The sequence below is a fragment of the Malaclemys terrapin genome, chromosome 11, assembly GCF_027887155.1.
Source record: "Malaclemys terrapin pileata isolate rMalTer1 chromosome 11, rMalTer1.hap1, whole genome shotgun sequence".
Classification (NCBI taxonomy): Eukaryota; Metazoa; Chordata; order Testudines; family Emydidae; genus Malaclemys; species Malaclemys terrapin.
In genome coordinates this window covers 4,179,916-4,756,631 of record NC_071515.1, presented here as the reverse complement: position 1 = coordinate 4,756,631, position 576,716 = coordinate 4,179,916, and the positions used below count along the sequence as shown (strand labels likewise).

General features: G+C 45.5%; 6 protein-coding genes and 1 long non-coding RNA gene across 53 annotated transcripts; 5 read left to right on the top strand and 2 right to left on the bottom strand.

The window, feature by feature from the left end:
- Positions 1-30,671: 30,671 nt before the first annotated feature.
- Positions 30,672-115,924, top strand: MLPH (melanophilin). 5 transcript variants are annotated; one of them, XM_054044117.1, is made up of 18 exons: positions 30,687-30,705; positions 30,798-30,857; positions 47,635-47,770; positions 59,973-60,194; positions 61,760-61,896; positions 67,999-68,037; positions 69,592-69,686; positions 72,011-72,139; positions 74,366-74,567; positions 76,923-77,086; positions 86,039-86,122; positions 88,881-89,069; positions 101,207-101,362; positions 102,109-102,201; positions 105,908-106,000; positions 107,690-107,747; positions 111,590-111,687; positions 112,508-115,924. In XM_054044117.1, the coding sequence occupies exons 3-18, from the start codon at positions 47,661-47,663 to the stop codon at positions 112,532-112,534; spliced, it is 1,896 nt and encodes a 631-aa protein (XP_053900092.1). In that variant the 5' UTR covers positions 30,687-30,705; positions 30,798-30,857; positions 47,635-47,660; the 3' UTR covers positions 112,535-115,924. The 5 variants fall into 5 exon arrangements, with proteins under 5 accessions (XP_053900095.1, XP_053900094.1, XP_053900096.1 ...); XM_054044118.1 differs by lacking the exons at positions 30,687-30,705; positions 30,798-30,857 and adding an exon at positions 30,954-31,053; XM_054044120.1 differs by lacking the exon at positions 72,011-72,139 and having other exon boundaries at positions 30,672-30,857.
- A 14,218-nt stretch (positions 115,925-130,142) lies between these two features.
- On the top strand, positions 130,143-133,928 carry PRLH (prolactin releasing hormone). The gene is made up of 2 exons (XM_054043245.1): positions 130,143-130,250; positions 133,493-133,928. The coding sequence occupies exons 1-2, from the start codon at positions 130,151-130,153 to the stop codon at positions 133,654-133,656; spliced, it is 264 nt and encodes an 87-aa protein (XP_053899220.1). The 5' UTR covers positions 130,143-130,150; the 3' UTR covers positions 133,657-133,928.
- A 5,732-nt stretch (positions 133,929-139,660) lies between these two features.
- Positions 139,661-233,122, bottom strand: RAB17 (RAB17, member RAS oncogene family). Of its 3 annotated transcripts, none has more exons than XM_054043460.1 (7): positions 233,048-233,122; positions 165,684-165,819; positions 154,222-154,384; positions 150,575-150,726; positions 149,211-149,336; positions 144,243-144,336; positions 139,661-140,113 (listed from the first exon to the last, which is right to left on the bottom strand). In XM_054043460.1, the coding sequence occupies exons 2-7, from the start codon at positions 165,693-165,695 to the stop codon at positions 139,992-139,994; spliced, it is 669 nt and encodes a 222-aa protein (XP_053899435.1). In that variant the 5' UTR covers positions 165,696-165,819; positions 233,048-233,122; the 3' UTR covers positions 139,661-139,991. The 3 variants fall into 3 exon arrangements, with proteins under 3 accessions (XP_053899435.1, XP_053899434.1, XP_053899433.1); XM_054043459.1 differs by lacking the exon at positions 233,048-233,122 and adding an exon at positions 221,168-221,217; XM_054043458.1 differs by lacking the exon at positions 233,048-233,122 and adding an exon at positions 165,978-166,180.
- On the top strand, positions 200,186-393,301 carry LRRFIP1 (LRR binding FLII interacting protein 1). Of its 41 annotated transcripts, XM_054043454.1 has the most exons (27): positions 200,186-200,334; positions 297,078-297,164; positions 311,387-311,404; positions 315,470-315,517; positions 318,443-318,487; positions 319,007-319,057; positions 323,128-323,160; positions 325,854-325,898; positions 329,766-329,822; positions 333,639-333,701; positions 337,150-337,230; positions 339,001-339,045; positions 340,140-340,205; positions 345,794-345,871; positions 361,361-361,393; positions 362,996-363,121; positions 364,548-364,619; positions 367,973-368,143; positions 369,145-369,237; positions 369,907-369,999; positions 371,163-371,255; positions 371,680-371,821; positions 382,475-382,521; positions 384,459-384,576; positions 385,148-385,227; positions 387,022-387,126; positions 390,195-393,301. In XM_054043454.1, exons 1-27 carry the CDS (start codon positions 200,245-200,247, stop codon positions 390,303-390,305), a joined length of 2,091 nt encoding a protein of 696 aa, XP_053899429.1. In that variant the 5' UTR covers positions 200,186-200,244; the 3' UTR covers positions 390,306-393,301. The 41 variants fall into 41 exon arrangements, with proteins under 41 accessions (XP_053899429.1, XP_053899431.1, XP_053899389.1 ...); XM_054043456.1 differs by lacking the exon at positions 339,001-339,045; XM_054043414.1 differs by lacking the exons at positions 382,475-382,521; positions 384,459-384,576; positions 385,148-385,227; positions 387,022-387,126; positions 390,195-393,301 and adding an exon at positions 373,918-377,781.
- A 5,701-nt stretch (positions 393,302-399,002) lies between these two features.
- Positions 399,003-423,763, top strand: RBM44 (RNA binding motif protein 44). Its single transcript, XM_054044730.1, is given in 15 exon segments — positions 399,003-399,122; positions 399,124-399,178; positions 402,791-404,451; positions 404,584-404,642; positions 405,100-405,276; positions 407,328-407,514; positions 407,605-407,630; positions 412,847-412,937; positions 413,320-413,419; positions 416,118-416,252; positions 419,695-419,780; positions 419,884-419,957; positions 420,370-420,766; positions 421,630-421,775; positions 422,092-423,763. Coding segments are annotated over 15 exon segments (3,456 nt in total). The 3' UTR covers positions 422,234-423,763.
- A 78-nt stretch (positions 423,764-423,841) lies between these two features.
- On the bottom strand, positions 423,842-432,420 carry LOC128845751 (uncharacterized). The gene is made up of 3 exons (XR_008446718.1): positions 432,338-432,420; positions 428,201-428,313; positions 423,842-426,218 (listed from the first exon to the last, which is right to left on the bottom strand). It is a non-coding gene; the product is annotated as an uncharacterized LOC128845751 (long non-coding RNA).
- RAMP1 (receptor activity modifying protein 1) lies at positions 431,972-571,401 on the top strand. The gene is made up of 3 exons (XM_054044731.1): positions 431,972-432,533; positions 499,102-499,240; positions 570,612-571,401. The coding sequence occupies exons 1-3, from the start codon at positions 432,482-432,484 to the stop codon at positions 570,865-570,867; spliced, it is 447 nt and encodes a 148-aa protein (XP_053900706.1). The 5' UTR covers positions 431,972-432,481; the 3' UTR covers positions 570,868-571,401.
- The last annotated feature ends 5,315 nt before the right edge of the window (positions 571,402-576,716 follow it).

Sequence of the window (576,716 nt, the reverse complement as noted above, 5' to 3'; positions counted from 1 at the left end):
ATAGATGAACCAGAACCCACCTCCGCTTGGTCCCTGCACCAGGCTGTGCACTGGCACAGGGATCATTAGGCTGCAAGTCACTCCTAGAGCCCCAACCAGGCAATGCAACCAAGGTCCGTATAGGAGAGTAAATGATGTTTCTCACAAGTAAAAGAACTTGCCCTCTTTGCCTGCTCTTGTGTGTTCCTTGCCCAGTGGGAGGAATCCGCACCATCCACTGCACACACCGCCACCGTGCAAGGTGCAGAACCGGCCTGAGGCGCAGTCTCCTTATTGCTGCTCCTGGGGTAGTGCAGGGCAGTGTAGCGGGACGGTCACCCCGCTCCAGCTCAAGAAGGGTTAAAAGCCAGCCCTGGGAGAGGGCTGGGGCTGCGAGACAAGGCTGGGCTGATTGGGAAGGCAGCCACAGCTGCCAATCAGGCCACAACAGGCCCTATAAAAGGCCAGTGAGCCAAGAACTGGCAGAGTCTCTCTCTCACTCTTGAGAGAGAAGGGCCTTGCTGCTTGGGAGCTGAGCAAGGTGCCTGAGTGGAACAGGGCTGGGGAATGGCTGAAGAAGCTGAGGAGCTCCAGCCTGGAGAACTGCAGGCCTTGCTAAAGGATGGGAAAGGTACTGGGGCTGCAGAGGGCTGCCCAGAGATAGGCAAAGGCAGCAGGCCCTAACCCCTTGCCAATGATGAGTGGCCATTACACTGCAGTCTGCCCCAGTGAGTGGGGGCTAGATGATGACTGGCAGTAGCCACTGAGGCAAGGTGGGGTTAGAGGGTGAGGGGGGGGTTCCCCTGGGTGGGGAGACCTGGATTGCAATGGACCTTCTGCTTCCTACAAAGAGCTTATGCTACCTCTGGGGAGGGGGTGTGCAGGAGCACCTGCCAGTATTCTGTTCTTCTCCTCAGGGAAGGGTGCATGCTAGCCCGTGAAAGAGGGAAGTATGACCTCCCTTCTGAACTAGGCCAGCTTATCTGGCTGGTGTGTGGGTTGGGTGCCCTCTCCCCTCCCTGAGGAACTAGCCTCAATCACTCCAGCTTTCATCTGCCCATCAGTGCCTGGGTTCCTGCTCGAGGGGGCAAGCAGGCCCTCTGTGTCATATGGTACCCTCATATGGGATCAACCACAATCTGGCCCTGGTCTTTAAATGGCTATAACACATATAAATGTTGTCCTTAGAGCACTGCAGGATGTTCACTGAGAGCCAAAACTTGACCCTACCAGCATTAGGGTTGCCAGGCATCCAGTTTTTGACTGAAACGCCCTGTTGAAAAGGGACCCTGGCAGCTCCAGTTGGCACTGCTGACTGGGCTGTTAAAAGTCCGGTTGGGGAAGGGGGGCAGGGCTAAGGCAGGTTTCCTGCCTGCCCTAGCTTCCCGTGTCTTCTGGAAGCGGCCACCCTTGACTCATGGGCAGCCAGGTTCCATTGGCTGGGAACCACAGGCATTGGGAGCTGCAGGGGCGGCACCTGCGGGCATGAGGGCAGCATGCGGAGCCTCCCTGGCCACCCATGCACTTAGAAGCTGTAGGGACCTGGCGAACTCTTCCTGCGGACGGCTTCCCCCTCCCGCACCACAGCCCAGAGTCCCCTCCCACACCCAAACTCCCTCCCAGAGCCTGCACCCTGCCCACACCCCAACCCCCTGCCTCAGCCCCCTCCTGCACCACAAACCTCTCATCCCCGGCCCCAACCCAGAGCCTGCACCCCAAGCCCAGAGCCCTCTCCTGCACCCCAAGCCCCTCACCCTCAGCCCCACCCCAGAGCTCACTCCTCCAGCTGAAGCCCTCAGCCCCCCTGCACCCTAACCTCCTGCCCCAGCCCCCTCCTGTACCCCAAACCCCTCATCCCCACCCCAGAGCCCACACCTCCAGCCAGAGCCCAAACCCCATGGTCCCAGTGCGGAGCCCCCTCCTTCATCCCAAACCCCTCATTTCCAGTCCCACCCCAGAGCCCACATCCCCAGCTGGTGCTGGGTTAGCACCCTAACCAGCATCAGTGGCAAAACCCCCGTGACTCAGATGAAATTGTGCTTTGAGCATGAGTGTGCAACGACACGGATGGATCTGAAAACCAACAAGACTACCGGCTATATATAAAGAAGATCGCCTATCCCAGAACCATCTCCTCTTCTTAGACCATCTCCGCCGTGCAGACATAACCTGGCTACTTACAGCTCTGATTTCCCCTCTGCCTTTCAGTGTCCCTCATTTTAATGCTCCTGCAGTAGCTCGATAGGATAAAGGGGCTCCAGCAGACTGAATAAGAATCTATCTTTCTAGGATGAACACCAAGTTGCCAGGTCTTTAACCATACCTAACTGCCAGCCCTGCAACTCGCAACAGATTTTTTTCATTTATAATTGAGGGGTTTGGTTTCTATTTCTTGTCCCACACATTGCAATTAATCCATGTACTCTAAATTTCCTTCTAGCCATCTAAGACCTCTGGCAACGGCAAGTTTTATTCCTTAATCCATCTGATTTATTGTTCTCTTGAATTAGAGAATTCCAGTCAGCTGTGTTCTCTGGTGACTTGTGTTTCTGCTTTCATATATGCTCATGGAGCTACTATAAGGTGGGTGTATAACTAGTTGGAAAACCATTCCCAGAGAGTATTTATCACAGTCATTCTGTAAGGGTATAATGAGTGGGGTCCTGCAGGGATCAGTTCTGGGTCCGGTTCTGTTCAATATCTTCATCAGTGATTTACCTAATGGTATAGAGAGTAGACTTATAAAGTTTGCAGATGATACCAAGCTGGGAGGGGTTGCAAGTGCTTTGGAGGATAGGATTAAAATTCAAAATGATCTGGACAAACTGGAGAAATGGTCTGAAGTAAAAGGATTAAATTAAATAAAGACAAATGCTAAATACTCCTCTACCCTGATATAATGCGGCCTGATATAACACGAATTTGGATAGAATGGTAAAGCAGTGCTCCGGGGGGGAGGAAGGGGCTGCGCGCTCCAGCAGATCAAAGCAAGATCGATATAACGTGGTTTCACCTATAACGCGGTAAGATTTTTTTTTTTTTTTTTTGTCTCCCAAGGACAGTGTTATATTGGGGTAGAGGTGTACTCCTCTTAGGAAGGAACAGCTGGAGTATTGTGTCCAGTTCTGGGTGCCACCTTTCAGGAAAGATGTGAACAAATTGGAGAAAGTCCAGGCAAGAGCAACAAAGATGATTAAAAGTCTAGACAACATAACCTCTGAGGAAAGATTGAAAAAATGGGTTTGTTTAGTCTGGAGAAAAGAGAACTGAGGGGGGACATGATAACAGGCTTCAAGTACATAAAAGATTGTTAGAAAGAGGAGGGTGAAAAATTGTTCTCAACCTCTGAGGATAGGACAAGAAGCAATGGGCTTAAATTGTAACAGAGGAGGTTTAGGTTGGACATTAAGAAAAACTTTCTATCAGAGTGGTTAAGCACTGGAACAAATTGCCTAGGGAGGTTGTGGAATCTCCGTCATTGGAGGTTTTTAATAACAGGTTAGACAAGCACCTGTCAGGAATGGTCTAGTTATTATTTAGCCCTGCCTTGAGTGCAGGGGACTGGACTAGATGACATATTAAGGTCCCTGCCAGTCCTACATGTCTATGATTCTATGCCAAGTGTGACTTAAATAGTGTTTATGGGTTTCATTTTCCCCCTATCTTCTCAGTGTGGGAATGTCCTTTGTTCTTGGAAGTAGGATTTAATGCATGTTACACTGTGATTCCTGCCATAACAAGATGGCATGACTAAACTGTCTTCCAAGTTCTTCTTAGAGTGCGAGCAAATGGTCAGTCATGGGAAGATATGCTGTTCTAACTTAGCCAGACAATGAAAGGTTCTTGGAGAAAGAACTGTCTGAGCAATAGTAGTGTTTGCTCTCTGCCTTGGGCTCTGATTAGAGTCCATTCTTCAGGTGCCATTCTTTACTGGCTATCCTGGAGCTAGGTATTGGTGTGGGCTGAGATCCTTGAAACAAGGGATTGACTATGAGTTGTCTGGTTATCTTATTTCAGGAGTAGTATAAATAAAGCAAGTGAAACTTAGAATGTAGCCAGTCTGCATGTCTCCTCCTCCAGAGAGCATGGCACCAGAGATCTGCTATTGCTTGGCAGATGGACAGTGGTGTCATCACACTGGAACAGTGGTGTCAAAAGACCCAACGATATCTCTTAATTCTTAGCATCAAAAACCATCATCCTCCCAAACATCTTGTAGTCCAGGCATAAGGGAAATGCTCTTTTATTAGCAGAATTCCAGCAATCTGCTTCACACTCACTCTGAGTATGCACTAACTCCACCTACTACCGATATTGCATGAAAGGCTCAAGTCAAAAACAGCATCTTCAGACATTGTGACAGAAGCACTCATCAACCTGACTCTGGTCAGATTGTGAACTGACTGAGTTGCACATTTCAGGCTGCTGTAACGAGATCCTGTCAAATGTGTCCCTTAAATGCCGTCCTTTCGCCATCTCCCATCCACCCCTATCTCCAGGGCACTTCATATTAAGTTAGGGGAATAACTGATTTTTCATTTTGGTGGCAATTCTGAAAAATCAAAGTTTTTTGAATCAGGTCAAACTGTACGTGAAAAATTTCAGAACTTCTGGTGAATCAAAAATCTGTTTGGGGTCTGTTGCAGAGCAAGGATTTGAGCCTGGGTCACCCATCTTCGGTGAGGGCCCTATCAGCTGGGCTAAAAGTTATGGTGGCAAATGAGGGCAGCAACAGATCCACCATCACCACTTCCTCATCCTCTGGCTCTCTTGTGAATGGCCGAACCTACCCATGTCAAATGTTCAAATAGCTCCGGGTTGACCGAAACTGCATTTTTGGCAAACTATTCACCTGAAAAATGTTCAGAAGCCCACAATTCAAAAGCATCCGTTTTCTGGCCTTTTTTGAAGTTAAATAACATCCAAGGAGTTTAGGCATCTGACAGAAAAGCAATATATCGCTTCAGTAACTTGGTTCCAAAAGAGAAACTACTGGCTATATCCGTTCCTTTCAGCCAGCAGGAACGTGCAATAACGTTCAAAGTACAGTATGTACCCTGCTCTCACAGCAGCATGTTCTCTCCAACTGTCCTCTTAATGTTTCATTTGATCTATATATTCAAGGAACATGCCACTAATGTCCTCCTAACTATGCGCTATAGAAATACAAATCTCTGCAGAAAACATCTGGTCAAATAGCTTAGCCAAGCATCCCACTAAAACTCCCTGTATAAAATAGCTGTAACAAGCTAACACAGTGGAAATATATTCTATATGAAATAAGCACCCACTGAGGCGTCTAGCTGTGATGCACTTGGCAGAGGATTTTTAAATGCTCTTTTTAGCTCTTTAGGAAGTTTTAAGAGGCTTACAAATCATCGCCATGTAAATATCAGACACATGATAATCATTACTACAGTGAGCTTATTTTTGTTGTTGTTTAGAGAAACATTAGGCAGTAATATAATAATCAAATCTCTCTATGTAACAGTGTTCCCTTATTAAAGTGAGCCTCTTTACAACACCCAGGATGTGGTCTTTCTGGTGATTTCTATGAAATTGAGTGAACATAAGAATGGCCATACTGGGTTAGACCAAAGGTCCATCCAACCCAGTATCCTGTCTACCGACAGTGGCCAATGCCAGGTGCCCCAGAGGGAGTGAACCTAACAGGCAATGATCAAGTGATCTCTCTCCTGCCATCCATCTCCACCCTCTGACAAACAGAGGCCAGGGACACCATTCCTTACCCATCCTGGCTAACAGCCATCAATGGACTTAACCTCCATGAATGTATCTAGTTCTCTTTTAAACCCTGTTATAGTCCTAGCCTTCACAACCTCCTCAGGCAAGGAGTTCCACAGCTTGACTGTGCGCTGTGTGAAGAAGAACTTCCTTTTGTTTTAAACCCGGTGCCCATTAATTTCATTTGGTGGCCCCTAGTTCTTATATTATGGGAACAAGCAAATAACTTTTCCTTATTTACTTTCTCCACACCACTCATGATTTTATATACCTTCATCATATCCCCCCTTAGTCTCCTCTTTTCCAAGCTGAAAAGTCCTAGCCTCTTTAATCTCTCCTCATATGGGACCTGTTCCAAACCCCTAATCATTTTAGTTGCCCTTTTCTGAACTTTTTCTAATGCCAGTATATCTTTTTTGAGATGAGGAGACCACATCTGTACACAGTATTCAAGATGTGGGCATACCATGGATTTATATAAGGGTAATAAGATATTCTCCATCTTATTCTCTATCCCTCTTTGAATGATTCCTAACATCCTGTTTGCTTTTTTGATTGCCGCTGCACACTGCGTGGACGTCTTCAGAGAACTATGACTCCAAGATGTCTTTCCTGATTAGTTGTAGCTAAATTAGTTAGTGAAACTGACTACTCGTTTTTATCAAACCAGGTGTCAAACATTAATATTCTAAAACATTGGACGGGTGTGTCAGCTGTAAAATGCATTTCCTGAGTTCAGGAGGTAGGCAAGTGGTTAAAGTGTTGGGCTCTTCTCTCCTCTATAGACATACAAAGTAACAGCCACAAAAATAATCCTTGTAACGCTCATTCGTTCTTGTTCTCCCACCCTCTGCTCTTCCGCAACCCATCACCCTAATTATCTGAACCTTCCCACCCCTGAAACGTCTACCTGTGTAAGCCATGGCCACTTGATGTGGTGCTCTGTCCCCCTCTAGTGATGGCTGGGCCTGAGACATTGAGGAGCTTGCCTACAGCCTGCGGTTGTAGACATGCCTGGGGTTCGATCCCCACTGCCGACAACCCACCCAAGGGGGCTACACCTGTGAGATTTCTGCTCTTTGAGTTCCCAGACAACTGTGTTCCTTTCATGCAGTGCTTCCCCTGATCATGCTGTGCTATGCCCAGAACCCACGGGTATGTGAGCTACATGATCCGCACTCCCCTAATGCAGAGATGTTTAGGTCACTGCCCATGGGTGTTTTATAGTCTCCAAGCCATTTGGCGTCCCCAAGGACAGCACCTCTACTATACCCCATAGAACTAAAACTGAACAGTCAAACTAGCGAAACAACCGGGCTGTGATAGCGACACAAACCAAGCAGCATTTCAAACCAGAAAAATACAGAATAAAGGGAAACCTTGAAAGGAAACCATTGCCGTCGTAAATCGGCTGAGCAGGAACTGGCAGCTAATAAAATTACTGAATCAAAACTGTAGGTAGTGCAAATGGACTTCAGCAGAGCTACGCAGAGTTATGTCAGCAGAGGAATCCATTTCCATAGCCTTCTAATGATGGAACAATTCTCCCCTAGCTTTTATGGTGAAGGCTTCGGCCATGACTTATGAGGAGAGGCTGAGAGAACTGGGATTGTTTAGTCTCCAGAAGAGAAGAATGAGGGGGGATTTGATAGCAGCCTTCAACTACCTGAAGGGGGGTTCCAAAGAGGATGGAGCTCGGCTGTTCTCAGTGGTGGCAGATGACAGAACAAGGAGCAATGGTCTCAAGTTGCAGTGGGGGAGGTCCAGGTTGGATATCAGGAAACACTATTTCACTAGGAGGGTGGTGAAACACTGGAATGCGTTACCTAGGGAGGTGGTGGAGTCTCCTTCCTTGGAGGTTTTTAAGGCCCGGCTTGACAAAGCCCTGGCTGGGATGATTTAGCTGGGAATTGGTCCTGCTTTGAGCAGGGGGTTGGACTAGATGACCTCTTGAGGTCCCTTCCAACTCTGATATTCTATGATTCTATGATGACTACTGATTTTTGGATGCCCATCTTGAAACCCCTTTTAAAGGGGCCTGACCTTCAGAAAGAGTTGAACACCCACTTTCAGAACAGAAGGTCTCTTTGAGGTGTCTCAATATTTGGCATCCAGAATTCCCAGTTTTTCGTGTGTGTGTGTGTGTGTATACACACACACACACCTTGGCATATACAGCTGTATCAAAGTATACGTTTAGAGAACCAAACGGACTGTGGTACCTACATTTCTGATGCTTATTATAAAGCATCAAGAGCTTTTTGTCTGTGACAAAATGTTAAAACGGATTTAAGATTATGTGTGTATATCGGTAATTTTAGATAAAATACATCCATGAGGTAATTATCTCAAAACTGAGTGTTACAAACCAAGGAAATTCAGAGCATATGGTTAAAGCTAATGTCTGGATATCTTTGAAAGCACTCAAAGAACTTTAACCCTGTAGGGAGACCATGCGATAACCATAAGATGGTGATTTTTTGTTGCAGACTAAACTGATAGATTGAGGGAGGGTATTTCCTCCTCTTAGTGTGTATTATTTGTATTACTGTAGTGCCTAGGAGCCCAGTCTATGGACTAGGACACGACAGTGCTAGGTGCTGTACAAACACAGAATGAAAAGACAGCCTACACCTCAGAGCGCTTACAAGCTAAGTATAGGACAAAAGACAACAGATGGAGACAGATCAGCAAGTACCAGGAAACTGAGATGATATTGATCAGCATAATAGGCTGTGGTATCGTGCACCAGCGGCCTACCCATACAACGTTTTTTGGAGCCATCACACAGAGGAGAGTTTGAAGGAGGATAATGTGGTGGTGTTTGCAGATCTTTGAGGAAGTCCTTGCAAGTGTGAGGGGCAGCATGGGAAAAAGCACAAAGGGGCCTGTTTGGAAATGTAACTAGTGGGTGATGGAGGCTGGCACATGGGCTGATCGGACGAGGGAGCTGACATCTTGATAACAAATGAGAGATAATTGGTAGGATGGGAAGAGGCTTTGAAAGGCCTTGACAGTGAAGACAAACAGCTTATCTTTGATGTGATGGAGAAGGGGAAGCCAGTGGAGAGATGTCATCTATGTCTCTCAACCTTTGGGATTCTAGGCCCTGCATAGTATTGTGCCCTACCCCCATCCTGTAGTATATCTAACAATTAGGGCTGTCGAGCGATTAAAAAAATTAATCACAATTAATAGCACTGTTAAACAATAATAGAACACCATTTATTTAAATATTTGTGGATGTTTTCTACATTTTCAAATATATGATTTCAATTACAACACAGAATACAAAGTGTACAGTGCTCACTTTATTTTTGATTACAAGTATTTGCACTGTAAAAAAACAAAAGAAATAGTATATTTCAATTCACTTAATACAAGTACTGTAGTGCAATCTCTTTATCATGAAAGTTGAACTTACAAATGTAGAATTATGTACAAAAAAACTGCATTCAAAAATAAAACAAAGTAAAATTGTAGAGTCTGCAAGTCCACTCAGGCCTACCTCTTATTCAGCCAATCACTCAGACAAGCAAGTTTGTTTACATTTGCAGCAGATAATGCTGCCTGCTTCTTGTTTACAATGTCACTTGAAAGTGAGAACAGAGGTTTTCATGGCACTGTTGTAGCTGGTGTCGCAAGATATTTATGTGCCAGATGCGCTAAAGATTCATATGTCCCTTCATGCTTCAACCACCATTCCAGAGGACGTGTCCATGATGATGACGGGTTCTGCTTGATAACAAACCAAAGCAATGCGGACCAATTCATGTTCATTTTCATCATCTGAGTCAGATCTCACCAGCAGAAGGTTGATTTTCTTTTCTGGTGGTTCGGGTTCTGTAGTTTCCGCATCGGAGTGTTGCTCTTTTAAGACATCTAAAAGCATGCTCCACACCTCGTCCCTCTCAGATTTTGGAAGGCACTTCAGATTCTTAAACCTTGGGTTGGTTAGAAATCTCACATTGGTACCTTCTCTACGTTTTGTGAAATCTACAGTGAAAGTGTTCTTAAAATGAACATGTGCTGGGTCATCATCCGAGACTACTATAACATGAAATATATGGCAGAATGCAGGTAAAACAGAGCAGAGGACATACAATTCTCCCCAAAGGAGTTCAGTCACAAATTTAATTAACGCATTATTTTTTTAACGAGCATCATTAGCATGGAAGCATGTCCTCTGGAATGGTGGCTGAAGCATGAAGGGCCACACGACTGTTTAGCATGTCTAGCACGTAAACACCTTGCAATGCCAGCTACAAAAGTGCCATGCATATATCATCCATCTACCTAGTACATTGATTAAATTTACCAGTCTCTATTTTCTGACACCTATCACTAGCTATCACAGTCATTGTTGTGACCAGTAGTTTCACAATATGCTCTGTTACAGTTTCAATGGGTGTGATCTTGGCCATTTTCACCCTCTGCTCCCTCTAAATATCCCATGTTAATTCATAGCCAAAATTCTAGCCATGCATTTGAACACCAGCCTACCCATCATAGTACAGGAAGATACAGTGGAGTTACTGCCAAGAACAGCATTTTTGCGCTTAATCCAGTTATCAGACATACCAGCTGTTGTTTTGTCAGATGAGACATGGGAAGGGGCTGGGTGACCCCGTCTAGGAGTAGTGCTTGGACAGTTTAGGTTCTGGCCCAACATTTCTGAGCTGTGCAGTTCTCCTTGCCCATTGCTGTTGACTCCATGAGCTTTCTTCACCAACTCTCCTGCCTTGAGAAGGAAAGGCTTGCCTGCCCCGCCACACCTCTGCACGTGAAGCTCAGAGTCTACCTCTAAATCTGGACAACCACTGAGAATCCACAGGAGTTTAACGCCATCTCTGCTGAGGCCCTGTGCCTCCACACCTGCTGCAGCTGGGGTGGGCCCCGCTCCCTGGCCGCACACTTCACTGGAGCCGTACTGCTGGAGGAACCCCCTACTGTCCCCGCCTCTGCTATCCTTGGGGGACCCCAGGTAGAGGAGCGCCTTAGAAAAGAGGAGTGTAAAATGGGGGCACAGCCATCTCTGCACCATCATCTCCACCAGCTCTGGCATAGGAGGCTGGGCGTGGGCACGGCCAGGGAAAGGGGACATAGCTGGAGCACAGCTATATCGAGCAATCCCCTGCTGGTGTAGCAACCTCTGAAGCTTGTTACACACCCCTGCAACTTAGAGCAGCCCTAAGGCTGCTCTTCATTGTGATGAGTAATGAACCAAAGGATCCAGCCCTATTGCCCACTCTCAGCCCCCATGGTGTTACTTCTCTGTACCTGTTTCCTGCACGGTGTGGGTCCTGCTTTGGTGTTTCTCACACACTCAGAAACGGACATTGGTTTCAACAGGAGGCTTGTTGTATGCGGAATGCCATATCAGATCCCCGGATACCTTACGCAGATTTAAAAAGGCATCCTTGTCTTAAAGGGATATGTTTGTGCACATTTCAAGAAGCGCTGGGCTCCCCTGAGCTCATCTAACTAAATTAATCTCCTCAACTGTAAAAAGAGAGACCAGGACACTTCACCCTGGGAGAAGCAAACGCAGACTGGCTTTCACTAACATAGTTTGCAAACAGTTTATATTTTTCTTCTTTAGCAACCGAGGCAACGAGGAAGGGGAAAGGCAAACACCCAATCGCTCCCAAGGGAATGGGAACGCCTTCCAAAAGGTATGTTTAAAAAAAAAAAAAAAAAAGGAATCTTTAAAAGTTATGTTTGCTGCTTTTCCATGGGTTGACTTTCTGGCTGGGAAAATGGCCTGTTGACAGTCCCTGGCACGAGAATTGCATGGAACAGTTTTCTAGAGGAGCAGCACAACGTGTGACCCCAAAAAAGCTCCAGAATTTTTGTTTTGCCCAACCCACGCCCATTCAGGTAATAGGCTCTGAAAGTCCTGCTTCCAGAGGGCTGGAAAACCCCGGCACCACCACCCCCTTTGTCCTGCTTGATGAGTAATTGCTGCTTCGATAGAGACAGAGCCAAAAGCTAGCCAGTAGTCTTTTTTTTTTTCTTCCCTGCCCTCATCACCCCAAAAAAATTCCTCCCATTCACAGGCTCATTCAATTGAGATCTCTTGTGGCTTAATTCACAGCCCCGGAGCACCCACAGAGTCGTCCCCTATGACAAGCCCAGAGAAAGTTTGTCTACACATGGAGCTTTTAATAAATGAGTGCTTTGTTCCAGTTTAGCTTAATCCACTGGTTAAAGCTACATCCAAACCAGGCACTCGTTTAAAACAAAAACAACAGTTTGGGGTCAATCAAAATATGTTGGACTTTGACTTTATTTTGTAGATTTTTCTATAACTCTTACTATAACGAAAGCAATTTTTGAAACAGTCATTTCAAAACATTCCATTGTCATCAGGTCAAAACATTCGTTTGACTTTAACCAAAAGCTTTACTTTGATTTTTTTTTTAATAGAAGTTTATCTAAACTGGCACTTTCCAATGGAAAACTGTTCTGCTGGAGAACTTTGGACCAACTCTATCTCTCAACCGAAAACAAATAAAAATAGATGACTTCATTAGGCATCCAGTGCTCCAACCAAACCCGCAGGCTAGGAGTGTTTCATCTTGATAGTTCTAGAGTAGATAAAAATTCATTCTCACTGCCAGTCTCAAAACCAGGAGATGACAAGTGGGAGAGTAACAAACTACAGATCTACAAACTACAGGAAGGAAAGATTGATGCTGGTCTTAGGCCAGGTCTACAGCACAAGGTTTTAATGCCATAAATACATTGGTCAGGGGTGTGAAAACATAGCTCTGCTGGCAAAACACCCCGGGGGGACACAGCCGTGCCAAGAGAGTGCTTCTGCTGGCATAGCGAATGTCGTTCGGGGTGGTGGGGTTACTATGCTGACAGAAAAATGCTTTCTGTCATCATGAGCTGGGTCTTCATGAGGATATTCTGCTGGCACAGCTACACCGGTATCGCCGTATCAACAGGGCCTGCATAGCGTAGACCAGCCCTGAGTCTGGTGGAACTGAAAGGAAGGTAACAAGGATGCAGTTTGGAAGCAGAAGTATTAGAATTACTTTTGGTTCCTGTTATGCCTATTGACTGTAACACTTTCCTATGAGTGGGTGACTATTATGCTGTGATTAGCGTGGTGGCAATATGTTTCTATCCATCTTGATTCACACCTCAATCCATGCCAAGCCATGTTAGCTGAAAACCATTGCTTCCACGATGCTTGAAAGAGGCATGTCCCCTCCAGCACTGTGACTTTGAACATATGCTCCTCTGAACTTTGTGATGAAAAAGGGAAGATAACGCTCTGTCACATCTGCAGCTGGCATAATGTTCAGCCTTCGCAAACTTCAAAATCACCCTAGTTTCTTTCACAATAGCTTCTCGAGAGGTTAAGGGGCTGGCTGAAGGAGACTGACTTTAAACAAATGACCCTAGTTCAGAGCAGCTGTCTCAAAGAATGTGTCGGACAGCTGTTTCCCATTGCTCTCCAGTTGTTGGGAATCTAGCATTACTCCTTCCTTCTCCACATTCTTTGAGACAGCCTCCCTTCTGCTGGGGGTTACACAACTTGTAATCAATGAAATGTCATCTTTCTGGCTTCTCTTCCCTCTGCTATTGGTTTGGCAAGAGGCTTCCTTTCCTGAAACTGAGCTGACCCTTATCTGTAGGGCCTTACCAAATTCACAATCCATTTTGGTCAATTTTCATGGTCATAGGATTTTTTTAAATCACAAATTTTGTGATTTCAGCTATTTAAATGTTGTCATTGTAGGGGTCCTGACCCAAAAAGGAGTTGTAGGAGTGTCACAAGGTTATTGTAGGGGGGGTTGCGGTATTGCTACCCTTACTTCTGCGCTGCTGCTGGCGGGGTGCTGCCTTCAGAGCTGGGCACTCGGCCAATAGCCACCACTCTCTGGCCGCCCAGCTCTGAAGGCAGCCCAGAAGTAAAGTTGGCAATACCACAACCCCCCCTAAAATAACCGTGTGGACCCCCCCCCGGCAACTCCCTTTTGGGTCAGGACCCCCAGTTTGAGAAATGCTGGTCTTCCCAGTGAAATCTGTATAGTATAGGGTAAAAGCGCACACACAGAAGACCAGATTTAACGGGGGGAGACCAGATTTCATGGTCTGTGACACAGTTTTCATGGCTGTGAATTTGGCAGGGCCCTACTTATCTGACTTTGATAGAGTGGCTACAATGAAATCCTTGTTGCCAGGCAGTGGTTGTCTCATCTTGGTAGAATACACCTAAGGAGACTCAAAGGAGAGCAGTGGAAAGTGGGGGGCAATATATGACCATCTGCTTTGACAAGCTCAGCACTAATGTTAAAGGCCCAACCTGGGTGCATCCATATTTCAGGGCAGTTCGTCAGCTGGAGTAAATCAATGTAGATCCATTGACCTAACTCCACTGAAGGTCAGTCTACACCAGCTAAGGATCTAGCCCTTTTTCATCAGGATTTATGCTGCTGGGGGGGAGGGGTTTAGTAGAACATAAGCCATGTGACGCTTCCCCAAATTCGTCATATGGAGTATTGAGCCTTCTGTCAATATTCAGCTTCTGGGATAAGAGATAGTTTCAGACACTGCTGGTAACATCATCCATTCGTTGAGGGATGACCCTGGCCAACTGGTTCCGGTTATTTTTCTCTGACGGCAGTGGAGCAGTGCATACTGGGATCAATAGTCTCCACAAGACTCTCTTGCTTCCTGTGGACTACTTGCTCCATTTCCTCTCACTCTTCACCTCCGGCACCCACTGAAGCCTAGATCCCCCCTTTAATCCTCCCTTCATGGCAGCCAGTCCTCTCAAACACCTCGCTCAGTCGTTCCCAAAAAGCCACTATAGAGATATTGAGCTCCTCTTATTCTGCCCCTGTGGCTCCCAATGCCTCCCTCCAGCGCCTCCCCACTCCTTCACACAACACTGCATTTTCCCTCCGTCTAGCTTCTCTCTAGAGTGACATCTTCGTGCTCCCTTGGGAAAACATGAGAGGTAGAGCTGGTTTGGAAAATGAGCTCTTTTTGCTGCAAGACTCAAATGAAATTTTGTCTACATTTTTTTCCACGGGCAAGGTCAAGTTTTCAGCAAAAAATCAAAAACTTAAATACTGAAGCTGAAAACCTCCATTTAGAAGGAGATGTTGCTGTGGTGACTTATGGGAGATGACTCATGCCCCCATTCTCCTCTGTGGACCAGGCTCTCTGATCAGACCACATCTCCCATAATCAGGGCCGACGAGAGGGGGGGGGAAGCTGATACAAATTACCGGGGCCCGGCGGTAGAGAGGGGGGCCGGGGCCCAGCTTCCCTCCCCGCCCCCTCGTCGGCCCTGTTTAGCTGGTCCGCCATTGCTGGGGGGCCCAAACCCGCTCTCAGCGGCCCTGCCCATAATTCACTACATTCTTACTTCATAAGGGGGGTGGGGGTTGCATCATGGGAGATGTGGGCTGGTAGGGGAGATCAGCCCACAAAGGAGAATGGGGTACATGAGGAAAACAAACTATAATTCCCATGAGGCACCACCACATCACTTCCAAATAAAAATATGCAGAGTTGCAGGATTTCTTTAACAAGCAATGAAATCAAAGGGCGATTTTATTAGCCTCTTCCTTGAGGTGCAAGAAATCCTAAAGCTCTCCCTTTCTTAACTAAGATCTCATGCTCAGAAACATACTTCTGACTGGAGCTGGGCAAATAACTGACTTATTTTTTCTCGGTTTGCTAACAATTCCAAAAAAACAAATGTTTTGGATCAAAACACCCATTTAGGTAGGCCCAAAACGAATTTTTATGTTTCCATTTCCAGCTTTTGAATGTTTCCATTTTTTAATACAACTGAAGGAAATTTCCAGGCAAAGTCACTTCAGATTAAGAACCATGGAAACTTTTTTTTGTGGGGATCACTAACAATTTAGCAAAAATGGACATGCATTTGCAAAATGTTTGTGCTGCTGAAGCTGCAGGGTTGGGGGTTTTTTGGCCAAGAAGTGGGGTTTTGGCCAAAAAAATGTCACTCACCTCTATGGGAGATCTGATCACCTGGGGCTCACCAAAAGCCAAGGGAATACAACTCATGAGCGCGACGGTATAGAATATATCTAGGGATTAGCAGGAAAAGGGTTAACTTTTTCTCCCTGAGGAGCAAAAAGAGCACAGCTGCATGTCCTCAGCGTAGGACTTGTCTGGGGAGCTATCCATAAGGGCAAGGGCTGTAGTGATTTATGTCTTTCCAGGACACCACAGGAGTCCAAAGCCCACTAACAGCTCCCACTGACTTCACTGGGCTTTGCATCAGGCACTGGAAGAGGCTTTGTTCCAGAGACTGCAGCAGGGTCTTCAGTGGGAGTTGAGGAAAATGCTAGCTGGGGAAATTCTGGGATTTTGGCTGGTGATCTGTCTGGTTCTATTGAGCAACCTGGCCTTGCTGGGTTTTTTAAACATCTTAACCCCTTCCTGTGAGGGGGAAAAACTTTTCCCTGCTTCGATTGGGGTCTAGAAACTCAGTAACGCTGAGCTGGGGCACTGAGAGAATCTGTGCTCTGCTCTCTGCCTCTGGTAAGGTCCTCTGTAAATCTGTTAAAACACCCTTCGTTATATTTTTTAACATAGCTGCAGGACTGATGGGACTTTTTAGGGGAATCAAAGTCTTTCATGAATCAGTTCAGAAAGACCAGGTGGGTGAGGTGATATCTTTTGTTGGACCAACTTCTGTTGGTGAGAGAGAGACAAGCTTTCAAGCTTACACAGAGCTCTGACCCTGCAAACAACGAATCCATCGCTCATTCGGCTAGGTTAACCTTGGCTGCTGTGTGGCTCTAGGCCTGTAGTTAGGGCTAACATCCACCAGGTGGCACAAGACAACCAGTCCTATCCAATCTCACAGGCATCCTGGGGACAGAAGGCAGCTGGGAAAAGGGGGCTCTGTTGGGTTAAATGATTACAAGGTGTACAGGGCCGTTTTACCCCTAAAGTTTACTTGCCATTTGTCTGGTGGGTGGTACTGTAACCTGACAACGGGAATACTAAATACTCATGACATTGCAGTTACCAGGTAGCAAGGTTTAAATGAATCCCCCTCTCTTTCAAGCTTCCCCCTGTATTTTTGGTGCGTTGCGTAAGGATTCTGCTATACCCTTGGCATATGGCCCTTGGAAAACTGGGAACTCCAAGTTCCCCCAATGAATCAAGGCATCGCTTTAAAAATGGGTCTGCCCCTTGACACCCCCCCACACACACACACACACATCTTTCCCTCTCTCACTCCCCCTCCTCCCTCGCCCCCCCGGTTTATCTCTGGCACATTATCATCCTATCTAATCACTTGCTCATCTTTTGAGTCACTCATGTTGCAAGCTGCAGCTTTATTTCCTGTGAAGCCCCAGAAGTACCTCCAGAGCACTCGCTTCTCCCTGTTCTCGCTGCTCACCATCCTTGTGTGGCAGACAACAGTCCTCTGGCCAAGGAGCGTCTGGAGCCATCCCTGTGTGGCAGACAACAGTCCTCTGGCCAAGGAGCGTCTGGAGCCATCCCTGTGTGGCAGACAACAGTCCTCTGGCCAAGGAGCGTCTGGAGCCATCCCTGCGTGGCAGACAACAGTCCTCTGGCCAAGGAGCGTCTGGAGCCAGCCTTCTGGTGTCCTATCAGCGCAGCTCCTGACTCAGAGGGGGTCACTGCTGGACAATACTGGGCACTTCTCCCCTCCTGCCCTTGATTCTGCTCCACGCCAGGTCCAGCCAGCTGGCAACTTGGATTTAAATAATTATTATATGACATTTCATGGGTGGGATTTTTCAAATCCCACTTACAACCCAATCAGCGTCAAGTGCCTACTTGCTTAGAGCTCCTTTGAATCTCAGCCTACATCTTCAAATCATTGTCCCAGTGTATTAATCAATGCTCGTAACATGCCAGCAAACTAGTGTGAGCCCCATTTTATAGACGGGGGAGAGACACAGTGAGGCCAAATAGAGACGGGGCAGAGCAAGATTAGAACTGAAAATGCCCAGCTCCCAGGTTGGTTTTCAGCCCCCTAGCCCCTCTGCAGAGCAATGAAAGATTAACTATCAAATGGCCGCAGTCCACTGATAACTGTCGCTAGCCTGGCACATGATACAAACAGATTGATAAGCAGATGGTTTATCAGAGCCTCTATTTTACTCGAGCAAGATTTAACAGCTCTGCAATCTACCAGCAGCTTCCTGGCTCAAATATGGCACAGACATGCTTCACGGTATCTCAGTGAACATCCCTTTGTGGTGCAATGTTAGACTCTCAGTCCAATGTGGCAAAGTTGGCAAACTCTCGTTGGCTGCCCACGTGAATAGGTTGCCAACATTCCAATGTTTAAAAACTGGACACTACAGGCCCCCCTGTCACTCACGCCTGACACCCTCATCTCCCGTCGCTCACTCCGCCCTTCCCCGGGACTCACATGCGGCCTGCAAAGCTGGGCTGCGAGGAGCTGACGCGGAGACTGCCTGCCTGCCCAATCAGGGCACAGTGGGGCAGAGGGGGGGCATCAGTCCCCAAAGCCAGGGCCCCAGGAGGCTGAGAAGGTGGGATACGCTGTCACAGGCAGCGAGCCCAGCCTCCGACCCCGCTACTCAAATGCCACAGGATCCCTCCTGGGCGGTGCTGCTACCTACCTCTCCACCGGAGCCGGGAGCCCATTCCTCAGATCAAGCTTCTCTCCATCCACCAAGCTCCTCCAGCAGCTGCTCTTCCTGTCCTCCCAGTGGCAGAAGCCAATTGCGGTTGCTGTGGTAACTGGACATTTGGTGTCCAGTCAGCAGTACTGACCGGACACTGCACAGGTCCCCTTTCGACTGGACTTTCCAGTCAAAAACCAGACACCTGGCAACCCTACATGTGAATAAAGTTATTTGCCTTCATGTTGGAAGAATTAAGGCCCTTCCCTCCTTTGTCTTCAGCCTCTAATTTTGAGGAAAACTGTTTTTTATATCTGCCCCTGTGGGGCAGCTAGAGTGTCTCAGATGGGAAACGGCAGGACCAGCGATAGATTTGGACACAGACAAAGGCGAGTTGCTGACACCCACCCTGGACGTGGGGGAAAGTGAAGAGGAAGAATGAGGGCATATGCTGGGATCTAAGCGGGGCTCCGAGAAGGAGGGGGATGGAGAAAGAAAGGAATCTGCAACCTGCACAGTGCTGTGACGTGACCAGTCATGAGTAGGGCTCTACCAAATTCACGGTCCATTTTGGTCAATTTCATGGTCCCAGGATTTAAAAAATTATAAATTTTATGATTTCAGCTATTTAAATCTGAAATTTCACGGTGTTGTAATTGTAGAGGTCCGGACCCAAAAAGGAGTTTTGGGGGGGCCACAAGATTATTGTAGGAGGGTACGGTACTGCTACCCTTACTTCTGCGCTGCTGCTGGCAGTGCTGCCTTCAGAGCTGGGTGCCCGGCCAACAGCCGCCGCTCTCCAGCCACCCAGCTCTGAAGTCAGCACAGAAGCGAGAGTGGCAATGCCCTAAATTAACCTTGTGACACCCCTCCCCCCGCAAATCCCTTTTGGGTCAGGACCCTCAATTTGAGAAACACTGGTCTCCCCAGTGAAATCTGTATAGCAGTGGTCCCCAATGTGGTGCCCGTGGGTGCCATGGCACCTGCCAGGGCATCTATGTGCACCTGCCTACTGACAAGGGAGTGTTCCACCGCCGAGGACAAGCAGCCGCCAAAACGCCGCCGAGAAGCGGCAACATCAAGAAGCGTCGCTTAGCAGCATTTCGGCGGCGACGCCTCTTGATGACGCTGCTTCTCGGCGGCATTTCAGCGGCGACGCTTCTTGGCGTTGCCGCTTTTCGGCGACATTTCGGTGGCTGCTTGTTCAGCGGCCACAGTCCTCGGTGGCATTTCAGTGGCTAGTCGTCCGGCGCCCGCCACACGGAAAGGTTGGGAACCACTGCTGTATAGCATAGGGTGAAAGCACACAAAGCCCAGATTTCACGGTCCGTGACGCGTTTTTCATGGCCGTGAATTTGGCAGGGTCCTAGTCATGAGCCACTCACTTGGCTTTTCCGGGGTAGCTGTGTAGCTTATTCATCAGAACCCCAAGGGGCAGATTCTCTACCCCACTAGAGCTCTGCCCAGATGCACCATCAGGGAGCCAGTTGTGAGCCTGTCTGATTCCGGTGCAAGTTTAAAGCTGCAGGGGAGCGATAGATGTAGCAGAGCTCTGTTCCAGCATGCACACTTCCTGCCCTGGCGTGCCCGCGATGGGCACAGGAGGAGGCAGACGTGTCCCCTCCCTTCCCGCTGGGGGGAAGTTCTGCAGTGCAAAAGGCTGGATTGTCCAGCCTGCTAAGTCTCTACGGAGTGGTAGAAATCCAGCTAGAACTGCAGCCTCCTTAGCCATCAGCACCCTTCGGTGCATGGCTCTGGAGTCAGATGGAATTAGACACAGGTGCAGGCTAGAACACCAGTGTACCTTGTATATTGCTTCCAGGCTCCCGAGGGCAGTAGGAACACAGCAGGCAGCTTGTGTCCTAAATAACCCAGGCTGGGCAGCAGACCCAGAAAAAGTGACCCATTAGCTGCTGGTTCACTATGCAGCACAACGCTTGCATTTACCATAAAAGGGGCCAGATCCTCAGCTAGTGTCAGTAGGCATAGCTCACTGATGTCAGCGGAGCATTGCCAGCCTATGCCAAGCGAGGGCCTGGCCCAGGCTGGCCATAAACGGGCATTACGCTATGAACTGGATTGAGCAACGGCCCACATTGGGACTATCTACAGATGAGATGGGACTAGAGCAGGGAGATACAGTAGCTGGAGCGCTCTTACTTCTGCTTATTCCTGGGCAGCCCTTTGGGATGTCACACACTAGAGCGACGGCTGGACCCGGGACCGTTAACCCCTGTCCCTCCTTGACACAATGCCGGATATTCCCTGATTCTGACTCTTTACTCGTTAGCCAGAAATGGACTAACTCGTTGCCCAGCTCGTTCTGCTGGAGCTGGAGTATGAGAGAGAGTTGCTCAATCAGTGTTAAGCAAGAAGCGCCAGGTACGTGAATTGAGAGAAGGAGAGCATCTACCGAGGCTATTTCCTTTGCCTTCTCCACGCACTGAGTGTGCCAACATCCCCAGCCGCTCTCAGTCTGTGCTCTAGACACGTGCTCCCTTCCCCATTCCAGTAGGTCCGGGGGAAAGCTGCTCCTGTCGGCCAAACATCCAAAAGGAAATAATGCCTCTTGTTCGGTGCAGTTTCAAAGAGCAGCAAGCCAAATGGAAACTCATTAGAGACCAGATCAATAGGCAGCTCCCCACACGTGTAGGGACACAAGTTAGACTCTCCTTACATGACCTTGCTGGGAGCAGTTTCACGGCTGTGCTGTGTCATGTCGTGGGCATTATTCCATTGCCAATTGCATGTAGCTGCACTTGCTCCACCTCTCTGCACCTTGCATCTTTATTTCTCCACGTCCTAGGTCATAAGAACATAAGAACATAAAAATGTCCATACTGGGTCAGACCAAAGGTCCATCTAGCCCAGTATCCTGTCTACTGACAGTGGCCAATGCCAGGTGCCCCAGAGGGAGTGAACCTAACAGGTAATGATCAAGTGATCTCTCTCCTGCCATCCATCTCCATCCTCTGACAAACAGAGTCTAGGGACACCATTCCTTACCCATCCTGGCTAATAGCCATTAATGGACTTAACCTCCATGAATTTATCCAGTTCTCTTTTAAACCCTGTTATAGTCCTAGCCTTCACGACCTCCTCAAGCAAGGAGTTCCACAGGTTGATTGTGCGCTGTGTGAAGAAGAACATCCTTTTATTTGTTTTAAACCTGCTGCCCATTAATTTCATTTGGTGGCCCCTAGTTCTTATAGTATGGGAACAAGTAAATAACTTTTCCTTATTCACTTTCTCCACATCACTCATGATTTTATATACCTCTATCGTATCCCCCCTTAGTCTCCTCTTTTCCAAGCTGAAAAATCCTAGCCTCTTTAATCTCTCCTCATATGGGACCCGTTCCAAACCCCTAATCATTTTAGTTGTCCTTCTCTGACCCTTTTCTAAGCCAGTATATCTTTTTTGAGATGAGGTCCTATTCACAAGCACCAAGGCAACCCGGCAGCTGCATTGCTGTCCCAGTAAATCCACAGAAGCCAATGGCATGTCTCTGAGCCTACCCTAACTAAAGGTATATCTACACTTGAAATGCTACAGAGGCAAACTGGAGCTGCACTGCTGTAGTGTAGACCCTACCTATGTTGGCAGGAAGTGGTCTCCCATCAGCGTAGGTAATCCACCTCCTTGAAAGGCAGTAGCTAGGGCAATGGAAGAATTCTTCCGTCCATCTAGCACAGGGGAGAGGTTGGCATAGCAACGTCTCTCAAGGGTGTGGGGTTTGTGGAGATGTAGCTATGCTGGTGAAAGTTCCCAATGCAGACCAGCCCTAAGAGAGACCAAATTCATTGTGCTGACTTGAAGGTATATATTGTCCCCAAATGTGAAATAGTTGTGGGTGAGGACAAAGTCACGAAGTTCAGCCACCAGGTTAGCTGTGACATTATCGGGGATACCGCATTTACTCCAATCCCTCAGACAGAGACAAGCACCTACAAGATCTCTATCAAGCATTCTTCAAACTACAATACCCACCTGCTGAAGTGAAAAAACAGATTGACAGAGCCAGACGAGTACCCAGAAGTCACCTCCTACAAGACAGGCCCAACAAAGAAAATAACAGAACACCACTAGCTGTCACCTTCAGCCCCCAACTAAAACCTCTCCAGCGCATCATCAGAGATCTACAACCTATCCTGAAAGATGATCCTTTACTCTCACAGATCTTGGGAGACAGACCTGTCCTCGCTTACAGACAACCCCTCAACCTAAAGCAAATACTCACCAGCAACCACACATCACTGAACAAAAACACTGACCCAGGAACCTATCCTTGTAACAAAGCCCGATGCCAACTCTGTCCACATGTCTATTCAAGTGACATCATCATAGGACCTAATCACATCAGCCATACCATCAGGGGCTCATTCACCTGCACATCTACCAATATGATATATGCCATCATGTACCAGCAATGCCCCTCTGCCATGTACATTGGCCAAACCGGACAGTCTCTACGCAAAAGAATTAATGGACACAAATCTGACATCAGGAATCATAATACTCAAAAACCAGTGGGAGAACACTTTAACCTGTCTGGTCATTCAGTGACAGACCTGCGGGTGGCTATCTTACAACAGAAAAACTTCAAAAACAGACTCCAACGAGAGACTGCTGAGCTGGAATTGATATGCAAACTAGATACAATCAATTTAGGATTAAATAAGGACTGGGAATGGCTGAGCCATTACAAACATTGAATCTATCTCCCCTTGTAAGTATTCTCACACTTCTTATCAAACTGTCTGTACTGGGCTAGCTTGATTATCACTTCAAAAGTTCTTTTTTTTTTCCACTTACTTAATTGGCCTCTCAGAGTTGATAAGACAACTCCCACCTGTTCATGCTGTCTGTATGTGTGTATAGATATCTCCTCAATATATGTTCCATTCTATGCATCCGAAGAAGTGGGCTGTAGCCCACGAAAGCTTATGCTCTAATAAATTCGTTAGTCTCTAAGGCGCCACAAGTACTCCTGTTCTTTTTGAGAATAAAGATTGCTTGTGCAACTTTACTTCAGAGCTTCTGCACTACGATAGTCTTTAATTACAGGTTTTAGAGCGGTAGGCGTGTTAGTCTGTATCAGCAAAAAGAATAAGGAGTACTTATGGCACCTTAGAGACTAACACATTTATTTGGGCATAAGCTTTTCCGGGCTAAAACCCACTTCATCCGATGCATGGAGTGGAAAATACAGTAGGAAGATCTATATACACAGAGAACATGACAAAATAGGGGTTGCCATACCAACTCTAACGAGACAAATCAGTTAAGGTGGGCTATTATCAGGAGGAAAAAAACTTTTGTAGTGATAATCAGGATGGCCCATTGCAAAGAGTTGACAAGAAGGAGTGAGTAACAGTAGGGGGAAAATGACATGGGGACATAGTTTTTAGTTTCAGAGTAACAGCCGTGTTAGTCTGTATCCGCAAAAAGAAGAACAGGAGTACTTGTGGCACCTTAGAGACTAACAAATTTATTAGAGCATAAGCTTTCGTGGACAGTGGGCTGTAGTCCACGAAAGCTTATGCTCTAATAAATTTGTTAGTCTCTAAGGTGCCACAAGTACTCCTGTTCTAGTTTTTAGTTTGTGTAATGACCCATCCACTCCCAATCTTTATTCAAGCCTAATTTATGTGTGTGCAGTTTGCAAATTAATTCCAGTTCTGCAGTTCCTAAACATTACACAAACTAAAAACTATTTCCCCATGGAAGTCACGACCATTTTTACCACTGATTTCAGTGGGAGCAGGAGCTGGCTCTAGACTCGTTATATAACAGTGCACAGTTCTTTGTTCATCTGTTCATTACACCCTTTGTTCCTTGATGCTGATTAGTTTTTCTCTTTAATTGTGCTAGAGGGTGGGGGAGGGATGCTGCTATGGAAGTAACAACCAAGACTTTTTCACTGGGTACGTCTGCGGTTGTTCTCCAGTGAACATTGCACAGGGTTATAACAAGTGGGGAGTGGTCTCAGGGTCCTGTCTATAACACTCTGGATCACGGTTCCCCTGCCTACCCATCTTCAGGCATCTCTCAGACTATAACTGGCATTGTTTTTAACTGCAAAACCGTGGAAAGAAAAGCTGGTCAGGTGATGTCTCCCAGCTCCGTAATGAATAGGCCTAGGGCTCTTTTCCAATTCGAACATAACAGTTGTTACTGTTTCTGCTTACATAATAATCTAGAACCAAGAGGAGTGTGATCAGATGAGTCATGATTTGAATCAGAAATGTGAAATAACCATGGCCCTGAGAAGGGCAGGAAAACTTGCTCTTTCTAATTCAGTGACCTAAAATATCCAGCTGGTTATTGTATCTTAGCATGGAATCGGCTGTGTAGGCTTTTGATGTAATACCCTGCATCTTGAGAAATGCAAAATTCACAAACTCTCATCCCCGCTGGAGACTAAGGCTATGTCTAGACTGCAGGCAGGCTGTAATTGCAATACATGTGGACACAGATCCAAGATAGCTAGCTAGGAGGAGCACTGAAACCATGGCTTCACTGTGGACCAGTCTGAGGGGGTATCTACCACCCATCTTCACTGCTGTTGATGCTCACACTAGCAAGATCAGTAGCAGGGCAGCTACTTGAACCATTGTCTAGCCCAGGCTCTGAGGAACTAGTTCCACCGTGCCATCCAGTAACCTGCTAACAGCTGCCACAATAGAAGCTGAACTCTGAGAGAGGGCTCCAGTCCTGGGATCCGATTGGTGCAATGCTGGGGGTCCTGATTGGTTCCCAGCTTTTGTTTAAATCAAGCCCAGGAACAGGAAGTTGTCCTTTCAATTCGGTTTCCCCTGGTTTGGATTGTCTCTTTTGCATTACACCTGCTCCTACTGTCTCCCTCCTGACTCCATGGTTTGCCCTCTGGCCTGTCTCAGACTCTGACCTCCTGGTATGTGATCTGGCCTGACTCCGGCTCTGGCCACTAGGGTGAGACCACCCACGTATTGGGTGACACTTGGATGTGTCTATTGGTGCTGTAATCACACCTCGGACTGCAGTGCAGAAAGAGACCGTCACCCAAGACTTCATTTCGTGCACATAAAGTGGATAGTCTCGGTTGGGCTACACGCAGGGGAGAGGGTTTGTTGGATTGGGGCCAGAGCCTACAACTCTCCTGTCCTTCTGTGCAGTGTAACCACTTTGGATTGTAAAGGGCTAGATCCTTGGTTCTGGTCTCAGGAAGGAGGATGTGAAGGCAACGCTGCCCAAAAGAGTGCTAGCAGCCCTGGGTCTACACCTCGTTTCCTAGCCATGCCCCCTGCCCTGTGCATGCCGCTGGGGCTCCTCCAAGGGTTCTCTAAGATGGCTTGAAGGCTGCTTTGTGCTGCTGGAGCAGAAGAGCTATGGGGGGGGCTAGGATCTGGCCCTGAGTCATGGCGGCAGTGGTCTAAATCAGGTCTGTAATAGAAAGATAAAAGGAAAAATCTGCCCCTAAATCTATAGCATTGCTTTGGTGTAAGTGAGAGAGCATTTGGCATATACTACTAGTAAGATTTCTTGGCCAGTTCCCCTATGAAGACCTAAAATAGTCCCAAGTGCTGCTTTTTTAAGATGCGATTAACTTTTAATTCCAATTCTAATATCAGTTAAGGAGGAATCCAACCTGTGGGACACAAGCCAGATCTAACCTCACTCATGCTAGTAACCTGGGCAAAATCTTCAATTTGCACCTCTCTAGGTCCTTGCATCTAGGCTATGTCCAAATCTTGCTGGTTCTGTCTGAGTGAGATCTGTAAGCTACGGCCTTTCCGACCCACCCACACAGCCAACGCTCTCTCGCCCGAGCTCTCACCTCCTGGCTCAGTTACTGAAAGACCACTTTGCTCTGGGCTTGACAAGTGCCCAGTCTTGCCCTGCTCCTGTCCATTCAGACTGCTGCTGCGAAGTTCATTCTCCTAGACCTTCGCATGGACCATGTCACCGTCTTTGTATCCCTCCACTGGCTCCTCCTTCTGTATCACATCAAACATACGCTGCCTTTCATCACTTTCAAGGCCCTTCGCCCCACCCTACCCCTTCTCTGTCATTCAGTAGCAAGGGGCTGACTCCTCCTCCGATGGGTCCATGGTGCCAGCCTCCATCCCCCACTTGTTAAATCTTCAAACAGGTACCTTCATCCTCTCTCCCGTGCTGCCTCATATGTGGGGTTGAGACCCCCATAAACAGCTGCAACAAAGCTCCTTCCCTCAAAACTCCCCTTTCCTGTAGTGCCTATAAATCCTTTGACAGGGGTTAGGTGGCTGGTGCGGTGTGACCCCTGCCAACCAGCGATACTGTCTCATTGTTCTCCTCTGCCTGTCTCCATCTGTTATCTCTTCTGCTTTGGGGCAGGGACCGTCCTCTTGTTCTGGGTTTGTACAGCGCCTAGCACAATGCAGGCCTGGTCCATGACTCGGGCTCCTAGGCACTACTACATATTCTGCTGCTTATAGAACGGCTTAATTCTCCTGCCGGGGAGAGGATGAGAGAACAAACACGTGGCAGATGTTAGAGATATTGCTTAAGCACGACTGGAAGATGCTCGGATACTACAGAGAGGAGCCTAGCATAAGAACCTATACTGAACAAATAGCATCAACCCACTCTTTTAAGGCAGATCTCTGATACAGTCAGGGGCAGTCTCCTCTATGGCGTCTGGGGGGACAGGGAAACTAAGACATTTCTCAGGTTGCATGTTCCTAAGGTACTTACATGGCCCTATCACCACAGTATCAGAGCACCGCATAACCTTTAATGCAGTTATCCTCAGAACACTCCCACTAAACTCCTGTGCTCTAGGTGGGGGGAACAGGATGCCTGGGCCATAAAAGGGGATTACACGCAGGTCTACTGAGTACCTGCCAAGCACCCTAACCACTGAGCCATCCTTCCTCTACCTCTCCGAGTAGCTGCACGCCTATTGCTCTTCGGGATGGAGAGGGGCCAACTCAGTGTTCCACAGAATGAAATGGAAAAGGGCCCTTCCTTGCCTCGTGCTCACCCGGCGGGTGTCCAGCAGCTCTCCCTCGTCCGACTCCTGCCCCAGCGTCCAAGGCAGCGAGATCACTCAGGTGGCACCTAAAGGCACTGCCTGCCGCCAGACCCTGAAAGTGTGGCTCTCCTAGGCTAGCCACCGTCACCAGCGCAGACAGCCCCTGGGCCCTGATCTAGTTTAATCACACAAGAAACCGCGGTGGCAGCCTCCTAGATAAGAGCCTTGAGAACTGAGCACAAGCCTTTAACCAGTGGCCAATGGTGGCCTCAGAAAGTGAATCGTTAACCAGAGCAGGAGCTGAAGGGGACCCGCACGGCGCTCTCTATGAAACACATGGAGGGCCCGATTCAGCTCCCCCGCTAAGTGGTCCCTTCCCTCGCCCTGGTTTCTGTAGCGTTGCCAGTGGAGTAAGGAACCATTCACTGTAAGCGAGGCAGAGCTGAGCCGATGGGCTGGATCCCTACCCCCTGGCTGTTTGGCTGCTCTCCTCTTTGAGCCAGGGAGCGGGAGGAGCCTTGGCTTCAGCCGCCTTTCTTGCTGGCCTGGTGTATAAGGGGGATAGAGCTGCTTTCCCGCGCCCTCCGAGCAAGGAGGTGAGCACTGTGACCCCTGTGCGAGGTCCGCTCACTCAGTCACAATCTAGCCAGGGTGACCAGATAGCAACTGTGAAAAAAACAGGACAGGGGGTAGGGGGTAATAGGTGCCTATATAAGAAAAAGTCCCCCAAAACAGGACTGTGCCTATAAAAACGGGACATCTGGTCACCCTAAATCTAGCCCTCTCTGAACAGCTGTGTGTATCCCCTGTGAGAAGCTGATGGGAGGCCTGCATGGTAAATGACAGGCTAGGTGCCTTTGTTTGTACTGTGTGTAGCTTTCCAGGATTATAGTGGGGTGTTACCAGGTACTTCTCAGCTTCAATACTGACAGCCAAATCTGGCTGTGTGCCGGCCCGGCCACCTCCCGTTGGAGCCCCCTGAGTGTGAGCTGGTGACATGCCCCAACTGAGACAGGCCTGAGCTCAGATCTGGACTTTGTCAGAGTTTGGAGGTGTTTTCATACAGGCCGATTCCCAGTCCCTCAAGTGGCTACCTGGAGTGCAGGGGTACTAGGAAAGGAGCAAAAAGAACAGCAAAAAGGCACCTTAGAGACTAACAAATGTATTTGGGCATAAGCTTTCGTGGGCTAAAACCCACTTCATCGGATGTGGAAAGGAAAGGAGCGTTAACATGCACAATGCTTGTAACGCACCCTCCACCTTTCAGACACTAATGGGCAGGTGATGCAAACTTCACCTAGCTAATAGCGCTTAGTTTGAAGCTCCCCTGCAGATCTTCCATGTACACAATTCCACTGAATTCATTACACCCCTGGGGCATTTTGTTTGCAGAGGGCCATTAAACAGAACCTTTCCAAGCAAGAAAATGCAAGGCAAGGCAATTCACTCTGAGTTCCGTTCAGTCCAGTCCAGCCACTGTTCCTTCGGGCAGGGAGGAGATCAGGTTAAGCTGATAGTGTAATACACCCAAATCCAAAAGATATATACATCCAATGATCCAAGCCTAGTGAAGTCAATAGAAAGATTGCTGTTAATGCAATGGGCGCTGGATGAGACCCAAGTCTTCCCCATCCTTGGAAAGGAACAGTCGTGTGAACAGGGGCAAGATATCTGTCTCCCCTCACCATGCTGCTGGAAAGCAAAGGTTTGTTCATCCTTTTCAGCACACAGATTTTTGTTTACTATCAAGGTGAGGGCTTAACCTGGTGAGTAAGTCACTGGGTTGGAGCTCCCTGCTCTGCCACTGACTTCCTGTGTGACCTTGGGCAAGTCATTTGAGTTCTCTGTGCCTCCATTCCTGCGCTGTAAAATGGAAATCCTTGTCTACCTAGCCCTCAATCCTGCAGTCAGCTCTGAGTAGGCATACCTCTACAGCCAGACCACCCCTTTGGGGAAACTAAGGCAGGGAGACTTGCCTGTGGCCACACACAAGTCACCAGACTGGAATTTGGGATTGCCTGACTCCGAATTATGCTTGCTCCACCGGACTACGTTGCCTCTCAGAGTTCTTGGGAGTGGAATTTGCTCCAAGCCAGAGTTCCCTTTTCTTGATCACGTGTATCGTCATCTACAGGCGTCGTTTATATTTTCCTAAATCTAATGGCGTTATGCCCTATGCTAGAAGGAAAGAATCTATGCTCAGGAGAACAAAAGGCTTGCTGTACTGGCTGGTGGCAGCAGGCAATGTGCAAACTTCCTCACCCATCTTGCTCCATAGAACCAGTATGATTTGTGATGGTCACTGCCAGTTGTGTGCTGAAGTGGTCTTGCAGAGAGGTGTCCTGGGCACCCCCCGCTGAGACCACCAAACTCAACTCCCCGGTCTGATCACCACTGGATTTCAACCCAGTCTCAAGAAACAAAAACCGGAGTGTGTTAACCTGCCTGCATCACCATGGCCCCAGTTTTGATGATGATTTATGATGAACTCATGCCGCAAAAATAAAATCAGTAAGCCAATGGAAATATATAGGATCACCCCCCAGATCGCCACAATCTAATCCCATATTGATTTCAGCATCTGAAAGTCTCCATTAATTATCGTGCACCAGTAGGCAAAATATCGCATGCTGCAGACTCAACTCTATTCAATATTTCCCAAGCTTGGGACAAATTTAGTTTTAAAAAATGGAGACAGAACTAACCCATGCTTATTTCTCTCGCAATAAGCCCCAGCATGATGCAGATACCACTACACACAGTCACTTTAACTTGATTTTTTTTTTTCCTCCAAAGCCTAAAGACCTTGGATTTTCTGTGTGTGAGTGATGCTGGGGTTTTGTTTTGGTTTTTGTTGTTGTTGTTTGGCTGGTTGGTTTTTTTGTATGTTCCTTTATATTTTTCTTCTCTTATGCAATCACCTGCTTTCAAGTCACAAGATTTCCAAGACTGAAAACCCTGGGTCTTTTCTCAGCTCGTTCAAAATTGGCAAATATTTCCCTTTCCCTTGGGGTTTTTGAATTTTATTTTTTGGAAAGGCATTCCAACTTTGCCAATAGGATAGTGTCTGTTATTTGAAGTGCCTGGGCCAAATTCCTCTCTGGTGTAACTTCAACAGAGTTACACCAGGGTTGCATTTGGCCCCCTATTTCCTGTCTATTCCCCTTACACTTTATTGCAATCTCCGAAGAGTGGCTCCTCCTGGGAAACTGACTTGGGGGGGGAGGGGAGTCCTGTGGGCAGGGTCCCCCCAGCTCAGCGCGTCTCTGCAGCGGCGGCTGCAGCTGCTTTGCTCGGAGGAAGTTGACTCTGAAGCACTAATCGGCCCATGTGATCGCCGTGCACCGAGTAGGTGGTTGGTTCTGTGGTTCTGCCCAGCCCCAGGGCAGAGGATGGGAATCCAGCATGTGACAGAAACATATTTTTACTCCACCCCCTAGGACTGGATTGCCACCGAGCCAGACAGGGAGATCAAAGCATCGGCTGCAGCTCTTCACAAGGTAAAGTGCAACTTCCCCTTCTCATGATCGGTTCTGAGGGGGTTCAACCGGGGATCTGGTCGGAAAGGGACTGAGGGTGCCTATTGCTAATCAATACGGTTCTTAAGCTGAGAGTTTCCCTGCCCTGTAGCAATCACCAGCACTGCCCTGCTGCTGCAATTGATAGGGCAAGTGAAGGATGTTGACAGCAGCAAAGGTAAGAATGGTGTCTGGAGAGAGGAGGGAGAGAAATACCTGTTTTATTTTGGGAGGGGTGGTGCTCAAAGCAAGTAAACTTTCCAGAAAGAAAGAGAGCTACATTCTGGATTAACCTGTAAAGCAGAGAGGCTAAACTTTGTCCAGAAGTACAGTCCAGTTATCGCAGCCCTGCCTGGAACGTACCCCAAAGTCCTATGCTAGTTTAATCAGCAGGAAAGAACAGTGGAAACCGGTGTATGCTCCCCTGACATTGAACGCCCTTCGAGCAGGCCTCGGAAATTATGTCGCTCTTCAATATTACGGCAGATACCCAGCCTGAGGCTGCAAAATGCCAATTTAAAGTGTGTTCGTTAAATTTCACATGCACTCCATGTCATCCACGTGTAGGGTGACCAGATGTCCCGATTTTATAGGGACTGTCCTGATATTTGGGGTTTTTTCTTATATAGGCTCCTATTACCCCCCACCCCGTCCCGATTTTTTACACTTGCTGTCTGGTCACCCTGTCCGCGTGGCTGGAGGCGCCCTTCTTTAGCTGAACTTTCAGAAGAGCCTGCTGTGGGAAGCAGGGCAGTTTCCTCTGACTGAATCTCCATGCTCCCATGGGTTTAAGACATAGCCTTGCTTCCCTATCAATGGAGGAATTGTCCACGTACTGGATGGCCTATTGATTTCAGCTGAAGCTGTGTGGGTAAATCTAGTGCAATCTCTGAAAATGTACGGATCATTACTTTGTGCGTGTGTGGTAATTTCATTTGCAATGCAGTATTAATTATTAATAGATCTTCATGGAAGCTTATAAACCATTCCTAGAATCTAGAATAGATCTAGAATCCATTCAAGATATAATCCTGCCTACTTTTGCCTCCACACTCCTGTTGACTTTAATAGAGCCACAAGGTGTGCATGATGTAGGGGATCGTGCCCCAACGGGTTAATTTTTAGCATCATGTAAGCAGAATAAACGGGGCAACTCCCATTATTGTTAACAGAGTGGCTATCTAATCTGCCCCATGTAGGGCTGACCCCTATAAAACCACTGGGGCAGTGGGAAGTAACTTTCTTTGAAGTCTCTCAATCTCTTAGTTTTTATCGTTTCAAACGAAACCTACTCCTGGCCCTTGTCTAGAGGGGAGCTTAGTTTCATTTTTGGAGATCAACAATTGTTGAATTTACAGGATGCCACTTAATGGATCCTAGCAGATGCGGGGTGCCCGCAAATCCTGCTGTCTTCATTGGCAACCGAGGGCACATAGAAGGCACCTCGCACCATGCCAGACTGGGCCCTTCCTTTACCTTCTATCTGTCTTTTGCTACTGAGTCTTTAAATGGAGAACCATTCCCAACCATCCAGCGAGGGAACAACGCTGTTGCTTCCAAGCACGGATATTTTTATTGATCCTGTGGTTCTTAAGTACAGCACGCCGCAGACTGGTAATGATTTGCAAATATTAACACATTCCTAAAGGGGAGGGCGTGAATGTGGGGGAGGAGGGTGTGTGAGAGAGTAGATATTATTTAAAATAGTTCTGAGTACATATTGATGACGTCTACTTGACACCCTGCCAGTGTCCTGTGATTTCCAGAGAACAATTCTTCTGCCTCAAAAGTCTTTAAAAGAACAATGAAGGTCTGAAGCCATTTCGCCTGTGCCGTGTCTTCCTCCTTCACTTTTTGTCACCCCATCAGTTATTCCCTCCCCCCCCTCGTTTATAATTTTATAAAAACATGCATGGTTAAGAAGAACTATTACCTAGAAATTATGTTCTGTGAACCTTGATCATTATATACTTTTTAAAACAACTCTTTACATAATTCTCCCAAAATTATAAAAGGCCCCACTCCTCGGCAAGGCTTATGAAAGCAAAACAATTGTGGGGTTTTCAGGCCTTCCTATTTTAAAGCTTTGCTGAGCCAAAAAGGTACAATTACTGTTCAGATTTCAAACCACCAGATTCTGGAATAAAATGTCCAAACATGGAGTTATTCCAGAATAGCTATTTCACTTTAAATGTATACCTGACCTTATTCTGGAATAATTTTCCTGTATGAACAAGCCCATGTGTTTGAGTTTTAAACCCAGTATAGCTGATTTTATCATGTAAATGCTAACAGACACTACAGTATATGTTCAGCTATTACCATATAACGAAACTATGATATTCTAGAGTTTTAATGATTCAAAACGCTGCAGTTTTACAGTAATGCTGCTTACTTTTCTTGTTTTTTTAATTTAATCATTAGGTCCAATAAGCATTAGTTTCTTCTCTTAGGGGAAGACATGTTGGAAAAGATTTTGTTTCACTCAAACCAACTTTAAGGCAATGATATTAGGCTTTCCTTGATTGCACCTGCTTCTTCCAGAAACTGTTGGGTACTCTCCCAAAGAGGTTTCATTTCCAGAATTGCTGACCTCCCACATTGAAGCTAATGGGAGCTCAGCACGTCTGAGAATCGGGCACGTATTATCTTATCCTTGTGCGAGTCTAATCTTAATGTACGTATTCCAGAAGACTTAAGTACATAACTGAATTAGTTACTGTACGTTAGATCAAAGACTAGCATGTGAATGGCACACAGACAGCTGAGGAGTTGAAGTATTTATCTTATCACCTGTGTATTGATTTCCTTTCCATAATCGGAGGTTAGAAATGAAGCATTCTTTAGACGCTATATCGCTGCATCTTCCAAAGCCCAAATGCAGGATGTAATGTGTGTCAAAGACAAAAATGAAGAATATAAAAAAATTGCCATGTGGGACGTTTAACAAGTCTGGGGGATTCCTCCCTTTAGTGTAGCCAACTCTTTCTGCAGGCTCAGCTTCATAGGTCTTTATTTCTGATACAAATCATTTTCAGTAATTTAAGCAAGAGGACACCAAAACTGTGTGAAACAGAAGTAAGTTGGGGCCTAACATGAGTGACGCCTCCTGAAAGCAAATACATTTAAGAGGTGCACTAACCATGAGAATTTCTAGCCAAAATATCTCATGCGTCTAGGGTACGTCTACACTACCCGACGGATCGGCGGGTAGCGATCGATCTATCGGGGATCGATTTATCGCATGTAGTGTAGACGTGATAAATAGATCCCCGATCGCTCTCCCGTCGACTGCTGAACTCCAGCTCGGCGAGAGGCGGAAGCAAAGTCGACGGGGGAGCCGCGGCGTGCTGAGAGGACACGAAGTAAGTAATTTAAATTCGATCTAAGATACGTCAACTTCAGCTACGCTATTCTCGTAGCTGAAGTTGCGTATCTTAGATCGATTCTCCCCTCTCCCTCCCTCCCCCCCCAGTGTAGACCAGGCCTAAGATCCAATGCTCATGTCTTTAAAGGGACACTGTCAGGTTAAAAAAAAAAATAATTGCACCTGTGCTGCTAATAATACTTTAGGATGTAAATTCAGGAAAGAATTTAAGCACATGCTTAACTTTAAGCACATGCTTATGTGCTGTGCTGGATAGAAATGCTTTCTTGAATCAGGACGTCGATTATTAAAGGGAGTGATTTTTTTTTTTTAAACAAATTCACTGTCCACTACTTTAAAATATTGGAATTTACTTTTTTAATTTCTCTCAACTGAGACAATAGCGGGAAAGCTGCTAGGCAATTTCACACATCCCAGCCCCGGTTGTCGGTTTCCTAGCAGTTTCCTTTTGTTGTGGGGCTTGGGTTACAGTGCTGCAGGGAACCGATTGAATGCAAACACAAACTATTTTCATGGAAATGATTTAAAAACCGATACATTAAAAATCAGTATGAATGGGAAAGTTCTCTTTTTAAAAAGAAGCTTAATTCATTTGTACCCCTTTGATCAGGGCTATGGTTTTCTATAGTTGAAGATTTTCTTTTCTAGCTGTAAATAGCTTTTCAGTAAATACAGTCACTATTGGCCTCAACTTGGGCAAACCTCTGTCTATTCAAGATAGTTGTATGGCTCCCCGTTATTGTAGCATCTGAGCACCTTGCCGTCTTTCATATATTCACCCTCACAACACCCCTGTGAGGTAGGAAGGTGTTGTTCCTACGTTACAGATGGGGAATTAGAGCACAGAAGGTATGTTTACACAGCCCGCAGCAGTGGGACTCCCAGCTGGGTCAGCAGACTCAGGCTCACAGGGCTGGCGCTACTGCACTAAAACTAGCTGTGTAGACAGCACTTTGAGGTTGTGCTTTGGGCTCTGAAGGCCACTTCCCTCCCCAGGCTTCAGAGACCCCTGAGCTCCAGTCCGAGCTGCAACATCTACTTTTAGTGCCTCGGCGTGAGCATGAGTGTGTTGACCCGGGCTCAAAGGCCTCTGAGAAGGGGGGGTTGACACAGCACGTGCACCCCCATACTGTCTGGGCTTGAAAGTAAATTCACATGTTCCAGCAGGTTAGCCTAATGTTATTTCACATGCCGCCTTTGGGGCAGATCTAAGGCTGGTGTAAATTCTAGCTCTGTTAACCATTTGCACCAACTAAGGATTTGCCCTACAATCTACCATTCAGCCGAGAGGGTGCGTCTTCAATTCAGTGTGTCCCATATGCGCTGATTCCACAGAGCACTTAAGCATGAGCTGAACTTCTAAGCACTTGAGCAATCCTATTGTGGGACCATTCCAGGCTTAACATTAAGCACTGGCTTAGGTTCACTGCTGAATCGAGACCATAATGCCGGGTAGCAAAGAGGTTGCTCTAGTGAAAATCAAATCCACAAGCCGTCTTGCACCAGTGAGAGCAGAGGCTACTTGAGTCCCCACTGAGAGTTTTCATCTCACCCACCCTGCAGATCCCCCCCAGGACTGGAAGGCAGCACAACCAGCGGACCAACATTCTGCGACAAGGAATGTGTCCTTTCCTCCAGCTGGTTGAAATAGCAAGAGGAAAGAAGCAACCAAAATGTGCCTTATTAAACTCAAGCGGCTTAATTATAGCTGGGAATTCAGCTGCCCGGGTCTTCCTCTTCCCTGTTTGCTCCACTCTTTAGGGTCTTTGCCCCAAGAATAGATGTTTTCTTGTCTGTGTGCAGGGCACACGGCACAGCTATGTGTGGTAAGATTGCATGCACATGTTCTGGCAACAACCTTCCTCTAATTTCACTGAGTGCCCTCTGATCTTGTGTCATGGGGCTTACATCCTGGAGGTGGATTAACCCCTTCTTACCCCTTCGCCCTGGCCACAGTCAGTATCACAAATGTCTGAAAAGGGGAAAAGCCAAGTGAATTCTTGCTTTGTTTCCTCATAGGGATCATGAAGTATAAAATTGATCCTTCATGACACCCAGCTTCAGGTTCTTCACTCTAGTGTCTTCCACAGATAGAATCCATCTGTTCTCGCCTCTCCCAACTAGTACATCAAGCTTCCAGATGTGGCATGATCAGCTTTGAGGCCAGAATCTCCTCTCACTTACACCTGTTTTACACCAATTTAACTCCCTTGGCTTCAGTGGATTTTCCTGATTTTCACCTGTGCACACTGGAGGAGAATCTGGCCCTTTCCCTTGTTGGAGTAGGGGATTTTGGAACACTGTTATTGTTAAGGGTCAGCTCCTTGGGGAACCACAGCGAACCTGGGGCTTCACTCCTAATTTATCAGTTCTGTTTTTATGGTGGTGCACAAAAACCTTGAACCCAGTGTAAACCAATGCAGTGATAACTGCCTGAGTCTGCAGACAACCTGAAATAATTGCTCCAATGTGTGAGCTGCCCCATATATCTCAGCAGAGCATTACATCTGAGAACTAACCCTAACCATTTAAATGTTAGTATAGTTAACTGTGACCCTGCTGGGACACTTCAGCAGCAACATCCAGCTAATGTCCTTTCCCTACAATACCAGGGTAACTCACACATCTGCAAGTGCTCGAGGAACCAACTAGGGTCCGTGCTTCTCTTGACCTGCTGCTGACAAACAGGGAAGAATTGGCAGGGGAAATAGAAGTGGGTGGCAACCTGGGCAGCACTGATCATGAGATGGTCGAGTTCAGGATCCTGACAAAAGGAAGAAAGGAGAGCAGCAGAATACGGACCCTGGATTCAGAAAAGCAGACTTTGACTCCCTCAGGGAACTGATTGGCTAGGATCCCCTGGGAGGCTAATATGAGGGGGAAAGGAATCCAGGAGAGCTGGCTGTATTTTAAAGAAGCCTTATTGAGGGCGCAGGAACAAACCATCCTGATGTGCAGAAAGAATAGCAAATATGGCAGGTGACCAGCTTGGCTTAACAGAGAAATCTTTGGTGAGCTTAAACACAAAAAGGAAGCTTACAAGAGGTGGAAACTTGGTCAGATGACTAGGGAAAAGTATAAAAATATTGCTTGAGCTTGCAGTGGTGTAATCAAGAAGGCCAAACCACAATTGGAGTTGCAGCTAGCAAGGGATGTGAAGGGTAATAAGAAGGGTTTCTACAGGTATGTTAGCAACAAGAAGAAGGTCAGGGAAAGTGTGGGACCCTTACTGAATGGGGGAGGCAACCTAGTGACAGATGATGTGGAAAAAGCTGAAGTACTCAATGCCTTTTTTGCCGTGGTCTTCACAGACAAGGTCAGCTCCCAGACTGCTGCATTGGGCAGCACAGTATGGGGAGGATGTGAGCAGCCCTGAGTGGTGAAAGAACAGATTAAGGACTATTTAGAAAAGCTGGACATACCGAAGTCCATGGGGCCAGAGACAATGCATCCAAGGGTGCTGCGGGAGTTGGCTGATGTGATTGCAGAGCCATTGGCCGTTATCTGTGAAAACTTGTGGCAATCAAGGGAGGTCCCGGACAATTGGAAAAAGGGAAATATTGCACCCATTTTTAAAAAGGGAAGAAGGAGAATCTGGGGAACTACAGACCGGTCAGCCTCACCTCAGTCCTTGAAAAAATAATGGAACAGGTCTTCAAAGAATCAATTTTGAAGCACTTGGAGGAGAGGAAGGTGATCAGGAACAGTCAACATGGATTCACCAAGGGCAAGTCATGCCTGACCAACCTGATTGCCTTCTATGATGAGATAACTGGCTCTATGAATATGGGGAAAGTGGTGGACATGATACATCTTGACATTAGCAAAACTTTTGATACGGTCTCCCACAGTATTCTTGCCAGCAAGTTAAAAAAGTATGGATTGGATGAATGGACTATAAAGTGTATAGAAAGCTGGCTAGATTGTCGGGCTCAACGGTTAGTGATCAACGGCTCGATGTCTAGTTGGCAGCCAGTATCAAGCAGAGCGCTCCATGGGTCAGTCCTGGGGCTGGTTTTGTTCAACATCTTCATTAATGATGTGGCTGAGGGTGCAATTCATCCCATCATCAAGTTCGTGGATGACGCTAAGCTGTGGGGAGAGGTAGATATGCTAGAGTGACCTAGACAAACTGGAGGATTGAGCTAAAAGAAATCTGATGAGGTTCAACAAGGACAAGTGCAGAGTCCTGCACTTAGGAAGGAAGAATCCCATGCACTGCTACAGGCTGGGGACCGACTGGTTAAGCAGCAGTTCTGCAGAAAAGGACCTGGGGATTACAGTGGATGAGAAGCTGGAGATGAGTCAGCAGTGTGTCCTTGTTGCCAGGAAGGCTAACGGCATATTGGGCTGCATTAGTAGGAACATTGCCAGCAGATGGAGGGAAGTGATTATTCCCCTCTATTCAGCACTGATGAGGCCACATCTGTAGTATTGTGTCCAGTTTTGGGCCCCCCACTACAGAACGGATGTGGACAAATTGGAGAGAATCCAGCAGAGGGCAACGAAAATTATTAGTTGGCTGGGGAACATGACTTACGAGGAGAGGCTGAGGGAACTGGGCTTATTTAGTCTGCAGAAAAGAAGAGTGAGAGGGGACTTGATAGCAACCTTCAACTACCTGAAGGGGGGTTCCAAAGAGGATGGAGCTCGGCTGTTCTCAGTGGTGGCAGATGACAGAACAAGAAGCAGTGGTCTCAAGTTGCAGTGGGGGAGGTTTAGGTTGGATATTAGGAAAAACTATTTCACTAGGAGGGTGGTGAAGCACTGGAATGGGTTACCTTTAGAGGTTTTGAAGGCCTGGCTTGACAAAGCCCTGCCTGGGATGATTTAGTTGGGGTTGGTCCTGCTTTGAGCAGGGAGTTGGACTAAAACTTGATTCTATGATTCTTAAGTATTAAAAATCCCAAGGGCTTCCTCCTTAGCTCCTGAAACATCTAGCTTCCCCCATGACAATTTCTACAGTGCAGTTATCATTAGAAAAACCTGCAGTATGTTGAAATCCTGAAAATGTGGGCCCAGCACAAATGGAATTGATAGCAAAAGAATAACACTGGGACTACCATAATGAACATATTATTTATTGTCATGGCTCATTTAAATGCAAGTGAGTTGAATTAAGCTGCCACAGAGTTTCCAGTTTATGATATCAGAGAGCCACTGGGGTTGTACCATAGACCATTTGAGTAGAAGTAGGATTGATTGGATGAAGCTAAGACATTCTGGCTGAATATCTGGGAAAAGCTTCCGCCATTAAGATGTCTGAGGCTGTGGAATAATCTCCGAAGGCCCAATGGCTCCTTGGCCCAATGGCTCCTTGGCTCTCTGGTGCAATCGATTTGTAAAGCGTTGGGAATGTGCGGTAGGAAGCACTCCTGCACTGGCAGTAGGGTAATTTACTACTAGGTCCCATCTCTGACTTCTGTGATTCTATGAAATGCTTTTACTCCAGACCCCACACAACAGCATTTCATGCCCAAAACTTGTTGGACTAAATTCATCCCGGGTGTAACTCCACTAAGTCAGTATCGTTAAAATCAGTGATGAATTTGCCTGTTGATTCTCAGCCATGTCTCCTGGAATGTGGTTGGCATTCATGCATTGTTCCCACTGGCCAGTTTAAGCCAAGCCATTCAATGCTTTATGTTCCTATCCATTACTGCTTAGCTGTAATAGGAATATTTAAGTCATTAAACACCTGTGCGTGCTGTATGCTTGAACTCATGTCAGATAGGAAAGGAATTAACTTGTGTTTGTTTAGCTACTGTTTACTTTGCACATTTCCATTAATTTTTATTGGTTTACAGTGCAGCTGGCTTCGCTAAGTATTAAACATCTGCACAGAGGCAGGTACAATAGCGTCTTGTTTCTGTATATTTTCATGCATTCAATTTAACCCATTCCAACAGTACCAAAAAATAAAAGCAAGTGTTCCTCTTTACTAATGGAATTCCCAAGGCAGTACATCAGATTCACACTGTTTATAACAGAGATCAAAATTTAACTCCCCTGAGAAACAAGCTATGTTTCTCAGGGCAAAAGTCCTATCTTCCTGACACAGGGCCAGATTCTACTATCCTTTCTCACACCTTTACGCCAGGGTTCCTCCCACTGATTTCAGTGGGACTGCTACCTCTGGAGTAAGCCACTACTCAACATGAGGAAAGGGATGGGATTCTGCCCCTTGATTCTCAAACCGAAAAACCTTGTAACTGTATTCCTAAGGGTCAGATTGTTCTCCCATTAAATAGCATCTGACTCCTGTTGAAGTCAGTGGAACTTCGTGTGAGTAGAATCTGGTCCTAGTTAAAGACACACCAAAAGCAGAGTAAGAACGTCTGAATCTGGCTCATAATAGTTTAAAAAATGGTATGTGAATAATAAATACATGGCATGGCATCACTGCATCAATCAGCAGCAATGCTCCTGTGATTTTAGCGTTATTGTCATCTAAGTATTCCTAAAACCATCAGTCAGTTGCTTTGATATCAAGCAGATTAGAAAATCACTGAGAGCCCACCCATAGAAGTACGGGGCTGTAAACTGGTCTACCTTCATTGCGTGTTGTAGTATGGGCGGGAGACAGCAGCCAGGCAGAGCTTTGAGTCCATCCACCTCGTCCCCAATGCGCCAGCCAGCACAGCCAGGCTTACCCAGAGAGGCAAGGAAGCTGCACCAGGTATAGGGCTGTAGTGCATGGTTTACTTCTCCCATGAAGCAAGGGAGAATCATGACTGAGCCACAGTTTGGGTCCTGGTCCCCGCCTGGAGCAGTGCAGCAATGCACAACTTTTCCTTCAAAGCTAGCGGTAAAGCCACAATGTAGCCCCTTAACAGTCTTCCTCCTCCTTTAAATCCCAATCTTTATAAAATCCTAAAAATAATCTCACTAGTTTCCAATCTAGGCTGTGTCTAGTATATCCATTTATCCATCTGAATGTCCACTGTCAATCATACACACTGCTGTCAAATCCGGAAAACACGCCTTTACAAATTACAGCCTACGCTGAGGGTTAGCAGATCGTCAGTTCCCAGTAGAAACTGCTAAACAAAGCTTCCTTTTCTAATTCCCAGTGGCCATCAATTTCTAACCCTCATTAATGTCGTGACGATGCTTGCTCCAGCAATTGATCAAAGACAAATGAGAGCCCTTTCTCCTTAGCATAAAGTTATAACTGTGATAAGATTTGCCTTAAACGCTATCCAAAATGAGATTGGACCATTAAATAAAAGTTGCAATAGTAATACGTAAAACCGTAGGATGCCTGGTGTAGATCCGATTTGCAGTTAGAGCTGTTTGAACTTGTTTTCGCCCAGCGTGCTGTGTACTGGATGTCGTTGCAATGTTCTGAAGGGATGCAAAGTGCAAACGATAGGAGCGCGGTAGAAAACTACGAACGGGTGAAGGGGAAAAATGGGATTATAGACCTGAGACATCTTATGACTCTGTGCCTGTTCCAAAGAGCGAACAACAGCCAGTGAGCTTGCCTTTGACATGAGTGGAGGCTTCCTCGGGGTTGGCAGGGAGGGCTTTCTGCCTGCCGTGTTTGGATACTGTGCAATCTCTCCACCCTGCAGTGAATTGGATTCTTTGTGTTAGTTTTGCTTGCCTTCTTCTAGCTCAGAGACGGGCATGAGCTGCAAAACCCAGATCTCAATTTCAGCACCACCAGGACCTCTTGCTTCTCCCCAGCCACTTGCGGGAATTTGCCACCGTTCTGAGTGCATAGGCCATTAGGGAGTCTTGCGTTCTGGTGGCCTGGTGAGGAAACACAGACTTACAGCACCGGTTCACAGCTGGTATAAGTCAGCATAGCTCTGTGTAAATCCCTGGAATTGCACTGATTTACATCAGCGGAAGATCTGGCCCATAATATCGAAGAGACTAGCTGATGGATACATCGAGAGACACCAGATTTTTGAATTAACATGGGCGACCTGATTTTCAGAAAGTCAGGTCTGGGGAAATGTGCATGATAGAGTTGAGCAAATAATTGATTTTTCAGTTCAGGGGCCAAACCAAAACATCTTTAAAAAATATATATATTGTTCAGTTTGAACCAAAAGTCAATTCTTTTGGTTTTTCTCACCAGAATGGAAAAATTGGGGGGGGGGGAATTGTTTGTGATTGAACAAAATGTTTTGTTTGACCCTGTGGCAGGGTGTACCAGGGCCTTTGAAGCCCCCTGCTGGAGGCCCTGTGGTCCTACCACACCACGCCGCAGAAAAGGAGCAGTGAAGGTGAGTCCTCCAGGCCTGTCTAGAAAGGCTGCAGGGAAGCAGCCAATCAGAGCCCAGCAGGCTCTATTAAAAGACCCTGCAGGGACTAAGCAGGTCAGTTGCTGGCTGGGACCAGAAGAGGAAAGGAGGACTGGAAGGCTGTGAAATTCCACAGGTAAAGAGGCCTGGGAGAGAGAGAACCCTGAGGTAAGGGTGAAGAGCAAGGGGCTCTGTGGGAAGTGGCCCAGGGAATAGGAGCAGCACATGGCTGCTATTTGTAAGTTCTGTGGGTTGGAACCCAGAGTAGTGGGTGGGCCCCATTCCCTCCCCTCCCTCCAACTGGAAAAGTTTCCAAAGCCCCAAGAAGGGGACAAGTTTAATTTAGAAGCCCCAGCACAGGGCTAGAATTTAAAGGCATAGGCAGTCCTGGGGTCACTGCTCTGTACCCAGGCAGGGACAGACTTAAAGCTAGTCCAGAAAGGGCTGAGAACTGAGCCCAGAGAAATGTCTGCAAACCTTAGCAAGGGGACAGGGAGTTCATGCACATTGACTGGGTGTGACTTGGCCAGAGGGCTGAGCCACTGAAGACCCACCTGACGAGGGCAACAGCTGACAGGGGACACTGCCAAGAGAGAGCAGGTTTGAGTCCACCCAAAAGGGGGCACTCACGAGAGGTGAGTGGCCCCTGTCACACACCCACAAGTATTTTTTTTTTTCCCTGATTTTTCATTTTGGGTTATTTTCAAGTATTTGTCACTTTTTTTTTTTTAAGTTCCACTAAATTCACTGTTTCAAAATGAAAAGTTGAAACATTCCATTTGGAACTGGCCAAACTGAATCCGTGCAACTTCTGGCTCAAACAAACAAGAAAAAACTCAAGAACTGTTCACCAAATTTGACCTGGATTTGCCACTTGTGTTCTGAAAAACTTCACCCAACTGCAGTGCAAAATGCATGTATACTTAGTACTAAGCAGGGGTTCAAGGGTGTGTGTGTGTATGTGGGGGTGGGGGGGAATGCAGCTAAAAGCAGAGAGGGGCTCCCCCTTTTCTGCCTGGCTTGAGTTAGCAGCACTCTCACATAGCACCTCATCCTTCATTGCTGTCACAACGAGAGCTCTCATTCCTATTTCATTCCTCTCATTCCTGTTGAACTATCTCTAAGGCTGCTTAAGTTATTACACTGAGGACATGGAGAACTGAAATCTCCATTGCAGTGCATTAGTTTTGCTGGGAGTATGAAGGCGAAGGCAGGCTTAGTGGTGCGTGCTGCTTTTTCCATATGCAAGTTCTGCAGCGGCGCTTGCAAGTCAGATAATTGCATTGATACCCAGCCAGTGATGGCCTGACTTGTATGCACAAGTGTCTGATTTCTGTGCACCGTTGTGGGAACCCTGTGTGCAAAATAGACATGCAATTGCACACCTCGCTTTGTGTGCAGCCTTGGGCTCCCGTTCTTCTGAAAATCAAGCTGTCAGTTTAGTTTGAGAAGCCTGGTGGTTCTTGGGCTTGGTCTACATGGAAAACTTGCACCGCCATACCTATGTCAGGCGTGAAGAAATCCAAACCCCTGACCAATATAGCTATCAGCTGAGATGGCAAAAAAAAGCCTTATATAAACTGATTTTACAGGAGTGTTGTCATTCTGAATCCTCAGCTGGTGTAACTGGCTTATCCTTCCATGGCTCTCCATCGATGTTCATGAGATGGAGATCAAGTCCCTGTGACTCCTCCATGGTCACCGGATACATAAAACATCTGCTAACTCAAGTTAATGAGTTTTGCGCATTTTATTCATACATTTGTAAGAGGGAAAGGAATGAGGAAATCAGCTGATGGTCATGTTGATTTCATTTTCTTTCTTAAAATAGGAGGTTATGTTTGTGGCTGTCATGCTGGTGAATGCTCTTGTGTAAAGCTGCAAAAGTCCATGAACAAACATTAAAAAATCAACTTCAGCTAGTACGTGCTATTCACTAGCAGGCGATAGTTTTCCCATTTGATTTCTGAGAAAGGTTCATATTTAAAAGCGGCGGCAGCTTGTTTACTAGAACTGTATCAAAGGGGGGGGGAAGGATAGCTCAGTGGTTTGAGCATTGGCCTGCTAAACCCAGGGTTGTGAGTTCAATCCTTGAGGGGGCCACTCTAGGGATCTGGGGCAAAATCAGTACTTTGTCCTGCTAGTGAAGGCAGGGGGCTGGACTTAATGACCTTTTGGGGTCCCTTCCAGTTCTATAAGATAGGTATATCTCCATATATTAAGATTTTTATTTATTTGTTTGTTTTTGGCTCCTGAATTCTCGTTCAAATGTCATTTTCATGTGATGCTGCCGTGTCTGACCTCTGTGTGGGCACATTGCTGACAAAAATAATCTGAAAACCGCAATATTGAGGCCCCGCTAATAACTGTAAAACCAGGACTGACTGTTAGACCAACTCTGCTGCTGTCTCAGTTCAGCAGACCACTTGAGCATGTTGGCTGTTCCATTGACATCGATTCCAGTGAGTCTACTCCAGTTCTTAAAGTGAAGCCTTGTGCTTATATTCCTGGCTGAACTGGTGAAGTCAATGAGAGTTCTACTGATTTCAGTGGAATGAGAATCGGGCAAATGCTGAATGCTTAGTGTTCGGCTCTTGGGCTTAGTGGTACCTTCCTTCATAAGCGATCCCATTGATGTCCTTGGTGAGAGGGGCCACTCGGTAAATGGGGGTGGCAGAATCTGACCCTATGCCATTGAGACACATTCACAGACCTTTTCAGACAAGACTCCATGTTGTAAAATAAGGAGTGATCCTCTTCCTGCTGAAGTTAGTAGGGAGCATGGCCGTTTATTTGAATAGCAACAAAAGTAAGACCAGGATGTCAAACTTTTCATCCTTGTAGTGCAAGCAATTGGTCATAGATGCCAATTTTAAACAAATCATTGCATTCTGCTTGAAATTATAGTTTCTATATAGTGAAAATTGACACTCCCCATTTGATCTTTTGCCCAGTGGGACTAAAAGTTGTGACTGTCTTGTCAACAAAATATTTCCTTACTTGTCTGAGCAGCATATGTGCTGTTGTGTTTGTGAAGGGACTGGAAACAGGCATGTAGATACTCAGTACAGTATGAATAGTTAGAATGTATTTTTTTTTCTTCTCATTAATGAATTCAGAACAGGAGCAAACCCATGCTTGAGAGGTCCTGGGATAATTGCAGCAAAAGCCCTTAGACAGGCTCTTGTTGGGATGCTAATTGTCATCTATTGACCTGCTGTTTGGATTCATTGGTGCAAAGCCACTCTCAAATCTGCTTACATCATTTGCTGATAAATGCATTGCTCACTTCTGCCACTTAACTAATTGTTCTTATTGGGCTCCCAACTCAGCTGGACGAGCTAGAAATAGATTCCCAACTTCAAACGAAAAGCATGTGCTCACCTCAGATATTGACTTCTCCTAAAAACTCCGGTTCTACACAAAATTCATTTGAATTTGGATTCAGCTCGTCTAAAGTCCTTTTCAGGCCCAAATCTGGTTGATGTTAGTCCATCTGTTGCCCCCAAATGAATTGGTAGACTGAATTACTCTTCCTCTTGCCTGGCAGATGAAATACAGTAGCTAACTAGCTGTGTCAAGGAATTTCCGGCCTGGACTGTAGGAGACTATCTGAAAAGGAGGTGACATGGGCATAACTCATTTTGGGTGATGGCCTATATTGAGAGCATGGTTTCAGCAGATAGAACTTCTCATCCTGGCAGAATTTTGTACCTCTTTAGTGTGTCTTCCTCTTGCCTTAAATACCTGGGGGGGGGAGGGGGGGGAAGCGGGGAAGCATGTAAAGTAATCTTTCTTCCTACAAAGGAAGAAAACTGATTCCTTTGGATACCCAGAGTACTTTCTCAAGGAGAGAGCCCCACTCGGTGATAGAGAAATGTTTTATTAAGTGAATGAGAATCAAGGGGGATAATTAGGCCTGTTGTGGCAATCAGATTATTTTAGGTGTTGGCCTGCACCCTGTGGCTTGTACTGTGTATTAGGGCTCTTGTTAATAACCACTAGAGATTTAAACCTTCTGCCTTTCAGTGATCACATGCATGCAACAAAACCAGACTTGTCTTTTAAGTTATGGTGGTGACATTGGTGAATTCATGGTGACAATATTCATCTTACGATGACCCTGCTAAATAAGTTGCAACCAAAATATGCTTGGCTTCCGTACAAAGCTGGGACCAAATCAGATGAGAGAAACAAGCCAACGAACTGGAAGAGGGGGAAGCTGTTCTGTGACAGTTGAGTATAGTACGTGTTTGTAGAGTGCTTACATCAGGACAAAGTTGGCACCCTCTCTTAGGGGCAGCAACACCCTTGTCCACGGATGTTCGGGTCAGGCTAAAGACCGGGGAGCTGTAGTTGACATCAGTTTGACAGGCAAAACCTCTCCCAGCAGGGAGACACCAGCAGGCAGGGACCACATCCAGGACCACATGGCCTGAGGGCTGGTTGGCTTGATACCCATTCGCCTTGCGGTTTAGTGTAGAAAATAAGGAAAGGAGAGGCAAGAAGTTGACAAAAGCCACCCTGCTCCCCTGGGAGTCCAGGTGGAGGACATTTTTTTCATCCTATAGCTGCCATGGCAAGCAGAGAAGAGTCTAGAAGTCCTGTCACCCCAACCCCTCACAAACATCAGGCCTTGACTTGTTTGGGAAATGTTTAAGATTTGTATAGTTCAGGTACACTTTGTAAACAACCTGTTTAATAAGCATTTTACTCTCCAAATGAAGGCCTCAATTGCATCAAGTTCTCTCAGTATGACTCCGGGCAAAGGGATCGAGCCTTCCCCTAATTCCAAGGAAGCTGTCCATAGGCCTTAGACCATTACAGTGTCGCTCTCTGAAGGCAAGCTGTGTCAGCAAGTGATTTTCATTGCCACAACCGGCCACCCATTGTACACAACGTCACCTCACATACCAAACCATTGGAATGAACCAGCTCATACGGATGTTGACAGAGGTGGAGTAAGTTCCTTCCCTCTGTCAATATGAAATACCTCTCAGGAGATGCATGAGCATGTGCCTTGTCTGACAAAGAACATGACAATGTCTCTTTGAATGTAGACTGGCTCTTATATAACCATACTGACTTATTTCTTATTGCTCTCATTGTTTAGCTCCCCTGACCCAACTGCTTGCCAAGATGGGAAGGAAACTGGATCTTTCCAAGCTAACGGATGAAGAGGCCAAGCACGTTTGGGAGGTGGTCCAACGGGACTTTGATCTGCGGAAGAAAGAGGAAGAAAGATTGGAGTGAGTACATGCTTTAAGCACACTTCAAGGCTTTGATGACTCACAGAAGGAAATAACAGGGTCAGATCCCTGAGGTCGCTTTTAACATGAGAACAGACAAAGCCAACAGTTTGAAAATCTAGGCAAGAAAAAATAGTTTGGGCAAAGCCAATAGGAGAAAGGAGCAGCCCATTTCATTAACCTAGTAGTCCACTGCATTTGGTTATAGTCTGAAGGGGAGGCTCCAGCTACGCAGCTGGTGCAAATCAACATAGCTCCATCAGGATCAATCACTGATTTTAAATCAGTGGAGCTACACCAATTTTTGCCAGCTAAGTATCTGACCAGAAGTCCAGTACGCTCACCCCAGAAATGTCATGGGCCAAAGCCTGGTTTCAAAGAGGCCCGGCTTTCAGTGTATGGAACAAAGTACGGAATTGGGCTCCATGGCTGGCAATAAAACTTAACAACGGCAGAGTAAATTCAAATACCTGCGTGGTTCTCGTGTGTGGGCAGTTAGCAAAAGAGCTGGCTAAAAATAGGTCAACATTTATAACATTTTGATCTCTTCTTCATTAAAATTGGAACTTTGGCACCTAATTTGGATGAAATTTCTAATCTGAGATTTTGCCCAGCTGTGTTCTATAGTATGTATTATTCATCTCAATCCTGAAAAATGTATGGTGGGAAAGTTCACTGGACTAGCTTTGAACAGCAGAAATGTCCAGTTCTGGTTTGAACAGAGGGGTGACAGAATACTTAGTTTTATGTGAACTAGTTATTGCATCCTCTGTGTGATGCTGAACTTCTGCTGACCTTGTTGGCACTGAACTGGTGAGCCAGCAGAGGAGATTGAAACTGACAAATCACTATCCTCTGACGTGCTCTGGGGGTAGGAAGCTCATTGATTTCGGTCCTTTGGCTCAAAAGAATGGAATAAGGAGTGACAGTCTCATGCCTATATGCACATAGTATATGCATGAGCCACCCTGGTTTGTATGTGGTGGGTGTCCCAGCAAAAAACCTGGGACCAAATGCAGTCTTCGCGTAATTAGATACATCTGTGGTGGCTTTAAAAAGGAGTTGTATTGACTTAAGCTGAATTTGGTCCTTTGTGGCAACCTGCTGGGGTTTTTAGTTTCTCTTTGACAAAGGGGATGTTTTAAAACAGAAAAAATAATAATCCCTAACAGTAATGGGAGTCTCCAGAACCAGCATCAGAGCATCTTACCCATGGCCACTGAAGGGTCCCCATTACCAGCAGCTTTCTCTGGACAGTGTCTAGTCTCTGAATAGACTTCAGAGCACCTGCGCTCTTGCAGATCAGGAAGTAAAGTCCAGTGTTTCAGGCACTAGCCTAGGACTTTAGAGACCTGAGTTCAGTTCCCGGCGCTGGCACGGACTTCTTGTATGCCCACGGGCAAGTCTCTGTCTCTGTGCCTCTCTTTCCCGCCTGTACAGTGGGGATAATTGCACTGCCTGGTCTCTCAGGAGTGTTGGGAGGGTAAATGCACTAAAGATATTGATGCACCAAGAGCAGACCCCCTTCTAACCCAATGCACCAACAGCAGTAAATAGCAAATGGGCAGGAACAATGCGCCCCCCACACACACCTGAAATGAGCTCAGATTCACAAAACGTGTGGAGTTTGAATAGGGAAATGCTATGTGCGTGGGAGGCAGAGATTGTTACTCTGAATTATTTTTTTTATTTTTCCCCTACAAGATCCTCTATGCGTTACGTGGTCCCAAAGCCTGTGCCATGTTAATCATGCAGCTTGGCAAGCGACGACAAGGGCATTAAAGTAACATAGTTACCTGGAAAGAGACAGCAAAGACTAATTCCATCCTGGGGAGGGAATTGTTTATACTGTACACTGAGGTAAGAGAGCAGAGCAGCTCCACCATGAATCATAACTGTGGGTGACTTCCTGGAGATTCCATTTGCATTGACTCCTTTATAGTGTCTATAACCATAAAACATGTTCCTGTGCCCACGGTGAGCTGACTTCCCGGCAGTTCAGGAGGGCCAGGGAGGAGTGAATTTATAGTGCTCATGGCAACCGGGAACAACTAACGCCTGCTAGACGCTGACATACCTTCAAGTTTCCCTGCAGCTCTGCCAACGGGTCTCCCTCCGGACCGACAAACTCCCAGTGAGCCTCTCCTGAGCAGAAATGGCCAATTACGCTGCTGGACAAACTTGATCTTGCTATGCCAGGCCCTTTAAATAGTCCCTTTAAATGCTTCGAGTCAGTGAGTTTGATTCAGTGTGGCAGGGAGCAGCGTTTTTTCTTTCTGGTCACTGGTCCTGAAAACATTTTTGTACCAATTCACCAGCTAAACAAAAGTCTCTCCCATGTGATTTCAAAAGAAGCTACCTTGCCAAATGCTAAGGCTAGACAGGAATGTTTTAGATCACTTGATGGCTGGGAGCACAAGCTTGCAGGGCCTAGAAACCAGTTGGTTTCTATCACTAACATTGTGGGTGTTTTTGTTTTTTTATCAGTTCCTCCTTTTTTACCCTGTTCCACAATGTAAGACCTACAAGGATCAGCCAATGCAATGAACCCTTTATGCTGCCTGGTCACCAGGGGGGTGAGACCAGGAGATTGAGTGTGTTTTGAGTGCTGGCAGGTAGGGACAAGGCACCTGCCAGGGCTACAAATGAATGCTTTATACTCAAGCACACCGCTCCTTTCTGCCTCTGGTTTAAGGTTGGGCCTTACAGTGAAGTTCTTACCACTACCATCTTTCTTTGCTTCACATTAATTCCATCCTGGCTCACACAAACAAGCTAATTTGTCCTCCATAGTCAGCACTGAGTTGCTGGAGACTTGTCTACATGTGGTCCCTACAAAATCGCCCGGCCTGCCTGTGGTTGTTCATAGTTGTGGACCAGGCCCCACTGATGTAGAAGGTACCAGGCAATCCTGCAGAATGGGCACTTGATGGGGTGTATAAACGCTATCCTGCCACAGCCACAAAGGGGTTAAAAGAAACAGTAGCTACCTCCTCAACTGTGGCTGATTGGCAGACCAGCACTCGCTGGGTTAAGAGCCTGCAGACCAGAACGGGGGGGGGGGGGGGGCAGGGAATCTGAGCAGTGGGGGGGGCGGGGGCTTTGCATCAAATGCAAGGAAGCAGCTGGAACCCCCAGAGACGAAGCTCTGAAATAAGTCACTCTGCAAAAGCAGCTGGAGGCCCCTGAAGGTAGGAGGTGGCCCAGGGACTCAGCAGTGAGTCTGAGAGATCAGACCTTAGCTGCTCCATATGGGGTCCCTGGACTGGAACCCTTGCCAGCCACCAGCAGAAGGGCGGTAAAAGCCCTGCAGATGCAAGGGGAGAAGGACCATTGAGTCCAGGGTGGGCTGCAGACCTGCCAGGTCATTAGACTGTTTTGTTTGTTGAACTCTCCTACCACCGAAGAGGTGGGGACTGTAAGTGACCTGGCTGGAGGGCCGAGTAATGAGAAGGGGCAAGTCACCCCAGGCTTGGAGGGCCTGTCAGTGGGGGAGACCCCAGAATCAAGAGGCTGCTGCGCCTGGCCATGAGGGGATGTACCAGCCACTGCCTGACCTTTCCACAGGGGGAGAGCCCTCCAGATCTGCTTAGCTGGCCCTGGAGCCTGGCTGGCTTGTATAAGTCCCGGGGGCTCCGTGCTGAGCTGTGGGGGTCACAAGGGCTAGATTGTGCCTTGAGGCATAGCCCTGATTGGAATGGAGCATGTAAGATGCATCACCCTAGATCTAGCACCACAAGCCACTGCACTTCAGAGACACCCCTCTGAGGCACAATCCCTACTTCTCCCTTGCTGGGGCTGAGGGGTTGTAATTTGCTGTTGGCCTGTACCAGCGGCAGATAAGGACAGCAATGCACTAGCCGCGCTGTGCTGGCTGGTGCATGGTGTGTCTTGAGCAGGAGCCAAGGCTTTGTCCATCCCTGCCCATCCACGCTGGCTGGGGAACATCCAAAGTTCCTCCCCTACCCACCCCCCTGCTTAGGTTTGTAAGTGCTTTACCATGAGTGCCTAGGTCCTAGGTCCATGCACCCCGTTCTGGGGTACAGCAGTAATTCTCCTTCCTCCGTGCAGACTTGTAGCCCAAGTGACAGTCTAGCCCTTGGCCATTTACAGTGCGTGGAGCTGGCTTCAGCCCACAGATGTTGTACCGCAGTGGTGAAGAACCTGCTATCTGAACGGCAGAGGTGTTCGCGTGTATGGATGCGGAGCAGGGAGACGGCTCGCTCCGGCCACGCTCGGAGGGGCAGCTCGAATGGTGCGGTGTTGAAAATGTTCTGTTGGATTCCATTGAACAGGCTGCATGCCATAAAGGTTTCACAGGAACTCTGCTATGTCCATTATTACTAAGGTTCATAATGTGGGCTAGGCTGGTCTAAGCCACAGATCTGACAGGCTGTAGAAATGGGCAGAACCAAGGGAGGGGTTGACTTTGGATATTTTTCAGAACCTCCTCGCGCAGGTTTTGGTTTTGCAAAGTGAAACCCCAACCCGAGGGGTGTTTTGGATCCAAACTAGAGCATAAGAAAAGGAGCCTGTTTGTCCGACGTGCAGGTGCTTTGGATAAATAGTGCTGGGGCGTTTTGCCCGTTTATAATACAGAGCTCCGGTTTAAGTCAACACCGCCACCCTGGCATCCGCGTGATCAGAATCAGTTCCTAGCAGTGCAGTGAAGTGTAGGGTGAGTTATGTAAAGAGCTACACAAAAGAAGCCATTTGCAGCGCACAATAAACCTGACTGGTTCCACCGAATCCATCAACGGAGCTACATGCCCCTGAGCACAAACGTCTGTTAACTATTTACATATACACACAGCACGCTCCTAACAAGCCCAGCTCAAATAACTGCCCCCGCCTGGGTTGGAAGCACTTGGCCTCTAACTTACAGTGGACTTGATGCCTGCCCGTCTCCTAGCATGTTGCACACGCTGGTGTGTAGGAGTGAGGGTGACCAGATGTCCTGATTTTTATAGGGACAGTCCTGATATATTGGGATTTTTTTTCTTATAGAGGCTCCTATTACCCCCCCCCCCCCCCATCCCCTGTCCTGATTGTTCACACTTGCTGTCTGGTCACTCTAGTAGGAGTGTGCCCACACAACCGTGTGCAGCACCGCTTACAACAAAGGGGGAAGTGGTGTGACAGGTGTTATTGCTGGAGTAAGTTCACCATTTTCTCTCACCATCAGTGCCTCCTTCCCCACAGACCTGTCTGTGATAGCCTTACCCCTAACTGGAGAGACAGTAGCATCTTCTCCAGGGACCTCCCACCCCTCTCTCTGCTAGCCTGCCCCCAATGGGATGGCTACAGATGTTCTTGCAGGCTGGAGAGCCTCCTCTGTCCGTGACCGTCATGCTCCTCTGCCGATCTGTCAACATCACCCTGGGGCCCAAGAGGGGGAAACACCACGATGTGCCCGAGCACCACAGAAAGCGTGCACAAAGGATTCCAGAAACTGCTCCAGAACCGCTGCACCATCCACTGTCTCTCTATTTATTTATTTTTAATGCCCTACAGAGAGGAATCCTTGGCAGAGTCCAGAGTGGTCCTTTTTATTAGTCAATATTCTTCATAGAAGCTTTCATTTTTAGCACCATGTCTTGGCTGTAGAGCAGCAGCAGAGTATTAAAGTAGCACCAAGCAAGATCAGGGGGCTCTGTTGTGTGTACAGAACACATGGTAAGTGACTGTCCCTGCCCTAAAGAGCTTACACTCGAAATAGACAGCCCCAGGGTGGGAAGAAGGGAGTGGTGTTGTTCCCATTTTACAGATGGGGAAAGTGAGGCACGGAGAAACCAAATGACTTTTCCAAGGTCACTAAAGGCATATCTACATTGCAATTAAAAAAAACTGCAGCACCAAGACTCAGCGCTGGGGTCAGCTGATTTAGGCTCACAGGGCTACAACTTGCAGTGGAGATGTTTGGGTTTAGGCCGGAACCCGGGTTCTGAGACCTGGTGGGATCTCAGAGCCCAGGCTCCAGCCTGAGCCAGAACACCTACAGTGCAGTTTTTATCCTCCCAGCCCAAGCCCCACATACCTCAGTGAGATGACCCGGGCCAGCCATGGCTGTGCTATGGGTCTTTTAGCAGTGTAGACGTACCCACAGGCAGTGTGTGGTAGAGTTAGGAATTGAACCCACGTCTTCTGAGTCAGTTCAGTGCCTTCTCTTTCAGAGCTGGGTGACATTTTTCAATCCAAACTTTAGGCAAAAAATGCAGATTTGGTGATACCAAACCACTTTGCCAATGGGAGTCCATTTGCCAAATAGTTTCAGTTTAAAAAAAAAAAAAATCCCAAATAATTAAAACATTTTGTTTGAACATTTTTCAAAAGGAAATGTGTTGATTTTTTTTTTTTCAAAATGAGTTTTTGGGGTTAATTTTCTAAAAATAAAATTAAAGGAAATGTCAAGAATGTTAAGGGCTCAAAATCTAAAGGTTTCATTGAACCTGACATTTTTTCAGTTTTGCTTAATTTTTTTAAACAGTTTTTTCTCCTGATTTTTTTTTTGTTGTTGTAATTCACAATGCACCAAAAACTCCATTATTCACCCAGCTTTCATGCTCATCCATATATAGCAAAATCCCAATCTCCCTCACTACTATTCCCCTGAATGAGCAGTTTTTCTCAGCTAAAGTGTGTGTGTGTGTGTGTGTGTGTGTGTGTGACTGGATCAGAATCTCGACTCACCATTGCTGCAAATCCAGATAACTCTCAAGATTTCAAAGGAAATGCTTCAGCTGTACAGACCCTTGATTGTGTTGTTTAGATTTTCAAACTGACTATGAATGTTGTCCTCTCGGTCTTATGTTACCTTGAGTTGGTTGCTCAGTTCATTCATGCCAGTTACGTAGTTTAATTTAACATCAGGTCATTTTACGAGAAGAAAGCTATATAACTGCAGACCTCGATCATTAGCGACTGCAGGGGACAGATTCTGATCTCCATTACTACCTGGGTAAATTCAGAGTAGCTCCCTTGAGGTGAATGGGATTGCCCGGCTTTGTGCCAGTGTTAATCAGGCCCATAGATTCTATCCTGCATTCTCATAAGAACGGCCATACTGGGTCAGACCAAATGTCCATCCTGCCCAGTATCCGGTCTACCGACAGTGGCCAATGCCAGGTACCCCAGAGGGAATGAACCTAACAGGTAATGATCGAGTGATCTCTCTCCTGCCATCCATCTCCAGCCTCTGTCAAACAGGTTAGGGACACCATGCCTTACCCATCCTGGCTAATAGCCATCAATGGACTTAACCACCATGAATTTATCTAGTTCTCTTTTAAACCCTGTTATAGTCCTAGCCTTCACAACCTCCTTAGGCAAGAAGTTCCACAGCTTGATTGTGCGCTGTGTGAAGAAGAACTTCCTTTTATTTGTTTTAAACCAGCTGCCTATTAATTTCATTTGGTGGCCTCTAGTTCTTATATTATGGGAACAAGTAAATAACTTTTCCTTATCCACTTTCTCCACATCACTCATGATTTTATATACCTCTATCATATCTCCCCTTAGTCTCCTCTTTTCTAAGCTGAAGAGTCCAAGTCTCTTTCATCTCTCCTCATATGGGACCCATTCCAAACCCCTAATCATTTTAGTTGCCTTTCTCTGAACCTTTTCTAATGCTAGCATATCTTTTTTTGAGATGAAGAGACCACATCTGTATGCAATATTCAAGATGTGGCCGTACCATGGATTTATATAAGGGCAATAAGATATTCTCCGTCTTATTCTCTATCCTTTTTTGAATGATTCCTAACATCCTGTTTGCTTTTTTAACTGTCGCCGCACACTGCGTGGACGTCTTCAGGGAACTGATTAGTTGTAGCTAAATTAGCCCCCATCATATTGTATGTATAGTTGGAGTTATTTTTTCCAATATGCATTACTTTACATTTATCCACATTACATTTCATTTGCCATTTTGTTGCCCAATCGCTTAGTTTTGTGAGAACTTTTTGGAGTTCTTCACAGTCTGCTTTGGTCTTAACTAGCTTGAGCAGTTTAGTATAGTCTGCAAACTTTGCCACCTCACTGTTTACCCCTTTCTCCAGATCATTTATGAATAAGTTGAATAGGACTGGTCCTAGGACTGACCCTTGGGGAACATCATTAGTTACCCCTCTCCATTCTGAGCCTCTCTGGAAGCACAGCCTGGGAAGATGGGGGCAAAGGTGTTCGGAGGAAAGTCTGAAGACAGCAGGGAATGGTTTGCTCTTTGGTGTAGCCTAGAGCAGCCCAGCTACTGTTCTCGTTTATGCCCAGGCTGGAACAGGCTCAAGGGAACCATTTGCAATCCAGAATAGCTAGATCTCACCCCGCCCTCCCAGCTGCCATCCCCTCGGTGGTGTTCTATACCGGGGAGTGGTATGCCAGCCCTACGCCGCCCAGCAAACCATCCCTCTGCAACAGGTATTCCACCACGGGATATCCGGCTGTTTTCTGGAATGCCACTGTGGGTTTGGACCTCAATCTGCTAGAGGCTTTCCCGGTAATTCCATAACAGCCCATGCCAGCCACACCTTCGCTTACTCATTCTACAGCGAATTTAGTAACAAAAGAGCTGGCTGCGATCCCAACTATTGAAAAGAATAAACAAAGCCATGTGGTTCCTCTGGGTTTTAAATTGGTTCAGCTGAGACCTGTTATCTCCTTGGCAGGGGTAGGGAGGAACTGGCAGGCTTTGAAAACAGGAAAAACTGGTCTAGTGAAAGTTTTCTGACCTTCGAGTACACAGAGGGAAAGTTCAGCGGGCACAGCACAGAGCGAACATTATTAGTTAATGTTTCTATTGGGGTATTACGTAGGTTGGGCCCCCTTGCGCTAGGTGCTGGACAAACATAAAAAAGGACAATCCTTACTCCAAAGAGCAATTCTCAGAATGCAGGAGGAGGGCTGCCTGGGGGGCACAGTTTGTAGCTACGTAGCCAGAGACTCCTATTCCGCTTAGCCTGCTGAGTTCTTTTATTCCATAACCCAAACGGCCAATCGGAGCACACACATACCTGCTGCTCTTCGGCTGGGATTAAGAATGAGGGTCTGTCTTGGGCACCGACATCCCTGCCAAAAACCGCCTTTGGAAAGGGCTAAAAACCAGCCCTCTTTCCGAAAGCAGTTTTTAGAAAGTTGTTTGTAAAGCCGGAGCCCTCGATTTGTGTCATAACCACAGGTAAATGTGCTGCTTAACAGAGACACCGTGGAGAGAGATTTGGTTTCCTAAATATAAAGGGGTTGGGCCTGAGTCGCCTCTCACGCTGATTTTCCTCCTGTGCCAGCTAGCATCAAATAGCATAGCTCCCCCAAAGTCAGTGTGTAACTGGGAGCCGGATTTGGTCCCTTGACAGCAACTTCTTTATGAAAGCGTTTTGCTCCCAGAAGCCGCGAAAGCCAGGGCTTTCCCGAATAAGCAAGCGAGACTGGGAATTCAATTATGTAGACAAAAGGTGGCTGCTGGGGTACTTCTATAAGTCATCCTCAGTGATGAACAACTTATTGCTACTGTAAACATCTCCTGGCCGGAAGCGCCAATGGAAATGCATGGAGCAGGCTCACACTGGGCCAGATTCACAGCTGATATAAACCGGCATAGCTCCATTCAAGTAAATGGAGCGGTGCTGATTTACAGAATCTGGCCCCAGGTGACACTTAGTACCCATCCTCCTGGAAAATCTTATGCACAGGCTTCTGATGGGAGAATTCCCACAGATCCTGCCCTGCGTGCTTCCTCAGGCACAGGGCCGGCTCCAGGCACCAGCGAATGAAGCAGGTGCTTGGGGTGGCCAACGGAAAGGGGCGGCACGTCCGGGTCTTCGGCGGTGGGTCCCTCAGTCTCTCTCGGAGCGAAGGGCCCGCCGCCGAATTGCCGCCGAGGAACGAAGTAGTGTGGTTGAGCTGCCGCCGAAGTGCCGCCGATCGCGGCTTTTTTATTTTCTTTTTCTTTTTTTTCCCCGCTTTGCTACTTGGGGCGGCACAACCCTGGGATCTTCCCGTCCATTCCACTACCACCCAATATTGAAAAATGTTCATGAAATTGAATGGTGTCTTCTTTTCTTACGAACTGGCTTTGTTGACCTGGCATTTTAACCTTCCTGTTAGTGGGTCAGGTTGACACCCATTTATTAACCCCTTGATAAAAGCACTGCAATGATGTACAGCTAGTGTGGCTACCCTGGACGCAGCTAAAACTTGTGAGAACAGCTGAGCTTTCTAGTCCATGTGGAACAGCCCTGTTAACTGTGTTCAGGAAGGGACGGCTTTCCAGCCCTGCCTAGATGGAAAACAAGCCTTCAAGGACCCTTCCTACAAATCAAACATTACGCTTCTTAATCATAACCCAAAAGGCAAACAAGCTGTGGTATGTACTAGCTAACGCACTGCGCTGAGAACAAATAGAAATCCTTCAGGGATTGCCGCAGATCCTCCATTAGGACACTGTTCTTGCTCAGCTGATTTGGAATGTGTGTTTTAGCCAACCCTGACTGCTGCTTGAAATGCAGGCTACACGGAGCACTTCCTGCGTTGAGGAGTGCCAGTTGTCCAGACCGGGTAGCATATCCTAAAAGCCAATTAAATGTTTGCCTCACAATAGACTTTCTGCTAACTAAGTTCCAGCCAAGATTGCTTTCCGAGTGCGCTCTGTATTAGACAGCCGTTCACGGGATTGTCATGAACGCTCACGTGGTTGCTTTCTTCATAACTGACACACGCTGTTCTGAGACCTTTCTACCTTTTTTAAACTGTAGTTGTTTCATGGATTTTAGTACTGCAGGACTGTGGAATGGGCCCCAAAACTGCAAGAACTGATAGTGAAATCTTGGTTCCCTACCATGTTCATTGTAAATAGAGCACTTTCTAGTGAAAACATATGTATTCAAACAGCTCCTCTTCTTCTAGGTAACGGGTCTGTACTGATGATGTCCAAAACCCCAATTCACAGCCAAACTCCTATGAAAATAACCTACTCGTGTAGCTCCTAAGGGGCAGTGGGGAGAATTGAAAAGCAGAAACAAATTATGATTATTTTATTATTGTGTATATTATCTGTATAATCATCGTGCCTAGATTCCCTATTCATGAACCAGGACCCCATTGTCCTAGGTGCTCTATAGATCGCCAACAAAAAGTCCCCAAAGACTTACAATCTGCATATAAGACGAGACCACAGATGGTAGAGACAGATCTGGGAGTACAAGTAAACAACAACGAGGCAATAGTGATCAACACATTTAGGCTGTGGTCTAGAGTTATTGGGCCAGATCCTCAGTGTAAGCGTCATTGAAGTTCTAAGCATCTGCTCCTGCGGCTTTTAATTCCACAGTGGAACCTAAGCCCAACAGGTCTGTTTTGTGGTTTTGGAGTCAGTCAAAATCTTGTGAGAACAGCTGATCTACGGAGGTTTTTACTGTTTACAACCAAAATCTTCCAGGGCTACCTGGCAGAATTTCAGCAAAGCTGAACCATACAGCCCGTTTGGCCTTGAACCCAAGCCCTAGCCTAAATCTAATCTGGATCTAGATCCAAACACTGTCTCTTTGGCCCAGCTGTGCTGTTTTCTAATACTTGTTTCATTAGTGATAACAGAGCAGAGTTTCAACAAGCCATGGGGCTTGGAAAATACTAGTCGAGAGTGATTTATAAATGTCATGGAGCTTGTCATGGGGAAGGATGCAGAGCTAAATGAAATTATATTTGGTCAAAGTCACACAGGATAAACAAATCCATTAATGGATTCCATGCTTGGATACACTGATGAAAATCCAGAGTGTCACCACTGCTTTCAGTGGTGTACAGTAGAAAGGTAGTATAGCCTAATGGATAGAGCACTACACTAGGATTCTGGAGACCTGGGTTCTTTCTATTCCTGGCTCTTCCACTGGCCTGCTGGGTGACTTGGGGTAAGTCACCTGTCTCCCGGTATGCCTCAGTTTCCCCATCTGTAAAATGAGGATAACAATTCTGACCCCCTTTGTAAAGCACTTTGAGTTCTGCAGATTAAAAGTGCTGTGTGATAGCAGGGGATGATCACTCCAGATTTACAGCAACGTAATTCAGAGCAGAGCCGGGGTTGGTGTGCTTAATGATTACTGTTGAGTCAGCTGGTCTCCCAGCTGAGAGTCCTCAGGGCTGCTTCCAGACTCAACCCATGGAGCGTAGCCATGTCTGTTCCTCGTTTCCTGACATCCGTGTCTGGCTTTTATAGGGACCTGAAATGCAAGATTGAAAAAGAGGGCACCAAGAGGGAGCTCTTGTCCAACCAGTCCCACCTCAACGAGACCCACTGCGTCCACTGCCTGCAGCCCTTCAAGTTCCTGGTGAACAGCAAGCGCCAGTGCTTGGACTGCCACTTCTATACCTGCAAGAACTGCAGCCGCTACCACAAAAAGGAGCAAGCCTGGATCTGCGACCCTTGCCGCTTGTCCAGGTAGAAGGACAGGGAGCAGCAGCCCTGCGGACAAAGGGGTTTCACAATGGAATGGGGCTGGAGATGAGAGGCAGAGTGGCCTAGGGGGCGTGTCCTAAGCAAGACAGGAGATCTAGGTTCTATTTCCGACTTTGCCATTAGCCTATTGGCTGGTCGTCATCACTCTGTGCCTCAGTTTCCCCATCTGTACAATGGGGTTCATAATACTGTGAAGTGTTTTGAAATCTACATATGAATGATGCTCCATAGGAGCTAGGCACTATTATTATGAGTAACACCAAAGGTTAGGCAAAATAAAGCCATGGTCAAGGACCACAAAGGATCTCACGTGCAAGTTCCCACTCCAAAGAGTTTTGATGTTGTAGTTGCTGGGCAGTGCCTGTTATTTTCAGGTCACTTTCCTGGGCCCCCGCTACACCTTCTGGGTGTCTAGTAGCAGAGAGCACAGCCTTGCAGTGACCCACTGCCGCTCTCGGCACCTTTCCCCCTGTGGGGGAGAGAACAGGGGTAATGATCCCTCGGGCAGCCCTGGGCCGCGTTCTGACCTAAAGATGGGCTCGGGAACTCTCACTGCCATATTGGCAAAGAAAAGGGGTGAGGAGTCATTCGAGTGCAGCACAGACAGCTCTGTTAGGCCTTAAAGGGTCTGGCCGGAGTTGGACGCTGAACAGGACCTCTCTGCCCCAGGAGGAGATGGTGCCACATCCCTGTCTCTTCCCCTCCCCCTCGTCTGGAGCAACATGCCCCTCTTCTCCCAGGGTGCAGGGAGGGAATGAACCTTGCACTCCCCAGGCGTAGGGACTCGGATGGTGATGTCCTTGCCTGAGATGCACTATACAAGGACGCTCCTTGTAGTCTCAGCACACAGTCTGAAACCGGAGGCGCTTCTGTCTGGGGGCAGCTGAGTGGAAGGGATTGTCACCCTGGGCGTGGGCTCTCGGAAGCAGTGTCAGTGCTCTGGGCCCGAGCATAGAATGGGCCCCTTCGTGATCTTGTCTTCTGGAACAGGCTGTCAGACCCTTCCGCTGCACACAGCCAGCGTTTCCATTGATGACGAGTCAGAGAGAGGTTAGACCATTAGCGTTGGGGGAGCAAATAGTGGCCAAAAGCCAAAACAACTCCAGACACCCGCACATTTGTACTGGAGGCAGGGGGCCTTTTTATTAAGGTTGAAACTCCAGGTAACATACCACCCCCCTGAAAGCATGGCACCTTAACTAGTGTGAAAATCCCTTTTGCGGTTACACTTATATGTTGTGGATTCTCCAGAGAGATGGGGACATAAAGAGACATCTGAGGCTCCAGGTCCAATATTGTTTACTGGCTCTAAGTGGAAAGAAGGATATGTATGTGTGTGGATGGTAGAACAGTAGGGAAATAAACCGAACATCTTGCCTCTCTCTGTGTCTTCCATTGGGGCCCAATCCAACACCCACTAAACTAAAGTCAGCGAGAGTCCTTCCATTGACTTGGGTGGATCGGATCAGACATTGACCAATGAAAGCACGACCACTCTGGCTCGTGTCTATAAGTTACCGCCTCTCTCTCTCTTTCTCTTTGAGCAGGATTGTGAAGATTGGCTCCCTGGAGTGGTATTATGAACACGTGAGATCCCGTTTCAAGCGGTTTGGAAGTGCTAAAGTGATGCGGTCTCTCTACGGCAGGCTACAGCATGGGCAGAAAATGAATCCAACGTTGCTAGGTATGGCAAAGGGCTGCGCTCCTTTTGATCTGCCTCGCATGCTTATTTAACTAATGCTTGAGCAACTGTAACAGACACACCTGGGTGTGGTGTTCTGTCCCATCTAGTGGCACCGAGACCGCTTAGAGAGAGAGAAAATAAATCTGCTCTACAGCCTTAGCTAAGAGCCATGTAGTACTTAGCTCATGCAGTAGAGGCTCATGTATTTAGCTCCAGAGGTCCCAGGTTCAATCCTGCCCTCTGATGACCACGGTCTGTTGGTGTTACATGACCCTTTGAAGATATACAATGCAGATACATAAGAATGGCCATACTGGTCAGACCAATGGCCTATCTAGCCCAATACCCTTTCTTCCAACACTGGCTGGTGCCAGATGCTTCAGAGGCAATACACAGAACAGGGCAATTATTGAATATCATCTAGTCCTAGTACCTGGCAGTCAGAGGCTTACATGCTAGTAATAGTACTTATCATAATATAATACCAATTAATGCTAAGTTATTGGTAAATTTTGCTGTTAATAAATGAGACAAAGATTCAGTTAATTAGGATTCACTTAAGTATCTGCTCTGCCACAGATTTCCTGAGTAACCTCTGGCAAGTCTTTTAATCTTTCTGTGCTTCAGTTCACCAGCTTCAAAATTTGGATTGTCTCAAATGGGGACTCAAACTGACTAGGTAAAATGTATCCCTGGTGTAACTCCATTGATACCAGGAATGAATGTGGACGTACGTGTGTGTGTGTGTGTGTGTGTGTGTATGTATATATATGCTGTGCATCTATATACAAAAAATATACAAATATGGTGCTTTTATATCTGTATTCGCACTGTTGTTTAAAATATCTCTAAGCTTGTAAGTGAGGGCCAGATTCCAGCCTCTTTGCACTGCCAAAGCAGCACGCAGGGACACTAAAACTGCCCTACAAGGGCAGCTGAGAATTCTCCTAGGTTGGAACAGCTGCGATAGCTGTCTCCTCCATAGGCAGCGAGTTATATGGGACCGTGGTGCCTGTGCTCCACCAATATTCAGGAATGTGGGCCCAGCCTCACCAATGTTTGGGCTTATTTTTTCAAAGCTGTCCTGTCCATAGGATGGACTGGGGCAACCGCTCCAGGCCCCACGCTTTGGGGGGCCCCGCACTTCAGGGGGATGGCCTTGGGGGTTAGCAGGGGTCCAGCATTAGCAGCAGCAAACGACCCAGCCCCAGCCCACCCTGCTCTGCTACGCCCCGCCCCACCTTTTCCTGCCTCTTCTCCTCCCCGCCCCCACTCCACACCTTCCCCCACGTCCCGCCTCTTTCCGGCTTCCTCCCACTCCCCCAAGTGACACCGGGCGCCGGCAGGGAGGAGCGGGGCGGGCTGGGGCCGGGTCACTCACTGCTGGTGGTGCCAGCCCCCCACTAGCCCCGCAGGCCGCCCTGGACCCCGCGTCCCTCTGAAGGACTGGACCCCTCAAAGCGCAGGACCTGAGGCGATTCCCCCGGTCTATCCTATGGACGGGACAGCTCTGCTTGGACCTGTTCTGGGCACCACCAAAAATTATACAAACCTAGTGCCCGTGGTCTCCTCTGAACCCGAGACAGAGATGTGTTGGGGGCAGGGCTGGAGTGCACTGTGATTTGGCGAGCCCGGTCAGTGTAGTGACCCCGAGGGGCTTATTTCAAGCCAATGGAAGCTAAAGCAGCCCTCAGGTCATTCAGACTCGCTCTAGTTTGGCTCCCAACCAGTTACAGGGACGGGGTTTGAATTCACCTCCCCCCCCGTCCCAATCTCCTCTGTGCCATGCTCTGCTCCAGAGCAGCAGAGGAGTTAGTCCTGAACCAACGTTTACGCTTCCTAATACAAAGCAAACCGAGGAGCACGGCTGCTTTTAAATAATGGACGACAGCCGAGCGAGGGCACTTTACACGAGTTGAAGAGCTGGCCCTTTATCGCAGCGGTTTCTCCTCCACCCCTGTTTTCTGCACACTGATAAATGTTTGGTTTATGCATCCGAAGAAGTGGGCTGTAGTCCACGAAAGCTTATGCTCTAATAAATTTGTTAGTCTCTAAGGTGCCACAAGTACTCCTGCTCTTTTTGATAAATGTTTGTATACTGACTTGCCAGTAGATGGCAGTGTTGGACAGCTTTAAAGACTGACATCACTGTTGCCAAAGCCTTTGGAACAGGTCTTTGTTCAGGGAAAGCCCCTGGCGGGCTGGGCTGGTTTGTTTACCTACAGTATCCACAGGTTCGGCCAATCGCGGCTCCCACTAGCCACGGTTCGCCGCTCCAGGCCAATGGGGGCTGCAGGAAGCAGCGCGGGCCGCGGGATGCGCTGGCCGCCCTTCCCGCAACCCCCATTGGCCTGGAGCGGCGAACCACGGCCAGTGGGAGCCGCGATCGGCCGAACCTGTGGACGCGGCAGGTAAACAAACCGGCCCGGCCCGCCAGGGGCTTTCCCTGAACAAGCGGTGGCCCAAGTTTGAGAACCACGGGTCTATGGTGAGATCAGGGGTGGGGGAATTCTTTTCCCACTGTGAGGTCCCAGCAAATAGTTTGCACTAATGCCATAGGTGTACATTGATTAAGCCTAAATATCCTTATTCTTTTCCCAAATCCACTAGTTCATAGAAATACAATCAGAAGCCCATGGTGTAGATCGTATTTAGTATGAAATTTAAATGATTGCTGGATCTAATTTGCACATTTCTCCGCAGTATACTGAAAGAGTAAAGAGCATTGAGGTGTTTAGCTTAAAACAAAACAAAGGGAATACTGAAATAAGAATGAAGGATAATAATTTGCTTAGTCTTTTTTCATCACAGAAGGGCTAGTAATTTTTTATCAATTAAAAAATACAGGTAAATTGGAAGGCTCCCTTCACGGAGTTAATCTTATAATAACTAGCATTTACTACGGGCAATGTGATAGAATATGATTTATGATTTGTGCAGCACCCTGTCCTCCACCTGAGTCCTAGATTCTGCAGGGAATTTAACTTTAAGTACGTGTGTTTAGCCCCATTGAAACTTAACGTTTGGCATTTGCTTAATTATATTGGTCACTCGGGGTCTTAATTAGTTGTTAATGTCATCCTAATGCCGTGCTTGGCCATGCAGTCCAATACAACCCATCCCATATATTTATCTGCCCTCCTTTCCATCCCTGCATCCCTTGAAAAACATTTGTTAGTCTCTAAGGTATGCTCTAATAAATTTGTTAGTCTCTAAGGTGCCACAAGTACTCCTGTTCTTCTTTTTGCGGATACAGACTAACACGGCTGTTACTCTGAAACTTGTCATGGGGAAATGGATGAGCCTTGCAGCATGTCAGGAGCTTCAGAAGCCCTCAGACCAAGTGGGGAAGTGAATTGGACAGCCGAGGACTGTGCCTTAAGTGCTCTGCCGCCACCAGCCAGCTGTGGATGGCCTGGTTAGCTCTGTCTCATGCCTTGGCTCCTTGCAATTGCACACGCATCACACGGTCTTTCAGTCAAGGCCCAAACCATTCCGAGCTTCGCTGGCCTCCAGCGCCTGCAGCCTCACGGTGAAATCACTTTGCAGGCAGCACTGATCAGGGCACAGGTGTTGTGGGCTCACTGAGTGGAGTGTTGCTTTACAAGCAAGCAGCCACTTTCTGCCCCAGCTGCAGTTTCTCGGTGGTGGTAAGGCAGAGCCTTGTGTAGAGCATGGTATTGTAACCCAGCCCGGAGGTGGCAAGGGCAGCGATAACTGTGGCATGGGCAGCAGCCGAAAGAAAAGGACACAATGGTATAAGAACGGCCCTACTGGGTCAGACCAAAGGTCAATCTAGCCCAGTATCCTGTCTTCCGACAGTAGCCAATGCCAGGTACCCAAGAGGGAATGAACACAACAGGGAATCATCAAGTGATCCATCCCCTGTCGCTCATTCCCAGCTTCTGGCAAACAGAGGCTAGGGACAACTTTCCTGCCCATCCTGGCTAATAGCCATTGATGGACCTATCCTCCGTGAATTTATCTAGTTCTCTTTGTTATGATCTTGGCCTTCACAATATCCTTGGGCAAGGAGTTCCACAGGTTGATTGTGTGTTATGTGAAGAAATACTTCCTTTTGTTTTAAACCTATTGCCTATTAATTTCATTTGGTGACCCCTAGCTCATGTCTTATGAGTAAATAACACTTCCTTATTTATTTTCTCCACAGCAATCATGATTTTATAGACTCTATCATATCCACACTTACTTGTCTCTTTTCCAAGCTGAAAAGTCAGTCTTACTAATCTCTCCTCACATGGAAGCTGTTCCATACCCCTAATCATTTTTGTTGCCCTTTTCTGAAACTTTTCCTATTCCAATATATCTTTTTTGAGATGGGGCAACTACATCTGCACACAGGGTCGGCTCCAGGCACCAGTTTACCAAGCAGGTGCTTGGGGCGGCCACACCAGAGAGGGGCGGCACGTCCGGCTCTTCGGCGGCAATTCAGCAGTGGGTCCCTCACTCCCGCTCGGAGCGAAGGACCTCCTGCCGAAGTGCCGCAGATCGTGATTGCGGCTTGTTTGTTTGTTTGTTTTTTGTTTTGCGGGGGGGGCTGCTTGGGGCGGCAAAAACCCTGGAGCCGGCCCTGTCTGTACACAGTATTCAAGATGTGGGCATATCATGGATTTACATAGCGGCAACGTGATATTTTCTGTCCTATTTTCTATCCCCTTCTTAATTATTCCCAGCATTCTGTTTGCTTTTTTGACTGCCGCTGCACATGGAGTGGATGTTTTCAGAGAACTATCCACAATGACTCCAAGATCTTTCTTAAGTGGTAATAGCTAATTTAGACCCCATCATTTTATATGTATAGTTGGGATTATGCTTTCCAATATGCATTACTTTGCATTTATCAACATTGAATTTCATCTACCATTTTGTTGCCCAGTCACCCAGCATTCTTAGCAACCACTAACTGGCCAGCTGGCCAACGACGCCCCCTAGCTGTGAGCCTAGTAATAAATGGCAAGCATACTCCGCAGTCAAGCAATATATCCTCTTGGTCACTTCCATCTGTTACTTCCCTTTGGTTTAAGCATTCTTGTTCTTTTCCTGGCTGAGTCTCTGCTTGGATATTAGGAAAAACTTTTTCACTAGGAGGGTGGTGAAGCACTGGAACGGGTTACCTAGGGAGGTGGTGGAATCTCCTTCTTTAGAGGTTTTTAAGGTCAGGCTTGACAAAGCTCTGGCTGGGATGATTTAGTTGGGGATTGGTCCTGCTTTGAGCAGGGGGTTGGACTAGATGACCTCCTGAGGTCCCTTCCAACCTGATATTCTATGATTCTAGCTGTCCCTCATGCGTGCCCCACTGTGTGTTAGGTGCTGGCTAAGTTACTGAGCACCCTGAACCAGCTGGCTTAGGTGGGTGTCATGCATATTATAGTCCATGCCTACTTGCTCTGGCTGGCTCCATAGACATGCTGGACAGGAAGGGATGATGGAATGCAGCCTGGTGAAACTTGGCATGAGCAGAAGAGCAGCGATCCAACTATGCCCTCTCTGAGCTCTTGGGAGGAAGTAGCAGAGCCACTCAAGTGATCCCATATGTGCCTCAGGAGTACCTGCAGACGTGGTGCCACATTCATGCCTGCTGTCCTGGATTGTGACCCAGATCCCATTGAAATCAGTGAGAGTCTTTCCATGGATTCCACTGGGAGGTGACTCAGTCCCGTGAAGATGATGAATGAATCCCAGTGGAATAGGACCTTTGCCTTACGTTATCCTAAGGCCTGACACTGAGAAGTGCCGATCACGCACAACTACCTAGTCAGGCTATTAAATAAGGTAACAAAACCAACTGCATGTTCGTGGCAGGACAGCACTGGGCACATGTTGGTGCCGAATACATGAAGTGTGAACTAGCTGCACTAAGACTCTTTGTGACTCTAGAGCACATGGAAAAATCTCATTCATTCTGAGTCTAGTTGTGACTCCAAACTCACGGTTCAGTTTTTTAAATTTGCTTTACTGGTTGTGCCCTGAGAACTCTAGAGACCAGACTCCAGCTCCTGCTAAGCTTGGTTCTGGAAGTTGCTTTGTGTAACATACCCGTAGAAAGTGTTTATTTTTCCCCTCAATTTTTCTTGTACTTAGGTCTTCATGGCAGAGTTTACAGCTTGCCAGACATCAACAGTAAGTCAATTTTTTTTTAATGCTGTTTAAAGGGAATTGTAGCAGTGGGCTGGTCTGATCGCTCAGTGTAGTACTAATTGAGGTCCCCAAATCTTCTGCTTCCCGGGTCCTCTTGGTTCCTGTAAGCCCAGCCTGTTGTTGTATCCTTCAGAACAATGGATATCAGGAGGGGCATTGGAAAATTGGAATCTCCATAATGTTGATCCTTTTTCACTCTAACAAATTCCTGCCTGTTCTGAGACTTCTGTTTTTCAGATTTAAGCTCTGATTGAGCACTGCTCTTAATCACAGGAGTACCTTTCTGAATCTGGGCCTTCATAATGTCATAACTGGGGGTTCTTGCCAGTGATAATCAAAACTTCTCCCATTCCTATGAATGGGCATTTTGTCCATCTCGGGTTTGGCTAAAGGGCTCTCTGAGAATGTTCCTGTTTGGGGTTGTGAATTATCTCTGCTTTCAAAAGCAGTATTGACTCCCATTGAGATCAATGGAGCTACTCCTTATAGTAGTATCAGGTCTGGAAATCAAGGGTTGTGATCCATTAATATAGAAGGATGAAGAGGTCTGGATTTTCTCTTGATTGTCTCTGCCATAAGGGGGCAGGTGAGAATCGGGAGCAAACCTATATTGGGCTGGAGTTAGAGGTAAGAATAAGCAAATCTAAACTGAACTGATGTGATTTACACTTTAGAGTCTAGTTTAGACTCAGTGAGGTTCTCTCAGACTCACCAATCTCCTGTCATGTAATTTAACCATCACCTCTGAATTTGGCCTAGTGAATCCATGTTGGTGTATCTTATACATCAGAGAGCTGGAAGATGGGTCTGCAGCAGGAAAAGCAACTAGTGATAGGATATAAGTTTTTATAAGAAGATAAGGGTTGTGAACCACGGCCAAGTACACCACTGTCATCAAGACACATCACATCTGGGACCATCAGCTCCAGGAACGCTGGCCTATATCTCTAAAGGAGACTTCCTTTTGCTGTAGTAGGGTGACAGAGCGTATATTCCTTGGATCAGCCACTAGAGGGAGACATGATCACACACTAAGGCAGTGTGTTCAGAAAGCAGGGGCCCATGAGCACCTCTTGAGGCCAATGACTCCAATAGGAGCAGGAGCTGGCCCCAAGAGGCGTTATAAGAGGAACACCAGTATGGGTCCATCGGGTTGCCATCTCCGAGACACATTGGCTTCCCCACCCACCAGCACCACCAACAAAAAGGGTCCCAGTGCCGACCATGGCTAACGGTTACTGAAATGTTCTAGAGAACCATTGTATATACACACATGCACACACAACATAACACAATAAATGTATTTTTATATGAAACTGTCCCAAGTAGAAAAAAACAACCAATTAAATCTTTTCACCAGCAGCTGTGGCAGTAAGAAAACCAGCCAAGTGGCAACCCAAGGGTAGCCAACAGACTGTGTTCCTTCAGCCACGCGATGGCTGGGATGCTTCAGCCAGCCACTCTGAAATCTCACCCCTGAGTGGTATGGGGCTGCCAAGCCCTTGATGCACACAGTTTTCTTGTGCTCCCTCCCAGGTGAGTGCCAGCTGCGTGCCAGCGGCGGGGTGCGCAGTGACAGCGATGATGAAGAGGACCTCGTGGATGGCGCCGAAGCTGAGCACTATACTAGGGTGAGCATTTACCTCTGTGGACGTGCCATGCCTCGTTCCGCGTGCTTCCGTGTGGACTGTGCTCTTCCCCGCTCTGGGCTTTCTTAGCTGGTGGGGGGGCTTTCTCTGCAGCACTCCGCAGGGGTTTCCGTTGCCTTGGTTTTCTGATACAAACCTATCTGCCTCTGTCGCCAATGTAAATTCTGTAAAGAAAGTGCTGGACTCCCGCCCTCTGGAAATCAGGCCCCTTTGTGGTGTCAAGGTCCCAGAAATTGATGCTCCCAAAATCACTAGCCCCTTTTGACCAGGTTTCTTTCCCCCTGATTAATATGAGCATCCTGGTTCTCTCAGAGTGACACACTGTGACGGGGTGGGAGGGGGCCCGTCCAGTGCAGGGTGAGTGCACCCCATCCCTCAATCCGCCTCCTGCCTCTAGGCAGTGAGGCCTAAGGGTTCAAGTCTACTGACTGGCTCTTGCTATAGGGCTGTAAGGCCTAGCAGTCAGTCACTAGCAATGCCCTGACTCCCAGAGCAGTGAGGCCTAGCGGCAGAGTCAATACCCATAGCCTGACTCCCAGGGCAGTTAAATTTAGTGGCCAGAGTCAATAGGGTTGGGCCGCCTCCCAAAGGTGCGGCAGCCAGGGTAGGAAGACCTGGGCCCTCCCTGCTCCACTGGGTCTCAACCCAGGGCCCTGGTAGTGGCAAGTGGGCTCGCCACTTAGCAGGGATCCGCCAGAACCATGCTGACTGCTGTAGGAACAATGGCTAGTCCCTCCCTGGGCTACTTCCTACCGTGACTTCTGCAGTCCTGAGCTAGACGTCTTTGGGATCGCCGGACTCCTCGGGTTGTGCTGAGCCCAGGGGCTCTGACCTCCAAGTGGCACCCTCAGGTACCCGGGCATCTGCGTGAGTCTCGGTGTCTCCAGCTCCCACAGTCCGGGGCTTCTGCAGCTCCCGGGCTGGAGCCTGCAGCATATGCCCTTCCTCTCCGGCGACTAGACCAGACTGAACGGGGCTGCTCCTTCTTATACTGGTGCTACACCGTGAGCATGCCCAGTTTGGACAGGGGGGCGTGGCTTCCTCCTCCCACAGTGAGGCGTTAACCCTTCCCCGTCCAGTGCAGGGTGAGTGCACCCTGTCACACACACCAACCACCTTTTTCTAAATAGGAAGGAACAGTGTGGCCTAGAGGGCAGAGCACTAGACTGAGACCTGGGTTCTAGTCCTGGGCCTGCTGGGTGACCTGCTGCAGGTCACTTTGGCCCTCTGTGCCTCATTTTCCCTCTTTGTAAAATGGGGATAATAATATTGACCCTCCTTTATACAGCACTTTTCAGATGAAAAGCCTTACGTGTGAGCTAGGTGTTGTTAAATAGATTCTAAGTGTCACATTTCATTTTCTGCCTTGTCATGCTATAGGTCAGCCTCTTAGCCAACTTCATTACCACATCCATTTGTTACATCATTGGCATTATCTGGGGAGGTAATTGTTTTTCTTTCAGTTGGTCTCCTGGAAATGCAGTCACTTCATTTCAATCTAACCTATTAAAGATACATGCTATCCTTCCCCAGAACTATGTCTACACTACGGGGGCACAGCTGTAAGGTCTCCTATGTAGCCACTCTATGCCTGCGGGAGAGAGCTCTCACATCAGCATAATTAAACTCCCCCATCCCCATGAGTGTCAGCAGCAGAGCATCTCCCTCCAACATAGCGCTGTTCATACCGGTGCTTCTGTTGGTGAAACTTATGGTGGTCAAGGGTGTGTTTTTTCACACCGCTGATGGCCAAAAGTTTTACCGACAAAAGTGTAGACATAGTCTTAGTTTGGTAAAGTCTCTCTTAAGGGGACATAAGCATCAGACAGTGAAGTGTAACATTCCACACAGGCCAAATAAATTTGATCTAATTGCAAAGCTGCAAGGGGCATTTTAAGGAGCGGAGGTGGCAGTGCCTCCTAGCTGTGGCTATCTCTGAATGATTCCCTGGCTGAAAAGGGGGACGCCTGTTTGAGGATTCCACAGCAGCTGTTGGAATTCTCTGTGAAATTTGAGCCAAGCTCACTTCCCCATAACTCCTCAATGAACCTCCAGTTGAGTTTCTCCTCCACAGCCCAGAATACTGATAGGTCAGTAGAGCTGCATGGCAGAAAGAGAGAGCAACATTCGAACAATTAGGCAAACCAGTAATGTCAGATCTGTAGCCAGTAGAGAAGAAAAAGACACAACCAGAAACATAGGTGGAGATAGATAGTTATGGGCTGAAAGAGTCATCAGACCCCTTTTTAAAGACCAGTTGTGTTTACCCTGAATTTTGCTTTCTTGCACTTTCTATGCTTTCTAAGATGCGCAAGACAAAGCGCCTGCTGTCTGTTCATCCTTTTGATTTTGAACTGGACTCTGAATATTCCGCTCAATCACGCCGTCAATCTGTGCAGCTTTCTCAAACTCCGGTCAACCAGGATGGCCACCAGGTACTGGGGAGGTGGTTGGGGACTGCTGTTCTCTCATTCCTTGCTCCCTTCCTTTCTTCTCTTCCGCGGTTCAGCTGCTTGGAGTTTCCAAGGGTATGATGTTGATTAGCTTCCCCCCCTTGCTTTGTTTTCTGCCACATAGACCTTACTCCTGAAGGCCATGAATCAGAATGAGGATAGTGAATTGGAGTGAGGACTGGTGAGCTAGGATGGCAGGAGATTCGGAAAAGATCGTGTCCTCTGGTCTCATTTTCTTCTGGGTTTCATTACTTGTTTTTAAATTGGCCCCTGAAGAAATCAGATAAAGCCCTGTTTCTTTGCAATCCCACATGAACATGGGCTCAGTTCATTTCTAGCCTCAATGGTCAGGGATAAAGATGGCTTCTTGTGGTTCCAGCCAGCTGCTCTCGCTGGAGATGGAGAGCAAGGCAGGTTGGGAATTGTAGTCCTTGTATCCACAATTGTAGCACTGGGTTCTGTCACAGCCAGCTGAGGAAAGGAGTGGGAAATATGAAGAGAGCTGAGGTGCTTCTTTAAGCAGGAGAGGCATGCAACCAACCCACATCTGTTTTGTCTGTAATTTTGTTCCTGTGTTTACATTGAGGCAAGCCCCTCTGGGGAGGAGCTGAGGCCATCTAAAAAAACTGATCCATAAAGTCCTGACAGGCAACGCTGTTCTTATTGTTTGCAAAACTCCTTGGCCAGTCACAGCAAGCCACATGGAGACTGACCTTCTGAAAAATAGAGGGAATTGTATGGGTAGCGGAAGATTTCCCAAACCTGAAAAACAACAATTTTGCATAATTATTGCATAACAGTTGTGCAGAAGAGTGCAAAACCAGCTTCACTTCTTCCAGTCATCAGTGCTGTTACCAGCTATTGCAAACTGAGAGACGTTAGTACCGTAGAACCTCAGAGTTACAAACACCACCGTTACAAACAGACCAGGCAACCACACACCTCATTTGGAACTGGAAGTATGCATTCAGACAGCAGCAGAGACCAACCAAAAAAAAGGAAATACAGTGCAATACTGCCTTAAACACAAACTACTAAAAAAATAAAGGGAAAGTAGCATTTTTCTTCTGCATAGTAAAGTTCCAAAGCTGTATTAAGTCAATGTTCAGTTGTAAACTTTTGAAAGAACAACCATAATGTTTTGCTCAGAGTTATGAACGTTCCAGAATTACGAACAACCTCCATTCCCGAGGTGTCCCTAACGCTGAGGTTCTACTGTGCCTAGATTGAACAACAAACCCAATGACTGTGAAAGTCACACCTCAACGTAGCATATACAACATAAGAGATTCTTCTTCCTTCCTCAGACCTGAAGAAGAGCTCTGCATAGCTCTAAAGGTTTATCTCCCACCAATAGAAGTTGGTCCAAAAGAGATATTACCTCACCACCTTGTCTCTGTCATAAAAGATTCATGTATTCTACTTGATGCACAAAAAAGCAGCATCTCTTGCTTGATGTCCAAAAGGCAGACAGAGTTTTCCTGAAATGTTTCAAACTGACTTGCATACAGGCTAGTGATGTGCAAACCTCCAAAGTAAGGAGGATTGGTTCAATTTGAACAAGAGCACAGATGTTTGGATGCTGATTTTAGCCTTAATTCACAACGTCCAGACTTCATGGAGTTGCAGGACTGGATAATCCATTCTTGCTTCTGGTTAAGTCAGAAATACCAAGTTGCCTTTTTTTGTTTTTTTTGTTGTTGTTATTTCTGGTATCTCATCACTTAAAACCCTTCTCCTGGGTAGAACCAGGAAGTGGTGAGAAATGTAACAATAACTTTTTATTTTAAAAGTCAAACAAACCTTGGAGTTTTCAAACTCCAATATAAGTTTGATAAAGCTTTTGGGGCAAAGCATATAGGATGGTTCTAGCCTGTCTTTGTGAAGGACACTGTGCTTGTAGCCTATGAGAAAAAGATCTCTCTTTAAGAACCATCTGCATATAACCAGGGTATGGGGAGACACATTATTGTTTAATTAGTAAAAGGACTTGACATTTTAAAAACATAGACACATGGGCTGAGATTTTTCCAGGCTGCTTAGGGGATTGTGATGCCCGATTCCAATTAAAACTATTAACAGTGGGGTGTACAAATCCCTTAGGGAAGGCTAAAAAATAACCTGCAAATATTTTGCTCGAAAGTGGGTTATGGGGAAAGGGAACACACTGCTCATTTATAGGTACTGACCCATGTCCTCTCTTCTCAGTCATTCCCGGACTTCCCAGATGCCGGTGAGGACACCTCCCGGAAGGAGACAATGATCGCTGAAGCAGACCTGGCTGCAGTGTTCCACCAGATCCTTCAGGAGCAGGGGCAACATATGACCCCTCCAGAGCAGGAGTTTAGCACCGAGGTCCGGCTGACAGTGAACTCACGAAGGAAGAGCCTGGAAAGGAATCCCAAACCTGGTAGGCTACACTGACCAGTGTCATCCTGTCCCATTAGAGGAGAAGCAGCTGGGCTGGCAGTTCTAACAGAATGGAAACGTTAATAGTTCCAGGCTCTGAAAAAATAACTAAACTACTAAACCACAGAGGGCCTGGCTTTCATAGCTAGGTGCATAACCATACATCTGATTTGCATATGCAAATCAGCTTATGCAGCTAGCTGGTCATTTGGGCATGAGCAACTGATCACCCTGACTCCAAAGCAAGGAATGCCACCTACCGAATCACCAGCCTCACTCCCTACGCACTCTGGGCTGTGCTAGGAGGTTTCTCAGGCCTACCTTGCTTAGCATGTCAGATGAAATCGAAAGCCAAAGTTGCCTTGCTTCAGGCCTGAGCGCGGCCACATTTTAACTTGCTCAGCCAGATCCCCGTCTGGTGTAAATCATCCTGGTTCTAATGAAGTCAGTGGAGCACTGCTGAGCTACACCAGATGAGGATTTGGCCACCATGGCAAAGCAGTGGCTCGATTGCTTATGGCATGACGACAGCTTTTGTCCTCATTTTCAAGCTGTGCACCAAACGTAGTCATTTGTCATGCTTAAATCTGGTTGGGGAGATTTCCCTGGCTCTGGAGCCCTGTGCAATCAAACCCTCTCCTGAGGGGATCAGGAGTTTATGGATACTATAAGTACTCTAGCGAATGACATTACAGAAAACAAATTCTTCTGTCACTAATGTGCTTTCTCCTACCAGGGTAACAAAGCAAAATGTGCACGGTGCATAGCTTAAACGTGGGTCATCCTAAAATATAATCTCCCCTGTGTTTTTTTTCCCCGTGTTGGCTGGATTTATTAACACCCAGGTGACTGTGAGCACTGTGATTAGCCAAGCTAGAGGTAAATAAAATGGAGGTACTATATAGACTAAAAATAACACTCTGGAACTGACTTAAAAAGCATTTAGAAAGGCTTTTATTCATTTCTCCCAGGTTTGAGGCTTGATCCAAAGCCACTGAAATCAATGGGAAAATTCCCTTTGACTTCATTGGTTTTCGGATTAGGTTTTCTGAGCTCAGCTCCCAAGGCTAGTGAAAATGTAGACTCTTTACTGTCTGGTGGGTGAAATCCTTTGTCCACCCAGGGCTGTGGTTATTCACACTTCCCTGCCCTGCCCCGACATCTTGTTCTGGAGACGTCGCCTGTGGGGATAGTTTCAGTCCTTGGTCTTGTTACTGAGCCTGCCAGCAACGGTGCCAGTTGGGCAAGTGGGTCTTGGGATGTGGACCTGTCTCCATCAGGAACCAGGCTGAGACCAATGGATGTCACATAGATGAGGGAAGTAGCCACTAGATAGAGCTCAGACAGCAGCTAACTGGGCTGGATTTGAACCCGTGAATATAGCAGTGAAAAGTTCCCTAGCCCATTGTCAATCCGCTGTAGTCCAGCCTCCTTCCTGAAGTCCTGTAAGATGCCTTTCACTGTGTGATAATACTTTCCCCCTATAAAGCACCTTTTGGGTGAGGGTCTCTTAACTGAGTCTTGCAAAAACCCTCAGAGGGACAATTCCTAGTTTAACTGACTGGAAAGCAGAGGCACAGAGCGGTACTGTACATACACGTAGCAAGAGACGGTTCCTGTGTGCTCTGATCATTAGACCACGCCCCCTCCAGTGTGGCATAGAAATTGTAATGTCAATCCTTTTGTTCTGGGCACTCGAATTATTTTAAACTGGGTTTCAAGCCCCGCTGATGTATCTGCGCTCTTAAATGTTACCTCTGGATAACAACCCTTCCTTTAGCCCCGATGAAACAGTTGTCTTTCCACGCCTACATGATGCAGTTCACTGAAAGTACGGGATTTCTGACACACTCCTTGAATGAGCTCAGGCGTGTTATTATCTAAGCGTTTCATGGCTTCCTCTTTGCTGGCGTGAAAAGCCCTCTAACTTTGCTATCTGAAAGCTTGGCGTGGTGCGTATAGGACACTATGGTTATTCTAGCGGAGGATGCGTTTGCTTTTGCTTTGAATAAGCTGTTGCTGTTAGAGTATCCACTGCCACGGTTTGGAAAGGGAAGAGCTTGACAGCTCTTCTAATGAGGCATCGTGGTGTGATTTATTTAGCAGGTGTGTGAGCATCTGGTCTGAGGGACTGATATAAAGTCCACTGAAGTCAGTGGGAGTCTTTCCACTGATTTCCCTGGGCTTTGGCCTGGTCCCTGGTGTTCTGTAAAGCTATTTAGTGATTTTTCCTAATATTGTTGCTGTTTCCTTTTTCACCTCTCCTTGCCCATCCTTCCGCGGGCTTTTCCTGAAACCTAAGATGATAATCCCTGCCCTGAGCCTCCAGTGACTCGAACCCGTTCTGTCCCCAAAGGCAGCCCATGGACCGAGCGGCACCGACCCCAGTACTCAGCGGATATGGACACCTCGGATGAGGACGTAAAGGGAGCCCAGAAGATACCTGTCTACCAGCCCCATCATGTGAAACGCCGAAACAGAGCCTCCTCCCAGGAGAATATAAACCACTCTGGAAATCAGGTAACAAAGAGATTTTAAACCATTCCCAGTAACTCGTATGATCTGTTCCATGGCTGAGACTCTGCAACCTGAGTCACCTTTGAAACAGAATGGTTCAGGCAGATGGGTCTCATAAATGGTGGCTCCCGTGCAGTGCAATACTAATCTTCTGCAGAGCTGGACTAGCCGCTCTGATGGACAGTGAGAGGGCAGAGAGAGCACACTGTATGCAATCAATTAAGCAACTCCGACTGCCTGTAAAACCAAGGGATCAGTACAGCTGCACAGGGGCACTCCAGCCACACCCACTCCTCCCACCCACAAGCCCCATGCTAGGGGCCAAGAACGGTGTGGCCTGGAATAGATATACCAGATCCACACTGACCAGAGAGTCCACCACTGCAGCAAGAATCCCCAGGAGGCTGGCTACGTTGGTTTTGCAGCCGCTTTGCATTGCCAGAGTAGGAAAAGGAGCTGTAACTTTGGCTATGTCTACACTACCACAGTAAGTCGACCTAAGCTACGACCTAAGTGAATAATGTAGCTGGAGTTGACGTACCTAAGGTCGAGTTACTGCGGGGTCTACACCACGGGGGATCGACGGGAGAAAATCTTCCATCGACTTACTTTACACTTCTCGTCGGGGGTAGAGTACAGGGATCGACTGGAGAGCGGTCTGCAGTTGATTTGGTAGGTCTTTACTAGACCGGCTAAATCGACCGCTGGCGAATCAATCTCAGAGCGTCGATCCTGGCTCTAGTGTAGACCTGCCCAGAGTCTAGGATCTGTCTTTTAAGTGTTTTCCTGGTACCATTTTATGGCTGGCTGGCACCTAACTATTCCTATCCCATGCCACATTGTGGGCCACGTTCTGCTCTCAGATCCAGAAAGGCAGCGGGTTGATTCCACTGCGGGTTGCACCGGTGTAACCAGATGTGGCTCTGGAAGTGCACCTTTAAAGCTATCAATGCTCCTGAGTTACGTGCCTGGGCGGAGAGAGACCAGATCCTTCTGTCTCTGTCTCCTTTTTTACACGGAACATCGCTGTGCCTATCATCATTTCCCCACTCCATCCTCTTCACTGCCACGTTTTTTTTCATTTAGCAAGAGGAAACTGAGTTCTACTTCATGCTCCATTTAGCTGTAATAAATAGCCCACCCTGTTCCATTTATTGTATAAGCGGCCTGTAGTTTCCTATGCACCTGAAAAGGGCTTTACTCACATGAATGGACCGGTGCTTTAGGAGCAAATGAAGCCTTGGAGTGGAATAGCTGCTCATCTTTGTCATCCTCTTCTTCTTTTGTAGCTCTTGGAGTGTTCCAATGGCAGTCGGAAACGGTCACTCTGACTTGTCACATACCTTTGATCAGTGATACCAAGGGGAAAAGCTGCAAATGTTGCTTATTTTTGGGTGAGGGGAAGGGAGTTAGATTCCTTCCCCCCCCCCCCCCGCCCCGCATTGAAGGTTTTAAACAGATTACAAAACTGCAGGCTGATTCAGGAGAAAACCTTGCTCATCCGCTAAACAAAAGCGTGCATTGGTGTTTGAACAAGCAAATGTGCAGTTAACATACAGGCCAATTTCCAAGCTACATTTACAAGAAGTGGACGTGTCTGTGTTTTGTGCACATCCTAAAGACCAGTTGCACTCAATGGGAGTCTAGGGGTGGGCAACAAATGTGCAATCTGACTCGAGGAGCGTTAAAGCTGAGGCTTACATGTTGAAAGCTAGTTTTAATCAATACTGTGCTTTCCCTCCTCTTCCTCAATTCCGTCAATGCATATCGTCATTAGTGACTGTCCTTCATTTTACATTAAATGATAAAACATGAATCGGATATATGTAGCCACAAGCAATGAACACAGTACGTTACCATGGGCAAGTAGGGCCAAATTCCGCTTTCATATACAGCCACGCTGGCTTATTGACTTCAAAACAATACTCGGATCAGTGTGACAGTTTATTGAAAAAGGACAGATTTAAACCTAAAAGAGAAAAACCACACATTTACTACAAAATAGCTTTGCTGGAAATGACTAGAAAATGTGAATTATAATAATCCCTAGCTCCTTCTCTAGCACTTTTCATCAGCAGATCTCAAAACAGCTTTGCAAAAAGAGAGCCGGATCCTGATCCCCATTTTACATATGGGAAACTGAGGCACAAAGGGACTTGCCCAAAGGGTCACCCAGCAGATCAGTGGCAAAGCTGGGAATAGCACCCAGGTGTCCTGAGTTCCAGCCACGTGATTTATTTACTAGGCCACACTGCTTCCCCGTAACGAAGCAAATTCTGGGGTCCAACCCACAGCATCGGTTTTTAGGTAGAGTTCGCCAAGACACTCTGACAAAACTTGCAACTTTGGCAAATATCTTCATAAAAATTGCTACAAATTTCAATGGGAGAAAAGATCTGATAATTTCAGCAACAGTTTTCAAAGAAATTACATCCTGTTTTTCAACCAGCTCTACTCTTAAGGGGAAAAATTACCTGCTTGAATACGCCTTTCTGTTTTTTAGAGGAAGAATTGTTCAACCAAATATTATTTTCAGGCCAAAAAGCCTCTGAGGGAAAATGGGAACAACCGGTTTTCATACTGGAGAACAAATGGGCTAGCCTGAAAAAGCGGTAAGATGGTATCGCAAAGCTCACCCCAGATCACCACTGACACAGCTCTCCAGGGCAGCCTTTCAGCCAAAGGAGTTTAACTTGTCTGCCTCTAGCAGTCGGGAGATCTAGCAATATAATGCCCATCAATAAGAGGCGCACAGCTAAGCCTTGCAACATTGTCCCAACGTTTATCCATAACGCCCTAGTCTAACTGCTCTGATGATAACATAGAGTGGCCAACTTTCTAATGTCTGAAAACTGGATGCCCCTGCCTCACCTCTTGCCCCTGAGGCCCTGCCCCGCCTCTTCCCTAAGGCCCCGCCCCTCCCGCTCACTCCTCTCCCTCCATTGCTTGCTGCTTTCCCCCCTCAACTCCAGCGCGAGGAGCCCCAAGGGACTTGCAAACCCCAGCTCCAGCAGGCTGGCTGCGAGTGCAGGTCAGAAGAGCGCTGCGGCCATTCAGGAGCAGCCAGGCAGCCCTGCTGGCAAGATAGGACGCAGCCCCCCCTCCTCCCCCCGCCTCTCTTTGTGCTAACTGCCCTGCAGCCCCCTTTCCTACCCTCTCGAGCCCTCCCCGCCCTGGAGCTGCCTGAGAGTGCAGCCAGGGGACGCGCCGGCTGGCGGGGCAGCTCATGTTCCTTCCCTCCGGGGGAACATTCTGTGTCTGCTGAGAGCCCTTACCCCACTTGCAAGGGGTCCCCACACTCTGTCTTCTGCCACAGCCCCACAAGCCATGCTCTGCAAAGGGGCTGCCTGCGGCCCGAGCTGGTGCATACGTGCTGCTGCGGGAGCCGCCCCTTCAGGGCCGGGCAACAGGCTGCCACTACCCCCCCTGCCTGCAGTAACCAGACTTTTAGTGTCCGGTCAGTACATCTTACCGAACACTGCCAGGTTCCCTTCTCAACTGGACTTTCCGGTCAAAAACGGGACACCTGGCAACCCTGAGCCCACAGTAATGATGACTCCTTTGCAGATAATTGGGTTGATCCTACAAAGTTGATCCTACTTAGTCCTACCATGAGTGCAGGGGACTGGACTAGATGACCTCTCAAGGGCCCTTCCAGTTCTGTGATTCTATGAAACACCATCATAAAGTATTGCCAGCCCCAAGTGTTCAAAAAATCATAAAATCGGTGAGTTCAAGGCTAGAAGGAACCACCTCACCTCCTTTATAGCACAGACCCAAGAATGTAACCAGTTACTTACCTCTGTATTGAACCTCATAACTTGTGTCTGACTAAAGCATTGTTTCTTGAACGGGATCCAGTCTTAATCTGAGATCTTCAAGAGATGGAGAATCCACAATTTTCTTTGGGTAGTTTGTTCCAGAGGTCAATCGCCCTCACTGGTAAAATAAACCACAACAGAACTGTGCCTTATTGTAGTCAGAAGTCGGCCCCAAAATCATGACAAAAATCATGAGATTCTTAATAAAAGTTGGGGTAGAGGATTCCTACTAGTCCTCTCGTTTTTTGAGTCTTTGAGGGCAGGAACTCTTTTTCAGGCTTTTTCTGCATCCCGGAGGACTAAAAACTTACTTTAAAACAAATTTAACATAGAGATTCTCACATAATCACCAGAATCCAGGAGCTGGGGCTTTAAGGAAAAACATTAGCGATCATGAGACTTGTGAAAAGATTATGAGAGTTGGCAACAATGGAATCATGGATAAACATAGTTGGTCCCTGTTTTGGGCCCAGTCCTTCCCCTGTTGAAATTGGTGCTAACACTCCCAGTGGCTTCAGGAAGAATAGAAACCACCATTGTAATTTATTTTTATAACAGAATATTTACTGCTTCTCCATAGTTTCCCTCCAAAAGTTCTCCTAGTCCCATGTGTTTCAATGGAGTTGTGTGTTCCTGGTTTTCTCCTCAAATGTCTTTCTTCATATCTTTCGAATGTTGGCACAACTTAGGGCTGGTCCAAACCCCCAGGAAGACAGTGAGTATTGGATCAGGTCCGAAGTGAACAGAATGCATAATGGATGAACCGGTCTTCTGGGATACTTGTATGTAGAATACCCTTGTTGCCTGTTCCCAATACAGGGAAGAGAGTTGATAGCATGTGCAAATGCCAACTGAAAGTAAAGCAAACAAGAAACTTAGGGGGTCTCTGAATTAACCAAACCCCCAGTTTCTGGAAGTCTCCTGAATCTTCACAGGATAATTGAGGTTTTGGCGGCTGATCCCCAGCTGGTGTAAACTGTCCTAGCTCCGTTGAAGTCACCAGCTGAGGAGCTGTCTTCTACTGTCTAGTTTGTGTTTTAAAAAAAACTTTTGTGCTGAGCACTTGTCTGCCAGCCCTCGTCATGCAGCCAATACAGCAACATTACAGCTCCTAATGGAGATTTATGGAGGACGCGCCAGCCGGATTCTAACTGGCGCTGCATATAGTAGGTTCTAATAAATTGGGCAGAGCCTAAGGACTAATCTGATTGTACCTTCAACTTGCCTGCCTGAGTCTTTGCAGTTTTACAGCGTGGCTCTGTGTAACCGTATTACCGCTGAAATCACTCAGTAGACCCACTAGAGCGCTTGGGGCTGAAATGTGCTCTCTTACTCTCCTGTAACCTCCTGCTCTACGTGGGGTGGGGTGGCTGTAACCGTGGGCACAATCTGGGCCCTTGGGAGGGTTTGGTTCTCGGGAAGAGAGTGCATCTGTGCGGACCTAGCGGCTAGCTAAGTCTGACTTCGTGTTGTGGCTAGCTTGTACTAAAACTTTCAGAGCTTGGACAAACAGTCTCTGGTATCCCCAAGGAGCCCTTCATTGACATTGTAGTGGGGCGGCTGCCCCACTCCTGCAAAAAAGGGGTTAAAAGCAGCCATGGGAGAGGGCTGCGGCTGAGAAAAAGCCTAGGTTGATTGGGGAACCAGCCACAGCTGAGGCCACGCCCCAATCGGGCCATAGCAGGCCCTATAAAAGGGCTGCTAGCCAGGAAAACAGAGTCTCTCTCTAGCTGTTGAGAGAGAATGGCCTGGCTGCCTGGGAGCTGAGCAGGGCTGGGGGAAGGCTAGAGGAGCTGGGGAGCTCCAGCCTGGAAAACCCCCAGGCTGCGGGCCTTGCTAAAGGCCGGGAATGGTATTGGCGTTGCAGAGGTGCAGCCCAGGGCAGGCAAAGGCAGCAGGTCCAAACCTCCCTTGCCAGTGATGAGTGGTTGACAGATTGCAGTCCGCCTCAGTGAGCGGGGGCTAGATGGTGACTGGCAGTAGCCACTGAAGCGAGGTGGGGATAGAGGGTTGGGGGTTCCCCTGGGAGGGGAGACTCAAAGTGTGGGGACACTGCCAGGGGGCAGCACCCCAAGACAAAGAGGCACCGGGGTCCGGGAGGGACACAGGGGCCAGTGGCAGGCGAGACACAGGGCGCTCTGAGCTGGAAGAGCTAATTCCCAGGGTGGCCAGCAGGAGGCGCCGCAGCGGTGAGTCGTCGCCCTGCCACAGGCATTATAGATTTATATATGGGTTCTTTGTGATCTGACCTTTCTAACCCAATGTATTGCCTCATCAAGGCAGCACTACCACTTGGATTGGTAACATCAGGTCGTGCGGCTTTGCCCTCTCTTCTGGACTCCCTTCTCAAAGCGGATCGTCAAGCTGTAGCCTTATGTAGAGTGATGAGTTACTTTAATTACCCACCCCAAGGTGAGGGCTTACACCTACTCTAACCTGTGAGAGTTCAGCCGCCAGATCAACTACAGTACAGAGGTTATCAATGGAAGGGGAACCCAATGTCGCGTAACAGAGATTAACGGGTACTCTTCCTTCAATGATTGCTATTCTTAACCAACCAAACAACAATACACACACTGGAGTCTGGTAAAGGAGAGAGAGTACAATATGGAACGTCTAGCTTTTGCCCGACACATACCATCCTTTGCGGAAAAAACAAGATTTAGTCATCATCCTCACCACCCCTATCATCTTCCTCACCAGTGGTCACCATCATGGTATCTCCCAAGGCAGGCAGGCCAGGATACAGCTTTTACAATGACGCCCATTGACATTCGCGTGTGTTTATGAAAGTTTTATCCCTGTTTCTTTATTTGAACTTCCACACCCCAGTACTTTTGGGGTGCCCCATTTCCAAAAGGCTAGCTTGTTAGTTCCCCTTGACGTCACTTCATCACAATAGTCACAGGCAAGTTACCTTAGGGACTTTTTAACATTTCGTCCCAGCTACTAAGAGTCGTCTTGTGATGTCTACTGAGCTCTCATAGACATTATTATCCAAACTCAGCAGTTATTTTCAAAACATCGGCATATCACAAACATTGACACAAGCTTAGCAGGTTTACTATTAATTTACTTACGCTAACTTATCTTTATAATATAGCAAATTTCTCCTAAGGCCTAATTTGGCTAAGCTAAATATTTTAGCCTGTAGGTTTCTTGCATTTCAGCTTTAAACCTTAAGCTATCTTTTACCTATCACCTATCAGGTACGTCTCTTATATCCATCTCTTTTAATGGATTAATTTATTAGTGACACAGCTGCAAGCCTGCTTATTGCCCCTGGTGTGATGTAAGCGCTGGTCACATCAGACCCAACAGTGTTTACTGAGACTTCACTTTAGAAATGATTGGATTACTGCCTCTCTGTGGGTTTAATGCTACTAAAGGTGCTTTCTATTAAGGATGATAATTACAGTACTCTCTCTGAAGGACCCATTTTTTTACATTCATCTACTGAGCTTACTTTATTCTTTTAAATAGACGCAGCCACTCCAAGTTCTTGTGAGGATCTAATTAATCATCTATTAACAAATACAAAAGCGACATGAAAAGAAAGAAGGAAGTGTTAAAAACACACACACATTTCTGTTTCTTGTTTCATGTACTGGCCATTCAACTTTTAATGGGATGCATCTGATGAGAACAGGTTATGACGTGGAGAAGATTGTCATTTCCATTTAGAACACGTTTTCATCATTTTTTTTTTCCTACCTAAAAAAAAGGCTTTTAGAAGGAAATGTAATTATTTAATGAAAGCATTGGTTTCCTTTGAAATGTTCCTTTTTTTTTTTTTTTTTTTTTTTTTTTGATTAAATCAACTTTTTCATTTTGGCCTTTGAAAATCAAAAAAGTATTTGTCTTTGATTTTCAATTTTTGAGTTTTCTGTCTTCTCTTCTCCACTGGACAGACCAGCCAAAAATAAATAAATAAAACAGAAAAACGTTTGGGTTTTGAAAACCAAAAATGAACATTTTTCATTTAATTGAAAAATCAGAAAATTTCAAAGGAAACACTTCTTTGTGTGGTTTTCCATTCAAAAAGTGTCATGGCAAATAGTTACCTTCTTTCAAGCATTTCCGTTGGTGTATTAGAGAGAGGCTGATGTGGTGCTAGCCGGCTGAAAGGTTTATCAATGGGAAGTGGAACCTTGGCCAGACTTTAATCTGACCCAGTGTGTTAATGAACATGAAATGATTTTCTTTCTGACACCGTTCACTGGCCCAGGGGCAATAACAATGGAAAGGCTCAGGGAACACTGGCAACACAATGGAGTGCCCGATGTCCTGACTGCAAACCCTGCATCAGGCAAACTGCCCTCCCTCCCTGTCCTCTCTCTGATATTGGCATTTCCAGTCCAAGTTTGCCATGAAGATTCAGGTGGAACAAATCCAAGGGCATTTGAAAGGCATATTATTTTTCCTACCTCATTCTACACTAAGCCCCTTGACTTGTACTCTTGAGTAGATAGATCTATGCCAATAACTGGTGTTTTGGTTCACTGGCAATTTTCTGGAAACTCAGGGGGAGACAATAGTTTTAGGCCAACCCGAAAACAACTTTTTAAAAAAAAAAATGTCAAAATGAGAAGCTGAAAGAAGAATTCATTTCAGGTTGAACAAAACGTTGAGTTCAACCCAAAATGAAAAGTTGGGGGTTGATTTGAAGCGGGGTGTTGTTTTTTTAACAGTTTAAATCGTTTAGATAAAATGGAAATTTAGAACTGGAAGACATTTCAAACTGAAAAATCACACCGAGCATGTCAAAACAAAACGTTTCAATTTTTGCTAAAATATTTTTTTCTAGTTGACTGAAACAAGATGATGAAATTGACATGAATTTGTGAAATGTTTCAGTCAACCCGAATCTGCATTTTTCATCCCCAAAAAAATTTTAGCTGAAAAATTTGGCCAGCTCTACTCTGGATTCCCTTAGGCCCTTTTGAAAAGCGCAACCATTGTCTTTCTCTTAGTGATCTGTTCTGCATTTCATGCTTAGCCAAGGGCACCGGTGGTGGGCTGTGTTCTCTGCCATATTCTCCATTCTGTTGATTAGATCTGCCCTGGACTGTATTCTGGTGCTGGTGGTGGGGCCTGTTCTATATTGTCTTCCTTTCTCTCTCCTCTCCTGTAGATATTTGAACTCAACAAACGCATGTCAGCTATTGAGCGCATGCTGAACCGTCTGGAGGAAAGAATCCTGGTGCACTCAGAAGAGGTAACAGTGCCGAGTTGGGGGGCTATGCACCACAGGCGAAAGCATTTCCTTTCGCAGTCTCCTCAAACGCCTTTGAAGCAGCTTGCGTTGCATCGTCAGGAGACGTGGCTCCCAGTTACATAGGCAGTAGACAAGAAATCTGCTGTACAACTCAGCACTTGGGGAGGAGAGGTGCTTCTGTTGACAGAAGGTATAGTGCTGCCGGCTGCATCAGCAAGTATGTTTGCACTGCAATCAGGAGTGTTACATTGCTTACAGCCTGGGTACATATACCCAGGTTCCAGGCAGGCTTGTAGGGAGGTAGCTGTGCCACCAACCATTCTGCTGCGCCCATTCTAGCTTGATTAAAGCCATCTCCTGCTATTCTGCTCTCACATCTCCCGATTGCAGTGTAGACACACCCCGTAAGTCAGGGTGCTGCATGCCACAGAAGTGGTGGCTAAAAGGACAGGGATGAAGTAGTTTGCTTAAATCCTGGGCTGTTGATTGCACCAATAGACAGACTAACATATAACCCAGCTCCCCAAGGCGCTTAGTTCTGTCCCTTCCCAAATGTACACCAGCACCTGCCACAAGCTTCAGTCTCTCTGCAGCTTCCTGAAAGAGGAACAGAACTTTCTGCCCAGGAGGGCACAGCATTGGCTGGTGAGTGTGCATCTTTCCATTGATAGAAAGGTCCTGGAGCTGCATCGAAGGCTAATATGATTTTCAAATGGCAGATGATTCCTCTTTTTAACCATTTATTTTAACCTTTTAGACTCTTGTCATTTTTCAGCTTGTGAGCCTCATCGAAAAACTGAATGTAATGGAAAATGAATGGTTATTAAACGTGCGAGTGGTGTTCTGACAGGTGCTCGAATGAGCTCCACTTCAGTCCTTTCTCTGCACGAACAAGACTGTTTTATTTATACTGATCTAAGGAATGTTCCTATATGTTTGTTAATGCTTCCAGAATGGATGAGAACTCTGGGGTTACGACACAGGAATCAATAGCTACATTAAATGTAATAATCAGTGTGTTGTGAGTAGCAGATTCTAATTGAGAAGGACATTTGTCTTTTCCATGTTATTGCCCTTGTTCGATGGCCATCAAGGAAGATCAATTTAATTTTAAATTCTTTTGTGACATTGAATCAGCTGGTATATCGGTAGGTCACTTAGTGCTAATTTGAGTTTCCAGTTGTAGAATATTTATGCACTTTGCTTCCTTTACGTGGGATCGTGCAGTTAATTGATATGATATTTGATAGCTCAGTAGAAGGGACAAAACCAATTTTGAAGATTCATGCAGGTCTGGCTTGAATGCAGAGTAATTTCTCCCTGGTTAAAATTAAAGATGGGTTCAAGCTGAAAAGTTTGGTGCTTGCTCCAGATCCAAACATCATCAAAATTTAGGGGTGTTTCCAAGATTTAAATGCACTGCCTGTCTAGAGCAAAGAAAATTACTTACCATTTTTCAACTAGCTCTGCTGGGTTGGTCTTTTGATTTTTGTTTTTCCTTGGTTGAAAATTTTGATTTTTTTTTTTTTTTTCAGCACAAATTTGAATACCAAAATATTTTGGTCAAAAACTGAAATATTTTGATTTGGTTGGAAATGCTGCCAGAGTGCCTCATGGGAGTTGTAGTTTGTGTTCCTCATGCTCCTATTCTCCTCGCTAGGCCAGGCTCCCCGGTCAGACTGATCTCCCATGATGCACCACACTCTTCCCTTTTGCAGAAGGGAAGAAGTGCATCATGGGAGCCTGTGGCCATGCTGCATCTAGTGACAGCATCGTATTTCAGCATTTGGGTTTCAGCCAAAATATGTTTTTTTACAAAAAAATCAAAATCTTCTGCAGGAAGCAGAGACTTTTTTGCAAAAAAAATGTTGTTTAGTCAAAAACTCCATTTTCTGTCAAAAGGTTTGATGGCAAATTTTCAACCAGCCTTATTTATTCAGAGGTCAGTTCTTTAGGACAGGCTGCTCTAAGTGACTAGGCTGGTGCCTGTCCAGCTCAGGCTCTGATAGCACTGTGTGCTTCTTAGCTTGATCTGAGAATCCAGGCTAACTTATTGTAGGATACAACCTGCTGCTTGTGTGCTCCAGCTTGTATTTGTTATGTGAGAGATGGCCTTAAACTGCATGAAGATAGTTGGCCCCTGAGTCATCAGGGTTGGAAGGGACCTCAGAAGATCATCTAGTCCAACCCCCTGCTCAAAGCAGGATCAATCCCCAGACAGGTTTTTACCCCAATTCCCTAAATGGCACCCTCAAGAATTGAACTCACAACCCTGGGTTTAGCAGGCCAATGCTCAAACCACTGAGCTATCCCTCCCCCCCTCCATACTGCACGTGAAATCTGACATGGAGTCATACTACCCGTGGAATCTCATGGAGGTCCGTGGGCTGGAAGACTCCAGGGTCTAGTTGTTTGAGAAGATGAGTGGTAGATGCTAAGTGGTGATTAGATAACCCACCTCCATGGAGTGTGGCTCTCTCTCCCGCGCTAGTGGTTGGATCACATCAATATTTATGAGTCTGTACAGCCATCTCGTAGAGGCGTATTTTTTTAGAACCAGAGGTCCTGGGTTTGAATTCTGCTGCCGACACTCCACCCAAGAGCATTGCATGACATTTGAGCAAATAAATGACTGAATAAACCTTCTCTTTTATCCTTTTGCTAGCATAGACATGTCCCGGGAAGTCTTAAAATACCAACAACATTCAAATTGCGTGAACACCAACAGACTGAGAATTGCTTGCTTTTCTACCTCTAGTCTCCGGCCCCTGAGTCCCACACCGATGCAGATGTGGAAGAGGAGGAATTGAAGAGGAAGCTGGAAGAGTTAGCCAGCAACATCAGCGACAAAGGAGTTTCGTCTGAGGAAGACGAGGAAAAGAAGAAGGGTGAACCAAAACCCGAAATGAGCTCCCCCAGGAGTGACCCACCCAGTGATGCTCAGAAGGTAGCCTGCTTCCTACCCTCTAAAACTCAATACCATTCTCCATGTTTCCATTTATGTTACTACTCTTCCCTCTGCTCTTAACATCCTATAACTGCACCACAGTCCAGTAACTATTGGCTGTTCCTATGCCCCATCTTGGACCCTCCATGTTGGCACCTAAGATCTTTGCCTTTTCACCCTGGTTGGATGCTTACACTGGGGACTAGAGCAGTTGTTCTCAATCTATACCATACTGGGACGCGCACACCCACGACTTCCCTCTCCCATTTAGCAATAAGGGAAGTGCAAGGTGAGAACCCATGACTTCGGGTGGTTCATAAACCAACCCACAAATCCCCTAGCCTGCATTTCAGACAAACCATTCTCATAACTGAAGCCAGGAAACTACCTGCATTTTTCCCCTCCTTACGTCTAATCGGACACCAAAGAGGGTGCGCACTTTCTACTCAACAGAGACATTTGTCTGGGCTGCTGAGAAGAGCAAACGCTTTACTAAAGTTCTAGTGGAGAGGGTACAAAGCCCTCCCTGCTTCTTTTGGGGGGGGAATGTAGTGAGGTATAATGGTGAAATCCTGCCCCCGCCTTTGATGCAGAAGAGGGGTGAAAATATGAAAGATTTGCTCACCATTTTGTGTGCGCACGTGGTGGGGAACCTCAGTTCATTGGTGGCCTCTTCCCATGATGTTCTGCAGCATCAGGGATCGTGGCTTGGGAAGGGGGAGCTGCTCTCCCCAGCAGCAGCCACTCATGCAAACCCGGGGTGGGGGTCCCTGTGTAAGATAATGCCAGCACTCTGCCTTGCCAAGGGGGGCTGGGCATCAGGGAGGTGATGTGGCTGTAAGGGCTGGGGAGCAGGGTCTGGTAGGAGGTCTGCCTCAGTAATAGCTGTCAGGCGCTCTGTAAACACGCAGTGCTAAGTCAGGGAAGTGCCGGAGATGGGGCTAGAACTCAGGAGCGACAGTCAGCTGGGCCTGTGCTAACCCGCTGGGCTCAGGGTACGCCTGCCCAGCCAAAAAAGAAAACAACCCACAGCAGCGAGTCTCAGAGCCCGGGTCAACTGACTCGGGCTCGCGCTGTGGGGCTAAAAAGAGCAATGAAGGCCTCCCGCTCGGGCTGGAGCCTGGGCGCTGAAAACTGGTGATGGGAGAGGGTCTCGGAGCCCAGACTCCAGCTTGCACAGGGACGTGTTTTCTGCTCAGTCGACCTGGGCTCTGAGACTTGCTGCTGTGGGGCTAAAAAGAGCAATGAAGGCCTCCCGCTCGGGCTGGAGCCCGGGCACTGAAAACTGGTGATGGGAGAGGGTCTCGGAGCCCAGACTCCAGCTTGCACAGGGACGTGTTTTCTGCTCCGGTTAGCCCCACAGTGCGAGTCTCAATCAGTCGACCCGGGCTCTGAGACTCGCTGCTGTGGGGTGGTTTTTTGAACTGTAGATGTCTCCTGAGCAGCCTCCGGGGACATAGCCCCACTTCTCCCGTCCCCTCCTCCTGGAGCAGCCCTTCCCAGAGTCCCAAGCAGATTTTGCCACCAGACTGCAAAAGGGAGCAGGGCGACCGGCACGTTTGGCGTCTCTTGCTGCGTTGTGTCCTGCGCTGCCAGGGAAAGAACTGGAGCCCCGGACACGGATCGTGCCATCTCGGTGGGGACACTCAGTGTTACTGGGAGCAAATCCAGGCCCCTCCGTGGTGGCGCGGCCGCTCCTAAAGCAGAGGTTCATCTGGGCAATCGGGCTGGATGCGGGGATCCTGTGTGCGACAGCCCTGCTCCATATCTGCTTCCTGAAGGGCTGGTGGCTGGGCAGGACCTGAGGACCTGCTGCTGAGTAGATCCTCCAGTCTTCAGGGAGGCCTGCTTTTCAGGGAGGCCTGCCTAGACTATTCTAGCTATTAGCCCTCATAGGGAAGTACCCAGCGTCCAGCCCACCCTGCACTGGGCTCAGGCTCCCGTGTTGGCCTGGCAGTGTATGTGGCACAAAGGTACATCAGTGATGAAAAGCCCCAGACAGGTTTTGCAATAAATCCTTCCTTGTCCTTTGTGCTGTATTGAACTTTCATGTACTGGAATCACTTTTTCACACCTAGAAAGTAGCTGTTTCCATTCAGTACGTGAGCCAGGGCAGTGCAGAGCCGCTCACTGGCTTAACCCACCAGAGACAGGCCTGCTCTGCAGGAGGAGGGTCATTCACTTGGTGTTCTTATTAAGCTGAAAAGCCCCGGCAGACAGAGGCGTTCGGCGCTGTTAATACTCTCGAACCTCTTTTCTCAGTCCCTTCTCAAAGAGATGAGCTCACAGGTCTTTTTTATCCCTAAATTGTATGACTCAGTCGGTCTGTATTGACAACTTTGGTGATGAGTGGTTGATGGCAAGCCATAAAGGATGGGAAGTGAGTCAAATATTAATTAAAGGAAGAAAGGGCTGGTGCCTCGTGTATCCTGCAGGCCTCGCACAAGTTGTTCTTTCCTTCTGAGGTGTTCCATTAGAACAAAGCGGAGAGGTCAGCATTCCTTTGGGTTTTAATGGCTCCTCTGTCCGGCTCTCCGTGTTGTTGTTGTTGTGCACTTTGACACGTCTCCTTTTAATGAGCAGCTTCACTATCAAAGGAGCGAGGCTGGACTATGTTGCACGTAACTGCTTGTGCAAAGCAGCTTTCATCTGCGTGATCGGAGAGTCTTTTATTTCTCCATGAGGCCTTTTTCTCTTTGTTCATCTGAATCCGGCAAGAAGACACTTGGCTGCGGAGATGTAAATGACTCAGCCGTGGCGAGTGGCTGTACGGGGTGCCTGAGCTGAGTTTGTGTGTGCGCGTGCTGGGAGAAGATCTGTCTCCCAGCCCGGGGCTGAAGTTAAATTCTAGGGACAACCGGCATTTCACATGCACTCCTTGGGTTACAACTTGCTGTTCTCTTCTCCACAATCCCCCAGCAATATGCTGAACGGCTCTTTGCCAGAAAACTACTTAACAGAGTCCCACATTCTCTCTTCAGGGATCAGGTTGCACCTCCCAGATTCTCATGGTGCATCTGCACTGGCCCGGGTCCATTTGCATAAATAAGAGCAACTTTGGGTCTGCTCTAACTTTGTCAACTGGCTACGATCTCATAAGACCAAACACCAATCATGAATTGGCAAAAGCAGGCGCATCCCAGCCCCAACATACCCCCTGCACTTGGGAGTAAGGAGGGGGGGCAGTTGGGATAGAAGCTACCTGAGAGCTCCCCTTTGCAAAGGAATTCTCAGGTGGCTCGGTCAGACCAGATTCCAGGGGCACAAAGTGGCTAGGACAGAGAGAATCTGGCTATAGAGTAGAATTTGGCTCCATGCTTAGAGTCAAGGTATCCCAGGAAGCTTTGCAGTACTGCTTGGTCAACAATCAGGGCAATAGCAGATACAGAGCCTGTGCTTTTTATTCCCCGACGTTCATTACAGATATTTAGAAAATGCTTCTTGTTAGAAAACTCTGTGTCCAAGAACAAACGTGATCTCAAGCTGCACCATTTGGATCTGGACTCAAAACACCCCAAAATCTAGATGGGTCTCAGTCACGGTTTTGATTCAATCCATGTTAAAGACAACGGGGCCACTTGCAAAATTCCGATCCAGGTTTGCATGTCCAATACCCCCAAAGATTGGATCTGGGTTTTTTATTCAACTCCATGTCTGCTCAGGAAAAGCCTCACAAAAGGAAGGAACTGTCATAAAAACACACTCCTTTTTCTGTGAAAAGCAACTTGGAAAAGACAGATTTCTGTTTCCACCCACAGGTACACCACAAAATATCAAATGGACAGAGTTAGCCACCTCCTTGCTAAATGATGTGCCAGGAACCATGTTTGTCTTGGGTGCGACCCTGTAAGCACCCTTGTTAGTTTCTGCCCATGGTGTTCATATTGCGTCTATCACCATGGTATCTAGGAAGTTATCAGTAGGGAGTAGTATGGTGTCTTTCTTTTTACTGTTTTTAAGTGTATCAAAATACAGGGCTGACTAGCTTGATCCAGAAACAGGTGGGCGCGGAACAAGCTTTATCATCCAGCTCGGACAATACTCCTCAGAAGGGTTGCTCCTAGGTTTTGGCGGTGCTGAAGTAATATGCCTTTTCCTGTCCCCACAGAATCTGGACAGTATTGATATCCAGGATCAGATCCACGGTACCATGAAGCCATATGTTGCAATTAGATGCTAAGCACTCTCTCTGTGCAGCATTAGAACGGGCCAGTTAGTAAGATCAGCACTACCCTAGGATACAGACAGGACGACGCAGGGAAAGAGGCAGAAAAAGGAACATTTTCTGCAGCTTGTCAAGGCTGCCCACCAAGAGCAGCTGTGGCCTGATAAATCAGGTGTGTGTAGCATCAAGGAACACAGCTGGGCTACAGGACGGGAAGGGAGCATTCAGCCCTGGGAACTCGTCCGGGAAATAACAGCCACCCGCTTCCCTGGGCTGCCTGTTGAGAAGCAGATGTCTCAAATGGAAAGTAGAGGCAAGATAAGTAAACAGCCTGATGCAAGTGTCAGCTTCCTGGGGTGGCCGGGAAGGGGCCGCAGCAGCGGCACGAATTTCATGGGTTATGCAAGTAATGAAGGCTTTTCTTCTTAGGCCACACAAGGAAGAGAGGCAAAGCATTGGGACTTGCCTCTAAAGCTGGGCCACAACCATCTCTGTTATGAATGATTTGTATTCCAGTAGCTGCCTGAGATCGGGGCCCGTTGTGCTAGGTGCTGGACAGGCACGTAGTGAGAGAAAATCCCAGCCTCAAAGACTGTACAGGCTGAATAGATCAGCCAGCAAGGCAGGATTATCCCCATTTTACAGATGGGGAAACTGAAGCAGAGAGAGGGCTGAGCGGGATTTTCAAAAGCACTTCGGATGGGTCTAACTCTGCTCCCTTCAACTCCCGCCCTAAACACTTCACCCAGGGAGTCTGTGGCAGAGCTCGCCATTGACCCCCAGCTCTCCTGAGTCCCAGCCCACTGCCTTATCCAAATGCCCATCCTTCCTCTTGGCTGTTGTCTGTTTTAGTGACAGGCCTGCCCACCAAAATACGCAAGGCCCAGCAGTTAATCCAACCCAGCGTTTTCCAAACCAGCGCCGGACAGCTGGCAGTGCCAACCAAGCTATTTGGAATGAAGCTCCACCCAGGACCCAGACCTGTGTTTGCCGGCCTTCGAGGCCCTGCACCTGCTGCAGGGAGGTGTGAGTGCCAGAGTGGGAAGTATATACAATATTGCTGCCACGTGCCCTTCCTCAGGGTTTCTGCCTGGGGGGGTAGTTTTAAAATCCATTGGCGGCTCCATAGGAGACCAGCCATTGAAGGCAGCTGGGTGGATGTGCTGATCGGCCACTTGGACACACCCCCTTCCTAGCCAGCACCACCCACTTCTGGGGGCTGTGCGGGAAGAGCAGGTTTTCTGCCCGCTTTGTGTAGCCGCTCACAGCCGCCTCCATTGGCAGGCTGCCCGCTGCGGGCCGTGCCCCTGGACAGGGGTATGTCTGATCCAAAGCACCTCCCGTGCAAAGCCTCACTAGAGAGAGAGAAGAGCAGCCAGACGCATTGTAGTCAGGTTAAAGACTGCCCAGTAATGATGGCCCAGGTCCTCCCAGTCACCGCTCACCCCAAAGCACTGTGTGCATTTGTCCCGTCTCTCTAATTGTTCTGTCTAGAGAGGTGCAGCATCTGCAGGGTGTTTGGATCTTGGGTTGGTTTGGTCCCTTACGTATACAAGGGTCAGCTTGACGTTTCCAACCTGCGGCGTTCAGGGATGGGCTTTCGCTCGGATACACCACAGCGTTTCCTTTAAGAATTTGCCCTGTATTGATTTAACCGTGGCCAGCCCGGGAGGTCACTTTCCTTCTCTTGGGTGGAATCTGGGAACGTTCTCGGATGGATCCTTACAGTGCGGAACAACGTGCCGCCAGTAAACATTTGAAACGGGCTTCTAGGCTTCTACTTCTTCTTCACGTTGCATCCCCAGAGTTTAAAGAAGCCTTACTGTCTTCGTGTACGTTGCTCTGTCAACGCCTAACACAATGGGCCTCCGTCCGTGACTGGGACTCCTAAATGCAATAATAATAATAACCCCTTGTGAGAGGAGACGATGAAAGAAAGGGAATGGCAAGTCTGCTTCTCCTGCTCTCTTTTTTTAGTCTTCACCACCACAGTTCTCTGGAACCCCCCCAAAACCATTTGGAAAGTCCTGTTTCCCTTGCTCCCAGAGCTATGTTAGCAGCAGTGCGCCCCACTGGCACCTGAGTGGACGAGGACTTCCCCGTTTCACGACCCTAACTCAGCTGCTGCGTTTCCCACCATTGACCTCTCGTGTAAGTGTTTGTAGACTGGGTGGCTGGGCTAGGCCGGCCCCAGTGGAATGAGCAGCTCTCAGTGGCTGTTTCTGCCTTTCCAAAATGAGGGAGTGGTGTGAGGAAAGGGAAACCGCTGGGGAAGGGCTGTGGCTGTGATCAGAAAGCTGATTCAACAGCTTCCCTTTGGTTCAACAGCCACCAAAGCCCTGAACCAAATTCTGCTCGGTTGCGTTTGTCTAACTGGGCTGAATGGCTTTGAGTGTTTCCAACTGCAGTGGTGGTGGGGGGGGGATTGCGTGAAGATTGTGTACCACAGCAAGCAAAACAAATAGCCTTATTATTTGCGGAATGCAGCACCTAGAAATCCCAGCTCAGATTGAAGTCCCTTGGTGCGAGGTGCTGTACAAATACCCTGCCAGGGCATGAGCTGCCCTCTTGCAGCGTGCTCCTGGAGCCTGTAGTTATGTGCAGGCTGGTGGCTAATGGGATCGCGTCGCTGGCGTTCTGAGACGGTTCCTTTGTCCCAGCTGTACTCGACGAAGTCTGATCTGAGATCGAAGCACTCCATAAGAGCCACTTCCATCTCCGGCTGAGAGCCCTCGAGGAACAATGGGAGCCCTTTAATTACAGCTCCTCATCCTCGGCCACCCCTTCTCCCTCGTTTGGGCTGTCATGTGTGCGCATACGTGCTCACGTCCCTTTTTTCTCTGGCTGCGTGTGGTGTTCACAGAGGTCATCAGTTCTGGTTTTGTGAGACACCACAGCCCCGGCGCTGAGAGCCAGGCAGGACTCCTTGAGTGGAGAGGGCCTGGGTGAGGATGCTTCTCCCCTCCCTGCAGGGCGGAAAGACGGGAAGGAGGGGGGCGAAGCCTGTCGAAAACTTGAAGAAATCGTACGGCTTCCTGCTGTTCATCGGCAGGGCTCACGCGGAGTGTGCGGGGCACAGCAAAATGCCCGGGGGGGCTACAGCCCCTTGCTCTAGAGGCATAAGAGTTAAAACAAAGATTTTAAACCGAGAGTCGGGACCCCAGGGGCCTTGAGAATCAGATGTCAGGGGAATCGCTCCCCACCCCCAGCACACTCCGAGTCTTAGATTTCCCCCCAGAAGTACTGCCCAGTCCTCTCCTGGATGGTACAAATTCATATGAAGCCCATTATTGCTTTAATAGAACGACTACCACCCCAAATGGAGTTTTCCAGACACTTCAGTTCAAACACACTGGATCTGATCAAACAATAAGAAAAAGTTTATTAACGACGAAGATAGAGATGTTAAGTGAGTACACGTCATGAGGCATAACTGTCAGAAATGGTTACATGAAAAATAAAGGTTAAACACAGCTGGTGCCTAACTTAACAAACTATGTGAAATTCAAAGAGAGGTTTTCTCACCCCATGCTCTCAGCAGTCTTACTGACTGAACTTCTTAGGTCAGGACCCCTTCTCCAGTTCAGTGCTGCTTCCTTTGGGACTTCTGGTGCAGTGAATCGATGAAGAGAGAGCGGAGGGGGTGCCTTGGGGTGTTTTTTCCCTCTTTTTAAAATGTCAGTCCCCCTTTTGGAAAACATTTCCGGCTGAGATTCAGAAGACAGAGTCTATAGGGAAGGATGTTCCCTGCTGCTTTTTCCTCACCTGTTGGAGCATCTTTTGTTTCCTTTCCTGCTTGATGACTCTGTTTACTGCTTAGATGCAAATTAAGCAGACCCCCCATTCCTTTGTTTGAGACAGGTCTGTTTGCCAGCCTCAGTTTGGAAGATGTGTTAAGAACACCATACAGTGGAATCTTCTAACTTCACATACAATGTTGTCGCATGTATTTTATCAGGACAATAGTGACCAGCAAATTGAGTTTTCAAATGATATCTCTCAAGGCGTACTTTGTACAAAGATTATTACGCTAGTGTATAGGGTGTGGACACAGGTACATTCTATCACACTGGCCCACTGCCTCCAACCAATATTGTAGCCCCTTGTGCATGTTTTACTAAGTTGTCCATTCTCTCACTGGGAGGAGAGGTTCCTTCGGGAGAATAGCAGGTTGATGAGGAGTGAGTGATGATTGTACAGGAGCCCGGGGACGTTGAGAAAGGGCATAGAGGTCAGAGAAAGGCAGAGTCTGTTCTCCATTTTAATATGTTATAACTAGACAATGAGACGCTTAAAAGGTCTTAAAGCATGTGCAGCATCAGCTCCTCTGGTGTGTCAGCAGCACTCTATGGCTTCCTGAGCCAACCTCAGGAGAATGACCCAGCGTAGCCGATTCCTGGGCTGGAATGGAACCACCATAGCTGTTCCTACACTCCCCCTCCAGCCAGTGCCGGGGGAAAGAGCACATTGACCCCGGCAATCCCCAGCTGTCAGAACAGCTCTTACGCCATCTTTGCTCCACCACCCCTAAGCTGCCCCAAGAACTTCTCAGCTGCAACTGAGGATCTGGCCCACTGTTTTAGATGGGGAGAATCTCCCTGTCATGGCCCTCAGCCATCTACTACTTCATATCCTACCCAAGTGTAACTAACACACACACACACACACACACACACTTCCGCTGGGTGTGCCCAGGCCCTCAGGAGAGGAGCCCAGCTTTGATGTGGTGGCACAAGTCTCCTCTCCTGTGGCCATTTTACACCATCTCCGTTTAACTATTAGTCACTCGATCGATTCTATGGTAGCGGGAAAGTCTGGATTAAAATGTCATTCCTTCACCCCTTACCAAGTGTGCTGTTGGGTGGATATCGCTGACGTTATACTTGTAAGGGCCTAATCCAAAGCCTTTTGGAGTCAACTTGTCTTTCCATGAACTACACCGGGTTTGGATCAATGTGTAGTAAAGGTTGAAGAGGGCTCATGGAGTACGTTATGTTCAGGTTCTATCCAATTTCTCATAATGCGGTGTGTCAGTGGAGTGGGAGAATGTTTTTATGAATAGGAATAGAGTGATCGGTCTGTTGCTAGGTTTATGCAAGTGTAGGTAGAGCTGGTAAGTTTGTATTTTCACTATTGTGTAGCATCTCCCATGCAGTGTTTTGTAGTAAGTAATGCTGTGTAGTATTGTTATAGTGTATTGGGAATGGATCACTTGACTGGGAGTGTAACTGTTAAACCTCCAAGTCATTTCTTTGAGTAGATAGTGTTGGACGCTTTAGTGGGCAAAGTGAGGTCTGGGTTGGTGGATTTTGCTTTTGAGTTTGGGAATAGTTTTTATACTGTGTGTTTCATTCACTCATCAGAGAGTTTAGTCATAAAAATACAGCCACAAAAGGCAAAACTTTCTCAGAAATACCACAGTGCTGCTGGTTTCTGAATGAAATGCTACATCCCAGTGACCCTTCACATCAGCTTCCATCTTTGAATTCCTCCCCACAAAGAGGGAATCTAGCCATGGACTTTAGGTGCCTTCTAAAACCATTGGGGGCTCGTACTCACCTCAGCGAGGTTGTTCACAAGCAACAGGAAGGGGGTGGAACCAGATCACAGAGGTGGGAGCTGCCCACTCCAGAGAAATACTGCCACTCTGGGGGAGTCATTTCCCCTCTCCCGTCTCCGTCCCCTGGATGTTCTGAGCATTAATTAGTGTTTGTAAAGTAACTTCTCGGAGTGGTTTTTAATTGTCCACCAACAGATTGTAATGGTCAGTGACACACTGAAACGATTTACGAAATAGCTGGGGCGGATAATTGCAGTTAGTTAGAAATACACAACACTCTGATGTTTCGGGTTTCATTGGACACCTTGGGCACATGGCAAGTTTCTCTTCCCTGGTTGGATTCTTAGTACTTGAATTTATTTTACCCTGTAGTAGGTGCCTCCCAGTGCAAGGCCTCCTGCCTTGGAGAGTGAACTCTCTGACTTCACACATTACACAGCACAGGGACAGCAAGCCAGGGAGCCATGGATGGGGGAGGAGAGACTATTTGCAGTAATAAGATGATGGGATCATTCAGCAAAGCGTGTGAGCGGTACGCTGGCACTCTTACTTTAACAGGGCTATTTTGCATATTAGTTATTAATGTCTCGTACAATCAAACATTGACTCAGTCCTTGTGGGTATCAAGGTAGTAGTGGCACTTCTGTTCAACATAACACTTAGAATCAAGTGTTCGATGTGTGTATTCATCAGTACGAACGTACTATGTTCTTCTGTTTTTACGTTCTCATGACGCTAGGCGCTGTACGTTATTTATTAGGTGTATTACAATGGTGCCTGGGAACCCCAGGTATGGTTACAGTTTTGTCATGGAAATTGTGAATTTGAATAAAATCATTGACATCTTGGAAACCGCTATAAAAACCCATTTGATTAGGCTCCCCAACCAAGTGGCATTGCAACCTAGCGCACGAGGTCACAGCACCATTCAGCTTTGGCCCGGCAGCACCTCCATAAATGGAGACTGAGGAGCAGCTGGGCCAAACCTAAGTGGCGTGGCGACCCTGTGTGCCAGGTTGGAACACCCAGAGCAGGAAGCAGGGCCCGGCCCTCCAGGACAGGAACCGCCACTATGGGGTAAGTGTCAAGTAGGTTTGCTCTCCAACCCCTCCCCCCCATGGCCCTTACCTTCCAGACACCCACACCCACACACACATGTGTATGTTGATGTAGAGAAAACCACATTATTTGGTGACTTTCCGTGATTGTTTCCAGCACCTCTGCCGTGAAATTTACCAGCAATTTTCCATGTCAATATCATAGCCTTAAGCAGGACCCCCTCTGTGCCAGGCACTGTCCTGTATTTATTAGGTGTGTTACAATAGGGCCAAGCAGCCCTAATCAGGGACAGGGCTGTCATTGTGCCAGGCGCTGTACAAACACTGACCAAAAAGACAGTGTCTGCCCCAAGAAGCTTAGACCAAAAAAAAGGGCTCTGAATACAACTATTTTGTACGTTGGTTGTACTGGATCTATAACAATACCAAAAGCTACAACAATGAAATGATGTACGATACATTTTCATGAAAATCTCTCAAAATCAAGTAACCCAATCTTTTTTTTTTTAGAATTTGATGGGAATCATCAAGTATACGCGTTTTTCAATAAATCGAAAATGTAGTGGTAATCAAATGGTGTATTAGGATGGGTAATAATGTTTCTTTAACCCTTTTATCTAGAAAGAAACATTTACACATATCTTCAAATAGACCCCAGTCAGCATGTGAATGCTACACCTTGTTGGCAGGCACATGGAGGAATCCCTACCCAAAAATGTATTTTCAGAACATAAGGATGCTATAGATAGGGACTGGTGAGTTAATTTTGCCTCCAGCTCCCAGAGTGTAGCATCTCTACACCGCACAGAGCTCTTCGCCTCCTGTCTTCTGTGTCTGGATCTGCTGGTCACAACCTGGCAGTGTTGTTCGCTCTCTCTTCTCCTTGCAAACATGCTAGAGCAGGACACAGCAGCCTGCGCTTGTTTCTAAGTGCCTACCTCCTAGTCTCGATGCACGACATGAGGATCCTTGCTCAGACGCTGACGCCACACATTCAGGTCGTGGCGTTTTGTCCTGGTATTTCACAAGGAGCTTTGACGGCTTCGCCATAGCGATAATTGCTTTTAAAAAAGAGCAAAGGGGAGGAAATGGCCCAGTCACTTAGAGGAAGGAAGCCCTGCAGGAGTCCAAAGGTACAGACTGTTCAGCGAAACAGAAGTTTGCAGTTCTACGGCGCTGATCTCGCCAGTCATGGAGACCATCTGGGGCTGAGTCCATGGTAACCTGAGGACTGTCTAACTAGGCATAAGACATTCTAACCCCCCTGTGTCAACGCAGCGGGGGTTAGAATGGGAAGACGGCAGAACAGACGATGCCTGATTGCGAGGTGAGTCACACGAGGGCTTTTTTTCAGGTCTGCGCGACTGCTGGGAAGACATCCGGGCTGAACCAAACCCCGAGGGACCTAGAGGAACGTGCGCGGCACAGCGGGACCACAGACTCCGAGCTGTCAGAGCTGGAGGACAAAGTGGCATCAGCGGCCGTGCAGATGCAGCGTGCCGAGAGCGAGGTAATAGCTCAGTTATACAAAGTGGGTGAGCCAGCGAGGTCAGGCTGGTTCTTGCATTGTTATTTATTAGTGCCTAGGGGCTGTAGTCTCAGACCAGACCCCCAGCTGTGCTAGGCACTGTACAAACACAGCGCTGGGCAACGACTAAATGCTTCATCATTTACTCAGTAAGAAAATAAACTCTGAATGAACGTTTCCTTTACACTGCCATATTGATGGTAGTGTTCACAGCCGTACGCACATTACGCACGGTGTATATCACTGGCAGCAGGGCACAATTTGCCGAGGGCCCCCAAACCGAGTGGTAGCGCACCCTGCACGTGGGGAATACAGTGCCACTCAGGTTTGGCCTGTCTGGAGGGGTGGGCAGGCCAAACCTGACTGACGCCGCGACCCCCATTCTCTAGGTCACAACACCAATCAAATTTGGCCCATCTGCCCTTCTGTCTCCATCTATGGAGGGGCGGCTGGGCCAGACCTGAGTGGCGCTGCAATGCCATGCACTATGTTGCAACACCCAGGGCGGAGGGGGACAGGAACCACTGCTGCAGAATAAGTGCAGGGCGGGCTCACTCTCCAACCCAGTGGGGGCTGAGCGTGGCATGGACCTGGCGGGCGAGGCACTGGGGCCGGTGGCTGCAGTGGAGGTGGCGCCAGAGGCATTGGTGGTGGTTGATATCTGCCCAGCTCCCGTGGTCGTTCCTGGGGGCGCACCTGGGGGAAGTTATGTGCATTTTTTCTCTTAGGTTTCCGATATAGAGTCTCGAATAGCAGCCCTGAGTGCTGCTGGGCTGACGGTGAAACCAGTGGAAAAGCCAAAGAAGAAATACAGCACACAGGTGAGTGTGTCTGCCTGCAGAGGGCGTCCCCAGCATTCAGGTGTGCATGGGATACAGGGGTTCTCAAACTTTGGTACGGGTGACCCCTTTCACGTAGCAAGCCTCTGAGTGCGACCCCCCTTACAAATTAAAAACACTCTTTTATATATTTAACACCATTATAAATGCTGGAGGCAAAGCGGGGTTTGGGGTGGAGATTGACAGTGCACGACCCCCCATGTAATAACCATGTGACCCCCTGAGGGGTCCTGACCCCCAGTTTGAGAACCCCTGTGTTAAAGCCAGAAGGGACGGTTATGATCATCTGGTCTGACCGCCTGAATAGCCCAGGACTAAAAGCCTCCCCTGCCAGTTCCTGAATCAGGCCCTTAACCCAAGTGCTATTCTACATACGGTATAAACAAAACCGCTCTGGGATAACCGTCCCTAGCTCTTTTACAGCACTTGCCATCAGCATATCTCAAAGTGCTCTGCAGAGGCGGGCAGTAGCATTATCCCCCTCTCTCACATGGGGAAACTGAGGCACAGAGAGGGGAAGTGACTTGCCCAAGGTTACCCAGCAGGCCTGGGAATAGAAGTCAGGTCTCCTGAGTCCCACTCCAGTGCTCTAGACACTGCACATATATTTACATATTTACATGCCCCTTGCCCTCTGTTCATAAGGAACTCGTTTACTGCACGCTGTCGTCTCCTCCTTTATAAGAAAGAAATCCCACCCATCTGTCACAGGAAATCTTCAGTTTTCCCCATTCATTTTAGACATGAGAGCCTCGTCTGCAGCAACCGCTGCCATGTCAGCGCACCACCCCTTAAAACTGGGACACGAGAGCTTTCCCACCTTCTTAGGATCAGTCAGCCAAGGGGAGCTGAGATCCATATTGTAAAAGGGGATTTTATCTCCTGGCTGTTGTTATTGGAATTGTGGCGGTGCTTAGAGGTCCCAGGGCACCACGGGGCTAGGCACTGTACACACACACAGTAGCAGACCAGCCCTGCCCCTAAAACCACACTGTGACACTCCCCCAGAGTAGCCAGGGTTGGGAGGTACCACGTGCCCTTAGTGGGAAACAACCTTGTCTATGCCTGAAACCAACAGCCTCTGGCAACACAAGCACGGCCTGCCGGGCCTTTGCAGGCCTCGCTGTCTCTGTGCAGGTTAGCAATGGGCACACACCAACCCCTCTGTAGTGCCCCACCTCTGCTCCACTGAATTCTCACAACACTCCCAAAGGAACAGCACATACCCCTGTGCAGGATGGAACTTGGCATCACCACAGCTGTTAGCTCACTCCCAGTCTCTCTGTCTATGGTGAAAACAAGGATATGTTTATTATCAAAGAACAGAGATTCAAGTGAGAGTGGGAAAGGATATTGGAAACAAGTGGTTAAATATAAAACAAAATCATAATGTGCTTTCTGGAGCCAAACGTAACTAACAAGGTATTCCCCTACCTCCTCCAAGAAAGCAAACTTACCCAAGTACTTTCCCTAGTGTTTTCAGCTGGTTTGGTTGACATCCCTTCTCATAGGCTCAAGCCTGCTGATAAGTTAGGGTTACCATTCGTCCGGATTCCCCCGGACATGTCCGGATTTTTGAACTAAAAATAGCGTCCGGGGGGAATTTGTTAATGTCCGGACTTTCCCCCCTCCCCCATGCAGAGCACGCATGGCTAACAGGGCAGCCGGATGGTGCCACTTACATGTGGCTCCGACAGCGAGAGAGAGTCCCTTCTCCACTCCCCCCTCCTCTCCCTGCAGCATAGCTCACTCCCTCCCTCCCTGCATTCGCCTCCGGCAGTCTGGAGCTCCTCCCGCACTGCTGCTTAGCGTGCCGGAGAACGGCTCAGACAGTTCCTGAGCAAGCTCCCAGAGAGACCTTAGGCGAACCGAAGGCCAACGACAAGGGAGCCAGGGGGTCGGAGAAGGGGCAGGGAGGTTCTGGAGGGAGCAGTCAAGAGACGGGGGGGGGGGGTCGGGAGTTCGGGGGGGGCTTTCTGGGAGGTGTGTAGAGAAGGTTTTGGGCAGTCAGGGTACAGGTAGGGGGTAGGGTCCTGGGGGGCAGTTTGGGGGGGGGGTCTTAGGAGGAGGCAGTTAGGGGACAAGGCACAGGGAGGCTTAGGTAGGGGGTGGAGTCCTGGGGGGCAGTTAGGAGCAGGGGTCCCAGGAGGGGGCAGTCAGGGGACAAGTAGCGGGGGGGGGTTGGGAGTTCTGGGGGGGGCTGTCAGGGGGCAGGAGTGGGGAGAGGGATCGGAGCAGTCAATGGGACAGGGAGCAGAGGGGTTTAGATGGGTCGGGAGTTCTGGGAGGGGGTGTCAGGGGGTGGGGAGTGGTTGGATGGGGCATGGGAGTCCCAGGGGTCTGTCTGGGGGTGGGGGTGTGGATAAGGGTTGGAGCAGTCAGGGCACAGGTAGGGGGTAGGGTCCTAGGTGGCCAGTTAGGATGGGGGGAGGGTCTCAGGAGGGGGCAGTCAGGGGACAAGAGGCAGGGAGGCTTAGGTAGGGGGTGAAGTCTTGGGGGGGGCAGTTAGGGGCAGGGGTCCCAGGAGGGGGCAGTCAGGGGACAAGGAGCGGGGGGGAGGGTTGGGGGTTCTGAGGGGGGCGGGGAAGTGGGTGGGGCAGGGGCGGGGCCAGGGCAGGACAGGTGCGGAGCTAGGGCGGGGCTCCTCCCGTCCTCTTTTTTGCTTGCTGAAATATGGTAACCCTAGATAAGTTGTCCTCACAAACTGAAGGAATGCACAGAATTTCGTATGTACCTCAGATATGGTTTCCGAAGTTCAGTGTCTTGTCCCTGAACAGAAAAACTCTTGCTGTTTTCCTCTTCCTGTGAATTTCCTTTCTATGAAGATTCCACAAGCTTCATTAGCATTCGGCTCAGGCTTGTGAGTGGAGGCCCAGTGTGAACCAAACAAGACTTAATTTACATGTAAACAGACCGATAAATGTTTCTTGTCTGAAAGAAAACCTGCTTTTCACCAGTCCTTAGACCTTAAGAACATAATTTTCAGTGTAGGTTCGTAACTCTTTCCACAACACACGCACACGCATTTCACAACAACACTGATGACCGGTGTGACACCGGCTTTCTGTAGACATCTCACATGACACTCTTTGATGAACCAGAATGTAAATGCCAGACCCCGGAGATTCCTGTAACCCTTATGCACTCTGCCAGTTGACGCAAGAGCTCACGGGACATCCTTCCAATCTAAACAGACAAGATTGGGGTGGGGAGGAATAGCTTAGGGGCCTGCTAAACCCAGGGTTGTGAGTTCAATCCTTGAGGGAGCCATTTAGGGATCTGGGGCAAAAATCTGTTTGGGGATTGGTCCTGCTTTGAGCAGGGGGTTAGACTAGATGACCTCCTGAGGTCCCTTCCAACCCTGATATTTTATGACAGTCAAACATTGGGAGGGGAAATAAAGAGGTGATGTGACTTGCCCAAAGTTACCTCGGTTAGTAGCAGGGCTGGGCCTAGTACCCAGTGCTCTACCCACGGGATCAGCTATTCACTCAATGCCACTCTTTGAGCCATCAGTTAATGTAACTCATAGCTCCCTTGATATCACCACGGTGAATGAGCTGGCATGGAGAACCAGCGCTGCAAATGTCCCAACTGCTGTGGTCAGCCCACTGGACAGCTGTGCCTCTCGCTTGTCCTATGGCACTGAAGAAGTCATAGAAATCTTTTACATGTCTCCTGTCCCAAGCTGTTTATGCTCCAGCCTCCCAGGAACGCAGGTAGCAGCCCAGGAGATCAAAGTACGGACTCTTCAGAGATGGCATTGCCAGATGACTTCAAAGTAAGTACATAGATGTCTCCTGGCTGTCAGTGAGGTGATTAAAACAAACCAGAGAAACCTTGGGTAGTCTGGAGCGATTGTGATTCACTACCCTTTGAAGAGACATCAAGTAGCCTGTGTGAATTGGGCTTGGGGGATTCAGCCAATTCCTAACGGACACATATCCACGTCACAGATGTATCACCATCCATAATGGGTAGCTGCTGTTGGCAGACTCGGCAGAAAGGCCAGTAATGGGCATGGGAACTGCACTGTTCTCTCCTACATAAAGGGCCCTGGAGCAGGGTGGCTTGCCTTGGGCTGGACCAAGCCAACCCTGATAACGGGATGAGCCCCGCCTGAAGGGAACCAGGGAATTTCCTGCAGAAGATGACTGCAGTGAGGCGGAAGCTCTGGGGGCTGTAGTGAGACTGCAGGCCCCGAGACCAGGGGAATGATTGCAGCTAGGAAGGGCTTGGCATAGCTTGCTAAGGCAGGAAGGGCTCTGACCAGGCCGGGGCATTTGGGCTGTACCCCGTTGAGGGGTGTTGAGTTCTGAGCTTTGAGTTAATAAATCAGACCCCTAGGAAGGCTGTTGTGGTTTGACTGGGAAAACCCTGCATGGAGTTTATTTGGGGATCCAAGAGGGGAAACAGAGGAGGGGCCGCATGCAGGGCCGTTCTGAGGCCACCAGGTGGTGTTATGAGGTAGCCACTGGTCCACCGACTCAAATTACCCCGTGTCAGCAAAACATGGCTGAATCGGAGAAGACTTAAGCAGACGCGTAAATGCTTTGTTGACTTGGGGCTAAAGCGATTACTCCGGCTCAGGGCTGAGGCATGACGGCATAGCCACTTAGGGAAGTTTGCACAGGTGCTAGCTGTTCGGTAGCTAGAGGGTCCCTCTGACTATCAGGCCACAAATCTGTCACCTGTTACGAATGCTGCGTGATTTTCATTCTGAATGTGCAATAATATCTCGTCGCCCTCTGGAGAATGCAGACTTCTGTATGGTGGCCAGCCTCCCAACCATTCACCTTGAGGTTAACAAAGTGCTGTCTAAGGCTAGGTCTACACTACCCGCCTGAATCGGCGGGTAGAAATCGATCTCTCAGGGATCGGGACGCGACAATCGATCCCCGAATCGATGTTCTTACTCCACCAGCAGAGGTGGGAGTAAGCGTCGTCGACGGGGAGCCGCGGAGGTCGATTTTGCCGCCGTCCTCACAGCGGGGTGAGTCGGCTGCGATAGGTCGAATTCAGCTACGCTATTCACGTAGCTGAATTCGCGTATCTTAAATCGACCCCCCCCTCCCCCGTAGTGAAGACCTGCCCTAAGGTACAGCTTCCCAGCACTAGAATTAGTTCCAGGAGGGCTGTCAGGATTTCTCTGGTCAAATAGAGTTCTGCATTTGGGAAGAATTAAACAATGATCTTTGCTTTGCTTTTCCCCTTGTGTGTCTCCCCCGCACCTGCCTGCCGTGTACTCTTGGTACAGTCAGCTAGTAAACACAGTGTTCCCACGGTACACGCTTAGCTGACTGATTCTGACCGGGATGGACATGTGAAGGCGTGTTGGAGACTGGTATCTTTCCTAAACCCAGACAGAGAGCCTAGCTTTAAGGCTATCCCATGCCCCCCTCACACAGCGCTTTGAGAGAAAGGAAACAGTCCCAGAGATTAACGACGACTCCTCTCCTTTCTCTTCTAGGTAATGTCTATGCCACAGGTGTTAAGGAGAAAATTCAACAGTTCCCTTGAAATTGCCGGTAAGGCTTGTGTTCTCTGCTTGTGTCTGAGGAAAGGGTGGGGGTATTGTCGGACCCTGTGGGACTCATGTCCCACACTGTGGGGGCTGGAAGTCACATCTGTCCGGCCTCCAGCCATGGTTTTCAACCAGGGAGCTGGTCTGGCAAGTGCAGGGGAGTGGGATTTTAGAACTAGGCCTGCGGGATCCAGGAAAGGAAGTAGAGTCCGCTGGCCAGATTGAGGCAAAAGGCTAAAAATCTTCCTGGCCCCCTCCCAGCAGAGAACAGAATTCTGTACTCTCCACTCCCCTAAGGCAATACAGATCACCAGCATTCCCCCTCTTCCTCACGTCTACGGTATTTGCCTCTCCCCTGTTGGGTTTTTCCTCGATGTGAGCGTCTTTGCAGTCCCCGGACCGTCACCATTCTGACCTCTTCTCCAGGGGCAGGAGCCCAGCTACGCTACAGCTGCTAGAAGTGTCTCAGAGAAGACAAAGACCCGAAAGCTAGCCGCCATGGCCAGGCGAAGGGAAGGTCTCTGGATATGTTAGGCCCTGGCCGCTGTCAGCAAGAGCCCTTAGGAAATGATTTTTCCACTTCTCTCTTATCTTGAATCATAAGCTTGCAGGCGGGATTGAAGAAAGAGCTGCTCTCCTTCTAGATAAGTGCTGAGCAGGGGAAGGAGTGGCGAGGAAAGGGAAAAGCAATCATTGAATACAGAGAATGAATTTACCATCCCTCTCCCTCCCCCCCCCCATTAAAAGCGAATTGCAAGGCACGTTTCCTGGTCTGAATCTCACAGGGAGCGAGGTCCCTTCTCTCTGTTGGTGAGGAGGGGTCATCGGCTCTTCCCCTGAAAGGGCAGCTAGATAACTGGGGTGCTGCGCTCCGGGCATGCAGAGAGAGCGATGGGGCAATCCACTGACGTCAGGGCAGGAGGCTAATCCCCCAGGCGCCCCCACAGGGGAGCGGAATGACTCTGTATCTCCTCGCCACTCTCCCCACAGGTCAACAACGTGCAAGGGAGAATGCAGATAGAGGAAATTGGAACGAGGCGAGAGCGAATGGGAGATTATGTAGAGGTTCAAAAAGCTGCCTCGTTAAGCCCGGCGTTTCTGGGTCCGTAGGGATGTCAGGAGTTCAGAGGGGGACTTGCTGGTGCCAAGGACATTTCCATTACACAGTGTACCATGCAGTCCCCCTCAATGCAGCGGGCTAACTAACAGGAGTTTATACTTTGCCCCCGTATGCCGCAGTGGAGACCAATAGGCCGGTCTGTGCCTCGCTGCGGCAAGAACCCCTGTAGCTGGGGTTTCGGATGCAGCCATGTACCACAAAAACGGGCCACGCTCAGCGTGGCTGTAAGTGGGCCCAACTCTTTGGAAATCAGCCAAGTGGCATCTGCTTATTCCAAGGGGGATTTTGGCCCATTGTGTCCCTTTACCAAGGAATTGAAGTGATTAACCTGCTATTGGGAGCCTCCATGCCCAACATGGGGCCAGATCCTGGACCGTGCTAAGGCTTCGGTGGTGCAGAGAGTCACTGAAGGTGACCGAACTGTGCAGCAGAGAATTCCTCCCAGCTCCTCCAGTGTAGGCAGGCATAACAGGGCTGGGTTGGGGACATGCCTGGAATGCACCATGATCTCTAGGCAGTGTAATGGCAGAGACGGGCTGAGCTGTTCTCAGGGGAGACAAAAAGCTCTTGTAAGGCTCCCTTTGCCGCTCCTCCCCACAGCTCCAGCACACCCAAGGACTTTCCTATCAGAAAGGTGTTTGCAAGGTCTGCCAAGAGCAGAACCACGCGAGAACCAGAGAGCCCACCAGCTGCTCTGCTCTGAGTGCAGGAAGGGAGAATTGCAGATGATACCCCGGCTTTGTGGGATGCTTTAAGCGTAGGAACCCGAGTCCGTGTTTCGGTGGTACTGCGGTTAATATGCAGAATGTTATATTTTGTCTTTCTCCGTCGCTAAGAACCTCCCAGCAAATAGATTTTAAAAGAAAAACGCTTGATCGTTTAAAATTCAGTGCACAGTCAGGATCAGAACAGCCGCGTTTCCTCCTGGATATCCCTTTTGAAGCCTGTCTTATTTGACAGAAACAAGTCTGTATCTCCGGCCCCGCTCCAGTGCCAGTGTAGCTGCTGAAGAACAGGCTGCATTCCATTCCGCTCCTATATCCGCTACATCCTCAGCTACTTTCTAGTTCCAGCCCCTTTCTGGTTAATGACGAGGCATGAGGCCGAGGGGCCTCGGCTCAATATTTAGCCAGCGGGTTGAGCTGGCAGTGCAGACCTTGCCTGATCTTGTGAACTGAGTAGATTTGCTGTGGGATCATTGCAGGAGAGTAAAGGCAGCCCTGCTTTCAAAGAGCAGCCATTGCTCTGACCAGAGTGATCCCGTAAAGACCTTGTGTAAGCAGAACCCAGCTGTAGCGGGTACCTGAGCCTTTGTTCTTTTGGGCAGAGGGCTCCTGGAAGCACAGCGCAAAAGATGCACCCCAGGGAGTGGATGGGCAAAGCTGGCACACAAGGGGCTTAAAACCAGCTTATTTCTGGGCCGCTGCAGGGATCTGCTCTAAGCTCCAGCAGCCTCCCAAGGGCTGCCTAAGAGCTGTTCACAGCCCAGAATGGCCCTAGCAGCTAATCCGCTCCCCATCCAGCCCAATACCTCTCCTACGGCCACCAGCCCCGACACGCACCTCCGCAGGGCCTCTGAGGGAGGAGCAGTGGAGAGCCACTTACAGTGCCCGGTGCTGTTCCTCTGCCAGGCGAATTCTCCTTCCCCATCTGCGGTGCTCGGGTGGCCAGTATGTGCACCTCCCACTGGTGCTGGTGGAGGATGGCTCCCAAGGAACCACAGCCCTGCCCCAGCACAACCCCCCCATGCCAGCTGAGGATCCCTCTGCTAGGAGAATCCCCAGCTGCTGCCTTGCAACAGTCCCATCTGTGCTGCAGGGGGCATGAGAGGGACAGAGGATCTGGCCCCTTGTATTTCTAATGCACCTGCCATGGTACCTAGGTGCCCTGGTGTCTACTCTGAACAGCAGCAGTGGAGGTGACTGGACTAATTTGAGCACAAATCAAGAGTTGCTGTTATTTCTCTGACTATCTCACTGAGTTTGATCAGGTCCCACCACAGTCATGGGACCAGGTCAAAAGAGAAGCCACTGGCGTAAAGGCGACACAGATGCAAAGTCAAGGAGAACCAGGCCTTTAGCTGGGAGTTATATTTCCACATGCAGACAGTACAGTCCAGCTGTAAGACAGCCACATGGTGCTCTCACCTGCACCCTGAACACCCCTTGTCTATGCTGGCCAAGAACCTGTTCTGAGAAATTATCAAGCCACTTCCAGCGTAGCTGGACACGCTACTGTAATAGATTCTGTGAAGCTGCCTCTCAAAGGGTCTCCAAGGTGGATTCCTACCGTTTCCCTGAACGGGAAGAAGGGGGACGTATAAATATAAATCAGGAGTCACTGATAGAATAATGAGTACGCAGAGGCGAGCAGCTGGTTGAATTGTTCAGACACATTCAGGAAATGTAGATACTGAATTATGAATGGAAATAACAGTGGTTCAGTGAGTAATTGACACCTCTGACTGAGGTGGAATATGACCTGGCTCACGCTCTGTTCACCTCGAATATGAAGGGTCTAATTCTCTTCTGGTTTACAGTAGTGTAAATCGGGAGTAACTCACTGATTACACACCCATGTAAAACTGCTGTGAGTCAGAGGAGACTTAGGCCCAGAGCAGAGCAAGGAAGCTATTTCAAAAGATCCAGGTGCATTTCTTGTCACCCAGGCGTGATCTTAGATCAACACCACCAACGTACGCTATTTTATCTTTTATTTTTGTAAAGACAGCGACGAATCCTTTGATCGAAACTCCATTTACCGAGGCTCTTTGACACAGAGGAACCCCAACGGGAAGAACAGGAAAGCAGATCGCATCTTCGCGGTAACTTTCCAGACTCTCACTTATTGACCCGACACGTGATTGGAGGGGTTTCATTCAACCTGCAGGGGCAGGAAACCGATTAGAGCTGCCAGTCTCTGGTCTGGCTCAGCTCAGTGCAGCACCTGAGTGTGGGGGGGAGGAGTATGCAAAGAGGCCATTCCTGCAGCTGTGGGTCCGGTCCTGCTCCTTAGTGCTAGATGCCCCCCCACACACTGGGGGTTGAAAGGAGCGGAGGGTTGCTTAGAGTTCTTGCTGATCGGCCATACGGGGTCTGGGCATTTTGCTACATCAATAAATTAACACAGAAGTCTTAGCAAACTGTATTTCACCCCTCTAATGTTGGTCAAGACATTCCTGGTGCCTCCATGGGGCTCCACTGCTGAAACCTCTGAGACACCAATGGTGCCCAGAGACCAGCAACCACTCCTCTGTGGTGTGGTTCAGCCTGCCCACCCTTAGCCAGTGTGCGGTCACTGGAGCCTGCTAGGCAAGAAATGGAGCTGTTGAGTGCAGAGCTGATCGCAAGGCATCTGACTAGGTCAGCAGGCATGCACGAGACTATGACATGGGCATGATGAAAGGAGGCAGTTGGATCTTCCAGGGGTACGTCTCCCCAGGGAGCCATGCTGGTGGCTTCATCTGCTCTAGAAGGGGCAGCGAGGGCAGCCCACGGCGAGTTCAGATTGCAGGAGGAGAGGCACGCAGCTTGGTGGGAGAAGGGAAACGGGAAGCAAACAGCGCGAGTCCCGGGGTGAATGAGATTCGTATGTTCGATCCTGTAGCCCTGAGGTTTTCAGTTCAGTGTCTTGGTGCCTTGCAGAAGCCTGTGATGACCCATCGACCCTGAAGAAGATGGAGCCTCCCGACACTGCAATTTTACTAACAGTGCCCGGCCTCAGCTCAGAGCTTCACCTTTATTTCCCTCAACACATTCTCCAAAGGGCTGGACAGAGAGGAGGAGGCAGTCCCGTGGGACAGGGAAATCCTGCCGAGTTTTGCTGACAGAGCTCCGGCTCCACCTCGCTACTCAAGCAACCAAGTCCCAATAAGAATCTTGCTGCCTGTTCCTGACAGGGATTTCCAGCCCACCGTGTCTGGCAAAGCAGCCCCAGCTGTCACACCACACACCCACTAGGTCTCTTCCGCAAGTCTCCATTGTTGTGAAACTAGGGCATCTGTCTGCATTTGAAAGCAGCGTTGTCAAGGCTGGTAGCTGTGAGAGTTAACTCAGGGGGCCAGATACATGCTGGGGGAGATTTAGGTTGGATATTAGGAAAAACTATTTCACTAGGAGGGTGGTGAAGAACTGGAATGGGTTACCTAGGGAGGTGGAGGAATCTCCTTCCTTAGAGGTTTTTAAGGTCAGGCTTGACAAAGCCCTGGCTGGGATGATTTAATTGGGGATTGGTCCTGCTTTGAGCAGGGGGTTGGACCAGATGCCCTCCTGAGGTCCCTTCCAACCCTGATATTCTATGATTCTATGATAATTCTGGTGGCGTCAGTGGAGTGAGTTGCTTTCCTCTTGGGTTGGTGTAGAGAAGTCAGTGGTTGGACCCATCAGTATTCAAGAGTTTGCAGTGGATTTAAAGTGCCCGCTCCCCACTGCCTCGAATGGGGGTCACATGGCTAAAACCCAGCCCAACACTTTAAAAATGTGCTGCTAGACGTTTGCAAAGATCACTCCACAGTTGTCCAAGTTCTGTCCATTCACCCCTCTCCCCCCATGGGCAGGAGTGAGGGAAGCTTCCTAAAAGAGGGTTGGAGGCCACCTCAGTATTTTAAAATAACATTTAGTTTAAGAATGATCCATGTGAATCCTCGTGTGAGTAACATGTCATTGCATTAGGCTTCGGTCATGAGCGGAGGCAGGGAACCTCTGGAGATACGTCTTGCAGTCACCTAACATGGTAATTGCAATAGCAGTTGGCAGGACCCAGAGTTACCACGTCACAGGAAATTCTGTGCTTTTGGGCATTTTTTCCTTTCTGAAATGGAACGGAAACAAAATATTTTATCTCCAGTGAAACCAAATTCCAAAAAAAGTTTGGGGGTCAATCAAAACATTTCATTTCAATAAAACTGAAACATTTCATTCCCATTTCAATCTCAAAACTTTCAAATGTTTTTAGATAAAAAAAATTTTTTGGAAAAGTCATCTTGAACTGAAAAATGAAAATGTTCTAGTCCCAATATGTCAAAATTGGATGTTTCAACCTTATTAAGATGCTTCTTGGGATGTGGAGAAAATTCATCAAAATCGACATGTTTTTCAAAACATTCTAATTTGACAAAATTTGCATTTTGGTGGGTGGGTGGGGGTCAAATTTTGATGAAAGATTTCCAACTAGCTGTAGTGACCAACTAATGGTATTTGTATCCTCAACCTACTGTTCTTATACTCTTGGACATGCTAGTTGAAATGAACCAATGTGGCTTCTCTGCGGCTACTGCCTCATTTTTAGTATAATTCATACAGAAGCTACTTAAAGTCTCAGATTCCCTTCGTGACCCTTTAGAAGTCATTTCCATTCTCACTAGTATAGTCCAAGCTGAGATCTTGAGTTCTCTTTAAGTTGGCATAAGGCTAGGCTGTTCCGAGAAATAAGTAGAGCCGACTGTAAATAATTATCTCTATGTTAGAAACCAACTTCTAGCCACAACCATGTCATCACAGCACCCTGAAAAAAAATTAAATGACCAATTGTATATGTCTCACCACTGAGCTGACATCAAGCATAACCCAGTGACCCAGATCCTCAGTTGGTGTAAGGCAACTCAATTGAAGTCAATAGAATGATGCAGATTTAAACCAGCGACTTGGTGTTTTTTAAAGCCACAGTACAGTACTACCTTGACTATAAACACATCCTCTGCTATGTGCAGTGTGACGGGTTGGATCACAGAAACCCCCTTGGGAACTGCCAACTGATGTGCCAAGACTTCTGCCCCTGCTTTCCCTGCCAGCCTGGGACTCCAGCACCCTGTCTTGTTGAGCCAGACACGCCAGTCTGCTCCAACACAGACCCAGGGTCTGAACCACCTGCCCCAAAGCTGCAGAGTTAACTGAAAGCAGCTTACAGAAGTGTTCCTGTCTTTAACACTCAGATACCCAACTCCCAGCGGGGTCCAAACCCCAAATAAATCCGTTTTACCCTGTATAAAACTTATACTCATAAATTGTTTGCCCTCTATAACACTGATAGATATGCACAGCTGTTTCCTCGCCCCCCAGGTATTAATGCATACTCTGGGTTAATTAATAAGTAAAAAATTATTTTATTAAATACAGAAAGTAGGATTTAAGTAGTTCCAAGTAGTAACAGACGGAACAAAGTGAATTACCAAGTAAAATAAAATAGAACACGCAAGTCTATGACTAAGAAAACTGAATACAAATAAAACCTCACCAGTTCCAGTAAGCTTCCTTTTACAGACTAGTCTCCTAGTCTGGGTCCAGCAATCACTCACACCCCCTGTAGTTACTGTCCTTTGTTCCAGTCTCTTTCAGGTATCCTTGGGGGTGGAGAGGGTATCTCTTTAGCCAGCTGAAGACAAAATGGAGGGTTCTCCCAGGGGTTTAAGTAGACTATCTCTTGTGGGTGGAGACTCTCTCCTATGCAAAGTCCAGCTCCAAGATGGAGTTTTGGAGTCACATGGGCAAGTCACATGTCCCTGCATGACTCAGTTTTTACAGGCAGCAGCCATGGCTTACCTGCTAGTCCTCATCTAGACTTCTTATGTGGATTGGAGCCTCCCAAGATCCATTGTCTCTTAAGTGCTTCTTGACTGGGCACTTAATTTGCACATTCCTTTCTCAAGAAGCTGACCAAATGCTTTACAAAGGCTACTTAGAAATCAAGCAAGTATACAGCCAATATTCCTAACTTCAAGTACAAAAATGATACATGCATACAAATAGGATGAATGTATTCAGTAGATCATAACCTTTACATAGATACGTTACATGGCATATGTAGCATAAACATATTCCAGTTACATCATATATACGTTCATAAGAGTATTCCCATGAAGCCTTATGGGGTACACCATCACACGCAGTTCCACCTTTAGTTCAGTACCAGTCTATCAGAATCTCATGAACCTTGGCAATGTAAAATAAGGCATTATTCAGACTCTAGCTTTCAGACCATTTTTATTTATCTACTTTAATCCTCCTCTGTCTCTATATATCTGTACATATGTTAAATCTTACAATAAAGCCGATTTTGTGTTAGGAGATTCTAGCACCCCATTTTGCGTCTGTTTTCCTCCCTCTTGATCTTGGCAGAATTGTCTGCCTCTCCGCTGACTTTCCTCACTTAACCAGTCAGTGCAACTGCATCGTATTTGCAAAATGCAATTGTTAAAGTACAGGAAATGAAGCTGTGGCATTGAAACAGAGGATTGGCGGTAGGGGGTGGGAAATACATTCATTAACCTGGCATGGATCACACGCCTGTGTTTTCACACTCATTCAGGAGCTACAGAGGAGACTTGTCAAACAATGCCCAATATCGTACATGCCCTATTGGCTGCGTTTTGTTGTTTGGGTCCTGTGCTGTTGTGTTTTAAGCACAGGAGCTACAAATGGGATTGATGCATAAAAGGAAATAGGAACAGGAGAAATTCTTTATAACAACCCTCCCGCCCACCCCAACAAAAAAAGGTTTTATTTATTGGCGCATTAAGTCCTTTGCTCATTTGAATGGCCACACCTCTGCAAAGACCAAACAAATCACATTCCGATGCTGTGATCTAATGAGGGCTCATGCAATTTGCAAGCAGGCAGGTTTCATCGTGAATTCCGTCAGCTGAGCTGGTGAACTGTTCAAAACGGCAAGCTGTAAAGTTGAAAAACATTAAAGGATTCCTTGATACACAAACCAGAAGGGATGTGGTTTATTTTTTCTTTAACAACTGCCTTACAAATGGCGGGATACAACGGCTGATTTATGTAGCTTAACTACAGTTATACAGTAATTTCCATGAGAAACATCCTCGCCTCTGAACGCTACAGTGCGCCTTCAATTCTGGAACAGGACAAGCGCTTCCATAAAGTAACATTTCCTCTTCAAGGCTCTGTTGGCGGGAATATCCCACCCGCTATGAGTAATGACTAGTTTAGCAGTATCTGTGTCTGTTGCCACTGTAGCCAAGACCTTCAGCTTTTCCAGCTGAGCAAAGCATATACTAAGGTTTTGCCCTGATTCCAGGCTTCAGTGTAGCTGGTCTAATACAGTCGCGTTGTAGACAGGGTAAATGGTGTCTTGAACTGGTGTCGCTAATCTCTGCATGAAACCAGGATAAGCTACACTGGTGACAATTAGCAACATTACCTTGCTTACACTGGGGTTTTGCAATGGTGCCTGGAAACAAGACAGCTCTCTCAGTGTAGAGCAGTGGTTCTTAACCCACAGCCCACTCAGCACACAGCTGTGGCCCATGTGACCAGGGCCGGCTCCAAGCACCAGCCGACCAAGCACATGCTTGGGGCGGCACCTTGTAGCGGGCGGCCAATCTTGGAGTGGCGGGCGGTGCTCGGGTTTTTGTTTGTTTGTTTTGTTTCGGCGGGGCAGCGCTCGGGGGTATTTTATTTATTTATTTATTTGGTTCGGCGTGGCAGCGCTTGGGGGGGGTTGTTTTTGGTTCGGCGGGACAACGCTCAGGGGTATTTTATTTATTTATTTGGTTCGGCGTGGCAGCGCTCGGGGGGGTTGTTTTTGGTTCGTCGCGGCGGCGCTGGGGGGGTTGTTGTTTTGGTTCAGCGCAGCGGTGCTGGGGGGGGTTATTGTTTTTGGTTCAGCGGGACAGCGGTGCTGGGGGGGGTTGTTTTTGGTTCAGCGGGACAGCGCTCAGGGGGGGTTGATTTTGGTTTGGCGGGGCAGCGCTCGGGGGGGTTGTTTTTGGTTCGGTGGGGCAGCGCTCGGGGGGGTTGTTTTTGGTTCGGCGGGGCAGCGCTCGGGGGGGGTGTTTTTGGTTCGGCGGGGCAGCGCTCGGGGGGGTGTTTTTGGTTCGGCGGGGCAGCGCTCGGGGGGGGTTGTTTTTGGTTCAGCGGGGCAGCGCTCGGGGGGGGTGTTTTTGGTTCGGTGCGGCAGCGCTCGGGGGGTTGGTTCGGTGAGGCAGCACTGGGGGGGGTTGTTTTTGGTTCAGTGGGGCGGCACTCGGGGAGGGTTGGTTCGGCGGGGCGGCGCTCGGGGGGGTGTTGTTTTTGGTTCAGCGCGGCAGTGCTTCAGGGGGGTGTTGTTCTTGGTTCGGCAGGGCGACGCTCGGGGGGGTGTTCTTGGTTCAGCAGCGCGGCGCTCGGGGGGGTTGTTTTTGGTTCGGTATGGCGGCGCTCAGGGGGGTGTTCTTGGTTCAGCAGCGCGGCGCTCAGGGGGGGTTGTTTTTGGTTCGGTATGGCGGCACTCGGGGGGGTTGGTTCGGTGAGGCGGCGCTCGGGGGGGTTGTTTTTGGTTCGGCAGCGCAGCGCTCGGGGGGGTTGGTTTTGGTTCGGCGGGGCGGCGCTGGGTTTTTTTGTTTGTTCGGCAGGGCGGCGCTGGGCAGGGGTTACGGCGGGGCGTTTTTGTGTTTTTTTTGCTTGGGGTGGTAAAAAAGTTAGAGCCGTCCCTGCGTGTGACATCCTCAAAGCCATTCCGGTAGTGTATATCTTATGTGGATGTGGCCACGTAACACAGAGAGCTGCATGTGTGGCTCACAGTGGTAAACAGGCTGAAAACCACTGGTGGAGAGGGAGCCATAGAGAAGATGCAATCAAGCTGCAGGGGGGATTCAGGATCCAGGTGCCTAGCATCTTTAATAGCTCTTAGGCATGGATGTCAGTCGTGTCCATATTGACTGTTACCGTACCAGAATATCCAGGGTTATTATGAAATAAAAGGAATTGCTCCTTGGAAATTGATACTCTCACCACTGGAGCTTATACAGTTGCACTTAGTATTGGGCAAATAACTGACTTTTTGGTTCACAGGCAGTTTTGCACACACACACACACACAAAATCAGCAAACCAAACAGAAAAAAAAAAATCATTTAGGGTCAGTGGAAAATTATGTGCAACCCAAAATAAAAGGTTTTGTTTCCATATTGCACTTTTTCTACATTTAAAAATGTTTCTAAAGAAAAGTGAAGGAAAATTCAAAATGAAAAAGTCATTTTGAATTGAAAAATCAAAACATTTCCTTTTGAAAAAAGTGAAATGAAATGTTTTTGATTTTTGTGGAATTTTATTTTTTTTCCCTTGTCCGAAACAAGTTGGCTAAATCAATGCAACTTCACAAAATGTTTAGTTTAACCTGCATCTGCAGTTTGTGCTGAAAAAGAAAATTTTCAGATGAAGAATGTCACCTAATTCTACTTGACCTATAGCGCTCTTCATCATAAGCACAGTCTATTTGCTGGGTTCTAACCCCACCACAAGGAATGGAGGAATAAGGCCTGCAGCATTGCCAACCCAAAACATTCAAAAATCCTGAGTCAGGTCCTCCAAAAATCATAAGATTGGCTTAAAAAAATCACAAGATTCTTTAAAAATCAACTTGGCCAGGGGCTTGGGGGTGGGGGTTGCCTTCCCCTTCTGACCCTTTAGGGCTACACTTACATTTTCAAGGTTTTCCCCACAACCACAAGGGTGACAAACAAAAAGTGAAAGCTGAGAGTCTCAGGCAATCACTGGATTCCAGCAGCTGAAGCTTTAAGAACAAAGCCAAATACTGCGATTCTCATGACAAAATCGTGAGAGTTGGCAATGCTGGGCCTGAGATCATTATTGCAGACAGCAGGACTGGCCTCGTTGGCAGGAGCAATTTTAACTACTTGGACATACTTTGATACTAAGTAGGACCCGCTGTTTATGTTTATAACATGTCTCCATTTCTTATTAATTGCCCAAACGTCTTCTCATTGTCTCTCTTGCCGAAGACAGATTTCCAAAGGAGGTCAATATCATTTCATTCTGTCCCTCCACTTCATGTACTAGCAGGCCTCCTTCTCTAGCATTTTTTCCCCTTGTTGGCTAGAGAGATTCACTTACTCAGCCAGTAGGTCTAACAGATCTTGATTAAGGAGAACCACGCAGTAAGCGGCGATCAGTTACTCACAAGTGGGTAGCTCATCAAGATGATTTCGTCACACTTGCCTCCAGTACCAGACAATACAGCTTCAGCTTCCGTTTGTTTCACAAATTTATTGTTAGTTTTTCTTAGACATTTCTCATTTCCATGTAGGGTGACCAGACAGCAAGTGTGAAAAATTGGGACAGGGGGTTGGGGGTAATAGGCGCTTATATAAGACAAAGCCCCAAATATTGGGACTGTCCCTATAAAATCGGGACATCTAGTCGCCTTATTTCCATGTTAACTCCCTGCCCAGGTTTGGGGTTCGTTCAAATCAGTTGCTTCTAGCTTTGTAGCTACTTTATCTTTTATTGGGGGGGAATACGCTGTTCACTGTGATGGGGTCTACAGGCCCCTCACTGATCCAGTATTGGACTAGGGGTGCCCTGCCCCTCAACAGGTGCATAGCCTGCTCCCAGTGGAGGAAGAGTTTAAAAGGACACTGATAGCCCAGGGGAAGGAGCTGCATGTGGCACCAGGCAACAAGGCTGGTGCTGAGAGCTTTGCCAGGAGCGGCAACAGCTTTGGGAGGGTTTCTCCAGGAGCAGGGACTTGGATTCCTCCCCACCCCCGCCCCTTTGAGAGATGAAAGCCTGCGAGAGATGGACTGACCGAACTGGACACAGAGACGGAGGGAAGTCTGCTAAGCCAGCGACGGTGCCCCAAACTGAGGAGCTCCAGATGGGTAGGAGTTGACAAAACTTGGGGCTGGTCGGTAACTGAACTGGACTCTTTGAGAGACCCTCAGGGAGCTGGGCTGACACCCAATAGAGTGGATGGGCCTGGGCTTAGGTTTGGGATGTCTGAACTGTAATGCCGACAAGCCTGTAAAGAAATTGACACTGACACAAACGCCGAATATAGAAGCACCAAGTGGGATTTACACTACGGTAGCTTAATTCAGCAACCACATGCAGACCCTTACCAGTGTGCTCCTTCTGGAATGCGTCTGCACAATATACATTCCCTGATGAGGTCCAACTCCTTACGTAGGAAATAATGGCCCCTATGGGGAAAAGATTAGCGTATTTCCAAGCTATCTGATTTGTCCAAATGAAGAAAATATTAGAATCCCAAGATAAAATAAGCACCCTCCTGAGTCATGAAAATCCCTTTCTTGATTTGATAAAAATTAACATAATGGGTTATGGGGAGGGGAAAATGCCCTGGCTTTGTCCAGGGCTGGCTTTGTCTGTGACATCAGCACTAAGGCAAGGCATAAAACAGGCAAACGGGGGCTCTTTGGCTCACAGAGTCCAATCATTGGAGGAAGGAAGAAGCATCACACTCCAGAACTACTGCTTGACACACAGTAAGTACTTTAGCAGGTCTGTGTGCCATCCACACACACACGGCTGAGACGAAGGCATCCTGGTGAAAGCAGAGGGAGAGCAAAATAAGCCAGAGGTAAACTGGAAGGGGTTTGAACTGCACCTTTATTGAATCCACTGGTTTTTCCCTCCATTCTTTGTTTGCTTGTGTGATGTGTTATCTTGGGGACGCAGCTACGGTGTTTTCATGCAGTGACCCTTGTGTGCTGTGGAAATGTGCTTGTTAGCATGGTTGAAGTTTTTAGTGTGTGTGTTTCTGCCCACGAATGTCTGTGTACTATCCATCCATGTGAGCAGTGTTTAAACATTCAGCAAACAGTATTTCCCATAAAGTGCTCTTTGCTGAAAGTACATAAAGTGTGCACTGAAAGGCAAGTGTCCATACACAGTCTGAGCCTTTGAGCTTGTATCAAAAATGGCTTCTAATTCTGTTTTCCCGTTACTGAACTATAACCACTACAATGTTGCTTTGCATGGCAAAACAGGTATTTTATGTCGATTCAGTTTAGAGCTTCAGAATTTTCAAAAGGCCTGCAAAGTAAAACTGACTCTGTATGAGTCTGCAGCCGATGCTAAGAACGTCTTAAACAATACCTCTCATCCCTTCTAGGTTGTATATGCTCCATTTTATCTCCTGAATTCCAGGTGGCAGAAGAAAACAACGCTGGGCATGTTAGGCGTCTAGCCTGTGCATTTATACTCAAATATTAACCTCATTGTTTAAGGCCCGTGAAACATCTTGTAAAACCCAATTGGAAAAAAAAGTGGGGAAGCCAGAAAAGAGTAAAATGATGTATTCAGTTTGGATCTTATTATCACCCGCAAGGGTGGTGATTGTGCATGAAGTTATGCACCAGCCGCTGTGTGCACTCACTTTTAAAAACTGTGCCCTGTGTGTCTTAGGTCATACCTGCTTCCTTCACTGACCCAGTTTTTGCATGAAGTTCCCACTGCAGACTGAGCCAGCTCTGGAAAAGCAAGGTGGATTCTCTTCTGTCTGTTGCATCAGCGGCAGAATTGCCAAATTCTGGACATCCTGATGGCAGAATCTTTATTGCTGATGTAAAAAGCCCTTTGATTTTCAGAGCCTGGCTTGGATTTTCAGGTCTAGCACTTTGCAGGGGGAAATGGCCTTTTGATTTAACTGAGCGCTCTGCTCAAGCTATAACAGCCACAGGTGGCATCAATGTCATTAAGAGGTCAAATATATGACACTTGAGCATCCCAGGAGATGTAGGAACTAGAAATGGGCTGGGTGGGAATGCTGTTCTTCCACGGATACTCAGAGTTACCACCTAAACATCTGCACGTTAACTGGTGTCCCTGGGCTATGTCCTGCAGCAGTGGGGTGTGGACTGCCCAAAAGTCTGTCTTTGTACTGAATGGGGCAATGGACAAATGCAGCAGAACCAGCAGCCGGATCCAACTCTCATTCATAGTGCATCGGCTCCAGTGGCGGTCTTTTCAAAGTCCATCCTCCGCTTGAATGGTGAGGGCGCTGCAGTGAGAGCCTGCCAGTTGCACGGAGAAGCACTGGTGAGGAGTTTTGACTCCCATGCCCGGTATGTTCGGCTGCATGGATGCCGTCACTTTAAACGAGAACGTAAGACGCACGCTGTAAATTGTGCCATAAGGGGTGTGAAGGAGCCTCAGTGCTCAGAGTCCGTCTCTCCCAAGGTGCCAGAATACATCTGTTATATGTAGCACCGAATTTCACATTGTAAAATTGAGTGCACACAGCTGCGGTGCATAACTTCATGTACAATTATCGCCGCATGCAGGAGAGAAACCGGGAGGGCTAAAAAGGAGGCGATAAATGGTGATACAGCCCAGGGGGAAAGAACAGGTGTGGGTGGACAGAAGGTTCTCTAAAGATTAGCCCATTTCCTTCCATTTGCTGCTATAAGGTTCAAACTCAGCAGCCTGCTAGTGGCACTGTAACTGCAATCAGCTGCCCTTTCTGTTAAGAGATTTCCAAACAGATTCACTTCGTTTCTACCTGGAATCTCAGGGTGATTCCCGGCAAGGGGAAGGGCTATGTGACTTTGTCAGAGTAAATCATGCTAACAGATTGAAACCACGCACCAGCTCTGTGGTGGGAGGCGTCGGAGTAAACGCAAATCCAGTCTAGGGCTCGCCATCCATTGATGGCTCGGCCAGTTACAGGTATGAGAGTCAGGGCTTATGCGGCTCTGTCACGGGACTGATTCGGCTCTCCCAAAGGGGTGTTCCTGCAGCTCATAGGAATTAATGGTTCGCGATTCAGAGAAATAAGGAGGTGGCAACTAAGGGCCAGTCTAAACTAGAAAATTAGAACAACCCAGCTCCTGTTGCTCCGGGGTGTGAAAAATTCACACCCTTCTGCGGTGTAGTTAAGCTGACCTAAGTTCCCATGTAGGTTGCTGGAACCACCTAGCTACTGCCTCTCAGGGAGGTGGATTAACTACACTGATGGGAGAATCTCTCCTGTCAGCATAGGTAGTGTCTACACCAAAGCGCTACAGCGGTGCAACTGTGCTGCTGTAACATTTCAAGTGTAGACAAGTCCTAAGGCACCTGACTGGTGCTACAGGGGATACATGGTCATAGACAGTCATAGACCTGGGCTTGTGGACTTGGTGTGTCCAAGCTTGCACTTGAGTGTCTACGTTGCGTCGTAAATCTAAGCGTCCAGTTGCTGGACCTGGGTCTCACAACCATGTAACATGTCCAGAGTGCATTACACAGACCTTCTTTCTGACTCGGGTTTGTGGCGTGAGCTGCATTCACACTGCAAAGTGCCCGGACTTGGACCTGGATCTCAGCAGGTCACAGGCTCTGACCTCCCTCTAGTTGGGTCCTAGGACCCAGGTCCTGAGTGCTTGCGGACCCAAGTCAGACTGATTTGTCTGCAGATGGAAGGGGGTTTGGGCTGAAACCCGAGTCAGTGCCCGGGCTTGATGTGCAGTGTAGCCACATCATGTAAATCCATAGGCCAAATCCATACCTTCTCTGCAGACAGACACTGGGGCCAGTTTCCCCAGTAAGCTCCATCTGCTTTGCATCACTGAAGCATCTGTAAGCCTGTTTCGCTGGCCATTTAAACAGGCTTTCGGCTGCTTGCAGCACAAAGCAACAGGAATGTACTGGTGATTCTGGCCTCCCATACCAAAAGGTACTGAAAGGGTTAATACTTCTAGCCCTTTATTAAGGCACCTGAAACCATTCTTAGGGTGCCCGCTCAGGGCTTGAACCAAAGCCTGCTGACCTCAATGGGAAGACTCCCAGTGGGCTTTGGGCTAGGCCCTAGAGCTGCAGTGTCAGAAGTAGAGGTGCAGGAAGAGTCAGTTTGACAGTTGCCTTCAGTGTCACTGGGAACTGCGTGGCTCCTTCCCCATGCACAGCTTTCAATAGGTAGCCGTCCTCCCAGAACACCTTAATGGCATAATCCATTTACATGGATTTAATAGCATAGTTCAGAACAATAGTTTGTGAGTATACAGTGCCTCCCATCATCCAAGGATCTCAACGTGCTTAAACATTCATTAAGACTCAGAACATGACGTCAGGAAGTATTGTTCTGCCTATTTTACAGACAGGAAAGTAAGGACTAAAGAGAGTAAGGGACTGGCAAGGGTCAGTGATAGAACCAAATGCAGAAATTTACCAGTTCTGTGCCCCAGCCCAATGGTCTCGCCACTAGCCCACCCAGCTTCAAGTTCTGCTTGCCTTATTCATGCAAGTGGGCTCATTGGGCCAGATCTTGGATCCCCTACATCCTTCCCTATATTTTTCTAACCATTGCTTCATTAAATGACAGCCTCCCCCACACCCGAGTTTCCTTTTTATTAACATCAATAAGAAATGGCTTCCCAAATGCCCTCTCTAACGTGAAAGGGAAAGAATTAACAAGGTATTAGGACTTTCCACTGAGACTGTACATTACAATGGACACTTAAACTTGTGTTGACTCCTCATACAGCCAGATTACTTGGTCATTTATTTCCTAGGATGAAGACATATGTCTATTTCTGAACCACTTCAGTGTTTTAAGCAGGTCAGTAACTTGGATAGAAAATAACAATGAACAGAAGAAATAGACCAGAAAGCAATTCTTTTCTTACAATATCTTATTTTCATTCACCAAGGACTATACAAAAAGGAATAGCATTCAGAGCTTGTCAGGAATGTTTTTTACTCGGTGTTTTTCATCAGAACATGCTGACTTCTCAAAAACCAAACTGTATCATGCAAAAGGATCTGTTTTGATTAATTTCTTGACTTGACTTTTTTTTTTGAAAATGTTCAAAATGTTTCATTTTAACGTTTTTTGAAATGAAAAGTTCTGATTCCGAAACAACTTTTCATTTCACAATTTCAGCTAGCAATAGTTCAAAAAAATAAGGGTCAAACTGAATAAAACACTTTGAAATGATCAAAGTGAAACATTTGGAGTGGCCCAAACTGATTTTTTTTTTTTTTCCCCAAATTTTCAGTTCAGGAAATTTTTGAGATTTTGACTTCTCATCCTGAGTCAGGATGGGGGGGAAATTTAAAAGATTGAAATACTTTTATGGAATGGGGAAAACATTTTGTTCCCACTTCCAAGAACCATGGCCAGAGGGGCAGGAGTTTCCCCCTTGCTCCTTGAGGGGAAGGCAGAAAAATAAACTGCGGTGGGCGTGAGAACGATGACAGGAGTATTTTATTTATAGACAAAGCACTTTGTTGGTGCTTCCTAAATATTACAGGAGTTGGGTAGGTGAGGTTGTGGGGCCTGCGTTGTGCAGGAGGTCAGACTAGATGATCGTGCTGGTCCCTTCTGGCCTTAAAGTCTATGAGTCTACACCCATTGGGAACTGACAGTCAGCTTAGGACAGTATACTGGCTGCAGTTGTTCCCTGACTTCAAGCTTTTCCAGGTAGCACAGCAGGAGATGGACAGAGAGGGAGAGTTGTGCTTTGATCCTTAAGATCTTGAGATGCCTCTAGCTGTGCTCAGAGAAGGTATCTTGGATTCTTTATGTGCCCATGGCCCTCAATCAGATCACAGACCCTTTGTGGCAAACACACAGTAAAGACAGCTCGGTCTGAGGTCCTGACCCTGGCTACGCAACGCCATGGTGAACTCACTGCAGCTCCACACAGATGCAGGGTTCTGGACACACACAGCTGCTTGTAGGGTAAGGGCCCAAGTTACAAGACACACCCAGACAAAGTCAAAAGCAATCGAGCAAGCGTAGCAAACAATGTGAGGGAATGAGGTGATGGGACAACAGATAAGGTGACCAAAGGGTGCATAGCGGATGAATATACACCGTAGATGGGTCTGAGTCATCTTACAAGTTCAAATAAATTATGAGATGCAAACAAATGCACAAAATACTCTGTGCGATCCCCACTGTCCATTACTGAGCCATTAGCAGTTGTCACCTCCAATAGACTTCGTGACACACAAGTAGGCCGTGAGGAGGAGGAGGCCTGGGGTGGCAGTTCTGAGGGCTAGTTGGGACAGGAGCTCTCTGCACTGGGGAAGCATGGGAGAAGTGGACAGACAGGCCAACAAGGTAGCCATCGTCGGCAGACTGGAGGCAGCAGACCTAGACAAAAAGAAGCGCAGGTAAGGAGCCGAGCCGTGAAAGACATTAACAGTGAGAACAAGACGTTTAACCGACTGCAGGGAAGCAGGGTGATGTGGCCATAGCTAGAAGGTCAGAAGACAATCCCAGCCGTCGGACGGGAGGGGCTTGATCTGGCTGTCGGGGAGGCCAGGATAGGAGGTTGCAGGATCGAGGCCAGAGATGACGAGGGCTCAGAGAGTTTTTATGGTCCTTGGTGCCTTCAAAGCACGTAGCTTTTGGTGCAGGGCTCAGTCATCTCCAGGGCAGAGTACTCTCAAAACTCTGGGCCCAGGGCATTCACTCCCACAAACACCCCTGATGGAGGGAGCAAATGCCATGGATCTCCCCAGTGGCCGCACTGCCAGGATTTCCAAAGCCAGCAGCTACTCCGCAGCTTTACGGATGGATGGGCAGCAAAAACTTATTAGCCCTGGCTGTGTTACATCTCGGCCATGAGCAATGCAAATGGATGGGACAATGCTGGCCTGCCCCTACCCCAGCCAGTTCCTCGGACCCATGTCACAGATGCAGTTACCAGTTCAAGACATTGGTGCATGTGTCACTCTGGCGGTACGGCTTGCAGCCCTTTCACTGTCCTTATCTGCATGGTAGTGTTGCTGCCGCGCAAGCGCCCCCTTCTGGCCAGGGATGCCTCTGCCGTGTCTTGCCTCTAGCAGCCCCTTATGCGTCCCTTAAGCACTCTAGAGAGTCCTGTACCCAAAGCCGCCAGTTCTCAGCCCCCTGGCTCCTTTGTTTGCCCTCCTGCTCCTGCTCCTTCCTCCCTCTCAACCAGCCACACACCTGCCGCATTCTGCTGCCGCTTATATTAAATCACCTGCATCCACTCAGGCGAGGCTCCTCTTGTACTCAGGCCTGGCTTAGCCCCAGACTCTCGAACCCAGGCAAGCCGCCCTGTTACATGCCCACAGAGGAGGTGCTTGTGTGTGCACCAGTGTGTGGTTTCACGGGTAAGTTTAGGTCTCAGGTTTAGTTACAGCTCCAAAAAGGCAACTACTCACTCACTGCTTACAGTGTTGCCAACTCCCGAGATTTTTTTATCATGGGACTTGCAATATTTCATGTTTTTCTTAAAGCCCCAGTTTTTGGAATCCAGAGATCGCACGAGTGTCTTGGCTTTCATCAAAAATAGTTTTTCACCCTACTGGCTGAGGAGAAAAGCTTGAAAATATAACCCAAGTGCATTGTAACAGCTCAGAAACCAGACCGGTAAATAAAAAGAAATGTGTGTATATATAATATATATTATGATCATGATCTCATGATCTGAGGGGACCTGACTCATGACTTTTGAATAACTAAGGTGTGGTTGACAATGCGGATCATGCATCCGTTCCCACTGGTGCTGGTCAAAACACTTTCAAGGGAACCTTTTTTCCATTGGAAAATGCAGTTTTGTCAAAGTCCAGCTGTTTTGCGGGAATGTATCAATTCTGACAACACTTTTGATGCATAAAAAATCAAAATGAATCATTTTGACTTTCTTGTTTCATTTCGATAGAGTCAAAACACAACATTTTGAATCTCCTCATTTTGATTCGTTTAGTTTTGACTTTTATATTAAACCAGGGGTCGGCAACCTATCAGAAGTGGTATGCCAAGTCTTCATTTATTCACTTTAAGGTTTCACGTGCCGGTAATACATGTTAACGTTTTTTAGACAGTGTCTCTCTCTAAGTCTATAATATATAACTAAACTATTGTTGTATGTAAAGTAAACAAGGTTTTCAAAATGTTTAAGAAGCTTCATTTAAAATTAAATTAAAATGCTGATCTTACGCCGCCAGCCTGCTCAGCCCGCTTCCAGCCTGGGGTTCTGTTCACCTAGGCCTGCAGCGGGCTGAGCAGGGCATGTGGCCGGGATGCTGGCTGGCAAAGGACCGGCAGCTAGGACCCCAGACCTGGGGGGGGGTTCAGGGATCAGGGCAGAGGGTGCAGGACAGAAGGCTGGGTGTGGGGGGGGGGTTCAGAAGTCAGGGCAGAGGGCAATGGGGATGTGGGGGGTTCAGGGCAGAAGGCCAGGGGTGTGGGGGGATTCAGGGGTCAGGGCAGAAGGCCAGGGGTGTGGGGGGTTCAGGGGTAAGGGCAGAGGGCTGGGTGTTGGGGCGACTTGAGGTCAGGGCAGAGGGCTGGGGTGGGTGTGGAGGTGCAGGGCAGAAGGCTGGGTGTGGGGGGGGTTCAGGGCAGACGGCTGGGGTGTGTGTGGAGGTGCAGGGCAGACGGCTGGGTGTGGGGGGGGTTCAGGGCAGACGGCTGGGGTGTGTGTGGAGGTGCAGGGCAGAAGGCTGGGTGTGGGGGGGGGTTCAGGGCAGAAGGCTGGGGGGGTGTGGAGGTGGAGGGCAGAGGGCTGGGTGTGGGGGGGGTTCAGGGCAGAAGGCTGGGGGGGGTGTGGAGGTGCAGGGCAGAGGGCTGGGTGTGGGGGGGGTTCAGGGCAGAAGGCTGGGGGGGGTGTGGAGGTGCAGGGCAGAAGGCTGGGTGTGGGGGGATTCAGGGCAGAGGGCTGGGGGTATGTGGAGGTGCAGGGCAGAAGGCTGGATGTGGGGGGGTTCAGGGCAGAGGGCTGGGGTGCTCGGCTCGTGGGGTGCTCCCAGCCCCTTCCCCCAGGCTCTGTCCCTACCTCTCTCTGCCTGCTGTACGGAGCAGCGAGCACGCTGCCGCTTGGCTCTGCTCCGCTCCCCCTGCCCCTCGCAAGGGCCATCACCGGCAGGGAGAGGGAGAGGGAGGGGGAGGAGGAGGGGCCAGAACGCACCAAGCTTCTGCATCCTGCCCCCGCAGGGGGAGCGGTGGGCGGGGGGCTGAGTGGGGCGGGGGGCCAGGACCCCCCCCCCCCCACCGCTCTCTCCTGCGGGCGCAGGAGGCAGAAGCTTGTTCCTGCGGCAGCCAAGCTTCCCTCCTCCCCCGCTTCTTCCCCCAGCGTGGTGCTTTCCGGCAACTCCGCCCCGCCTCTCCTCCTCTCACCGGGCAGGCAGCGTGCCACTCAAAATCGGCTCGCGTGCCATGTTTGGCTCGCGTGCTGTAGGTTGCCGACCCCTGTATTAAACCATTCATTTTAATGTATTTAAGATTGATTATTTAATAGTGTGCATTGTTTGGACATTAACTAAACATAACATTTTGATGGTTCCAAATTTTAAAAAATCTTGGAATTTTTTATTTTGCGGGAAATTTCAGCTTTGCAGTCCGATTTGGAACAAAACCCCATTTCAAAACGTTGGCATTTCCATGGACCGGGCCGTCCCGTTTCCCAGGAGGAGCTGTAATTCCTGTTATTCAGTGGGTGTCTCTCCGCCCACCCCCACCCAAGATGACTGTCTGATTAACTCCCCTGGTCTCTGTTTCTGCAGGCTGGGCTCACTCCTTGCTACATTCCGGCACCAGCCACAAGCCTTGGGGGAGCTGAAGGGAATGAAACTGCTGGCTGCCTGCTTCATGTACCTGCTGCTCACCTGTCTGGCTCTGCCCAAAGCCGAATGCCGACTCCACGAGCGATCCATGGAAATCAGGAGTAAGTCCCTGTAACTGCAGCAGCCAGGCCAGCTCCTTAGCTGGTGCAGACTGGCACAGAGCCACCCTGTAGCGGGGTGGTCACCCGCTCCTGCCCTGAGGGGTTTAAAACAGGCCAGGAGAGGGCCCTGGCTGGGGGCAAGCAGCTCCCAGGCTGAGTGGGGAAGCAGGCACAGCTGCAGCCACGCCCCAAACAGACCTCAGCTAGCCCTTATAAGAGGGCTGTGAGCAGGGCCACCCAGAGGATTCAGGGGGCTTGGGGAAAAGCAATATCGGGGGCCCCTTCCCTAAAAAAAAAGTTGCAATACTATAGAATACTATATTCTCGTGCGGGCCCCTGCAGGGCCCGGGGCCTGGGACAAATTGCCCCACTTGCCCCCCCGCTCTGGGCAGCCCTGGCTGTGAGCCAGAGGTTGAGAGAGCGTCTCCTCTAGCTGTGGAGGGAGATGGGCCTGGCTGCTGGGGACCGTACCAGGGTACCTGAGGTGGAGCAGCGCTGGGGAAAGGCGAGAGGAGCTCCTGCCTGGCAACTCCCCAGGCTGCCGGCCTTGTGCAAGGCCAAACAGGTACTGGGGTTGCAGGGGGCAGACCAAGGGTAGGCAGCAGGTCAAAACCCACCTTGCCTGTGATGAGTGGCTTGTCCACTGCGGTCTGCCCCAGTGAGCGGGGGCTAGATAGTGACTGGCAGTAACCCACGACTGAGGTGAGGTGGGGATAGTGGGTGGGGATTCCCCTGGGTGGGGAGACCCAGAAACTGTGGGGGTACTGCCAGGGGCAGCCCCCAAGAGAAAGGCGCACCGGGGTCTGAGAGGGACAAGGGGGCCCAGCGAAAGGCGAGACACCGGCCGACAGAGGGCCCTCCGGAGGCTGGAAAGCTAATTCCCTGGACGACCAGCGGGAGGCACTGCGGCGGTGAGTCTCGCACCATTACACACCCCAAATGGCTATGCTGCCCCCCACCCCTGTTATCTCTGCCCTCCCCCAGATAATTGGATCCAGCACAGAAGAGCCTAGAAGGTAGGTGACGGTATCGGTGGGTGGCATGGTAGGGTCAGAGGCTTCTCCTGTCTCTCACCTGTGGTAGCCTGTGTTCAGAGCCTGGTTTAATCACAGGGTGGAGAGTCTCCAAAGCGTCCACATCCTGGCAAGAGCAAGGCCTTGAACGGCCGCGTAGTGCCGAGTGTGCGTATGAAGCCTGCCCGCACTCAGAGCAGCTCAAGCCGCTTTGGCAGTGCCAGCATAGACACGGCTCTGCCTCCTCCCCAGGGCCAGCTCCAGGCAGCAGCTTAACAAGCAGGTGCTTGGGGCGGCCAAGGGAGAGGGGCGGCACCTGCGGCAATTCGGGGGCGGCAGGTCTCTCACTCCCTCTGGGAGCGAAGGACCTGCCGCTGAACTGCCGCCGCCGATCGCGGCTTTTTTTTTTTTTTTTTCCAATTGCCGCCACCGATTGCGATCGCGGCTTTTTTTTTTTTTTTTTGGCTTGGGGCGGCAGAAATGCTGGAGCCGGCCCTGCTCCTCCCGGCTCCCTTTGGGATGGTCCCTGTACCTCCCCGGGCACAGTGACCGCAGCTGGGCGTGGTCCTGGCTTGGAAGAAGCCGGGTCCCCTTGCACACATGCACACGCCTGTGTAAGGACCTGTCCCAACCTGACCCCGAACACGTGGAGTTGTTCAAATGCAGCAAAAGTTTTTGAAAAGGCCTTTGGGTTAAGGCTTGCCAGCGTGTGCTCAGTTCTGTGTAGTAGCGCCCTCTGCCTGTAAACGTGCAACATTACAGCTTACTAGAAGGCTGCAGCGTGAGATGACTGAGCTTTCTGTCCTTTTATTATCTAAGCTTTGTTCTTGTCCCTCCAAAATCCCCCACTCCCTCCCCATAGCTTCCCCCTCCTGCCTCTGCATTTTCCCTCTCATCTTCTGCAACCCAATCCATCCCCCCCAAGCCACTCCGCTCTGGCTCAGTCCAGGAGCTGGACTTCAAAACGGTCCTTTAGACGGGCTTTAGACACTCTAAAACAATTCCTTACATCTTTTAACCCCCTTCCTCCCACCCACCCCAAAGGCCGTTCTCCCCAGCAAGGCCTACAAAGCAGGCAGAGTTTCCTGGCCCAGCCGCCTTGCAGGTACAATGAGCCAGGAAAACGCTAGAGGAACTTTCCGGACAGCAGAACTTAAAAACGTGCAGCTTTTAATCAGCCTGGCCAGAAAATCTCTTCCTATCACATGTGTTACGGCAACACCCAGTGGCACCCAACGTGATCAGGACCACGCAGTGCTAAGCGCCAGGCACACCCCTGGCAATAACACACAGCCCTTCCCTAACGAGTTTGCAATATAAACACACAAGAGACAGGGGCGGTGACTTGCTCAAGGCCACAGGCAGGGTTAGAACCCAGCTCTCCTGACTCCCCAGCCCACCTGAATTAGATTGGGCCAGTGGAATTGCCTGGTGCTCTTGTGGTGGGGCAGCCTATAAACACACCATGCTGCCGGCAGTCTCAGGATGACGGGGGGCCCACGTGCTCACAGAATGTAGTAGCACAAAAGCCCATGTTCTATCTGCCGCGAGGACGCACAGGTCACATGTCAGCAAGTGAGTCACTGCAGAGCAAGAGAACTAAGCACATGGGCCAGATCTTCAGCGGCTGTGGTTCAGCGGAGCCCCATTGATTTCAAAGGATCTGCTCCAAGCCGAGAATGTGGCCCTTGGTTCCCGTCACCCCGGCAAGGCCCTGTTTGCGCTGCGTGGCTCAGGGTGCCTGCTGTTGGTTTTTAGCTGTGGTTGTGAAAGGGGCTGGACGGCAGTCCCCGGAGAATCAAGTCCTGTGCTTCTCCACAGGCCCAGCACAACGGGAGCCAGACAGGGGAAGAGGGTTGCACCCCATTCCCAGCTCCCTGTGTCACCCAGTCCCTCCTCTGTTTGGCTACCCCCTTCCCTCCTTCATTACTGTGCAAAAGACATTGCCATTTTAAAATAAGCAAAGGCCACACTACCTGCTCACCACAGGCAATGACAAGGCAGGTGCAACCCACTGGCAAGTGTATGTTACAGGTCTGGGCCTGAGCCACAGAGGATATGAGCGATCACAGCCTATAGCTACGGAGCTTTAACTCCAGCTGGTCCAGTCCATGATTTTAGCTTTGGAAGTCCCTCCTTCTCAATCCCAAGAAGGTGGCTGTGACACATGCTCAGGAGAATTAGTCCTCAGCCTCACGTTCTAAATACTTCCTGGCCTTTGCCTTCTAGACCCTGATATCGACCCTTCCTGGTACACGGGGCGTGGGATCAGACCCGTGGGACGGTTTGGCCGGAGGAGAGCTGTCGTGGGGAGCTCCCAGAAGTCGGGCTATGGACACAGGCAAGCTTGCCTCCCTCTAGAAGAAAGCAGTGAATCCATTCAAGATGAATGAAATGGCTAAGACAAAGAAAGAATTTGAATGATGATAAGAAAAGACCCTTCTCCTCTCTTCCTTCCACATCCCAGCCTCTCTTCTAGGCAAATGAAAATGTTTGGTCTCATTTCAATGTATCTTTGTGGCTATAAATGATAGAAACCAAAGAGCAGTTGATAACTCCAGTATTTTTGCAGACAATTTCCCTCTTGCCTGTTTTTTCTTTTTCTCTCCCCTGTTCCCCATTTGTCCCCCATCTCTGGCTTTTGCTCGCAATCTAAGATGATTTGTGCCAGAAAATTGCTGGGGGAAAGAAATACAACTTCCCATGTTAATTATCTTCCTAGAACATGGGCTCTTTTATACAAACCAAAATAATAATAAAAAAATTGAGAAACCAAGCCCGGCACGTGTCTGCTGTGACTTGAAATGAATCAGACTTGTCTCAACTCTCCCGGGCAGTAGGATCTTTAGACCGAGTGGCATTACTTTCCCCTGAGATTGCGTCTCTTTTCCTGAACAATTTCTCTTCCACACAATAAAGTCTTTTGACCTATCACCGGGCAGAGGCCCCAGCCTTTTAGTCTGGATTCTGAATCCATCTGAAAAGAGGTGGAATATATAGGGTTACCATACGTCCGGATTTTCCCGGACATGTCCGGCTTTTGGGGGCTCAAATCCCCGTCCGGGGGGAAATCCCCAAAAGCCGGGCATGTCTGGGAAAATCGGGAGGGCTCGGTGGTGCTCGGCCAGGCCGGCGGTGCGGGGCCGGGGGCATGGTGCCGGGCCGGGAACCAGGGTCACAGTGCCGGGCTGGGCGCGGGGCCGGAGGGAGAGCCGGGGGCGCGGTGCCGGGCCGGGAGCCAGTCAGCCGGGCCGGCGGGGAGCCGGTCAGCCGGGCCGGCGGGGAGCCGAGCCCGCGAGGAGCCGGTCAGCCGGGTCGGCGGGGAGCCGGGCCGGCGGGGAGCCCGGTCAGCCGGGCCGGCGGGGAGCCGGGCCCGCGGGGAGCCCGGTCAGCCGGGGAGCCGAGCCCGCGGGGAGCCGGGCCGCCGGGGAGCTGGGGGGTGCGCCGGGCCGCCGGGGGCCGGCAGTGCTGGGCGGGCCGGGGGTGGTCGGCCGGGGGCCGGGGCCGGCACCCCAGGGCCCGAGCCGACCCAGGCTGGAGCCGCCGGGGGGCCAGCCTGGGCCGCGCCTCCTCCCCCCCACATCCCCCTTACCTGCTTCAGGCTTCCCGCGAATTAAATGTTCGCGGGAAGCAGGGGAGGGGGCGGAGACTTTGGGGAGGGGGCGGGGTTGGGGTGGGGGTGTGGGCGGGGCTGGGGGCGGGGCCAGGGGCCGTGGAGTGTCCTCCATTTGGAGGCACAGAATATGGTAACCCTAGGAATATAGCTGATCCTACTCCCCTGACCAATGTGTCATGCCAGCAGGAGTAATACACTGGTGAATCAAGATGACCATTCCAGCAGGCCGCACACGGCTGGCTTTGCAGCAGTCCAGATGGCAGACATCTTGCCATTGTGCATCTGTGCAGTCCCACCCACATCCTAGGACAACAAACACACACTTACTGCTCTGCTGAGACCTGAGCCGGCATCTGTTGGTGAAAATCGGCATAGCGCCATTGGCTTCCCTGGGGCTACAAGCGCCTCTGGAAAAGGGTGATACAAGTCACACACCACATTTGGCAGCGGGAACAATAAGCAGCCGCTAGCACCGAATCAGAAATTAGGGTTGCCAGGTGGTTGGTTTTTGACTGAAAAGTCCGGTCGTAAAGGGAACCTGGAAGTGTCCGATCAGCTGTACGGACTGGACAGTAATAGCCTGGTTACTGCAGGCCGGGGGGTAGTGGCAGCCTGTTGCCCAGCCCTGAAGTGGTGGCTCCCGCGGCAGCAAACATGCATCAGCTCGGGCCGCAAGCGGCCCCTTTGCAGAGCATGGCTTGTGGGGCTGTGGCAGGAGACAGAGTGCGGGGACTCATGGCGAGTGGGGTAAGGGCTCTCAGTAGGCATAGAATGTTCCCCGGGCGGGAAGGAACACGAGCTGCCCCGCCAGCCGGCGCGTCCCCTGGCTGCACTCTCAGGCAGCTCTGGGGCAGAGAGGGCTTGTGCGGGCGAGGAAGGGGGCTGCTGGGCAGGCAGTGCAGAAGGAGGCAGGAGGCTGCTCTGTCCTCTGGGTGAAGCAGGTAGGAGGGGGAGCAACAGGCCTCTGCTTCTAATGACCATGGAGAGCCCCACCGCGCAGCCCGCAGGGAAATGGAAGCCCAGGGGGAAAGCACAGCCCTGAGGTCCTGCGGCATAAACAGCCGCTGCTGGGGAAAGCAGCATCTACAACATAATTAGGGGCCCGATTCTCCTTTCTCAACCCGGTGTAATTCAGGAGTCACTCCACTGAAGCAGGTGGGGGAAATTCTCCACCTCCAAAATAGGAATAGGAACTCATTGAATATCAGGGTTGGAAGGGACCTCAGGAGGTCATCTAGTCCAACCCCCTGCTCAAAGCAGGGCCAATCCCCAGACAGATTTTTGCCCCAGATCCCAAAATGGCCTCCTCAAGGATTGAGCTCACAACCCTGCATTGAGTAGGCCAGTGCTCAAACCACTGAGCTATCCAAGTGATACACAGCCTTGCACACAGTGAGGCTGTTGGGCATGAAGCAAATGGAGTGACAGCACAGGGTCTGAGAAGGGTTATGGGGTGTTGCACTCTGCAGCGGTGGGTCGGTGCTGGGGTGAATGTGCCCCACGCTCAATCAGGTAGGAACAGGGTTAATTTTCTGCAAAGGGAGCCAGGCCCCAGAGGCCCCGTTCAGCCTGCCAATTAGAGGCAGCCAGCTTCCACCTGGGCTTAGCAGGGCAGGTATTTAAGCAGGAAGAGGAAGTAGTCTAGGAGGTCCTAAGAGGAAAGCCTCTTAGACAAACACCTGGATTCTCTGAGTGTCCTAGAGCCCAGCCAGTGATCTGCTCCTGCTAGAGGGTGGCCTATCTCCTGAGGACCCTTTCAGATAAGCCTCTAAATTCCCTTTTGGTTTTGAGCTGCCTGGGATGTCGGTTAGGGTTACCATATTTTGAGCCTCCAAAAGGAGGACACTCCACGGGGCCCTGGCCCCGCCCACGCCCCCACATCCCAACTCCACCCCTTCCCCAAACTCCCCGCCCCAACTCCGCCCCTCCCCTGCTTCCCGCGAACATTTGATTCGCAGGAAGCCTGAAGCAGGCCGAGCACCTCCGGCCCGCCCAGCACTGCCGGTCCCCGCACCGCCGGCCCGGCCCCCGGGCCCCCGGCCCGGCACCGCACCGCCGGCCCGGCCCCCGAGCCCCCGGCCCGGCACCGCACCACCGGCCCCCGAACCCCCGGCTCAGCACCGCACCGCCGGCCCGGCCCCCGGCTCAGCACCCCACCGCCGGCCCGGCCCCCAAGCCCCCGGCTCGGCGCTGCCGGCCCAGCCCCCGGCCCAGCACCACCGGCCCCGCATGTCCCGATTTTCCCGGACATGTCCGGCTTTTTGGGATTTCCCCCCGGACGGGGATTTGGAGCCCAAAAAGCCGGACATGTCCGGGAAAATCCGGACGTATGGTAACCCTAATGTCGGTGATGGATTCTGCCTGACAGCAAGGGCTGATTCACTTCCCAGAGCCAGATCAGTGCATAGGCAAACTATAGACCAGGCCTAAGGCTTCAGCTCCTGGGGTCCCACTTCTGACCCTCCTGGCTGCAGGGGAGTGGGTGGAAAGTGTGAACTGAGACTAACCAATGTGGCAATGTCTGCCTGGGGTCTGGCCCACCCTTGGAAGGATTTGCCCCCATGGATTATTCCAGATTCTCCCCACCACCGCAGGGGAAACAAGCTGTCCCAGTAAAAGTGCAGTTCTGCTGTGGGTTCTTGTATGTCCAGGCTTGGTGCAGGCCCAGGTGTGTTACACAGGGGTCACACCCCCGATCCAGCCATGCTGGCAGAAGGCCGTAGTGTAGACTTGGCTCCAGCCAGTAGATGGCCAGAAACAACCACCCTGAGAGGTGTGAACTGCCCCATGGCTCTAAATGTGTCTTCACAACAAAACCCATCGCAAGGGCGGCTAATATGCCACCCAAGCAGGAGGGGAAGAGAGCAGCGTGCTTAGCCCACCATCAAATCACATACACGCTGGCTCCTTGGGAAAATACACCGGGGGCTCCTGATGGTCCTGGATGTGTCACAACCAGGCATAAGCCTGCACACTGCTAGTAGCTGCCCTGGCCTCAACACAGGTGACGGGAGTTCTCCTTTCTCCATGTGGTGCTAAGTGCACTTGTCTGTAGTACTTGAGTTCATGTCTGATGCTAATAGCAAGGTGGCCCACCTTGCTGTATCTCAACAGATACCAGTGATGGCCTCTGAATTCATTTCACCCTGACATAGGCAAGCAAGCTGGGAAGTTTTCCGTACTCTCTGTCTAGAGGAGACGCTCGTATACATTTGGCCCCTTTGCAAAGCAATGAAGCTCAAAACCAGCTGCGAGATGCAGCACCTCAGTGTGGGAGTGCTGCCGTTTGTCAGTAACTAAGTGTGGTACACCCACCACCATGGAAGCAAAGTTACTAGGTTCAGCCCCGGCTGAGTCAATGTGGCATACTTCAGCCATGGAAATCTGTAACGGTGCCGCCCGGGCTGAGTCTGTCTGGTGTGGGACGATGTACATAAGCAACAGCACGAGTTTAGAGGTGAGATCATAAGACGGGTCGTAAGCATGTGAGTACAGGAGGATGACTTCACCCTCCTGAAATAGCAGAGAGTGGCTGGTGTCTGCTACAACTGCAATGAAATTAGCCACTGCACTTTCCAAATGTGGTTTTATTGAACCAATTCACTGAGTCTTGAGCACTGGTTATAGCAAATGCCCTGTAGACCCTCAGCTGTGATCCATTCCAGGGGTCTTTTCTCAATGCATGTGCAGTCCTTCTATCAACAGCTCATACTGGCTTTATCTTGCAGTGTTGGCTTCAGTGTAAATACTGTAGTTCAGGTGGTAAAACAGCTTCAGTTAAAGTCCGTTTTCACAAGCTCATGATTCTGTGCCTTTTCAGATCAAGCTTTCCATGCTTGGTCGCCACTGGTAAAAAATTCAGTAAACCTGAGTAAAGTCCCTTCAGCTGTTTTGTGCTCCTCAGACATAGGAGAATCCACGTGGCCTCCCCACATTAAAACTACCGCCTCTCTTCAGAGGGACAATTCACAAGTAGATGATCTTTGAATCTTGACATGCCCTTAGCATTGAGGCATCTGTGATCAGTTCACAGTGCTGAAATTAACAAGGTTAGATAGGTTAGTAAACTGCTTACCTGAGAAGCGCAAGACAAAATTTGATTTTCGCGTAGTCTACAACAGAAAAAGGTTGCTGGGGTAGCGTCCTGGCAAACCCTTCTTGTGTAGACGCAGCACTACTGTGCCAGCTGGAGTTTCTAGTGTGAACCTGCCTGAGTCGTCAGGTCTGATGTTCTTATTTACACCAGCATAACTCCACTCACTTTAGTGTTGCAACTGTGTAAGGTTGGGGAGAATCAGGCCCTGATATATTTCTTGATTAAATCTATACTACTGCAGTACTGCCAATCCCAGGTACTCAAATGAGAAATCAGCCCCCACCTCCCCCCAAAAAATTCATGAGATTTTTAAATAATGTTTTTGTTTCCTTATTTACAATCTGGTTTCTGGACCTCCAGGGTGTGCTTGTTTCGTGTTCTCAGTTTTCTCCACAACCATGAGGGCCAGAAAGTGTTAGTTTTGGAGTTGTTGTGTGGTGTTGTTTTTTTTAAAAGTTTCCCACGTGATCACTTGACTCCAGGAGCTGGGGCTTTAAGAAACTCCCCAAAAATCACAAGACTCATGACAAAATCATGAGTTCTTACAGCAATATTAAACTTGATCTGCATATTCTGGCTATTCCATGTCTTGCGTTTAATGACTGGGTGACCTTAATGTTAACAGCCTCTATAAAAGTTTTATAGAATTTGCAAAGGTGAAGGGGGGGGAAGAGAGAGACTACTCCTCCTTTTTGCTGTTTTTATTTGTGAAGATACTTTACACTGTATTCTTGTATAATGCTAACACTGAACAAACACAAGCGAGAAGAGGCTTGCAGTGCTTTTCAGGTCCCTTGCACTCGGCAAGATCTCCTCTCGTACAATTCTTCAATCGAACACTGACAATAATAATAATAAAAAAAGCAATAATCACAGTCTGACACACAAGCTGCCCCCTAGAACCATGCTGCCTTGGCAAAAACAGCACTTCACACAATACATAGGGCCAGCATTCCTTCCCTCCCCCAAAATAAACACGCACTCGATGGCAACACTAGGTCAGTCTGCCACTTCCTTTAGTTCACGCAACACTTCTTAGTCTGATTGCTTGTCTCTTGCAGATCCACGCGTGACTTCTTCCAGGGCTGAGGCCGCAGGGCTGGTTCCTTCTGTTGTTCCTGTTTCAATAACGCGTGAGCTGTGAAGAAACTCAGAATAAGAAATTCTCGGTCCTTCTCTGCTGAGCTGTTGTAACATTTTGTGCTACATACTCAGACCTTGCTCTGACCTTGTTAGGGCAACTTTCCAGCCGCTAATGGAGCAGCTAGGGGTTCCCCTGCTGTGTCCCCCTCCCATCAGCAGTGGGCTGGGGTGTGGCCGGAGCACCCCAATCCCCAACCAGCAGAATGGTTCCTGGTGGTCAAACTTAGAGCAGCCCCAGGGCTGTTTCAATTTATGCCAAGGACTGACCCACAACAAGCAACAGAGAGCAGAAAAGGAGCCTTAGAGCCACTTTCTCCTTCCCTCATGTGCTATTTGGCGAGGCCTGGGGATCTGTCCCTTTATATTTATTAAGATTAAAAATATCTAAATATGAGCAACAGGGGATGGATCACTTGATGTTTACCTGTTCTGTTCATTCCCTCTGGGACATCTGGCAGTGGCCACTGTCAGAAGACAGGATACTGGGCTAGCTGGACCTTTGGTCTGACCCGGTACGGCCGTCCTTATGTTCTTATTTATAATGTTGATGGATTTAAGTTAAGTTTACATTTTAACTTTATTCACTTCATATTTTTTTACCTTGAGACCCAGATGTTCCTTGGCCTAGGACTCCTGCACTTACTATTTAACCAACTTCCATTCACAATTTTCCTCATGCTCCTTCATTCTTTCTGGATAATGGTTCCTCCCTCAGGACTCTCCCATACACCTCTTCATTCCCCGTCCTAGACATCTACAGATTCCACTGCACCTGCATCATGGACATCCCCCTAAAAACATCGCAGTACAGCAAATGTTGTATTGCACCAAGTTGTCTGTAGGAAATCCCATTATAAAATAGAATGGTGATGATGTGCAAATCACATCTCTGTAAGCTTTAGTGAAATTCTTTTTAAAAGGAACTAGAAGTAGGAGACCCTAACTTGAAATTGGCATAAGATGGGTGCTAGGTAGGATATTAGGAAAAACTTTTTCACTAGGAGGGTGGTGAAGCACTGGAATGGGTTACCTAGGGAGGTGGTGGAATCTCCTTCCTTAGAGGTTTTTAAGGTCAGGCTTGATTTAGTTGGTGCTGGTCCTGCTTTGAGCAGGGGGTTGGACTAGATGACCTCCTGAGGTCCCTTCCAACCCTGATATTCTATGATAGGTGTCTCATGAATTGCCACTATCAAACTGCTAGCATGCTTAAGGAGCAAGAATATCTATTGGGTAGTAAATGCTTATTGGTTCATGATATGTTGTAGGTGGAATCTGTTGCTGCAGTTGTATCCTATTATTCTAGAGCTTTCTCCAAATGGTCTCATTAATAGGAACAAACACGAGCAGACTCTAGTGCCATCTCACTGATTGCCAAGGTAACGCAGTTTGCCATATGGGCACTAGTGCAGGGTCAAGCTGGCGGCATACCCCACGTTTGAATCCCCACATGGTAATACAGGGTCAGCTGGCTAACATCTGTGGGGTAAGCTACGCATCAGAGGCCCAGGAGGCTAAGTAGGATGGGTGGGACAGAGCCCCAGGGGTCCAGGCCTGCATGCGGGGAAGCAACGGCTCGCCAGAAGAGTCTACAAATGTCTGGCTCTGGTTAGCCTCCCATGAAACCAGCGTCCTTGGTGGCTTGGCAGTAGTCAGCATTCATGTGAAGGGAGGACTGACAGCTTGGGATTCTCTCTAGGCATAACTGGTTCTTGAGAGGGGGCTGGATGTCTCTGTCCTCTGAAGAAAGAAGAAACCTCAAAGACTCTCTGGGCCAGTCCAATCGAGCGAGGCTGACTCAGTCTAGCTGAGCCTCTGGGTCTGTTTCCTAGCCCAGTGGTTCTCAACCAGGGGTGTGCAGGGGTCTTCCGGGGGTACATCAACTCATCTAGATATTTGCCTAGGTGTACAACAGGCTACATTAAAAAGCAGTAGCAAAGTCAGTACAAACTAAAATTTCCTACAGACAATGACTTGTTTATACTACTCCATAAACTATACACTGAAATGTAAGTACAATATTTATATTCTAATTGAGTATGGTAAAAATGAGAAAGTCAGCCATTTTTCAGTAATAGTGTAGCTGCGACACGTCTGTATGTTTGTCTGATTTTGTAAGCAAGTAGTTTTTAAGTGAGGTAAAACTTGGGGTATGCAAGACAAATCAAGCTCCTGAAAGGGGTACAGTACTCTGGAAAGGTTGAAAGCCACTGTCCTAGCTGGTTCGAGGGCTTTATTCTACACCCTAAGGAAGAAGGATCCAGGGATCCTGTTTTCCAGCCTGGGAGAGGCCTCTGATCTCTGGCCTGAGGGATGAAAGAAACATGGCTTGTTTTGTTTGGGGATCATAACTGGGGCCAAGGGGAATGGGTCTCGGAGAGAAGAGATCCTCTTGCAGTGACAGTGAGGAACCTGGGGAGTGGGGAGAAATTCCCACTTTCCCATTGCTAGGGCCAGTGACTGGTGTTCCAAAGGGCGGGGGAACCTCCTCCCCGTTCAGCGCTCAGCAGGTTCCACCCTCACCCCGGCGGCAAAGGCAGAACCTCTCCAGAAGTTTGCTTGTCTCAGAAGTTGCGGGGGGGGGAGTGGGAGGCAGCCTGTCTGTGTTTGGAATGGGGAAGCCACTGCTCTGGATCTGTCTCGCTCACTCTTGGCAGCTGTCAGGCTTGACAGGCCAGAGTGTACCCAGTCACCACTTGTCTATGCCTAGAGGCAATGCACTGCTGCATTCGCAGTGAAGACTTCCCGGTTCCTGGACCTCTTCAGGTCAAGTAACTCAATCCTAATTGCCCCCGAGCAACTGGGAGGAGAGAAGCAGTGCCGTGCTATAGCTCACAAGGCAAAGAGCTGGCACAGACCTCAGCATCTCTCTAGTGCTGTTACCTGCACAGCGGCTTCTCTAGGGTTACCATTCGTCCGGATTTACCCGGACATGTCCTCCTTTTTGTGCTAAAAATAGCGTCCGGGGGGAATTTGTAAAGCACTCACAATGTCCGGGATTTCCCCCCTCCCCCGGAGCGGCTGGGAGGGCTGCAGGGAAGTCCCGGGCTGGACTCCGGAGCAGCTGGAGAGGAGCTCCGCCCTGCATTCTGAGCAAGTGTCTCAGCACAAAGTGCAGCCCTCCCCTTTTGCAACTGGGAGCGGTTACTGCCATGCAGCGTAGCAAAACGGGAGCGAGAGCACTTTGTGCTGATACAAGGGCAGCTCTCTCCTGCAACCCGGTCCGGGCCAGGGACCGGGTTTTGTTGTGCAGGGCCAGGGACCGGGTTTTGTTGTGCTGGGGAGCTCAGCCACGTGTCCGGCTCGCACAGAGCCCAACACCCTGTTCTGAGCAGCAGGGTAAGGGGGGTAGGACAAGGGGCAGGGAGGTTCTGGAGGGGGCAGTCAAGAAACGGGGGGGGGCTTTTTGGGGGGAGTGGAGAAAGTTTTGGGCAGTCAGGGTACAGGTAGGGGGTAGGGTCCTGGTGGGCAGTTGGGGGGGGGTCTTAGGAGGGGGCAGTTAGGGGACAAGGAACAGGGGGGTAGGGGGCTGGGAGTTCTGGGGGGGAGCTGTCAGGGGGCAGGAGTGGGGAGAGGGATCGGAGCAGTCAGGGGACAGGGAGCAGAAGGGTTTAGATGGGTTGGGAGTTCTGGGGGGGGCTGTCAGGGGGCAGGAGTGCGGAGAGGGATCGGAGCAGTCAGGGGACAGGGAGCAGAGGGGTTTAGATGGGTTGGGAGTTCTGGGGGGGGCTGTCAGGGGGCAGGAGTGCGGAGAGGGATCGGAGCAGTCAGGGGACAGGGAGCAGAGGGGTTTAGATGGGTTGGGAGTTCTGGGGGGGGGCTGTCAGGGGGTGGGGAGTGGTTGGATGGGGCGTGGGAGTCCCAGGGGTCTGTCTGGGGGTGGGGGTGTGGATAAAGGTTGGGGCAGTCAGGGGACAAGAGGCAGGGAGGCTTAGATAGTCCTGGGGGGCAGTTAGGGGCAGGGGTCCCAGGAGGGGGTAGTCAGGGGACAAGGAACGGGGGGAGGGTTGGGAGGTCAGGGGGGGCGGGAAGTGGGAGGGGCAGGGGCGGGGCTAGGGCGGGGCTTCTCCCGTCCTCTTTTTTGCTCGCTGAAATATGGTAACCCTAGCTTCTCACTTGGAACTTACCTATGGCCATAAACACCTCGGTCACTTGGTGGTTGGATTTTGCCGATGTTTCCATGTAGATTAAGCTTTTGCTCTTTGCAAACTCCTCCGCCTCCTAGTTGGGGGGGCAGGGGAGGGGAACACGACAAAAACAGGGTTATTTCAAAGTAGACTTCGGTGTGTTCTGCACTGTAATCACATCCAGCTTGGTAAATGTCCCTCTGTAACCATCCTGGAAGGTGGTGGAAATGAGGGCTCCATTTACAAGGTATTGGATCTTGTCCTTAGGCCTGACAGGGAGACACGGCTCTGGAACAAATCTCTAAGCTGGGTGCTGCAAACTGCCTTAGGGCCTCGTACCCCCGTCGTTAGCTCCAGCACTTGCGCTGTCAGACTAATGATGTACCAGGGAGCCTTAAGGCTTAGAACTCATCTGCATGGTGCGTTAGTCTGCACTGCAGGGGGGTGGCTTGTGCGTGCTGCAGTGACACACACTAGGGAACTCTCCGTGCATGCCAGCAGGTCCTTATGGGCCAGTTGGTGCACAACACACAAGTGCACCCTAGACCTTGCACCCCGCTCGTGCAAACAAGCTCTTAATTTACACTGACTTTTGTTCCCCACCTTTCTGAAGGGGGGGTGTCCGGTGACAGAGCCACCGGTGCATTCCAGCAGATTCTGCTGCAAAGCCTGACGCTTTCCATTTCCCCCGCTCACGCTCCTTCTGTTCCATTCACGCGGCTGCAGCCGAACTGTTTAGGCCACGCTTGTTTTCTCTATTGCACAGCTCAAGGCATTGCGGCAGCTCTCTGACTGGACTGCGTTAAAACTCACTGGCTCCCCGGGTTTTGATGCACTAGCCTTGCAGATGGCTTGGTTTGTACTGGACATACTCAGAGTGAGATCTTGGCCAACGTGGGGGGGAGGGGTGAGGAGAAAGGAGTCAACACATTAATACTACAGGGTCAAAGCAGGAGCGTAACTGCAACCATACATGTACTAACAGGCTATCCTGGGCTAAGATTTAAAGCCCACAAGCCAGGAAGTTGGCAGATAAGGCTACTGCTCTCAGCCTTCCTGCCCCCTTCTCGCCCTACTCCCGTCTCTGCTAGAGCTGCTCAGGGATTCTTTGTCAACGGATTGCTATTGGAAAATGCTGGTGTGGCAAAACAGAAATGTGTTTTGTGGAAACGTGTGTGTTTGGCTTAAACTTTCCTCAAGAAGGTTCTTCAAGTCCAGGCTGGCGGTTCTGGTGAGAACTCACCCCTCCCGCCCACCCCAAACCCCAGCCCAGACTAGCCAACAGCCCTGTGTGTAGAGCAGGGGTCGGCAACGTTTGGCACGCGGCTCGCCAGGGTAAGCACCATGGCGGGCTGGGCCAGTTTATTTACCTGCTGATGCGGCAGGTTCGGCCGATCGCGGCCCCCACTGGCCGCGGTTCGCCGTCCCAAGCCAATGGGGGTGGCGGGAAGCAGCGGCCAGCACATTCCTCGCCCGCGCCGCTTCTCGCCGCCTCCATTGGCCCGGGACGGCGAACCGCGGCGAGTGGGGGCCGCGATCGGCCGAACCTGCCACGTCAGCAGGTAAATAAACTGGCCTGGCCCACCAGGGTGCTTACCCTGGTGAGCCGCGTGCCAAACGTTGCCAACCCCTGGTGTAGAGCAATCACTTGGGGCGTGGGAGGCCCAGGTTTGAATCCCTGCTCTGCCTGGTGCCTCTATTTCTCACACAATGGAAGTCTTGTTTTCCAGCCAGCCCTAATCCTCACCATCTTGATCAGAACCCTGGAGGAGAGGCATCACAACAGCCTTCGATTGCATGATCAACTGACACTAGGCAAGGGCACGTGCTATTGAGCAAGTGTCCAGCTGACACACAGCCTGCGGTTATAGCTATGTTTCACACTTGGTATGTCTTCACAGCAGCTAACTCAGGTGACTGGCACCCAAGTTGGCCTAGCCTGGCTGTGAGCAGCCACATGGCAACTCCTTCCCCAAATTATTGTGTCCCCACTGGTGCTGCGTGCTCCCGTGTGTGTTGCTCTGGCTTCTGGAGGCATAGGGGGGAGGAATAGCTCAGTGGTTTGCGTATTGGCCTGCTATGCCCAGGTTTGTGAGTTCAATCCTTGAGGGGGCCATTTAGGGATCTGGGGCAAAAATCTGTCTGGGGATTGGTCCTGCTTTGAGCAGGGGGTTGGACTAGATGACCTCCTGAGGTCCCTTCCAACCCTGATATTCTATAGCCCGTGGTTCTGTCTGCTGCAGTACACTGAATCACTCTGATTCTTTCCCAGGGGATTGTGGGAGAACTCCACTCTCCTTCTGGGTGCGCTGGAGGCCTATCAGCACTGGAATGGTTTATTCTGCACCCTCACTGCAAAGTGGGTGGGTTTTTTGTGGATGGGTGGGGGGTTAACTGCACTGAAGACCTACCCATGTTTGACACAAAGGCCCACTAGTGGTTCGTTGCTCTGTGTCAGCGACTCTTGTCAGGCTTGACGTACTCATCGGTGCGGTGAGTGATACTTAATTAAAAGGTGATGTGTAATATGTCATTTGAAATCTAACATCACAGTCACTGTGAAATGTTTGTAACAACTCTGTAGCTGAAGTCACAGATATTCCCAGGGCTGGCCTTACCATGAGGCAAACTGAGGTGGCCACCTCAGGTGCCAGACTGGGGCGGGGCGCCACTAGGACCTAGAGTGTAGGAAAGCGTGTCTGCTGCTGGTGCATATGTATTGTCTCTGCTCTAGATGCACAGAGATGGTGGAGTGCTGGGCTGGAGGAAGGAGACATAACAGAGACATAACAGAGAGACATAACAGGCAGGCAGGAGAAAAGGTGAGAGGAAATAACAGAAAGGAGCAGGAGCTGCAGGGAGGGAGAGAGAGGAGGAGGAGCCTCTTATGTACCTCTCTAGCACCCCCAGGAGCCTGGACTGATGAACCCCAGCTTCTCAGGGAGTTTCCTGTTGCTTCCCTGAACCCACTTGAGGAGAACAGGCAGTCAACTGAAGTAGTTAGTCCCTTAAGACACTGATATCTTCCCTCACTCAGGCCCTGCTACCAGCTTGCTTATTTGTCCCCTTCAACTGAGTGTTGAGAGCCACTATAGCTGGCACAGAACATCAGTCATGAGTGAAAGAAGAAAATGCCCCTCTGGGGCAGCATTCAGAAAAAGAAAGAAAGCAAAGGAAGCTTTTCTATCTAAGCAGGAAGGAGCTCTCCTGAGATACATAGACACAGATGTTCACGGTGAGCCTTCCGGCCCCAGTGAGGATGGGAGTGGTGAGGAGATGCCTGATCTTCCGGTTAGTCAGAGTGCAGGTGACCTGGCAGCTACTGCAGCATCCATATCTCCATCTCAAAGGGATGTAACCAGGCACATTCCTGAAGAAAAGTGTAGATCAGAGAAGAGTGTGGTGGAGGCACAAGAAACAGCTGCTGCTGAGTTTAGTTCCTTAAGTCTAGATGATCCAGGACTGTGGACCCACTTGAGCAGTAGCCTGAGGGACTTCCTTGTACTGCATGGGCCACAGCAAGTGAAAAACTTCATGTTCCCCAAAGACAATGAAAATAGAAATTTCCATCCAACACATTTCTGGCGTGAAGTCCCCAATGGTGACAAAGTGAAGAGGCCATGGCTTATGTACTCAAAAACCCAGAATTCTCCATACTGTTTTTGTTGCAAATTTTTCCAGTCTAATGTTCTAGACACATTGGGTTCTACAGGAACAAAGGACTGGAAAAATCTGGCTAGAAATCTGGCATGCCATGAGAAGGCAGCAAATCACCAGAGAGCATTCCATAGGTGGAAAGAGCTTGAGATGAGACTAATGTTAAAGACCACCATAGATGATCAGCATCAAGAGAAGATTGCATCAGAGTCTCTTTACTGGCAAAATGTTCTGAAAAGGCTCATTGCCATTGTGAGAAGGCTTGCTACCCAAAACCAAGCACTGAGTGGCACTTCAGATCAGCTGTATGTGCCAAACAATGGAACTTCCTTAAAATTGTGGAGCTGATGGCTGAGTTTGATGCTGTACTCCAGGAGCATCTAAGAAGAGTCACCACCCAAGAAACGTACACACACCACTACCTTGGAAAAACAATTCAAAATGAGATCATACCGTTACTGGCAACAAAAGTCAAACAGAAGATTGTGGCAGATCTGAAGTCAGCAAGATATTACTGTTATTCTGGACTGCCCACCAAACATCAGGTATACAGAACAAATGACTTTAATGGTGCGTTTTGAAACAACAGCAGAACCTAGTGAAAATGTCCCTGCAATGGTGACTGTCAGAGAGCATTTTCTAGAATTTATTGACCATTGATGATACTACAGGAGCTGGTATGATAAATGTGCTTCTTAAAAAGCTGGAAGATACGGGAATTGCGATAGCTGACATGAGAGGTCAGGGCTACGATAATGGTGCCAACATAAGAGGAAAGAACAGAAGAGTGCAGACACGGATCCGAGAGTTAAACCCTCGAGCTTTTTTTGTCCCGTGCAGTTCTCAGTCATTGAACTTGGTGGTCAGTGATGCAGCATCAGCTTCTAGTGCGGCTTCTGAATTTTTTAATGTAATTCAAATCATCTATGTATTTTTCTCTGCATCAACTCATCAATGGCAAATTTTGAAGCAACATCTGGGAACATCCTCTCTGACACTGAAACCACCCTATGCACACTCTGAACCCTCTGAACAAACCCACCATAGCTCAGGAAAGTCTCTAAGATCCAAGAAAGTTAGCAGCTGAAACAGAGGGCAAAATGGGATTTATGACCTCTAACATCCCTGACACCCAGTAGGGTCTTGCTATATTGCTCACTGCTAGGAGAATCGCGTTCACCTAAACATTTACTTATGAACTGTTCAGTGTGAAAGCCTGAAGTGCTGTACTTGGTGCACACACGCTGCCATGGTGTTTTGAAAAAGATAATCTGCCAAGTGCTGAGATCTTACTGCAGTGATGCCACTTACCTCAAAGGTGACTTCCCGCTCAGCAGCAAGATCTGTCTTATTGCCGACTAAAACAATCACGAGCTCATCGGGAAGAAATTCCTTCTCTAATTCCCTCAACCATAGCTTTGCTCTCGCAAAAGTTCCCTGGAAAGGTGAGAGACACACACAGACAATAAACTGACAGATACCCAGGAGCTGTCACGTGGCCCAAAGGAGATTGGCAAGTGAGGGCTAAAAATTGTAGAAACAAATGGGTTATGTGCTTGTCACAGGTAGTGATGCTAGGAGGAACCAGCTCTAAATGTACTTCCTTCCCCAAAGCCAAGGAGGATGACTTCTCCTCCATCACTCATGACCCAATCACCATGGAACTCCAGTCGATCATAGACCCAGCTTACAGGTGATGGGATGAGGTGATTGGGCTCTTTCGTGATGGAGCAAGGATTCTTAAAAGCTTGGTCTACCTCTTCCGTAAAGTTCTGTTACTGTGAGATGTTACTCTTCAGCAGCCTATGGTCTCCTCCTTCTGTAACTACCATGGCAGTAATACAGGCATATGGCCCTCGGTGTTGCGGTTCCTGTGTGTTGCGTGTTACCAGTGAAAGGGAAAAGACATGCATAACATAGGGGGAGATCATGCAACATGTCCCCCTGGAACAGTCCATCAGAAACAGACATTAGTGTAAGCCAACTAACAGATGCGTTTAATCTTACACTCACTCCCAGCTCCCTAGACTTTAAGGATGATATAGTGAAATGCCAACAGACCCCAGTTGTTGGCAGGTGGGATTGAACCTGGGGCCTCTGGAGCTTAGTGCATGAGCCTTTACCGCATGAGCTAAAAGCCAACTGGGTCTTAGCTAAGGGTGTAGAGCAGACTCATTTTATCTCTCGATGTGGTCTTGGTGCCACTAGATGGGACAGAACGCCACTCCCAGAAGGTGTGTGGGTTACATGAGGGTAGGGGAACAAAGAGCACTTAGTGATGCTCCCCCATTACCTACTTGGCTGTTGGGGTGGATTGGGCTGGGAGGTAGGGGTAGATAGAGAAATCTTGGGTTTTAGGGGGAAAGCATGAGCATTTATTGTCCACTGTAAGTGAAATGTCTGTACCAGTTCCTTGCATGTCTTCAACCATCTTTACCAGAAGATGAAGGATACGCCTGCCCATGACGTGTAGCCCTTACGTGATATGTGTGCTGGAAAAAGTAGTCTTGGTTGAAATGTTTGGAGATGTATTGGGAAGCTACCCTACACTAGAACGATTGCAGCATACCAGCCGCGTGGCTCCATTGTCAAGATTCAGTCTGGATATTTTAGAAAGTTAAAGGCAAACCCTTCTGGAGGAGAGAGGCGGAAGAACAAGCCATCGCTGAGCTTACCTTTCTGGCAATGTCATATACAAGAAGGGCAGCGTTAGCCTCCCTGTAATAAAGATGGCAAACGCTATGGTACTTCTCTTGTCCTGCAGTGTCCCAAATCTCAAGCTTAATCGTGGCAGTCTCTAAACATACCAGCTGGGTGAAGAAAGAACCTGGAAGCAACAGAGATGGGACAGCTCATTGAGAAAGCCATAGCATGCACCTTAATTAGATGTTAACCTTTATCTCGGTAACCTGTGTGAAAGATGGGTGTCAAGATTCAGTTGGAAAGGGTTGGGGGGGATGAGAGAGAGAATTAAAACACCCCCTTCCCCACCAAAAGCAATGTAACAAACATGCTGGTGAACTGGTATTACCCAATAACAGCTCTGTACTACACCAATGCACTGCAGCATGGTATAGTTGGGAGATGTGGGGGGGGGGGGGGAGAAAAATGAGAACAATGGTTTTTGCTCAATCCATCAATATTAGTGGCATTAGCAAACTTTGGTTTTGCAGCTGTCTAGCTGGAGGAAATGTGATGGCAGGGTAGGAATTAGAGTCTGGAGTTCCAATTCAGCTGTACGGTGCCTGGCCTCTGTTGAGTACTGCTGGAACAGAAATATTGCAATCTCCCCGACACTGATTTGTATGACCTTGGGCAAGTCACTTAAGGCTCAAGTGGGCCCTTAAGCACAGCCCTGATTATACATAAGCAGCGCTATCGCCGGAGTAGCCTCAGATGCTTCTGAGCTACAACTGCTTTTTCTTGCTCTTAGCCCATGCCGGCAAACTTGCCCCACTCCCAAACTGGCAGGGCTATGCTGGCCAGTGGGCGGGGATGGCACCAAGGCCATCCGTGCTCGCCCTCTACCTGCTCTAGGGAAGTGACAGGTGCACACCTGGCCCAGAGGAGTAAAGGTGGGGGGAGAAGCCTTTGCTCTCCCATGCTTCCCCAGGCAAATGTGTGGGCCAAGTCCCAGTCTAGCCCTTAACCTTTCTGTCTCAGCTTGCCCAGATGGAAAATGGGTCTAATTAAAATCCACCTCCCTGGAGTGCTGTGAAAGCCAGCAAATGTCTGCAAAATGTTTGAAGATCCTTGGGCTGAAAATGCTATAGCAGGTCAAATGTGTGGATGTGCAGAGTAGGTAGGCATCTGTTAAGGGCCAGATTGTCTAACAAATACATGGGCTTGAGGTAGAGGGGGCAGTACAGAGCCAAAGCTCTCCGGAGAGCCCTGGGAGGGACAGAAGCCTTCTCTGAGTGCCAAGCAATGTAGGCAAATGATACCCCACTCCTTGGTATAGGCACTGTGACTGCCTGGTTTGTGTGGAAGTGTGGGAGACCCCTTGGGCTCTCCATCCCCACTCGCCTGGCAAAGGTCAGGATCCTTCTTTAAAACAGGAAGAAACGTGTCTTTCTGCCTATTTCTGACATAAAGACCCAGAGACAGATCCTTGTAAACTGGCCTTACCTCCATTGACGTCAACATAGAACAGATGGGGATCAATCCCATGAACATCAACGGCCTCTCTACCTCATACCAGGGTCTGTGAGCTTGCAAAACTTCCTAAAGAGACTTAACTGACCTTGTGTTGACATCTCCAATAAAAACTAAAGCCGCGTTTTCCATCAGTGTTGCCTACTGAGATGAATCTTTTTGCATCTGATGATGGGAGCGTGTAGCAGAACTGGGTGAATAACGGTGGTTTGGTTTTGTTGGTGGCAATTTTGAAAAGTCAAAAAAAAAATTTGTTGCAAGTCCAACACCACATGAAATGTTTCAAAGATTTTGACTCTATGTCGAGAGAAATTTTATTCTGGGTCAAATGAAACATTTATTTCAACTTTGACCATTCTAAATAATTTTTTTAAAATAAGACTAAAGGAATTTTTGAAAGTCATTTCACGCCAAAAAAATGAAACATTGTGATACTTTTTTTTCAGGTTGTGTTTGTTTTGTTTTTAAACAAACAATTTAGTGAAACTACCATGAAGTCACAAGGCAGGTGAGATAAGATCTTATCTTGGACCAACCTCTGTTGGGGGAAGGGACACACTTCCATGCTACACAGAGCTCTTCTTCAGGTCTGAGGAAGGAACCAGAGTGTTACAGCTATGAACTCTGTAAAGCTCAAAAGCTTGTCTCCTCTAGGGTGACCAGACAGCAAGTGGAAGGTAACAGGCACCCAAATATGGGGACTGTCCCTATAAAATCAGGACATCTGGTCACCCTAGTCCTCTCCACCAACAGAAATTGGTCCAATAAAACACCTATCTTGTCTCCTCAATATTTTGGGACCAACATGGCTCCATTAACACTGTTACCATGAACTCCTAAAATGTGGTGGTGTCACTGGATCTGCAGGTTTTTCAGAAAAAATCTTCAGTTGAAATTGCACCTAGTTCTAGTGTGAGTAGGCTTCTGTTTAAACACCAGGAAAATTATGTCAAAGGCAGGTATGCTGATAACATTGGAGAGGCTAGGTGGGGTGCTTCGACTAGACTGATTGGAGCGATATAATGAGCAGAGCTGCTGGGAGTCTGGGAAGATAGCCTTTTCAATGTCATCTGTTGGAGGCCTTGTTGTCATACGTCCTCTGTCACAAACCGGGCAGAACAGAGCGTTACGTCTGTTTTTCTGACACCCAGGAATTATACAAGGGGTGGTTCCAACCAAACCCCCTTAGATCCGACTCTGAAGCGCAGTTCCCAGGATTCCAGGGTGCGCCTGTGTCCATTTCTGCAGCGAGAGTAAGAACTTGGTGCCATTGCGCAGTGAGCGCTGTGAATGGGACTGGCACAAATCCATAGATAACACAGTGCGATTGGTAGTATTTTTGTGGGGGCAGTTGGGAGATCCGGGGCTGGGAGGAAAGCGCAGAGAGAACGCAGAGGGGAAAATCTATAACATTTAATAGTACATGGTAAGCTCTCTTTTCTCTTGGGTTACTCAGAACTGCAGGTCTAGACCAAAACTCTCTGCTGACATGACCTATTTAAATGCAATGAACCACTAGATGTCACTCTAACTCCACAATGAATACAGCTGTGTGTAAATTTGTTAGTCTCTAAGGTGCCACAAGTACTCCTGTTCTTTTAGCTGTGTTGCTGTTTCCCTGTTCATGATTTCTTGGTCCCTGTCTCCAATCTACCCCAGTGGAGAAATGTGGCCTAATCCTCCCTGACATTGAACTCAAAAGGCCCTTTGCCACTGGTGTCAGTGGAGCAGTAGATGCTCAGGCCTGACTTTTTTCAGAAGAGCTTCTGAGGTGGGTGCCTTAAGATCCATCTATAAAGAGCAGCATCAGAAGAGGCCCAGCTTTTAAAATGGGCACATTAGCCTGCACAGCTTGCGCAACCTTCACCAGACTTTTCCATGTCTCACAGTTGTCAAGCTGAGAAACCAAACTAACCACGCACTCACTGGCTGTAGCGTTGGGGGTCTGTTAGGTCACGTTCCATTAGCCGCCAGGGAGCTCCAACTGGAGCCCCTAAGCCCCTGCCTCCTGAGTGACGTCCTGCTGCTTCTCTTCTGGGCCTGACAGCAAACTTCTTGCAGGCGTAGCTCCACTGACTTCAGCAGAGATACTCCTGCTATAAGGGAGATGCAGATCAGGCCCTTTATGTTGCACCAAAGGATTAGTTCATTGCTGCCACTCACTTACATCCCATAGTGGGCACGGATTCCCTGAAGTCATTTTTCACATAGCGGAAGGCTATGCTTGACTTTCCCACGGCCGTGCTCCCCAGCAGAACCACCTTGTAGATGTAGGATTGCTCCGTGGAAGGCCCCGCCCCCACATGCTGCGTTCTTCTCGGGGCCGTATTCTGCAAAGAAGAGAAAACCCTGTTCAAAAGGCACTGGCAAGGAGCTCCAGGGCCCTCCGATGATTAGCTGCGTACATGCTAAAGAGTTAGGCCCCGGGCCTCGATTTCCCACTCAGCATAGCGGGAGACGTGGCTCCAGTTTAATCCTTCCTGCACCCCTGTTCCAATCGGTCAAGCTCAACATACTTAAAAGAATCGTAATGGGAGTCTAACCCTATGGGTACATGTACAGTAAGGGGGGGCTGTACCGGCATAGCTCCGTCACTGTATAGGCCAGTATAACGCAGTGGTATAGACACAGCCAACACCAACAGAAAGGGGGTTTTCCTTTAGTGTAGGACACCGCTTCCCCGAATGACAGGCGCTTCAGCGATGGAAGCATTCTTCTGTCAACATAGCCGCATCCACCGTGCGGGTTAAGTTGGCAAGGCAATGTCAGGCAGGAGTGTGGCCAACCACAAGGCAACGTGCTGACCTAAGTTAGGTGTAGACCAAGTCTAATCCATAGAATCATCAACCGCCTGAGCTGCTGTGGCCACAGTCACAATGTCAGGTGGCCCCTGGTAGCAGCACTGTGAACGCCATAGTCCCTATCCCAAATACTATTCATAGCGCTCCAACCTGTTTCCCCCCAATACCTGACCTCCAGAGACAGCTCTTCCGTCAATACACTGGCTTGGGCTCTTCACACAAACTTGATACAGGTGGTCCCAAAACTTCCATCGCTAGGCTCACAAGTGGCAGTCCAGATGCACAGCCATGAATCAGTCGGACTTTTTCCTCACCAAAAAACCTCACTGGCCCTATACTTGTGGTTCTCAGGAGTCTCAAAGGCCAGGTGAAGCTGGCTATGGTGGGAGGCTGGGGGGGGAAAAACCATCAGTGGCTGAACTTTTAACCCTAGCAAATAGCTTGTCTTGAAGTCGGTTTCTAGTGCTTGGTGTTATGAAGATGGGCCACATTTTCAAGGCTATATTCAGCCTTAGCGATAGTTTAAAAAAATAAGGGGACCTATGTCCATGGTTTCACAGGCCCCCAACTCCAGCTGTAGTAATGACAGAGGCAGATCCATGAACCCCTAAAGACAAGCAACCCATGAAAACAAACGCCTATCAGAGACAGTGATTTTTTTTTTAAATGGCTCCTTTTTGTAAACTCTGATTGTCAAATCCCTGTATCTTCGCTCCTTCATATATATCTGCCTTTGTAGAGTGATTTGAGATCCTTGGATAAAAGACTCTTTATCACAGCTGAGTAATTGTTACAGGGAGGAGCTCACTTTGAAGATGGCTGATCCTAGACACAGAGCTAGGTTCCACCTGTAGCTGACAACCTGCCCACACAAACATCAGAATTGTGTGCCCCGATCTTTTGCCCATTTACACCTCCTCCCATGGGTAACTGTGGGGCTCAGCGACAAAGCCCCGGGTTGTATAAGCCATTATCAAGTTTTAGATGCATTTAGAAGCAGCCTGCGCGGCTCCCAAAATGAAAGATTTCATCTTCCTAGACAGAGAGTGATTAAAGCAGATCAAAAGAAAAGGCGTTCACCAAATAGACTCATAGACTCTAAGGTCAGAAGGGACCATTATGATCATCTAGTCTGACCTCCCGCATGATGCGGGACACAAAAGCTGACCCACCCACTCCTGGAAGAATTCTCTCCCTTGACTCAGCTGTTGAAGTCCCCAAATCATGATTTAAAGACTTCAAATCGCTGAGAATCCTCCAGCAAGCGACCCCTGCCCCATGCTGCGGAGGAAGGCGAAAAACCTCCAGGGCCTCTGCCAATCTACCCTGGAGGAAAATTCCTTCCTGACCCCAAATATGGCGATCAGCTGAACCCCGAGCATGCAGGCAAGATTCTCTAGCCAGACCCTCTGGAAAAAGTTCTCTGTAGTAACTTTTAATATCCCATCATTGACCATTGTTACTAATTACCAGCGATGACACATTGACTAAAATCTATTGACTAAAATCACTTTATCCCATCAAACCATCCCCTCCATAAACTTATCAAGCTTTATCTTAAAGCCAGAGAGGTCTTTCGCCCCCACTGTTTCCCTCGGAAGGCTCTTCCAAAACTTCACCCCTCTGATGGTTAGAAGTGCTGGGCTGACAGACATCTGTCAGGTGGTGAGGCAGTTTTCCTTGTGTCATCCTGTGGAGATGGAGAATGGATGCAGAGAAGGGAAATGAGGAAAAGTGAATCTGAAAGCGATCTCAAGCCAGCCAAACTCTGCACCAGGAAGTAAAAAGAAGCAAAACTTCACAGCGACATCTCCGTCCTGAGCAAATGTAAGAAACAAAACACCATCCCCAGAAGTCTCGCCAGCTAGAATCTTCTGACCACGTGCAACTCTCCAACATGACGCCCCACTTTGTAGGGGCATTTCCTGGGGTTCCCCCTTCTCTCTCCCTCAATCATTATTCAGACTACACCAGACGGGAGAGTCTTTGACATAAAAAGAGACTGGACACTGGAAAGCTGTTAGCGTCTTCCTCTGAGCGTTTCTGAAATGCCCGATGAATTCTCCTATAATGCAGGAAATTGCAAGACAACACTGAATAGAAACTTTATGCAAAAATGTTGTGAATTGCAGCTGTTGAATAGAACTTGCCAGTGGTGAGTTGTCTTAAGAAATCCATAAACATGCATCAAATCCAATGAATTTGCTCCCCTTTCAATCAGCCATGAATGTAAAACACAACCACCTCAGAGAGCAGCACTGCATTAACAACGTAAAATGCCACGTAGACCCAGACTCCATTATCCCCTCACCTATACCTGATACAGGACACCAGTGCATATCTCCACAGGAACATAACCACACAGTATGGGACCACTGGTCCGTCTAGAATAGCAGCCTGTCTCCAACAGTAGTCACTGCTAGTTGCTCCAAAGGGGGTGACCATGACCTAACTTTCCCATAGGGGAGGTTTCTTCCAAATCTAATCCAGTTTATGGACTAAATCATGAGTTTCTCGCCATCTAAATTATTTTAACCCGATCACATCTCTAAAGACACACCTCCTCGTGTCTCCTTGGCACGAGACTTTCCATAAAGCAGTTTCTGTTTTCATCCTTTTCCCTTAATTGGCTACACTCTTCTTTCTCCTTTACCCGTCTAGGGCCACTTCCTCGCTCTTTCCGTGTTTATCCCTCTGATTTATTTATTGCTCCCTTCCTCCATCTAAGCTGCCTCCTCTCCCGCATCCGTTTAGGTTTTTGTAAGGGTGCCCATCACCATGGTATCTGAGCACCTTGCACAAAGCCACGCTTAGCTCTTACACGGCACTCACTCCACAGACCTCAAATCCTTTACAAAGGCGTTATCATAACCCAGCTGGAGCAACGGAGGGGAAGTGACTGGTTCTGTGTCACGCAGCAGCTCAGAGCCAGCCAGCAATAGAACCTAGGTCTCCTGACTCCCAGGCCTGATCCACTGGACCACACAGTCTACTCCGTTAGCTTTCTCTTCCGTTCCCCCCTCTGTCCAAGGTCATCTTGAGCAACCCCGGTTGTTCACCTGGAGCCAGCCCAGATCTGCTAAACCTTAGGCCCTAGACTCAGGTTTAGGGGGATTTCTTAGGCCCTCAGGAATCATAGGACTCTTGATGGTGCAGCAGCTGTGGATACCAAAGCCATGATGAGGTTTTCTTTCCCATTTCCCTGAGAGACAGTAGGAGACTCCAGGCTGGGATACCGCTGTTCCACGTTCTGGCTAGGAACCCCAGAAACTTTCCATCTAGGTATAAGGAGCTCTTATTCCCCCTGTCTGGCAAGTCTTCACTTCCTCAGCCAGGACACAAGGAAAGGAAGCTGGGCTGCCCCAAGGCAGGAGGGAAAGGACAAGAAGGTCTCCTGCTTTTTGCAAAGCAAATGGTCCTGCTATCCCTGCTGTTCTCCCTAGTTCTAACCCTTGGCACCAAATACTTTGCGGGTAGTGATTGCTTTAGAAGGCTGAAAAGGCACACGTGTCCTTTCAAAGCACATCATCCCTCACTGAGAACTCTCTCCAGTTCCTTCTGGCTTGACACTTCCTATGCTTGGTATTGTCCTAAAGGTTTGTGTAAGATGCATGTGGGTCTCTTGTGTTTTCACCCTGCCCCTTTGGAAAGCTTGACCAAGAGCCACGCAGCCATGTTTTAATTAGATGAGTGAGGGTACATCTACACTACAGGGGGGAGTCGATTTAAGATACGCAAATTCAGCTACATGAATAGCGTAGCTGAATTCGACGTATCGCAGCCGACTTACCCCGTTGTGAGGACGGCGGCAAAATCGACTTCTGCGGCTTTCTGTTGGCGGCGCTTACTACCACCTCCGCTGGTGGAGTAAGAGCGCCGATTCGGGGATCGATTGTCGCGTCCCAACGGGACGCGATAAATCGATCCCCGAGAGGTCGATTTCTACCCGCCGATTCAGGCGGGTAGTATAGACCTAGCCTGAGACTACGAGGAGGGACATGGCTTTCAATTCTCTAAGTATTTTGGTAACTCCAGAAAAATGATGTATTTATTCCCCTAGCACCTCTAGCGTGCAAGGCTCTTCAGCTGGGTAAAAAGGCACCATCCCCTACAAGTCAAGGTTTCTGATTTTAGGTTTTAACCAACAAACACCAATGAAATTGGTGTTTATCCAACAAACACCACAAAAACACTCCGTTTCTGTTGACTTCACCTCTTTCCCAGTGTGGTTTGTTTATGTAGGCAAAATGGCCCTGTTTGTGGACTGTATCTAAGGGCTTATCTACACGGAGCAGTAATGCAGGCTCTGGGGGTATGATTTCTAAAGCGTGCCTTAATTGATCTGTGTAGACCCTGCTGGTGCACACTAAAAATTCCCTAGTGGGGTTTAACATAGTGCTGTTTGAAACAGTACTTCATTAAAGCACACTAGGGAACAAACGCACTAAATGGTAACCCAGGAGTTTAATAACAAGGATACAAAGGTTAACCTAACATGCACGTCATCTTTTATACACATGATAAAAATGAAAGTACAGTAGAACCTCATAGTTACCAATAACCTCCATTCCGGAGGCGTTTGTAAGTCTGAACAAAACGTTATGTTTGTTCTTTCAAAAGTTTACAACTGAACATTGATTTAATACAGCTTTGAAACTTTATTATGCAGAAGAAAAATGCTGCTTTCTCTTTATTTTTTTTTTGGTAGTTTATGTTTAACACAGTACTGTACTGTATTTGCTTTTTTCTTTTCTCTGCTGCTGCCTGATTGCATACTTCCGGTTGCAAAGGAGGTGTGTGGTTGACTGGTCAGTTCATAATTCTGGTGTTTTGTAACTCTGAGGTTCTATTGTAGGTCCTATTCGGACAAGAATTTTGGGAAGTACCTGAAAAAATCTTCCCATGACAGTATCAAAGAACGCCTTGGAAAAACCCTGCTTTGAGGACATGTACATGGACCTCAGATTTCTAAAATTAACCCTGAAAACCAGAAGCCCTGAAGATAGGGGGGGAGGGATAGCTCAGTGGTTTGAGCATTGGCCTGCTAAACCCAGGGTTGTGAGTTCAATCCTTGAGGGGGCCACTTGGGAATCTGGGGCAAAATCAGTACTTGGTCCTGCTAGTGAAGGCAGGGGGCTGGACTTGATGACCTTTCAAGGTCCCTTCCAGTTCTAGGAGATGGGATATCTCTATTATTATTTATTAAGATAAACCAAAATCAGGTACTGGGGGGAGTACAGCATGCAAGCCAAAATAACTGAGGAAATGCTTGAATATATTTTTGATGATTAACACTTAATTAGTGGTTTGTTTTGAAAGTACTGAGCGTTCCCTAGGGTGTGTTTAAAAATACATAAAATCCAATTGGGGAGGGAGGGGGAAATGTAATTGCATGTGAAATTATCTTCATGCAAAATCACTCCTGCCTGCATAGTCCAAGTGCACAATCATGCAAGAACACGCACAGCTTCTGTCATATAACCACATTCTTAAGTCTTCACAGGATCAGGGCCCGTGATTATAACTGCAGTTACAGGTTTGTTATACTTGTGTCGGCACTTGGGTTTTTGTCTAAATGCCTTGGAATCAAAGCCATTTCTCCCAGCCTACCTGATTAAGAACCCCAGCGTTCGATCCTCAGTTGGTGTAAACTGACATAACCCTAGTCATCTCAGTGGAGCTACAATTATTTTTGGCAGCTGGGGATCTTGCCCCAACATGTATAACTGACATCAAAACCACTCACACTCACACCTACCTCAAGCGGCAACACATCTAGCAGCATAGATGGTTTCACTATGCAGTAATGTGCCTTGCATAACTCTCTCACAACACCTATCAAAGGGGTAGCCGTGTTAGTCTGAGTCCCTCTGTTGCTCTCTCACAACAAACAGTCAACCTGTGGAACTTGTTGCCATTGAATGTTGTGAAGGCCAAAAGCATAATTGGTTTATGAATTAGATAAGTTCATGGAGGATAGGTCCATCAATGGGTATCCTCCAAAATGGTGAGGGATGCAGCCCCATGCTCTGGGTGTCCCTAACCCTCTGACTGCCAGAAGCTGTGGGACGGGATGACGAGGACGGATCACCCGAAATCGCCCTGTTCTGTTCATTCCATCTGATGCATCTGGCGGTGGCCACGGTCAGAGACAGGATACTGGGCTAGGTGGATGGCTATTCTTATGGGCCCATTTTTGACCCCAAAATCTCTTCTTCCAGTTAGGCAAAATGTGCCACTGCAGCTAAAGCACCAAGTCAAGAGTATCTGCCTCGGAAGCAGCTTAACTGAGTCTGATTTTTAATCTGGCTCCATTCTATTTTTCTCATTGTCCTATTTATTATAAAATAATAAATGCAAAACTTTTGTTAGTGAGATATTACACTAAACCGCAGAGGCAGGACTAACTTGTCAATAGAGCTGGAAGGAAAATCTTTCCGGAAGGAAAGTAGTTTTTCAAACAATACAGTACATCGGCGGGAAATGTTTATATTGTTTGAAATGTTTTGCCAAAACAGAGGAAAAGTGGATTTATTTTAAATGGAAAAACTTCTGACTTCCAGGCTTTTTCCTTCCTTTCTTTTCCCCTTTCCATTCCCTCTCCCTCTCTGTAGAAAAGAAAAAGGGAATGGAGGCAATGGGGAGAGAGGATTTTTTTTTTTCCTGATTCAATGAAAAATCATATTTCTGAGAAAATTCTGGGGGTTTTTCTCTTGAAAATTTTCACTGAAAATTTACCTTCCCTCCCATCCAACCCTGCTTATTAATATTACCCACTCAGGCTTGGATACCATATGGGGTGGGGAGGATGAAAGTGCCTCCCAGGAGGAGTTTATAGGGCTGTCCTTCTATAGAGACGCCCACCATCTCTTGGAGTGGTAGATGAGATCACTTAAGTTAGAGCCACTATTCGAGGTGGCCAGCAGGGGGTATGTAGCCAAGAGGTAAGGGGGGTGGGGGGACGGAAACACAGACAGTCATGAATTTACCCAGAGTCCGGTGGCCTGGTCTCTGTGTGGAACAAGCACCGAAGGGATGAGTCTGGTGCCCCATGCACTCTGCCTCTTCCACTCTTGGTCACCCAATTTGGGCAGAGCTGGGTCCTTTGCTAGTGCTAGCACCTTGCACTTCCTGAATTCCCTCACTGTTCCCATCCCCAGGAGGAGGATCCAATGTGGACATGGTCTCTGGGCCCTCACTTCCCCATTAGTGGTCAGCGTGGGGAAGGGGACAGACTGAACCTAGCGCGATTGTGGACGCAGGCTAGGCAGGTGGCTCCTTGCTTACTGTCACGGAAGAGTTTATTAAATCTATGGGTTGTGCTTGCACACAGCTTTGTCCAGCTGGAGCCAGGCTTGTATTATCATCCCTTGTTCTCGCCACCCTGCTATTCTGTTTCTTTCTGTGCTAAATGACTGGGGTTTAAGCTCGGGTGGAGCAGAATTAATAACACCTGGCTCTTACATAGAGCTCTCATCAGTAGATCTCCAAGCACTTTACAAAGGAGTATCATTATCCCCACTTTACAGATGGGGAAACTGAGGCACGGGGGGGACGTGATTTGCCCAGGGTCATGCTACAGCCCAGCGGAATAGAACCCAGCAGCCAAGCTGGCCCAGGTGTCCTGAGTCCCACCACTGGGTTCTGTCCACTAGGCCAATTAAGAGTTGACTAAAGATCAGGGAATAATGCACCCCCCAAAAATGTCTGGCCATTTTCTTATGGAAATTACAGTAGGGGTTAAGCTTACTAGCACCAGGTAACGTGCTGAATATTTTAAAGGCCCCCTTCTAAGAGAGAGATGGGGGATGTAAATACTACTGTTCACGTTCCAAGGCATGAGAGACGGCTCCTGCCTCCTGGTTTTCTGTATGTATTTCTCATCCTTTGTTTTACCTGAATTGCAGAAGTATTCCCCTCCCCCTCTCCCTCCCTCTCCCCCCTCCTTTCCCCCGCACTCTGACAGGAGCACTTCTGAAGAGCGGGAGAACCAAACACCAGCCCACCTGACAGCCGAGCAGGGAAACTCTGACAATACTCTGGTTCCAGTGTGACAAGGCATCTGAGAGGAAAACACTAAACAACAAAGCTACCCCTGCTACCTCTCATTACTTAAGCTACACTGAGGCCATGTCCACATTAGAAAACTTGCACCGGTCTGACTAAAATCAATCTGGTTACCTCACAGGAAACCCAAATTTCAATGCGTTTGAACTCATTTAAATATGGAGATATACTTACCTCATAGAACTGGAAGGGACCTTGAAAGGTCTTCGAGTCCAGCCCCCTACCTTCACTAGCAGGACCAAGTACTGATTTTTGCCCCAGATCCCTAAGTGGCCCCCTCAAGGATTGAACTCTCAACCCTGGGTTTAGCAGGCCAATGCTCAAGCCCCATGCAGAATGATTTTTCACTATACTAGCTGCACTAATGCAGCAAGTTTTCTAATACAGACAAACGCCTGAAAGGAAAGAGGGGTTAGATGCCAGGAGAAACTACAGAGCTGCCTCAGGCTTTACAGAAAGTCTCTGCAACTGGTTAGCTCACTAATTTAGGGAGAAGGGTAGGGAAAAGTGGCAGTGTTGGGGGAACTGTCCCTGAACCAGCAAGCCCCCCAAGCAGAAGAAAAGGGGCTGCCCGGTGATTGCTGAGATGAGACGCGTGGACAGATCCCATAAGGAAGCAAGCCGAGACCATGGCCGGACTGAAGCCAGGCTGAGCAGGCTCAGAGACTAGGGAGAAAAGGTGGTCCACTGATGACCCCATCGTCCACTGCACAATCCTTTGTGTTAACAATAGTGACTTGGATTTTTTTCTGACACTCGCCTGCAGCTTGGACTCAGCTAAACCCTTAGCCCTGAGGCTGCTGTCATTTGATTCCTGTTAGAGAAATCCGCCTGCCTGCACACTGAAGTTAAGAGGATTAATTCATAGGTTTGCAGGCTTAAGGCTAGAAGAGACTCTTAGATCCTATCACAGGCCATTAAACCTCACCCACTTACCACTGTACAGAACCCAGTAACTTGGGCTGGACCAACCCCACACTACTCTTTCTGGGTGCTTGTCTTAAATTCGATCACCATTGATCTGATCATTCAATTCCTGAAGGAACAGACTATTCAAGCCACCAAGCAGGGATGCGGCAGCTTGAACAGTCTGAACAAGTGTTTTACGGCTTTTGCGGAAAGCCTGTGAGAAATGGAGTGGTCGGCTACCCTGGAATGCAATGTGGTGAGTGGTGGTTTCAACCACTTCACAGTAGTGATGGGAGGGGGTTGCGGGGAGGGGAAGGTTTTTACTGCTGAGGTGGTAATGATAAAAGAGAATTTGATTTTTATCTACTCGGAGAGTTGGCTCTTTTGTCTTTAAAGAACACCAGTCAAAATGGGCTCTTGTGATGACACGGTCTCTGCACGGTTTCTTTAAGATGCCGTTTCATTTAATAGCCCCTTTGTACCTATGGCCAAGCCTTTGAAAATAAGAGCCTAAAGTTAAACTTCTAAAGTCTGTCTTTAGGCACCTGCCTGACTTTTGAAAGCGCTGAGCACCCAGCTGCTCCCATGTTTGCTCCGCACTGTAGAAATCCAGGCCCCTGCATTTAGCTGCCTCAGTATAGGCGTGGGAGGCTAATTTTAGGTGCCTATTTTTGAACATTTTAGCTGAGGTGGTTTAGGTCATCTTTAGGGTTCAGCGAGAGTTTAAAATGAACTGGCAGGGAGGTGCCTAACTCTCCTGGACTTTCCCTGGGAGTCAGGCACCTATCTGCCATTGGTGCCTTTGGAAATCTTCCTCCTTAAACTACAGGGACAGACGTCTCATAGGAAGTGCTGAAGCTGATGCTGAGTATACACAAATGGTCATTGCTAACGCTTACTTTTACCTAAAGATCAGCTTGGGATCTGAGGGTCTAAATGAGAAGGGGACATTTCAAGGCTTAAAGACATTCCTGGATGGTATTGTACCAATGTAGGGCCCGATCCATTCTCATCAAAGCCACTGGAAGTAGGACTGGCCCCTGATTCTTGAAAGAAAATGTCTAACCCAAATGAGAGAGTCCTGTGGCACCTTATAGACTAACAGAAGTATTGGAGCATAAGCTTTCATGGGTGAATACGCATGCATCTGATGAAGTGGGTATTCACCCACGAAAGCTCATGCTCCAATACTTCTGTTAGTCTATAAGGTGCCACAGGACTCTTTGTCGCTTTTTACAGATCCAGACTAACACAGCTCCCCCTCTGATACTTAACCCAAATGAGTTATAGAAATAGTCTCACTTTATTGCGGGATTATCTTGGGAGTCCTGAGGTCTGAGTCTCATTCTGATAAAACCTTCCCCATCATTCTTTGAAGCCCTGCTGGGAGGGGCAAGGCCTCCCGCCTTCCTCCCCACCCCGGACACCCAAACTCTCTCAACTCTGGGAAGCTGAAAGGAGGAAGCTGCCTTTCTCCACGGTAAACCCAGCTCCTGGTCAAGCAGCGCTTTGGGGCTCAATGAAGTTCTTTGCTTCTTTCAACCCTAGGGTCCTTGAGACAGGGCCCGGGTCTCCTCTGTGCAGTGCTCTGCACTCAACTCACACTAGGCAATAAATAATCCAAAAGAGCTTTCCCCTGAAATTAACCAAAGATGCACTGCCATCTCAGTCAAGTGCAGTGACGGCCCATTACACACACCTTGACCTGCAGTGCCCACATTGCTAACATACCCAAAGGTGCTTTAAAAATGAAATGGGTGCAAGTACATCACCTTCTCAGCCTGCTGCAGGTTAGGTTTCCCCATCCCCCCACCTTCTGCTCTTGCAAGGTATTGATAGAGGAAGAACTCACCTTTTTAAACATTGCTTTTCTTCTAGGGGGGTGGGGGGCCGTCTTCAATCCATTGAACGTTTGAAACAATGCTGGCTGGGAAGCAGCGGTAGCAGCAGGGCTGGGCAAGTGCTCAAGCAAGTTAAATCCAGGCAAACTAGAAAGTAAAAAGCACACCTCTTGAAACTCCCCACGGAGAGCCAGGTACTTTCACAAGCACATCAACACACAAACACAACAGTGCTTGGTAAAGTTTAAGGTCCACTGATTCAGCAGCTAGTTGATTTGCCTTTAAGAATGCAGAGCTATAAAAACCTGTAATCAAGGTGAGTTGTGATTTGAGTGGAGCTGGCCTCTGTTCCGAAGGGCGGGGCCCGGCGCATGCCTGTGAAATGCTGAGGAGAGTGATTCTGCTGGCCTGGGTTTCCTTCCTTTCTACAGTTTCATAATTCTACTCCTTTCTGACTTTCTGCTAGGTCCTGCAAGCCTTGTGTCCGCCCCTTGATTTCTTGTTTCCATTGTGATTCGCGATCATGTAACATCCTGCTTATACAAAAGAATGACTCACTAGTTTGGAGGCAGCAGCCCTGGGAATTCAGGAAGTTGTTAATATTCCTAAAAATCTCCATGCCTGATCTTTGGACCTGCTGAGCTGTGCTCAGTGCAAGGTGGGGGAGGGGGAAGTGTTCCATTCTCAGCTTCAGAAATGATGGAACAGGCCCCTTAGGGAGCACGAACAAGGTCAGCTCCCAGACTGCTGCACTGGGCAGCAGAGTATGGGGAGGAGGTGACCAGCCCTTTGTGGAGAAAGAAGTGGTTCGGGACTATTTAGAAAAACTGGACGTGCACAAATCCATGGGGCCGGATGCGCTGCATCCAAGGGTGCTAAAGGAGTTGGCGGATGAGATTGCAGAGCCATTAGCCATTATTTTTGAAAACTCATGGCGATTGGGGGAAGTCCCGGATGACTGGAAAAAGGCTAATGTAGTGCCCATCTTTAAAAAAGGGAAGAAGGAAGATCCGGGGAACTACAGGCCAGTCAGCCTAACCTCAATCCCTGGAAAAATCATGGAGCAGGTCCTCAAGGGATCAATTATGAAACACTTAGAGGAGAGAAAAGTGATCAGGAACAGTCAGCATGGATTCACCAAGGGGAAGTCGTGTCTGACTAACCTAATTGCCTTCTATGATGAGATAACTGGCTCTGTGGATGAGGGGAAAGCAGTGGATGTGTTATTCCTTGACTTTAGCAAAGCTTTTGATACGGTCTCCCACAGTATTCTTGCCACCAAGTTAAAGAAGAATGGGCTGGATGAATGGACTGTAAGGTGGATAGAAAGCTGGCTAGATCGTCAGGCTCAACGGGTAGTGATCAATGGCTCCATGTCTAGTTGGCAGCCGGTTTCAAGCGGAGTGCCTCAAGGGTCAGTCCTGGGGCTGGTTTTGTTTAATATCTTTATTAATGATTTGGAGGATGATGTGGACTGCACTCTCAGCAAGTTTGCAGATGACACTAAACTAGGAGGCGTGGTAGATACACTAGAGGGTAGGGATCGGATACAGAGGGACCTAGACAAATTAGAGAATTGGGCCAAAAAAAACCTGATGAGGTTCAACAAGGACAAGTTCAGAGTCCTGCACTTAGGACGGAAGAATCCCATGCACTGCTACAGACTAGGGACCAAATGGCTAGGTAGCAGTTCTGCAGAAAAGGACCTAGGGGTCACAGTGGACAAGAAGCTGGATATGAGTCAACAGTGTGCTCTTGTTGCCAAGAAGGCTAACGGCATTTTGGGCTGTATAAGTAGGAGCATTGCCAGCAGATCGAGGAACGTGATCGTTCCCCTTTATTCGACATTGGTGAGGCCTCATCTGGAATACTGTGTCCAGTTTTGGTCCCCACACTACAAGAAGGATGTGGAAAAATTGGAAAGAGTCCAGCGGAGGGCAACAAAAATGATTAGGGGTCTGGAGCACATGACTTTTGAGGAGAGGCTGAGGGAACTGGGATTGTTTAGTCTCCAGAAGAGAAGAATGAGGGGGGATTTGATAGCAGCCTTCAACTACCTGAAGGGGGGTTCCAAAGAGGATGGAGCTCGGCTGTTCTCAGTGGTGGCAGATGACAGAACAAGGAGCAGTGGTCTCAAGTTGCAGTGGGGGAGGTCCAGGTTGGATATTAGGAAACACTATTTCACTAGGAGGGTGGTGAAGCACTGGAATGCGTTACCTAGGGAGGTGGTGGAGTCTCCTTCCTTGGAGGTTTTTAAGGCCCGGCTTGACAAAGCCCTGGCTGGGATGATTTAGTTGAGAATTGGTCCTGCTTTGAGCAGGGGGTTGGACTAGATGACCTCTTGAGGTCCCTTCCAACTCTGATATTCTATGACTACAGAACCCAAGATCACCTGTATTCTCGCCACCCTGAGCATAGGTGCTGGAACTAGGGACGTGGGGAGTGCAGCAGCACCCCCTGGCTTGAAGTGGTTTCCATTATATACAGGGCTTACAATTTGGTTCAATGGCTCTCAGCACCTCCACTATGCAAATTGTTCCAGCACCTCTGCCCCTGGGAGGGCCAGGAATGGGTGAGGTTAGGTGTTACTTCTCATCTGTGCATCGATGCTCTGTTCATGCCCTTGTGCCAGGAGATGTTCTGGCCAATATGCAGAGCAATTCCAATTTGCAGGGATCTATTTTCTGCTTGCTACGTGGTTGTGAATTGCAAATCCACTCTCTTTGCAAAGAACCAGAGAGGGTGGAACGGAGGTGGAGACAGACTCTAAGACTTGGATTTTCTTGCTTCCTTTTTAATTAAAGGAATGACTAGTTGCTCCAGGCCACTGAAGCCTGCTTGTTCATAGAGAAAGAAGGCTCTTGTCTCTCTCAGGGAGCCTAATATAGCAATAGTGAGGAAACCACTGCCCATTAATGTAATGGCATATCCTGCATCGAGACTGAGAAGAGACAGCAAGGATTGCAGCTGGTGTAAACAAGCATCTGTCAGTGTGGACAACGCTTGCAATTTTAGCACAAGTCTCATGATGACGTTCGGTGTCTTTGCCTTCAAGCCTCACCTCTCGGAATCGTGTAATAACATGATAATCTGATTGGTTTTGTTTTTAAGCAAGTTTCTAGCCCTTGTGGTTATGGAGAAAAATTTGAAAACATGAGCCTTAAAAGCTGGAGAAAAAAACAATTAAAAGCTCGACATTTTAAAGCCAATCTTGTGATTTTGGGGGCCTGATTCGTTGGATCTCTGTTATAGCCAAAGAAATGCACAGTAATGCCATTGTGGGTGCTGAGGAGTTACACCAATGTCATTCAGAGCTGGTCTGTATACCAACTTTCACCAATATAACTAAATCTGTTTCCTATAACTGAGTGGGTTATTTTGGCACCAATCATTCCATGGCCACTCTTATTTCTGAATCAAAGTGACTCATTTTTACCAACTTAGCTAAAGCGATTTAGCTCTTTTTTTTTCTTTTTTCTTTTATTTTCTGAAACGAGTGTGTCTACACACAGTTTGGTACCAAAATAACTGAACTGGCTCCAATTATTATTGTTTTGGTGTGAATCTGTGTGTAGATGGGCCCTGAGAGCTGACTCTGACCCCTCTGCATAGAAGAGGTACCACTGGAGGCAATGAAAGCACTACACTTCCAAGTGGAAACTACATGGTGGGTGCACTGTGGCATTTTCAGAGCACTCGGGCTTTCAGTTCTGACCATCAGTTTCAGGACTTAAAGATGTCACATCCCCTCTCCTTCTCTTCCCCCTCCTCTCCCCCCCCCGCCCCACCTGCATCAACAGGAGGGGGAACTTGATGGGGCCAGCAGTGAAAGGAGGACAGTCCTTTAATAGCAAGAGAGTGGGAGCCTGGAGCGCTGGGCCTGGTGCAGGACCTGAAGCCTGAACCATAGGCTGTGAACCAAAGTTCACAGGGGGGAGGGATAGCTCAGTGGTTTGAGCATTGGCCTGCTAAACCCAGGGTTGTGAGTTCAATCCTTGAGGGGGCCATTTAGGGATCGGGGGCAAAATCAGTACTTGGTCCTGCTAGTGAAGGCAGGGGGCTGGACTCGATGACCTTTCAAGGTCCCTTCCAGTTCTAGGAGATGGGATATCTCCAAAAAAAAAAAAAAATTAAAGCGGATACTCACAAGTTCACTGTCTGGTACGTGAACTTGGCAAAGTTGCTGCCAGTGTTGTTAAAACACAGGCACTCCTAAGAAGTACTAGGCACTAGATATTTACGTAAGTACATTCCAGAAGGCTAGTACAGATATATAGACAATATAGTACAAGATAAGGCGATTTGAGAGAACAATGAAAGGACGTGTTTTGTCTGAGATATCAGGAACAAGGGGAGGTAACAAACAGATGTCATGAAAGTTGTTTAGCCCGGTTGTTTGTCTCGGTCTATAAATGTTGGGGTATCCCAGCCTAACCCTTTGTGTGGCGGAGGGGACAGCAGAGATTCCTGCTGCTAATTGAGCTGCTCCTTCTCCTGTTAATGGACTTGTGCAAGTCATTAGCATTGTGCCTTGAGGGCAATAAACCTGGTCGAGTGCCTTTGTCACTGAACCATGCCTGTGGTCTTTCTCTAGGAGTAACATCAAGGTCTGCTGAATGAGCAGGCTGTGCTCTCTGCTAGTGCTGATCACACCGGAGCACCCAGGAGAGGAGCACTGAGCGGCTGTAACAGCTTAGCAGCCTTGACACCATGCACAGCAACATTATTCCACCTTCTAGAAGTCCCTGTGGCAAAGGAGGGAGACACTCACCAAGTCATAATAGGTAGAGCCTCCCCCTGGGAGTCTCTGGCACCCATTGGCCGACTGGGGGACTGATTGGCCAGCATTCCCCACCTCCCAGGATTTAACTCTGAGCGGGGGCCATATGGAGTCTCTTTCGGCTCCGTTCCAGCAGCCATCGGACCCACACAAATGAGGAGTGGGAACCTCACCTGACAGATGCTGCAGGTCTAGCTGATTTGCCTCTGTAGGGTCAGGAAGGAACTTTTTCTCCCATGGGCCCACTGGCAAAGGACTAGGGAGTTTCTTCCCTTCCTCACAGCCCCTTCAAGCCACAGTGGGGTAAGTAGGAATGTACCTAGTACCATAGGCACCGACTCTGTGGGTGTTCCGGGGCTGGAGCACCCACAGGGAAAATTGGTGAGCACCCACCTGCAGCTTCCCCCCTCCGCTCCCCCACCCCAGCCTGCCTCCACTCCACCTCCGCCTCCTCCCCTGAGCACGCCACCGTGTCCTGCTTCTCACTCCCTCCCTCCCAGTGCTTGCGCCACAAAACAGCTGTTTCACGCAGCAAGCCTGGGGGGAGGGGGGAGGAAATGCGGCACACTTGGGGGAGGAGGCGGGGCCGAGGTGGTGATTTGGGGAGGGGTGGAGTTAGGGCGGGGACTTTGGGGCAGGGGTGGAGTTGGGGCGGGAGGCGGGGCCAGGAGTGCGAGCAGCCACTGGCGCAGAAAAAAGTTGACGCCTGTGCCCACTACCTAACTGAGGTACCGGAATGGAGTTGTTTCTTTGTCGCACCTTGTGGCTGGTTTCCAGTGTGGTCAAGAGAAACCAATGAACGGTTCCCAGAGATAAAAGGCCTGGGATTTTGGTGAGTGGGCCTTGGGTTCGAGTGATAGGGTGAGACCTTGTGACCTTTGTAGGCCATGGTCAGACCTTGTGTCCCTTGCAAGCCGAGGTCCCCACCCTGCTGCACCCTCTGTCCCCCTCGGGGTGGAGGGGAGGGTGCTAGGACACAGAGAGAGCTGAGTTCTGGGGAGTAGGCTGAGGAGAGCCCGTATAACCCATCATGTGGGGTAGGAAGGAGCCCTGTAACCCTGGCACTAGTTATGGTGATAGGAGTTATATGATAGGAGCACTGGAACCCCCAAACTCCCCTATTATTTTCCAGGTTAGTATTGTCTAGTGATAGGCCTAAACCAAACTATAGTGGAGTTTGGTATTTGAATTTCACAGCTGGTTTTTATCTGACAGCTCTCATACTTCAGGGGCAGGAGGTCCTGATATCCAGATTTGGATCCAAAACCAAATTTTGGCAGGGATGGTGTAGGAACATACTGCTTGCTGCAACTCGTACTCACCCTGTGAGGAGGCTGATTTAGCACCATAAAGCATGGGTGCTTGCACAACATTTATGCCAGCCATATTTTGTCATTTTTTGCCAAATTGTATAAGAAATCTTGCAAGAATGAATGTGAGAGAGAAGGCGGAGAGGGAGCCTTTGTTCTCCCATAATGCAATAACAAGGGGATATTCAGTGAAAACTGACGGTAGCAAATTCAAAACCAATAAAAGGAAACGTTTTTCCCATTCCATGTGTCATTAGACACTGGAACTCATTGCCCCATGATGCTGCGGAGGCCAAGGATTTAGTAAGATTCAAAGAGGGATAGAATATAACAAGAATCTCCAGTTATAACAGTTAATGCAAACAAAGCTTTGAATGAGATGCTTCAGGTTTTAAACCATTCTGTAACCTATGGTATAGAATAAGACCTTCCTGGGACCAGATTATAACACAGCTGCCTATTTTGGGGTTCTTGCACTTCCTCTGAGATGTCTGGAGCTAGCCACTGTCAGAGACACGATATTGGACTGAATGATCCAGTTTGGCAATCCCTATGTTCCTAGAACAGATTGATTCCTGGTACTTGATGTTTCTGATTGGGTCAGATATGAGATGATGCTAGAGATGATGCAGCTTTCTGCAGAGTGGTGCTCCAACCAGCGATTCCATAACTCCGACCCCCACCGCCTAGGTAAGACCTGGGAGTCACCTAATTAGAAGTGATATGAGCAAGCACTCGAAGAAGGAAGAACGATTACTCACCTTCTCGTAACTGTTGTTCTTCGAGATGTGTTGCTCATATCCATTCCAAACCTACCTGCCTTCCCCTCTGTCAGAGTAGCCAGCAAGAAGGAACTGAGGAGATGCCAGGTCGGCAGGGTCATATATAGATCGCTATGGAGGCCCCACTCCAGGGAGCTCCACAGCTGACCCGACGGGTGCAGCTAGGGGAAAAACTTTCAGATGACAGTGCACGCGGCGCACGCACACCTAATTGGAATGGATACGAACAACACCTCTCGAAGAACAACAGTTACAAGAAGGCAAGTAACCGTTCTATCCAAGCTGAACAAGACTTGGAGTCTTCATTATGTGCAGCAATTTGACGTGTTTCAGAACAGGGGCTTGAAAGTCTCAGGTGATAAGAAGAATCATCCTTTGAGAAGAATTTCCACCTGTGTTGGGGCGGGGGGAGGGGACCCTGTGTAGAATGCTACCAATCTTTACTGAAGTAGATATGAAATGCATCTCCACAATCCAGGTAGCTTAAAAGGCACATGGGACAGTTAATTGGAAAGAGAGCCTGGGGGAAAATATCTCCTTAATTTAAAAGATGAGGCAACTGTTTTAGAACCAGGTGCAAAGCATATATACCCGCTACCTCTAAGAGATGGCATCCCTCCCCCTCCACGGGAATCCAAGCTGCCCAAAAGGAAGGGAGCTCAGATGGTCTAATATATCTGTCCCGTCTACTATTTGTGCCCTTGGTGTCGTGTTCAGGTGGTGACATTGTCAGATCATTGTCTCCATTTTGAAATTATAGGGACAACCTACTATATTTGCGACTGAGAAAGGGACAGACTGTGCCATTAAAGCACTGTCCAGTACAGAGTATGGAGGGACATCACCTTGCCCTCAGAGAGTCATACAGAGTGCAATATCTCTCTCTTGGCAGGGGTAGCAATAGCATCAGGGCCGGCTCCAGACACCAGCCAACCAAGCACGTGCTTGGGGCGGCACCTTGTAAGGGGCGGCCAATCTTGGGGTGGCGCGCAGGGTGTATTTATTTTTTATTTTGGGGGGGTTTGGCAGGGCAGCGATCAAGGGTTTTTGTTGTTGTTGTTTTTGTTTCGGTGGCATGGCGTGGCGCGGCGCTCGGGGGGGTGTTTCGGCGGGGCGGCACTCGGGGAGGGTGTTTCAGTGGGGCGGCGCTCTTTTTTTTTCTTGCTTGGGGCGGCAAAAAAGTTAGAGACGGCCCTGAATAGCATGCTTGTTGCATCACTTCTTAAGAGATGTGCAGTGCCGAGAAGGATCCAGGACCCCACCTCCTCTCCACCCCTCCGGGTGCGGCTTGTGCCCCAAAGGGTTGTTAGCAGGGACCGCAATTATGGCCCTGTCTGTTACTAGAAAAAAAGGCAAATAGCCTTTAATGGGGCATTAGACTTTTAACTCTTCAAAAGTTTCAGCGTGCTCATGTAAAGCCATTTCTTTGTAGCTGTTGGACAAAATGTCACTCCACACTTAGCAGCTGCTTAAGACCCTGATATTTGCATAGCAGTTTCATCTCTGTATCTGTCTTTACGGCTAGAGAATACCTTTCAAATATTAGCAAAAAGAACAGGAGTACTTGTGGCACCTTAGAGACTAACAAATTTATTAGAGCATAAGCTTTCGTGGACTACAGCCCACTTCTGCTACTCTGAAACCTTTCAAATATTAGTGTCGTCACACCCTTTAAACCAGAGGTGGGCAAACTATGGCCCGTGGGACTGTCCTGCCCTGCCCCCGAGCTTCTGCCCTGGGAGGCTAGCCCCCGGCCCCTTCCCCGCTGTTCCTCCTCCCCTGCAGCCTCAGCTCGCTCGCCCCGCTGCCAGCGCAATGCTCTGGGTGGCGGGGCTGTGAGCTCCTGGGGCAGCGCAGCTGCAGAGCCCGGCCTGAGCCAGTTTCTGAGCTGCATGGTGGTGGCGGCAGCAGAGGCATGGCTGGCTCCAGCCGGGCGGCTCGGCTGTAGCACCACCAGCCACTGGTGCTCCAGGCAACGCGGTAAGGGAGCATGGAGCAGGGGGGTTGGATAGAGGGCAGGGGAGTTCAGGGTGGTGGTCGGGGGTGGGGGTGTGGATAGGGATCGGGGCAGTTGGGGCTCAGCTACTGTAAAGCGTCGTAACTCCTTTGAAGTGAGTGGAGCTGTGCCAATTTACATCAGCTGAGAACCGGTACGCTCTCTTCACCTCGTCATTTAGGCCCAGCCCCTCAAAGGTAGGCTCCTCGTCTTTAAAGTGCCACAGGACTCTTTGTTGCTAACTACAGGAAGCTTCTAATAGCTACAATGCCAATCAACACGAGTTCATGGAAAATAGATCCTCTCAAACGAACTTGATATCTTTTTATCTCGTCAGATTACAAGTTGGTTGATAAAAGTAATAGTGTTGATGTAACATAGCTGTTGCAACACTGTCTTGTTGCGGTCACGTTGAAGCCTTCTGTAAGGCGTTTGACTTGGTCCTGCATGACATTTTGACTAAAAAACTAGAACGATATAAAATGTACATGGCACACATTAAATGGATTAAAAACTGGCAAATCGATAGGTCTCCAAATGAAATCGTCATGGAATGGGTGGTCCCTCAGGGATCAGTTCTTAGCTCTATGCTATTTAACTTTTTTTTTTTTTTTTTAATTAATGACCTGGAAGAAAACATAAAATCATCACTGAAAGTTTGCAGATGACCCAAAAACGGGGGAATAGTAAGTAATGAAGAGGACAGGTCACTGATTCAGAGCAATCTGGATCGCTGTGTAAGCTGGATGCAAGCAAACAATATGCATTTTTAATACGGCTAAATGGAAATGTATACAGCTAGGACCAGAGAATAGAGGCCATACTATAGGATGGGGGACTCTATCCTGGGAAGCAGTGACTCTGCAAAAGATTTAGGGGTTGTGGTACATAATCAGCTGACCATGAGCCCCAGTGTGACACTGTCAAAATAGGCAAATGCAATAAACGGGAATCTTGAGTAGGAGTAGAGGGGTTATTTTACCTCTCTTTGGCACCGGTGCGACCGCTGCTGGAATACCATTTTCAGTTCTGGTGTCCACAATTCAAGAAGGATGTTGATAAATTGGAGAGGGTTCAGAGAAGACCCCTGAGAATGTTTAAAGGATTAGAAAACATGCGCTACAGTGATAGATTCAAGGCGCTCCATCTATTTATCCGAACAAAGAGACGGTTATGTGGTGACTTGATTACAGTCTGTAAGTATCTACACGGGGAACAACTATTTTAAACAATGGGCTCTTCAATCGAGCAGAGAAAGGTAAAACATGATCTAAGGGATGGAAGTTGAAGTTAGACAAATTCAAACTGGAAATAAGGTATAAAAATGAGAGTAATTAATCATTGGAACAATTTACCAGGGGATGAGGTGGATTTTCCATCACTGACCATTTTTAAATCAAGATTGGATTATGTTTCGAAAAGATCTGCTGTGGGAATTATTTTGGGGCAGTTCTCTGGCCTGTGTGTAATGCAAGATGTTAGACTAAAAAGACAATGGTCCCTGCTGGCCTTGGAATCTATGGGTACGACTGTACTACCCGCTGGATCGGCAGGTAGTGTTCGATGTATCAGGGATCGATTTATCGCATCTCATCTGGATGCGATAAATCGATCCGCTAATCGACGTCCGTACTCCACCTCGGCAGGAGGAGTAAGTGAAGTCGACGCGGGAGCCGTGACAGTCGACTTGCTGCCGTGAGGACGGCTAGGTACGTTGAACTAAGATACTTTGACTTCAGCTACGCAAATAGCATGGCTGAAGTTGTGTATCTTAGTTCGAACACACACCCCCGCCCCCCGCTAGTGTAGCCCAGGCCTAAGATTCTATGAAGTCATGAGCCTAAACATCTTTGAGGATCTGAGCTTTAGAGGTCACAGTCATCCAGGTGCCACTAGAGGGCACTATTTAACAAGTATATCAGACCACAAAAAGTCTCGCATTGAATTTTGTGTCTCGAGAGCCGACAGCCGGACAAATATAGCAGCCGAGGCACCGGACAGACACGTCCTAGCGGCGCATTTTACAGGAAAAGCTGCTTAACGTTCACATACTTGGCCTCAGAGTAGCTGTGAACTTTTAGCAGTTCAGTCCCACCCATCTGTGTCGTATCCGCCCCTGAACAAATTAGATCTGAGACTTTTCTTTGTAGACTTAGCCCTTTTCATCACAGGATCTCAAAGCACTTTGCCAAGTGTTCTGCTTAACAATGGTGATTGCATTTTCTCATGTGTGCTGCTAAACAGCATTGCAATGTTAGGATGAAACTGTTTTACAGGGTATTTGGGGCCCAGTCCTGTATTTCTTGAACATCCAAATCTCTCTCTCTCTTAAAGGGGAGTTTTGGGTGCTCACATGCAGAATCAAACCCTTTACGGGAGCCAGCGTCACAGGCCAGGTATACACTAGGAATCCTTTGCCACTATCAGCAAAGAATTCCTAGTGGGGTTGTAGCTATGCCGGCAAAACTCTGCTTTTACCTATATAGCTTGTTTCTCTTGAGGGGGCTGAAATAAACTTTGTTGGCGAAAGTGCAATACGCCAATTGAATCTACATTAGGGGCTTTTGCCAGCACAGCTATGTCACCTGGGATCATGACTTCACATACCCCTGACTGACACAGCTAAGCTGGCAAAAACTTGTCAGGGGAGCTGGCCATAGGCACCAACTCCGTAGATGCTCCGGGGCTGGAGCACCCACGGAAAAAAATTGGTGGGTGCTCAGCACCCACCTGGCAGCGCCCCGTGGCCCCACCCCGCCCTCCACTCTAGCTCGCCTCCGCCTCCTCCGCGAGCGCACCGCCGCGTCCTGCTTCTTCCCCCTCCCTCCCAGCGCTTGCGCTGCAAAACAGCTGATTCATGGGAGGGAGGAGGAGGGGAAATGTGGCACGCTGGGGGAAGAGGCAGGTATTTGGGGAAGGGATCCAATAGGGGCAAGGAAGGGACAGAGTTGGGGATGGGGTTGGAATGGGGGCGGGGTCAGGGGCGGGGAAAGGGGCGGGGGCGGGGGTGTGGGCATCCACCAGCGCTGGAGAAAGTTGGCATCTATGGAGCTGGCCATCAGGAGAGTTAGAGGTGAGACTTTCTGGTGCAGAGGTCTGAGCCGAGGGTCTTAGAGTCCATCTGTAGTTCTTCCCTTTGTTTTTTGTTTACCTTCACCATTTTTAAAATTCTTCCCCCATCACAGGATGGCAATTGGATGGAAAAAATGTTTACTTCTAATGTATATGGACGTCTGGAAACCTATTGAAAGGTCAAAATAAATGACTAGATTATAAAAGCCTTTCTCCTACTGCAGGAACCTATTCCCAATAATCTCCTCGTATCCCTGGTACTTCTGCTGGTTTGCTGGGTGACCTTGGGCAAGTCACTTTGCTGCCCCAGGTCTCAGTTTCCCCATCTGTAAAATGGTACTAATGATATTGACCTTCCATTGTTAAGTGCTTTGAAATCTATCAGTGAAAAAGTGTTAGATATGTATTACTCTGGTGTTCAGTCTATTTGGCAATAGGACACTGGACTGGGACTTTGGAGATCTGGCTTTCATTCTGGGTTCCACCCCAATTTGGCTTTTGGGTCTGTGTGACTTTGGGAGAGTCACCTCACCTGTTTGCACTTCTATTTCCCCTCCCTCCCTCTGTCTATCTACATAGTAGTCTCTTTGGGGCAGGGACTGCCTCTTCCTATGTGTATGTACGGTGCCCGGCCCAGTAGAGCCTCTACTGTTACTGTAACACATAGTAATGAGAATGGTTGGAATTCTTAGCTGTTTGTAGCCAGACTTTCTGACGTTTAGGCTTTGAAAAGCTGAGCGTGTGACATTGTTTTTGGAGTGTTAGCTGGATTCCATGGAAACACGCTGTCAGCCGTAGTCTCTCTTAGCTAGCTTTTTGTTTATGAATTAGATTTTAGCTTCAATAACCACACCCGGCTGAGCACTGTTTATGCTACTTACTTGACCAAGTATGAGCTTCTGGGTTCAGGCACAAACTCATTGTGCTAGTTCAAACAGGAACAGGTTATGTTGACCGCACTGCTGGGTTTGGACTCTCCCAACTCCGAGCGATACCCTTATGTACTAGCTGCATCTTAGCTGCCCAGATTCACACTGGAGCACTTTCACCCGATTGCATCTAACTTGGGAAGTTTCCATGGCCCGAAGAGGAAGGGTGTTTTCCTCAGATAACCCAAAGGCCATCCAGAAGCTGCCTTGATCACGCTGCTGGCTTGGTGGCGCAGTGAGGTAGAGGTGGGCTGAGCCAGCGTTCCAGAGTCTTTGCATGTGGTCGCTGTAACCCCTGCCACCGAGAAGGTAGAAGTTTCAGAAGCAGGGGCCAGATCCCTGAGGCTCACCAAGCGAACTGGGGATCCTTGCTCTCCTTCCCCCCTTGCAGGCTCTGGAGGGTTTAAAATTCATGGGCCTGTGACCAGCTGAGTGGCCAGGCCAGCATCAGGGAGAGCACACAGGGAGTCAGTCCTCCATGATCAAGGAACAGGAGAGCAGTAGGCTGCTGCCAAGGTGGGGCTGAGCAGGGCTGTACTTCCCCTGTCAACACCAAATCTCTGCCTGCTCCACCCACTGCGCTGGCCTGGAAACCCAGCCAGCTGCAACCCAGCGCCTTACCTCATGCCCCCCTGATAACCTCATCACGCCACCCCAGGGGGACGCATCCCACAGTTGGAAAACCAGTGCTCTAAAGTATCCGATACTGGCTGCTATCCAGCATAGACTAGCAGAGTAGGCAGATCACTGCTCGGCTCTGATAGGGCAATTCCTACTTTCCTGCAGCCGTAGGTTTCACACTGCTCAGAGGGCTGTGTTGGCAACTTGCCAGGAGCTCAGGGACTGCATCTAGTTTATATAAAATGCCCCAGGCTGTAGCCACTCCCATCTTTAATGTGATGCTACCTACATATCCCAGCATGCCCTGCTCCATCTTCTCCAATCTTTTGCTTGGAATGAGAGGCAACTTTACATGTAGAGATCTTCATGAACCACGCCTCTGTTTCTCAGGAATTAGGGCCTTGTGGTCTATATTTTACTCAAGGGCTACTTCAAAGGGAGAGGATTGGTTCCATGGCAAAACTTGGAAACAAAGTAAAACATTCCCTTCTCTGGTGTGGATCATGTGTATCCAAGTTCTATTTCCAGCTGAAATTGTCAAGGATTTGGAAGCCATAGTCTCCAGAAATGTTGTCAATTACCATCTAAATGTGCAAAACAACCTAGTGCGCAAACAGATTTGCTTTTTTTTTTTTAATGGTAGCAAGAGTCTGAAATGACAGCTAAGCAGCTAACAGTATCTGATGTGGATTTGGAAAGCTATCCCATGTGCTAAAGCAGGTTTTCAAAAGTCCTGCCCCAAAAGCTAGCGGTGAGGCATGATATGTTGCAGGGGCTAACAGTGAGAACGTTTTGTGATGGGTTCTGTATCTCTGTCATGCTTTTCACTGGGCGAACAGCCACCTTGACTCTCCTGTTTCTTCCAGGGGGGCACTGAAAGCCAGGCTCTGGTGTTTGAGCCAGTTAACCTCATCCCTGCAGACAGAAGGTGTTACAGAGGCTCTGTAAGAGATCATAGGCATAGAAGCAGTCTCGTTAGCTGCAGGAGCTGGAGTAATCTTGGTTTATCCAACCCAAGGCTATAGGAGTGATAACCTAGTCGTTTTATAACACAGAAGGTGGAATGAGTCATCCACTGCCAGTCAAGTAGGTAGGAATGAAGATACCTCAGGGAGAAACCATCCTCTGCTCTATTTATTACCTACAGCAACTTTATAATTGAAAAAAATATTACAAATTATTTTGGGGAGTTTTTAATTAGTTGCAATCCGCCATTAATGTGTCTCCTCCTTTGGGGTGATGCAGCACCAGCGCTAGTGGCTGCATAAAAAGAGGTCCTCGTGGATAAAGCTGTCCTTCTGTCCCCTCCAATTGCCCTTATTCACTGCCGCCATTCCTGTTCCGTACAAAAGCTGCCATAGCCATGAATCTGGGCTGGGCAGCGAATGGGCTGTAGGATTCTCGCTGCATTTGCTGAAGAAGGGAACAAAGCAATTGCCAGTCTGGATCAGACCAATGATCCACCTAGTCCAGCATCTTGTAGCCAGTACCACCTGCTGCTTTAGGGAACGATGCAAGAAAGCCTGCTGTAAGCAGCAGGGGGGTAACCTGCCCCCAGGAAAAACGTCCTCACAATTCTGAGGTTTGTAGTGAATGAGTCAAGGGGCAGCAGGAAGAGAAAGGATGGGCTTGTGGATATAAGGCAGTTCTACCTCTGAATCTTCTACAGGTTTCCTGTGTGATGCAGAGCAAGTCACTTAAAAATGTTCACAGGTGGCCACTATGCCGTGTTCTTCATTTTCTGCCCAATTTGAGATGTGTAGGGCCTGCTTGTCAGGAGTGCTTAGCACTCACCAGTGCAATTGAAGTCAATGGGAGCTGTGTCCACACAGCACCTCTGAAAACCAACCCTAGGTGTCCCAGCTTGGGCACCCAACAACTGAAGCACCCCAAATTAGTAAGCATTTCAGTCATTTTTCACCTTAATGTCTCAATTCCCCATCCACATGACTGGAATATTGGTATAGAAGGGTACAGCTTGCTCAGGAAGGACAGACGGGGAAAAAAGGTAGGAGTGTTGTCTTATATATTAAAAATGTATACACTTGGACTCAGGCTGAGATGGAAATAGGAGACAGACTTGTTGAAAATCTCTGGGTAAGGCTAAAAGGGGGAAAAAACAAGGGCGATGTCATGGCAGGGATCTACTACAGACCACCTAATCAGGAAGAAGAGGTGGATGAGGCTTTTTTTAAATAACTAACAAAATCATCCAAAGCACAGAACGTGGTGGTGATGGAAGACTTCAACTACCCAAACATCTGCTGGGAAAATAACACAGCAGGGCACAGATTATCCAATAAGTTCTTGGAATGTATTGAAGACCTTTTTTTTCATTTCAGAAGGTGGAGAAAGCTTCTAGGAGAGAGGATGTCCTAGATTTTGACAAATAGAGAGGAACTGGCTGAGAATTTGAAAGTGAAAGGCAGCTTGGGTGAAAGAGATTATAAAATGACAGAGTTCATGGTTCTAAGGAATGGTAGGAGGGAAAACAGCACAATAAAGATAATGGATTTCAAGAAGGCAGACTTTAGCAAACTCAGGGAGGTGGTAAGTAAGATCCCATGGGAAGCAAGTCTAAGGGGAAAAACAGTTCAAGAGAGTGGGCAGTTTTTCAAAGAAACATTATTAAGGGCACAAGAGGAAACTATCCCACTGCGTAGGAAAGATGGAAAGTATGTCAAGGGACCATCCTGGTTTAACCAGGAGAACTTCAATGATCTAAAAATCAAAAAAGAGTCCTACAAAAAGTGGAAACTAGGTCAAATTAGAAAGGATGAATATAAACAAACACAAGTAGGTAGGGATGAAATTAGAAAGGCCAAGGCACAAAACGAGATTAAACTAGCTAGAGACATAAAGGGTAACAAGAAAACAAATACCTTAGAAGCAAGAGGAAGACCAAGGACAGGGTAGGCCCATTACTCAATGGGGAGGGAGGGAGAAAACAATAACAGAAAATGTGGAAATAGCAGAAGTGCTAAATGACTTTTATTTCACTTTGCACCAAAAAGGTTAGCAGTGACTGGAGGTCTAACATAGTGAATGCCAGTGAAAATAAGGTAGGATCAGAGGCTAAAATAGGGAGAGATCAAGCTAAAAATTATTTAAACAAGTTAGATGTCTTCAAGTCACCAAGGCCTGATGAAATACATCGTAGAATACTCAAGGACCTGACTGAGGAGATCTCTGAGCCATTAGTGATTATCTTCAAAAAGTCATGGATAGGGCTCTCAAGCGATTAAAAAAATTTATCATGATTAATTGCACTGTTAAACAACAATAGAATATCATTTATTTAAATATTTGTGGATGTTTTCTACGTTTTCAAATATATTGATTTCAATTACAACACAGAATACAAAGTGTACAGTGCTCACTTTCTATTCATTTTTAATACAAATATTTGCACTGTAAAAAACAAAAGAAATAGTATATTTCAATTCACCTAATACAAGTGCTGTGGTGCAATCTCTTTATCATGAAAGTTGAACTTACAAATGTTCAATTATGTACAAAAAAATAACTGCATTCAAAAATAAAACACTGTCAAACTTTAGAGCCTACAAGTCCACTCAGTACTACTTCAGCCAAACACTCAGACAAACAAGTTTGGTTACATTTCCAGGAGATAATACTGCCCACTTCTTGTTTACAACGTCACCTGAAAGTGAGAACAGGCGTTCGCATGGACTGTTGTAACTGGCATCACAAGATAGTTACGTGCCAGATGCGCTAAAGATTCATATGTCCCTTCATGCTTCAACCACCATTCCAGAGGACATGCTTCCATGCTGATGATGGGTTCTGGTCGATAACAATCCAAAGCAGAGCGGACCAATGCATGTTCATTTTCATCATCTGAGTCAGATGCCACCAGGTTGATTTTTGGTGGTTGTTCGGGTTCTGTAGTTTCTGCATCAGAGTGTTGCTCTTTTAAGACTTCTGAAAGCATGCTCCACAACTCGTCCCTCTCAGATTTTGGAAGGCACTTCAGATTCTTAAACCTTGGGTCTAGGTGCTGTAGCTATTTTTAGAAATCTCACATTGGTACCTTTGCGTTTTGTCAAATCTGCAGTGACAGTATTTGTAAATCAAACATGCTGGGTCATCATCCGAGACTGCTATAACATGAAATATATGGCAGAACGTGGGTAAAACAGAGCAGGGGACATACAATTCTCCCCCAAGGAGTTCAGTCACAAATTTAATTAACGCACTATTTTTGTAATGAACATCATCAGTATGAAAGCATGTCCTGTGGAATGGTGGCTGAAGCATGAAGGGAAATACGAATGTTTAGCATATCTGGCACGTAAATACCTTGCAACGCCAGCTACCAAAGTGCCATGCGAATGCCTGTTCTCACTTTCAGGTGACATTGTAAATAAGAAGCAGGCAGCATTATCTCCCGTAAATATAAACAAACTTGTTTGTCTTAGTGATTGGCTGAACAAGAAGTAGGACTGAGTGGACTTGTAAGCCCTAAAGTTTTACATTGTTTTGTTTTTGAGTGCAGTTATGTAACCAAAAACAAACTACATTTGTAAGTTACACTTTCAAGATAGAGATTGCACTTTAGTACTTGTATGAGGTGAATTGAAAAATAATATTTTGTTCATCATTTTTACAGTGCAAATATTTGTAATAAAAAATAATATAAAGTGAGCACTGTACAGTTTGTATTCTGTGTTATAATAGAAATCAATATATTTGAAAATGTAGAAAAACATTCAAAAATATTTAATACATTTCAGTTGGTATTCTATTGTTTAACAGTGCGATTAAACGCAATTGATTTTTTTTTTATCACAGATAATTTTTTGAGTTAATCGCGTGAGTTAACTGCGATTAATTGATAGCCCTAATCATGGAAGATGTGAGAGATTCCCAGAGGACTGGAAAAGGGCAAATATAGTGCTAATCTATAGAAAGGGGAATAAGGACAACCAGGAGCATCACAAACCAGTCAGCTTAACTGGCCGCCGGGGAGAGCGGAGCCCTGGCCGGGTTCTCTGGCCGCCGGGGAGAGTGGAGCCCCAGCCGGGCTCTCCACCCTCCTCCCGGCGCTCTGGCCGCCGGGGAGAGCGGAGCCGCTCTGGCCGCCAGGGAGAGCGGAGCCCTGGCCTGGGCTCTCTGGCCACCGGGGAGAGTGGAGCCCTGGCCAGGTTCTCTGGCCGCCGGGGAGAGCGGAGCCCCAGCCGGGCTCGCCACCCTCCCCCCGGCGATCTGGCCGCCGGGGAGAGCGGAGCCCCGGCTGGGCTTTCCACCCTCCTCCCGGCGATCTGGCCGCTGGGGAGAGCGGATCCCCGGCCGGTCGGGGAGAGCAGGCCCGCGGCCGGGCTCGGCGCCCTCCCCTGCTGCACTCCCCGGCGGCGGGAGGCTTTTTTTCCTAGGGTGGCAAAAAAGCCAGAGCCGGCCCTGCCACTCCGGGAAGAGGCTAGAACGTCGGGGGGGAGGGCGGGTAGAGGGGCTGTGTGTTGCTGTTGCTTGAGGCAGCCACCCCAGCAGCTCCAATTGGCCAGAAACGGGGAACCGCGGCCAATGGGAGCTGCTGAAGGCGCTGCCTGAAGCAACATCAACACACAGCCCCCCCGCCCCCCCTTCTCCACGTTCCAGCCTCTTCCCGGAGCAGCGCGGGGCAGGGCAGACAGACAGGCAGGCAGGGAGCCTGCCCCGCCCCCCGGTAGGTGCTGGACCAGATCCTGCCCCCGAACTCCTCCTGCAGCCGAACCCCCTGCCCTGAGCCCCCTGCCTCACCCCGCACCCCTCCTGCATCCTAACCCACTGCCCTGAGCCCCATGCCGCACCCCTCCTGCACCCCGACCCCCTGCTGTACCCTGCACCCCTCCTGCCCCCTGACCCCCTGCCTCACCACACGCCCCTCCTGCACCCCTACCCGCTGCCGCACCCCTCCTGCACCCCAACCCCCTGCCCTGAACCCCCTGCCTCACCCCACACCTCTCCTGCACCCCTGCCCTGAGCCCCATGCTGCACCCCGACCCCCTGCCCTGAGCCCCCTGCCTCACCCCACACCCACTGCCCTGAGCCCCATGCCGCACCCCTCCTGCACCCCGACCCCCTGCTGTACCCTGCACCCCTCCTGCACCTTGACCCCCTGCCCTGAACCCCCTGCCTCACCACATGCCCCTCCTGCATCCCAACCCACTGCCCTGAACCCCTGCCTCACCCCTCCTGCACCTCTACCCCCTGCCCTGAGCCCCCTGCCGCACCCCTCCTGCACCCCTACCCCCTGCCCTGAGCCCCCTGCCGCACCCCTCCTGCACCCCTACCCCCTGCCCAACCCCTGCCCTGAACCCCCTGCCTCACCCTTCCTGCACCTCTATCCCCTGCCCTGAGCCCCCTGCCGCACCCCTCCTGCACCCCTACCCCTGCCCTGAGCCCCTTTCCTCACCCCGCACCCACTGTCCTGAGCCCCATGCTGCACCTCTCCTGTACCCTGACTCCCTGCTGTACCCTGTACCCCTCCTGCACCTTGACCCCCTGCCTCACAACACGCCCCTCCTGCATCCCAACCCACTGCCCTGAGCCCCATGCGGCACCCCTCCTGCACCCCTACCCCCTGCCCTGAGCCCCCTGCCGCACCCTGCACCCCTCTTGCATCCCAACCCCCTGCCCTGAGCCCCCGCCGCACCCTGCACCCTGACCCCCTGCTGTACCCCTCACCCCTCCTGCACCCCACACCCCAACTCCCTGCCCTGAGCCCTCGCCAGACCCCACACCTCTCCTGCACCCCCTGGGGGCAGGGAGGGGGCAGAGTTGGGGTGGGGATTTCGGGGAAGGGGTTGGAATGGGGGCAGGGAAGAGGTGGGAAGAGGCAGGGCAGGGGTGGGGCCTCGTAGAAGGGGTGGAGTGGGGGCGGGGCCGAGGGCGGCGGGAGTGGGAGGTGTCAGTAATGCAGCCCTCGGGCCAATGTACTAGTCCTCATGCGGCCCTCATGGTCATTTGAGTTTGAGACCCCTGGTCTAGACTCTAGATAATACTTTTAGTCCTGCCATGAGTGCAGGGGACTGGACTAGATGACCTCTTGGGGTCCCTTCCAGTCCTACGATTCCTTTTGTGATCTGTAAAGTGCCAATAGTACTTCCCTGCAGGGATGTATGGAAGATAAACTCCCTGATGTTTGAGAAATGCAGATACTAAAGTGATTAGTGTCACAGAAAAGCCCAAAAGAAAATGAAGAGGGCTGTATTCTTTCAGGGTTTCTGTGGGTGCAGTAAATAAGGCATGGGATGACAAGTGCAAAGAGGAACATTAAACGGATGTGTCATTCCCTGAGCACCAGCCCTCCTGTGCGTGGAACACAGCAGGGATCCTGTGGATAAAAAGGTGATCATATATCTAAAAACTGTATCAACTGCATGGGCAACCTTAATTTTAGTGTTTCTTAACTTCCAAGAGCTTTACTTTTCAATGTTTATTTTGTTAACATTTTTCTCTATGTAACTTTCTAGCTTAAGAAGAAACATGCAACTATACTCAACTGCTACACCAGTCATCGACATTATTTGAACTCAGAAGTTTTAGCACAGATGTCTACCACTTGAGCTAGACAAGCAACTACATGAGCTGGCAAAAGCAGAAGGTTGTTTTCCTTTGTGGACTAGCCACTATAGAGACAAGAGAAGACATGCTGTGTACTGAAACAATGGGGGGTTGCCCCTTTTACAGGCATCAGAGCCAAGGACATAAACTGGTAGATTCTTTCCGAGAGGCAGTATGGCTGAAACTGGAGGTCTCTCCTCTTAGGGCAAGTCTACACTACAGCCGGGATTGACTCTCTGAAATATCCACCAGCAGTCGATTTAGCGGGTCTAGTAAAGACCAGCCAAATCAACGGCAGATCGCTCCTGTCAACTCCTGTACTCAACCCCGACAAGAAGAGTAAGGTAAGTCGATGGGAGAAAATCTCCCATCGACCCCCCGTGGTGTAAACCTCGCGGTAACTCAACCTTAGGTACATTGAGTCCTGCTACATTATTCACGCAGCTGGAGTTGCGTAGTGTAGTGTAGACATGGCCTTAGAGAGTGGGGCTCTCTTCCCACAAGGGATGTTATGAATCTTTTCATTTACTGCTGTAAAATTGGGGAAGTGGATACTTGCCTCCCACATACAAAGAGCTTGATATCAAGGCTTATGAAGTGCAAAGAATGATTAGCAATGGCCAGTAATAGAGGTGAGTCTACAACTCTTGATCTCCTGGCTTCCAGCCAAGTGAATTTCCTTTAGGGCACAGGATATTTTGTTGGGGGGGAACCTAACACGGCAAAACTACCTATTTTTCACTTTCTTGCATTTTTAGAAATAGTTGAACTGTTGCTGGGTTTTTTGTTTTTTGTTTGTTTGTTTTTGATCAATCCACGGCCGAGACAAAGCACGGAAAACTTCAGCTGAAATGGTTAAAGTTTGGCAGGTTTTCTAAATCCTTTTATGGCCCTCCTTCCTGTAGAATCTGAGCATCTCACAATCATGAATGGATTTTATCCTCCCTCCCAGCACTGCTGTGAGGTAGGGAAGTATTATCCCTGGCTCCGGTTCATAGGCCAGTTGGAAGAGCTGCATTGTAAGCAAGGACTTTTTAAAGCAACAAACTGAAACTTCCCCGATTGAAATCCTGTTTATTTGCAGGGGGAGAAGAGGACACGAGGAGAGAGCCTGGTTTCTGCAGCTGCCTGCAGTGCTGTGGCGAGCTGAGAAGAATCACTAGGCAGGAATCCTCATTGCACCGCGGAGCATTACAGGACTCTCTTGTGCACTCAGCACTGCAGTCAGGGGCTGCTACTTGGCAGGCCAGTACAAGCTTATCTGCCTGTTGCTACAGCTGCTTTTGGATTGGCTTAATTTTGACTATTTCAAACACTCTGGGCTTTGCGCCTGTTAGTTATTAGATCAGGTCCAGAGAGAGACTCTATTATTGAATCAGTCACACTTTAGGCCTTGAGTCACACCGCAGCAGCAAGCAGAGTGACCGTTAACAAACAGCAGGTAGGCTCCCACTTCCGCTTGGGGACGGAGAGCAAGTGCAGTTGCTGCTTGGGCTGGAACCTCAGTATGTTGTTAGCTCTGCTCTGTAGAGCTGCAGGGACAGCTATAATGCCATCATTCTGACAGCCGCAGCAAGCCCAGAGAGAGCCGCGGCACGCGAGACATCCAGGCACTAGGCTCAGGGCTTGGAGTGTCTCTGCTGTTTGGGAGAGCCGCTCCACCAATCCTTTGTGTGCAGAGCTGCCCTAAGAGGACAGCTGTGGGATCCCTTGGTGAGGCAAGAGCTGGTTTTATGCAACTTGCTCTGTGGCTGTCGCCGGGGGCCTAAGAAGCATGCTGGAGTGGAAGGGTGTGGAGCCAGAGTGCCAGAAGACCTAAAGCTTATTGGAAGGGGCCTTCCCCTGGTCTCAGTAGCAATATTGAAAGGGATCTTTTCTCAGAATTTAGGACTGACAATTTCAATATCTACAGAATTTAGGCTATGCCCCCAGGGCGAGCGAGGGGACGAGGTGGTGGAGAAGAACAAGTGGGATTGGGCCCTCGGTGGGAAGAGGCAGGGCCTTGGGGGGATGAGGGGTGGTGCAAGGACAAAGGCTTGGGGGGGGGGAAGGGATGGTATGGGGGGGGCACGGTTTGGGTGCAGGTGCCCCACCCACTTTTAGGAAGCTTCCACCCCCCCCCGGTCCCAAGCCATTCTTATAGCCCCTCCTCTGAGCAGCTATACAAAGGGAGGGAAGCTAGAGTTGTTAATCCCTTGTTTACTGGAGGCTTTTAGGGTTACCATATTTAGTGCCTACGAAAGGAGGACACTCCACGGGGCCCCGGACCCGCCCCCAGCCCCGCCCACGCCCACGCCCCAACTCCGCCCCCTCCCCTGCTTCCCGCGAACATTTGATTTGCAGGAAGCCTGAAGCAGGTAAGAGGGGGTGTGGGGGGAGGAGGCGCGGCCCAGGCTGGCCCCCCCGGCGTTTCCAGCCTGGGTCGGCTCGGGCCCTGGGGTGCTGGCCCCGGCCCGCCCAGCACTGCCGGTCCCCGGCCCGGCCCCCGGGCCCCCGGCCGAGCATCCCCGGCCCCCGGCACCGCACCGCCGGTCCCCAGCCCGGCCCTTGGCACCGCACCGCTGTCCCGTCCCCCGGCACCGCCGGCCCATCCCCCGAGTCCCCTGGCCCGGCCCGGCCCAGCCTGGCACCGCCGGCCCGGCCCCGGAGCCCCCGGCCCGGCCCAGCACCGCTCCGCCGGCCCGTCCCGGCCCCCGAGCCCCCGAGCCCCCGGCCCGGCCCGGCACTGCACCGCCGGCCTGGCCCCCAAGCACCCGCACGGCCGGCCCCGCATGTCCCGATTTTCCCGGACATGTCCGGCTTTTTGGGATTTCCCCCCGGACGGGGATTTGGAGCCCAAAAAGCCGGACATGTCCGGGAAAATCCGGACGTATGGTAACCCTAGAGGCTTTGCCAATTACAGCCTTTGGTGACTAGCCACTGGTGTAGCTGCAAAGCGTTCATGTAGACAGGCAAAGCAGCCATTTCTAGCGGTAGAGCTTATTGACGTTTCCAACAGGAGCAGGCCACGCTGATGTAAACAGCGGCTTTTGGCTTTGCCAGGCTACGCAAGGGGTTTGCATGGGTGCAGCTACCCTGGTGCCGAGCCACCGACAGCTGTTATCTGGACAAATCCCCAAGGCCTTGGTACTGCAGTGCCCTGAGCCCTGCCATGACATCTTTGCCCCAAACACAGCAAGAGCATCTGAAGGGATTTTTTCTCCCTCGGGATTACCGGCTGGAGAGGCTATCTTGATCCTAGGAGGAGAGGTAGCGAAGTACTTTTGCCCTCTGGTGGAAAAATCAGGTCTTCCCACCACCATTAGTAGTGAAAAGGAAGTAGAGCACAAATATCCATGGTCCTTATATGACCCCATTACCTTGATAGCTGAGCACTTCACAATCTGTATTGGATTTAACCTCCCAAGACCCCTCGAAGGCAGATCTCCTATTATGTGAGATGCAGAGAGGTATAAGTATGTCTACACTGCAAAAGATGGTGTAATTATAGCATGGGAATGCCTACTCCCACTAGCTTTCATCTAGCTAGCATGGGTGACAGTAATAGTGAACACATGGTGGCACAGACCCCAGTGCAGGCCCACTGGAGACCCTGGGTTATGTGCACGTTACTAGCCTGCACTGAGATCCATGTGACCACATCTTCGCTACTATACCGACCCATGATACAATTACACCTTAATGTGCACTGCAGATTGTACCCTAAGCAACTTGCATAGGAAGTTTCTGGGAGGGCAGCAATGAACCCATAGCTTCAGGGTCCTAGGCAAAGGCCCAAGCCAGCAGCCCACCCTTCCTCATGCGCTGGAAACTGAAAGAAATGTAACCGTGTAGCTGCTCTGCACTCTGCCGTGAACATGGAGACAAAACATCAGCTTTATTATGCAAAATAAACTCTATTTAACACCTTAGCTGCAGCAATTTAAACAGCTGATTGCTTGTTCTGATTAAGCCAGAGTGAGATTTTACAAGATATGCTGTAAGAGTAGTGCAGCGGAAACATGATGTTGCTGGGGTGTAACGGGCTACTTGCACATAGGATATTGAAAAGCAAGCTGCAAACTGTTAGCCCATGATACTCTTCAAAGTGTACTTTGAAACTGGCACGGGACACTTAGTCTTGGCTGGGTGTCATTGTTCACCATTATGACTATTCTAATACAAAAGGAATCTTGGTTCCATTTTGCTTGTTTTTAAAAAGTGTCAAGTATCATAAGAAATGCAGATATTTCTGTATTTAATTTTCATTTAGGGTCCAGTCTATTTTATAGTGTAGCCAAAACTGAATAATGTACATCTGACTCATTATTTGATATTTAGTTGGGCAGGTTCCGTATGCAGTGTTTTGAATGAGATGGTTTACATTTGGCCAGCCCCTTTCTATTCTGGACAGATGCAGTGAGTAACTTGAATTCTGGCTGCACTCGCCCAATGGCTACTACTGCAAAGGTGCTTTTATAAAAATAAAGCACCTTGCAATTCTGCTCCCAATAGCAGCTTTTCTGGTACATACCTATAGGGTTACCATACGTCCGGATTTTCCCGGACATGTCCGGCTTTTGGGGGCTCAAATCCCCGTCCGGGGGGAAATCCCCAAAAGCCGGGCATGTCCGGGAAAATCGGGAGGGAGGGCTGGGCCGGGGTCGCGGGGCCGGGGTCGCGGTGCCGGGCCGGGGTCCAGGGGCGCAGTGCCGGGCCGGGAGCCGGGCCGGGGCCGCGGGGTCGGGCCGCCGAGGGGGTGCGCTGGGCCGCGGGGCCGGGAGCCGGGCCGCCGGGGGGGTGCGCTGGGCCGCGGGGCCGGGAGCCGGGGGGTCGGGCCGGGAGCCGAGCCGCCGGGGGGGTGCGCTGGGCCGCGGGGCCGGGAGCCGGGGGGTCGGGCCGGGAGCCGGGCCGCCGGGGGGGTGCGCTGGGCCGCGGGGCCGGGAGCCGGGGGGTCGGGCCGGGAGCCGGGCCGCCGGGGGGGTGCGCTGGGCCGTGGGGCCGGGAGCCGGGGGGTCGGGCCGGGAGCCGGGCCGCCGGGGGGGTGCGCTGGGCCGCGGGGTCGGGAGCCGGGGGGTGCGCTGGGCCGCCGGGGCCGGGAGCCGGGGGGGTGCGCTGGGCCGCCGGGGGCCGGCCGGCAGTGCTGGGCGGGCCGGGGGTGGTCGGCCGGGGGCCAGGGCCGGCACCCCAGGGCCCGAGCCGACCCAGGCTGGAGCCGCCGGGGGGGCCAGCCTGGGCCGCACCTCCTCCCCCCACACCCCCTTACCTGCCCAGGCTTCCCGCGAATTAAATGTTCGCGGGAAGCAGGGGAGGGGGCGGAGACTTTGGGGAGGGGCGGAGTTGGGGGGGGGGAGGGGGCGGGGCTGGGGGCGGGGCCAGGGCCCCGTGGAGTGCCCTCCTTTTGGAGGCACAAAATATGGTAACCCTAATACCTATGACTACCCTTAGCCTGAATATGAGCTTAAATCCTTATCTAGGGATATCAGCCACCAGGGCAAACTGCACCAGTGCAAATTACACTGTCCATTTAAATCATATCTACATCAGGGGGTTGCAATGATGCCGTTATGACTTTTGTTTTTGCTGGTGGGTGCTCCTCTCTGCCCCCTACCCCTGTGTGAGCGGCAGGCGGAGCACAGCTGGGGCCGGGCGGGAGAGAGGCTGAGTGGGGGCAGGGCCTCGGGGCGGAGTGCAGGTGGAGCAAAGGATGGGGCCATGGTCTGTGGTCCACAAAAGATTAATCTGGCCTTGCCAGTGCAGAGCACACCCTAGTTTCTCCCTGGAGTCGGTGCCTATGAGTGTAGCTATACTGGTAGTTGAAATCCCTGTGCAAATAAGGCATTGTCCACGGTCCTTGGCCAAAATTTGTCAGATGATCAGTGCAGAGTTGAGGATAAGGGCCTACTGGACAAATTTATGGGGGCAATCATGGCATTCAGCAAAGACTTCAGGAAGGTGGGTTTGAGAGCCTGAGTTGCTGGTGAATCTGATGAGAGCCAGTGGGGGAAGATGATGTGCATTAGCTGGAGATGCAGACTTTTAACTGCTGGAGGGTGGAGGCTGCAGTTCCATAACCAAAAAACTGGGCCAAAGTAACACCTCTTCTCTCTACAGGGAGGTCACACACCCTTACTTTGTTCCCAACCCAAAAAGCCTGTTTATTCTGGGTTTTGTGGGGCATCAGAGTAGATTTCACCCCAAGTGCCATTCTCAGAACATAGCATGTTTATTTCAATGTGCAGTCATGTCAATAAAATGAGGAATATGGGTACATCAGAGCTGCCTGCATTTCAGTCTCCCCTAGCAAAATGATCAATTAGGTTTCTTTTAAAAACAAACATAAGCAATTTAATTGACACAACATTGATCCAATGCTATGGTTGAGAATGAAACAGAAATGGAAAAGCTACGGTTGTCACAGTAATTGTAATTCAGCCACATGGCATACGGACAGAAGTGTACGTCAGCACCTTACGGGAGACATTTGACACCTAGCAGAATTTGGTAATAAATTCTCAGCCTTATTATTTGGCGATGAGAGGGTTTATTTTGGATAACTCCACCAACTACTAAAATAGAATCTCTGTCCAGACAATAGAGACAGCCAGGCACAAAGTAAAAATAACCACTGTGATTTCATTTATATAAAAAGAAACAAAGATGAAAGAGCTTCTGAAGAAGGGTAACTGCTTGAAATTGCTTAAGAGGCCTGCCTCTCTTCTCTTTCCATGGCAATTTGTGTCAGTGGGTTCCATTATCCAGCTCTCCTTCAGTGAATAGAAATCAATGTGCCCTTTCCACATACAGCCAGGAGACTGTCTTTTGGAGGTGCTGAAATATTAATTAAACTGTTTGGCACATCTCTGGACAGCAGATCCCATAATCATTGTACATTCAAAGCTCCCAGATAAACCTCTGGAAGTTATACCTGTACAAGGAATGCAGGGTCTGACTCAACACAGACAATCTGAATAACACTGTGGGTAGTGTGGCGTGGCACTTTCTGATTTTAGCACATGCCTGAGCTATAATTTTCAACTGCCCTTGTGTTTTAAACATTCTGCCTTCCCTTTCTTAGGGTTGTATTTGTTTCTATGGGAGAGTTTAGACCTTGAAAAACTTCTATTTTAGTTCACAAATAAAATGTTTATCCCAATCTTGTTAAAAAGCAATGTTCCTTTGTATCAGAAAACCACTAAATAATCTGGCACAATTGGCAGGGGAGGTCTGCAGGATTGGAATACTAAAGTCATAGCAACTCATGACTGAAGTTAATTGATATAGCTGTGTTTGAAACATATTCATTAGAAGGAGGGAGGTCATACCAGCCTTGTACTCTGGAAAACTAGTTTCAAATTATAGCATAAAGTGGGTCATAAAAGAAATTAAATTTGCCGCTTTTATCTGAATCCCATGGGGATATATGTACACATTACAAAACCGCTGCACAATTTAACACATTTGTGGTCCATGCTCATGGGAGGCTCAGAACTCAAAGAGAAGGTCAGACTTAAGGTATCCTGGTAGAGCTGTATTGGGAATTCCAGAGAACACTTGCTCCTTGTGAATGCTAATTAATCCTTCACCTTTATGAGAAGACAACTGGCACAAATGTTTCAAACATGATTTTTTTATCCAACACTTCAAGTGTAGTCCAGGGAATCTATTACACTTGATAATGGATAGTTTCACTTCATATGAAAATTCACTTGGTATCCATGAAGAAAGGATTCCACGGGGTTTGGGAAGTGGGGTAAGGTAGAGGGAGAGAGGAGAAAGGGACTAAGAAGACAGGAACAGAGGCAGTGCAGGGATGCTGCCTATAGCACTGTGCCTTGAAAACCAACTGAATTTCTATAGGAGCCCAATGGCAGCACCTGCTGCCAGGAGAGATGGAGGGGCAGTGGAGCAACAAATGTGGAGGAAGAGCAGTCCCTGCAGACAACTCCAGCATACACTAGTGTGGGTGTCCCTTTCCCCATGGATTCTATGGGGTTGGGAGGCTTCTCCAGCCCCTTTTCCTTGAGGGGATGATTTCCAGGAAGCTTCACAAGATTAGCTCCCTGGCATTTTCCTGCCTCTCTTGCCACTCCTATGTGTTTCCTGAGCAGGAAGGGGTGATCTGACTCTCAGGCTACGTCTACACTACCTGCCTGAATCGGCGGGTAGAAATCGATCTCTTGGAGATTGAATTATCGCGTCTCGGCGGGACGCAACATTCAATCCCTGAATCGACGCTTGTACTCCTCCAGCAGAGGTAGGAGTAAGCGCCGTCGATGGGGGAGCTGCGGAGGTCGATTTGCTGCTGTCCTCACAGCGGGGTAAGTCGGCTCCGATACGTAGAATTCAGCTTCACTATTCACGTAGCTGAATTTGCGTATCTTAAATCGACCCTCTCCCCCCCCATAGTGAGAACATAGCCTCAGAGAGGTGATGAGCACCTGCAACTCCCACTGAAATCAATAGGTGTTTCAGACAGACCGTGTCCTATAGGATAGGGTCTGGCAATCTTAACATTCTCTCTATATTGTTCAACTCAAAATTTCTCTCTTTTTCATCTGTATTTTATCCTAATAGATGGAATATTGCTGGATTAGCAACAACAACAATAAGAATGTTCCTTGCTGGCTGGCTGTTAGATCTGACATTTCAAGGCAGGGTATATTCTTGTATAAGTAAATTAAATAAATAAAATATATTCTCATTTAAAAATTCATAGAAAAGTGTCTGCTGCAAGGAAATTGATCATTGTTAGGTGGAGAAAAGTTGCCTTCAGAGCCTGAAGGAACAATCTTTTTTCTACCACCACTAATGGGGTATTTGTTTTGGAGGCTGAATAGGAAGGGAGGAATGAAAAGAGCGGTGAGCTGGAAGTTGGTTGGAATATGGGGGGCGCTGGGAAGGCAGGAGGATTAAGTGACTTGACCAGAGCCAGAGAGGGAGTCGGTGTCAGAGCCTGGATCAGGCGGCCAGGCACCAATGATGTGTACCCGCAAATCCAGCTGAAGTTGTGCAAAATTTATTCAGATTAACCCATTAAATTATAGGCTGGGTTGCTAGCACGGTCTATTACTAAGCTTGCCCAACACTTCCCATTATGAGACCATTTTCATTTGCTTATAACTTTCCTCAATTGGGCTGAAATTTCCTTTGCTGAGTGTTTACCTCAAACAGATGTTTTCTGGAAAATTACAGTCAAAATGGTGCAGCCATTTCCAAGAATGAGGCTAGAGGAAAATATGTTGTTTTGCCCATGATAAAAAAATCCTGGTGACGTTTACTTTGAGGAGCTTCAGTGCCTCCATGCTCGGAACAGAGACGTAACATTTGGTAGAGAGCTGGCGGCCTTTGTGTCAGGGATATGCCTTTTGCTGTCCACAAGGCCAAGTTGTAAGATTTTGAAAAAGTGCAGCTTGCACATGTTCAGTAGAGATTTTGCAACTAAATTCCCTGAAAACTCCATCGGCAGTGGCCTGGGGCTGGGCAGGACTTTCCCTGCAATAGCAGATCTGGACTGCTCCGGGCCAGGCCACACATCAGAACTGTCTCTCCTCTGCACCCAATGACTCCCCAGCTATTACCTAGGCAGTATGGAAGAGGAAGCCGCTTCATTTGAATGCAAAAAAGGCTAGAGCTGGGCCTGGGGTCAGGGGTAGTGGACTGGAACAAGGAACCTGGTGGGGACACCAGGACTGGACACTGGCAGTGGAGGGGTTAGAACAGGGGTCGGCAACCTTTCAGAAGTGGTGTGCCGACTCTTCATTTATTCACTCTGATTTAAGGTTTCGCGTGCTGGTAACACATTTTAACGTTTTTAGAAGGTCTCTTTCTATAAGTCTATAATATATAACTAAACTATTGTTGTATATAAAGTAAATAAGGTTTTTAAAATGTTTAAGAAGCTTCATTTAAAATTAAATTAAAATGCAGAGCCCCCCAGACCGGTGGCCAGGACCCGGGCAGTGTGAGTGCCACTGAAAATCATCTCGCGTGCCGCAGGTTGCCTACCCCTGGGTTAGAAACTAGGAGTGGGAGTTGGGGAGCGGGTGACTCTGGGATGAGAGCTGTGGGGAAATGTGGGAGAGGAGAGGACTGGGAGCCAGTGGCAGGGGTGGGGGAAAACTAAGGGTACGTCTTCACTTACCGGAGGGTCCGGCGGCAGGCAATCGATGTTCTGGGATCGATTTATCGCGTCTGGTTAAGACGCGATAAATCGATCCCGGATTGATCCCGGAAGTGCTCGCCGTCGACGCCGGTACTCCAGCTCGGCGAGAGGAGTACGCGGCATCGACGGGGGAGCCTTCCTGCCGCGTCTGGACCCGCGGTAAGTTCGGACTAAGGTACTTCGAATTCAGCTACGTTATTAACATAGCTGAATTTGTGTACCTTAGTCCGAAGTGGGGGCTTAGTGGGGACCAGGCCTAAGGTTGAATGAGGAACTGCTCTGTATGGGAAAGGAGAACTGGGAACCAACAGGGTGGGGACAAGGTGTGTGGGGAAGACAGAGATCTGGAAGGATGAATGAGGTTGGGGAGAGAACTGGGTGAGACTGGTTTGGTAGAGAGACAGATTAAGAACTGAGGCAGGGGCCCACTGACATTGCCCAAGAAGCCTGGTGAGGGAGAGTGGTTGTGGGAGCCAGTGGGGATGGGGAATGTGGGTGAGGGGTGAGAGGGGTATGAGTGGAGCTCTGGAAACTGAAGAGACAGATTGGATGAGAAGCTGGTTGTAGGGAAACTGGGACTGGCTGAGCAAGGAGACTGAGATGGGGAGTCCAAAGAGGTGAGACTTGCTGGACAAGGAGATGGGGATTGGGCTGAGGAGTTTGAGGAGTGGAGACTGGGTCTGGGTAGGCAAGGATAATGGCACTGGGATGCAGAAATAGTTGGAGGGGACAGGACAGAAGTGGTCGATCAGTTGAACGGAATGCGCAGAAGAATCTGTGCCCAGTAGACACACTCCCTTCCACAGCCTGGAATGGAACCCAAGATTTCTGAATCTCACCATTCCTCTGCTATCAACAAATATCTATGAAACCGCCTTGGACAGTCTCCCATCCCCCTCTGATGCTGGTCCACACAGAAGATGACAACCAAGTATTGGTACCTGTTATTCTGTTAAGTGGCAGAGTTCTGTGTTGTGGATCTAAAAGCTCCAACCATGGTGATGACTCATAGGTGTCAATATGATACCACATGATGACATTTTTGGGAGGGGTCCAGTTCTTTTTAAACCCAGGAAATGACACACAACAAATTATGTTAAAACAAAATTATTAAGGTTGCAAAGTCAAACTCTCAGGAGTTAGAAAATGCCCACATTAAGGTTGCACTGGCAACCTTAATTTGTCTCTCTTGCCTTATAATACAGTCTTTAATTATGTGATCACATACTATTGTTTCTACAAGACCCCTGCTTCATTCGATGAACAGGAAGAGCCTTCCTCAAAGCCCCTCCCCACCTCCCAGCCCATCTCCCCAAAGAGCCTCCCTACCTCATTACCCCTCCCCACCCATCTCCCCATAGCCTCTCTCTACCCCATCCCACCCTGCTAGGGTGACCAGACGTCCCCATTTTATAGGGACAGTCCCAATATTTGGGTTTTTTTCTTATATAGGCATGACACCTTATATAACCCGCCACCCCCTGTCCCAATTTTTCACACTTTTGATCTGGTCACCTTACACCCTGCCAATCACCCCAACCCCCTCCCCACTCTGCAACCCCTCCCAATCCCACCCATCTCCCCACAGATCCCCCCATCCATCTCATCACAGCCCCCCCAAGCCCCTCCCCACTCCACAGCCCCTCCCAATCCCACCGATCTCCCCACAGACCCATCCATCTCATCACAGCCCTCCAAGCCTCTCCCCACTCCACAGCCCCTCCCAATCCCACCCATCTCCCCACAGATCCCCCCATCCATCTCATCACAGCCCCCCCAAGCCCCTCCCCACTCCACAGCCCCTCCCAATCCCACCCATCTCCCCACAGATCCCCCCATCCATCTCATCACAGCCCCCCCAAGCCCCTCCCCACTCCACAGCCCCTCCCAATCCCACCCATCTCCCCACAGACCCACCCCATCCATCTCATCACCGCCCCCAAGCCCCTCCCCACTCCACAGCCCCTCCCAATCCCACCGATCTCCCCACAGACCCATCCATCTCATCACAGCCCTCCAAGCCTCTCCCCACTCCACAGCCCCTCCCAATCCCACCCATCTCCCCACAGATCCCCCCATCCATCTCATCACTGCCCCCCTAAGCCCCTCCCCACTCCACAGCCCCTCCCAATCCCACCCATCTCCCCACAGATCCCCCCATCCATCTCATCACAGCCCCCCTAAGCCCCTCCCCACTCCACAGCCCCTCCCAATCCCACCCATCTCCCCACAGATCCCCCCATCCATCTCATCACTGCCCCCCTAAGCCCCTCCCCACTCCACAGCCCCTCCCAATCCCACCCATCTCCCCACAGATCCCCCCATCCATCTCATCACAGCCCCCCCAAGCCCCTCCCCACTCCACAGCCCCTCCCAATCCCACCCATCTCCCCACAGATCCCCCCATCCATCTCATCACTGCCCCCCTAAGCCCCTCCCCGCTCCACAGCCCCTCCCAATCCCACCCATCTCCCCACAGATCCCCCCATCCATCTCATCACCGCCCCCCTAAGCCCCTCCCCACTCCACAGCCCCTCCCAATCCCACCCATCTCCCCACAGATCCCCCCATCCATCTCATCACCGCCCCCCCAAGCCCCTCCCCACTCCACAGCCCCTCCCAATCCCACCCATCTCCCCACAGACCCCCCCATCCATCTCATCACTGCCCCCCCAAGCCCCTCCCCGCTCCACAGCCCCTCCCAATCCCACCCATCTCCCCACAGATCCCCCCATCCATCTCATCACAGCCCCCCTAAGCCCCTCCCCACTCCACAGCCCCTCCCAATCCCACCCATCTCCCCACAGATCCCCCCATCCATCTCATCACTGCCCCCCTAAGCCCCTCCCCACTCCACAGCCCCTCCCAATCCCACCCATCTCCCCACAGATCCCCCCATCCATCTCATCACCGCCCCCCTAAGCCCCTCCCCACTCCACAGCCCCTCCCAATCCCACCCATCTCCCCACAGATCCCCCCATCCATCTCATCACCGCCCCCCCAAGCCCCTCCCCACTCCACAGCCCCTCCCAATCCCACCCATCTCCCCACAGACCCCCCCATCCATCTCATCACTGCCCCCCCAAGCCCCTCCCCGCTCCACAGCCCCTCCCTACAGCACCCCGCCCATTGCCGCAAAGCCCCGCCCCCTGCCCCGCCCCACCCAGGCCTCCTCAGCCCCTCCCATCTCCCCTCTTCTCTCCTCGCTCCGCCCCGCCCTCTCCCCACGCCCCCCCTCTCGTGCTGGGCCGTTGAGCCCCGCCCCCGTGACGTGCTGTGCGTAGCCGCCGGCGGGCGCGGGGCGGTAGCGGCAGCGGCAGCGGCAGCTCGTGCCGGAGCGGGGCGCGCGGTAGGGGTTCGTGGCGCGCGGCAATGGGGACGCAGGGGGCCGGGCGGAAGCGGCTCCCCAACCGGGAGCGGCTGACGGCGGAGGACGATGCGCTCAACCAGATCGCCCGGGAGGTGAGGAGCGGGCCGGGCTCGGGGCTGCCCGTCGGTCCGGCCGCCCCGACACGGGACGGAAAGGGGCGGGGCTGGGGCTGGGGTCTCGGAGACACGCGGGGGCTGGGGGCCCTGCGGGACACACTGCGGGGGACAGTGATAACGGGGAGGTCCCGGGGGACACTGGGGGGGGGTGATCGGGGGACACTGGGGGGGTGATTGGGGGACACACTGGGGGGTGATCGGGGGACACAGTGGGGTGGGGGGAGGAAGGGAGGACAAGGGGGGCTGGAGGGGGATAGGGACAAGGACGGGGGGAGGGAGGTGACCATGGAGCCTGGGGGCTGGAGATGAAATGGGGGGGAGGGTCTCGGGGGACACAGTGGGGTGGGGGGGAGGGAGGACGAGGGGGATAGGGACGAGGGGAGGGAGGTGGCCGTGGAGTCTGGGGGCTGGAGGTGAAATGGTGGGGGGTCGCGGGGGACACAGTGCGGGGAGGAAGGTAGGACAAGGGGTGTTGGGGGATAGGGATGGGGGGTGGGGAGAGTGGACAAGGGGTGTGGGGGATAGGGACAGGGATGGGGGGTAGGGAGGTGGCTATGGAGCCTGGGGGCTGGAGGTGACATGGGGGGGAGGGCGGCGGGGGACACAGTGGGGGGAGGATAAGGGAGGTTGGGGAGGTAGGGACAGGGATGGGGGGAGGAAGGGAGGACAAGGGGTGTTGGGGGATAGGGACAGGGATGGGGGGTAGGGAGGTGGCTATGGAGCCTGGGGGCTGGAGGTGACATGGGGGGGAGGGCGGCGGGGGACACAGTGGGGGGAGGATAAGGGAGGTTGGGGAGGTAGGGACAGGGATGGGGGGAGGAAGGGAGGACAAGGGGTGTTGGGGGATAGGGACAGGGATGGGGGGTAGGGAGGTGGCTATGGAGCCTGGGGGCTGGAGGTGACATGGGGGGGAGGGCCGCGGGGGACACAGTGGGGGGAGGATAAGGGAGGTTGGGGAGGTAGGGACAGGGATGGGGGGAGGATAAGGGAGGATAAGGGGGGGCTGGGAGGTAGGGACAGGGATGGGGGGAGGGAGGTGGCCTGGAGCCTGGGGGCTGGAGGTGAAATAGGGGGGGTGCAGGCAGGACGGGTGGTGAAGGGCGGAGCTGTGTGTTGCCTTGGGAGTTCCAGGGCATCAGGGAGGACCTGGGTGTGTAATAAATTCCTGTCCTTCGGGGACGGGTTGCGGCTGGTGTGGGGAGGAGCCGCTGCTTGTCACTCGCTGCTGCTTTACTGAAAGTGACCGTAGGTGCCCAGTTGTCAGAACAGTCTGCTCCTGCTGTCAGGTGCCTTTGCCTCCCCTGTCCCAGCTGCGCGCTGCTTCTGCACTGCTGGGCCAAGTGGGTGTATCTACACACTGCCCGCTGTGAGCGTGGTCACTGGGAGAGGGTGCAGAGCCCGTCTCTCCCTCTTCCCCTAATAATAAAATCCTCAGTTTTCAATAGCACACTATTTCCAGACTTTTGTTGGCTTACTGCTCAGTATGAATTATTTTATCCTGCTTTATGAGGAGAAATGTTACAATGTAAAGGAAGGAATGTAACCTCCCCTCCCATGTGATCGGCTTTTGCATGGGGTTTTCATGCTACTTTAACCTATTGAGTTTCATCCAAGGCTGGTTTAATATGGGGGGAGGAGGGGAATGATCGGGTCTCAGGCCTACACTGTGGCGGGAACCCTGACATGTCTGTCCAGTGGAATGATGCACTATGTTTTGCTTGTACTGTAAAATTACAAGTTTTTACTGGCATAAAGGAAATGCCTTGGCGATATGATTCAGAGGAAAGTGGAGGAAACTTTCCAATTATTGTGGATTTTGTCAGTGAAATGAGCGGTGAAGATGGATAATATACACTTCTAGCTCTTGCAAGAAATACTTCTTGAATATCTGTGAGACTCAATCATATTTTTTGATTCTTTTTATCATGGGAATTCTGTGTTCAGGTTTTGTGGGCATAATATTTGGCTAACATATATTAAATAAGTATGTATTTAAATTGACCCATTTAATTATACTTCATTACTTATCCCATACCCTTGAAAGTTTAAGCTAGGATGCGATGCTGGGCACTTGTGCATAGTTTTCCCTTTTTCCAGTGGCTTTAATTGTTATTTCTGTAATTAAGATTTTTCTGTTCCACGTGATCAAAATTTTAAAACTCAGTATATTGGAACGAACATAAAACCAGGTGTTAGTAGTAGTTTACATCTCAGGACATGCCTTCTGCCCTGATAAACTCTATTTTATGCATTACAGAGGAATGTGAATTGAGAGCATTTATCTGGTTGAATGCAGTTGGGAACCAATGTAGAGTGGCCCCTTATCAGTTAGTGTTATAAGAGGGAGCTTTATAATAAAGGTGGAGTACCGCCTGTATGCTAAAATCCCTGCATTGCTACCCTATGCCATTCCATTTGTCTTAAAAGCTTGCATAAACTTGTGTTATTTGTTTCCCCTCAGCTAGGAGACACCCACATGTAATTACAAGGCTTCAGATAAAAAGCAATGTCTATGCCAGAGATTCTGTGGTAAAGAGTAACAAACATTATTTAACTGGTATTTTTTTCTCTCTTAATGATATGCTGCGTATATAAGTAAACATTTTTAGGGCAGTCTCTATTATAGGCACTAACCCAACTGCAGCAAAGGGCAAAATTTTGGGTAGTGAACTTTGCCAGTTGAAAGGAGGTGATTTTCTTTTTCAGGCTCTGTTTGACCCTTCTGTGATGAAAAATGTCTTAAAGACATAACATTGGGTATTATATTAATTTGCACTATAGACAGCTTCATATGGGATTTAAGAGTCAAGAAGTCTGAGGCTTGTAGGTTGGCTTGACTTAAACATTAAGGGCTAGATCCTGCAAGGTCCTGAGTCCCCACAGTTACCCCTGACTTAAGTGAGAGCTTAGAGTTCTCAGCACCTTAGAGCAGTGATTCTTAGAGACCTTTCCAGACTACTGTACCCCTTTTTGAGTCTGTTTTATCTTGCATACCCCAAGTTTCACCTCACTTAAACTACTTGCTTACACAATCAGACATAAAAATACAGACATGTCACTGTGCACTATTACTGAAAAAATGCTTACGTTCTCATTTTTACGACATAATTATAAAATAAATCGTGACCCTCAGGTTGAGAAACACTGATATAATCTATACAGCAGTATCAACAAGTCATTGTCTGTATGAAATGTTAGTTTGGACTGACTTTGCTAGCACTTTTCATGTAGCCTGTTGTAAAACTAGGCAACTATCTAGATAAGTTGGACCTACAGCCTGGAAGACCTCTGCGTACCCTCAGAGGTACACAACCCCCTGGTTGAGAACCAGTGCCTCAGCGGATGAAGCCCTAAACATCCAATGACCAAATTTTACATAAAGAAGATAGATAAGATTCTGATTGGCTGCTAGGATGGAGTACAATTATATTGTCCACCCTTCTCTTGATTAGAAATAGGGGTGTACAGAGTGAGAACAGCAAGCAGGAATAAGATTTTGGAAGGCCACAGGCACCCCATACATACAAGTTATGTATTTGCTCACAACGGTTATTTATTTGTATTGGCCGGAGATATCCTGACTCTTTGGAATCTGAATTTCTTTTCTGTATTCAGTGCATTCCACGGGTTGCTTCTTGATAGCATTCCAAGGTGTAAGTTAAGTGCACTTCCATAGAACAACATAGTAATATTTTATACATGTACAGTTGTTATTAATTCCCTAGCTTTGCAAAATTGTATCATGAGGGATTAGAGACATAATAATTCTTGCAAAGTTGTCTGCTTTAGGAATAGACCTGATATCAAAGTGCAAATTTATAAAATGTAAAACAGAAAAGTTACATTAACATCAAGGGTGTTGATCCATTTATGATCTTGGAGCACCACTTAAGCCTACAGTATTTTAAAATGTTTATGTATAGGAGAAACATTACTTAGTGCCAACAAGTACTGAAGTCATTCTCTGTTCTTATTGCTTAGGGCTAGCAAAACTGCTGGTATGCTTACAGATTGTGAGGTCACCATTAATGACTGAGAACAAGAAAATTCAGGCCCTTATTTTTTCTTTTTTGAGCTACATAAAAATGTGAGAACATAGGTAAATAGGAAAGGTACAAAGTACAGAATTAAGAAATAAGGTTTAGACAGTATAAGTATGCAGCTAATTTTCAGATTTATGAAATAATTTATTCTACAGCAATGTATTCATAACAGTGGCTCTAGTTATATGAACGCTTAATGTTTTTCATGGATTCTACAGTTTAAAATAGGTATCTAACATAGCCTCTGTGCATGTATTTGTGTCAACAAGCAGCTAAACAAATATCATCAACATTCTAAGTGTAAACAATTTATAGTGCATATCAATATTATGAGCTCTTTGGAGGAGAAGAAAATTGGTAATAAAGGCCTTGATCTTGTGCTTACTGAAGCTGATGGCAAAAGCTCGCATTGACTGTAATGATGCAAGATCAAGGTCATAGGTGCTGGTTCTGCATGATATTAAGCGTGTGTCTGACTTCAAGCATTTGAGTAGTCTCACTGAATTCAGTGGATTATTTGTGATTAAATTTAAGTGCATCATCATGTTTAAGGAATTTGCTGCATCGGGTTCTTATGTGTTAAAATGCCTTTAAAAAAAAGTTGACACTTATTCCCAGTTGTGCTTGACATAGCCTATATAGTATTGTAGTGAGCAGATTTCATTTACAATAGGACAGTCTTCCATGTCTTTGCTTTCTTTTACATGTTCCTGTCCTAGTTTCAGCTTTACCCGGAAAGTTGTATATTGCTTCCGTATCCCAAAGGCAAACAGTAAGTGTGATTCCTATGTTATCTGAAATTTAGCTGGATAAAGGACAGATCCATTCAACTGAAATTCTTTAATCACATTTATCTCCCATCTTTTCCCCTGGGCTATAGGATTGAGATCTGGAAAGTTGAGTTTTCTCATATTATTTTAACTGCCAGTTTCAATCTTGTGAGTTGGATAGTGTAACTGTGATAATTCTTTATTGTTATTGCCTTGTTTCCCACTCAAGGGTAGAGTGAATACATTTGTTATGCAGTATTTGGGTTTTTAGTCTTCTATTTCTGTTCTATAGAGGTTTTTACCACGTTTGTCACATTGGTATCTGAATGCATTTTGGAGTGTGACTAACATCTGTCTAAAACTTCTGGGATCAATTTGTCCAAAAATTTTGTAGCATCCTCTTGTTTCCATCATAGTGAGGATAGCTAGAAAAAAGCTGGTGTTAAGATGGGTGACAGTATTCATGCCAGTTGTTCCAACCTCTCTTCAGTCACTCCTTGATATTTTGGCAGAGTTCTGAGACATTTATGGTTTCTGGTGTGGGTTTTCTCTTTTTTTTTCAGTCTGTGTTTCAAGTCCACACGTTTTTCTATTTCCTTCAACCATCATCCCTTGCCATGGAAGCTTGTAAATTATACAGTAGATTCTAGTAAGTTATTTTGTCATGTTCAAATTGTGTATAGGTAGACTAGTGGCCATATCAGTCCTTGGTCATGTAGATATCATTCTTGTGATCCTGAGGCCCTGTGAGTCAAACTCAGAATTTATGCACTTTGTTCTTTGAATTCTTTCTTTCTTTCCAATATAGAGTTCTATCTACTTTGAATCTTCTCAGGTACTGTCTCAAGATTACAGCTGTAACACTTCAAAAATCAACAGTTCTTCTCCCCATATTAGTTGCTTTTGCAGAAGGAATCTGACTTTGTGCAGAGTTAGATGCATTTCAAGTGTCAGGCAGTGTAAACCTCCAAAATGGGAAATGTTGTACTGTTTTTGGTAAATTTGAAGACACTAACTCCTTTTCCTAGTATAAACTTATCTAAAATGCAGGTGAAAACTGAAAGAAGCAGTCTGTGAACGAGGGTAGTTGAAGCATGGTGTTTCTCACCTCTACAGGATATGAGAGAGCAGTTTTAGGAGGAAGCAACTATGAACCAATGAAAGGAAATTGTATAATTGAAGCAAATTGTAATGACCGCTTTTTATGTACTCAGTATTGACACTTCGTTCTCTGGAGTGGTCTCTGCGCTGGGACTTTTTAGCTGTTTTCTCACCATTGATTTAGCTCTGATGGAAGCACTAGCATAGACACACTGCAGACATTTTTACCACCAGGTTGTTTATGGTGGTAAGAATGTTTGCAGACTGTCTACAGTAACATTTCCAACAGTGTGAGAATAGTTTAATGATATTTTGCATTTTCCCTCTCACTCTTTCTTCTGCACTGTAGCTCTGGCTAAACTGATAACATTAATCAGATGTAACTTTTTTGCTACTAATTAATTTGGGAATTAAATGAATGGCAGACTTGTAAATATATTTACAAATGAACTCCCAAGGTTAAAAAATTATATGCTACTCTGAATTTCTAATACACAGAAAGATGTCTTCCACTGAGGATTTTATTGTGTATATACTTACCTTTCCGTCACCAAAACTGTTTCTCTTTGATTGTGACAGTGCTTAAGGGTGAGAGGAAAGGGGATCAATGACAGGCTTCTCTTTCAAATTCTGTGATGATGCTAGCAGATGCTTTCAAATTCTGTGATGATGCTAGCAGATTATTCTGTGTTTAGGTCAATGAAGACTGTTAGACTGTATTATTCCCTTCCAGGAATACGTGCCAGCAGTGTTAGTAAAATCTGTCAATTCAGTAATCCATGAGTACTGTGCCAATCTGGGCAGAAGTACTAATGCATGCACAATGGAATCCTGTGTCAGAGCTTTAACACTAAGACAGTCGCTTGTCAAGGCATACCCTACATTATGACGTGGTATCTACATTTTTGTGGGGCCTGGTTGTGGTTTCCCTGTACAGTGCGGATGGGACTGACAATTTGGTGAACCACAGGCAGCACTCTTTCTTCAGGTATACTTTTCTCTTGCTGACTTCCCATCTGTGCTGTTTTTATTAGCTGTTAATAATGTTTAATTGAGATAGCGGAGTCCAGTAAATGTAGCAAGGAAATTCATGTCAGCTGCATAAATGAAGTAGTTCTGCTACAGGCATATATCTATATTAATATTGTTTATTTGCTTAAGTTAGGTGCACAAGACCATAAATTGCTATTTTTATTAGATCTAGAAAAGTCAGTTATACATCACAATGCTGGCATTTTGTATGCAAACTTTGATACTCCTAAAAATCAATACTGGGTTTCATTATCTATGTGCTGGAAAACTTGTCCTCATTTCTGTTTTTTTTCCCCAAGTGACCATTAAAAAGAACCCTTTGTCTATAAAATTGAAGAGGGTAGTAATTAGGTCCGGGAAAACTTTTTAAGTCACTTTCTTTCTGTTGAAGTTGGTACAATGTTATGAGAATCTTTTCAAATCTCAAATTTACAGTATTTATTATATTTAGTTGACTAATTGTCAAGGACACCGTCAACTTGTTTTTGCATGTGGCTTTAAAAAGGAAAAAATTATCAATTTTGGTGAAATGAAATCAATTTTAATTTCAGTGAGTTTGGGTTTAAACGTTCCTTTGCATCATTTGCAGTCCAAAAATTGTGGTACTGTGCTAGTGCATGGGAAGCACAATGTGTGGCTCACTAGAAATAACTACAAATTAAAGTGAAACTGACTAGACAGTCTTCATTGTTCAAACTGAGTGAGGTACATACAAAATATTAAAATAATCCTAAATCGCGAAAAGATGTAACTTCTCTTTATGATAAGTTGTGGTATATGTATGTAGATGGAGACTTTTTTTTTAAATATGACTTGGGTTTTGAATGATCTTTAGTAAGACATTGGGGAGGACTGAGGGGATTAACCAGCAGGGGGTTTTGTTACATTTTATTTTGTTTGTTACTGTTTTGATCGCATGTTGATGTTACCCACTTAGGTCCTGATATTGGAAATCATGGAGCACCACTCCAAGTGAAGTCAACTTCTTAACTAAGCAAATATATTTATTTTAATCTGATAGATTCCTTTCAAGAACTCTGAAGATCCAAACATTTGAAGTTCCATTTGTTCCAGTTCGAAATTTCATTGTTTTTTCTAATGTGTCCTCTGCTTGCTTATTTCTCATGCGTTATGTCTGATCAGGGGGCAGATGATAAATGATTTCCTGTAAAATTATTATACAGAAAATTGGGTGATCTGCCAATGGAAGGTGGGCATCAGCACCCAGTGTTTATTCTCAAGACTGAGCGCATCCTATCAATGCTTTGTAAACCAGCATGGTTAAATCCAATTTCAGTAAATCAGTTCCAATAAATCAAAATTCATACCTGCCTACAGTGTACTTCATATCTTCATTGCAAGATTCTGATTAGTCAGTTTCCTTTTTCAAAACCCAGCCTTTTTAATGACAGTTGGTTTCATGGCTGAACTGGGAGCCTAGATTCAAGGGTTGTATTCTTGGGCAAGTCACTTAACCTCTCTGTGACACTGACCCAGTTGCAAAATGGGTACTGTAATACTTCTTGCAAGGTTGTTGAGGCTTCATTAGTGTGTGTAAAGTGCTTTGAGCTCTCAGTATCCCGACAACTTGTTTTAGGTGTGAACTGTTGTCCATAATATATAATTCAGAACATTCAGTGAGTTTGGAGGAAAGAAACTCTTTATTCATACATACAGAAGGATAAATAATTTAAGAGAGAGAAATAGGGCAAATCAGACAGTTCTCTATAATGACACTGACTCCAAAGTAGTAGTTGTGTGTCTTGTTAGATGGCCAGGAAGTCGTTTTGGTTAATATTTGGCAGTAAGAGGTGCATCAGGCTTCTGGAAACCTGACATTCTATAGAGTGCTATATAAATATTTTATCCACTCTGTCTGCCAGCTACAGCCATTATAGAACCAGTTGTTGGTTAGTATTTCATTAGTATTTGTGAGCAGTTTATACTATACCTAACAAAACTATTTATAGATTTACAACTTAGTGTAATTTTGACTCTTTATCACATTGCCCACTAACTTTCTGGCAGTTTTAGCATAACCTATGCCTAGAGTGCATTTTGGGCATCATAGCACAACATTTATCAGAGAGAAAGCAGATCTGGCTTGCTAGAGTAAAGCAGAACATTATGGAAGCTACTAGAGCCCATGTAGGCCTGATCCTGAACCCATTCAACCCAGTCATCAGCGACTTCGATGCAAAGATTAGGCCCATAAAGAGGAAGCTGTAGTTGCCAGTAGGATAGTGAGAAGTGTTCCAATTACTAAAAGGTTAGTAGTTCATGGAGGAAAGTTGCTCTAATTCTTTTATGATCTTCCCATCTCTTCTAAGGTATTGTACTTATATAGCCAATGAGCAGCATTGATTTTAGAGGTCACTTCCCATTAGGGTGACCAGACAGCAAGTGTGAAAAATCGGGGCGGGGGTAGGGGGTAATAGGATCCTGTATAAGAAAGACCCAAAAATCGGGACTGGCCCTTTAAAATCGGGACACCTGGTCACCCTACTTCCCATCCTCTTTCAGAGGAAATGGTCAGGCAAAGCATTGGGTAGTTTTGGAATCAAGACAAAACCCTGAAATCCGTATAATCAGAATGAAATGGATGGTCTTCTAAACCATAATCCACCTAACAACATGCATATTGCTTCTTCAAATAATTGGTTATCTGTTTTGGGTATACTTCTGGCCTGAATCCTGCTCAGCTGTTCCATGACTGGCTGAGGAAACAGCTGTTTTGAAATCCTGGATCCTACTGCAGTCAAGCAAGAGACTTGTGTAAGAATTGAAAGTACATAGAAATCCATGTCTGATCCCAGGTGGTGTTTATCTGCAGGACTCCATGTTTATTCTTAAACTTCTGTCTATCCTACCTTAGAGAAGCAATGTTCTGAATTGGTTGTTTGATAAAATTGGGAGTCAGAGGAGTGCTTTCAAAGTGGTCGTTAGATGACCTAACCACCAGAACAAAGATCAAATGCCTTTCACAGCAGGCCTGCAACAAGAAAAGAAACATTTGTCCTTACTGGGGTACAGTCAGGTCACCATGCCCACAGCAGCAGGCTGCCAGGCGCACAATACGTCAATCTAGATGGACTCAGTAACCAAAGCTTAAAATAGCTGCTCTGAAATGCCAGCTGTTCCCTCACTTCTGCACTTAAACCACCTTTGAGGGGAAGATGAACCTTACTCCTCACCTATGATAAAAGAGGAAAATATTACCCTCAACAGTCATGAGATAACTTTAATGCTGTCAGCACTTGCATTTACAAATCTAGCTTAGGAGGTGAAAGAATGGGATAGTTGTACTGGCATTCCAGCTTGGAAGCTCTACATATTTCTGACTTCATCTGATGCATTTAAATATCTGACTCAAGTCCATAGGCATGAATGGCTCATTTTAGTCTTGACAGATACAAAAGAATCATGTTTAAAGTTGGATGTTGGTCACGTTGTCATAGTGATAAGGGGAGGGTGCTTTATAAAAGTAATTCACAAGTTTTTCCTCTCAGGAGGTTGGTTTGCTTTTGCTCTTGCCTTAAAAAGTGTAGGACAAAGGAGATGCAGGATTCTTCTGACTAAAAATAATGCGTACGTATTCTAGAATGTAAGTACTAAATCAGGACAAATGGAACACTTGAAAATAATTGTCACAGTTGAATTGCAAGACTGAAGCCTGAGCAATATCGGCGGCTACTTCAGTGCATTATTATAATCCCGATTTATTGAAATGTGGGAATAGGGAACATCAGTGTTAATATAACGGCCAATATTGATAGTATTGCAAGGAATTCAAAGAAAGAAACACTAAATGGTGGGATGACGTTAAGAAAACTTAACATGTTTTGTATGGCAAAATGAAATTAACTATGGGCATTTGAAAGATGTAAATTTCTAGGAGAAGATGAATTAGTGGCCAAGACAGTGTTAGAAGCAAGTGGATGAAATTATGCAGGGGAAAGCATGAGATGTCAGCAAAAAACATTTGTCGGACTGTTTTCCAAACATGTTGTGAAAGCTCTGTTAGTCAAAACTAGACAGACTGGTCAAAAAGCAGAAGTACATAGTATAGGAAACAATCCTGCATTGGCAGGAGAATGGACTAGATGACCTAACCACTGAGATTGTCTGACATCATTGTCAGCCAGTCAGAGAACTCAGTTTCCAGAATTCAGTTCCAAAGCCATTTCACAAATGTGATTGGATGCATTTTAAAATCATTGTCTTCGAAAAGTTATTAAATAAACACACTTAGGCTAGCAGTGTGTTGGAAATGCAAATGATTGACACACATGTGACCGGAAATTAAGCACAACTTGGAGAGTACTACTACTTGGCTTGATGGGACACATGGTGAGTAGGAGTTGGTGCAACAAAAATGTGACCTCAAGGGTTAGTTGGTGTTTTCCTTCTGTTACATGCAGCAGGAGGATAACTAACTACTATAGAGGAAAGGAAGAGCTAGAATGATAGTTACTAAAATTGCTGGGAATACCAGGACTTAATTGTCCTGGAAAGTGATGGCCCCTCAACAACCAATACTTTCTTGCTAGTTGTCAGTGTTTATCTCTTGTTGGCTTAAATGGTGTTCTCAGATACATGTCGAGCCACAAACACATTTGATCAACAGTAAGCATTTGGACTGTCACTCTCCTTTGTAACATTGCTTTCAACCCAAAATTGTCATGTGCACAACGCAGCTGTACTGTTTTATAGTGGACATTCTATATCAGAAGGTGCAAGTCAGGGTTATGTTGGAACTTGTATTTCTGTTTTCAGATTCTCATAACTTTTGGAAAATTTAATCTTTTTCTTAAACCAGAAGTAATTATCATGGAAAACTTGAGCAAAATTGGAAGTTTTGATTCTGAGTTATGGAAAGATGAAAAACTATTTTGTTTTAAAGACCGTTTGCTTACAACTCAAATGGCTGAACTTTATGGTCTGAAATATTTAGAATAGTTAGTCTGACTTTTTGTTACCAAAAGTCACCTCTAAAATTCAGCTATTAGTATAGGTGGTAGTAACTTGTGCTAATTTGGGGAGTTAACAATACTATTTACTATCTTAGCTAATTGCTGCATAAAAAGTTATTGCAGTAGAACTTCCAGGTGTTTCTTCACACAATGCAGAGTCAGCCTGTGGAACTCTTTGCCATAGATTCATAGATTCATAGATTATAGGACTGGAAGGGACCTCGAGAGGTCATCGAGTCCAGTCCCCTGCCCGCATGGCAGGACCAAATACTGTCTAGACCATCCCTGATAGACATTTATCTAACCTACTCTTAAATATCTCCAGAGACGGAGATTCCACAACCTCCCTAGGCAATTTGTTCCAGTGTTTAACCACCCTGACAGTTAGGAACTTTTTCCTAATGTCCAACCTAGACCTCCCTTGCTGCAGTTTAAACCCATTGTTTCTGGTTCTATCCTTAGAGGCTAAGGTGAACAAGTTCTCTCCCTCCTCCTTATGACACCCTATTAGATACCTGAAAACTGCTATCATGTCCCCTCTGTCTTCTCTTTTCCAAACTAAACAAACCCAGTTCTTTCAGCCTTCCGTCATAGGTCATGTTCTCAAGACCTTTAATCATTCTTGTTGCTCTTCTTTGGACCCTTTCCAATTTCTCCACATCTTTTTTAAAATGCGGCGCCCAGAACTGGACACAATACTCCAGCTGAGGCCTAACCAGAGCAGAGTAGAGCGGAAGAAGGACTTCTCGTGTCTTGCTCACAACACACCTGTTAATGCATCCCAGAATCATGTTTGCTTTTTTGCAACAGCATCACACTGTTGACTCATATTTAGCTTGTGGTCCACTATAACCCCTAGATCCCTTTCTGCCGTACTCCTTCCTAGACAGTCTTTTCCCATTCTGTATGTGTGAAATTGATTTTTCCTTCCTAAGTGGAGCACTTTGCATTTGTCTTTGTTAAACTTCATCCTGTTTACCTCAGCCCATTTCTCCAATTTGTCCAGATCATTTTGAATTATGACCCTGTCCTCCAAAGTAGTTGCAATCCCTCCCAGTTTGGTATCATCCGCAAACTTAATAAGCGTACTTTCTATGCCAATATCTAAGTCGTTGATGAAGATATTGAACAGAGCCGGTCCCAAAACAGACCCCTGCGGAACCCCACTCGTTACGCCTTTCCAGCAGGATTGGGAACCATTAATAACAACTCTCTGAGTACGGTTATCCAGCCAGTTATGCACCCACCTTATAGTAGCCCCATCTAATTTGTATTTGCCTAGTTTATCGATAAGAATATCATGCGAGACCGTATCAAATGCCTTACTAAAGTCTAGGTATACCACATCCACCGCTTCACCCTTATCCACAAGGCTCGTTATCCTATCAAAGAAAGCTATCAGATTGGTTTGACATGATTTGTTCTTCACAAATCCATGCTGGCTGTTCCCTATCACCTTACCACCTTCCAAGTGTTTGCAGATGATTTCCTTAATTACTTGCTCCATTATCTTCCCTGGCACAGAAGTTAAACTAACTGGTCTGTAGTTACCTGGGTTGTTTTTATTTCCCTTTTTATAGATGGGCACTATATTTGCCCTTTTCCAGTCTTCTGGAATCTCTCCTGTCTCCCATGACTTTCCAAAGATAATAGCTAGAGGCTCAGATACCTCCTCTATTAGCTCCTTGAGTATTCTAGGATGCATTTCATCAGGCCCGGGTGACTTGCAGGCATCTAACTTTTCTAAGTGATTTTTAACTTGTTCTTTTTTTATTTTATCCGCTAAACCTACCCCCTTCCCATTAGCATTCACTATGTTAGGCATTCCTTCAGACTTCTCGGTGAAGACCGAAACAAAGAAGTCATTAAGCATCTCTGCCATTTCCAAGTTTCCTGTTACTGTTTCTCCCTCTTCACTAAGCAGTGGGCCTACCCTGTCTTTGGTCTTCCTCTTGCTTCTAATGTATTGATAAAAAGTCTTCTTGTTTCCTTTTATTCCCGTAGCTAGTTTGAGCTCATTTTGTGCCTTTGCCTTTCTAATCTTGCCCCTGCATTCCTGTGTTGTTTGCCTATATTCATCCTTTGTAATCTGTCCTAGTTTCCATTTTTTATATGACTCCTTTTTATTTTTTAGATCGTGCAAGATCTCGTGGTTAAGCCAAGGTGGTCTTTTGCCACATTTTCTATCTTTCCTAACCAGCGGAATAGCTTGCTTTTGGGCCCTTAATAGCGTCCCTTTGAAAAACTGCCAACTCTCCTCAGTTGTTTTTCCCCTCAGTCTTGATTCCCATGGGACCTTACCCATCAGCTCTCTGAGCTTCCCAAAATCTGCCTTCCTGAAATCCATTGTCTCTATTTTGCTGTTCTCCCTTCTACCCTTCCTTAGAATTGCAAACTCTATGATTTCATGATCACTTTCACCCAGGCTGCCTTCTACTTTCACATTCTCAACGAGTTCCTCCCTATTTGTTAAAATCAAGTCTAGAACAGCTTCCCCCCTAGTAGCTTTTTCAACCTTCTGAAATAAAAAGTTGTCTCCAATGCAGTCCAAGAATTTGTTGGATAGTCTGTGCCCGGTTGTGTTATTTTTCCCAACATATATCCGGATAGTTGAAGTCCCCCATCACCACCAAATCTTGGGCTTTGGATGATTTTGTTAGTTGCTTGAAAAAAGCCTCATCCACCTCTTCCACCTGGTTAGGTGGCCTGTAGTAGACTCCTAGCATGACATCTCCCTTGTTTTTTGCCCCTTTAAGCCTAACCCAGAGACTCTCAACACTTCCGTCTCCTATGTCCATCTCTACCTGAGTCCAAGTGTGTACATTTTTAATATATAAGGCAACACCTCCTCCCTTTTTCCCCTGTCTATCCTTCCTGAGCAAGCTGTACCCATCCACACCAACATTCCAATCATGTGTATTATCCCACCAAGTTTCAGTGATGCCAACAATGTCATAGTTGTATTTATTTATTAGCACTTCCAGTTCTTCCTGCTTATTCCCCATACTTCTCGCATTTGTATATAGGCATCTAAGATACTGGTTTGATCTTTCCTCCCAGTTTTGTCCTGACTCTCCTTTCTCTCTGCCAATATAGCCCACACTCCCTCTCGTTTCCGACCCATCTCCCCGGTCTCCATGTTCCCCACTTACCTGTGGGCTTTGCTCACCTGTCCCCGTCGAACCTAGTTTAAAGCCCACCTCACTAGGTTAGCCAGTCTGTGTCCGAATAGGGTCTTTCCTCTCCTCGAAAGGTGAACGCCATCTCTGCCTAGCAGTCCTTCCTCGAATAGCATCCCGTGGTCTAGGAAGCCAAAGCCCTCCTGGCGACACCATCTTCGCAGCCAGGCATTCACCTCCATGATGCATCTGTCTCTGCCTGGGCCCCTACCTTTGACAGGAAGAATTGAAGAGAATACCACCTGCGCTCCAAACTCCTTCACCCGTACTCCCAGAGCCCTGTAGTCACTCTTGATCCGCTCAATGTCACACCGCGCAGTATCATTTGTGCCCACATGGATGAGTAGCATGGGGTAGTAGTCAGAGGGCTGGATAATCCTCGACAATGCCTCCGTAACGTCTCGGATACGGGCCCCCGGCAGGCAGCATACCTCCCGAGATGAGATGTCAGGGCGACAGATGGGCGCCTCCGTCCCCCTCAGCAGAGAGTCTCCGACCACCACTACCCTACGTTTCCTATTCGCAGTGGTGGCAGCAGACTTTCCAGCCTTAGGGGTACGAGGCTTCTCCTCCTTTACTGTAGGGAGTGATTCCTTCTTTCCTGTGTCAAGAACAGCATAACGGTTACCTATAACCACGGCAGGAGGGTTCGGAGCAAGGGTGGAGCACTGCCTGCTGCCAGAAGTAACCAGCTGCCAGTGTCCACCCTGAGCCATCTCCTCCTCCACCAGTGGTGTATCAGCAGTCCTGCGTACTGGGACAGCTACCTCAGCTGTCTCCACATGGACACTGTCGAGGAATTGCTCATGGATACGGATGCTCCTCAACCTAGCCACCTCCTCCTGTAGCTCTCCCACCTGCTGCCTGAGAGATTCCACCAGCAGGCACCTCTCACATTGGATGGTCCCCTCAGCCTGGATATCAGTAAGTGGAAATTGCAAGTTACAGTCTTTGCAAAACCACACCAGGATCTGGGTAGAGGCATCCATGCTTAGGCACTCTGTCTGGCTACAGGCACAGGTGGAGGAGACAGTAGCAGTGCTGGCACAGGTGTTGCGGGTCTTCCTAACCATCGTAAGGCTCCCTCTGTCAAACTCCCGTCTGCAGCCCCCTGTCAGCTGAAAGGGTTGTTTAAGCGAAAAGTTATGAATGTAGTTGCTTTATAGGTATTAAGGGGAATCAAGGGAAAACAGATGGAACCGGCAAGGGACCCTCGCCCCCTTCCTGCTCCCCTTCCAAACTCCCTTGCGAAACTCCCTGTTAGCAGCCCCTGGTCGCTTGTGCGCTGCTTTATAAAGCCCTGGCCTGTATGAATGCCCCGCCCACTGATAAAGGCTCAGCCACTTACCAGAGACTTCTAGCTTTCAAACCTTCCAACTGCCAGCCACAGCACACGGTCCTTCAAACAACCAAAACAAACAAACAGACTGACAAACACAAGCTCAGCTCACAGCAAGTAACCCTCAAACACAAACAAACACACACTACAGACAGTCACTTACCCCAAAAGGGTGCTGTATTGCTCCTCCTTCACCTGGAGAACTCCCTTGCGAAACTCCCTGTTAGCAGCCCCTGTTCGCAAAAAATATATAATATTTTATATAATATATAATATTAATATAAAATATTAATACCATGGGATGTTGTGAAGGATAAAAGTGTAACTGGCTTCAAAAGTTGGGTAAGTCCATGGAGGATAGGTCCATCCGTGTCTCGTAAACAGTATGATCAAGGACGCAGCCCATGCTCTGGGTTTCTGGCTCTGATTTCCAGAAGCTGGGATTAGATGAGAGGGGATAGATGCCCTGTTCTCTTCATTCCTTCTGAAGGGCCTGCCATTGGCCACTGTCAGAAATCAGGATACTGGGCTAAATGGATCATTGGTCTGACCTCTTGAGGCTGAAGTGTAGTCTACCATTATGATTCTTTGGGTGCAATTTAAGAGAGGATTGACCTATTTAATCACTTCTGTTTACTGCTGCTATGCATCTGAGGGGAGTCGTCAACATTTCATGCTCTGTGGTATTAAATACTGTGGTGAGATCCAATAAAATAAATGGTTGTCATCCAGAATCTGTGCCATGTTGTCCACTCATTTTCTACCACTTTTAACTTCTTGTTCCCTTCCCCCACTGCTAATCCCTTGTTCCTCCAGTGAATACCACTGTATGTCTAGAACTGAGACCTACACTTTCTTCAGTGTTGCAGTTTTTATTGTCTTGTAACAATACCTTCGGTAGAATGTTAACCTACTTCCAGTGTTCTAAGGTGCTTTCCTGGCTGCTGTGCAGTTTCTCTGAGTAAATATTTAGCATTTTATTTTTGTATTGTATGTTTCTGCACAAGAAATCAGAGCCTCTTGCTTAACCAAAATTACCAAGTGCATTGCCACTTGTGTTTCTGTTCCTTGATACTTAGCAATTAGATAGGGCAGTGCTCATTGTCATTGGGAATACAAAAACAGTGGTTAAATGTTAGAGCCACCAATTATGTTTCTTTTGTGCTGTCATAACGTTTGCGTTGCATGTAAATTAGAGTAAATTACCTTGCCTAAATGTAATTCATTGCCAAATGAATGAGCTAGTGGCTATAAACACAAATTACTTTTGGTTTCCTCAAAAATCTGTTCTCATTAAATCAAAGATTACCCTCTGAAATGTATTTGCATATAAACATGTTTTAGGTAAATGTAGATTCTGTAAGGAAGTGCAAGTACATGTCACTATTTTATTGAAATTGAGCTTTATGTAAAGGCTTCTTGTTAATGTATTTTATTAGGTTAGTTAGTTTTGTAGCTAACTTGTGTTTTTTGTACTTGTTGAAATTAAAATATGTGGTGGTATTATCTCTAAAGTGGAAAGTTTTTCTGCAGATGCTTTGCAGAGAATTCTTGCTGTCACTTGGCTGCCTTAAACTGTTACACGCTGTCTATATAATCCCTGAACTCTAAGGGCTATGATTCCTTTCCTCCCACAAATACTCTGGCCATTATTAAATTTTCAGTGACCTTTCCCATCTCCAATATTTGATTCCAATTAAGCATTTTGTATTTGATTTTTGCTTTCCTCCTCTGTTTCCACTTTGTCCTCTTTACAACCCAAAATTTTCTTAGGATCCCAATCCCTACCTAAATTTGTATATTTATACCTAGGAGAGTCTCTCTCTTCCATCCATCTTTGCCAGTGTTGTCCACTAGGCAGTATCAAAGTACTAGTGTATTATGCATCTGACGAAGTGGGTATTCACCCACGAAAACTTATACGTCTGTTAGTCTATAAGGTGCCACAGGGCTCTTTGTTGCTTTTTACAGATCCAGACTAACATGGCCACCCCTCTGATACTTAGCATATTATGTGGGCTAAAAGTTGACTGAAGTTTTTGAACTCAGGTCAGATAGATTTCAGGTATTCCCACTTGAGTCTTCTAATTATGGAACATTTATCAGCTATGTACCAAGACAGCAGGGGAGCAGAGAGAATCTTATGTTTCACACAACAGAATTCCAAAGCTTTTTTCTTGTCAATCTTCAGCATAACTTTTTAACTATTTACACCGTCATGAAGCACTTCTTCATGTTAGCTGCCCCTTTAAAATAATGCATTGTAAACAAACATACCTTAAGTACATTACAAATACCTTTGAGCCTTCAGCAGAAATCTAATTGACTTGTCACGGTGCATGTCTTTGAACAGTGAGAATAATGAAGTCACTTGCACATTTGTCTTTAGTCACTATCACTTCGAGGTCTCAGCGCTTCAGTGTTTGGGTTGCACGTGCTTCAGGGAAAAGTTGATTCAAATTGTTTTGGTTAAGAGCAACTGAATTCTTTCTTTTGGTCTTAGGTTTCAGAAAATGTAAGTTCTGGCCCAAATTTGAATGGTCCCTTTAAATCTATTGCGCTGTATTATTTTGTGTCTCCTTTTTTATTTTCAATAGAATACCAGTTATCGTTTATGAAACCTGTGGATGTGACCAGGCCTGGATTTCTTTGCTTTGTTGAGTGCATTGATCAGCACTGAAGAGGTTAAATGCTGCTAAATGTGCTGAACCAACTTCTGTTGAAAATTGGAATGGGCTTTTGGGACGTTTTTGTGACGCCCACAGGTCACATTTAGCCCATTGTGTATTAAATATGAAATTAATTCCATCCTGAAGTAGAATGAATACATTGAATCAATGAAGTGACCTAACCTTTATGTGAACTGTGAAGGAACCTAGGGACTCTAGGAAATACCATGGTAATGTATGGAAGCTAATGAATAATCTTGGTATCCGTAGGAAACGGCAGTATTGTAACTGTTCTCATGGTTTTTGCAGCAATATTTGTTTTGGCATATTCATAAACGTAATGATTCTGCTAAAAAGTACCAGTCAGTATGTCAGGACAAAGGGAAAATGGTTCTTTGCTTGTTGGGGCTATATGGTGCTCTCAGAACAAATGAACTACAGTTGTAAATTTAAGTTTGAGAATGTGTTCATTGTCCAGAGGGAGGATCGCTGGCTGCATAGAGCCTCTTATTGACTAATCAGTCTACCAACTTAGCATATAAAAGATCAAGTGGGATAATACTGGAAGTACAGTTTCTCTTTAAGTAGTTCGAGGGGGTGCTGAATGCTGTTAAACTGACATCCGTCACCTTACCCACGTGTACTTCAGGGGATCCTTGCAAATGGCAAGGGCTACTGAGAATGGACACACACACCTGAAAGTGTGGCCACAAATACTAATTCTGTCTTCGAGACAACGTGTGGCAGTAATGGAAAAGTGGGAATGCAATAGCCTCACCTTCCTTCCTTCCCCTTCTTAATGGTCAATTCTGGAGCAACACTTTCCCAGGGCTCAAAACTGGCTGTTTAAAACCCAGGCCTGACACCTCTGCTTACAGGACCTTCTGTCCAGAGTTATGATCCTGTGAAACAAATATAAACCTGTACCAATTCAGCAAACAAATAGTACCACACAAACTGACAGCCTGAGTCCTCGGAGTACCTTGTACCTACTGACCCATAAATCTTTCCAGTATCCATGCCAACCAACTGCTGAAACAAGCAAAGTCCCAAGGAGTCTTGGCAAATTAACTTCACCATTCTTTAAAGTCCATAAGAGCCTGTGCAGTTGCTTTGACCCCGACGAGGTCCACACTAGTCAAAGTTCACGTGTATCAGCACTGCACTAACTCACACGATTGCTTTAGTCCACATGATGCAGACCATGGAACTTACCTGCATTCGTGTTCTGTGAAACCCAAAACAGAACCTTCAAATCACAAATTATTTCCCTATGCCAGTAACCACAGAGACCGCGGAGGGAGGGTGGAATTTTGTAGTATAAGGTGAAGTAGAGAGAGGGCCTTTTCTGCCTTGCCTGGTGATTTTATTAAGTACATTGTGCCTCAGCCTGCTAATGCAGGAGCCTGTTGCAGGCACCTGGATAACCCAGTGAGAGCTCCCCTCATAACAGAGCTGGTTCATTGGCTGACTGGCATCACAGGGCAACCCAAGAGGTATGGCCTGCTCGCTAGGTCCCACCCTGAGAAGGCCATTGTACCTAAAGATTTGCTCCCCCCCTCCCCCCTCCCGACACTTCCTTATGTAAAAACAGTGGTCATGCATCAGTCCCTTTGTACCTTAAGTCTACAGGAGTTATAAACTTCTGAACCTTTTATAACACTTTTCACATAGAGTTGACATACTTAAAAAATGCAACCAACCTGAAAATATTTGATTTTTGGAGGTAGTTCAGCATTATATGATGAGACTTTTTCAAAGTTGTTCCGGAAGTCTTACCATTTGATGTCACTGGGAACAGAGAGGCCATTGCTAAGCACTTATGATAATCCCTGTATTTGTATATATTCATGTGTACAGAAATACCTCTTCAAATGGTAAAAACTACTACTAAGAAGGACCATTGTAAGATGTGTGGGGGAGGGAGCTACGTTAGGAATGCTGTTACGCTACATGAAAAAACAATGGCAGCAGTCAAGATTTTCTAATTCGGTGCACTTATTGGGATATGTAGTGCTTTTTATTTCTAGATTGCTAGTCCAAATCAATCCCAGGTTGCCTTTTTTAGGCTTGACAAGGGCATGCGGCTGAAATGTACTCAAGGTATACCCCAATCATCTTCTAATGCCCATAAACAAAATGAGGGATCAGCTCTTCGTTCTAAACGACCTGCTCCTCCTATCAGATTAATAATCACTGTTGCCAAATCTGAGTGAACAACCTCACAATCAATTAGGGTGGATACAGTTGATATGTCACAAACCCTGGACTGTAGGATCAATTGATGAACTGAGCAAGACAAAGAGGCCAATTAGAAAAGGGCTCTTTTGTATGTGCTTGCAGTGTAATGAATTTTATAAATTGGAAGAATATGGCAAAGGTCCAAGGGACACTACTACAATCTACAGTAAATGGACACTGTCATCTTTTCCCGAAGAACTAAAATAAATAGTTCTAGTTTTTGTATATCTGAGACAGAACAGATTTTTTTTAAACTGAGCTCATTTCTCAGCTAGGGTTAAAACCTAAAGAACTCTTTTGGAAAGGAGATAGATCAGTTAATCCATGGAAGCTCAGTCCCAGTTTGGATACTGTAATCCTATCCCACCCCCACACAAAAGCTGTCCAATCATTTCTTAAGCAACTCTGGGTTTTGGCCTTAACGGTCTGAGCTGTTGGGTTATTCGGTGCTGTTTGAGTCACTGCAAGATGACCTCTTGACATAGACTGCTAATTACGGTATCTATCTTTCTAATGTCTCGTCTTGTAATGAATAGAACCTCTACGATAAGAAAAATGCCAGAGTGAGAATGGGTTGTGGAGCAGTACTCATCAATTGTAGTCCTCATCTACTAACCAGGTAGGCTTCTACCCTGTAGGTCAGAAGTTGTTAATCAATGGATTTAATGTGACACAAATACCAAGGAACTTATCTTTTTTTTAAATCAAAATAAATATTTTTGATATGTGACTGTTTAAATTAAGATTCCTAAATAAATATTTAAGTTGAGTTTGTGCTAAATGCCAGTGAACTTGTTTTAATATACAGTGTAATGCAGGTCTATAAATATTAGGTGTTCAACATGCTGTATTTGTTGTAGAGCTATATGTATTACTTGTCATAGTTATAGTAACAGCAGAGCTCAATTTAGCCAATACTTGCTTAAACTGCCAGTTTGCCTCTGGATATTGACACCTTTGCAGTCTCAGTGGGGTTTTTACTGATTTTTAATAACCTTTTGGAAAGATCATAACTTAGTGAACAGATTTCAGTATATAATTCAAATGTTTGGGAGTTTTCTAAATTCCTGGGCCTTTGCCAGTAGACTTTAGATTTTATTTAACAGGCTCAAGTCCATTGGGAATAATGGAAGATCTTCATGATGAATGAAAAGGGCAGCCCTTTCCATTCACAAGGAGACTTGTACAGTTTCAAAGCCTGGGCAAAGAGTGGACAGTGATCTTTTAAAAATGTGTTTATATGCTAATTTACACCCAATGGCATCCTTGCCCATTGGAAGTATAAAAATAGGAGGAGGGGATGAAAAGGACAACATATGGGATAGTTCCCTTCTGTATGCTGTAGAAGATTTTTTCCAGACTACTTTTGTTCCAAATACCCTTTAATTAAGGTACTGCACCTCTGAACTCCACAATGTAAGTGCGATGAGTGTGCCTGAATACTTCACTGTTTACAGCTTTTTGTATTTGGTGTTTTGGAAGGAAACTTAATGTGTTTTATATTCAGCAAAGTCAATGTCCAGTACTCAAATGCTTTCAAAAATCATACCTCAGTCTGAAAAATAGCCAGCTGGTACTCTGCTCAACGATGCATGTTTAGAAAAACATACTGTGCCCATCATACTTGTGGAAGGATATTTAATGTAGCATCTCTCTAAATCGACTCATCAGGATTGTTAAACTTGGAAACCTATTGTTTCTGTTTACACTTGCGCTAAGGTCAGGAAGGCATTTATTTTCAGTTTTGTGCTTTTTTTTTATCTGAAAAGATCTAGTCTTCCAAGTCTTGTTGCTGGAAAGGTGTAGAACTTTTCTTACAAAGAATGAAACTGTTCTGGATGTAAAATGACAAAATGCTTTCAGCCATCCATATAAATTGTAAGTGTAGTGTAAACAAGTATTTAAAGTTGTCTTGACAAAACGTTCTCTCAAATGTGATATGTAAACATTTGTGTTTGCTTTATATTCTCCTAACAACTGCATAGAGGGTGTTCTTGTGGTGCTAAGAGCTTACTGCCACTTCCTATCATTTAATATTAAGGAACCCAAAGTTATATACAATACACAAAATTATAATCTCTTGTATAGAAGAGTAGGGAAAAAAATCCTTAAGAGCAGAAATATTACCAATAGGTCATAAGCTACAATAGATAACATATACACATTTAAGTCCACGGTGTAGTTTAATAGATGTCAGTGTTACGGAATTAAGATTTCTATCTCTGCTAGTCCTTGATTTCACTATGTATCTCCTTTATTTTTTATTTTATTTTGATTATTTAAGCAATTATATAGCTTAATTTACATTTATTGATATTCTTAATGTTTAATTTTTATATTATGTTAGAATATGGTGAATGATGTTTGTATTCTACTCTATTAATTGAATTTTAATTTCCATCCAAAGCACAAAAAGAGTATTTTAATTTTTTTATTCAGTAGACCTACCTTAAATGTGCTGGAAATGGCTGAAAAGTTTTTTGCATTTCAAACTGATTTATTAAACAAAGAAAGTATGATATGTTCTTTAGTTAGCAGATAGAACTGATTGTGGGCTTCAGGTCCTTCAAGGTTTTTAGAACAAATAGATCCCATCCTCTGAGACCTTGGTTTTTATTAATAGGTGAAAAAAGGGAAAATAAACTTTCCTGCTTTGCCAACTCCTATTGGTTTCTTAACTTTGAATCAACTGGTCGTTGAACTGACCTTGTTAAATAAATGAAAATGAAGAAAATATTCTCTCTGCACCTGCAGAAGAAGCGACTGCTGTCAAATGCTGGTTTAGCACTTCAGGCGTCTATCATTCAGTGGTCTGACTTTCTTTAAAACTTGGCAGAAAACTTATACTGCTTAATATTATTTTTTATCTTTCATTAAAATTATTTTAATAGATTAAGACGTTTAGATCTTAACATAAGTTAATTTTAAATAGGTTTATTTTTTTTAAAGATACCTTCATTTAATTTAAATAAAAAAGTGGATTTACATAATAATGTACCGTATTTTCCGGCGTATAAGACGACTGGGCGTATAAGACGACCCCCAACTTTTCCAGTTAAAATATAGAGTTTGGGATATACTCGCCGTATAAGACTACCCCTCTTCCAACGCACACCAAAAAAAATTAAAAAAACATCAGATTTGATTTCAATATGGTAATTTTAATTCAAATGCTTATGACATGCAGGTACTTAGCAGGAAAACTGTCACTTATAAACATAAGGCTGTTTGTCATCAAACATGTAAACATAAAACAGTGCAAGTGGATTAAACTTTTCCTAATTCACTCTAAAGCTGAAAGGAAGGATAAGACAATAAACCCATGGGAGCTGCCATGCTGTTTGTTTTCTAAGCGGTCAACCAAACTGGAACTGATGATGATAGGAGGAAGATAACAAACAAGAGAGAGAGAGCAAGTGCCGGGCAAGTCCCTGGCGAGTTAGCAACGCCCATCATAACTGCAAGCTACGGTATTTTTACAGGTTTTGCTGGCGTGACAGTTTCCCTTTAAAAGCCTTCAAAATCCTCCTGTTCGTCATCTGATATCATAAGTACATCAATGACATCTTGTGATACATTTGTAAGGCAGTCATCGTATGGATAGAATTCCGTATCAGATGGTGTGGTCTCAGCTTCGGCTTCCTCTTCATCTTGCCACAAGTAGTCGTCCCCCATACCATCTAATGAATTTGATATGCCACACTTCTTGAAAGACTTGATTACTGTTTCCGCATCAATATCATTCCAGGCTTTTATGACAAACTTGCACAAAACATCCAACTGTGGAGCACGGATGTTTCCTCCTTTTGTGAATGACTTTTCGCCGCTAACCATCCATTCATTCCACTGTTCTTGAATGCGATCTTTAAATGGCTTGTTTAGGCACACATCCAGTGGCTGTACCAACGATGTCAATCCTGCAGGAATAACTGCCGCATCTGTGTTTAGTCTTGCAAGTATTTGCTTGGTGCTGGGAGTTAAATGAGCCCTGAACATATCCCACACCAGTAGACTACATTTTTGAATAAGTCCACCTGGTCGCCTGCTCCATACATTATCAAGCCATAGCTTTACCCCTTCTTCATCCATCCAGCCTTTTTCATTCACATGTACAAAACAACCAACAGGGAACTTGAATTTCGGCATTGTTTTTCTTTTAAAAATAATCATTGGTCTCAGTTTGGCGCCATCAGCTGTGCATCCTAGTACCACTGTAAAACTGGACTTCTCATGTCCTGTTGTTTTAATTAAAATTGTTTTTTCACCTTTTTGATGGACAGTTTTATTTCCAACCATATCAAAATTCATTGGAGTTTCATCCATATTTCCAATACTACTTAACGCATAGCCATGTTTAGTGCGCTGTTGTATTACGTATCGATGGAAACTATTTACTTTGCTATCAAGATCTGCAGGTAATTTTGGGGCAATTTTCATCTTTTGCCTCAGTACCATATTATGCCTTCCCATGAATCTAGTACACCAGGATACAGTGGCCTTAAATCTGTTGCTGTGATCTGGGTTAGATTTGGCCCACTGAAGTGCAAACAAATGTATTTTATTTCGTGTCACTACATAACCGTTTTGGCGATGCTCATTCACCATGTCTGCTACATGTTTTTCGAGTTCTGGCCAATGTGGAGTGCCTCTTCTTAATGCACACTTACCCCTTGGCATACTCTTTAATGCTTTTTCATTTGCTTTCCAGTCCCGAACCATCTTTTCTGTTACTCCATATTGTCTTGCAGCAGCGCAGTTATTATGTTCCATGGCAAAGTTTACAACTTTAAGTTTGAAACTGGCTTCATATTTCTTTCTTCTTGCTGGTGGAGCCATGATGGGGTTTTGACTGTTGGACATTTGTATACTGTACTGTATGTACTGGTGCTATACTGTATGAACAGGTACAGATACTGGTGCTGTACTGTATGTGGTACCCAGTATACAACAACCAGCCAATCACGGCAAGCGATTGGCTGGTTGTTGTATACAAAGCCTGCTTGGATTGGTCAGCTCTCCCTGCCTGCCCAGCCCTCCCTGTCTCCAAGACTATCAGAGCGGTAGCGCAAACACGCCTCTTTCACCCGTCTGGCCCGCCCTTGTATCCTATTACCTCCTTCTCTGCCTCTCAGATCTCGCACATGCGCGCCTGCGCCGCTTCACTGCAGTCCTCAGGAGCGAGATCTGAGAGGCAGAGAAGGAGGTACGGTAATAGGATACAAGGGCGGGCCAGACAGGTGAAAGAGGCGTGTTTTTCTGGGCACAGCGCCGCTCTAGCTCTTTTTTCCATACCCCGGGCGTCCCGGACGCCTGCAGCTTGCTCCGCCCTTCACTTACACCTTCCCGGTGAGGCGCCCCCTCACCTCGTCATCGGGCGGGGATGCGGCCGCGGCCGTTTTTGAGCTCCCACCACCATATGCGGCGACCGCAGATTTTCCAGTCTGGCTCGGAAGTTTCAGCACCCGCCCTATAAGACGACCCCCGACTTTTGAGAAGATTTTCCTGGGTTAAAAAGTAGTCTTATACGCCAGAAAATACAGTATTTTAATGAAAAATCCAATTCCATTCTGTCATGTTAGAAAATCATTACCAGAGGTTCTAGTTTAGGGTATGAATGAAAATCTTGGCAGTGCCCTCACCTGTTCCTGCAGTTGTTGGATGTCAGACTACCCACTTGTTTTGCCTGGTGCCTCCACATTTGACAGTACCGATTCTCTCTTCATGGAGCCTTTTTTCCCCTTATTTTCATGTAACTCATACTTCTCTTGAGTGCCTGCATTACAGAATGTTCTTAAGTTCAGCAGATAATCAGTTTCTGATAAGTTTTTTTTGTATCCCAGTACTTAGAGAAATACAAAAATGGCCAGACCCTGTTTTATGCGATTGGTCTGATGTTTTCTCTACCATAATTAGCACTCTTGTTGGCAATTTCAGTAGAGAAGCCAAGGATGGAATGGAAATGGAGTGAACTTTCTTTACTCGGAGGGGATTTAGGTTTGAAGAAATACATTGGCAGAGTGCCATTTGGAATTCTGCACTTCCTGGGCTGTGAACTACCATCTTTCACAACCACACCATTCATTCAAAAATTTAAAAATGAAAAATGATCATGTAGCCTTTTTCTAAAAAAAGACCAGTAAGTGATGTTGTCTTTTCTTGTGTAATGGTGAACTTGTTCAGAATATTTAAATAACCTTTAAGAGTAATGAATGTGGATTTCTAACAGCTTTTTGGGTCTGATGCCATTAAGAAGCAAAATAAGTAAAGGACCACGAGCCTATACCATACTATCGCAGTCAGTTAACAGCTGGTACACTACTTTGTGTGTAGTTAAGGCTTAAGCAGTATGTGGTACAGGACAGTAAATGTTTTGTTTAAGCATTCCTGTGTCTCATCACTTATTAATAAATATTTTCAGCACTTTTGTTAGATGAAATAGGGAAGCAATTATCCCCATGTTGCAGATGGGGGGACTAGGGCACACAAGTGTTTTGCCCAGGGTCTCAGAGCATTTGTAGCAGAACTGGGAGGGTAGCCCAGGTCTTCTGAATCTTTAGTCACTGGTTTAACTGCACAACCATCCTCCGTCACGGTTCTCATTTTCCTCTGCAACTGGAGATTGAAAGGTGAAACAGCTGCCTGCTTTAAGAAATTTTTGGCGATTTCTGTGGTTTAGCTAAACCGTGTGCCATATAGGGCTGAACTTCCTGCTAGAACGGTTCTCTTTCTGCCTCTCTAGTTGATTCATACTTGAGGTCAGATGACTTAGAAGTTAACTCTTCACAATAAAAAAAAATAGAATTTCTTATTTCATGATAGATGGTTCACGCTAGCAAGGGGATTGTAAACTTAAAAAATGGGAAACGAAAGCTGAAAATCTTACTTGATCACTTGTCTTCAGGAGCTGGGGCTTTAAGGAAAAGATAAAATGTTGAGAACACTAATGTTCCTAAAAGTGAGGACTAATAGCACTGGCCATCATTCAGACATAGTTCAGTCAAGATTTGTGCAAGCTTCTCTGCCACCTATCCCCTGCCTCAGCTCTGCCCTAATAGTGTCTTCTGGTTATAGTTCACTTTTGCTAAACTATATGGTAAATTAGTGGTGTGGACTATTAGGTTCTAGGAGGAGACCACCAAACTATTTTCTAGTTGTTACCTATGGTACAATTTGGATGTGTTTCTTCACAGGTGATAGGCTAGTGCATTAATCCACACAATTTCTCTGGGGTTTTCATTCCTTCACCTTCATCTGAGGTTTCCTAAGTTAACTAGAAAATAAATGACCAACCAGTCATATAAGGGAGAAGGTCACAGTGGTAAAATGTATTGCTATTATCCTTCATATAATGAACTATTAAACTGATCTGAAATTTCTTTGCAATGATTATAAATGACTATGGAAATGGTACAAATATCCTCTTAAGGACAGAGTCAGAACTAGAACATTTTACCTACCACAAATGTAAAAAACCCAACCAACCAAAAACCCCTAAATGTTAGACTACATTGTATTCATTCTTGGATGTTTCAGACACTTGATTAAATTTTTTTTTTTTTCCTTTTGGAGTTGCTGTTGCACACATTGTCAAGGGAGGAGAATTATGCTTTGATCAAAACTATAGTTTCTAACAGCTGAAGAAAAAATGCCAAATGACGTTCAAATGTCTATGGAAATCGAGGGGAATTTACCTAAAAGGTTTAGAAATAGATTAGTCCTTTTGACACACTGCACTTTATCTACCAACATTCCATTGGCTTATTTCTGAGCAAGCTGCAGGATTTGCTGGCACCAGTGGCTTGCAGGTCAGAGCTAAACCTGATCTTTCAGGGTTGTTCTTCTAGAGCTGTGAGTAGAACTGCTACTCTTTGAGAGCAGAAACTGAATGAAGTGGGTTAGCCATTTTCAACAATTTAGTATGAATAATTGTTAAAAAGAATGGACTTTGGAGCTGCGCTCTGAGAGCATAAATTCACAGAATGAGTAGGGCCCTACCAATTTCACGGCCAATGAAACCATGTTACGGACTGTAAAATAAGTCCTTCCCCATGAAATCTGATCTCCCTGAAATCAGCTGGGCTGGAGAGGGACAGGACTTGTCCTTCCCCATTGGAGGGAGATCAGACCCACCTCCACAGGTAGCGCAGAAGTGAGGATGTCACCCTCACTTCTGCGCTGCAGCAGCCCCAGAGCTGGGCTCCAGGCTGCTGCCCCCCATGGCTCCAGCCCAGGCTCAGGGCACCCGGGCTGGGGGCTGCTGCCTGCCGATGCCCTCAGTTCCTGCCGCAGATGTAAACATCTGAAATTGTGAAACTGACCGAAGTGAACCGTGAGTTTGGTAGGGCCCTAACAATGAGCTGATGCTTAAAGGGATATGATCTGCTCATGAGTGCCCTCTGCAGGAATGGCCTCCTTCCCATCTTATTAACACTAATTGATCCTTTACAAGCCACAAACTACTGAATTACAGAAAGGTAAAGTTTAAATTTTGGTAATGGCAAACAATAAGAAACTGTATTATTTATTAATTGTCCTGCAGTAACATTGTGATATTTTAACAAGATGTGAAAGAGGAACTGGCAGCTTCTTGGCAAAGACTGAACTTATCTTTATTGATATTTCCTGCCTGTGAGAGTTGATTTAAATTGCTCATTTATCTACTCCATTCAAAAATTTAATAATTGACAGGGTTAGTATTATGAAAACTTTTTTCATACAGTAGGTGGTGGGAATTTTAGGAAAGTTTTTTATCAAATTTATGGAATGCAAAAAAGAGTAGCGAAAGTAATTGGTGTATTTATTGACTAAGTTTGTACCTTTTATATAAATTCTTAATCCTGACCCTAGCTCCACAGTGTCCTTATGCATAACTAGTCTTCTTGTCAAAACCTCAGCAGGATTGGAAAGCCTCAAGCTATTTAAAAATTACTAAGCTTTGTTTTGTTACATTGGTTTCTGGAAAAGTAAGGTTTGGTAATTACTTACATTGATTTGGGTGAGGCCTTTACATTTAATAAGCAGTAAGACCCTGCCTATGGGACTACCTTTACACATTAGACAGCAGGATGGGGCAATACAGATCAAGTTATGTTCTCTGCAAGAACTTCTAGTGATCTACAGGGAGACATGTGAATGGCTTTTTCTAAAATTAAACCAACCTTCCATTTAACCCCCCTTTCTCCTCCCCCTGCATATGTACAGTCTTCTTTAGTCAGACTCAAAATCACATGGACAAGCAGAAAATCCTCCCCTTCCCTCTCCTAAAAGATTTTATCACAGCAGGACTGGCTAATTCTAACATTTTCCTCAAAGAGAATTTGGGTTCTTGAGATAGTCATGACAGAATTAGAGGGAAATTTTACATATCCTCTAAACCTGACATTTTCTACTGTACACTTGGAAGGCATATCCTATCTCCTAGAACTGGAAGGGACCTTGAAAGGTCATTGAGTCCAGCCCCCTGCCTTCACTAGCAGGACCAAGTACTGATTTTGCCCCAGATCCCTAAGTGGCCCCCTCAAGGATTGAACTCACAACCCTGGGTTTAGCAGGCCAATGCTCAAACCACTGAGCTATCCCTCCCCCCTGAAGTCATTCTGTGGCTTTGAGGTGGACAAATATGGAAGGCTTCCGTTACATGCTGTAGCTATGAGAGTTATTCAGAGATGGCTGAGCTGTTCGACAGCTGCAGTCCTTGGCTATCCTGAGAACTGTTTGTGTTTTGGCCTATAACTTATTTTAATGAACAGTTAATTTGCTGAATGTAGTGCAGTACACAACAGATGAGTCCCTGTTCCAAAAGCATCTGCAGCATAGTTCAGACTACACATGCTGTATGACCAAAGTCCAGTATCAAAATGTACCTATTTCTATCTTGATATTACCAGTGGAAATACTTTAGAAACTGTTTGTAGAGGAAGGATGTGAATGAAAAAGATGGTGCATGAAGTGTTGTTCTCCCTCTTATAATGCAGCAGTCTCTTGCAAAGTGGTTGGCCCCTGCATGAAGGTGGATCTCAGTGTTTGTGAAATTTGTGTTTTTGTAGTTTAGCCTGTCAGATGTTGGGCTCCTCCTTCTCACTTGCTCTGACAGAGAGGGTGATAACTAATCACCATCCAGGATTTCTCTGCAGTCTAGAGTTTGCTGTTCTGAGTCTCCAGTTTCAATTCCTATCTCACTCGGAGCATATGGGAGGGTGACCTCTAAGGCTGGTTCTTGCACCATTTGTGCCTTGACCAGAGAAGGCTAATGGGAAAAGGGGACACAGTGTTCAGGAAGCGAACACTAATTGGACTGATTTCAATAGCAGTTTTCAGAAGGAGCCCTAAGCATTTTTCCTGCTTTCATTGGCCTTGTCGTGTCTTAAAAAATTGTCGTGTTTAGGCTAGACTTACCTAGGTCATGTTAGCTAAGCCAAACCTAAATTTGATTGGTCCCCTAATGCAGATGCAGTGTTAACTTCATTCAATTTTATCTGATCATGTTGGAGCCTGGCCAAGAACGAGGTATGACATATAGCACTCAAAGCAGTCGTAACTGGTCTGGAAAGAGACTGTGCTGTGGAGAATGTGGCCTGCTTATCTGCTTATTCCTGTGTTTGTAGGAGAATAAATCTAGATATTTGGCATACTGTACCAAAAATAAGACTTATAAATATCACAGCAAATGGAAAAATAACTTCCAAATTAGATTAAAACAAACATTTGTTCAAGCTTAGACACTGAGTCAGGACCTCTTAAATTAGTAACTGTTCTGGGTCTCCAAAATATCCGAATTTTAGATAAAGTTAAAAAGATGGAAGCTGGTCCAGTATGTTTGTACTTTTATCAGCTGCTGTTTCTCAGCCAAACTGCTGAAGAAATATTTCTTCAGAAATCCTATTCAGTAACAAGGTGCATGCAAAGTTGGTATTTTAGATGGTATATTTTTAGGCATCTTTTGTTTATATTCCTCTCACCCCTTCTTAGACTGCAGCTTTGACATCTGCTGCTTTGAAACAAAGGATGCTTAGCTTAATCTAACATTGTCGTTTAAACCTAAATGCATAGGTTATAGTTACCTGAATAGCTTTAATAAACTTAAAATGATACTGTGCAAGAGACTGGATGGCTCAGGGATTGGTAATGGGATATGCAAGCTTTCACCTCTACCTCACTAGTATGAATCAAGTCCGACTAGTAGTGACTTAGTCATCACCACATGGTTATTCAATGGCCTGTGAGGAATGAATTGGTTTCTATTAGATCAGTGTCTACATCAGGAATGAAATGCTATTACAGTTGGCCCCCTTTGATAGTTGCAGGGAGGTCAAGAACTGCGAAGATATGGAGAATGAACTAACCTTTTAAACTTGGGGATGGTCCCTTTTGGTTCCTTCAAGTTACAGTTGAAGTTTATTTGTGGAGCAGTGGATAGATCTTGCACTTCCACTCCCCATGCTCTGTGTTCTATGGGTGTCAGGGCTGTCAGTGGGTATATCTACAAAAATCCCATGGCACAAGCCTCAGTCAGCTGATTTCAGCCTTTCTGGGCTTGGGCTGCGAGGCTAAAAATAGATGTTTGGGCTGGAGCCTAGGCCACAGGGAGACATGTGAATGGCTTTTTCTAAAATTAAGCCATCCTTCCATTTAACCCCTCTTGCTCCTCTCCCTGTATATGCACAGTCTTCTTTAGCCAAACTCAAAATCACATGGACAAGACCCACCCCCTTCACAGTGCCTCTGAGCTGGGCCCCAGGATCAGCCCAAACATCTACAAAGCAGTTTAATAGCCCTGCAAGCCTTAGTTGGCTGAAGTGGGCCATCCATGGCCATGCTGCAGGGCTCTTATCAGCATGTAGATGTAACCAGTGATTCTTGGGCACTACATCGGGGACTGGCCTTCACCTTTTTGGGCAGGCCTGTGAACCAATTTTTTGCCATGTCCTGTACCCACATTACTGTGGGTCTGATGTCACATTACTATCTGCCATCCAGCCACTATCCACAGAGTTGATCTTAAGAATTTGGGCCAATTTTAAATTAGGAATTTAAACCTAGAATAAAAGAAAAATTAATTCTCAGTTTATTGGTGGTAGAGCAAAAAGTATATATGTGCCTTGGTCAAGAATTTCTTTATTCATTGTTATATTAAAACAAGTGAGTTATTTCTCTTTTAGTAGATGACTGATTCCTCAAAATACAGGATGTGTAAAATTGTTAAATTAAACTACAGTAAACACGATTGGGGCCCTACTGTCGGGAGAGTCCACTGTCGATTGCCTTGTAGAGGTGAGGAGGCGTATATAGCAAAGAATCAAAACAGAACAGTCTGAAAATCCATTCAGATCCGTGTGTGTGTTAGTACTGAATTTAGTCAGATTTTTTTAAAATAGTCTGGAAGCCCCTACTGCAAAGGCAGTAATAATAATAATAATAATTAATGGAGATATCCCATCTCCTAGAACTGGAAGGGACCTTGAAAGGTCATCAAGTCCAGCCCCCTGCCTTCACTAGCATGACCAAGTACTGATTTTGCCCCAGACCCCCAAGTGGCCCCCTCAAGGATTGAACTCACAACCCTGGGTTTAGCAGGCCAATGTTCAAACCACTGAGCTATCCCCCCCCCCCCCCAAGTCTGACTTGGAGAGTTGCTATTATTCTCATACACCAATGAAAAGCTTTAAGACATGTTCCCTGGCTCTGCAGCTCGGAATGGAAGCCGTGGGACTGTCTTTCAAATGAAATCAAGTATGCATGAAGAGCTTAGCCTGCATGGATTATGCTGTGCAGGACTGATCTTCTTCCGCTGCTCCATGTCAGTCACAGATCTTTATCTGGTCCTTAAGTAGGTGCTGCTGGTTGGCTTCATTTAGTACATGAGCGCTGATAAAACATGTGAGCCAGTTTTTTTCCCTAGCTATAAGCAGCAATAATTTTGAAAAGCTTTAAATATTCTACTGTAGTCTGTGAGCAAATCAGCTAGTGTCAGGCTGTTAAAAATGTGGGGAGGGGCTGTTAACACTGGGTTAAACAAAATGCTGTCTGTGGAGGTCAGACTGAAAAAAAGGGTTGTGGAGTTGACTGTACAGTGTGCTGGCATTTCTGGCTTGTGGATTACCAGAGGTGGTTAGTCTTTAGTCTGTGTCAGTTCTTTAACATTAATAAGCATAAAAAGGCTCACCCCCCAATCAAAAGAAGCAAAGTACATGAATAAGAGAATGTCACTGGGGTTTTGGAAACAGTACTTCTGAAGAAATGGATAAAGATTTTTCCATGCTTTAAAAAAATCTGGCTTTTTAAAACTCCTTTATAACCTATAAATAGTAGAAACAAGAAGCACTGCACTTAATGTTTCCTTGTTGTGTATTTAAAAACAAGAATGTGGAGAAAGACAGTGGGTCTGCACTAGCTGAGTTTTCTTTAAATGTATAAAAATGCCCTTGATAAAGACTTTCCTTAGTTTGATGCTAGTGGCTTCATCTGTTTTGAAATAGGATCTTAGAATAAATTGAAAAGCTGCCCATTTACGTGTAATGACACCTTCCATATACCTGTGCTTTAATGAAGTTTACTACAGGAAGAACAGGAGTATTTGTGGCACCTTAGAGACTAACAAATTTATTTGAGCATAAGCTTTTGTGGGCTACTACAGGGATATTGTTTACGGGTAACACTTTCAAAAGTGACCAAATCCCATTTTTCAAAAGTGACATAAGCAGTTAGGAGCTTAACTCTCATTGAAAGTTATGGGATTCAGGAACCTGTCACTCTTGAAAATGATACTTAAGCTTCAAATCACTTAGGCACTTTTTAGTATTTTACCAGATATCCTTACAATTTCAACAGCAGCAACATTGTCAGGATTTATTTTCTTTTTTACAATAATGAAAATATATAACTTTAAAATATGCTCAATTAGAGCACTAGACCTTTCTTTACTGGTACCACTATGCCTTGCATATGCTTACCTAAAGTTCAGGTATTCATCAGTAGCACTGTCATTTACCTTAGTGTCCATCAAGCATAATTCAGTTTCATGGAAAGATTCCCATTCAGGGCAAATCTCTGTACAAGACCAGGAAGCTAGAACAGTGCTTTGCATTCACAGACTTGTTTCTTAGGACGTTATTGAAGAGTTGTAAAAATGCAGATGGAACAGACCTGTTAGGTCATCTGATCCATTGGTTCTTAGATTGGTCAGCAGAACATGGTCTGTTGATCTTTATAGATCTGGATAGTCTCATGATGCTGGCTCTTATTTCCAGCTGCCAAATTGCATTGACATTTAAAAATACATGACTTTCTTAATCTGACTTTACCATATACTCCTCCCACTTCTGCCGTTTAAAAAAATAGAGCCCCCCACAACCCTCACTTATCTAGCTCTCATTTTCTGCAAAATCAGCTGGTAGCCTATTTTCTCAGCTGCTACTGCAGGCCTCCATAGAAATCTGACTATTAGCACCTATACCACAAATGCCGTTAGGGGAGTTAAAATAATGAAATTAATTACCCTTATACGGTGTTAAGAGCAAAATTCTGTTGAGGCAGAAATCTAGTGCATTGTACCGCAATTTTTTTTGTTTCTCAGTGTACACATTGAAACATGAGCACATTGGAGTTATACTAATCAAATATGGGAAGAATTCATAACACTTCATGTAATAGGCTTAATGAACACTTCATGAATGTGACAGACTGAAAGAGAAACAGTTTTTCTTATGTACAGATGGAGTACTGACAATCCTACGAGCTGCAAAGATCTTGTATAATTATTTTTAACATTTGTTCATTGAAACAAATATGCAAGAAGTTTAAGAGTGTGGTTATATCTAGCCGGACTTTGGCTCCATGCTGCACACGCTTTATCAAATGAGCAGTCTGACTTCAATGAGACTGCTCATCTGATTCATATCACTGGGGTGTTTTGAAGGTAAATTCATTAATGTTTATAAAGAATTGAAATACTCTGATGGGAGCACCATAGAAAAGCCCAGAAGGAAGTTAATCATTCTGTGTTCAGTACAGAGTTTGGATAGTGTGCAGTAAATAATGCCTGGGGCCACTCATTGAATGATGAGGATAAAACAAACCATTCAGCAAGTATTTCCTAACTTTTGAATGCTTGACTTTGCAACCTTAACATTCTTTTAACGTAGCTTTTTGGGTGTAATTTATTTAAATTTATTAGTGGTGCCCAAATGCTTTTGTCGGGATTGAGGCTGCATTGTGCTGTACAAATGTGGAAAGAGACTGGTTGTGTATCAGACAACTTACAATCTAATTGAACAATCTTGTCCGTCTCAGAAGTGCCCCCCCAAAGATGTTGTACAATGGTTGTATTCTTAGGTGGGCCATCAGACTTAAATACCTACCTAATTTTCCTCCAGATGACCCCATATCCTTGGGTAAATAGAATATTTTTTATAAATCAGGGAACATCTGCCAACATTTCTCAAATCTTAAATTTTTCCCTGGTGGCTTACATTAAGCCTAAAAAGAACAGGAGTACTTGTGGCACCTTAGAGACTAACAAATTTATTAGAGCATAAGCTTTCGTGGACTACAGCCCACTTCTTCGGATGCATACAGAGTCGAATAAATATTGAGGGGACACACACACACACACACACACACACACACACACACACACACACACACACACACACACACACAGCATAAACAGGTGGGAGTTGTCTTACCAATTCTGAGAGACCAATTAAGTAAGAGGAAAAAAAACTTTTGAAGTGATAATCAAGATAGCCCAGTACAGACCTGCGGGTGGCTATATTACAACAGAAAAACTTCAAAAACAGACTCCAACGAGAGACTGCTGAGCTGGAATTGATATGCAAACTAGACACAATCAACAAAGGATTGAATAAGGACTGGGAATGGCTGAGCCATTACAAACATTGAATCTATCTCCCCTTGTAAGTATTCTCACACTTCTTATCAAACTGTCTGTACTGGGCTAGCTTGATTATCACTTCAAAAGTTTTTTTTCTCTTACTTAATTGGTCTCTCAGAATTGGTAAGACAACTCCCACCTGTTCATGCTCTCTGTATGTGTGTATATATATGTCCTCAATATTTATTCCACTCTGTATGCATCTGAAGAAGTGGGCTGTAGTCCACGAAAGCTTATGCTCTAATAAATTTGTTAGTCTCTAAGGTGCCACAAATACTCCTGTTCTTTTTGCGGATACAGACTAACACGGCTGCTACTCTGAAACCTGTCATTAAGCCTAAAGGTGCACACCTTAAAAAAATACCCCTTGACCATCTATAGGATGTTAGAAGTAAAATAAGCCAAGGCAGATGTCCTCACAACTCTGTATTGAAAATTACAAGCAGCAGTGCCTAATCTTTCAGCAGGCTACTTGGTAGCACTCTGGAAGCTTTACTTTAGTGTGGATATGCTAACAAAGCCAACGTTTTGGACCCCTATGCTGTCTCTTACCTCATCAACGTGGTATTTCCTAGTAGTGATTGGAGATAGCAAGACTTCCTTTAGAACGATAGGAGCTTGTAGATAGAGATTTACTCTTGTACGTTCCACTCATAGGTCCTATGGCTAGATCAAGTCTTATCTTAACATCGTAAGAGAGTGATATTACCTGATGTAAGGAGGACACTTGTTTGTTAATTTTGTATACACTTTTTTTTTTAAAGCACCTATCCATGTGCTCTGGGCACCCTTGACAGCTTAAAAATACAACAAAATTTAATATCCAATAACTAAACTGTGGTAGTACAATTCAATATTATTGAACATAGACTAGAAAGGACAAGGTCTCTCAAAATGTACAACACCCATCCACATAAGTGTCACAGGCAATAAAGTTTCAAAAATCTTTTGTTATTAGATGGTTAAAATTCTTCTAGGGAGTTGGGAGCGGGGGGGGGGGGGGGGGAAGAGAGGGAAAGGGAGTAAAGAAGAGCTAAAGTATCAAACCTCCTCAGTCAATGTCAGCCCAACAGGCCAGGGTGGTCTCCATGTTTTAGAGAAAAATCTCAATCATTCTATGAAAACATTTGCAAAGTGATTACCTAGTTGTCCATCTAAATCACTCAGGCCTTGGCTACACTTGCAGCTGTACAGCGCTGTGAGGTAAACCTGTCTTCATACAGCTGAGTAGGGAAAGCGCTGCAGTCTGTCCACACTGACAGCTGACAGCACAGTGGCGTGGCCACACTTGCAACATTTGCAGCTGTGTTGGGAGCGGTGCATTATGGGCAGCTATCCCAGCATTCATGTGGCTGCAACGTGCTTTTCAAAACGGGGGAGGAGGGAGTGCAGTGTGACAGGGAGTGTGGGGGGAGAGAGAGTGCTTTTTGGAGCATGTCAGCTCTCTATTTTGCAAGTTCCGAACTCCCGGCCCCCTCTTCACTCACTCACTCAAAGCAAACAGCAAACTGTTTGCTTTTTCTCTGTGGTACGAGCTTTGAAACCGGCACTTCTGCATTCCTGCAGCCGGTCACAACAATGGAAGGGATTGGCCACTTGACAAGGTGATCAGTACAGCGCTGCAAGTTGATTCCTGGTACACACTCACAGGGGAGAGTCGTAGCCACTCCGCTGTATCTCTTATGCTTCTCGGGGAGGTGGAGTACCTGCAGCGGTGTACCCAGGGAGATACAGCGCTGTACGGCCTTGCCACTGTGGACAGGGAGTGAGTTACAGCATTGGGGAAGGCTTTACAGTGCTGTAACTAGCAAGTGTAGCCAAGGCCTCAGTTACACCTATGCAGTGTTGTTGGTTACGGGATATTAGAGAGGTAAGGTGGATGAGGTACTATCTTTTATTAGACCAACTTCTGTTGGTGAGAGACAAGCTTTCAAGCTTACACAGAGCTCTTTTTCAGGTCTGAGAAACTTAGTATCGCAACTAAGTACAAGGTGGAACAGATTGTTTAGCATAATAATGCTAATGTTGTTCTGACAGGGTCTGGTGCCACTTAGGCCTGGTCTACACTGGGGAGGCAGGGGGGATCAACCTAAGATATGCAACTTCAGCTACGAGAATAGTGTAGCTGAAGTCAATGTATCTTAGGTCGACTTACCTTGCATCCTCACTGCGTGGGGTCGACTGCCGCCACTTCCCCTGTCAATTCCGCTTCCGCCTCTCGCCGCGGTGGAGTACAGGAGTTGACGGCATAGTGATCGCGGATCGATTTATGCGATAAATCGATCTCAGATCGATCATTACCCGCCGATCCGGCGGGTAGTGTAGACATACCCTTCGAATTGGTGGGTCCTGGTCTGTGTGGAGCTTGCTTCTGATGATGAGTTTGGAGGGGCTGGGTGGGATTGTTTGAGGGCCAGAAGAGGATCTGTGGCTTATTACAACAATCTATACCTTATTAACACCCCCTGCTCCCACTTCTTCCACCCCCCTTTCCTTTCTCCCTATGACTGGAGGGATGTTAATGGGCCACTTCACTGTGAAATATGTAACTACTTATGCTAAACAGTCTATTCCACCTTATGTTTAGCTATGACACTCTGAGAACATTTCACAGACCTGAAGAAAAGCTCCATGGAAAAGCTGGAAAGCTTGTCTCTCACCTGCAGAAGTTGGTTCAGTAAAATATATTACCTCACCCACATTGTTTTTGTATTACATATACAATTTTTAGGTGCTCTAAATGGGACCGAACGGATTTGGTAACCTTCAGCAAACGCTTTGCAGGTAATGGGCCCACATAATGTAAAAGAGTGCATTTTCTTCATGTGTCTAGCCCTGTTTAATAAATAGGTTCACTGGGGCTGGTGTTGTGAGGAATTGGTTATTTCAAGCCCTGAAGTATTTCTGTGCACACTTTGCAGTGATTAAACACTTTAACCTCTATGAAACTTTAATAATATAAAACCTGTCTGATATAGAAAGGGAGTGGTGCTGGTGGTGGTTCTTGGAGGTCAGCACTGAGCTTAAAATGTATAGTTTCTCATATCAACATAGCCACTACCCCTTACTGTGCTGATCTCTGTGTAGTAGAAGTCAATGGCCAGTACTCTCTTTTCCCTCTTATTTTTTTTACTTCTCTCCCTGCTCCCTCACCCTCATGTTGTGGTGGTAGTTAAACATGACATTATCCACATTGTCACGAGGGACTGTCACAGCATTAATGTGATGAGGCGCAGCAAATTTAGTCCCCCCCCCCCCCCCCCGGTCACTTGCGAGACTAGTGGGGTGAATACAGCCTTAGCTCTGTTGTTCACAAATCATGGGGCCAGACTGGGTAAGGGACAAGGAGAAATGACAGGCAATCTTATCTCTAGTAGAGAAGTTACGGAATTTTATCTGAGAATAAGCAAATCCCAGTCTCCTCTCATGGTATATAAGATGGAGACAGTAGGGAGTCCAGCTCACATATCTTTAATACAAAAGACTTTTCTATCCATTTTGGATCTCTTGGGGGAAGAGAGGCACTTTGTGAGCATGTCCTTGCCATCTGTCTCCTGTCACTCATTTCCCTCTAGTTAAGAATGGAACTGTTCATTGTTCCCCAGAGGCCTAAAAGGGCAAATGGCAGTCTACTTTCCAACCTTTTACATGAATCTGTCTTAATGCAATCTGTGATCAGTTAAGATCTGAACGTACGCTCAGGGTACAGAATGTGAAAATTTGGTTATGGTGCAGATTGCACAGCTGTAGTAGAATCCTTTGCAGAATGTGCTCCTTCTGCACTTGAAAGACTTAAGCCTCAATTGTGCAACTGGATCTCTGCATACTGACCTCTGCACCCATGCGAAGCCCCATTAATCCCTTGCATACATCCAGTTGCAAAATTGAGGTCATCGCTTGTTTTTGTTCGGTTTTTGTTTGCACTCTCCTTTTTCAATGAAAATTGAGGGATATGGCAGACTCATTCCTGACAAAATTGAAAGGAAAATCCTCTGTTGGCTACCTGCTAGTAGTGAAGGATGACAATTTGGAGTTGATGCGTTTGTTAGGAGAATATGAAAGTTAAGAACATGAATTTTTATGTGGAATGTGACACAATATTGTGGCACAAATGTATCAGACTGGGATTTGTCTACAGTGTATCCACAAAGCTTGCTGTAAGAGCAATAGCTGCACAGGGGGGCATTATGTAGTTTGTTTCCATTTTCATTGTTCTGTGCTGAAGCAGCAACTCTTGGCTTTTTGATATCTCAGGATTAATATGCAGCGGGATGCTTGGTGTTGTCTAACATCAGCGTAAGAAGCAGCGTAGCCAGTGTGTTGGCGTAAGAGGCCAGGTAGCCAGTGCCTTGGCATAACATTTTGGAATGGATGTGGGCCGTAGCAGACTGAGGCAAATGTGGTTTAGTCTCCTAAAAGCAATCATGGCCTGGTGTCTCATTTGCAGGTTTTCACATAAGCAATACTCAGTTTTAAAATTAAACAAACTGCATTTATACAATGAGCATAAGATAAGGCAGGAGCAGAGAATCCAGTCCTTCAAACAAACATCATATAGTATCTAGTTCTGCTCAGCAAATTCTGTGTTAATATTTGGTTTCATATACACAAACACCAAAATACAATTTACCAGTACTGTTTACTTTCTCTGTCAGGACACATTTGAACTCTTGTTCTAGCGTGTCAAAGCTCAACAAGAATATTCTCAAAAACCTCTTCCCCTTTGCAGTCTCTTTTGCTTAGCACAGGGTAATTGGCTTCAGCCAAGTCGGGGTATGTTTCCACATGACTTGATTCCTCAGCTGTTATGGAAATAGAGACAGACACCTGCTAGAACTCTCCGATTCAAGGATAAAGTGCCAGATGTTAGTAGGGAATTGTATACTGTCCTCTCACAAGGATCTTTATGGAAATGCATCTGACACTAGGGAGGCAGTGTGATCTAGCTGATAAAGCAATGGACTGGGACTCAGGAGACATGGGTCTTATTCCTGGCTCTACCTCTGACCTGCTATGACCTTGGGCAAAGCGTTTTCGTTCTGTGCCTCTCTTTCCCCTCCTTTCCTTTGTTTATCTTGTCTGTTTAGATTGTAAAGTTTTAAGGCCAGGGACACACACTCATTATGGGTCCAGAACTCAGTCGGTCTCTGGATGCCACCGTAATATAAACAATACATAATTTATGGAAAAGCCAGGTAAATGCAGAGTGTTACACAGAACTGGGTATTCCTGTTCAGTATTCTTTATAAAGAGGGCATGTATTGCATCAACTCATGAAATGTTTTTAATTGGGACTAGATTGTTTGAATTTCAGATCGTATAAATCTTTCGCCTTTTACTTTAGTTTTTCTCGAAGGGTATAGGTCCTCATTGGGAAACAAAAAAACAATTTGTCCTCCTTTACAGTGCAGATTACTTCTCAACTATGAGACACCTGTCAGTGAAGGGAATGACCTGAAAGTGTAGTTATGATGAACAGATTAAATGATCTCATGCTTCATTGTGGTGACTGATTTACAGAAAGGGACAAAAGGATCAGGGGAACATTTCTTACTTAAAACCAAATGCACTTGTTTGTTGAAGCACAAAAATAAGAGTTAGAATGTGGTGTTTAGTTTCCTTGTTAAAATTGCCTCAGTGGTAGTAATGGAAAGACACATGGACCACAAAAATCTAGCACCATATTTTTAATTTCAAAGCCATCTAACCCACCTTCAGTAGGTATTCAGTCTGTAAATTCAGGGCTCCTATGCATTGTCTTACTCTTGAGTAATTATCCATACTATAACAAAATTTAATTTGTAGTTTTGTCACATCTAGGCGCAACAATCATGGATCAAGATCCCATCGTGTTAAGTGCTGTACAAATAGAACAAAAACAATCCCTGCCCCAAAGAGTGTGCTGTCTACTCTAAGTACGAGACAAGTCCCAACAAATGGATACAGATTGACTGACGGGGGAGTACACGAAAACAGTGAGACAATATTGGTCAGTATGATAAGTTGGGATGTCAGCACACTAGTAGCCTAACCGGTGCCCGTTTTTTTGTTGGCTTTGTGGCAGTGCAGAGTTAGTTTTGTGCATGGGAGCGCGTCCCAAGCTTACGAGGCACTCTGGGAGAAACTACAAAGGTTCTTGTTTGAGAAATAGACCTGTAATACTTTAGTTCACTACTTTGGCAGTAGTGCCAACGCTGGGACTTTTCAGAGAAATTAAGTTCCTGAATCCCATTGGCTTTCAGTCAGAACCCAACTCTCCATTTTCCAAGGAACCTAAATTGGATTTATTTTCCTCTCTTGCTACAGATAACTGATGAAAGGCTTGGTGAATTTTCCGCTAATTATTTCTTAGTTCAGTGGCATGTTTCTTTGTCCTATTGCACACAGTGACAACACTTCCTGGATTTGTTCTTGCTTACATACAGTAGAACCTCAGAGTTCCGGACACCTCAGGAATGGAGGCTGTTTGTAACTCTGAACAGTATCTTCACCTCCTACCTGTAAGTAGCTGCCCCGCGCATGGGGGCAGGAGCAGGCAGCTGGTTCTAGTTCCCTGGCTGCAAGGATGAGTGAGGCTCCCTGGGGCACTGCGGCATCAGTGGGCATGTGGGGTACGCTGTGGCCCTTTAAAACTGAGCCGCTTCTCCTGAGCACAGCATGCCAGCAGCAGCTCAGGCTCTAGCACCGGCAGCTCATGCTCTAGGCCAGGCTCTGGCCGCAAGAGCAGCAGTTCCCGCTCCAGCGCTGGCAGCTTCCTTGCAGCATCAGCAGCTCGGGCTGTGGCAGTTTCTTTCCTGGGCTTGGACTGAGCTCGTCACCTCCTGGCTGAGGAGAGGGAGGGCAGGGGATGAAAACAGTGCCCGCGGCTTACAGGAAAGTGGCACAGACCCCAGCGCTGCTCCTGCTCTGCCTGCTTGTGCTGGCAGTTGGGGGTTCACAGTTGTGCCTGCGAACATCAGCGTCTTCACCTCCTCGCTGTAAGTGGCTGCCCCGCGCATGAGGGTGGCGGTGGGGACAGGCAACCCAGATGTGTCTGTCTTGAAGTTGCAATACAGACACAGTACAGTATTTGCTTTTCTCCCCCGTCTCTGCTGCTGCCTGATAGCCTACTTCCGGTTCCACGTGGTGTCCGGTTGACGGGTCAGTCCATAACTCTGGTGTTCTTATCTTTGAGATTCTACTGTATTTTGTTGTGGGAATTTTTACACACTACCATCCGTGGTAAACAGTAGCAGGAACCACCAAGGGTTTATCAACAAAGTGGAAACATTATGTCCTGGAAGATACAGACTTTGTTGGGTTCATTAATCGCTATGGGCAAGTGTTACTCTACCTGGCATATTTCTCTGTCTCTCTCTGTATATATAATACATATCTATATATACACACACAGTGTGCATGGTTTTAATCTGTGAATTGATGTAGGACAATACAATGGTTTGTTGCTAGGCTGACTGCCAAATGCTCTGTTGGAAAGAAACTGTTGTGTGGTGAATGGAAAGTAGTGGAGACTGAAGTCAATTTCTCAGTGACCAATGTGTTGTGAACACTCTATTGGAAACAGCAAGTATTCTCAGCTGTTTTGGGGCCTGTGAGGTTTCCAAGTAACATCCTGAAAAATTCAGAGCTTTCAGAGGCAGTGAGGAAACCTTACTAGCTAGTTCATGGACAGCCTAAGAGGAGAATTCTGTTGTTCAGCTGGGACAGCCAAACTCGGGTCTGGGCAAGCAGAATTTACTTATCACTTGACAAGCTGTTGTCTTGCACTTCAAAATCAATTAAAATGCCCTAACATTCAGTGCAAACAGGACTTCTTATTGAACACCAATAGAAAAACTGCTTCTTTATTTAGAGAGGCAGTTTGGCCTAGTGCATAGAGCACTGGACTGGGATTTGGGAGACATCGATTCTGTTCCTTGCTCTGCCACCTGCTGGTTATTGCTTCTCCTTGCGCCTCTTTTTCCCCATCTTGAAAATATGAATAATGATACTGACCTCCTTTATGAAGTACTTTGAGATCTGTAACCCAAGATCTCTTTCCATCTATGATGAAAAGTGCTATAAAATAGGAATTTAGTGTCTTGTTGTACAGTGGCAGTGCTTGTTAAATAATAATGGATATCCTGTTGAAGAGGTTGAAAATAAAAATTGGCCTCTTGCCCTAGTTTTTATGTAAATATCATAGCTCCACTCAGCAATTGGGCCACCTGTTGTACACTGGAAAAATCTTGTTGGGGTTGCTCAAGGAAACTGAGGCCAGCTTTCCCTTAGTCGTGGATCACATGCCTGTCAGTGTACATAGGATTGTTAAGTGCAGGTCACATCAGCTTGTCACTGAAGCAGGTATATCGAACAACATACATTCAATGTAACTCACTAGGCTTTGGGGTTTTTAATACTACCTGGCTTTAAAAAGGGGGATCTGTTTCTCTGACAACTAAACAGGTACTTGACAGTCATTGGAATATTTTTCTTGTTTGCACGAGGATACTATTGTGAATGGGCTAACGTTGTCAGTGTCATGTCATGCTGAAGAAAACATTTTTCCTCTTTTTTTGGTTTGTGTTCTTGGTCTCTGCATGTGATCAGTATAGTTCTAGAGTGTCTGGCTAACTTTCACAGTGAGACTCCTGATTGTTGTACCAGCATGCTCAAGTGAGGTTTGTGAATGGAGAGAGACTTGCCTGTTGTTCAAATAGGTACAGAACAGCTATTTTCATTAGTGTAGACATTTGTATAGTGTTTCCCTGGAATGTTAACTGTATTTTTTTTTTAATTAACCCACTAAGAATTTTTCTGTGAACAGCATGGAGAAAAGGTAACAAGACAGGAATTTTGCAGGTTTTAGAAACACTGATGTTTGTCATTCATGCAGAAGAGTCCAAGTGGTAATTGTAGCCACACACACTGTGGCTTCTTGGGCTACATCTAATGGTAATGACATGTTAAAGAACTCCTGTATTCCCATGCATAGCATTCCCTTTACCTGATTAGCCAGTTCCCTGAACAGTTATTTTTCAGGTATCATGTATAGTATTTTTTAAATGTTGTCATGGCTCAGTGTGAACATAACTTACTTTAGCAACCACATGCATGTCCGTCCCAACTCACATATTGACTTGAGGTTCTAATAGACTGCCTCTGTGAACATGCTGTTTATGTATGGGGAAATGGATGCATTCTGTCAGCTTAGACTGTTCAGCACCAATTGCATTAGTGCTTCTGGAAACTCTCTGGGGCTTGATTTGTGACTGTTTGCCCTTTTTAAAGGGGAAAAATTAGCACTGTCCTCCACAGGTCTGCAACTGTGATTAAACCGTGGCTTTTCTTAAATTGTTTTATGCTCACTGGCTTTCTAGTTTTCAGCCAACATAAGTTTCTAGTGCAAGTGACCTTACAGTTTTTGTTTGCTTTATGAATATTGTAGAGTGATTAAAATCTTGTAATTGGGAAAATTCTGAATTTTTCCTTGATGTGTATATTTAACTTGGACAAGACTTTCAAGGTTCTTTTTTTCAAACTGCCCAGAGACCTTCAGGGTTGGCTACAGGTTGTGGTTTTAAATTGGCTTTCCAAAAGGCAGTTAATATAATCCATGACAATGTGTTTATTACTATAATTATGCAGATTTATTTTCAACTATTATAAAAAGAGTAGAGTGAGGTTTAAACAGTTTATTTGCAATATCTCCACACACCTTAGTGAAGTGACAAGTTTATCTCTTTCATTAGCACTTGCTTTTGGTGCAGCAGTGTAAACTCTGAAGTGGATTTGCACGTGCTATTTGATTTAGACCCAACATAAATAACTACTTTAAAACTTTATTTTTTTCTGTTCTAACCTTACACCCACTATAATGCAATATAGAGCATATACCAAGCTGAGTGCATTTAATATATTGACCAAACATTCAGCGCTACTTTAATTTCTCTTTACCTATGTAACGTAACTACTGTTAATAAACTCTTCACAGGATCAGGGTCCTAGATTGTTTCACTTTTCTGATTCACCTGATTTATTTTATGCCTGATCCTTTCCAGCATGGGGGGAGGGATAGCTCAGTGGTTTGAGCGTTGGCCTGCTAAACCCAGGGTTGTGAGTTCAATCCTTGAGGGGGCCACTTAGGGATCTGGGGCAAAATCAGTACTTGGTCCTGCTAGTGAAGGCAGGGGGCTGGACTCAATGACCTTTCAAGGTCCCTTCCAGTTCTAGGAGATAGGATATCTCCATTTATTTATTTATTTTTATTTAGCAGCTGTCTCGCTGAACCCTCAGCTCAGGTGGGGGTGGGGGGAAATGACATTATTGCCATGCATTTCCTGGATATAAGATTGAGACTTGGAAGCCAAAGGCCTTGCTTACCGTTTGGCAACTTTTTCATCGTGTATGTGTGTGTATTATGATACAGACTTTCATACAAGCTTTTAAATTCTTACTCACGTCAGCTCTTATGTCACAAGTAAATGTGTATTTGGGTAGGGTTTTTTTACAAAATATATTTAGCAGTATTTAAATTTTCAAGAGATTATGGAAGGATAGTGACTTCATTAAAGGGTAGAAGAACACTGTTCCCTCCTGTGAATGTAGTGTCATAATTAGCCGAGTAGGCTTATCATTCATATCCTCTACATCCATTTTATTTTGGAATCAAATTTGACATTGGTTTGGCAAATGTAGGTTTTAACAGACCTCCGTCCTGTACTATGGTGTGATAAGCTGCCATTTGACACCATACAGCAACACTTCACAGCAGTTCCAAACTGCATATCCTAATGAAACTGCAGGGGAAGATTAGGCAGAATGTAATTATCTCATTTGGAGTTTGGTGAAGATATTGTACAGGAACTAGAAAACTTGCAGAAAGTGCTTGGAAATTTTCAGTGACCTCAAGCAAGCAAGCAAACACTTGTTCTCATCTGAGGGACAGCACCTTTGGTAGCATGGTATATCAGTCAAGTACCATGCCAGCTCGCTGGTTCTTTTTCTTTATCAGAGGGAGGCATGCCACCCACTACATTGTCATTGCTTCTGACAGCACACAATGTCCTTTGAGAGTCTCATTCAAATTTTCAGTTAACTCAACCCTGCTTCATTTATGAGATCTGACTGCAGAGGGTGATATGTCTGTAAGCATAACTAGAACGTCAAGAAAAGTGATCTTGAAATATTTTATGATCATTAGGAGACATTACTAACTATACTTAAATGTAAAATAATAAATTTGTATAACAATTGTGTCTCACGGATCTCTTTACTTGTGCCCTAGAAGCCCTGCTCTGGGTTTAGCCACGGCTTTTCTTGTAACTTTGGTAACTATTGATGTGAGGGGAAGGTATCATCTAATTGTCTTTGTGTTTAGAAGGTGGAGCCTCTGTAGGCTCATGAAAAATGTAGCCTCAAACTGTTTACCTTTTAAAAGCTGCTGGTTCCTTTTTACTGCCTTGGCTTCCAGTAGTGCTTCATCTATAGCAAAACCACTTCAAAAATTTAGTTCTGCAGCATGCAGTACAACGGAGGAGTTTTATTGTTCTTTAATGCATATGTTAAGATCAATTAGTATGTGGGGAGGGGACATTGTTGTTCTCAGGGGAATTGGGAGAAATATATTCAAGTGCATATAAGTATTACTGCATATAAAATACATTTATGCATCAGTCTCTCTGGCTTGCAAGAGATCAGAAATAGAGTTTAGAGATATCTGAATGTTAAAATCTGACTAGTTTAATGGAGACCAGCTTGGATGAACCAAACTCACTAGTTGCTTGGTGATTTTTAAACTTGTTTTGTGCCCACAAAGAAGGAAAGTTTAAGCTCTAGGAAGTGAGGGAAGTAACAGAAGTGTCTGTGTGGGGTGAGAGCCCAGACATCCATTTTAAAAGAACTGCTAAGAGATTAATGATAAGGTGGTCTGTGGGCTTAAACATAGACTTAAGGCTTCTACGCTCTCACTTCTTGGCTGGGTGCAGGGCATAACTGCTGGCTGGATGCCACGGTGTAGCCTCCATGTTTCTTTGATCTGCATCTGAAGCATACATCAGTGGCGTTCCTGGAATTATCCAGCAGGGGGTATGGTTGTAGCTGGCATCTACCATCTCCAGGGCTGAGTAATCTGAAGAATTCTCCTATGCATAGTTTCCTGCCACTTTATTTCTCTTTTATCATTTTAAAAATCATAAACCTTCTTTCCTCTCTGTGTAACACTGCCTCTGACAGACCTTAGGAATTATAAAGAAAATATCTAAATTGTAGTGAAAGAAAATAAAATTTGGGGAGCTGTTAAGCTTTTAAAATCTAATATGCTGCATGTAGAATTTTCAGTCTTGCAGTGTTTGCTGTTAACAGCTATTATAGCTTAACAAGCATCTGAAATCCAGTTTCTGGGGTGCGGGTAGAAGGCAGTAAAAGCCAGTCTGGTACAGGTGGTCCTGGCTGTCCAGGGCTCCTAAGAGTCCAATTGATTCTGTATATTTTCCTGTGCAGTTGATTTTATGTGCAAAGGGTTGATGTCTCACCCGAAAGGTGTCATTGTAGTCAGTGAAGCAGAGAGATTTTAAAAAGACTCAGTACTTCTTTTGTTAGTCTGGAAGCATTAACTTCAGTGGTGTCACCCATCATGGCATGGCGGGGGTGGGGGAGGGACTGAATCTTGTCAAACATGAGATAGAGTTCATCATCGGTCCAGTATTTTCTCTGTAGCCTCATAATGAAACGATCAGCCAAATCTCAGCAGGTGTTAACAATTTCTGGTTTGCTGAGAGCTTGTACTTCAGTCAGACCTTCTCTGATTGCAATGCTGAAACCTTCTGCTGGCATAAGGTATTGATCAAGTCAGTAGGTGCTGACTTAAAAAGACTATTCAAGATGTGCATTCACTTGCTTTTCACCTGGCACACAAGCATTGTTCCGTCTCATTTGAACATCAGTCAAGGTGCCCTGGATAACTTTTACTTTTCAGTGTCTCAGCTGAGATCTGGACATGACCAAAAGGCAAGCAAACCGTGACCTGTCTGCAGTTAGGTCTGTAATAGTCCCTACTATCTTTAGTCTGATTTTCTTCTTTGCATTCAAGCATAGCTTTAGTCTATTTTTGATTGGGAGCCCATAGATTGACAGAGGTTTTGAAGGCTTCATACAAGTAATGACCCAAAGTAGCCATTTGATTGACATCTTTAGCTATCTCATCACTGAAGACTGCTTTCATCAAGATATTAAAGACTCTGGGTCATCATACGCAAATGGGTTGCCAATTAAAGTAATCTCATCCTGTAGGTTTGGAATTGCTCCTTCTTGGCCTTTGACAGCACCTAAGGAATCTAGATGGTGCTTGGTTACTTCTGGAGAAGTCATCCCAACCATGCTTGATGTTTTGTTTGAAATTCGATGGAGTTCTTGGGTTGTCAGGAAAAACCAGGAGGAGTGGAACTGGAGATATTTTAACAACCCAGTTTCCTTTTTGAAATTCCTCTCAGGTGTCAGGATCAGACTTGTCTACATCTCTTATTTCAGTGAGGTACCAGACAATCCTAGCTTGATTGATGTTTTGAAGTATAATTTTAAAAGACGTGTAAACATTTTCTTGAGTATATAGCTACATAATGGTTCTAGGTTTATCATGTTTGGTACCATTGTGTTTGTGGGAGAAAGGACTTCCGAAAAATACCCAAACTGACCCATTTCCGATGACACTGTATTATTAAAATTTCCACCAACCAGCGAACCTGGAGCTGGCAGCCAGGGAGTGGGGGTGAGGAATGAGCTCCCCTGTCATACCACAGAGGGTCACACCATTGAAATTGGTTCTGTAGATTTTTAGAAAGGTAAGAAATGTCCTTTGATGTCATTAACTTGCCCATGGAATTACACATACTCCCATACTGTAAATTCTTTCAGTTAAAGAGAAGGTCATAGTATGCTTCTGGGAGTCAGTATATAAACCACCTGCCAGGGACAATTATACACCTTGTCAAGTCACATCATGAATTTTCCTGTCTCAGCTCTAATTTGTGTTCTGGATGCCGAAATTGATTCTCTTGACTGATCAAACACACAAGAATAGAGTGGCTCTAACTTTTGTCAGTTCAACTTTTCAGAGTAAACTGGACAACAGATACAGAATATATATCACCGGTGAAGGGTTGTTATGAAGTATATGTCCTCTTAAAGTTCCTTGATTAAAACTATAACTATTAACTGAATCATCTGTTTTCTCAGATTTAATTTATCTTCTATTTTTGTGTGTTTTTTTCTCACATAAAGGTGCAATGCAGGGTTGGCCTTATAACATCTGTGGTATGCCAAGTGTATTCTGGATGTCACTGTGGTCCCCCAAGAAATGCATTCAATATCTGAGTAATCGTAAGCACATTTGGGTTACCCAAAGGAAAATCTTCCTAGACACTCCAGTCCTTGGAAATAAGAGGAGAGTGCTCCATTATTTCAGGAGGAGTAAAGCTATTAAAGCCTAGGTATCTTCCTGCTTTCTCATCCAAATTCCTGATGCTGTAGTACTAATAGGAAATAGGAAAATCAGCCCTTTCGAGGAATGTTGCTTCATTTCTGTCCTGGCCAAAAAAAATATGATTTATGTATGTCATTGTATTCCTTTTACACGTGGTAAGTACAATCTACACTGATTTGGTTAAATTATTTCTCATGTCTCTTCCCAGTCTTTACTCTGCAGGTTCTCAAGCTGTGGTCCATGGACCATGAACTTGCTGGTAGGCAAGCTCTGCAGACTATCAGTGCTTCTAATGTTTACTTCCAGAAACTAAAAGTCCCATTAAAACAGCTAAAAATAATTGCTTCCCTAATGCCACTGTTCCATGTAAGCAATTACTATAGTTCTTGCAGCTGTGATTGAGACTGGTGCAATATCTCCCTTGCAGTCGAACTACAATCGAAGGTGTGATTTCAGCTCACGTAGGAATACGCATTCTAGCTTTAATCTAGCTGTCATGGCCAAAAATAGCAGTGTAGACGTGGTGACACATTCTTCAGTGCAAGCTGTACAAGCCTGCCTGGGGACACGGGGACACAGGGACATACTTGTGTGTTGCAGGCCTACTCTGAAATCTCTGCTGCTGCATCTTGACTGATATTTTCAGCTGTGCTGGCTGGATTAAAACTTGCACTCACCCTGCAGCAATGGCTCCTGTCCCACTGGGCTGGGCTCCAGCCCATTGGTTCTCACGGCAAGCAGACTTGGAGGAGCCTGCCACAGTCTCGCTTGATGCGTACATCCATATGCAGTTGGGGTCCTTCACCCATGGCAACCCACCTTGCCCCTTCCTGTATCTGGTGCTGCCAGACATGCAGCCTCAGGATCTCTCCCTTTGCCCCCATCACCTCAGGATCTCTCTCCTTCCCTGGGGACTCCCCTTCTCCTCACCCCAATCTCCTCAGGATCTTTCCCGTCCCAGCAAACCTTCCCAGGAAGCGCCACCAAGGAGCCAGTATACCCTACTGAGATCAGGACTCTAGCTCCACCTGGCAGGAATCCAGCACTTCACCCATGACCCTCTGTGCCCTTCCTTATGCCGCCAGACATGGAGCTTCACCTGCTGAGCTGGGCAGGCACACGGGTGGCTCACAGAATAGTTAGGGGGGAACTGAGTCACCTCTTGCCCTAGCCACTCTCTGCCTAGGGTTGTGATGAAGCCAAGCCTGAAACTGTAGTCGGCACTGGGAAAGTTTCATAAACCTTGCTTTAGTCAAAATAACAATACTTTGAATTTATACGATGCTTTGTAAATGAGAATCTCAAACTAAATTACAATTTATATTTCCCTTCGAGGTAGAGAAGTGTTATGTCTGTTCTGTAGACTGATAAACTGAAGCACAGTGAGGTTGTGAATTGCTCATGGTCATGCAGTGTGTCAGTTAAGGTTACCATTTGTCCGGATTCCCCCGGACATGTCAGGATTTTTGAGCTAAAAATAGTGTCCGGGGGGAATTTGTAAATGTCGGACTGCCCCCTCCCCCCCCCCCCCCCCCCCCGCGCAGAGCGCGCGCGGCTAACAGGGCAGCCGGCCGGATGGTGCCACTTACATGGGGCTCCGACAGTCAGAGAGAGCCCTTCTTCCCCCCTGCAGCATTCCCAGATCACCTCCAGCAGTCTGGAGCTCCTCCCCTGCCAGCCAGCGTGCCGGGACGAACGGCTCAGGTCCTTCCTGAGCAAGTTCAGAGACATTAGGCGAAGGCCAACAACAAGGGGGCCAGGGGGTTGGAGAAGGGGCAGGGAGGTTTTGGATGGGGCAGTCAAGAGACGGGGGGGGCTTTCTGGGGGAGGGTGTGGAGAAGGTTTTGGGCAGTCAGGGTACAGGTAGGGGGTAGGGTCCTGGGGGGCAGTTGGGGGGGTCTTAGGAGGGGACAGTTAGGGGACAAGGAACAGGGAGGCTTAGGTAGGGGGTGGGGTTCTGGAGGGCAGTTAGGAGCAGGGGTCCCAGGAGGGGGCAGTCAGGGGACAAGGAGTGAGGGGGGGGGTTGGAAGTTCTGGGGGGGGCTGTCAGGGGGCAGGAGTGGGGAGAGGGATCGGAGCAGTCAATGGGACAGGGAGCAGAGGGGTTTAGATGGGTCGGGAGTTCTGGGTGGGGAGTGGTTGGATGGGGCGTGGGAGTCCCAGGGGTCTGTCTGGGGGTGGGGGTGTGGATAAGGGTTGGAGCAGTCAGGGTACAGGTAGGGGGTAGGGTTCTAGGGGGCCAGTTAGGATGGGGGGAGGGTCTCAGGAGGGGGCAGTCAGGGGACAAGAGGCAGGGAGGCTTAGGTACGGGATGGAGTCCTGGGGGGCAGTTAGGGGCAGGGGTCCCAGGAGGGGGCGGGCAGGGGACAAGGAGCGGGGGGGAGGGTTGGGAGTTCTGAGGGGGGCGGGAAGTGGGTGGGACAGGGGCGGGGCTAGGGCAGGATAGGGGCGGGGCTCCTCCTGTCCTCTTTTTTGCTTGCTGAAATATGGTAACCCTAGTGTCAATGGCAGACTTATGGTGAAACCTTGATTTTCTGACTCCCAGTTCTCAGCTTCCTCCTAAACTGTGAGCTAAAGTTCAGAGACAAATTAAGTTCTGACTTATTACAAAATTTCAAATGGGCACTTGTCAACATGACTTGCAAATAACTGATACGTGTGGTGAAATATAAATTTCATCACATTATGTTGAAATAATGGAACAACTTAGCTTCTTATCACTTGTCTCAGGTTGATAAGCTGCCTCTTAATTTTCCTGCTGGAGCTAACACTATGTCTGTTGTGCTGGTTAGACTTTTTTTTTTTTTTTAATAGGCTTGTGTACCTCTGAATCAAATCTAACCTTTTTTACCTTTTGGCCTGAATACAACATTCTGGCTGTGCCTGAAGGCAATTCCTATGTGGGAAAAGAGATCTCATGTTGTTCTTTCCAGTTGACTGAAACAGCGTATTGTCCTTGCAGAAGAACAAGCCTGTTCTCACTTCAGGCTGGCTGAGTCATAGTACTTGATATAAAATATTCTCTGGTACTTTTGTGCCCTCTTCATGAACTACTTTTGAATATCCCCTCAAAACCCCCCAACCCTTACAGTTGGGGTGTGTTGGTGAGCTGCATATTCTCCTTGTTCATGTTGATCTGCTTCTGTCAGTTACTGGAAGATATAATGAATTTCAACAATGGATGCTTTCATATAGGGTATGGTGGGAAAAGGGAATGGAGACTAGTATCAAAATAGCTCCCTTTTCATAGACAAGGGACGAGAGGACTTGAAGGGGGAAGTTATGGGGTAACCCCATCGGAAGCAGTAAGGCTAACAGGAGCAAGAGGGAGGCTCTCCGCAACCCACCGTTAATTTTTCCACTTTATAAATGATCCTTTCTGTGAGTGTAAAAATGTACATTTATACTTTCTTTATAAAGGACTGCAGCCTCCTGGTGGAAAATCAGTTTTGGTTATGGGGGAATCAAACTCTTTTTAGTTTGCACCAAAATCTCCATCTCTCGACTTCATTTTTGAAGGCATCCTGGTACTGGTACTGTGGGCATGGCCAGCATGTTTACTGTGCATGGGCTGTGAACAACTCTTAACATGGTGACTTTTCTTACTAATTGTAGTATCAAAAATAAAATGTGTAGTGATCATACATAAAGGCTAATTCAATATTTGCTGTTTTGAAATGAGTCTTTACAAAGATCGTATGATATTCAGGAACCTTTTGAATAACCAACATTGAAGGGAAGGTATTCCAAGGTCTTCACAGAGCTAAACCCTCTCTTCTTTCTTCTGCTACCTCTCTCGATCTGACAAAATACAGAGCAGGAAAAAATGGCAGCTTCCTTCTGGAGGATGCTGAAGCTTGTGAAAGTGTTTTTTGGTCAGATGTTAACAACTAAAGGAAAAAATGAAATGGTTCATCCACTTGGTGTCAGACGAAGCCATTCAAATATAATACAACCTATTGAGTTCCACAAGGAAATGGGAGTTTCCTGATCTTCCGCTGAGTATTCAGCGTGAATGTGTAGTCTGTTCATTCTCCTCATGGGGCAGACAGCAGGCTTTGATTACAAGATGAATAAGTACTATAATCATTCTGTGAAAGACTCCTTCCCATTTCTGCCCAGTGACCTGTTCTTTTTTTCATGCCAGGGAACCTGTTCTGACTGTAATCAAATCAGGAAGAGAAGGCTGCTGGTCATCTGACAAAGAGCAGGTTCTTTTCTATTTATAGCCTGAGACTAGTGGCCTGAGCCAAATAGCTAAAATCCTAGGTCTTGTTGAAATAACAAGCTTGTTTGAAGCTGGATTCTTTTTTTCCTTTCTAGAAAGGACGTATTATTTAATTAAAGTTAGTTTCTAAATGCTGTCTTTTAGTTTCCCTCCTGCTTCTACCCAGAATTTATACTGATCATCCCAAAATCATCTTCATGTAGTAAAATCGGTTTAGATGAGATGATATAGTAGCATAGTTAAAAGCCCAGTAAAATTCCTAAAGAGTGTGTACACAACCATCTCAATTAATAAAGTTTTTACAGGATTTCTTGAAGGCTTCCAGATTATAAGTGTTTTCTATCAGGTGTGTAACTGGTTGCAATTTATTTATAACAGTTTACTGATTTCAGGCCGTTGCTAACTGAAAAATGTAGTTGGGAGGTGATTATTCTAGATTATGGTCAGCTCTTTCTGTTAAAAACTGTAAAATAGACACATTAAAAATGGTCCTTAACTTTATTATTTTCAGTCACTTATGCTTTTTAATGTGGTCTTTAAATATAAGTAATATGTAACTTAATTGTCTGGAATGGCTTTGTGGGACATCTGCATATATTACATGATTTTAAAATGTTTCCTAATTACATAACTATATTCCTTTCTGAGCCAATCCGGTATCTCATGCAAATAGTATATGGCACTAATGTGCCTTTAACCTCCTTTGGGACTGGACAACTCAGTTAATGTCCAGATATAAATATAGATGCCAAATGCCTTTAATTATCTGAAGTGTGGCTATCTAAAAATTTTTGATTTTTTTTATTTGGATTTTTTATACAATTGTTACATTTCTGTAACATCTTACTTGGGTCTTGATGTACTTGGTTACATTGGATAGCTACAAGTCTAAACAGTCATCACACAATTGGGTGTTGTCTTTTCAGAAGTATTTTTATATGCAGAACTATCAGCAGTTGAGAAATTTACCTGACACTTAATAAACGGGCTAGGGCTTGGGCAAAATACATGTGCTACCAAGGCCTCACCCCCTGCAATTTAAAGGAATAACCAATTGTGTACAGTAAGTGTAACATACCAATCAACATTTGTATTGAATGTAGTTTATTAAAAAGTAATGCGTCTCCCATGCTTTTATTAAGCCTTCTTTCCTTTCTTGGCCTGTCTTCCTTTTTCCTTCCCTTTCTGACCTATAATGTCATTTATTGATGTCAGTATCTTACTTCCCCACTCACTCCCTGTTCCTTGACTCCTCCTTATCTTTTTTTATTCTTTTCCTACAGTATATTCTCTCCTATATTTTTGTCTATTCCCACTCTCCAAACCCATCTTCCTTTGTACTCTGTATCATTTGAAAAAAGAACAGGAGTACTTGTGGCACCTTAGAGACTAAATTTGTTAGCCTCTAAGGTGCCACAAGTACTCCTGATCTTTTTGAGGATACAGACTAACACGGCTGCTACTCTGAAATGTATCATTTGAATATCTTATCTATCTTTTATAGCAACTCACATACCCTGCTCCAACTCAGATACAGACTTATGTAGAGAATAGAGAAGGGAAATGGGAGCATGCCAGGGCCCTGTTTAGGAGCTTCAGCTTTTGTAACTTCCAGCTATTAGGGATATTAAAATAACTTTTGAAGTCACCACCATCACAAATGTACCTTTCTCTTCCAGTGCTCGTTACTTTGCCTAGAACCAGCATATAATTCCAGAAAGCATGTTTTGGATCAGTTTCCTAATTTGTCAACAAGGCTCTGAATAGAAGATGTGAAACCAACTTGTGATTTCATGATGCTTCTGTTTAGCAAAACTTACAAGCAGCAGTGTAGGTACTGGCACACTTTGTCAGTGGATTTAGAAAATAGCACTGCATCATTTTATGCTCAATTCATATTTGGAATGTTATGTTTACAACCAAAATGAATGGACGCTTATTTTTTAAATGAAAACCTGATCTGTAGAAGTTAGTGACACTTGTACTGCAAATTATACTTAACACATTTTTCAGGGAGCTAATTTTCTCCATGTTTATAAGCATGTACCGAAGGCAACCAAATATACATACATTTTTATTGTGAAAAAGAACAGGAGTACTTGTGGCACCTTAGAGACTAACAAATTTATTAGAGCATAAGCTTTCGTGGGCTACAGCCCACTTCTTCGGATGCATATAGAGTGAAATATATATTGAGGAGAAATATATACGCACATACAGAGAGCATGAACAGGTGGGAGTTGTCTTACCAACTCTGACAGGCCAATTAAGTAAGAGAAAAAAACTTTTGAAGTGATAATCAAGATAGCCCAGTACAGACAGTTTGATAAGAAGTGTGAGAATATTTACAAGGGGAGATAGATTCAATGTTTGTAATGGCTCAGCCATTCCCAGTCCTTATTTAATCCTGAGTTGATTGTGTCTAGTTTGCATATCAATTCCAGCTCAGCAGTCTCTCGTTGGAGTCTGTTTTTGAAGTTTTTCTGTTGTAATATAGCCACCCGCAGGTCTGTCACTGAATGACCAGACAGGTTACTCTATATGCATCCGAAGAAGTGGGTTGTAGCCCACGAAAGCTTATGCTCTAATAAATTTGTTAGTCTCTAAGGTGCCACAAGTACTCCTGTTCTTTTTGAGGATACAGACTAACACGGCTGCTACCCTGAAACCTATTTTTATTGTGTGACAACTGCATTTTTAGCTGTATAACATTCATTTCAATATAATGCTATTCTGTAATTGCAAAGACACACTCTGGAAAAGGGAGTATGTGTTTTGAAGGCTGTAGTTTGTTGTTTGGCAACTTCTCTGAGTTGTCATAAGTATTCTGTGTTGATGATTAATCTTTAGAATATGCATTGCAACACATTCTACAGGCTTTTGGATTTTTGACCTTTATTATCACAAAGTTAACAGGGAGTAACTACACAACGAACTTCTAAAGGAAAACAAACCAGTATTGGACTGAAATTATTATGTTCAGTGAGTAACTACAAAACATTTTGGTTCCTATTCTTGACTGCTTCTTCCTCCCTGCATAATCAACTTGTTTGTTCTGGTCAGTGTTGTAGACTGGACAGAATCTTGAGACAAAATCAATTACTGATACCACAATTTTAACCCCATCTATAGGATGGGGAAAGGATCAAGCTCAGTTAACGCTTTCCTTTATATTTTCTGTGCAAAGTTATTGTATTAGGTGTTTAGGATCATATTGGATATGTTCTAAAGAGAGTTATACTCCTCATCACTCCTGGGAATATTCTAGAAAGAGAAGATAAACATTACACTGGAACTCACAAGACTGGCTTGAGTTGAGGTAAACCTGGTCCATGTAGAGTCCAGATTTTTAAAGTATCTGTCAGTTCTTAACTACTGAGGGAAGAAGAGGGGCAGACTTTTTTCAAAAACTCAAACCTATCAAATCAGAAAGGAGGAAACTACCTTAATTGGTAGTTTATAAAAAGAAAATATATAAATGTGGTTTGGCATTTGTTTAAAAATGAATGATGCGTAAAACGTAGGTGAGATTGTATTCAAAAGGATAACCTGACTCTTACCACTGGTTCTGATAAAAGCTAAACTGAAAAAAGACACACAGTGTAAAAGAATTAATCTGCAGCAGTTTCCAAAGAATACTTCCAACTTACTCCAAATGCCTACAGCACTCTCCAGAACCAGTATTTCTGGTGGGCCAGGTTTGCGTTTTCACATGTTCTTATTGTGATGTCATCAAGAATACATGTAGTTTCATAGATAAAAAAGTGATTCTGTAGACTGTATTGACATTTGTACCTTTGTGGAAAATATTGAAAATATGCCCAAGCTCTTACAAGAATTGGGAAAAAGTATTTGTTTACATACTGTACATCTTCCTTTTTCCTGTTTCCAGAACAACCTAGAGCGCTCTGGCATGGAAAAGTATATTGCAAAATAGGAATGTAATGTAGCTGTTGCTAACTGCTCACACCTTTTTAAAGGCTTTCGTACCAGTCACGATAGAAGCTGTAGAACATTAAGTGTAAGTAGTGCAAAATGTGTTTTTAAAGAAGTCTGTTTTGTTATCTGTGCCTCTCTTTTTAATTTCGTTACTGGTATTTGTTCCCTTGATGACATGGCTGTATGGTCTTGTGTTGCACATGCACTTGACATTATATCTCTAAAGAAAAAAATCGTGGCTTCCCAAGCTGATTCAGTGATTTTGTAGTGTTATGGTTTATCAGGGGCATGTCCTTCCTCCTATGAGTTTTTAATCTCCAAGCAGGAGCTACCTCACAGTTGTCATCTTTCTCTTGTCTATCTCTGTTCTCTCACTTCAGGTATTGTTGGTACCTGGAAGTCCTTAAGATCAGTAATTTTACACTTTGGCTTACCTGTTTAAGCCCCAGTCAAACTTACATTTATTATAATACAGTTCTAAGGCTATTGGTTTGTAGACCACCAATGGTGGCCCACTTGTAGAATTAAATATTTGGAGAACCAAGTTGTTGGAGGTTGCTGGGGGTCGGGAGAGGTCCAGAAATTACTTTGATTCTATTCCTACATAATGGGAAGAAACTTTTCTAAGAGTGTTAAATGTTGACACCAGCAGTTATCTTTGAAGTAAATAAATATATGGAGATATACCTATCTCATAGAACTGGAAGGGACCCTGAAAGGTCATCAAGTCCAGGCCCCTGCCTTCACTAGCAGGACCAAGTACTGATTTTTGCCCCAGATCCCTAAGTGGCCCCCTCAAGGATTGAACTCACAACCCTAGGTTTAGGGGGCCAATGCTCAAACCACTAAGCTATCCCTCCTCCCCCTAGTAGTAAGGCAGATTCACTGTTTTTTGTGTGTATACTCCTGGCATTGTAACCAATGAAGATTTAATAGGGCTAGCATCCTAAGGAGTGATACTAGTATAATTTCTACCATCAGTGTGTGTGAGCAATGAGTCAAAATATTAAGTGCTACAGCTCTGCTAAGCTAATAGACTCCTACCTCTGTCCATGAGGGTCCCCTCTAGAATTGGTGCAGTTCATACCACTGGATTTGTGAAACTGATTCTTGTCATGTCAGCACCACAATATGATGTTAACAGTAGGCTGTTCAGATCCTATAAGCTTTTGTCTCTAACTGAAGAACTCTCAGAAGTTGGGGTGCTAAAATGTTGGATTCTTTTTCTAAAAATTACTTAATTTAATAATTTGGGTTGTGAAGACTAAACAATTAGATTTAAAATGGAATGAAGTGGTAAGTGGCTAGAGATGGAGAGAGAATGGGTCTGCTTTTAGAGGCTCTGCTCAGAGCAGTGCTTCCTCCTGATGTTCCATTCTGTGCATCCGAAGAAGTGGGCTGTAGCCCACGAAAGCTTGTGCTCAAATAAATGTGTTAGTCTCTAAGGTGCCACAAGTACTCCTGTTCTTTTTGCGGATACAGCCTAACACGGCTGCTACTCTGAATCCTGCTGTCCTGCTTCACAGCTTGGATCCTTGCAGAAGTTGGAGATGGTTACATGCGGTTTGCACTCATTTCTGGGCAGCTTCCTATAGTAAATTAGAAGAATCATTTTATTCCTGGGATCTGGTGGTTGTCATAGTGGACATCGGGGAGCGATTGGTACAAAAATATTGGAAAAGGTGCTGTAGGAATTAAAACTTTTCCATATGCCCCCTTTAGCTATCTTCTATTTATTGTGTAAATGTACCCTGATTTCTCCTGACATTACAATCAGTATAACCACTGATAAATATTTGGCCTCTAATATGACTTGAAGGGAGGGTACTCAATATTTACCATAAAGAAATTGCCTAGTGGTATTTTAGCAGGTATTTAATAATCTATAAGCTGAGCTTGAATCATGAGACTGCAGGAGGTTTCTCAAGGGAAAAATAGTAGCAGCTATTATGTGAAGAAATAAAAACTATTTGCTTTCAGTACAGACCCAAATTCACCTCATGTGTAAAACCACAACAGTAGGGATTTATTTTAAAAAGACAGGTTCTCCTGGACGTGATGTTGGAATTGTAACTAATATTTAGACCCTCACTGTCTCTGGACTCTACTGATAAATGGTCTTGCAATGACCTGAGTGAAGGGCCAGACCCCTGCTTGTAATGTTCCTCTGAAAATGATTCATCTGTTTATGTGGGTCAGGAAGGGGGAGACACATGTAGAATTCTTTGTCCATGTAGAGAGATGCTTGCGTGAACCCAGTTCTGGAACACACACAAGCCTGTCCCAACTTGTGTTTATATTGTACAGAGGACAGATGAAATACCACTGTTTATAATAAGGCCCAAATTTGGTCATTGTGATTACTTCACCCAGAGCACAGTCAAGATAAATTGTCTTTGGTTTCTAGTAATTTGTACCAATAACTGGCTTTACTTTTGTATGTATGCTGCACAGTTGAAGGAGTTTTGCTGATGCTTGTGCTGTGTATGTTGCGTGCCTGTGGGTGAATGTGTGGTAGGAAATAACCAGTTAGTTTGTTTGGTAGCAACAGTAATAGCAACGTCTGGGTTCATAGGTAGCCAATAACATTTCTCCTCTTAAACAGAGTTTTTGTTGCAAGTTCTGTTAGTTGAAGCTGTTCAAGAGTAAATTGGCAAGAGCACATGCAGTAGAGCCATTAACACAAGTAAATCCACAAACAAATAGCTGGAGATTCAGCACACAACACAAGAGCAGGGAATCAAAATACAGTCCAGTTTTTTCTTTGTTCAATATGATTTAATGAAGCGCTAACAAATTAATGAGACTGCAGACTCCTTAATGTGTTAACTAACTTACATTATCTGTTGTATATTATTATCCTAATATTTCTCTTGAAGCAAAAATTGAACATAAGGTAGGTCCTGTAAATTAACTGTTGATTTGCACTGATTGTGGATCATGCAGCTGTGATTAGCTTTCAGATCTATTGTGACTGCTGTGTATTTTGTTCTCTGGAGAGAAAAATGGTATTCAAAAGCCCCAAAATAATAATTTGCAAAAAGAAAGTTTTCCTGAAATGCAAACTTTATAGATTTAACTTTAGAACCTTCATGTCCTCTCTGTTGTGTATATGTATTTTCCACCTATCAGACAATAGATAGTGTTACTTATTAGATATTCTTCTTTCCATCTTTATACTACTAACACTAACCCCTGTCCTTGGTCTTGAGTCTTGACACCACTACTGCTCTCCACTTAATCCTCACCCTCTGTCATAGAATCATAGAATATCAGGGTTGGAAGGGACCTCAAGAGGTCATCTAGTCCAACTCCCTGCTCAAAGCAGGACCAATTCCCAACTAAATCATCCCAGCCAGGGCTTTGTCAAGCCGGGCCTTAAAAACCTCCAAGGAAGGAGACTCCATCACCTCCCTAGGTAACCCATTCCAGTACTTCACCACCCTCCTAGTGAAACAGTGTTTCCTAATATCCAACCTAGACCTCCCCCACTGCAACTTGAGACCATTGCTCCTTGTTCTGTCATCTGCCACCACTGAGAACAGCCGAGCTCCATCCTCTTTGGAACCCCCCTTCAGGTAGTTGAAGGCTGCTATCAAATCCCCCCTCATTCTTCTCTTCTGGAGACTAAGCAATCCCAGTTCCCTCAGCCTCTCCGCATAAGTCATGTGCTCCAGACCCCTAATAATTTTTGTTGCCCTCCGCTGGACTCTTTCCAACTTTTCCACATCCTTCTTGTAGTGTGGGGTGCAAAACTGGACACAGTATTCCAGATGAGGCCTCACCAATGTTGAATAAAGGGGAACGATCACGTTCCTCGATCTGCTGGCAATGCCTCTACTTATACAGCTCAAAATGCCATTAGCCTTCTTGGCAACAAGAGCACACTGTTGACTCATATCCAGCTTCTCGTCCACTGTGACCCCTAGATCTTTTTCTGCAGAACTGCTACCTAGCCATTCGGTCCCTAGTCTGTAGCAGTGCATGGGATTCTTCCGTCCTAAGTGCAGGACTCTGCACTTGTCCTTGTTGAACTTCATCAGGCTTTTTTTGGCCCAATCCTCTAATTTGTCTAGGTCCCTCTGTATCCGATCCCTACCCTCTAGTGTATCTATCACACCTCCTAGTTTAGTGTCGTCTGCAAACTTGCTGCGAGTGCAGTCCACACCATCCTCCAGATCATTAATAAAGATATTAAACAAAACTGGCCCCAGGACCGACCCTTGGGGCACTCCGCTTGAAACCGGCTGCCAACTAGACATGGAGCCATTGATCACTACCCATTGAGCCCGACGACCTAGCCAGCTTTCTATCCACCTTACAGTCCATTCATCCAGCCCATACTTCTTTAACTTGGCGGCAAGAATACTGTGGGAGATCGTATCAAAAGCTTTGCTAAAGTCAAGGAATAACACATCCACTGCTTTCCCCTCATCCACAGAGCCAGTTATCTCATCACAGAAGGCAATTAGGTTAGTCAGGCACGACTTCCCCTTGGTGAATCCATGCTGACTGTTCCTGATCACTTTCCTCTAAGTGTTTCATAATTGATTCCTTGAGGACCTGCTCCATGATTTTTCCAGGAACTGAGGTGAGGCTGACTGGCCTGTAGTTCCCCGGATCCTCCTTCTTCCCTTTTTTAAAGATGGGCACTACATTAGCCTTTTTCCAGTCATCTGGGACCTCCCCTGATCGCCATGAGTTTTCAAAAATAATGGCTAATGGCTCTGCAATCTCATCCGCTAACTCCTTTAGCACCCTCGGATGCAGCGTATCTGGCCCCATGGACTTGTGCACGTCCAGTTTTTCTAAATAGTCCCGAACCACTTCTTTCTCCACAGAGGGCTGGTCACCTTCTCCCCATATTGTGCTGTCCAGTGCAGCAGTCTGGGAGCTGACCTTGTTCGTGAAGACAGAGGCAAAAAAAGCATTGAGTACATTCGCTTTTTCCACATCCTCGGTCACTAGGTTGCCTCCCTCATTCAGTAAGCCGCCCACACTTTCCTTGACTTTCTTCTTGTTGCTAACATACCTGAAGAAACCCTTCTTGTTACTCTTAACATCTCTTGCTAGCTGCAACTCCAAGTGTGATTTGGCCTTCCTTATTTCACTCCTGCATGCCTGAGCAATATTTTTATACTCCTCCCTGGTCATTTGTCCAATCTTTCACTTCTTGTAAGTTTCTTTTTTGCATTTAAGATCAGCAAGGATTTCACTGTTTAGTAAATATGGCAGGCGACCAGCTTGGCTATTCTTTCTACACATCGGGATGGTTTGTTCCTGCAACCGCAATAAGGAGTCTTTAAAATACAGCCAGCTCTGCTGGACCCCAATTTTGTCCTCCCCAAAATTCTTCAGTTTTCCATCACAGCCACCATGTTTTCAGCTAAGAATCACAGGTAGTTGGGTCCTCATCTTTGGAACCCAGCAGCACTGGCTGTTTATCAGCTAGAAGGCTGTCTGTTGAGCAGTGCAAAGTTTGGAACAAATTCCATATTGCATTGTATGAACACTGTCATGGAGTACAAATGCAGTAGTTATAATCCTAATTAAAAACAAACAAAAAACACGCCGCAACATACACCTTCCTTTTTATTTGATGCTTTTGGAATATTTTTAGGTTTTTTTTCCTTTCTAAAAAGACGTCTTACTGTTTAGCTAAAATAAATTAACCTAGCTACATTTTGTAGCAGTTTACGTTGAGGGAGAACCCAGAAGAGTGCAGATACAATCTTTGTGATGGCTTATGAAGATCAGCTTCTCCAATATTTTATAAAGTATTTGTTTCTTTTTAAAAAGTGGGTTGAAAAGAGAACATGTAGGAAACCATTAGGTGTACAGTCTACTACAAACCAGTATGCTTTGTATTCTAGGCAGCGCAGTTAGCAATGTTAAGAGTAAGTTAACGTTGCCCAATACTGTTTATTATAAGAATGTGGTGTGAGTTACTTAGGGTATGTCTACACTACGAAATTAGTTCGAATTTATAGAAGCCGGTTTTATTGAAATCGGTTGTATACAGCTGATTGTGTGTGTCCACACAATAAAATGCTCTAGGTGCTCTAGTCGGCGGACCGCGTCCACAGTACGAGGCTAGCGTCGACTTCCGGAGCATTGCACTATGGGTAGCTATCCCACAGCTATCCCACAGTTCCCGCAGTCTCTGCCGCCCCTTGGAATTCTGGGTTGAGATCCCAATGCCCGGATGATGCAAAACAGTGTCGCGGGCGGTTCTGGGTACATGTCGTCAGGCCCCTCCCTCCCCCGTCACAGCAACGGCAGACAATAGATTCGTGCCTTTTTACCTGGGTTACCTGGGTTACCTGTGCAGACAACATGGAGCCCGCTCAGCTCAGCTGAGCTCACCGTCACCATATGTCCTCTGGGTGCCGGCAGACGTGGGACTGCATTGCTACACAGCAGCAGCTGCTAACTGCCTTTTGGCGGTAGACGGTGTAGCATGAGTGATAGTCGTGGGGCTGGCAGCCGTAGGGCTGCATTGCACCAGCCCCTTGCAGGCGATGGTATATTATGACTGGTACCCGTCATCGTCATACTGGTATGGCTGTCAATCATGGCCACCTGGGCAGACATGCTACTGTTTTGATGATGATGGTTACCAGTCGTAATATACTATTTTCTGCCAATTGCCCAGTATTGTCTGCTAAGCACCCAGAAGAGGCCGAGGGCGATGCTGGGTGCTGGCGGACGTGGGGCTGGCAGACGTGGGGCTGCATTGCTACACAGCAGCAGCCCCTTGCCTTTTGGCAGATGATGGTATATTATGATTGGTACCCATCGTCGTCATACTGGTATGGCTGTCACTCATGCTGCACCATCGGCTGCCACCTTAAGATGTAAAAAATAGATTTGTTCTGTGTTCATTTGCTTCCCCTTCCTCCGTGAAATCAACGGCCTGCTAAGCCCAGGGTTTCCAGTTTAATCTTTGGGGGGACCATTCTGTGTGACAGTTGTTTGTGTTTCTCCCTGTTCCTGTACCTGTACGCCATGTCGTCACTCGGCCCTCCCTCCCTCCCGCCCTCCTTCTCCTGGTCCATCAGATACTACTTTCGCGCCTTTTTTCTGACCAGGCGCCATAGCTAGCACTGGGATCATGGAGCCCGCTCAGATCACCGCGGCAATTATGAGCACTATGAACACCACGCGCATTGTCCTGGAGTATATGCAGAGCCAGAACATGCCAAGGCGAAACCCGGACCAGGCGAGGAGGCGATTGCAGCGCGGCGACGAGAGTGATGAGGAAATTGACATGGACATAGACCTCTCACAAGGCACAGGCCCCAGCAATGTGGAAATCATGGTGTCACTGGGGCAGGTTGATGCCGTGGAACGCCGATTCTGGGCCCGGGAAACAAGCACAGACTGGTGGGATCGCATCGTGCTGCAGGTATGGGACGATTCCCAGTGGCTGCGAAACTTTCGCATGCGTAAGGCCACTTTCATGGAACTTTGTGACTTGCTTTCCCCTGCCCTGAAACGCCAGGATACCAAGATGAGAGCAGCCCTTACAGTTGAGAAGCGAGTGGCGATAGCCCTGTGGAAGCTTGCAACGCCAGACAGCTACCGGTCAGTCGGGAATCAATTTGGAGTGGGCAAATCTACGGTGGGGGCTGCTGTGATCCAATTTGCCAGGGCAATGAAAGACCTGGTGATAGCAAGGGTCGTGACTCTGGGAAACGTGCAGTCAATAGTGGATGGTTTTGCTGAAATGGGATTCCCAAACTGTGGTGGGGCCATAGACGGAACCCATATCCCTATCTTGTCACCGGAGCACCAAGCCACCGACTACGTAAACCGCAAGGGGTACTTTTCAATGCTGCTGCAAGCCCTGGTGGATCACAAGGGACGTTTCACCAACATCAACGTGGGATGGCCAGGAAAGGTACATGATGCTCGCGTCTTCAGGAACTCTGCTCTGTTTCGAAAGCTGGAGGAAGGGACTTTCTTCCCGGACCAGAAAGTGACCATTGGGGATGTTGAAATGCCTATCGTGATCCTTGGGGACCCAGCCTACCCCTTAATGCCATGGCTCATGAAGCCGTACACAGGCAGCCTGGACAGTAGTCAGGACCTGTTCAACTACAGGCTGAGCAAGTGCCGAATGGTGGTGGAATGTGCATTTGGACGTTTAAAAGCGCGCTGGCGCAGCTTACTGACTCGCTCAGACCTCAGCGAAAAGAATATCCCCATTGTTATTGCTGCTTGCTGTGCGCTCCACAATATCTGTGAGAGTAAGGGGGAGACATTTATGGCGGGGTGGGAGGTTGAGGCAACTCGCCTGGCCGCTGATTACGCGCAGCCAGACACCAGGGCGGTTAGAGGAGCACAGCAGGGCGCGGTGCGCATCAGAGAAGCTTTGAAAACGAGTTTTGTGACTGGCCAGGCTACGGTGTGAAACTTCTGTTTGTTTCTCCTTGATGAACCCTCCAACCCCCCCCCCCCCCGACCCGGTTCACTCTACTTCCCTGTAAACCAACCACCCCACCCCACCCTCCCCTCCCGCTTGCAGAGGCAATAAAGTCATTGTTTTTTCACATTCATGCATTCTTTATTAGTTCCTTACAGAGGTAGGGGGATAATTGCCAAGGTAGCCTGGGATGGGTGGGGGAGGAGGGATGGAAAAGGACACACTGCATTTTAAAACTTTTAACTCTTATTGAAGGCCAGCCTTCTGATGCTTGGGCGATCATCTGGGGTGGAGTGACTGGGTGGACGGAGGCCCCCCCACCGTGTTCTTGGGCGTCTTGGTGAGGAGGCTATGGAACTTGGGGAGGAGGGCTGTTGGTTACACAGGGGCTGTAGCGGCGGTCTCTGCTCCTGCTGCCTTTCCTGCAACTCAACCATATGCTCGAGCATATCACTTTGATGCTTCAGCAGACGGAGCATTGCCTCTTGCCGTCTGTCTGCAAGCTGACGCCACCTATCGTCTTCAGCCCGCCACTTGCTCTGTTCTTCCCGCGATTCAGCCCGCCACCTCTCCTCTCGTTCATATTGGGCTTTTCTCATCTCCGACATTGACTGCCTCCACGCATTCTGCTGTGCTCTATCAGCCTGGGCGGACATCTGCAGCTCCGTGAACATCTCGTCCCTCGTCCTACGTTTTCTCTTTCTAATGTTCACGAGCCTCTGCAAAGGAGAAACATTTGCAGCTGGCGGAGGAGAAGGGAGAGGTGGTTAAAAAAGACACATTTTAGGGAACAATGGGTACACTCTTTCATTACAAGGTCGCATATTTCGGCTTGCAGGCAGCCATCGTAGGCCACAGTGTTTTGGCTTTTTTAACCTTCTTAACATGCGGGAAAGGTTGCAAACAGCAGCGCATTTCCCATATCAAGGATGAATTGGGTTGCCCATTTAAAATGGGGATTCAATGTAAAAGGAGGGGGCTGCGGTTTCCCGGTTAACATGCGGCACAAACACAAGTAAACCACCCCCCCCACCCCCCCCGCCACACACGATTCTCTGGGATGATCACTTCACCCCTCCCCCCACCGCGTGGTTAACAGCGGGGAACATTTCTGGTCAGAAGAGCAGGAACGGGCGCCTCTGAATGTCCCCCTTAATAAAATCACCCCATTTCAACCAGGAGAGCTTTCTGGAGATGTCCCTGGAGGATTTCCGCTCCATCCCCATACACGTTAACAGACTTGCTTGCTTTTTTTTTTGTAATGTTTACAAATATTTACAAAGTTACACTCACCAGAGGTCTCCTGTGTGCCCTGAGGGTCTTGGGTGAGTTCGGGGGTTACTGGTTCCAGGTCCAGGGTCACAAACATATCCTGGCTGTTGGGGAAACCGGTTTCTCCGCTTCCTTGCTGCTGTGAGCTACCTACAGTACTTCCATTGTCATCTTCCTCGTTCCCCGAACCGTCTTCCCTGTGTGTTTCTCCAGTGAGAGAGTCATAGCACACGGTTGGGGTAGTGGTGGCTGCACCCCCTAGGATCGCATGCAGCTCCGCGTAGTAGCGGCAAATTTGCGGCTCTGCCCCGGACCTTCCGTTTGCTTCTCTGGCTTTGTGGTAAGCTTGCCGTAGCTCCTTAATTTTCACGCGGCACTGCTGTGTGTCCCTGTTATGGCCTCGGTCCTTCATGGCCTTGGAGATCTTTTCTAATACTTTTCCATTTCTTTTACTGCTACGGAGTTCAGCTATCACTGCTTCATCTCCCCATATGGCGAGCAGATCTCGTACCTCCCGTTCGGTCCATGCTGGAGCTCTTTTGCGATCCTGGGAGGACTCCATGACGGTTACCTGTGCTGATGAGCTCTGCGTGGTCACCTGTGCTCTCCACGCTGGGCAAACAGGAAATGAAATTCAAACCTTCGCGGGTCTTTTCCTGTCTACCTGGTCAGTGCATCTGAGTTGAGAGCGCTGTCCAGAGCGGTCACAATGAAGCACTGTGGGATAGATCCCGGAGGCCAATAACATCGAATTCCGTCCACACTACCCCAATTCCGACCCGCAAAGGCCGGTTTTATCGCTAATCCCCTCGTCGGAGGTGGTGTAAAGAAACCGGTTTAAAGGGCCCTTTAAGTCGAAAGAAAGGGCTTCGTTGTGTGGACGTGTCCAGGCTTAATTCGGTTTAACGCTGCTAAAGTCGACCTAAACCCGTAGTGTAGACCAGGCCTTAGACAACGTTTTAAGTTTTTAACTGTTTGGGATGAAATTTTCCATCCTGGGTGTCTGCCTAAGCCTGATTTTTTTTCAACTAAAATGATTCAGCCGTTGTCAAGGTTTGGGAAAAATGTAAATGTCTGAATTTTATTTATATTAATCATGCTCTGAAGGAGAGAAAATGTGAGGTTTAATTTATCTGAATCCTTACTGAGAGAGATGTACACAGATTTCTGTGCTTCTCTAAATGACATCCATAGGGTTATGTTCAAATTCTTCTCTAGCGGGAGTAGCATGTTACTGACCTAGAGCTATTTTGAGAAAAAGTCATTTGAAGAAGTGACCTAAATGTAGTTAGTTGATACAGCATTGGCCCTCTGCCAGATGGAATGCAGACAGGGCTTAAAGCTGAAGTCTGTTTCTGCATTGCTGCTTACAAATTCCCTATGATGGAGTTGTGCAGCACTTATGAGGAGAAAAGACCTGTTTCAGACTCTAAGCCCTGAATGATAGTTTTAGATTTAAATATCGGTCATGTGAAGGTGAAGGGAAAACTCACTGTGCGTGGTTTTCCCCAAGTTATCATGTTTGACCAAGTGGAGGCAATCCCAACAAGTTGATGTCCTTCCAGTTGGAGGCAGTGTGCCCCTACTAATATTTGTGACTCTGCTTCGGTGTCTGTGGGATTTGGCCTTTTCCCAAGATTGCACAAAATTGAGTATTTTTGCCATGGCCATTTTGCTGCACTGGGTTTTTTAACGGTTTGTCTCCTGGACCTGCTGGACCTTACTTCTCTCTCCAGTCTCCTCCACAGTAGATTATTTGGATTGCAGTGCATACTCTCTGTACTGTTCCATGGAGCCATGGTAGCATGGGAGTGGGGAGTCAGAGATGGAGTCCAGCTCACGGCTAGGCTGCAGGGCAAACAAGGTGCATAAACTGTCTATCTGGGCTGCCGGGAGAACAACACAGCAGTAGAAGTCCAGGAAGCTGAGACAAGCCACTGAAGTAGGTTACAAACTCCTCATTTCTCTGACGTACAGGGTAGGGAAGAGGTTCTGAGCCAGGCCACCTAGACCACATTCCGACTGCTAAAGCCCATGGAGTTGGGATATTTGGAGAGAATAGTGGGGGGAAAATTGTCAAACTGCTCAAAAAATAATTGATCAATTTACATCAATAGTCGTTTTCACCTATGGTTAAGTGACTTGCTGAAGGCTGCGAGAGTCTGTCAGAATCAGGAGTTTCTGTCTCCCAGTCCTGTGCTTAAATTCTTTCTCTAAAACTTGTATCTTCTGGCAATAGCTTAGGGAATTTTTTTCCCCTGAAGCAAGCGATGTTCAGGTGAGAATTGTGTATCATTAGTATGTTTTTCTCCCACCCTCAATCTGTGGCCTTGGATATTCAAAATGTTGAGCTATAAGGCCAAAAACATTCAAGCTTTAAATGTAGATGACTTAAACTGCTCCATAGGCATTCCAGAACAGCTAGTTCTGTACCCTTGACTGCCCATGTTTAAAAAAATAAATGTTTGGCATCTTAAGAGGTTTTTTTTAAAAAAAAAAAAAAAGGCAGGGAGAGGTGATTAAGTTCTGAACTCTTGCATGAAGAGAATGTAAGGATAATTCTTTCATGTACAAAGAAGTGCACCATCCGGACCCTCACCACACTTCCATACTGTGTGACTGATTAATAATAATAAGGAAATGTTTTGTGAAAGGTGTGTTTTCCCACTGCAGTGTTCAGCAAAACCTCTGCTCAGAGGCACACATTCATCTTAATACCTATTCTGGAGGTTTGAGACTTGAGGATTGAGTTTCTTGATTTTTAACTTTTCCAAACCTGGTAAGAATTGAACTGTTTTTCTTGAATTCAACTGCCAATTCATTGTGACGTGTTTCAAGATTTGTCAGTGTTGGCAAATGAGCTTTCTGTAGAGTTTTGTCAGTTTCCTCATTGAAATCATAAAATGATTGTGTGATAAACAAGGCCAAATTTATTTCTGCTGAAACTACCATTATATATGGAATTGAGACAAGATAGTGGACTACTCAAAATTGACCTTTATTGTTCTTGGTGCTTTGGTTGGCCTTTTGTTTTATTGAATATGCAAAGCAGTGAAGTGCTTATGAAAGTGAAGGTTTAGTAGTACTGTACTTTCTAGGGCCAGGGATATTCCTAGTGGACTTTTGTCACACTTTCCCAGATAGCTTTGCAAATCATTGTTAGGATTGAAGTGAACATCTCCGCTGTTCCACTTATGGGGCTCTGCTGAGCAGACACTCCTTCCGTTCTGATTTTCAAACTGCCATTGGGGAAGTTATCAATATGGTTTGTAGTGCAAAACAAGTAGGGTTTGAAGTAAGGCCAAGGAGTACTCAGATACTGAACTGGGCTACCCAGCAAAGAAGAGAAATCCACTACAGGCAAAGGTAGCGTCTATCTTTTTGTTTGAATGGAATCCCACTTCTACTTAAATGTTGATTCTCGTGTAGTTTGGTCATTTGTGGGATGACATCTCTCAGTGAATAATGCATATTAATGAAAGCCATCTGCAGTTGAAGCCCTGTATGAATACCACCTCTTTTCATTTGTTGTTTTCAAGAGATCTTACCTTTAGCAGCTGGTATATTTTTATTAAGCAAAGGAGCCAAGGATTGTAGGAATGAGTACATCTAGTCATTTGGCTAGACAAGCCCTTCTTTAACTATTGCTCCTTTTTAAAAATAAAAAGCCTAACTTTCCATAGACACAAATGTTAAAATCCTAAAAATACCTCCCATGGCAGCGAGTCTGAGTCCAGGTCAACCGACTTGGGCTTATGGGGCTCACTCTACGTGGCTAAGAATAGCAGTGTTCCTGCTCAGGCTCTGAGACCCACCCCTCTACCAGGTTTCCGAATCCAAGGTCCAGCCTGAGCAGGAATGTCTGTACTGCTATTTTTAGTCCTGTTGCATGACCCTTGTGAGCCTGAGTCAGTTGACCCAGCCCCTGAGACTTGCTGCTGTGGGTTGGTTTGGGGTTTTTTGGTTAGTGTAGGTGTACCCTTAAATTTCCCCAGTTAGCATGATGTCAGCTAGTCTGATTTCAGAGCAACTGAGAAGTACTTAATGCCTTTCAGTGGTTTCCTTCCTCTTTCTTGCTTTGTCTCAGGTTAGCCTCCATAGAAAATAATCTGTTAATACTGGCGGTACACTTTGAGGATGAAAATTGAACATTGTTTTCCAAAGAAGCATTTAGCTGTATATACTTGAGTTCATTTCCTTGGTTACCGTTTACAAGGAGCTCTTGTAATCCTTGCCAGCTGAACTGTAAGGATGCCAGATTGTGCCCATTGCAGAGAGTAATGATGAAGTGGGGTCGTGGCATAGAAAATAAACTAGCTTTCTGCATAACTGTGCCTCAGAAAAGGGTATTTCTCAAAGCACTAATATAGACACACTCTTAAATGCCATGAGAACAGGATAAAATGTTAATTAAAGGCACTACTTGAGCCACAGATAGAATTGTTTCAGTTAAACTCTGTCCAACTCTTTCAGTGTGAAGTATTTTCTATCCATTCTGTCCATCAGAAAATGAGACTTGTATTTTAAAGAACATCAAAACTACAAATCACAGTTCTGCTTTAGAACCGCAGTAGAAGTATAACATCATATTGGAATTTTACTGATGTTATGAGAACTTGTATTGGTCCTCTAAATTAAATTAGAATATCATCTCTGTTCTAGACATTCTGTACAAATTTCACAGGTAAATGAGGCAGGGAAAGGTATGCAAAAAAGTTTTTTTTCTGTTTGGCCCAGTGTTAAAAAATGTTTGTTTGTATTAAGAGTCAAAGCAAAAAGCTGAGTTTTTAATTAGATGTCCTTTCCTCAGACTTTGAAAATGTGTGTCTTTTAAAATAACTTACTTTGAAATAACTTCATTTTCTCTTTTAAGTGATGAGACAGGTGTCTCAACAGACAGTATTCTGCAAAAAAGAATACACATTCACATGTCATATTAAGACCCCAGCTTGAATGCTCTACTGATGCTGCAATAATGTACCTTAAACTAGAAGGTTTTGTCTTTCTGAGGAGTTACACTGTGACTAGGGTATAACAGGTTTCTGTTGGCTTTTTGGTAAGGCTCTAATAGGTAATAGATGGGGGTATATCTTTGTCTCCGAGTAGTATGCTTTGTCAAAGGAATTTATAAGATTGCAAACATTCCTATCCAGAATAAGAAGTTATACTGAATTGAAATGAAATGCTCCAAGGTGATTTGTGATAATGTTACTTCACTGGTTACCACAACAAAGAAGTTCTTAATCGTATTGTTTTGGCTGGATTGGGTGGGGTTGATTGTATAATAGAGTCCCCAAAGTTTTTGACATGCTCAGGTTTTTTTATGCATGGTTTGCTTTTATCTGCTCCTACCCGAAGCCCAACTTTCCTGCTGATTTGAAAAACGGACTCCCTGGTCTGGTGAGACACATCATACCATGGAGACAAAAATGCCTGGGTGTGCCCTAACTTAGAGGCCAAACTTCATTGGCATTTGTTTGTGCTAGCAATGATTCTGACATTCTTTATAGAAAACTTTATGGACCTTCTACCGTACTCCTGTTTCCAGTTCACACAGGAGCTCTTTCATGATTCACTTGGGCGTTTCAAGTCCCTTCCGGTTTCAGTCCCATGGAGTTTGATGTTTAGGGTTTAGGTTCCATATTCACATGTGTGTATATATAGCATGCAGTATGTTTCTGTGGAACTGCAAATCATATGCATGTGCAATACTCTGATATATTCCACAGGGGAGGGGGAAAGATGTCTTCTGTATCCTTTGATTAATACCTGTGCTAGCTTCCTGATCCTTTTAACTTTACTGCTGCTTTTCTAGTTAATTATTACTAATGCTGCTGCTCTTGTAGGCTTATGAAGAAAAGTGACAGCTCCCTTTTTGTTTCTGTTTTTGTGAGTCTACAAATAACGTTTCACTTGTACTGAAGGGGCTGCACTGTTAGCTTTCTCTTTGGGCTGCATTGGGTTGGCATTGTAGGCAAGCACACTTCTGGTGTGAGCATTAGGCTTTTTCCGTAACTGTCTTTCTATATTTAATAAAGTTCACTCTCATTTATTTAATTTGTCCTTTTGCAAGTTGGGTTCTTACAGGTGTAGCAAATGAATGTGTTGAAAAAATGGACCCCTGACTGACTAGTTACAAATTTGAAAACAGGAGTCCTGCAAAAATTCCCCAGTGTAATAGTTCAGTAACTTCTCTCTCCCCATATCATCTCCAGTTGCTGGGAAATAACAGTTGCTTGGATTCCTACCCAGGTGTCTTAGCCAGATCCTTTCTTGGAGAGTCTTTTTTGCATAATTTGCTAATTAGAAGGAATATGCTACTGCCTCATCTTTCTGAAGCAGTCTCCAGACCCCAGAAGACCACACTGCATCAGTTACTTTAGATGGTTATCTTTGCAATCATAAAGGCTACAAACATTTTTAAAACAAATGTAATTTCTGGAAAAATTGATAGTTTAGCCAACCCCCACTTTCCAGTGAATGTGACCAAGCCACTGGTCAGTGGATTTTGTCCAAGTCTCTAGCAAACAATTTGTCTCCAGTTTACAGTACAGACCCGTTTACGCGTGAAGCTGCTTAACACGCGGCAGCGCCATGCCTCCCAGTGCTACCTATTTAACATGCGGTACAGGAACTTGCCATGTAGCGCTACAGATTTGCTCACTAACTCACTGACCTAGAAATCGACAGGAAGTGTGGAGCGGAAAAGTGTGGTACGTCTTTAACGTTGCTGCCCCTTCTCCCCCACCCCCCATCCCGTCGGCGGTAAAGTGCTGCCGCAGCAAAGGACCCTGCAGCACTTTAAGGTCCCTGCCACTTTTGCCCCCCCTCGACCTCTGACGGGGTGGGAGGGGGAGAGGGAAGAGAGCAGCTACCCTAGGGCTGGCGATTTAAAAGGGCCCGGGGCTCTGGACGCCGCTACCACAGCAGCGGCGTCCGAAGCCCCAGGCCCTTTAAATCACCACGGACCAGGAGGCCTGGAAGGGCTGGCTGGGGGATGCTGACCCCTACCCCTGCCCCTTCTGCCTGAGTCCCCGCCCCTTCCGGGGGCCAGAGCCGCCCCAGCCCCGTACCGGTAAGTGTCCTGAGTTACTTTCACCCCTGTGTAGTAGTAGTAATGTTTTTATTAGATTACACATTTGAATTTATATTCTTGCAAAGCGCTATTAACAGATAGGCCTGCAGTATTTGGGATGCTGTGAATACGTATGTAATCCTAGATAATTATACGTACGTGTGTGTGTGTGTGTATATATATCTATATCTATATCTTTAGATATTTCAGCATGCCCTCTTAACCTGCGGTCCGTTAACACGTGGTGGTGACGGCTTGACTCCTGACATCCACACATAAACGGGTCTGTACTGTACTAACATTACAACCACCACCACCATCAACCTGTGGCAGTTGAGTAGTTTGACTCATGGCCAAGCAACATGAACCAGCTTGGACTTTGCAAACCCTGGGGACAGGCCACCCAAGCGTTCCAAATTGTGTTTTAGCTTGTTTACTTACAGAATCTCATAAGCCATTTCTTTCTCTTCACAACACCTTAATTTTTTTAGGTGTGGTTGAGAGGTGGGGATGAGTTTTCATAGATTTAAAAAGCTCTGGGGTGTAAAGGTACCTTTATATTTCTAGCATCTAGTCCTTCTATTTGATTACTTACACGGACATTGATATGCAACACCTTTTGTCACAATATCTGAGTGCTTCATATTTTAATAATTAAATTGTATAATCAACATGGGATAGACAAATCCGATACGTTGACCCATTTGCAACTTTAAACAGTACGAGTCTTGCAACCTGTGTATAAAATCTCAACCCAACCCCTGAAAGCTGCCAGCTCTGTTAAACTACAAGTGCCATTGGGAATGGTTCTCTGCTGAAAACACACTGCTACTGGTTCTTGAATTATATCCCATGAGTCCACAGCAGGCCTTAACATGCATGACTGATCATAGGGAAAGAGGGATTTTCTCAAGTAACCAGGTAGCACGGTGATTTGCACATGGAAGCAAACATATCCAGTGTATCAGAGTAGCAGCCGTGTTAGTCTGTATCCGCAAAAAGAACAGGAGTACTTGTGGCACCTTAGAGACTAACAGATTTATTAGAGCATAAGCTTTCGTGGACTACAGCCCACTTCTTCGGATCCACGAAAGCTTATGCTCTAATAAATTTGTTAGTCTCTAAGGTGCCACAAGTACTCCTGTTCTTCTATATCCAGTGTAGAATCTTAGGCAAGGTACTGCATGCAGTCAGCTGCCCACCAAAGCTGGGTGGCAGACTGGGATGTTTCTTTAGCTGAAGCTGTTTGGTGGTCTCCCAAAGCAATCCTAAATAAAGTGTGTGGAGGGAGGGTTAGCTCAGTGGTTTGAGCATTGGCCTGCTAAACCCAGGGTTGTGAGCTCAATCCTTGAGGGTGTCATTTAGGGATCTGGGGCAAAAATCCATCAGGGATGGTACTTGGTCCTGCTGTGAAGGCAGGAGACTGGACTTGATGACCTTCAAGGTTCCTTCCATCTCCATATAATGTATGGCCAAAAGAGGACTTGAATAGGGAAAAAAGTGTAGTAATATACTGAGCTACCTAGCACCTGAAATTTCTTTCTACATCCCTATTGAGGACGACGCCTGTTGAAGAGAAAGTTGGTGCTAGTAACAGCATTCTCATTGGCAGAATTAAACAATTTCTGATTTAATATTTACAGTTATAAGAGCAACTTGAATTGATTTCCAAAAATTCTCTCCCTTGAAGGGTACACTTCAAAAGTTTCTCTTGGTTTGAAAATTTTAATGGAATGTTCTTGCATTTTCTGAAAAATAGTCAGGAAATATCTTAAACTGGAAGAAATATTTGAAGTACAAACAGCATTGATTGCTCACCATGTGTGGTGGTTTTGGTCTCCAGTCTGTCCTTAGATCATAGTCAAATTCAGGGGAAAAACATAGGGTAAGTGGTACTTTGAAAATTCCCTGATTTACGATTATACAATGTTGATATTCCCCGTTCTATAATTTAACCCTCTTACGGAAAGTTGCCAGTTAATGTAAAGTGAAAGGAAGAGTCAACAAATCAGCTGATCCAAATGCCACTGGATGAACGAGCGTTCTGGTAGACCCAGGGGAGCAGGCGTATGGTTCTGTAAACTCTAGCATTCTGCTACTCCGATGGGACAATGCAGCCCTATTATGAAAAAGCAAAGTTGCTATTTTTTTTTTTTTTGGAAGGTGTCTTTTCAAATGACAGTATTGAAGGGCAGCTTGTAAATTATGCATACTTGGAGCACTTCTGCGGAGGAAGCCTCATAGAATATGCTTGGCCTTGCTGGAACAATGGGGCATGGTTGGTGTTCAGGAACTCACTGAATAAAATTACTGTGAAGTACTAGCCTGTGAATATAAAAGTCTTCCATGCACTTAAAAATGAATTAAGAAAACAATCTGCCTGTTATAGGGATGATACCATGGGAACAGCATGAACTACTGAGTTCTTCGGCTGGGACTGGCAGTAGGTTGGGAGTTTATGGAAAAATTGAACTCTGTTGCTAGGTGGAGCCTCTACAGGCTTCTCCATCCTTTGCTGGCTGACCAGGAAGGAACATAATGGCTTGGTTGCTGGGTAACAACCTATTTTGCTCGTCCATGCAATGTAAGGAATGGAGCCAAGAAGAGAGAACTCTATTAACAACAAACTCCCCCACCCCCCAAAAAAGTCAACAGCTGAAAAATAGCCATTGAGATTTAGATAATATTCTCAGGTCCGTGTCTATTTCCTGCCTGTGATTTTCTTTGTGGGAGATGGTGTGCATGCATACATTAGGTGAAATCCTGACCCCATTAAAGTTAATGGGAGTTTTGCTGTTGACTTGAACATGCCTGTTATGCATAGATCTGTCCTACTACACCTATAAATAGTGTGTAGCATTATACTAAAGGTGAAATATGCTGGGGGATGTGCCCATAATCATTCCAATATTTATGTATATGCTTTCACCTGATCATTTCTGAGTGCTGAGGAAAATAAAGAAATTAAAAATTTGCTAAACCAAAATAAGCCCAGGGTGACCTTTCAGATAGGATAGAGAGAAGAGAAATGTGCAGTTTAATTCCAACCTGATAGCCTGGAGAAATGCAGTGAGTATATGAAAGAAAGTGATTTAAAAGTGTGATAATCTGCATTAGTATTTGGTTTGAGTTTGGGGGAACAAAACGTTACATTCTGTTTTGGTTTAGTGTTTAAGGAGTTTTAGAACACTATGAAATGTGCTGGTGTCCAACATAAGAACGGCCATACTGGATCAGACCAAGGTCCATCTAGCCCAGTATCCTGTCTTCTGACAGTGGCCGATGCCAGGTGCTTCAGAGGGAATGAACAGAACAGGTAATCATCAAGTGAGCCATCCAAAATGGGTAGAGTACAGGTAGTAACAGTTTAGGATTCTCTTAATTGTTCTGCTTTTGTCCCTCATCCTTAACCAGTAGTATACAGATTTTGGTGAACTCTAACTTTAATGCTGTCAACCTCTCCTCCCTCGTTCCTTGCTTTTTGTTCCCTTTTTTAGTCAATTTGAGTTAAGTTCCTATTCATTACAGAACAGAAGTTTTCCTTGTGTCACATTCAACATTGATGACCCTACCTGTCTGTTTTTTAAAATAAAATCTACATAAATAAAGCCAGCATACTGATGTAATTGTGCCAAAGTGGCAGTCTCTTCACAGTTAGATTTTTCCAAGATGTGAACATCGGTCACATGTGAGAATCCACTCACATTACATTACTGAATGTAAACTTTCAATGCACCCAGAGTAGCAGCTTGGGTAATGTCCATATCCTAGATGGCAGACATGTAAACACAGGCCTCTATTTTAGTGTAGTTATTGCTGATGATGGGTTTTTTGCTTCACATTATGAACATAAGAACGACCATACTGGGTCAGACCGAAGGTCCATCTAGCCCAGTATCCTGTCTTCCAACTGTAGCCAATGTCAGGTGCCCCAGAGGGAATGAACAGAATAGGTACCAGTAATCATCAAGTAATCCATCCCCTGTCACCCATTCCCAACTTCTAGCAAACAGAGGCTAGGGACACTATCCCTGCCCATCCTGGCTAATAGCCATTGAAGGACCTATCCTCCATGAACTTGTCTAGTTCTTTTTTTAACCCTGTTATAGTCTTGGCCTTCACAACATCCTCTGGCAAGGAGTTCCACAGGTTGACTGTGCATTGTGTGAAAAAATACTTCCTTTTGTTTGTTTTAAACCTGCTGCCTATTGATTTAATTTGGTGACCCCTAGTTCTTGTGTTATGAGAAGGAGTAAATAACACTTCCTTATTTACTTTCTCCACACCAGTTGTGATTTTATAGACCTCTATCATATCCCCACTTAGTTGTCTCTATTCCAAGCTGAAAAAAGTCCCAGTCTTATTAATCTCTCCTCAGATGGAAGCCATTCCATACCCTTAATCATTTTTGTTGCCCTTTTCACAACCTTTTCCGATTCCAATATATCCTTTTTTGAGATGGGACGACCACATCTGCACACAGTATGAAAAGTTGGGTAAGAGGCAAAAAAGAATTCTGTTTACAAGTGGATCTCAGAATTTTTTTGGATTTTAAAAATATGTTAATGCACTTGATGAAACTTATGCTAGTAGTAGCACAAGGGGCTTCATAAAGTAGCACAAACTATTTGTATTTGACAGCCTGTAAAGTGATGGCTATAGAAAACACTACAATAATAAGCACATCCTGTTCTTGGTGTCATAGTGCCGGTTGTGGCAAGACGAGTAGCAACATCGAATGATGTTGCAGCAAACTTCCAGATGACGACAGTTGCTTAGTCAAAGGTCCTGTGCCTAGGCAAGAGGAAAAATCAGCTTGTCTGCCTTCCTCCACCTTTGGAGCCAGCTGCTCGCTTGCTGACTCAAGAACTGTAGTTACTGACAGGCGTGGAGCTGTAAACTATTACTGTCCTGCAGTTCCCTTGAAGTAGGGTGGGGAGAGTAGGTGAAAACGTCGATACAACTGTGAACTGAAAGAACTGAAAGTTTTTTGTGAGAGGAAGTCTGTGCTTGCGCTTGTGTTTTCTGAAGCGGTGAAGGAAAGATTCCTTTATTAAGCACACAGACTCATTGTGTGCTCCCTAGAGCACCTATGTGACTCGCCCTGTGTCTTGACCACTCCCCTAGGTGGACTTCTGTGTCAGCAGCGCAGGATCTGCATTCCACCGATGACAGAACTTTGAGGATTTTTGAGAGGTGGACAGTGTCCTCTTGTTTGTTTGGACAAACACTTGACAAGCTGGATCAGAAATACTTTCCTGGGATGTTAAGTAAATAAAGCAGAAGCCTAGCAAGTAGTAGGGTGGATATTTTGTTTCCCTTTTCGTGTATGAAGTTCAAAGGCTCTGAAGTTGAATAACAAACTTTGCAGCCATGCAAACGGAAGCAGACTGCTTCAGTCCAGAAGCTCAGAAACTGGTAAGGAGGGTGGGGGGAAATAATCTGCTACTCCAAATCTCCTATTGTTTGTGCTGTCTTTAAAATTTAATAATGAGGTACTAGTTAATGGGTGTATTTGTATTTGTTCAAAGCTCCACTGCCTGTTGTGCGCTTGACACGTTAGTCTCCGATTACATTTAAGAAGCTGTGGTTTACTGTTCTGTACAGTAGGAAGTGAATGTGCATACATACATTAGATATAAATGTTATGCTTTATGCACGAGAATACACATTCCATGAGTCTGCAGCTATACTTTTTACAAAGAACAATTCAGTTTACCTGCTTGTGTTGTGATGTTTCTAATAACTATATAAATGTTCTTGAATATTACTCATTGTTACTGTTTTATACAGCAAAGAAACTTCTAGAAAAAGGTTTCTATTCTATATACAAAATGTACAATATATAATTTAATTAGAGAAATTTGTGAGAAGTGTGATCATTATCATAAGGTAAAAGATCTTACCCACGAACTATGGGAATTCCAATTCTTTCCCAGGCTCTGCAAAGTGCCAGTGTAATATTACCTTGGAAACGCCAATAAAAAACTCTGTACAGCTCAAATGCTTTTCAGCTAATAGAACTGTATGTCTTGCATTTTGCTGGTATACTAGAAAGAATGGTTGGTGTGTCATCTCAGATTTTCAGCCTCAAAAGGGAATGTAAAGTGGGGAGGAGAGTTGATGTTCATCATTATTTTCCTTTGACTTTTTTTCTTGATATTCATCCATTTTTTTTCATTTGAACTTGAATCTTTTGAGCCTGTTGGTGCCATTGATCTACTCCATAAGCTTTTTTTGTCACTGTAGTTGGTGTCAGCCTCCTATGTGTTAACATTTTACATGTATAAATACAAACATTTGGAGAAACAATAAGGACACACATCTGAATGTGAAATGCGTCATTTGGGAGTGCTCTTTCAACGAGACAGACGAGGAAAGTGTTCAGATACAAAAGCTTGTTTAAAGAAAAGAAACAGGGATTCTCCTCGTACACAGAAACATTTGGCATATATTCAGCTTGCTGCCAGCAGAATGGGTATTCCTGTGTATTGCAGTCAGTCTTTCAGAGAGCGAGGGGGGATTGTAAGAGGTAACTCTAAACTTAAGTTGTTACTTAAAAAGTTAAGGGTTTTGCCTTGCAGAGAGAAGTTAATTTGTCTCTGAATTACTAGCATTATTCCCCACTATGCCTGTTTCTTGCCTTTTGGTGACACTGGTGGCAGCTTCCCTGTGGGGTGGGTGTGAATGACACCAAAGGTATGTCTACACTGCAGATCTCTCTCTTCCCCCTCCCTCCCCCCGGGGCTAGCCCATACCAGCTGACTCAGTTCAAACCCCATGCGCCTAAGGGGCTATTTAATTACAGTGTAGACATTTGGGCTTGGACTGCAGCCCAAGCTCTGGGACCCTTCCACCTTGCAGGGTCCTAGAGCCCAGGTGCCAGCCTGAGCCCAAACGTCTATCCCCAAGTTGACTTCCACTTGCAATACACGAAGGTGGGCTCCTCCCCCACTGAGGCAGCTCACACTCCTTGAGCTTCCCTGTGGGACTTTTTTATAAAAAAATTAATGCATTTTAAATCAGATGGGGATTGAGCTCCCACCTGCTTAAACGGTAGCTTAGTCACTGATTCACAGCATCAGAAAGGCTAAACGCTTCTGTGCTGGGCCTCATACAACATAAAATAAAGCAGGAACGTGAGAGGCCCTAGGGCTAGCTGTCAGTCCCTATTGTTACTTGTTCCTTCTAAACATTAGCTTTAGACGATTGCTACTGACCAAATGCAATAATTAAATTTCATATCAACACTTCAAATATTAAATATTTTTAATACGTTATTTTTCTCAGGCCTAGTTTAAAAAAAGTTGAAAATACCTAGAGCCAGTTAGTATCTATTCCTTGTTTGGCCAAAAAAAAGAGAGAAAAATATGTAAACCATTTATAGCTTGATTTAGTGTGTGAGCAGACATGCCAACAGAGTTTTAGCTTACTGTTCGAAGTTCCAAAACAGTTCCTTGTATGCACATGCAATGCGCAAAAGATTTACAATGGAAACAGGCATTCATGGGCTTATATCTAAGGTGTGGATTTTTGGCACACAGTTAAGTGAATGTAATTAGTGCATTTATACATGATTAGGTTGCTGAAGGAGAGACTTGGTTTAATTTTTCTCTTGGTGCAGTCTATATAGGTGAAAGGTGAAGAGTTAAACAGGCTCTACAGTGGTCCAGGGGTCAGATAGTGTGAATAAGCTATGCCAAGTACCTTGAAGCTCATTCTTTAGCAATGGGGCTGATGTTTGTGAAGCATTATGAGCTGAGATAAACATTTACTAAGGAATTGGAGGGGTGAGGCCTATTAGTATGGTCACCTGGGTACTTCTCTAGATTTGTTGTTGAAAGTCAAGAATTAAGGAATATTCCACAAATCAAACTGTTCTTGCGGGTGAACAATTCCAGTATTTCTAAAAAACATTTTTAAAAAACCCACTGCCGAATTTGGCAATATTAATAAACAGTGGGACAGCTCTGATTTAGATTTTAAGTATTTTATTGGAAAATTGGAAAACTTTGCTTTAAATACATGAACAGTCTTTTATTTTTATTTTTTAAATACCACTTGTGTGGTTGAGTTGGAACTGCTGGTCTGCTTCCTGAGCCGTCTGGTCTCATCCATCTTGTTCATTCAGTGACACTCAGATGTAAAACAACGTTGTCTGGTCCTGGCTGGAGTTTAGTTCTCTCTTTAATTTAGGTCGTGATTGCTTCACTGGTGAGAAGGAAGGAGTGATGACAATTTCATTTCAGTAACTGAGTAACCCATTCATTAAATTTGCATCTTATTAAACAAAGGTGAAAGGGAATAAATGTACAAAAATATCTGGTCTTGTTGCTAGTAATTGTGGCTGAAGATTAGCGAAATGGGTTATTTTACAAGCAATGTACCACTTGGCTAGAGAAATTTTAAACTGCTAATCCACAGCAAAGCCTTGGTTACGTTGCTTTATTTTTTCCACTTTACTAATTGAATGTATATCATAGACAAGTGGAATGAAGGCCAGTATAAAGTATGGAGAAAACAAGCCTTTAACTTTGAAACAGTGGGGCAAAACTGATTATTTTTTCCTGTTAATCAGGAAAAACATTCAAAACACAAACTGTTATATGTATTTCTTAGCATAATAGTAGTAATTTAAAGCAGAAAGTGAGAATAAATTGATTCTCAAGATGGAAAAAATATTGTGACTGTTGCATACAGATTGCCACTTTGGTAGGTTACTGAACTTTCAGTAAGATTGTTTGTTTTAATTAGTGCTTTAATAACGTGATCTGCATAAGAATGAACTCCTACAGGCAACTTGTTTCTGCTCACAAGCTGTTTCTTTAACCCTTCCCCTTCACAGAAAGCACATGCTGTTGGCTTTGAATATTAGACCCTTGGTAAAATCAAGTCTCTTTGGATAATTGTACAGCTTTAATGATTTATCTCGAGAGTTGTTTCCAGATTTCTATACCTGGAATCGTTCATGGGGATTACAAAGGTCACTGTGGTTGTGTTTCTTGCTATCCATAGTTTCCTATCTCTGTTGGCTGTTTGTCAGGAGTTCCAATTTAACAGTGAAGTCCGCATGTTTCAGAGAGCTATTTCTTTATGCATGCACATCTTCAGGGTATGCGTCGTAGAAACCCGTTCATAATCAAATCCATCAATTTTATCTTGATGTAAATACATTTCTGAATGTTACTTCCCTGTGCTTTAGGCAGGAAGTGAGAACTTCCTTAGTCATTGTTCTATTATATACTGGCTCTGCCGGGGCAGTGTTAGAAATGGGTGTAAATACAATATTGTAGATGATCATTCCAACTGGACTTCTGGTTTAGATTGGTATTGGTATTTAGAAGGTGAGACGCCTGTAATTCTAGATAACTAACCCTAATTTCAGTTCCCTGGCATTAAGTGGTGACCTTTGTCTGCAGGTGAAATCAAAAATAATTGGCATGTTGAAGATGCTGTATTGGAGCTAGAGAAACTGACTAGATTTACAGGCTGCAGGATTCTTTTCGTACCTGGGTGATGTTGGAGAGGTTGAACACAATAGGTAGGATAAATATCTGCTATTAAATAGGATTTATTTCCATTTAAAAAAAATAGGTCACTTGAGTTTTTTATTTAGAGTAGAGAAACTTAGAGTGTAAGGTAGAGAAGAATATCAAACTTTTCTGTTGTAGCAGTGTGTCTATTTTAGGGCCTGTAGTGGTCTTAAATATTTAGGCGTTCTATTATAATGGTTCAGAAATGTCACAGTATGCATTTACTGCTGTATTTTGGACAACTTCAGTAGAAAACTGTAGTTTTTGTAATAATGCTGGCTTCTGTGCCCTCCTTGCCACAGTAATTGTCTCCTGTTTCCTCTATCTTATCCAAGGCAGTCGTTGGAACTCTTCTCTATTCCTTTGCATGATTTGCCTAACAGAAATGGTAACGTCATCTTTTTCACCTTTCAGACAAGGAGCATACAAAAACTTTTTAAAGTGTAACTGGACTTCAAATTTTATTTAATGTTCAGCTTCTTTCTCCAGTAGTTACGTTTGTATGTGTCCCTGTCTGTTTTGGATAAATTTCTTATATTAGAGGCCTGTATTCCCCCCCCTGTGGTGTTGGCAGTGTTTGAAGGATGAAATAATCTACAAATCAGCTGACTAACCTGGGGCAAATAGTTACTTTTAACCTTGAATACCATGAGAAGTTCTTCCCATCAAACTTTGAGATTCTCGTGTTAATCTTCACTCATACTTTTTACTACTGTAACATTTTGTAGATTTTTGTAAAAAAAATATTTTTAAAGTCATTGTCAGTATTGCAAACTCCAACTATTCAAAAATCATGAGTCAGGCTCACCAAAAATCATGAATTGGATTTATGATCATGATATTATATAAAAATAATAAATTTGATTTTATTTGCCTTCTGCTTACTTTTTCTTTAACAATGAAGGCTGAAACAATCACATATTCACTTGACTCCAGGAGCTGGGGCTTTAAGGAGCACAATTATGAGGAGACTCATGACAAAATCATGAGGGTTGGCAACACTTTAGTAATTTCACTAATGTGAAGTTCAGCAGCCTCCTCACACTTGGGGGTCTTTCTCCCATCATCACCCCCTCAAGTTAGACCCAAGTTAATCTTTGACATGCATATCTGCTTGGACTGGAGGAGGGCCAAATTCATTGAGGCAAAGCCTGTTCTGGCTTAGTTAGGAAACAGCAGGAGAGAAATATGCAATTAAAATTGCTACTTACATGATGCACAGGAAATCAGGATATTTATAGCAGAAAACTGAACACAAGCAAGCTAAGCCAGACACTTCCGAACAGAGATCTAGTCCATCTTGAATGCAAAAAAAAAAAAAAAAACTCTCTTTGTGGAGGAAGTGTTTAATTTTCATGAGTTCTCACACTATAGCATTCTGCTCTACTTCAGTTCTTGTACTGCACCCTTCATTGTGATCTGGTTTTTAATGTTTCTGTAAAGTTCAGCTTGAATGAAGTGTCACATGTGATGCCTGTTCATATGTTAACCGATTTTAAGTGCTCTGGGTGCAGTAATATAATTGTACACAATAGTTCTCATTTGTCACAACTTTACCAGCTTGACTAAAATTTTTAGATTTAAAATGAATCTCTGCTATTAATCTCCCAGATTAACACAAACCTTTCCTGCAGAGTTCAGTGGATGTTTGAGCCACTTATGGAATTTAATGCTCAGATTTTTCATGACATTTCACTGTGTGTGAAGTCTCTATTGTAGGTTAATCATCTGACCTTTAGAAGTAACTTTTTCAGTGCAGTGCACAGGAATCCTTACACACAACACTAGAAACCTCACCCCTTGGAGAACCTGACTTGTGAGTGGCTTTGGACAAGTAGAGACTGGAGAGCATCATGATTAGTCTCTCTGAAAGGGTGTGGTCTGTAATGCTGTTACTTTCCCAGGTAGCTGTTTTCCTGAGCGCCACTGAATTTTCTGGGGCAGTTGGTGAGCGTCCCACCTGAACCTTGGACAGTGTTTTTGAACTGCATGCATAGGCGTGAGGAAGGGAGCTTAGATGACCGAGAACAAGTAAGCTGTCAAAACAACAGGGTGGATGATATAGTACTGCCAGTTAACATTTTTCCTTTACAAATCAATCTACTCTAAAAAATGAAAATGAAAAATCTTGTTTTGAAATATTGAGTTGTAGCTTAAACCACTTGGCAACTATAACAGGTATTAACAATGTAGAAATAGTCATTGCTGCTTGTCATGCTGACCAGTATCATCTTATTACCCTGTGCTCCTAACATATTTGTATTCACCTGTTGTTTCTCATCTTTCACTTGGTCAGTTTTTATGGGCGGGGTCCACTTCCTTTTTGCATGATTGTATGGTGTGTAGCTCAATAGGGTTGGGGCCTCTAGGTGCTACCACAATACAACTAGGCAGTCTGATAAAATGCTGGAGAGGGGCAGCATAAAAATACCCAGACAGTGTGTGATGATCACTTAATTAAAAATGTAATGCCAAAACAGTTGTAAATGCAAAAACAAATTGGTTGTAACATACATCTTGATCTCACTAAAGTGGATTGTTTTACAGTAAGTACTAGTGCCTTTTTTGGAATTATGCTGCATTGATTTTTCTAGCGATGCTGCTTGCAACATCACAATACGCAGTATTGGTTGTAGTTAGCAATTTTTATTTTATAATATGCAACAATTCATCAGCAGGAATCCAAACATGTTGTCTTTGATTCTAAGAGCTGGTTATGTTAGCTATTTAGAATTAAATACTTATGTGGTCATGACCAAGAATATACTTATAAATTAAAATACACCATCTTGGGAAACAGCCATTAGTTAGTTGAAGCTCCTATATGAAAATCTGTTCTCTTCCATCTAATTCTGTGTGTATGATTTGAATTGACGTGTATTGGATGGAGTGAAAATGTATTGACTTTGCTGCCTGAATATTCTGAGGATATATTGATTTAAGCAGAATAAACTAGTAGATCCCTAGGAAGTGTATTCATCTCTAAATATTTTTGTCATTAAAACTGAAAGTAAACTGATAGTCAAAGGTAAAAGTTAATCGAATACAGCATTAAACTAAAAAATTCTTCACGGAAAGTAACACAGTGGATAGCTGCAGCTGAAAGACCTACATTGGGGACGTGTGTGTGACATGTAAACTTTAGTTTGGCCCTTCTTTGAAATTGAAGGGTGGAGGAGTGAGTGAGTGAATACATGCACAACAGAACGTGAATTTATAAGAATATCAAATTTCAAATATAGGCTGGTGGCTGTGGGAATCTGGGCTTCCTTTTCTACATAGTTTAAGAAATGGATGAAGCCCAGAAAGGTTTTAATGTAAAAAGAAACTTCCCTTCTGTCTCACCCTCCTTTTCTGAGTAGAGTGAAGGGGTTGGAGTGGTTCATATTGCTCTGACAAGCTCTCTGGCTTGTTTAAGGTGTGGCACCAGTTGTGACTCCAAAGAGTCCTGTGAAAAAAATCTGTGCAGGTGGGAAGGAAAGGAAGACAAATATGAATAATTTCTTGGCTCCAACAGATTACATGATCTCTTGCTCTGAAAGGAAGAGTGGTTAACAGATGTTTTTACCTTAATGGTGGGAGCTTTGGCTTTTTCACAGCTTTTAGACTTAATGGGAGCTGAATTATAAATAAATAAATTATAAATTAATGGAGATATCCCATCTCCTAGAACTGGAAGGGACCTTGAAAGGTCATTGAGTCCAGCCCCCTGCCTTCACTAGCAGGACCAAGTACTGATTTTGCCCCAGATCCCTAAGTGGCCCCCTCAAGGATTGAACTCACAACCCTGGGTTTAGCAGGCCAATGCTCACACCACTGAGTGTTCCCTCCCTCCAATGTTCCCTTAATGTTCCCCTGAGTTGAAACAAGGATTGTAAGCTTTTGTACATTTTTTTGGCTTACAACAATTTGTATATACTCTGTAAATTTTTCGTGCTTTAGTTGATCATACCAAAAACACAAATATCTTAATTAAAACCAATAAAATCCCAGTTCACTTTTCTTTAATTCAGTTGATTTATTGCTTATTTTTTATCTTTAAGTACAATTAAAAAACACATATCCAAATAGCTATGTGCACTAATATCAGTTAGAATTTCATACTATACAAATCTTCCATTGTTGTATGCAGTGATGTTGTAACTGGGTCGGTCCCAAAGTATTTTAGAGTAGGTCTACATTTAAAACACTGTAACGGTGGAGCTATGGCGCTTCAGGGAAGATGTTACTATGCTGATGAGAGAGCTTCTCCCGTCGGTGTAGTTAATCCACCTCCGCAAGAGGCAGTAGCTATGTTGATGGGAAAAGCCTTCCTGTCAGCATAGAATCATAGAAGATTAGGATTGGAAGAGACCTCAGGAGGTCATTTAGTCCAACCCTCTGCTCAAAGGAGGTCCAACCCCAACTAAATTATCCCAGCCAGGGCTTTGTCAAGGTGGGTCTTAAAAACCTCTAAGGATGGAGATTCCACCACATCCGTAGGTAACCCATTCCAGTGCTTCACCACCCTCCTAGCGAAAAAGTTTTTCCTAATATCCAACCTAGACCTCCCCCACTGCAACTTGAGACCATTGCTGCTTGTTCTGTCATCTGCCACCACTGAGAACAGCCTAACTCCATCTTCTTTGGAACCCCCCTTCAGGTAGTTGAAGGCTGCTATCAAATCCCCCCTCACTCTTCTCTTCTGCAGACTAAATAACCCCAGTTCCCTCAGCCTCTTCACGTAAGTCATGTGCCCCAGCCCCCTAATCATTTTCGTTGCCCTCTGCTGGAGTCTCTCCAATTTGCCCACATCCCTTTTGTAGTAGGGGACCAAAACTGGATGCAGTACTCCAGATGTGGCCTCACCAATGCCGAATAGAGGGGAATAATCACTTCCCTCGATCTGCTGGCAATGCTCCTACTAATGCAGCCCAATATGTCGTTAGCTTTCTTGCCAACAAGGGCACACTGTTGGCTCATATCCAGCTTCTCGTCCACTGCAACCCCCAGGTCCTTTTCTGCAGAACTGCTGCTTAGCCAGTCGGTCCCCAGCCTGTAGCGGTGCATGGGATTCTTCCTTCCTAAGTGCAGGACTCTGCACTTGCCTTTGTGAACCTCATCAGATTTCTTTTGGCCAATCCTCCAATTTGTCTAGTCCACTCTGGACCCTATCCCTCCCTCCAGCATATCTACCTCTTCTCCCCCCCTCCCCCAGCTTAGTGTCATCCACGAACTTGCTGAGGATGCAATCCATCCCATCATCCAGACCATTAATGAAGATGTTGAATAAAGCCAGCCCCAAGACTAATTCCTGGGGCACTCTGCTTGATGCCGGCTGCCAAATAGACATTGAGCCATTGATCGCTATCTGTTGATCCCGATGATCTAGCCAGCTTTCTATTCACCTTATAGTCCATTCATCCAATCCATAGTTTTTTAACTTGCTGGCAAGAATTCTGTGGGAGACCATATCAAAAGCTTCGCTAAAGTCAAGGTGTATCATGTCCACCACTTTCTCCATATTCACAGAGCCAGTTATCTGAAGGTAATCAGATTGGTCAGGCATGACTTGCCCTTGGTGAATCCATGTTGACTGTTCCTGATCACCTTCCTCTCCTCCAAGTGCTTCAAAATGGATTCCTTGAGGACTTGCTCCATGATTTTTCTGGGGACTGAGGTGAGGCTGTAGTTCCCCAGTTTCTCCTTCCCTTTTTTTAAAGATGGGCACTATATTTGCCTTTTTCCAATCATCCGGGACGTCCCTCGATCACCACGAGTTTTCAAAGATAATGGCCAATGGCTTTGCAATCACATCAGCCAACTCCCTCAGCACCCTCGGATGCATTGCATCCGGCCTCATAAACTTGTGTATGTCCAGCTTTTCTAAATAGTCCTTAACCTGTTCTTTCATCACTGAGGGCTGCTCACCTCCTCCCCATACTGTGCTGTCCAGTGCAGCAGTCTGGGAGCTGACCTTGTCTGTGAAGACTGAAGAGGAAAAAAAAGCATTGAGTACTTCAGCTTTTTCCACATCATCTGTCACTAGGTTGCCTCCCCCATTCAGGAAGGTCAGGGAAAGTGTGGGACCCTTATTCTTGTTGCTAACCATATCTGTAGATATCCTTCTTGGTATCCTTCACATCGCTTGCTAGCCGCAACTCCAGTTGTGCTTTGGCCTTCCTGATTATTCTTATGCTCCTCCCTAGTGATCTGTCCAAGTTTCCACTTCTTGTAAGATTCCTTTTTGTGTTTTGTATCTTTTTCCCCGGGGGAGGGATAGCTCAGTGGTTTGAGCATTGGCCTGCTAAACCCAGGGTTGTGAGTTCAATCCTTGAGGGGGCCACTTAGGCATCTGGGGCAAAATCAGTACTTGGTCCTGCTAGTGAAGGCAGGGGGCTGGACTCGATGACCTCAAGGTCCCTTCCAGTTCTAGGAGACAGGATATCTCCATTAATTTTTTTTTTTTAAGCTCATCCGAGATTTCTCTGTTAAGCCCAGCTGGTGCCCTGCCATATTTGCTATTCTTTCTGCACATAGGAATGGTTTGTTCCTGCGCCCTCATTAAGGCTTCTTTAAAATACAGCCAGCTCTCCTGGATTCCTTTCCCCCTCATATTAGCCACCATATAACATAGTGCTGTAGATGGACACAGACAGCTATAACATAGTGTTGTCTACAGCAGAGGTTGGGTCAGTATAACGGTATCGCTCAGGAGTGTGGACTTTTCACACCCCTGAGTGACATTATTATACCAATGTAAGTTTATAGTGTAGACCTGGGCAAAGAGACAAGGTGGGTGAGGTAATATCTTTTATTGCTCCAACTTCAGATGGTGAGGGAGACAAGATGGTCCAATAAAAGATATTACCTCACCAACAGTGTCTCTCTAATACAATACATATAGTCTTTAAAATTATTTATTGATTTAAGCCAATGCTTTCCTGAAAGATTTTTAAAATCAATACACCTCTACCCTGATATAATGCTGTCCTCGGGAGCCAAAAAATCATACCGCGTTATAGGTGAAACTGCGTTATATTGAACTTGCTTTGATCCACTGGAGCGCGCAGCCCCTCCACCCCCGAATTCGTGTTATATCGGGCTGTGTTATATCGGGGTAGGGGTGTATTTTTAAGATATGCAGCTGGTTTACCTGGCAGCCAAAGACTAAAATGTCAAGTGATAAAAATATTGATTTAAAAATCTTTCCAGGAAAGCATTGGCTTCAATCAGTAATTTTAATCACTTGACATTTTAGTCTCTGGCTGCCAGGTAAAGCAGCTGTATATACTCTATACCAAATCCATACTTATCCCAATGACTGAGGTGGTGGGGGAGACGTTCCCTTTAAAGAAAGTCCCCTAACAAGCTATTCTGAGTGGTGCAGGTTATGACCAGTTCCCCTGAATTATCTGAATTATCTCTGAGACTGAATTATCTCTTTCCTCTGTTTCAGAGTCCCAAGGGCACGTTAATAAATGTAGGCAATATATTTTAAATACATTAATGCATATTGGATATAGCAAAGCTCCACTAGCTACAGTATAATACGCTAACTTAACAAATTGCATTGCTGATAATCAGACGTTCACCGAAGTGGGTACTTCTTGACAAACTTTGGCAACTTCAGCAGAGTTGTGAAACTAGAATTGCCATTTTTTTTCCTTTGGTTCGGTGTTGCTTATAAGAAGGCTTTACCGTTTGCATCTCAGTGTGAATTCTCCCTCTCCTCTACATAGATCAAACCAGAAGCAATGCTAGAAAGTTAACAAGAAACACAAACATTCTAAATACAGTGCCCTGGAAAGTCAGAGTTTTAGGGACGCACTTTTCCACTCTTTCCAGAGTTCTGTATATACAATGAAACCTTACTACCTTGACTGGGCAGGTAATTGCGAAAGGTAATTGTCAAAGTATTCGATACCCATGAGTCATTTAACAGTCATTAGTGCTGAATATTGCAGAATGGTCTAATTTTCTAAATTTAACTTCGCATTACAGTCTCCACCTGGGTGGGACATAAAATAACAGATGTCCTGCAACACCTTTCAGAATTTTAACATTTGTAAATTTATAGTCAGTGAAATAAAATTGACTAATGTAGGGGCAGTACAGTGTATTTGTGATCAAATATATTTTAATGCTGCTTCAAGGGCTGAAGGGTAAAAAAGGCATCTCCAACGAGCATACGGATTATGCATATTACCTGTTCCAAAGCATCTGTGCCCTTTGAAATGTATGCAGTGAGTATCTTAGAGGCCTCTGCTCAACCACTGAAGTTAATAGATCTAAACTGTTTAGAACTGGGACTCACGTTTGAACAGTACCAGCCCATGTTGTTAGACTGCCGTTTCTAGGAGCATGCATATTATGTATGTCGAGTGCTGAGCGCCATACATAACCTTAACATTCTGGGACTACAAAGGTCTGAGACACTTTTGGAGACAGCTTAAGTGACTTGCTGTACATACAGTTTTTCAACAGGTATATTTGCATTTTATTCTTCCATGACAAAGCTAGACGTTATCTTAGAACTCAAATACCTTAATTAAAAAAGGACAGTAATCTTCCATGAGAGAAATATCTAATTTGCCTTTCGTGCTGTGTGTGTGTGTGTGTGTGTGTGTGTGTGTGTGTATGTGGCGGGAGGTGTGGGGTGGGGAAAAAAGGGACTTTAAAACCAATTACTGCTCCTAAGAAAAGTTAATATTTACAGTAGTGATATTAAGTAAGGTGGCTGTGTTGTGAAGAAATAAAGATACCAACTCTATTCAGTTAAATGTACTGAACTCAAATTTCAATTCCCACTATGTGAGTGATAATGGACGTAATGCTGTGAAATTGAGATGGTTTACTTCCTCAAAAATGGAGGAAAGGAGTTTGCTAATAAGACACATAAAAGTCCTTACGCTTGATTGAACTTTTTTCTGTGTATTTCTGTGAAGTCTATGCAGTCTATTCTAGATTTTACTGACACTTAGGCCTGGTCTGCACTGCGGGGGGTATCGATGTAAGATACGCAACTTCAGCTACGGGAATACCATAGCTGAGGTCGACATATCTTATTACAACTTACCTCACGGCGCGGGATCAACGGCCGCGGCTCTCCCGTCGACTCAGCTACTGCTGCTCGCTCCGGTGGAGTTCCGGAGTCGACGGAGAGCGTGTTCGGGGATGGATATATCGCGTCTTAACGAGACGTGATATATCGATCCCCGATAAATTGATCGCTACCCGCCGATACGGCGGGTAATCTGGACGTACCCTTAGATGCAATTGCTTGAACTCATTAGCTGGTATGGATCAGTTAAGTGGCTACTTTTGCCAAAAATAATTTCAGTTAGAGGTAAGCTTTGCTTAACTCTCAGATAATACCTTGATGTGAACCTTTCTTCTTGTCGGGGGCGTCTTTCTCTTCTATTTTGAATGGTGAGTATACTTCCTAAGGGGGATTGACGCTTCCCTATAGTATAGGAATTCTGGTGAGACTTGGAATTCTCACTATCAGAGCACTTTACTTGTCCTCACAGCGTCTAGCTGGAGATTCTAGTGGGGTGAAAAGTTGAGGGCAGTTGTGTGTAAATGTGTAGTGACCATGATTTAGAGCATCACTTTCACTTTTTTTCTACTCTGGGCCAGATTCTAACTAAGGCTGGATGAACCACTCAAATCTTCAGGGGAAAAATGGAGTGACGCTTTTGTCTCTTCTGAGGTTTGAAAAGCTAACTGAGCTTATTGTAGACTTTCTTCACTCGACTTTCTCCTTCCAGTTTTTGTCTGGGATTATAAGAATAACAAATGTCGCTCTAGAGGGTATTTTGTCATTTCCAAATCTGCTGAAATGAAGTGCTAGAAATCTCACAAGGCCTGTGCTTGACAGATTTCCAGACCGCAGGTTTTGGATATGAATAGAACATTTGGATATTTTAATCTAACCAAGCTGAAGTGAATTTTCTTAGGTTTGCCAATGCCCTTCAATAATTTTAGTCTCCATTGTGCAGCATGCACACATGCAGTTCATGCTTAGTCAACTGCGGTGCTCATGTGTGCACGTGCATACATCAGATTAAGAGAAAACAGATGTATGACGCTTTTTGACAGTGAACATGTTATCTAATTATGGGGATAAAGATAAGTATGACCTGCATAAAATAGTAAGTGTATAATATTATGCCTCTCTTTCTTTGGAGCCTCTGTTACTTAAGTGTTCAAAAATAAACATACAAAATTTGACAGAGCCCAGTTACCATCTTTTGTTAATAGAAATGTTTCCTCTATACATATTCATACAAATACAATAGTCTTTTCTTTAAATGACAGCACAGAAAAACTTTTGAATACAAGTGATAACTATAGATAAGATGTCTGCATGAAGATGTTATCTACCTGTGTAGTATAACATGGTGTTATGGAAGGTAGGGCCATTACATACATCTGTAAGAACTCATTTGCCACTACAAGTAAAGTCTTACTGCGTCATCTCCTTTATTTCATGCTTCAAGTTAGTGCTTCAAGTTAAATTGTCTGGCATCTGTTACATTGTTTGATTATACTTCTCTTCACAGGCTGAAGCAAGGCTCGCAGCAAAGCGAGCAGCACGAGCAGAAGCACGAGAGATCCGAATGAAAGAACTTGAGAGGCAGCAGAAGGAGGTACGTTTAACGTTTTCAGTGGGTGTTTTGATCTTCTCTACCTCCCTCAGAATAGGCTCCAAGGCCCTGGAATTACTAGTGAATCTTCTGTTAGCTGAAATACTAATAGCCCTAGTTGGGCCTCTGATGGTTAATGGTACTGGGACTAAGATCGTGGATAAAAATGGTCTGAAAATGCAGGGACTGTGCAGCAGCAATGTATCTGGGGATTGGTCTTGCTTTGAGCAGGGGGTTGGACTAGATACCTCCTCAGGTCCCTTCCAACCCTGACATTCTACGATTCTGTGATTTGTTCCTCATGAACCAGTGTAATTATAACTGGAGCATACGTGATTGATTTGTAACTAGGGTTGGATATTTTTTGTTTATAATATAAACGTCGTTGCTTTTTCTAGCAATGGGTTAGAAAACCATCTTGTAAGTATAGAGGCGACGCCTCTCTCTATGGTTTATAGCTCTCGCAAAATTAGTACTGATGGGACATTAGTTAATCATCCTTGCAGTAAAGTAAACCAAGCTGTATGACTGTGGTATTGACCTTGTGTGGATTACACCTGTCTTTTTAAGAACGATGATAATCTGACTAAGGTCACCATTGGCACAGCTGCTGACTAGAAAGCTGAGCGCATGAAAGTGTCACTCTTCCCCCATGATAAATTGTACCTCTTTACTACCAGCCAAGTCTCTCTAACACCTTAGAAGATTGGCCTGTTTTCTACTGCCAGACAAATAAAGTTGTGCATGGGGGTATGTTACAATAAAATCTGTAGTCTGCAATATGATGGGGTAGCCTAATTTTGGTAATTAATTGATCTTTGACTATGAGCGGTAAATATGCCCAATGGCTTGTGATGGGATGTTAGATGGGGAGGGATCTGAGTTACTACAGAGAATTCTTTCCAGGGTGTCTGGCTGGTGAGTCTTGCCCACATGCTCAGGGTTTAGCTGATCGCCATATTTGGGGTCGGGAAGGAATTTTCCTCCGGGGCAGATTGGCAGAGGCTCTGGGGGGTTTTCGCCTTCCTCTGCAGCGTGGGGCACGGGTCACTTGCTGGAGGATTCTCTGCACCTTGAAGTCTTTAAACCACGATTTGAGGACTTCAATAACTCAGACATAGGTTAGGGGTTTGATACAGGAGTGGGTGGGTGAGATTCTGTGGCCTGCATTGTGCAGGAGGTCAGACTAGATGATCATAATGGTCCCTTCTGACCTTATAGTCTATTATTCTAGGTTAACAATTTTACAGACCTAGGAGACTTGTTCTGCTCCTGTTGAATCTGACAGGTCAAGAGCTGTACTAAATATCAAACTCTCCCTCCCATATTGAGTAATTGAGATCAATATTTGCCCCTTGGGGGAATAAAAGCTAGAAGGGGACTGACAGGGCACTATCTGGAACAAACATCTGGATCAGTTACTAGAATTGGCAAGATAGTGCTGTCCAGAGAAGCTTATGCACCCTGTGTTTGCAGTAGGGGCACACATCTAATGAACTAGGCAGATGTTCCTATGGGTGCTGTTATAAGAATTGATTCTTCTAACAAATACAAGAGGATAGGGATGCTAGGGATAAAACAAAGGAAGACTGGGAAATAGCTGCTGGAGAGATATCACTAGCTGAGCAGGATGTTGCTTGAAGAAGTGTCTTTTACTGCTACGGTTGCTTCTTATGATTGAATGGAATGCTCTTTCTGCAGCCTCAGCCAAGCCAAAAGGTTTGCATGGCTGGCAGTGTATTTATATTGTAGAGCCCCCTGCAGTGCCTAAGTCATGAGTAATAGGATTTCCTAAACAACATTAGAAGAATCCATGGTAAACAAATGACGACACTAGTTAGATAGCAAATGCCCATAGACATTAGAGCAGCCGATAATGCTATTACCTTCTAATTTCATAGTAATTACAAGGCAGTTGATGATCTCTTCTCTTCTGTTAGACTGAAAACGGATACTACCAACAGCAAACTGGTAAATTGCAACTTAGCAGACTTCAAATAGCTATCAAAACATAAACAGCTCTCTCTCAAGAGGCTTTGCTCCATTTCTTTGCAGCTAATAAATGAAAACCTACTGAAATGAACCTTTTTGGAAAAACTTCATACGGTACATAAAAGTCCTCTAAAAATCTTCCAAAATGGCCACAGGCTTAATCAAACATACACCTACTATATATTTTGTAATTCTCAGTGGGATAAAATGCATAGTAGTATGTATGTTCTGCATGTTTATTTTATATTTTGCATGCTCAGTATTCAGAAAAACCTAATTCCCGGGCCCATGAGAGGACAGAGCTGGAGAGAGTAGCTACAGATGCTGTTTTTCATTGACAAGAGTGTATTACAGACATTAGAAGGTCAGAAGGCATTGTTGTAGCATATATTAAACCACCAGTCAGGAGATTTTTTTTAGCATTTAAACCTACCTTGGATGAAAACACTTTGTAGCATCAGTAGTCAGAAGGGCATTTGACCTCTTTTATGAAGAGAAAGGAAAAAAACTAATCTGTTCCTGAGCTACATGCAGTAAAGCAGTAAAATTCACACAGCTGCCATGCTGAATAACTAAGACTCAATGCACTCATTTTATTTACTGTAGAGGGTTTTGATGGAGGCATTTATAACAGTTAAGAACCAATCAGTTAGTAAATGTGTGTGCACTTTCTCGTGCTTAACGCAATGCACATGCCCTGAGAGATCTGCTTAGGCAGCATGGATCAGTTAAGAAAATATGTACATTGTTAGAGTCCTTATGTTAAAACTTTCCAGATGTTATCACTGCAAGCTAAGTAACTTTTTTTAGCCTTACAAAAATGACAGTATCACTTTCAGTCACAGTGAGGCAGTGTGGTTTCAATGGGGGACTGGAAATTGGTCCCTCTAGCTCAGGGGCCAACTTTTTGGCCTGGGGACCGCATCGGGTGTCAGAAATTGTATGGAGGGCCGGTTACGGGAGGCTGTGCCTCCCCAAACTGCCAGGCATGGCCTGGCCACGCCCCCTATCCAACCCCCCTGCTTCTCACCCCTGACTGCCCCCCCCCCCGGACCCGTACCCCATCACACACCCCCACTCCCTGTCCCCTGACCGCCCCCGGACCTCTCGCCCCTAACTGCCTCCTGCCACCCCATTCAACCCCTCCTCTCCTTTCTGACTGCCCCCCCTGACCTCTGCCCCATCCAACCACCCCTTCTCCCTGACCGCCCCCAGAACCCCTGCCCCCATTCAATTCCCCTGTTCCCTGTCCTCTGACCGCCCCGACCCCTATCCACACCCCCGGCCCCTGACCAGCCCCCGAACTCCCCTGCCCTCTATCCACCCCCTCCCCCACTCCCTGCCCCCTTACCACGCTGCCTGGAGCACCAGTGGCTGGCGGTGCGGCTGCACCAGGACAGGCAGCTGCGCCGCCCGGCTGGAGCCAGCCATGCACCACGCAGCACAGAGCACCGGGTCAGGCCAGGCTCTGTAGCTGCGCTGCCTCGCCCAGAGCGGGCGCAGTGAGCTGAGGCTGAGGGGGAACAGCAGGGGAGGGGCCAGGGGCTAGCCTCCCGGGCCTGGAGCTCAGGGGCCGGGGAGAACGGTCCCGCGGGCCGTAGTTTGCCCACCTCTGCTCTGGCTTCTGTTCCTAATTCATCCAACTAGTGCATAACATTAGTGAAGTCTCTCACCCTTTGCTTCATTGTCCCTACTTGTTAAGTGGGGATATTTGCTTCACAGAGATAAAGCTGAGATCTCTGTGTAACATATTTTAATATCAGTGTAAGAAATTTGCTGTATAAAAGCTTAGTATAAATAATATCTAATCCTTAGTTTGAATTTTATTGCATGCAGAATGAGCTATGCATTTTTATTACAATAGCTGACTATTAAAACATGTGTAACCAGGTTCTTCAGACTACCCATATGTAGAGTCTGGAGCCAAAGGCTGGCTCCAGGTATGTAGTGAAAGCTGATCAGTAAATGGGAGAAATAGATGGTGGAGGGCCAAATTCCAACCTCTCCTTTGGCAGAATTTACTTGTATTCCGTGGATACAATTGAGGGCAAAAATTGGTGTGTAGTTACAAATTCCTTCTCTTTACCTAGAGGCTAAAAATATCCTTTTTAGTCATTTCTTCCATCCACAATTTCTTTTTCTTTTAAAGAAATGTGTGAACCATGATGTATATTGCACCTTACTTCGGGCATGCTTATTGTTGCTTGTGTGGGTTAAGCTCATTTGGCTTCCTATACAACACTGTTTTATTTTGTAGCGCCTCCTGATGAATCCAGAATTTTCTGTGTGCAGTAATGATAAATTATTTACCAAGTTACTTTAGTGAAAACTACAAAATAATTGTACAATAATTCCACTAGAAACAATTGTAACTGCACAACAGCCTCCTGATTAATGTTTGCAGTAGAGTATAATTAATATTACGAATTAATTCTTAATTCTGTCTTTTAAAAGCAGACCTGAGTTCATCTCCTGGTGACCCCTCCAGTGGGGCAATTTAACATTCACAGCTGTGGCAGATAGAACAGAAAAAAGGGCAGAATCTCTCCACTTGGAGTGATGAGGATAGAACAGGGTTTGGCTAATTTGGGGGGTAAAGTGAGTGGGCATGGCATGGCATGAGACAAGGGAGGGAGGGGGAAGGGGACCAGCATATTTAGGGGGAGGAGCAAGGTGGTTGTCTCATATGACAGGAAGCCAGGCACCTTAAGAACAAACAAAAAATCCCTGAAAAATGTAACAGGGCTTCAAGTTGGGTCAAGCTGGACGCAAGAACCAGGGTCTGTGATATGCTGATACGTCAAGAAGATCAGCGGGGCACTAGAAAACCTGGAGGAGTGGCAGGAAGAGGGACTGAAGGTTACATTTGGTAGTGTATAGGATCCCTAAAAAATAAAAAATAATAATAATAAAAAAAAATAAATAAAAAGGCAAATGAGTTGTTTTTTGTTGTTTTTGGGAAAAATACAAATTGCTTTGAGCCTTGGGAGAAGCAATTAGTAAAGTTATCCAAGAGAAATCTCTCATTTCATAATGAGCAATTGAACAAAGCACTGTCCAGGAAGCTGGGAGCATAGTGGCACCAGAAGAGTTGTATGGATTCTAAGCAGCAGAGAATGGAGATACCCTAGAAGGAATTTACCAATTATAGCTGGTGCCAGCTAGTAATCCAGGTTTAGGGAGTGAAGAGGGGGATAAAGAAAGTGCCAGCTAGTAATCCAGGTTTAGGGAGTGAAGAGAGGGATAAAGAAAGAAAGCCAGAGAATTGGAGGAGAACATGTCTAGAAAATTAAGAATGGAGTGTCCACAAGGACTGAAGAAACAAGAAGTTGACTGGAACTCTGAGAGAAATGCCAGCACAATGGAAAACAGAACCAATATGAACTGGAAATGTAGAGATTGCATAGTCCGTGTCTGAACAGCTCGATAAACCACACATCCGTGCCATATGGAACACAGACCACAAATTGTTCCTTAAATATAAGGACAATTTAGACATTTGCTTGATTAGCTTTTGAAAGGGAATGCACACATGAAAGGATGGCTAGTGGGAATAAAACAGTTCTATAAACAGTGCATCTTAGACATGAACACTGACCATCACCTACCCAAAAATACTAGGCCAGGATGTCTAATTAGCTGAGCACTGGGTAAGCCACCAGCCAGAGGCAGAGAGAATGGACAAAGTGATGGGGGCAGGGCAGGACCCAGCTAAATTGCAGATTTTTGATGTACCAGAGAGCAGCAACATTTTAACAGGGGAAGGGTGTGTGTGTGTGTGTGTGCGCGTGAAATTACATGTATCACAAGTTTAAAGTATGATCATTCTATAATCTCTAGAGGTTAGGATCAAATCCATTTGGAGCACTCTGCTTCTATGATGTATAAAATAAGCTTCCTCTCCTTTGGGGTGAGGAAATCAGAAACTGAACCCATTAGTACAGTATGTAAGAACATAAGAGCTGCCTAGGTCAGACCATGGTCCATCTTGCCGAGTATCCTGTCTCCTGGAGTGCTCTCTATCAGAGCTTCAGGGGGAGTGTACAGAACAGGGCAGTTATGGAATGATCTGCTCCTGTCTTCCATTCCCAGCTTTGGGTGGTCAGAGGTTTAAGATTGCTATGAGCATGGTGGTGTGACCCTGATCATCTTGGCTAAGAACCATTGATGGACCTATCCGCAAATAGCTTAGCCAGTTCTTTTTTGAATCCAGTTATACTTTTGGCCACCACAACATCCCAAGGCAGTGAGTTCTACAGGTTGGTTGTGATTGTGTGCAATGTACGATGCTTCTGGTACTAAATTCATTACACACACACTTTTAGGTATGTCTTGCTTGTAACCTCATGGACACTTTTACATCCTAGTGGGAAAGGGAGGTACATATCACTGAATAACGTTTTGGGGATGGCATGATTTGGGAATGGGCCTAGCATATACCTTTGTTTTTGTTTTTTAAAAAAAACCTCAAATAGATGTCAAGTGGGCGAAGCCTGGGGTTAAAGGTTCCTAAGGTAACATTTTCACCATCCCTTGGCTAGAATCTTTGTATAAACCATTTTGAGTGCTAGGTGGTTGAGCGAGCCCCCGGAGAATACCTTTAAAAGGAAAAACAACCGTCTGATCTTGAGGTATTATTTAGGGGAAAATGGACCTATCCTGGAGTGCATGGTCGAAGTAACCCAGGGGCTAGCCATTGTAAGGGATGTGGCAAACCTGTGAGCCATGAAGAGGGCAAAAATAAAATAAGGATCTAGAGGTTAGACTCACAAGTTTGTTTAATGTAGAAATAGAACACTCTTGTAAATCTTTGTCACTTAGAAAAGAAGAGCAGTATAATCCTGTGAAGTTCCAACCTATCATGTTCTACAGTGTAAACATACTTTTCAAATTCCTATCCCTACACAGTAAAATCTTCTTCCTGTTCTTAATTAAGAGTAAAACAGATTTTGATTATGTACATTAAAACAGGTCCTGCAAGTGATTTTTTCTATTGCAGCATACTAGTTCTCTGTGTATAGGCTTAGTTTGACTTCTGTATTTGGGGGGCAGCAATTCCAGTCAGGCCAATGGGGCTGCCTGTGATGGTGGGGGCCTAATTCTGCACCTGCCCGAGGCTTGCCATTTGAGGGGGGAGCAGTATCCACCCTACATCCACACCAAACTACACCCCTGGTTCTCTGCTGTAGGTTTATGGTTCAAAGGAGACATCTTTGGAAAGGATTGAATGTAAAGCTGCTCTTATGAAAGAAATCAGCCGCTACAACACTTCATTGCATCAGTGTTTCAGAATGGTTCATTTTGACTCCAACTTGCATTTTGATCCAGCCAGCTAATCTTGGTGAAGTAATGAATTTATTTGTGGCAACTCTTCTCAGCTGAGGCAGGATTATTGCCCCAGAGACAGAAGAAAAATGATTCTTTCAGCAGCATGGGTTACATATGGCTTTTGAAGTTGAAGGGGTTAGGCATTGGGCAGTAACAGTGTTGTGGGGAGTAATAGATTTACATGAATTTCTTTTGCTTTTTGTAATATTTCCCACTTTTTGTTGTATCTTTTTTGGTTCAGAGGAGAGGTAAAGGATCCCTAGTTCTTGGTCTAGGGACCGATATAATTTCATCCCTGGGGCCATGGGAGGTAGGTAGAGCCCTCGTCTGGGGCAGATGCCAACATAATTGGTTATATTAACTATTCATAACAGGCAACAATTGTTTTTCACCCTTCCTAACCCCTTTCTAAACTGTCCTTACTCAGCAGGAGCTGAAGCAGTGGTAGAACTAAGGGCTTGTCTACACTTACAGTGCTGCAGCGGCATCGCTATAGCGCTCAGTGAAGACACTACCTGCGCCAACAGGAGAGCTGCTTCTGTCAGTGTAGATACTGCACCTCCCTGAGAGGCAGTAGATATATCGATGGGAGAAGCCCTGGAGCGACGTAGTCATACTCACATAAGTTGGTAGTGTAGACCAGGGCTCAGTCTTCTCTCGCACTGTGTTGGCGTCAGTCATACAAACTCTGCCCTCGGTTGTAGCGTTACTGTCAGTCTACCGCCAGGGCACTGTACTCTTATGTTCCTTATTGGGAGAAATGACTGCATATGTTCAGGCTCCTGTTCTTAATCAGTACAACAATAAAAATATCTATGAAGCAGAAGGAATTCCTGAATATACAGCTCAGTTTTTCTGAACAGGGAAGTGCCTAAATCAGAGAGATTACCAAGATGTAACTGAGAGAAGAATGTTTTTCTAAAATTTTTCTCTGGCTGTAGAATAAATTAAATTCTTATCTCTTATTTAAGAAATACAATATTCTGCAGCAATGATACAAGACATTAACATTATTGTAAACCGTGCAGTTTTGTGAATAATTACTGTAGAAAGCTCAGATGTGTTCTATATAGAGGCACATTCTGGTTTATTCGCTTACAAGACTAAATATGTTTTGCTTTTTTTCTAGGGCATACAACTAGATCCCACTGTTTAAATTGATAGTATTGTCTGAAGTGAAAAGAAAATGGTAATCTCATCCCACTCTTTCTAAACCTCAGCAGAAAATCTCTACAGTGTCTTGTGACACATCAACAATCTGCTTGCCTTTGACTAACTCTACGACTGCCATTACTGTCAGGGTGAGGGGGTAGTGTAACACAAAATACCTTCATTGCTATCTTTCTATGGCTGCAGGACTTTCTTTTCTCACTTTCACATACAAAGCCAAAGGAGGAGGAAAATATATTTACTAGCTACAGCAAAATATTGATATAAACTTTTCTATAGTGTCCTTTCCTAACTGTTCCTTCAAGATGTATTTTTGTAAATAAATTAAGTTAATGAATGTGAAAGACTTGCAATTGTGATTCATTTCCATTAATCCCCTACTGAGTGGGAATTAAGACACTTTCTTTCCTTGCTTGGATTTAATGTCTGTAGGTCATGTGACCTGCTGACCCAGATCTGACACTGGGTAACTAGGATTCTGTGATAGCCATCTAAGGCTGGGAAGGTAACAGGCAGTGAGAGACCTACAAGGAAACAAAACTCCGGCTGGCTTGGCCTGGAGGGCAGGGAAGTTTTGGCTGGAATTTGTTTTCCACTTCTGTATGGGAGAGAGACTGCTGTTCCAGTATGAAGATTGGCCTGTATCCAGTTTTGAGACTGCACAGCAGCTAAAAACAGGTACTGTGATTCACGACAGGATAGAAAGGGGAAGAAGTGAAGGTTATATGTGCACTAATACTGCATCATCCATAGACCTTCCGTCTTGACAATAGTGCTTACCTTTTTTCTGCCCCAGGATCTATCAATTTGATCATTTTTTGTAGTAGCAAACATGTACCGTTTACGTTAAGTGGTACATTTATTGTAGATGTTGCAGTAACCAAGCCACTGTTAACACTGTGGGCAATAATAAAGTAGATTTTTTTTTCTGTATTGAAATATTGTAAATACTAAAGAGTCCTGACTGCTTACAGATCAATTGATAGAAGAAAATAAAATTTTTGATTATATAGCTGCAATAGGATATCCCTCTTTGTTTAAAAATAATGGATAGTTATTGATTATGCTATTTATTATGGTCGACATTTATTCCTTTTGTTTAATCTTTCCTATGAAGGCATTTTCTTACTATATAAATTAATGTTTGGGCTTGCTGCAGAGTGGCCAAAAGGCTCTAAATTCTGATAAACCTACTCTCTATTTTAAGGCTAAATTGGAAGCGGGAGGATTAATCTTAATTTATAAAGCAGTCTCTTTCGCCTACTTTATTAGAAATTCAGGAGGGCTTTTTGAAGGATGTATTAGTTAATATTGGTGTGTTTGAAATACGGCTTTCAATATGGAAGACTTTATTCTACTTTATTTTTAGTTGGGACCTAGTCGTTTAGTTATATGATGACTTCCCATGTTGTCAGTGTAGAGTATACCTATTTCTGTCAGGCCTGGATGTAACCACCCTAATCCATGCATTTTCACCTCAAGAATGAACTACTGTAACTCCTGCAAGTTAATGTTAGTGGTTAATCAAAAATCCCATTTTTATAAAATGTAGCAGCCCGCATCTTGATCCAGGCTAGCTGTTGACAGCACATTACATCATTACACTGTGCTCGCCACTCCCGCCCCCCACATAAACCTCTGGGTCCAAATCAAGGCCCTTGGCCTAATCATTAATGCCATTAATAAACTGGGTCCAGACTCTGAGACCACCTCTCTAGCTGCAAAATGCTACACTCATTGAGCACACAAACTTTTCTAATCTAAGTGTGACTATTTTAGGACTCAGAGGCAAAATTTTCTCTGCCCTGTCTCCAAACTGTGGAACATCTGCCAGACACCAGAATGTACCCCTTTGTGAATGCTGTCAGAGTCCAGTGCAAACCTCACCTTTTTCTCAGCAGCCCATGCACGGTGAAAGATTCTGAAGAATGAAGATGAGACACAGAGAGGTACAAGAAAATGAGAATGGTAAAGTAGGGAGAGAGGAAAAACAGGCTAAATAAGACCAATACCTCCTACACCTAACCTGCTTTTTGTGATGCATTTTTGCCAGCTAGATATAGTGAAAGGCAACTGAAAATACGAGAGAAGTGGACAATTAGAGTTTAATAAGCATTCTTGCTCAGTCTAAATGAGCTGTAGGATATTTTAATTCATTTCCCACCTAGAGGCTCTCCTACTTTCCATATTCCAGATACCTACTAGATATTAGACTTATTGGAGCATTGGTTGTCAAAATATTTGCTAGACTTGCCCATTGGGATCAGATTTAAATTCCATCTTTCTCTCACTGAGATTGTAACAAAACCCATATACACACCTATACATTTCTGATGGATTTGCTCCAGACAACTTTGGGCAATGAGTACGTGGACCGATGCGACTTCCAGTACCTAGAAGGCTGGCACATTTGTGGGGCAAGCCACCATTAATATCCACAGTACCACCATCTCTGGGTTTGGGTTACCTGTCTCCTATTGACATAGGTTCTGCTCCATTGTTATCTCTGGACTCAGTCATCTTAATCAGATTCGGAAGTGGGGTCTTTTGTGTCCCACAACAGACAGGAAGCTTACCCTCCATCAGAGCCCTGGGGTCCCTGGATGTCCCAACAGTGGGGACAATGCAAGGGACAATGGCCTGTGCAACCAGGGGGCCCTCCACTCCACAAATGGCAATGCTGTTTTATCTGGTCTCAGCAGAGAAGTCTCTCTCCAGAGCAAGCTTCCATTAATCACATTTTGGCACTTCCAACAATAGTGCCTGACAGTTCCATTAAAGTACATTTGTGATTGTAATGTTCCACTCTGCAGTGAGCAGTTATGGAGTTAAAAAAACAAATGATTTACTATCAGAGTTCTAAAGTGATTGGACAGATTATTTCTTCTGGTACAAGAATCCCATGGAACCTCATGCTAACAAAATTAATGGGGCCTTCCTTTGAACTTCTTATGACTTGCTTCCTACTCCACTTCTCTATGAAAATGGTGTTTCTGGTGCAATAACCTCAGCAAAGAGAGTGGGCAAATTAGGAGCCTTGGTTTCAGAACCTCTTTACACGGTTTTTCATAAGGATAACGTTTACCTCCATCGTCCAAAATTCTTGACAAAGATAGTTTTCAATTTCTACATTAATCAGGCAATTTACCAACATTTTTCCAGAAGCCTCGTGTATACAGATGAGCAGAAGTTTCTTTCATTGGATGTGAGAAGAGCATTGGCCTTCTACTTGGACCGCGCCCGACCTTTTACGCAGTTATTTGTTGCAATTGTGGACAGCATGAAAAGCAAACTGATTTCCATGCTGGACTTCCTTTTGGATTTTCTCTTGCATTTGTTTGTGCTGCTAGTTAGCTTATGTCACCCTACCCCTAAAGTATCAGTTCATTTGACCACAATGCAAGTGGCTTCAGCAGCTTTCCTAGCACAAGTACCTATTCGAGACATTTGCAAAGCAGAATTATGGTCATTAGGGTACACGCTTTTGCTGCTCATTATGCCATTTCCCATCAGTCCAGGAACAATGCTAGTTTTTGGACATTTGTTCTACAATCACTGTTCAGATAGGCTGCAAACCTGCCTCAGTGTTGTTCTGCTTGTGTGTCACCTACAGTGGATAAGACGTGCAGTCACTTGAAGAAAAAATGGTTACCTACCTTTTTCATAACTGTTCTTTGAGATGTGTTGCATATGTCCATTCCACAACCTGAACTCCTTCCCTCTCTCTTGGAGTTTATCCAGTAAGAAGAACCTGAAGGAGATTGGGGGTGGCTCTGCTCTCTACCAGCATGCAGTGGCGCATGACGATAGCACTCAAGTCACCCCGATGGGTACCACTGAGGGGAAAAAGTTCTCCAACAATGGTGCACAAGGTGCATGCTCAACTACAGTGGAATGGACATGGGAAACACATCTAGAAGAATAGCGGTTTCGGAAAGGTAGATAAAACTTACCTTCTATGCTCTTTCCACTTCTGTTGAACACTGACATTAGTACTTAAACAAAGTGTTTCTCTCTTATAGCTTACATTTTCTTCCTAATTAATTTTGAAGTTATAATGCTGAAATATTAACTAATTCGAAAGCAACAGACTGGCATCAATACAGTATCATAGTGTCACAAAGATACACAAGTTGGTTGGTTAGCTGTGTGGGGAAGATCTAGGTCCCAATTATCTGCATCTGTGCTCAGAGTTAATACTTCGGAGGCTTTAACACAGACTCTGCAACTGCCCTTTACCATCACCCTGAGGGGAAATTTTGCACAGGCATAGCCTGTGAGATGGGATGCCTAAAGAAATGCTATGGAGATCCTGGGTCTCTGAGTATCTCAAAATTCACTGATTTAGGGGGACTGAGTACTTGTCCATTCCGTAGCTGGACCAACCCGGCTCCCCACTCCACACTGAATAATGAAGAGGAAATTCAGAGTTGAAACTGATTTGTATTCCGTAGATGGGCTTTTCCCTCATAGAAGAGCGTGTGCCCCCTAGTTTCAGACGTGATGGGATTTATTCAATATCTGTGAATCTCCAAAAAAATAGATGTTAGGTAAAATTAATGATTGATTGGCAGTTCTGCTATACTGGAGAATTAAGAGCTTCCTTAATTGACCAGCAGTGTAAATTCTCTACATGTACAACAGGATGAATCCATTTTCCATTCCTCCATGGTTCAATGTTTTTCCTACTAGGTATCTGTTTAATACAAAAACTGCTTGTTGCTTAGAGGTACTAATACCAATTCAAAAGGAAACTTGTTCCATTCTCTACACTTTTCTGCCTCTTTCAGTACAAACACACTATCGTCAGTAGTCTAAAAACTAAAGTAAATTTAGTCCGTAAACTAACTAGAGAAGAGCGCATGTGGGTAATTTTTTTGGTGTACTATTCAAACTGTTAGTAAGAAATTAGGCAACAGTTTGGTTAGTAGCAGCAGCAGTGCAGTCATTACTGGCTGCAGACATGCACTTTCAGTCTGATCATTGGAGGCCTATTAATTACAATTAAAAGCTGGGCAGAGGAAGAGGAATACAGTTGGAAGCATTTGGGTGTACGTACAGGCTTTTGAGCAGTAACATTAGTCCTAGCCAACACCTGACACATTTTCGGTGTAACTGATCGATTGACAATTGTACTTGATGATGCCGTTTTCTGCTAGTTATTAAAATGTCATTGCTGCTCCTTAGCTAAGTACAACCCAGAAACAAAGCGGGGGATTACTAAGGGCTGGCAGTTTAATCTACAGCTAATGCTATTAAACTCATTTGATTTTATTGTAATAGTAGATGCATAATTGTCCTCTTGGATAGATATTTGGGTATCCACAATTTTGGAGGGAGGGTGGTGCAAACCCAATTCTCATCATCTGATCTTTGAAATGAAAGAATCTTACCACAGACTCAATGTAAAGCTTGAGAAATGTTTTTACAAGTTAACATGCAGCTACATCTGTTTCTGTATTATAGTATCAAGTGGGTGTAAAATCAGGAAGAGCATAATTTGACTAAGCTCAATATGACGGGGGCTGGAGAGAGAGAGCAGGGAAGTTTAATTTTGCAAAGGTTTCCTGGATTTCAATTATGGCTTATTTCTGTATTCACACTTTACTGTATGTACTATATAAACAACCTTTTCCCTTTACAGTAGGTTCTAAAATTGTATTGCTATTTATTAATTTATTCATACAAGTGTTTTTTCTTTCCCAATTTCTTTCCTCTTCCCCTTTTTCCTGTAGATCTATCAGGTCCAAAAGGTAGGGTTTGTCTGGTCTCTTGTGTTATGATTTGCATGCATTTTTGTCACATCAGGGGCCTTGATACCATTTCAGAAATAAACCCCCTCAAGAATGCATGGTACGCAGCAGGTTTTTTCTGTGTGGATCTATCCTTAACTATTATGTGATCTCCATACCCTATCTGTCCCTCCGTCACCCCAGCTCTGAGAGTTCTCCTGGTAGTTAAGAAAATAATGTGCTTAGTTAAACATTTTAAAACAACCCTCTCCTCTGTCAAATACTCAGTATCTTTCTAGCTCACGTCTCATAATTTCAAGTTATTCCCTCCTGCTGATTTTCATGTAAATGGTCAGTGTAGTCAGCGAAAGATTAATTTGACAAATCAGGCATAATGTGAAACTGCATGGTGGCTTCATGTGTCATAAACTGTACAGTAGTTTGTGGAATGAATGCAAAAATTACAATTTTTAATGTTTATAATAGTTACTGATCATCAGCAAGTCTTCATGTTATGTCAAAATCTCAAGCTGTACAATACTTGCTGTGCATGAACTGTATAGCTCCTAAATGGAAAAATTGTTTTAAAAAACCATATCATGTTGGGGAAGAAGGAAACCCAAGACTATATAAACCTGCTGTTATCCACCTTATTTGATAAATGGTCCTTCTGAGACTGTTACCTTTCATTGCACCATAAGTGTCTTCTGTAAATCAAACTCTCGTTTGCTTTGACCTGTCACTTCAGTATCCTTTGTTGCATGTTTCACTAGCTGATGATGTAGTTTAGAATTCTGAAAGTGCTGTTATATGCTGAAAAGTGAGTATGTAAAACTGACACTTTCTTATTGAAATGAGCTGCTATCTGTTCAGAGGAATAGCTTGATTACTTCAGTGACAAAAATAAATTTTAATCTCGTTATCCTTGCCAAACCAACTCTGTTTTGGGAGAGCAAGTTGAATTCAGTTTCTGCCTGCACGTCAACAGAGTTAAGTCAAGTCCCAATTATGGGATCAAATTTAACCCTTAGTTACACTACATATGTACATCCCCATTGGAGGTGTTCTGATTGTGCAGCTAGAACAAGGTAAAATTTGGCCTTCAGAATCATTACTATATGAACCAGGAACTACCTAGTTTAACTTTCAAATCCCATTTTTAGTATTTAAAAAGCTACCAGTTAGTTTTTTCTAACTCTTATAATTGGAGTAAACTTGATCTGGAATCCCTGGCAGATGTTAAAACTGGAATCTCACAATGCTATTTAATGTCACTTTTCTGATTAGAACAGCACTTGAAGCTCGCAATAGCATACTAACTACAAAGATCAAATGAATGGGTGAACATAATTTTTCTTCTTGAAAATGTCCTAGAATTACTTACCATTTGTAAGAGAAATCTGCAGGGAAACTAGATAATAGTCAACTTTGACTACTTGAAGAAAGAGACTTGATGTAGTTGGTTTGGCAAATGTCTGTAATACTTTCACATATTTAAAAGACTACCAAATATTTTCAGTCAATATTAGGTGATCATGTTTATATCAAAGCATTTTATAAATTAAAGAATAGAACCTCTAAGGCACTCATTAGCTGTTCTTTCACCAATGGTATTAAACCTTGTAGCTTTAGGTGGGTGGAGGAACGGAAGGCACAAAGGAGAACTGTAAAACTCCCCGGAAGTAAATTTGAGAAACATTGAAATCTTCTATGGATATCTCCTTGTCCTTATTCACAAGACTGAATTCAGAAGGCCAAGTCACAAACAATAGGATTAAGTATGCAGAAAGCATGGTTCACAAAACCTCGAGGATATTGTTAATTTTATTTATAAAAGCTTCCTATGCAAACCCAATGGCTTGGGCTTTTTATTTTCATGGAATTTTTAGGTTTGAATTGCATCATTTAAATCAATCTGGTTACCAGACAAAATTCCAAGCAAATTGTTTTGGAGAAAATGTCCCTTTTTAATCCGTTTACCTGTCCTGAATATTACAAAGCAAAATGTATAAGTTTTGCCAAACAGGACTCTGCAGTTGTCTAAACCAGTGCATTTATTTACAGGATTGGGACCTTACATTATATTTCATTTTGGGGTAGGTTGTGGTATATATTACATTTCTACCTCAGCACGTGTGATGAGATGCATAAAGCTTGTAACCATGGTCAGTTACTGAAGAAAGCACAAGAAGAAGTACAAAAGAAATGTATTAAGCCCCATCTTGAAGTACACTTTGGATTCTTATTTCTTTCTGGCTAAGCAGTGTATGAGCATTGCAAGAGGTTCCTGAGCTCGTGCTTAAATGCTTTGTGGAAAAGCGAAGCAATAACTTACGTGCCGAATTTTAAACATGCAAGTAAATTACCTTGCTGAATAAGAGTCGTCGTCTTTATGTTCCAGAATCATGATTGCATAGTGCTTTTAAACATATAAAGCACTAAATAAATGCTCTTATTTTTAATTATTTTAAAAATGTTTGATTTAAATGGCAGACACTGCTTTTGGAAGCTTATATTCTAATATTTTTCATATTTGTATAAGACCGCAGTAAGCATCCATCCACCCCTTCTCAATTGTTCCTCCAAGCCAATGATATCTATCAAGTTAATCATTCGGTTTTGTCTGCCCAGATTCTCCTAACTGAGCAGTCATTTTTATGATCTCCTTTGAAAAGCACTGCTTTTCTCTTTCTGGGGTGGGCCGGGGGGAGGGGAGAGGCTCAGATCACCCCCTTTGGTTTGAAGGCACAGTTAGTCGAGTTGTTTGTAATCTGACAGAATTAGACAAGGAAAGTCAACATATGTGTCTCTTTCACCAAGTTTTCTCATAAGCAGATTGTTTTAGGAAGTAAGGTGAATGAAACTGTTGCAATTGAGTTGATGCTAAACACTGAGTATACCATAAAGACTTCCAGTTCTTGAATGTTTACCTTAAATGTTATGAGATCTAAACAAAATAGGAAGCCATGCTTTTAAAAACAATTCCCTGTCTCCCTCTCAAAGGCACTGCCAGCCATGCGGGTACAGGCAAAGATTAGATGTGGGCTTATTTACAATAATATGAATCTTTTGGAGGAGAATATTAGTCAAACAAATTGTTCTGATGTGCATTTTCCTCCTAAATAGGAAATACCTGTGCTGTTATTACTCCTTGTTTACAGTGATTCTTCTTTATAGCAGTAATTCTTTAATTTTGTCATAACTTTCAAAAAGTTTGTCATACTATTTTATGTTAAGTAGACTTTCATTAAAGCCCCAAAATAGAGCTTTTAATACAGTGTGTATATGGGAAGAAAAAACCTAAAATTATTTATTTACTGAACTCTAAAGCACTTCTTGTCTAATCCAATCACAAAATCAGTAGGGTTACTCTGGAGTTGTTATGCAAAGAAAATATGAACCAAGAAACTGAAGGCTTTCTTCCTGGAATGCATATGTGATATTTGGTACTGAGTGGGTGTGGGCTTTCTAGACCTTACCCTCCACCTTTTGTGGTTCTGCACATCCTAAACTGTACTGCAGGTTCCTTATAATATGAAACCTCTTGCCATTCATGATATTGTACCACTTTCATGATGATGGAAGTCGTGGAAAAGCCGATCACATTTTGAAAAAGCTCTTTTAAGAATTGTTCATTTTCGTAAGAGTACATGGAGATTAACTCTACGTTAATCACTTTGTCTTCCTTCCAAGCGTACAAATCCAGGGTTTGCTGGAACTTTTCATCCTGAAAATGTTATGTTCAGATCCCTTGTAACAAGTCTTGACTGAACTGGGTCGGGAACCCAAGGCTCATTACACCCTTTCTCACTCCTTTCCCCACAGCTTTGCTTATGATTGGTTTAAAAACAACACAAAAGCTTTTCTTCCTCAGGCATGTGCTGCTTTTCACAGCGGTATGAAGGAGCTGAGTCACGCTCTGCAATTTGTAGCTTTGCACTGGCATGTTTGTCTAATCCTTGAGCGTGCATGTTTCAGTGTGAGAGCCGGACTGTGCAGCTCGGCAGAACCATGGCAATGCATGTCTCAAAGTTCAGTGCTTCTCTTTCTCCTCTAAATTCTGTTTTTTCCCTTTTCTGTCTATAGAAATATTATGGTCTGGATACAAAGTGGGGTGACATCGAGCAGTGGATGGTAGGCCTTGACCAACAAAGCTAAAAATAATTTTAACCTTTAATCTTGTTCGGCTTACAATGTTTTTGAAATTCCGTGGGACAGGTATATGGCTATATTTGATGAATTAATTTCCAATCTTATAAGGACTGTTTTGAACTCTGCATCTGGAGTATTGCTTATGTGTGTTTTTGTTTGTAGTAAGTTTGAAGGGTCTAATATATGGGATGTGATTATAGAAGCTGTTCTACTTCACAAAGCTCTGTTCCCAAACTGTTAAAAACTGATTGGAATTCAAACACATTACAACTATTGCTGGCATTAACAATAGGATATAGCTTTTTTTGGTCTGAATTTTTGAGATAGTTTGAGTTCTCAATGTCTAAGTTGAATAAATACTTAAACCTTGGGTGGGTTGTAGCCAGGGACTTCCAGGCATCTTTGCATTGACCCTGTGATCCTCTTCAACCGTACCTTATACAATGTAGTTAGAAGGGCAAACACCAACATGAATGTTCTTACATTACTCTTGTGATGCTCTCGCTCCCATCAGTTCTGAAATCTAACTTCCTAGCTTTCACTATGTAGTAAGCTATTGGGGACTGGTCCTGCTTTGAGCAGGGGGTGAACAAAATGACCTCCTGAGGTCCCTTCCAACCCTGATATTCTATGAAACATAGATTAGCCTCTCAAGAATATCCAACTGTTCGATGGTCATAACATAAGATTGAAATAGTTGCTAAAAATGGATTTCTTGATTTAAAAGCACACACACAAATTGGCTAAAGACTTGGAAAAAAATTATTTTTTTTTCCTGATAACTAAAATAGTTGCTAAAACAGACCAGATTTGATTTCAAATGTATTTATTTCAGTTTTGAAAAAGAAATTATTCTTTGATCCTTAGTTTATAAAGCCATTCATTAGTTAGGGATTGGAGGTAGGGCTGTTGTTCCCAGGCTGGTCTTTTTTGGGTACCCCTGACCTGGTAACATGAGTTAGTTTTCGGAAGTTGTTGGCTTGATTCTTGGAACCACGATCCCTTTCCCTTATCTCCCCAGCCACATACACACTTTCTTGGTTTACTCTCCCACCATTGTCAAGGTGACTTACCATCCAGACAAGGTGAAGTTCCTCATTGAGTTTGAGGCCAAAAGGGACCACCAGATCATTTAGTCTGGTCTTCTGTGCATCGCAGGCCACTAAACCCCACCCCCGTTACCCTTGTGTTGAACCTACTGACCTGGATTAGATTCAAGTATTACAGTCCTCAGGAGACTAAACTATTGAGTGCCACAGGCGGAGAATAGAAGGGTCTGAGGTGAACCAGTACCTAAGGTCTTGGCAAATGCAGGGAATTGATTTAGTGTGTTATATCTAAAGGATCCCAGCAGGTGACCCCTACTCCATGCTGCAGAGAGGCAAAAACAAAACCAAGCTCCCTGTCTGTCTGACCTGGGGAAAATTCCTTCATCACCCTCAAAATGGTGATCAGTATGAGCATGTGAGCAAGACCCACCTGCCAAACCTGATGATACGCCCTTGAGAGCTCAGAAGTCAGCCTTTGTCACTGCAAAACCTTGCATGGTCTCCACAGAGAGATCGAGAGCTCGCTATCTAGTGCTGCCCAAATCCAGAGCTTAGTTTTATTGGGCAGAGCGCTAGCCACAGGATATTGAAGCTTGCTTGAAAACCAACAAATTTAAACTTGCCTCTGGCAAATATAGTTGTACAACACGCAAGTTTATTTTGCATTCCACTTTTTAGCCATTGCTAAATAGTGTTAAAACCATTTGGTTGAAATTTAATGCATTCTACCACATTGTCAGTGTTCAAAGTTCCCATACAAGGCAATGTCTAATATAGCCCAGTGATTGGAAGTAGGATACAGATTCTTTTAGCTTGTTAGCAAAGGTCATGTGTTTCAGTGAAACCCACATTAAAAGGTGATTGCCTTGTCATTTTTACAGGGTAGAGAATGCCATTCAAATTGAAGAAGACTTCTTTCTGAGCGGGATATAGACTAGAAAGCTTTCTTTTAAAAAGAGCTGTAGCTACAGGCTCTCAGACCCATTAGGGTAGTAAATTTAACTGTCTTAATCAGTGCGTTTGCACTGTGAATGTCTAGGTACTAATAAGAGACAAGCAGAAACTTCTGTTGGTGAATGAGACAAATTTTTGAGCTCTTCTTAGGGTTCCTGGGGAGCTCTAAAGCTTGTCTCCATAGGTGCCGACTCCATGGGTGCTCCAGGGCTGGAGCACCCATGGGGGGGGAAGGTGGGTGCAGAGCACCCACCAGCAACCCCCCTGTCAGTGCCTCCCCTCCCCCCAGTCCTCCCAGTGGCCCCTCTGATCAGTGCCTCCCAGTGCCTCCCACCTGCCATGGAAGGCAGGACGCTAGGGGGAATGGAGGCAGAAAGAGGTAGGGTGTGGGTGGGGCGGGAAGAGGCAGGGCAGGGGTGGGGTCTTGGGGAAGGGGTGGAGTAGAGGTGAGGCCTGGGACAGAGCTGGAGGGGAGCAACCCCCGGCACATTAGTAAGTTGACACGTATGCTTGTCTCTCTTTCACCAACAGAAGTTGGTCCAACTTAAAGATATTCCCTCACCTACCTTGTCACGCTCATATCCTGGGACCAACATGGCTTCAACTACACTAGGTACAAATAAAGAAAACAATGCCTATAACTTGCCATTGTATTTTAGAAATGTATAGTGGTGATGAATGGCCTGGGATGAAGGAAGGAGGACAGCTATAGGGAAATAGCAAGTTCAAATTCTTTTCCTCAGTTGGCATAGTGCATCATCTGTCATTATCAGATTAAACCTTGCTAAATCCAGCTTCCTTCTCAACACTGCTGAGGTTTCATTTTTTTCTTACTGAAGGCTTTGTTTTACTATTTCTGTCCTTTCAACATTTTTCCCTCTTACTTTCTCCGCTGCTTTGATAGGAAGACAGTGAGCGTTATTCTCGTAGATCCAGAAGAAATGCCTCGGTTAGTATTTTCTTTTGTGCCTTCTTCATACGTATTTACATAAGTCACTTCCAGCACACTGGCAGTGTGTCTTTTAAAAACAAATGTATTTACTGTTAATTTGTTGCAACACTTCATGCCTCTCTGCAAAGAATTCTGGGGAGTTTTTGCAAATTAAAATCCAACTGCTTTGCACAAGAGAACAATGAACCTGTTTGTTTTGCATGAGCCAGGCATGGCACAAAGAGGAGTTGTACAAGCTCCTAACCTGGTCAGCCTGTAGGGGAATGCTTTAGAACTTCCTTTGGACCATTTTCAGGCAATACAATGTTTGACGTGGCTCTGTTATATTTACTCTCATGTTTGTCATCTAATATAAATGAAACATATGTACTGGGCAAGCCTTTTCTTAAGGAGTTTAGCACCAAATCTTTCCCTCCCTCTGGCTTCTGTTTCATTGATTCTATCGTTACTTGTTTCATTGCTTGTTATCCGTATTCTTTTAATTGTTTCTTGTCTCCTACACTTTCTCTTCAATAGGCTTCAGATGAAGATGAGCGCATGTCAGTGGGTAGCCGTGGAAGCCTGAGGGTTAGTAACTTGTACAATTAAGTGCATGATTTTTGTTATTGATGTTGCTGTTCTCCCACATCTTGCAACAAGTTCCTCTGTACCCTTTCCAGAAAGAGCTCTGATAATTTCCTGTCTCCCAAACCAAAATGTAGTTTTCTACACTGTAGCCTTCTACTTGAGGCCCACATTGAAGCCAACAGTTCCTTCATCCAAGGAGAACTGTATAGGTGTGTCAGTTTCATAGACATTAAATTGTAAATATGAATATAAGTAAAGCATTACATTCAGTAGAGATTGTTTTTCCTGCTGAATATTCTCTTCACTAATCACTGGGGGAGGTATTTAGTCAAGATGTGGGTCTACAGAATTGCCTCTTGCATGGATCTTTTTAAGCTGTACCAGTGTAAGTGACCATATGGCGCAATCTGAGAAATGATGCAGCATTCACTCGGTTGGGTGTTGGGGGGTGGAGGGGTCACAGTTTAGAAACTAAATGTAAATCACCTGATGGAAAGCACATCTGTTCATTGTTACTGTGAACCAGTATGAATACTGTTTTTAGCTGGTCTTTTTAAATAGCTTGGGGATCCAGGTGACTTATTCCTCAAAGCTGGCATTATTGGGATGTTTGGAGTCTGTCTCCTCCCAGAAATGAGACTGGGCACTAAGGAAGGATCACTTGTGCACGTGTAGTGAGCACAGGAGCTCACATAGGGTTAATCTAGATGAGATAAATTCACCCTTTAACAGTAACATCTTCCTAGTACATCTGAAAAACACTGTCATGTACAAAATAGTGCAACCAGTCTATATGTAGGTACATCAAACTGCTTCACTCTGTACCATTCCAGTGTGCACCATTTTAATTCCAGTGTGGACCGAACTAGCTCTCATCATAGCGCACATGGTTGAGACATTCCTGCTACTGTCCCATGGTGCACTGATTGTCTTTTGAAAATGCTTAAAATTCTGGAGCCTATGGGATGGGTACTCCGAGGCCATGCAGTTGAAATGGTCTAGAGCAGTACTGGTACTGACGTAGGGCAATACTGCAACAGTTTGGAACATGAATTAGCATGGCTAGAGTGGGCACATAGAAGCATCTGTGCCTAAACCAGTTCTGTTCTTCTGGTTCCATTAGGAATAATTGTTTTCTAATACAGACAGAGTTTTAATGCAGTTATCGATAGCATGTTTACCTCTTTAAGATTGATATAGATCACTGGTTCTCAACCAGGGGCCTGGGGGCCCACAAGCAAGTTTCAGGGAGTCTGCCAAGCATGGCTGGCGTTAGACTCGCTAGGGCCCAGGGCAGAAAGCTGAAGCCCCATCACGCAGAACTGCAGCCTGGGGCCCCAAGCCCCACCACCCGGAGCTGAAGCCAAAGCCTGAGCAACTCGTGACGTTGGGCCCCAGGCAACTGCCCTACTTCTTACCCCTTAACGCCAGAGAAAAACCAGTTGTGGTACAGGAGAGCCGTGGAGTTCTTATAGCATGTTGCGGGGGAGCCTCAGGGCAAAAAAGGTTGAGAACCCCTGATATAGATCAGACAAATTAAGATTATATATTTTAAAGAATGATCCAGATCCTTAATGCTAGCTTTTACCATTTGCAGGGAGGTTTCATGCAGCTCTTGGAAGATTTTGTAATTAACTAGCCAACTAAGAGTTAATATTTTTTTTCTTTCTGAAGGAATATCCCCCAAGAAACTATTGAATGGAATGGTCTTATTTCCCCCTAAATAGTTTTATATTCATATGTATAATACCACTGGGGAAACAAATTGAATGAGTTATTGCTAATTAAATTTCCATCTTCTGGTGGACATACAGTATATCTTGTACTATGAGTCTCATTCCCTTTTTGTGTGACATCTATATACTATTCATTATATGGCATTGGTTTTACTGTAACATTCCCACCTCCTGAAATTGGGGATTAATTTAATTTGCCCAAATAGTATAACTAGAATGTGCTTGATACCTTTGTGACCTTGAATTCTTTATTTCACTAACAAGAAAGCAATAATTGATGGGTTTTCCGCAATGATGAGGAAAAGGTTAAGCAATATGAACATTAAAATAGATTTTAGTTGAATTAAACTTTAATAAAATTGTTCATGGAACTGACTTAGGAAAAAATGCTTTCATTCCTAGAGCACTTGAGGTTTCAGTTTAGTTTGTTCTGGGCAATTTTCAATTAAACTGCTTATCCAGTCCTGACTATAACTGTATTTTCATGGCCTGCAAGGAAATTAATGACTGAAATACCCTCTCCAAAATCCTCATGAATAAGGGTCCCTATTAGACCTTAATGTACTTTATTCTGATGGTCATTGGTAATTAAAATTTGCATTTCACTAAACAGGCTGCATTTCCTCACCCAAAAGAAATGTCTGATTTCTAATCTCTCTGGAGTGTAAGTAAGCATCCCTAATATCCAACAGTATTCCCAGGCTACTAACCATACAGTTTGAAGAGCCAGATCTTTAGTCAGTGACTAGCAGCAGCTGAAGATCTAGCTCATAAATATTTACTAGTGAAGTTTGTGAGCAATGTCCTTGTTTGATAGAAAACTTGGTCTAATGGAGTCTTGTGGAAGAAACTTTATGCCGTAATATCCCTAATGTATTGCACCTAATTTCCTGTATTACTGTTAAAAGGGGAGCCTTCCTCAATGAATGATCATAAATCCAAATATTTGAGTTTTACACACACCGAGGGAGGTTTGACCCCTAAATTTTAAGACTTGAAGAATGAGAAACCCTTGAGATTTCCTGCCCTGACCCTGAGGCAATTGCGACTTCAGGCCAAGGAAAGCAGGATGTAGATATATTAGCTCATTAGTCTGAACCAAAATCTGTCCCTTAATAGACTTGGTTTAATGCACATGATTTTATTCACATTGAAACAAAATACAACTAATTATGTTCTTAGCATTGATACATGGCTCACAACTGCTTAACAAGATAGAATTGTGAATATGTTTTAAGTGGTTTGTGTAGACATTTAGTTATGCTTCTGTTGACTTCTTTCAGGGGTCTTTGGTTTGGCTTTTTTATGTATGTATAAAAGTGAAACGAAAACCTGAGCTCCTAGGATCTGAGTTCAGAGTTCTCTGCTGCTTTTGCTAAGCCTAGTTAACATAAAGAACACTTTAGAAACAAGGAAACTATATCTTGTCTCTATTTAAGAGTTTGTAAAACTAGATCAGATTCACAGGGAAATCTGAATTCTGGTCTTTGTCAGTAAGTACAGGTGGAATTTGTTTGAAAACCTTTTGTTTCAAAGTTTTCTTGTTATAGAAATCTTCATATTTGGATTTTGTATTATGGAAACCTTCATATTTGGATTTGGTGTTAGAGATTTTTTAATTTCTCACGAAAAGAAGCTGTTTTTCTTCCTGTGAAAGTTCCTTGAAATATCTGTAGGGGCACTCGTGGAACACCAAGAGAAAATTTGTAAATTCTACACATCTTGTATGGACGGTTGGTTCTTTCTCTTTTGGACAGGAAGTTTCCAAACAGTGGAGCAATGTCAGAACAATTATTACCATGTGAAACCTCCAAATCAGCAATTTTTCTCAGAGTTTTCGCCTGGAATGTTCTCCTCTAAGAATGTTTTACTGTGGTTTGTTCTGAGACTGATGAAAACTGCCCGAGGATCCTACCTTATCATTCTGGAAACCCCATAGGCTTGCTTTACCCTTAAGTGTTTTTTGTTGCAGAAAAACTTAAAATATCATCTTCTGGTTTTTTTAAGACACATGACCCTGGTTTCAGTCTTCTTCCACTGCAAATTCTCTTCAGTTTTCCCTAACAATTTCACAATGGGCCAAGTCCCACATCCAAGATCCCACAAGGTGAAATATTGTTGCATTATTGTGCAATAGTGATGCAGTGTACAAGGACTTGTCTCGGTTTCTCTCGTTACTCTGGTTGATGGTTGCTGAAGTTCCTGACTGGTGCTGTCATTGCTCAAAACCAAGGAATTTTAAACTTTTACACCTCAGTACCTATGTCTTCCTGATTGCCATCTTTGGGTTTTTTGTATTCTGATAGTTTTTGTTTCCTCTCATGCTCTTGACAGTCTGACTTGGAGTATGCCAGCGCCTATCCAGTGGTGAGGATGGTTTCAAGTTAGTGTGTGATAGAAATTGTGGGGAAAAAACACTAACGCTTATTGCTATATCTGGTCAATAGTAGAGAAGGAGACCCAAAAAGGCAAATGATCATGATGGCAGTGTTCTGGTCTCTGATGTGGATACCTGACTGCAAGGAATGAGACACATCCCACGGCTTCACTTAGCATTGTGACATTTGTCAGACTCAGCAAGGCAAAGGATTGAATAACAATCATGGAGAATGAACTAACTCCCACCTAAAGGTGTCGTCCCTTCAGGGCTGTGTGGAGACGCTTGCATTGCCACTACTTACATTGTACCTGCTTGGAGGAGAGATGGTTTCGTTCTCCAGTGCTCTGTGTGGTAACCTTCACAAATACTAATCTCACTATTTTCAAAATGTGTGTTTAATTGAGACGTGAACAGCAAACTTTTTCCTCTTTACTCCTGAGGGCGTTCTGCGCCTAAAAATTCTGCGCACAATATTTAAAATTCTGCAAGTTTTATTTGTCAACAAATAAATGCAGAGGCTCCAGCATGGCAGTGCAGAGCACAGGCCATTGGCTACACCCTGCAGCCTCCCCACCCCTGGGGCATGGAATCAGTGGTGAGGCTGCACCCGACCCTGACACAGCACAAGGCCTGGGCCTGCCCCAGAAAGGCTCTGGGTCCCTGCCCTTCTGCACCAAGTGTGGGTGGGCAGGCTGAACCAGGCAAGATCCAAGTGTGGAGGGGCTCAGTATGGGGGGGATCCAAGTGTGGGGTGAGTGGATTCTGTGTGGGACAATCTGGGTGCAGGCAGCTCAGTGGGGGGCCTAGGTGTGGGGGGATCTGAATGCACAGAGGCTCATTGGAGGGGTTCCAGGTGCAGGGGCAATGGGACACTGCAGGGGCTTCCAGATGAAAGTGGTTGGGGAGGACTGGTTGCTGGGGGAGTGGGGCCTGGGGGTCTGGGTGCAGCTAGTTGGGAGTCAGTGGTGTGGGGGTCTGGATGTGAGGGCTCAGGCTTGAGTGCAGGGAGTTCAGTGGGAGTGGTCTGGGTGCAAGTGTGGGGGTCCTGAGGCAGGGGGCCTGGGTACAGGGGGCTTCAGATGCAGAGGTTGAGGTTCAAGGAGATGGGGTTTGGGTATGGAGGGCAAGGGGGGGTTCTGAGTATACAGGGTGAGGCTCGGCAGGGGTGTCTGGGTATGGGAGATTAGGATGCATGGAGGTTGGGAAGATGGGGAGCAGATCCCTGTCCAGTGATCCCTCCCCCATAGCTGAGGAGTGATGGGGGCAGGAAGCAAGGGAGGATGCTGAGCTTCCTGCAGCAGGGGGAGGTTTCTGAGGGTGGGTCTGACACAGCCCCAGCCACTCCTTGTGCGGGAAGAGAGAGTCCCATCCTCTCCTGCCTCCAGCCCAGCTGGGACTAGCATCTGATCCCGGCTCAGGGTAGGAGTCAGTGGCTGGGGTGTCCCCAGCCCTGTGGTGATTTACCTCTCTGCCGACTGTTCCGGGTGCTGAAACAATGTACGTATGCAGCTAGGGAGTAGTGTGTGACTGCTCTTGCAGCTTCGCTTTGCTTACTTTCAGTCATTTTTCTGCAGGGAAGCAAAGCTATTGCGGGGGACATGAATTCTGCACACGCGCAGTGGCGCAAAATTCCCCCAGGAGTACCTCTTGGATATTTTCCCCTTTGTACAAAGAGCTGTCTTGGAAATCACTAAAATCTAGGTAGAAAAGCTGTTACCTATTAGAGTTGAATATTATATACAACTTTAATTTCTCATGTATTTCAAGCACCTTTTATTTTACATAACTCATTTCAAGTAGATCTGTTCTGGGAAACAGAAGATGAATAAATCTGCAGTACATTATATACCATGTCTGAATAGCCTTATCTTTGCTTGTGAAGATAAAATCAACATTCATAGTAACAGTATGTGTTAAAAATAATAATAATAAAGGACCATAAGATTGGGATCCTTAAATCTGGATTTAGATCACACGACAATGTTAATACTACTCCCTTGTGACTCTGTTGTGACAGAGCATAGGGTCTTGCTGTGCCTCCATAAAAGGCAAAGTACAAAAAGATCTTTTTTAAAAGCTGCTGAATGAAGAGCAGTTCCACTTTATTTGAACTGAGCATCATTTCTACCTCCCTCTAGCTGGCTGTTGTGAATCGGTGCTTCAGGCCTCCACATCAGAACTTGAAAACAAGCTCTTGTGGGCAATTTCATTGAAGGCTGTATTTTTCTCTCCTTTTCTGCATTCCCTACCCCTATTTCAAATTAAGAATTTGTTCACCCAGTATATTCTATTTCCTTGGTCAGTGGCCTATATTCAGATACAGTTCTAACACTTACTATGCTAAGTTTTTGCATGGATCTATTGGTGTAGTATGTATATATGGCAGAAGGGTCTATTCATTGATTTAATCCAGCAGGCATGAATGGTTTTAACTGCAGCTATTAATGTTAGCTGCATGATTATCATTCTTTAATCATTTTAAATCATAAACTAGTAATTTGAATCTGGTGTGATTCTGTTTTCTATATCCTCACTGAGTGTGTACATTGAAGCATGCTTTGTAGATTTGTAGGAATACAAGACTTGGTTTTTGCATGTAGATCTGCATGTAAGACAGGGGGAAGATAGAAATACAAGAATTCATTGATCTTTTCACTGGGTATTCTTACTCTTACTACAGGCTGGATTAGAGAATGAGAGGACCAAAAAGAAGAACTCCAAAGCAGTATGTATTTAGAGATTGTTTTCCTCTGAGAGGGCTATGATGGGGCTGGAGAGAACTTGCAAAAATGTTGGCCATAGGATTATGGCCAGATTGGGCCAAATAGTTTTCATTTATACTGAGAAATCAGCCTAATGCCAAGAATCTTTGTGGTTGTGGGTGCATAAAAGGCACTAGGTATCAGTTGCTTATTACAAAATGCAGTTCAGCCCAAATGATTATACAGCGGTACTGCTCAGAGGATTTTTTTCAAGATACTCTGTATCTTCATATATTACATTAGTTAGTAGAAAGATGTAGGGAAAAAATGGTAGCGGCTAGTGTGACTGGTAACTAAGGTTGTATTTTTTTCCATGAGGCAGGAGGAGGGAGAATGTCATTTAAAGTAGCAAACCTGTAAATGTAATGGGTCAACATTCAATTAACAAGCACATGTAAGTAGCTAATAATTGAACAATGCTTTAAGATTCTAGGACTGCTTCATTAAATAAAACAATTTTTACAGGCTATTTTTTAACACATTGGAGCTTTACACTGGAAAATTTTCAAATCTCAGAGTAGTCTGTGTTTAAAAAACAGTCCCCCATAAACATCCACAGAACTGACTTCTGAAACTTTTACTAAGGAAAAGGAGTTTGATTGCTTCCAGGAATGCAGACTTGGTTTTGCTTAATGTAATGCGAAACTTTTAAGTGTAATTTAAGCAATGTTTGCAAACTGGGGAGGAGGTTATCAGATGTAAATGCCTGCACCAAACTAGGGACTACTTTTCTTGCTGCATTGATTTCGTGCCAAAGACATTTCAATCACCTGTTTTTTTTCCTAGAGAAGGTTATTGCAAAATCAATCTTTATGTAACTTCTATAGGGCCACCTACATGTAGGCTTTCTTTTGTCATCAATTGGAATATTGCATTTAGTACCAAATATGTTGCCAAATAATACAGTAAATACCCTGAAGGTGGAAATGTGACAAATATTTACTCATTTTGTCTGTCTGCCACAACTTTGTTCATAGTAACTCTCATAATGAATGCAACAGTTCAGGGCAACTGTCCCTGCATTTCCCCTCAGTGGTTCAGCAAGTGCACCAACTCTCATGTTTCAGCTCCCCAGCTGTTGCATTTCTGGGTGGAGAGCTGTATGTCTCTCCTTTCTGATCAGGGTATTCACAGGCTGCTGAGTTCCCTGCCTTCACTGTGTATTTCCCACGGTGCCTAAACAGACCTGTTTGCTGTCTCTTCAGAGACAGGAGAGTGACTGCTACAGATATAAATAACCACTCAGTTCTTTCTAAGCAAGCCTACTTTATTCTTAAGATAAAAGCACCACAGAGAAAATATTTTAAAAACAAAAGAACTTTACACGGATGTTTATAAGCTTATCAGAGTCCCAACCCTACCATGGATTCTGGCAGGAGTTCTTCAACCCTCCACTTTAGGTAGGGTGACCAGATAGCAAGTGTGAAAAATTGGGACAGGGGTTGGGGGGTAATAGGTGCCTATATAAGACAAAGTTCTATACATCGAGACTGTCCCTATAAAATCAGGACACCTGGGGAGTCATTGTGGTTACAAGTTTATTACAGCTTCAGATCAGAACAGGCACGGGGTCTTATGTGGCCTCAGTAGGCCAAGTCCTTCCAATCCTTCCCTAAGGATTGTGACCCTCCATGGACCAGAGCTTCTGTCAGTTTGCTGCATCAGGAAGAAGGCCCTGGATCACTTTAAAACCAGGCTATTAATCCAAACATCGTTTCTTGCTCTGTTGGTCCCTGGCAAATCCAGTTTGAACTAGTACATGCGCATCTCCTCAGAGGGATGGCTTCTAAGGTTGATAAAGGAAGAAATTCATTAGCATCCCTGTCCCTACTGGAGAGAGTACATACAGTGCCACAACATGTACACAATTGCATTTTAATATAGCGTACCCCAAGATATTAACCCTAATTCAGTAAGGTTTAATTTAATTCAACAAAGTTTATCGTAATTCCATATGGTTTGTTCACTAATTTACAGGATATTGTTAATCTCTCGTAATGCCGTCTAAAGTTAAGAAATCTGTGTAGTATGAAGACCCTAATCACATCCACATTAATCAGGTTTTTCTCTGTGCATACACAAGTAGAAAGGCCAACAGAAAGCTGGAACACTTCAAAGATTTTGTTCACAGCAAATGGTCACGTTTTCTAGGAAATCCATGATGACTCAAAAAAATAGCCTCCCCAATTGCTACGGTAATATCTTAGTCCACTGTACTGTATAAATTCAATTAACTATTAACAGCACTAGTGTTCACTAAGGATTTTTATTTCTAAGCTGATATAGAAGATAGTCTGATTAAAAGTGAGTTTCTTTTGTTACATTTCATTGTACTTTGAAAGAAGCATTTTCAGTTTTTTTTCCACATACATTTATTGGAGAGAATATGCAACATGTATGTTGCCAGGGGACTGTTTGAAATGTGTAGTTTGTGATTAGAAATTCAATCATTGGTAATCCTGCTAGATGAATGCAAATGTTTAGGCACTGGTGCATATTGGCATAGATTTATTAAATGCTTTCATTACCAATGCTGTTTTTGAGGGGATTTATCATTTTAATTTGCTTCAGTCTGTAATTTGGCATACACCTCTTCAGTCAGTATGCAGTTGCATTTTGTTTAAAAACAGATTCAGATTGGCTTGTCCAATGTTCCTTTTAGTGATGCGTTAAAAATACATAGAGAATATTTGTAATAAAAGTAAAACCTGTCAATAACAATTTTAGGCATTGAGAGAGACAAGGTGGGTGAGATACCATAACTTTTTATTGGACCAACTTCTGTTGGTGGAAGGTACAAGCTTTTGAGCTACAGAGAGCTCTTCTGGTCTGGGCTTTTTGAGCTCTGTGTAGCTCAAAAGCTGCTTGCAACCACCAGAAGTAGGTCCAATAAAATATATTATCTCACCTACCTTCTGTTTCTCTCATCTGTGACCAACATGACTACAACACTATTGTAAATTTTTTTTAGGGATTGTTAGTTTTCTGGCTATTATAATAGGGCCTCATAATGCTTTGCAAGTAGTAGAACTATCAGGGACACTGCGATTTTAATGGCTGTTAGCACAGGTGATCTTGGCTAGAAGATGACAGTACACATTTCATGGTGTCTGCATATTAAAAAGAGGACTTAGCCCTGTGTTCTATGATGTAGTGGACTAACATTTGGGTCCTGAAGAGAACCATATCCATGTCAAGAGGGGAGATTGCTGAGAGGTGTGATGTTTGAGCATAGAGAGAGGTGAATCCAGGAGGTTTGGGGCAGATTCTGATCTTCCAATATCTGAAGGGCTGTGTAGAATCCTGGGATATGGCAGATGGTCATGTCTGGATAGATGCATGAGGTAAATAAAAATGAGGGAAACCAAATGCAAGAGATGTTGTGCAGTATAATTTGTGTTTAGAAAGCTACATTAGTGTATTTAGTCTACAATACCAATGTGAAATGAAGAGCTTAGGTAAGCAAGGAAATTATTTTCCCTTTCCCTTCAGTAGTCTGAAGTGAAATCATCCTTTTTCACTTCCTAAGGAGTCTGAAAAGACTGAGACTTTTAAATACATTCTGCTGCTGTACTGTTTTTACGAAAATTTGAGGTGAAAACAGGGACATCTTTCACTGGGTTACAGGTATTGCTGGCAGACAAAACTGTCAAGTGTTCGATGAGCTGTCTGAAGTCACAATGATCCCTGGGGAACCACAATGACTGTCCCTGGTGTATTTGTGGAAAAAGCACCATCTGTGGCTTAGCTCTGCATAAATGATGACTTTCCCTGAGATCTCTTTTGGTTTCATTTAAGTTTTTTTTCCTCTCATTTTTCTTTCATGACAGACCAATGGTTATGATGAAGACATGTATGGATCATCCCAGAGTAGAAAATCTAGCAGGGTTAGTAGAGAATTTCTAAAAAATCTGTCACTCAAGTTCATGGAATTAACAGGAAGCTTTTCCAGAAATTAACCGTCTCCTTTACTGAGGGCTTTTCCTAAAGCAAAATAGCAGATGCTCTTTTTTTGGTCCCTGCTTTGGAAGGCATTTTCCCCCAGACTTCCATATTACAACTGGTGCAGTTCGCTAGGCATCTGCTCCTAGTCCTACCAAGTCCATAAAAAACAAAACAAAAAAGTGAACCACAAGATTCACCAAGGGCAAGTCATGCCTGACCAAGCTAATTGCTTTCTATGATGGTAGCTGGCTCTGTGGATATGGGGAAAGCGGTGGACGTGATATACCTTGACTTTAGCAGAGCTTTTGATTTGGTCTCCTACAGTATTCTTGCCAGCAAGTTAAAGTATGGGCTGGATGAATAGACTATAAGGTGAATAGAAAGCTGGCTAGATCGTCAGGCTCAATGGGTAGCGCTCAACAGCTGAATGTCTAGTTGGCAGCCGGTATCAAGCAGAGTGCCCCAGGGGTGAGTCCTGGAGCTGGTTTTGTTGAACATCTTCATTAATGATCTGGATGATGCGATGGATTGCACCCTCAGCAAGATCGCGGATAACACTAAGCTGGGGGGAGGGGTAGATACGCTGGAGGGTAGGGATAGGGTCCAGAGTAACCTAGACAAATTGGAGGATTGGGCCAAAAGAAATCTGATGAGGTTCAACAAGGAAAAGTGCAGAGTCCTGCACTTAGGATGGAAGAATCCCATGTACTGCTACAGGCTGGGGACTAACCAGCTAAGTAGCACTTCTGCAGAAAAGGACCTGAGGATTACATTGGACAAGAAGCTGGATATGAGTCAACAGTGTACCCTTGTTGCCAAGAAGGCTAACGGCATATTGGGCTGCATTAGTAGAAGCATTGCCAACAGATCAAGCAAAGTGATTATTCCCCTTTATTCGGCCCTGGTGAGGCCACATCTGGAGTATTGCAGCTATTTTTGGGCCCCCACTACAGAAGGCATGTGGTCAAATTGGAGAGAGTCCAGCGGAGGGCAAAGAAAATGATTAGGGGGCTGGGGCACATGACTTATGAGGAGAGGCTGAGGGACTTTAGTCTGCAGAAGAGAAGAGTGAGGGGGGATTTGATAGCAGCCTTTAACTACCTGAAGGGGGGGTCCAAAGAGGATGGAGCTAGGCTGTTCTCAGTGGTGGCAGATAACAGAACAAGGAGCAGTGGTTGCAAGTTGCTGTGGGGGAGGTCTAGATTGGATATTAGGGAAAACTATTTCACTAGGAGGGTGGTGAAGCACTGGAATGGGTTACCTAGGGAGGTGGTGGAATCTCCATCCTCAGAGGTTTTTAAGGCCTGGCTTGACAAAGGCTTGGCTGGGATGATTTAATTGGGGTTGGTCCTGCTTAGAGCAGGGGGGTGGACTAGATGACATCCTGAGGTCTCTTCCAACCCTAATCTTCTATGATTTTACGATTCTAAGAGGCCGTGAGTGGGAAGGAAAAAGACTGGGCCTGAGAAAATTCAAGTAGGATTTGGGGGCCGGTAGCAGGGTGGCTACCCCACTCCTGCTGGGAAGAGCTTAACACAGCTCTGGCAGAGAGCTGCAGCTCTAAAAACCCTGGCTGACTGGGGGAAGTGGCTGCAGCTGGGCCACGCCCCAATCAGGCTTCAGCTGGCCTATATAAGAGGCTGGGAGCCAGGAGCTCAGTAGAGTCTCTCTCTGCCTTCAGAGAGAGAAGGGCCTGGCTGCAGGGAGCTAGACAGGGTACCTGTAGTGGAGCAGGGCTGGGGAAAGGCTGAGGAGCTGGAAAGCCTCAGGCTGAGGTCTAGTGTTAGGCCAGGAAGTACTAGGGGTTGCGGAGGGCAGCCCAGAGAGAGGCCAAGGCAGCAGGCCCAAACCCAACCTTGCCTGTGATGAGTAGGCTGATACTGCAGTCTGCCCCAGAGAGTGGGGCTAGATGGTGACTGGCAGTAGCCTGATACTGAGGCGAGGAGGGGTTAGTGGGTGGGGGTTCCCCTGGGAGGGGAGACCTAGCGTGTGTGGGTACTGCCAGGGGGTCCTGGGAGGGACACAGGAGCCAAGAAGGAGAGAACGAGTCGGATCACTGGCCTGCAGAGGGCACTCCAGAGGCTGGTGAGCTAATTCCCTGGATGACCAGTAGAAGGCACCGCAGGGGTGAGTCCGGCCCTCTTACAGGGCCAGAATATAGTTCTTTGAAAACTAATTGGGTAAAAAAAAAAAGAAAGTCAAGATATGGCGAAAAATATTTTTGACAGTGGAAATCTAGCTTGGATTTGTGTTTCTGGTGCTCTTTCATGCATCCTTTATAGAGATTTGATTGCCATTGGAATGTGGGCGTGAAATATCTAACAGAATCTGTACAATCAGTTCACTTTTATAAGTTTCCCCAGTGTAAACATTTTTAAAACCCCGAGCCTAACATAGAAAGATTAGTTCATTTGTTAAATTGTGAACACCTAAAAGGGATGTATTCTATTGATCTCTATCTGAACATGGTGTTTTTCGTAAATACAACCATAAGACAACAGTTTTGCATACAAGCAAATATCTGAACTTTCCATAGAGTTTTAAACTACATATCAAATAGTATTACTAAAGTATTTGTAAATATTGTTTCACAAACATAGTGTGACAGCTAAGATACAAGGTGTGATTCAATGTGATGGTGATAACCCTGTTAGATGGAGCAGAAACATAGCCATTAAAACAGCTGAGGAGAGAACTAAACACTCAATGTCAAAAGTTAGTGTATGCTTAACATCCCTTGGTTTGATTCCCTCAAAAATGAGGCTAATACTTAGATGATCCCAGCATGTTGCAGTCTTGTACCAGCCGAGAACAAGATGACTATAATGGTGGGGTCATGTCCAACGTGCAGAAGGTACACTTCTACGGATGGTTTACAGAGCTGAGGTTGAAGGAAGCATGAGGTCAGCCACAAAAGAGGTTGGAAGATGCAATTTTCAGGGATTTAAGAAGCCTAACCTCCCATACTGATCCTTCATGAAGGACGAAGTCTTGCAAGGAACCATTTGAGATGGAAGTCCATTCTGTGCATCACCACAGCTACATTATAGCCATGTGAATATGATATTGCTTATTAAAAGTAGAAAAACTATGTTAAACAGTACGGCTGCACAATTAAGTCAGGAAAAAATTAATTTAATCATTAATTAAGCCACTTTGTCCATGTATGGATCACTTGTGTTCAGTGGATTGCAGTTTTAGAACAAGTGCTCTAGACCAGGGGTCTCAAACATGTGGCCCATGGAGTTATTTGGCAGCACTTGGCCTTTTTTTTTTTTCTCCACCGGCAGTCTCAACCCCCCCCCCCCCCCCAAGGTGTCCCGATATTTTCTTCCTCTCATCTGGTCACCGTAGAAATGAGTAAGTGCAGTAGACTTCATGTAGCTACACCCATTATATGCATAAGGAGGCATACAGTGATCAGAACTTAAGACAACGAGCTATGTGGAGATATGCAGCAAGTCTCAATGGAAAAAACATAAAATTGAAGATCTACTGTAGTTGCGATAAATTGTAGCTGTGTACATTATGCCTGCCTTAAATTTGCAGTAATTAGCTGAAATTGCAACAAAAAGACAACATGAACAAGGATATTTTTTGTTGTCTACATAGTTTAAGAAGTTTAAGTATTGCCAATCTCGCTGAACTGTTTGACAAAAGGAAACGTTGTACAGTCTTTTCAGAGGACTTGTTGCTCTTTTGACTTGTGCCAGCATCTCTGATAAATGATGTTCTTGTTCTTTAATGACATACTCTAGAGCTCCAACTACAGCGGGGAGAGCAGAAAATCTACAAAGAAGTCATCCAGGGAGGAGAAGTCGGTTGGTTTCTATTTAAATATTTAAATGATTTCTGTGGAAACTGCAGGGTTTGTAGCATGGAGTTTATGTAGCGCATAATTACAATCCCGTTATTCACTCCTTGATGTCTTCATTACTAACAGTAATTCAGTTTAATCACTATCTGAAGGGAGAGTAAGGTTTAGGGGAACAGTAACATAGTTGAGCTGTCTTTATAGAGCATAACAAACTCCATCTCCAACATTATTCCGTCTGTCTTGCTAGCATTCAGCTAATGTAATATGTACGCCAATATTGCAACTATATTTCTAAAATCACATTTTTAATTGCAACATGTAATATGTGGTATAGAGTGTGGTGATATTTAATTTCATACCTTGAGATTACATCAGTGCATCACAAAACGGTGAACCATTTAAACATGGACCATAGCTATTGTGATATCACTAGATGTGCTGATTTTGAAATCTCAATGGGTATGAAAGTAATTTGTTTCCCAGCTATAACTAAGCTCAGCGGAGAACTCCCAAACCCTGTCTCATGAAAACCTTTTTAGCTATCTTATCAGAAGAATTGTAGTTAAATTGGGAAGAGATGGATTTAAGCTTTTTCTATAGGATAAAGATTTATCCAACGATACAAACATCTCCATATCTAGTGATTTATCCATCGAGCTGCCTATATTCTCCAATGTCAGAGGTCTAAACAATATTGAAAATAAAGCATATGTCTTCATGTCACACTACCTCTGACATTGAACAAGTCACATAACTTCAACTCCCTCCTTTGTAAAATGGGAGTAATACTTACCTATCTCATAGTGACAGTGTGAGGATTAGTGAAGGTTTGCGAGGAAGCTTTAAAGATAGATATCACTGAAAAGTGATTATTACTGAGAATAGAGCGTCATGTATCTTGACTGAAGTATCATGAGGAGGAAGGGGGTTGTAACACAAGACCTTTGGGGTAGGGAAGAGAAGAAAGAGGAATAGTTTTCTAGGAACAAACATCCTCTCTTTGAATCATACCTGGGTCTCATTTTTGAGACTTGCATTACAGAAAGGCTTTGAAGGGGTCACTACAAATTCACTCTTTACTATGAGACTAGTTGCAGTGGTTTTGTATGCGTACAGAACTGTCATCTTAAGTAAACAGCCTGTTGGGTAAGCAACTGTAGTGTCACCCTTGTTTGTAAGTGGCCTACGGAACTCTGGTGAATTATGGAGGTTGCATCTATTCCTCTGTGCAGGATTTTTACCACCTTTCCCCTTTTGGATTGCTCCTGGCAACTGGTTGTAACTTCACACACAGTTAGTCCTATTGTGTGGAAACAAGAAGAAAGATCTGCAAGAAGTCTTCATAGTGACTGCACTTGCTTGGATCCATTAGCTTCTTCATAAGATGTACCTGTATCTCCCTTAGAACCATACAGATTTACATCCTACCCGTATGTTTAAAACAGAGAACGGGTTTTAATTTGCAAATGTGTTGTTTGTGCATGCAAAGCACCAAGCGGTTTAATTCTTAACATGACTTAACCATAATATTGTATGTTATTGTATGCTACAGTACAAGTATATAATACATCTCATTTTTCCTAAAGCTTTTGGGAAACTAATAGTCCTATTAAGTGTTGTAAACTGCCTTTCCACTACTTGAAGGCCTGGACCTGGCATGCCTTATTTGCCTGCTCTATCCCCAGATATTTATAAAAGACAACACAGACTGCTGGAGGCAAACCCTTGTGCTCTACCAGAGGGTCACCCCACCTCAAAAGCTGCCTAAAAGATATAAAACAACATTTGAGTGTTTGGAGTGAGTCTCACTTCATCTCTTGCAAGTCTTTACTAGAGTTTCCTACAGCTTCTGTCAGTATCACAGAGATCCTTCATCCATAGCCTACTTTAAAGATGGCTGTTGGTATTTTTCCCCGTGTCTGTCTAGAAATTACATTAAAATCACCCCATCTAACTAGTTGGGCCAGCCAGATGCAGAACTAAACAGATGCAAGCTAGCTACTGGAATTGAAGCTGCTGGAATGACACAAACGGAAGATACTTCATTTGAGTGGCCTAGGCCTGCACTTTTTTTTTTGTGTGCTTCTCATTGTCGCACCTGATCTGACAGTGGGTTGTTCCTGCTTCTGTTAGCTATGGCATATCAGGAAAAAGGCTTGGCTTCTCGCACTCTGGATGCTCCACAGACCACTCAGGTGGTCTTCTGACACCCTTTATTTTTTTGCTCTATATTGTAGAGCACCCAGCCTTCCAAATAACTCTTTGGGGTTAGAGTTTGGCAGGATTTTACTTCCTAGTTTTACTAGGTTTCTTGTTTAACTGAGTGGGAACAGGCCTTTTGTTAAATCTGGTTTGTTGCAGCCTATCTTGGTTCTCTATTCTACATTCTGCGGCTGTCAGGGTCTCTCCTGTTCTCAGCATGGAAGGTTGGAGGTGCTGATAATCAGCCTAAATCCAGAAAAAGCAAATAATTTTGTCTTTATAAAAACTCACCTTCATCTTAATAAGAATTCCAAGCCGAAGAATGCAATCCCTTCTCTTCTCTCCTTGATCTCCCCCATTCCCATTTGACTCCCAAGTCTGAAGCTATGGAAAAATAATTCTAGGAAAAGCTGTTGCTGGCAGATTTCGATCAGTGACGCACAAAATAGTGTAGCTTGTTTGTTACTGAAATTTGTTCTAAAAATCTGAAATACGATCTATTTATGATAGCTAAATGAGAGGTGCCTCTGCTGTTTTGTATGCATTGGTAATTCCTCTGCACAAGGACAAGACAAGGTGATAAATGGTATTCATAGATTTTTGGCTAGGCTTCAGAGCTTTTAAGCATTAAACTGGAGGATATAGTGGATGAGAGTAATATGTTCTTTCATGTGAGGTCAAATTTTCAAGTGTCTAAGTGCTTACGTGCCTGAGGGCTTGTCTATACTTAAAATGCCACAGCTGCACCACTGTAGTGCTTCAGCGTAGACGCTACCTATGCCAATGGGAGGGGGTGCCTATTGGTGTAGGTACTTCACCTCTGTGAGAGATGGTAGCTAGGTCAATTGAAAAAATTTTCTGTCCACCGAGTGCGGTCTACTCTGGGGGTTAGGTCAGCTTAACTCCCGGGACCGAAGCCAAAGGCCAACCCCGCCGCCCGGGTCTGAAGCCGAAAGCTGAGGGCTTCAGCCCTGGGTGGTAGGGCTCAGGTTACAGCCCTCCTGCCCCCCACCCCCCAGCCCAAGACTAAAGCCTTTCAGGGTTGGTCCCCTGCCCAGGGCAGCAGGGCTTGGGCGGGCTCAGGCTTCGTTCCCCACTCCTGGGGTCGTGTAGTAATTTTTGTTTTCAGAAGAGGGTCTTGGTGCAATGAAGTTTGAGAACCACTGTCCTAATTTAAAAGAATTAATACGGAATTTGACAATTCTTTCACATTAAGCAGAGTTCTCGGGTTTTTCTTCCTGTTGAAACAGGGTTCCTACTACTGTGACCTTGGTTTTCGCAACAGTGACTTTACTTCCAAATCCCTACCTTCTTCCCAAAATGGAAATATGGTCTGTCGCTGTCTGTTTCCCTCTAACCTTGACTTTTTTTGTTTTGAGTTCACCTGGACAATACAACCTCCTGTATTCACACAAATAATGATAGGACCTTGGAGCGAAGTAATGACTCTTTTGTCGATCTGGTTGCCAGGAGTGTCTAGGTCTTGTGTTTTATTACAAATTTTCTTTGTACATTTTTCAATTTATGTCTGGAATGGGAAACAGAGATCTGTTTAAGACAGGTCATGATGTTGATCTGTGCCTCTCCTTTTCCTGCAATTGTTTTATTTTGCTTTTGACAGTTGTCATAAATTTTGTCTTGGAAAAGACTGCAAAATCCCCATTAAATATTAGTAGTTTATCTTAGCTGCGATCACGTCTCTGCTCACCTTGCCAGTCTATTTCCTGTTGGCACATGTGAGATAAAGCTGCAACCCTCCCCCATCCCACTCTGTGTAATTTACAAGGCAAATGATTCCTGTACTAGTGCAAGAAAATCACTAAGCATAAAGCCTTAAAATGCTCTTGGAGGTTGAATTGTCCTCTCTGCATGCACGCAAAGTACAGTGTGTCTGGCAGGTTGAGGGTGCTGTTAATGTATATACAGCACCGTATTGTGCCTTGTGTAGTTTTGCTGTTTCTGCACTCTGAACTTAACTCTCACCTCCTGGGAATGTGTATTACTAACAGTAATGTCTTTTGTGAATGCACCCCGTTTCTTTTATTTTATGGTATCAAGTCTTATAATGTATGCAAAATTGTCCATCCGGAGTCGGAATAATTAGATTTTGTCGCTTTCTGTTCAATAATAAAATAGGTCACAGACGGTTCAAAAGTGTCTTGAGTATTTTAAAAATCTACCCTCATAATTTTCCTGTCTCTGTAGGTATTGTACCAAAGTTACTTATGTTTTTGAATTGTTGGCTTTGACTGAAACCAGAATGGTCATAAGCTCTCCTTCTGACTGCTGTACATATAGGCAAGGCTAAGATTTTGTCATGGATATTTTTAGTAAAAGTCAGGGACAGGTCATGGGCAATAAAGAAAAATTCATGGAAGCCCGTGACCTGTCCCTGACTTTTACTAAAATATCTCTGACAAAATGGGGAGTCTCTCGGTAGCAGTGGGGCCCGGCTGGGAGCTCCAGGGGCCCACACCACCCATGGGGGCTCAAAGTTCCAGGGTCCCCCTTTCCCCTCGGCTTGGAGCTATGGGGTCCCACCCGATGGTTGGGGGCAGTGGGGTCCCCGTTGATGCCTGAGATGGCCGGGAGCTGCGGGGCCCTGCCACCTCAGCAGGTGGGGGTACCCTGCATTTCCTGGCCCCTGCTGGCGGCAGCAGGACCCTGCAGCTCCCAGCTGCGTGCGGGCTGAAGTCATGTTTTGGAAGGCACGGATTCTGTGACTTCGGTGACCTCCATGACAAAATCCTCGCCTTACATAGAGGTCTTTCTCTTAGACAGTAGGAGAGGATTAGTGACTAAAATAAGTTATTCAGTTTTGCTTCTGCACTCTCTGATATCCTCCCTTCCTGTAGGAAACATGCATATGTCTACTTTATACTTAGTCTTTGTTTGGACTTGAACTTTCAGGTTTTTAAGCACAGATGGTTAATACAGTTTTGTAACACTGTGTACAATATCTGTACACTCCGCTTCCTTCCATTATAGCATATCAATTTTAATAGCATGATTAGGTTTGACCAGGATGATTAATCCCAATATGAACACTTTTTGCTGTTATCCATTGTTATATAAAAAAGGTTTGTGCTTGTCTTCCCCAGCCCTCCTTGCTGTACAGTGATGTTCTGCCTGCCAGAAGTTACAGGGTTTGTTGTGCTTTGTCATTTTAACCGCAAATGCAGAAGCTGTGCACTCACCCATGCACATGTTGTCTTTTGCCTTTGCAGTGTGTCGAGACCATCTTGTTGGTCCAATTTATTTATATTGTACTATATTGTCATTTTAGTATATGATCCTTTTGAATGGAATGCACATAGGCCCATGGTGCATCTGTCAACTCTGTTTGCTGGTCCTACATTTTACTCCCATTGGAATTCTGCAACAGTTGCTTATGGATCCGTAACACTTCTGCAGATTTCTAATTGGAGTAAGACATTACTGTCTTCATTTTGGGGTATGATGTAGGACACTGAAATATGGACTAGAAAGAGGCAACATCAATCCTGACCTATACAAAGTGGCAAAAATGTGTCTTGTTTGAAAACAAAATATACCGTGTAATGTTTCTTGCAGAATACATTCCCACTGTTCTCCTGTGTTAGCTGCACACTCAGTTTAACTTAATTCTCAAGTCTTTACAGTGGTGATAGGCAACCCTACCCTGCATTTTCGGAGCCACATAACTAAGCCAGACATTGGTGTTCTAAAATGGAACCACATGGTAGCGGTTTAGAACATGCTTCCCCACCAACAGCTTCCTATTAATTCAGTAACTAATCTCTCTCTTTTTCAATTAAATTTACCAGGAATCCACTTTTCTCTTTTCCTTACCCTGTCCCAACCCAGAAATATTTGGTTTAGCACCACTAAAATTATAAGAATTGATGTTGTCACTTTATAGCAGGTAATTTTAAGTGTTAAAGTTGATAGTTGGAAAAAGAACTGTTAAGAATGCATGAATGTGTGAAGTTTCTGATGACTTTTTGATCTCTCATTTTAATTCTGCACGTGTTCTGTAGTGTTTCACAGCTCACTGGAGCTAAGAATTGGCGGATTCATTCTTCATTTGCATGCCATACGGGGTTTTACAGGAAATGCCCCTGTTGTTTCTGCACCTTTGTTCATTCTCCCCCCCCCCCCCCCCAATGTTTGTGCTGCACCTTGCTATCTTGTAATGCTCCAGATTAGAAACAAAACCAAAGTCTACCAGTTTTGTTCTGACTCTGTTTTTTAATTGTAGGCATCTCTGCATGATGAGAGCATTTACAGTGGGAATCGTCGATATAGTGCCTCTAGTTCTCGTGCTGTAAGATGTTTTCTGCATTTTTCTGCTGGGCCTGTCTTCAGTGTTTTCTTCTATGATAACCTGTTTTACTAGAGCGTAGTTTTATCTGTATCAATGGGCAGTATAAGATTACTGGCCAGATAGCTGCTGATGGAGAATTATGTAAACAAGACTGGGAGCATCACCTCTACAAAGTTCCCTCCGTGTAGATTCACTGGAGACGAATACTAAGTGTACTACCTGCAATTGTCATACTAAACTGTGCAGGGGTGTCACCTATTAGTTTCAGTATGACACAGTATAAGGGGTTCCCTTTTCTGGTGAAAGGAATCTTAGCTCTGCCTTTGAATTCATTTGCTGTTAACAAAATTCAAAGCATCAGCTGGAAAACCACATTTATGTAAGATCCCCCTTCTTCCCTGGGGCTCCATTTCACTTTTAAATAAACTGACTTCAGCTAGCTTAAAAATTCAGTACCCCCATGATACTATGTTTCCACTTAGAGTATGTGCAGACTTGTGACTTAGTCATGGTTTGGGGTTCATTCTCTTGTAACATGGTATTTAACACCAGGTGACTTAGGAGGATGATAGTCTCTAATACTTGCTAGGGTGAGACTGGAGAGCTCAAGGAATCATTTATGGGAGATGCTTCTACCCATTTAAAATGACAATTTATTAGCATTTAATGGTTGTTCACTGGCTTATTTAAATGAGTTAGGGGATGGGGTAGGGTGTCGTCCATTAACTAGTGGACAGGTTTCAAATATCAGCATTACTTAATGTCAATCGCAAAACACAAGCCAAAGATAAAGACACCCCTTCTCCTCTCAGACTGTGTCCCCATGTCAGGTTTGGAGCCATTTTGGTGCGGCGGTGTGAGGAAACTTATACTGCAATCGTGCCTGCTCTGAAAATATAAATAGAGACCTTCATTGTTCAGTGCTTCCCTTGTGAAAGTCTTAAACCTTCTGCATTATTTTCCACCAGTAATTAATGAAAAATAGATATTCTAATGCTCTCTTATGCATTCGAAGTGTTGTCCTGTTCTTAACTTAAAAAAATAAATTGAAATTGTCTCTGTAATTCTAACTCAGCTGATATTTTCACTTTATCCTCTACCAGTACATGACATTCTGTTGCAATCAAAAGATGACTTGCTAATAGAACTGTACATTTTATCAATATTATTCTGCCCTTCAAATTAATTTGCTTCTTGTTTTCATTTTGCTCTGTTGCAACATCCATTGATGGTAGGTTCCAGCAGCCTGTAATCCAATGGATTTGCCATCGGGACAATGCAGTCATGTTTGGTGGGTGGAGGTGTGTGTCATTTAGACAAATATCTCAAAGGATCATATCCTGCAGTCCTAATTTGGGCAAAACGCTCATTTACTGTGGGTTCTGAGCCTGAGAGCTATTTCTCCATCTTGTTGAGACACCGAGCATCGCGTTTTGAATGGAGAATGTTTAGGCTTGGAAGGATTAGATTTTTATCAGTAAATGTCAGTAAACTCAATTTCACCAACCACACAGGTGCAAAAATATTTCCATTGATGATTGAAATTTACAGATATACAAAATAAACTCTAGTAAGTTCTCATGCAGCATTTTTCTTATTTTGTCTATTTTGACCCATGGTATTGACAATTTGTGTTTTAATGGTTATAAAGCTTTAACTTTTTATATCTCAATGTCTATGGTCATTAAATAATTGTCTGGACCCCCAAAATTTCCCTCATCTGTGAACATTTAAATAGATAAAAATAAACATTGATGATACCCATGGAAATGTTTAAAAAAAAAAAAAAAAATTCTGCCAAGCCTAAGGATGTTGTACAAAGACACTAATGTCCATAGTATCATTCTCTTCTCCTCTCTACTGTGCCACAGATTCTGCATGCTGGTGAAGAATGCAATCTCTCCAGTTCTAGTGTAGTATGGTGCTTTGTAATCACAAGACAGTTGAAATATGAGGCCTTTGCCTCCAGACAGAGGTGAAAGTAAGCCAGTACGGTCCGGTATGGCGTACCGGCAAGAACGGGTACACAGCTGACCGTTCTGGCAGGGGACAGCTTCCCCAGGCCAGCCATTTAAAAAGGCCCGTGGCTCCGGGCAGCAGCCAGAGCCCCGGGGTGGCAGCGGCGGTGGCCGGGAGGCCCGGGGCTCTGGCAGCAGCCGCAGTTACCGCTACCATGGGCTCCACTGGTGATTTAAAGGGCCCGGGGCTCCCAGCCGCTGCTGCCGGAGTCCTTTAAATCACTGCCAGATTTAAATTGCTATTTAAAGGCCCTGGGGATTTAAAGCCCCCACCCCTTCTGGTTGAGGCCCCACCCCCTGCTCAGGACCCCGGCCCTGCATACCGGTAAGTCCTTTAAGTTATTTTCACCCCTGCCTCCAGAGGAATATCTTGATTACAGCTTTGCACTGACACAGTTATGCTCGTGGCCGTGAAGTTTATAGCTTTGCTCATATCTGAAAGAGACATTTGGGCAATTGTTGCCAAGAAGCATTTTCTGAAGGATGTTGGAGTTCCCTTCCTCACTAGCCAAAGACACTGAGAGAATGTTTAGGACAAAGTGGTATGTAGTTCTTCTTTCCTTGCTCACCCCCAAATTACTGACCAGAGGGCACTTAACTCAGCAATCCATCTTTTTCTTTTGCTAATGACATTTTACAAATTACTTTCCCACAAGATCCTTAAATATAGAGAGCAGCTTTATCCCTGGTTATAAATGCTAAGGCAAGGAGAGGAACAAATGGGAACGAGGTAGCTGAGAAACAATAGTTCACTATTAGACTGGTATGAGCAGTTACATTTCCCCCATAATATATTTCAAGAATAATTTCTTACATTTTTATTTTACTTAATGTATATTTTTAATAGCAGTGATGGAGCAAGACTCACGTAACAGGTTTCTTAAGGGAATGGAATCCTTGGGTATTTGCTCTGACTTTTCTGAGACAAAGTTCAGTAGTCAACACGCATGAAGTTTTGTCACTGTCTGCAGAATATCAAGAAAAGCAGGGTTTCAGGGTGCTCCTATCTCCTTTTTCCATAGCTTGTTGGTTGTTATCTGCTGCCAGTGTACTGTCTTGAAGTCACAATTGTTAAGCTTATGGCTCGGTTGCAGAAAGGACCAGTTCTGTCCCAATCTTGAAAGTTTTTTTTCCTACATAAGCTTCAATTCTCATCTTGTTTTAAAAAACAAAGCAAAAACCACACACAACCTCCCCCAAAAACCAAACATCCAGCCAAGGGGAAAAAAAGAACACCCCCCACTAGAAATTGCATTGCTACCCACCTGTAAAACAAAGTAGGTAAGCTTCCACTGGCCTGTTCACCTTGAGGATACTCAATCTTGTCAGTTCTCTCAGTAGCTGAGGAGTTGAGGGTGGTTTCTCTACTGGCCCAATTGAGTTACGGAAGTTAGTATATTTTAGTGTTGTCTGTCTTCAGAAATGATTTTAATGGAAAGAGACTACTTTAGCATCAAGGTCATTCCTCTTCAGATTCCAATAGTTGTTTAGAAGGTCAAATTTAAAGCTTAAATTGTCAGCTTGCTGGAGGATTCTCAGCGATTTAAAGTCTTTAAATCGTGATTTGGGGACTTCAACAGCTGAGTCAAGGGAGAGAATTCTTCCAGGAGTGGGTGGGTCAGCTTTTGTGGCTCGCATCATGCGGGAGGTCAGACTAGATGATCATAATGGTCCCTTCTGATCTTAGAGTCTGAGTCTATGAGCACTTTATTCCAAAAATAGTCTTATTTACAAAATAACCACCAATATTATTACAAAATCATACTGTCTCTCAAACACCACTGTTAATACTATTCAGAAATCTGCATCTCGGGTGACATCTTTGATTATAGGAATTCATTGACAAGGCAGTCAACAAAAAGTCAGTCTTGTCTCCAACAGCATTTGAAATGCAATGAGTCATAAGGCTTTTTGATCATTGAAGGACGCAATAAACAGGGGCATGCTCTGTGTATTTCAGTTCCTGGTTTTTTAACAATCAAAATTGCATTTCTGAAAAATTACATTCACAGTTGTCTTTGAGGCAGTAGTGACAGAAACAGTGTCCCAGGAAATGAGCCAAAAAAACAAGTGCTCTTTATGCTCAAGTGTGTTATAAATATGCTGAAATCTTCTTTATATACACCTGACAATTCATGTGTGTAAAAATACTGTACAGTGCAATAGGGTGTCTGATTGCTGCTGTGGAAGTATGTGTCAAATGTGTGTGGGGGGAAATAATTCAGAAATTCAAATCCAAAAGAGATTTCAATTCTGATTTTCTAATGGGTAAAACTCCTTCCTTATTTTATACTGTTGCATTCTCCACTTTCACCAGATTCCATCCTGTCAATGTGGTGACTAACACGATAATGTCTCTGACTATTTTCGCCTAAACCTGTCAGCCACAAGTCAACACTGTCAATTATATCTTGCTCTGTAGAAAACTGCTCTTAGGAAAGACTAGAATCCCTACGTCAGCAGGAGATGGAGGCCGAAGGGGTGATGCTCTCAGTCTATAGGAGGGTACAGTTCTTACCATAGTATCTGCATCCAATCAAGAAGAAACACTTATTAACCACGGCGGTTTCTTGCTTTGGGTATTGAGCAAGTGTTCATTTTGTAACTGCACAGTATTGCAGAAGAGGGTGAGGGGCTTGTGGCACTTTGGGGTTTCACCCAGACCAAAAAGGGGTTCTCTTGCCATATGCCCTGTAACCTTGGGGACCTTCAGGCTGTGCAGCTTTGGCTGAAAGCCCTGACACCAGCAGTATACTCACAGCACAGTCTTGCCCTGCGCTTCCACCAGCCCAGTTACTCCTTGCAGGGCATCCCCAACAACCCTTCTGGTCCCGAGGTGCCCCAAAACATTCTCACTTGCAGCATCCAGTCCTCTTACTAGACACTCACAGAGATGCCTCCAAAGAGCCAGTACAAACAACTTGTTAGCCCTCTGTGATTGAGCAGTAAGAGGGACTTGCCGCTGCAGGGAAGATGGTTTTGGGGAGACTAGTGTCTGGAAGGTTATTGGAGTCATCCTGCAAGGAATAAGTGGGCTGGTCAGTGCTCAGGGTGAGACCCTTGTGCTGTGGGCATACTGCTGGTGTCAGGGCTCTCAAGCAAAGGCACCCAAGGTTACAGGGCAGGGGCTGACAGAACCCCTTACTAGTCTGGGTGAACCCCCAAAGCATCACAGGACTGAACAGAGCTAGGAGGTAAGATCTGCTAATGAAGGAATGGGATGGAATCACTCCATACATACAGAAATTGAAGGAATGTCTGATTGATATCTTAAACTTTCAAATAAAATATTAAGTACAAATATCTCTCTGCTCCACATGGTGTCAGAGTTAAACCAAAACCTTTTTACTCAGTCCATTTGCTGTACCAATTGCTTATGCTGACCTTTTTGTCTAAAGTAGGTGTCTGCTCTTCAACTTCAACCTCCTCTTTCTTCTTTCACAGCTGCATGTACCCCTTTTTTAACTAAGCTGAAATGGCAGTGTTCTGACTCTTCTATTGCTCTGATTGCTCCAGTGCTAATCCTGTTCTTATCTCTGCTTACTGTGTTCTTGGGGTATTTGCGGGCAGCCGTCGGAGTATAGCTGCTACCTTGGCTCCGGATCTCGGGCATCTTCTAGAGCCAGCTCTGCTCGGGCAAGTCCAGTGGTGAGCACATATCTTTTCTCTTTTTCTCTTCCTCCGTTTCAACTGCTTCATTCCTGTGTTTCCCAAGGCTTCTTTATACTTGTGCAGAAAGAGTGGTGCACCACTGCGTGGTGTCAGACAACTAGTCAACTGCAAGTTTAATTAAATCTATAATACAATATTGATTACACCTAAGGATCAGTGAGCAGGATCAGAAAATACAAAGGAACAGTGTGAACCGTAGCTAAATCCTCTAACCAAATAAATATTAAGTTTTGGAGAAGCATCCCCAGACACAACCATACCCAATCTAAGAGGTGCTCTTCCATCAGTTAGCCATCCCCACATGCACACATTCCTTTCCCAATGTCCTGCAAATTCTATGATGACGGTCTTGCCATCTTGCAGTTTTCAGGTTTTCTTCAGGGTCAGATGCACAGTACGCTCCGACAGGCCTCGTAGCAGGTGAAGCTCCAGATAGCACAGAACTCAAAACTGCAACAGCCTGAGCTCAGCAGAGTTTACTAGACTTGGAGACTGCAACAATTATGTCAACAGGATAATGGTACTTGTTAGTTACCGAAGGGCTGGCTCAAAATTTACCCTACCTCCACTAGCAGGGTAATAAATACCTGGCTGCTGCCACAGCCCTGCAGTTTAATGGAATAAATAAATAGTATAATAATTTTGTAACTTAATCAAACTTCTTTCAATTTAACTACCTGAAACATAACTTCCCTCCCTCTCCTGCATCTGTTAGACTTTTTTCTGACCTGCTCGTGGTGCATTTTTTCCCCGGTGATGGTTTCAGTCTTCCCTATTTCCTCCTTTTCTCTCCTACCTCCTTGTATATCTATCTTTCCCTGTGTTGTTCTCTACCTCTTTCCAAATATTTGGCTCTTTCTTCCCCCAAGATCTTTTAATAGCATATTTTTTTAACTTGTCCAATCTGTCTCCCGCCCCTTTTCTGCCCACCTAATCTTTTGTATGTTCCCAGACACCCAAGAGCCGGAAGATTAGCCCTACTAGCAAAGACTGCTATTAAAGATGAGGGGGAGGGAATGCACTGTACAATAGCAATACCCTTGTACAGTATGGACTCCACTCTTGCTTGGAATAGAGGATGCTGGGATTACTGCCAAAGTGCTGTCCTTGAACCTTGCTTGGTGAGTCCATAATTCTTATTAGCAGTCCGGCCAGTAAATGTCATTTTACTAGACAAATATCATACAGAGGCTTTGGACCTTACTTGAAGAGACATTTAATTATTTCAAGTTTCAGAGTAGCAGCCGTGTTAGTCTGTATCCGCAAAAAGAACAGGAGTACTTGTGGCACCTTAGAGACTAACAAATTTATTAGAGCATAAGCTTTCGTGGACTACAGCCCACTTCTTTGGATATCCATCTGAAGAAGTGGGCTGTAGTCCACGAAAGCTTATGCTCTAATAAATTTGTTAGTCTCTAAGGTGCCACAGGTACTCCTGTTCTTTTTTTTTAATTATTTCAGAATTTCAGACAACTTGTATACCAGAAAAAAACCTTCCCTTTAAGCAATGTTATCTCCTTAGCTAACTGCAGAATTCTGTAGTCCTTAGCACCAGGTTACCTATTAAACATGCCTAGAATGTGGAATTTTAAAGAGAGCTATTTGGGCTTCCACAGAAAATGACAGGATCATTTGAATAAGTTTCACTTGTACCTTTTGTGCCTATGTCTTTTGTATCATCTAATGCCAAAAAAACTGTCTCAACAAAATAACCATGCCACAAAACCTGTCTTCATAAAGTTAGTATAAAATATAAGAAGAGATGGGTGTCTCTGTATAGTTAAAAACTGATATTTACTGTGAGTTGTTAGCAATATGTGGACTGTGAATTTGGAGTGGCTATGCTGATATGGATTTCCCTTTCTCTTGATGTGTACTGTAGTCATGCCTCGCATTCTCCCTGCTTATTTGTCTTTTATCTCCATTTGGAAAATGTTTGGTATATGCTTCCTGTGGGTATCCTGTGCTTTCCCATTGTTTCTTGATCACGCTGCTATTTATAAATTCTGTTCTTAATTAGTGAGATGGAAGAGAATTGTGTTTTCAGTCTACAGTACTTACATTGAATATGCATAAACCTACTCAGTAAAGAAAAGACCTAAATTATGAGTATGTAGTCCTCTCTTGATCTGTTAGATAAGATGTAAAATTAATTTTTTAGAAATCCTTTTTTAAACCTGATAAACCCATACGAGATCAGGGAAACTGGCTCCTAGAATGGACAATTGCATAGAGATTTTCACCTCCCAGCTAACCCATGTTGTTGTGACCCGAGTTAACATCTGATAGCTGTGTTGTGGTTTAAATGAGATGAGTTGATGATTTGAGTCCAGTTGCTACCGAACAGCTGAGTATGTTGCAAAAGCTGTTGCTGCAGTTGGCACTTAGTGGTTGTGACGGTGTACCCCATAAGGCTTTATGGAAATATGCTTATGAATAACCTTTACATAGATATGTTACGTGGCATATATAGCATAAAACATATTCCAGTTAGGTCATATATATATTCATAAGCATATTTCCATAAAGCCTTATGGGGTGCACCGTCACAGTGTTGTCTGCAGACAGGCTAGGCATTGAACACCATTTAATTCCTAGAAATGTTGCCACGGGGTTAAGCTTGAGGCATGTTGGTAGAGCATTTTGAGCAAGCCAGTGCTGTATACGTTATCTGGATAAAGATAGAACTTCAGTTTCCAGAGACTTCAATCTAGCATCTTCCTTGCAACTAACCAAACAAAAAAATCGTCCACAGGCAGAGAATACGAGGGACCCCAGACACCAGTGCCTGAGGTCCCCACAATGTTAGGGAAATACACTCAGATAATTCTGGCAAGTGACCCACACCCACATGCTGCATAGTGAACTAGATTATAGCAAAATTCAGTTTATAGTGGAGTAAGTCTTGAATTTTTCCAGTGAATTTCAAAGGGCTATGAGTCTGCTTGACTGAAGCATCACTTCCCTTTTACTAAAGTTTAACACCAGTGTAATTATGCTAATTCCCTTAGAATCAATCATTATTATCTGGCAGATACATGCTGCAGCATTTCCCCATAGGGAGCAAAGATGTGGGCTTTTAGGAGGAGTAGGAAGATGACATGAATGAACACCCACTTCTAGTAGACATCCCCAGTCATAATAAACTCCACCCTGAGTGTATGCTTCTCCTAGGTGAGGAGCTGAAACTTGAATGTTGTTTTAGGCCTTCCCTTGGGAGATAATTTTAGAAAATACTTACACCTCCTGTTTCTTTTTGTGAAATACCCAGATAACAGGATAAGTTTGGGGCTTGTTAATTTTGATTATTCCTTTTGAAAATAAAACCAATAAAATCTGGTACCAGTTAATTCTTGTAAAGGTCACCAGTGAATGTCGTCGTTCCCAGTTTGGAAGCCTGTGTATTGATGAGATATAGATATGAGAGTGAGTGATATGAATAACCAGTAAGAATACTATGCGGGTCTGCTTTATATGCTACAGTACCATTGTGGGAACCGATAATCACAGATGTCTCTGACCTATCAGAGGCAGACATCAAGACTGCACTGCTGAAGATGGCACCTGGAAAAGCAGCAGGTCCAGACGAAGTCATGGTGGAATTTATCAAAGCGTTGAGAGAGTTTCGTGTATGCTGGCTCAAGTGAGTCCTGTGTGCAGTTTGGAAAGCGAAGACACTCCCAAGAGAATGGAAAAAGTCCATATTGGTACCAATATACAAACGAAATGGTGACATATACATTCAAAGTAATAAGGAATTACGTTGCTGTCCCATTGTATGAAGATGTTAGAACCATAGTTGCGTTTGTCCAACGGTGGAGCCCATTTTAGGAAAGGAGCTGTTTGCTCTTAGAAAAAGAAGAGGGACAACAGAATGATGTCATCAGGAGTGAAACCAAGGTCTTCGATATCAAATAGAAGCAGTAAGAGAAGAGGCTGAAATTGTCTGGGTGTATACAAAGAATGGATGAAGGGGATCTTGTTAGGGAGATGCTTGAGATTAAAGTACATGGGCGAAGAACAAGAGGATGGCCAAGAAAATGGTGGATGGACTGTGTATGGTAGGATACAAAGCAAGCATTGGACCAGCAAGCCTGGAAAAGACTGATGTGGTGATGCAACCCCAGCTACATGGGAAAAGGAGAAGGTCGGGATGGGGGGTATAATGAAGCAGTCCCACTTTGCACCAATAGATGTCTGAACTCAAAACTTCAGGGGCTTCCTCCCAGGAGAAAGAGACAGATCCTTTGTAGGTATAAATTGGGAGGGGTTTGAATTAGTTCAATGATGCAGAAAATGAAGTGGAATTCCACAGAAACAGCTGACTTCAGGTCTGATAGTGTGAACAAGTTTAAGTGTACTCAAGTCAAGTGAGCCAATATACTGCATAATAAATGAGCCAAATTTGAAGAGTCAGTGAGAAGACGGCTGGTACATAAACCACTGTGCCACTCAATCTGCTGTTCTTAAATATGCAATCTAAGGATGTTTCAAAGTGAGCTGGAGTTTGAGGAACAGTCTATATTGTCCTTTACATGGCTTTCTGACATCCTACATGTACCCTAGATTAAGTTAAGCAAAGGTTTTCCCAAAATATAGTTAGCAGCAGCTTGATTTCAGGAACATTGGTCAGTCTTATTTTTTACACACAATGGCTTCCATCCCAGAAGGATGCCAAAGCAGTTTAGAAATAACAGTAAACCATTCTATGTTTACTGTTATTGAAAAGCAACAGAGTATGAGTGAAGGTGTATAGCACATGAGACAGCAGTGCCTAGAAGGTAAACTTTTGATGGACATGACCCCACTTTATTTTTCAGAAGGGATCAGTGGAGCTTAATGTCCACACAAGACTTTGATGTTTAAGATCCCTTACTTAAGAGGTTCCACTCACTAAAGTCCATAGAATTCAGCTGATGTAACTATGATATGGCATTTTTCTGTAAAGGTGCTCTCTTTGTTGTTAGCTTGCCATAGGGGTTACTTATTAACATGTAAACCTGACTTTGAAAGACTTCCTTTCATTAGATAGTGTTAGTCTTCAGGAGTTTGTTTTTTGGTTCTTGTATTTGGCTCAAACAGTAGTAGAGTTATGCTGGTATGAAGTTTGGTAACATTGTACGAAACTCTGTACAGAAAATTTTCCCATAAATAACTATGTATTTGACTCAGGGTGATTGACTTTCTGACATATGTATCAACATGAAACAGGACTAAATGTAGGCTTGTATGATCTCAGCCCAATAATGATTATTTTAAAATTGTACTATTAAAATAAAAACATTTTTAGTTTGAAAATGTATTACTGAAAAATCCAGTCTTTCAGGGTTTTTTTTATCTTGAGTTACTGAGAAATGGATCTCTGGAAAATTGGAGGTAATATCCTAATGCTTTAAAAACAAACCTTGCATCATAAAGTTCAGGGTACAGATGCCCCCCAGGTTACGCAAACCCGACTTATGCAAATCCGCACTTACGGGAAAAGTTCCGTAAGCTAGAAATAGTTGGGTTTTTGTTTGTTTGTTTTGCATAATTGTCGGGTATACGTTTCCAACTTACGCAAAATTCGAGTTACGCAAGGTGTTCTGGAACGGAACGCTTGCGTAAGTCGGGGAGCGTCTGTATTTCTGATTTTTTTTTTTTTTTTTAAATGGTATGGTGAGGATTTTCAGCGCACAGCTAACATACTGCAGCCATTAACCTGAGAGTAAATATTGGCATTTTTAAACAAGTACTTAATGGCATAATAGTATGTAATGGTTCTGAAGGATCTGTGGAGTTTTTACAATGCATATAATATATCAATAGCATTTTTAAGTGCCATTGAAAGCTGGATTTCAGCCCTCCAGGAAAATTAGAATGAATAGGGACACTTAATTAATAGGTACTTACACAGTTAAGGAGAAGTCCAGGTATTGTGAGAAAAATAATAAATATCATGTAAGTTGGCAGCATTGAAATTAGCTTGGTTTTCCCACCCTTACAGATGTATGTATTCAAGTCAGCACACAACCGTACCTATTTCCTACCCTGGCTAATTGTGCTGAGAGAGAAACAAACTCAACTAAATGGTATTAAGTTTTCACAATGTATGTTTTGAAGGAGTGGCGTGCCATTGAAAGATACTGATTTCTCAAATTAAAGATGGGAAAATGTCCCTCAAACTCCTAACCTTTTCTCACTACTCCATTTCTCCACCCAGCACTGATTTCAGCTCCTTTTTGCAAAAAACGACAGTAGCTGCACCTGCAAGCAATTGTGCAGGGCTAAATCTGCATTCTCGAGTCTTAGTGCTGTGAAGTCTTTAATATGCATGCATGTGTTGGGAATATAGTTGGTAATATTAAAATGATATACATAAAATTATAATTTCTATATTTGCATGTGTGTGTAGTTAAACTGAAGTGATAAGATTATGGTATTTAGTCAAGTTTGCTGATTGCAAATTGATCTGGTGCTCAGTTAATCCCTTCCATCATGTGACTGCCGCTTTATTTCCCACTCCTGTCTCTGTGTGTATGTACAATAACTACATGCTAATATAACAAACTGCATAGTTTTCTGTATAAATACAGATCTTCAGGATAATGCTGGCAGATTTCACTTTCCATAAATCTTCAGTAATTAAGAAAAAATTGGAGGTAAATCCTGATCATGTAGATTAGCCTTTCAAATGCTGAGAAAAGAGGAGAGTGTCACTGTATGCTATTAAGTCTGGAAATTTCAAAATGTTCACACTTTTTAATCACTAAGGGGAGCTAGTAGTTTGAAAGATACTTCTTTGAAACCAATTTTGTTATTCTCTAAATCTGTGTTAAAAGATTTCTCAGAGCTAAAAAGAGGACAACATGTTTGGAATTCAAAGGCATATTTTGGTAGCCAGGCACAACACTGCAAAAAGTGCACAACACTCCACGGGGCCCTGGCCCCACCCCAAACTCCGCCCCCCTCCCCTGAGCACCCTGCATTCCCCCTCCTCCTTCCCGCCCCCCAGCTGCTGCTGCGCTGGGGAAGTTGCTTCGGCCCCTGCTGCAGTGGAGAGCGGCGGGAACCCGGAAAGTTGGAGCCTGGGGAGGAGGTGGTCCCCTTACCATGCCTCCCTATTTTCCTGGACATGTCCGGCTTTTTGGAAATTCCTCCCGGACGGGGATTTCAGAACCAAAAAGCCGGACATGTCTGGGAAAATTTCGGACGTATGGTAACCCTACCCCAGAGCCTCTTCCCCCCCCACCCGCCCGCCAGAACCCCAGGCCTCACTTCAGAGCCGCTTCCTCCCGCCCGCCAGACCCCCCAGGCCTCACCCCAGAGCTGCCTCCCACCCGCCTGACCCTCTAAGCCTCACCTCAGAGCCGCCTCCTGCCCGCCCGACCTCCCAGGTCTCACCCCAGAGCCGCCTTCCTCCCGCCCACCTGACCCCCCCAGGCCTCACCCCAGAGCCACCTGCTCTCCACAGTGCCCATCCTCAGCCTTCTTCTGCCTCAGTGCCCCCTCTCCTGAGAGCCTGCCCTCCGCAGCCCCCCCACTCTCCACAGCCCCTGCCTCAGAGCCCCCACCCCCTCCCATAGCCCCCACCTTCCATAGCGCCCCCCACCTCTGTCCTCCCCTTCACCTTCCTCCATAACCCCTATCCTTCATTTCCCCACCTCCTCCCATAGCCCAACCCCTCCACGGCCCCCCACTCTCCACAGCCCCTGCCTCAGAGCTCTCCACCCTTCACTTCCCTCAGGGGAGCCTCCACCCTGCCTCCAGACGGACCTGGCCAGGCTGCGGGAGGCACTGCAGCGCGGGCCCTTCCTGGGTGGGGGAGCTCGGGCTCCCGGGAGCCGCCGCTGCCATGCACCAAGAAACTTCCCCTGCACCAGGACCCGCCCCCGGGCAGCGGCTCCGCCGGGGGGGAGGCAGCCCCGGCTGTACGGACCGCTGGTGGGGGGGCTCCTTGCACGGCCGGGACGGAGTGGGGAGACTGAGGCTCTGCCAGAGCTGCGGGGGATGCTCGGAGGAGGGAGAAGCAGCTGCGGGTCCCCCGCACCAGCAGCTGGCTGCAGAGACGCCACCGCTCCTAGCTGTGGGGCGCAGGGTTGCAGCAGCATGGGGGGGTTGCAATCCACAGGCTGAACGAGCTGACACCCCAAGAGGAGAGGGGGCAGTGGGTAGGTTTATCATACGTCCATATTTTCTGGACGTTTTTATATATTTAAAAAAATCCGGACGGCAATTAACAACTAAAAAGCCGGACATGTCCAGGGAAATACAGACGTATGGTAACCCTAATCTGTGCTATGTTCCTTTTCCCATTTCTTGAAGACATTCAGAACGGTGGGGACCAATGGTCAGTTTTTTTGTAGCCTATGAGGGGCTGTACTAGATTGGCATCACAATATTTTCATTATAAGCCATGTCTTTGAAAATGCAAGTGTGGTTAGGAGAATGTGCCGGCCTTGTTGTAACAAACCAACATAGTAATTGTTTGGCAGAGCTGCAACTAACTCCTTACTCCTAACTAACACCTTTAATGATGAACAGAATACAAGTGATAACGGAAGTAGATTTAATTCTAAGCAAATTTGTTAATTGTTTGATACTTTGCCCTCAATTTTCACAGCTTTCATCCAATCCAGTCTTCCATTCAATTTTAAAATTTTACTGGTATATCAAAGCTGACAGCTATAGCCAGTGAAGAGTGACAGATCTGTTTGTGCTTCAGCTTGTCTGGAGTGGAGATCTGCTGCAGTGCTGACTTGCATTCCAGAAATTCCCGATATGTTTGTTTAAGTAAGAAGGATTGATTTAACAGGCTTTCCTTATCTAAGTTAGTTACAAAGAATCCTGAAGAAACACCTAATCCTCACCTGACAAAGTTCAAAGGTTTTCTAGCTAGTAAGTAACCTTTAAAAGTTCTGTGCTGATTCCTACAGCAAGGTAGACTTTGACTATTATTGAAATGCACAAGACCTTAATATGGCCCTGTGTGTGCCCATAGAACTTACCTCTTTTAGACTGTACTTTTAAGGAGTAGTGTTTGATTACATCAGTCACTGTTTCCCAATGAGGCAGGAAGGAACACTACATTCTGATTATTAAAATTAGTAATAAAAATTCTTTCCTCAGTGTTAAGGTAGGTTTATAATTCCTTGTATCTAATCACTGTCCATTTCTCATTCAGCATTAGATAGTGTGTCCTGTCCATCTCAGAGGTGGTGCTGTTTCAACCTTTCTTGATTATGAGTTTGAGACTGCCCTCTGGTGCTGGATTTATAGAGCAGAAAAGGTCAACACAACTGTGAAATTGTACCAATGGTGAGCTCACTCCACTAAGAACCAAATACTCTACTAGTTTTAGAATAGAAAATGTGATCTCAGATTTCATTCATGTCACAACAAACAGAAAATAAGACCTTGCTTTTTATGGGGAAAATGATCTCATCACATGTCACTGAAATGAAGCTGAGGAGCAATTCAATGATACATGCACACAGTGGCTGTGGACTTTTTAGCACCTGATGCCATACAACATAAGGTCCTCTAGCAGCTGCTTTGTCAAAATTTATAAGCATACGTAGTCTAGTTTAAGAGGCTGGTGTCTGGGAGTTCTGGATTAAAGGCCTGACTCTTCTGCTGATTTAGTTTGACCTTGAAGTCACTTAACTTCGTTGTTCCTGTTTATTTGTCGCAGACTGGGGATAATATGAACCTATTTCATGGGGGTATTGAGGTCTATTCAGTAAATGTTTGTAAAACACTTGAAGAGCTTCATAGAATCATAAAATATTAGGGTTGGAAGGGACCTCAAGAGGTCATCTGGTCCGACACTCTGCTCAAAACAGGACCAATTCCCAGACAGATTTTTACCCCATTTCCCTAAATGGCCTCCTCAAGGATTGAACTCACAACCCTGGAGGTTTAGCAGGCCAATGCTCAAACCACTGAGCTATCCTCCCCCCTTCCACTATATTAGTGCACAGTGGTGATGCTGGCACTAGATATGTGTAGAGGCAAGACATTTGTAGGGTTAATATCAAATATTTGCGAGTTAAGTGGAAAGAGTAAGGGAAATAAGTTTCAAATGTATTAAAAACTGCAGTAGTTCATTACTGTTTATGAAGAATAGGCAATACTTCCATATATGGACTTGTAGAATTATTCTGCTCCTGCTTGGCTTCCAGCTGCATTCAGCCCTCTGATAGTGCTGACACTTTTGTAATATGGCTCTGCTTTTATTCTGAAAAATAACCTTCAAAAGAGGCTGAACTCTGATCCCTTTGTGATGTGCTTATTTTACAAAGAACAGCTTGTACCCCTTGCCAGATTACAATGCTGCACATAGGAATTTTCCTGAAAATGACTCTACGTACGCCTTCCTTCTCCTTCTCTCTTGCATAACCCCCCATGAAATGATGGGCATTCAGAAGGTGGTCTGTTAGTAGACATGAGTATTATACAGTATTAAAACATATAGATTTTGATTTATTTCAATAGAGTCCTACAATAAAAAGCTTTTACATTTTTATTAGCTGTATTCCTATTTATATTACTTTCTTGGCAAGTACTTTATTCTTTCATTTTTTCTGTAGCATGTATTTATTAGCTATTATTTTTACAGTAAAAAGTATGGTGAGCAGTTCGGAGGCTGTTAGGTTGTTCTCCATTGGTTTGCTTGTGTGATAGCATTCTTTGTTGCACAGAAACTTAGAAGTTCAGCATTGTTTGGCAAGAACTTTGTGTAACCTCAAAGAGAAAAAAACTTTCTTTCCTGAACTTTCACTGTTTACAGTTTCCACTTGGTTCAAATGTTAAGGGCCTTTTACCATGCTGATGTCTGTTCTTAACTAACTGGGGATAGCCGGGGGCATTTCTACACTACAGACTTCTGCCAATGCAAATTACGTCAGCATAAAAGCTGCTGCAGTTAATATATTGCTTGTGTGCATCCTCCTCATGTCAGCACTGCAAGAACTCCCCAGGAGTGTGGTGCACCATGGGTAGGTATCCCAGTATGCAACCCAGTGCCACCATTCAGGGCACTGTCTTTTGGGAAGTTTTGGCAATGCATGATGGGGCAGAAACGAGTCGTGCAGGAGTGACTGGGACTGCAGAGTCAGGTTCCCATTATGGCTCCATTTTCTGCAAGAGATGGTGAATGTAGCTGAAATCTTACTTCTGAGGGTAACAAAGGCACAGAGAGCACAGCTGTTGCTGGCGTCTCAAAGCCATCCAGACCTGTATGCTGCTAGCCTGTTGACTGCAATGGTGCCTGCTGAAGTTATTGCTGACTGGCACAGGAAGGTGTCCTACCGCGGAGGAAGAAATAAGGCTGCCATCCCTAGAAACTTTTGGGAGAGGATTGCAATATACGTCCATGGAAATTTCACTAAGATTTTTGAAGAGGATTCAAGGGACACCCCTGTGTACATAAAATGCTCCATATGGGGCCCCCTGCTAATTCTGCAGAGCAATGAAAAACCGAGAGCAACTCTACCTCTTTATTGTACTCACGGCCTTTTCTAGTACAAGTAAATTAATGAAAAGTCAGTGGCTGTGTCCTGCTAAGTTGGGGGGAGGTATCAGTACATCATTGTAATGGGAAATACAATCACACATTTAACTGAGGATCCTTCTCCTGCATCAGGCTTCCCTGTGCTCAACTACTGGCACTGATTATACTGCAATGGAATCTCAAACAGCTCCTGGCTCATGGAATAGCAGGACCCCTCCAGTCGCAGGACCCCCACTCTCCTCCTCACTGTTCACACCAGGGGCCTTGGAGTATCCACAGTGGTGTGTAGGGTGGCGGTGGGGTGTTCACCAAATATGACATGCAGTTCTTTGTAAAAGCAGGAGGTCTGCGGCTCAGCACCAGATTGATTGCCGGCCTCCCTGGCCTTCTGGTATGCCTGCTGCAGTTCCTTTACTTTCACACGGCACTGATGCTGATCCCTGTCTCACCCCTCTCCTGCATCTCCTGTACAATCTGCTCATAGATGTCCACGTTTCTGTGGCCGGTCCATAGCTGTGCTTGCATAGCCTCTTCTCTCTACAGGCCCCGGAGATAAAATACCTCCTGTCTGCTCCAGGCAGGAACATGTCTGGAGTGTGCAGCCAACATGGCTGGTGGGACAGTTGCACACAACAGTGGAAAGCTGCTAGGTGTACTTGCCAAGATGGGACAATCAGGAAAAGGCATTTCAAAAATTTGTGGGGGTTTTAATGGGTGTGGGGGACTTCTGGTCTCTGTCACCCTGGAGAGTGGAGTTGACAACCATGACCAGAGCAGTCAGTATCGGGCATTGTGGGATAGCAGCTGGAGGACTGTTAGGGTTGATAAAGGTAATGCAATGTCTACATTTGTGCTGTGTCAACTTCAGTACATGGACCATGGCTCAATGCCACTTGGCAAGGTGCTGTTACTTGTGCATAATGAAGAACTTACATTGGTGGGAGGCAAATTTAAGTGTAGACTTATGCACAATTAGGTCGACACAAGGAGGCCTACGTCACTCTAATACTATCGTGTAGACCAGGCCTTAGGTTGGAGCTTAAAATGGCCCTAAAGGGATCCCTCAAAGGACCTACTATTCTCCTTAAACTAACTTATAAAACTCACCTGGAGAGCCATCAGGTCTTGGAATTTTAGTACTTGCCATGCTTGGTGTTGCCTCTAAGATTTCTTCTTCTTTTATCTACAGTTTCTTTATCAATTTCATGTATTTTTGGCAAGCCTGCTACTTCCAGATATTTTTGAATCACTTCAGAGCTTGTGTAAGTGAAGTAGAGTGGGTTTATAATAAGCAGCAAAAGTAGCACACATCACTAGGGTGTGTATCTGTTGCTGACTGTTATTTCCTGTTTCATAAAACATTGGTTTTATATATCTAAGGGCTTCTTCAGTGGCATGTGTCATCAACATATTTAGTTTCCCACTAATATTAGTTAACTATTTATATACTATTTTGACCCTGGGGTTTTATGAATCTCCCCTGATTTTAATTTTTCTTAATCTCCTTTTTCAATTGAGAGGTTCTGCTTATCAGCTGACCCCTAAAAACTTCTCCAAATGCCTCCCCCAGAAGATATCTCTTTGTTCAGTACTTTCAAATGATATAAATATAATGTCTCCTTTAATTGTTGTTGTCCAGTTTTTGTCCTGGAGAAGCTTAACTCATTGTCCATAAATCATCTTTGAGATCCACACCAACCATGCAGTATAACTTCTAATGGGGTTATTTGACTATGCCAGTTTCTATAGATCTTGTCTGCTTCATTAAAGATTTAGAAACAAGCATTTCATAGAATCATAGAAGATTAGGGTTGGAAGAGACCTCAGGAGGTCATCTAGTCCAACCCCCTGCTCAAAGCAGGACCAGCACCAACTAAATCATTCCAGCCAGGGCTTTGTCAAGCCAGGCCTTAAAAGATGGAAATTCCACCACCTCCTTAGGTAACCCATTCCAGTGCTTCACCACCTTCCTAGTGAAATAGTTTTTCCTAATATCCAACCTAAACCTCCCCGACTGCAATTTGAGACCATTGCTCCTTGTTCAGTCACCTGCCACCACTGAGAACAGCCGAGCTCCATCCTCTTTGGAATCCCCCTTCAGGTAGTTGAAGGCTGCTACCTCATCCCCCCTCACTCTTCTCTTCTGCAGACTAAATAAGCCCAGTTCTCTCAGCCTCTCCTCATAAGTCATGTTCCCCAGCCCCTTACTTATTTTTGTTGCCCTCTGCTGGACTCTCTCCAATTTGTCCACATCCTTTGTGTGTGTGGTGTGGTGGGGGGGGGGGGTGTGTGGCAAAACTGGACGCAGTACTCCAGATGTGGCCTTACCAGAGCCGAATAGAGGGGAATAATCACTTCCCTCGATCTGCTGGCAATGCTCCTACTAATGCAGCCCAATATGCTGTTAGCTTTCTTGGCAACAAGGGCACACTGTTGACTGAAATCCAGTTTCTCAACCACTGTAATCCCCGGGTCCTTTTCTGCAGAACTGCTGATTATCCAGTCGGTCCCCAGTCTGTAGCAGTGCATGGGATTCTTCTGTCCTAAGTGCAGGACTCTGCACTTGTCCTTGTTGAACCTCATCAGATTTCTTTTGGCCCAATCCTCCAATTTGTCTAGGTCTAGGCAGATGTTTCATTTCTAATTATGTTGTATTCATAATTGTGTGCCTGAGTGGGCTTGATTTCTGCTTGTAAACTTCCGTAGCTAATTTCTTTATTAATCCTCTTACCACCTTTCCAGCCCCCTCCCCCCCCCCCCCCCGTATTCCCCTTCCTTTACATCCAAAAATAAAATACCAAAATAGCATTTATATCAGTCCTCAAATGACTGACTTGCTGAGCCCGAAATAGAGATGGACAGAATTTTATTTGGAATGCTCTGTTCCATTTTTTTCAAATAAGGTCAATGTTCCATTTCAGCCTTTTCGGAAAAGAACCTTTTGATTTTTTTTAAGTTATTTTTTTAGTTCCGTTTTATATTATATAACATTTTAAAAGGTGAAATTGGAACAAGATGTTTTAATTTGATCAGGATGAAATATTTTTACCCAAAGCAAAACTTCTTGAATTTAGTTTCATGGGTATTTTTTTGTTGTGTTTTGGAACTGAAATTTCAAATTTGCAGTTTTTTCCTGCCCAACTCTTACCCTAAACCACTGTACTCTCCCCTTGAACACTTGGACTACTTCTTTTTGCAATCCAAGGGAGGTACATTCTCTGCCAATGGGACTTCAACCCTTGCCCTTAGGGATAGATAACCACCTGATCATTTGCACTACATTGGGAGGATTTACATAGATCCCAAGGGCCCCTCCTTGTGCCTATCTATTTTCCTCAGTCTCCTCCATGTGTGAGACACACTCGAAATATTTTATTTTCTATTTGTAATATAAAGAAATCAGCTACAACAAAGTTATGGCCACCCCAAGACCACCTTCTGGTTAATCTCATTCATCTTGCATCTTTTCTTTTTCTACCCCCCTTTTCAGCACCTTATTATAGTTTAGTTGCTAATCTGGAGTATGCTCTTGGGTGGCTGAGATTTGGATATGGATTTCTATTCCAAGTGATTTATATGTGGCCTCTACAGCTGTCTAATTTCAGAATGATTTGAAATTATTTGAAATATGGCTTTCTTGATTAAGGTAAAAAGAACTTGTATAACACACGAGCAGTCCTAACAGAAAAATTCACAAGCTTCTCTTTATCAGTTAGAAGAATACCCCATCTTAAAATGTATGGTACACCAAGGAAGGCTTGAGGTGTGATCCAGACTGCTTCCTCCCCCAAATGCCATTACAGTGCTATGTATTGTGGTTGCTCTGTGAGCAGAATATCTTGCCTGTGAACCTTCTTCCTCAGATCCCTAACAGAGCTAGGTTTAAAAGCAAACAGCCTGCCTTATTTTGTCTTCCCTTTGTCCAATATTATCCAATTATTGCTTCTAAATGATCTCTCTTTTGTTTGCAGGTTGAAGAAAGGCCAGAAAAAGACTTTGAGAAGGTAAGAAAGTTGACATGAATTATATTGATCATAACACATATCTTACCACTTTTCCATATGTTAAACTTGCATTAAATTTACACAAATTTTGAATAAAATCCATGGCAGGATATGGCTTCAGATAGTAAGAACATAAGAATGACCATATTGGATCAGACCAGCGGTCCATTTAGCCATGATCCTGTCTTCTGGCAGTGGCCGGTACCAGATGCTTCAGAGGGAATTAATAGAACTGGGGCAATTGTCTAGTGATCCAAACCCCTGTCGTACATTCCCAGCTTCTGGCAATCAGAGGCTTAGGGACCCCCAAAGCATGGGGTTGTGACCTTGACCCTTTTGGCTAATAGCCATTGATGGACTTATCCTCCATGAACTTACCTAATTCTTTTTAAGCCCTGTTATGGTTTTGGCCTTCACAACATCCCCTGGCAACGAGTTCCATAAGTTGACTGTATGTTTTGTGAAGAAGTACTTCCTTATATTTGTTTTAAACCTGCTGTCTGTTAATTTCATTGGGTGACCCTTAGTTCTTGTGTTATGTGAAGCAGTAAATTATTCACTTTCACTTTCTCCACTCCATTCATGATCGTATCCCCCCTTAGCTGTCTCTTTACCAAGCTGACAAGTGCCAGTCTTTTAAATCTTTTATATGGAAAGTGTTCTATGCCCTTAATCATATTTGTTGCCCTTTTCTGTACCTTTTCCAATTCTTATGTATCTTTTTTGAGATGGGGGTGACCAGAACTGCACTCAGTATTTGTGTGGCCATGCCATGGATTTATATAGTGGCATAATGATATTTTCGGTCTTATCTATCCTTTTTCCTAATGGTTCCTAACATTCTGTTAGCTTTTTTGGTTGCCACTGCACATTGAGTGGATATTTTCAGAAAGCTATCCATGACAACGCCAAGATCTTTCTTGAGTGGTAACAGCTACTTTGGATCCCATCATTTTGTAGGAATAGTTGGGATTGTTTTCCAATGCGTGTTACTTTGCATTTATCAACACTGATTTTCATCTGCCATTTTGTTCTCGGTTGCCCAGTTTTGTGAGATTCCTTTGTAACTCTTTGCTGTCTGCTTTGGACTTCACTATCTTAAGTAGCTTTGTCTTGTCTGCTGGGACTGCCAACATGAGTGCCAGTTATATAATTTTGGTGGTGGTGGACACCTGTCTACTGTGAATTGGACTGAATTAAAGGCACAGACTTGCTTCTCATAGCTCACCAATTAGCTATCTGATGGTAACTTCTGTCAGTCACTTCCATCCTGTCCCAAATTTGAACTGATGACCTCAAGGTAAAGGTTTCTGTCTCTGTCAGTAGCCGTACTATAAATGATCTGAAAAATCTCAGGACATAAAATTTGTTCAACAGAAGGTCTTTTGTGACCCACTGATGCACAGCATGTCTACTGATGATCCATATGCTATAAATGAAAACAACTTTCTTTGTTCCAAAGAGATCATTGTGGTCATTCTGATTGGTACGCATATAAAAAGGCAGATCACATTCTCAAAATATTTACGTGCATTCATTTTTGTGTTTAAAAAGGTTTATTTCATAACCCATCTTATTTTAACTGTGTATGTATGGTTCTAGGGAGCTCGTACTGTGTCAAGCTTATCAGCAGCTACACTAGCCTCTCTGGGTGGAACTTCCTCCCGGAGAGGCAGTGGGGACACCTCCATCTCCGTTGATACTGAGGCATCCATTAGAGAAATTAAGGTAAGAAGTCTTTGTAAGTAACATGTATTGGTAGGAACTGTCTCTTGCTAGAGGAGTCATTCCAGTCAGAATGTATTTATCTATGTCTTGAAGTTTTTCACTAAGTTTGACCTAGTAAGCAGTGGAATTATTTAAAAGCATAGTTTTATATTTTTCCATCAGTATGTGTGAGAAATTACACATGCAAATCAGTATTGGCAGGAGTGACCAAAAACAGCTCATTCATCTAAAGACTTGGCCCTCCTGAAGTCTAAATGTGGGCAGTAACCGTGGTCTGTTTTATGCAGAGTTGTGTCGCCATTTTGGCCCCAGGATATTAGAGAGACAAGGTAGGTGAGGTACTATTTTTTTATTGGACCAACTTCTGTTGGTGAGAGAGCCAAGCTTTCACAGAGTTCTTCTTCGGGTGATCTGAAGAAGAGCTCTATGTAAATTCGAAAGCTTCTCTCTCACCAACAGAAGTTGGTCCAATAAAAGATATTACTATGGTCTGTTTTGTATTTTCATTTTATTGGTTGGTTAAAAATCTTATTTTTTGGAAAAATGGTGCATAGCTGTTCTAAAAAGAGATGCTGTAGCACAACTGGAAGTTATGGGCTCGATGTAGGAGGACTTGGGTGAAACACTATGGCCTGTGTTATGCAGGAGATCAGACTAGATGATTGGAATAGTTCCATCTGGTATTAAAAACTATAAAAGTGAAAACAAACCCAGTCCCTTTCTCTCTCGCGCCCCTTGGTCACCCCCAAATTATAATATTTTACTTCTTTTGCAGTTCTAGCATCAGGAGGTGACCAAGGGGAAGGAGGGGGAAGAGAGAGAGAGATTGTGTAAAGCTTTAATTGAGCTCATAATTAAAATGAATGTCTTTATTCCATTTGCCAGTGGTATTTCCCACACTTCCTAGGGTGTCCTGTTGGTGCTCATGTTCCCACTTTTCTCTGAAACTTATCATAAAGTGATGTAGTTGTGAGCACCTCACATGCATTAATAAATTTATCTTCACAACACCGCTGTTGGGTGCTAGTAGAGAAATATCATTCTCATTTTACAAATAGGGAACTGAGGCAGAACGAGAGGGGGCGGGGGGGGGGGACTTGCCCAATGTCATACAACCTGTGGCAGAGCTGAAAACGGAATTCAGAGCTCCTGAGTCACAATCTAGTTCCTTAACCACAAGACCATCATTGTTCTAGAAACATCCCATTTTCCCAGTCAAAATGATTAGGACAGGAATATACATCTGTTCAAGACAGATGATTGTGTGAAAAGCCTATACATCTTTTTATAATGAAGTTTAGAAAACTCAAACTAGAGTAGAAACGTGTCTGTAAATGGGAATTTTGAACACCGGCTTCTCACTCAGCTGTGATTACTGCCCATTAGTTTTCTTGACATCATTCACTTTTTTTGCCATTTCCCTCAGGATATCAATGAGTTAAAGAACCAGATTCAGGATGTAGAAGGCAAATACATGCAGGGATTGAAAGAAATGAAGGTACTGGTTTATTGCAGACTGAACATGTGATATTAACATCAACTAAACTTTCAGAGAGGCACAGTGAGAGACAGAACTCGAATTTAACCTGCATGCTTTTATGCTGAAGTGTGAATTAACTAAAAGCATTTCATCAGTGAGGAAAACATGCTTCCCATTCTGATGACCAGTAATCATTTCTCTGGATAATTCTTGGTAATCAGCACATGTAAATATTTATTAACCTCTGTAGAAAAGGTCATTAATGAGAACTTTTACTACTGCGTGTCTTATATTTTGGTGTCTTGAGAATGTATTTAAATCTCCATCAAAAATTGTAATATAAAGATTAGAGTATATAGAAAAATAATCAGTTACTCATTTTTAAATATATCCATAACACAAGAACAGGAAATCACTCAGAATTTGAGGTAAATCTAAAATAAAAGTAAATGCTGATTATTAAGCATGTAACCAACCTGCGGAGTTCAGTGCCATGGGAAATCAAAGTTAAATATTGTAAATGTATTTTAAAAGGCACTTAGTAGAGCGTCCCAGTAAAACAGTTGGTAAGTTATGCGTGCCTGAGGGAGAGGCAATCATATCTCATGCTATACAAGCAGCCCTGGTAGAATGCCATATTGTATGGGGTAAACTGTCGCAGCAGCTGCAGGGGAGGAACGCCTACAAATTCCATGAATACACAAAAGGATTTTGGTGTAGCAGCTAAACAAATGTATCAGTTTGACACTTTACACTATGTATTCAGCAGCATTGGCTCACGTTTTGAAAACAGAAGGCATGTAAAGATGAGTGTACTGGGCACTTGGCATACTAGATACTGTAATACAGTATATATTAGCGTAAATGTTAATTAAAATTCAAACTTTCTCTCCTACTTTTTCCTCATCTGTTCAGTAGTACAAGATACTCGGTTACTGGCATCTTAGGTGACCTGCAAATGGAAAAAATAGTTTGTGGTTTTTTTGAATCTTTTAGATATATGAAGCCTAAACTTTTTTCTCTTATAGATAATAAAATATATATTAGATTCTGCAAACTAATCTACCTTACCCTTTGAGAATAAGTTAACTAGATTTTTGTAATATTGTTCCCTTCAAGTGCATTTGTAGCATTTTTATCCAGGTCTGCTTGTGTCTTCGAAGATCAACAACTTTTTGCTCAGCTGCCTCTGACCTTGCTTTTGGCATAGAATGAGGAACGTATATTTAATTAAAAATTCATTTCCAGCTATAGTAACTTTCTTCAGAATTTGCCAGGAAGAGACTGGAACATTTTAAGCAAACTAAATTCATCCCCTCCCAGAATAAAAGTGTTAAATAGTGAATAGCTTGAAACCTCCGTCTGATTTAGGCTATTTCTTTAGTGGTTTTATTCTCTGTATTCAAATTTAGAATTATTAAATGACAGGTAGATAGTCTAGGGTTGGGATAGAATTTGATAATACTAATAAAACTAAATTAGCCATGTTCTGCTATGATTCTGCATTTACCCTTAATTGTGTGTGCTTTCGTGCCAACTAATTTTAAGGGTTTAATTAATCATGTAGCTGCTTTGATTCCTGATTGCCCTTTCAGCAACTGAAATTTCCTGTCTTGTACAGTACACCTGCAACATGCACCAGTAACATGATTCACATTTAATGATGAGACAGAAGTTCTTGTACCTTTAAAATGTCAGATTGCCTTATTCTTTAATAGTATGCCAAAACAGATTATTAATTTGAAAACTAAGTATTTTGTCATCTTTTCAGATTTAAAAGTCTGCACATTTCCCCCTGGAATGTTTATGGATCTAGTAGAAGTGGAATATTATAAATATCCAAAATTTATCATGGAGGTCCATATAATGCTAGCAATATGACTTCATGAATTGGTGGATTGTTGATCCTAGCTTTAAATTAAGACCTCTGTATAGGCACCTCTTTTGTTTCTTGCCTGCATACTTGCACTGCTGTGCTTTTGAAAGTTGCTGTTCGGGTGGTCTTCATTCAAATTGTATACCTGGAGAGGGTTTAGACCTGCAATGTGACATGGCAAATGGTACCGTTTTATCTTGCCAACACTGCAGCTATTCTTATATCTGAACTGTTCTCATGCTCAGCCTGAGTTCATAAATCTGAATTGCCCAGACAGTTGGAACTTGATCTTAGTAAAGCAGGTTAAGAAAGGGGGTCTAATCAAAGAAGGGGTAAGCATGGGGGGAAAAAATTTATTTCACGCTTCATCTGAAGCAAAAATCTAACCAAAAATGGAGTATAAAGGGCTGGTCTGCACTGAAAATGGACATTACGTGGCTGGTGTCTCAGGTGGGTGAAAAATCTACCCCCCTGAGGGGCGTGGCTATGCTGACCTAACTAACCCCACTACATCAATCGAAGAATTCTTCTGTCGACCTGCTGCTGCCTCTTTGGGAGGTGGACTAACCGCAGTGATGGGAGAACCCTTCCCATTGCTGTAGTGAGTGTCTAAGCCAGGGGTCTCAAACACGCGGCTCCTCGCGCGCCGCCCCTCCCGCCCCCCCAGCGTTTACCTAGAGCGGCTCCAGCCCGAGCTGCTAGGGGTGGTGCCTGAAACAGCAGCAACACACAGACCCCTTTGCTCCTCCTCCCCCAGGTTCCGGCCACTTCCCAGAGCGGTGCGGGGACAGGCAGGCAGGCAGCCTGCCCTGCCCCCGGTGCATGTCGGGCCGGAGCCCGCCCCCCGCGCCACTCCTGCAGCCCAACCCCTGCTGTACCCCGCACCTCTCCTGCAGCCCAACCCCCTGCTGTACCCCACACCACTCTTGCACCACACCCCAACTCCCTGCCCTGAGCTCCCACCACACCCCTGCTGCCCTCCCTGGGGGCAGGAAGGGGGCAGAGTTGGGGTGGGGATTTCAGGGAAGGGGTTGGAATTCCGGCAGGGCCTCATGGAAGGGGTGGAGTGGGGACGGGGCCAAGGGTGGCAGGGGGAGGTGTCAGTAATGCGGCCCTCAGCTAATGTACTAGTCTTCATGTGGCCCTCGTGGTCATTTGAGTTTGAGACCCCTGGTCTAAGCTAACATGCTGCAGTTGGGCCGCTGTAGCATTTTAAGTGCGCGCATAGCCAAAAGGTAGTGTACAGTAACTGCAATTTTTAATTAAACATACTACAGAGTCCTAATTTAAGACCGCAAAAAGCCCAGATATTGCCACCTCTTCTCCCAGGTTTGGGGTCCCAGTCAGCAAAGTTACTTAAGCCCATGGTTAACAGTTGATTCAGTTGGACTGCTTGCATGTCTACAACTAAGCATGTACTTACATACTTTGCAATGTATAAAAGTGCTTTCTTTGAAGTAACCTCTCACTGCACTTACATATTTCTTGTCTTCAGGACTCCCTAGCAGAAGTTGAAGAGAAATATAAAAAGGCTATGGTGTCTAATGCTCAACTAGACAATGAGAAAACAAACTTCATGTACCAAGTTGATACCTTGAAGGATGCATTGTTAGAGTTAGAAGAACAGCTGGCAGAATCCAGGAGGCAATATGAAGAGAAAAGCAAAGTGAGTATGAACACTTCTTGAGAAGCTGAAAGTTGTTTGAAAAAATGTTTTCAGGGAAGAGACAGTACTTTAAAAAAAAAAAAAAAAAAAAATGAAGGGGGGAATGAATCAAGTATATAGAAATCTACCCTTTGAATAGCACTCGTTAGCAACTTGGCTGCCTTTTCTGCCTTTATCTGTAGGCATATGAATATGAGATTTAATTTTATAAGTCAATATTCAGGATATGGTGACTCTTTCACATACAAGCTCATCAGTATAGCTTTATGTATTTCATTTGCATTTTGACTTAGAGAATATCCAAAAAGCCTTTCTGACTCCATAGCGACTTTTGAAGGCTTTCCCGTTTCCTCTGGGACCCGGTTACATACAAAGCTTAATTCAAAAGGCCATAGGAGAGTTGTGTGAGACATACTTCTTAAACAAATTATGGCATTCATGGGGTTAAATATTGAAAATATACTATTGACTTGAATTATTGTCACCTCACTGAGGTGATGGAATAAGCCTCACTGAGTTAACTTTCCTGCAAACTAGTATTTCCTTATGGAGTATTTCCTTATGGCTTATGTGGTAACTTCTCAGGAGCTAAATCTTTGACTCATGAGATATTGGTTAGTGTGTCCTCCATCATGCATAGCTCTTGGGAAACTGTTTGCTTTTAAAATTTCACAATAAGAACTGGCCAAGTTGGAGTACTCTACCTTTTGGAAAAGGTAGGTTCCATTCCTAGTCATTATCTCTGAGGTCAGCAGGGCTTGAGTGCTGTAAATGATGTGCATTCCCCTGGCCCCAAAATCCAGACCGCCCAGTGTCTAAATTGAGCATTTGGTTTGAAATAATCCAGTCCCAATCTCAGATTTCCTTCATAAGAGACAAACAAGCTTAAAATTGAGATATTGATACTTACCCTTGTTTAAAGCACTTTGAGATCTGTGTATGAACAGCTCTAGGTATTATTATTATTATGCATGACAAAAAATATTTCCTTGCCTCTCCAGGAATTTGAGCGGGAAAAGCATGCTCATAGCATATTGCAGTTTCAGTTCACGGAAATCAAGGAGACCCTGAAGCAAAGAGAAGAAATGCTCGAGGTAAGTAATTACTCCGTTGTCTTTAATGTGGTTGTTTGATTCATGTGTTCCAAACTAACAGTTAGAATATAGAAGGCTTAGACAGGAATGGAGAATCTTAGTCCCTGCCCCAGATTTCTCATCTGATGCAGTACTGTAGGTTCAGTCTGTTAGCCCTGAAATGGTTAGGGCTGATGAAAACAAAAATATTTCAGAAGTACTGTTCGTAGTTGGATTTGTATGTTATGCTGTCTTTAATTTCCCAGAATAAGTTATTATATGCTCTGGGCTCCTTCTTGTGGTGAGACTGGAAGAAAAAGGACAATGGCATAAAACTCCAGTAAGGATTCAGAGCAAGATAGTTCCAGTAGACAGGTGTTTGTCATCATACTAAAGGTGAGAGGTTGGCTGTCCCTAGCTGGGTAGGTTTCAGGAGTTGCATTCATCTCTTTGAAGGAAAACAGTTGCATTTTGACTTAGAGAATATCCAAAAAGCTTTTCTGACTCCAGGAAATGTTATCCGTAGCAACTTTTGAAGGCTTTTCTGTTTCCTCTGGGATGCATGTAGGTAGTTTGTTGTACTTTCTTAACACCTGATTTCATTGTTCTTTGCATCACTACAATCTTGAGTTTTTCTTCTGATTAACCCTTTACCTGCTTTCTGTCTCTTTGTGTGCCCCTGCCCCTCAGGAAATCCGACAGCTGCAACAGAAACAGGAGAGCTATATCAGGGAAATTTCTGATCTTCAGGAGACGATAGAGTGGAAAGACAAAAAAATAGGGGTAGGAATCACGCACACCTTCTGAAATTTGCTCAGTTTCACACTGAGCTTCTTTAGCAGACTCTGCACCTGCAAAACCTCATGAATGAAATATTACCCTATACAACGTGACCCTCAATCTGTCTAATAGACTCTTTACATAGAGTTGTGGCTTTAACTTAAAAGATAAGGTCCAAGAAAATGCTTATCTTCTGACCAGATTTGAAAATTCACTGGAGTTCATATAACATGGTGAAATGTGTGCACCCTATCATGGATATGTATAACCAAGAAAGGGAGTGTCCTTTAGTAAAATACTGGCTATTCATGATGTGGTTTCAATGCTGAATGGAATTGGTTTTCTGTTCAAATGTATTACCTTTACTCTTTTAAACCATAACTGCACTGTTGGAAAGGAGAAAGTGGGCTTGTTTATAGCTCACTGGACTCTTGGGATGAAAATCTTCTTTTTTTCCCCACCAGTGTAAACGAAATGTTAACTCTAAAGAGAAATATGGTATAGGCAGTAGCAGATGAGATGTGAGAGAGACTCTTTTCTTGGGTGGACAAAAGAAACCTGGCAAGTCATTTGTCCATGATGTTGTCCTATGACTTATGGCAATTTGAAACCCACAATTTAAAATGGTCAAAGTTTCACTACAGCTGAGAATTTTATACAAGTTTATATTGCATGCTGCATACTTGAGGTATACGCACTATTTCCATGACAGACTGCAAAAGTTCCATGGACGCCACTGAGATCTGTCAGACCAGCTTTCATACCCTTTCTTTAATGTATTTTGATTTAAAAAAAAAACACACAGACACAAAAGTACTATAGGAAATTCCAAGTCAAGAGTATAAAAATCTGTTCTTAGCTGCCTTATTGTATCTAGTTACTGAAAAATCTAATCCCAACACAGTGCAGGATATCGGGTTGAATATTAATTATGACCTCCCCAAACTGAATGTTTGGATTGTCATATATTTACTGTATTTACATTTTTTATGAATTTGTAAATTTAGCCTTTAATCTGTTAATTTTCTCCTTTTCATGCATGTCAGTTCCATTAACTTCTGAATATCTGAAACCTGCTTATTCTTATTTCTAACTTGCCTTACATAGTCTCTTATCCTTTCTTGTTGTCTCCCTGCCTTCTGTCTGTCTGCTCTGTGAACACTCAGGCGTTAGAGAGGCAGAAAGAGTTCTTTGATTCCATAAGGAGTGAGCGGGATGACCTCAGAGATGAGGTGGTTGTGCTGAAGGAACAACTGAAGGTATGCCATAAGAACAGAAGAAACTCTTGTTGCTAAAGCAATTAAGTAATGAGTTGCTGGTTTCTCTGCTGGTGCACTGAACAGAAGAGCTGGTTCCAGCTATCCAGCACTGATGAGCCATATGTACATGTTGCTCTCATTCATTTCAAGAATTTGCTTTTTACTTATCTCCTCTGTGATAGTTGGCACTCCTAATATAGTGAATATAGGTGAGGGGCTGTTGCCCAAGGAACATTTCAGATATTGGGCAACAGACCTACTTTAAAAAGGTGATCAGATCTGTTCTGTCAGCACTTTGAACGAGGCATATTCTCATTGGTTTTGTGATGAAGCAACCACTGCTCAGAATATAAAGGGACAAGAATGTTCAGCCAAATATATTGTTTGAACACCAGACTTTAAAATGTTCCTTCCTTATCCACAGAAACACGGAATAATCCCAAACTTGGAAGTAGCCACCAATGGAGAGGCTTTAGATGGTCTCGATAATGAAGCACATTCAGATTCTACCAAGATTACTCCAGGAGCGACTCAGACCCTACAGACAGCTGGGGATGGGACACTAGGTAAGTGCTGACACTCCACTAGAGCAGTGATACTCAGACTATGGCTTGTGAGCCGCAAATGGCTCTTTAATGTGTCTCCTGCGGCTCTTGGCAGCACACGATATTAAAATGCTGGATGCTTTTACTGTGGTATTAACCAATTAAGTTATCAACTTGCACTGCTTAAATATGAATAGTACTATAGTAAATGAAACAATGAATTCACAGTACCGTGGCTCTTTTAGGTAATGCCAATTGCTAATTTGGCTCCTGAACCACTGAGGTCTGAGTATCACTGCACTAGACTTTTCTATCTGTCTAATCATAATTCATTCACTTTTTTGCTTGAAGATTGAGCATTCATTATTTGGACAATTAACCAGTCACGCAGCTTGTTGAATCACCTCCTATGCCTTTTTCTGCTTCTTGATTATGGTCGCTTCACTTCAAGCATATCATGACATTTTTCTGTACCTGCAAAAGGAGATTTTATTGTATGGTCCCTTTATTCTGCACCCTGAGAAAATAAATGGTCGTGACACAAGTATAAATACAAGATGAGTAGCAGCTTATTTAGCTTAATATTAAAACCTGAATTTAGGAATGTCCTCAACAATCCTACTGTTGCTTTGATTATTTTTTCTAACACAGAGAATTAAGCTGAGAGAGAACCAGAATAAGAGCATTTGAATTCTGATATGTAAATTTAGCACACAAATTCTGTAACGAATATATTATTGGAGAACATACAGGTCTGCTGAACAATAGTTCAGTGTGCTGTTGCAAGACATTTTCACATAGTTCTAAATTCTTAATCTCTAGTACTGTTAAGTATAAAGCAATTTCTATTGCTGGAAATTTTGTAACAATGATATGCTCAGCAATGTGTACAGGAAGTATACATTATATGTGTGTGTCCTCAGACAAGGAGGAATCTGGTTGGCAAAGATTCTGACTTGGTGCAATTATATTGTATAGTCAGAATCTGAACTGATTAGCTATTGAACTTCCCACTGTCTCATTAGCTCATGGAAGAGGAGGGAATACTCTATTTTTATTTCTGAATTGAAATACTAGCAAATCTCAACAGGCAGCCAACCATGTAATTAGAAGTAGGAGTTTTCTCAGATTTAGCTGTTGGCAGCTTTCTCATTCCATTAGGTGAAAACAATTTGAAACAACAAAAACAGGGTCTGAGAACATTTAAAGTTATATCTAAAACTCTCTAGTCTGTTTTAACGTATTCTGATTCCATGGAAACAGGTACGTCATAGGAACAAAAGCTAATACATGACATTGAGTGCTGGTTAACACCTGCGTTTTTGCTCCTAAAGTGCTGCAAATTGGAAGAAAAATTATATTTTTAAACAATACTTGAGAAAGAAATATTGTCCCTTTTGGATGGATGTAGTGGCTGGAAGAAGCGCTAAATAACTGAGCTTCAACCTTGTGGCTTATGTCTGATATCCGTGTATTCAAAACATTTGCCTGCCAATCAGATCCCATCTTCCATAACACTCATTATACACCCTTATTTATAAAATAGTGCCCGTTTTTTAAGTCAATAGCTATAAAATATTGCTGAGTATTAGGTAAGTTACTTGGTTGTAATGCCATCAAACAAACACAGCTTGGCAATAATAATACCGTATAGAGCAATGTGAGGGTTAAAAATATGGTGAATACTTGTGGATCATATAGCTTGTACTTGTTAGCAGCAAAAAACCCCAAAACTCTACCTTTGTCTCATAATCTTAAATCTGCGAGTTTTGTTACATTACTATTAATAAACTGCACTGCTTGAAAAATGTTCATCTCATTTATGAAAGCTGTACTTCATACAGCTTCAACTAGAGAAATCTTTAACTTATCTGATGCCAGAATCAGATACAACTCTTGCTTTTGGGAAAGCGGGGGGGGTTCACTGATCAGAGAATTTACTAATTCAATTGCTGCTTTGCCTCACGTAATTGGCAAAAGCTGATCTTTTATTAACCGATTCTTTTAATTCATTTTCTCTTTTGGGGTTTAAGTGGGGAGGTAAGTGTTACATGTTTAACAAATTTAAGTAGTCACCCCTTGGTGTAGTCCCTTCAACTTTCTCAATGGTCTTTTAGGCAGAGCGAATGAAGTGGAGATGAAAGATGAGATTTTGGAGGATGTGGGGAAAAGAGAAATCTTGCAGAATACTGAGCATGAGGAACACAAAGAGGAGTCTGAGGAGCGGGAAATTGTAAAGGAGTGTACGGAGATAAAGACATTGCATGCTGATGAAAATACAGAGGCAGAGAAAACCATGGAAGACAATGATGTCACATCAACAGTGATGTTAAGTAGTGGATGTGAGGAACAAATTCAAAGCCACACAGAACATGTTTCAGGAAATGTTTCTTCCACTGAAAATAGTGATGTAATTGAGTTGAGAAAGGAAACAGAATCAGGAGATGATAGCATAGAAGCCCAACAGCCTGGTAGTAAGGAATCTGAACATAGTGATTTAAATCACTTGACTAATGAGAATTGGGAAACAGGTACACTGCAAAGTCAGGGTATTGAGACTCCTCTGGGAATACCTACTGACATAGACACAGAGCATGAATCTGAAAGAGTTGCACAAGAGCAGAAAGTACAACAAGAGGATTTTACAATTTGCCAGAGAGAAGACAGTATTGAAATATTTCAGGAAGCTCTTGATTTTGTGGTTAGCAGCCATGCATCAGCTTCTGAACAGTCAGGATCACCAGAAGGTGCAAGAGCAGGTACAGGTAATGAAGAATCACATGTGGAGGCTCACACTGAAAGTCTCTGTCAAGCAGAAGAAAGCACTGAAAATGAGGTTATGAGTAGCTTGGAGAAACAGCTTGATGAAGATGAAGGGTGCATAGACAGAACAATTAGTAAAGTAGGGAGTGGTAAAAATGAGAGTGATACAGCCGAAGAAGAAAATAAGACTGGAAATACAGTTCCGAGTCAGGGAAGGAAAGAAGTAGATTCTGTGGAAGATGAGGGAGAAGCAACATGTGAAAGTGAGGTCACACCAGATACAATTGTAAAAGAACAAAAGCCAGATGAAACACATACTCTATCCACTTTTTCAAAGAGCGATCTGATATTAGCGGAAGAGGAAGGAGATATGCAAGATGAGGCAGAGAATGAGAAGGATATTGCTGGGAAGGGACAAACAAAAGACATAGGAAAGATGGAAGAATTGACAGGCATGTTGGATGTACAACCAGATTCTGAAAACAAAAGGGTGGAAGAAGAGGAACCTGTGGCATCCCTAGATGAATTTGCAGAGGTAAAAGAGGGTGTATCGCATCAGACAGGGCAGGACCAAGATGTCATGAAAGAGAGTCAGTCCCAAGAAACTATTTTAGTTCCTTGTCCCAGCGATCATGAAATTGAGGAGTCAAACACAGAAATGTGGGATGAATCTAGGAAAGGAAAGGAAAGTAGAGGTGAGTTGATGGAAGATGAGAGAACACAGGTAGAAACCCAAACAATTAAGTGCAGTGAAGAAATAAAGAATAATCCAATACAAGAAAAAGATAAGACTGTAGAAAATGAAATGCAGAAAGTAGTTAAACAAGAGGAAGATGAATCTAGACAAGAATTGACTCAAGATGTCAGTGTAATAATTGAAGAGAATGTTGATGATAAAGAGGCATCAGTGGAAAGTAGCGAGAAGCTGGATCTTCCAGACCAGCAGCATGATAGATTTGTTTCTGATGATAGTTCATTGCAGAAAATCACAAAACTATCACAGCAACTTAGTGAATCCCTTGAAGGCAACACAAGGGAAATGGAAGTTCAGAACGCTGTGTTAGATGATGCATGTCAACTTAGCAGAAAAGAAAGGGATACAAAACAGATGGGAAATGGGAATGAGGAAGATGAAAATAAAGGAATTGAAGAGCAGCATGAATTACAAGAAGTTAAGAAACAGGAAGTTGTTCCAGATATTGAGGAAGATGCTGATTACCTCAAGACACAGAAAGCAGAGCTGGATGAGAAGCCCGATGAACAAGTTGAGGTGGAGGGTCAAGAGGAGGAAATAGTGGAAGATGATGGTAAAAAAATTGATGTTGATGATGAATTAGGGCAGATATTAAAAGCTCCTGGAAGGCATGATGCTGAGGAAGTTAATACACAAACGTTGGAGGAAGTTAGGGAAAAGGAAATAGTCTCAGAAACTGCCAAAACAGAAAAAGGTGAAAAGGAGGAAACTCATCAAAGCAGAACCCAGAGTGTAGAGAATGAGGCCATGATTACTGAAGGCAATGCTAGTATCCAGCAGGAAAAAGGAAAGGGAGCTGAAGAAGCTGGTCATTTGCAAACTGATGCATCTCAGTCTGCAGCTCCAGAAAAAGCATGTGATCTGGTGGAGGACGAAACTGGAAATGAAAAAGTGTTAGACAGCAATGATATGGAAAAAATAGCTGATGGATATTCATCAGAACAGGAGTTAGGAAACGTAGGAAACACTAGGGATGAAAGCAAAGAGGATATGCAAGCTAGTAGAAGGGGCAAGGGTAGATCTAAAGAAGATTGTATGATATCATGAGTTCAAAACTAGGACCCAAATAAGTTACATACCATTCTATCGGTTTCAGTACAAAAATGCATTTTGCACAATAAATCAGACTTTAGAAATACTCTTTAAGTTTCTCTGAATGCAAGTCTCCTAGTACAATGTCAATCTATACATATGGGCATCCTTCCAAGTTATTTACTGCGATACATGTCCACCAGAGATTAAACATGTAGATTTGTTTTAAATCTCTCAGGTTTCATATTTTATCACCAAAAGAACAAGTAGCACAAATGTACTGTTCAGGTTCACGTCTAGTTAAAATGCTTCTAAGGCAGATCTCTCCTACCAAGAGACCTTAAATACTGCTCTTATTTTCTAGACTAGTTTTAAGCAAATTAGATGTTTTGAATGTACTTAAATATCTGCCATACGTCTCTGTTAGGTGCATCACCACGTCATGGTAACTATCATAAAGCAACTCTCAAGTATTACAGCACTTCTTTGTGAATACCTAAAGATTCAGGAACCAAATATCACTGCTAAAATTAAAATATATATATATAAAAACCCACTTTGTGTATGATTTTAGTATGAACACATTCCAAAGCATGGTATATAAGATAAACACACGAAATGCCAAAATATTAGTTAGGTCACTGTGAATCTTAGTCTGCACACTTTCTTAAACTCTCTACTGTTCTTTCAAAGTAAAACTTGTTAGTCTTCTGAAAGGAATAAGTGTATACATGTTTACTTAATCTAGGCACTTTGCACCAGAATAAGCCTTCTACATCATGTCTCTCACATGTGCTTTTTTATTGTTTTAGGACTGTTTTGGTACACACACTGTGTGTAGATTTTCTGTCAAGTACATTTTATTGCAAAGTTAATAGTATGATAAAATATCTATTTTTCTTAGAGGAAAGTTGGTTTAAATTGCATTTCCTTATTGCATTGTCTTTTTTGCAAAAATATGGTTATGAAAGAATGTTTTCTTATCTCAATATATATACTTTTTCCTTCCTCCTTGCCAGGATGAAGTCAATTTTGAATGTCTTAATCTTTTTGAATGTCTTAATCAGATAATTGGTATTGCTCTTTGTACTAGTGCCCATATAGCCAAACCTGCCTTTTTGAAAATCTCTCTCAACAGCTAGATTGCTTGTGATAGCCTGAATATAAACAGTAGAGATGTATGTCTTTTATTTGCAAGTTTTAAACCAGCTGGGAAGAAATGTGTTTTTTGCAAGAGGAAACATTCTTTTAAACTTGTTTTAAGCAATGAAATCAATGCACACTCAAGGTTTTGGGTGGTCTATAGCAAGATATTGCTCGTATTGCTGTTACAAAATTAGTAGAGTGCAAATAGATTGAAAAGATTCAAGATGTATATCACAAATGTACTGAGCTGTATATAATTGAAATAAACTTATTTTATACTTTAAAATACCTGTCCAGAGCACTACTTGCAAACCTGCATAAAATTCAGTCTAAACTGATGAGATTCTAAAAGCTTTTTTTGTAAAAAGGCATTGCTCAGTGGCTTTATGTATTGTAATTTCCCTAAATGTCTAAGTTCTTTCTTATCGACAATTTTTCCTCCATGCTATAGGTAGTAGAATTAATGTGATTTAATGAAACCTTGACCTCCACATCCCAGGAATTTCATACGACATTGCATGAGTCAGTAATTTTAAACCTACAGTGCCTTTTACATGGCTTCCTTTCTGACACTGTGATGGCAGCTTTGGTGCAGTTTCTGTGAAAATGCGCAATCCTTAAGATTGAGGCCAATAAATGTTAATATTGGAATATAATCGTTATAATATTAATTTGATGAACTGCTACAGGTCTTCAAAGCACCTCTTATTGTATAGCACAGTTAACTAGTATGAAGATTTTTTCATTGCTTGAAAAAATGGAATATAAATAAATGTGCCCATTAGACTTTGTCAATAATTAGGAAGTCATTTATAATTAGATATGTGTTAGAATGATGCCTAATCCACTGAAGCATATACCAGCACTTGGTATGTCTGGAGACAACTTGTTCATAAGGAGAAATGTAATTTAAATATTTCTGACATAATTGTGGGGAAGTTAATACTAGTTTTTCAGCGTGTACACATCTGTAAGAACTTTTTAGAACATTAGTATAGGGCCAGGGAAACAGATAAATGATGACTCGTTTAATAACTTGGTCATATTGTCGTCATCTGTTTTTCCAAACTTGGGCTCTGTCTACACTGGGTATTTGTCATGATTTCAGCATTCTGTGGCCAGCCATCAATGTAGCAGAGTTTTACTGGTGCAGCTACCTCCGTGACTGGCCACCAATTGCTGAAATCAGGGCAAATACCCAGTGTAGACAAGGCCTCTGAGTTCTTGGGTCACTTTCAGATATGAATCTCCACTCATTTTTGTATGTATGCTTTGAGTTATGTGCACTGCATGAGTGTGGTTCCATGCAGGCAAATCATCTTGAAAAGAACCACAGATAATAGGGAAAAATGGTTACTTACCAGTCCTCCAAGATTACACAGATGACACCCAGCAAAGTGTGTACTGGTATATAGGAAACATGACTTCCCATGTAATAATGCCAAAGATTAGGAAGTATGCAACTGAAAATCAGATTATTTGGTGTGATACTTCCATAGTACATAACAGCTCATGCTTATAGCTACAACTGCTTTTAGCTGTGGAGGTCCCCTGGTCAGTCCCATATGATGGCAGTTGTCAGACGGACAAAGTAATCGGATGGTTTAATTATAGTGGACTTGAATCCTCTTTCAGTCAACAAAAGCACAAATTCGTGGAGGAAACTCATTGATTCTTTAATGAAATTCATGTCATGTCTGTAGTTTCTTTTGCATGTGGGGCTATTGAGTGATCAGAGCTAGCCTTTGGGGCCCTCCAAAACCAGTGGCCAACGGCTCCCGTTTATCTGGGTATCTAGCAATGGCAGTGCTATTCTCAGCTTTCATATACCAAAAAAAAAAAAAGTTCCTAGTACTCTTCTTTCTAAAACTAGCCTTGAAAATTAGTCTCTGAAATTTTCCTAAAGATTCATGGTTTACTTGCAGTCCGCCACCACCACCTTTTAGCTGCCACGCTGGCCTTTCGGGTCCACATAACCCATGGTTTGGGGATGGTCGCAATCCCAAATCAGTTCACAGGTCTGGGGGAGCAGTACTGCCCATGCTGCTACTGATGGCACTAGGACTCCTGCACGTTCTCCCACTTGACTTCTTGCAATTGGCCAGCTACACTGCTGGGCAGCCACAGCGACTTCTGGCCACAACGAAGATCGTTGACTAGCGTGAGACAAAGCATAGGTTAAATGTGGGATGGAGAGCAAAGGTCTCCTGTATCCATATCTCAGCTCTGGCACTCTCTGTATAGCCTTTGTCAAGTCACACACCCTGTTTTAGTTTTCACCATCAGCAAAATGGGGATACGCTTTACCTGTAAAGTAGGAAACTAGCTACCACCCCTAAAAGGCACCGTAGAATTCAGTACAAGGGAGTTATCATCCTACTGCCCCGCAGACATTTGGCTTGTTAGAAAACTTGCAAAATTTCAAAATAAAAATATAGCGGGTTTGTGGGTTTTTCTTCACAGACCCCAGTAAAAGCTCCTTTTCTATGCGTGTGATGAGGGGTGGAAAGGGGAGAACCTACAGAACTCCTTTTTTACACACACATGCATGCTAATTTTGTTTGTACCTAGAACCACCATTTCACTTGCCCTCCCCCAAATCCTCACACCTGCACAAGACTCATGTGATTGAAGTAGACAGGAGTCCATTATGTTGTGGGGCGTGATGAGAAAAACTGCCTTGCAAATGCCCCCAAAAATGCAAAGGACTGCTCTAAAAATAACTGACAATTGCTTCCATTCTGGACACTGCAGATATATTTCAAACACAAAAGGTATATTTTACCATACTGTAAATACTGTGGTAGTTGTGTAATAATTATATGTATATATGTGTGCATGGTTAATTTAGCTTCCAGAATTAAATGGACCATTTGGCAGGTGGGGCTGTACTAAATTAAAACTCATTCTTTAGCAGTTTGCTTTCTGGGTCTTCTTCTGATGTTTGGCTTCCAACCCTGTCTCCAGCCTTGAAATACTTTTTCTTGCTCTTCTATTCTTTGGCTTTGTTTCCATTTTTCCTCTATTTTCCTTCTTTAAGCAGGGTATTCTGCTCTCCACCTCCCTTTGCTTTTCGGCCACTGTATATGCACATGCATATGTGTTTCAAACCAAGTTATTTATTTTGCAGGACTTACCACAATGTCTCGTATGTGGGTAATCGTCCGTTCCTCCCTTCCTCTCCACCCCCACTTTCAGTTTCATATCAGGAAAGTTTTGCTTTCCCAAGAAAGTATACAAAACGTGGTTTCATATCGATGCCTGGCTGCCACAATGATGGGTGTTCTTGAAATTCCCTGTGTCCTGTCCATTTCTTGGGCAGTTCTGAGTGCTGAATGGTTTCATACAGTAGATGTACAATGTTGCTGAACTGTCATGTTACTTATGATATGTATGTGTGTTGTATCAGACACCACAGATAAAAAGGTGCAATTTCATAATCTTAGAATGACCTCTTTGTGATTATATGCACACCACAGTGATGAATTACTGCATTATCCCGAGTTACCGTTGTTAGTTGTAGCTTTGCCATATATAGAGGCTTCCATTTAAAAAGTCAACATTTTCTCATTTACCATTCACTGGTATCTGCGATGCCATAGTTATTTCCTGTGTTAAGTATAGTATGTCAACAAAGAAAAAGGGTAATAATGTAGTGAGGACCTTTTGCATATATAAGATCTAAAAAGCCCTACTGTCTTCATATTTTAAAAAATTCAAAACCTACAGTGTAGGTCTCTTTACACAAATTATATCCTTAGGCGTATATTCAGTAAAATCTATAACAGATTGTGAGTTGTCAATTGCAGACTAAGAAATGCAGGAACTTTTTCCTGAATTAACTTCTAATGTTGGCAGTTAACTTAGTAGGCCAGATCCTGATGTGGTAGTTGAACATTCAGCACCTATAGGTTTGGCTCTATGTAGCTGACTGCATATCTGTAAGGAGTGCTGTGGGGGTGTAGCTTCGTTGGTCGCAGGATACTAGAGAGACGAGGTGGGAGAGATAATATATTTTACTGGACCAACTTCTGTCCACTCTGTGTCTGTCTGTAGGGAGCACAAAGTAGTATCTATGCTCTACAGAATAAGTATAAAACAAAACACTGAGCAGCTTGTAGAAAGGAAAACTCTTTTGGTCAAATTCAGCTGCTCTAAAGGAATACATTTTTCAATGTATTTTGTTCAGTATAAAGGTAAAATAAACTTGGTGGTAATGTAGCTCCATAGTTCATAAAATCACTTGTTGCATAAAACATATGGCACCTGCTGAAATGTTTCCCTTTGAGGCAAAGAGAAGAGACTAGTGTTTGTTTACTCACTTCAATTTTCTTTTCTCAGAATTATCTTTTTAATTCTGCAAAATAGTGTGCTCCCTTGTATTTGTATACTGATCCCCTACTGCTTCAAAATTCAGGTCTAACACAGCAAGTCATTGAAGCCAACAATCTCCTATTTATATTCATCCTGAAGGACTAAAATGGAGAGAACCACTTCACCAGACTTTATTTCTTTATATATATATCACACAGACAAATGTTTTACTAGAGATAACGAAAGAAAAGGTTGTAGCCAAGCTACTTAGTTACAAAGATTTTAAAATGTTAACATGTGATTAGCAATGATTGCAGGTGTATATAATCTCTTGCTAATATTAAATTTTAAAGATTTGTGAGATTTTTGTGTTGCAGTTGTGTTTGACCCTAGAGTTCTTGCATGCTAACCTAAAGTAGAAGATTAGCCTGTTTGCATGCAGCTGGGTGCTGCTACTGAAGTGACAAGCATGCTCAGTGAGAATGACATAACTTCCTTTGGCTGAAACCCCTTCCCAGTCCTGTCTGTGACCTCATTTCCTGTGGTACGTGCATAACTTCCTTCATCATTAGTTTCACTAACCTTCACAATTCTTTCTTTGATTAAATGCAGTATATACCCTGAAAGGTGTAGATCAGCACTGAGCTCTCTCTTTTCTCTTTCAGACAGACTGAAAAAGCTCATTGGTGAACGAGAATCCTTGCTAGAACAGGTAATTCACATATTTCAGTATTGCTGGATGCCTGGTAAGCGACATAGTGACGAGGAGATTTACAAGAGAACAAAATACTCCTCTAACATAAAGAGCCTAGGCAATAATGCCCAACAAACACCGCAGCTGCTGCTGGAAATGCCGCTGCTATTGCTTCCCTTCCTGTGTTCAGTGTTTGGATTCCACAGGAGCTGGGGTCAGCTTTGCACACGGGAGGTACATTTATGGGGTTGGGTATAAGGCAGATTTCTGCCAAACACAGTCATAGACGGGAAAGGAGACACTCGAAAACCATCTTCATAAAAAACTTCATCAGGATTTCAAACGGGATTTTTTCCTCCCAAAATGAGCTAGTTGCATGTTACAGGGCTAACTGCATTGTAGACCCCTCCTGGTCTCTTCGAGGGTGCCCCATTCAGGTCTCTGGCCTCACACAGCCACCTTTCTTGGAGTGGAATCGTGCTTTTCTTCTACTCAGACTAGGCCTTGCACAGCAGTCCCCAAAGTGAACCATGATTATTTCAACAGGCAGTTCTGTTCTCTCGGGAAGCAATGATGGTGATAAACAGTGAGCAGACAGCCTTCTTAAAGCAAAGTGCTTAGAACAAAACCATTCCAGAGAAAACAGCCCTTTAAACAATAAACAGTCTGCATGCTGGCCTGTCTTTGCATAAGGCTTATCATTAAGACTATCATTTTGTCATGTGGAAGGCACTGAATTTTGTCATGGATATTTTTAGTAAAAGTCATGGACAGGTAATGCGCAAAAAACAAAAAGATCACAGAAGCAATGACCTGTCCTGGCTGGGAGCTGCAGGGATCCCAGTGGCTGGGAGGGGTCCCCCCACTACCTTGTAGGGCTGGGAGCTGCAGCAGGGGAGCTACGGGGGAGGGGGGGGGACCTGCTAGTGGCGGAGGCTGGGGAACTGGGGGGGGGCCTTACCCAGCCGCTGAGCAGCTCCAGCATCTGGAAGCTGCAGGGGGCCCCCACCCATGGCCACTGAGCAGCTCCGGAGTCCATCTGCCGCTGGCGACTGGGAGCTGTGGTGGGGCCCCGGCTGCTTGTGGCGGCGGGGGGGCCCTGCCAACAGTGGCAGCTGGGCAGCTCAGGGGTTGCAGCTGGTCAACTTCAGGGATCCCACCACCTTGAGCAGCTGCGGGAGGGTCCCCCACCGCCCACGGAGACTAGGCTGCTGCGGGACCCCCGCTGCTGGCAGCGGCTGGTTAGCTGTGTGACCAATGTCACGGAGGTCATTAGAAGTCACAGATTCCGGGGCTTCCGGGACCTCCATGACATAAACTTAGCTTTCTGTGAATATGAGGGAAGCCCTACTTCATATTCCCTCCATCTCCTTGGACAGCTGCTGACAATCTTTTTGTGTCACAAAGTACAGTTTAGGAGGAGAAATGCAATAGGAATATAATAGCTGGGTAAATGAGAGCCAAATTATTGATGGTGAAACTATACATCATAAAATTCCAAGACAGAGCATATATGCAGACTTTAAAAGCTGACTTGTTTCCTGATAGATGGTAAATTCTTTGGCAGCATAAAGATTCCCATCAATTATTCTCTTGAGATCTTTGGGATTATGATTGTTCATCTGCATTAACTCATGTTGTAAAAAAATCTGACTCTTTAAAATTAATTTGCATGCAGAGTATAAACTGCATTACCAATAACACTGTCCCCTCAATGTTACGTCCTAGTTCTACTCCAGAATCCATACCCTGTTTCCCAAATAACTTCCCATGTTAAACAGTGCTGCAAAGGAACATGTAGGAGACAAATTTATGACAACATATATTGTGAGACAGATGATTTAAGTATGACATTCCTTCCGGCCAAATGAACTCTCGTGGGGGGCAGTCTGTAGATTGATTTGACCGCTCTCTGTAAAGACACTGAAATTAATGAATTATTTTGGGACTTTCAGATTAAAACACTAAAAGGACAACTGGAAGAGAAGCAGAAGAATGACAAGATGGAGAATCTACAGTCTGAAGATGAAGTTCTTGAGAATGGGACAGATATGCACATGATTGATCTCCAAAGTAAACTTAATTTCCATTTAAAGAGTAAACTGCTAAGTGCAGTATATGGATAAAACAGTGCAAATATTGGTTTAAACTTGACTCTTGAATTCTGAGAGTCTCTCACTTACAGGCTATCTTGCCTATCCACTTGTTCGATTCATTCTTGTTACGTTGGGAGAATTTTCAGTGCCACGGGCAGTTAGATAAGATTCTACAGTAGGTGCAGGAGGGGGGTGTCTTTAGCATTTCAGTTTCCACTTTAAAGACTATGCTGCACAGAAACCTCCTTTGTATTATCAAGTAGGGGGCTGGGTGGGGGCTCTCTTCACACTACCAATTCTGCTCTTAGAATTGTCACGTGATGTGATCTGAATCGCTCACAGGGACTGGAGCGTGTATGCATACCAACTTGCATGTATAGGGGAACGTTACAGAATATTTCATGCCAAAGCACAGAGCATGAACCACCTGCCCACCAGCCAGCCCCACATAGTAACAATGCAACATTTTAAAGCTCCAGCATTTTACGTACTGGAGCCTTGTCCAGATTGTTCCTACATTTCTGATAACAGATTTGTAATTTTTTTAGGAGACGCCAACAGACAGATCAGTGACCTCAAATTTAAACTTGCAAAGTCTGAACAAGAGATAACAACTTTGGAGCAGAATGTAAGTTTGCACATGGAGAGAGAGTGATCAGCTAAGAAATATAGTTCCATGATAAACTAAGGCTATGTCTACACTGCCAGGCAGGTCAGACTACGGGGGTGTGAATAACAATGCGCACCAAAGTGCTGTAACTCCCGTCTGGACACAACGGGCGCAGACTGAAAGGTTCTAGTTCGCACTAAGGTATACTCCTGGGGGAATTCTGCACCAAAAAAAATTCTGCACGTATTTTAAAATTCTGTATGTTTTATTTGTCAGAATAACACAATATAATCATGTCGGTTTCAGTTATTTTGGTAATCTATTTCAAAATGCCTACCGGTCAGCAAGCATGTCTGCAATACAGACAACAACAAAAGATTCCCCCAGGAGTAGAGAGTTAAAGAAATCCCTTCCACAACCCAGTTGGGTGCCTCACTCTGGGTCTGTCACACATGCCAGCTGAGCACATCTTGGGAGAAAACTCTGCTCCTGTGGTCTTTTAGTTGATTCTCGTTTTTTCACCCTGCCCCTGTAGGGTTACCATATAGAGGTTTCCAAATAGAGGATACTGCTAGGGGGGGAGTGGGAGGTGGAGCTGGAGGGGGTACAGTTGGAGAGTGCTGGAGGTGGTATTTGGGGATGCTGGAGAGGTCCGTACTGGGAGAAGATATTTGGGGAGGTGTTAGAGGGGTCTATGTGGGGCCTCCTGGCCCAGACACCCACACCCCCTCCCCACAGAACCCAGCTGTGGGGCCAGACACCCGCATCCCCAGAGCCCAGGGATCCAGAGGGAAAAACAGCCTGATGCTGAATCCCGGGCACATATGGAGTTTCCTGCACACCACCACCTTCCTTCAGGGCATGCTGGGAACTTCAGCTGCTGGGAACCTTGGCAGTGTTCTCTGTTTGCGAGCTTGGGAGCCAGGCTCTGTGGGGTCCAGCAGCTCTGCAGTGCAAATTCTAAGGGAAAAAATAAAATGGTGCATTGTGCAGTGGTGGTGACTTCCCTCAGGAGTAAAGGTAGTCCTGTTTGAAAAGTACTACATTAACATGAACTATGAACCTTTGTTAGTACTCGCAGCATCCACATGGGGGTGTTACAGTGCAACAATTTGGTGTGCACTACTATTCACACCCTGTAGTCCAACCTCTGAGGCAGTGTAGGCAAGCCTTTAGTCTTGTTTGCTGTAACAAGCTTTGAAGAAAGGATTGTTAGGGATTCAGAGTTATCTCATTGTGTTCACACAGACTGGAAATACTTTCATTTATGTATAGGAAATATTCTTCTATAAATGTAGAGTTCAAAACAACAATCAACTTCAAGGATCTGTATTAACACCATTTTGAAAATACAAGAACACTTTAGAATGTGGTTATATCCAGATAGCTGCAGTTCTTGACTGGCTGGAGGCAAATGGTGTGGAGTATGAGTCACGCATAACACAGTTGGGTGTCACTGCTCATTATGCCTTTTGTCCTGCATAAGTCAGCAACACAGTTATTCTTCAGAGAGGAAAGAATGGCCCTACTTAGTCACTGGTTGTAGAGAAGTTTGCCCTGTTTAACTTTCGGTGTAGGTAAGTTACGTTTTTTTTAATACATTGAAACATTTCCCCATATCGTTGGTAGAGTATTAGAGATGAATGCCAGTAACTGACACCCCTGTGGCATAGTTTTTCTCAGAACATGCCCTTCATTCTAATAAGACCACAGTGTAGACTCCCAACTTCACTGGGTTGCCAAAGGAAAGACAGGATTAGAAGTTTTTACCTGTACACAGTTCTTAATGGTGTACTTGCTTTTTAACCTTAGGTAATACGGTTGGAGGGTCAAGTAGCTCGATACAAAAGTGCTGCTGAAAATGCTGAAAAAATAGAAGATGAACTGAAAGCTGAGAAACGCAAACTTCAAAGAGAGGTAATTTCCTGTTACATTATAGATGAGCAAATTCAGTTTCTACAGAGGATTAGCAGACTCCTCTCTGAAAGCTTTTTTTTTCCTCACAATAGTTGCCATGTAAATGACTACTTTTGTATTGTTCCTGTTAGTCGCGCTGAAGGATTTGGCCAGATTCTTAGCACTCTTAGATCTGGTTAATGCAAATGCAACTGTGACAACTCACGATAGCATGCTTCCCTTGAACTGATTACTGTAATTGATTCTTGGGTAACGTCATCCTTAATGCCTAGCACTTCTCTCTAACTTGTATCAGACTTGGTGCTACTGACTAGACTGGAAAAAGAAGAACAGGAGTACTTGTGGCACCTTAGAGACTAACAAATTTATTAGAGGCAAGTACTCCTGTTCTTCTTTTTGCGGATACAGACTAACACGGCTGTTACTCTGAAACCTGACTAGACTGGAGCTCTCATGTCCCAGGATCATATCCTTCAGTACAGTTCTACTTCAATGACAAAGTGTCATTTACAAGTGTCAAATCCAAATGTTCATTTGAGTCAGCGTACATAAGACTTGAATAATTGGTGTTTGTACTATAAAAACAGTTACAAGTGTTGGCATACATGTCCTTTAACGTCATTAAGAATCAGTTCTCAATTACAGCTTCTGTTTTTGTACTTTCAAATCTTTGACCCTATTAGGATGTGTAAATGAGAAATTAGTGGGAAGCTGGGAATACTGGCATTGGGGTATCAGAGGTCGTGTTTCATCATTTAACCACAATGACATAGAATCAACAATAAAGGACCTAGAAGATAGGCCCCCCCATCAACTTTAGATGTTTGGCAGAAGTCTAAATTTAAAGTCAAGCACTTACACTGATTGACATTGCAGCTACTGAACTAGTCTTCCTTGCTTGTTGTTTTGATCATGTCCCTCAATGGGCTCCCCACACATGATCACCTCAAATTTAAACATCTTGTCATCACCTTCAAAGTTCTGTATAATTCTGCCCCTTCCTACTTATCTTTTATCAAGCTTCATATTGTCCACCTCTCCAGTCCACCAGTACTCTAGCCCTTGTCTGCTCATTTGTCAGTTTCTTACACAATAACCTCTGTGCCGCCTTCATTGTGGCGCTTTCTGCATGGTGCAACCTCACTGATCTCATCCACAGAGCCCCTACTCTGTCGACATAAGGCCTTCTTAAAAGACCCATTTCCGCCATGCTGCCTATAATGAATCAATGACTTGCTTATTGATGTTCCTGTTCCTTTTCCCCAAAGCACTCTTTACTTGTCTGTTCTTATAGTGTGAGACCGCTGGAGCAGAAACTATCCTTCATGAGTGTTTGGGAAGTTGGTGCTACCATAAATATATAGTAAGCAAATGTAATAATCTTCAGGCACCTAAGTAAATGGCCTGAATTTCAGAGGTGCTGAACACATATTATTCCTCTTGGAGTTCGCATTGACTTGAGAGAGAATGAGGTTTGCTCAGCACCTCTGAAATTCAAGCTATTTAGTTGATGTGAAATTCCCCAGGGTAGAATGTGAGAGTTGAACAGCAGTGTCCCCTTAACTCTAGCCTGGGGTGCCTTTTTCGCTGCTGTGCTGTCAGAACATCCACTCTTGGCCTGCTCACACAGCCTTCAGCGTTCAAATTCACTCCCAGCTAAATACGAGCACTCTGACCAGTCACTCATTAATTACATACAGGGCGACACCCACAAATTCTTAGTCCCAGACTTTCCAGCAAAAATGTGCATCTTGTACTGTCCAGCACACTACTGAACAATGCAAGCTCATAGAAAGTCCATAATTTCATCAAAGAAAAGGGCTTATCCCAAAAAGAGTTTCCCACGCACTTTAACCTAAACACACTGGTTAATAAATTTAGCTTATTGTTTTATCTTAACTATAGAAAGATAGAATTTAAGTGATTACAAGTGATAATGCATAAAAGTTGGGATTTAGTTACAAAAGAAAATAAAAGAATAATAAGCCAGCTAAAACCTCACATAAAAAGCTAACAACTTAAAAGCAAAGGTTTCGTTTCACCATACACTGTCAATTTCACATGCTGGGTCTCTTTGCAGCCTGGGACCACTCCCTCCTTAGTTCAGTTCTTTGAGATTCATTAATGTCCTGATCAGAGAGATGGGAGAAGGAGAGGTGAAGTCCAGCATTTTCCTTCCCCTTTATAACTTAATTTCTTGTGCTAGAAATATCCTTGCTAAGTCATGGTGACACAGTCTGTTGTGGACGTGAGGTTTGAAATGTTCCTGTGATGCAATGGAAATTGCTTATTCACACCTCCCGCCTCCCCGTGGGAGAATGGCCACATAAGTATCTCATTATTTTTAACACCTAGGTGGGGCCAGTGTCTCTTTGTCTCTGAAAAACTGCTTTGTGGGTGTTACCCAGAATTACAACATATTTCAGTAACAGTCATACAGTAGGTTTCAGAGTAGCAGCCGTGTTAGTCTGTATCTGCAAAAAGAAGAACAGGAGTACTTGTGGCACCTTAGAGACTAACACATTTATTAGAGCACGAAGTGGGCTGTAGTCCACGAAAGCTTATGCTCTAATAAATGTGTTAGTCTCTAAGGTGCCACAAGTACTCCTGTTCTTCTTTTTGAGTCATACAGTAGAATCTCATAACTTTACATATAGTGTTGCTATACATATTTAAATGGGATAATAATGTTCAGCAGATTATGACTCTTCAAATGATACCTCACAAGTCATACTTCGTACAGAAGTTATCATAGTCTTGTAAAAGAGGTGACCATAATAGTATAGACCATCACACTTGGATGGTCCAAATTTGAGGCATGTTGGTTTGGAAAAATGTCTTATGAATAAAATGCACTGTGTGGCTTTCAAAGTAATGGTGCAGGCAGTTGCTTAATTTGTCAGAACTTGTTGAAAATCCATCGGGACCTTCTGCTTGTTGTAATGAGGTTGCAGCAATATGGAAATCAGAAAGAATTAGTGTTGGTGAAATACCCAAACCACATTCTTTGGGAAAGGAAAAACATTTCAAAAGCTAGTGATGGCTTTTCCTTTGCTTCTTCCTTCCAGCTTCGCTCAGCATTGGATAAAACTGAAGAGCTTGAAGTTAGCAATGGCCATCTAGTGAAACGGCTGGAGAAGATGAAGGCCAATCGAAGTGCTTTACTATCTCAGCAATAATAGCCGGCTTTCACTGAAAACTACTACTTGATGGAATGAGAACAACATTGGAGATGCTTGTCTTTTGCTGTTTGGGATGCTTTATCATCATGCCTTCTGAGAACAAACAAAAACCAACCCCAAACACATGCACTCATTTGCTATATGCCACCAAATTGTGGTTCTCTCTACGCAGATTCAATCCTGCTGCACTATATACATAGGAGTAGCTGATCCAAATGGCTGTGCCTGTAGATGCCTTTCCACACTGTATGTTTAGTACATTTGCAGTACAGTACCTGTATACCATTTAACAAGCACACCGGGCATCGTGTTAGTTCTTCATCCCGAAAAGCACAGCAGCCGTTTTTTGCCATTTAAAATGGTGTTAAAAATAAAGATTAAACTGGGACTTGAATTTTGTCTTGCTGAAATTTAGGGGTGGGAAAGCTGTAATTTCTGGACTTCTCATGGCAGTATCTTCAATTTAGTGACTACAGTAGTATATTCATAGCAGGCTGCTCATTAACAAAACACTGTGGAACCACAAGCCATTACAAAGCAAAACTCCTTCAGTGGAAACCATGGAAGATGATGGTCTTGGAAGCAAAAGTGACCTTAAATGACTTTGCCAATAAAACAAAGGTGTTTGGAAGGAATTTTGCATCAGTTCAATCATAAGACTATTTTATTTCAGGGTGAATAGGCAATAGCTTCACTGAATTACAGCTTTTTATGTGTATTATTTAATCCCTATATTTGGAATTGAAGTAAACTACTTCTTTTAAAGGATGTAATAATGTTGCATAAATAAACCAGAGTAAGGCCATGTTTTAAAAAAGGTGGACTGCACTTACGTCATTTCACTACAGTTGTCAAAGCAAATATCATTGGTTTAAACAAAATGTGTGAAGGGTTCTTCTACATCAGAAATCACCTACCAGTACTTGAGCGGTTAGGAATCTCTGTGCTTCTACAAAAGATCTACCAGTCTAATTTTTGATAAGTAGCTGAGACGTAAAGAAGCACTTTAGAATACATTGCTACATAGATTTTTCTACAAGTTCTGTAATTGCAAAACTGTTCCTTGGGAATTTTACAAAACAATTTTCCACTTGAAAAAGAAAACATAACCAATTAAAATATCCCAGGCAGTTTTTACAATCGAGTGACTCTGTTAGCATTACAGCTCTGCTTCATTAGAAAAGATTTATAATATTGAATTCAAAGCAGTTATCTGAGAAATAAATCCCAGCAGTTTGTCCCCCCTCCAGAGAAAGCTTGTAGTACTTAAGGAATGCAGATGAATTATTGTACAAAACTCCCCAAAACTTTGTTCCAGATATAAGATTAGGTATCTCTTCAACAGAAATAATTTTCCATGAATGCTGACTCTTCTAGACTCCCTTCACTTCTGTTGCTTGCCATGTACTAAGCCAAATTCAGGGTCAAGAGGCCAAATTTCTCCTTAACCTCAGCTTTAGATTTCTGGTCCACATACTGTTGTTCTTGCTTTTCCCTCCTATTTAGAAGTTAGAATGCAAGACACCGCTGTTGTCCACTAAAGGAAATATTGCTGATCTCGGTTTAATTACCTTCGAAGATCAGATAAAAATGTTAATTGGATGTGTTTCCCTGGCTAGAGAAGGAACACTCCTCATTCCATCAGAATGAATTCAGGCATCTGGCTTACCGCAATGGGGAAGGAGTAGATCAGTGTTTTGAAAGAGGGAGTTGGGAAGAGGAGGCTTCTGTGGTCTTAGAGAAATCAGAGAAATGTAGGGCTAGAAGGGCCCTCAGGAGGCCATACCCCTGCACTGAGGCAGGATTAAGTATACCTAGACCATAATTTCTTGCCCTTGTCAATCGGATATAGAGCTGTATAGTGGGTAAAAGGACTCCTTTAAATGAAATCTCCACCTCCAACTGGGCTTTTATGGAAAGACTCTTCAGGTGCAGAGCCAGGTTTCTTGCTGAATACCTCAAACTAGACGTAGAAACCAGATTTGCAACTTTCTGTGACTTTTCTAATTTCTGGTGTATAGAGCCTCTAGTGTCGACAAAATACAATGAAGTTTTTTATTAAAATAAACATACCGTAGTATTTTATTAAAGGATTAAGTTGTGTGATTGATTGCCGCTTGGCATATCTTCTTGTGGTAGTGGTGAAAATACTGTCTTGTGACAAAAATCGGGGGGGAAATCGGTAACAGTAAGGGTTGGGCCAAAAAATTTAAACAAATCTTTTGTTCATCAGGAAGTGCTGTGATTTTTTTTTTAAAGGAACTTTCATCTTGCATCCATGTGCATTAATCTCTTTATCACAGACAGAAGTCAAATCCAAATTTCATAACCTGGATGCTTATGCCTCTAAGAAATCTTTCAGTGTGTAATAAACTAGCTGAATATCCAAACCATAATTTGTTCCCTCTGAATCTCAGTAGGACCTAGGTTTAGTTGTAAGGGGAAAAAATATCAATTGGTTGTAGCACATTAATGTTTATTTTCCTATGAAGAATGCACACTAACAGGGCTTTAAATGGTGGTAACAACATTGGCTCCAAACCGCGGGGAAGTCAATGCATCCGGTTGGAGTTCAAGGGTATGTCTACACTGCAGCGGGCAATGAGCCTCCTAACCCAGATAGAAACACCTGCTGGAGCTAGTGTGCTAAAAATAGCTGTATGAACATGTGGCTTCGGCAGTAGCTCGGGGTCTTAACCCAACCCGCTGCGTCTGAGCTTGGGTGGCTAGCCTGAGTCTCTACCACAGCTGCAACATCCACACTTATTTTTAGCATGCTAGCTCCAGCCGAGCTAGTGTGAATCTGTCTACCCGGACTGGCAGATGTGCTCCCAGCTGCAGTGTGGACACAGCCCTGCTGACTTCCCTGGGGCTCCATGTGACAGATCATTATGGAATCAGAATGAATGTTCCAATAATTCTATTTAAATTTGCTGTCCTTTGCTTTGTTTTGAAATGTTTAATTTTATGGCATTAAAAAACTATGGCATGTGTTTAAGTTAAATGGTTTTTAAAATCAATTCTTCTATTAAGAAAAACAAGAACATACAGACCTGAACTGATCTGGAGATCCATAAGCAGAAATTGATGTTACTTATTTGGGCATTTTTATGGAGGGGTTTATCATGACAAATGTGTGTATTGGAAAATGTAGGTTTTTCTTCTTTAACCAGACATACAAAGTACAGTAACATAAACGTTTTTCAATTTAAATTCAAATTTACATTTATAAGGGTTTCTATCTCTGAATGTAAATACAAAACATGTAAAATGCTAGCTCTCCTATAGACCACTGCAATGAGAACTGTAGTTTTTATTTTAAATGGATTGAAATATGGAGAGAACCAGGGTTCAAACTTGCCATAAATAGGTTTGAAGGTGTCAGTCCAGTCCTTTATAGATGCTTGTTCACCACTGTACAGTGAGGCAGAGTTGGCAATCTTGAGCTTGGGAAATACTCAGAATTAGAACAACATTGATTCTGCTGGATGAACTAAACTGATAGTGTGGTGCAGTGTCTGGTATAATCACTTATTTATCACATTTCGTATAGAAGCCACCACTCACTTTTTCTTTCCATCCAAAAGGGTCTGGATAGACATAGAGGTAATTTTTATTCACCAAAATCTTGTAAACTTTGTATTTCCATCTAGCTCTGGCCATAAAGGTATCCCAATTTACCTACATACAGTTTTAAAATGTAACTAACTGGGAAATGCAGTATTTGCCTTTTTTCCTTCCTCTTACAATATTTCTCAATTGGTATATTTTTTTCTCCATCATAACCAACTAATGGCATTAAACCAGTATGAGGTCTTAATGCCAGTAAATGTCTTCCTATTTGAGCTTGATGTCTTTCACATGAGATTAGGGATATATGTGCAAGGCACAATTTTATTGGACACACTTGCTTCAAGAGTAATGTAAAGCGCAGGGCCAAAGGTAAAGTGGCTTTAAATTTAGCATACTTTGCACTTTGGTAATTTATAGTATAAGAATGTATACAAATTACCATCATGACATCTTGTCTTCATAGCCATTGCTTTGTGTATAAAATATATATATAATGCTTGTTATATTTTTAGTGTCTAGCTCCTCAGACATGACATAACACAGTCATGTCAGCTGATTGAAATCCTCCTTTCCTACTCTACTTTTCTTATTCTTTTGACTTCTTGGGTCAGTGTCTTGCTTTGACAAGTCACCGATTCTTTGTTCTTCCTACTAAACAGGGGAAACAAGTGGTTTGAGCATTGGCCTGCTAAACCCAGGGTTGTGAGCTCAATCCTGGAGGGGGCCACTTAAGGATCTGGGGCAAAATTAGTACTTGGTCCTGCTAGTGAAGGCAGGGGGCTGGACTTGATGACCTTTCAGGGTCCCTTCCAGTTCTATGAGATGGGTATATCTCCATATATTAATTATATATTTTGATGTTCAGAGCATTGTAGATTTTTACCCCTTAAGCCTATATAATTGAGGAAAGGTATATTTTGTAATTCATATCTATAATATTGCTATATATAGTATACAGTAATGTAATTCAGGTCAAATACTTCTATCTCAATTTTAATAGCTTTACATATAGTGCAAACAATGTAGTCCTTGAGCACCCTACAGTATGTGTGCCAGTTGTTGTATATATCTGACTTTCTGTATTACATATAGTAGGGGGAAAACATATTCTGTAGGCAGTATCACCACACAGATGTGGGAAAATGTTAATAGTAATGGCTAGCATTCTGATCCTGAAGGGCTTATTCAGAAAAAACTCCCATTCTAATAAAATTATTAATGAAGACTGCAGAGCTGAGCCCTAGACTCTCAATGTGTATTTGACAGACCCCTTGGTCTCCCAACACTCAATATCTTAGTTCTCACTAGATCAGTAGTTCTAAAATGAATTGGGCCATCAAAAAGGTTAACCCCCCCCCAAATAACGCAAATGCTTGTGCTTTCTATTCATTGGTAAGCAGACAATGTAATAGTCATGTATCAAGATAGTAATTAAGGTGCAAATACAAACTTGTCTGAGAGTTTGTCCTAATGGGTTGCATTAATAATTAGCACACGATTCTCTAAATTATGCCTTTAGACATTGACTAGCCTTAGCCTTAATAATCATGTATTTGTGTGATGTTTGTAAACATTTGCATTTGCTCTTTCATCACCTCCCCTAAAAATCCTGCGGCCTCAGCCTGATCACCTAAAGCCCCAGGCAGACAGGTAACATAAATCTGTCACACAAGTATCCCAGTCTACCCTAATACACATTTTATTTCAGAAAGAAAAACGTTCATCCGGTGTGTATTTTTGAATTGATCAGCAATAGGCAGTATAAAGAGGTTTTCGTGTACATGCACCCACCTTTCAGCAGAAATTTCACAAAGATGTTTAACAAGCCCGTGCAATAAGAACTTTAGTACGAAGCTGCTGCTGCTGCACTGTTCTGAAGTTTGGTAGGGAAAAGTTTCTCTTTTTCTCTAGGTCAGGGATCTGTAACCTTTGGCCCGCGGCCCGCCAGGGTAAGCACCCTGGCGGGCCGGGCCGGTTTGTTTACTTGCCACGTCTGCAGGTTTGGCAGATCACAGCTCCCTCTGGCCGCAGTTTGCTGTCCCTGGCCAATGGGGGCTGTGGGAAGGGGTGCAGGCCGAGGGATGTGCTGGCCGCCGCTACTAGGGTTACCATACGTCCTCTTTTTCCCGGACATGTCTGGCTTTTCAGCACTCAAACCCCCGTCCGGGGGGAATTGCCAAAAAGCCGAACATGTCCGGGAAAATGCCAGCCAGGCACTTCCTCTCCCGCGGCGGCTCTGCTCCTCCCCTGACTCTTCGGCTCTGTTTAAGAGCCGAGCTGCCCGAGCGCTATGGGCTTCAGGCAGCCCCCTTGCCTCCGGACCCCAGCTGCCAGCTGGGCACTTCCCCTCCCGGGCTCCGACAGCGCAGGGTCCAGAGGCATGGGGGCTGCCCAAAGCCAGTAGCGCTGGGGCAGCTCGGCTCTTAAACAGAGCCTAGCGCTACCGGCTTCAGGCAGCCCCCATGGCTCCGGAGCCTGGGAGGGGAAGTGCCCGGCTGGGGGCGCAGGGTCCGGAGGCCAGGGGGCTGCCCGAAGCCCAAGCGCTACTGGCTTCACGGTTTGCCGGGCAGCCTCCAGACCCTGCGCCCCCGGCTGGGCGCTTCCCCTCCCGGCCTCCAGCTGTGCTGGGGAAGCGCTGGCCGGGAGCGCAGAGTCTGGGGGCTGCCCGGCAAACAGTGAAGCCGGTAGCGCTTGGGCAGCCCTTTCCGCTTGGCTGGGAGTGGGAGGGAGGAGGGGGCGGAATTAGGGCGGGAAGGGGCAGAGTTGGGGCGGGGCTGGGGAAATGGGCGGGACCAGGGCCCGTGGAGGGTCCTCTTTTTTTATTTGTTAGATATGGTAACCCTAGCCGCTACCCACCACCCCCATTGGCATGGTGTGGCAAACCGCAGTCAGTGGAAGCTGCGATCGGCCGAACGTGCAGACGCGGCAGGTAAACATGAACCGCGTGCCAAAGGTTGCCGATCCCTGCTCTAAGCTAACAGTTCCCAAACACTAGTCCACAGACTGCTCACGTGGTGTTGATTTCCTCATTTCTAAATGCTATTCCTCTTAAAAGAAGCTTGAAATAAATTGAGTATTTTTATAACATGTTAGAAATCCCTGTCATTTGTACAAAGAATTTTCCATTCAGTGATCTCTCTACTCTATGAACAAAAGTTTTAAAACCAGTTTCAAATATGGCCCAAACCCGTGGATGTTACATATTACCATCTGTAAGCTGTTTCATGAATCATAACCAAAGTTAAATGAGCTGGTGATCTCAGTCAATTTCTTCAGTGAAGGGCCCAACTAGGACACCTCACTCAGGCCTTGGCTGCTGGGTTAATGGAGACCATCTGACCTGCAGCAGTGTTTGGGACTGAGATCCATTGATGGCAGTGTGAGGAGGCTTGTGTGGCTGGTGCCTATTCTATGGCGAAAGGATGTGTTTCAGTACAGAGCCCTGTCAATGCCACTTATGTTGTGGAAGCACTAGTTTCATTTTTAAAGACAGATTGTTATAAAAGCAGTCCAAATAAAAATGGTATATTCTAAAATATGTAAAAACAACTAGAAGTCTTTGTGGCACCTTAGAGACTAACAAATGTATTTGGGCATAAGCTTTCATGGGCTAAAACCCACTTCATCAGATGCATGGAGTGGAAAATACAGTAGCAGGTATATATACACAGTACATGAAAAGATAGGAGCTGCCTTACCGAGTGGGGGTCAGTCTAATGAGACAATTCAATTAACAGTAGAATACCAAGGGAGGGAAAAAAATGAGGGTGGCACATTTCAAACAGTTGACAAGAAGGTGTGAATAACAGTAGAGGGGAATTAGTATGGGGAAATTAGTTTTTGTAATGACCCAGTCACTCCTAGTCTTTATTCAGGCCTAATTTGACGGTGTCTAGTTTGCAGGAGCGGCTCCAGGCCCCAGTGCAGCAAGCGCGTGCCTGTGGCGGCAAGCCCCGGGGGGCAGCCTGCTGGTCGCTGTTGGGGCAGTAGCCAGGCAGCCTTCGGCGGCGTGTCTGCGGAAGGTCTGCTGGTCCCATGGCTTCGGTGGCAATTCAGCGGCAGGCACGCCAAAGGCGGGGGACCGGCAGATCACCCGCAGACATGCCCTGTGACCAGCGGATTGCTCGCAGGCATGCCACCGAAGGCCACCTGCCTGCCATGCTTGGGGCAGCAAATAACATAGAGCCGCCCCTGCCAGTTTGTAAATTACTGGGTAAGGCTACTCCCATCTTTTCATGTACTATGTATATATCTCCTACTGTATTTTCCGCTCCATGCATCTGATGAAATGGGTTATATCCCACGAAAGCTTATGCCCAGATCAATTTGTTAGTCTCTAAAGTGCCACAAGGACTCCTCGTTGTTTTTGCTGATACAGATTAACAGAGCTACCACCCTAAAATCTGTAGTGTGCGTAAGCTATTTGGTATAGGGAATGTGTGTTTGTACGGTATCTGGCCTACTGGAACGATAGCGAGAGGCCTATGGGGTGCTACTGTAATATAAACCCCTATGAAATCAACCTGAGATATTTTAATTTAACATTCTAAGTATACAATAGTGTAAATCGTCAATACCTAAGCCCCTGCCGTGGCTATTGCACTGAACGATAAGTATTTAGGATTTGGAAAGGTTTCCCTTTGTTCTAATGCTAAACTGCGCCAGCTTTTGCATTACGCTGCCAGGCTTCAGCACGAAAAATGAAAGCCGCCCGTCACGCCTGTGCTCATAGGACAAGACTTGTGGGCAGGAGCCCACTGCCCCCCAGGCTCTCCCCTCCCTTTCGGGCAGGCCTCAGGCTCTGCCGCTGAGTGGGCGTGTTAGCGGGGATTGAGGCAGGGGTCTAAGCCTGGGGGTGAATTGCAGCCCCTGAGGCCAGCCCCAGCCCCAGCCCCACCTGGCAGGGGGCAGGTGGCTGCAATCCCACCGCGAGCCAGACACGTGGCGCTAGAGCGTGCCCCCCCCCTGTGCGCAGTGTCTCGGGCGGGCGGGCAGTTGGGCTGAAAGGCGCAACCGCAGGGGGCCAGGGCGCCTCAGGCGCGTCCCTCCTCCCGCTCCGCCGCCCGCGCGCAGGCTCCAAACCGGCCCCCGGCGCGTGCTGGGCGCGGCCGCTCGACGCGAATGACCAATCAGGAGCTAGAACCGTTCTCCTGCCAGCCAATAGGGTGCGGTGCGCGCCCGGGCCGAGGCTATATAGGACAGGCGGCCGCGAAGGGGTCGTTAATCGGACGTTGGCGGCAGTAGAGGCGGCGCGTCCCGGGCGGGCCAGTGTATTGCCCCTCGGCCGCCTCCCTCAGGTCCGTGCGTGCGCCCCCGGAACGCCCCTCCTCGGGGGTGGGCCCCTCCGCGCCTGTTACCCCGCCTCCGTCCCCTGGGGCGCCCCTCCCCGCAGTGTGTGCCCCCCAGTACCTGTCCTGGGGCCTGTGCCCTGGAGCACCTGTTCTCCGGCCTTCTCCCATCCCTGGGTCTGTGCTTGCCCCGTGTGCCCCCCCCAGCATCCCCTCGGCAGCACCCTCCCTGTGCTGCTGCTTCCGCCGCCTCCCGCCGCAATGGGAACGGGCGACGGGATGGATCACGTGGTGAGTCCCTGTTCTGTTCATCCCCTCTGGGGCACCTGGTATTGGCCACTGTCGGAAGACAGGATACTGGGCTGGATGGACCTTTGGTCTGACCCAGTGTGGCCGTTCCTATGTGCTCTCCCTGCTTATGCCCCCCAGCACCCGTTCCCGCAACAGGTGCTTCCAGGGGCAGGTGGCTCGTCTGCAAATCGGGAGAGCGGTGTTCAGTGCCCAGATCTGCTACTGGTTTCCTGTGTAACCTTGACAAGTCGTCAAGTCAGCGCGGCCTACTACACTCCAGAGTTAGGTCAGCGAAAGGCAGCTTGTGTCTACGCTGAGGGCTTGTTTTCACAACCAGGGACATGGAAGCTGCTGTAGTCGATGCAGCAGGTGTCAGTTTTGCTGGTCTAGTGAAGATCTGATAAATCGATGGCAGAGCACACTCTGGTATTCCAGCTCCCTGAGAAGAATAAGGGAAGTTGGCCGGAGAGCGTCTCCCATTGACGCAGCACAGTGAAGATACTGGGGTAAGTCGACCTACGCTGCGTCGACTCCAGCTAGGTTATTCATGTAGCTGGAGTAGCGTAAACTGGGTCAACTTACCCCTGTAGTGAAGACAAGCCCTAAAATGTTGCTCCCAGTAATGTAATTCACTTACTACACCAAGTTAATTCCACCTTGGCAAGAGGCATAGCACTTTGGTCAATGTAGTTAGGTCAGTGCAGTGTAGACACTGCATTGCTTACACTAACAATTGCTGCCTTTCTGAAGTGTCCCACGATGCCCCACACTGACCGTTAATTGGGTGCAAGCGCTCCTGGTGGGTATGCACACCAGTGACACACGGAGCATAGTGTGGACATGCAAAAGCAATTTAATTACTGTGGTGGCTGTAGGTTGATGTAACTTTGATTGATTTAATTTTGTAGTGTAGACTTGCTTTGTGTGCCTTGCTTCCCAATCTTTCCAGTGGGGATAACAGCATTGCCTACGTTGGGGATAAATACCTTAAAGCTTCTCAGATGCTCAGGTGCTCCAGAAATGGGCTGTGTAAGACCTTAAGATAGATAAATACACAACAGTGGCATTTTTGCCCCTTTAGCACTCATAATGAGTATCCTTTTATTTCAGTTAAATAATCTAATTTGGACCTGAAACCTGCAGATTGCTGAGTGTGACTGGGCCCTGCATTGTAGTCTCAATGGGGCTCCACACCTAATAACTTTTTGGATTAAGGTCTACATTACATTTTTTAATGAAATTAATAAGTATGTGCCTGTTTGTAAAATAATTGTTTTGAGACAAATATTTGGAGAACCTCAGTCTTCAAAATTAAGTCTGTTTGGAGTTAATAACTGTTAAATAGCACTGTGAAACACTAAACATTACTGTACTAAGACATATTGAACAGCTTGTTGAAACAGCAGGGATGATGTGAATGTCATATTTACAAAGCTGAGTGGACTAAATTTAGGAAGCATGAAGTAAGATGGACACTTGTGATTTCTTTGATTATGTAGAAGTTGTGCACTGTATGCTTCAGATTAATTGGGGTTTTCTTTCTTGGGGTTTTTAGCTTCTTGTTTGGTTTGGGGGTCGGTTTGCAGTACACATCAGAGCTATCCAGTGTCTTGTGCGTTAATCATTTAAAAAAAAAATTGGGAATATTAAGAGATTTCTTTAAACATCTGGAAAACATGCAGATGTTTTCTGGAAGTGCCATGGGAGACTAAATGTATTGTTAAGCATGTACGTAGTATTTATGTTTAAAAGGTTCCCATGTCAGAAGGAGAGACTTTCCTGACAGTTGCCATTTAGATTTTCCCAAATATTCCAAATATTGATGTTGCAGCACAAGTTTTCAGAGGATTAAGTAATAGAAAGACATTTCCCTCTTCCATTTTTACACTATCACTGCTTATAAGTATAGCTCAAATTTGATTTAAGGCTTGGATTTTCATTTGAAATATATACTACTGTACATTTGCACGTTCACATACTATTGACAATGTTAGTTTGGTAGTTATGTAGAGTGAGTTAATAGAAAACAGACATTCAAAAGTCACGTTTTTTTTTAATCCCAGAAGATAAATTTGCTTTTTTGTAGATCGTGCAGAGGTTAATGCAGGATGAGAGATTTGCCTTCAGATCCTGCTTTTCTGTGTTAATCTTTTAAATTTGATTTTGAGTTACTGTCCTGAGGATGGGGGAAATAATTTATTTTCCATTCCTACAATTTTACTGTTTGTTTCCAATGTGCTAGTCAGAAAAGCCTGAAGTATTAGAACTGATAGATATACCTGTTAGTCCTTACCTGTAAATGTAACTAAGCCCTGACCACTTTTCAACAAAGTCTCTGGCTATTTGGTTCCAGCTGTGTTTTCCCCTGCCTAGTATATTGTTTTATTTTGAAATGTGTTTCAATCTTTTGAGTCATAATAATATTTTGATGACTGTATGTTTAAGGAACAAGAAATTACTTGTAACTTTGTTTCTTTGAAGTTAACTTTTCACAGGATTCCCACTTACCTATCCCACCTCCCCTCACAGTTTGCGGTTCCATTCCAAGTTGATATATTCCTGGTAGGACATTATACCATGTCCATCCTTGAAATGAGAAGGTGGCTTTCTGTCAGCACTTGCAAGATTCCTGGTTCTCAGGAGACATAGGACTCCACTCTTTCACTTCTACCTGCCTTTTTTTAGACAAGCTCTACTACTCATTTAAAATGGTTTCTGGGGTATCAGAAGTCTCCTCTGCCACAATGTTACTCCAATACTGTATCAAAACTATTTGCATGTTATCATGACTTTAGTAATGTATGATGTAAATTTCTCACTGTATACCAATAAAAAAAGAACTCATGGTTCAGCTAAGAAATAAATATTTCATAGAATATCAGGGTTGGAAGAGACCTCAGGAGGTCATCTAGTCCAACCCCCTGCTCAGAGCAGGACCAACCACAACTAAATCATTCCAGCCAGGGCTTTGTCAAGCTGAGCCTTAAAAAGTTTTAAGTATGAGAAAAGTGAGAAGATGGTTGCCTGATTGATAAGAGAAGGAGCAGTGTTAAATCTAACTGGATTGTGGGGATGCCTGGAATTATATTAGATAAAATATGTTTTCATTATACTTAAAATAAGTAAGAATAGCAAATCTTTCTGGGGGTTTTTCATGGTTTGCCTGATGACTTCTCAGTGAGATTTTCTGTTTTTAGAGAGCACACCATACAACCCTGACTTTTATCACAACATAGTTGATCACAGCATGATACCACTTCTATTTTATCTGACATTGACATTTTTGTGCAGAATAGATCATTTTGAACTTCTCTTCTTATTTTTAATCAGGTGAGAAACCAATAAATAAAAACAAGCTGTTGATTTCAAGATTTTGTAGTGAAAGTGAATTGGAGGAAACTGTGTTTGAGCTGATTGCTTCTAGTGACAACTCTGATACTTGGACCATGGAACAAAGAGAAAACATCAGTGATAAGAGTAAAACAGGAGTCTTCACTGAGCCAGCCTATGCTATAGACAAGTCTGATGAAATTGATTGTGTTGATACTCTGTTCGGTGAACTTGCAGAGGGCGTCAACTGCTCTGTTTCAGGCCAGGCATATTCCATAAATGTCTCAGAATTAAAGTTTCCAGATGAAAGCTTAGCTTGTTTCAGTTCATCACTAGATGCAGAACTTGAAACTTACAATAAAATAAGAGAGAGGATTTCCAAAGTGTATGAAGACAAAAGTGAAGCTGATATGTTGGGACAGGTCTGCAACAATATACATTTCAGTTACAAGGAGAGTGACGACAGACCCAAGAGTGATGTAGATGAAGACTCACAACTAGAGTATCACAGTGCTGAAGAGCAAGATTATTCTGGTCAAAATACCTCATATATGCCTTTTGCGCAAATTAAAACTCTAAGGACACAAAATTCAGAAGTTCTGGAGTTGGTAGAGCCACTTTATGAAGTTATATGTGATGGAGCCATAGGTGGGCAAAATCCTGTTAGCAAATTAGGTGATGGTTCTTTTCCCTTGGATTATGGTGCTGTTGATGAGTTTTATAATAAAGCAGCTATACCAGAATTCTCAAAAACATCTCAGGACTCCATATCACTGATGGATTACAAAGGCCTGAAATGTGAAAATCATGAAGAGGAACAAACTGAAGATACATATCATAGTAAACTTGGTGAAAATTCATTTGAAAGTGATACTGTTGTGAATAGAGAATATCAAAAATCACTCTCCACGAGCAGTTCAGAAAATCAACAAAAGATGGAGGCTGTTTCTTTTTGTGATGTTGCACAGTCATCACAAATGGCTATAAAAAAAGTGTTTAAAATGAGCGATACTAACAGCATGTTGCAGAAGCATGGAAATACTTGTGTATTACCATGGGAAAGATCTTCTGTGACATCCACACAGATTTCTAGCAAAAATGCAGACGATTCAATTTCTTGTAGTTGTGAAGAATCATTTTTGTCTGCATTTAATTCTGATTGTCATGATTGCAGCCAGAAGACTGTTGAAAGGAAACCAGATTTTTCTTTTGCACTCCCCAGAATTCCAATGAAAGATGGTCATTTGTCTTGTGTGGAAGTTATAGATAAGTATGCTGGTAATAGTACCAGACATCAAGTAGATTTTCCTGACTCAGAAATCAAGTGCCTCACATGCTTGAATAATGCTACAAGTAATAATAAAGTTACAGTTAACCAGAGTGTTGATGCAAGTTCTGATTTTAGGGCTTGTTTCACTACAAGCAGAGCTACTAGTGCTAATGCTTCTGTGGTATCTAAAGCAAACAACACAAAGTTAACAATGATGAACAAAATCAAGTCTGAAGAATGGCAGAGTGAGACCTGTAGAAGTATTGCCTGCAATACAGATTTGTCATGTGTAGATGGCAGTATGGAGCAGATTGCCTCATGGCTTGCTGAGACATGGGAAAATTGTATCTACAGTGAAATCCCAACAACTGAATGGAATTCACAAATTAAGGTAATTTTGAGCTCACTGAGCAACTCAAAATAAACTCAGTTTTTAAAACAAAATAATTATATTTGTAACTCTTTCAATGTCAGTAAATGCAGATTGTATAATTCTTTTCTTTTAAATGATTATTGTTTCTAGGATCCTTTGGAGTTGAAAAATAAGTTGAGTGTCAGAGATTTAAGAGAAAATCCTGACAGGTATGTCATACATTGTAAATATTTGTATTTATGGATGCTCAGTGATAAATGTAGAATTTACTTAATAGTCTTCAGGTTCTCTGAATAAGCAAATTAAGAATTCAACGAAAATATTATTTAGAATGCTTGCTCTGAAGATTAACAGAGCCACTGAGCTTCATTTAATTTTTATGACTGCACTTTCTGCATAAAGATGACTAGAGTGGTAGTTGCATTTCCTCCTCTTAGGGATCAATATAACGTGAAAGCCACCATGCTTGATACTGCGGAGTACTGTTTTTCCTATTTGGCTAGTGGAGAGTAGGAATTAACTGATTTTAAGTTTCAAGTTTTCCTTCTAAAATGTAGTCAGAAATACCTTTTGAAAGTTATACAAATGTCAAGATAATACATACACAATAAATTAAGAAATATTCTCTCGCTTAATCAGTTCAATAATATATTTTTCCTTTTAAAGGATGTTGCATCTTAGCAAAGAAATTGAGAAGAATTATTCATCAAACTGTTGTAGGAGGTTGCTGCAGAGAGCTATAAAAGCAGAATTGCAGCTTCTAAGAACTCACTATTGGATGTGTCATCAGCACTGCTGGAAGATTTACAGACTTGTTATAGAAGAAAGAGAATGTTTTAACAGGCATGCATTAATTTTATTTTTCTTGAATAAAACAGATGTAATATTCTTCAATAGGATAGAATTTAAGAAATCCAGCTGCTCGTTAATCTAAAGAGAGCAACAGCAAATGCTTTCCTAAAATCCATTTGAGCGTCAACCAAATAACTGTTACTTATTTGATAGTATCTTGTGAAATTAAAATATTCCAAATATAATTAATATTAGTCACTGCTAACTACCGTATGCATTCTTGTACACATGTAGTTGTAATATTTATTCAAATACACTCACTGGACCAGTTAATCAGTTCTGCTGAAGACACATTCTTAGGGTGTAATGCCAAAACATCAGAGTATTTTGACCCAATCAGAAGATGGTGGTGTTTGCCACAGAGCTCAAATTGCTAGTAATAACTGGTCTAATTCTTTATTTACTTTTGTCCCTGCAGTAATATTTTGTGTTTTGTTTAAGTACTATTGGAAGGGCATTAGTTGCTGAATAGGACTGCTTTATTCTAAGTGGAACAGGTAGTGATGCATATAGTTGAGCTTGCCTGACACTTTCCATGATTAGATCCTGTTTTCAGTTGCTTATCACTTTATCATACTTTAACCATTCAGCCTGAAATTTTCCATAGCAGGTGTTTGCCTCAGGCTGTGCGTGCACTTTGAAAATTTCAGCTAAATCGGTTCACTTGTTTCCAAGAACAAAGTTACAGGAAAGTCTTTGCGGAGTGACTGAACATGCTCCCTTCCAGGAGCTGGTGTGGACACTGTAGTGCCAGGTCCTGGATCTTAGAATAGGAAGTCTCCTATGCTATCATTGTACCACTGCTGGTGCCCAGGCAGCACAGAGGACGAGGAAACAGCCTGATGCAAATGCCAGAGGGTGAGAGCTAGGGTAGGAACAGAGAGGCACAGGGGAAATAGAAGACAAGTGAGACTGAGAAAGGAGCTGGAAGAATGAATAGGTGCAGATTTGTACTGAGCAGTGGAGGGGGGTGGGTAGGGGAGGAGAAAAGAGGGAACATGGATAGGATCCTGAGGATGGTTAGGAGTAAAAGGGTCAGACAGGCTGGGTCTGAGGCTGGGACAGGGACAAAAGAGTTTATAACCACTAAATCACACTTCCTCTTAAGAACTTGGAATTGAACCCATGATTCCTGAGCCTCACAGTCTTCTTGTGCTAGCAAATAGTTTTGCAACCCATTGGCAAAGTTTGCGTTTCATCCTCCCTTGCTCCTACTAGTTACTTTGTAAGCTCAAATGATTAGAGTTCTGTGCAGTGGATTTAGAGTCCCCAATCCTGTTGATGACCCATGTGGAGGTCAGTATGATTCTGCATGATGGAATATGATTTTTTAGTTTGCTTAGGGAAAAAAAAAATCTTAGGAAGTTGCATCCAAAACCACTTCAGACTCCAGGTCAATAGACCATGAAAGAAAATAGAACAATGTTCAGTTTTATCTTCAATTTGTAGTCTCTTAAACTAAATGTCCACCAGTCTGGAGGAATTCTTTGGGATTGTTTAAAGTGATTTAAGATCCATATGTTATCTTTGAGGGAAGTATATTTCAATCTGCCTTTTAATACACTTACTGTGCCCTGGGGAAACAAATTTGACTCATCTGTCTCCAGTTGATCCCATGGGTGGATCTTACACAGAAATAACTCTGGATTGGTGAGTATTAATGAAAAGACATATTTACAAATAGGAAACAAATTATCCTATTGTATTTTTTAAATTTATTTTTATTAAGACTTTTAAATAATTACAAATAAGCATTCTTTCAAAGGGTCCCATAACACTTTGATGCAAGAATCTATATAGAAAAAAAGAAATTCTTGTAAAAAGGAAAGTCCACACATAAAACTGCATTAGAGATCACAAAAGACCAAGATGGTTTAAGCTAACATTTATTCAAAATAATAGATTTCTTCATATGTGGTGGGGGAGATGCAGGGACATGAAAAATCTTGAGGCACCATAAAATATTTTTGATAATTCTTGAAGCAATAATGTAACAGGAATGTCCTATTAGGTATTTGAAGTGCTTTTTTATATTTTTTCAGGAATTTTAAAAGTGACATTTCCAAGACTGAACTAGGGTCATCTTTGTTGTCTGTTTTTGAAGAACTGAAGGCTAGGTATGAAAGCATGAGAGAAAAATTAGTCATGGGTATACCATTGGATTCACTGCCCCCATTATCAGTAGAGTCAAAATTGCTCTCGATCTTTTCTTCTTATGTTCCTTCAAAGGTACAGTAGGTTTTTATTTAAGTTACTCTTTGGCTTTAAGTAGGAATGTTTTTATTTAAAAACTAACGGAATTCTTTTTTTTCTTGACAGTTAGTGAAAGACAACCTTCTTTATAAGTAAGTAATTACAATTTTTATTTATCTATTCAGATTAAGGTATAGACCAGAAGTGAGCGCAAAATAAATAGTGTGAGTATTTTTGTTTTTTTGTGTAAGAACTTCACTTGTTACTTCAACTCCGTTTAGCTGAAAAAGCAGGTTGGCACTTTTGGCAGTGAGATTTTATTTAAGAGTGAAGTTTTACTCTGCAAAGTAATTGTATGCAAATGGTATTGTAGAGTTCTATGTTTGTATCCTCATGACCTTCAGTTCAGATTTTCTCAATTTACACATAAAAAGGTGTATTTTCCCTACCATTCAACATTCAATTTCTATCTGGGAGCTTAAATTCAAGCTGTTATTTCTGGCTTGCATATACTCACCAGTAATAAAGATTTTGCATTCAGCACATAGTTGACAGTTCTGTTGTCAATGTACAAGTCTGAAAGGAGTCCAGTTCACTGTTCCATAGATGCATTGTCTGCAGCGCTAATGGGTAACAAGTAAGGCTGTCAAGCGATTAAAAAAAATTAATTGCGATTAATCGCGCTGTTAATAATAGAATTTAAATTTTTAAAAATATTTTTGGATCTTTTCTACATTTTCAAATGTATTGATTTCAATTACAACACAGAATACAAAATGCACTCAAAAAGAAACCAGTGTAAAACTTTAGAGCCTACAAGTCCACTCAGTCCTACTTCTTGTTCAGCTAATCGCAAAGAGAAACAAGTTTGCTTACATTTACAGGAGATAATGCTGCCCACTTCTTAATTACAATGTCACCTGAAAGTGAGAACAGGCATTTGCATGGCACTGTTGTAGCTGGCGTTGCAAGATATTTACGTGCCAAATGCGCTGAAGATTCATATACCTTTTCGTGCTTTGGCCATTGTTCCAGAGGACATATTTCCATGCTGATGACGCTCGTTAAAAAAATAATGCATTAATTAAATTTGTGACTGAACTCCTGGGGGAGAATTGTATGTCCCCTGCTGTTTTACCCGCATTCTGCCATATATTTCATGTTATAGCAGACTCGGATGATGACCCAGCACATGTTGTTCATTTTAAGAACACTTTCACTGCAAATTTGACAAAATGCAAAGAAGATACCAATGTGAAACTTTTAAGATAGCTACAGCTTGATCCAAGATTTAAGAATCTGAAGTGCTTTCCAAAATCTGAGAGGGATAAGGTGTGGATCATGCTTTCAGAAATTTTAAAAGAGCAATACTGATGCAGAAAGTACAGAATCTAAACCACCAAAAAGAAAATCAACCTTCTGCTGGTGGCATCTGACTCAGATGATGAAAAGGAACATGTGTTGATCCGCACTGCTTTGAATCGTTAGCAAGCAGAACCCGCTGTCAGCATGAACACATGTCCTCTGGAATGGTGGTTGAAGCATCAAGGGACATATGAATCTTTAGCGCATCTGGCATGTAAATATCTTGCGACACCGGCTACAACAGTGCCATGCCTGTTCTCACTTTCAAGTGACATTGTAAACGAAGCAGGCAGCATTTATCTTCTGCAAATATAAACAAACTTGTTTATCTGAGCTACTGGCTGAACAAGAAGTAGGACTGAGTGGGCTTGTAGGCTCTAAAGTTTTACATTGTTTTATTTTTGAATGCAGGTTTCTTTTGTACATAATTCTACATTTGTAAGTTCAACTTTCATGATAAAGAGATTGCACTACAGTACTTGTATTAGGGGAATTGAAAAATACTATTTCTTTTGTTTTTTACAGTGCAAATATTTGTAATCAAAAATAAATATAAAGTGAGCACTGTACACTTTGTATTCTGTGTTGTAATTGAAATCAATATATTTGAAAATGTAGAAAAGCATCCAAAATATTTAATACATTTTAATTGGTATTTTATTGCTTAGTTGGTATTCTATTGCTTTTTTAAATTGCAATTAATTTTTTTGAGTTAATTGCGTGACTTAACTGCGATTAATTGACAGCCCTAGTAACAAGTAGCAAAAACATACATCCCTCAGGTACACAAAACTATGTAAGCAGGGAAGTTAAGTTAAGCCACCTAACAATGCATAGCTTTTATTCCCTCACACATAGTCACACACCATATCATTTCCACGACTGCCGTATACCATAGTCCACATACCACAGCATTAATTCTCCCCCCCTACGTATGTCAGCCTTCTAGTACGTGGTTTACCAAACTTCTCCTACAGCCTTTCCTTCTGCACACCACCTTTACAACTACTGCCTTCTTCCTTTACTGTTGGTTTGGGGTGAGGGAGGTGGCTTGATAAACAGGATGAAATAAGGCTGGCCTCTCAAGGGGAAAGAGATTTGAGAATAATGGGAGAAGGTGACCATTTTGAAAGAAATTCTTTCAAATTTTTCTGAAGGAGATTATTATTCGGCCGTTGTTGAAAGATAAACTTTCATTTATAAAGAATAACAGCAACAGATTTTAAATATGTATTTTCAGAAAATCCACTGTATTAGATATACTCAAGATTGACCTCTCCACTAATTTTTGTGTAAATAGTTTTCAAAGGAGATGTCGCCAATAATTGCCTGACTACAACAGATAAAGTTCAACAGACCAGTTTCAAGTTTATTTAAAATTATTAAAAGAAATCAGCAACAACAAAAATTGTCAGAAACTAATGAAAAATGAAAAATATTTCAGTACTTCAGTGAAGATGAAAACATTCCATTTTTCATCTGAACAGACCCCCCTGAACAAGCAGCTCCAGGAACTGCACTTACATTTCCTGTCTCTCTGGAAACAAAGGGCTAGTGTTACATATATGGTGTTCTTGTCATCGCTACAAGCCAACACCAGGGGCGGCTCTAGGTTTTTGCCGCCCCAAGCATGGCAGGCAGGCTGCCTTCGGCAGCTTGCCTGTGGGAGGTCCCCGGTCCCGCGGATTCGGCGTACCCGCCACCAAATCCACAGGACCGGCGGACCTCCTGCAGTCAAGCCGCCGAAGGCTGCCTGACTGCCGCCCTCGCAGGGACCGGCAGGGTGCTCCCTGCAGCTTGCCGCCCCAGGCACGCGCTTGGAGCGCTGGTGCCTGGAGCCGCTGCTGGCCAACACAATGATGGTACAATAGATCTAAAAGTATAGAGTCTGACAGTTGCCCTGTAAGTATCATTAAAGGTTCCTGACTAACATTCGGTTAAAATGTGCTCATTAAATTAAGAGTAATTTTATTCGCGCTGTCTCTAACATGGAACCAGCAAATGTTTCTGTATTACTTTTTTGTTGCACAAGCAATGTCATATTACGTCACTCAGAAGCTATTGGAATATGGTGTGATGTAATGGAACTGGCTGTAGTTTGTTTTATGGCTAATGGATAACACACAAATTTGCAAGTGCAGCTTATCAGAATTCTATCTTTAAACAAATATTATGACAATGTAGATAATTTTCCAGTTTTCTTTTGTCAGTATTTTAAAAACATGTCTATTTAAATACTGTATCATAAAAGAATGCCACAGCAGAATAATAAGTGATTGCCATATTATGACCTTGTATAAGTAGGACAAAGGGAAAAGAGAAATAAAACTTCCAGTATTACTGTGTAATTGCAAAATTATTTGTCTTGTGAGAAAGAATTTAAAAATCAAGCAAATCATATCTCATAGCTACTTTTAAACTTTCTCTTAATCATGTTAAATGTAGTCAGACTGAGTAACATGAAATATACTCTTAAAATGAAAAATATAGCTACAGAAATAAACAATGTAAAGAATTGCTGGTTACATCAAAATGTATACAAAATATTTGCATAAGAGGGATAGTGATTCTATTAATAAAAGTAGATAAGAGACACTAAGGTAGTATTACAGTGGATGACTGAAAAGGTCTCTAAAATGTTTCCTGGAATTGATATTTTTCTTTTAGTATGTATCACATTACCAAATAATTAATTTTAACTTCCAAACAATTGTTTTTCTATAAATCTTAATTAAATTAAATGGTAAAATATTCCTAGCAATAGGAACAAACTCTACTTTTTTTCTTTCTCTGTTAATATCTAGTATGTTTATAGAATCTTCACATGTACAATTGTTGTCTCTCTAAAATTCCTATTAAAATAGAATCATAGATTATTAGGGTTGGAAGGGACCTCAGGAGATCTAGTCCAACCCCCTGCTCAAAGCAGGATCAATCCCCAACTAAATCCCCAAATGGCTCCCTCAAGGATTGAACACTCAACCCTGGGTTTAGCAGGCCAGTGCTCAAACCACTGAGCCTATCCCTCCCCCGTTATTAAACTTTAGCATCTTTTACATTGGATATGTTGATGTTTATATATTAATTTTTCCTCATCTTCAATCAGCTAAGAAAAATAAAGTTGGTAGAGACCATCCATTTTGAAAATTACACTGAATAACAGGAGACTATATTAAAATTTATAATCTACAGTAACTCCTCACTTAACGTCTTCCTGCTTAACGTTGTTTCAAAGTTACGTCGCTGCTCAATTAGGGAACATGCTCGTTTAAAGTTGTGCAATGCTCCCTTATAACGTCATTTGGCTGCCTGCTCTGTCCACTGCTTGTAAGATTCTGTGCAAGAGCAGCGACTTTACAAGGGACCATTGCACAAGTTCCTCTTCTCCACCTCTTCCCCCTCCCTCCCAGCGCTTCTCCCCAGGGCCAAACAGCTGTTTGGTGGCACTTAAGACTTTCTGGGAGGGAAGGGGAGGAGCAGGGAAGCGCTGCCTCTCCACTTCTCCCCCTCCCTCCTTCCCAGAAAGTCCTAAGTGTCGCCAAACAGCTGTTTGATGGCCCTTAGGACTTGGGGGAGGGGAAGGTGCGGGGACGTGACATGCTCCGGTGAGGAGGTGGACTGGGGTTGGGAAGAGGTGGGCCTGGAGTGGAGTGGGGACGGGAAGAGGTGGGCCTGGAGCATCCCCCAGCAAAGTCGGCGCCTGTTCTTCTCCAGGGAAGCTGCTGCTGCGAAGGTGTTTCCTAGCATCCTTACCTGCAGCAGGCTGTGCCTGTGTGGGGTAAGCCAGGGGCACTTCCCAACCACAGTACATACAGTACAATATATAATGCCTTTTGCCCCCCCCAAATTTCCTTAGAACCTAACCCCTGCATTTACATTCAGTCTTATGGGAAAATTGGATTCACTTAACATCGTTTCACTTAAAGTCGCATTTTTCAGGAACATAACTACAATGTTAAGTGAGGAGTTACTGTATTTTCAAAAGTTGCATGTTATTTTTTAGTTCTAGTTCTGCGGCAGAAAAGTCAGGCTTGGAAATGTCAAAACATCAAGAGAGTGAAATTTCCTCCAGCCTGAAAAGAACACCACCTTTAGTGAGTTTCCTGAACATTTACTTTGGAACCTTCTTATAAGCTAATAATCGTTTTAAATCCTATTCTTTATGCAGACATATTTTTAGAACAGTATATAAAAATATAATTTTGATCTTTACACTGCATCCAAGAATTGGCATTTCTTAGCATATATCTCAGTGCTAGCAATGGGATACAATGCAACTGATATTACCAAGGGATTATAATACTGCTTTCGAAATGTAAAATGATTGAGATCTTGAACTAAGATTAGTGGGCAAAAGTTTTTCTATAGCTAATTAGCATATATATAGTGTGAAACTTGGAAAAATATTAAATTATGCATTTTAAGCTAAAAAGGGTATTGTTACTCAACAAGTAACTAATGCAAGCCTATTTATAGGTCACTCCTCAAATGTGTTTAACTGACAACAGGCAGCATAAGCAATATCCTTCCTACAAGAACTTTGAAATAAAGTATGAGGCTCAAGATATAGAAAGGGGTAAGTTAGATGTATCTAATTCAAGATTTGACAGTAAAGTTCAGCAGGAACAGCATAATGTATTTGTTATTTGTATTATGAATTTGCAAATACCCAAAACCTCTGAATAAAATATCCACATTGATACTCTACTGCCCTTTCTCTAAGGGGTCATTTAATGTTAAATCAACTACACACTGCAGTTTCAGATATACAATCTGTGGGTAATGTAACAAAGAAATGGAAACATGCACAAATATGTTTTCTATGTAGCTGCAAACCACAGTATCTTGAATAATGTTATGTAGAGGCCTTAGAAGAATGATTCCCTTTAAGTATAGTGTGAGTCAATGGTGACAGGGGAAAGTCGTGTATTTTACCTACATGTTAATATTACTACAGTTAAATTATTTTCTCTAGGTACTGGAGAATGATTGTAGTTAGGGCTCTCAAGTGATTAAAAAAATTAATCATGAGTAATCACGCTGTTAAACAATAATAGAATACTATTTATATAAATATTTTTGGATGTTTTCCGCTTTTTCAAATATATTGATTTTAATTACAACACAGAATACAACATGTAGAGTGCTTACTTTCTATTTATTTTTTGTTACAAATATTTGCACTGTAAATGGGGGGAGGGATAGCTCAGTGGTTTGAGCATTGGCCTGCTAAACCCAGGGTTGCGAGTTCAATCCTTGAGGGGGCCACTTAGGGATCTGGGGCAAAATCAGTACTTGGTCCTGCTAGTGAAGGCAGGGGGCTGGACTCGATGACCTTTCAAGGTCCCTTCCAGTTCTAGGAGATAGGATATCTCCATTATTTTTTTTTTTTTTAAATAAAAGAAATAGTATTTTTCAATTCACTCAATACAAGTACTGTAGTGCAATCTCTTTATCATGAAAGTTGAACTCACAAATGTAGAATTATGTACCAAAATAACTGCATTCAAAAATAAAACAATGTAAAACTTTAGTGCCTACAAGCTCACTCAGTCCTATTTCTTGTTCAGCCAATCGCTCAGACAAATAAGGTTGTTTACATTTGCAGGAGATAATGCTGCCTGCTTCTTGTTCACAATGTCACCTGAAAGTGAGAAGAGGTGTTTGCATGGCACTATTGTAGCTGGTGTTGCAAGATATTTACATGCCAGATGCTCTAAAGCTTTATATGTCCCTTGATGCTTCAACCATCGTTCCAGAGGGCATGTGTCCAGGCTGATGACGGGTTGTGCTTGATAACAATACAAAGCAGTGCGGACCGACTCATGTTCATTTTCATCATCTTAGTGAAATGCCACCAGCAGAAGGTTGATTTTCTTTTTTGGTGGTTCGGGTTCTGTAGTTTCTGCATTGGAGTGTTGCTCTTTTAAGACTTCGGAAAGCATGCTCCACACCTCGTCCCTCTCAGATTTTGGAAGGCACTTCAGATTCTTAAACCTTGGGTCGAGTGCTGTAGCTATCTTTAGAAATCTCACATTGGTATATTTTTTTGTATTTTGTCAAATCTGCAGTGAAAGTGTTCTTAAAATGAACAACATGTGCTGAGTCATCATCCAAGACTGCTATAACATGAAATATATGGCAGAATGCAGGAAAAACACAGGGTAGGAGACATACAATTCTCCCCCCAAAGAGTTCAGTCGTAAGCTTAATTATCGCATTATTTTTTTAATGAGCGTCATCAGCATGGAAGCATGTCCTCTGGAATGGTGGCCAGAGCATAAAGGGGCATACCAATGTTTAGCATATCTGGCACATAAATACTTCGCAATGCCAGCTACAAAAGTGCCATGCAAACATCTGTTCTCACTTTCTGGTGACATTGTAAATAAGAGGTGGGTAGCATTATCTCCCTTAAATGTAAACAAACTTGTTTGTCTTAGCAATTGGCTGAACAAGAAGTAGAATGAGTGGACTTGTAGGCCGCTAAGTTTTGCATTGTTTTGTTTTTGACTGCATTTATGTAACAAAAAACTGTTTGTAAGTTGCACTTTCACAATAAAGAAATTGCAGTGCGGTACTTGTATGAGATACATGAGGGGTGTAACCATAGGTGCTGAAAAATACGGTTTGTTTATCATTTTTACAGTGCAAATATTTGTAATAAAAATAATATAAAGTAGGCAGTGTACATTTCGTATTCTGTGTTGTAATTGAAATCAATATATTTGAAAAAGTGGAAAACATCCAAAAATATTTAAATAAATGGTATTCTATTATTGTTTAATGGTGTGATTAATCACGATTATTTTTTAATCACTTGACAGCCCTAAACATAACCAATATTTTTAATCTCTTCCTTTATTTTGAAAAAGGAACTAACATGATGTGTATGTTACACAAATTTTTTTCTCTAACAGATGAAACTGAATCAGAAAGGTGAAATCACTTGCCTGAGACCATACGAGTCAGTGGCAGAGTCAGGATTAGTGCTCAGGGCATCCTAATTCTCAGCCTTGTGCTCATTTCTGCAGGCAACTCTGCCTTCTCAATATCATTGCTTGAATTTTAGTACAGACGTTCCCCGACTTACGCAAGCGTTCCGTTCCTGAACGCCTTGCATAAGTCGGGAACATATACCCGACAATTACACGCGCAAAAAAAAAAAAAAAAGTTTACGGAACCTTTTCCGTAAGCGCGGGTTTGTGTAAGCGGGTTTGCATAACCTGGGGAGCATCTGTATATGAAACTAAGTTTGCTTTAATGTGTTGCAGACGGCAGAAAAAATCAAGAAATAAAAGAAGACTGGTTTGATGCTAAAGAAAACTTTACAGTGACTGATTTTTCAGTAACACTTCTAGGGAATGAAAAAGAACAAGAAAATCTAGAGAAGGTCATTAGTACAAAAGGTGAGTTGAGCACTCTATTGGTTTAGGTAAGAATGGCATTAGTGTTGCTTTATTGAACATTGCTTGTCCTCTGAAGGGTCAGCTGGATTTTCAAGTGCTACTTTTTCATATTTTTTTAGTACTATTCTCTTTCCTTGTTTGCGATGAGTTTCCTATAAAGAATTGCTTCTAGCTTTTGTGTAAAATTTACCACTTTGGCCAAAATTTTCAAATGTGTATGTCATCAAACACAAACCTGGAAATATTCCTCTTTAATTTTTTCTAATACTGACTTCTCCAGAGATAATAAGGACAGATTCACACTCTTGAGATTGTGCCCCTGTATGGGGGCATGGTTGGAACTACTCAAATTAAGTGTAGTAAAAGGATAAAGCTTGTTGGTTCCATAAGAGGAGGGGAGGCATGTTATACCCATAGGTGCTGTCTTCCTCTTTACTTGGGCGGGTGCCCGACCCCCCCTTTGCCCCAGGCCCTGCCTGCACTCCACCACTTCCTCCAAGCCCCCACCTCACCTCTTCCCACCCCTGCTCCGCCCCAGTCCCCGCCTATCTCCACTCCTGCCCCCAAGCCCTCTTCCCGCTCTGTCCCGCCTCTTCCCTGCCTCTTTCTAACCCCTCCCCTGAGCATGCCCTGTCCCCGCTCCTCCCCCTCCTCCGAGGGCCTCCTGCACGCTGTGGAACAGCTGATCGTGACAGGCAGGAGGTGCTGGGAGGGAGGAGAGGAGTTGATCAGCGGGGCCACCGGTGATCAAAGTGGGGAGCTTGGCTGCCAGCGGGTGCTAAGTACCCACTATTTTTTTTCTGTAGGCGCTCCAGTCGGCACCTATGGTTACACCCCTCACGCAATGGAATGTGGGAACCCTTTAGTGTTCCAACCAGTAGTACCTTTCTGATTGTGGTCAGTGAAGAACTCCCCGAGTCACTGCAACCAACTTTCTTGCTCTATAGCTCCATGTTGTTGCCTCTCCACTACTTTATTCTTACAGAAAATATATTTCAATAGCACGTCAAACCTAGTGTTCCCTATTTGATGCTTTGCATATTTTTTACAGCTCAAATTGGAGTCCCTGCATCAATATTACCTGCATCAGTGCCCTTAATATGTTCTTTCCTTTGGAAAGGACTGTGCATTCTCTGCTCCTGTGATTTCTGACTTTGAGCAATTAGGTGCTGAAGAAAGTTTGTAAAGTCTCTCTTGGCTTCTTAGCATCTTCTTGTGAATCTAGTGAGAAGCCAGCCTGGAAGACCTTGAAAGTTTCAGCTTCAAGTGTTCCTGAGTGGCAGGTTCCAGTTGAATGTCAAGACCTGCATCTTACTGACATCACTGCCCAGCCATTTCAGTGTATGCCAGAAGTGGTTTGCAGAGGGGCACCTAGTGGACTGTCCCCTGTTAGCTGAAACCAACAATAATCTCTGGGTTCCTGAGACCGAGTGGTAGCTGGAGGAGGAAAGGATCAGCTTGCTCCTGCCCCCCCGTAGCTGCTGCCATCCTTCCCCTTCTTGTCCTCCGCCCTCATAGCTACCCACATGGGGCTCTGCTCCAGGGTAGGACCGTCAGCACTTTAAGGGACTCTAGAACTGACATCACAGTCCCTTGATGTGGCGCTGCCCAGAATGAGGCTAGGTCTACACTACCCGCCTGAATCGGCGGGTAGAAATTGATCTCTTGGGGATCGAATTATCGCGTCTCGTCGGGACGCGACAGTCAATCTCCGAATCGACGCTCTTACTCCACCAGCGGAGGTGGGAGTAAGCGCCATCGACGGGGAGCCCCGGAGGTCGATTTTGCTGCTGTCCTCGCAGCGGGGTGAGTCGGCTCCAATAGCTATTCGCGTAGCTGAATTTGCGTATCTTAAATCGACCTCCCCCCACCCCCACCACCCCCCGTAGTGAAGACCTGCCCTGAGTGTTGTGCAGGTGAGTGCTGGGAAGGTGGAAGGAGTGTCCTTCCCCATTCTACTGTAGAGCACCAGTCTCTCCCACACCTATCACTCAGCAGCAACAGCTATCTCACAAGCCACAAAATTCCAGCAGCAGCATAAGCTTTTCATCTCACCCCAATAATGACACCAGCTCCCAGTACCCATTTTTTAAATCCATAACACTCACAAAAACCCTCCAAACCCTAAAAATGTTCGGTGGCCCAGTCCTATGCATGTTCAGTGGATCGCAGAATGTTGTGACTCAAAGATTGAGACACTCTGATTTAACAGTATGGGTCTCAAAGCTACGTTTTGACACCACTGGAACATCTAGCTACACTTTATGCATAGTTGCTGAAGCACATCGAAACTTTGAGGACCTTAATTGCATATCTGGACAGTGTTTGATACAAGTTCCTCCTCTAGAAAGACGTTTTGCCGTCAGAGCTGTAAGCTTTTCCTGCGCAAGAGGGGATCACTAGAATCCCAATTTGTGACTAACTCTGACTTTGAGTCTGGGAAAGGAACCTATTGGTTAGAATTAAGAAAATTGGTTAGACAAGTACAATTTCAAATTAAAACGTATACTCTGTTTTTAGAATCAATTTACCAGATTTTGTAGAAGTAAATGAAAAAATGTTTCTGGTCTTCATGCTCTCCTTTACAAAATTTAAAATATGTATATTTCTATGTAGTGTTTTAAGGCAACTATTTGAAAACAAATGCAATTTCACCCTTTTCCCTGTTGTATCATGAATAGGGCTCTACCAAATTCACAACCATGAAAAATACGTCATGGACCATGAACTCTGGTCTCCTGCCATGAAATCTGGTCTTTTGTGTGCTTTTACTCTATACCTTACAGATTTCACTGCGGAGACAAGCGTTTCTCAAATTGGGGATCCTGACACAAAAGGGATTTGGAGAGGGGTTGTGGTATTGCCACCTTTCCTTCTGCACTGCAGCCTTCAGAGCTGGGCAGCTACAGCTGGAGAATGGCGGCTGCTGACTGCGGGCCCCCGCTCTGCAGGCAGCAGTGCAGAAGTAAGAGTGGCAATACCGTACCATGCCATCTTACTTCTGCACTGCGGCTGGCGGCAGCTCTGCCTTCAGAGCTGAGCTCCCGGCCACCAGTCGCCGCTCTCCAGCCACCTGCAGCAGCGCAGAATTAAGGGTAGCAGTACCGCAACCCCCCTACAATAACCTTGTGACACTCCCACAACTCCTTTTTGGGTCAGGACCTCTACAATTACAACACTGAAATTTCATATTGAAATAGATGAAATCATGAAACTTACAATTTTTAAAATCCTATGACCATGAAATTGAGCAAAAGGCACCATGAATTTGGTACGGCCCTAATCATGAAACACATTTTCTCCATTCAATCACTTCGATTTTTTTAGCGATCCCATTTTCCTTTTACATATTTTCTGCTTTTTTTTTTTTTTTTACAATTTATTGTAGATTGAATTGAATAAGCACATTAATATTTTTTCTTGTATATTTCTATACTACCAGAAATAAAGATGGTGAAGAATACAAAAAGTGAGCCAAATAAGCATTATTTTATTCATGTTGGTGGCTTAAGTCCTTCAGTATCAGAGGTAAAATAGCCTTTCTTTAAATAATAATCATAATAATACCTTGTTTATTTAGTAAATTACTTTCATGCTGTACTTTACATCCTAAATATGCTATCTGTTGTAGGCTGATCTAAGGTCTCATTTCCAGAAGTATCAGGTTTTGGAGGTTTCAATATGTGAGTTTTCTAGTAACTACAGGTACATTCATATTAATGTAAATTTTATTTGTATTACATTTGTTGCTGACAAAATAAGTGGCACTTAGGAAAGTTTTTTTTTTTACTTTGTAAGTTACTTTAATGTCAGTGGAATTTTAATTAAATCAATACATTTTCTACAGGTTATATTTTAGATGTTGACTGGCAATGTCTGAGTTCCAGAAACAGTTGACATGTTACTGGAAAATACCAATTATAAAATGTTGTCCTTGCTGGATTAAAATATTGTAGTTCAATTAAAAGCTGTAGCTAACATTTTAAAGTAGAGAGCTGCACCATAATCAGAAGCATTTGTAATTAATGGATTTGGTATTATCCACATATGGAAGCTGGTTAAATTGTATATTAAATTGTATTTTTTCTTAGTTCTTGCACATGTTTTTAAATTTTAGGTATGCATCTCTGAGTTTTAAAAAAGCTAGTAAAGCAAAATTGGCTGTGGATGAAATGAATGGGAAAGAAATAAAAGGAAAAGCAGTAAATGTTCGTCTTGTAAAAACTGTAGGAGAAAATATACTTCCAGCTTTTCAAAAAGTTTCCAGACCACTTCACTATGAAAACCAATCCACTGATAATTTGGAAGAAAATATTCAAGTCAGAACTACCTGCTCTGTCCCGGACTCTTTGAAAGTGCCTTCCACCACCTCAACCTCTTTGAAAGTGCTTTCCCCTCCCTCAGTTTCTTCAGCAATGCCTGCCCCTACCCTGGCCTTTTCAAAAGTGCTCAGCTCTGATTTAAAACCACTTGCACATGAATCAGGACACCTTTTCTTCTCAGTTGATCAACAGGTAAATTATTCTTCCTGGGACAGATTGCGATGAGTTTTTAAAGTTAATTCTTACTTTGTACTTAGCATATTTTGCAGTAGTGTTGGCTTGTGCAAAGTGCTCAAAAATCAGTATCTCTGGCATATTGTAGAAGGGACATAGCTCTCCATCTTTTCCTGCCTAATGTTGACATCTCCACCTTTATTTCTTTAATGATGTAAGCTCATCAAATAACTATACCTGTACATTTCACCACTGGAATAAGTATGGTTTTATTTTGTTTTTTCTTTTAGATTTAAAAGTTTTCACTTTTAATAACAGGTTTCACTTTTAATAAGTTTGTATAAGTGTAATCCATTGTGATTTATTAAGGTACAAGAAAGATTTTTGTTTGGCAGAAGAGCGGAAGGGAAAACTTCTGTTTAAATTGTATCCTAAATTATACGATGAATTCATTTTCAGATTTTCTTCGTCCACTGACTTTATCCAATAACAAGCTTTGTGGTTGTGATTATTAAAAAAAAAAAAAAAAAAACCCTGAAAACTTATTCTACTTTTATTTAATATGAAAATGACTGTTCCTAGGGTAACTTAGAATTTGCCTAATTTAACATGGTTACACATGAAAAAACATAAAAATGGTAACCAAAATAAGAATGTTTTTAATTTTAAGATATATGCAGTAGTTAGTTACATTGTAACATGATCAGTTTTGATCCTGATATACATCTCTATAAATATTTTACTATTGAACTAAATCTGTAATTGCCCCAATAGTTTGAAAAATGGCACATAACAGAAGCGATAATCTTCTGTAAAATAGAATAAGCAATCCATACAATACTTAACACATTCTATGTTCAATTGTTTTAATTTGCATCTAGAGTACAAGAGAGAATCCTCTGCAGATAAAACCTGTTCAGTTCTCTCCTAATCCATCCGCTACCTTTATACCTCCTAACACATTGAACTTGAGCAGCTTTACCAAATTGATGAAGAAATTAGAAGAACTGCATCCCAAGGCTAGTAGGTAAGAATATCTGATTTTTCTCCACTGATTTATGAATCTAATATTCAAGATACAGACGCCCCCCAGGTTACGGAAACCCAACTTATGGAAATCTGCACTTATGGAAAAAGTTCCGTAAACTAGAAATAGGAGTGTGGGTGGGTTTTTTTTTGTTTTTGTTTTTGCGTAATTGCGGGTATACGTTTCCGACTTGTGCAAAATTTGAGTTATGCGAGCGTCTGTAGTCAAATGAAATGATAAATTTGGAATTGGTGAAAACATGTTTATATAATGTCACTCGGTTAAAGACAATCTTTTTTCTGTCTCACTTGTTTAGAGATAATATTGTGGATGCTTTGCTGGAGGTCAGAACAAATAATAAAGGTTTCCTAAGTGGCTTGTCTATTAATGTTATTGTGGAAATGGCTTCCTCTGTTCTGAAGAAATCTGCATCCAAATGTGAGGAAAAAGTAGCATGAAGAGGTGAGCATTCTAGTGCAGAAAGAAAAATACTTTGAAATAGTAAAGGTATTGTTTGTATGGCTGTATAACGTAGCTATATGTGTAGCCTAGTAAATAACTTTGTGCTTTGATTACCACACATGTGCTTCATTGCCAGTGGGGAGTGCACTGAAAGAATTGTCACTGAAGAAGAATTAACTTCTTTTGGAATAGTTGTGTGATGATCACTTACAGTTTTTAATGTTTACCAAGTTAAATTGCTAACTCTATCAGATATAAATCTCACTGTGTAAAATTTGGCATACTTGGGATGATATCCAAATTGTTTCAGAATTTCTGCTGATTTCACAACAGAGAGGTTACATCTCCATTAACATTACTGTACATATAGATGGTGCTGCATTTACAAAAAATTTCCAGACAAAAGTGACATCTAATGGCCTGTTCTTTTAACAGAAATCGATATAGATAGTCCAGAGAATATATACTGGATCCAGTTTTGTATTAAAAGTTGACAGTCCAAGTTCTGTTAAACATGAGGATTGGAGGGTGATTTGCCTATCTTGGTCTTTTGGGGAGGAGGGGATTTATTTGATGGGATTCTGTAGATTTTGTTTTTTTTAAAGGAACTCGGATTAATCCTTCTTTCTGCAACCCTGCATCTCCCACAGTTCTTGACATCTGGGCTGCTCTGTTCACTTTGCAGCTCACAGAGGCCGATCAATTTTTTGGCACTTCCAGTCTGACTGCTGCTTCTTTGCTCCCACTCCAGGCCAATTTTTCTCCTTCTGAAGCAGAGTGTGGATTGCTGTTTTAGTGATCCCGCCTTCACATCTGCCTAATGGGGGGGGGGAGGGGTGTCGTCAAAATTTGGGGAAGTGGGGAGCATTGATCTCTCTCCTAGCCCCTCTTCTCCCCCCCTTGGTCAGTTTTTTGGCTGGGTGTTTGAATGCTCCCACTCCAGAGCCTTCACTGCAGTGCCTCCCTGCTGGTTCCTCTGCACCTTCCAGTTATGGCCGAGCAGTCTAAAAAGCACTGAATGAAAAGCCAAATATTGTTCCATCTGTGAGACAGCCACCCCAGGATCAGCAGACAGTTAGTTATGCCCAGTCTTCCATTGTTAACTGTTAGGTCCCAGGGCTGAGTTAGACAGGCATGTAAAATCCCCTACCCACCAGAGCAGCCCTGACTCTAATGTATATGGGAAATTGGACCAGGAATCGATAGAGCAGGGCAAGGCTCCAAGGATGAGGACTCCAGTCAACTGACTTGGGATAAATTCCAAGGGGTCCCTGGAAAACAGAGGGTAGACTTGCAGGGTCGCAAGTCCCCCAAGTCCTAAAATATGTCCTAAGCACCATGGGAAAAGAAGCGGGGCTCATAAACACCTCTGGCCCTCTCCTATTTGGTCAGGAGGCTCTGGAAGTATTTTCCCTCACCACTCTCTGGGGTAATGGGACCCATCAGGCAAGGACTCAGAAAGAAATCTTGTCAGAGGACTTCAGGTCCACAGCATGACTAGCTGCAAAAGGCCTCACCAAAGTGCAACAGAGCTCATATGCTACGTGAGCTAAAAAAGTGAAAAAAGCAAAGCAAAAAAGGAAAGAGAAAGTATAAGAGATCTGGGAAATAGAAGCCCTCGGACTCCTCTTCCCCCTCTTCTATAGAGGATAGTGAATTGTTGGACTCTGACTCTGATCAAGACCAGGAAAAGACTCAGCAAAAGTTTGTTCCCCCTGAGAAATTCAAGGCCATGAGCAAAAAGGTGGTATCTACTGTTCAGATTCAACCGAAACAGAGCCCTGTGAGTAAGCCTATAAGAAAATTTCTCTTCTTGAACTCCTCCTCTGAGGCATGATTCCCCTACATTCCTCCTTCAGGGAAGTAATCAGGAATGAATGAGACAAGTCAATCAAGGGCAAACGTACTAACAAAAATTATCTTAGATTCTACAGGATCCAGCAATCAATGGTCCAGCTTACTGAGATACATAAAGTGGACGCTCCCTTAGGGTTCCTGGCAAAAGATATGGTTATCCCCTCAGAAGGGGAGTTCTAGACAATACTTAGTCCTGCCTTGAGTTCAGGGGACTGGAGTAGATAACCTCTCGAGGTTCCTTCAAGTTCTGTGATTCTATGATTCTATTCTAAGGATCCCATGGTTAGAAAAATGGATGCCACTCTCAAAAAAGACTGAGGCCTCCTGAGCCTCCAACAGGGCATCCCTAGAGGCTGCTTACTTTGTGAGAGCATCTCTCTCTTAGCTGGAAGATCTCAGAGCTCTCAAGGATAGAGATCACCCTGACTTCGACTCTATTTTGAAGAAAGTTTCCCGAGCAGCAGCATTGCTGGTACCTCAATGGCTGTGATGAGATTCTTCGCCAAAGCCAGGGCCTCCAGCTCAGTGACCAGGTACTACCTATGGCTCTGTCCCTGGAAGGCGTATAGCCCTCTAAACTGGTGTGTTCTCCAGATTTATGGGAGTCCTGCTTTCTGGGGAGAAGCTAGACAAAGTAGTGGAAGACAGTGCTGCAAAAATCTGAACAGTTCCTCCCAATGCCACACCATGCATTTAAGAAAGAGTACAGATAGGCCTTCAGACAAAGATGTTCCAGATGGAGACCCTAACCTCTACGGTGTCATCCCTGTTCCAGAGTACTTTCTGACTTGAGGGGATCTGGTGAATGCATACCTCCACATCCTGATCAGATCGTGCTATTGTAGGTTCCTACAGTAGCTGCCTTATAGAAGGGAGGAGATATGTGGGGTGAGTTCCCCCCCACATATGCAGGACCCGTCTCTCAGAGGGTTCATACAGCCCAGCCAAGGAGAGGCTTTGGGTGTGGAGGGACCTCACAGTGTACATTTCCATTTGCTATGACATAAGTATAGTGGGCTTCCTTTGAGAACAGTGTGCATGCACACCATCTCCTCCATTATTTGCTGTTTGTCCACCTATGCCTAGAGTCACCGTACCGTCCACTCTAGGGTGTTACGAGTTCTCTTTCTCAGTCCTCCAGCTCTTTCCTATTACAGTGGGTGGGATGTTTCTTGCACTTTCTCCCACATGCCCAGAACTGGTTCAGGGACGGGGATCTGTCCAGCCCCATCACGTCTATTCTCTTGTGGTGTTTCCTCCTCTAAGCTGCACACAATCGTTTATTTGGAGGGGGGCATTCTGCTCCTCAGTAAATTTTTAATGTCTCTGCTGAAGGGCAGTTGGAAAGGTTGGTGTTTATGTAATTACAAATAAGACCATAAGAATGGCCAGCCGGGGTCAGACCAGTGGTTCATCTAGTCTAATATCCTGTGTCCCAACAGTGGCCTGTGCCAGATGCTTCAGAGGGAATCAACAGAACAGGACAATTATCGAGTTTCCCACCCCCATCTTCCAGTCCCAGCTTCTGACAGTCAGGCTTAAGGATGCCCAGAGCATGGGGTTGCATACCTGACTCTCTTGACTAATAGCCATTGATGGACCTATCCTCCATCAACTTACCTTATTCTTTTTTGAACCCTCTTAAACTGTTGCCTTCACAACATCTCATGGTGACAAGTTATGTAGGTGGACTGTGCATTGTGTGAAGAAGCACTTCCTTATGTATATTGTGAACTTGCTGTCTATTAATTTCATTGGGTCACCCCTAGTTCTTGTGTTATGTGAAGGGTTAAATAACATTCCTTATTCACTTTCTCCACACCATTCATGTTTTTATAGACCTCTGTGATATCCACCCTTAGTCGTCTCTTTTCTAAGATATTAACAATATATATAAAATTGTATATATTTTATCATCTTCCCCACCTTTCCTATATCATTCATCATATTAGGCAAGCTCTTCAACACATATACCAACTACCTTTGTGTTTGTACAGCACATAAAATAACAGAGCCATACACCTGAAGAGAGTCTCTGGGCACGATGCAGTATAACTACTAAATGGCACCAGCTGGCCCTGCCCTCCTGTGGTGGTGATGAATTTCGCATGGGGATGCATTTACCTGAAAATATAGAAGAAAAGGGGAGAGGGTTAGTCAGTAGCCCCAAATGTGTATTTAAAATTATAGATATAATTTTTAAATACACATTTTAAAGGCCAGTATTGGCAATTTGCTCATCCTGATCTTTGCTTTTAGGAAGTTACTTGAATTATGAGAACTGTGCTTTAAGCTGATTGCATATAGATAAAGAAAGCAATACTTAATATATTCAGATGTCTGTTTGATGGGGTTTTTGGAGAGGGCTAATAGTATGCTTCCCGTTGCAATAAAGGGCTGGAAAGAACTCAATAGGTGTTTGGCTGGCTGAATTCCTCTTAAAATAGTTACTTTAAAACTTCGGGGATTTTATTTATTGTGTGGCTAGGGTGCCTAGAGTCTTGGATAGGTGCCTTTATTACTTTAAATCTAAATAAAATTAAAGATGATAAATGTGCTAACGTTTTTACAGAATGTCTAATACTTAACAAAAATTATTATTTTCACAGCATTGCTAGCATGGATGCAGAAAAGACCAAGAGAACCAGTGTGGAAAAGTGCTTGTTTTTTTAATAATTTTTAGTTTTATTTACAAAACATTTGTAGTACTTGAAAGCCCTGAAATGTGTTGTGTTCAAGTGGATGAGCATTCTCAAAATAGTATTTTATAAATTTTCCTTTGTAATTTTTTGTTCCACTCGTGAAAAGGTAGTCACAACAATCTGTAGCGAGATTTTGACTTTCGTTGTGTGGGAGCTGGATAAAATGAAAGCAGCCTTCTGCCACTGAGGCTCTGAAGCAACCAAGTCATTAGTTGCCAATGGGAAAAAAATAACATCTGTGTAAAAACTAATTTTATTAGAGCATGTTAATGAGAAAAAGGTTAAAAATAACTTTAAGAAAAGTTTGCTCTTGTTAAAGTTTGTTTATAGATATTCCAGTATGTGCTTTCAAATTTCCTGTGGATGAACATCCTTTGAGGAAATACCTTTGGAGTAACTTAGTCAGTCCTGGAAGCTGGTGTAACATCTAAACGTATTTTGCAGCATATTATGTTTAATACTGTAGTGTGAAACAAATGTTATGTCACAGGTCTTCCATACAGCAAGTTACCAGTGTTTGTTTTGCAGGAGAGCGCGATATAAATACTAGTTGTAGATTTTGGTTTCACAAACTCATATTTAGACTTCTAAAAAATAAATGTTTGTAAATGTTGCATATGGTCTTTATTTCTTAATTTTGAAGCTATATTCTAAATTTTTCATAGATGAAAAATGTAGTGCAATACAAAAACCTCAGTGTCATTTTTCTATTGCCAACATGTAGCACAGTGTAAATGCATCAGGCCAACTTCCACTTTTTGAAGTGCTGCATAAAGATTGTGGCAGTTCATTATAAAGCTGTTAAAACTCAGAATTTCCACTTCAGGGGAAATTTCAACATTTTAGAATTTCCCACAAAACAGAATTTCCAAAAAATTTCTGTTTCAGTATTGTGAAATTTGCTTCAAATTTTATTGTATGGGTCTTTTCATTTATATATTTTATATTATTTCATAACATGTCAGAAGTATTAGTACATACTACATATATGTCATAATGTCAGAGGTAATGTAATAGTTGAAAAAAACTATTTTCATTTTATTTTTAAAATCAAAGGCACCTGTTACTTAGTACTAATTGAAATGTCATCTTCTCCAGATCAGAGTGCCTCCTGTGTGTTTTAATAAAACAAATTGATGACAATGTTTGTAAAAATCAACATTTTTCAAAATATTATGATTTCAATGAAAATGGCATTTGTCTGCCAAAAAAAAAGTAACTAAAAGCTTCTGACCAGCTCTACATTATTTAACAATAGAACAGTTAAGCATTTGTAAACAAAAATAGGTGAACTTAGACCCTGATTCAGCAAAGTACTTCAGCACATGCATGCTTAACATTAGGCAAGTAGTCCCAGAGTTAGGCAAATCCTGTTACACCATTGAGTTCAAATGCTGATCTTACTGTTACACTTGTCCATGCAACCCCACTGAGGGGAGGATTTGATTGGATTTTAGTTGATCATTCTGGGATCTAATCCAGCTCTGTTATGTAGCTGTGTTGAATCTGCAGGGCTCCTAGGAGTAAAAATGCATGGTTAAATACTAGACGCAGGCATGACTAAGAGTACAGGATATATTGGATGTGTGCTGTTTTTACACAGTCACTTTTCAGGGTAGAGCTCCACCAAATGTCAATAGGAGTAATTTGTGGTGTACTTGAAGAAAGCACTGAGCTCAAGATTAACCCCCACACATCAGGCTCTTGCCTACCTTTAATTACTAGTGAGCCTGCTGTGGATTGAGCCTTGTTAGCTCATTAGTAGTCCACCACTAATCACCTTATTTTAAAAAATGGTATTTCCAGATAAGGACGGGCTTAAGTATATTATGCAGGTGAAGCCACTTAACTTTGCAGGAGGTAATAGAATCAAGGTAATAAATTAATCAATTGTAACATCTTTTATAGTCCTTTATCCAAAGTTTTAGTACTGAAGCTATCAGAGGCTTTTTATCTACATGAGTGAAGCCTGCCTTCCTTAGCATTTCAACTGGCCACCAATATTTTTTTTTCTTTCCTCCACTCTTCTTTGAAGTCTGTCCCTAATGGCTGCCATCCTTCCTTAAGCCTAAGGCAGTGGGGCCCAACATTAAGCAGGAGGTCCACATAAACCTAAGTACAACCTTGTGTGGACCAAACATGATGACAAAACACTGAGTCAGCCGTTAGTATATTGTGTTAAAGCAGGCTGCGGGCCTTATGAAATGCTCTAGTGGGCCGTGTGCGGCAGGGGCCATAGGTTGGGCACTCCAGCCCAGGGAAGATGGAGCAGTTCTATCCTATTGAGATAGAGCACTTTGGCCTGTAATGGGGTATAGGTTCTGGGATCCCTTCCAGGTGTACGTCTGATCCAAAGATTGCTGCAGTCAATAGAAAAATTCTCTTGACTTCAATTGGATGATAGACCCCCCCCCCCAATAGTTATTCAATAAGAGAGACCCAACAATTTGTGGTTGTGGTGGGAATTCCCTGTAAGGTGGAGCACTAACTACTCTCAGAAACCTCAAAAATGACAGCTGTAAGGTTGAGTGTTGTGTGATCTTATTTACTGGTTCCAAGCTAGCAGATCTCCTCATATTACAACAGATGGCAGCAGAGCAAAGGATTTTGCTGCCCAAAATAAACTGGAGATCTTTCCCAGCATCTAACTTTTCTTTTTCCTTAATGAGTGAAACTATAAATATGCTATTTTTGTGGGCATATATTCAGTATCACCAAAGGCTCTTAAGCAACGTAAGCTGGCGTGGGAAAAGAGGAAAGACCCTCTCATGGATCAGTAACTGGTTAGAAGATAGGAATAAATGGTCAGTTTTCAGCATAGAGAGAGGTAAATTATGGTGTACCCTAGGGCTCTGTACTGAGACCAGTGCTGTTCAGTGATCTGGAAAAAGGGGTAAACAGTGAGGTGGCAAAATTTGCAGCTGATACAAAACTACTCAACATAGTTAAGTCCAAAGCAGACTGTGAAGAGTTACAAAGGGATCTCACAAAATTGGGTGACTGGGCAACAAAATGGCAGATGAAATTCCATGTTGATAAATGCAAAGTAATGCACATTGGAAAATATAATCCCAACTATGTGTATAAAATGATGGGGTCTAAATTAGTTGCTACCACTCAAGAAAGAGATGTTGGCGTCATTGTGGACAGTTCTCTGAAAACATCTGCTCAATGTGCAGCAGCAGTCAAAAAAAGAAACAATGTTGGGAATCATTAGGAAAGAGGTAGATGATAAGATACAATATATTGTATCTGTATAAATCTATGGTATACCCACATCTTGAATACTGCGTGCAGATCTAGTCGCCCCATCTCAAAAGAGATGTATTGGAATTGGAAAATGTTGAGAAAAGGGCAACAAAAAGAGGTATGGAACAGCGTCCATGTGAGGAAATATTAGTAAAACTGGGACTTTTCAGCTTGGAAAAGAGACAAGTAAGGGTGGATATGATAGAGGTCTGTAAAATCATGACTGCTATGGAGAAAGTAAATAAGGAAGTGTTATTTACTCATAAGACAAGAACTAGGGGTTGCCAGATGAAATTAATAGACAGCAGGTTTAAAACAAACAAAAGGAAGTATTTCTTCACCTAATTTACAGTCAACCTGTGGAACTCCTTGCCAGAGGAGGTTGTGAAGGCCAAGACCATAACAGGGTTCAAAAAAGAACTAGACAAGTTCCTGGAGGATAGGACCATCAATAGCTATTAGCCAGAATAGGCAGGGGCGGTGTCCCTAGCCTCTGTTTTACCAGAAGCTGGGAATGGGTGACAGATGATGGATCACTTGATTACCTGATCTGTTCATTCCCTCTGGGGCAGCTGGCATTGGCCACTGTCGGAAGACAGGATATTAGGCTAGATGCACCTTTGGTCTGACCCAGTGTGGCTGTTCTCGTCGTCTTATGTCACCTACCCTCAAGAACAGTTACAGTTTTCACTTGAGGCCAGATAAGACATATTTCAATTGAATCAAGGAGACGATCAGATATTAAAGGCACTATCCATGAATATAATTTAGTGACAATGTTTTGTCTATCTTTTTGTTAAACAGGCGGTGGTCTTTGGTTTAAACATTTACCACAAGAGCTCTTCCTTAAGCGGACTATAAATGTTAAATTACAATTTTAAATGTTCTAACAGTGGAGGAAAACTCCAATGCACCATCAGCCTTTACCACCTGGAGGAGCTATGCTACATTTTGTGATTTTTTTTTTTTTTTAAATTGATTTTTCACAAAAATGGAAAAGACAAAAAGGTAAATGATTTACAGCATGTACATGAACACCAGAGTTATGAACTGATCAGTCAACCACACACCTCATTTAGAACCAGAAGTAGACCATCACATGCTTCAGGGGATCTGAAATCGAATTATGCCGTTTTTTAGCTCCTCAAAGCTACATGACCAAACAGTACGACATAGACATAACATATTAAGGTACCTGCTTTTCTTTTACACAAATGCAAAGGGTGTGTAATTTTTAATTATTTATGGATATGATGTAGCCATCAGGATTTATGCAGGACTCTGTTGAGTCACAGGGCTGGGTTCTACTTAAAAGCGGGATGAGACCTTTTAGGTGCAAGAATTCAGTTGTGGTGGCCGAATCATGGTCAGTTATTTACTTGCTAAGGAACAATATTGAATGTGTGCCGCAAATTTTACACCGCTATTTAAAAAGTGTAGCGATGGTCTGGAACTTTATAATAATAGACGGGAAAATGGAATGCCCTTTGGCCGGTCCCTTTAAAGCTAACATGAGTGAAATTATTATTAGGGAAAGTTATTGACGGTAATGATTATATATCCGGAAACCCTCAAACACGTGGGGAGGCGGTAAAATCACAGCTTCAGAGTGGCCCTTTCACCTGGGTGCATTTGCAGTGTCCCAGTGGCGAACGAGGCCGGCTATCAATACAGCACTGAGGGAAGTTTGTGCAAGCAGGATCACGTTCCCACGTATTAAAAAGAACCAGTTTCCTAAATGTGGCTCCATGGCAGCCATCCAGCCCTGTCCTTTGCTGGATTTCCCTTCCCCGTAGCGTTGTGTACCTGCCTATCAGTCCCTTCTCCTTGTGATGCCTGACCCCGTTGCTTTGTGCCTGCCCCTGGGCGCTCCTGCTCGCGGAGCCACTAGGGTTGTGTGGCTGTGACAAGACTGACGCTGGTGATTTGATGCCTAGGTTGTAAATCGCTGGCGCACTTGACAGCGCCTGTCAGGCTATTTTTAACGGCTCAGGTTGTTCTAAACTTAGATCCGCCCATTGCTATTAATCGGCGCTTCCCCAACAGCGCCTCAGACCGACCCTGCCCGCTGCTAGCTCTGGGCACCTTCCCTCGGCCCGGGGGCTGCCCTGTGCGTCCCAGCCCGCTCCCCTGCACCGCGATCTCCCCGCCAGCGGCACGGAAACCTGCGCGGGGACTAGCGAGATCAGAGCTTCGCAACGTGCTTTCCCACCCCCCGGATCTGACCCGGGCGCTGCACTTTGAGACCATTGGCCGCTTGCTCCCCCGGGGCCAAGTCACTTCACTCCCCACCTGCGCGATGTTAGTTGGGTCTTAATCACTCGGCAGGGCAGGCTCTCCCCACCGGCGTCTCTTTCCTGCAGATGGGGTGTTCACACCGGTTCCGCGGCTCGGGATAACCTGATCCGAAGTCGGATTTGTGGCATCATTTGCATCATGGCCCTGGAGCTGCCTCTCATCCCGAGACGTTTCCTCTGGTTTGTCCTAGGTGAGTACCTGCCTTTGTGTGCGCTCTGGGACGCGGCGGCAGCGCGCAGCTCTTTGTCAAGGAGTTTCTCTTGGCTCGACGCTGGCTCTGTAGCTGCAATGAATGGAGGCTGAAGGACCACCGATAGCTCCTCGCTCGGGGTACGATCCATTCTCAGAAGGAAACATACAAACTCCTTCATGGGGCGGAAAGAATTGGCACCAAACTTCCTAACCGCCCGCTGGGTTGTGTTGGGGATGTTGCCAGCTTTCGGGTCCTTGCAACTCCGCGCGTGAGATTCATGAACAATGTCGGTGCTTTTGCAGCCCCGTTCGCTGCAGGTTGCTAGTCAGCCGGTTGCTTTGCAGGATTTTTGTCCTCTGTTGACTTCACTGTGTTTTGCTGTTCTCAGGATGGATCTTTGCTAAACTGTTTAATTCGCTAGCTTGAGCGAGCAGTGAAACTAGTTCAACAGGTTCACTCAAGGCAAAAGCAAACAAACCCCGTTGCGGTTCTCTGGCCGGGTTGTGTGATGAGGTTGTGCGGGCTGAATCAGAATTTACTAGTGAACCAAAATGTGAAGATACAACAGTAATCAGTTATTCAACATGTGTATTCCTATTCCCAATGCCTACTCAGTGTCACAACCACAAAGTCTAGTGGAAACACTGAGAGCTACCTGTTAAATACTAGTGAAACCATTTGTCCCCACAGTATGTTCACGTACAATAGGTAATTGCAAAAAATTCTCACTTTAATGTCTGAAGGGATAACGCTCAGAAAAATGTGTAGTTATCCCATTTCTCTACTCACTAAAGGAACCCTTGGCTAGACTGTCCTGCCATCTCTATCCTGACTTAGTAGGGAGTCATGGTATTGAAACCTGGCCACAGGAAAATCTCTCTCTCAGCAAATGTGCTATAAAAATACTTTATACTGAACGCACTGCCGTTTAGACACACTTGGAATTTTTATGCACATGCTGAAATAATTTTTCTTTTGTCCTAAACACTAATATTTGGTACCATTCTCATTTTACATTATGCATTGTAACTTTACTAAGGGCAGGTCTTCACTACGGGGGGGGGGGGGGTGTCGATTTAAGATACACAAATTCAGCTACGCAAATAGCGTAGCTGAATTCGACCTATTGGAGCCAACTTACCCCACTGTGAGGACGGCGGCAAAATCGACCTCCGCGGCTCCCCGTCGACGGCCCTTACTCCCACCTCCGCTGGTGGAGTAAGAGCGTCGATTCGGGGATCGATTGTCGCGTCCCAATCGATTTCTACCCACCGATTCAGGCGGGTAGTGTAGACCTAGCCTGTGTGACAATCATCTACTTTAACTGCAGTGTGAAAAGGTCTGTATTGCATTTCTGAAAGCATATAATGAAAGCGTATCTATTTAAATAGCGATTAAAATTAAATAACCTGGAATTGAACCTAAATGTTTAACTTGGCTCCCAACATGTCAGCTGGTAATGCCACCCAGATCAATCTGCTTTAGATGTCATTTTCTACTTGAAGGAAGGTCTGCTTTCTAAAGCGGGCTATGGTTACAGTTCTTTCCATTGTGTAAATTTCTCAAAGATTTATAAATGGATTGTTCTACAGTTGTCTTCCCTATGTCTCTATTTCTGACACACATGCATGTAGAGGGCCCAACTGGAATGACCTATTTTGAGAAATGTTTATACCATTAAGACTGGGATTCCATAGCATATAGGTCATTTTAAGTCTGTCTCTTTAAAATTAGTTTGTCTGGCAATTCTTTCTGTTTCTTGCTTAATTATTTTCATGTGGCATCATGTGTCTCTCCATGTTCTTGTTAACAGAATTACAGATGCAACAGGTAGAAACTTGTCTGCTATTTTGCGGAAAGTACCTGAAAGTCTGTAGCAAAAAGCTTTGAAGAATAATCTAGCTGGTATTCTTTATAATGAATATATTTATTTTAGATTACTTAAATATTCAAAGAAAAGCCGTATTAGAATCGTTGTGATACTGACTTGAAATACAAAAATCTTGAGGAAATGTAGATTTCCGTTTTTCCTGCCTTCAGTTCTTCCTTATTATTTTCCTCCTCAGAACCGTAGTAAATAATGTATTGAGCTGTCTTATCTGTACAGTGTAATTAACTATTTACCACTTTTTAGCTTGTGACTATTCACAAGGAAATAGTAGACAGCACAAGTTAGGCAAAACTTATTCTCCATGTTTAGTTTTAGAGACATCCTCGTTGTACAGGACTAAATGGTAAGTTGTCCTATTCAGAAACTATAGTATAAACAATACACAGTGAACCGTAACATTACTGCCCATACGTAGTCATTCTCATTATTCTCATTCTCTAATTAACTTCACTCCATCTCACAGAAGTGGACGTACACATGTCATTTATTAGTCTAGAGTTAGCATTGCCCTTTGGTAAAATCATCCTGGCCATAAAGTCACCAGTCTAGACAACCGATTGAAAAGCCTCAAATCCACTGTGTAAAACCTGCCTATATTGTGCAATAAACAGCTTCAGTAATAATTTGTTCAGTTCCCAGGTATTATCTCTTGGTTATGCTCATAGTACAAATATATTGGATTCCTTTGGTGCACATATTTATATGCTATTTGTCTCTGCTCTGTTAGCTAGAGGGTGTGGTAGTGTACGGCAATTTAAACATTGGTTCTGAAATACCTTTACTACATATGTAATGTGACACCTTGGCTGCAGGGACGGAACCTGGGACCTCTGGATTCAAAAGCATATGAGCCCCTATTGCCTGAGTTAAAAGATCCAGCTCTGTTAGCTGAAAACCAGTAGCTGACTTGTAAAACGATGTGATCCGGCAACACCGCCCCAGAGAGGGGAAGCTCTCCCGACTGTGTAAACATAGGTTACACACAGCACCTGGCAGGATCAACTCAGCCCTTCTTTCCGTGGCAGATACATTTGAGCACGACGCAGATGATTGCTCGGGTGTCTTTCAGATATGAGCCCTTACAAAACAGTAGTGATCAGAACACTGACTCTCTAAAAATAATCTCACTCCGCAGATCTGATACCTGTTTGTATCCCGAGGCAACTGTTTACAATCGTGATAAAAATAAGCTTTTATTATCAATCCCGCAGAAATAACATAGCTATGAGAAAGTGAATTGTCTTCTCTCTGGACTGTGTACCATTGCCAGTAATAAAGGTTATATAGGCCCAATTCATCCCTCAGTTACGCCTGCACAAGTCCATGTAAGCATTCATGGGGCTGCACAAATGTAACCATGGGTAAAATTTGACCTGCACAGGGCCGGCTCCAGGCACCAGCCCACCAAGCTTGTGCTTGGGGCGGCACCTGGAGGGGGGCGGCGCGGTGCGGCGCTCCGGCTCCAGGGAGAGAGGGCCACGGCCGGGCTCGCTGCCGGGGAGAGCGGAGCCCCAGCCGGGCACTCCGCCCTCCCCCCGGCCGCCAGGGAGAGCGGAGCCCCGGCCGGGCTCACCACCCTCCCCCCGGCTCTCTGGCCGCCAGGGAGAGCGGAGCCCCGGCTGGGCACTCCACCCTCGTCCCAGGGCTCCGGCTGCCCTCCCCCCCCCCGGCGCCCTCCCCCCAGCCGCCAGGGAGAGCGGAGCCCCGGCCGGGCACTCCACCCTCCCCCCGGGGCTCTGGCCGCCCTCCCCTGCTGCGGGGGCGGGGGGGCGGCCGGAGGCTTTTTTGCCTGGGGCGGCAAAAAAGCCAGAGCCGGCCCTGGACCTGCAGAATCTTTATTACTAGTGATGGTGGATGAGCCAGAAATAATTCAATTTGACTCAGATTCCAGGTTGAGATTAAAGGGCTGGCAGTTGGGGGATGGGGGGGGGGATTGTTGTACTTGTAATCTGAGCAAATGTGCTTTGCAAATCATTGAGACACAATAACATGACTCCCACCTGATGCTGTTTCTACAATGTCACTTTAAAGTATGGAACCGCACTTTAAAAATAGGATCATCCCTATTTTGCATTGATACTAAAAAGGCAAGATTTTTCTTTTTTGTTTTGTTTTACTAAGAAAAAAGTTCTTGTTTGTATTAACGGCCAAAATTTCTCTTCTCCCTCACTATTGTATGCTGTACCAGTTGGCTGCTACATTCCAGAGGTACTGCCCGTATCTACTAGCCAGTTGCTTGAGATCTTTTAAAGTGAAGGATGGTAGACAAACGTATACGTATAAATATGTGAGAGAGGAATACTTGATGGTATAAAGGTTTTATTGGCTTGAGTTTGCGGTGGCTGCATTCCTCACAAATGAGTTATGCGGAGCATCCCAAACAAGGGCTTGATACCATAGCACTCCATCATGTATTCTGTAAAAACATCACAATTAAAAGATTAGAAACCTTTAAAAGTGACCTAAAATGGCTCTTCTGGACATATAACTATCATGACTTTGAAGTCCATTTACCTCTGGACCTTCCACAGGTAGAGCCAAGTTCTATGTGTACCACTAAGGGTTAGGAATACCTTCCCATTGGTATAAAACTGACATTTCTAGCAATTCAGGGTTGTTGAGGTATTTAACTTTTAATCTTTCACCGAGTCCTCAGACCACTGTAATGGGGATGAGGGGGGAGAGAAATTTTACATCTGAGGGAAAGAAGGAAACATTTTTGTGACATGTTGACTTAAAAATATAGGACAGCTGCTTAAAGCGGCTCAAGTATGTGAAATTTTAGAAAGGCCTGATAGAGATGGATTAGTGAGCAGAGCACAAGTGAAATGGTTCAAGGTATGTGCTAAATGTAATTTATTACATGGGTATTATATCTACAGACACATAGAAAGAGGCAATGTGAAACAGGTACTTCTATCTCACAAACACACACCTGATCGTGATCGTATTCCCACTTTTCCCCATAACTTTTTAATACCATAGATTAGTAGATTCTAAAGCCAGAAGAGATCATTATGATCATCTAGTCTGACCTCCTGCAAAACCCAGCCATAGAATCTCAACCAGTAATTTCTGCATGAAGATGATAACCTCTGAGCTGTAGCATATCTTTTAGAAGTTTCAGAGTAGCAGTCGTGTTAGTCTGTATCCGCAAAAAGAACAGGAGTACTTGTGGCACCTTATAAATTTGTTAGTCTTTAAGGTGCCACAAGTACTCCTATCTTTTAGAAAGAGATCTAGTCTTGATTTAAAGACTTAGTGATGGAGAATCCACCAGATCTTTAGGTAAGCTGTTCCACTGGTTAATTACCCTTACAGTTAAAATTGGGCTGCCTTGTTTCCTATAGGCTTGAAAAACAAAAATAAAATGTTCAGTTCTTAAAAATAAAAACATCTCTGGAATGTAACTGTTCCAGTTTACATATGACATCAATAGCTCCCAGTTCTGTATAGTTAAAGTGGTGATTGCATTTGATTGTGCACTGATGGGGCAGTAGCCTGCTTAATATCAACTAGCAGGAATCTGCTGGGCTTTGAGCAATTTAACAACATTGCAGAGTTAATTGATGTCATTAAACTAAATATCCGTTAAATACTGAGACGTTAATCTCTTCTGTGTAAGTGCCCTGAAGATTGCTGATGACTAACAAATACCATGACCTGGAATGAAATTAGAAGCCTTGTAAATTGTCATTAAGAATGGGACTGACACTTTTCAGACTTTCAGCTGGAGTAAAATCAATTCTAGATTTTTCTAATTATAGATTTGAGAAGATCTTGGAATTATGAAAATGCATATTTTGATTTATTATTAAACTGTAGCAAGTTCTTTTTACCATAGAAACTGGCTATAGATCTGAAACCAGATCTTGGGATATTATGTATTTAAATGAAAATGGTTTATATTCACTTCCAACAGATAAATAGTCTTAATAGAGCTGGTTGAGAAATTATTTTTTTTCCTGTTAATTTTTTTGACAAAAATGAAAAAAAAATTATAGAACATTTGGGGGGTTTCATCAAAAAAAGAAAAAGCTGGAAACTGAATCTTTCCTTTTTTTACTTTGAAGTTTTCATTTTTGACACAAACCTGATTTTTTATTTTTTTTATTTATTAACATGGAAATTTTTGGCAAAAATGCACTTTGTTAAAAAGCCATTTTTCGGGGGGAGAAGGGGTGAAGGGGAGGAGGGATGAAATCATTTTTTACCAGCTCTAATTCTTAATTTTAAAAAAAGGAAATACAGTACTCTGGCTGGTAGAATAGTATCAATTACTATATTCAATATATTTCATGGATATTCATCAAACTGTTTGTTCCGTTAATGCTTTGAGATATTTGACCAGCTTTACATCTGAATAGAATTCAGCAAGTTGATTATTCTCTGATTACCAGTGAAATTTTCTAGTGATATATTTGCGAATATTAATTCCCGATATTTGACTAGCCCTTGGTTCAGTGTAGTCTTTTTGTGTGTTTGCTGACTTATCGCACCACATTTTCACCCAAAAATCTCTACATATTGGGGTATATTGCACATGTTTAAAACACTGTTTACATTGCATAAGGACATTGGGAGTGGTTTTTATATATCTTTACACGGTTGGGACTTTCATATATTTGTTTTTCCTGAAATTCCTTTGATACTTTTTGTAATCTAGTTTTGAAAAAGAAGTCAACATCTGTCAGTTCTACACCTCAGTGACTAGCATTAATCATTCTAGACTTTTGGCATCATATTCTTTGTTTACATTTTAAAAACAATTCCAAAGCATGAATTTAGCTCTGGCAAAAGGTGCCAGAGTGAATGCGATAGAAACTAAAGTCCTCACTTTATCTGTAAAACAGAAGCGTCCCGTTCTGACCAGATCCCTTTTAGGTGTGAAATGACAATTGTATAAATTCAAGCCTTGGCTTTCTTCTGCTAACTGTGATGGTTGTTAACAAAATGTGGACATAAGGAAGTAGATCGAGATCACTAGCGCATTTCATATAGAGCAACAAACAGACATTTGGTGGTGATACTGTCAGGTCTGATTTGATCTAGGGGTTGGTGAAGTAAATGGAGTTAAACTTTTGCCAAACTCTCAAACTACACAAAACCTAATGCAAGTTTAAGAATCAATTTTTTCCAGTAGTTTAATCAAAGGTGAGTCAATTTAAAAAAAAAAAAAAGCCATGCTATGTATTGTGAGAACAATCCCAATATTGATTTTTACGCCAAACTTCCCCTCCCTCTCTCTGTTCCTTTCTGCAATCTATTTCTAGTTGTTTTTCACTCTGACTGGTTTCTGATCCATTTTATACCTATTTTTTGTCTACTCTTTTTTTCCCCCACTGTCTGTCCTTAAGAGAATGTGAGCCTAGTAACAATCAAGTCAAACTGTCGAACCTCTAATGTTCAAGTGGGTTCAAAATAAGTTTGTCCATCCTTTGTCATCAGTCCTTTGAGCTATCAAGTTTTATTGCTGTTGTATCAAATTCAGAGTAGGCATAGATAACCAAAATTATCTAATATTTGGTTATATGGGCCCCATTACTACAGTATCTGAGCACATCACAATCTTTAATGTATTTATCCTCGTAACACTCCAGTGTAGTGGAGTGTTATTTGTATAATGTTGTCCCCATTATACAAATGGGAAACTGAGGCACAGATGGAGACTTGCCCCAGGTCACACAAGAAGCGTGTGGTGGAGCAGGGAATTGAACCCAGTCCTAGGCTGGCACGCTAATCATTGCACCATCCTTCCTCTTTTTGCTAGTCTTACAAAGCTGAGTGTACAAAACAAAAAGTATGAAAAAAATAACCACGTAATGACCTGTCCTCTGAGCAAAGATGAATCCTGATACTGCAATGTGCTGTGTGGCCTTACCCCTCCCCCCATCAACTTTTATATGCATTGTAAAGGGGTTGAGGGCCCTCATTACCTCACAGGATCAGCTCCGTCATTTGGAAGACTAAGGCAGGAGCCCATACAATTATAAATTGGTTTGGGACGTTCAGCCAGTCAGGTAGCTGGAATGGATGCATACAATAAAATGGTTTGGCTGAAAGCTTCCATTTCATTGGTTTCACAGAACCTCTTCAGCCAATCAGTGATCTCCCAAGAAACACATACTGAGACCTGATAGCTGAGACGCTCCACACAATTCAGTTCTTGAAAAGGCCAATTAATAGTATTTTACAACACCAATATCTGCCATTTACTGTATCCTCTTTAGCAAAAACAGTGATACTGAAAACACCACAGGAGAATTCATCCAGGTTGTCAGGGGAAGTGGAGCTTGGTGTAGCTTTATTTGATGGATGCTTCGGTACGATATGTGAATCAGTTGCCATCATTTCTTATTGGTATTGCAGTAGCTGGTGGTTAAAAACTATCCAGGACCCACTACCACAATATTGTCTTGCATTTTAGATCCTTCAGCTAAATATGAGAGTTTCAAATTACCTTATTTTTGAGATTAAGGACTGGAGATGCCAAGTACCTGTGTTTTCCAGCCTGCTACCTTGAAGCTAGTACATTTTAAAATCATATATCAGAATTAAGGGAATAGATCTGTCAAAAGACATGTTAAATGAAGCAATTGCACACAATCACTCTATCTTTATTACATAGAGAAAAAAAATTAAATAGCTAAATCCATCCAGGAATAACTGGAATTTCTTTCCAGGTTTGGATATAATAACAACAACACAACGATCAAATTCAAATATCCATTTGGTTTCAGTGTTGAAATATGTTGGCCCCTGCAAAGGAACATACAAATTATACACCAAGCTGATGTAGATAGTCCTATAAGAATTTATATCAATTTAGTTACAGCTAGAATTGCATTAAATCTTCTCTCCAGAGATTCTTGTATTTGAGTCAGCCCACAGCCAGAAACAGAAAAAATGGGAAGGTTTTATTGGCTGTAGAGATGGATGAATAGTCCAAAAAAAAAGTTGATTCAAATTTGTAACGGAATTCATTTCACTCAGGTTTGTGTTCCAATGTTTTTGTTCATTGTCAGCAAAACAGTCAAGTGTTTCAGTTTTGCTGGCAAACATTCGTGGAAAGTGAATTTCAAAGTTGGATGCATAAGTGTTTCTGGGAAATAAAATGAAAATGATCACCTTCAAGTATTTACATGGGAGAGGGCTTGTGCACTTCTCTATCTGAGGAACAGAAATAATGCTGACGGATTTATTTGGTTAGTCGCTAGTGAGCAACATGGCTAAGATTTTGAATGTTTGTGAATAATCAAGAGTAAAAACAAAAATTGAAAATATTTGTCCAGTGCACTTGAATAACAAATGCATTTGAGAAAACTATGATTGGCCTTCTCTCATGTAATCTGTGTGCAGAAAAAAGAAGATAATTTAGCTGAAAAACGTATTCTGCCCGAATTATTCGTTGACTCTAATTGGCAATATAACAGTCAACAGCTGCTAGCCAGATCAACACTGTAGTGTAGCTGGTTAAATTCTCACCTCTAGCCAGAGCCTCTCGCAACTGGTTCAATACCAAACACGCTTTATGGATAACAGTAAAAGAACAGCTAAAGGAAGGGAAGAAGAACAGTCTCCTGTGGGCTCTGAAAACTCACTGTATTATCACTTATAACAGGAATGACCTTTATCAGAACACATCTTCCACAGTAGATTGACCTGGTCTAGATTCCTAAGTATCAGAGCACGTGTCCCAGCCAACTCAGCAATGGTTTAAGCTAACAGAAGTGAGAGCAGCGGCTTCCTTAGGATTACCACAGGACCTGGTCTTAACTAGTGCTGAGCACCTGTAACGCTTATGGATTTAGATTGTAAACGCTTTATGCCAGGGACTGCCTGTCTGTACAGTGCCTAGGGCTCCTGGGCACTGTGCTAATCCAAATAATAATAATTAACCGCTGTGGGAGTGTTGGGCATTCAGCACTTCTCAGGGTAAGGCCCTTTTTCTCATACTGTGTGAGTCTCCCAGGCACGTAGCTGCTGATATTCAAAGTGGTAAGCTCTTTGAGGCAGGGACTGTGCCTTCATTAGTATTTGTATAGCACCTAGCACTTGAGCTGGAGAGTAATTTTCTATCAACATGATTTTTTTCAACAGAAAATGTCGTTTTTGTTTTTTTTAATTTTTAAAAATTTTTTTTTTTTGCTGGAATTTTTTTATTTTTCTCAAACAATCAAAATGATTTTTTTTTTTTGTTTGGTTTGTTGAACTGAGCCCAATATTTTGTTTTCTGTCAGCTTGATATTAAACTCTATTGACCTAGGATGAAGCCTCATGGGAGTTGTAGTTCAGGTGCTTCATGCTCCTACTCTCCATTATAGGGTGACTTGGATGAACTATATCTCCCATGATGCACTGAGCAGTGTGGTGCAGCATATCGAGGGCCTAGTTTAGCTATACTGACAACCCCTTTCTAGTGTAAACTGTCAACTACCCTAGTGGGGACACAGCTTGGACCAGCAAAAGAATCCTGAACTCCTTTTGCCAGCGTAGCTTTTACCAGTTCACGGACTGAAATAAGCTACACCGGCAAAAGGACTTTTTTGCTGGTATAACTGGGTCTATGTTGGGGCTTTGCTGGTATAAAAATGTGGTAAATAATCACACCCCTAACCAGCATTATTATGGTGGAAGACATTTCGAGTGTTGACCTGGCCAAAATGTGCTTGTATGTCCCTGCTATTCCTGGCAGGTGCACACAATAAAAAGGCAGACCCAGAATTAAGGCTATGTCTCCATTACAGCTGAGAGTGAACCTCCCTGCCTGGGCAGACTAGCTCACGGGCACTAGCGCACTATAAGTGCAGCGTAGATGTTGCAGCAGCCCAAGCAGAGGTTCCGACTAGCTGCCGGAGCTCAGCCGCGGGGGAGCGGTGTGGGTGTGTCACATGACTCCGAGCTCGGGTGGTTACCCCATGCCTCAGCCGGTGCCACAGGAGCCCCACTGCTATTTTTAGTGCAGTAGCTTGAGCTGAGCTAGCGTGAGGCTGTCTCCCTGGGCGGGAAGCTGGCTGCCAGCTGCAGTGTAGATTGATCCTTCCAGACTGTTTCTATGTGGCCCCGAACAAAAATCTCAAAGCAAGGGAAGGAAACTTGCTACTAATTACTGGGCTAGAGCATGCGTTTAAAACCAGTTTGAACAGAGTTTGTCCCATTCCACACTGGGTAGGCTGCACAGTCCGGCCCTGATTGAGCTAAGCACATAATTAGGTTCCATTGAAATGAACCCTGTCCTTTCAGCGTTTTGCTGGATCAGTCTTAACTGGTCTGAGTTAACACCCTTGTTAAAGTTAGTTGTTGAGTTAATGTAGGTGGAAGACCTAAGTTGGTGAGTGACTTCACTTATTCTCTCTCTGCCTCAGCTTCCCTATCTGGAATATCAGTATCATGCCTACCTAGTGTGAATGCAATCCTTTCCGGTCACCTTCTATGTTAGAATCCACATGTTAGCCTGTTTTAAAGGAGTCCATTTTCCCTTCCATGCGCACGAGCCTTATCCCGGCACACTTCCCTTGCCCTAAGGAGATTCTCCCATTAAAAGGAGAATTCAGGGTGGGTTCAGAACATGCAGCCAGACCTAGAGCTGGAAGAGGCCCCTCCATGGCAGGGACAGGCTGTGCTGTGTGTGTGATTCTTTCTGCTCAGTCTCCCATGTCATGTGGTGTGAAGTGCGAACTGCTTTGTGCTGACTGGGAAGTCTGGAAATAACCAGAGTCCCCTGTGTTCAGCCTTCAGCCATTTTTATCCATGTCCTCATGTACTGGGGTTATCCCTGCTGCATCTAGGGCACATTGCAAGTTCCTCCTGGCTCTTGCGTAACCTGAAACCTCCATCTGCTATTCTGTTACCTCTGCAAAAACACAGAATCCTAGGACTGGAAGGGACCTCGAGAGGTCATCTAGTCCAGTCCCCTGCACTCATGGCAAGACTAAGTATTATCTAGACCATCCCTGACAGGTGTCTGTCTAACCTGCTCTTAAAAATCTCCAATGATGGAGATTCCACAACCTCCCTAGGCAATTTATTCCAGTGCTTAACCACCCTGACAGTTAGGAAGATTTTCCTAATGTCCAACCTAAACCTCCCTTGCTGCAATTTAAGCCCCTTGCTTCTTGTCCTATCCTCAGAGGTTAAGAAGAACAATTTTTCTTCCTCCTCCTTGTAACAACTTTTTATGTACTTGAAAACTGTTATGTCCCTTTCTCAGTCTTCTCTTCTCCAGAGTAAATAAACATATGTTTTTTCAGTCTTCCCTCATAGGCCATGTTTTCTAGACCTTTAATCATTCTTGTTGCTCTTCTCTGGATATGCCCTGGTTCTAGACACATTCCCAATCTCCCTCCCTACTCCCCATCCACACTTCATCTGAACCCATCCAACTAACATGATCTGACGTACTTAGATCGACTTACCGTGGTGTCTTCACCGCGATGAGTTGACTGCTGCCGCTCCCCCGTCGACTCTGCCTGGAGTACAGGAGTCGATGGGAGAGGGCTCGGGGGTCCATTTATCGCATCTAGTCTAGACGTGATAAATCAATCCCCAATGGATCGATTGCTGCCCGCCGATCCGGCGGGTAGTGTAGACATACCCTTAGTGATGTCAAATTGACATTCTTGATTATACAGTCATCAGTCAGCTCTTTTTATCCTATACTAGAACCACTGCAAGCTGAAAGCTGCCTCCAAAGCTTACTGTTGACAAGAAATTAAAAGAAAACCATGGTAGAAATGAAAGGGCACCGAAATAGCAGACAGTGTAAACATCAAGATAGCAGGGGTAACTAACCGAGTGACTCAATCTGCCTGAAAAAGGGAGAGTTTAGGTGGTTTTCTAATTTGAATGTATTACCTGCAAATCACTGCCTGGGGTACTCCTGAGAGAATTCTGCACCAACAAATTAAAAATTCTGCGCATAATATTGCAAAATTCGGCATATTTTAGTCAAAATAATACAATATAACCACACCATTTTAAATTATTTGCTGACGAGTATTTAGAAATAAATGATCAAAATATTTGAAAATGGTGTGACCATATTGTTGTTTCTGTGTTATTTTGACAAATAAAATATGCAGAACTTTGCAGAATTTTAAAATTTTTAATTTTTTTTGCGCAGAATTCCCTCGAGTACCAGGGTTCTGTGTGTCAAGTATCAGAGGGGTAGCCGTGTTAGTCAGGATCGGTAAAAAGCCACAAAGAGTCCTGTGGCACCTTATAGACTAACAGATGTATTGGAGCATAAGCTTTCGTGGGTGAATACCCATGCATGCGTCTGACGAAGTGGGTATTCACCCAGAAAGCTTATGCTCCAATACATCTGTTAGTCTATAAGGTATCACAGGACTCTTTGTTGCTTTTTACAGGGTTCTGTGTGGCTCAATCTGTGTGCGGGTCGCTCGGTGGGAGGTCTGGGGGGTGGAATCTGGATGTACAGGGGCTTGGTGCGGGGTTCTGGGTGCAGGGGCAATGGGACTCTGCAGGGGAGTCCAGGTGGTTAGGGCTCAGTGCGGGGGCTAGGGAAGTGGGGCTTGGTGGGGTGGGGGGGATCAGGGTGCAGCTGGTTGGGGCTCAGTGGGGTGGGGGTCCTGGTGTGGTGGACTTCTGATGCAGGGGAAAGGCGTGGCGGCGGGGTTCTGGGTGCAGGAGACTCCTGATGCAGGGGGTGGTTCCAGGTGCATGGGTGGGGGGGAGGGGTCAGTGTACGGGGAGCTGCTTCCCCTGTCCACCCAACACCCTCCCTCACCCATGCTGAGCCTCACCCCCCACCGCACCCTGACTCCCCAACCCCACTGAGCCTCATACTCCCCCACACCCAGACCTTCTCCTGCCAAGTCACCCCTCCCCCCCACCCCCCATGGTGCAGCATTTCCTGCAGCGAGGGGAAGTTTCTGGGGCTTGATCTAACCCAGCCCCGGCTGCCCTGTAGGGAAGGGGGAACTCCATCTCCATCCTCCTCCTCCCCAGCCAGTTGGGACTAACATCCTTGGGGCATCCCCAGACCCTCTCCCCCCGCTGCCAGAACAGAGCGTCTGAGTCTGAGCTGCTGGGAGGGGTGAGTGAGCACTGGTGCAGCTTCTCTTTGCTCCCCCACAGAAACCATTTTCTGCAAAGAAGCAAAGGGAATCTGCGGGGGGGCATCATTTTTCTCTTGCACCGCAGTGACGCAGATTTTCCAAGGAGTACCAGGGGCTGCAGGTTGTCTTGTCCCTACAATAGGTGTACAGTTGTAGACTGACAGAGTGGGGAACACAGAGAGAGGACCCAAAGGAAATAAATGCCTATTAGCACCAATGCCCTTCTTGCTCCCCAGTAGGTCCTCCATCACCTAAGCAGCTGGTGTGAGATGTGCACCTAAAGATGAACCAGCACAATACCCATGTTTGATTCAACCAGGCATTTCATGGAATTAGCCAAAGAGAATTTATGTCCCTCTGTTACTCCTTGTCTTGCACCTGTAGATTCTATCTAATGCAAACAATACATGAGATGTAATTAAAATCAATGAGAGTTTTGCCATTGACTTCACTGGGGGCAGGATTGGGTTTGGTATTTATGCCACTCTAATTTTAAGCCACAAAGTACATTCCTACAAGTATTCGTTCTAGTATAGACCACAGGCTGGTGGCCTCTGGTATTAGTACCATTGTATTCGTTTAACCTGCAGAAGAGGAAGTTTAATTGTTGGAATGGTACAAGCAGCAGCAGCTGCTAGAGAGTTCTGTATATTAAGACTTTCCGTGGTGCTAACAGGGGTGCAGCTAAGCTGGTGGGTAGTGGCAGTCAGAGATTTATTTGAAAATTCTCTAGTGTAGCCAGGGCCTAAAAGATGCTTATACACAGGGAGAATTGGTAGGGGAAGTAGAAGTGGGTCACAACCTGGGCAGCAGTGACCATGAGATGGTCGAGTTCAGGATCCTGACAAAAGGAAGAAAGGAGAGCAGCAGAATACAGACCCTGGATTCAGAAAAGCAGACGTTGACTCCCTCAGGGAACAGATGGGCAGGATCCCTTGGGAGGCTAATATGAGGGGGAAAGGAGTCCAGGAGAGCTGGCTGTATTTTAAAGAAGCCTTTTTGAGGGTGCAGGAACAAACCATCCCGATGTGCAGAAAGAATAGCAAATATGGCAGGCGACCAGCTTGGCTTAACAGTGAAATCTTCTGTGAGCTTCAACTCAAAAAGAAAGCTTACAAGAAGTGGAAATTTGGACAGATGACTAGGGAGGAGTATAAATATATTGCTAGAGCATGCAGGGGTGTAATCAGGAAGGCCAAGGCACAATTGGAGTTGCAACTAGCAAGGGATGTGAAGGGTAACCAGAAGAATTTCTACAGGTATGTTAGCAATGAGAAGGTCAGGTAGGACCCTTACTGAATGCGGGAGGCAACCTAGTGACAGATGATGTGGAAAAAGCTGAAGTACTCAGTGCGTTTCTTTTTGTTTTTTTGCCTCTGTCTTCACAGACAAGGTCAGCTCCCAGACTGCTGCACTGGGCAGCACAGTATGGGGAGGAGGTGAGCAGCCCTCAGTAGTGAAAGAACAGGTTAAGGACTATTTAGAAAAGCTGGACATGCACAAGTCCATGGGTCCAGATCTAATGCATACAAGGGTGCTGAGGGAGTTGGCTGATGTGATTGCAGAGCCATTGGCCATTATCTTTGAAAATTTGTGGCAATCGGTGGAGGTCCCAGATGATTGGAAAAGGTATGGATTAGATGAATGGACTATAAGGTGCATAGAAGATTGTTGGGCTCAACAGGCAGTGATCAACAGCTCGATTTCTAGTTGGCAGCCGGTATCAAGTGGAGTGCCCCAGGGGCCAGTTTTGTTCAACATCTTTATTAATAATCTGGATGATGGGATGCATTGCACCCTCAGCAAGTTTGCAGATGACACTAATCTGCGGGGAGAGGTAGATACACTGCAGCGTAGGGATAGGGTCCAGAGTGACCTAGACAAATTGGAGGATTGGGCCAAAAGAAATCTGATGAGGTTCAACAAGGACACGTGCAGAGTCCTGCACTTAGGAAGGAAGAATCCCATGCACTGCTACAGACTAGGGACCGACTGGCTAAGCAGCAGTTCTGCGGAAAAGAACCTGGGATTACAGTGGATGAGAAGCTGGATATGAGTCAGCAGTGTGCCCTTGTTGCCAAGAAGGCCAACGCCATATTAGGCTATATAAGTAGGAGCATTGCCAGCAGATCGTGGGAAGTGATTATTCCCCTCTATTCAGCACTGGTGAGGCCACATCTGGAGTACTGTGTCCAGCTTTGGTCCCCCCACTGCAGAAGGGATGTGGACAAATTGGAAAGAGTCCAGCGGAGGGCAACGAAAATGATTAGGGGGCTGGGGCACATGACTTACAAAGAGAGGCTGAGAGGACTGGGGTTATTTAGTCTGCAGAAGAGAAAAGCGAGAGGGAATTGCATAGCAGCCTTCAATTACCTGAAGGGGGGTTCCAAAGAGGATGGAGCTCGGCTGTTCTCAGTGGTGGCAGCAGGGCCGGTGCTACCATTAAGGAAAACTAGGCGGTTGCCTAGGGTGCCAAGATTTGGGGGCTGCCAAAAAGCGGTGCCCCCAATTTTTTTTTTTTTTTTTTTTTAACAGCGTTCCTGGGCTGCTCCACTTCTCCTGCCTCCTGCCAAATCAGCTGTTTGGCGCTGCAAGCCTGGGAGGGGAAGAGAATTAGAGTAGGGGGCGTGCTCGGGGAGGAGGCGGAGCAGAGGTGAGCTGCCGCACGGCTCCCCAGGTGGGGGGGGAGCTGCTGCAGGGGGGCACGTCAGCACGGGGGGAGGGGAGGGAGCTGCCACAGGGCTGGGTGCGGGGCACAAGGTGAAAGTTTCGCCTAGGGCACGAAACTTCCTTGCACCGGCCCTGGGTGGCAGATGACGGAACAAGAAGCAATGGTATCAAGTTGCAGTGGGGGAGGTCTAGGTTGGATATTAGGGGAAAAAAAACTTTCACTAGGAGGGTGGTGAAGCACTGGAATGGGTTACCTAGGGAGGTGGTGGAATCTCCTTCCTTAGAGGTTTTTAAGGCCCACCTTTACAAAGCCCTGGCTGGGATAATTTAGTTGGAGTTGGTCCTGCTTTGAGCAGGGGATTGGACTAGATGACCTCCTGAGGTCTCTTCCAACCCTAATCTTCTATGATTCAGCCTTCAGCTCTGACTGGCAAGCAGAGCTGAGTGTGAAACTTGTTTCATTTGCTATTTTGTTTGCAAACTGGAAACTCAACTAAGTTTCTTGAAGAGCAGCTTGGATTCAGTTATGAGCCTGCGTGGCTTGGTGTTGAAACCAGGCAGTGCTCACGGTGTGCATGTTCCTGTATTGAAACCAGGGCAAACGTGGCAGTTTAGAAAGATTTTCCTTTTTGCTTTGAGTATTGTGGGTTTGCTTGAACCTATTCTTTATAGGTTCTTATATCACACTCCTCATTGTAGTATTTGAGCACTGTCTCGTAGTGCATTAAGCAACATGACTAACGTGTCACTTGTCTGTTCTCTCATCTTCTCCCCCCGGGAGAGAAACATGCGATACGGAGTGACTTGTTTTGGGACTGTTTTTATTATACTGTTGCTACGTATTTATGTTCGAGAAGGCAGGTCAAAGACATGTTCCTTGCACTTGGAGCAGAAGGTTTATGATGGTCCTTAGTTCCTGGGGGGGTTCATTCCACAGTCTCAGACCTGCCCCTAAGTTCTGTCTCCTGCACAGATGAGCGTCCCCCCTGCTGTAGAGAGTTCCATAGTGCGGGAGGAGTGAAGTTGTCGATCTCAGTCTCATCCCAGAGTTTTAACCTGATTGTTAAGGGTGTAAACCCAGGCAAATTCCAGGTGAGGGAAAGATTTCCAAAAGCCTGAAAATGCAGAATTCTACGATCTTGGAAGACAACTTGGCTTTAGCTCAGCTGGGTGGCACAGCTGAGACCACCAGCTGCAATTTTGTTCGTTCTTGATGAATTTCCACCCGATCTTTTAGCGGGGCCAAAGGGGCATCACTCCACTAATGTTGAGTCTCTCCAGTACTGTCCTGTTGTACTGATTTTTTTTCTCCCTAGCAGCAGTGCCAGTGCCAAAACCAAAAGGCCCTTGGGGGGCGAGGGGGGAAACAACATTTCATTAATATTTTAGAAATGGCCTTTCTTCCTGGCCCATTCTATGAGATTTCGGTTGTTGCTGTTCGGGGTCTTGCTGTCTTTGGTTCTGTATTTTATGTTTGTTTCCCATCTGTAGAGGGGTTTGGCCGGGGCTCATCCCTCTCCATGGTGGCGGGGAACCACACTGCCTCAATACTTCCATCCAGTTGCTGACGGGGAATTAGCCTGGCCACGGGAGTTTCTCGCCACGGCAGCAATAGAGGCAAACACAGAGTTATTTGCGCCCGGCCTGTGGTCGGTGGGCAATAGCGAGTCCAGGGCTCAGGCCCTCAGGCAGGGGCTGAGCAAAGGCAGGTTAACAACCAGCCCAGACTCTTGGCTCTGAGTGGCCTGGGAGACGGCCACCCACAAGCTGGGTGGCAGGGGGACACAGGCCCACCCGCTCCACTGTGTCCCAGCCCGGGGCCCTAGCAGCAGCAGAAGGCCAGTTGCTGAGTCAGTGGGGATCCTGTCCGCAACACACTGACACCAGCTCTGGTCGGCTGCCCCCAGGCTACTTCCAAACTTCCCCTCTGGAGGTACCTGGGTCCGGATGGTGTCCTCCGGGGAGTTAAGCACCATGGGGTCCTCCGGGTAACTGGCTAGGTGCAGGCTGAGCAGCTCCTCTGGGCTCTGCTTGGCATTGAGTGTTGGCAGGTCAGGCCAGTCCTCTGGTCTGCTGTAGGTCGCCGGGGTCTCCCAACTGGGAGCTAGGCCGGAGGCATCTGGCCTCTACGGCGGCTGCTCCTCAAGTGAGCTCTGGGGTCGGGCTTTTAAACTTCCTGTCCTACGCCTTGACCTCTGGGGGGCGGGTGCAGGACTCGCTGGCTCCACCCACTCTGGTGTCGGGAGCAAATCGTCCCTCTCTGGGGCGGCAGGGAACCACACCGCCTCACTACACCGTCCCACACTGCAAGTGAGAACTTTTGAGCCTTGCAGACAGTGACAAAATGAAATGGCTGCTTCCGTAATTGAGAAGTCACATAGGTCAGAAGAAGAGAGGTCTGAGTCCATCCACTGGAAGTTCTCATGGGCATCTCTGATCTACAGGCTACTTTTTCCAGTAGCAATTAGATGAAGAAACTAATTAATGGACATATTTATGAGTGGGACAAGAGAGGAAGGTATGCAAGGCCTGGTTCTTTCTTTGGGCCAAAAATATGTAAATCCTGTCTTTATAAATCAGAATTCCTTGGCACGATGTAATGTTTTTAATTCATTCTGAGTTTAGCTCCATGCCATAAAAACGTTGATGTGTTTATTAATAGAATCTGGTTGACTTTGTGGAGTTGATAAGGGTAAATATTGGAACAAGAACAATACTCTGGGAAATGTGTTCATTTTTGTTCACAAATGAAATCATCACAATTAGCCACATGTATGAACAGCTTCAATCCATCTTGTTATTTGCATACAAAGTATAACAAGCCTTTTAGGCTGAATTTCTCGATATCTAGATTTCAGATGTGCTGCCAATATTTTACTGAGGGGCTCCCACTAAATTGTTCCTCCTTTTCCTGGCTTGAAGCACGCTGGCGTCAGGGTTTCTGTGAACTGACACAAGAATGGGGCATCTGAGGGAATCTAATGTAAACCAAAAACTATCACTAAGGAGGGAGGCAGCTCCAGTGGGCCAACAAACGTATCTTAAGTGCACTTTATGGGGAATGTTTATCCTTTGCTCCTGAAAAATAGATGGAGGCTATTAGTAGTGTAGCACAGTGTGCAACTTGTGGAATATGAAAGGGGATGAGGGGGAAGGAGGGCTGCAGGCTTTGTAGGGTGGTCTGGCCTTCTGGAACATTTCGAGACGGAGTCTGCTATTTGGTGCAATCGGATCCATTCCAAAAGCAAAATATTTGCTCTTCAAAAGTATTTTTATGAGCTGCAGGCTGATGGGCATTCTCCTGAGGTGGGTCAGAGGGAAATGGACGCCAACTGTCAGGTTGGAGGGAGGTTACCAGTGGAGTTCCTCAAGGTTCGGTTTTGGGACCCATTTTATTTAATCTATTTATAACTGACCTCAGAACCGATTGCAGGAGTGGGCTGATAAAGTTTGCGGATGATACGAAGGTGGGAGGCGTTGCAAATTCGGAGGAGGATAGGGATATTCTGCAGGGAGACTTGAATGAGCTTGTGAATTGGAGTATCAGAAATAGGATGAAATTTAATAGTGAAAAGTGTAAGGTGATGCATTTAGGGATGACTAACAACAATTTTAGTTACAAGCTGGGGACGCATTGGTTAGAAGTAACGGAAGAGGAGAAGGACCTAGGGGTCCTTGTAGACCGCAGGATGACTATGAGTCGACAATGTGACGTGGCGGTGAAAAAAGCCAATGCGGTCTTGGGATGCATTAGGCGAGGTATATCTAGTAGGGATAAGGAGGTCCTGCTTCCGTTATATAAGGCGCTGGTGAGACCTCATTTGGAGTACTGTGTGCAGTTCTGGTCTCCCATGTTTAAAAAAGATGAACTCAAACTGGAACGGGTGCAGAGAAGGGCGACTAGGATGATCAGAGGAATGGAAAACCTGTCGTATGAAAGGAGACTAGAGGAGCTCGGGTTGTTTAGTCTGACAAAACGAAGGCTGAGGGGGGATATGATTGCTATCTTTAAATATATCAGAGGGATAAATACAAGGGAGGGAGAGGAATTATTCCAGCTTAGTACTAATGTGGACACGAGAACGAATGGATATAAACTGGCCGTGGGGAAGTTCAGGCTTGAAATTAGACGAAGGTTTCTGACCGTCAGGGGTGAAATATTGGAACGGCCTTCCGAGGGAAACGGTGGGGGCAACGGACCTGTCTGGTTTTAAGATTAAGTTAGATAAGTTTATGGAGGGAATGGTTTAATGGTAAAACATATTAGCCAAGGAATACCAAGTAATGGTAGGTAAATAATATAATGGCTAACAGGGGTCAGGCTGGAGACTCTTGCCTACATGCTCGGGGTCTTACTGATCGCCATATTTGGGGTCGGGAAGGAATTTTCCTCCAGGGCAGATTGGCTGAGCCTCTGGAGGTTTTTCGCCTTCCTCCGCAGCATGGGGCAGGGATCACTAGCAGGAGGGTCTCTGCCAATTGAAGTCACTAAGACACAGGATTTGGGGACTTCATCAGCAGAGTCAAGGAAAGGGTAGGGACAGTTTTGTGGCCTGCAGCATGCAGGGGGTCAGACCAGATGATCATAATGGTCCCTTCTGACCTTAAAGTCTAAGTGTCTTCAGTTTGGTAGACAACTTTTAACAGAGGGGTCTCCAGCTAGGCCCTTCCAGTTCTTCATTGCTCAGGGTTTTCAGGTTGTTCTTTCCTTGGCTTCACTGCTTTGGACTCCATGGCACAATTTTCTAAAGAGCTCAACTCCCACCGAGGCACATAGGGTGCTGAGTGCTTGGCAATCTAGCCCTGGTCTCCTCTTGAAAATCTCATCCTCTAGTATTAATCGTATACCCTGAGATTCTGCTCAAATGTTGTATCCTAGAAAAGCATCCGGATTTCTGTGGCTTGGATACATGCAGAAGCTGCATATAGAGAAGAATTGTCTGTCTCCCTGTGGCATCAGTATTCTAATACAACATGCTGAAGCTTCAGTTTGATAGTGTGAATTAAAGTGGACAGAAGAACAACCTTGACCAGTCCCTTTCTGCAATAAGAATAGCTGTGAGTTAAGACCAGTCACTGGACCAGATTGCCACCCCTAGAAAAACCTGCTGGAGACTGGTTTTGTCCCCCTGCAGAATAGGCAGGAGGTTCATACCCCAGAATATGCAGATCCTTGAAAGTCAGAGATCGTTGCATGGATGCATTGTTCCTTTGTGCTTCTTCCTTACTCCCTTTAGATGGCTCTACCAGAGCTGTGTTGATAGGACCTTCCCCCGGTCGCCACTCTCCCTTGGAACACCCCTTAAAAAGCAGTGGAAGACATGGTGTAGAGCGGCTATGTGGGAAAGGTAACATCCTCTGGAGGCATTTATTTTTCAATGGATTCTCTGTTGGTTGCAGTGGGTATTGAGTCAGGCACAATGCATGTACCCACAGTAGTCCGTGTTAAGGAAGTGCACTCGGCTGGTATATATGTCAATAGTTAATTGATCAGGTGCCAGTAGATGGCGCTCAAGAATATGTAGTGGATTTTGTAGGGTCAGTAAAAGTTGTTGTGCACTGCAAATGGCTTCCACTGTTAGAGACATTTGGCTGGAACTGTGTAGTGTATTGTATAACATCACAGTCTGTGGTTAGTGGAAATTAGAAACCTGTATGCTAAAGCCTTAACACAAGTCATGTGAAGTGGGGAGTGACTACCTGAAAGCACAATGCTGACCAGAAAAGTGTTGTTTTTTTTTTTAATTAAAATTAAATTAATGGAGATATCCCATCTCCTAGAACTGGAAGGGACCTTGAAAGGTCATCGAGTCCAGCCCCCTGCCTTCACTAGCAGGACCAAGTACTGATTTTGCCCCAGATCCCCAAGTGGCCCCCTCAAGGATTGAACTCACAACCCTGGGTTTAGCAGGCCAATGCTCAAACCACTGAGCTATCCCTCCCCCCTGTTTATTCTGACAGTTCACTAAGTGGCAGGAGACCAGGATTTGAGATCATGTCAGGTCGTGGTGGGTCCTGTCTGGAACAGTGAGTAACACATAGTGACACTTCAAGGGTAAGTGCGTTGCCTGCAGTGCTATACATCACATGCCCCTCCAGGAAAACAAACTGACCTTCCAACCGTCGTCAAAGACACTTCATAAAACACCATTTTCTCAAATGAAACAACGAAGCCAAATCAAGCTAACAGTGTTATGGAAAAATAATTTGAATGCTCTCATTTCTTTGGCTGGCTGGCTGCCCTCCAGCCCTGAGAAAAGCAATCTACGAGGTTAAAGGCGAATATTTTCAAATCTGGGGCATCTAAATTTAAGTTCTGCATGTGGGCAGCTAACTCAGAGTTTGGTCTGATTTCCAAAGTTGCTGAGCATCTTGAAATGGGACATCAACGGGAGCTGCCAGTGCTCAGCACCTTTGAAAATCAGGCTTCTACGAAGGGGGCTTTTCAAAAGTGACTTTGACTTTCAACAGGTCGTGTGCTCCTGGGTCACTTAAGCGCTTTTGAAAATCCCACCCAGTTTGCCCAAATACAGATTTTGGTGACTAACTTGAGATATCCAGGTATGACAACTTTGGGCAAGGTTCCTAAATGGGATCAGGGCCCAGGCATATGAAAATGCAACACTGATTGAATGTAGATCCCAGGCTGAGATGTAGATGGCTATGCTTAGGGGTAAGTATGGGGGGATTGGAGAACATCTCCCTCTCCACCCCTAACTCTCTGCCTGTGGGTCAGCAACAAATGTGTTCCCAGCCCACAGATTTATTTGGGAAGGGAGGAAAAGGTGGCCTAAGGCTGTTTGGACAGGAACCCTCAGCCTATTTCTCTCTCCCTGCTGGCCCCGCCAGCCCAAGGTTGCGCTGATCAGCTTTGCGAGGAGCTGCAGTTAGATCCTCCTGTGGCTAGGGCGGGGCTCCTGTGTGCCATCTGCTCAGCATCCCTCCCCTTGCTGGCGCTGAGATTCTGCAGAACAGAGGGGGCCTAGATCAGAGCTGAGCTACTCTGTCCACTCCTTGCCCACCTGCCTAAGGGAGGGACAGGTCCACGGGCAGAGTACTTGTGGGTGGAGGGTACTTTTTTTTTTTTTTAATGGGGTAAGGAGAAAAGAGTTTGGGTGGTTGGAACATCGTTGGGGGTGGAGCCAGGAAAATATACCTCCCCACCAACCACACACACATTGGTTGAGGTCAAATTACTCCACTCTCGTTATGGCTGCTTTGGGGCCCAGCAGCCACCAGGACCAAAGGAGAGAAATTCCGAGCTGCAGTTCTCTAAAGGACTGGGGAGGGTAAAAGGGAAATAACAATCCATAGGGTTGCAAAAATGTTTTTGGGTGTGTGTGTGTGTGTCACAACCACCCCATTCTGTATAGCTAGATGGGGAAGTGGGGGCCCCAACGCTTTTCCTTCTGTTGTAACATGGCCCCTAGTATCGAAAGGGTGAGAAGTACTGATTGGGGTAGATGAGGTTTTACCCAGAAACGGGGAGCGAGATGAAATACTGTAGAACAAAAACCTAAAGGAGAAACAGCTTTGTACTGGACACTAGCGAGAAGGGATGATCTAGGAAAGACAATCAGGGATTGCTTTTTGTTCCTTGAGGAAACAAATAACTCTTGTTTTGTATGATTATCAGGACCCATTAAACTTGTTAATGCGCACTTGATCCATTAATTCGTGTAGTAGTTGCATAGGTTCCGTGCCATCTGCCTTTGGGGGAAGCATGGAAGTGAATAAAACAGACATGTCGGGCATAGCAGGTATTTGGAAAGTTTCTATTCTGATTGCTCAAAAACAAGCTGCATTTGATAAGATGTTGAGATAGCAATGACGATACATTTTCATCACCTCCTCTAAATGGTGCTAGGAGGAAATGGGACTTATTGTGCTAAAACATGTTGTGCCTATCCACCAGATACACATCTTTTCAATCTCTGGCTGAACAGTGACTCATCAAGGAAACACAGTATATTGAAATATGCCACTCACTCTATTTTTAGTGCACACAAAGCCACTGACTATATGAAGCGGGAGAAATGTTTCTTAATTTGCATTATTAACGGATATGTAGAAGAGAGGCTTTCAGGATGTCATGTTACCAAATATTACTGCTTTAGGACAGTGTGATAATAACGATCAGGAAACTGAATGATTTACAGCTCCCAATCTTTGAGTTACAATACCTGGAAAAGGAGTAGACCACTTATTATAGCAGGGTTTGCAGGAGGTAGGTTAGGGAATAAGACAGTTAAGAATTATTAACCTCAGGGCACCCAAGGCAAAAAATGTTCTCAACAAAATATCACATGGCACTATTCCATCAGTAATCCTCGGCTCCCCTGCATTTGGCACTCAGTTTTGTCTCCACTACTGCAGGAGAAATCTCCTGATGGCTGATAAGGTGACTGGGTGGGCTCATGCTGTTGGGGTTACCTTAATGACCAATTGAGCAGAAGAAAAAGGGGACAGACCTGGCAGGTCAGGTAAGGCTGATTAAAAGAAGCAGGGTCTGGGGCCAGTCAGAGCAGTCCAAGTCCAGAGGAAAACAGCTCGTGAGGTTGAGTGCGGGGGCAGGTTTTTTTAAAAAATATTGGAAGCATCAGGCAACTGGACCCAAATGCTGGGGAACGTGAATTGTGACTTTATGGTTCTTTTTCTTCGTACAGTAAAAGCTGTTATCCAACCGGAAAGCTCTAGAAACCAGCGTTTCTGATCTTCATAGAAAGTCCGGTTTATAGTCCGGTTGGCATGGGATCGGCAGGCTCCCTCCCTGGCTCCGCTTGGCTCCCCGGAAGTGGCGATATGTCCCTGCTGCACCTAGGAATGGCCACGAGGGGTTTGAAGTGCGGGAGGGGGTGCAGGGCACGGGCTCTGGGAGGGAGTTTGGGTGTGGGAGGGGGCAAGGGGTTGGGGCGCAGGAGGGGTGTGTGGCACGGGCTCTGGGAGGGAGTTTGGATGCGGGAGGGGGTTTGGGGCAGGGTGTTGGAGGGGTTTTGGGGTGCAGGATCTGGGCAGCGCTCACTTTGGGCGGCTCCCCGGAAGCGATGACATGTACCTGCTGCTCCTAGGTGGAGGTGCTCCCATTGGCCAAGAACCACGATGGTGTCCCAGATGGTGATGTAATCTGAATGTGGCAAGACAGAAGGGAATAGACTCTGCTCTGAGCAGAACCAAAAGGAGAGTGGTACAGTAACTCCTCACTTAAAGTTGTAGTTATGTTCCTGAAAAATGTGACTTTAAGTGAAACGATGTTAAGTGAATCCAATTTCCCCATACGAATTAATGTAAATGAGGGGGTTAGGTTCCAGGGAAATATTTTTCACCAGACAAAAGAACACGAATAAAGGTGTGTGTGTGTGTGTGTGTGTGTGTGTGTGTGTGTGTGTGTGTGTGTGTGTGTGTGTGCACGCGCACACGTGAAAGTTTTAAACGAACACTTTAATACTGGTACACAGTGATGATGATTGTGAAGCTTGGTTGAGGTGGAGGAGTCAGAGGGTGGGATATTTCCCTTACTGCTAAATGATGAACTAGCAATTGGCTGAGCCCTCAAGGGTTAACGCTCTCACTTTACAAGGCAGCAGGAATGGAGGGAGAGATGCGCATTCCCCTTTAAGTACACTGCCTTGTTAATTAGATTAGCTTGCTGAGACTGCAGCTGCTGCCAGCAAAGCCTTGTCATGTGTCCCCCGCCCTGCTCTATGGAAGATGGGGTAAGTGGGGTGCAGGAGTGGGGGTGGACACCCTGACATTAGCTCCCCTCCCCCCCCAGCACAGCAAGCAGGAGTCTTGGGGAGCAGCTCCAAGGCAGAGGGCAGGAGCAGCACATGGCAGTGGGGGAGGGACACAGCTGAACTGCAGGAAGCTCCTGCACAGGGAACTTAGGGGGGCTGCTGGTCCACCCTGGTTCGAAGCCCCCACCAGCCAGCTCTAAGGTTACCATATTTTAATACAACAAAAAGAGGACACTCCACGGGGCCCCAGCCCCCCCCCAACTCTGCCCCTTCCTCGCCCCAACTCCACCCCCTCCCCTGAATGCTCCACCCCTCTGCTCCTCCCCTGCTTCCTGCAAATCAAATGTTCGCGGGAAGCCTGAAACAGGCAGGCAGGCAGCAGGTAAGCTGGGGCGGTGGAGGGGGCGGGGCGCGAGAAGGTGTGGCCCAGTCCGGCCCCCCTGGCCGAGCGGCTCCCTCCGGTGGCCAGCCCTGGCCAAGAGGCTCTGGCCCCGGCGTCTCCGGCTCGGCTTGGCTTGGGCCCTGGGGAGCCAGCCCCGGTTCCGGCCGAGCGGCTCCAGCCCGCCCCGGCCCTAGTGACTCCAGCTTGGCTCGGGCCCCGGGGCACCGGCCCCAGCCCCAGCCGAGGGGCCCCAGCCGAGCAGTGCCGGCCGATGGCCGAGCAGCCCCAGCCCCGGTCCCAGCTGCTCCGGCGCGGCCCGGCTCAGGCCCCAGTTCCGGCCGAGTGGCCCCGGCCCTGGGCGAGCGGCGCCGGCCGGCAACCGAGCACCCCTAGCCCTGGTCCCAGTGGCTCCGGCCCAGCTCGGCTCGGGCCCTGGTTCCGGCCAAGTGGCTCTGGCCCTGGCCAAGTGGTGCCAGCCGGCCGCCAAGCACCGCCGGCCCCAGCGGCTCCGGCTCCAGCCCAGACCCAATCCCCACGACCCCTTCCTATTTTCCCAGACATGTCCGTCTTTTTGGAATTTCCTCCCGGATGGGGATTTGCGGACCAAAAAGCCGGACATGTCTGGGAAAATCCGGACGTATGGTAACCCTAGCCAGCTCCAACAGGCTGCTCTTCTTGCAAGCAGTAGACAAAGCAGGTGGCTGCCAAACAACATTAGAAGGGAGCATTGCACAACTTTAAACAAGCATGTTCCCTAATTGATCAGCAACGAAACAACGTTAACCAGGACGACTTTAAGTGAGGAGTTACTGTATCACTTACACTGTGGCTGAATTTGTCTCTTTCACTCTTGAATTCCAGACCCCTGCTCCCCTCTTTACCAAAGACTGCTTCAGTCACAAGATTAGATTTCTATTGAGGCCCCTTGGCTGTTCATTTAAGGTGTCCCCTCTTCTGTTCCCCTAAAATAGCACAAAAGCCAGATCCCAGCTCCGATAATGTTTGTCACAGGCCAAGAGAGGGTGTGTGTGTGTGTGTGTGTGTTTGTAAAGCTTCAGTTCAAAGGGGAATACGTTATTACCATAAGAGAGTGTATTAACCCCTGATACGAAGGGAGAAGGAAAAAGTCAAGCTAAAGAAACCTGGGCTCAGGTCCCTCTGTATTAGCCCGAGATAATACAAGTCTTCCTGCCACCAGTTCTGCTTCTGGAGCTCTTGCCTGTATTGGCATTTGGTTTCTGTTGCAAAGCTCTGCATTACCTGGAAGCTCCATGTTCCTTCTGGTTCTGCTGATGGCAAGTTGCTACACCTGTGACTCAGTTAGCCACAGCCGGGCTGGCCAGGTTGCACCAGCTGCTAGTAACCAGGAAATAGCGAGCAGATTCGTCACCACTCTGGAGCTCGCTGTAGCAGGGGCAGATAGTACTTCAGGTAAGGGGGGGATGCCCAAGCACATTTCCCTGCTTAAGTCCTCCTTGTTGTTAGTGACACTAATCCTTCCTTCCCACTTCAAGTGCTGCAGTAAACTACCTCTTAGCTAGAGGTAAAAATAGACCGTTCTTTTTCTAGTTCTGATTAGGGTTCTGGAGTGTCCAAAAAGAGGACACTCCACGGGGCTTCGGCCCCAGCCCCACCCACGCCCCAACTCCGCCCCCTCCCCTGCTTCCCCCGAACATTTGATTCGCAGGAAGCCTGAAGCAGGCAGCAGGTAAGCTGGGTGGGGGGAGGAGGCACGGCCCAGTCTGGCCCCCCCAACCGAGCGGCTCCCTCCGGCCCCGGTGTCTCCAGTCTGGCTCAGCTTGGGCCCTGGGGTGCCAGCCCTGGCCCGGCCCCAGCACTGCCGGCGCCCGGCCCCAGCACCCCTGGCACCCGGCCCCCGGCCCCAGCACCCCCGGCCCTGCATGTCCCTATTTTCCCGGACATGTTCGGCTTTTTGGGTTTTCCCCCCGGACAGGGATTTGAGGCCCAAAAAGCCGGACATGTCCAGGAAAATCCGGACGTATAGTAACCCTAGTTCTGATCAAAGAATTCCCAAAGGAATCTGTAAAGGGAAACCCATTCCCAAAGTCCTAAGAGGAGAGGGGCACAGAGGGTTCCCACCTGGCTGGCATTTGACTGGTCTGGCCAGTTTTTTGTGTGGATTTGCCAGTTGCCAGAAAAAAGCTGCTGGATTATTATTATTTTTTTTTACATGGGTCTAAAGATTTGCATTATTCTCGCCATACACTGGGATAGCTAATGCTAAAAGCTTCTGTGTCCCGCTAAAGATGCTGCAGTGTTCCCACTTCCACAGTTTAAGCAATAACTGGGCACAACTGTTGAAAATACAGCAGCTTTCTGCCCACCAACACACAAGCGCACCACGCGTGTGTGCGAGAGGGTTTGAGTCACACGAGAATGAGGAGCCGTGCGATGTTATCAATCTTATCTATATGTGTGATCTCTCTAGAGACTATAAGTGGCAGTTGATGGAGGAGGGTTGCGGATTTGCCTTGTGGTTGGGGGTTGAGGTTGTGGTGGGCTTGCCTTGTGGAGAGCGGGGCCTGGGTATTTTTGCATTTCAAAGGCAGTAACCCGAGGGGCAGAGCAGAAATGCTGCAAAGAAATAAAAGGGGTTGTGGAGAAAACACCTTCTTAGGCCCCAGTCCTGCAAAAAGAACAGGAGTACTTGTGGCGCCTAAGAGACTAACGAATTTATTAGAGCATAAGCTTTCGTGGGCTACTGCCCACTTCTTCGGATGCATATAGTCCTGCAAATGTTTACTCACACAAATCATCCCCCGTGATCTCATGGGTATTTGCAAGATCTGGGCTTTAGACTCCCCTCCCAACCTGCAAGTGTACTTACCACATACTTATTGTGACTTGCATTCTACTCCTGATTTGATTTTAGTTTTCATTCATTAATTACCTCTACACAAGGCAGGCCTACACTAGAGCTGGGATCAAGGCTCGGAGATCAATCCACCGGCGGTCGATTTAGCGGGTTTACTAAAGACCCGCCAAACCGACAGCAGATCGCTCTCCAGTCAACCCCTGTACTCTACCCCCGACGAGAAGAGTAAGGTAAGTGGACGGAAGAGTTTCTCCCGTTGACCCCCCCACGGTGCAGACCCCACGGTACCTTAACCTAAGGTACATTGATTCCAGCTACGTTATTCATGTAGTTGGAGTTGTGTAGCATAGGTCGACTTGCCGTGGTAGTGTAGACATAGCCTGAGTCTTCACCCACACTGTCTCAGCATAGCAGTACTCTCCCTGGTAAAATCTATGGCTTAGTCCTATATTTTTCCTTCCGATTTAAAAGACAGCTCAAATCCTTGTTTTCCAAGTTATCCAAGCTGCTCTTGTTTCCTGCAGTGTAGTGGTGCTTGCGGGGCGCGTGATTTTAAGATCTCCGATAAATTAACTAAAGGTTGCCCTGATTGGCCAAGCTTACATCCCAAACTGCACCAAATGTACCTTTTCCATAGTATGTTAAGATTGGTGGTTTGGATCAGCCCATTACAGAGATTGGGTCCAAGCTGCAGAGATGGGTATGGATCAGAGTGTTCGAATGGGAGGCAGTGTGGCCTAGCAGACAGCTCGCTAAACTGGGAATCAGGAGACCTGGGTTCTGTGCTGGACCCCGTGACTGATTTTTGTGTGCTCCTAGATAAGTCACCTTGCCTATCGGTGCTTCAGTTTCCCTATGTGTAAAAGAGAGAGAATTACACGTATCCACCTTTGACGTGCCATGGAATGTGCCGATGAAAAGCACTAGAGAGACACCTCTTGTTATTTTACACTGCATTAGTGGGGAGGTTCTGGTTTAGACCATCTCTAAAATAACTAAGTACTGGCCACTGTCAGCTATGTGAAGTGTCTCCTTTAGCCTGCCGCCCACTGACTGACAGCAGCTCCCCCGTGGCTCTCCTCCTGCCTAAGGACTGTGAGAGGGGCTGCTAGGCTGCCCTCCACGGGAATGTGTAGCGTAGGCGCTGGGTTAGTCCAGCCACTGGATGGGAGGACTCCCCCCACATCATTAAACCTGCTCAGGTATCTGCCCAGCAGTAAGAAGACAACCGGCTGAGGCGTCTCCTTCATTGAACAATTTTGTCAACTCTGACAACACAGGGACCTGATCCTGCTGCCTTTGGGGTTCGAGGGTTTCTGTTCACTTCAGTGAGAAAAAGCTCGGGCCCAGAATTAGTAATAAACCATAACCAAATGGACACGTTGTTCTAGTGGGGGACTCTGCGGTACACACACCCACCGGCTTACTGGACATTCGTGCCCTAAAGCAATCAGTAGTTATCACCCACAAGCTTCAGAGAGTGGCTTGTTCTGTCCCCTCCCCCCAACCCCTCTCCCCCCATGCTTTTACTACTTGTAAGAAATAAATGCTATGGAGCCTAGCGCTATGCGGGGTAGAAAACCAAGCTCATCTATTACAATATGTATTAATTAGCCAGCGACTTTCAGTGCTTTGAAAATGCTTTACTAGTGCTACGCATTATTACAATATATTATTTATTAGCGCCAGTAATACGGGCTTGACCAGAGTGATAGAATAAACAGGGCAGCTCAGAGCGTTTATGGTGGGGTGTCTCTTATTCCCTCTCCCTTCATTAAATAATAATCCCTAGCTTGTCGGCTGATGGAAAGCCCCGTATAGCTCAACGTGCTTTACAACGGAGGGCAGTAACTTTATCCCCATATTACAGATGAAGAAACTGAGGTACAGGGCAGTGACGTGACTTGCCCCAGGTCTCCTGCCAGCACTGGGAATAGAAGCTAGAATCCTGCGGTCCCAGACCAGTGCTCTCGTCACTAAATGCCCTTTAACTAATCAGACAGCAGTTCAGTCATAAAAGCACAAAATACGTCTGTTCTCCAAACCAGTGAGGAGGCAGGATGTCACTCTGCTGCCCCAACATCCATCAGCCTGTTTAATAGATTTATTATTAATCATGCTGCTTTGCCCTTCAATAGTAACCTTCCCACTGAGGAGCTCAAATCGCTTTACAAACGTTACCGAATTAGACCTTATGACACTGCTATGGGATAGGCAGCTGCTATTATCCCTCTTTTCCTTTTATTTATTTGAAGCACTTGACATAATAGAATACATCAACTGGAAGCGAATGTTGTCTCACGGTGAATGTATCCTGACTGCACCTTAATGGCTTACCCTGGTAAATGCCTTATCTTTGCCTCAGCACACATTTAGCAGCAGGAGAGCATTATCTGCCGACAACCTCCTCCTCTGTTGCAGGATTGCAGTCTTATTTGTTGTTACTGAATATTCAAGTGGTCGCTGGCCACTTAAAAATCCCACTGTCTGAATATGTTTATCTCGCGGTGTTCTGAGTATTGTTTGTGTGTATTACCATAATGCCAAGCAGCCCTTGTCATGGACCTGGACCCCGTTGTGCTAGGCACTGTACAAACACACAACAAAAACACCATCCCTGCCCCAAAGAGCTTACAGTAGAAGCGACGGGGTGGGGGGGGTAACAAGGAAACAATGAGACAATATTATCCAAATAGACAAGACAGACACTGGGTGGGGGAAGGAGCACAACACACCAACAGAGTAACCAATGGGCAGGCAGCAAAAGACACATTAGGTCCCTGATTTATTTTCGGTGGGTGGGTGGGACTTTCCTGCACAGTTCTGTGCCCTCAAGGGTGAAGCCCCATTTTAGCCCCCTCCACACCAGTGACGCTGTCCCCTTTTTTGGCTGCTCCTGTTCCTACCATCCAGAGTAACACCTCCCTTGATTAAACTAGAAACAGGTTAGAGGAAAAGAACAGAACCCTGCTTTGTTCGGTTTGCTCACCTAGAACAGTGGCTCTCAACCTTTCCTGACTACTGTACCCCTTTCAGGAGTCTGATCTGTCTCGCGTACCCGCAAGTTTCACCTCTCTTAAAAACTACTTGCTTACAAAATCAGACATACAAATACAGGAGTGCCCCAGCACACTATTACTGAAAAATTGCTGACTCTCATTTTTACCATGTAATTATAAAATAAATCAATTGGAATAGAAATATTGTGTTTACATTTCAGTGTATAGTATATAGAGCAGTATAAACCAGTCATTGTCCGAATGCGTCTGACGAAGTGGGTATTCACCCACGAAAGTTTATGCTCCAATACGTCTGTTAGTCTGTAAGGTGCCACAGGCCTCTGTCGCTTTTTACAGAACCAGACTAACATGGCTAGTTCTGATACTTGATTGTCCAAATGAAATTTTAGTCTGTACTGACGTGGCTAGTGCTTTTTCTGTAGCCTGTCGTAAAACCAGGCAAATATCTAGATGAGTTGATGTTCCCCCGGGAAGACCCCTGCGTACTCCCAGGGGTACCCGTACCTCTGACTGAGAATCACTGATCTAGTGCACCACTCAACAGCACTTGTGCTGTTTTTCTTGGACAGCCAGTGAGCTAGGCCCTGATCCTGTAACTGTGTCTGCGCTGGTGCAGGGTGTTAACACCTGCATGATAAGAGCTTCACACATTTGCAACATCAAGAAGTTTTTATTGGTCCAAAAATCTACTTAATTAACCCTAGGGACAAAAACATAGAGTTCTTTATGTGGTTTGGTCATGGGAAAGAAATTCCCAAGCAGTAAAAGAGCTAATGGGAAATCTATTCCCAGAGTGCTAGACTGGGGAGGAGCAGAGAGAGGGGATGCTTAGAAGAAACAAGCTAACCTCCTGTCCGAGAAATCCCTTTTCCTAGACCAGGGATTGGCAACCTTTGGCACGCAGCTCGCCAGGGTAAGCACCCTGGCGGGCCGGGCCGGTTTGTTTATCTGCCGCGTCCGCAGGTTCGGCTGATCGTGGCTCCCACTGGCCGCGGTTTGCTGCTCCAGGCCAATGGGGGCTGCGGGAAGCGGTGCGGGTTGAGGGATGTGCTCACCGCATGCCATAGGTTGCCGATCCCTGCCCTAGACTGATGAAAGAGCTTGACAGGACCAGTGCTGCGTATTCTTCTGTGCCATCTACTGGCACCTTATCTGTTAGTCAACCATTATGTAAAAACAGATTGCTCTTCTATAGCACTCCGGTAACCTGGGAACCACGCAGGTGAACCAAGAGTGAAGACTTGGTCAGTTTCCTGTGCTTTGTAGTATGGGTTTTGCACATGGCAAAGGGGGCAAGATATTTTTTTAAAATAGGAAAATGTAATTGTAAAACCATAACATTGGATGGGTGAGGCAAGGGCAAGTATAGTACCTGAAACTGCTGTTATCCCAGATTTTGGAACGGATTGGAGGCCGGACCCAAAGACGATAGAAGTAAATGGAAGCACTCCCGCTGACTTCAGTGTCCCTGTATTAAGCCCCATAGTGCGACTGGCATAGGCCCTTTCGCTCAACAGGAACAGCTGCTTTATTAAATTCTCTCCTCCCACCATTTGTTAATCATCTGGGATGGATTCAAAATAATCCACGTGTTCTACTGAGATCTAATGTGAAACCTTTCTGAGTTGTGTGCCTAGGGTTTTAGGGGGCAAAAATGAAAGCAACTTAGAAGTCATCTGTTATGAGTTGGACAATAGTGGGAAGTGAAATGCTCTCTTCAAAAGATAAGCATAGAGAGAATTTAAATAATCTGTTTTGAAAATTATTCTTTTAATGTTTCCTGGAGTCTCTTTTGTTCATCTACCATTGCATTCCCTGTTTGTCCCCTCCAACCAGGGTTGGTGAAATGTTTTAAAAATGAGATGCTAATTCAGCCTTTAAAAATGACCTCAGCAATGCTTCCCAGAGGATTTTTTGCTGAGAGAGAGAAGCTATCAAGGCTGAAATGTTCCCTCCTACTGTACTAACAAGGTTCTCTTAGCTAACGGCATGTTGCAAACGTATGTGCCCTAAGATGTCCAGAATCCCAATTGTAGAGTTGGTCAGGTGTGTTTGTTTTTTTTTTTTTTGGACAAACCCATGTTTTGTTAGAAAATGCTGATTGATTGAAACCGAACCTTTTAACAGGAAAGGGTTGGTTTCGTCGGGGAAGTCCAGATCTAGGATGGAGTTTCTGGTCAAAAGTGGAGCAAGAGCAACACCACAGAATAGTCGAGAGACCGCTGGACAGGGCATTCATCTGGGATGTAGGAGACAACGGTTCGAGTCTCTGCTCTGAATCAGGCTATTAGCTATTCTTGGGGACGAGACGCTCTGTCTCTCGATGAATTTTGAAAGATCTAGTTTTCATTCCAGTGCGAAACAAAAACAGATATTGAAACCTCAGTGTTTTTCATGAAACAGAATTCTGGTTTTCTGGCCAGTGAGTCCTGTCATGGAACTAAGGCCTTGTCTACACTACGAGAGTAGTTCGATTTTACTTAAATCGAATTTTTGGAATCGATATTGCAAAGTCGAACGTGTGTGTCCACACTAAGGACAGTAATTCGACTTTGTGAGTCCACACTAACGGGGAAAGCGTCGACATTGGAAGTGGTGCACTGTGGTCAGCTATCCCACAGTTCCCGGAGTCCCCGCTGCCCATTGGAATTCTGGGTGGAGCCGCAAATGCCTTCTGGGTAAAAAAAAATGTGTCCAGGGTGCTTTTGGGTAACTGTCGTCATCCGTCCATCACTCCCGCCCTCCCTCCCTGAAAGCGCCGGCGGGAAATCAGTTCGCGCACTTTTCTAGTCAGTGACAGCGCGGACGCCACAGCACTGCGAGCATGGAGCCTGCTGCAACCATCACTGCAGTTGTGGCCGCTCTCAACGCCTCGCAACTTATCATACACCTTTCCCTGAGGCAGATGCAGAAAAGTCAGGCGAGGAGGCTACGTCAACGCGGTGATGGCCTGAAGTCTGAGAGTAGCACAGACCTCTCAGAAAGCAGGGGACCCAGCGCCGAGAACATCACGGTGGCAATGGGTCATGTTGATGCCGTGGAACGGCGATTCTGGGCACGGGAAACAAGCACTGAGTGGTGGGACCGCATAGTGCTGCAGGTCTGGGATGAATCCCAGTGGCTGCGAAACTTTCGCATGCGGAAGGGAACTTTCCTGGAACTTTGTGAGTTGCTGTCCCCTGCCCTGAAGCGCAATGACACCCGGATGCGAGCAGCCCTGACTGTCCAGAAGCGAGTGGCCATAGCCCTGTGGAAGCTTGCAACGCCAGACAGCTACCGGTCAGTCGCGAACCAGTTTGGGGTGGGCAAATCTACCGTGGGGGTTGTTGTGATGCAAGTAGCCAAGGCAATCGTTGATGTACTGCTGCCAAAGGTAGTGACCCTGGGAAACGTGGAGGCGATCATAGATGGCTTCGCAGCGATGGGATTCCCAAACTGCGGTGGGGCCATAGATGGAACTCACATCCCTATCCTGGCACCGGAACACCAGGCCAGCCAGTACATTAACAGAAAGGGCTACTTTTCCATGGTGCTGCAAGCACTGGTGGACCACAGGGGACGTTTTACCAACATCTACGTGGGATGGCCGGGCAAGGTTCATGACGCTCGTGTTTTCAGGAACTCTGGTCTGTTTAGACGGCTGCAGCAAGGTATTTACTTCCCGGACCACAAAATAACTCTTGGGGATGTGGAGATGCCTATAGTCATCCTCGGGGACCCAGCCTACCCGCTAATGCCCTGGCTCATGAAGCCCTATACTGGCGCCCTGGACACTGAAAAAGAACTCTTCAACTACCGGCTGAGCAAGTGCAGAATGGTGGTGGAGTGTGCTTTTGGACGTCTCAAGGGGAGATGGAGAAGCTTACTGACTCGCTGTGATCTCAGCGAAACCAATATCCCCATTGTTATTGCAGCTTGCTGTGTGCTCCACAATCTCTGTGAGAGCAAGGGGGAGACCTTTATGGCGGGGTGGGAGGTTGAGGAAAATAGCCTGGCTGCTGATTACTCACAGCCAGACAGCCGGGCGATTAGAAGAGACCAGCGGGAAGCGCTGTGCATCCGGAAGGCTTTGAAAGCAAAGTTCCTGAGTGAGCAGGGTAACCTGTGACTTTAAAGTTTGTGTATTGAGAAGCTAAACCTGCCCCCGTTTCTTTACCCAGTTAATGTTGACTATCCTATCCAGTTACATACCCCCTTCACCCCACTTCCAACACACGTTTCAAAATAAAAATAGTTCTACTTTGTTAAAGCACACCGTTTTCTTTAATACTGTATTCGCGGGAATTTTTTAAAACTGGGACGCAGACTGTGGTGCGGAGCGGGTGTACTGTAGTGGCGCGAATGCAGCTTCTAAACTCAAGGATTGACAAAAACAACAAGGAGTCTGGTGGCACCTTAAAGACTAACAGATTTAGTCTTTAAGGTGCCACCAGACTCCTTGTTGTTTTTGTAGATACAGACTAACACGGCTACCCCCTGATACTCAAGGATTGACAGGCTCCGCTGCGGTGGGATGGTTGTTTCAACGGAGCCTGTCACCCCTCCTGATAGGGACTGTGTGTATGGGGTGGTCTATGTGACTTTGTGGCAGGGGGAGGACGGTTACAGATCCCCTGCTGTGTGGCTCTGTGATCCTGCCTAAGGACCGCCGCTTAAGATCTGTAACTGCCCTCCCCTGCCACAAAGTCACAGAGCAACCCACCCCCCACCACATAACATGAAAACAACCTCCCAGACTAACCAGGGTAACTAGTCACTGCATCACTGCACTATGTATGTGCCCTGCTGCTGTGCCTGCCCCCGACTATATACCCTGCCAAAGGTGACTGTCCTGTCGAATTACCAACCCCCTATCCCCCCCTCCTCCAAAAGAACATGATGGAAACAGTAGTTAACAGAAACGTATTTTTTATTATCAACCAAACATGGAACTGGGAAAGTGAAACTTGGACGGGGGCTTGTGTCAGGCGGGAAGGAAAGAACTTGTCAAATTTTGGGGAATGAGAGCCTTCTGCTGCTCGAGCTCTCTGCAGGGGTGGAGTGAGAGTTAGCAGGGACTCTGCCGCCTCTCCTTCTGTGCACTTTGGGTGAGGGGAGTATGGGACTTGGTGGCGGGGGAGGGCGGTTAGAGATGGACTGCAGCGGGGCTCTGTCCTCCTGCCTCCGTTCCTGCAGAACATCCACAAGGCGCCGGAGCGTGTCCGTTTGCTCCCTCATTAGTCCAAGCAGGGTTTGAGTCGCCTGCTGGTCTTCCTGACGCCACCTCTCCTCCCGATCCATGTTGGCTTGGTGCATTCGGGTCAAGTTCTCCCGCCACTGGGTCTGCTGTGCTGCCTGGGCTCTGGAGCAGGCTATAAGCTCCGAGAACATGTCCTCCCGTGTCCTCTTCTTCTTATGCCTAATCCGCGCTAGCCTCTGGGAGTGTGATGACAGGCTAGGTTGTGAGACAGTCGCAGATGGGGCTGTGGGAATGGGAAAAAGGGAGTGAATTCCTCAGAAAGATAAATGTAGTTGTGAACAAAGAACATAGTCTTTCTCTGTTAACAAGACCATGCACAGCACCTATCACATGCGCACTCAGCACAAGGTCGAATTCTCGGCCTTCGCATTCAGTGCCTGGGGTCTTCTACAGCACATTTGAGAAGCCTCTCAGGAGAACGGAATTTCTGTTGCAGGCAGACATGGTAAGCCGTAGACTTGTGGCAGCTTAAAACTTTAATATTAGCAATGGCCTCATTTCACATTGAAATCAATGTCGGTCCCTGCTGCCAGCAATTCGGCAAGCAGGAAGTCTGCTCCTGTCCCACACCCTCGCGGCTGTCCCCGGGAACGATCCCTTTCGGCTGCCCCTCTCCCGCCTCCACCGCGTGGCTGCAAACCAGCGGTTACAGTTCTGTAAAGGAACGGCAAAGCAGTCCCAACACTAACATTCCCCTACCTCATTCAAAGCAGGTCATCATGAGCGACATCACCCTCATGAGGATCTCTGACAGCGAGAAAGAGAGAATGCTCCGGGAAAGCCTGCAAAGACCAGGGCCGTATGCCGCCATGCTGTGCAGAGCAATGATTCCAGAGTACTTGATAGTCTCGTGGCGTGGCAACGTGTCCTACTACGGAGGACCCAATAAGGCCGCTCTCCCCAAGAACCTAATGCAGCGGATTTCCAATTACCTCCAGGAGAGCTTCCTCGAGATGTCACAGGAGGATTTCTGCTCCATCCCCGGACATATAGACCGCATTTTACTGTAGCTGCTGTAGCAGTGACTAACCAGTAGAGCGGCTTGGGCAGGACAATCATGCAAAACCGGACATTGCTAGATTTTTTTTCAATAGTTGCACTGCCCATGACTGAACCGTTAAGCTAATCAAACTAATCATGAGAAACCCATTTTTTAAATTGTTAATATTCCTGTTCTGTTACAAATAAATGTTTAGATTTTTACAACACTTACTGGCTGATCCTTCCCCAGATTCTGTGTCCGGGGTAACGGCTGGGGAGGGTTGGTAGGGGATCTCTGTAAGGGTGATGAAGAGATCCTGGCTGTCGGGGAAATCAGCGTTGTGAGCGCTGTCGACTGCCTCGTCCTCCTCATCTCCTTCCTCATCTTCCCCGTCCGCTAACATGTCCGAGGATCCAGCCGTGGACACTATCCCATCCTCAGAGTCCACGGTCACTGGTGGGGTAGTGGTGGCGGCCGCACCGAGGATGGAATGCAGTGCCTCGTAGAAACGGGATGTCTGGGGATGGGATCCGGAGCGTCCGTTTGCCTCTTTGGTCTTCTGGTAGCCTTGTCTCAGCTCCTTGATTTTCACGCGGCACTGCGTTACATCCCGGCTGTATCCTCTCTCTGCCATGTCTTTAGAGATCTTCTCGTAGATCTTTGCATTCCGTCTTTTGGATCGCAGCTCGGAAAGCACGGACTCATCGCCCCACACAGCGATGAGATCCAAGACTTCCCGATCAGTCCATGCTGGGGCCCTCTTTCTATTCTGAGATTGCACGGCCATCACTGCTGGAGAGCTCTGCATCGTTGCCAGTGCTGCTGAGCTCGCCACGATGTCCAGACAGGAAATGAGATTCAAACTGGCCAGACAGGAAAAGGAATTCAAATTCAAATTTTCCCGGGGCTTTTCCTGTGTGGCAGTTCAGAGCATCCGAGCTCGTACTGCTGTCCAGAGCGTCAACAGAGTGGTGCACTGTGGGATAGCTCCCGGAGCTATTAGCGTCGATTTCCATCCACACCTAGCCTAATTCGACATGGCCATGTCGAATTTAGCGCTACTCCCCTCGTCGGGGAGGAGTACAGAAGTCGAATTAAAGAGACCTCTATGTCGAACTAAATACCTTCGCGGTGTGGACGGGTGCAGGGTTAATTCGATGTAACGGCGCTAACTTCGACATAAACGCCTAGTGTAGACCAGGCCTAAGTGTAAGGAAAAATTGGGGAGGAGGAGATGCATGGAAAAGGTGATATAGCAGCACTAATCACTAATTATCCTTCTGTCCAAGTATTTCAAAGCACATAAGATAATTCTCCCAACACCCCTGAGATCTAGAGTAAGCATCTTGCTCATACATCAATGAGGACAAAGGCACCCAGTTATTGTTCATGGAAGGAGACCTAGTTTCATATTGATTGCATCTGTTAACCTTTACATAATGAATGGAGTATGTGCATTACAGGGCTGGTCCAGCACCTTTATATCAGGGCCATCCGTTGCTATCTAGCTAGGAAGTGTCCAGGAGTCCAAAATGTCCACCAGTAGGGAAGGATTGGGGGGAGCATCTGTGCTCCCAGATGGCAATCTGTTCTCCATGGTATTTGCCTCTCTTGTACTCTCCTCCCCTTTCAATAGGGGTATCAGATGCAGCTCACTCAATGAAGAACATTTTAATCACTCTGATCCTCATGGTTGGTACACTGAGTGTTGTACTTCCATGGTTCGAAGCATTTAGGAAAGAAAGGGCCCTAGCCAGGGGTTATTCCTTCGATGGTAGGAGAATGACTGGCACAGACATATAGTACTGTCTTCCTAGTCTACTATAGTCACAAATGTTTAGACCCGTGGGAGTTTGTCTCCTGCTTCTCTCAAAACTCTCTGAACCCTGTTCCCAAACATAGGAGAGGTGGGTTTTGGTAAGTCCTGATTCACCCACAGGACCAAATCCAGCTCACCTAACTCATGCAAATCATCTCATGAGCTTCTCTCATGCTGAGTTTTATGTTGGTTCAGTATCAATGCAGGGTAACAATAGTTACCATGGACCTGTGTTTTGCAACATGTTGTAATTTGGCTCCATTATTTCAGGAGTAGAGCAGCATGCCTGGTGCATGCACTATAGGGAGGCAGCTGGGTTTTCAGTAGCAGCTACCGTTCGTGTCTCAGAAAGAGGTTTTTCACAGGAGTACCCATGTGGGAGCAATGGTGAGAACATCAAAGTCCTCTCGGTCATGATGAAAGTATTGCCATATGTGCCCAGTCTTGGTCAGTGCCAGGTATTGGGCAATAACATGAAAGGACTCCATGTTCGTAAACCTAAATGGGTTCTTTAAGAGAACAGTTTTCAGATGTTGCAATTGCAGCTGGAATTCCAGCCATGTACACACAGACTGACTTCCTGATGCCTTCTCCAAATTCTTCCCTCCTGGAACCAGTGCTCTTCCCTCTGAGTTCCATGCAGGATCAACAGTCCGGCCTTTAAGGAGCTTGCATTATAAGAGCCATAGCACAGCCGTTAGTGAGAGCAACAAGGGGGTGTATGCACTAGTACCAATCTCAGGAGATATAGAGCCTGTGGAGGGCTGAGCCAGGCACCGTGCCTGAGGGAGCACTGTGGGGAGTGTGCTCTGATGTGACTCCTCTATCTTTCAGAGGGGTGGCATGCACTTCTCCCTACACCAGCTTCAGTCTAGTGGAAAGGAGAGGCATGACTCACCCCAGCCTCCTCTTGGCTCCTGTGATGTGTCTAGTGTTGATGGTGGCACAAATACTCCCCCCGCTTACAGAGTGCAAGGACCAAGTCTGCGTCTCGCCCCCGTGTGTGCAATCAAGGGCAGAGAGCTTTTGCACCCTCTCCCAGCCTTGTACATTAATTAAATGTTTTCAACGGCCCATCTTACGGAAACAGCATTTAATGGTATCACTGCATGCTACAATGCTGTGCTCCACTCACTAGGCAGGTAAAAGGGACGAGATCTGGCCTTGCATGATTTGTTATCTGCTGATCGGTGGGAAGTTTGTGAATTATCTGCTTCATTTGTAGCATAACCCCCATCTCAAGTCTGAAGGAGCAGTATCTCCCAGGATATGGTCTGTGAAGGAGAAACCGGCTCTTGACCTCCACTTGCTTCCTGAAATAATGACCTTTGTTCTTGCGGTTGGTCCCTTGAGCCCACGTTTCTGACTGGAGGCCCTGCTGATGGAAGAGGTGACTTGCTCTCAGAGAGCAAAGGAATGCTTAATGGAGCAATGTGTTCTGAAGATGCAGCATAAATGTTACAGCTCTTTAGTGCACATGCATAATTCAGGATAAGTGTATGTGTCTGCTTGCTGTGGCATGTGGTACGGTTGGAGGGTGGAACAGAAGATCCTGTTTCTGAAAGAGGTTTCAGGAGCTTACAGTGAGTCCTCCCTGCAAAACGCTCTTCAGTGTAAGAGGGGAAAATAGCAACCCCTGTTGCATGTGAAAGTTTAATTTAAATGTCTCGGTTACAGAAATGAAAATCACGCACTCCTCCCTTGCCCACAAATGGAGGAGTTGGTACAAGGTGCCCAGGTACCACTGTGACGGGTAGTCTAGAGAGAGATGGCCTTCACCTCCCCAGTGGGGTCTTTGGGATCCCCATCACCAACTTTCCCCCGAGGTCCTCCATCCTTTTAAGTGAGTAGAACTCCCTGGGGAGCCAGGAAACATTGTTCTGAATCTGGAGGGTCCCGACTGACTGACCTGAGGCATTTCTTATCTGTCCAAGAGTTGAGCTGTCTACCTTTGCAGCACTCCCAGCCCCTGCAGACCTAGAGGACAAGACCTTGGACGGTGATGTTTATGCAGATATAGCTAGCTATTTATCTCGATAATGAGAGCATCCATGATTAGGGTGTGTGTGTGTGTGTGTGTGTGCCCATATATTTAAAAGAAGGGCTCTAATCCATCATGCTCCAGGATATACATTAACTATGAACTGACGAGGTAAGGAAGAAACTTCACCTATTGCTAGATTATTACATAGTGTCCATTACAGGGAATTTTGCACCATCTGCTATTGACCACTCTGAGGGACAGGATACTGGTCTGACCCAGTGCGGCAGCTACTGTTCTGGCCTGAAGATGACATTTCCAATGAGTGCTGACCTCTTGGGCGGGCTTACTCATTATAGAGCGAAAACCAATGTCCTAGTAATGTGTGTGTTCTACCAGCCGGCACCAGAACCGCTCAGTATAAAGAGACTAGGCTGTTGGGTATATTGGACAGGAGGATTGTTTGCACTGATTATGTTCAATCTGCATAGCACACATCTTCCTGCCTTTTCCTAATTGAAATAAGTGAGTGCCCTTATTTCCTTTGGCTTCCTTATTTAAAATCCCAATACCTTCCTGCATCTCATTTGCTGCCTTCATTGATTCATACCGCAACCTCTCACTGTGCTGAGGTTTTCGGAGGACGCTTCAGGAATTAGCCTGTGAAATAGTGGATGGTCTAATTAATTAAAATGCAGTTTTATGCCTTAATATGCAGTTAAGATCAGACTGGAGAGGGAAGTAAGACCTGGCAGCATTCAAAATTCCCACTCCCCTAACAATCGCAGAACCCCTTGGTCGTTTTTTCAGAGGGGAATGCTGTAAACTGTGTGGCTTTTTTTGTTTTTTGATTTAAAGGCAGAAAGGATGGCTGGGGTAACAAAGCAAACAAAAATGGCTTTCTTCTTTGCAAAGTACCGTTTATTTTTCTTATAAAATCACCTAAACTTGGGCCTTTGAGTCCGCATGGGGGAGAGACTCCTGATTTCAGCCTGGGTCTGCCAGTTCATCTGTTTAGGACTTAGAAGCACAGGCATCTGCAGAAAGGAATGTGTAGCCTAGGGGGAGGTCTTTTATTTATGGACCTTGCCGTGTCCCGAGGTCATTCAAGGACCTTCTTGAATCAAAACACTAAGGTCCTGTATTAAGAGAGATGAGGCTGATCTTAAGCTACACTTTATCTTCACACTGAGTCACCCCATCATTTTAGCCTCACAGACACTAACTAGCTACTCCTGCAATCTGATCTCCACATGCAGAGCCCTGCAGAAGTCAACAGGCTCCAGGTGGGTGCAGGATTGGGGTCTGAAACCCGGGGCTATGTGTGGAAGCTTGCTGTGAATTGGGGGGGTAGATGGATAGGAGGGGGGGCAAGGAGATCTGCTGAGATGGGGGAGGGAGGGAGAGCAGCCAGCTCCAGGCTGGGAAGTGGTGCTGGCGCTTCCTACCTGCTCCCCAGCTTCATCCTGAGTGCCACAGCAGCTGCTCCAGCCCTTCCGCATCCTGCTTTCATCTCTGCAAGTTCACATGGGGGCAGAGCCTTGGTGATATTTCCATTGTGGCGGTGCTATCCCCCACTACCACTTGGTTCTCCCCTCCCCTCTTCTCTTCCCCCCCCTCGCTGAAACTCCTCTGGGAGCCTGTTGTAAATCCTGGAGTGGATTCTTTTGAGGAGATATATTAGGGTTACCATATTTCAGCAAGCAAAAAAGAGGACGGGAGGAGCCCTGCCCCCGTCCTGCCCTAGCCCCGCCCCTGCCCCTCCCACTTCCCGCCCCCCTCAGAACCCCCAACCCTCCCCCGTTCCTTGTCCCCTGACTTGCCCCCTCCTGGGACCCCTGCCCCTAACTGCCCCCCAGGACTCCACCCCCTACCTAAGCCTCCCTGCTCCTTGTCCCCTGACTGCCCCCTCCTGAGACCTTCCCCACATCCTAACTGGCCCCCTAGGAGCCTACCCCCTACCTGTACCCTGACTGCCCCAACCCTTATCCACACCCCCACCCCCAGACAGACCCCTGGGACTTCCACGCCCCATCCAACCACTCCCCACCCCCTGACAGCCCCCCCCAGAACTCCCAACCCTCCCTGCTCCTTGTCCCCTGACAGCCCCCCCAGAACTACCGACCCATCTAAACCCCTCTGCTCCCTGTCCCCTGACTGCTCCGATCCCTCTCCCCACCCCTGCCCCCTGACAGCCACCCCCAGAACTCCCAAACACCCCCCCCACTCCTTGTCCCCTGACTGCCCCCTCCTGGGACCCCTGCCCCTATCTGCCCTCCAGAACCCCACCCCCTACCTAAGCCTCCCTGTGCCTTGTCCCCTAACTGCCCCCACCTGTATCCTGACTGCCCAAAACCTCCGCCCCCCCCTTCCCCCTCCCCCCGTCTCTTGACTGCCCCCTCCAAAATCTTCCTGCCCCCTGGCCCCCTTACCCTGCCGCTCAGAACATGGTGTTGGGCTCTGTGCGGAGCCGGACACGTGGCTGCACTCCCCAGCGCAACACACAACCCGGTCCCTGCCCCCGCACAGTGCTGCCGGAGCGCGGCGCTGGGCTGCCGGGGAGGAGGAGCTGCCGAGGCCCGATGCAAACGGCCCGGCCGGCTCCGAATGCCGGGGGAGGGAGGAGGAGCTCTACAGCTGCTTCGGAGTCCAGCCCGGCAAGCTGCAGGGGGAAGGGCTCTGGCTGCCAGAGCCCCATGCGAGCGGCTGACTTTCCTGCAGCCCTCCCAGCCGCTTGCTCTGCTCTGCATGGGGGGAAATCCCGGACATTTTGAGTGATTTACAAATTCCCCCCCGGACACTATTTTTAACACAAAAAGGAGGACATGTCCGGGTAAATCCGGACGAATGGTAACCCTAAGATATCTCCTTCAGTCAGTCCAAAGTTCTGGTTATACTGAGGGGATGGGGTTGGAATTCGTTCCAAGGACACTAGTCCTCCGTGGAGAACTTCTCTTAGACTCGTAGACTTTAAGGCCAGAAAGGACCATCGTGATCATCTAGTCTGATCTCCTGCACCTTGCAGGCCACAGAACCTCACCCACCCCCTTTTGTAGTAGGCCCATAACCTCTGTCTGAGTTACTGAAATCTTGATTTAAAGACTTCAAGTTACAGAGAATCCGCCATTTACTCTAGTTTAAACCAGCAAGTGACCCATACCCCAGTGCTGCAGAGGAAGATGAAAACCCCCCCAGGGTCCCTGCCAATTTGACCGGGAGGAAAATTCCTTCCTGACCACACACATGGAGATCAATTAGACCATAAGCATGTGGGCAATACCCACTAGCCAGACACTTGGGAAAGAATTCTCTGTAGTCATTCAGAGCCATCCCCATCCGGTGTCCCATCACCAGTCGCTGGAGATATTTGCTAATAGCAGTCCTAGATGGACCATATGCCAGTGTAGGCAATCTTATCATACTGACCCCTCAATAAACGTATCAAGTTCAGTCTTAAAACAAGTTTGGTTTTTTGCCCTCATTACTAATTTGGAAGCCTGTTCCAGCATTTCGACATTGGACCTGAACTTAAATATCTCCTCTCTCTCCCTAGTGTTTATCCCTCTGATGTAGTTCTAAACAGCAGCCATATTTCCCCTCATCCTTCACGATAAGTAATTTCAACTTGAAAAATAAACTTTCTGGTTTCAAAAACGTCACCACAGAATGTTTTTGACAATTTTGAAACTTTTTCCCAAAATTGAGTCTCTGAAATGTGTCAAAACCAGCTCTAGATCGTGAATAGCTTGTTTAAAAAAATCAGCATTTTCTCAGCAAAAAAAAAAAAAAGTTTGTCAGAAAATTCCCAGTCAGCTCTAATAGTGAGAAATTGATATCGCAGATCCAAACCTTGAGCTGTATTTGTTAATGTGGATTGAACATAATTAGGGCATGGTTTTACCTTGGAAGTTTCTTGCCATTGATGTCCAGGAACAGGCCCTGTTTCATATTGGTTTTGTTTCTGTTCCCTGATCGGCTGACTTATAACGGACTCAGGTTTCCAGTGCAGATACTCAGGTTGTAAGTTCAGAACTTGCTTTGTCTAAATGTTTTCTAATTTTCATGTAAAATGCACTATTTCGGTGAGCATTCCTACCTATTCATTAGAATAGCCACAGAAAGCAAAAACAGACTCAACAAAATTCATTACAAATTAGACCTAATAATCAGAGATTTTTGCACTGTTTTTATTAGAAAGATAATAGTTTGAGGTGTATGAAGGAGAGCACAAAAAGCCATCCTTCCCCTCCCCTCCAAGCTTTCTGCTTCAAATATTTTTCCCAGCAGAAGGTGACACTGTAGAGGCTGCAGTGGAAATTGGCGAGACCTGGAATGGGGTATTGTTCCATTTCTTTAAAATGGATTAATTCCATGCACAAGATACTTACATGTACTTCCCCCCTCCCCTATTACACACGTGCTCTCTCCACTCGTGTTTGATAAGCCCTTTTGCTTCTCTAGCACACCCGCCCCAGCCCTCTAAATACTGAAATAAGTTATTTTAAAGAGAGCTTCAGGCAAAGAGTTCAACACAGTATCTGAAAATCTTTGTATGAGAGTAGGAAATTTGGAAGAGGGGTAATAGAAACTTCATTTAGCAAGCAATTGGTTGGGAGCTATTTCCAGTGGCGTAATGGGTGGTGAATTACTGTGTACTTCTGGGGATATTTTGATTGCATAATTTTTTTTGTCTTGAAACATTTCTGCATATCACAGAGATGAGAAGCGACAGCTTCCTTCTCATTCTTTATTTGCAAACACAGCACAGATTGGATTCCCAGCTCTTCTGGCTCAACCACATCAAAACAAAATTAAATCTCTCTAAAAACTTGCCTACTGGTGTGTCAGCGCAGAGCAAGAGCGACTTCAGCCTCAAGCTCCGTCTAGTCTTAGGTTGTCGGTCCTTTACCATGTAGCTCTTTGTTAGACACAAACATGGTCCCCAGAATTAATTCCCTACCCCAGTCTCTTTCGTGTGCGACTGAAAGTTGAGGCTGATACATCTGCTCCCTACTGCATCCCCACAGAGCATCACAGGGCAAATTATGAGCCTGGGGTCACACGAGAACCATCTGGATTTGTAAAATGTATTTACTGGTGTTTGTAGTTATTTTCTGGAGCGTGGTTGAAGACTTCAGAGGGGAAGCGTGATCCAGTGGTTACAGCACTAGCCTGGGAATTGGGCAACTTCGAATCAGTTCCCTGCTCTGCCACAGACTTCCTGTGTGACCCTGAGCAAGTCACTTAGTCTGTCTGTGCCTCAGTTTCCCACCTGTCCGATGGGGATAACAGCACTGCCCTGCCTCACAAAGATGTTGAAAGGATAAATATATTAATGATATTGAGGTGCTCAGATAATTATGGGGACATATAAGTAATATAAGACTTTTAGCAAGACCTTCTCCAAGTCTCCATTTTCCCTACCTGTTTTCTAGATCTATTTTCACTTGGCATGTAGTGCAATAGGTCAGACTAAGGGACCACTATGATCTTCTAAAGTCTGAGTCTATGAATAGATATGATGGGATTGGATGCTTCTTTACTTGGCTGAGCTAAGCTGGTCTTCCTTGTAATTATTCTGAGCTTAGCCAGCAAACTCCTGCTCTGCTTGTTAGATTTTCATAGCAGGCTTTGGTGAACCACTTTATCCTGCTTCCAGTATGACCAGACTTCTATCCCGATGTTCTGGTGTACTGCTGCGTCCAGACTTGTGCCTAACCCCAGGAAATGCAGAATGTAAATAGGAAAAGCTGCTACCTAAGCTCTCTACAAACCTCCAAAAAGTGGTTTTGAATCGTGGGGCCTGGTTGCATCGGTAATTCATAATCTCTGATTCTAAGATCAGAAGGAACCAGTATGATCATGTAGTCTGACCTCCTGTCCGTAACTCCCCAAAATAATACCTAGAGCAGATCTTCTAGAAAAACATCCAATTTTGATCTAAAAATTGTCAGTGATGGAGAATCCACCACTACTCAGTACATTTATCCAATAGCTAATTACTCTCGCTAGTAAAAATTTACGCCCTGTTTCCAGTCTGAATTTGTCTAGCTTCTACTTCCAGTGATTGGATCATGTTAGACCTTCCTCTGCTAGATTGATTGAGCCCATTACTGAATCTTTGTTCCCCATGTAGGTACTTATAGACTGTAATCAAGTCTAATCCTTTAATCATTCTTGTGATTCTTCTTTGAACTCCCTCCAATTTATCAACACCCTTCTTGAATTGTGGGCACCAGAATGGGATGCAGGATTCCAGCAGCGGTCGCACTAGTGCCAAGTACAAAGGTAAAATAACCTCTCTGCTCCTACTTGAGATTCCCCTGTTTAGGCATCCCAGGATTGCATTAGCTCTTCTGGTCACAGCATCACGGGGAGCTCATGTTCAGCTGATATCCACCCTCCCCCCCAAATCTTTTTCAGAATCACTGCTTCCCAGGAGAGAGTCCCCCACCTTACCTTCATCTTTTACTTCCTCTGAACTGTTCTCCCCCCACCTCTATTTCACAGTTACACAGAGCCAAGAATGATCAAATATTCCTCCTAGTAGAGACTGCAACTACGAGAAATTTGGACGCCTCCCCATTTGTGACCTGATCCCTCAGGCTACATCCCCCATTCATGACCACAGCTTACCCCTTTGGCAACTGCTTACACAGAAAAAAATACTGCTCTAATGTTATCTACCTTTTAATAGAGCTGGTTAGGAAATATTATCTTTTTCCCCCGGCGAAACATTTTGACCCAAAAAAAATATATCTTTTTTACTTTGAAATTTTTCAGGTTTTTGCCAAAAAATGGAGAATCTTTTTTGTTTTGGGGTGGTTGTTTGTTACTCTGCCTCAGAACACTGGTCATGGACCCATAATGCTAGGTACAAACACGTGACAAAGAGATGATCTCTGCCCCAAGGACCTGACCATCGAAGTATAAGGCAACCAAAACCCTGAACATGTTTGACATAAAAGCAATTGTTCATGCAAACCCCCCCCCCCCATTTTGTAGAAAAGCCGCATTTTGGCCAAAAAGCATTTTGGGTGATGGTTTTTGACCAGTTCAGATCTTTAGCTTTTTAATGCAGTTTAGCAGCTAGAGCCATGGAAAGGACCTGGTATCATCTGACCGGCAAGGACCCCACACGTCCCTAGAGTGCTGTGTCTCCTAACGTTTGCTAGCCTACTCCTCTCTGCTGCAAAGGTGGATAGTCCCGCTAGCCTGGGACTTGAGACCCTGATTTAATTCCCTGCTCTGCCACAAGCTTCCTGTGGGACTTTGGGCAAGTCACTTAATCTCTTTGTGCCTCAGTTCCCAGTCTGTACAATGCACTGCCCTGCCTTACAGGGGGATCGTGAGGACAAACACATCGAAGGTTGTGACGTGCTCCGATATGAGGGCAATGGAAGCAATATAAGAGCTGCAGATAGCGAGGACAGGTGAAGTACGCCGATCCTGCCATCGGATTCAGCAAAGCCCTTCCAGGAAGAAGGGAAGGTTAGAAACCCGTGCTCTCGTCCACATGGGCCAGCCTTGCGGCTTAAGGCTCAAGTGTTTGCTTCTGAGAATACAATCAATAGCTTTGAGCCATCGACTGTCTGAACAACATGTATTAAATGAATTCTGTTTATTACAAACATCCTTTTGGCCTAATTCTTTTGAATGGGCTGTGCTGGAGGTTAAAGCTGGCTGAGGGCACGGCGCAAGTGGAAATGCACTTAATATCTCACAGGTGGGCTAGCTCTGCTCATGAGGTGTTTACAGACTGTTCCAAAAGCAAAGGCCCCTCACTGTTCCTTCAGATCCTTTAGAACGAATTTCCTCCAGAAACCCTTCTGTCCTAGCCTGACACACCTAACCCCACTCCCTCCCGCCCCCGGTCCGGGACTATTATCCTGGGTCTTGTTTTGTCTCAGCTGGAACTGTACACCACTAAGGGGCTCTCTACTGTTGTACTCTTTGTATCTGTCTTTTTTGAGTGGGGGTTTGGGTTGGACGGTCATGGTGGTCTCCCATCTGACCTTGGAGTCTTCGAGTCCCGCGGTTCATCACCTTTCTTTGTGGGCCTTGGGGAGGATGGGATTGCTTGCATTGGCCTTAACATGCGCATAACACTTGTTGCTCTGTACTACGATAATGACTAATCTAATCCCATGCTTCAAGGCTTCAGTCAGTTGTCTGCAGGGGTCAGGATGGAAATTTTTCCCTGATGAATATTTGTAAACAGGGTTTTTTTTCCTGCTTTCCTCTGAAACATCAGAGGCTGGCCACAACCAGAGATGAGATAGCAATTGGGGCAGGCCCGTGTTCTGAGGTGGGTCAGAAAATTCTGTCTTACATGCCTGGCTGGTATATCTTGCTCACATGCTCGCGGTCTAAGATTTGGGGTCAGGAAAGAAATGTCTCCCTCCCCTCCCACCCCCAGTCAGATTGGCTGGACTATGGGAGTTTTTTTGCCTTCCTCTGCACGGGTCACTTGCTGGTTTGAACTAGAATAAATGGCGGATTCTCTGTAACTTAGTCTTTCAATCAAGATTTCAGTAACTCAGCCAGAGGTTACGGGCCTACTACAAAAGGGGATGGGTGAGGTTCTCACCTTCCTCGGCAGCTCATAGACATAGTTCTAGGAGAAAACTCTTTTTGGCTTTGGAAAGATGTTGCACCAAGAGTCAAGATGTTCCAAATCCCGCTCAAAGTTGCATGCTGCATTGCTGTAGCCATGTAGCTTGTTCCTGAAAATGACATACTATGTGTAACACATCTAGCAAAGCGCAGCTTCCTAGAAGTGGGTTGTGTCAGCAGATGTGCCTTCCCATATGTTTGCGGTGATGACAAAGAAATGTTGTTTATTGGGAAAGCAAATGGATTCCCTCATCCCTGTGCATGCCTGCACCCCTGGGACTTGGGATATGTGCCAAGTGAAGGGGAAATGTTTGTGGGAGCCACCATTAAAATATTGGCAACACAGCACAGATGGGCTGAATTACACTGGCTCTGGTTTCTGGGAACCAAGCAAGTTCAAAGTTGCACAGCTTTGGGTTAAGCTCTGTGGCGTGTGTCCACAAATGAGACTTCCTGTCTCGGAGAACCCCTGAGCTCACTGCCCCAAACCTGCAGCCACCCCAGACAGAGAGGATCTGCTGCCCAAGTATTTGCAGAATCAGTGTGGCACGGGAAGTGTCCAGAGGTCTAATGACGGGACAAGAACGGTATGAGCTTAACGGTATGTTCACCTTAGCCTCTAAGGATAGAACCAGAAACAATGGGTTTAAACTGCAGCAAGGGAGGTCTAGGTTTCATAGATTCATAGATTATAGGACTGGAAGGGACCTCGAGAGGTCATCGAGTCCAGTCCCCTGCCCGCATGGCAGGACCAAATACTGTCTAGACCATCCCTGATAGACATTTATCTAACCTACTCTTAAATATCTCCAGAGACGGAGATTCCACAACCTCCCTAGGCAATTTGTTCCAGTGTTTAACCACCCTGACAGTTAGGAACTTTTTCCTAATGTCCAACCTAGACCTCCCTTGCTGCAGTTTAAACCCATTGTTTCTGGTTCTATCCTTAGAGGCTAAGGTGAACAAGTTCTCTCCCTCCTCCTTATGACACCCTTTTAGATACCTGAAAACTGCTATCATGTCCCCTCTCAGTCTTCTCTTTTCCAAACTAAACAAACCCAATTCTTTCAGCCTTCCTTCATAGGTCATGTTCTCAAGACCTTTAATCATTCTTGTTGCTCTTCTTTGGACCCTTTCCAATTTCTCCACATCTTTTTTAAAATGCGGCGCCCAGAACTGGACACAATACTCCAGCTGAGGCCTAACCAGAGCAGAGTAGAGCGGAAGAATGACTTCTCGTGTCTTGCTCACCACACACCTGTTAATACATCCCAGAATCATGTTTGCTTTTTTTGCAACAGCATCACACTGTTGACTCATATTTAGCTTGTGGTCCACTATAACCCCTAGATCCCTTTCTGCCGTACTCCTTCCTAGACAGTCTTTTCCCGTTCTGTATGTGTGAAATTGATTTTTCCTTCCTAAGTGGAGCACTTTGCATTTGTCTTTGTTAAACTTCATCCTGTTTAACTCAGACCATTTCTCCAATTTGTCCAGATCATTTTGAATTATGACCCTGTCCTCCAAAGCAGTTGCAATCCCTCCCAGTTTGGTATCATCCGCAAACTTAATAAGCGTACTTTCTATGCCAATATCTAAGTCGTTGATGAAGATATTGAACAGAGCCGGTCCCAAAACAGACCCCTGCGGTACCCCACTCGTTACGCCTTTCCAGCAGGATTGGGAACCATTAATAACAACTCTCTGAGTACGGTTGGACGTTGGAAAAAGTTCCTAACTGTCAGGGTGGTTAAACACTGGAATAAATTGCCTAGGGAGGTTGTGGAATCTCCATCTCTGGAGATATTTAAGAGTAGGTTAGATAAATGTCTATCAGGGATGGTCTAGACAGTATTTGGTCCTGCCATGTGGGCAGGGGACTGGACTCGATGACCTCTCGAGGTCCCTTCCAGTCCTAGAATCTATGAATCTATAAAACAAGCCACTGAAACTGTTAAATACCAGCCTGAGAGAGCTCAGCGTGATGCTCGAGACCCTGTTCTCTCAACAATGGCATCAGCTTCAGCTCAGTCTCCGTTCCTGTTCAGTTAGTGAAGTCTAAAATTCTTGTCCCCGTCAGTAAAATACACATTCTGTTCAGCTCCCTAGGCCCCCCTCAGGGACTGGCTGGCTGTGAGTCTGATAAACATGAGGGAACATGTTATGGTTTTGCCCTATACACAGAGAAATTAGATAAAAACCTACATATTCTCCCTGGAAGCCTGCTCCATAACACTACTTTATTTCTTAGAATTCAAAATGATCACACAAGAACTCCGAAATAGAGAAAGACAAAGCAGGCTGCTTTCTAAAACAGAGAGGGGCAACTCTCCCTACCTTACTCTCGGCTAGCTGTTGGCAGACTAATCTCGCACTTCCCTATGGAGCCCCCTAGCCTGTAAGCAGGACCAGGAAAACCCCTGAGAATTTAAAGTGATGACCATTTTTAATACACCACAGAACACACTATAAAAAGGTTGGAAGCATCTGAGCACATTATTGGTGCTTAACCATTACAGTAAAAAAATAAACACTGGCGAGGCCTTTTTATGCTCATTGGAGTAGTACTGGAAAGAGAGAGATGCTTTTTAAAGTATTTGACTGGGACGTGCCTTATGGAGTAGCGTGTGCCTTTTGTTCCCAAACTGTGGCCTATGAACCTCTGGGGGTTGGCAGAGCCCTTTCTGGTTGGCCAGAGGGTCAATTGGTCAGATGACTTGAACCTGGCCCTCCACTTTCTTTCCAGTTGCTTCTACATCTCTTCAGCCTGCTCCTTGCAAAGAAATCCCTAGAAGTCTGTAAAAACAGCTGGAAAAGCAGAAGTCAGCCGGGTTGCTTCTGCTAGTGGGTGATGCTATGCAAGGGGAAAGAGGGACTGGAACAACCACTGGCATTTGGGATGTCAGCCACCAATGAGAGAATGACTGTCCATAAAAACAGGGGGGAGAGGAATAAGGCAGCCTGTCCCAGAAAGACGGACGTACCGTGGCAATGGAGCATGTACGGGGTAGAGGAGGACAAGGGAACCAGAGGACTGGGAAGCATGTGGAGGGAAATAGGAAGGCCGAATGGAACAGATGAAATGAAGAGCAAAACACATATCACATTAGCCAGCTAAAGAGACCTTGCATTCTTTCCCGACATCACTTCCCCAGCTGAGCAGTTGCCACTGCCACTGATGTTTTACAATCAATGAATGGAAGGGGAAGTGTCCACCAGACAGCTGTGACCCCCTGCCCTAAAATGAATCAGTGAGGGTCTCAATAGCAGAAATAGTATTTATTTTTCCAAATTATTATAATGGTTTGCCGTCAAGGCTGGCTTCTCACGGGTATGTGTGTGTGACTTGCTTGCCCTCTCCTTGTAATCGTCAATACTCTAAGCCCTTTAGTATGTTCTACATGATTACATCAATCCAGGACAATCAAGGCAGCCTGAAACGACTGGAAAGCTTTGTCAGCAATCAGACTCTAAACATAAATGGTCGGGATGTACAGCACTGAACAGAAAACGAGGGCTCTTACAGTACCTCTTAATCTGCGATCAGTATTTCTCGCTGCAGCGGGAGAGGTATCAAATCAAAAATCACATACATCCTGATATTGAGAAGGGCAGCCCAAATGTATAAAGTTGTACATACCTCTAGACATGTCCTCTTTAAGCTGCTGGGGCAAATGCATCGTGCAGGTGATACGTTAGCCTGCTTCCAGGAGTCTAATCTCAACCAACATCGCATACCAGACTTTCTGTCCTGAATCTGTTGTTCTGACGGCTGCCCGTTGTACGGTATGAGGTTGGGAGATGAACAAAGCTTTGAAAATGTAGTTGCAGGGGACAATACAAGGATTCTACCTGGACTAGCTTACTGTGTAAGCCCCGCGCATCACAGGATGGTTAAGGAACCTAAATAATACTAGCCTAAGTGAGTGAAGTGATGTGCAAGATCCCGTTCTCCCAACAAGGACAGTAGGATGGCAAAAAAAAGGTCTTAAAACAAGCACATGCCATTTCCTGGTGGCCAGTGACAGCACAGACACAGGAGGATCTTGGATTGAACTAGATAAGTGACTCTGTACTAGATGGGAAAAGGAGATGCTGTTGTAAGCACCTGAGTTTGCAGTTCCACCCTGAGGAGCCTGGCCTGTGGAGATAAGGTTTAGCCTGTGGAGATAAGGTTTAGCTGGTTCATAATGCACACAGTGGCCAAGGGCAAAGAGAAGTTCAGAATCCAGGTAGCTAAACTTTCCTCTGGTTTGGGGGAACCAAACTGGGAATGCTCGCCCGGCTCGAGGCTGCATCTCTGTGGCTGAGAGTGGTTTCCGAGTGCGTACAGTCTAGGGTGACCAGATAGCAAGTGTGGAAAAATCGGGACGGGGGTGGGGGTAATTGGCGACTATATTAAAAAAAAAAAAAAAAAAAAAAAAGCCCCAAATATCAGGACTGTCCCTATAAAATCGGGACATCTGGTCACCGTAGTACAGTCATTCGGAAAGCTTAACACGGGAAAGGAAGCCAGTGGGGTTTCTTTGGGGTGACAGAGAGCAACAGGTATTTATTTTTGATTTGTAGAGAGATCCCCGACGTTGATTATACTCCAGCTTGATCGAGAACGACTTGCTAGGGCAACCAGCACCACGTCGACAGGGATGTTTGCTTAGAGCTTGATCCAGTGCGAGATGAAGTCAATGGAAAGGCTCAGTGGGCTGTGTCTCAGGCCCTTAACTGAGATGGACGCCTGGGGACTGTTTCCTGTGTGGCTGAGAGGTGCACCAGGAAGTAGATTCACAGCTCATCACCCAGTTAAAGGAGGGCAAGACACGAAAATCCCCAGTGCTGCTGATCGGGCCTTTTCTATATGGGAAGGTTGCACAGGTTTAACCAAAGGTCTAAATTTACATCCATTTAGTTAAACTGGTGACAGCCCTGGACAGCGCTCTTATTGCAGTTTAAGAATGGCTTTTTTGGTTTGTTCTAGTTGACTTAGGTACGCGCTTAAGCTAAACCACAGTCAGCCTCTTGGGTACTGAAATAAGTGTGTCTACACAGGGACTTGCAGCAGTTTAACTAAATCAGTTTAAAACCAGTTTAAATTAAACCACTGAAACTTTCTTGTGTAGACAAGGCTTGAGTGCTGCTTGAGACAATGGTATAGCGCATATGCTTGGCTCTAACTTCTGCTTTGGTTCTTTCTGCAGACTGCGTTTCTGGTAGCCAAGCGAATCTGAGTCCTATACGCAGTTGTCTCACCATGTAAATTCACCTTCAATAATGGCAGAGATGTTTCAGATCTCCCAGAGTCAGCCAAGGAGAGACAGAGCAGAGTAGGGTCTCCATTCCAAGCCAACATGGCATGGGAGGCTCTGTGAGATTCAAGCTGTCTTCCTGGCCTTGTTTTGAAAGGGACCAGTCCTCCGCTGAGAAACAAAGTGCAAAGGGCTGTGATGACTTCAAGCCAACGAATGGCTGTTTATCAAGGTGGAAATTAAAGGGAGAGAGCACCTGATCCCGTGCCCAGAGAAGTTGGTGAACGGATTCCTATTGGATCAGGTCCATAGTGAGAAGCAGGATGTTGATTTAATGCCACCCATACCTGGCTAGCTGCTATACGGACCTGCTGCTTGTCGGTTACGTGCCGGATAGCATTGTTCATGGGCCCAGGCTGAAGGATACACCTTTCTCTGCTGGAAAAAAGTAATGATCTACATGCTATGCTCTGCAACTCAGTCAGGGACCGAGGAAAAAGAGCTGCTGCTTCTGAGAGACGGTCCTGGACCGAAGCCTCACTCTTGAACCACCTGGAAATTTGGGGTGCAGGTCCCAAATCTGAATGTAGACATGAATTCTGCAAAGGTGCTTCCATCTTTCTAATGGGCCAAACCGAAGCTGGCTCTAGACATCCCCAAATTATTGAGCGGTTTAAAAATCTGGCTTTGTATTTTGTGGCATAAGCTCATCTCTGCTTTTCATGGCAAAAAATCAGCTGTCCCTGTTGTTCTGCCCTGAGATATCTGACCGTCCCCCGGGGAGCACGCTAAGGGCCTGAGTTTCATGCATGGAGCACCCACCCACTGATCTCATTGGACACCGCGGGAGTTGCAGCTGTTGAGCACCTTTGAAATTCAGACTTTATCTTTCTGGAAGAGCTGCAGGTTTGGAGCAGTCACCTTGCCCTATTCCGAGCCAGGAAACCTGATTTGTGGACTCCTCCCACGAAGCTTAAGCCAAAGCTGTGCAGCTTTGATCTTGCTTTGGTTCCTAGCAAACACAGCCAGCGTGGTTCAGCCCGGCAGTGACCTGCTGCCAAAGGGCTCCTGCAACCATTTCACCTTTGCTTGTGGCACGACCGCCAGCTATGGGGAGCCATCGCCCCGGCAAAGCAGCTCGTATTGGCCTCAACTCAGCAAAGCACTTAGACACAGCTGTCATGGAGTCCCTGGGCGATGCTCTGGAACTGCTCCTTGCAAAGCCAGTCAGGACTCTGGTGAAGCCACCTCTCTGTGAGCAGACTGTCTTCAGGGCAAGAAGCTCACACGGCTTCCATCTTCCTGGGTCTGACCTTGGAGCATTCAGCATATGCCCCTCCGTGCGCTTCCCACAGCGACTCCGCCCAGGCGGGGTCCTGGGGAAGCCAGAGGGCCCTGCACCCCAACTTTGCAGTCAGACGTGACTCTCAGCTAGCCAGTAAAACAGAGGTTTATTAAGTTTCAGAGTAACAGCCGTGTTAGTCTGTATCCGCAAAAAGAAGAACAGGAGTACTTGTGGCACCTTAGAGACTAACAAATTTATTAGAGCATAAGCTTTCGTGGACTACAGCCCACTTCTTCGGATGCATATAGAATGGAACATATAATGAGGAGATATATATACACACATACAGAGAGCATAAACAGGTGGGAGTTGTCTTACTAACTCTGAGAGGCCAATTAATTAAGAGAAAAAAAAAAAAAAACTTTTGAAGTGATAATCAAGCTAGCCGAGTACAGACAGTGTGATAAGAAGTGTGAGAGTACGTCTCTACGCAAAAGAATTAATGGACACAAATCTGACATCAGGAATCAAAATACTCAAAAACCAGTGGGAGAACACTTTAACCTGTCTGGTCATTCAGTGACAGACCTGCGGGTGGCTACATAACAACAGAAAAACTTCAAAAACAGACTCCAAAGAGAGACTGCAGAGCTAGAATTGATATGCAAACTAGACACAATCAACTCCGGTTTGAATAAGGACTGGGAATGGCTGAGCCATTACAAACGTTGACTATCTCCCCTTGTAAGTACTCTCACACTTCTTATCACACTGTCTGTACTCGGCTAGCTTGATTATCACTTCAAAAGTTTTTTTTTTTTTTTTTTTTTTCTCTTAATTAATTGGCCTCTCAGAGTTAGTAAGACAACTCCCACCTGTTTATGCTCTCTGTATGTGTGTATATATATCTCCTCATTATATGTTCCATTCTATATGCATCCGAAGAAGTGGGCTGTAGTCCACGAAAGCTTATGCTCTAATAAATTTGTTAGTCTCTAAGGTGCCACAAGTACTCCTGTTCTTTTTTAGAGGTTTATTAGATGACAGGAACACAGTCTAAAACAGAGCTTGTGGGTACAGAGAACAGGACCCCTCAGCCGGGTCCATTTTGGGGGGCAGTGAGCCAGACACCAACATCTGCACTTCAGTCCTCATCCCCCACCTAGCTCCAAACTAACTCACTCACCCTCCAACCCCTCCTCCTCTGGGCTTTGTTCCTTTCCCAGGCCAGGAGGTCACCTGATCTCTTTGTTCTCCAACACCTTTAGCTATCTCCTTACAGGGGGGAAGGGCCCCGGCCATTAGTTGCCAGGAGATAGTGTCGGCCATTTATGTGCACTGGCCCTTTGCTCTGCAACAATCTCACCCCCTAGAGACTTAAGAAATGCATAGGGGAAACTGAGGCACCCACACAGTATTCAGAGGAAACCTTTAAGAACAGTCCCACTTTGTCACATCAGCCTTCATTTTTTACTTCAGTGGGGCTTAAGCACCTGCTTAGGCATTGTGCTGAATAGGGGCTATGAAGCGGCATGTGGCTGGAAAGTTGCCCTTTGTTTTCCTGATTGCTGTTTCGTAATGTCGAAAGTGCAGCGCAGTGTTCAACTGGTGTAATTTGAAAAGGGGGCTGGGGATGAATTTCATGTAAATGTTTTTAAATCCAGACTGGATGTCTTGCCAAAAGAGATGCTCTAACTCACTCAGAGGGTACAGGCTTGATTCAGGAATCACTCAGTGAGGTTTTACAGCCCATGTTATGCAGGAGGTCAGGCAAGATCCCACCAGGTCCTTCTGGCTTTAAAATCTATCAACACTTACAATAATTCTGAGCTTGGTTAAATCCTCATTTGGTTTTTCTGGACGAATGACTACTGCTTCCCGTAATTTCTTTGTTTTCTGCTCGTCTTACTTATCTTTATTCTTGTTCTCCCCCCATCCTCAATCTTGTAGGAGCCCCACCTGAAGATCAGGGCCATTGGATCAGATAAAACAAAAGGATTATAAAGCTAAGTTCCCCGTATTAATCAGTAGTGAAATAGGTTGGATAACACTATTTCGTCTCAGATGTCTCTCTGACAAAGAAAGTGATGCAGAGGATCTGCACTTGATGATGTGGGGAAACTGTACAAAATCTGGTGGTTTGACACATGGGGCCCAAGGGTTAAAAGATCAGAAACAAAGGGTAGGAATAAACAGTCAGTTTTCAGAATGGAGAGAGGTAAATAGTGGTGTCCCCAGGGGTCTGTACTGGGACCAGTCGTATTCAACAGATTAATAAATGATCTGGAAAAAGGTGTAAACAGTGAGGTGGCAAAATTTGCAGATGATACAAAACTACTTAAGGTAGTTCAGTTCCAAGCAGACTGCAAAGAGCTACAAAAGGATCTCCTAAAACTGGGTGACTGGGCAACAAAATGGCAGATGACATTCAGTGTTGATAAATGCAAAGCAATGCACATTGGAAAACATAATCCCAACTATTCATATACAATGATGGGGTCTAAATTAGCTGTTACCACTCAAGAAAGAGATTTTTGAAAATGCCTGGTGCTTGCATTACTTGCTAATCTGCAGAAGCAGCAGGACAAATCCATCTTTAAAATAATCATTATATTTAGTAATAAATGCATCAGTATGTTAGGGTTACCAAAATAAGCTCCAGCAATAAGCATGTGGGATGTAGCAATAGTTGAGAATTACAACTTAGCTGCGGCTAAAGTCAGATCCTTGGCGAGAGGGAGGAAGATGGTCTAGAATAGACCATATTCTAAAGACCATATAATAAAATCTGCTAGCCTGGTCAATGTGTCTGCAAAGCCCTCAGAGATCCTGAGAGGCAGGGCACTGCATGAGTACAAAGTTGTTATTAGTCACAAGCTTGAGAGTGTAATGGGGGAGGATTTTTTTCTCAGAAGTGCATTCTTATTTCTTCTACTTCCAACAGCTGAATTCTTTGCCCTGTGAATTGATTTGCTTCTAATTATATTTTTTAAAAACCTCTTAGCCAAAAATGTGGGCTCTCTCCCCTGTTGAATACAATATGTGTGTTCTTGTAGATACCTGCATACAACGTGCAACTGCCCCCTGCTGATTTTGTTTCTGGCTCTCACTCTTTCACCACTCCGCTGCTTGCTGACTTTCCCTCCTCCTTTTTTTTTAAGTTTCTATCATTCTTCCTTTCCCCACCTTTTCCCCAAAGCACAGTTGGCTTTAGAGTGTACACCCTTGGGAAAACCACCAGGTGGCCACTCCCATCAGTCTGCAGTAATCCATGCAAATCCGTCATGAAATATTTCGTTGTCCCTAATGATTTGTCTGTCCGCTTTGGCGCAGTTTACCTTTCTCTCTGGCTTTTCCTATGACAGACATTTATGGTTTTCTTTGGTTACTGCTGATCTCTTTTCCTTGGCCTCATGGTCTATGTTTAGTTTACGTCTACTTCCTTTCTAATCTTGTTCTATTGCTCTCCTGATACCCTTCCTTCATTTTTAAGTTGATTTCTCTTCCTTAATGTCTTGCATGTCTCTCACTTGTATTTTTGCTTCTTTCCAATTCCTCCTTCAGTTTGGTTGCTTGTCTCACTATTTTTTTTTTTAACTTCCTTGTTCTGCTCCTCTTCTCACAGTACTGTGCTCTGCTCTCCTCGATCTCACTACTTTTCTTCCCATCTTGTTTCTTTTCTCTTTCCTTTCTCTTCCATCTAGCCTGGAGCTCTGTTTGTGTTTTTGTTTGTTTGTTCTTTTTGTACTGCTGGCTGGTTGCATTGGAAATGCTGCAGGGGTTGAGGGTAAGATACTAAGTTGACAATTGTGATGCTGCCTTTTTTGATGGAAAGGCCAAATCCATGTTTGCTACCAAATCCTTGCTCTTGGTTGGCAAAGCTGGAGTGGAGTTTCCTTACGCGTTTTTATGGTAAGATGATTTCACAGTTAAGCAGCCGCTTTGTGGTTGCACATAGTAAATATATTATTGTGCTTCGTGAAAGTGAACAAGAAGTTGTTTGAATGCTCCCAGCCAGCAGCAGTGTGAATGGCTGCCCTGTTTGCACCAAATTGACAGCCCCAGGGGCTGTTTTGGTTCGAAAATGGATGGTTCACCCGCAGCTGCTGGGAGTGAACACGGAGCAGTGCAGTGCCTTGCCTGGCGGGGCTGTAGGAGTTAGTGTACTTAGACGTGCAGTTCCAAACTGTGACAGAATTATATTCTGCGCAGCCACCCTGAAAATGGCGCTGCACTTCCCATGATGTGCCTCTCCCCATTCAGGCTGAGGAATGGAGATCTCAGCAGAATGTCTCTCGCAGAGAAGCCATAGCACCCCAGTGAAGATTTAAAAAGGTCAGCAACAGGTGTCTAAAGCTATGCTGACCTGGCTTACCCGTGACTGTGCATTTTCTTCTTCTTCAGTGGGGTTAATCCTGCTTTCCTCATGCCTGAGCTCCCGGCCTTTCCCTCCACTGAATTGTATCACTCCACATCCTTCTTCCTCTTTGTTTGGTCACCCAGCACCTCTGGCTACATCCTCAGTCCCGGTGTGCACTGTTTTACAGTTCTCTGCATCTTTCCTTCTGTCTGATACTACCCTCCACAGACCTGCATCGATTTATGCTATCTGCTACTCAATTGGGAGTACTGGCCCAAAAGGGAGTTGCAGGGCGGTCACAGGGTTATTTTAAGGGGGTTGCAGTATTGCCACCCTTACTTTTGTGCTGCCTTCCATGCTAGGCAGCTGGAGAGCGGCAGCTGTTAGCCGGGCACCCAGCTCTGAAGGCAGCGCCCCGCCAGCAGCAGCGCAGAAGTAAGGGTAGCAGTACTGCAACCCCCCCTATAATAGCCTTACAACCCCCCAACTCCTTTTTGGGTTGGGACCCCTACAATCACAACACCATGACATTTCACATTTAAAGAGCTGAAATCATTTACATTTAAAATTTTTAAAATCCTATGACGGTGAAATTAACCAAAATGGACCCTGAATTTAGTAGGGCCCTAATTATAAGTGAGATTAATGCAGGCAGCAACTCAAAAGCATTTCATAAAGGCTAAACACTAGACACATTTTTATAAACCTAATAAATACCTATTTTAACTATGCTAACACACAGGTGAGCCAGACTGGTTTCCAGCTATGCATCTGTCAGTGATCAATGTGGCCTAGGGCCTTGGCATGAGCTGGCATCTGATCTGCCAGCGTCACGCTCAGATGGCCTGTATTAAGTTTTTTCACAGAGTCTGAGCCCTCTCCCCTGTGTAATATTACTACACATTTTCTCGTCCCAACCTCACCGGCCTGGTCTGTGCACTGTTATACTTGTTTAATTAAAGGGATGATTTTTATACCGATTTAGTTACACCAGTACAGCTGTATGTGTGGACAATCTCTTGAATCTATTTAAGCCTGGCTTCTATCAGTTTAGCTTGCACCAAGCAGCATCCCCTCTCACCTCTTCACCCCACAAAAAAGGCTTTTTTAATGTCAGGGACAGGAGACAACTGTACATAGATCTTGCAAAAATTGCAGAGTGAGACCTGAAAATTGCCACTTACTTTGCCCTTGCTAAATTTGTATTTTTAACCACATGCTTAGGCTAGGTCTACACTACCCGCCTGAATCGGCGGGTAGAAATTGACCTCTCGGGGATCGATTTATCGCGTCCCGTTGGGACGCGACAATCGATCCCCGAATCGACGCTCTTACTCCACCAGCGGAGGTGGGAGTAAGCGCCGTCGACAGAAAGCCGCAGAAGTCGATTTTGCCGCCGTCCTCACAGCGGGGTAAATCGGCTGCGATACGTCGAATTCAGCTACGCTATTCACGTAGCTGAATTTGCGTATCTTAAATCGACTCCCCCCTGTAGTGTAGATGTACCCTTAGTCTCTATCCTTTTTTCTATTGGAAAAATACCAGCACAAGTGTTTGGAGACATACTACGGCCCCTCTTCCAGGCCAGACAGCAGCAGAAGCAAAGGCAGGAACTGCCAACGTGCTTATCCACCCACCTCGGGAGCTATGACCTTTGCCCTCTCCTTCACCCCATTCATCTCACTGAAGTATGAAACTTTATTGATGCTGGTTAAGGTTCCTGACCTAGTGCCTGAGTGAGAGCTACAGGATTAGATCCTATCTCTTCCTCCCCTCCTCCCCCTTTTTTAAATAGAAAACAGGACATTTAAAAACGTCATACGTTTGTTAAAGGTGACCTGCAGAGGAGGAAAGAATAGTCGTCTTCCTTTTTGTCCTTGGTTATTTATGATTTATACAGAAGACATTATTTTTAATAAACAACTAAATCAGTAAAAAACAGGAGTACTTGTGGCACCTTAGAGACTAACAAATTTATTTGAGCATAAGCTTTCGTGGGCTACAGCCCACTTCTACGGATGCATCCGCTGTAGCCCACGAAAGCTTATGCTCTAATAAATTTGTTAGTCTCTAAGGTGCCACAAGTACTCCTGTTCTTTTTGCGGATACAGACTAACACGGTTGCTACTCTGAAACTAAATCAGTGGTTTTAAACCTGAATCACAAACTTCTCTGCGGTCTTCAGCAAAACAAGAGAAGGACCAGACTTTGGTCACCAATGGCTGTAACTGGGGCAAATCTAGAGAAGGCCTAAGATGTAATAAAGCAGACTCATTTGGAAATTCTAGTGTCCCAGTCAAATCAGGTGAATACAGCTTCCATCTACTCCATGGCAGGCGTTGTATCCTCCCGTTGCGGTTAAGGTTCCCATTGTGATTCTCGGGAACACCAAGCTGGCGACTTAACTGAGCCTGGTTTCATCGTTCGCACACGTGTTCTCCACCACGTCCTGAAGAATTGGACATAAGCATCCCATTGCTAGGACAACACTCTCCCCTTAAGCTTAAGCTGAAGCTGTTCCTAAAACTGTACGAACTTAAGAATTTGGTCCAGGTCTTTTGATAATATAAAAAAGATTGGGTCTTGTGACTGATGTTCATAAATAAAACCCTTGGCTGCTAGAGACTGTGGTGTGTTGCTGTAGGGTTGCTGGTTTGGGCTGAGTCATTGTAGTGCTGGGTTCCATGTGGTCAGTGCTCGTTTGTCCTGGAAATAAAGCCTTTGTTCTGGACTTTGCAGTCATGTATAGGAGGACATGATCAGATCTGATATCTGCAAACCTTAACCCTGGTGAGTTTACTCTCCGTTAGCTGACATGGACGTAACTTGCCCGATCTGCACTGACTGGAAGTCATGATTTGCATCATGTCATTTTACTCCGTTCACAATCGTGTTCAACTTTATACATAAAATATATGGAGATATACTTATCTCATAGAGCTGGAAGGGACCCCGAAAGATCATCAAATCCAGCCCCCTGCCTTCACTAGCAGGACCAAGTACTGATTTTGCTCTAGATCCCTAAGTGGCCCCCTCAAGGATTGAACTCACAACCCTGGGTTTAGCAGGCCAGTGCTCAAACCACTGAGCTATCTCCTACAGCGATCCTGTAGCATAGGCCAGGCCCCCGAGTGTGTCAGCACACCACGTTCAACTCACCCTCCCGTCATGTGCCGACTAACAAAGGGTGACCTGTTTTGGAAGCTAGAACCAAGCCTCTCTGGCTCCTGCCACAAATCATGAGCCTGGTGTCTCCATCCAAATACTGAGACAGGCTCCCCCCCCCCGCCATAAATGTCATGGAAAAGCAACATGTTCACGTTGATTCAAGGGACTACTCTTTATGCGGTATCTGAGTGATTTATAGAACTCCCTACTGCGTGCTCTTCTGTAGACAAACAGCTTGGTAAGGTTCTAAACAAGATGAGACATACTGGTGTGAATTATTCTAGCATCTGCTGCCGTTATTATAAAGTAGGTAGGATAAAAATCGCAAGGGCTATCAATCCTCATGTGTCAGTATAAATTCATCCCTGGATGGACTCAGGAAGAAACTTAACCACTGCAGTATAAGATTGCACTATTGGCTGCTTCATGGGAGATATTTAGACCTTTCTTTGAATAGCCCAGTGCTAGAAAAAGCCTTTTGGACTAGATAAAATGTACTGGTCTCTTTCTAGGTCAACTTCTATGTTCTTCCCATATTCTTCCGAGGCCTTGGGGGCTGTTTCTATATCTGGGCTCCCTTGTGCGGACCACATGGCCACTAAGCTTCTGTGTCCGGCTCGAGAGCTGCTAAAGGACAATAATTAGTTAACATGCGCATATACGTGGAATCCTGTCGTCCAGATTCTAGCTCCTCCTCTGGAACTGTCGTGCCTGGAGAGGAGAGCCGAGGACAGGCCGCGGCAGAGCAGCATTTGCCATTCTTTTCTAATGAGGATTGCGTGGGAGGTCGGAGGGGCCATTTCTGAGGCTGCAGCTTTGTGCAGGGGATCTGGTATGGAAGGATTCTGCTGAGAACAGGGATGCTAATGATGCTCCAGTTACATGGATGCAGAGCCGAGGGGAGGCTTCCTGACATATTAGTCAGCTGGCTTATGTCAGTGGAATTATAATTGCTATTGTCGGAAGAATGAAGGGAGTTGGCCGGCAAACTCTGTGAGGAAGGGCAGGACTTACCCAGCCTTACTGCCAAGCATGGGGTGGTTTGTAGCCCAGAGAAGGGAGAAAAGGCCAGATCCTCAAAGGTATTTAGGTGCCTAACTCCCCTAACCCTTGGGAGTTAGGTACCTAAACACCTTTGAGGATCTGGGCCGGGTGCTCTAATAGGGGTGGGGAAGGAAAGATTTTGATGACAATATTTTCAGTGCCAATAAATCAGACCATTAAAGCCAACCCAACCTTGTTCATTTTCTCTCTTTCAGCCCATCACTTTATCGTGGTCACCGCGTGCCATGAAGCCGACTATGGCCAGTTGATCGAGGATTACTGCCTAAGCCAGTTTAAATTTGACATGGAAATGATAGGGCAGAAGCTGTGGTGTGACTGGGATGAGACAGTAGGGTGAGTGTCTTGTTGCTATTGTCTCCAGCCCTTTCTGATTTAACAAAGCAGGGTGTCCTGACCAGAGACCTGGTGACCGGCGAAAGAACTGCCAGCCTGCCTCAGCTACCCACAGGGTTTTGTTTTCAAGCTATCTAGCTTAGGGTTTAGTACCAGTGCCTATCACCATAGTGTCTGGGCGCCACGCATCCGAGGGAAGCTGATCACACCATTGTCCAGTGTGACCAGTGCAGTGTTTATCAACTGCACTAGGGAAGATCACATGGTCATTACAGTGCAGCTTTGAGTGAACTGATGTAGCATAATCATATTACACGTCATTCCGAACAACAAGAGGCAGCAGTGGGCTGTTATGCTCACAAATTGTATTACACACTGCTCTGCAACTTGTTTCAGTTTCACTTCAGTGCATTAAATATTGGAGCCTATTTTCCCATGACTGCTAGAGAGAAATATCTTGCATACTTTTTCTGAGTGTAGTTCTGTTCTTACTCTGCTGCCTATCACTGAGTAACTTCCAGGAATAAGTTTATCAACAGTTATGTCTGTCTGGTTGGCTGGCTCTCCTTTCTGCCAGTAGGGAATAGGCCTGAAGATGTTGATTTATTTTTAAATAGAATAAGATGGATGATGTCTGGAGTGTTGTTGTAGTGGGGTGGTGCCCCGCTCCTGCCTGGAAGGGCTTACAACAGCCCTGGCAGAGGGCTGCAGATCTAAAAGCTGGGCTGATTGGGGAAGTAGCCACAGCTGGGCCATGCCCCAATCAGACCACAGCTGGCCTGTATAAAAAGGCTGGAAGCCAGGAGCCAGACAGACTCCTTCTAGCTTCTGAGAGAGAAGGGCCTGGCTGTAGGGAGCTAAGACAGAGTACCTGGATGGAGCAGGGCTGGGGAAAGGCTGGGGAGCTCCAGCCTGGATAGCCCCAGGCTGCGGCCTAGTATTGGGCCCAGGGGTATTGGGGGTTGCAGAGGGCAGCCCAGGGCTAGGCCAAGGCAGCAGGTCCAAATCCAACCTTGCCTGTGATGAGTGGCCTATACTGCAGTCTGCCCCAGGGAGCGGGGGCTAGTTGGTGACTGGCAGTGGCCTTAGTCTGAGGCGAGGTGGAGATAGTGGGTGGGGGTTCCCTGGGGAGGGGAGACCCTAGTACTGAGGAGTGTACCGCCAGGGGGCAGCACCCCAGATACAAGGGCACCGGGGGTCCGGGAGGGACATGGGGGCCAGAGGACAGACGGATCACTGGCCTGCAGGGGGTGCTCCAAGATGCTGGAAGAGCTAATTCCCAGAAGAGACCAGAAGGAGGTGCCGCAGGGGTGAGTCCGACCCTCTACAAGTGTGTTTGAGCTATTGCTGGGAGGCTTGGCCAAAGAGGTGGGCTTTACACTTAGGGCTTGTTTACACCGGCAAGTTTCTGCGCAGTAAAGTAGCCTTTTGCACTCAAACTGCAGACGCGTACACACAGCCAAGCCACTTTGTGCACAGAAACTCAGTTACAGCACTGCAAAAAAACCACCTTGACGAGAGTCATAAGCTTTAAAGTGCAGAGCCTCCAGCGCTCTATTGCCAGTGTAGACACTTGATTGCTTTCTGCACTGTAATTGGCCTCCGGAGCTGTCCCATAATGCCTCAAGTGACCGCTCTGCTCATTGTTTTGAACTCGGCTGCCCTGGGGACATGCGCCCCTCCCCTTTCAGAGCTCCCTTTCTGACAGCACTTGCGTGCTGTGCTGATCTGCTTCAGGCCACAAAGCAAACCATTAATGTGGAATGCTCCTGTGAGGGGTGTGTGTGTGTGTGTGTGGCCGGCCGGCCCAGGGAGGGAGGCTGGAATCTCCTTCCTTAGAGGCAGGGCTGGCTCCAGGCACCAGCTTAACAAGCAGGTGCTTGGGGTGGCCAAGGGAGTGGGGCGGCACCTGCGGAAATTCGGAGGTGGCAGGTCCCTCACTCCCTCTAGGAGCAAAGGACCTGCCGCTGAACTGCCGCCGCCGATTGCGGCTTTTTTTTTTTTTTCTTGCTTGGGGCGGCAGAAATGCTGGAGCCGGCCCTGCTTAGAGGTTTGTAAGGTCAGGCTTGACAAAGCCCTGGCTGGGATGATTTAGTTGGGAATTGGTCCTGCTTTTGAGCAGGGAGTTGGACTAGGTGACCTCCTGAGGTCCCTTCCAACCCTGATATTCTATGATTCTGACATCAGGGTTTCCCCCTCCCCCTGCCTCAGGACTGGTTGCTTCCTGCCACTGTCTGAACTTACAAGACCGCATGCTGACACACTCCCTGTCCCCCAAGACACACTGTATTCCCCCCCTCCACACACACTCTCCCCCCACCCCACTTCAGTGGAAAAGCAGCTGGCAATCTAGTAGGATGCCCATGGAACATCATATGACGCTGTGCCTGCCCCATGAGGCATTGCAAACCCTTCCCAAAGCACCTTGTGGCCAGTTGCACAGTGGGATAGCTACCCACAATGCACTTCTGTTTTTGCCGTTGCAAGAGCTGCTAATGTGGATGCGCTCCAGCATCACAAGCAGCACCGTGTAGATACGCAACAGCGGTTTAATTCCGGCATTTTAATAAGTGATATAACTTGTGGAGCAGAAACTTGCCAGTGTAGACATACCCTTAGTTTGGAATGGAGTGAGGTTAATGGTCATTCTTATTTCATGCAGTGATGAGTTTATTTTGTTTTATCAGGAAATGAGAACATAAGAATGGCCATGCTGGGTCAAACCAATGGGCCTGTAATTGCCAGATCAACTCTAGAACCTTTTTAAAAAATTGGTGTCACATTAGCTAGTCTCCAGTCATCTGGTACAGAAGCTGACTTAAGTGATAGGTTACATAGAATCTTAGTAGTTCTGTATTTTCACAATTAAGTTCCTTCAGAACTCTTGAGCGAATACCATCTGGTCCCGGTGACATAATACTGTTTAATTTTATCAATTTGTTCCAAAACTTCCTCTGTTGACACCTCAGTCAGGTTAGAAAAGGAGGAGGTGTTGCCTTGTGTATCAAAGGTGTACACACTTGCATTGACGTTGAGATGGAAATAGGAGACATACTTGTTGAAAGTCTTTGGGGGAAAATTAGGGGGTGCTCCCACCGGCAGCCAAGCTCCCCTCCCCACCTCCTCCTCCCCTGAGCGGGCCGTGTCCCCGCTCCTCCACCTACCTCCCAGCGTTTCCTGCCCGGCCGCTGCCAAACAGTTAGCACGCTCCGGGATGGGGGTGGGGTGGAGGAGCAGGAACGTGGCGAGCTCAGGGGAGGAGGCGGGGCGGGGATTTGGGGAAGGAGTTGGAATATTGGCTGGGAGGGGGCAGAGTTGGGGTGGGGACTTTGGGGAAGGGTTTGGAATGGGGGTGGGGAAGGGGTGGGAAGAGGCGGGGCCTCATGGAAGGGATGAAGTGGGGATGGGGCCGGGGGGGGGGGGTTTGAGCACCCATGTGAAAGAGGGGAAGTTGGTACCTATGTTGGAGACCATTTTTTTTTATTTCAGAAGGTGGAGAAAGCAACTGTTCTAGATTTGATTTTGACAAATAGGGAGAAACTGGTTGAGAATTTGAAAGTGAAAGGCAGCTTGGGTGAAAGTGATCATGGAATGGTAGGAGGGAAAACAGCAGAAGAAAAATAATGGATTTCAAGAAGGCAGACTTTAGCAAACTCAGGATTTGGTAGGTAAGATCCCATGGGAAGCAAGTCTAAAGAGAAAAGCAGTTAGAGAGTTGGCAATTTTTCAAAGACACATTATTCAGGGCACAAAAACAAACTATCCCAGTGCATGGAAAAGACCGCTAGTATGGCAAGAGACCACCCTGGCTTCACCAGGAGAGCTTCAATGATCTGAACCTCAAAAATAGTCCTAGAAACAGTGGAATCCAGGTCATATTATGAAGGATGAATATAAAAAACAATAACACAAGCATGTAGGGGGAAACTTAGAAAGGCCAAGGCATGAAATGAGATCAAACTAGGTAGAGATATAAAGGGTAACAAATAAATACATGAAAAGCAAGAGGAAGACCAATGACAGGGTAGGCCCATTACTCATTGAGGAGGAAAAGACTATAACAGATGTGAAAATGGATGAAGTGCTGAATGTGGAAATGGAAGTGTTAAATGATTTTTTTGTTTCCATTTTCACCAAAAAGGTTAGTAGCAATTGAATGTCTAACATAGTGAATGCCAGTGAAAATGAGGTAGGATTTGAGGCTAAAATAGGAAAGAACAAGCTAAAAATTACTTAAACAAGTTAGATGTCTTCAAGTCGGCAAGGCCTGATGAAATCCACCCTGGAATACTCAAGGAGCTGACTGAGGTGATATCTGAGCCATTAGCAATTTATCATCAAAAACTCATGAAAGACAGGAGAGATTCCAGAGGACTGGAAGGGGGCAAATATAGTGCCCACCTATAAAAAGGGAAATAAGGACCCGGGGAATTACAGACCGATCATCTTAAATTCAGTACCAAGAAAGATAATGGAGCAACTAATCAAGCAATCAGTTTGCAAACACCTAGAAGACAGTAAGGTGATAAGTAACAGTCAACATGGATTTGTCAAGAACAAATCATGACAAACCTGCTTAATAGCTTTCCTTGTCAGAGTAACAAGCCTTGTGGATAAGGGGGAAGCAGTAGATGTGGTATATCTTGACTTTAAGGCTTTTGATACCGTCTCATAAACAAACTAGGGAAATGTAGCCTAAATGGAGCTATTATACGGTGGGTATCTAACTGGTTGGAAAACCATTCCCAAAGAATAGGTATCCGTGGTTCATAATCAAGCTGAAAGGGCATATCGAGTGGGATTCTAGGGGGATTGATACTGGGTCCGGTTCTGTTCAATATCTTCATCAATGATTTAGATAATGTCATAGAAAATACACTTATAAAATTTGCAGACGATACCAAGGTGGGAGGGGTTGCAAGTGCTTTGGAGAGTTGGATTAGGATTCAAAATGATTTTGACAAATGAGAAAATAGGATGAAATTAATAAGGACAAATGCAAAGTACTCCACTTAGGAAGGAACAATCAATTGCACACATACAAAATGGGAAATGACACCTAGGAATGAGTACTGTGGATAGGATCTGGGGCGGATAGTGGATCACAAGCTAAGTATGAGTCAACAGTGTAACGCTGTTGCTAAAAAAGTGAACATCATTCTGGGATGTATTAGCTGGAGTGTTGTAAGCAACACAAGTCATTTTTCCACTCTACTCTGCACTGATTAGACCTCAACTGGTGTATTGTGTCCCGATCTGGGGGGCCACATTTCAGGAAAGATGTGCACAAATTGGAGAAAGTCCAGAGAAGAGGAACAAAAATGATTAAAGGTCTAGAAAACATGACCCATGAAGAAAGATTGAAAAAACTGGATTTGTTTAGTCTGGAGAAGAGGGAGGTACATAATAGTTTTCAAGTACATAAAAGGTTGTTACAAGAAGGAGGGAGAAAAATGTTCTCGTTTAACCCCTGAAAATAGGACAAGAAGCAATGGGCTTAAATCTCAGCAAGAGAGATTTAAGTTAGACATTAGGAAAAATTTCCTAACTGTCAGGGTAGTTAAGCATTGGAACAAATTGCATAGGGAGGTTGTGGAATCTCCATCATTGGAAGTTTTTAAGAACAGGTTAGACAAACACTTGTCAGGAATGGTCTAGCTATAATGAAATCCTGCTGTGAGTGCAGGGAACTGGACTAGTTTACCTATTGAGGTCTCTTCCAGTCCTACTCTTCTATGATTTGTCACCTAAAAAGAAGGGTTCAGATGTGGGAATCTCCCTCACATGCTCTACAGTGAAAACCGATGCAAAGAATTCATTTAGCTTCTCCTCAATGGCCTTATCTTCCTTGAGTGCTCCTTCAGTACCTTGATCATCCAGTGGCCCCACTGAGTTCTTGTTCTTGGCTCTTCACTCTTCTCCTGCACTCACCTGTCTCCCTGTCATTGTTGACCACACCTCTTTGGAGCGTGTCTGTTGTTGAAAGGACCATCTCTCCCTACACGACTGACTTCCAAGTGGCTAGGGCCTATCCTATGCAGAGCTTTGAAAATCAAGACAACAGCCTTGAAGTGGACTCTTGTGTCCTGTCGGATACCAATGCAAGAGAGGAGCAGATGATGACTGAGACGATGCAGTGCTGCAGAGATGTCATACAGGAGGGGAATGGGCCTATTTCCTTGCTATGCATGGAGAAGCTAATCCAACTCCCACTGAAATCACTGTGGAGTCTCCCATTGACTCAGTGACAGTTGGAGTAGGCCCATAAATTCTCTTCACACCCATAGAATACTTTGTTATATTGGAGAATAAAAAAAAACCTTTTTTCCTCTTGAAGTATTCTTGTCAAGTACCAAGTCTGGCTTTTTAATGCCTAACTGGATTGAATAGGATGTATTTTGCCTTACATTTACTGGCAAATTTTTAAGACACTGCATTGGAGGGAAATCAGTACATTCTCTTAAGGAGGCTTATCTGGTTAGTCAGTGACCGTTTTTAAAAACAAAATACCCTGTGACCTTTCGAATTACAGTTTTATGGGCATCTCAGTCATTGCTGATAGGGTGATGATATGTTTATGAAGAAACATGTCGACTTATCATTGCCTAAGACTTCAAGCACACTATCACCTTGTGACCACTTTGAGGCAACTGAAACATCGTGTTCTTTCATCTTAATTATCACAATTGCTTGTTTAAAGGAGATCATTAGTTGTCATATCAGCATAAATATTTTCTGAATAAGAATATAAGTGAAATCTTGGCCCCACTGTGGATTTTTTGAAACTTCATTTAGAATGGGAAAAGGTTTTTAGAAATATCTATTTCTGCTCCAATACCACCGTGGTTGGTGATGCTGTCTTTTAACAAGGGCTGCCATTTTACTGATGTGTCTAAGAATGAAATCTTGTCGTTTTTGAGCCTGAGAAGTTAACAACAAAATAATTCCTGACAACAACTTGTCTCATTCATTTTTAATGTTTAGAAATGCTAAGCAGTCTCTCAGACCAGGTCACTAGAATTGGTGGCTTTTTACTGTTTATCTTTTAAATTATATTTAAGATGCATTTTTTTTTCTACTGATTCATGTTTCTTGGTAATTAGAAGAAATGGTTAGAACATCTTGTATATTACATTGCAGTTTTCTGCTAAGCCCTCTGTTTTTAATCAATGTCAGTAATTCAATTCCAATTTATAAAATATTAGAAACAGAGATGCAGTCTGTTTCTCTCCTGGAACATCCTGCCATGTTCTTTCGATAATAATAAAGTAAGCATCTTTAATTCAGGTTGAAATAAATCAGTGATAAGAGGAAGAACATTGAGTCGGTAGAACGCACTGTCCTGACTTTACAATAAATAACTAAGTTGTGCTTTGTTTTATTTCTTTCCCTTTGTGATCAGTAAAATTCCATAGTACCACAATGTTGCAGACCAGGTGGTTTTGGTAAATATCCAAAGACTAGCAAGTGTTGGGGGAACCTAGTTCCTAATACTTTCTTTATACCCATGTTAAATCTCTAATGGACACATTTTCCACCTTTCTTCTTCGAGTGCTTGCTCATATCCATTCCATTAGGTGTGTGCGCGCCGCGTGCACGATCGTCGGAAGATTTTCTACCCTAGCAACACCGGCGGGTCGGCTGTGGAGCCCCCTAGAGTGGCGCCTTCATGGCGCTGAATATATACCCCAGCCGACCCGGCGCCCCCTCAGTTCCTTCTTACCGCCCCTGACGGTCGTTGGAACTGTGGAGCGCGGCATAGCTGTTCTCCACTCTCCCTAGCTTAGTTAGTTATTCGCAGTTGTAGTTATAGTTATAGTTCTAGTGTTTGTAGTTTAATAGTTAAATAGTTTTTAAAGTTGTTAGATTTGTCATAATAGTCCAGGGGACTAAGGGGGTCGTCGCCCCCTTTCTCCCCCGGCCGCGGGCCCGGGCTCATGCCCAGAGCTCCCGGCTTCAAGCAGTGCGCCTCCTGCGCTAAACCTATGCCCACGAGCGACCCGCACGACTCCTGTCTGAAGTGCCTGGGAGAGTCCCACCAAACAGATAAGTGCAAGATCTGTAAGGCCTTCAGACCAAGGACCAAGAAAGAGCGGGACTTTCGGCTCCGGCAACTCCTGATGGAGGCGGCACTTAGCCCGGACACTCCTTCTACGAGCCAGGCCCAGGCACCTAGCGCCTCGGTGCGCAGTGCCCCAGCAGCACCGGCAATGCCGACAACGCGGGCGGTGTCGGACAAACCTCCCCGGCACCGGACCTCGTCGGCACCGCAGCAGGCACCTCGGCGCCGGTCATTATCCCCGGGGCATAAAAAAGCCCATAAGACGGGGACCTCTGTACCGAAGACGTCGGCTCCCCCAGTGCCGGGGGTAGAGCCGAGTGCGCCGGTGGAGCACCGGAAACAGGTGCCTCCAGCACTGTCGACTCCGGCACCGAGGCCGTTGAGTCCGGTGCAGATAGCGTCTCCACCGAGACCGGCGGTAATACAACTCCCGTCGACTCCGGAGATCTTCGTGGCGGCGAGAGACTTGATAGCTCTCACGGAGCCGGCACCGCCTCAACCACTGGCACCGACGGCACCGTTGACCCGCCCGGTCCAGTCAAGGGGGAAACCTGCCTTGATGCGCCCTCCATCACAAGGGCTGGAACCTCGGCACCGGTCCAGGTCCAGAAGCAGGTCCCCACGCCGCTCGCAGTCCCGGCACCGAATATCACCTCGGCACCGGTCGTACTCGCGGCCAAGATCTTCGTCGCGGCACCGGTCTACGTCTCGGCACCGCTATGATCGTCGGCACCGATCAACGTCGAGACGTAGTTCTCGGCACCGCTACGGTCGACGCTCGACGTCGAGAGGCCGCTCCCGGCACCGGGCATACTCCAGGTCCTCGTCGAGGTCCAGATCCGGCTCCCGGCACCGACGAGGTCATCGGCACCGATCGCGGTCCCGGCACCGTTCGCTGGCACCGCGCAGAGATAGATCATCTCAGGACCGGTACCGTGCGGCACCGCAGCCCACGGGGGTCGTTTCATCTCTCTCGGCACCGCCATGGCCGTCAAGATCGGTGTCTCGCTCCTCGGAGGACCTGTCGAGATCGGCATACCCCCCTCAAGGGCAAGCCGAGGAACGGAACTTGGGCCATTGGCAGGAGATGGCAGAGGACCACTCTCATGGACCATCTCACTGGTCATTTTGGACCCCGTGGGCGTACCACCAGGAGCAAGGGGCTCCAATACCATCGACCTCTCGCTCGGGTCACTCGGTTAGAAGGGCCCCAGAATCCACCATCTCTCGGCCTCCGCCAGGGGGCATGGAGGCTTCCGTGTCCACGCCACCTGACACCATAGACCCGAGTACAGGTGATGCTCCGGCCCAAGAGCAGGGGGATCAGGACCCCCCCTTGGATCCAGTACCACCGGAGGCGTCTTCCTCCTCCTCTCCGGATGAGGCAGTGGCGGGCACTTCATGTACGGGTCCCCCTCCGATAGATCTTCGGGCTCACCAGGATCTCCTGCGTAGGATGGCCCGTAATATGGACCTGCAGGCGGAGGAGATAGTGGAAGTACAGGACCCTATCGTGAACATCCTCGGAGCGGATGCCCCATCGAGGGTGGCGCTACCCCTGATCCGCACGATACAAACCAATGCGGATACGATATGGCAAACTCCTGCCTCTATCCCACCCACAGCGAGAGGGGTGGAAAGGAAGTACTTTGTCCCGTCTAAGGACTACGGGTACTTGTATACCCACCCCCAACCGTGTTCACTGGTGGTGGAATCAGTGAACGCACGAGAGCGCCACGGCCAGCAGGCTGCAGCGCCTAAATCAAAGGAGGCTAAGCGGCTCGATTTGTTTGGCCGTAAGGTTTACTCAGCCGGAGGGCTGCAACTTAGAGCGGCGAACCAGCAGGCGCTCCTGAGCCGCTACAACTTAAACTTCCCCATAGAGTTCCAGGAGTTGAAGGAGTTGATTCCCCAAGAGTCCAGGGAAGAGTTTGGAGCCATGGTAGAGGAGGGTAAGAAGGTGGCTCGGACCTCCTTGCAGGCCTCCTTGGACATAGCAGACTCAGCTGCGAGGACCCTGGCTTCGGGTATCGCTATGCGGAGGATCTCCTGGCTTCAAGTTTCGTGTTTGCCTCCGGAGCTACAGCAAACCCTACAGGATCTGCCCTTTGAGGGACATGGATTGTTCTCGGACAAGACGGACTCTCGCCTGCAGAGCCTCAAGGACTCGAGAACAATCATGCGCTCCCTGGGGATGCATGTTGTGGGCCCTCAGCGCAGACCATTTAGGCCGCAGCCTCAGCGCTTCTACCCCCCCCCCCCCGCCTCGTCAGAGACAGGACTCGACCCGGAGGCGAGGGCGAGGTGGTAGAAGAAGGTGGGCCGGCCCTCAACCCGGCCAGAACCAAGGGCCACCTAGACCACCTTCAGGCCCCAGGCAGAACTTTTGAAGGTGCGGTCGACGACGGCGCCCCAGTCATCTCCCAGGATCCAGCCCCCTCCTTTCGGGATCGTCTCTCCCACTTCCACCGTGCTTGGTCCCTTATAACTTCGGACCGTTGGGTCCTCCGCACAGTGGAGAGGGGATACACTATCCAGTTTTCTTCTATCCCCCCCTCCCACCCCCCTTCCCCGTCCCTCTTCAGGGACCCTTCTCACGAGCAACTTCTTATACAGGAGGTTTCCACGCTCCTTGCTATGGGGTCCATAGAGGAGGTTCCAGTAGAGTTAAGGGGCAGGGGATTTTATTCCCGTTACTTCCTGATCCCCAAGTCCAAAGGAGGTCTGCGGCCCATCTTGGACTTGCGCGGACTCAACAAATTCGTAGTAAAGTTGAAGTTCCGCATGGTCTCTTTGGGGGCCATTATCCCTTCCCTCGATCCTGGAGACTGGTTCGCCGCCCTCGACATGAAAGACGCATACTTTACCACGAATCGCAGGAAGCGTCTGTGAGGTGGGTAAATTGAGATGTGAAACATGGTGCACTACCAATTTGCAGTCCTTCCCTTCGGCCTATCCTCGGCCCCAAGAGTGTTCACGAAATGTATGGCTGTCGTGGCAGCGTACCTTCGTCGGCAAGGGATACAGGTGTTCCCGTACCTAGACGACTGGCTGGTACGCGGTCGCACCAAGGAGCAAGTTCAAGCTCACGTCCACATAATAGTGCACACATTCAACGAGTTGGGCATCCTACTCAACAAGGACAAATCCACTCTAGAACCTACCCAGAGAATAGAATTCATAGGCGCAGTTCTAGACTCCAGACGTGCACAAGCCATCCTGCCAGACAACCGATTTGGCACCATCACGAGCCTCATTCAAGGGCTCCAGGCGTTCCCAACTACCACGGTGAGGTCGTGCCTTACCCTGCTGGGTCACATGGCCTCCTGCATGTACGTAACCAGGCATGCCAGACTTCGGCTTCGCCCACTCCAGACCTGGGTGTCGTCAATATATCGACCACATCAGGACAGCCTGAACATGGTGGTCACGGTCCCGATCTCGGTCCTGACCTCCCTCACCTGGTGGCTAGATCACAATGTGGTCTGCGAGGGGATGCCATTTCACGCCCCACAACCCTCTCTGCACCTGGTCACAGACGCTTCATCTCTGGGTTGGGGCGCCCATCTCAATGAACACCATACCCAGGGCCTGTGGACTGCACCCCAGCTAGCCCTGCACATCAATGTTCGGGAACTGATGGCGGTGCGCCTGGCGTGCCAGGCATTTCTCAACCTCCTACGTGGCCGATGTGTGTTAGTTCTCATCGACAACACCACGGCCATGTTTTACATCAACAAGCAAGGAGGAGCACGTTCGTCAATTCTATGCCAAGAGGCCATTCGCCTGTGGGACTTCTGCATCGCCCACTCAATCCATCTCACGGCATCGTTCCTCCCTGGAGTCCAGAACACTCTAGCGGACCGACTCAGCAGGTCCTTCCAGACGCACGAGTGGTCTATCCGTCCGGACATCATACATTCCATCTTCCAAAAGTGGGGGTTTCCCCAGATAGACCTGTTTGCATCTCGAGACAACAGGAAGTGCCACGTGTTCTGCTCCCTACAAGGTCGAGCTCCGGGCTCCCTCTCGGATGCGTTTCTCCTTCCCTGGAAAGACCACCTGTTTTATGCCTTCCCTCCGTTTCCTCTGGTCCACAAGGTACTGCTCAAATTGCGCAGAGACCAGGCACAGGTAATTCTGGTCGCTCCAGCGTGGCCGAGACAACATTGGTACACCACACTGTTGGAACTCTCGGTTCAGACACCGATCCCGCTTCCGTTGTGTCCGGATCTCATCTCTCAGGACCACGGCCGGCTGCGTCACCCCGACCTGCAATCACTCCACCTCACAGCGTGGCTGCTCCATGGTTCACCCAGGCAGAGCAGCAATGCTCGCACTCTGTCCAACAGATTCTGCTGAGCAGTAGGAAGCCCTCAACACGCACCACGTACCTGGCCAAGTGGAAGCGGTTCTCCTGTTGGTGCGAACAACGAGCCATGTCCCCGTTGCAGGCACCCATTCCTCTCATTTTGGAATATCTCCTCTCCCTAAAACAGCAGGGGTTGGCGATATCTTCAATTAGAGTTCACCTGGCCGCTATATCGGCCTTTCACCCAGGGGAACTCGCGTCCTCGGTATTCTCTAACCCGATGGTCGTTAGATTCCTCAAGGGCTTAGACCGGATGTACCCACAACAACGTCAGCCCGTTCAGACGTGGGACCTCAACCTGGTTCTCTCCAAGCTCACAGGTCCTCCATTCGAGCCACTGGCCACCTGTTCACTTTTGTACCTATCCTGGAAGACAGCCTTCCTTGTAGCCATCACCTCAGCAAGGCGCGTTTCTGAACTCAGGGCGCTTACATCCGAGCCCCCTTATACAGTTTTCCATAAGGATAAAGTGCAGCTTCGTCCACATCCTGCCTTTCTCCCTAAGGTGGTTTCTCCTTTTCATATCAACCAGGACATCTTTCTCCCGGTCTTTCATCCCAAACCACATGCCACTCGCCAGGATCAACGTTTGCATTCCCTGGACGTACGAAGGGCCCTGGCCTTCTATATTGACCGCACAAAGCACTTTAGAAAGACGACGCAACTCTTCGTTGCAGTGGCCGACCGAATGAAAGGCTCACCGGTCTCCTCACAATGCCTATCCTCCTGGATTACGTCTTGCATCCGGACTTGCTATGACCTGGCAGGTGTCTCAGCACTGCACCTCATCGCTCACTCCACGAGGGCCCAGGCTTCCTCGACGGCTTTCCTGGCACAAGTTCCGATCCAGGACATTTGTAGAGCAGCGGTTTGGTCATCAGTCCACACATTTACAGCTCACTATGCACTAGTGCAGCAGTCCAGAGACGATGCTGCTTTCGGATCAGCGGTTTTGCACACAGCAATGTCTCACTCCGACCCCACCACCTAAGTTGGGCTTGGGAGTCACCTAATGGAATGGATATGAGCAAGCACTCGAAGAAGAAAAGACGGTTACTCACCGTTGTAACTGTTGTTCTTCGAGATGTGTTGCTCATATCCATTCCAAACCCGCCCCCCGTCCCCACTGTCGGAGTAGCCGGCAAGAAGGAACTGAGGGGGCGCCGGGTCGGCTGGGGTATATATTCAGCGCCATGAAGGCGCCACTCTAGGGGGCTCCACAGCCGACCCGCCGGTGTTGCTAGGGTAGAAAATCTTCCGACGATCGTGCACGCGGCGCGCACACACCTAATGGAATGGATATGAGCAACACATCTCGAAGAACAACAGTTACAACGGTGAGTAACCGTCTTTTCTCCCCAACACCCTGACATATAACTATATAGTGCTCCCATAGTACCACTTGGAATGTATTTTTATTTATTATTTGTATTGCAATGACACCTGAGACCAGGTTTTGTTAGGCGTTGTGCAAATGGTGGTAAGAGACAGCCCCTGCCTTGAAGAGCTTGCTGTCTAAATAAGCAAGACAGACAAAGGCTGGGGAAGGGAAACTGAGGCACAGAGTGATGAAGTGACTTGCCCAGGGTCACCCAGCAGGCCTGTGGCAGAGCCCAGTACATAATCCAGGATTTCTGAGCCCTTTGCTCAGTGCCCTATCCAGTGCCTTTCAACTGAACCCCAGAACCTCTTTGTCTACTTTTGGGATTGCTTGATAACAGGCACTGTGGGAACTGGCCCACTAATTTATAGGATACTTCTGGCATTTGAGACGGTCCAGAGGCAGGAATGGCAGCTGACTTGTGCCTCCTCACACAAGGCAGAGAATCAAATGCACCACAGATGTGAGGCGAGGCAGAACCACCTGAGATCATTGGTGGATAAAGCTGACCCAGAAAGGAAAATGGAGGCTTTTTTTTTTTTTCTTATATCTTGTTATTTCAGGATGTACCATTTCCAGAGGAGGGGTTTTCAGGATTGTCCTCCAAAGCACGCTGACTTCGGTGGTTGTAATGTTGCCAATAGCGGTGGGTGGGGTGGAGAAGATCTGTCTTCTTAGCCCCCTGGACATATTGCATTAATTACTCTGGCTGTAGTTTTTCAAGCTTGGCATCTAGGTATTCCTTTTTCAGTGTGCTTTCCAGACCTGTTGCTCCCAGTCTAAGCCCACGCTAGCATGGCTTTTATTGATCTGTATTGATGAGGCAGAAGGAGGGAAAAATCCTATTGTAACCAATGACTATACTGAAGGAAACAAAAAAACAAACAAACAAAAAGCCACGATCGCGATCTGCGGCACTTCGGCAGGAGGTCCTTCGCTCTGAGCGGGAGTGAGGGACCCACTGCCGAATTGCCACCAAAGAGCCGGACGTGCCGCCTCTCTCTGGTGTGGCTGCCCCAAGCACCTGCTTGGTAAGCTGGTGCCTGGAGCCGGCCCTGCTTGCAATGGGTGTCATTGCTAAGGGAAAAGAGCTTATCCCATCTCTCTAGTTCAATCGTAAACCCACAGAGTAGTCTTTGCTAAAGGATGTGTACATTTCTGGAGGGTGGGATTTTTTTATTAATCCATGGTAGCTGAGCAATGTTCATACTTTCACAATTTTCTTGTTCACTGAAGACCCAGTGTTTTGGCTGGGTTAGAGCTCCCCCAACCCATTACTGCTTTGAGTTGGCTGGCTTGATACCACCATAGGTAGAAGCAGCTAGTCTACACCTGCTTCATGGGCCTGTATGTCTAATCTGCTCTTACTCTTGGTCTTTCTTCATAAAAGGCCATTTTTCATTTATTTTTTTTAAGTTTTTAGAATAAAAATTTTCAACCAGCTCTAACTGGTTTACTTTTCCATGACGTCGTAGAGGTGGTCTTTGCCCTGTAGTGACCGCATGGCTTGTTCTATGGGATTGCTCTTTATCTGTGGCTTCACTTTTTTTTCTTCCAGGTGGGTTCTACTTAGCTTGTTATGTCTGAGTCATTGGCAAATGTTGGGAACTTTCAGTGTTTCATTTGATTTCTTGAGCCCTTTGTTCAGTATAAACCTAGAATTACCTGATCGGTTGGCAGTGCTCTTTAATTCCTAAGGAGAAGAGAATCCTTACCTCCTCAGAGGTACTTGGGAGCTCTGAGCAAAACAAGGATAAAGCTTAGCTATTGATCTGTACAAATTGATGCTGCCCGCTGACACTGATTTTGGATGCTTGGCTTGCTCAGTATCCCTCAGACTGTGGGGCGGGGGAGGGGAGGTATATAATGCATGACAGTTAAGGTGGATTTATTTGCCAGAGCCTGACTTGTCCATTTTCCTTAATGTTTGTTAAAGGTGTACACTGGGAAGGAAGCATCAGAGAGGGGAGAGGGTTAGCATGCGTTGGGAGAGGAAGGTAGGGGGCTGCTGGACATCAGGGAACCAGTGGAGAAGGAAGGGAAGCATGGAGGAAGTGGGGAATTAGTGAGGAGGGTAAGCCGAAGAAGTCATGGGAGGAGAACTGTCCAGGCCAAGGAAAGGAAGGAAGGTGCCTGGAGAACAGCAAGGTGGCTTAGGGTCTCGGAGAAGGAGCGGGGACTGCTAGAACAGTGGGGGACACCACAAAGGTAGCTCGGGACTGGTTCAGAAAATGTCCACATACACCAGCTTTTGTATGGCTCAAATGACAGCAATACGCGTAGCGGGTGTCCATGTGCCGGCTGGGCACAGTCTGACAGACTGCATCCCCTGGACTCTACTCAACCTTGCTCCTCAGGAAGGAGCAATCCAGCCCTATGTGTTTCCTTCACAGAGCCCCTTCCCTGGGGCGCAGATTTGGAAACACATTCTGGGTTGAGGGAACTGTCAGAACAGGGCATTGGGGTTGGGTGGGGCATTGTGGGAAAAGGTGGTGGATCATCTGGCACACGGACTCCTTGGAAATTCCCGAACATGTTTTCACAGCAGCCACTGATATTTAAGGATCTGTCTCAGTGGGGAGAGCAGATGTTCCTAGAACCCAAAGAGCAGGTGAGCAGCTAGGGTTAAATGAGGATACATTCCTGTATACTCCGTTCTGGCCTAGAAACCCTGCATGCTTTGAATCCAGCTTCCTAGCAGTCCCGCTCTTTCCTTTTGCACCACCTCAGCAGTGTTTGCTAACACCTCTGAGGTTGGAACGAGGGTGGCAACGGGGCATTCTAGCTGGAGGAATTTCAGCACCCCCTGTTGGTCTGACATGGCCCGAGTCTTTAGGCGTTCAGAGCACCTATAAGGCTTGTTTATTATCTCAGGCTTCTGCCCAAGTGGATTTGTGTGTGTGGTGGGGGGCGGGGGGAGGAGGTGTGTGTGTCTCCTTTATCCTGGGGGCATCTGTTCAGAGCTCACTTTGGTCAGCATGTGGTGTGTGTTTTTTTTCTTGTTTTTTTTTTTTTTTTTTAAATATGCACAGAGAATGTTTGCTGGAAGCATTGTCAACCTCAAAGTAAATAAATAGAGCAGTCCTGGAATTCGCTAATCTATAGCTGAGAGAGGCTTATCATCGCAGCCGGAGGGCACCACTGTGTGTGTCAAACCCGGCTGAGCTCAAAAGAGATTGAATTTAAGTTTCTTTTCAATCTGTCAATTATATCTTCATTACTGGCTGCAGGAGCACAGACAGGGGAGATTTGGCTGATAACAGCCGCCTTCTGTTTCTCGCATGCCTCCCTTTGGGAACGATCCCTATGTGTTTTACAAACACCGGAGCAGATTCTGCACAAGGGGAGGAAAGCTGAAGGGGCCCATTTCTCCATCTTAGTGAACCCACAGGGGGTGGGGGCAGCTAGAATCCTGGTGGGCTGCCCCCAGGCAACGGTGGGATAGAATGACACCACCAAGAGTGACCCTAGACACCAAAAGGGGACAAAGCGGGACCGTTGCCCCACCCAGATGGTGGGGCTGGGCTGGCGCTGGGGGAGCACACGCTCTGCACCAGGGTCATGCCAGAAGAGACTCCACACCTAAGTTTGGAGGTACGCTGCCTGCTATGATGTTTGCTGCAGATCGAATGCCTCCAATGCTGCCGCTGGGGCAGCACCACTTCTCTCTGCATCCCACGCTCCCACCTGGCAAGGGCACCCACCCCCTCCAACTGAAATACAAACACTGCACGGGGTTGACTAAATGCACTGCTGAAACGCAGTCATGTCTAGGGTAAGCCATGGGCGCAGCTTCACAGGGCCCAGCAACCCCGCACAACGGCTCACATCAGGAAAAGAGATACTATTGAAGTGTCTGTTCTTTCCTAGATGTGAACCCCGAATCCCCAGTAATGAAAAGTGTAAGGTATGCGTGTCAAGGATGAGCTGGCTTGTGTGTAATTGCTCCTCGGTGGCTTATAGCTAGCTCGTTCGTTCATCTGTAGGTTACTTTCATCTCCTGGTGACGCTAAATGTTCTGCAAGAAACGCTCGGATCTAAACTCCCAGCCTCTGAGCCGTTTGTTGAGAAGGCCTGTAATCAAGGAGGCACATGTATAAGCAGTCAAAAGGCAAGTGTAAGGGAAAGTGCCTGCAGACTGGAAAAGGACCATTTCCTTGGCAGGTGGGTGTGTTGCACACATCTTCCGTTCACATTAAGGGAGTGACGCGAGCGCCTCAGACAGCACATAGATTCCAGCCTGTCAGCCTTGGACAAAACTTGCCAGCCAGACCAAATAAGTGAAATAAACTGCAGGCTTGGTCATGGTTCAATTCACTTAAACGTGCCTTCTCTCATGGCTGGGTCTAGCCAGCCCTCGGTCAAGAGTTGCAAAACACCCCACCCCCCAGGTTTATTGTGCCCCCTTCAAATTGTGCTGCAGCCCCTTTGACTCTGACATCAGTGGGCCAGATCCTCAGCTGTGTCAGTCAGTGCGGGTCCAGTGACATCAGTGGAGCGACACCAACTCTCATTGGCTGAGGCTGTGGCACAGCGGGACCAGTCACGTTCGTAAGCGCTTGGAAGATCGAGGGCTCGGTCTTTACTGTATTAAGCCCAGCATCGCATCCCATGTTCTAACTGGGACATAGAATCATAGGACTGGAAGGGACCTCGAGAGGTCATCTAGTCCAGTCCCCTACACTCATGGCAGGACTAAGTATTATCTATAGACCATCCCTGACAGGTGTTTGTCTAACCTGCTCTTAAAAATCCCCAATGATGGAGATTCCACAATCTCCCTGGATAATTTATTCCAGTGCTTAACATCCCGATCTTTGGATTAAGGTAGGAATGAGATCTGGGGTCCTATGTATATAGCATAAGCATTTGGAGAGAGGCATTTAAATTAACTCCATCAGTTTCCAGCTAGGTTGAGATCAGGTAAACGAAAGAGAAATGTCTGTCCAGAGCTTTTCTTCCTGCAGCCAGGGTTTTGAGTTGGAGAATTTTACTGTCTGAATCCTGTTTAAAATGCAAATTAAAAAGAGGAACATTTTGCCATTATTTCTGGGGCTGTAGCAGTGTCTCGGGTTTTTGGTTTTGAGTCTGTGATTTCTTCTATAGAGCATTCAAGTGTGAACCTGTTGGCTCAATTATTTGTCACCTGACTGATAACAGCTGGCGTGACGTGATGGATAAATTGATTCAGCGTTTTTCATCGGATGCTTTATTTTTAGGATGCAAGGTTTTACACCTACGTTGGACCCCAAAATCTGCCCTGACATTTGGATCTTAATATTGCAGTGTATGGCTTTATACATCATTCATTGTTCTTCTGTGGACCACGTTTCTGCAGAGCTGCAGGAAGGTTTGGGGACTCCGTTAGTGAACTGCACGCTATGCTGTCTCTAATTATTTTTGTTTTGTGGTGGTGCCGAGCAGCCCAGTCTTGGACCAGGTGCGCTACAAACACAGAACAAAAAGGCCCCACGTAGCTTACAATCCAAGCATAAGGTGGTATTTTAGAAAATTGGGAAGCTAAAATGAAGTCCTTTTTGGCAGAGAATGTCCAGGCTGAGCATGGATAGAGGAATGGGCTAATGGGGCCCCAGGGTTTTCTCTCTCTGTACATGCTGGCACATGATGCAGCTTACAAGAATGACTCTGTCACCATCTGTGGAAGCTTCCCCACACCTCTTTTTAAATGCACCAAATCCATAGCTTTTTGGAGTATTTGTCTGGCACCTTTCCAGGTGGCAGTAGGGATCTCACGGGAAACCAGTCTCTACTAAGCAAAGTCATGTGCATTCAGAATGAATCAGTCCTGTCCTGTCTGGAGAAAAGCCACATGTTCTTCAGACTGCCAAGCGAGTTTGCCCAGAGTCGGACAGTCCCACTGCGGGTTTTTATCGTGGTAATTCAATGCAGAGCAGTGGTGCTGGTGGTGTTTTCCAGAACTACAGTGGAAGCATGATACGCTGTACAAACTATCGGGAGTTTGACATGGCAATGTGTGTGTATACCCTCACCCTAGGAGAACAGGGGAACGTTTTGTTTTTGTAATAAATCTATTGTAGATATCAGATGCGAGTGTGGACTCCACGGAAAAGCACAAACATTAGCAATGGAAACACGTCTCTCTACTTTTGCCCCTCACTTCCTCCTCTTGTCTCTGGGTTTTATTTATTCACTCATTAAAAAATTCAGGGCCTGATTCATCATTGCCTTAGGCCAGTCTGAAGCTGTTGCAACTGCGTGGAAGTCACTGGCCTAAAACTGGGGAAGGGCGATGACCTATCAGCCCCTAGATCTGAAATGGTGTAGGTACAGAATGGAACTCGCTCAGCAGAGCAGAAACCATTTGTCTGCTGCCTTACATGGATGTGTGTGCGTGAGGCTGTTTTCTGTGTTCTGCACCTTTAAGAGTATAGTGGTTCCCTGGGCCTATGTTCAGGGCACTCCCTATGAGTTTGTTCACAGCGGGTGCTGCTTTAAAGTGACTGACACATGCTGTGCTCTCGCTGGTGGAGATACTCGATTTCGTTGTTCTCTTCTCTCCCTCTCCCACTGATCTGAATTAAATATAGTCCAGACTAGAATTGTGTGTATACTCTGTGTACGGAAAACCTGACCCTCACTGTTCTGCTGTGAAAGGGATGTGGGAAGAAGTCTCGCCCCCAAATTGAAGCAATAACTCCTAAACTGGTACAGATGAGGTGGTGGCACTTCCCAAACTGAGGCCAGGATGATCCACTGCTGTCTGCTTAAATGGACGCCATCCAGAGATTTGGTGATGGGCGGGAGGAACAGGATTTCTTCCTCCTGGTTCCTTTACTTGGTACATTGTGCATGGCTGGCACCTGTGTTTTGGGGACAGTTAGGTGCAGCGCACTCATGCGCTGTTCTGGGGGGAGTTCACCTGCACACCTTCCACCAGCTGTGCCAGGGGATGTCTACCAGTAGCAGCGAGCTGACACTGAAGAGGCAGCAGGCAGGCACGTGTGTGCAATCAGAGCAAAGGTTAAGCCTGTGCATATTAGGTGCTGGTGACCTCAGGCCTGCCCATAAGGCCCTTCAAAAACTGCTATCCGGGCTCTGCTTTCCTTTCCCTGCATCTCTGGTGTTTGTAATGCTGTGGTCTCACGAGCCTGGCTTACTCCAGAGAAATCCAGAGTGCTAACCACCATCCTGCCACCAAACTCCTCTCCCCAGCTGCCAGGTGGAGCCCCCCAAGGGCGCTGCTGTCACAGCTGGCATTGGGCACAAGAGTCCACAGGAAGCGTCTGCTTTGCCTGCACCTTGGCCAACAGGATATGCCCATCTCCGGATCCTCGGGAACAAATGCGAGGCAGATGGAAGTCATCGCTGCAACTTAGAAACAAGCTCCAGAAGCAGCAAAACTTCACAACAGAATGCGTTCCTCACAGTTACCCCAGGAAAGCAAAGGACAATACACTCACCTTTCCAGGCAGCATCACCCCCGTGTGGCAGTGCTTGTTAGCACATAGGTCTGGGGCCCAAGCCCACAGATGACTGGTGTTGGGGTGCAAGGGTATGGCATAGGCAGCCCCCAGCTTGCTGTGGGGAAAAGTCTGAGAGCGCAAGAAGCGTGGCCACCTCTCGGGGTTTGATCACGAATCTCATGATATTTGGTGTTTCTTTGAAAGTGCCAGGTCCTGGAGTCAAGTGATTTTAAGTGAGAATCTTCCTTTTTATTTTAAAAAGTGTGTTTCTATCCCTCCTGGTTGTGGAGGAAAGTTTGATGTGACCCAAGTGTGACCTGAAGGCTCCAAAACCAGAAGGCAAGAAACAGACTCCTGAATGGATTAATTGGGGGGGGGGGGGGGGGGGGGAATCTCATGACTCTCTGAGGCTTGACTTGTGATTTTTGAATGCTTGGGGTTGGCAGTACTGCCTGATCCTAGGGAACCCATGCACAGATTGCCAGCAAGTGCAGAACCAATTAGAACAATCATGGGACTAAACCACTGGAACTTAGCAGCTAAGCACCAAGGGCACAGTGGTAAAACTCCCACTGATTTCAATGCGAGTGGCGTTCGGTCAGTGCTGAGAGCTTTGAAATTGCAATTCAGAACATGAGAAGAAAAAATCACTACAGTAATTGTTACAAACCATGATGAGAACCATAAAGATGACAAGTTATACTAGATTGATTGTGTTTAAATATCATCTTCAAAGTAGAATTTGACATCACATGATTGATTATGCTGCATGAAGATATTAATTCTACTGCTGCTTGCTATGCCATCTGCTGCACGAGCTGGAGACTATGAGGAAAGGTTACCCACAAATTGAGCGGGAACTTCCCCCTCCCCTCCCCCCCCGGAAATAGTAAATTTGCTGAAAAATGCATTTTTGGGAGCACCAGCTATTCACAAATTCGGGTATAACTCAGTGAACAGCTTCAGCCAACCCCCCCAAAACATTGGAATTGTTGTTTTTTAAAAAGTCAAAATGATTCATTTTGGCCATTTCAAAATTACACCTTTAGAAACTTTGCATTTCAAAATGGAATTTTGTTTTGAACATTAGCCGATTTTAAAGGGTTTTAAAAAAACACCCTGAAAAAGAGACCACCAAGCCAAAAAAATTTATTTTGGGTCAAACAATGTTTTTCTTGCAAAATAAATAAATACATAAGAAATTAACTTTTGGTCTGAACAGAACCACATTTTTTTTTTTTTTTGATATTTGTTTGGCCCCAGAACTGAAAAGTCAATTTTTCGCGGCGCGCTCCACACATGGCACGCGACTGCCCCCCTGGCAGAGTGCAGCACGTCGACACAAGCTGGCAGCGCCTGTGAAACAAGACGGCAGTGCTGATGTGCTGCGCCATTGCTGGTTGTGCCAGTGCAGGTCTCCAGACTCAATTATCAATAGGACGATTCCCTTAGCTTAGACACACACTTGGAGGAATAAAAACTAAGAGTCCTCAGCTGCGTGGGTTGTTCATAATGCAGTTAAACTTTAAACAGCTGTATCTGTCATTTCAAGGCTACAGATGCATTCATTTATTTACTAAGGACCTTTCACAGTTGTGGGTGGTTTTTCTGTGTGTGTGTGTGTGTGTGTGTGTGTGTGTTCGTTTGTTTTAAAAGCACTTCAGTTAATTCAAAGCTACTGTTTCATTATGCTGCTTGGTTTCATGGTAATGTGACAGACGTTTGAAACAGGAACTCAGCTGTGGATGACTAATTATCCCAAATACCAGCATGGCTATTTCTCTTCCATTTAAAAATTGATCAGCGCGATGATTAATCAGGAAGGGTTAGCTGTGGTCTCTTCTCTAGTGGGTTATTTTGAGAAAGCTGACAGGCCCATTAGAAAGGAGCGTTTATTTTTTGGGGGGAGAAGCAGAGAGGGGCGATTAACCCTTAGAACATTGGCCTGCTGCAAAGACCACAGAATGAATGCTTGAGGTTGGAGTGTGTGCAAAGTCAGCAGTGCAGAATTGTACTTGCACAGAAGAATAATATTTAACCATTTAGTAAAATATCAGTAGTTGTGGTTTGTTTTTTTCCTCCCCATATCATTTGTTATGGTAAAGGTTGTGTCTGGATTAGGGCTGACTGAATAATGGATTTTTCAAGTGGGGAGCAAAATCGAAAGATCTGGGGAAAAAAATCCTGGCTTATTCTACCCCAAACCATTTTTTTTCCCCAAAAACATTTTGTAGAATTAGTCAACGGGAAACAACATTTTTTAATCAATTTGGCCATTTTGGGTGTGTTTTTACCTCTTTTTTGTGATGTATTTTGTAACTGGCCATTTTTGAAAACAGAACACTGATCTGAAATAAACAAGTCAAAACAAAATGTTTTTGATTTAAAAAAAAAAAAAAATCAGGGTGGTAGTTTTCTGGGGAGCGAGTGATTAATAGTTTCAGTCCAAACTCAGAGCCCTGGAAAATCAATTTTTTTTTCAAAATACCTCCCAGCTCTAATCTGGAGTGGTACATTTTCCTGACCGGTTTGTAACACATACTGCTCTGGTTTTCCAGCGGGTTAATGCAGTTATGCACACAGCGATAGCAAGACAGACAGCCTTTCCAAAAGAGACTCCAGCCCGATACTCCATACCTGACTCTGCTTTTCATTAAACTCTACTAGCTGTTCTGTGTGTGCACTGCTGCAGCTGTGGGTAGGTCGATGGAAGAATTCTTCCATCAACGTGGCTGCATCTGCAGGTTAGGTCGACCTAATTAAGTCACACAGCGTGCAAAATTTAGCGATCTAGCTAGGTGAATCTAATTTTTAGGTGTAGAGCAGGCATAACTGAACCTCTCTGAACCTATAAATGACCCTCCCACTGTCAGGCCTAAACATTTCGAGAGAATGCTCTCAGTACAGGTCTCATGCTTTCTTCAGACTCAGAACATCCATTGATCCAGTGGAACAGACTAAGAAGGATAATGATGGATAAGGCCTTTCTTCCAGAAAGAATCCAAAGCTCTTTTATAAACTGATGTTACGTACGATAGGCAATGATTCACTTTGCCCACTACTGTAGTGCAGCTATTGCTGTGGTGAAACATCGCGTTATGTTTAACAGCACTCAGCTGCGCTGCGAAGGAGAAGAGATGAAGATGATGTTTTGCAATTGAAGCCACAAGAATTTTAGGTAGGCAAATGCGATCAATCAACTTGCAATTTGGCCATCACACCAGGATTAATCCCCCAGCCTCTAACGTTTCAAGCCTTTGAAGCTAAATGGGAATCTTTCCATTGATCGCAGTGGGTTTTGGAGCAGACTCTTAGGCTCAAATTCACTTATGATTTATACCCCCTACAGCCCTTTTCTTTAAGTATAGAGAGCCGCTTTGGCCAGCACCAGGAGGAAGTTGACCAGAAGGTCTCGCAACTTCACGGGGCCATGGACGGGGTGAGCGTAGATCAGGAGGTATTGGGAGAAGTGTAGCCAGAACCTTAGAAGAAGGTTCTGGAGAAGCTGGAAAATGGGCTGTAACCTGATCTACTCCAGATAGATGTGCACCAGGGTCTCCCTCAAGCCATAAAAAGGGCAGGTGTCGGGCTTGGGGGTGAACTGCTCCAGGTACACGCCTATGCTCAGGAGACGCAGCACAAGCTGTCATATCCCCAAATGACCTCACAACTGCTTGCCCTACACATTGTTTGCTATCAAATTTTACAGAAAGGCAAACCACTGAACTAGTGGAAGTTATTGGAATGCTAAACCTACGTCTGACAGCATAGCCTCTTTTGCGGGTGCACAGAGAAAATTTTCTTCAGCTAGTTCAGTTCAATGACTGGTTCATTCAAAGTTTACAAAACCAACTGGGAGCTGAAAAGCAGGAAAGCTTGTTTTCCCCCTTCCAATCTATGAATAAAAACTAGCTGTGGGAGGATGAGATCGATCTACAAGTTCTAAAATCTTGAAGGACATGGTGACCAGAAACAATTAGTTAAATTCACTTACTACAGATAAGACTTCACTTGTTTAATAATCAGTTCTAAATGCAAAACATTTTGATAAACTTTTTGATAAGCCTTTTCCCTCCTTGTGTATCCAGTACATTTAAGGTAGTTTTATCTAATACAAAAATTAAAAAGCTGTCTGTGCGTTTTTAATTGAATTGGTATTTCCATTCAACTAGAGCGGGCTACAAATCACAAACAAAAAATTAATTTAGTAAACTCATCATTCACAACTTTTTAACATATGTAAACATTAACTTAATAGATTCTTAAGCTGTATAATTGCTTAAAAAGGTATAGATATAGTGTATGCTCCTGACTAGCAAAAAGAAGCACCAAACTTAGTGTAAATGCTATATTTTAGTTGCAAATCAACACGTTTTAGTGGTTACCAATTAATGAGAATCAACCTTTCTTTAGGAAAATAGCTTAAAAAGTACAAATGCGAAACATGATTAAAATCAAAGATTTAAAGTAAGGTTTATTTCTTGTTGATTTTAAATTGATTAAAATCACTTTGATTTAAATCAGTCCACCCTGGAAGCGTGTCACCTATTGAATCACCAATCCCTCCTTCTTCAATAACTGTGTTTTTCCAGACAGTCTCCCACCCAAGTGCTGACTCAGACGAGCCTGAGAGATCGGATGAGCTAACAGTCCTAGACATAGGCGCCAACTCCGTAGGTGCTCTGGGGCTGGAGCACCCACAGGAAAAAATGGTGGGTGCTGAGCACCCACCAGCCACCCCCCTACCAGAACTTCCCCCTCCCCCTCCCCCCAGCGCCTCCTAGCTGCCAGCGGGCCTCACAGATCACCGCCTCCCCCACACTCCCAGTGCCTACCGCCCGCTGCGCATCAGCTCTTCTGCGATGTCTGGAGGCGCTGGGGGGGAGGGAGAGGAGCGAGGGCGCAGCATGCTCAGGGCTGGGGGAGGAACTGAGTGGGGAAGGGGTGGGACAAGAGTGAGAAGAGGCTGGGTGGGGGTGGAGCAGGGGTGGGAAAAAGCAGGGTGGAGGTGGGGCCTCAGGGGAAGGGGTGGAGTAGGGGCGTGGCCTGGGTGGAGCCGGGGGGAGAGCACTCCCCGGCAGATTAGAAACTGAACGCCTATGATCCTAGATGGTCTAGCTCCAGGTCCTTCCCAACAGATCAGCTATTTCTCTGCTGTTCCTAAGGTTCTGTATAGAAAGGCAGAAGCAATAGCACAAAAACCTTAGCCACAGATCAATAAATAAGTACAGCTGCTCTTGCAAGTACTCTAGGAAAGGTCCCTTCTGGTATATTCAACTTGTAGCATCTTTCTGTCCTCTATTGCAGCTGCAGGCTGCTACGGCCAGGGTAAGAAGTGAGATATTTTGATGGCAGCTGACTTGAACACTAGGTCAAGGGATCAGCCTGAAATTATTTAACACAGGTGACTCCGTGCTGGGGATGCATTAAGACCATGTGCCTTGTCCCATCACCCTGGAATTGAGCTGTGTGCAGATCTGATCTTGTGTTCCTAGGATCCTGAGCTATCACATAAATACCTCTAGAGTACTGGCTGGCCCAAGATATCTCTGGAAGGTAGATGTTAAATAATAATTATAATAAAACATGGAAGCTCCCCCCCCCCCCGGGCGTTGGCTATCTCCCTTGTTCTTATCTCTGGGGATCTAATATCAGGGTGATTTCCCCAACTCTAAGCATATTTTAGTGACAACCATAAAACACAATCTCATAGCTTCATATGAACCAATGATATACCTGTTTAGATAGAACAGCGGTTTCAGCAGATCAGAACCTTTCTCATGATACCTTACATGGAATGCTTTATATGAAATATCCCAATTATATATAAATGATGAGTATGGGGCTTACAGGCGCTCCCCCGAGGTATAGAGTGTCACACTGGTGTTTTCCAGCTGCTGGAAGCAAGAGACTGCATGAGGACCTCAGTTCCATTAAAAAAAAAAAAAAGTTTTCAACTCTCTTGGTTGTGGAGAAAAGTTTGAAAGTGTGAAGTGAATATACCCAAAAGGGCCAAAACCAGAAGGCAAATAAAAAAATAGCCCCCAATTTATTTATTTTATTGTTATTAAATCTCCTGGGTATTTTGGCTAGTCTCGTGATATTTTGGAGCCTGACTCCTAATCTTTGAACATCTGGGCTCTGCAGTACTGATGATTGCAATTTGCAGATGGGTTATATGATTGCACAAATAGCCAGGCATGCATCGAAGTGAATACAGACCCCTTGTGTGTACAGACCCCTGATATACATGTAACTGTGGCACTTACATGCACAAGTTAGATGTGCAACGGTTAAGGTGTTTGGTTGGTTGGGCAGGGTCCACGTACTTCTTTGACAACCAGTCTGTGTAGGTTGTTCCATCAGACAGTTCTTCCCGTTTCAAACCCAAAGTCAAAGCTTCAGTTTGTGAACCCGGTATTGAAGAGTTTGTCACATAAGCCCTATGCCCAGAGCACTGGGAAGCCAAAGAAGGCTGCAGCTGTCAAACTTACAGGATGAGAAAACCACTCTTGTGCTGCCTTGATGTATAGGATTTCCTCTGGCCTTGTCATAGAACAGAGATAGTGACATTGGATTATGCAAGCAATAAACAGCTTTCACAGTGATGAGATTCTTGGAAAAATAGTTTATTGTTTTGTCCACTCTTCCCAGGATGTAGTTAAGGCACCAGGTCCATGGACAGTCAGTTATTTGAATACCTACTACAGAAGGGTATAATTTACAACTCTTCCCCCTCCCCTTCCCCCAGTCTCTTTCAGCCATGGAGCCCTATAAAGCTAAGATCCCGAGGGCTGAAATGATATCTGGTTAAGAGTAGTGCTGGGATTTAAATTCAGGACTAGCAGATGTAAAGGATAAATGCTGGCATTCAAAAAGCATCAAGTCAGCAGTGCACCTCCTTCCTTCTGTCACTTAGTCTATATCAGTATTTTATTGGGACAATTTAGTATTTATTATTTGTTTTATTATTAGCTGTTGCTTGTCCCTCCCCCCACACACAGACACCTGTCTCTGGTCTCCAGCGATCAACAGAACCATTAGTGCCTCATCCTTCCTTTGTCATAAAAGGGACTTTAGCTCTGCAGCTGTGACCAGAGCTTAAAGAAACTTGAAAAAAATGACTTTGTAACCGGTGGTACACAGGCTCCATCTGCAGCAAAGGGCGACAGATTATGAATTGTACAGGAGACTGAGGGGGTGAGCTGCTTTGGGAAACGCAGGGGATCATGTTTTTATATCTGTAATGAATGTTGGCATAGAGTGGTTCGTGAGAGAAATACCCTGCGGGGGGTGCTTCAGTAGGTGCCTAAGATTCTGAAACTGACCCGGAACTGCCAGCCCCAAGCACTCAAAAATTGAGTCAACCCTCCCACCCCCAAATCATGAGATCAGCATCAAAACTATACTCTATTTTTACAAGAATATATTTTGGTTCCTTTGTATTGGCCACTGGTTTTTGAGCCCTCAGGGGGTGCTCAGGTCACATTTTCAAGCTTTTCTCTGCCAACAGAAGGGATAGAAACCTATGACTTTAAAAAATGAAAGCTGTGATTTTTTCACCTAATTGTGACTCTGGGAGCTGCTGGCTTTAAAACAAGAACACACTAAACATTGTGCGACTTACACACGATAATGTCATGATAGTTGGCAATGTGGGTGGCATAAAAATAATGAGAATCAAATTTGGGTCTGAGTTTCACTGGTGAAATCAGAGGCATTCCTCTGGATTTGCAGATGAGTAAATGAGAATTTGGCCCCTTATTGTTGGGGGGAAAATGTTGTTACTCATGTTACCAATAACAGCTTCCAGTATAAAACCGGAAGGGATTTTTGTAAAATTCTTGTGCTGTGTGACAACTTTTTGCACTTCGCTCCGCTCAGACAGTGAAACTGGACTGGTTGCTTTCATTTTCTGCTCCTACAGAACCCTGATCCTGCCGACCCTTGTGCCCAGGAGTGACTTCATGCAGGTGAGTGGCTCCAGTTCTGTGGAGCTGCTCACCTCTGTAAAGTTACTCGGTGCTGAGTGTTTGCAGGACTGGTGCCGGAGTTGGGCTTGTTTTTTGGTTCTCCTGCACCAGCACAGTGCAGTAGTGTGTTGGATTCCCAGTGCTGCTATGGACTTTTGAAGCACTGGAATGGTTTCCCTAGGGAGGTGGTGGAATCTCTTTCCTTAGAGGTTTCTAAGGCCCGGCTTGACAAAGCCCTGGCCGGGATGATTTAGTTGGGGGTTGGTCCTGCTTTGAGAAGGGGGTTGGACTAGATGACTTCCTGAGGTCCCTTCCAGCCCTGATATTCTATGATTCTATGACTGTTTAAATCAACAACAAAGTGGTTTCCACAGTATTTCTATTCATATAAGGTGATGTAAAAACATTTCTAAAATTCAAAGCTGCATTTTGGCCCTGGATTAGTTGCCTGTGTCCATTGAGGACCAGCCTGAATAGCTTTATTGTAATCTCCTGTGTGTGAGGGAGCTGTGTATGTAGTGTCCCCACGTAGGACTCCTTCCTGTGAGATGCACAGCACCTCCAAGGTGGGACTTATCACCTTGCAAGATGGAAGTGGACCGGTTCACTACTGGGATAACTCCATTGAGTTCCACAGCATTACACCAGAGGTGAATTTAGCCCACTATTTCACGTAGATGTGGTGGTTTTGGTGTGGTCCCCGGAGAAGTGTGTACGTCACCGTCAGCAGGACCAGTACAGATGGTCGTCTCAGCTGGGGAGCCACCTACTGAATGGGCATAGAAACTAGATCAGGGCTGAGGCAGCCTGGTGATGCAGACTGGGCAGCTTGCTCTGCCACTACCTGTCCTGTGGATCCACCCAGACTGACAACTCCAAGGCCCCAAAATCATGAGACTAGCTTAAATAGCATGAGGTTTTCACTAATAATACAGGTTGGGTCTTTTTGTTCGCCTTCTGTTTTTTGAGCCTTTATAGATCGTGTTTGTCAAGCTCTATTCTGCAACCATGAGGACTAGAAATGTTTTAATGAAAGCTGAGATTTTTCACACAATCCTATGACTCCAGGAGCTGGGGCTCTAAGAAACACACCCAAAATTACAAAACTCATGAGAATTGGCAAACAGAGGGCTTCATCTCCTGCTCTGTGAATCCAGCACCTCTCACAAGCAATATGGTCCTGTTCCAGCAAAGCAAGTGATTGGCCCAATTGATTTCATTGGGACTGCTCTGTATGATTAAAGTTATGCTTCGCTTTGCAGGTCTACAGCCTAAATTCATGCACTAATATTTAATATAAAGACCAGGAAAAAAATCTGGGGAGGGAAAGATGAGAGAGATGCCATCTAAAACGAAACAAGCCACACATGAAATGACACGCTGGGTGTCTGCAGTGAACAACCCCTTCCTTGCAATGTGACATGGGGTTTTTTGGTGGTGATTGTCCCAGCAACATGCTTTCAATTCAGAGGCATGTTGCTGGAGCACTGGAGAGTTTGCAGCGTTACTCTGATTTCCTCAGATCATCAATTCTATATGAGTGTTTGTTTGCTACGTGACGTGTGATGGTTGCCTGGGGCCCCGTCCCACTCCTCTTGGAGCAGAAAGTTCATTTCACAGTGTTGAGGACAAATCTTCAAATCGGAAGGTTGCCTCTAGAGTTTTTCTCCTTTGCTTTTCTGTCGCTTTTCTAATCATAGACACTTCAGCCTTCAGGGCATGTGACAAAAGCTGCTTTTCTGCTCCAACATTTGAGTAGCTGCACCAGCTCAGTGGAGACTCATCATCTAGGCAACAAACTTCGGCTTGTTTCAGCTCCCTCAGTCCATCTGGTTCAATGCATAAATCCCTGAAAGCAGCAATATTCAAAGTATACGTGAGTCAGTGAAGGCTGGTATTTAGGGTGACCAGACGTCCCGATTTTATTGGGACTGTCCCGATATTTGCTTGTTAGTCCCGCGTCCCAACCAATGTTCAGTCGGGACACTGGACAAACAATTTTGCCCTCCGCTCCGGCGCACAGGCAGAGCCCGGAGGGGCTCTCGACCCCCCCCCCCGCCCCGCCCCAACTCCGCCCTCTCACTGCCCCATTGGATCCCTCCCCAAATCCCTGCCCCCAGCCCCGCCCCCTCACTGCCCCGTTGGATCCCGAGCTGGGCCTGGGGAGGAGACGCCCCCGTGCAGCAGCCTGGGCACACGGGCCATGGCCGGCTGGTATACATGTAACTGGGGCCGGGAGCGCTGCAGGGCCGCGCGGAGGCTGCTCCAGCCCTGCAGCCCATGAGGCGTGGGGCTCCCTGCCGGCGGCAGCCGGGGCGCTGTGCGCGATCCAGAGGTGCGGCTGGGGCCTGCTAATGCCCTCGGCCCCTGCGAAACTGCATTTTTTTTTTTTGCTCCCCCCCCCCCTCCCCGCACGCTGCCTCTCCCCTGCGTCCCGGTATTTCATCCCTGTGATCTGTCCACCCTACTGGTATTTCATAGACTCATGGATTCCCAAGCCAGAAGGGACCATTATGATTATCTAGTCTGAACTCAAGTATTCATATACCATATTCAAAGGTGTCTAGGGGATTTAGGCACTCAATCCTCAGTGAAATTCAGTGAGCACTTACATTGCTTAAACTCCTTTGGAAATCCTAGTTGAAATTACTGTATAGCACCTGTTCTTGCTCCTACTAAAGTCAATGGAAAAGCCTGTGAACCCCACATCTGCTGCTGTGGGTACTTCATGGATGCAGCAGAGAGCAGCTTTCCTCACATACCTGGAAGGCTGACGCACCCATGTGAATGGGATCAGAGAAGGAAAGTGAAAAGGAAATACAAAAAAACCTTGAATTTGGAAGGGTTCCTTGATGATGGCAAACATCCCATGGATTCCGATGAAGCCAGGACCACTCCCAACTGGGACTCCCCAGAAAGGGTGTGACATTGATGTCATTGATTGTTCGGCAGCTTTGAAAGAAATAATGGAAAGGTTAGGTGTTCCTTCTCCTAGGCAGTTCTGGGGTTTGATGTAGCATCTGGCTGGAGTTTTGAGGTGAGTATATGCTTAGCAGTTTTCATATTGGCTCCTTATTCAGACTTTTCCGAACGTCCTTGAGCTGCAAAGCTGAGTGGCAGAGTCTTGCAGGAACAAGTGCTTTTGTGAGATTTCCAAGACTTTCTGGTCAGGAAAGAAATGCTTTGTGAAAGGCCTTTTTTGTTGTTGTGTTTTACAAGCAGATCCAGCCAATATACTTTACTTTCCAACCAGGGTTTTAGTAAATGAACTTTTAATTAAAGGACAAATATAAGATCATTTTGAAATCACACAAAACGACTGGCTTAATAATGAAACTGTTCTCCGCTTTGCTCTGCTGTGCCTGTTATTCGCAGCCCATGGTATATGATATGCTGCTAAAACGCCCTCTGTTCAAGTTACTTCCTGCTTCTGATTCAGCAGAAATATCCTGACTGGGAACTCTCTCTAGGCTACTTCAGCATTGTCACTCCCAGTTCTGGCTGGGGTGCAAAAAGGAATGGAAACAAACATTTCATCCTCAGAAATGGTTTTGGTCTGGGTGCGATTTCAGGCTTGCATGAGGGTTCCCGTTGCCATTTCATTTACCCCAAATCACTTCTGAAATGGGCTTTGGTAGCTTTTACTGGGGCTCAGGCCATAGTTTGTGTCATGCAATAAATCACTCCCAGAGTTCAGCAGCTGGGATAAGACTGCCACTTCCGCCATATTTACAGACGAGCAGGAGTTCTTGGTCTCTGAGATGCAAGCGGAGAGGATGTGGGCTGTGCACTGTGCAGAGATTCCCTAGCACACCCATTGTTGTAGGTTCTGAGCTACAGTGTTAGTGGGGGCTGAGTTTTGCCTTCTAGGCCCTGGTTTGCACTACAAAATTCTCCTGTCTCTCGACACGGTAGTCAAGGCCCTCGCATTTTAACCCTGGCACCGTCTGACCCTTCACAACTTGGTGCTTAAAAGGCTCATTGCCACCGGAACCTTGTCTACACTAGTCCTCCTCATGTTGCTCCCCGCAAGGCCAATCAGGTCAGAGCCCAGTAGCTGGGCCTGAAACTGAAAGCTAAAGAGGAGAGGTTTGCTGTACTTCTATGTTTTGTGAAATGGTGGGGGATGGGGTGAGAACTGCTCTTAAAAAAAATATCCCGGGCTTACTGAGCCATTAGGCGAAAGCTGCAGCTGTTATTTCTCGTCGAGGTGTTAGTATTTCCACTTTAATCACAGCGAACGCTTTTCAGCCTGCGCCGCAGAGAAGTGGCTGGAACGTTCCTGGGATGCTGATGACTTTGGCGTCAGTCCTTACATTAAATACCCACATTGCTTTCACGACCCTCTTGTAGTCCTAGGGACCTGCACCGATACACCCCCCTGTCGCTTTTCTGCACCATGTTTCCCCAAAGGGCCAGGGCTGACAGTAGGATTGGACAGAAGTGACCAGAATACTCTGATTCACAGCCCAAGCAGCATAGCCCTCATAGTGTGAAATAGTGATCTATTTGTACCCTTGTCTCTTTGTATTAATAGATTCATGTTCCACTTTGCCAGCTTGCTGCCCTTCTGTATGGACTGCTACAGGGTGTCACTGTCAGATGGAGCATTTGGTTCTTAAAGCAGATGTTCCCCCGACGTTCCTTGGAACAGGTCTAGACGGCCCAATGGTAAAATCACCTGCATCCGGACTATGCTAGCACCTGCATTGGTACTAGACTAACACTGGGGAAATCGCCCCTGTAGACAAGGCACCAAGACTGGAAACGGCTCCTTTCCATTCTCAAAGGACTAATCTATTGAATTTACTTTGGGAGGCTTTTCTTGTACTGGAGCCTAGTGGCGTGGGAATGATTTGAGGGATGCAGTGGTGCTTAGCCTCCCTACTGAAATAGTCTCAATAAAGGCTGGGAGGTGGGAGGATGCTGAAGTCCCAGTGGCAACTAGTGAATCATAGACTTTAAGGTCAGAAGGGACCATTATGATCATCTAGTCTGACCTCTGCACAATGCAGGCCACAGAATCTCACCTACCCACTCCTGTATCAAACCTGTGTCTGAGCCATTGAAGTCCTCAAATCATGGTTTAAAGACTTCAAGGTGCAGAGAATCTTCCAGCAAGTGACCCACGCTGCAAAGGAAAGTGAAAACCCCCCAGGGCTTCTGCCAATCTGCCCTGGAGGAAAATTCCGTCCCGACCCCAAATATGGCGATCAGCTAAACCCTGAGCATGTGGGCAAGACTCACCAGCCAGACACCCAGGAAAGAATTCTCTGTAGTAACTCAGATCCCACCCCATCTAACATCCCATCACAAGCCATTGGGCATATTTACCGCTAGTAGTCAAAGACAAATTAATTGCCAAAGTTAGTGAGAAACAGAGCTGGTCAGAAAATGCCAATATGTCACATCTGAATCGTTTTGCAAAACTGGCTGTGATTTGGTGCTGTTTCATTGAGCCTCAGGCAGGTTTGCTTTGCTCCCTGCCAGCTTGCGTGGCGGCTTGCTGGGAACCATGGACTCCAGGATCCCCAGTGCTGTGGCAACCCTGTCCTGCGGAAACCAAATTTCAAAATTTCCTGTGACCCAGAAATCCCAAGTTTCATCCAGCTCTAGAGAGAAAGCGTAAGCAGGGAGCTAGAGGTAAGCACTAGTGTGTGGTTGACGGGGTGAAAGGAGAGAGCAACTCAAAGAAGGGAAATGGCAGGATGGCGTTCGCTAGTGGTTTTGTCCCCCAGATCTGGAAAATTCAAGGCAAGCTGGCGTCATTTTAATGGCAAAAGAAATTGAACAGCTTCATTCGCCCCGATTGCTTCTGCATTGTCTGGGGCCCGAACTGGCGCTGCCTGACATACTAATGGGCCAAGGGAGAGGATCATAGTGATGGTGGATGGGGATCTTACATGGTCAGAAGGGTGGAGGCAGAGGGCTGCTGAAGGAGGGGTGGGGTCAGTCTGCCTGTGGAGTGCTGAGTGTGCCACAGCACATACCCTTGTACCGCGGGAAAGAATATAATGACTTTTGGCAGCATCCTTTGAAAATGTAACCTCAAATACCTTCCTTTTGTTATAATTGTGCATCTACTCAGCAAGTGACTATGTAAAAAGTGTCACTTTCTGCTCAGCAGCTCTGCTCCCAATGTGCACAAGAGAGTACGCCGAGCTGGCACTAAAATAAGTTTTGAAGGCATTTCACAGCTCTGGGTAAGGGAGTTGGGATCTGTTCCTTCTTGTGTATCATCAACAGATTTGTTTACTGAGCTCCAGTTACAGGGCCAATCAAGTGCAACCGACTAAAAGCAATGGGGTTGTACAGATGTCATGGATGCAGAATTTGGCCAGTGCAACTTTTACCACTGGTGGCGAGATGCAAGAAGGAAAGAATCCAGCGGACTTTCAGATTCCAAGTTGATATTTTAGGGCTGGTAGTTAGGAGAAAAGCACTGTTTTCCTTGTAGGCTGTGTACAAATTTGATATGGAATCATGGAGAAGGAATTAATATAGGAACCACAATCCCTTTTTTAGTCATTTTTTAGAGTGAAGCCGTGCTCTCAGTCAGCCATCCCCAAGAGAATCACCGCTCTTCCCTGACAAGCCACGCAGGGAAGCAAAGATGGCCTGGGGAAATCTTTAACTTATGCTCATAAATAGCAACTCTGTGAAGCGAAGTAGAAAGAGAAGGTTGTCAAGTGGCATTTCACTCAGTTAGAGCTGACGGAGAGGAGAAGTGGCTCATAAAATAGCCCTGTGAAATATAGTCTCACGGATTTTGGGATGGTGAAAGCCCACAACTGTTTAATCTCCCACAACGATGAGCAATCCAATGTTCTATCTGAGGACAGTGATTCTGTAGAGTAAATTCTATAACCGAGAATTGTTTAGCAAGATCTGTTGTCATGTATTTTGGGTCTCTGAGGAGGTCAGGGAACACCTGACGAAACTGACTGTTTCAGTAAAAGATCTGGGCTCTGCCTAACTGGGAAGGTACAAAGGACGGTTAAGTCTCAGAGCTGTTGTTTTGGGCATCTGTTTGAGTGGCAGCAAGAGCACAAAGCGGTCTTGAGGCTTCCACAAGAAATTACCCAAGCATACAATGTTCTATGTTTTCCCCTGGGAAACCCTGTGCTGTTTTCATGTACCTGGGTCCTGCGGGTCTTGTTTAGTACCAAAGCAGTACTCTGTTGTTTTGTCTTTTCCCCGTCCCTTTGTCAGTGGTAAAATCCGCAAGAGTAACCGCTCTGATTATGTACGAATGGTGTGCCTATGCAAGGCGGGTTTAGAAACAATTTTGGCTATGCCTTGAATCCGAGGCTTATCTCATAGTGAACTCAGACTTGTGTAACTCCAGTTACTTTACTAGGGTTCGCCATATGACAGTAAAAAGAACAGGAGTACTTGTGGCACCTTAGAGACTAACACATTTATTTGAGCATAAGCTTTCGTGGGCTACAGCCCACTTCTTCGGATGCATAGAATGGAACATATATTGAGGAGATATATATACACATACAGAGAGCATGAAAAGGTGGGAGTTGTCTTACTAACTCTGAGAGGCCAATTAAGTAAGAGAAAAAACTTTTGAAGTGATAATCAAGATAGCCCAGTACAGACAGTAGCCATTGGAATCAGGAGACGCTGATGTGTCAGCCACGTGATGGGGGTATTAACCATTTGTAACCCTGACCAATCTCATGTGGGGCCAGGAAATCAAGATCAGTTCCTCACCGACACTCTGGCATGTTGCACACTTCTGATAACCATGATACTGTGTCCCATAGACAAAGAGTTTGTTTCTTTTCCCACATGAAAAGACAGTCGCTCTCAGATTTTTTCCAAGGGTCTTCCGTATCTCTCAGAGAGCTCTGGATGTCTCAATGTCCCTCTCAATGTCCCATTACCTAATTCTCTCTTTCAGGCCCTGATTCACAACCACCATCTTACTATGACAAGGAGGACTAGATAGGACTTCTCTTCAGTGTAATTCTCATCAATGTAATTCCTTAACTGGCATAGGGTCACTGAGCAGTATGAACCATTCCTTCCCCACCCAAGGCCAAATGTGCTGTTTCCGCTGGTCACAGACTATGAAAGCCTGAGGAGAAAGAAATGGAGACTGGATGAGAATTGTAATTAGGCTTCTAGGGTGACTTTCAGATGGGAGTTCTTTAAACATTGGGCTTGATTGGTACATGGGTCTTTCGTAGCTGATGCTGGAAAATACATTGCAATTCTGTCGGTACCACGTTTCCCTCTGACTCACAGGCTTAGGATGGTATTAGAGGATAATGAAATGTCTGAAAATCAGATATTCTGCTTGTCAGAAGGCTTAATAGATAATGGATTTGTTTAGGCTATTGGGGCTTACACTTCTTTGGTTGACTTATGTATAGAACATCTATAGAAGCACATTTTTGTACTGCAGATGCCCCAGCATTTCTGGACACTTAATGCAGAATTTGTAAATACAGCAAAAAATACTTAAAAAGCTCCCATGACCAATCTCTCTCCCGTCTTCAGCCACCTTCCCAGCTGCCCAGGTTTTAGCGCCTATTCCGGCTGTAATTATTAACTCAGATTTAAAACCTTTTGACAGCGTGCACACAATGAATGATATCTAAATAGGCGGGTTCAGTCACTGGGAGAACGAAAACTCATAAAGGAAAAGAGAGAATGAATATCACACTGAGGATAAAAATAGAAATTTACTAAGCTTTGGCACTTCCATAAATTCCTGTGTCTGACTCTCTACATGAGCTGAAAAAGTCGCTGCTTATTCATATCTGAAAGATTGTCCCTTGAACTCGGACTCTGATGAACAAGGAGGCTGATAAAAACAAAGGTCCGTTTTAGGACATTGTGCTGTAAATGAGATATTGAATTGCTTTCCCCCCCCTCAAGTTCACTAGTACAATCTCTCACTGTTTACGCACATCACACGAGTCAGCGAGGTGCGGCGCCAGAGAGCAGCGGTAGCCACTGCAGTATTAAGGTGGGATTGAATGGATCAAGCAATCCAAAGACAAACACTGAGGCTTAGCATACTTGAAAGTTATACCCGGAGACACTTGGGAAGAGGAAATAGTGACCCAACTCGTAACTTCATTGATATCCTACGGGCTAAGCGAGTTTCCTGGAAGGACAGAGTGGAATGGTAAGAGTGAATTTGCTAGAGACCGGTAGGAACTATCCCTCCCACTAAGGACAGCTGATGATGTGGCTTAGTGGAACACAGTAGCACCTTTTCCCAAGCTTTTGGAAGACCTAGGCAAGACTCAGAAACTGAAAATCCCATAGCAATGGGAAAACCATTAGGGGAGAGTACAAAGGGATCCCTGGAAAAGGGTTTAAAGCCAAAGGAGATTTGGCAATTTCTTGTCAGCTTGGCCACTTTCAGTTAGGAGACTCCAATTTCTAACCTCTCTGTGGGACAAATGGCTGCCTTTTTGTTATTTATATGCAGGACGGTTCGCTGGGTGGCAGGGGAGAGGTCTATTGAGAGCTTTCAACTGCCTAGGAGCCTAAGGCAAAACTATGTGAAATGCAGCTCACTAGGTACCACAGAGGAGAGGCTGCAGGAACTCACAGGTAGGAACAACTGCCCCCTCCCTCCCCCTGCCCGCGCAGTCCCTGAGACAATACTAACAGCCTTGGGCCTTGCTTGTTTTGGTCCCGTTTAGGCTTAATCTGTCCTTGGTGGTAATATTTATAAAGGATCAGTGATCTGAACGCAGGCTGGAGTCCCCTCGGGCCTTCGGCGTATGCTGCTCCACCATGCAGGAGACCCTCAGTCACACAGGGCCGTGCAGCATTGCACTGCGGTGGGAAGCTGCGCTCTTGCTTAGCAAGCACCTCCGCTGCATCGATGCACAAACAGCTGCGACGTAAAGAAGGGGCTCGCTCAGGTGGCACTCAACAGCCTCTCTTCTTCCAGCCGCTCCATACGCAGAGGCTCAAATCTAACTTCTTCAACGCCAGGAGTCCGAGATTATTTAGCTCGTGGGCTCTTTGGGACTTTCTCACGATGGGTTTGCACAGTGCCTAGCACACAAGGGGCCCTGGTCTTGGTTGAAGCCCATAGGCACCACTGTAACACAGAGAATAAACGCACCCCACGAAGCCAATAGCAAACTGAGGCCTTGACTCAGTCGCATTCACAATGGGCTAGACCAGTGGTTCTCAACCTGCGGCCCAATCAGCACAGAGCTGCGGCCCATGTGACATCCTCAGGGCCATACAAGTAGTATTGGATGCGGCCCACATAACCCATGGTGGGCCACATAGATGGCCCACAATGGCAAATAGGTTAGGAACCACGGGGCTAGACCAGGCTGTCGTAATCCTCCCTGAAGAAGTGGTGAGGCTCAGTCGCACCAGGAGCTAATGGTCACGTTTGTTACTGCATATAAATGTATCCCGGAATCACAGTCACTCCCTGCTCTCCCCTGGCTCCGGGGGAAGAGTAAGTACTTCACCTCTTGCATCTTCAGCTACTCTCACCAGCCATTGGAGGCGCTGGAGCAATCTAAGCAGGGCCAAGCTGAGCCAGGCCTTACTCCCCCTTACCCTCCTGTGTGGTTTTCTCAGGGCTGGGGCAGTCTCGCCTGCAGTCTTGGTGCCAACCTGAATGAATCTGCTGCCTTTGCTTTTCTCATGGGCCCCCTTGGATTCCTGTGGGGGAAGTGCTGACTCCAGTGTCTGCGAGAAATGGCCGCTGCCATCCCACAGGGGCTAGGGTTCAAGGGGACGTGGAGGGCACTTTGATATGTGCTGCCAAGTGAGGCTAAAAGTAGCATTTCTAGTTGAAAAGTGGAGCTGCTGCTTCTCTCATTCTAACACCAAACAGAGAGCGGAACCGGAACAAAACAGGAAGTGTGGAAAAACCAATCTGCATCCATCAGTCCCGCCACTACAGCCTAACAGAGCATGACCCAGCAGTAAAATTAGACATCTGTCTTAAAAATAGAGAGGAGAGTGACACCCACGAGATGTTTGAAGAGAACCTTCAGGCTAGTGTGTGCGTTGAGGGCAGAAATGGGGATTAACGTCTCACCTTTATTTATAAGGGCAGTAACACAAATTCTCGTATTAAAGGATTTCCATAAGAAACCAGTGATGCCTGCATTGGGCCAATCAGTTCTGATTAAATGAGAGTGCTTCATTTTTTAGTATGAAATCCAGTCTTAATTCAAAGGTTCCCAGTGATGGTGAATTTAGCACAGCCTTTGGTAATTTATTCCACTGGTTAATTACTCTCCCTGATAGGGCAGCACGAACCACCCCTAGACATTCATTCATCTAGCTGCTTTGGAATATGATCATCAAGACCAAACAAAAAAGCAAGACATTTTACTGTGGCCATTTGTTTAAACAAGGATGTCCCAGTGTAAACAGGTTGGCTGTGGAAACAGACTAGAGCTGTGCTAATCTAGCAACTTTATTCTCCTTTTGCTGAGGGAGTGAGCTAATGTGACCTAAGTAATTCTGCATACGTTGCACCTAGTTAGTGGGCATTTTTGTACCATGTGCGTCTTTTGAGTCATAATTGACAGAGCTCACTGCAGTCAGTACGAGCAAGCTGTGTGCTCATCTGCTTCTGGCATTAACACAGCCAGCACTTTTATTACTGGTGATGATGTAACGTATGGAGCAGTAAGAGCACAAATTGACCAGTCTGAATCTCCTAATGCTGGCTGTTGCACGAAAGTCTCAGTTTGTCTTGCAAAGTTTGCAAATGTGATACAGAAATCACTGGCTGAGAATAAATATGGAAAACCACGATATCATCTTGTCATTAAGAGAAGTGAATTTCTAGTTGTAAACCCAGGTTAAGAACGGTGCCCTTGACTCCATGGGAGGAGTACCCATGGTTTTCAGTATCAAACCATAACTCCTAGTCACGTCCCCGATCTGTGCCTCCGTTTTCCCATCTGTAACATGGGGATAATAATACTGACCTTCCTGTAACGTGTTCCGAGATCGTCTGATGAAAAGCTGTATCGGGGCAGAGATTATTATATTATTAATGTCATCCATATTGTATTGCAGTAGCACTGAATGGCCCCCATGGTGCTAGTAGCTGTACACGCACAATGAAAAGACGGTAACTGCCAAAAAGACCTGACAGTGGCACAACAGGTGGATACAACAGACTAATTTTAATAGGAACAATGCCCTGTCCATCAAGTGATGAGGCAACAGCATAGAGTAACAGTGAGTATTAGCTTACTGGGCCAAATCCTACCTGCCTTATTCTGGCAATGCCTCTGGTGAAATCACTGCGCCAACGGGAGTTTTTCCAGAGTAAGGTGGATGGGATTTGCCCATTGTATTTAGTAACCAGCTCATGGTGTTTAGACCTTTTAAAAAATGGCTCCAAGCCTGTTCCATTGACTTCAGTGACAGCAGGGTCATGCTCAATCATCATAAAGAACATAAGACAATCCATAGTAAGAGTATTATTGTGTAAACGGAATGAATGCTTGACTTCACTTACCTATAGTGTACCTACCCCATGTTGTTAATTCATGGACCCTACAATGATCAGATATGCACTGTGTGCAAACACTTGTTTTCTGAATTAAGGATGCCCAGGATTTAAAAAAATTCCCATTCACGGGAATCTGCCTTCAATAGCCACCCAAGAGAACAGCAACAGTGATTTGCTTAGTAGAGAAATGATTCATAACTGAAGATGAACCAAGTTTTACTAGAAACCTTGAAGATACTGTAAAGAATTTGCTTAAGTCAGGGGTTGAGCACAGGTGTTTAGTTTAAGTGCGGGGTTCAGAACGTATGGGTTGATTTTAATTGAGACCAGCACTTATCTTTGTTGCTAGTTCTGTCATACAGCCTTTGTGTTATACCTTTAAATTCCAGTTAGACTTGAGGAGAAGAAATTACTGGTTGAGGTAAACCCCAGAAGGATGGTTTTTCTGAAGCCCTCTCCCGCCCCCCCTAAGGGAGAGGGTAAGGAGGGAATGGACGTTGCATCAGACTCATTAGGCTGTTTAAGGAAGTCGGGGTGGGGGGTATAACTCGTATCTGCCATGGTCTCCTTGGAGAATATCCAGCCACTGAAGAGTTAACAGTTATGCTGTGTAAGTTACACCCATTTATGCCTGATCCTGGATTCAGTAAAGTCCGTGGCAAACCTCCTCTTGAAAAGGATTGGCTGGTGCAGATCACACCTGAATTTGACATATTAAACTTTAAAATTATTGTTAGTTATTCAAATAATGGTCAAGTTAGGACAGCCTTTTATAGCCAGTGTATAAGTAACTCTGATGGGGACATTTGTATTAGAGCAGGATTTGTGCTTGTGTTTGGGATTGGCTTCATATTCCTCCAGTAGAACCAAAACTAGCGTACACAGAACATATTTCTCATGTATGTCTCCCAATGTAGACTACACAGAGACACAGCAGGCACCCTTGAAACCTTAACAATTTTGCCTTTGCAAATAGATAGCACTTCTGTAGCATTCCCCTATAATGAGTATAGGGAATACTGCAGATACATTTATTACTTTCAGGGGTCTTTGTATAGATATTAATGGCAAACACTGTTTGTCTGCATAAATGATTATTTAGGCACGTAATTTTAGGTGCCTGCATTTGAAAATTAGGCTCTCTATGTTAGGGTTCAAAAGGTACATTTTCTGGTACGTTTTCAAGATATCTTGTCTGAATCTCCTTGAGAAGAGATTTCCTAAAGTGGCGAGAAGACTGTTGATCCACCTTGTGGATCTAAAGTATCTTCTCACCCCCCAGGCTGAACCAGGAAGGCCATAAATAGATTTTAATTTCACCAGAAACATGGGCGGTGGGTATCGAAGCCTCCCCAAACGGCCTTCTGTGGCCCTGCCCATGCTCTGCCCCCAAGCCCTTTCCTGCTTCCCGGCATTGTACTGCGGGGGTCTCTTTCCCCCCATGGCCGGGGCCCCAGGCTGGGGCTGGGGCTAATGGGGGCCGGCCTGTGCTCTGGGCCTGGAGGGCGGGGGGACACGTTGCCCTCCCACTCAGTGTACCTGCCTGCTAACCCACCTACCCACCCGGTGCTCCAGGGGGCCCACACCGCCTTCCCGCTCACCCACCCACCCGGCACTCTGGGAGAGGTGCCGTGCCACCTGCCTGGCACGTTGAGGTGGGGGATGGGCAGCCCGGGGTTGTGGGGAGTCTGGTGTCTGAGTGGGGAGAGGGGCCTCTGGGTTTCGGTGGGAGGGGCGGGACCTCAGGCAGAAGGGGCGGGCTGGGCCAGGGGCTAGCCTCCCTGGGTCCGGGGTTCACCCGCCACCCATGACCAGAAACGTCACTGAAGGTCAGTGTTTTCTTTCCCTTCCCTTTCCTCATCGTACCCTGAAAGGAACCTGTTCCATTGATGGGATGTGGTCCAGGTTGTCTATCACAGGTGGCCATCCACTCTTCCTGAGGACCTGATACCAACAATGAAGAGTAATCCTATTAGGAGATCTTGTAGGAGATTAATTGGGGCAGGGTGGGAGGGGGGGGAACGGGCAGAGTTGGGAAATTTAAGGTGCCACTATTGAGGTCTCTATCTTCCATCAAACTGGAATCTCCGGGAGAGCAGAACAACTCTTGGGGTAAACAGCTGAGACGATAGATAACTTCATGTATCTGTTAGTGTCAGCCAGCCTTATTCTTTACCTATAATTAGGTGCATATTAGAAAGAGCGAATGACTTCATTTCTTCCCTATTTCAAGTCGAGGGGTTCCATAACGTTGTGACATCCGAGATGCGCCCGTGTCACAACATTATTTGTATCACCATTGCACCTAGTAGCCCTAGCCATGGACCAGCTACTGTACAAACACAGAACAGAACAAAGAGATGGTTCCTACCCCAAGGGGCTTACCATGTAACCTCATTCAGACTTGATTTGGAACTTCCCCACAGCTGGTTGGTATTCAGGGTTTTGGAAGAGTCCATTACAGAGAGAAAGTCCAGGCTGCAAACTTCAGATCTAGATCTGAACAATTCCAAAGCTGAACAATGTTGGGATTTTGATTCAGACTTCTCTGTCTGATACAGATAAAGCAGTTTGAGGGGGTTATACATTTTTAATATAATGAATCCTATCAAAGACTAGACAAGGACTATATATTTCATTTCCTCACCTTGGGAGCTAGTGTGATACTTCCTTTCTCCCTAAGGGGTGTAAAAATCTGTTTTAAATTTCAGTCATGTTTCACTTCCTCTGGTATGTGAGGGCTGACCTTTTTCATCCCCCCAAGAAATGGAAAGGAAGTCTTGGAAATCACTTGTGGCCAACTCAGTGCATCTTCCTGGTGGATTTCCTGTATAAACACTAAGCTTAAGACTGGCATTTCTCAGGCACCCAGAATGTGAAACATATTTTTTTTTTTTAAATCTATCCAGGAAGAGTACAGTGAGTGGAATGTCGGAAATGCTTTTTGAATTAGCTCTTTTTCAGCCTGGGATAAAAAAGTCAGTCCCGGGGAGAAGAGAGTGGCGTTCAAGCTATGGGAACTGTTCTTCACGTGTCCATCGAGGAGAGCCCCGTGTGAAATGTTCTGTAGCACAGAACAGCCACATCCAGTTTAGCGTTTCCTAGTGAAGACTATAACTTACCCAGCTGTCACTGCATCCTGAGACTTGGAGCAAAATACCTTCCCACCAATGTACATTCAGACCATGCTGCTGTTCAGTAGAGAGGGAGCGCTAAATAAGCCTCTCGCCTGCTGCTGTGATTTCTAGTTATTTCATTATTTGTATTGGAGTAACAAATAGAGGCCCCGAATGAGATGGGGGGGGGGTCCTGTTGTGCTGGGTGCTGTCTATATAAGTGGCTGAAGCTGTAGAGACTTCGACTTTTAGCTCATGAGGTCCCTGATTCCATCTCCAGCCAAGATGGAGGCCGTTACCCTGTCCCGAGTTGGAGCATTAAAAGCCAGCCTGGTGCTGGGGAGGTGAGGACAGAGATGACAGTGGCAGTTGAAGGAACACGAGGACAGGAGCACTAATTAACCCATGTGTGCACATGCATACACTCATGTGACAAACAGAAACATCCAATAATTTCATCTTAATATCACCCCAACCCCTCATTTGAGGGCCTATTGTGATCAATAACCTCAATCCAAGAGGTAAAGCAAAAGTACCAGGAATATTTAGAAACCATTCCTACTACAAAATTTCCCTGAAAAAAATCTGTCCCCAAACTATCACAATTCTCGCTCCTCCTATAAGGCTGATCTTCCTTTAAATGCCCCCAGGAGTACAATGCTTTATGAAGTCAAATAGTCTAATAAGCAGAGACTTTTGGAACAGGTAGTAACCACACTATATCCCCTTGGGATGTTTTTTTTTGTGCTGGTTCCAGGTCTCCTTTGGTTGCAAAGCTACCAATGACTTCAAATTGACAAGGGTACTTCATACGGAGACCGTTGCCTTCAAGGATATAGAAAGACAGCACACTCTGCTCTGTGTCTAAAAGCGTTTGCTCTGTGTTTCTCCAGTCTGCACTCCTCTCTTAATCTCCTGGCTCTTTTCCATTCTCCAAGTTCCCCTCCCTGAATGAAGCCCAAGGAGCCAAGAGCAACTAGAAGGATCCTTGTCTTCTCTTTAAAATTGGATGACGTGCACCTCTTCATGTCACAGAAAAGGCTCTGTGCATGGGCGACCTTGCTGAATGATTTACTGGAGTCTGCCTAAGGGGGTTAAGGGCCTTGTTTATTAGCGACAGCTAAAGTTAAGACATTGATGTGCTGTAGGCGGTGAGTTCAAGGATTGGTTGGCTTCATATTGCAAACTCATTGGGAAAAGAATTGGCAATCAAGTAAGTAGCTGAAGACCTTGAAACAACAATACTTCCAGTACAGGGTGAGAAATGGATCCAGTTGAAGTAGTTTGTACAAGCAGGTCTCTGAAAGCTTGTTGGGCAGGGGCAGATGTTGCAGGGTATATGAGTGGGTGGCAGATTACATCTGCTGTGAAATAGCTAAAAAATACATCCGCTCAGAAATATTCAGCTCCATCCCATATTGTGCCAGGTCTCCGTCCGACAAATTATAGGGCCCGCTTCCTAGAGTGAGCCAGTCAGGTAGGATGCATGAGTCTCTGAACACAGGGCTCTTTGGGGAGTAAGTCTCGATATGATTGTTTAGCCACACAACCTTCTGAAAGGCCACACTTTAACAGGGCCGCCCAGAGGATTCAGGGGGCCTGGGGCAAAGCAATTTTGGGGGCCCCTTCCATAAAAAAAAGCTGCAATACCATAGAATACTATATTCTCATAGGGGCCCCTGTGGGGTCCAGGGCCTGGGACAAATTGCCCCACTTGCCCCCCACCCGGGTGGGGGGCGCTGCACTTTAAGGGCTCTCACGTTGCAATTCCACTCTTGAAATCTCTGCGTACTGGAAAGAGATTGCAGTGTCTGAGATCTCCATTCATTAGCCTGGTGGCACCATTTCAAGAATTGCCAGTTCTGAGAGGTAGCATCTCCGGGTCTCACCTTAGGGTCTGATTGTCTAGTTCACCAACAGGTGAATGAGTATTAGTGGGTATCTTTTTCACCCAGCTTTTATTAAGGTAATTACAGCCTCTTAACCAACCAGAACGGCAGCCACTAATCTTACTGCTTTAACATAGCAAATGTTGTGTACTGAATGGGGTTGTTTTAAATCTTGTAATGCTCCAAGAGGCTGCAGCTGCTCCCATATAGTCTAATAAATAATATTCTGGAACGGATGCAAGTTAGACTTAAACGTAATGCTGCCAGGCATAAAAATTGCAATTGAATCACTGAATGTCCCAGGCTTCCAACTGAGATTCTGCCTGTCCCGCTGCCATATTAGATAAAACTCTGACTCTCTGCTGCGATCAATAATCTGTGTTTTATTAAATGACAACAGAGAACTTTAGGGCAGCAGGGCTCTTGGGTTCTATTCCTGACTTTGCAAGTGATTTGCCATGTGATTTCTGGGTAAGTTACTTGATCTTTCCAGTGCCTTATTCTACTCGTGTGATGCCTTACTGGGGGGATGGACGGGGGTGGGGGAGACTTAATTACTCAGTGCTTTTAACCAGCGTTGAGATCCCTGAATTAAAAGTGTTGCATAAATGCAAATAATAAATATTATCTTCCACTCACTTTTCTAAATCTACCTGCAAATCATCATATGTAATAATCAATGTGCCTATTAGCATCATGAGCAGCGTTTATATAGGGAAAGATCCAAGCAAGCAGTGGGGAAAATTGTCTATAAATATTGATTCAGATTCATTGATTTTATTCAGTCATGTCTTGACCCTTTCATGTTCAATTTCTGCAAACATTTGATCACTCCAGGTCTGGTAAGGGATCACAAAAATAAAATGTGAAGTTTGAATGCTCTACTATTCAGCAAACGCAAATTTTGAAATGTCTGTTTGATAGTAGCATTTGCAGGCTGTATTGTATTGCATGCTGAGTCACAAATGTTGTATGGATGCAGTTGCATACATCAAAACGTTCACAAACAATCGACAGACCAGAATTCTTTGCTGAAGGAATTTGCAGATAATTGTGAATAATAAATTAGTTTAAGGATTTCACAAATCGAAAAAGCCAAAATTTGATGAATAATTCAGAAGGAATGTTCACTCAACTGATGTGTGGAGAACCACATAGTCAGCAAGTTATATTACCTTACCTTTCAGCTGTAATGTGCCCTTGAGTAATTCTAGCAAAGGGAATCTTTAAATTGCATGTTTGCTGTCCTCCACCAAAGCAATTAAAGGCTTATTGGGAGCATTTATTTTCCAGTGGAAGCATTTCCTTTTGCTGATGTGGTCTTTTTAATGGCTATAGTAGCAAATAGTGCAACCCAGTGCACTGGGGAATGATCAGGGCCGGTGGATTATTTTACAGATTACAGTCATTTTACCAAATGCCTTCCTATCTACCCGCCCTCCCCTGCAAGCAATGAATATACACAATGAAAATAGGAAACAAGATGGGAGGGTGTGACGGGTTGGATCACAGAAACCCCCGTTGGGAACTGCCAACTGATGTGCCAAGACTACTTCTGCCCCTGCTTTTCTGCCCTGGCAGCTTGGGACTTCAGTGCCCTGCTACCCTGTTGCAAACCCAGACCCAGGTCTGAACCACGTTCCCTAACAGCTGTAGGCTTAATTGAAAGCGGCTTAAGAATGTTCCTGTCTTTAACACTTAGATGCTCAAGTCCCAATGGGGTCCAAACCCCAAATAAATCCATTTTACCCTGTATAAAGCTTATGCAGGGCAAACTCATAACTTGTTCACCCTCTATAACACTGATAGAGAGAGATGCCTAGCTGTTTGTCCCCCCAGGCATTAATACATACTCTGGGTTAATAAGTAAAAAGTGATTTTATTAAATACAGAAAGTAGGATTTAAGTGGTTCCAAGTAGTAACAGACAGAACAAAGGGAATTACCAAGTAAAATAAAATAGAACACGCAAGTCTATGACTAATACAGTAAGAAGACTGAATACAGATAAAACCTCACCCTCAGAGGAGATCCAGTAAGCTTCCTTTTACAGACTAGTCTCCTTCTAGTCTGGGTCCAGCAATCACTCACACTCCCTGTAGTTACTGTCCTTTGTTCCAGTTTCTTTCAGGTATCCTTGGGAGTGGAGAGGCTATCTCGTGAGCCAGCTGAAGACAAAATGGAGGGGTCTCCCACGGGCTTAAATAGACTTACTCTTATGGGTGGAGAAACCCCTCCTCTCTCCAAGTCCAGCTCCAAGATGGCGTTTTGGAGTCACCTGGGCAAGTCACATGTCCATGCATGACTCTGGTTTTTATAGGCAGCAGCCATTGTTTGCATGCTTCCTGATGAAGTGGGTATTCACCCACGAAAGCTTATGTTCCAATACATCTGTTAGTCTTAAAGGTGCCACAGGACTCTCTGATGCTTCCTTGAATGTCCTCCTGTAGCCTTATTATGTGGATTGGAGCCTTCCAAGATCCATTGTCCGTTAAGTGCTTCTTGATTGGGCACTTAACTTTCCAAATTCCTTTCTAAAGAAGCTGACCAAATGCCAGTATTCATAACTTCGACTACAGCAATGAAACATGCATACAAATAGGATGAATAAATTCAGTAGATCATAACCTTTGCAGAGATATGTTACATGGCATATGTAGCATAAAACATATTCCAGTTATGTCATATATACATTCATAAGCATACTTCCATAAAGCCTTATGGGGTGCACCGACACAGAGGGGACTTCAAAGGGTTGGATCACAGGAGTTAGAGAGAATCAGCATCATATATCAAAGGTGCTAGTCAGGCTAATTGCATCAATACATCTGCCTGACAAGGTATTCCTGGAAAGGGAATATGATGATCCTTTTAAATTACCAGTGGGAAATCTTTTTACTTACTACATAATGAAAACAGAAACCCGTGTCACTGCAGAATTGTTTCTGCAATCTAATTTGGTGACTTGGGCAAATGGATAGGCAAGACCATTCACCTGCTCAGTGGGCACCGCTGGACTGTGGTCTAAATCCTGTTGCTATTGAAGTCACTGGCAAAACGACCATTGGCTTCAGCAGGACATGTATGTGTGAGTGCTCCCAGTGCACTAGCTCTGGGACAGAAAGAAAGGGAGGGCGCAGGACTGCAGGAATATCCAGCAGGATACCAGGCTAAGCACGTTCATGTTCCAAATCTGTTGCACAGGATGAGGGAGGGGACAGAGAAGTGGCCAACCAACTCCTTTCTCTCTTCTGGGTTCATTGTCCCAGACAATGGCTCTCTGAAAGGCAACAGAGATGGATAAAGGGAGAGTTTTTCTCCTTTGTGCAGTGCTCATCCAACCTGCCAGGTTATCAACATTTTAATGGCTTGATCCTGTTCCCATTGAAGTCAAGAGCAGACCTCCAATGACTTAAAAGGTACAGTGGGTCCTGTAATACTTCACAGACAGCACTCCTGTAAATAGGTATTCTCCTCATCTTACAACCGGAGAAACTGAGACACAGACATCACCTGGCTGGGGGAGCAGAGAGATCTAGTGGATGATGCATGGGTTTGTGATCAGGAGAGTCCTATTTTATGCCTGGTTCTGATGTTGAATTAAAAATTCTGTGGAAAGGGCATTTTTCTTTGACATTCTGTAGTTTAGTTGCTGTAGAAACTTGTAGGTCTTCTGCCAAATCCTATTTGTTTGATCCCTCCTAAACGCTAGACCTAAGGCTACGTTTTAGTCACGGGTATTTTTAGTAAAAGTCATGGACAGATCACGGGCAGTAAACAAACATTCATGGCCTGTGAACTGTCCATGACTTTTACTAAAAATACCCGTGACTAAAACTTGGGTGGGGGGATCGCGGGTGCTCGGGAGGCGGGGGGTCCAGGGGCACTGCGAGTGCTGGGGGAGGTGGCCTGGGACCCTCGCTGGTGCTGGGGGGGGGGCCAGCAGCGTGGAACCCAGGACCCCTGCGGTGGTGCTGAGGGGGGGAAGGTTGGGGGGCTGGCAGGGGCTCCCTACCCGGCTCAGTGTCCCTGTAGCTCCTAGGCGGTGGAGGAGCCAAGGGGGCTCCGCACGGTGCTCCTGCCACAAGCGCCGGCTGCTGCAGCTCACATTGGCCAGGAATTGCAGCCAATGGGAGCTGAGGAGGCGGGGCCTGTGGGCACGGGCAGCCTGTAGTGCAGAGCACACACACACCCCCCCGCCTCTCCGCTGCCTAGGAGCTGCTGGGCCATGCTGTTGGGAGCCGGGGGCCCCCACCTCAAGGTAAGCACCCCCTTGCACCCCGCAATCCCCTGCCCCTAGCCCTGAGCCCCCTCCCACATACCCGTGCTGCTGCTGCTGACCCAGGGGCTGTCCAGATCGGGCAGCCCCTGAGCCAGTGCCAGCCACTGCAGAAGCCACGGAAAGTCACGGAATCTGTGACTTCCGTGCAGGCCCGCCGACAGCAATTCCAGGCCCCAGGGCAGAACAGTCAATGGGCTCCCATGCATGCACAAGCCACACCCGTGGTCCACATGACATTTGGGCGGTGCCGTGCCTGCGGTGGCTGGTGCCCAGCAAGCTACCGGCTGCGTTGCTGGGTGCGCTCTTCCGGCATGGCCAGGGCTTCCACATGCCCGCCAAGCAGGGTTGCCAACTGTCTAATCTCGCAAACCCAAAGACCCTGGTCCCGCCTACTGCCCCGCCCCTTCCCTGAGACCATGCCCATGTCCCTCCCCGTTCTCTGAGTCCCCGCCCCCTGCTCACTCCATCCCCTCTGGGAGGGAGTTTGGGTGCAGGAGGGGTGCGGGCTCTGGGAAGGAGTTTGGGTGCAGGGGGGGTGCGGGGTGTGGGAGGGAGTGAGGGGTCAGGCTCTGGGAGGGAGTTTGGGTGCAGGGGGGGTGCGGGCTCTGGGAGGGAGGTGCAGGAGGGAGGGATCAGGCTCTGGGAGGGAGTTTGGGTGCGGGGGGGGTGCGAGCTCTGGGAGGAAGGTGTGGGAGGGAGGGAGGGATCAGGCTCTGGGAGGGAGTTTGGGTGCAGGGGGGGTGCGAGCTCTGGGAGGAAGGTGTGGGAGGGAGGGAGGGATCAGGCTCTGGGAGGGAGTTTGGGTGCAGGGGGGGTGCGGGCTCTAGAAGGGAGGTGCGGGAGGGAGGGAGGGGTCAGGCTCTGGGAGGGAGTTTGGGTGCAGGGGGGGTGCGGGCTCTGGGAGGGAGGTGCGGGAGGGAGGGAGGGGTCAGGCTCTGGGAGGGAGTTTGGGTGCAGGGGGGGTGCGGGCTCTGGGAGGGAGGTGCGGGAGGGAGGGAGGGATCAGGCTCTGGGAGGGAGTTTGGATGCGGGGGGGTGCGAGCTCTGGGAGGGAGGTGCAGGAGGGAGGGATCAGGCTCTGGGAGGGAGTTTGGATGCGGGGGGGTGCGAGCTCTGGGAGGGAGGTGCAGGAGGGAGGGATCAGGCTCTGGGAGGGAGTTTGGGTGCAGGAGTGGGTGAGGGGTGCGGGCTCTGGGAGGGAGTTTGGGTGCAGGGGGGGTGCGGGCTCTGGGAGGGAGGTGCAGGAGGGAGGGATCAGGCTCTGGGAGGGAGTTTGGGTGTGGGAGGGAGGAAGGGGTCAGGCTCTGGGAGGGAGTTTGGGTGCAGGGGGGGTGCGAGCTCTGGGAGGAAGGTGCGGGAGGGAGGGAAGGATCAGGCTCTGGGAGGGAGTTTGGATGCAGGGGGGGTGCGGGGTGTGGGAGGGAGTGAGGGGTCAGGCTCTGGGAGGGAGTTTGGGTGCAGGGGGGGTGCGGGCTCTGGGAGGGAGGTGCAGGAGGGAGGGATCAGGCTCTGGGAGGGAGTTTGGGTGCGGGGGGGGTGCGGGCTCTGGGAGGGAGGTGTGGGAGGGAGGGAGGGATCAGGCTCTGGGAGGGAGTTTGGGTGCAGGGGGGGTGCGAGCTCTGGGAGGAAGGTGTGGGAGGGAGGGAGGGATCAGGCTCTGGGAGGGAGTTTGGGTGCAGGGGGGGTGCGGGCTCTAGAAGGGAGGTGCGGGAGGGAGGGAGGGGTCAGGCTCTGGGAGGGAGTTTGGGTGCAGGGGGGGTGCGGGCTCTGGGAGGGAGGTGCGGGAGGGAGGGAGGGGTCAGGCTCTGGGAGGGAGTTTGGGTGCAGGGGGGGTGCGGGCTCTGGGAGGGAGGTGCGGGAGGGAGGGAGGGATCAGGCTCTGGGAGGGAGTTTGGATGCGGGGGGGGTGCGAGCTCTGGGAGGGAGGTGCAGGAGGGAGGGATCAGGCTCTGGGAGGGAGTTTGGATGCGGGGGGGTGCGAGCTCTGGGAGGGAGGTGCAGGAGGGAGGGATCAGGCTCTGGGAGGGAGTTTGGGTGCAGGAGTGGGTGAGGGGTGCGGGCTCTGGGAGGGAGTTTGGGTGCAGGGGGGGGTGCGGGCTCTGGGAGGGAGGTGCAGGAGGGAGGGATCAGGCTCTGGGAGGGAGTTTGGGTGTGGGAGGGAGGAAGGGGTCAGGCTCTGGGAGGGAGTTTGGGTGCAGGGGGGGTGCGAGCTCTGGGAGGGAGGTGCGGGAGGGAGGGAAGGATCAGGCTCTGGGAGGGAGTTTGGATGCAGGGGGGGTGCGGGCTCTGGGAGGGAGGTGCAGGAGGGAGGGATCAGGCTCTGGGAGGGAGTTTGGGTGCAGGGGGGTGCGAGCTCTGGGAGGGAGGTGCGGGAGGGAGGGAGGGGTCAGGCTCTGGGAGGGAGTTTGGGTGCAGGGTGCGGGCTCCCAGCTGGGGCAGGGGGTTGAGGTGCAGGAGGGAGTTGGCGGTTATTTTGGGCAGCTCCTGAAAGTGACTGGCACATCCCTCTGGCAGCGGCTCCTAGGCAGGGGGCCCAGGGGGTCTCCACACGCTGCTGCCCACAGGCACTGCCCCTGCAGCTCCCATTGGCTGCAGTTCCCGGCCAATGGGAGCTGTGGAGTTGGCGCTCAGAGTGGGGGCAGCGCGCAGAGACCCCTCCCCCCCCCCCAGGAACTGCAGGGATGTCGGCCGCTTCCGGGAGTGGCGCGGAGCGAGGGCGGGCAGATAGTCTAGCCCTGCTGCACTGGCGGCAGTGACTGAGGACCCCCTGGCCCTTTTAAATCGCCTATGCCCCTGAACAATTGCCCCCTTTGCTCCCCTCTGTCAACCGACCTGGTTCCATGACCTCCGTGACAGACTCGCAGCCTTAGGTATAGCACCTTCCAACAACAGTTTTGTGCCCTCGGGCTAATCAATTAGCCTTTCTGAGGGCATGTCTACGTTACCCGCTGGATCAACCGGGAGCGATCGATCCAGAAATCAACCGGGAGCGATCGATCCAGTGGGGGTCGATTTATTGTGTCTAGTCTCCCGTCGACTCCGGTACTCCACCAGGGTGAGAGGCTCAGGCGGAGTCGACGGGGAAGTGTCAGCCATTGACTTACTGCTGTGAAGACACCTCGGTAAGTAGATCTAAGTACGTTGACTTCAGCTACGTTATTCACATAGCTGAGGTTGCGTAACTTAGATCCATTTCCCCCTCCCTCCCCAGTGTAGATCAGGCCGGACACTCAGGTTTCTCACCTGTAAAATGGGGCTAATGATATTTAACTGCCTTAGGGAGGTGATGTGAGGCTTAAGTAAATATTTATGAAGTGAATCATAAAATGTTTCTCTTTCCCCCTCGGGTTTCGTTTTAGAAATGTACGTCTTTTCTGCGCCGTTTCTCTTGGATGAACCAAGAACTAATAGACTTCTGAAATCAGAAATACAAGGCAAGTGAACCCGGGTTAGTTGCGATAGGAAGTAATTTTTTTTTTAATTCCCACCTTAAACCGATGTACCTACCGAATATTTAAATATCAGACTGCAACATAAATGTCTTTCATTCCTTCATTTTACTCTGCCCTGTCAGAACTGCTTCTAATATTTCAAATCTCTGAGAAGCCCTAAACAGAGAAATATTTCACAATTGCCCCCTCCCCCAAATATGGAATTTCACCTTCACAATGGTACCTGTCCAGAATGGGCAGTGTTTGCTCTTGGCCCAGTGACAGGGTTTGAAGTCAGATACTTCATGGCCCTGTAAGCTACAAGTGGGAAGGGTTGGGACGGAGGGACTTGGAAGCTAAAAATGGGACATGGATACACAGCTCCTGCTTTTAGCTCTGGTGGGTCCTGAGAAATCCAGCTTTAAAGCTGTAAGATTATGTATATAAAAAGCAGTCATGGAAACGAAGGCAACTTGGTTTAAATGTGGAGGGACACAAAATATAGTCCCCGTCACTTTTTAATGAACCATCCCTAAAATAGTATTTCTGTATCGGATGCAGCAAGTGCCAAATACTTGGTGGCGTGGAATATATAAAATAAAAGGTTTATTGGTACTCATTTGAGTTCGTCTAACCAGAGGCTTGTAAAAACTTCGTATCACTGCACAGAGTATGTGTGTTTCATATACTCTATGTGCCTATATATTGGTGGTACTATAAAAATTGGTAATTGCCTTTGATAATGAACTAAATACATGCAGTCAGTAAGCATAGGGAAGTAAAGTGCACTATTGCAGATACTGTAGATAGCTGGTTCTTGTTAAGGAAAGTGGGGTTGTTATGGTTTTTTTTTGGTGCCTGACTTACACTTTTGGCTGTCAATACTGGAACTATGCTTTTCTCTAACGACGCCTCCTAGGGACATGCGTTATTACACTCTGAAAATGCTGAGAAAAACCAGAAGTCGAAGTAACGTCCCAGGGGTATGGTTATCCCATAATGCTAAGGGATAGAAACTTATTGAGCTAATTTGTGCTGCCCATTTTCTGCACAGTGTTATCCCTAAAGAGAGTGGCAGGATATGGCCTTTGAAAAACAATGTAATACTGTTATGGAAACACTTCACTCGCTAGTGCTAAAGTTTCAATTTTCAAATTTAGCAATTCCTCCCTGGATCCTATGCGGTCCAGGTTACTAAGAATGGCCAAGAATGCCCGTGGGAGCTCAAGGAAAGACACTCTGGTTTCAGCACTTGGACTGCTTCAGAATTTTAAAACAATTGAAAGCCACTGGTTTTTAAATTGGCAACTTATAGTCTGCTGAAGAGGAAGCCCTGTCTCTCTGCCAGCATTTATTGTTTTGAAAGAAGAATTAGCCCACAGCGTGGTTCTTTTGAGGGAGAGCTCTCATTTGTGAAATGGTGCTTGGAAAATTTATGGCTGCTGCTTAAAAGGACTTGAAATCAGTCACTGCTGCTTGCTGGTGTTCTGCCAAAGACCAGTTTGGAAAATTTTCATTCTCCTGGATTGGGTAGTGTGGCCAGATTCTCAAATGGAAGAAAACTGGTGCAATAGCCTCCCTTGTCCCCATTCAGGAGTGTTGTGATGGAGGATTGGGATACTCAGGTTGGTTCCGAACAGGTTGACAAAAATGAGTTTGTTTGAGCTGACCAACTGATGGCTAGATGGGTATGACGCATGCCCAGCATTTTAGCCATTAAAACATGTACTATGAAATAGAAAGTACAAATAGTCTGTAGCCAGAGGATGGAATTTCCGCAATTCCATTTTAAATGATATGGTAACTAAATTCCGATCTGTGACTGGCAAAGGTTTATATTTACAAGTAGGTAACTATAGTTGGATAAGTTCTAAACATGCAAGTGCACATACAGCTCCCCCCGCTTTCAGTGGCGGGTTGTTAACACACCTAAGGACAGAATTTGGCCGTGTGTTTGGAAAAATATACGGATGTTAGCCACATCCAGTGGGACTCTAGGATTTCACATTTGCAAACCTAATTCAGTGGCAATGCAAATAGTTTGCTAAATAGGGTTGATTGTAACATACACGTGGTTATTTATTTAGAGCCAAGTCTTGAACTCCTTAGGAAGCTTTTACTTGGTCCTGCTGCAGGCAAAACTCCAATGGGAATTCAGGCTAGATAAGAATGTGTGGATTTAGACAGGTAAGACTCCCATTGGATTTCAACGGGGTATGACACAGACCCCCTAGTTCTTAGACCAAATGCTTTTGATTACAGCTTGATTATTTGGCTTCCTTTCTGAGCAAATTCAGTGGCAAATGTGGGAAACCAACGTACATCTACTTGCCTATTGCTTTAAACATATTAGCATTGGCCAAAAGCGGCTTCAAACTCTTGTTGATTTCAATCAGGGTTGCAGCATTTCGTAGGTCCTGGCATTAATAATTACAATTGTTGTTGTTTTTATTATACACATACACTGTACGCATATATACAGTTATGGTGCCCACCTGCGGAAGAGTGAGGATGAGCCAATGGCCCACTACACCCCGGGGTGCTGGAACAGTTTGTATAGTGGAGGTGCTGAGAGCCATTGAACCAAACTGTAAACCCTGTATATGATGGAAAACTCTTCAAGTCAGGGGATGCCCCCACAGCGCCAGCACCCCTAGTACCAGTACCTATGGCTACATCTTTTCTAAGGGCCAGCTAATACCTTATGTAAATAAACCAAAACGGATCAGAATTGCACATCAAATGGGAGGGCGTCCTGGCCTGACTAACCAGTCTGCTAAAGGGAATGCAGTGACTGCAACCTTTTTTATCCATCAGCCAAATCGGCTTCCACCAAGGGCTAAGCACCGTGCTCACTTCGTGAACTCGGCAAACACCCAACATGTTGGACTCAGAATATCCCACCAAAGTCCATCTCCGCCCTTCCAGAAGTCAGTGCCTTGTACGCTGCAATAAAACACCATGCATGGCCACGGCTGGCCCGGGTCAGCTGACTCCGGCTCGCGGGGCTCAGGCTGTGGGGCTATACAGTTGCAGGGTAGATGTTTGGGCTTGGGTTGGAGCCTGAGGTTCTGAGACCCCGCGAGGGGGGGGAGAGTCTTAGATCCTGGGTTCCAACCTGAGCCCAAACATCTACACTCATTTTTAGCTCCGCAAGCCTGACCCAGCTCACATGGGCTCTGGGGCACAGTGCTCCGGGCTTTTTATTGCAGTATAGATTTACCCAAAGGGTTATCACATAACACGTAGACAGGGGCTTGTTTACTTACGTAAGCTCAGCCAACCACTTTGGGCTATTTGTAGCATTTGCTCTCCTGGGTCACATAATTACATCGGGATTTAATATTATGGACACTGCATGTTTTTTGAGCCTTCGCATCATATGTAGAGTTAAAGTGATCAGAGGCACCAACTATTTCACTTTACTATTTCCCTGGGTCTGTGGGAAAGGCAGGAAGGTTCGTTATTTTCTACAAGACATTGAGTATAGGGAGTCTGGGTATATGGATGCAGTTGCTCTGGTGCCCAGCAGAGTTTCACACAGTCTAACTGTACATCCCTGCATGGTTATCGTCCAATTGTCTCTGCAGGCCAGTGCAGTCGCATTCAGTGTGGAACGCCTGGCAAGGCAAGAGGCCCTAAGGGCTAGATCCAGAAAGGGATTTAGGCAACTAAGTGCCACTTTAGTCACCGAATCCAAAATTTAGATCCTCAAAACCCCACTCAATTGTTGCCTAACCCCCTGTAGGCATCTGAATTACCCGGGTGCCTACATTTTGGGTCGTAAAGTCCCCTACATTTCTGCAAGTGGGCATGTGCACACAACCTCCTCAGTCCTGACCCTTGGCACCCTGGTTCATGCCCAAGTCCCTCGGATTCCTAGCGCTTGTCAAATGAGGGTGCCATTTTTTGTCTCAGTAATTCGGACTCCTATCTCGTTGTCTCTACACAGTGCACCTAACAACCGTGAGTGGGATTTTGAAATAACGTTGGCCTAACTCTGCTCCTGCTGAAATCACTGGTGAAGCTCCTGCTGGCTTTAATGGGAGCACAGTTAGGAACATGCCGAGTGCTCTTAAAAACCCCCCATCCCATATAGTTAATATTTATGCCATCCATGTTAGGCATTTTTAGATTAAAATCTGCAGGTACAGATAGATACATATTCTAATATATGGGAGGGGTTGTATATTATATAAAATTTGGTGTTGGTTACATACTACTTTTATTGTTTAGAATACAGAATTTTTCAAGATGATTGTAAAGCAGCACTTATTTACAACGTACAGGTCTGAGAGGAGGGGGAAATGAACTTGTTAAAAGTGTGTTTGAAAGGCAATGTGGCCATGAGCCAGCTATTGCTGTCGAGCTGGACAAAACACAGGCAGAATAGCATGTGAACATTTTCATGGAAGAACATGTCTTTTTTTCCAGCTCTACTCCCGCATGCCAAACTCAGCTCTGCCACTGATTCATTTTGTGCCCTTGTGCAAGTTACTTGACCTCTCTGTGCCCCAGTGAAATGGAGAGGGGAGGGGGTTACCAGGGTAACGCAACTGGTTGATGTGTTTTAAAGCAGCAGTTCTCAAACTTTAGCTACCCAAGGTCCCCCTGCCCCCACTCCACCTCTTCCCCCAAGGCCAAGGCCACACCTCACCCCAGCCCCTCCTTTTCCCCGTTCTGTTCCCTCCCCCCCAGCACCTCTTGCACACCACTGCATAGCTGTTCAGCGGCGTGCGGGAGGCACTGGGAGGGAAGAGGAGTTGACCAGTGGACCCCCGGAGTACCCTCGCAGACCTCCAGGGGTCCGCGGACCCCAGTTTGAGAAACGGTGTTTTAAAGCATTCTGAAAAAGGTAAATTCCTGGGCAGGCATTCATTAGTATTTATTACTTCCTTCGCTCTGTTGTTATGTCTCTGGGGCTGGATGGTGTTTATCGAAATAGCTGAAGCGTGGAATTAGATTGGCTGTGGTGTCAGACTGACCATCAGAGCTATGAACGGAGGGTGAGTGGCACTCTCAGAGCTACAGTCTGCCTAAAGGCTTGATGGTTTAAATTGCTGGATTTGTAAGATGAAAGGAGAGCTACTGTGAAAATGACACTAGGTTGGCAGTCTTCTGGCTAGCTTTGTTAGGAAATGGGGACCCCACAGCGCTGCTGCTTTGAGTTGATTGCAAAAGGAAAATAGTTGTGAGTGGTGTGAGAAGAGATTTTTTTTTTTAAAGGATTTGAAGAGCAGGGGCAGTTTCAGAGCCCAATCCAAAGCTCATCAGTGTCAGTGGGTGTCTTTCCATTGAATTCAGTGGGCTTTGGGTCAGGCCGTAAATGAAATTCTGCCAATGATATGGAGAACAGCATTTATATGAAAAGGTATTTCTGACTATTAGTGTCAAAAGACCCGATTTTCCCCCATTGCAGTCAATGGGCTTTTTATCATTGTGTTCGATGGGCGTGGGAACAGGCTCATATACTGTGTATACACACACACGTATGCTGTGTATATACATACGTAAGTGCATACAGTGGAGATCATTTAACAAAGCAAAGGGGGTTCTGAGAGCTGGGAAATCCTCATTACAATATAGAGTTCTTCCTCAAGTGGTTGTTCATGTCAATTCCAATCAGGTGTGTACGCATGCACGGCCACCAGAAAACTTTTCCCCTAGCAGCATCCGTCGGGTCAGCCTGGGCGTCCCCTGGAGTTGCGCCTTCATGGCGCTCAATATAGAGCCCTGCCGACCCACCACCCCCTCAGTTCTTTCTTGCCGCCGGTGATGGCTACCTGGAACAACCTGTTGCTCTTACTTTTGCGTGCAGTGTCGACTCTTAGTGTTTATAGTTAGTTCTCAGTAGTTACTAGTATTAGTAGTTAGGTCAGAAGTTTCCTTTCATGCCCCACCCTCCACCAATGCTCCCCAGCACCGGGATATGCCCTGGTCTCCAGGGTTCAAACTCTGCGAGAACTGTGAAAAATTGATGCCTATGAGCAACCCGCACTCTTCCTGTCTGCTGTGTCATGGGGAGAGTCACCAGAAAGAGAGGTGCAGAATTTGCAAAGGGTTTTGCCTTAGGACCTTAAAAGACCAAGAGCAAAGGCCCAAGATCCTTCTCATGGAGGCGGCACTCCGGCCACAATCTGACCTCAGATGAGACTGTGGAAGGAACATCGACGGCTTTGGCCTTGGAGGATAACAGGGTCCTACAACAGCTGCTGCAACGGGTGGCCCAGAATCTGGGGATCCAGGCAGAGGAGGTGGTAGAGGAAGCCGCCTCTATGGTAGACATCCTCGCTCCCTCCAGGCCCGCCCACATTACCCTGCCATTAATTAAGACCAGTGCTGAGACCACAAAGACCTTGTGGCAGACCTTGGCCTCTTTGCCACCTACGGCCAAGAGAAATGAAAGGTGGTACTTTGTTCCCTCAAAAGGATATGAACACTTATACCCCCACCCCCCAATTCCCTGGTGGTTGATGCAGCTAATCAGCACGAGCGCCAGGGCTACCCGGGGCCCTCCCTTAAAAATAGGGATGCTAAAAAACTAGACCTATTTAGGAGGAAGGTCTACTCCACTGGGGAGTTGCAGCTCTGCATATTGAACCAGGAGGCTATCATGAGCAGATACTCATATAACACCTGGGGTGCGATGGCCAAGTTTGCGGAGCAGCTGCTGCAGAACTCCCGTGTGGAATTCACTGCACCGGTGGAGGAAGGGAAACTAATTGCACGAGGAGATGAGGCGTTGGATGGGGCAGACCTCAATCTGGTCCTTTCCAGACTCACAGTTCTGCCCTTTGAACCTTTGGCGACATGCTCCCTGCTCTACCTTTCATACAAGCTGGCGTTTCTGGTAGCGATAACGTCAGCCAGGAGGGTGTCTGAGCTCAAGGCCCTAACCTCAGAATCTCCTTACCCTGTATTCTATAAGGACAAGGTTCAGCTCAGGCCTTACCCTGCTTTCGTCCCGAAGGTTATCTCCCAGTTTCACATCAACCAGGACATCTTCCTCCCCGTATTCTATCCTAAGCCACACTCGAGTGGCAGGGACCAAAGGCTTCACTCTTTGGATGTCCGCAATGGATGCTAGCCTGCTACATCAAGAGAACGAAACTGTTCCATTCCAATACCCACCCTCCTTCCCCTCTGTCGGAGTAGCTGCCAAGAAGGAACTGAGGAGGTGGCCGGCCGGCAGGGCTCTAAATTGAGGACCAGGAAGGCACGACTCCAAGGGGCGCCCAGGCTGACCCGACGGATGCTGCTAGGGGGAAAGTTTTCTGGCTGCCATGCACACGCGCCTGCACACACCTGATTGGAATGGACATGAACACCACATCTTGAAGAACAACAGTTACGAGAAGGTGAGTAACCGTTATTTTCCCACATGGCAAATCTGGCAAATATACTCAACTTTTCAGCTGTCACCCCAATATAGATCTGAGATGTGTTTCTGCTACACTCCCAGTTTAGGGATGGTTTTAGAACGGAGGTTTTATTAAATTTAAAAAATGCAGCCTGGATAATCCCCACAGCAGCTCCATCTCACCGGGACTCAACACCATCCTTCCTTGGGCCACAGTTTGCTTCTCTACTGCCTTCCATTTTTCCCTTCGTAAGTGCGCCAAACCCTGGCAGTACCCTGACGTTCCCTTAGGATTGCTACATGTTGGCAGCTGTAGACTGCAAGGTTATATTTTAGGTTCTAAGACATTATAAACACCACAGCAAGGTTCAAGTATTTTGAACACGTCGCTAAAGCAACCAATAAATCCCCTTTCCCCCACTGGAATTTATGTAATGTTCAGTGCAGGGGTTATTTTGAGGGCCCTTACAGACTGACTCTACTTCAGTGCCAATATAAGGCAAACCAAAATCCGTGACAGTAAGCTCTTGGGAGTAACTGCAGAATCTCCAAGAACCTCAGAGTATCCTACCCACACTGGTCAATTTTTGCTGAAGAAAGTCACAGGACTGGAACGCTTTGAGGCAACGTAGGTCAGACTGTTTTGTGTGAGGAAAACTTGATCAGGCTCTGTTAATATGATGCCAGCTTCTAGCCAACCTTCAGCTTCAGGGAACCTTCATTCCAAATTAAAAACAAAACAACACATGGTTAAAATAATTTTAAATAATAAAAAAAAATCCAAAACAAATAACTGGATACAAATGTACAGAAACAGATATGTTGACATGGTCTTTTTAATGTGGCATATCATGTTACCTAGGCCTGGCTAGATTATTTACTGAAACTGGGGAATAACAATTGAAATGGGAAAATAGTTGAGAGTTGCATTTTTCCCAGCTAAAACTCACTGAGCATTTCCCTCTCTGAGAGTTTAATCCCTGTGGGATTAAATATTAAAGCTGGTTGAAATAGGTTATTGTTTCATTAGTCTTTTTCTTTGTAAAGCACATTTTCACTCCCCCTCTCCCCCCATTCTTGAGGAAGAATCCTCAAAACGAAAGCTTTCAGCATCGAACCTTTTAAAAAAAGTTTTGCAAAAAAATGGAATACATTAAAAATCTGTCCATTTTGAAAAGACCACCGCAAAATGAACACGTAAATTTTCAGAACTTTTCATAACCTATCAGCTCTATTGAACATGCATCTAATCTTGGTTGCCATTGGGAATGGAATCCAGGCTCTATGGAACTAAGAGCACGAACCGCTACAGCTTAAGCTATACGGACTAAATGGGAACTAGAGCAGAGTTGTATTCTCTGTGGATCAGGCCCAGAGGGGGACATAGAGCACACAATGAGCAATGAGAGGGCTACAGTATCATTCCCCACTGATCTGTAACCGTATTTCATGGATTTCTCTCTCTTGTATAGAAGCACGTCAGCATCACAAAGCCATGCAAAAGTTTAGAGTCCGTTACAAACTCAAAACTCAGCCCAGAAGGTTTGTGAACAGATCAAGTGAATCTGGCCTCATGGGTGAAATCAGCTTGGGAGCAGACTCAGTAAACCCTCTGAGCTTCCCCAGGGTGGGAAACAAACATCGCCATAGAGAAAGAAGGAAGAAAGAATGGTGAATGGACAAGCTGAGGAGCAGAAGATAGCAGGAAAATGGCCATTTACAGGGAGTGACACGGAGATGTGTTTAGCATCCTGGCAAATAGATATATTACGAGGCCATTTGTCTGAGTGCAGTAGACACAGGGCCCCGTAAATAACTAATAGACAATGCTTGATTGATGAACGTGCCCATATATAGAGATCCTTCTTCAACCAGGCCTTGACAGCCACATGTTCCCACTGATGAGTTCAACTACAGCAAAGTCAACTGAAAAAGGTTTCTATTAGTGTGTGTGGGTAAATACACCAAAGTGGATGCCTTGCATTTAGCCTTTGGAAATGGCAAACTAAAGTAGTCTACGTACAAAGAGATCCCAAATGATTAAACATGAGAGGTTAGGTGGAAGTCAAATCAGTCTGAGTTTCTAAGCAACCTCTGCGTTTTTCACTTTGCGGAGGGTTTCTCCCCCCGCCCCCCAGCTTTTCTTCTTCTTTTTTTTTTTTTTTGAACTGCCTCTCAGCTAGACTCCAGATATGTCATCTGTTAAAGACATGGGCCAACAAAGAAAAGGAAGTGGTTTCCAAGCAACAGGAACTACACCACAGTTTTCCAAATTGATTGTAGCCCTCTGACTCAGATATCCTTTTATTCATCCATTCTCCAGTGTGGCAGTTCTCTGCATGCTCCCTCAGTGATCAGAGAACTGGATACCTACAGCGTAATTTCAGTACAAAAGCCACATTGATAATTATCTCACAGCAGTAGGCACACGGAAATACAGCCTCTGAGGAGACCCATAGACCTCCATGGTTTAAAGAACAGAACATGAGTGGGTGCAGTATCACTGTTACAATCATGGTCTGACTGGGATTTGAAAATTCTGTTCTTTACTAGCAGTGCTGCAGTCAGAACTGGTTGAAGTCCCCCCAGACGTAGGCCAGTATGTAGTTTCCAAATTTGAGATCACTTACCACCTCCGGGTGTTCTGGAGATGCCTTTGGGTGGGCTAGGGGCTCCAAAATTGAATGACATTTTTGTTGGAAGTATTGCCACCAAATGCGACTGTCTGAGAGATGGCACCATTCCCAGTGCTGAACAGATCTCAAAAGGTCTAGGGGTGAGGTGAAAATAAGTAGGAATTTGGATGTTCACCTGAACCTCTCTGGGATTTAGAATTGAGATGTTGTGAGAATAGGTGACTCTAGAAGATTTCCAGTACTTCCTTTCACTTTTGTGGTCGGAGATACCATGGGACTTTGTCCTGTAGGGGTACTTTTGCCTCCAGTCCTGACCACAAAGTGCAGGGGAAGTGAAAACAAAAGTTCTCTCTTGACACTCAGAGAAAAAGATGGGTTTGATTTTGGTGTGCTGCCTGGGCAATGGTTCAGATCAGTTTTTATTTTGTGTGAACCGTTTCACCCACTTCTAATTATTCACCCCACCTGTCACCATCTTACTGGGCAGCACCAATTGGCCACAGCTCAACATCACTCCCAGAATTTCTTCCTTCTGGGTGTGGTATGAAAAATGTGGCAGTCCCTGGTGTTGCAGTTTCAGGGTAACCGCACCTGTATATCCCCTCTGTGGTCCCTCAAGGCACTCACTTAGGGTTACCGGCTCCCAGTCGTCACCTCTCTTGGGCAGAGACCCACCTCTCTCTCTCTCGCTCTCTCTCTCTCTGACTGGGGTTTTAAGGCTTCACAGTCCCCTGCCTTACACTGGGATATCCCCAGCAAGCCAGTCTGCCTAAACACCGGTGCCTGTGCTTTGCTTTCTCTCTGCAGGCAATCAACAGCGTAATGCCAGCAGTTACAAGCTAGCACACAGCCCTTTCTAAGCAAGCACACTTATTTTTAAGATGAAAGCATTACAGAGAATACATAAAAACAATATACTGTATATCCATGCTGAAAACTTACCAGAGGTCACCCGTTAGTGTTATGGGGCCCTATCAGGCAGGCCAAGGTCCTTCCAACTATTCTGCAAGGATTGGGATCCCCCCCTTTGGATAGAAGGTCTTGCCCATTTGCTGGACCAAAATAAAGGCCCTGGGTGAGTTCAAACACAGCCCTTTTAAGCCAAAATCCGTTCTTGATTTTCCTAGTCTCTGGAAACCCAGTTTGCACCAATATACATGAGCCTCCCCAGAGGGTGGTATCTCTTGCGGTGTTTACAATGTGAGTGAGTCATCTTAATCAGCCCCCACAGTTTTAGTTCCTGAAGGAGCTGTGGTAACCCTCCCCGTGCACTAGAACACAATCATACGCACAATCCCTGGCTCCCAGTGATACATCAACTTAATACAGTACGTTCCCCAAAGATACTGCATGGAGCTGCAATGTCTGTGACACCCAGCACCTGTGCAGAGGGGGTGGAATTAGCAACCAAAAGCTCTTCCCATACTGGCCCATTTACATGGAGGAAAAAACCCTGGAGGTGAGGGGCCTACATTCTTACTGGGCCATATCCCGGACTCTAGCTGAACTGCACACTGTGCGTGGGGGTAGTTCCTTTGCCCTGAATTAGAGCAACCCAAGGGCTGCTAATGACCCTAAGCAGCCAAAATTACAGCCACAGATATTGGCCACCTGCCCTTTACCCTGATATGCCACAACAGATAGGGAATGGCGTAGGGCAGGGATTCCCCAACCTTGGCACGTGTACCCCTGAGGGTACCAAAGACATCTCTGGGGGGTATGCAGGAGAAATCGTGTAATAGCGGATTTTATTTTATTTATTGCATTTTCATAACAGGCTACTCAGATGAAGCTTTAAAACTCTGTGGGAATTTGTTATAGAAAATACGGTAGTTAATTTACTTCAAGATGTACCAATGAGAACACAGAGACGCTGACATACAGAGCTCTCCCCACCAATCACCGTACAGCACCAGTTCAGTTGCCCAGCAACTGTCCAGTCTGAGCTCAGAACTTGGGGAGGGGGGGGGGTTCGGTTACCTACATCGCACTATAACTATATCTGTGCATAACCGTGAAATATGGACAGATGGTTAGAGACAGGTAGTGTTAAGAAGAACACACAAAGTATCAGTGATGAGACGGGTAAGGGCATGTGGGCAGCTGGTAGATCTGGAAGTGGGTACGCAATAAGAGAAGTTTGGGAATCTCTGGTACAGGTCACCCTTGCCTTGAGGCGACCTCACCATCCTGATACTGGATATTTTGGGTTTAAGGCCCGTTTGCACTGGTGACATATGCAATCTGGCCATGCCACAAAGGAAAATCTGCCACACAACTGCATTTTGCGCTGCATCCTGCACCAGCGCGCACAGTGATCTTCACGTAGGGGCCTGTCGTGCGAGTCAGGGAGAAGAAACAGGAGAATGAAGAACCCAGTTTGACAAGTCAAAGTCATAAAATCCGAGCCCTGCAGCAGCCTCCCTGAAGCGCTGCACGGTACAATATTTAGTATTTAGCTGCTTTTGTTTTACATCTTTCCCCTGGGGACACTCTGAAATACATTCTGTTTAGAAACTCTGCTGCTCAGATGGTGGGGCCCAAACCAGCTGCCTCTCTGCAATGGGACTCTGCTTCACAATACGGGGCGGGGGGCAGAATTAGGCCCTTAGGTTTTCTGGATTTCTTTTTCTTTCCTAGGGGCTAGATTGTGCCTTTCAGCACTGCCACGAGCAGCTGCACACACGCCTGTGCTCCCTCTGGGTTTTTTGGGGAGGGGGGAGACGAGGTGGTGGAGGAACGATTAAGGGGATGATGAGGAGGGAGTAACTTGTTGCAACCCCTTGCAAATGTGCGGTTTGCTCCCCTTTGCACCTAGCCAATTGCCATGCTCCCCAAGTGGAGATGAAGCCCCACCCCACCTGCTGGCTTCCAGGGGCTGTGCTTCACACCAGACCCAAAATACGGGGGTTGAGAAGCCTCACTTCCTCACACCGTCTTGCTCAGGCAAAGATGACAAGGGATGATCTAACCTTTGGGTTCTTACTAAAGACCTTTGCGTGAACCTAGCATCTGCCACTAGGAGTTCATCTGCTCCTGCTTGTATCCGCAGGAATGAATGTTTGGGGGGAGGGATAGCTCAGTGGTTTGAGCATTGGCCTGCTAAACCCAGGGTTGTGAGTTCAATCCTTGAGGGGGCCACTTAGGGATCTGGGGCAAAATCAGTACTTGGTCCTGCTAATGAAGGCAGGGGGCTGGACTCGATGACCTTTCAAGGTCCCTTCCAGTTCTAGGAGATGGGATATCTCCATTATTATTATATTGACATGGGGCCATAGTTAGCTAAAACTGAAATATCCAAGTTGGGCTTCTTCAGCGTTGGTCAGACGATTGTGTGTTTGAAGGAGAAAGGGAAGATACCTTCTGTCAATCAGGCATTGGCTATTTCAATCAGGAGTGGCATCAGTTGCTCATAGCTCATTTCACAAGCCAGGATGGGCATGGGTCGGATTCACAAGTCTTGGGTTGAGACTCCTTTAAGATGTCCTAAACTTCTTGGTGAGTGAATGTACTGAACTCTGGGTGTGCCGGTGGGTATTGGTGACCCATGGTGTTTGATCCAATGCGTGCAATCTTTTCAGTGAAGTAGGATGACAGTTCCTCGCAGTGCTTGGTACTGGGCTCTGATGCAGATTCCAGCGACTCAGGATTAATGATGCTGTTTACCAACTTGGATAACTCTTTGGGGAGGGATTTGGCAGCCTCAGTGGAGACTGGTTGGAAGGTTTGTTTGGCCTGTAATACAGGCTCAGCAGAGGCTTTGAGAAATAAGTTATGTTTCATCCTGTCTGAATCAGCCTTTGTTTTCCTACCATTGGTGCTTGAGTTTCTGCCCCTCTCTTCATCTTCCGCAGCGTGTCAGAAAACCAGGAGATCTGTGTGGGTGGTGGGGAGGAAGGAGCCACTTGGGGGCCAGTATGTCAAAGGGCAAGACCAGTGTAGAATGGTAACTATTTACCAGGTCCTCGACTCCTCGTCCTGTGGGCGAGGTTGTCCTTTAGCAAGCTTTGTAATTTGTTGGAGTGCATGAGTCGTCGTAATCGCATCAGGATCTTTGGTCCATCTTGTGGCCTGGGCCCTGGAAAGTCTCTGACCACTGCCTTAATGGGGTGATGATCTGTCCAAGAAAGTGGCTGGGTTGTGATGTCCTCTGTCTTGACATCTAGGCCAAAAATCAAGTCAGTCGCCACGTGGGTTGGACCAGAGATGAGGAGACAAGTGAGGAAATGAATTTTCTGACTTTCGCATCCACAGCCTTGTGGATGTGTGTGTTGAAATCTCCCAGGACAAGAAGTCTCGGATATTTCACTACTATCATGGACTTTTTCTTCATCAACATCACTTACGTTATGCGATTCCACTAACCCCCTCTCCCCCCGCCCCCCCCCCCCACACAAAGCCTCTCCCCCAAAATAACCAGGAAAAATGGTTTGTATAGCTGGTCATTTCTAAGATGAGTGTTAATTAAAATCAAGGTTCTACTGTACTGATGCTCAGAGAAAACCTTGAGATACTTTTTTATGCTGATTAAGTTTAGGAAAGGTATTACCTACTGGTTACCACTAATTTTTGCAGAGTGCTTAATTTGTCAAAATAATATATTTCAACCTAGGTTGAACATAGTATTCTTTCTTGGCTTTGCAGAAACTGGAAACATTGGCCATGAATTTTTATTGGTCTGCAGTTGAGGGAATAAAAAACTTGTCTGGAGAATTAGAGCTAAATAGACTATTTTTAAAAGCTGCCTTGAAATCTCAGTAGTTATTTAGTATAGTAGGGATACATTTAATTTACAAGTGTATCAAAGGATTACTAAATAAAGTACACTGTAATATGCAATATAAATAAGTGGGGGGGTGTCTAGCATAAAGGGCCTTTTTGCACCCCTTAATAAAAGAGAACCAATAGCAAGGATTACAGTCAAATAAACTAGTTAGCCACTGCCCTACACATCCACCAAAAATCATATTATAAATGCTATAGAATTCTCTGTGACATTTCACTCCATATTCTTTATGAAAATATGCTTATGATATGAATGACATAACTGAGATGTACTTTATGCTAGATGGGTCTTGTAAGATATCATTGGAAAGGTTATAATTTACTGAATGTGATTATTCAATTTGTTTGCCTGTATCATTTCTGTATCTGAAGTTAGGAATATTGACTCGGTATCTGTATTTTAACTATGCTACTTTGGGTGATGCCCACTGCTAACACTTCAGGTACAACAATGGGAAAGCCAGACAGGACTGATGAACCATCAGTGAGGACAATGGACAGTGAAACGCTTGGCCTTCCTGCGGATGGACGCTCCATACTGCCACTGACTCATGGACACTGTGATGCTACAGAGCCAGGTGGTCTTGTCACCTGATACGAAACATTACCTGGGATGTCTTGTAACTTTCCACTGGAAGGGAAGGGGGGGTCAAGTTTGGGAAACAAAGGATTCCCGCCTTATGTAAATCCTATTTAAAGGTGGGGAGGAAGGCAAACGGGATTCCTCCTCTCCCTGGCCTGTCTGCCCAAGAAGAAAGACTGCTAAAGCCGTCTGAAGGGAAGGTGTGTGTGTGTGTGTGGGGGGGGGGGGGGAGAGTCCAGACTGAGACGGGTCCAGTCTGAAAAGGAATGTAACTGGAGCTCTGAACCACAGAAACTTTGCAACCTGCCTAAAATAACACTTAGGGTGATAATTTACATTTTGTAACCTGTTTCTTAAGTATATTGAGCTTAGCTTGTATATTTTGCTTTATTTGGTCAGTAATCTGCTTTGTTCTGGCGGTTATCTCTTATATTCACTTAAAATTCACCTTTTGTAGTTAAACTTATTTCTTGCTTATAATATAACCCAGTTTATGTAATGTCTAATGGGGAGGGGGGGGGCAAGAAGTGGTGCATATCTCCCTCCACATTGAGGGAGGGGGCGAATTTCATAAAATCTTTGGGTTTGTCCCCCTTAAAGGGAGTGGGCACCAGGGTGTTGGGGCAAGCCCCTAAGGCTGAATCTTTCCAGAGCGGATCCCTGTCTCTGTGCAGCTGGGCGTGGCCCTGCCTGTGTGCCAGGCTGGAAGAGGCTTGTGAGCCTAACCAGCAAGGCCAGGTAAAGGGGACCCAGCTGGCAGAATAGACAGGCTCAGTGGTGTCCCAGCACATCAGGTGACACCCCAAAGGGCCCAAACCCGTCACATTCCCAACCTGACAACAGCACAACTTGAAAAGCAACACAAGTTTTGCATTCATTGTCTGGATCTCTTGCGAATGTGAAATCCTGTCTGCTTCCAACATGAAGAATTGCGGTTTTGGGGGCTCATTAGCCAGTGGTGGATCAGAGGTGGTGATTGCTATTGTTCTCAAGTATGCCGTAAATGTACGGGGAAGGCATTTCAGTCACCCCAGTGGGTGCTTTCCCCTGAGCTATGGATGTCATCAACTGTGATGTTTGCTGATCTTTTTCTAAGCATTAATTTGGTTTATTTTCCTCACAAATCCAGCTTCTAAAGCCCTTTGGAGTGTTTCTTTGAGGAGCGAGTTAGCACAGTGAATACCCCTCACCGTTCTCTCCTTGACATTTTTGCATTATTGCTCAGTCGAGCATGAAGCACTTGCGGTCTCATCACCTCAGGCTGTGACTGCATCCGATCCCACAAGCTCGGCAGTCTCAAATCTTGGGCTTGTTACGTGCTCTTAAGACCATGGGGAGCTGAGGGTCTTTTCACCTCACAGGATCCAGCCCTCAGGCTTGGCCGATAGTGTCCAGTGAAATTAGAGCTGAGAGGCCCAGTTTTCAAAGCAGCTCCCACTGCTGCCAGGCAGAGTTTTGGGTGCTGTGCATCTCTGAAGAGCAAGCCCGGAGGTGTTTTAGCTCACTCTGTTTGGTGAATGACAGCTCTGAACTCATCTAGGTTTCTAACTAATGCCTTCTTCTTTTCCAGCTCCTACGGCGAGCTCATCAACTGCACCTTGCTGATAGCCGAGAAACTGGCTTGCTATTGGCCGAACCAGCGGGTGGACGAGTTCTTCATAGCCATTCACAAGCACTATTTCAAAAATTGCTCCCTCTCTGGGAGGTCTCTACGCGACCCACCGAACAACATCCTATACCCGTTCCTTGTGGTCCCCATCCTCATCACCCTGCTCATGACGGCGCTGGTGGTGTGGCGGAGCAAGCGGAGTGAGGGCATTGTGTAAGCTAGTGTGCCCCAGGATCTCACTACATCAATAGAGACCTACCTTCCTGTGGACTAAACCCTCTCTGTCAGACCGGGCGAGCCCTTGTGGAATCAGCAGCACGTTGGAAGCTTTGTAACCCTAAGGCAAAATGTGGAGACAGAACAGTGCACACTTGACGTTTAACACTGTCCTGAGCAGAGAGGGGTGCTGTACCTATGTACATTTTCCCTGGATAACAACCCTTTATTCAGGCAGAGATGATATGCTTTGGACTAATGCCACTTCTCAATAATTACTCTCAGTAACTGCAGCACTTCTTGCAAACCAATCACTTGGTCATTTTAAAAATCATTTATAAAGACAATTAATTGAAAAGTATATAGTATAGGTCACGATTAGTGTTTATACACTTAATCAGTAATCAGCCACAGGATGGATCTGGCGAGGTACCATTCTGTAGACATCTAATTATTATAATTTATTTCTTGCAAAGTTTTGGCTTGAATGCTTCTGAAGTCTATCGTTGTTAATTAAAGGAACCCTTGATTACTTTGCAAACCGCTGTTGTCAGGTTTTTTGCTTATAATGTACTGAAATACTGCTGCACTGCCTAGCTACACAGAAGCCAGACTTTTCATGGTTAAAAGAGATTTTTGCAAGTTATTTCTCTTATAGTTTCATAGAACTGTAGAAATGTAGGGCAGGAAGGGACCATGAGAGGTCATCAAGTCCAGCCCCCTGCTCTGAGGCAGGACCAAGTATACCTAAACCATCGTTGACAGGTATTTGTCCAACTTGTTCTTAAAAACCTCCACTGATGCGGATTCCACAACCTCCCTTGGCAGCCTGTTCCAGATCTTAAGTATGCGGATAGTTAGAAAGTTTCTCATAATATCTAAAGGATATCTAGAGACCTCAGCCAAGATCAGGGCCCCATAGTGCCAGGCACTGTGCAAACATAACAAGAGACAATCCCTGCCCTGGAGAGCTTACAATCTAAACAGAGGGAAAGGAAAGATTCTTCCATGGGGAACTGAGGCACAGATAGGTTTAAGTGACTTACCCAGGGAGTTTGCAACAAATCTGGGAACTGAATGCAGCCTAAGGCTCAGTCTGGGGGCTTCACCACAAGCCTATTCTTCCTTCTTTGTGGCACCCTTCAGGAGGAAGGTGCTATACACACGTTAGCATGAGTAAATATCATAAATATTATTGGCAAGTTTGTTCCATTCTAGAATCTTATTCATGAGATTTCTGACTGTCTCCAAGATCAGGGGGAGGGATAGCTCAGGGGTTTGAGCATTGGCTTGCTATACCCAGGGTTATGAGCTCAATCCTTGAGGGGGCCATTTAGGGATCTGGGTAAAAATCTGTCTGGGGATTGGTCCCCCTTTGAGCAGGGGATTGGACTAGATGACCTCCTGAGGTCCCTTCCAACCCTGCTATTCTATGATTGACAGGCAGTGTTAACACCCACACACACAGAGTCACACTCCCTTCCTCCACAAGCATAGAGCTACTGCCATAGAAAGCATCAGAAACATCTTAAGTGTCCAGTCACAGTCTGGATGGGGGGTAGGTGCAGGAAGCAACAGAGCACAACAGTGTGAGATGTGGCACTGAAACAATGGATGAACACAGCAGTCAGTTATAGCAAAAGCACTGCTTGTTCCTAACAGAATAATGTCTTGGAAATGGAACGGTTGCTCCTGTAGGTTGTTTTCCTTGATTCATTTTCCTCCCCTAATTCTAGTGAATGGTCCATTAGCCAATGCTGAGACCCCCAAATATTATTGGAAAACTGACTTATTCCACGATTTGTAGTGTACAGAAATGCAGCTTCAATCCTGGAAAGCTCTCCTCACCTCCACGGGCTCTCCAGATGGCTGTTACAATGAGCCCTGTGCTTCCTCTAGGCTGGTCCCTCACTTTCTCTAAACTCAAAATATCTTCTCCAACGAAAATTGTATTTAGATCCCAAGCCTGCTCCCACTGAAGGCCAGAGTGGTATGTGGAGGATGGGGGGGGGGAAGGAGAGAGGTTGCTGTTGGTTTCATTGTTAGTAGGATAAGTCCCTTATACTGGGGTTGACAGCAGTTTAAGCTGGTACAGCTATACTGTTCCATTTGTTTATTGCTCAGCCTTATGATATGCATGGAAGGTGCTCGATAAGTTAATGATAAGATACGGAGATATTGCAGTTTAAATGCTTTTGTGCTGGTTTCGTATTGCATGAAGATTGCAAAACTATTTTCATCGTCATTAGTCAAATCTCCTAGTCCTTAAATCAAGGTTCCTGGCCCCGGGCCTCTTAGTAGAAAATGTGTATTTTGTTCCAGACCAAAGAAGCATGACATTGTCTACAAAGATTTTAAATATTTCACGGTATTCTGTAATAAGGAATAAGCACATTGCCAAAGGGGTTAAGTTGGGAGGGGGTTTCTGAGGAGAACAGCTTTGTCACTGAGCAGGGACAGGGTGATTCAGAAAGCAACAACTTTCCTTTGAAACAGGAACTTTTTTACCCACAGGAGCCTGGAACTGGGTGAGAACAAATTCTATTTTTTTCCCCCCAGATGGGACTTGAACCCACAATCTTGGGGTTAAAAAAAAAACTAATGCCTTAGCCATTAGGCCACTGGGGCTCATTCAGACAGCAGCATCTGCATGTTCTAACTAAATGGTTCATGCACAGTGGCATGAAAAATAAACATCAACATTTCCAATAATGGGCACCTACATTTAGGTTCCTAAGAACAGGTCCTGGTATTTAAGTGCCTAACTCCCATTGAAATCAATGGATGTTAAACACTTAAATTCCTCTGAGGATCTGAGCCCTAAGCCTGGTTTTTCAAAAGGGATGAGCACCCAGCATTTCGCACTGCAGTCCTGGCCAAACGCTTTTGAATCTCATCCAGATCCCAACTGGATGGACTCCACAGGGCTGGATTCCTTACCTGCCTCTTCTCTGGTGTCCTGCAGCATTTTCCTTTCCTGCTGCCACCGTCTCCTCTTTTTCAAGGCACAGAGGGGAAGTTACAGAGCTCCGCTGAAAGAAGGCAGTTATAAGACCCAGCACCCACATTTCAGGGCCACCTTTATACCTAACCATGGGGGACCTACTTTTGAAAAGCGTCTAATTGACTTTGTGATGTATGAAGCCCACACCGGCAGTGACAGGGTTACAGGGAGCCCAATTAGCCCATGCTGTGGCACATGGCGAGGAGACAGGTTATTAAGGATTAGACCCAGCTGGGAAGAACCCAAGTGGGTGGTTCCTGTAGCAATGCAGGGCTTTACTTACAAAGGAGAGAGAGGTTGTAGGGAGTTCTCTTCCCCTCTAGCAAAGGAACTACAGAGGCACTTGCAGGGAGGAACAGATACCTTGGGATTGTTCCTGAGGGGAGCTAGGGAGAAGGAGATGTCTAAAGGAAACCTGGGAGAAGAAAGATTGCAGGGCAGAAGCGAGGGAGGAGCCAGCTCTCCAGAGAGAAAGGCCTGAGAGGCAGTGCTCTGTAACAGTGAGGAGGAGCCCAGCAGAGGGGAGAGGAGTCTGTGGTGGACTGAGCTGGGGGGTGGGGGGGGTGAAGATGTTGAGTTCTGAGTCAGGCCTTGTTACCCCAGAAGGGGTGGGAGCTGGCTGGAAGCCCAAGTCGCTGCACAGGCCACCGGTGGACCACGGTGAGGCAGAAGGGCTGCAGTGCTGGGTCTTGCCATGAGGCGGCACCCTGGGATGGTGAGTCTGACCGACTTCCGCATCTAAGTCACTTAGTTAGCACTTTTCAAAATTGTACTCTTTGATCCTTAAATTCCACAGGATTATGGGGTTACTCTCTGTGGAGGAGGTGGGGGCTGAGCTGTGAAGGCAGAAGCCATGCACAGACATGCACCTTCAAAGCATAGCAACTTATTAATTTCAGTGTAAATTCAAACCAGTATAAAAATTCTCCTTTTAAATGTACTTTTTAAAGTTGTGTTGCTGGATAAGAATGAGCGTGTTTGGGCTAAACCACACTGCATACTAACTAAGAATATTGTAAACTGCTTTTAAATAATTGTCTCGCTTCGAGAGAAATGACACAGTATTTCCTGAGTGTTTTTTCCTTTTCATTTGCATGGAGTAATTGGCAGAAAAGCATGCACTATATGGGCTCTTCTGCAAAGCTGGTAAGACACCCTGGCCTATAGCAGCTGAGAGCCATTTGCACTAGTGTGTTTATGCCATTTGCTTTCACAGCCCACGCTTTAGAACTTTGCCGGGTGTTTCCCGTGTGCCAGGTAACATGTTAGCTCCTTACTGGCTGAATGCACACGTGAGAATTAAATAATCCCTAACACTTCCATATACTCTTTAATGTACCAAAACAAGCAGTGGATTGTAAATTTGAATAACTTGTGATCACACCAGGCTTGAAGCATTAGCTTATGACTTGTGAGAGTTTGGGGAGGAGGATCAGAAATCAGCTAACATGTTCTGAGAAGTGACTATTTTATCCCCAAGCCACTTCTACATACACACACACACACACACACAATCTTGGGTGCTAGTCATGCCTGTGCAGAGGCCCAGTGCAGGACCCATGTGCCTCTTGCTTATTTTGGGAACATAATGGTGCTCTAGGCCAGGGGGGGAGGGGCACGGGCAATGGCATTCTGGCGTGCAACCCAGACCAGTGAGGGCTTGTGTTCAGCAAGCTGTGGTGCCATTGCAGCTCCAACCTGGGCTTCTTGCAAACAGCCAAACAGCATGTAGGTCCATAGGCACTGACTGTTTGTTTGGGGGTTTTTTTGCTGGTGGGTGCTTTTTGAGGAGGGGTGTGTGTTTGGGAGGGAGCTCTGCCAGTTTGGGGAGAGGTTATTTTAAGCATATTTCCACACTTCTTTCCTATTCCACTTATTGAATGTCTGTCATTGGTACCCTGGGGAGGAGGCTCGCGGGAGAGGACAGAGAGGAGTGGGTGAGGGGGACTCTGCAGAGAGGAGCAGGCGGGCCACAGTCTGGGCGTTGGTTCTTCCGCCTCCCTCCCCCCCCCAACATCTAGGGAGTTTCCGGGGCTCCTGCCCAGCCTCCCTAAATGCAAGAGTCACGTGGTGCCTATGACTGTGGCTCGTGGGTATTGAGCAACCCCTATTTTTTTCAGTGGGTGCTTGAGCCCCGGAGCACCCACAGAGTCCGCGCCTATGTGCCGGTCACACCCTGAGTGTCTCTGTATAGCCACAGCCTTGACCCAGCAACCTGTCAGCAAACACCAGCTACGCTGGCTTCCAGCAGCCTTGGTTACAACTTGCAGGTGACCCCAACACATGCCCTGTACTGAATTTCCCCCCAAAACATGTTCTGTGCTGTCCAACTCTTTCCTGGACAGTCCAGATACACTAGGTCTGTTGCCCCTCTAGGGGGATTACTGTACAGCAGTTTGCTACCCTAAATGGCGTTACCCACACAGTTCACAACACTGGATTCGTTTTGATTAAAGAATAAGAAGTTTAGTTAACTACAAAGAGAGAGATTAAGGGAGTACAAGCATAAGGCATTAAAGTCAGAAATTGTCACTAGAGAAACAAAGATAAAATGCTTCCTACTACTAAACTTAACCAATTAGACTTGGTTCAAGGTGAAGTCCTTTACCACACTTCCAGTAATGTTGCTGACCAAACTCCCAGGCCAGGATCTGCTCCCAACGTCCTGTTTCTGTTGTCGTCTTAAGTGAAGAGAAGAGAGATGGGTAGGGAAAGAGAACTTGGGGTGTTTTTGCCCATCACTTTTATAGTTCACTTCCCCCCCTTTGAAATACATTTTCCTGTGGGTTACCCCTACTTTAAGGTTCATTCAAACAGTAAAGAAGGCAGTGTGGTGTTTGGTGGTG

Bases quoted from the DNA above. Each gene is read 5' to 3' on its own strand.
- LRRFIP1 (XM_054043414.1), top strand. From the start codon at position 200,245: ATGGGGACGCAGGGGGCCGGGCGGAAGCGGCTCCCCAACCGGGAGCGG. The intron at 361,394-362,995 runs GTAAGAAAGTTG...GTATGGTTCTAG, and splicing joins CAGAAAAAGACTTTGAGAAG to GGAGCTCGTACTGTGTCAAG. The intron at 364,620-367,972 runs GTACTGGTTTAT...TCTTGTCTTCAG, and splicing joins AGGGATTGAAAGAAATGAAG to GACTCCCTAGCAGAAGTTGA.
- RAB17 (XM_054043458.1), bottom strand. From the start codon at position 166,045: ATGCGCCGGGCCCCGCCCTTCGGAACAGAGGCCAGCTCCACTCAAATC. The intron at 154,385-165,683 runs GTGAGTTCTTCC...TCTTCTTTGCAG, and splicing joins GAAAAGCAATGTTTAAAAAG to AATACGGCCCCGAGAAGAAC. The intron at 140,114-144,242 runs GTAAGTTCCAAG...GTTTCTTCACAG, and splicing joins CGAGGTGTTTATGGCCATAG to CTCACGCGTTATTGAAACAG.
- PRLH (XM_054043245.1), top strand. From the start codon at position 130,151: ATGAAACTGCTGGCTGCCTGCTTCATGTACCTGCTGCTCACCTGTCTG. The intron at 130,251-133,492 runs GTAAGTCCCTGT...TTTGCCTTCTAG, and splicing joins GCGATCCATGGAAATCAGGA to ACCCTGATATCGACCCTTCC.
- RAMP1 (XM_054044731.1), top strand. From the start codon at position 432,482: ATGGCCCTGGAGCTGCCTCTCATCCCGAGACGTTTCCTCTGGTTTGTC. The intron at 432,534-499,101 runs GTGAGTACCTGC...TCTCTCTTTCAG, and splicing joins TTTCCTCTGGTTTGTCCTAG to CCCATCACTTTATCGTGGTC. The intron at 499,241-570,611 runs GTGAGTGTCTTG...CTTCTTTTCCAG, and splicing joins GACTGGGATGAGACAGTAGG to CTCCTACGGCGAGCTCATCA.
- MLPH (XM_054044117.1), top strand. From the start codon at position 47,661: ATGGGAAGGAAACTGGATCTTTCCAAGCTAACGGATGAAGAGGCCAAG. The intron at 61,897-67,998 runs GTATGGCAAAGG...TCTTGTACTTAG, and splicing joins AATGAATCCAACGTTGCTAG to GTCTTCATGGCAGAGTTTAC. The intron at 72,140-74,365 runs GTACTGGGGAGG...CTCTCTTCTCAG, and splicing joins TCAACCAGGATGGCCACCAG to TCATTCCCGGACTTCCCAGA.